The 576,716-nt window shown below is 36.1% G+C and overlaps 2 protein-coding genes across 6 annotated transcripts; both read right to left on the reverse strand.

Annotated features, from left to right (window-relative positions):
- Nucleotides 1-703: 703 nt before the first annotated feature.
- On the reverse strand, nt 704-63,374 carry ETV1 (ETS variant transcription factor 1). Its single transcript, XM_010216900.2, has 13 exons — nt 63,190-63,374; nt 62,924-63,057; nt 61,997-62,084; nt 60,194-60,241; nt 50,409-50,462; nt 30,062-30,191; nt 28,367-28,555; nt 24,261-24,508; nt 13,447-13,515; nt 11,237-11,305; nt 7,923-8,092; nt 4,073-4,174; nt 704-1,487 (listed from the first exon to the last, which is right to left on the reverse strand). The coding sequence occupies exons 2-13, from the start codon at nt 62,966-62,968 to the stop codon at nt 1,266-1,268; spliced, it is 1,434 nt and encodes a 477-aa protein (XP_010215202.1). The 5' UTR covers nt 62,969-63,057; nt 63,190-63,374; the 3' UTR covers nt 704-1,265.
- A 48,039-nt stretch (nt 63,375-111,413) lies between these two features.
- On the reverse strand, nt 111,414-437,517 carry DGKB (diacylglycerol kinase beta). Of its 5 annotated transcripts, XM_088533497.1 has the most exons (27): nt 437,445-437,517; nt 408,542-408,802; nt 376,005-376,081; nt 372,218-372,238; nt 357,521-357,674; nt 354,785-354,820; nt 353,775-353,915; nt 349,599-349,648; nt 347,647-347,721; nt 346,974-347,093; nt 337,977-338,094; nt 335,175-335,263; nt 334,979-335,095; nt 331,341-331,439; nt 324,064-324,096; nt 319,961-320,077; nt 316,077-316,150; nt 308,801-308,875; nt 302,085-302,170; nt 299,777-299,866; nt 294,645-294,805; nt 242,297-242,361; nt 189,922-190,012; nt 184,755-184,950; nt 124,545-124,665; nt 122,492-122,552; nt 111,414-112,713 (listed from the first exon to the last, which is right to left on the reverse strand). In XM_088533497.1, the coding sequence occupies exons 2-27, from the start codon at nt 408,630-408,632 to the stop codon at nt 112,606-112,608; spliced, it is 2,466 nt and encodes an 821-aa protein (XP_088389623.1). In that variant the 5' UTR covers nt 408,633-408,802; nt 437,445-437,517; the 3' UTR covers nt 111,414-112,605. The 5 variants fall into 5 exon arrangements, with proteins under 5 accessions (XP_088389623.1, XP_088389624.1, XP_088389626.1 ...); XM_088533498.1 differs by lacking the exon at nt 372,218-372,238; XM_088533500.1 differs by lacking the exon at nt 334,979-335,095.
- Nucleotides 437,518-576,716: the final 139,199 nt, after the last annotated feature.

Below are 576,716 nucleotides of genomic sequence, written 5' to 3' on the forward strand. Positions count from 1 at the left end.
TTATAGCACAGCTATGGCGTAAGCTATTTTCTAAGCAATAAATGGTTCAAGTCATCTATTTTGTCCTGAAATGCTACCTGTAGTTACAGCATTGCTTATAAATGGTCATAGTAAATTCAGCATCAAAGAGAATATTACAGAAAAAGACAGCAGCAGAAGCATTAGCATTATCTAGTATTTATATATGTTATCAACATAACACAGCAGTAAAAGGTTTAAATGCATATTAATGGGTACCGTGTCTAAAAATTACTAAAGTATCTATTTAGTGTATTGGATATTTTTCTCAAGGAGTGCTTGCTGTGTCTAAACAGCATAATTAGATATGTGACTTAGTACAGTTAATTCCTATTGATTAAATAACTTATTTATGTACCAAAGGAAATGGGAGGATACAAAATGTTTTCTCCCTCTCGATCCATGATCCTGTATTTAATGCTGACATGATCATCAGAAAGCCTACCACATGTAAGTACTACCCTCAAATGGATCTTGAAAGGGCTAAACCATAGTGTGGGCCATATACACATAGTGAGGTGGCACCAGATATAACATGCAACTTTGCAATCGGAGGTCAGGGCTCATGCTACTCAAGTCACTGCACTGAGGGCCACTTTGCCATTACATGAGGATCTTTTTGAGGCCATGGAAAAACAAAACAAAAAAGAGTAAAAAATAAAAATTATTAAAAAAAAATAAAAAAAAGGACAAAACTATCTTGAGATACTTGTTTGTTTTTAAAGGCAAGGCGCAAGGCCAGCCACTTCTATCTTCTAAATTAAATGCTGCAATACATGCTTTGTTCCTCTTTTATAACTGCAGAAAGACAATTAAGAATGGCAAGAAACAAATGCCCCAGGCACGCTATGCTGATATCATCAAGTGGTTATTTTGCACAATAAGAATTAACTGTACTACAGATACCCAGAGAAAATGTACAATATCTTATGCTGATATGAAACAAAACAGACATGATATAGTTTTTTTTTGTACTTAAAAGCTGTATGTTCCCTTCCCAAACTTAAGTAAAAAGCAACCCCCCCCCTTTTCTTCCTGTTACACAGAATAACGTTTAGATTCCAACCCTCCCCTTTCAAATAAAGTGCGCTGTCCATGGCAGACCATAGGAGTAATGCAACAGGAAAAGCCTCTTTTAGTGTACTATTTAAAAAACAAACTGAAGTTGATTCAGCTTTCCCCTGGGTCTTGAGAAAGAGGAGAAGCTTAAGAGAGGGGGGGAAACTCCCCCTTCGCTGTCCCTGCTGTTAATAGACATAGCCTTCGTTATAGGGGTGGGTGTTGCAGCAGCCACCGTCCTGCATGTAGACCATGCTCTCGTCAAAGTGGGACAGAGGGACAGTGTCCTCCTCGTTGATGTGACGCTCCATGTCAGTCTTCAGCAAAGGGCGCTGGTTGTCCGGAAAAGCCATGGAGAAAAGCGCTTCGGGGTCGCACACAAACTTATAGACGTATCTTTCTCCAGCGACCTTAGGTAAGAGAGAGAGGAGAGAAAGGTGCAGTAGCATAAGGACTTCATCCATGTCTTTGCAGCTCCAAGTTCAACAAATTTCTGAAGGATTCATCCTCAGCATGCAATTAATTGTCAGGGCAGCAGAACTGGGAAGGCAACGACACCAGCAAAGGCAATAGGAACCTGCAGGAGCAGCCTGTGTGCTTTTTTGATTTTGAGGCATGTGATAACCTGTTAGAAGACAGACTAGATACTCTACTTCCAAAATTTTGTTTGCAATCACTTCCTATACTTAACCACAAAGGGAACTGGTCTCACTGGAAAGTGTAAACAATTGTCACTACAGTGACAAAATAACTAAGTCCCACACTCCATGTGCGAACTGGAAAAAAGAATCACGTTGCATGATACAGATCTGAATTTCACTTTATACAGATTGATTCATACTGAAGAATAAAAGCACTTAGTTATAGTGCATACTGATTGTACAGCGTCTGCGTAAGCAAACAAGTAGGCTAATATGTACTTAGCAATTGCTCATGGAAAGCCTGGGCATTTGGATTTGCTTATGGAGGGGCCATTTGTCCAAAGATCCCTAAGTTTTCCTTTACTCAAAAATACCTATAAAAGTCTGTGCCTTGTATACTTTAAAGCAGAAGAGTAATAAAAACAATACAGTATTATTGTCTTATTTGAGAAAACAGTCAACATGACATCTTTTCAAGCACCCTAAGAATCACGTTCAACAATACAGGCCATGTTGCATGCTTCTAATAAATTTAAATTATTTCAAAATAAGATCATACTGTCTGCTGCTTCTGCCTCCAGCTGGCATGGCATTAAGAGTGGGTGAATGAAGCCAGCAGAATGTTGCAAATTTAACTCTGTTTTTACTAGAGAAAATACTCTGAAGCATCTCCTTTTGCAGATGATGCATTCCACAGATAAAGTTTGGGTAGAAGCCTATATTTTTATTCTTTCCTCCATCAAAGGAAAGTCAGCTAGTTTGTCAAATTGGAGTCTACATTCAGAGACATTACCATGATCCATCAGCATCACTTAACTTAAAACAAAAAATGTTTTAAGGGGGAAATACATACATACAAATGTTGCAGTAAAGAAACCTGACAAACCTAGAGCTCCCATTAGATCCTAACATACACTGACTAGTCAGGATGATCCCACGGTAAATCTTAAACATGACTGTGCCAAAGCAGGCAAGAGTTCAAACTAGCTTTTAAAATGTGGGTTAAATATACTCCTGTATAAATATAATAAAATATATTTTAAAAGCAGATGCTAAATATGTAGCAAGCTAACTGTTAGACAAACCTATAAACTGTCCATATTAAATGGATATGTGGGTTGGGCAGTGTTATCAGGTTTATGGTGTTACTGTCCCCACTTTTTTATGTTGTTTCACACTCTGTACCTTCTTCTTACCTCTGTGTCACCTTTGGGTTGTGCTGACATAACTGTCTGTGCAGCCACACTACACCCTGGGACAAGGAATTCATGGCTGAAATGTTACACAGCAGCATCAAGTATTTCTGCCTCTCCTCAACTGGACCCAGTCTCCAGACCATTTTATGGAGTCCAAATACAGAATTATGTGCTCCTCAAAAATGCATGAGGCATTGGCGTGTTTTAAGGAAGGCATAAGGCAGTGCTAACCCAAACTGTTTGCCAGAAAGTGAAAGGGGAGAAAGCTACAAAAATCCCCACTTCCACATCAGGCATCTCTAAACTGAGACCTCACAAAATCTACTAGCAAAGTTACCCAGTAACTTAAGCTGGGGGAACTGCTCCATTCACAGACTTGGTAAATGGCAAGTTTAAACATGTTAGTCATTACAGTGCACAAAACCAGTGTGAAAAAATATGGAGCAAGTTTATATAGCGCAAGGTACTCATTATCATCTTTGATCGCATCAGCTGATCTAGTAGATGAGCACACAGGTCCCTCCTCCTGATTTCTCAGGCAACCTACATAGCGCTACATAGTAATATTTAAGAATATATATGTAAATCAGCAAGGCACAGGAAAGGAACAGGTTGAATACTGTCAGCGAGACCAGACTGTTATACATAAATTATTGTTAAATATTTCTCATAATTGAGCATATTATAAAATATTGAAATCCATTTAAAGATGATATTATTGCAACACTACTGGTAAAACAGTCAAGAATTTGGTATTTTAGTACATATCATTTTCCTTTCCTGTCTTGCAGTTAGCAAAGTAGCCCAGTGCTGGGCAGCTAATTTAGAACTGCAAGACATTATTCATAGCGTGCTCTACTGTTTGCCCTTCCCAGGTGCCAGGAAGCTCCTTTGGATATTTTTGAATGTTACCTCTCATCCTAGATCATGATGCGCATTGTGTAAACCATCTAAAAACCACAGTTTTTTTTTTTTACATAGAAAAAAATAACTTGATGCACATACTGGACCTGGCAGGTACAGCACAGACCTTAGCGTTTGCCTAAACAGATGAAAAAAATCTACCTAAGAAATGTAATTACAAGTACTCCTTGTAACATGACTTATGGATTAACATGCAATGCACCAGTGAAATTTAATACGGAACTAGCTGCTCACCTTTTGCATGATTCCCTTTTCATAATAATAGCGAAGTGATCGGCTAAGTTTATCATAGTTCATGGCTGGCCTATTTTTCTGAATCCCCCAGCGACGTGCCACCTGCCACAGAAATGGATTAGCATTGATTTGTTAAATGCATTTAACAAGCAGATCTTATCATCAGATATTTTATTTGGGGGTGGGAGGTAGAACCCTGCAGTGGACAGCATAAATAAAAGAGAAAAGCTTGCTGTGACCTGAGTTCCCCTAACTCTTAATTGGACACAAAATCATGCATTAAACTTGGAACAGACTTACTCATTTGCAAATGAGGTGGAATGGTTTGGGTAGGGGGGATTTTGAAGAAAACTGGAGAGAAAATGAAACCATATAAAGAGCAAACAGACAAAAAAGAATCAAGTTTCATCACAAAAGTTTAGAGAAAGATGAACACTTTGATACTGTGTATAATTTTACTCATCTTCCTGCTTTGTCCTTGTTGTCAGAACACTTAATTATATTAAACACATATGTGTATATACACATGCACACTTAGTTCATGAACTAATATAACCTGAACTTGTAATGACAGCAATGCTCATATTTTTAGAAAATATGAGTCAAAAGTCAACTCCCAGTCCTAAACACTACTTTAGCAAAGAAAATTATTTGTCTGAGAAGGCAAGATAATCACCTGGAAAAGCTATATGGCAGTACAAAGAACGGGAGAGAAACTATATGGCTGCAGTTATTTAATTTCCCTTAAAAATAGTAATAAAAAAGGAGTCACAAGCAACTTGTAAAGCTGCTCCATGGAGAACAATATGCTTTCTGCCCTGACTTATGATTCCTACTTGTCTTTATACTTCCTGTTTTATCACCAGAGGTAGTTCTTGAGAAAAAGACTTTTTGTTTAAAGAGCTTAACTGCTTATTCCCCACCCTAAATTATAATCCGTTGCTGGTGACATTACAATTACTTGCTATCGAAATTACTAGCATGTCACTGAAAGAAAAAAGAAAAACATTGTAGCTGGTGAACTCTTTAAAGTACAGTTTAGAAAAATGCTTATGAGGCACATATGCATACAGCCCTGGAGAAAGGGGACAGTAGCCAAACAGTGTCTCTGTAGACTGTCCTGTGAAATTTCCCTAAAGGTGACTAGAGTCTTTTGATGCAAGTCACAGATGACATGCAGCATTTGGAACTGAAGGGGACTAAATAACAACAGCAAAAGCCACAACTTCCATCTCCATCTGGACAACAATTTTTAAAATTTCTTTTTAAAATATTATTTCCTCTCTGTGGTGCAGCTTTTCAGGCATATGTAAATTACCACAGTACTGCTAACTTCAGCTATGTTGTAGCTGTACTGTAGCATAACTCCAAAGCATGTCAGTTTACTCCAGCTGTAGATTTGCCCTAGATAGGTAACCTTGATTCGCCTATTCATCTCTGTAACGAATGCCTACATCTCTTCGTTCAGTCCTGCCAAGCTTTTCTGCATTAATCAGAGTCCCCAAGCCCCCAGTGTATCAAGTTTACACAATAAAGAAATACACAGCAAAGTTAACTACAACAGAACAGTGAGTGAGAATATTCTGCATGGCATAACGTTTTGACATTCCTAAATAGAAAAGCAAGTCCAGAGATGGTTAGTTTTAAGAATGTGTCTGCAGATCATCTGACATGTCTTCCTAGGACTACCAAAGGGATTCAGGTCCCTCCTCTCCACCCCACCTTCCTGCTGATGCCTACTGCCTGGTACCAGGCATAAAAGCAGAACTATGCCCAAATCTTAGCCCTCTGAGTTTGCAGCTGCCCGTATGAACACAAGCCTGCTTTCCCAATGAGCTATGGGACCTGAGAAGCTGATATATATTAGTGCTTGTTGTTACCCTTTCTGTAGGGACAGGAGCCTGCAGAAAGGGGTGCCATGGAAAGGTCACGTCACGAACACCTGACCTGCCACAGCTGAACCAACAAGCTCTTTGGCTTCTCTTCAGTTCACACCTAGCAACCAACAGGACTGTGCGACATCCTATAGGCTATTTTTATTTTAATTGACAGTTTCTTTCAGACCCATGACGTTCATGTGAGAACAACTTGGACTCCTCCTTTGTACTCACTAACGGCACAGGGTAGCAAGCAAGTGTTGAGCTGTCTGCTTCTTAGATGTGGGGCTGCTCAAAAACATGCTGCAACTGCTGCACAGTCAGGCAAGGAGGTGACCTGGTTAGCTTACATCAGAATAGTCTGCTTATCAGGAAATTATGAAACAGAGAAATCTTAAGCCTTTGTTTTGTTACTTTTTTTTTTAAGTAATAACATTATAATTTTTTGTATCATCTGCTAGGAATTATATTTTCATAAAACTCTTTAAATCTTGAAAAACTTTGAACACAGGTTAAAGACAAGATAAAAACAAGAAGGGAAAGAAACGTTAAAGGGGTGTGTGTGTGGAGGAATTGATCATATATTCACCCTAAAATAAAAGCCTTTACCAATATTTCAGGCTGCTCTGGGCCAGGCCACACCACTAAGAAGACTATGTTCACTGAAACCTGTGAACCGAGAGCTTCCTAAGGCTTAAAAACTTGCCAGCAAAGCTTCAGTATCAAATGGACCACGAATGTGGTGAAATCCTCAGCTGCAGAATGCCAGGATGTGCCACTGCAAATACGGCTAATACGGGGGTTCTCCAATAGAGCAGAGCCAGCACCCGAGTCCCTGTGGCGACCTAAGCAAGGCCTTGTCCAGAGGAGAAGGGACATCAGTACTGTCTCTCATCCCAAGTTCCCGTAGCATCATCCCCTTAGGGCTGTTGGCAGCTGATGTAACTTTGAGCAATCTAAAAGCTTTCTTACATTATGCCAACAAACAGCAGAAATAGCTGGTGGAAGGCAGAAGCAGCCTTAGACCCCTGAACCATCCTACTTGGCTGTAACTGGGAGTGGATCTTTACAGCTGTGGTTTCCTCTGTTACCCAACTCCTTCCAAAGGGTAAAATAATAAACCAAAATGATATCACTTTTTGACAAGTCTAATCAAAATATCCACACCAGTATTAAAAGAGAATACAGTCATATCAGATTTTCTAACAGTTTCCATTTGTGCTTAGAATCTATGAGAGATTAAGGATAATTTAAATGCTATCTAATCCAAAAAGATTACTTAATAAAATGTTCAGTTTGTTCCTGTTTGTCACACAAGTGAACTAAGTTATGGTTCAGCAAATATTTATGAATAAAAGTAATTTTATCTACCCATGAGTCTTTCATGGATCAGAGGAGCTGCTTGTGTACAGTGAGTGTTTGCAAGATGAGGATCTATGTGTGCACTAAGCAACCTACTGGTAAAGATAGGCAGGAAGACTTTTAAAAGAGCTGTTTCTTTTAATTTTGATAGGATTTGACAGGTTGGTTTTCTTAAACTCCTTTTCAATTCATATCAGACTCTGAGTCTTTCATTGTACACCTAAGAAGTTCAAAGCTCTCACATTGTCACACTGAAGAATATTTGTTGCTAAAGTCTATTCATGGACAAATTTTCAGAAGAGCATGAAACACAGTAACTTGCTATTTACTATGTGAAGGCATTCTGAAAATCTAGGTCCCAAGAGAAATGTTGAGTGTCTGGACATCTGGCACTTTTATTATTATTATTTTCTACAATTAGGAAATCAAAACCATACTTAACACATCTCTCTTAACTGAAGCAACACTTCCCTTTCCAGTCTTCCCTATCGTATTTCTGAAGTACTACTGATGCAAAATGTTGAAGGAAAATAGTGGCCAACCTCAAGGGAGCCAGTCTAATTTGCAGGACACCTTGGTGGACGCAGGGGAATGCTGTCTGCTCGACCCACCTCTTCCGGCTCGATCAGCTTGAATTCCATGCCTCGGCCTGTCCAGGCGATGAAGTGGGAGTTTGATGGGTCATCGAGAAGAGCTACTAAGAACTGCCAAAGCTGAAGTGAGCCTCGCCGTTGATACGTGGGTCCCTCACGGTACATTCCTGGCTCCTGTTTGACGTCACCTATGCGCGCACACACAATAACGATAATGTGCATCGGCACTCAGTTTATCAGAGAAACCACTGAAGCAGTCAGCAGAGTTAAGAAAATAGAAATGAGTTAAGAAAATAGAAAGAATTCTTATTGCCCTTCCTGCTGCTGCCCTTCCTACTATTAATTGTATACACCCTTACAGCAATGTATAATGTATTCATAAACTAAGAAGTACCTAGATTCAGCCACACTTTATGGCAGTCTCCCTAAGCCTATCCCCATCTACTCCTGAAACATGCAAATCTCCCTTGCAAACCATTCTGAAATATCCTCTATCAAAAAGAGCACAAACTATTTTTGTAAGCAACTCTGATGTCTGGAGAACTGTGTTTGTATACAATCCTTTGCACAAGTTCCATTTTGGAAATGTAATGTATGCTTCATAAAGCTGCAAAACCCTACTGAGTAAAACTTCTTTTGCATGCAAATTCATCCAAGGAAAATTTGACAAAGTATTTGACTTGGACTTAAACAGCATGTGCTTTATGTATAGGTATGCAAATCCTGCAGATATGAGAGTTCCTCTGTGGCATATTGGACTTGCATACAAGCACACATTACATTTACTCATATCTACATATTAGATTGGCATTTCTCCCACAGAGCAGTAACTTAATTCTTCTAAAATTTCAAATCCATGGAAAGCTTTTAAAAAACAATACTCTGCTAACTGTTCCACAAACTGCCAGTGAAAAACTGTCCTGCTTCATCCATGCTGTCTCTGTTGTTTTAAAATCTTGCTCAAAGTGAAAAACTCATGAAAATAATGATAGCTGAAAGCTCTGATGTTGAAGCAGTGATTTTTTTTTTCCACAGCAAACAATGACAGCAATCCTTGATGCCTTGGTAAAACTCCTCAGTCCAGCTACCAGAACAGCAGTCCTTGCCAATAAGAAGCATGAATTTGTTTAATGCTGAAAGCAAGGATTTTACATTCAACCACAACATTAAGATGCTCAGATGGCCATTATGGAATGGCTCTGTGTAACAAAAGTAAGAATAATAATATTAAAAATTGAGTACTTCCTTTTGTAATCAGGAAAGAAAATTGAGTCAATAGCTGTGGAAAACAAATAAATCAACACAAGGCTCTAGGTATCCGTGAGGTTCAGGTTCCAGGCCTGAAAGGCCTTCTTTTTCAAGGACAGGATTATTCTTTTAACAATAGCTGAGCACTGTGCAAATAGCAAGTGCAGTATTAGAGAGGATCAGATTCTTAGCCTGCAACGATCTTTGATTTTAACAGAAGCAGCTGAGAATCTGGTTCTGAAACATCAAGTCTAGTCCTGGGCTTGTCTTGCTTTTTCTTTACTGGACAAAGCATAATGACATGTCTATCCTCTTTCTTCAAAGCTCATCATGCTACAAGTACTATCACACACATATGTATCATAGCACCAATCTTCTCAAGTACAAGGCATTGTCTTGATAGACAACAGAGGGGCTAAAAGCAGACTGCTTGCTCTGTGGGCATGCAAACACGTCCAAAGATCATTATTCCATTTATTTGTATTTCTTGTCTATTTTCCTTCCCTTCTTTGTACAATGAGGAGGTGAGGGGAAGGTTTTCAAGAAAAATGGTGACAAATATTACTCCTGGAAAGTAATACTACTTTGCACAGTGCAGGGCCTGATTCTGCTCCATAAACGTAAATAGAAAGTTGGTACTGATACTGCAAACAGGTCGGGCGCAAAAATGATTTTTTTGGTGGGAATAGGGGAGAAGGGAGGATGCTGAACTGACACAATGCACACCTGTGTGTGTAGATATATATATGCATGTACATATATATATATACATAAGTGTAAGTATATATTATATATAAGCATATATTCTATATAAATAAATAATAATCAAATTTAAAAGCTAGAATACAAAACACGCTTTCAGTAAATCGCCCTTTCACTGTACGTGTCAATGTTGTGGCAATACAATGCTAAGTTTAACAGTCTTCAATGTTAGGTATAATATTTTTTAAATCATCTGTTTATCTTTTGCTGTTCCTTACCATCTCTGAAATTCATATGCAACACCTTAGCTTGAAGGTGTAATTCTCTATGTTCATTTTGTTTTAGCCTCCCATTCTTTAGTCATCCAGTAAACACAACAATTGGTACTAGACACAGTAGTACTGTATTTCATATAAGTTACTCTCAGCACAAAACAAAACAAAATGGAAAAGAAATCCTCTAAAGATCTGCAGATGTATTTTTAGCTATGGTCCGAGACCTGTTCACAAATTCATCAGGAGGATATCTAATCTCTCCTGCTAAAATAAACAAAGCTGGACGTACACTAACGCAAATAAGCTACTATAGTGAATTTAAATAGTCAGTCTCCAAACGACTTCCCAACATTGCAGACTAGCAGAGTCACTGGCACAGAGTACTGCTTCCATCTACTTTGATTATAATGAAATAAATCTGAAATCAACTAAATTACACCAGGAAACTGTTTTTACATCAGTGTAACCGAGGATAATTTGGGGCATTAATTTTACTTGACCCTAGAATCCCTCTTAAAACATGGCTGTTATAATAGGCAACGCTGTGAAAAGGTCACTGATTTGTTATCAGCCCCATTAGAAAATAAACCACTAGCACAATGTTTAATGTAGCACAGAATACATTTATACACAAAAAAACCTTCTACACTTACTGCCCATAATTCATCTCTGAACAGACAAGAGGCTCAGTCCTCAGTAAAACCCAAATTGCTGCTTTCTCATCTGCTTTGTTAATTTTAAGGACAGCTTATATTAAATCACTAACAACAAATGTGTCAACAGTGCAATGGAAAACCTCCTATTAATTCTCAACATTACAAGAACTGTGCTCCTCTGTAACAACTCTGGCTGCAGAATCTTTCACTGGCAAAAGCAGAATGACATCTTATTGAAAAGGAGACTTTGGTTCAAGAGACAAAGGTCAGCTTTGGTTGGGTGCACTGCAAATGGTGAGTTAAGGAATCCTAAACTGGCACATTATCAAACTTTTTTGATTAGCAGATAAAAATCTCTCATCTCTTCCTTTTTCAACTCCTGGTATAACAGAAAAAAAAAAAAAAGAGGAAAGCAAGGGGAAAAAAAACCACAGAGATGTGTCATACATACCGTCAAACTTCTCTGGAACAACACAAGTGTCATCATAAAACTGCCTAGGTCCCTTTTCATACATACAACCTGTAAGTCAGAGAGAGAGAGAGAAGGGTTTATTTAAAAGATGCAAGAATAAAGAAGAGATCATAGATTGAATGCCAGAGGGAACGCTAAGTCATAGAGGAATCCAATTAGTATCCTATATCCTTTAGGTTACCACCTACCCACAACATGTTTACAGGGGTGCTTAATTAAAGTCTGCACGTCCGAAAGACACCTAATCTCCACCTGCAAAAATGAAAAAGTGTCCATTTTTCTCCATGTTTTATTCCAAAATGTTTGTCTCATTTCCTATTTGAAACAATGTGGTTTCAGCTTTTATTGCAATGTTCTGGTTAACCAGAACTGCTCTGCGTGGCAATTTCAGCCTCACGACCACCACTTTGCACAGGTACATGATTCCCAGGCTCCTCCTGCCTTCCCATGACCCTCCATCACACACATATTGCTAATGTGCTCTTTGCCATATGGCTGCAACGTTTAGTTGGAGAGTTTTCCCCCGCCGTAAAGCCCAGGAGGAGTAGCCCCTTCGCACAGTCATTTTTTCCAATATATTATTTCCCGATTGGTCTAGTCTATGTTCAGCACATTAAAAACACGTTTTCTTTAATGTGCCCAGATTACCAAACAATTCAAATTGCTTTATGCAACTGCCCTGTCCTGCCCGTTATTTACCACTTTGCCTATCTTCGTGCCATAAAGTTATCAATTAACTTACTTCCATAACATTATTGAAAATGTTGAATAATAACAGTCCTGATAGCAATTCCTACAGAACTATAATAGAAACAATCAATTCAATGATTGCCCAGTGACAGCCACTTTTAGATTTGTCAGTTAGCCAGATCTTAATGTATTTAATGTATACCTTATTGATATTGCATAGTGCGAACTTCTTAATCAGAAATTAATGCAGTGGTAAGACAAATGCTCTGAAAAGTCTAATCGTATCATACAGAGACTAGTATCTTTATCAATCAAACTTCTAATCTTAACAAAGAATGAAATCAGCTTCGTTTGACATGACCTTTATTCCATGAAATCACGCTGAATGACTTCCAAATACAGAACACAAATATTTATTGATTATCACTGCTTTTTCTACATCATTCATAACATTTCTACCACCTCTGAGCATTTATGGCAGTATAACATTGCTAGGACTGTTTTTCCCCTATCTATGCTGTGAATAAAGCTCAAATTTGTTACCTAAGCCCTACAGCTTCTGGATTTTTCCCTGATGTCTTTCACTTCCCTTATCAAGCTTCTATACTTGATATAATTTCATACATGGAGACTGCTATATACTTTCATCTCCTGTCTTGCCCTCCTTTTTAGGTATTACCTTGTATTTCTATGATCTGCCTTTATTCCATGCCAGAAGTAGGTGGGCTTTTAGCCAACTTTTTTATCTTTTCAGTTGTGTCTTTTGATTATTGAATGAAGTCCTATTAAAGGGCTTTTATTCATATGCCTATCTAAATTCCCATCAATTTCATATACAATTTGCCTCAAGTTTTCAAAATTTGCTCCTTGGAGGAAAAAAACAAATAAGCAAAAAGAATTGTAACAAAAAGACTGTATGCTGACTAAAAAGATACATTAAAACAGGAGAGGGGAAGGCATTTTTAAGTAGTTGTTTTTATGTAATTGTGTTAGCAGTCTTACACATAAAGAGCTACTGAAGTAAGAGTTTTGCTATATATTAAATGGCTGTGCAACTGGTTCTAAGAAGAACCATAACACTGAAGGAAAAAAGAAATCTCATAATGATCCAAAGGGAAAGCCAAAAACGTTCATCAAAAGCCTTTTAAAGTATCAAATTGATTATTTAAAATTTAACTGAGCCTGTCACACCAACAGCCTGGAAAATATCATCTTAAAAGACTGGGCAAGATGGATAAATTTATAAGCATCACTTCCTTTCAATAGCTGGAGGCCTTGAAAAGCAGAATGAGTAACTTTATTATGAAGTTACTTCGGGCATAATCAACCTGTGGCATTAGAAGAGGCTACAAGGGATCGGTCCAGCAAAAACTCAGGCTGAGAAGGGAAAGAAATAACAGAGTTTTCTCAGCCGCAGACTTAAATCAGAGAACCCCAAATTCCTCCTGATATTTTTTATGTTTCTCTTGTACAAAAATGATACATAATATAAAACTTAACTTCTGTTCTGTTTGGGTGAGCCAGGAAGCCTTCTTGCCTCATGTAAATGGAATGGCAGCTAGGCACTTCTGAAAGGAGAAGACGACAACACTAGTCAAAAGACTGTCTGGAATTAAAAGTGTGCAGGTTATCAATGACACAGGATGCAGATAGAGAAGCAGCAAAAAAGGACACAAGTTACAGCAGGGTGAGCACCTGTCAACACACAGTTACTATTTCAGAGCAGCACGCACAAGGCACAGCAAAAAAGAAAATCTTTCACCTGCCACCTGCACACCTTTAAGCAAAACTCCCTCTGCACATAAATCCCTACAAAATTAGTGTGCACATTCAAAGTAATACAAATGTTTATTTGCTATTCCCCACCTCAAGTGTGCAAGAGTGAGGAAAAAAAAAAAAAAAAAAAAAACTAATGAAAATGGCATTCTTTGAACGTCTTGATATTTTTCCCCTGTGTCTTGTTCTTTCTCCAAGTAGCCACATCCTGTGCACAGGGATTTGCAAACAGAAATACACCATAGATGTTTGCTCTCCTCGACCACGTTTAACCCACTTCTTGGATATCAAAAGTCTTGCTTAACAAAGTCTATTTGATCTTGTGATAAACTCCTACCCTAAACTATGCAATCTGTTACCAGTAACATGTAACTCGGTAAGAGATGCAAACAGAGGTCAAAAGAGCAGACATCAGTTTTCCAGCGCTGCCAACAAACTCTTTCAGAATGCAATTCTAAATTTCACCGTTCACTGGCTAGTGATGAGTATCAAAGATCTGGCAGGATAAGAAAATGAGGTTTTACACCGGCTTCCCAAAACAAGAGAGACTCGGGGTGTAATAATTGTTTCCTCTGAGTCCAGGGTCCCTCCTGCCCCTCTCTGCGCTGCTCCCGGTGCCCCTTGCCAGGGGGGCAGCGCTGCCTCCCCCAGCATTTCAAACACGCCAGTGACAACCACTCGGAGCAGCCACAGGAATCAGTGATTCAACCATCACACGAGTCAAGCCTGGTTTTGCAGACCAGAAGTCAAGGCTATAAGCAGTGGCTCACCTGCAAAGAATCACTCATGTTACCAAGTAGATTGAATTTTAAAGAGAATGGAAAAATCTACGTAAAAAAGAGGAAGTCCGAGAACTGAAACAGATGTTATTTTCTATTTTAGGTAAAAAATTCACTAGTATTGGCAACGAGACCTTTTTTTGACTCATGAACTCCGCTCTGACAACATGATACAACAGAGCATAAGGAAAAAAGAATTAGGTACCTATTCAAAAAAGTTCTGGTTTTAACCAATTTGGGGTTTCATCTCCAAGGGTCCTGTTAATTATAATTAACATCTGGAGTCTTTTTGAGATGAGCATTGTTTGTACCGACATTACTTAATTTTTTGGTTAGCTTGTGTTTAAATAGTCCACAGAGGATGGAAAAATATAGCGAGGAAGAGTTTATTTCTCGTAAAGTAACTAGAGTCTTGTTATCCTAAAGTGCTATCAGTTAATTTATGACTATCAGAGTGGGTCAGACTCTAATCAAATTGTAGAAACATTTCCAAAGTGATTATTCAATCAAATGACTAACATGGTTAATTAGGAGCCATAAACATTGCTCTGAAGTTCATCAAAGTAATGACTTGCCCAGAAAAATTACTGCTAATTAAATTGCCTGCTGCTTTCATTTCTACCTTATCTAATAAAAAGTCCAACCAATGAAATTTAGCATTGCAGTTTTAAATTGTACTAAATGCTTGACTAAGACCCAGAAGTATTTTTACTAGCTAAGCGGAGCTACTTCAAAAGAAAACATTTTAGTGCAGAAATTACAGAGCAATTATATGTTTTCTTCTCCTTAAAGTATTGTTTCAAGAAGACAAATAAGAGAGAAGTAGGAAGTTGGCATAAAACACTTTTAGAGCAGGATTCAAGTGTTTGAGGTGACTGATGCTATTGCCTTTTAGCAAATTTCAGCATCTAAAATATGCCTGGATTTAGGATACACGACACGCTCATTTCAGACTTGTAATGAAATATTTCACTTTGTGAAGTTAGTTGTATCATCTCAAGAACAGAAGAGCCCAATTTAAAATAAATAAATAAATAAAAAGCATGGGGACGTAGAAGTCCTGCGATTAATTCGGAATACTTTGAGCTCATCCTCATTGTTTCTCTTCCTAACAGCAGTATAGCAGTCATCATAAAACAGAGAATCTGGACCTATTTCATGTTGCTCTGAACCCACTTTTTTCCCAGTAGGTATGTATTTTTTAAATTATGTATAATCTAGACACTGCAGAAATGTCTTCTCATCTGGGAGTATTATGGAGGAACTACCAGAAATATATTTTGCTATGCTTAGTCAAAACACCTCAAATTAAAAAAGCCCAAACAGATTTCCTCAGGATAAGAAAAAAAAAATCTGCTGCTGAATTTACTAGGCACAGGGGTTGTAGGTCTTACTGTCAAATGTGACATTTTTGAGAAACTCCCTCTGTAAGGAAGGATTAAGCTATTATATCAGAATTTAAAGGGCTAGGTTATAACTCTGAGTGATTAAGGAACCCTTACTGCTCTGTGCAGACGGCGATGCAGAGAGGTTACCAGCCTGCAAAACATCAGACCTAGCTTCAGAGTCACTGCCCAGGTAAACAGGGAAGACTGAGCTTCTCCATGGAAAGGGACTTTCTTTCCCCGAATAAAACAGAGCCAAGCTGAAACTGGAAACCCAAATTGGGATTTATTCTCAGGGCTGTTCTTACGATTCTGCAGTTACACGGCCTTCCTAACCAAAGGCAAGTTGCTAAATTAACGCTATCTCTCTGAATTACTTTTCAGCTCATGTTATCAAGATCATCATAAGATTTGGAAGCCCATGTGACAGAGCATAATGTGATACAGAGGTATTACCTAACATAGACGTACATGAAGAAAGGAGAGAGAAAAGCTTAAGATATGTGCACGATCTGAGCGAGGATGGGTGGGAAAAGCTTAGCTACCTGCCTGGCTTTTAACTCAGCGCAGCAGCCTACGTCTATCCTACAGTGCGCTGGCAGCTGTCCCGTGCCCTGAGCCTGCAAACAAGCCCCACGGTGACCAAACCGCAGCCCACACACAGAACGTGTTCCCTTCCCTCTATGTGCAAAACAAAGTGATGACACCAAAGCTGGGACCACCTCACTCCCTGCTCTCCCTGCTGCGCTCCCTGACCTCAGCTGGTCAGGGTCCTAAAACTTTGGAGGTCTCCACCAGCCAGGGACACAGACCACACTGTATCCTAAGCCTAAGCTTCTCGATTGTCCTTCAGGTTTTAAAAGGTAAGGAGAGGGGCTTTGGTTCCAGTTTCAGTGACCCAAAGCTGGTGTATCTGTACGAACACACTGAGATGGGCTCTGCCACTTCTCCCCCTCCTCGGCAGGGAAGTGCATGTGCGGAGCATCCATCTCCTTCACACTGCGGGGCCCAGAGGGGAGGCCAAAACCCCCGGAGAGCTGGGACCAATCTGGCTCTGCGGCACCGAGCACATGAAGCAACACGTGTGTGCCAGTGCTCCCACCAGCACCTCGCAGGGCTCGGCAACGCGCTTCCTTCTGCACTGCCAGAGACGGCTGAGCAGCAGGAGAGAGTTTTTTTAGCTTAGTACAAAGGTGGCTTTTTTATAATGAAACATTCAAGTCAGAACACATTATACTCTCGGTCGCAAACTTAGTAGCATTACAATCGCACGGCAAAGAACTTTTCTATTCTCCGATGTCCGAGAGCACTGAGAGGCTGTTTACAAAGGATCGCTTCATCCACCACGGAAGCACGTTTAGCTGCATGCTGGAAAGCAGCTGCTTAACCCCACCAGCGAGCTGGCCAGCTCAGTGGAAAAGCAACACTGAAATCACTGCAAAACAGGGCTTTTTAGGTAACACAGTTGTTTGAAACTAGATCTCTACAAGTAGCTAAAGTGACAGCAGACACCACTAAGGAAAAGGCATGATCTGTGTTTTGCAGTGACACATATCAAACGAATCCTTCTGATTGTGAAATCTTTAATCTTGTAAACCTGTAGAATACATTTAGATTAAAAATCATATGTCTCTACATACCAAGACATTTAGGTAGAAATACTGGAAATAATGACATAATCTTCCTATGTAGGAATTACTTGAGCCTATTCACAACTCACATGCTGGCGAGTCAGACTTTAATTGACTCTTTAAAAGTTCTGTCCCTCACAGAATCTACGCAGCTACAACAGAATCCTACAACTCGGTAAAGTCTTGACAATATAAAAGAAGACATTGAATTTTCATTAGCAAGGCCAGCATGTGAAATGTTACATAGTGAAGTTATATATATCAACCTAAAGCCACTATCTTCCCTAAAAAAAAAAAAGACAACAACAAATAATAATCTCAAATTAGGCATTCTTTTCTCAAATCATTATCTGTTGTGAGTTTAAAAGCATTCAGCACAGAAGATTTTAGGCTTCATTTTCAGAGACACTGACCTTCACACTGGCAGTTTGAAAAACATTATGCTATGTGCAAATATGTGCACAAATAGACATGAATACATCCCTTCTTAAAAATAAAATAAAATATTTTAAAATAATTGCATTACTTTTGATTTTCATTATCTTTACAATTTAATAAAAGCTTAATTCTTCACATTTCTCTTGACAAAATCTACGGGAGAAAAACAGATCTGGCCCCTGCAATTTCATCTAAGTGAGCTTAGACACATGCGCGCGCGCACACACATATACACACAGAAAGCAAACCTTAAGCAAACAACTTCCTTTCCACAACTTTGGTTTTTAGATCTATGACAACATCTAATGCATTTTCTGAGACCAGATGTCAACAGCCTGTCGAGGCGATGTGTAACTTTTTATACAACCGAGCAGGAAAACAAAGGCTCATACATCCAGTCCCGGATCGAAATCCCACATGGAACTGATCTTTCTAGCATATTTTAAAATCATGTATTTACTTTTATTAACCTCGGTAACTTTAAAACGCACTTTAAGCATCGCTCCCCTTTGAGTTCAGTGGAGCAGGGGAATCTTTCCTCCCGCCGCCCCCCTTTGCCTTTTGTCGGTGATCTTGCAGCAAAAATGTCTGTGTTGCTTTTTCTCCCCCGCCCCATCCCCTGCCTGTAAAATCAGAGTTGGACAAACACTGCACGGCTGAAGTGACATATTTGAATGGAATTCAGACCAACCAGTTCCTGTTTATGTTTCTGATTTGAGAACGCAGCCTTCTCATTCACTATACATTAGAAACACACCAAGGCCATAAAGGGTGTCAGCTTACAGGCAGGCCGGGCCAAGGCGCATTAATCATTACTTTAAGGCAACTGGCAAGAGCAGCAGCAGCTGAGGGAACACTACACCCTTCAGCTCGGCATAAATGGACATTCCAGGGTTTGGGCTTTTTTTTTTTTTTCCTTTTTCCCCTCCCCTTCAGCATCCATTTTATGAATGAAACTTCAGGCTGCGCAGAGTCCATTCATATAAAAGCTGTGCTCGCAGGGCTCGGTCTCCCGGGATCCATCGGTCTTGGGTAAGGCCGGTGTGATTGGTTTAAGGCAGGCTTCAGCCTTCCATTACTGATTTAAAATGCAGCCCGTGTCCATTTGACCTGCGTTAATGCACAAAGAGTAAATCCAGACTGTGCTCTCAATCCTCAAATCAAATCATTAGCCAGGGCCACTTACTGTAACTGTAGATTTAGAGGATATTTATCCGTTTCTTTGAAAAAAACAGGGGCTGGAGGACAATTTTTCAGATCGTATTGTCTGCTTTGAGAAAAAAAAAAATAGATGTATGGTCTCCTGCCTCCTTGCTCATACTAACATGGTACTCCGACTTGCTTTTGTTCATGAAGATAATAATACCAAATTAATTTTAGTCTAACTCCAAATTTCTTTCAGACAGAGTTAGTGAATAAATAGAGGAAATGATAGGAAGGAAGAGAAGAGGTAAAGTTGTGCCTTTCGCAGCAGTTCTCCTAAGTTCAGCTTTCCTACGTCCCCGCAGCTCCCCATCTCTGCCGCCGTGATTCCCTCCTGTCCTACCACCCAAGAGCTGATTCGTGTCTAGGTGTTTTAGGAGCAAGTGCCGAGCGCGGTGCAGCTTAACAATCCTGCTCGCTCGCCGGCAGCAAAGACAAGCTCCTGAAGCAAAGCATTTCAAACCACACCAATGATACTGGGGAAAACTGCACAACCAAAATAAAGAGAGAAGGGGGAACTTCTTAACCTTAATTTAGGAACACACTCCTGTCCCCTACGGCTTCTTGCTTCCATCCACAGCAGATTTTGTTGGAGAACAACTGTAATGTAGGGCAAAGAACTCCATGCAGATGCATTTCTGAGCTGCATGCACTTAAGCACCATATCCCGTGAAAGGAGGGGGTCAGCCTGTTTTACAGAGCATTTTTTTTAAACTCTGTTGAAAATACTGCCAATATTTGCAACCTGACAAGACCAAAAAAAAAAGAAGAGAGAATTTGAGGAAAAGATTAAGCAACTAGAGGATTTATGAAGCAAGATTTCAACAACTGCTCGCACACAGCATACGTGCAGACTGTCTACAGAGATTTAGAGGTGCTGCGCTAATACCAAGGAATTGTTTCGGATGAGGCAAGGAGGTGTAGCTACGAGCAGGGGAATGCAGCTGATCAAAGGAAAAAAAATTTAGGCTTACTATCACGAAGCGCTCCTTAGCTGTGAAGTCTATTAGGCTGTGAAATAATCTCCCAAGGGAATAATTGTAGCAATAATACTTAGCACTCATACAGCGCTTTACATTTTCAAGGCCCTGTACAAAAATTAGTCAATGTAATTAAAGAGGGTAGTGAAAACGCCATGCGCTGTGTCAGTTTAAATGCTACACTGGTCAACCCACTGGAGAATATCCTGGAAAAAAGCAACCCTGTGTAGACTCGCACTGACAGTTAAGATTTCCTTTCTTTCTTCCCATTAATATATCCAAATGTCTAAAGTTTACTTCTAAGACCAAAACTAACTTCACTGAAACACCCAATACAACAGAATATCCAAATATTGCTTTTTTTTAAATAAAAAATAAACATACTTCCAAGAAATACTGTTAAAACCTTACTCTCTTCTTGACATTTTAATTCATCACATTCCCTAATTTTACTCCACAAGCTCCCAAACGAAATGGAGTGTCAGCTGAACCCTGTGCCTCGGGAACCTTGCCTCTTGAGTGCACAGATCAAAACCGTTTAGGGGAAGCGAGGGCTGTGCAGCAAACAGATTTGCAGGTGGACCCCCTGCTTCATTTGCTACAGAAGCTGGAAGTTGTACGGGTAATGAGGCAGAACGCTCCAAGAAAGGAAAAAGATGACCTCAAGATTAATATAGCTGAATGATCAATTTTAGCCCCCAACAAAGCTGGTTCCAGCCCCTGCAACATTTTCCAGACTTTTTCAAGTCATCTATGTCAGCTTTTTCATATTATGTATATCTTATTTATGTAGTACAGAAACTGGGATTTTCCTGTCTGACGCCCCTGTATTTCCTTGCATAAAAAAAAAGCAAACGAAGTTACTAGGAACTGAGCTTTGAACATACATAAGATAACACTCTTCAGAACGATTAACGAGCCCTAACTGGGCACCCAAATTCCGTATATATTTCTGATGTGTCTGCCTGCCTCCCTTCACTCTTACTAGGGGAGCAATTCCCCATCCATCCTCATGTGCTGATAAGGGGTGTTTATTGCTGGTGAAGCCCTCAAGAGTTGATAAGCAAGCAAGAAAATAAGACAAGGATAAAATGAATAAAATATTCAGAATTAAGTGATGTGAGTAATATCTCAGAAGAAAATTTTGGAAGTGGCAAGGATAGAATCCCAGTTTTCCTCAAGACCATTCAAGTACATTATTCATAATGCTACCCTGAAACAAAACTGCAAGAATGGCCCTGCTAATGTTTCTAACTTGCTTGGCAAGGCCTGAATCTACCCAGATTCCAGCAGATACATTTCTGGCAATCAGTAGTAAGCTTATGCAAGCAACAAAGCCAGGTCTTTTTATTTAAACAACTGAACAGATCAGCTAAAATCACAATATGCTATCTTTAAAAGAATGCTCAAATTCTCCTTTGTTAGAAGAAAGAAAAAAAAAAGTCTTGGGAAATATCGTGGTCTATATTCATTAAGGATGTAACGTCAAGTCTCTATCACTGTGCTTGGCTGCATCTTTGGGTTTGAAGTTGCTAGCTATAACATCAGGTACTAAATACACCTGTGAGTGGCAGCTGTAGAAAAAAAGTCTGTTGTGGAAAATAAGGTCTTATTCACCATACAGAAATGTGATGCCCTGTGACTTCTAGAAGTGTGGACAGATAAGAAAGAGCTTCTACGTTGTTGACATTTTTCTTTTTCCATTATCTCAAACATTCTGCAGTAGAAATTGCATACCTGCAATTACAATTACAACTAATTGATCTGCCATTTCCCATGTCATAATTAATGTCATGTTTTAATAGAGTTATAATCATTCCATAATAATGCTTTTCATTCACCAGCTTCCCACAAAGTATTAAAGTATAGTGCACAAAAGCAATGAACTTTATGAGGCTGTTTCAAAAACATCCCTAAAGGAACATCTTGGTGTATTACAATGAACTTTTTAAATATGTTTCTATATTCTTATCTGAGCTGCAATAAAACACCAGGCAAAAACAGACTTTTCACTCCAGCATTCCTCCTTCTATGAACATCCATAGGTGAAAAATAAAATCAATGATTCAGTGACAAATACATTATGCTTCCTAAGGGGTTATTTAATGTACTTTTAGCAAGGATGGAAAATGATGGTTTCTAGAGAACAGATGGTAACAAGACAAAATATCAACAGACCACAGTTGTTGACTGCAATTTATGGAGTGTACAGATGTGTCAACTTAAATGCAGTGATTCTGAGGCCAATAAAAGTACTTCCTGATACCAACAGATTAATTTTTCATGACCACTGGTTACACAGCTATTACATTTTTAAAAACTAATTATTCATCTACAAAAGAAACAACAACTTTGCTTCAACGTCATTATTATAAAGTGGAATGTTGTTCTTGCTGGCAACAACAACAAACAAACAACAACAAAAGGCAGCATGGGATTGGATACAAGTTTTGACATTATCCTTTCAGAATAAAATCTGTTTTTTTGCAATAAAGAACATTGCAAAGAATGATGAATGCCAGCAGCCAACACAGATTTAAAGTAACAGTATGCTATAAGGAGATCCCACTTCCTAGCTAAATGTGAGGCATGCTTACAAAAGGGCCCTTTTTTACTCTTTAATTTACCAGGATGAATAATGGTGCTTGTTAGGGTTGTAAGGGACTGGCAAGTGCCTGAAACTGCAGTTCCCTTTTTATTATCCATAGTGGCATTAACTGGGCAGTCTTTCTGATGCTGCTCTGCAGGACTAAAAATACATGACTGCCTTTTAAAATCATGCATTATCAGGACCTTCATCAATGAAAACATTTAGGTTGAGATCTGATCATCATAATCTGTACCCATCTTCATCTTGTCTTATACTTCAGCTTGGAAAAAATATTCTCCTGATTCCATTCCCACTATATGTCCACCTCAGCTTCCTCTAAGGACTCGTCCTTTGTCAAAAATAAGAAAGGAGAAGACAGCTCTATATTACAAAGTCCCTTATTCCAACATACAAACCAATCCTGAAACAAGCATATAATAATAACAACCACATAACAAAATGCCTCACTTAGCAGACAGTGTTAAGTTAGCCTATAAAGAAGACAATAAAAAACGCAGTCTCCAGTATCAAAGACGCAAGATAAGTTATTATGGACTAAACTGTTTACTCCATCCAACGCATTCAGCCCACGCTATATTGCTTTAACCTCATCCTCTCTCCACATCTATCCTTCTAACTTCCCTCTCCTCCTTAGCTCCTCAGCCATCGTCACCTAAATCTTTTTTTGCTTACCTAATTCCCATCTTAAAATCCCATTTTTCCCCCCTACATATTATAAACACGGTATTTAAATTGTAGAAAAGTAACCTAACATTTACAATGTTATTCCCTCCATTTCTGTTACTTATCTATTTTGACTAGAAGTTGTTCAGAGCAGGTTCTGCCACCACCACTTTTTCACATAGTCCCTACTGCAATGAGGCTTCATTTTGGTTGCCCTATAAGCACTATCACAATAAACATTATTAATAGCAACAGCTTATTCTCTACATCAGCAACCTGGCATCACAGATTATGTACATCCACAAAACACATCGGCGTGCACAAACTGAGAAGCTGACACCAATTTGGCTGATTCTTCTCCCTCATTGGTTTTATAGCTGTATAAACCCCACTTCAGTGGAGTTACTCCTGATTTAAAGTAGTGTAAGCAAGAGGAGAATGAGTCCTCTATTTCTGGCAGACAAATGAAAGAGCTCATAAAAACAGAGAACACAGATTTAGAGGTCAAAGACACGATAGTACAAAACATTCCCCCTCCCCTTGAACAAAGCTCAATTTTCCACCCTTGAGGTTTCTTCTTTGGCTTCTTTAAACTATGCACCGCCTAGATAGCGAATTCTGGAAAGTGATATCCTTTACAGAGCAAGCAGACAAAGCAACAGCGGCACAAGATGTTCCGCACTATGTACCAGTCATACTACTTTGCAGCGATATTGGACATAAGTGAATTCAGATTATTGAGAAGTCAAATAAGCAAACTGCAATTTATATGATCAAAACATCAACAGCACAGGCTTGGATTCATTTATTACTTTACCATGCAGAACTAAAGAAGAGTCTCACCTACCTGAATCATATGCAAAATCTCTAGGTTCCTGTTTAATCATCAGAGGAGGGGGGAAATTTTGACTGGCTGCGCTGCTAACCATAGCGTTGTGTTCATAAACTGGATCGTGGTACTCCTGCTTAAAACCTTGTGGTGGGAAGGGGATGTTTGGCTCAGACATCTGGCGCTGATACATTGGACGTCCTTCCCTTGGCATTGCAGGCAAAGGTGGGAAAGAATTGCAAGGTTCAGAGAGCTGGCGGCGAAATCTAGAACACAAGTTAGAGAGGTCATTTAAAGATGCAATTACTAGCTTTGAGGCACATTCTATTTCCTGAAGATCTTCACAGGTCATGATTAGCAGAAAGGAATGGCTTTATCACTTCATCAGTAGCAAATATTTTATTTATGATAATGCTAAATGCTCCCATCAGGATTATCACCACTGCAGTGCTGTAATAACATAAAACAGCAATGAGCAAAAAGAAAACAATAAAAAGAACCCCGATAAATATCAAGCCTAAAACCCATTCCCACCATCATCCTTCTTGCCTTCAACATCTCTGCAACAGAAGAGGCAAGCAGGAAACACATTTTATCTTCCAACAACTTCAAACCAGCTAGAAAGACGGACTTCACCCACCATGTTAATACGAAGCAACCTTAGCTAGAGTTGTCCATTCTTAAGCATTAATGACATATTGCTGGCATTTTAATTTACTCTTACTTTATGCTTACTGCTACACAGAAATGATTCTAAGCACCCTAACACACACACATACATTTCAAACAAATAGTACTGCTCATAGTAACACCTGGAATCACTCCAGAGTAAGAGTATCCAGTTCAGTTCTCTTCTCTTGGAGATGATGCCATGGAAAGCCTACCCAAGAAGCTGGCATTGCATTCCAGTTTCAATGGGAGGGAGGTTTAATCACTCCCGAAAAAAAAAATAGGGTGCAGATTTTGCTAAGAGACATCATGCAAAAAAAATCCCCTTCTGCCTTACTTTGTTTCCTAGGTCATTTCTTCATGAAAGAAAAAGTCCATTTGAGCTACATAGACACTCACTACTCCAAAATGTTCTTCAAAAGGCAGAAAAGTCAGAGAATTCAATTCATCACTGCAATGCAGCGATACTCAAGAACCTAGATGCGTTACCCCATATAGAAAACATACATGAACTCTGGACACTTAGACATCTGCGGGATCAGAAGCACAGAGAGCCCGGCCCTGATGAAATGCATGTATTATAACAAAGTCCTCTCGACCTCTCCTGTGGAATACACACACAGGGGGAACCTATTGCTTTTGCACTAATTGTAGCAGATAAAATGTTCTTAAACTGCTTACTATACCTATTAATATTCATCATGAGCAAACACGTTTTTCTTTCCTTAAAAATAGAAATTAAAAAGAAACAAACAAACAAAAAAAAAACAAAAAGCAAACAGATGCCTGTGCCTTCCTTTGCAAGTTTCTCACTGTCAAACTAAAAGTCAAGAACTAATTATTCTTCAGCTTCCTGCACTTTGCAGCTCAACTGACTTCGTTTGATGCAAGTAAGAGCAGACATTCTCTTGAAGAAAGCTGCCTGAGTGAAAGAGAAAGCAGGGTTTTGTCTGCACAGGCAATACAGCCCTTGCATAAAATCTTATATATAGTACATGTTTCTGAAAATTTTAATTCCACTAACTTCTGTCAAGATCTTGCTCTGAATTTGGTCTGACAAATATTTACAAATACTGTTGGAGCTACAGGGATAGAAGCTATTGGAATACAGTAGCAAAGACTGAAAATTAATTGTTTCACTGAAAATTATTTTTGATGCTGCTGTAAGTATTCTATTTTGCTGTAGAAGGAGTACTGCACTGTAACATTAGGTTTTGCAATTCCACCTACACCTGCAGAAAATAAACTTAGAAACTCAAATGTATTATGAAACAGTTAGGCTGACTGGCACTGCATTCATTTCCCTCTTTTCCTTTTTTCATTAGCCAAAAAAAGAAGCAGAAATTATCATTAAGAACTGTCAAGGAGTGAATCAGAAAATTGCAACTTGAAGTTAAAATAAGAAACAGACTCACTCACAAAGCCTCAAAGGAAGTTAATAATACTTGTTGTACTGGAAGCTTTGTATGGAATCAAGCCATTTGTTTATGCAAGTGGATTTGATTCCTGTTGCTACTTGTTAGGACCACTTATGGTTCATATATTCATGCCCTGCATGATGCTGTATGGGCTGTGTGTTCTAGATGGTGAAACTATCTTATGCCATCAACGCATGTTCCAAAGAAATAGGCTTTGAGTTATGGAGCTGCATACAGACTCACACAGGTAGGTCATTTGTTTAAATGACTTTCTCTAAACACCCTCATAATGAAAGAAAGTCTTCTTTGGCTAAACCAGGCCCTGAGCAGCAAACTATCTTGTACATTAGGACGATTTGAATTTTACAATAATATGAAATTCATATCAAACAATTTGGTAGTGGGGAGATTCAAAGTAACTTTCCTTTAGAAAAGGAAAAAGATGAAACTTTTGGCCTATTCCAAGTCAGCTATTTTTGGACTTCACTAAAAGGCTGTTCAATATGATGTTCCATCCCATAGAAGGGAGCCATTAAAGCAAAATGCCCTAAAGAACATGAGTATCAGAGTCACAGAAAAAAAAAAAAAAAAAAAGTGTAATGTCAAGACTCCATAAAGCTTGTATAAAGCAAGTGCTACGGATACAGAAAAAATAAACTGTTCAAGGTGCATACAAGCCTCTATAAATACTCAAATTAGGGCTGGGATACAGCTTCAGTACTCTTTTTGCAGGTTGCTCTTAAACAAAAAATCTTCTCATCTGAAAAATCTTATTTTTGCTTTCTGCAAAGTCATTCAGTTTTTGGAAATTCCAGTCTCCTGACTACTTGACTTTGGTCTATGTACAGAAACCCATTTGTCCACCACCCTGTAATGAAAGCCCCAGGCTTCACCAGAGGCCTGCACGGTTAGACTACAGCGCAAGGACGAGGAGAGGGCTGGCACCTTAGGGGGCAGCTTACAGGGCCAATCCCGTGTTTCAGCACTGCCAGAAGGCTCATAAAGAACCTTGGGCGATATTTAAATCTACCTCAGCAGAGCACAAAACAGCAATAAAAACCTTAGTAACCCCCTTCAGAAGTGATGTGCACAAATCCCTGGAGATAATGCCCTGTATTAGAGCAGAAGCATGCAAATCGCACTCCCAACAACTATGATTTTCTTTTAAGGTTCTTTCATTTTGCTAATATTTCAATGTTAAGTCGATTCTCTGAATATACATATCTATTTATACATAACTGAACTTCAAAATGCTCAGAGAAGCCACAGAGTGCAGCAAACAAAAACAGGCTTACATAATAAAAGTTAGGACTATTAAAATTCTACACCCACATGTCTGGTCTCAAAAATAAGAGAAATCCACTCTGAGCATATGCACTGCAAAACTGAGCTAAGAAAGATGGTCAGTTGCTTGGATCTCTAACATATCAAACCAAAACAGGGTGACTTCAGGACAGCTTAAGCTCTAATTCTAGTTTCTAGCTCTTGTGGGTTTTACTCAGACTAATGTTATTTAAGCATAGTTACTTTGGCATCTTAATTTGTTTGAAATGCTTTATTTCAAAAGGGTTTGGAAAAATATCCACCCTTTCAAAGAATATTCTGAAGCAGTGACACCACAGCATAACCACTTATCTTTTTGATAGGAAAATTTCTTAGCAAGGGGTCAGACACGTATATAGTGAGGCCCGTGCCTGCTATGACTTCTTTATCTCATAAGGCTTACTAGCTTCAAGTGGATTACCCTCACAAGGTAGCTGAAGTAGGTCATTAAAACTGCCATTGCCAATATGAACTCCTACTGGAGCCATCGAGATGGATACCAGCCTTTTTATTAAACATTGCCTATTTCTGGCATTTCTTAACCACTCTAACTTTCACCTTGGATCTATTTCAACTGTTCTCTTTTCAAAGGGGACGGTTGAGGGCATGAACCCATGGCTGCCCTCTGACTGGCTGTCTGAGAGGCAGTCAATCAGCTTGTACCTACAACAGAAGCATCTTCTGTCTGAATCCCCTGCATATTTTGTGTTTTACCTGTGGTCCATAGGGAAACTGTTGTCTTGAATGGACTGGGATGGAGGGAGATGGGTAGGGAAAACCCGGTCGGGTTTAGGAGTCTGAGCTGAGTTTGGGGAGGCATGGTGCAGCGGTGACACAGGAGTGCTGGAGGGCGTTGGTGGGTTGGACGGCCTCATTCCCACTTGTGGCTTCTGATCATAGGCACTGCCAGAACCCAAACGGAGGGAAAAAAAAAAAAAAAAAAAGGTCAAGTTATTTTCTCTGCAAAAAGTATAGCACCTGCATCCAGGCAAAAGAAAGTGTCACATTTATAAGTTTTTTATTGTAGATACTTTATCAAGCAGTTTGGGGCAGAGGAATTCTCTGCTTTACACCGAGAAGAAAACAGAAAAAAATCAAGTTAGAGGTCAAGTAGCTCAACACAGTATTTTCCTCTGTAGGGCCTGGAAATGCCTTTTTAAAGGGATTCAGTCTTAAAGTGACATTCTAAGGGAGGTATACAAAATACATAAAAGTAGAAGCACCTGGACTAGAGCACAAAGGCAGTCTTGATGGTGCCTGTCAAGTCTCCTTTTTAGAGCTTGCACAAGCCACAGAGTGAGACAGTGAAACACTGCAGCTAGAGGGAAGGGAGCTGGCCCAACAAAACACTGCCGCTAGTTTAGCTGCCCACACTGTAATGTCACAGCCTCTCCTAACAGGTTATTCTTCTCTTTTTCAAAAATAAGGTTCTGGTCCTGCAAATACATAGACACTATTTTCAAAGGTGCTTTGATCATCCCTGTATCTAAACAACACATATGCAGATGCCAGGCGGACAGCAAACAGGAATTTGCATACTTCCTTAAATCAAATCCATTTTGCATTTGATTTTTGAAAATAAAATAATTTCTCTATGATTTAGGTCTTTTTTTTTTTCCTCCTTCCTCCCCATTCAAGTTAAATGCAGAAGTATTATCAGGTTTGGTAGTACATTAATGAGAATAAAAACTCACTGCCAAGATAAAAGATTCCAAAATAGACTAAAACGTCAGTAAGCAACCCTTCACTGCTGACACTAAAGGAAGAATGAGTGACATGCAAGTGTGAACCAAAAGAAAGTCAATGAAGAATGTAGTGGTATCAAATCCCCTTCCCCCCACCCCCGAAAAAAATAAAGCTTTTATGATCTACCCTTTTAATCAGAAGACAACTTGCTTTTGAAAAGATAAAGATACAAAGGCCTAATAAAATAGTTTTAAATTGCTATTGTCCATGAATGCATACATATATATTCTGCAAATATGTAATGTGTTGCTCAGATCTGCCAATCTCTTGTCTGTTTCACAGAGCTCTCTCTCTTTCCTAATGTGTGTAATGTATTTTAAAAGTACTTTCAACACACCTCTCAGAAAATAAGACACTCCTTCCTTCTATTTCACACTTGCACCCTCGGTTTTTAAGCTCTGGCTCTCTCCCACGGAGGAGGAATGAGGAATATGCATTTTGATGAAAAACACTGCTTTAAAATGATTATGTAAGTGTTCGATACAACTGTAAACAACTCCATCAGTGTTCATCAGCTAAATGCATTATCTCATCAGTCTGTTATCTGCTGAAGAGGTAACTTCTATAAGATCCCTATTACGGTTTTATCACTCTTCAGTCAGTCCTCATTGAAATCAGCAGTTCCCACTGCAAACACGACAGACGTGCTCCTGGTGGCTTTACCTGACATTGTACAGGCACTTTTCCCCATAACTGAACTTGAATGGTTGCTCTTGACTGCAAGCGGAGCCAAGTTCCGAACATGGGCTATGAGGCTCCTTCTTGATTTTCACAGGGAGACCGTGAAAAGCCACTGGAAAGAGAAAGAAAGCGCAATTAAAAACCAAGTACAATATTAACAATGAGCTCTCTCAAGTAAGCTAGACACTGCTAATTAAACACATGATTAATTAAACCATTGCAGTACTAGAAACAATATAGGAAATAAACATTTCAAGTATTTCTTTGGGTGTCAGCGGAAAAATAGACACCAGAGATCCCTTGCATTGGCTATTAGCACTTTTATTGTTTAATAGAATGATGGCCAGAATCCCATCTCATTAGCAGGAAAGTAACAGCCCACTTATATTTGGCTTTACTACTGTAAATGTTGTCAGAGGCAAAATACTTCCCAGGCACCAAATGATTCTAAGTAGTATTAGCGAGGTAGCTTTTAGCTATAAATGCAATGGCAGTTCACTTCAAAGAGTGCCACACAAATGACTCCAAAATTAATTTCTCACCAGCCTCAAGTATTTGATTGGTAATCTTTTTGTCCCATAAAATACATGAAAATTTGTAGTAAACTTATGAAATTGGAGGATTGCATGCTCCTTTAGTTATAAATACTGACTGAAAAAAAAAAGTCACATGAAAAGTCTTTAGTAATTTTTCTCATATCTACACAGGATAAAATTGTGGTCTTGCTGAAGTCAGCAGTAAGTGTGATGCAGACACAAACAGAGAGGGGATTTTTAGCCATACTTTTTTAAATGGCAAAAAGAACAGATGGAGTGCGACAGAAACACAGCATCGATTAGAAGCACTAGTTGGTCTGGATTCGGAAAAAGGCCAAAGGTAAAGGTAAGGTTAAACAGCATATTAGTTCAAGCCAATCAACTTTCTCCTGATGTCATAGTCAGCCTTAACCAAAATTAAAGCAGAATAAAATGCAAATCAGTCTTAAATTCTTCTCCTGATCTAGACCAATCTAGAATAAGTGGAGAAGATGACAAAGGACTAACTTAGCAATTTGAAATAACATATTTCAAGTTTTAAATAAAATGAAGCTATAAATCTATTTTAGGATGCTGAGAAGCCACCGTTTGGGGATTAATGCTTATGACTGAAATTTGATGTTGTCCCCATATTCAGAGTCTAGCCTGACAGACAGTTGTGCCTCCCTCTGTGAAAATCCACATGTGTAGCAGTCCCTGTTAGAAAATCTTGGTGCAAAATTATTATATAATTGTATACTATTAAGCAGTATATTGTCCCTTCCCTTGCACATGAGGTTAGAAGAGAATTTTTTACACTATAAATTTTCTGATACTAACATGTGCATGTATATACATGTGTAGGGTGGGGAGGGGAAAGTAAATAAAACACTAAAATGTGAGCAAGGAAACCAATAAACTGTGATCTAATTGTGCCCAATCCTAGCTCAGGATTCCCACTGCAGACAGGATTCCCACTGCAGATCTCCCCATACCAAGGCCACGTACAGAGAACTCTTTCACAATATATGACAGCTTATACAAAAGTTCTTAACGGAGACATCTGCAAGATAGCGCTACACCATTTGACCACCTATTTTCCCAAAACACTGTCTGTCTGTGAGGCTGTTATCGAGCCATTATATTCAGTGAGTAAGAGGCAACTGCCTGAAAACTTTTTGCCTGAGAGGGAAAAGCAGACAGTAAGGACAGATACCCAATATTCATGCACTGTAACTTAAACCCAAATGAAAAGTGGTGAACATCAAAACAAGGACAGAATTTTCTGAATCAAACTGCTTGAAGGTGCACTAAAATGAAAGACCATATAAACCTCTTGAATAAGGGTTGTCATATTTTAGTAACTGTTGTCATTTCTTAGTAATGATGCAAAACGCAGTGCACACTGAGCCTTACGCTATAATCCCAAGGCAGGTTGATGCCCAGCAGTTTTGGCAGGAGTGTTTTGCTAGTGAACTTTTGCTGCTGTCTGTCCATACGTGGCCAAGTCAGATGATGCACATTTCATGTGTGCAATAGGCCCCGCATCTCCGGAGCCCTGGCCCTAACGCAAAGGTGAGCAAATTCTTTGACTCCAATCGGAAAACTAAGCGAGAGCCGTAACAAGACTCTTTTTTAAAGCTGGTATCACATACATGCACAAAGGCCACACGCTGTCTTCTTTTTTTTTTTCTCTCTCTCTCTTTTTTTCTTTTTAAAAACTTTGCTACTTCCTCAGAGTTAATCTGTTATGAAAAATTACTTCCCTTATTTATTTTTAAATAACGGGAGTACAGAGACTCCCACACCAGAGCGCTGTGCGGAGAACTGGCTGGGTATTTCATCACAGCGCTGAGAGCCTGAACGTCTGCTAACAGGCAGTTTTCCAGCTCACTGGCACAGGCACAAGTGAAAGCAGCACATTCATTTTGTGCAATTTGCTTTACCTTCCCACATGGAGTTGGTGCATGTAAAAGGCTGTTAAGTACTAAATTATTCCTTATCAAATCACCATCATCTGGAGTCATGATCAACACTAATTAAATTACTTTCACTGAGCACGGCTCCAGCCTGCTGCCTCGGCTGCGAGGTACATTTTATTTTGCTTACTGTACAGTCCTAGCTAGGTACAGGGCACACTGCTAGAAGGCATCTGTGCTGTAGTTTTAATTAAAGTTTACCTCACCTTCCTCCCAGCTTTATAAGCTAGGGTAAAGTGTATCAAATCAAGTAGGTTAACGCCTTCATTTCATTTGGGGAAGGCATTATAGTGCAAAGTGATTTTATATTAGATCTTTATCTTAATTATGGCCAGAACAGATAATGTAGCTGTAAAATTTAAAGCCTTCCTCAGGCAGTCCTCTGACAGTCACCACGCAAAGCTGTATCTGAAACTTCTTAAATGCACACTTTTAGAGAGAGAAAGAGAGAGAAAAAAAAGGGACCTTAGAAAGACACTTTTCACATTTTGTTTGGGATTGATGATTTTGGGTGGGGATCCTTGAAGGCTATTTGATCTTTCAAACCGCCGATAGTTATTTTCAAGAGTAAATTTCCAAAACTATTCAAAACATTTCCTTGTATCATCATCGCCATCTCCACACATCACTGTTCATTTTAGTGTGACCTATTAAAACAGGCTTTAAAATACACATTTTTTCTAAGCTGAATTTTATATTGGACTTTTAATCTCTTTTTTTTTTCTTTTTTTTTTTTTTACTTTTTTTTCTTTCTTTTTTTTTAAGAGCAAGGTTGCCTATTTATATAATCTAATCTTACTGCAACATCCCTACTAACACATCCAAATTAAAAAAAAAAGGAAAAAAGAAAAAAAAATGAAAGAGCCAATCAGCCAATTCCTCACCATTTCTTTTTTTCCTGAAGGCAATTTCATTTTACTTAACCCCAGAATAAAGCCTCAACCTTATTAAAGTAACGGGCACTTTGCCTTAATAATGATCTTAAGAAGTGACCAAGGGCCAAGATGTCTTCCCAAGTGATTACTTACAGATAACTACCTCCAAACCTGAAAGGCAAACAACCCTACAGCATGTATGTAGATGGATGTCTTCAACACCTCATCTCAACGATTGGGGAAAGTAGCCGAACCTGCTCATTTTGCAGTGCTGCTGTAGCTCCTTTGAGCTACACTTGCACAGATAACGCAAGCTGAAGGCTTGCCACCTTCCCTAGAAATTTAAGGTGCAGTATATTGCTATATGCATGCTTTCCATCTGTAGATATAACAGTCTGCACCTATAGAATAAGAGAGCCTGCATGCTACACACGTGATCTTGCGTATTCTTATTTTAGTGGTCTGTGTTTTTGAAGTGTTTTTAGGGACTTAGATTCTACAAAACAATAATTTTGCCATGCACTAAACTCATAAGAACATACATAAATATAGGCTGAAGCTGACTAAGCCTTGCTTTGAAGTGCCATTCTCCTTTGGTTGTTACCTGTCAGCAGTCTAATCCTCAAACATTTTACTCATGATAACTCCCATCTTAAAACCTGAATGAATAAAAATTGTGTTAAGACATCTTAAATTAAGGAATAAATTGGTTTTCGTAGAAGAGACTAATTTGTATACTTTCTGGGCTGACAGACAGGACATCTACCATCTCTGCATAGATAGAGTTGAATCTTTTATTTTGAGAAAACCTAAGAAATAGAGAAATGGTTTTACATACTTTTCAACTCAAGAGATGAAGAAACAAGACATTTTATATGAAACTATCTGCAAGTTGTTGCTTCTCTAAGCAAAATGTTATTTTATAATTTCCAAACTTCAGAATCATGTCTAGAACAAAGTAAAATTTGTTTTTATTTTCTATAGAAGGGTTTTTTTTTTTTTTAAATCAGTGACGTGGTTTAGTGGCTAGCAATCTTGGCTCCACTGCCCAAAAGAAACCAGGCCGTCTTATTATAGACACTTACAGGTAATGAGCATTTACAGCATGGTATAGATTCAACGGACAGTAGTAACCTTGCTTGTGTTACTGAACTCCAATGACTTTAAGTGCTATTATATTCATGTTTGAGGACTTTGTACATCTGCAGAGAAAAGGAAGTAACAAGGAAGTCAGCGTAAGTCATGACTTCTATGGCTCTGTTGAATGTTTCCGGCTTGCTTTTCACATTTGTGCCCTCAAATCACCCTCTAAAACTGTTTTTGTAAACAAACTCATTTATTTTTTACAACCAATTACAAAAAAAATGTTAACATGTGATATAAAAGGTTCTTATATCACATGTTAATATGTGATATAAGAAACTTCTGAGTTTCTCAAAGACATTTGAATAGAAGGGACTTCATACTTGATAGAATGATGGAAAAAAAAAAAGATTAAAGAAGAAAAGAGTTAACACAACTTACATCTCCAGGTGTTAGACTGATTGAGATGACTCGAGTATTCAGTAAAATTTCAAAAGCAAAGGAGAAGCCTTCTGTACTGATAAAGCCAACACTGTCACACATAAATCCATATTGCAACGCACACAGAAATGCAGCAGGCACTTCAGATACATCAGAGTCTCTCAAAGATTCTTTTCCAGTACATTTACCTCCGCCAAGCCCTCCCCTTCCCCCAACACACAAAAATCCATTACTAAAGGGTCTAATCTCAGCTATCAGCACAGAGTGCCTTTTATGGAGCCATTAAACCATTTCTCTTGTTTACAGTGCCTGAAGAAAGATGTGAATTATGTCTGTGACAAAACAGGCGATAACATTTCTAAACTGCTATCAAAATGCAAACTGAAATACACTTAAGGACAGGGACCCTAATTCGCATTTTTGCAATTTTCCTCGCTCACTATAACTGAGCAGCACTCACCTGATGATTCAGAGCAATTATTTATGCTCTAAGTACAACAGGTAGGCATTTTGGTCCAAAAAAACATAGATAGATAGTGTAATAGTTTATTGAACGATTCATTCAGGAAGGCAAAACGCTGGTTACTTTTCAGCTGTTAGCAATGACCTAGGCGCTCTTATCAGCAGACTTACTTAAAGAAAAAAATCCAAACAACACAGTGGGTTTACACAGTGCCTTCAATGCTCTAATACAGCAGCAGTTACTTACCATTTAAAGATATAACTTCTAAATTCAGTACTGGCATTTGTTGTTCCAGTGCAACAAGTCACAAAATTGAACACTTCCTGCACAACCTCCCAGGTGGGAATACCACTCTCATATTTCTGTTTTTGAAATGGTTCTAAAAATGTGTATGTAGCTTACGGAACAAAAACATTTGAAATCCTGCAGATTATTTACTGATTACTTATTTCTAGATCATTGTCATTTGAGCTACAGACCTTTGTAGATGGTTCCCTGCACTCTGAACTTCAACATTTATTAGGTACTTGACATGCCAGAGCAGGGTACTCTTTCCATGTCACTCCACATGAGCAGAAGTGCTTGACAGGTTATCTTTGGGGTGCACAGGAGAAATTAATTGAAACAGCAGAAGAAGGGACTGGACCCAGATGACCAGTTCCTCATACTCTGCAGCTTACTGCTGCTACAGCAGCTGAATGGGTCATACAGCCTAATGTAATAACATAACCTGAAATAAAAACGCTTTTTGGGGAAAACGCTTTTTTACAGCTCAGCAATAACTATAGATACGATGTTTCATAGTGGAAGAAACGTGGAAGGAGGGAAAGTGCAAAAAGGGTGGTATCTGAGTCTCTTGAGCTAAGCAGTTCCCAGCGCTTTTGAATCTAAGCCCACGCATGCAGACCACTGCAACAGCTGCAGGACCAGGTGACCGAGGCAAGTTTCCACCTCTGGCAGTGTCTTGGCTATACAACAGCAAAAAACACTCTTGTTTCTGACCACTGAAACAGCTGCAAAGATGAGCAAGACTTGAAGACTGCGGACAGCTATAAAAAAGTGGCTGAGCAGATTAAATCTACACATACTCTACCAAGTTCTCTAACCATTTGATTTATCAAAGTCACTTCTATCAGATCTCAGATGGGCTCCAGTCAAGTGTATTTCATTTAGGTCCTACTCCCTGCCAGGTACTAGAAGAAGATGGTGACAAATTGAATATCTGACACATAGATGTGTATCATCACTGTGGTTTCAGAGACTCTCCTGGCAGTTTATATAAAAGCTCAACGTGGACAAAGGACCTAAGCCTGAAAGCATTTCACAAGTGAAATTCACTAGAAGAAAAAAAAAAATCTAAAGCAAACCTGCCAAGTACTCTTTTTTGAGGAGCTGGGAGAGGCTTGATATTGATACCATATTATTGTCTAGCTCAAAGAGAAAGAATTTGTCCCTAGAGAGCACTGGCTTCCACCTAGTCCCTCTGAGTGTGCACACACACACACACACACACACTCAAATGGAAGTAAATACACTGAAAATGCAAGTATGCTTCTCGAACGATACATTGCATTTAATATTATATTAAACAGCAACAAGTTTCTTCCTTTTTAAATACCTCTTTGAAACTTGGGTGAAAACAAGGAAGAACATGCAATAGAGAGGAACAGGATGTAAAAAATGACTTCAACTAAAAAATTAGTTTTAAAAAAGCTAGTTTTTCTATGTGTTGGTCTGGTTTTAAGTCCAGGGAAGGAAAAATTTAAGGATAGCCCCTATCCCTGCACATATTCTGCCACCCCTTGTCTCACTGCTTTCTCCCAGAAAGTGAAACCTCATGATTGGGCAGTACTTGGCAGACCTATTAGATATGATTCCATCAACTCAGCCTTTGCCTTGGCTTCAGATCAGATCCTTCCAGCCCCTACCAGCTCAATAGATAGAAACAGCATGGGACCTCATTTTTTGGAAGCTGTATCTGAAAGATGAGCCCAAGCACTAGCTTTCAAAGCCAACTGGCAAGAATAGAATACGTGGGCAAATGGATCTATTTGAGAACCTTGTTTAACAAAAAGAAAATACCAGCTTGGAAGTAATCTGTCACCTTTACTGGAAAATATGCAACTACAAATTCACTTTAATAACAGTTAAAACTCCCTCTGCAAAATGAAGCAAATTGCTTATTTTCCTTTTCAGTCTAAAGAATACAATATTGTGCACGTCAATTAACAGTCTACTTAAATATTGCATTGTACAAATGCAATAGCATAGTTTTTAAAATTCTGGCAGGGAGGGGAGAGGAGAGGTAAAAAAGAACAAAAGATAGCCCTTTATTGTGGGATTTGGTCTTCAAAGGCTACACAAACTGCTCTCTTATATGACAGGAGGAGAAGATATTGATTATAAATTTGATTTAAAATGGAGTAGTAAGTAGATATAGATGTACTGCCCTGAAAACTGGAATTCTTTCCTATTTACTACTGTAGAATTTCAGTTTGGAAAGTAACAGTACATTTTCCTACAACTGATATTGGGAAATTCTCAACCTTAACAACTACAGTAGTACATGTGTATTAACAGATACTGTCAGATAAAACAACTTTCTCTGCTTTGGAGGTGCTTTTTTTTAAGCATACTACAAAACAATATAGATTAGAAAAGGAAGAAAAAAAAAAGTATTAGTGAAAAAAATTAACTGAATCAATTGCTTGTCTCTAGGTTATTTTAATTCTTCATCTCCACCATAATTATTCCCTGTCTTTACTGTGATCTGGCTTTAACATAAAGTCTTTGAGAATAACATATGCAAGACCAAAAAAAAAAAAAAAAAGACATATTAGAGAACAGGGATAGGTTTGCGTACCCTGGAGCACATCAAAGTTGCAGCAAGTCTATTACAGAAAAAGGTTACATCACTATCCGTACAGCAGGTTTACACCAGGGCGTTTGTACACGGGGAAAAAGTGACCAGCAGCATTATAATTACACTGCAGATGGTGAGAGTCACTTCCTTACAGAGAGCTTTTCTGACTCCTAAAAATGGCATTCCTGTCTCATTTCAGCAATGAATTCTTCTAGACATTTCTTCATTAGTAGGAAGAAATGCCATTCTTTAATGTCGCTTTTTTTCCTCTAATACTTGCATGCTTAGAGGACTTGCATGCTCCAGAGGTGGAGAGCTTCTTAGTAAGGGTGGAGGAGGGGGGCACAAGATTGCACCCATATGGCTTGATAATTGGTTTAATTCTGTAAATCCCCATTTATAGACACCCCTCACTCGCTTGTCTGTGCAGCTGCAATTTCCAAAATGCTCGTGGGAGCTGCTGGGAGCGCGAGCACAGCACCCTGCAACGGGGGCTGCCGGCTGTCTCTTGGCTCCTCGTTTTAAAGCATCCGGGCGGCAGTTGACAGTCGAAGTTACATGTAAGTGTGCGGGTCAAAAAATAAAAAGGCCTGCCCAAAAGAGCCAGCCAGCTGTCTGGAGAAAAAGGTGGGGAGGAGAGAGGGAGGAAAAAAAAAAAAAAAAAAAAAAAACCCTTCCGGTAAATACTAATAAATGTTAACCTACTCTCCAAATCCCCAGGACAGAGCAATGACAAGGCAAACTTTCCATCAGGCCGCTCACTTCGTTAGACGCTGCCTGTCACTCGGCCTCAGCGGATGCTGTACCGGGCCAGCGGCTCGCGGGCTGAACAGCCATGCGGTGCTCGGAAACAGTCACTGCCCTCTCCCTCGCAAAGCAAGCACCTAATCCAACATGATTTTGGCTGGCTGGTCCTCTCATCCCTGCTCCCAGGAGATTCCTAGCGGAGGACAGTCTAGGGTATATTTTATTCAACGGGAGTCACAGTTACTGACACAGTTTTTCAGACTCTGAAAGCAGCCATCTCCCAGAAATGCTTCCACGGGCACTATTTTACACCGAGTTATGTGCCCTTGACGGCATGCTGTGCTCCCCTCACACATTTACCTGCCGGAGCTTGTAAGAGCGGCAAGCGCCAGCATCCGAAGAAAAGCACCACTGCCAGCAGCACCAGGAACGGCCTCGGAGCCCGCACCTCCGGGGCCAAAGTGAGTGTGTTGTTAAACACCCTGGGCACCGGATAACTGTGAGAGTGACACAAGGAAATGTACAGCACCTCGGCGGGAGGGCGGAACAGAGGGGGATCCGTTAGGATCAGACTCGCTGCCTTTGATGTGGGAGCAGGGAAGGTGAGGCGGGAGAGGAGGCCGCGCAGCCTCCCGCCCCCTGCCCCCAGTGCAAACGGGGCTCGTGGCTCTCTGTGGGAGGAAGCAGAAACCTCATAAAAATTAAACTAGCTGTAGCAATCAACCTGAAACGCAAGGCTAACGTAAGATGATTGGGAAGGGGAGGCGGGAGAGGAAGGGAAATCTACAGAAATTTTAACCTTCCTAGACTAGATCTGCAAGCCCAGGACCCCCCTAGAGAAACACAGTTGCTGTGCATTTGCATCAGCTTTTGGTGTTCAAATTCTGCCAGATCAGGGTCATTTACTCCTGCAGCTCCTCACAATGCCTGTGCCTCTAAAGGCGTCCTGGCAGGATGCACAGGGAGGCAACTCTGACTTTAAACTCATGCTAATGAAATAGGCCTGAATGTAAAACCAAGCCTGGGAGCGATCCTAAATCGTATTCCTGACTGGGAATTATCAGCAAAGTGAAATGCAAAGAGAGCTAACTTCCATTACTAAAATATCCAAGTGAAATAATCCCCCACTGTTTTAATCCCCATACATGCACTCATTCTGTTTTGCAGTTCAGGTAAACTAGCAGTTTGAAGGGTTTTTTTGTTTGTTTGTTTGGGTACTTATTATTTTAAAGATATCCTCAAATTCATATGAAGTTGAAGGCAAGCATGTTCACAGCGGGGGTGGGGGAGGGAAAAGAGATTTTTAGCAGGAAATAATGCTGACTCTAGCTTCCCCATTTACAGGAAACACTCAAGTCACATCAATCTAGTTAAAGTATGCTTTTTGAAAATTATTTTCTCATATTCATTCATTTTAGGAGTTAGTAGCCAGCTATACAGGAAAAGGCAGGTGATGTTCTTACGGTTAGACAAAAAGTGGAAAAAAAATAGAATTTAATCTCTGTCATTCATAACCCAATGTCATTTGTCATTTACAACCCAAACAACTTTTGGTTTCAAAAGGTTCCTTGTAGCTTGAAGTACTTCAGTCCCAGGGTAGACCCTAGGTATGCATCTACCTTCACAGACCCTTAATCAGCATGTCAGTTTACTTCCCTGCAAAAGAGGAATATCCTCATAATGAAAGAGCAGGATAATGAAGTTTTACCCCTTTGGATAGTCATACCTGTCAGTTAGCTACTCAAGAATACGTGAAAGTAAGCGCTGAAGAAGTCAAAAGATAATAAAACGGATTATCAGAGAGCTCTCTCAAACATACATTAAGCAACTAATTTACAGAATTCTTTACAATTTATTTTATTTTAGCAGCTCTCAATGATAGAGAGGCATTAAAGGCAACAAAAAACATATTTTCAGATCATAATTTTTAACTTGATGCTTCCTTGAGCAGAGAAAAAAACCTGTATAAAGCAAGTACACATGCCCTCAAGGTGTCTAACGGGATTTTTGTTGGTCTTCTAGAACAACGAAATGGCCACTACTCTAAATACAAATGTTTCCTTCATATTTAAATTTTCAAGAATACTCATCAATAAGACATCACTACCCAGATCAAGTTTCTACTTCATTAAAGCTAGACTCAAATCTAAATCTTCTGTTTACTCCTAACTTACAGAAACAACTGCAAAGCTGCAGCTTCCACTGGAAAAGGTACAGGCCATTCAAATGAGTCAACAGTAAAATTCAGCTCACAAGTTTTATCACTGATTCAACAGGGAAACAAAGAAGCCATTGTCAAAGTGGTTACATCTGGGAAATGAAAGTCAGGGCTCAAATAAGTAGCTTGATATTCAAAGACTCTTAGCAAAAGGCTTGTTTTTTTGAAGTTGGTAGAATTCTGACCACCAGGCTCTGATTCTCAGAACAACTATTTAAAGCTTCTGCTATTATTTATAGTGCCTTTACTGTATATAAGACTTAGATCTGAACGTACAAACTCACGAAATATTTTTTTTCCTGAAGCCATTTAAGTTTTTTGATTATTTTGCACATGCATGCAATTGGTGAGTGTTTAAAAAAAAAATCACACAATATATATTTCTTATAAACATATGCATCTACACTGTGTCTGTGTAGACATTGAATTGAATAAATCTAGCTTCAAAATTTTAGGGGCAAATATTTGCTTCTTTTGTTCTTTACTGAATATTGGTACTTTTCCCAAGTTTCTATTGTCTCCATTTGTTTTTGTGCTTAAGCATGTGAAGTTTTCTTTACAGGTAGATTAAAAAGGAAACAAAAGGAAACACTGCACTCTGTTTCAACATGAAGACATAAAATCAGTTAAAAAACAACACAAAACTTTTAATCATTTTTAGATTCAGGGACAGAAAAGAAGCAACATTTGAACAAAAAGAATCAAATTTGCAAGACTCACAATTGTTTTTGCACTTGTAAATTTTCAAGTGTCCTTGATTACGACCCAGAATATAAAGTTAAATTTAAAGGCAACCTGGCCAGTGGGTAACCTGCCTTTCAGTGACTGCAGGGCTTGGCAATAAATGTCACTGCTAAAAAATATTTCACTACATTAACTTACTGGCAACCACATTTGCTGAGTAAGTCCATAAACAGGGACAGGAAAAAAAGACAACCAGAAATAAAGTTGCTAATGATTCACTCTTTTCTAAGATGCATAATCCTCAGTTTAAAGAGCAAATACATAAGAATAAAGATATCCTTTACCAACATAGTTCATTTCTCTCTTCACCTCAAATCAAGGTCAGCCTATAATCCAAAAATGGCTAAGAGTAATGTATCAAAGACAAGGAGATCAAGCATGAGCTTCAGTAGCAAAAAGAGAGAAGAATCCTTCTCAGGCAAAAGACTGTAGCACAAGCCGTAAAAAAGAAACTAGTTTTACATTTACAAATTTGGCTTAGATTATTTCTAGAATAAGCATTGGTGTTTTTTTTTTTTTTTTTTTTTTTTTTTTTTTTTTTTTTTTTAGAAAAAGCCTTCAACTTTCCTACTCAATGCATTGAGGAGCTAGTCTAATAAATATTATCATTTAAACATATTTATCAGCTTGTAGGAGGCTCCATCATATTTACCTCTCAGTACTGAAATGCATGGGACCAAAATGAAAGGACTCAGAACCTGAAACAAGGGATTCTTTTCCCTACGTCTCACATGATGTAAATGAATCACAGACTCTCCAGTCCACAACTGAGGACTGTCCATCTCCGTCCTCCCTGTTTTTTTCCTATCAAACCCCTTGAAAACTCCACTGTGATGTGTGGGACAGTCTGACTCCTGTCAGACTCCTGTCTTCAGTTGCTGAGGCAGCAGAAGGAAAAAACAATAAAAACACTGTAAATACATTTTACTTTGAGAAACACATGCAACAAATGTAAGTGGACTCATCTTCCAAACTGCCTCTTATTTTACAGTGTCCCAGAGCTAATGGATATTGAAATCATTATTTAGGCTGCTCTTGGAATTCAAACCATGTTTTCCAAAGACCCTGGATAGGAAGCAATTTAAGCACAACTTGCTGCTTATGTGAAAATGGGCTTAGAGAAAATGGGCATCAGGCTGCCTCTTGGTTGTGAGCTCCGTATGATAAAACAGCAGAAACAAATTTCTGCATACTTTAACACATCTGGAACTGAACAGAGCCTCTCAAATAAAAAAAAAAAGTATACTTCTGATGAATTAACGGAACTGCTGACCATTTTAAGCTAGAAATAACTGTAGCGTCAGGAAAATACTGCTGTGACTACTAGTTATGCTGTGAGGCTCGCCTGTATTTCCACAGATGGGATCTTCAAGGAGTTCTTAAAAGGAGGAGAAACTTCCCTCAGAGGAAATGGAAGGGCTTTTTCCATACTGAAAATTCAACGTTTTAAATAAAATGTTTAACGTTGTTGTTTTTATGTAAACAGACCTCAGGAAGTGATCTGACAGCCTTAAGAAATTACCATTTGAAAGCAAAAAGGTCTACATGCTTCATCTTTGATCTACCAGACAGATTTATCACAGGACAGGATGATTGAAGTTTATTCATTAGCTGATAACCTCCACATGCAACCCAAGCCTTTAATCTGCAATAAAACAGCAAATGAGGATAGGGCTCTGAGGAAAGAAAACTTAGCTTGGCCTAGAAGGAGGGCAAATGAGCAGACAAAGGAGAACAAAAAAGAAAAGAGGGGAAAAAAAGGATAGATAAATAAATAAATAAAGCTACCCAGTTGCTTGGACTGCTCCATACTCCGGAGCACTGAAGTCCATCAGGTTCACATCCAGATCCTGTGTAGTTAAACCACATCCACAAAATAAGACTCCTTCTCTGCTGGGATGCCCAGGGGAAACTTTTAGTCAACAATAAAATTCACATCACAGCATGCAAGCCACTCCGAAAGGAACAGCTCCTGCTTTAAGTTTTAGCTCCTGCTTTAGGGAAAGCTAAGAAACTAATGGGACCTGGACATTTGTTTTACAGTGCTTTTGCCACCATCAGTATTTAGGTAATTTACAGTCGGTGCTACGTAAAGTCTTATAATCCTTCAGAGCTGGGAATTTAGTATAAAAAAACAAACAGAAAAGCAAATAAACAGAATCTGTTTACTAAAATCAGAGCAAACCAACAAACTCACTTAAATACTGTTAAGATCACAAGTTAAAGGCATTATGGTCCAAGATCTGACTACGGATAAAACTTTTTCAAGAATCGAATCCTGGCATTATGGAAAAGGCCAGGACCACGGCTGTTTAAATAGTTCAAAAATAATCTGAAGGAAGAAGGAAGGAGAAAAAAAAATCCTTATTAACACGGGCTACTGCCTACCAGCAAACCACAAAGTGTGCCAACAAAGTTCTCTGGAAGACCCTAATCCCTAAAATCTTTTGAATGAGAATTTAAAGGGGAGGAAAAAAAGTTAACAGCCGATATAGTTTTGGTCTTATTTTAGACAGAAAAACAATCCCACTCAGAGACACAATGACAGAAGTGAGGCTAAGGCAGCTTCTGTAGGGAGGGAGATAACGTGGTCAAGCACAGGCTCCTCAGCCTGACCCCTCCAGCTCTTACAACAGCAATTGCATTGGACTCTCTATAAAATGCTTTGAGATCTCTAGATAAGAGCTCATTAAGAAAGCTGTATACCACACGGAGAGCGATACACGCGTTTCTGTATCTGCTTCAAACTGCGAAACAAAGATGTTAAGCAACATGCCCAAGGTCGTACAAAGCTAAAGGGAGGAAGAAACTGCAGAGCCCTGACTTTTGCAGCCCTTTAGAGAGAATCCCTCATAGTCAGGCATGCAGTAAAATAAATAAATAAAATTAGCTGTATTTGACAAAGTCTGACCTATGAAAGGAAGTACTTTAAAGACAAGTGGCAAGAAACAAAGCACAGCTGCAGCAGAAAGCACTAAAAGGGAGAGCTTTCTGGGAATTTGGCACTAAGAACTAGCACCACCTTGCAGAGTATTTGTTGCACTGCCTCCTGCAGTATCACACTTGCAGAATGACACTTAAAAAAAAGAAAAAAAAAGGGCAATTCCTATCATCACATCAATTCCTACCACACACACATGCTGTAAAAAAGATATGCTTTTTTTTCTTTTAATTTAAAGGTACATTGATATTAGCCTACTAACAAAACATTCCTACAGGCTGGTTAATTAAAACTATTCTGCATCATAAATAAAATCATATGCAGTCAATAGATCTCCTTATGACTTATGTAGGGCCACCGAACATTTTTTAAAAAAATAGAGACTATCAGGACAATTTATTTTTAATAAAATTTCAAAACACGTCAAAATAAATGAAAATCAAACTTTACCAGTTGCACACCAGTTCTTGCTAAACTAAAGCAAATAGGAAGTGCTCCTCTAGTTGTAAAGTTCAGTTCTGAAATTTAACTCACAGAGGGTAAAAGCAAGAAATTAAAACAAACCCAGAGCATTTTTTCATTTAATAGTGCAAAAAAAGCCCAACCAGGATTTTGCAGGCTGCAAACACATAAATAAATATTAAAGCTTTCCTCATTTAAACTGCATTTGGAATACACCAAGCCATTATTTAAAATGACAGAAGAATACAGCTACCTGAAGCCTATGTAAAGAATCTCTCTTTAACAGGCTTTTAAAGATTGCAAGCCAGAGCATCTAAAAAGCACATCCCTGAATAATTTAAGGCTCCTGGCATCTACATTGAAAGAAGTTGTTTGCTAAACCTGGAGAAGAGAGAGGGGAAAAAAAAAAAAAAAAGAGAGAGAGAATAAAGGTCTTGAAGGTTGAAGGTTGAGCAACAAAATTATCTTAAAGTTTAATCAGACATGGAGGACTGGAGATTTTACAGCCAGCCCTTCCAAATTTGCTGTCAACAGCTGTGGTCTAACATTAACATTTACCCCTTGGCAGTGTTAAGTTAAGGTTGTGATGGTCAGGGAAACAATACAGGAACAAAAGGACAAGAAAGGAAAGACTGATCAGGAGCGCAAAAAGCAACACAAATCCTCAACAGCAGAAATTCAATAATAAAAGAAAAAGAAAAAAAATAGAGTTTAGCAAGAATCTTAAATGGACAGCCTACATTTTAGGGACAAAAAACCCAAAAAACTAAAAGAACAGATGAACATTAATGCGAATCATTAAATAAACCCCAAAATATGATTACGCCATTAAAGGACCAGGCATCTGAATTGGTACAGGGTAATCCCTGCTTATAACTGACTGCACCAAGGTCGAGTTACAAATCAGTTGATATCACCGAGCTTTCTCTGCCAACTACATCTTTTAAACATCAGCAAATCCTACCTACTTCCTCTTGTGTCTGTCACAGAAACCATCCAAACAGTGGGAGCAAGCAATCTTCGCTTCAAACGCTATTAACTTCAAGCAAACTGAACAATTAATTCATTTTTACTCCTAGATTGGAAAAGTCCTTGCTGTTCTACAGTATCTGGAAGCCTCGCCACTGATTACAGCCAGTTCAGGATCTGGCTCCTCCTCAGTATATGAAAATGGACCTGAAACAATAGGAACCTTATCTGAGGCAGTTAACCCGAGTTACACTTCTGAACAAGTAAACAGAGTCTTCATGGGGACACCAAACTGCTTAAGGAGTCTTATGTAAGAACTTGGAAAAAGTGTTATCTACACAAATATATATATATATATATATATATATGTATATATATGTATAAATATACACACACACTTGTGCTTTTTGTCTTACGCAACTTTCCTCATAGTTGCAGAATTACTACTAGAAAACCACTGGCAGTCTGCTGCGGCATCAAATACAGACGTCAATTCAAAACAGGGGCAGAACAACCTCCCCAACACAGAATTTCCAAGTAAATGCCGACAAAAGTGATTCCCCCCTCTCTTTGTGGGATTTTTTTTCTCTAGGGAGAATGGTGATGAAAGGTTAAGAGAATTACACCATTTAACATGCAGTTGTCATATATTTTCCTGTGTAATATCAAGATAAAAAATTATTCTCTGCACGCATTTTTCTCCCTTCAAACTGAAAAAGCTCAGTTGTTGCATAAAGCAGAAGGTTATCAGAAACTAATTGTGATTTGTTTGCCAAATTTCATCAGGACAGGCCAGCTCCTACCTCTGCCTCACACAGCTGACTGAGCACAGAACGGGCCTTTGTGACAGGTAGCCAAGGTTAAAAACTGCACAGTAAAAAGGTAAAACAAGATGTGCCTTTGGCTACCGTGTCAAAAAAGAAAGGTTTGGAAGGACATGCATTTCAAAGATTACTGGGAGAGTAGTGTGGGGAGGAAGGACCACAATGGTTTTAACAAATTTTAACAGGTAAACTGAAGTTTAAAGCATAAGGCGAAGTTTGACATGCTGGATTCTTAGCTAATAGAAGTTTGCGTAAATCTAGTAACATCAATAACATTGTATGAAATTACGCTAGCTGTTGATCTCGCTCACAGTCTCTAAAGACCACACCTACCTATAAATATATATAATGTTTGCTTTTTTAAAACTGATTGAAGTTTAATAGCACAGTCATAATTGAAATTTTCATGGTCCCCAGCTAGCTTTGAAGTTAAATCCCTAAGTGGATAAAATGGACTCTATATCTAATCTAAACTAAATGTTTCCCTTAGTTACTAATACCAGCGCAGTTTCACTAGTTGAAGTCACTATTACAAATAAGAAAGGCAGAACCCACTGCACTGCAAGGGACATTTAATCCTGCGCCGTACTAGGACATAGTACATGTTCTTTGAAATACCAGTTCCTCCACTCTTTTCCACACCTTCGCTTCAAGAGATGACTAATCTGCTGATTTCTAGGGGGGAAGGTTTTAACCACAGCTTCCCAGTACTCTTACCGATAGCAGTACCCCGTACAACTTCTTTCCATGCTTTACATATCATGACACCAAGTCTGTCTAATTTAGTTTTAAACACCATTTTTGAAGGAACAAAGCTAGAAATAAAACTTTGCTGATTTTTTGCACCTGTACTGTAGGCTGTAACTGTTTCAGTGCCAAACTTTAGACTTCTTTAGGTATTCTGTAAATTACAGGTGCACACACCCTTATTCGTACAGCGCTCCATAAACAAGCTTTGTTCAGGAAATTTAAACAAGGTCAGAGAAATAAAGTGCACCAAAAATGCAAGCAAACCACAGCGTGATCGCCTGTGGACTAGACAGTGACCTTCTTCACTGGCTTCACTTCTGCCCTTCGCTACCCTTTTTTCCAACTCCATTATGTGTATCAAACACTGAATCTTTGCGCTGAAGGCTGGCCCATCCTCTCCCACGTAAGACAAAAATCAAACAATCAGGGGAAAAAAAAAAAAAAAAAAAAAAACCTCTCCTGCTAGGCAGCTGCCAAGTAATAGGGCAAGCACTATATATGGACTTAAAGATTATATATAGTGAGTAATTATAATACAGTTTGAAGGCAGGTCTGGATCCTAGAGAAAACAGTCATAATTGTGGCACTTCTGCAACAGTAATTTCCCTGTGGCTTTGGTTATGTTGATCTCCGTTCCCGTTTCGTAGAGCCCAAAGCTACATACATTATATCCAAGTATATATCTGAAACTCCACAACCTTTGCCAGAGTAACTCTCCAGGAAGCTCTCCTGACCTTTACTTAAGATAAAGAAAGCAACTGAAATGAAGAAATAAATGTTCCTTTGATAATACTGTGTAAGCTGTGGCTAAGGAACTTTGAAATGCAGCAGCATTAATAAAATAGCCATGTTAGGAGAATTTCTTTATCACCAAAAGCAATGACAAGCTTCAATGGGCCTTTTCATTCACAGTTCACAAATTATTTTCCAAGAATCATTGACTTGTTGTGTAACGATAATTGTGGGTTAATAGAAGCCCCAAATGAACTTTGTACTCTTACACAAAGGACATATGCATACATGACTATATTTGGACACTGCTCCATACATAGAATAAGAGATTTAATTTTCAATTTATAGAACCGTTTTAGCTTTCCTATTATAATACAAAGTATTGCCTATGAACCCAAAGGTAAAAAAAGATTCTTACAAAGAGCAATTTGGAAAGTGAGCATAATTCCATAAATGTTCATTAGTATATGCACAGGCACTAGTAGAGAAAAATCACAAATAATTTTTTTCTGTCCTGGTACTCTATCTGTGTCCAGAGAAGAAAAATAAAATAAAATAAATAAATAAAAACTTCAGTTTTCCTAAAATGTTGTCATACATACGCTTAGTAAAACAGCTTTTAAATAACCATGAAAATCCTCCAAAATTATATAAAAACTAAACAACTCTGAATTTGTTTTATGGGTTAAAAACTATTTTAATGCATATTTTTCTAATACCCTAATTTTAATCCCAACATTTTGATACATGAATGCTGTATTTAACAGGCACCTGATTTAGTGAGCTGCAGTAATTCACTCTGATAGGATATGTAATTTAAGTTATTTATCAAAATGGAAAAGCTACCTTGCGCTTTACCACAATCTGCAGGCACTGTCTAGAAGAGACCTCTGATGACAGAGAGCTTAGTCGCGAGGAAGAAAGATACCTGCGGGAGCTGCAAGTAGTCTATGACTTGGTCGTACAACGTTCGCAATCCCATTTTTTCACTATGCCTTTGCAACAAGTCAAAACCGCAGAACAGCAAGTACATCAAAGGGAAGCTAGGGTTTAGCACAGTAGTAGCATTTTAGCAGATAAGGGCAAGATTTCAGGGGTACAGGTTAAAAACGAAATTTCTGGCATATGTTAAGAAGAGTAGCAAACAATGTAACGCAGAGCACCCAGGTTAATATCATTCCTGCTTTCTCCCATTAATTCAATGGAAGATTTGCTCAAGAAGCTTTTGCTAAACAGCACAACATGTGCTAAAATGACCTGAAACACTTCAGCAGCGACTGCATTCGATTAATTATATGGAGACAATTAAGAGCCTGATTTCAGCTCAAGGGGCTTGTCCTTTGTCCCTCACAATATCTACCTCCGTCCCGTGATCACCTCCTGCTTCTCCTGCTCTGCGCATGGGGGAAGCCCCAGCACCTCCACAGAGCACCCTGGCTTCCCCAGGCATGAGGGAGATGAGCGGTAGGAGCGGGAGGAGAGGGACACCCCGCTATGGGTTATACCTCCACCCAAAGCCACCCGTCATGGGTACACTTCAAAACGCTACTTGCTTTATCTACTTCTCATGACAATGTCACCAAGCGGCAAAAGGACTGCAGGTGACAGCCATAAACAGCAAACACAGAGACCCACACATCAATATATTGAGAGGTATTTAAAGGAAAAAAAAAAAAAAAAAAGAAAAGAAAAGAGAGAAAGCGATGGTTCATACTATACTTACAACTTTCAGCCTGATAGTCTGGCACAAACTGCTCGTCATTGTCAGGTACCTGAGCTGAAGAAAGGAAAACAAAACAAACAAACAAACAAAAAAAAAAAAAAAAAAAGAAAATGAGGAAAGAATTAAAAGAAGCCATTAAAGCATAAATAAAGACTCTGGTGCTTAATTTGATGCACAGCCAAGTTTAAAGCTAGGATTTTATTGTCATTGTGGGGTATGGAAACGGGGCAGGAGACTCATTTTAGCATGAGATAAGTGCTGGGATGAAGCTGCCCGCGCGGTGCGAGCGCGGGTGCGGGGCGGCTCCAGTTCAGCATGCAGAGGACCCTGGTGAGGGGCAACGAGGGATCCTGCTCCTTCCAGGGGCAGGAGGGTCCCCATGGCCCTGCCAGATGCCATCCTCTGCAATCCCTGACAGGGCATCGCTGAGTAAGAACAAACCCCAGTGTGTAACACTCACGCATCTTTAACCCCAAACTACCGCATCTTCAGTGGACTTGTGAACGATCACGATTTTGCATGGCAGTCAGCCAACACAGTATGGGGCTTCTGTTGATGTCATTTTGTTATTATTTTAATTACTCAAAAAGAACTGTTTGACCAGACCACAGAATTCACGTTTCAATTATGACATTTCAGACACACTCAAAAAATATGATTTACTTAAAGCTAGAATCATTATTAACATCCATGCACCTTGCGTAAGATCTTTTCTGCTCTTTGGAAATACCGTTTTTTGCTCTCAGGAAACTTTCATTTCACATCTGCGCTATAAAACATGATTGTTTCAAGGGCTGTTGAGACATAACTTGGTTCTGTTGCACCACAGTTCCCTTTCATGGGATACCTATGACATTAGCTATCTCTAGTATGGTGCTGATGACTCATTTAAAGCATTTAAGTTGAAACGCTACTGAATATACACTATCGGTGGATACAGTAGAGCTGAATACAGATGAATAATTGCAGAACATGATGCTAAGAAGCGGCATCATCAGAGAACAACTAGTTCTGGATATATCCTAAAGAGAAATCCGGCTTATGGTGACTGAACTTTGTCATCTTTTTGTCAACATGTGCTTGCCAGAATCATTGCAGCAAAGCTACATAACACTCTCTGTTTGAAAATATTTTAATTTACACAGGTCTTCTCTAAAGGCAAGCAAATAATTCATATATCCTTAATTAAAATTTAACATCTGCCATGATCTGGTTACCCAACAAGATTCAAGAGGTTATATAATCATTTATTGAAACAGCGACTATCAAATCATTAAATACATGAAACGATAAAATATAACTTTAAAAGCTTTCAGAACACTTGCCAGATTAGGAAGCGCTAAACGTAGGTTTACCTTTACACCTGTGCAACTTCCACTAGTTTGGATAGAATTTGCTTGAATGAAGAATGCATATTTAATTATAATTACAATTAATTATTCTGAATGTGCTCTACAGTATTCTTCATGGACCAGATCTTCACTTCTTAATCAGGAAATATTTCTAGTGACTTAACTAAAGATTTTTTTTCCTGGGTAAAGAGTTCAGAATCAGGCTCATCCTACTGAAAAAAAAAAAATCTTCTTGATTTTAAAACAATCCTAATATCTTAATTACAGTAAATTCCCTTAAAGAACAAAGGACCTTGGGAAACATCCCAATATGGATTTTAACAGAAGTATATATACAGTAAGCATATGACGAGAATTAACATTACTCTGAGAAAAATACATACAAATACAAATCCTTGTTTTGTTTATATATGTATGTATATAGTAACATACATACACTTGTATGTATGTATGTATATAGTAACCTACACTTTTAAGAAACCAACATCTCTGAGGACATGCTAGTGCCTTTAAAGTCTAAAGCTGTATAAAACACATTTTACCAAACCAAATATTTCTATTATTTTTGACTCATTACATTTCTCTTTCCTTCAGAGAAACCACAGGACTTTTACCAGAAATGAACTCTGGGACAATATGAGCCCAAATACCAGGGCTCTAAGTTTCTGATCTTTCATGCAATTCACTGCATGCAAACGTTAAGCATTTCCCTACAAAAATGCAAAAGATTCAACTGTTAAAGAAGAATCTAATTATGAAAGCAAGGTCTCCTAGTTGATATGCTATTCCTAAGTATTGCTTGCATTTCCAATTGTTTTTGGATGGTTTATGAGTACATAAGGAGTTCAAGTAAATCTACCAAATAATTTATTGTTTACAAAAGGCACATCCTACACATTTTCCTTAAGCGAACTATCACTCATATGGAGTAACGAGGTTACATATACATACATATATTTATATATCTATATATAAAATAAATGGGGTCATTAATAAAATGAGGACATTTGGGGGACGAAAAAAAAAGGAGGGGGGGGGGGACAAAATAAAAAGCCTGCTGTTAAAACCAGGAAGCTACATTTAGGGATTGCAGAATTAGGATAGCAATTTTGTATAACTTTCCAGAGCATACCTAGAGTCCTGGCTTCTTTATTCCATTGCTTTATTCCAGTTTTTATCAGTTCACCTACCCCAGAGAGAAACAAAATGATCTGCCTCCAGCCACCCCCCCCAAAAAAAAAGAAGTTATGCGGATTTATGTACATGTCATCACAAGCAGGGCCTTTGTTTTCCCTGTCCCTAACTGTTTTTTCTTGTCAAAGAATGAGGGAAAAAAAAAAGGGAACACATCCAGTTGAATATTCACACAAAACCAGTAGGTTCCTTTAGAGCCACTTGAATTAGCACTGATTTGATATGGCATGAATAAGGAAAATGTTCTTACTTTTATGGATCCCCAAAATGTATATGGGAATGTTTAACAGATACCAAGGCATATCTCTGACAATACTCTTGAAAACAGGTGGAGACTAGTTTCAAAATATACTTTAAATACAATATTGACATAATCTTAAAGCCTCCATAGAAAAGGAATATAGCAAGCTAAGAAGTGTTTAGAACCCTGCCAAATTATAAACAAAACAAAGCAAAGAATAATACCCAAATGCTAAACTTGGGAACATACATTTCCTACTATTTTAAAAGCATCAGGACATCCAACTGTTAGAAATGGAAACTCAAAACTGTTAGTTTATTCCTTCGTTTAACCTGGCATTATTTTCAAACCAAGAGAACTGCAGCTCACACATGTTTATATTGTAGCAATGATCTGCTCAATGCACGGATTTCTTCCTCTAGGATCTTGCTGTGAGAGGGCAAATGGTGCGGGTAGATTATTACTCAAAGAGAAGAGGGCTTTTGTACCCTGAGTTGGGGTAATTAGAGACAGTCTTTATAGCAAATTAAACAAGCAGGCAGATAAGTAAAGACATTTTAATTCACATTTGCGAAAGAAAAATGTAACTTGGACTGTTGCAACTGTCTGCACATTTATATATGCATGTCATTCGTTTCCTCTTTCTTTTAGACACAGATACTGCAATTCAGCAAGTCTGCCATAAAATCTTCATTGGTCTTCTGTTAACATACTCAACACAAGCCACACTGCATAAATCACCAAAACTTTTTTTACTTTGCCATTCAGAAGTATATTGCAAAAACTATCTGAAATGATCATCTGACTGAGAATATTTCCCTGAGCTACTTAGTTATGGCAGCTTGAGAAAGGAAGTATACACCAAAAGACTAATAAAAGGTTTTCAAGGATATTAAGCACGTGGCTTTTACTGCTAATAGCAGGAGCAGCTCTATAGTTCATTCTGCATTCATACCCGTCAAGTCTCTGACTCCTGAAGTGGACAACATCTGCACCATGATCTATCCAGCCCTGTCAGAAATATATTTCTGCAGAAATATATTTCCAGCAGAAAAAATATTTCATACCTGTCTGTACTTTCCAGAGGCTTTTTAAAGACTCTAAAAAGCTGAACTTAGGGCATATTTTCCAAATGCAAAGCAATCCAGAAAAAGAAATAATAAAGTTTAAAACTAGGGCCCCTTAGATTGCTGCAAGTCAATAAAAATAAAAAGTCACCAGTCAGAAGCATCCAGGACAAAAGGAGTTAATATTTAATTAAAACCAGCTCTATCCACTGTAACAATGACCTGGAGCCAAACAAGGCAGAAGATGTATGAGTCATTCTTTCTGCCAGTGAATGAGACAGCTGATCTCCTAAGCAATTCCTCAAGACAAGCAGTCAGAACTGGAGTTCTGCCTCCATTCACAAAAACACAGTCCAGCATGAACCATGTGGCCCCAACCACAAGCTTTTCATGTCACACCCTTCCAGAAAGCTACAGCAAAGTAAACTTGAACTTTAGGCATAAACACACTGATTTCACTGCTTTGTCTCAAGATGTAGCACAGACCTGCTGAGGAACATTATTTAATAAATGAAACGTCAAGCAAACTGAAAAGGGCTTAAATTTAACCCTTCCTTCTCCCCCTGCTTCCAAAAGCTCTGCTGCACTCTGAGAAAAGGTATTCCTGTCAAAAAGAGGAAACTTTCCAGAAAAACAAGCTGCACGCCTCCTTGCCTCACTCCAGAGCTTTATTTTGGGCATCTCACCATTTCCTACGTTACTGTGTTCTCTGACCTCAAGCTTCGCTCTGAGCCAAGAGCAATTTGTTTTAAAGTATCAAAGATTTATTCAATTGAAATTGACAGGAAACTATATATGAACAGCATTATTTCGACTTGCTCTGAATTAATACTGCAGGCCACAAAAGTAATGAGCCAGCTGAGTTTTGCTGGATTCATTATCAGTCCTGAATATCTGAAAGAATGTATAAATCTTAAGTATTCATGTAAGATATTTTATTATTATTATTAAAATAACAACTGCTTCTAGCAAAGAAGCGTTCAGAAGGCAACAGTGACAAATTTCAAGATGCAAAAAAATATTTCCCATAAGCCCAGGATCTGCTGTCAAAACATCTCCAAATCCTTTTAACATAAAGTGAGATGCTCTGACTAACAAACTTAAATGCTGTTCAAAACTAGCTCCAGATCTCAAAATTATTCCTTATGTGAATAAACCCCAGCAAGATGAAGATGCGTTTGCAGAATCTGCTCCTCATTTAATGCTATACGAAAAATGAGGGAAAAGTCAGTATAAAAAGAGCACTCACATTTCATATTTAGCTATATTCCTCATGGTTCACAAATCCAGCTCTGCTTTTGAATAAAACTATTATTTTGAATAAAAGCCATTTACCTTTCCAGCAAAAGTTCCTTATTGTACAAGACTTCTGGTGGTTTTATTTGTTTTGGATAGGTTGTATTTTTTAAAGAACACCAACAAAATCATTTTGCCTAAAATAACTTTTTTTCCAATTTTTTTTTTTTGTGCACACATACTGAAGACCAAGCATTTTAAGGATTGGGAAGCCAAATCTCTCAAATGACTAGAGGCCAAGAAAAAGGAAGAAAAAAGAAAAGCTATTTGCTGCATTACATACTACAAATTTAAAAGCTTATGCTGCATTTTAAGAGCATGGCCCATCAGATAATATCTTAATATCTTCATGACTAAGATCTAAGTTATCTTTTCTTGACTATTTTTGCTGCTAGAAAAATGCAGATTCACTAATAGTTCTTGAATACGGGCTACATGGCATTCACCTTACACTAAGTAAATTTTACAACTTTCTGGCAGAACAAAGCTCGTTACCCAGTATAAGCTGCCACGTTTAAACAAAGCCACGCTAACTATACTCATATTTAAAGATCTAGTGCTTTATTTTATTAAAAAACTTCCCTTGGAAGCTATAAGCTGCTCATTTTCACACATCCTCATTCATGGAATAAACGGCAACGCTGGATCAGACATCATCACGATGTTATGCTTTATTATAGGAGATGAGGACAAAAACTTATTTTCTGAAGTTCATCCCAAATTTGAATATTAATTAATTATTGGAGACAAATTGCTTATTTTATAGAGAGCAAGCAGCTTTTTCATATTGGTAACTTATCTAAGAAGCAACTTAGCCTAGCTATCCACTTAGTCTAGCTAAGCTGTGGTAGATGTATGAATCCGTTACCTGTAGCTATTACTTTAAACCAGTTACTGTTCACTTGGGTAATTTTCTCACCCAAAGAGCGTAACTTTTTACTTGCAAATTTACTACTATCCGAGAAGGGAAACACTAATTAATTGCCCAAATCTTGTGCATAAATGCATTATTTATCTTTGCTTTGATGACTTTCACACATCTTCAACAAGTTAACTGAGGAATTATTATCAGAAAAAGATACTTTTAATAAACAATCTGATTTTGGGGGCAGTTAATCTGCTATTCTCCTAAAAGCGAATGCTTCCACCATGCGCAGGTGACTTTCGCTGGCTAGGAATTCTTCTGTCTTCTTTTTGCTCCATAATAAGAAGTAACGGCTACCATGACGAGATAACACTAGATTAATATTTGAACCAATCTTTTCAAGTCACTGAACAATTGCTACCTGCCAAAACCAATCTAATTCCAAATACACAGAATCAATAAAGTCATTTTATAATATTATCATGACAAAATGTTTCCATCCAGTTTTTAAATGTAAAATGAAAGATATCTGAATAATATTTGTCTTGCTTAGTGATAGGTAATTTTAACTATTTCCTTTTAGGTTTGAAGGTTGAAACAGATTACTACAGGCTTCCCACTTTCAATTACTGGGATCAGGAAACACTTACAATCTGTCTATTCTCCATGCTGAAAAACCGTTTACAGTAGGAAACCTAATTTAGAGCAAGTTTTGCATCAGAATAATTTAGATTCTTTCTTACACTTGTAGTACTACACAAGGTAGTAACTAAAACTCATTTCCAACAAAATCTGGTATGGAGCTACAATACACTTGGAAGTTTTATGCAAGTAGTATTCAGCTTGTTAATTATGGAGTAATGAAATATTAAAGAGGCTACTGATTTGTTTACATTTTGAATTAATTTTTTAACACATGTGAACCTTCTACTGTTTTCAGTCAGTAAAGAATACACTTCTTTTGTGTTTACTTGTTCATCATCAACTTTTCACAGAACACAGGTGACCCAAACTATAAAAGTCTGCAGGCTAAAATATGTGATGTAGTAAAGATACCTTCAGGACAAAATCTGAAAGCATTCTTTGTGCAATAAAAATACAACTCACTTTCTTCTCCCAACTAATAAGTAGATTTTTGACCTGGTTACTCCCCAGTAGGGATCTGAACTCGTGGGAGAAACCTGGTCAGCTGCCACTGCTTTTCTTAAGAAGGGTCAAGATGTTTTAGGATTTCATGGTCATTTCCCTGGCTCCAGAGCATTATGAAAAGAAATATGTAAACATTACTGATGCTGCCAAATTGGCAAACTTCTAGCCTATGAAGGTCCAGAAGAACATAAATGGACACATCTAGCAATGGGTAAACAAGTCCGATTTCAAAATCAGTTTCCTGGCTAAACTAACCCATTTAGACCTTCGAGCAAAGCTTCAATATTCTCCAACCCCACTATATTAGAGGCTACTTTAGAGTGTGTGTCAGGGGGAGGGAGTTAATTGAAAATAAAGGTTCAAGTTAATAGATCAATATTTGATTTTTCTCACCTTGACTTTTTATTTCAGTTTTAGCTTAGGCTTTAAAAAAGCTATATAAAGTTTCTGTTTTACAGAAGAGTTAAAACCATGGTGTGGCCTGAAGCGAACAGATTCTTTTAAGAAAAAAAAAATCTTTAAGGAACATTGGAAAGTTTGTATTATTTAGTTTCAGTAAACTGAAAATTTATAATTATAAAATGCTGCGGCTTTATTATCCTCTGCCACGCAAAAAGACAGTTTTTTTTTTCCATTTTTCAAATACTTACCACGTGATGCTATCCTCATTTTATGAAAATGCAATGTAAAAAGGTTTCTCCACCTCACTGATACAGGACTACACACCTTTCTCTCTCAAATCTAAATTTATCAATGATGTAGACTCAGTTAAAGCAACGAAAAAAGATTTCACCCTACTCTGAAAAAAAGCACAGTGGCTCTAGATTAAAAATTGCCATTACTAACTCATGTACCTACAGAAATTATTAAATTAATTTTAAATTCCATACTATTAAACTTACATTATCTGCACATATATTATGAATCTGCTAGTACTTTTCTGACTAATGATCAAAGAAATTTAATGATTTTCAGAAACAAAAACAGACATTGCAGTGATCAACCAAGCTAAAAGTTTTCCTTTCCATCAAAAAATATCATATATTGAATAATATTCTAATAATCTTCTAGTTTGTTAGAACAGAGTGAGACAAGACAAAGTAAGAGATTCTAAGTAAAAATATCATAGGGAAATAGTTACAATTGTACTCAATTCATTATATTATATATAAAAAAAACTGTCTTCTTGTAGGACATATTGTTTTCAGTGATTAGAAAAGAATCATATTAATTCACAAAAATTACAATCTCTGTTCCATTATTTAAAGGAACAGTTTTGATTATATACAGAATTACTACCTGCTAAAAATAATGCTAGGGGAATAAAAATGTCAGAAAAATTAACAAAATCCTGCAACTTATTTATAGGTTAAAGACTTCACTAACTACATATAAAACTATATGTTTAAAAAATCAGTATGTAGCGAAGCAGTCACCAGCAATATTTCCTTCTTTCTATAAAAAGCAGCAGCAAGCAGTTCACCCAGCGTCTCTCCTTCCCTAAGAAGCAGAGCATCTATTCTATAAACAACTGTACATAGTCCAGTACATGATATAAATTAAAACAAATTCATCTAAGGCAGGACAAATTTGCACAAATTATGTTAACTTGAATCAAAAGATAATGCTTACTTCACGTGCCAAAGTTTACATTAAAATTTCACCCTGAAATATATTAAGCTCAGACAAGGCATAAGAATCTTTATGCTCAACATAAGCAATGTTATAAATATTGAGGAGAAAAAAAAATCAGAAAATATTGCTGAAGTGAACAAATATACTTTCACAAGCAGAAAGCTCCTTTGCATTTTCTTAAAGTTCTCCTGCAGCAGCAGCTCATCTTTTTGTTATTGGTAAATGAATCCCTCAATATCTACTCTAAATTCAGATTTCTGCATTATTGTTTTTAAATTCTCAGTAAGATATACTCCAAAAGATTAGTTGAAATACTTAGAAAAAAGCAAGCAATGTCTGTTTCCTAATAACCCAATACACAATCATCCAATAACAAATATGAAGAAAAGATTAACATGCAAAATATTCAAAGAATTCTGAAAAAAAGATAGTATTTCTTAAGGATTCCATACACACCTAAAGTTCTGTGTTGTGAACAAGGTGGAAAGAAGACACTCGCACTTAAATCTTGAAGCATCCCGTCCCGATGAAACCAGAGAAACTAATTTCTGCCATCAGAAAAGTACTCCACCAGAACACCAAATAATTATATGTGCTGCTCTAAAGGAAACAGCAAGCCCAGTTCTGGCTGTATGTAGTCTCTCGAGGTACAATAATATAAACCTGATCAATTGCAATTAAAATCTGAACAGAGGCTTAGAACTTGAAGTCTTGGTGCATTAGTTCTTGCCAAAAGCAGATGTGATTGTGAGCTGGAAGCAATTTCTCCTGGTAATTTGTGATGACACTGGGTAGAGCAGCCCCAGAGTCCCCAAAGACAAACTCATCAGAGGCTCTAATGTATGCATGACACATGAGGTGGCTCTTTTAGAGCTCAATTAATTGGGCTGAACATTAAGACAGCAAGTTCAGGACTTTTTTTTTTTTTTTCCCCTCTCCTCCAGAGTTGTTTCTCCTCGTTTTACAAGCAGTTTTCCACCCCTTACCTTCTGCAAGCCATGTCTCCTGTAGTTGGCTCAGATCTTGAAAGAGTTCTGCAAAAAGATGAAAACATGGATAAAAGATTGCCACCTTTATTCCCTCTCTAAGGTTAAAACATGCTCAAAAGGTATTTTTCCTGTCGAACAATTTCTTTAAATTATATTTTGGCAGCCAAATGCACAGACAAAACTAGACCCTTCCAGATTGCAGTTATTTTTTTCTACTTCAGTTTGTACAAAAAGGGCATAATTTAATCAACTCTTGAAATAAAAACTTAATTCTTAACCAAGTTCCGCAGCATAAAATACTTATTCATCAACATAAGTTTATAATATTTCTCATACAGGTGAACTATTTCTTATACAATATAGGCCCCCTCCTGTATTATCTGCTAAAGAAAAAAAACTCTCTCAGACTTCAGTGGGAGTTTTGCCTGAGCAAAAACTGTATACTCTTTATTAGTAGGGTCATAACTATCATATCAAGATTTTGAAGCAAAGACTGCAGGTGCTGCAGCAGCAAACAGAAACAGCAGATCGTATGTACTTCCCCTCATGTTTTAGCGTGCACCACAAGAGAATCACCACTAGTTTCTCTACACTGCGCTCACTGCAATTCTTTAAAGTGAAACCACTTTCTCCCTGGACTGAATTTCACAGCAGCATTTCTGCAATTCACTGAAATCAACTGCACAGAATGGGTGTAAACCGGAGGAGAGTCTGGCTCATTTGTAAAGCTCAGAAACTCAGTTATGAAAAATTTTGTTTACGGACAACTAAGACTAAGTAGGATGTTTGAACACACGAACGGTTTATTTTTAATTTACTACCTTTTGAGAGAGATCTCCTCTTTTATGAATGCTGATAGATAACTATTTACATACACTTAAATGACAGAAACTATTCATTTATCTGTTGGACTGGTACCTCATATTTGTGTTGGGAAATCATTTACCTGAAGAAACAGAGAGTTGCTTTCTTGCAAACTATATTAGGATACAAACTTTTCCAGGCAAATTTGCAGGAATTTTTAAAAGTATATCAACATATCTTCAACCTACTCTGCTAAAATTTATGTACATTCTAGACTCTTATACAGAGCTTATAGTAGGAAAGTAAGTATATACTGACCCTGTAACCTAAAGAAGCATTGAAGTTACTGCAAAACTATAGTTTACAAGCCTGAATCATGTAAGTAGTTACTGATGGGACCAGCTTACAAACCTTTGGCCCTTCAAAACTCCTTCCACTCTAGACATGCGTAAGCCCCTTCCTGAGGATTTTTATCCTCACCAATGTTACAGCAATAGAAACAGGCTATCAGAACCCTGGAGCTTGGCTACAAGTTCTGCTGCAAAACTGTAGTGAAAAATAAGAGTGGAAACACTAGCATTCTCACCTCTGCTACAATCTGTGCACCTATACCAGTGGTGGGGGGGGGGGGGGGGAAAGCTAAAAGTCCAGAGGAACAGGGTAAGTTCTCCTGAATCTTTTAAGGCCTGAAGGTGAGAAAGCCAGATGCATCCCACGACTGCAAATCTCTGCCTCAGTGCATGGCATCTATGTGCCAACATGGGCATCAATGGCTAAAATGCAACAAGATAATTCGAGGAAGAAATAGCAACTTCAGCCTTTGCCACTATGTTTTGCAACTGTAAATGCAATTCTCTTGTCTTGTTTATTCTAATTGATCTAGATAAATATATTTCCTAAATAAATAAATAAAGAGCTCTCAGAAAGCTTCTCTGCATTAGTGAGTAAAAAAGGAGGCGGAGGGGGTCACGGGGAGGGGAAGAAACAAACCCTCACCTTCTGAATCATGAGCCAGGTCTCTGTTAATGAATTTTCTTTTCCTGACATTTGTCGGTCTCTCATTACAGTTTCTCCCACGCGGATTCTATAAACAGGAAAGATCAGTTACTTTAGAAATCTGATTTTTCTAAATAAAAAAAAACAAGAATATTCAAAGCCTGCACAGATTCTTTACATCTTCCAACGGAGAAATGATCATCTTACAACCTCTATTCTTAATCACTACATACAGTTTCTAGCAAAAGATTTTGCTGAGCACCTAACACTCACCATGAGAGTCCTGTATTTAAATGCAACGCATTTCTATCAGTCTATGCAGCCATCTATTTGCACAGCTACGTGTGTGATGTGCTCAAACAGCCACACAACTCCAACCATGTATTTTTAGCATCTAAAGTACACAAACCTACACAATAGCACATAAATCCCCTCTGCATAAGCTAAGCAGGAGAACCCAAATATGAGGGGATAATAACAGACTGTTTTGTTTCCCAGTGTTACTTGTAAAATTGTCTGCAAAATCCCGAAAGCAAAAGGCAGAGGGAGGGGGGGAGAGGAAAAGAGAGAGAAGGGGGGTGGGGGGGGAAAGAAAAGCGAAAAAGATGTTAACATTTGCCTCAACTTCAGTCTTCCGAGTGTTGCAGGCAGCAAACGCAGCCAGAAACTTTGAATGCAGCTGCTGCTCCTGCCCTTCTCTTCCACTAATCGTGTGCATGATTTTTTAATCATTCCCAAACTGTCTTTAAGAGAACAGGATGCTTTTTCTGAAACAACTCAGAAAATAAGCCCATCTTGCAGGCAAAGCTGCTAGACGTGGAGTTGCCCCTCCAGCGGTAACAAAGCGGATAGTCTGTCTGCAAAACTCCCCCAGAAAAAGAAGTCGGAGTCAAGTTTATAAACACCAACTTTGAACTGATCACTCACATTGGTGACCATGTAAGGCACTTGCTGGTCATAAAATCCATCCATGCTGCAGCTCTTCCGCAAGTCTTAGCTCGGTGTTTTATTTACTGGGCATTTGATCTGGAGATTTCCTCGCGCTCTGGACTCCAATCAGCCTGGAGGGGAAATACAAGATGGCTTTTAGATTAAAAAAAAAAAAATCATGAATGAACTGCTTGCATTTGCATAGCTAATTAACCTCAAAGAGTCCCATTCATAAAAAACAACCCTCCCTTCTGTGCCTTCACCTGGGTTACAAGCTTCTGCCGGGGAAACACGGCGCAAAGGAGGCACTTCGAGGCGGCGGTGGCCGGGAGCGCGGCGAGAGGCGGCGTTTTTATTTACGCTCCCGCGGGCGATCCGCGCGGACGTGCGCGCAGCGCGTAATGGCGCACGCCGGAGCTCGCCTTGCACCTAACGGAGCGGCGGAGAGCGAGCCGGGCACGGGAACACACGCGCACACGCACACAGCGATGCACACACCGCGCGCGCACACGCGGAGCTCCCTTCTCCCAAAGGCCCAGGTTTTTTGTTTGGCTTTTTTTTTTTTTTGGCTTTTTTTTTTTTTTTTTTTTTTTTCCAACGCGCGACCACGCAATCATCCGGAGCGGCGGGCAAAAGTTGCAGGGAAGAACCCACCTGAAGGCAAGGCCGCGCGAGGCGATATTCGGCTGAAAAAAAAAATCCCGTCTAAATTTAATAAAAAACATTAATTATATTCCTCCCACCCCCCCCTCCCGCAAGCACTTCCCCCTTGGAAGCGGCGAGCGCCACTGACAGAGCTCAACGCGCCGCTTTCTCCTCTCCTCCTCCTCCTCCTCCTCCGGGGGCCCCCGGGCCGCGCCGGCGGATCCCCGGCGCCCATTGGCTCCCCGCGCCCCCCGCCGCATCGCGGAGCCGCCGCCGCGCGCGCGCCCGCGCAGCCCGCGCAGCCCGGGGCGGGGGGCGCCATACACACGTACACACACACATACATTTATTTATCCCCCCGCAACAAATAAATAAATAAATAACCCCAAAGTTTCGCCTCCCCGGCCCGGCCGGAGGGGAGCTCCCCGGCTCCGGCGCTGCGCGCGGTTCGGCGCTGCCACCGAACTTGGCGGGAGCGGCAGGGCGGAGGTGAGCGGGGCGAGATGCGCGCCCGCCTCCGCGCGCCTTCCCCGCGGCCTCCGCTCGGCGCTTGGCGACATCCACTTTACATATATACACACACATATGTATATATATATTAGCAAAGTCATAGAAAGCAATTTTTATGTGAAGTGTGTTGCCACAATTTCTAGGTTTTGTGGCCAAAAACAAAAGTGTGGATTTGGCAGGATCCAGGCTCTGTATCTGTTTTTCTTTTCTTTTCTTTTCTTTTCTTTTCTTTTCTTTTCTTTTCTTTTCTTTTCTTTTCTTTTCTTTTCTTTTCTTTTCTTTTCTTTTCTTTTCTTTTCTTTTCTTTTCTTTTCTTTTCTCTTTTGGTGCAGTAGTGCCAGAATGTGTCAAGCTCAGAGTTTCTGAGGACTTCTCAAAGAAAGTGAGCTCCTTTTGCCTGGATCTACTGGCTAGTGGAGGGCTGTGACCGAAACTAAGTGCTGAAAAAGCACCAGAGCTGACTGGCGGATTTCATACAGCATCACTACGTGTTCTCTCTTGGGCACTGAACTCCAGGCATCACTGGAATCAGGGGATAAATTCAGGTATTTGCAACACTGATTTGCTGTGAGAAGCAAAGTTTCATATTTTTAAGATCTGATGCGTTCAACAGTTATCAGGCAGAGTCCCAAGTTACCAAGTCCAACTTGTTTTTTTTCTTTATAGCCAAGGGTGTGAAGGCAAAGAAAGGTGGTTACTTCTACATAAACTTCCAGCACTGCTATTAGCAATACCCAGATTGCCTCCTCGCTAAGCTTTGGGTTTGAAAATTACAGCCCCATCTGTGATAGGATAAATAAAACTCTACCAAATGTGCCAGGTATAAGTATGATTCCTCGGATAAAATTATTTTTCTTCCCTTTTTTTTACCCCTAGCAGTTGTTGAGCTGGGGGTTCCCAAGGGCTACAACTGGGTGCATCTCAAGGGAGCTCCCCTTGAGGTGCCAAAGTTGATTGATTGGCTGCCTTGAGGTGGTGACCGTCTCTCATCGGTCCCTCTGCCCCGTCCTGGGTTCGGCCCTTCCAAACACACTGAGGAGGAAAGGAAGAGCAAGGCTCTTATGAATCCCTCTTTGCCCTCCTCTTTATCCACTGAGCTGAGTGGTACTAGGGGAAACTTACTAAGGGGGAGATACTTGCTGGGGGGGAAAAAAAAATGTTATCTAGTCTCCGTATGCAGAAGTGCACCCTTGCACCATCACTAGCCATACATGTGTCATCCGTCAAGCAGGTGTGGCCACCATCACTGCTTTGCAGTTTTGCATTTTTGTCAAAAATTCTTGCAATGCTGCCCAGGTGTCTGGAGAAAGGAGAGTTTTCATATTTCAAATACTATTTTTGGAAACAGATACTTTTATTTTAGGTTTTTTGACAATCCTTTCAGAAAACTAAAGAATTGCTATAAAATCACATTTTTTTTGAATTGAATGGAACTGTTTTGACCAAACAGGCATGTACAATTACACTATGAAGCCTCACTGAAAATTATATATCATTTCCATTACATAATGACAATATATACTTCACACTCTTATCTGAAAGAGAACAATGAAATATATATTTTTTGCTTGATTTGAGACACTATAGAGCTACAAATCATTGCTCTAACATAAAAAATAAAAATAGATCGTGTCAGGCAGGGCAAAGAGAAGATTTGATAAACACAGGTTTCTCCTGGAAAATGTGAGAGGAATTTAACCACATTATCAAATAAAGAAATAAACCACCGTAATCCACAATAATAAAATCAAAATTCATATATAAAAAAAAAAAGAATATGAACTGTCTTGTGAACAAGACAGACCATTACACTCAAAAATGTTTTATACTGAAAAAAATAACCGTTTTGGACACCTTTATAAAGTTATACTTACACCAAAGAAAATCCTCCAGAGAAAGAATAGTCACAATTGATAGGATAGTCACAACTGAAATATAACAGCCAATAAATTCTGTTTTTCTGAGATTATTTATCCTGGCCCTTCCTTTTAGGCATTTCTCCAGATCATGCAACGTTCTGATGGAATTAGAACAAAAAAAGGGGCCATCAATCCAAACAACTGTTAAGCAGCAACTCCTGTAACAGTCTATAGCAAGTTCAGTAAAGTAATAACTTAGTATCTGGCTGTTTGCAGTCATGAAAACCATGAAAACCTAATGACACTCCTCTCTAAAAAGTCAACCCTTGACCACATTTTTAACTTACTGATGTCAGATCTTTCAGCATAGTAACAGTGTTTATTTTATCATGATGGTACTGGCAGACAACAAAGCAACACACATAGTAGCAAAAAGAATAAAAAATAAAGAAAACAAAATGAACTTTGAAAATATTTGCCTGCAGCGTAGATTTTCATAAAGCCTTTGATTCAAATGCAGCATCTAGGACTGAACCTTAAATTAGGAAAAAGCAAAGTACTAGTAGGAAGAAAGCACACGATGATTATAAGCATATGCAAAACTATCAGATGGGGGATTAAAAGTAACATGCAAACAAGTATCTTCAAAGAGATATGGAAAGACAGTAAATAAGTAATGTCAGTTTGACTGTTTTTAACATATGGATTAATAACAATTTGCAGACACCAGTGACACTGCAATTAAGAAATAGCAATGCACAAATTTAGAAGCCTCCCTAAGTAACTGAGTTAAAATATATGTTTACTTGATAACAAATCCTTTTCTATAGAAAGGTGAAAAATAAATTCAGTTTAATTATATTTTCAATGTTTACAATTAACTAGAACTTAAAACTTAAGGCTGACTGTACAAGCTTTAGAAAGGAGAAGGCCTGGCAGCTTTAGCAGTTCCTGCTTTGGCCCAGTCTGTTGAAGTAACCTCAGTCGTTTTCTAGCTTTGCTACTACAGACGTATAATAGCATGGACAGTGCCTTTCATCTCACAGTTTCTTCTGCCAATGGCATAAGATAATATTACTTTATTCCTTTGAGAAGCAGTCTTGAAACTAATAGAAAACGTATTTTTATTGAGTGTCTTGATGCTGTCTGTACCTTGCCCATGTAGCCTTAAATTAACTACCATTAAATCAGTGGAAGGAAAAATCATGCTACATATATATGGTCATCTCAAAAACAGTTGGTACAAAACTTAACAGTCAACTAGACCTCTTAAGAAACACTCAGGAAAGAGCACGTGGCTTCGCATAATGTCCCAGCCAAAGCAGTAAGCAGTCCTCTGCCACGAAATACCAAAGAACAAGTTAAACGACAGTTTGATCAATTCATATAAATCATTACAGTCCAGGCTCAAGAACTCTCATTTCCTGACCAATTGAGCAAATCCAAATAAAATAAACAAGATATGAAACCAAGACCTATTATAGCAGTATATGAGTCACTGGAAGAGTAAACCAAGGAAAAATATGAAATATGAAATCTTAGAGGGTCAGGGAAGCTCCTGGCTTGCTGTCCTCCATATTCATGAAATGGTCAGCCGTGATGAAGTGATAATGAAGTAGCCTAGAAGTCACTTGGATATCAGGCCAGTCAAAGAATTTGTGCACAACCCCTAATCTCACAGATGGCTTTAATTTGCATGTCTTCCCCTATGAATATCAAGACATAATCATGCAAACACTTCAGAATCCTTCACATATTTTGTGTGAGGTTTCTGCCCAGCTATAGTTCATAGAAGCTGCTGAAGCCCTCTAATCTCCTGATGCAGCTATAGTCTAAGACAAACAGGAAGAAGGATGGAGAGGAGATATGGTTATAGATCATGTTTGCTGGATTTTCCAGCAAATCTGTTATTTAAAAGTTGTTTCCGTACACGACACATCAAATGACCTTGCTCGTCATTTCATCCTTCTTGACAGCCTGAAATCCAGAATGTATAAAGATGATATCAAGTCCCCTCCCAGAATTAGAGACTCTCACTCAGGGTCTCTATGGGATATGTTCAAAGCTTGAGCAAAGATATTAACACAGCAGAGGTCTACAGAAAGAAGCAATGCTATTTATTAAACTGGTGCATACAGTGGCAAAAAGCACATAAGCTATTACTATTACTACGCAATGGCTGTGTTATACTACAGCATATTATTAGCACTGTCCATGCCTACAGTAGAAACATGTTAACTATTTGTGACTTTCTCTCCTCTGTATATCTGGCTGGGGACATACGGAGCTACACATATGCACGTCAAATCATAAACACTTATAACCATTAAGACCTACCTTTCTTTTTCCACATGCCTGTTCTTAAACCCAGATGTTTGAGCTAACATCTGTTATTCGAAGAGAAATAATAGTAGATTCAAAGAAAGAGGACAAAATCTAAGCCGAAACCCGAAGTGCATTGAATAGAAAGGCACTGTAAAGCAGGTATAGATTATTTATACAAACAGAAGAAAAAAATAGTGTTTCTTAACACTTTTCTTAATAGGAAATGGAACCTGCCTTAATATTAGAAAAGACCAATAAATAAATAAGATAAACAGTGATGTTAGTTGAAGACCACGGTTGTTGCAGCAAGGGACAAACCCTGGCCCAACCTATGGTTAATTCCAAAACTAGTTTTCTGGAAAGAGGGCAAGAGCGCAGCTATCTGTGTCTGGATGAGGAATTCATTTTTTATGTCTACTTACAGTAAGGATCATGTGTTTTTATGGAGTGGCTAATGTGGGAGGAAAGGGCAATGTTAACTTCTGCAAGGATGATCCAATCATATGCAATCATATGTAGTATGTTCTGTGTGTTATAGTGCCTGTGACTGCCAACCATGCAGGAAGGCTCTGCTGTGCTTGTGAAGCAGTGAAGGAAGATGTCCGTATCTGCTCCAGAGAGCTGAAGTGCTTGTCATTCATCAAACAGAAATGAAAACATGTCCTCCCTGCTCTCTCCAGAAAGTAGCTGTCTTGGAGAAAGAGATAACAAAACAGAAAACATACCTTGCTACTGCCTAACTGTGCCAAACAGAGGCATTTGATAGCTTATTAATGAAACATGGTTTCGAGGAAGCATTTGAGAGAAGACAGCACTTCGACATTCCAGGGCTTTCCATTGGAACTTTTGCCATAAAAAGCAGGAAGAAAGAAGAAAACTCAGAGCAACACAGTCTTTTGTCATTGCTTGTGTGCCTATTTTACCTATTAGACAGTTAAATATATCAGACAGCAGAAAATATCACTGTTATGATAAAGTATGAAGAGCCAAGGACAAAGTGATTCTATTAAAGATGGTAGAGGAGAAAGAAAGACGGGGGGAAGAAGAAGATGGTAATACAGATAAGGACCTTGTCCTTGATAGCACCGCGTGGTGTGCGCACACAGAGCTGCCAAGAGGGAGAAGTGAAGTTCAAAGAGTATGAAAATTGCAGTCATGAGTAACTTGGAGAAGCTAATATTTTCTTGAAAGCAAGTTTCAGATTGAGGACTAAACAACTTTATTTTAGTCATGTGGTAAGTAAATTCCTTGCTGGGAAGAAGTTCAAGCTGGGAAGAAATTGCCTAAAGATGAAGTCTAAAATTATGTGTACAGGCAAGAGTAGGATGTACAGAAAATACAGGCAAGAGCCTCCCAGAATGAATTGTGGAGGACCTCACTGAAATAAGAAATGGCACAGAGGATATACCAACACAATAACATCTGAGCCCTCAGAATTATAAAATGTAGCAGGCACAGAACATTTAGAAGCAGGAAGTGTTCTTTTCATTTTGAGGATTTAAGTGCTTAAAAACTTTCATTACACCTCTCAAAAAATCCTAGCAAGATATAGAAGCATAATTAATCCTGTTTGTCAAAAAAAAAAGCAAAATCAGGTGCTTGTGAGCATATCAAGGATCAGTAAAAGGGACATATGTTGCATGCTGGGAGGATTTCAGTAATATTCAAGGATTTCATTGCTTCCCTGACCCAGCTGTATTGGGTCACCAAACTTAGCTGTGATTTTAGCGGATTCCTCAACATAGAGTGCACAAGGTTACCATCATTTCGAACTTTGCAATTCATTATTTTTCAGTATTCAAAAAAGAGGGGAGAAGGGAAGGATATGAAACTTTATGTACTTACCTTAGAAATTTCATTTTTTAACTATTAAGTTTTAATAAGGCATTCTTTTCTTTAAATTACTGGTTCATATTGGATTTTATTTTATCTTAAAGTTTTTTTTTTCTGTCTCTATTAAAGAATAAATTCTATTTTAAGTCCCTTGCATTCAAACAAACAAAAAACCTGGAAATGGAGCAGAGGCAGGATGTGGAATTGGATCCCCAGTACATGAGACAAGTGCTAAATAGGGCAATTATGGTCAAGCCCTACAGGCTACTGCTGCTATTACAGGCAAAAAGCCTTTTCTACATAACAAATTCCTCATAAGTCATTCTGCTCCAACTATTTAGTTACACATATTATTCTAGCTATTCATTTTTATCATAAAAAGTATAACTGGTATTCTGATATGGTAGTAAAGCAGAGTTGGAAGTCAGAGTCTGCATAATCTCCTACTTTGTATAAAAAGAGAAGAGGCAGAGATTTTACCAGATTTTCCACTGATCTTATTTACTCTTTACTGCAGTTTTTTTTTTTTTTTCCTCTCTCTGTATTTCTAAGCTTGGCATGGCATTAAGTTGTGTGCTACCTACTTTACATACACATTTGGAACTACCAAAGACCAACACAATTGTGAAGTTGTTTGTGAGTGGTTTCAGAGTGTCTGCAGAAAAAAAAAATGCACTATTGTGAAAAAGATCCACAGAGGCAGCTGCTCCTAAAATGTCATGCATAGACACAGCAAGGATTGCATAAAGTTTCCACTACTTTTTAAAATGAGTGTTAAAATTAAAAAAAAAAAAAATCAGTTCAACAAATGCCAGTCAGTCTGAATGGAAATTTTCAGTTTGGCAGAATTTCAGAAGTGGAATGGTAGAACAGAGGCAGAAGGATTTGACATTTATTTGCTTGTATTTCGAAATCACATCTTGGTTGTGAAAGAGGGAGAGAGAAGAAATAAACATCTCTAAGAAAAACAGCAATAAAAAAGTACGGTTTATGTTTGATAGGACTCAGATTATATAATTATATTATGTTTTTCCTCTCATGATCTTTTTTATTTTATTAACCTAAAATTTAAAATATAGCAATCACATTTGGCTTTTGAACACAATAGTCCTCATTGGCATTCATTTTTTCAATTTTGTTTTGGGTTCATCTTTATTTATTGTAATTTTAGTTTCAAGTGCTAAGTTTAGCTCTCTTTCAATGTTAATTGCTATGTTTATTTTTCTTTTTAATTTTAGAGGCCTGCAGTACAGTTTGAACTAGAGATTAATTAAATTCCTGGTAAATGACATTCTAACAGGAAATGTTGGAATCCCATTGTGAACTGGGCCAGGCATATTAAAAAAATAATAAAAAGCCCCCTTTCTAGTTCAGTTAGAGCAGGAACAGAAGTTCAGGCTGGCATAAAAGTCATCAGATTGTAGACTTGCCTCAGGAAAACTACAAGAGCACAAGACTTCTTATATCTAAGGTTAAAGTCTCTGAAATCTGGTGCTTTATTCGGCATGTTTCTGATTCAAACTCTGTTGACTCTTTCTATTATCATCACTATGCTTTAGCTGATGGCCTAAGGAAGAAAGCTGGCTTGATATTCACATCTTACATAGTAAAGCTTAGACTGACTAAGCATGCGTCCCTGAGTCTTTCTGGTTTGTTTTGGTTTGGTTTGTTTTCTCACAGAGAAGATACAAAAGAAAATTTACCTGAACTACGTAACTCGCTTGCTTGCTTTTCTGAAAGTGTCAATTTATCAACTTTGCTTACTAAATTACATATTGTAAATATAACTAATGGCAAAATTACTACAGATTGTTTGAGCTCAGATATCAAGACACAATGTCAGAGAAAATCCTTCTAAGGAGGACTTTCACTCTAAGTTTGTGGGATGAATTTTTTGCACCACTCTCTAGAGTGGATCCTTTTTTTCTTTTTTATGTATTTATGTGTGTATCTTGGTATAGGGTATCTAAAGGCCCTATTAATTTCAGAAACTAAAAGTTTCAGGATGAAACTCATGGCATGAACCTCACCGAGCAGAGGATACTAGAGGACCATGAGAGGGTCTGCTTTGTAAAAATGTAAACTAAGTATATAGTCATTTGGATAGAGGATGTTGCCTGGATTTTCTTTTTCAATGATGGTTTTTCACTCAGTTTAACTCCTTGACTGAAACTTTTATTCTTTCACAAAGAAAAGAATTAAAGTTGAATTTCAAAAAAGGCACTTAGAAGTAAAATCATGACTTTAGAAGGTCATCTCAGGACCCTAATATTTCATCTTGAGCTTAAATATAGGACAAAGAATCTTTTCCCTTCCCTTTCTTTTACTAACAGAAACCAAGAAGTTACCAGTTTGTCAAGGCATTTGCCTTCCAACCTTTCTGTCATTAGGACTGTGCATATACAATCTGAGTCCTGGTACATCATTTACCACCACCCCAAGTTCACTGTGTGCATTTCCAACACTGATACAACCCCAGTATGCATAGAAGAATTCAAAAGCTCCCCATGGGATGGTTTTCAGGCATGGTGAATGATCATTATGCTGCTGACCACTATGGAGATCACAGAATCATAGAATCACAGAATGGTTAAGGTTGGAAGGGACCTCTAGAGACAATCTAGTCCGACCCCCCTGCTCCAGCAGGGACACCTAGAGCATTGCAGGCTTCTCTAAGGGATGGGATCTTTGTCCCCTGGTAGAAAGGTGTGGAACGTAGCAAACTGGTGGTTTGCTGAAGAGCAAAAGGAAGCAAGAAAAGTGTGAGAAAAAAGCACCATGGGGAGCTGAGGAATCAACATGACTTGCTTTTCTTACTTTTTATTCAAGAAAATATTTGGAAGTTTACCAAAAAAGTAGAGAACTTCCCAGATATTTAGAAATTTTTATTAATTAAGATCAATTTTTACAAGATTTATTTTGTGGCATTTGGTTGTTTTGCTTTAGATATCACTATGAAACATAGAGAAGATTTGTATTCTGCTTAAGTATAGCTTTTTACTTCTATGATAAATGGCCAAATGAGTGCTTAGTTTCTTTCTCTGGGCACCTGTTACACTGGAACTGTTTTGAAGCCATTATTAATTGCCTGCTGGCCATCTACGTGGCCCCGATTTTACCTATTGCTGAATAAATTCAGCAGATTTCTCAATGGTTAGCGTGTTATTTAGAGAGATCATGCGTCACCATCCCTGTTGTCTTAATAGTTTAAATGCGGCTGTTTGGCACCTTTAATGCAGAATTCTCTAATCTCTGGGTTTTGGGACAGCTCCTTAGCAGGAGCTTAAAACACATTGGAGACCTTGGCTCATACATATTAATTCTATTATTGCTTTAGTGCAGTTTTATTAGTTCTATTCACTCTCTATATCACTGTGTATTGTGTAAGGTAGAGAACTGAGTGAGATTAAAGCTACTCCACCCATAGGCTCTGAATATGGTCATATCTCTTCTCTATAATAACGATTCATCTGCTATGAAGTTCTCACAGTTATTCTCATAGCTTTAAAATCATTTCACAGCAATTAGTCATATGCCTTTTCCTTTATCAGCAGTCACAAAACTGTACACTTCCTGCAGGCTGTTGAATGTTTGAGAGCAAGTAAGTAAACCAATGGAAAATATTGGATGGATGATTGAAGCCCACTTTTAAATGTGATACATTGGTAAATCCATACATCAGACATTTGTTTTTTTGGCCATCCTTTTCTTTCCTAGTTCTATTGGTAGAATCATTTTGCTATAGTTGTTCTGAGTAAAATTTTTAGATAAGGCTTTTTTTTTTTTCAGTTCAGAAGTCCAATTTCAAGCTTACCAAAACATATGCTAATTTGTTTGATAATTTCTTCTCATAAAAAATCTTCAAGTCTGAACATATTTGACATTTTTAAAATACCATTTTCTTTTAGAAATTTCCTTAACATTTTTTAAAAATATTTGAAAATAGTAGAAAAGGAATATTTCCAATTTCTCTAAATTACATTTTCTGAGTTTATAGATGGCTAAAAAAAAATTGTTGATCTGAAACAAATTTTCTTTTGAAGTTTTTGGAACCGCCAGAAGAACAAAAACTCAGTTATTCACAGTTTTAATCCCAAATGACCAGCAGTCACAAAGAGCAATGCTGACCCCATTTCCAGTTTACAGTACAGAAATCAAGGATAACCAAACCTTTTATGCTATAACTGTTTTAACTTTGCTCCTTACTAGGAAAGGACCACTGTAGACTGCACTGATTTCTTCAGAGCTGAAGAAAAGATCTGATTTCAGCTCGCAAATGACTGCAGCCAATGCTTGTAAAATTCCTGAAGGAATTTTAGAAAAACGTTATGGTACAAGGGATGTGAATGCACCATTTTCCAACTAACGGGGCCTTCTGGTGGCTTTTGATTCTCTAGAGACCTACTGACAGTACAGACATACTTTCTGCCTATACTAGCTTAGGCGCCTCAATAATCTTTCTATGCCATTTTGCTACAAGAGCACAATAAATCAAAAATATTAGAGATAATTTGTTATAACTTCCAAATGTTTCTCATTTATTTTGTAGCTCTTTTTAGCAACCGTTATTTTACTGCATATGAGGCAGTCAGTAAATGGAGCTGCCTTGGCTGTGCAGCCTATGGAATTCCACGTGCTTCCTCAGAAAGCCTTTATCAGAGCTGAAATTCAGAGTTTAATTCCAAAAGCTCAAGTGTCTCCCTGCACAGAATTAGAAGAGACCATATACTTCTGGCATTTACTTCAAAACAACAACAACAACTAAAACACATCCTCTTGTAGAGCACTGAGTGCTTTGGGAAATGCTGGAATGACAGCTCAAAGAAGTATCTGCATTGTGAATTTAAAAAATAGCGGCTTTATATTAGGTTTAAGGCAGAGAAATGTGTGCCATCTGACAACCATCCCGTGGCTTTCCCAAGGGGAATACTTCTAGAGGCAAGAGTGCAGTTGAGTCTTGATGAGCGTTTAGACTTAAGTTTCTGAGCAGAGACTGTCAACAAGGAAAAGTATTCCTGCCAATTGTAGTGGTGGTTTTGCAAGACCACTAAATACAATCTCTTTTTTCTGCCTGAATATAACATTTCTTATATTTGTCATGCTTCCCATATGGATATCATCTGCTGTTCTGAATGTTTAATGGTGGAATATAAGTATACAAAAACATGTTCTAAAGTCTTTTCTTATCTGTACAAACATCTCCAGAATAAACAATTACAAAAATACTGCACACGCTATAGAGTGAAACAGTAAACATAATTCACTTCTGCATGAATACAAAATCACATTCATCTTATTTGTCACTGCTAAAATAAATATCAAAACTGGTAAATATCAGAACAACAGACAGAAAAAGATCTTAGCTTGCGTGATGATGTTGTATCATACTATTTATTAATAGTATTTTTTAACACCAGCAGAGTAATTGTTACAGGAACCAGAAAGAACCATTATAAACCTTGAAAGTCAAATCAGCTACAAACATTAACTCTGAGAAGAGACTGGAAAACTGCAAGACCCAACCGATTCACACCATCAACAATCAAACCTATGGCTTTCAGCATGATGTGAAAAGGCCTTTACCATGTCCTTCCTTTTCCTTTTTTCCCTTTTTTTTAATTTTATTCTTTTCTTTACCAAGCCTTTCTATGCTCAGTGAAATTGGGAAGAGGGAGAATGTTGTACAGAAAGGTAGAGGAATATCATCAAAAGAGGCTGATTAACGGAATTACGTAACTCTTTCCAACAGGAAGAAAGGCAAAAAAAAAAGAACACACACAGTAAAGTGTCCTTTTATCATACCTTATCTTAATTTTGATATTAGATCTCAGCTCACATCACACTACTGACAGGTAGAAGAAATGATAGTATTTAGAGTTCAGTTTCATTTGTGTTCTGCTTGGTCTGCTTTGTTAATTGTATGTTCTAATTCACTTAATATGCTTAACATTTGGAGTAAGTATATTCCTTGAAGTGAAAGAGCATGTAGTATAAATGTTTAAAAGGTTTATATAAAATATGATGTATTTTCCTGTGACTGTACTTGAACAGAACAAGTGCTAGGAAAAAGAAAAAAAAAGGGAGAGAGAAAAAGCAGCAGAGAGTATTCTACTTCTGTTGTCCATATCAAACTGAAAAGACTCCCATAACTTTCATGTGCTTCCCAAAAACATCACCCACGGAAGGAATACATCCAAGAGTGCTGAGGGCCCAAGCCAGGATTGCATCCTCACAAGTAAGGATCTTCATAGATTCACAGCTTAAGTGCTTCTGAGCACATAGCTGAGCTCTTTGGTGTACCACAAGTATGCAGCCGTTTTGTTAAAAAGTCCCAGCTGTATAGTAATCAGCACACATTTTAATCCACCCGTTCTCTGCTATGAAATGGCAGTGTAGCAAAATAGATAATTTCAACAGGCAACTACTGCATTCAGTGCAGCGCAAATACTTGAGCCAGTATTTCATTTCTGTAGGTGATAAAGCAGTATGCCACTTGGAGAGACAGTAAGACTTAAAAAGTCTTGGATCTCCAGGTCAGATTAAACACAGGTGTATAGGAGACAGAGGCCATAAAAGGAAGAGGCCGATAAGAATTTTTCTCATCCTGAACAAAATTCTCATAATTTTACATTTTCATTGTCACATATCAAGGTAATGTTTAGGATGCTGCCTAGCACATTTCCACCTACCCTTCAACACTGTAGTGATGTGTCCAACCCTGAGAATCAAGATGGACAGGATACGCTTGGTAGCGTCACACAACAAATCTATCTGTACTGTTTAAAAGTGTTTTAATTGATAGGAAAACCTAAGGAAATGTTTCAGTAAAGCCTGATTTTTACAGGGTATCATAGTACTCTTGTTACACAGCAGAGCAGATTTTAGAACAAAGCAAAAGGCAAAATGGTAGCTGAAAAAAAACAGCTCCAATGTTCTATCAGTTATCTGCACAATGGCATCTGAAGTTGGCTGATGTGCTAAGGCAAACATCCTGCAACTTTTCACTGAAGTGGTTTTCTTCTATTCTCTCTGAAAAAAAAAGGCTTTTATCTTTCAAACTTTTAACTTTTAAAAGCCAGGTCTTATTGGAGTAAATAATACTCCTTAAAGTTGGCATGTAGCCTGTTTCATCCTGCATTGTAGAAAGGTCTGCTAATTGTTCATGCTCATGGCTCCTGGGGAAGGTCTTCTTTCATCAAGTTTTCCTATCAAGTATGCAGCAACCACAGCCTGCAGTTGCCATGCCAAGGCAAACAAAACATGCCTTCTCCAACTTACTAAGTCAGGATCCTTACACAGACTATAACATGCAGAACACTGAAGACTACAGAGAAATAAAGCTGACATAGAACCCAGGAAAGTGACTTCTCAGTTATGAATTCACGCCTGTGACTTTGCTTGGTCGTGTGTCTTCTGGACTTGCTTCTTACCCGTAGCTTGAAAACAGGATGACTCCTCACTAAAATAGAAATTGGGACCTTCAACTTCCAGGAAAGTTGTGGCAAAAAATTACAAAGACATCTGAAAAATTCTGCTAATAGTCTTGTCTCTTTCTGTCTCTTGTTGTGTGTATTCTTTTAAGAATATCACCTGAAAAATTAAGACAGATTCCTTATTGTAACATAAGGACATACTAGAATAGATGTTATAACAATATAATCTTATTTTTTTTCTCTCTCTTTCTGTCTGAAATCTCTAAAGAACCATTCCAGTTTATAAGCATGTGTTTATACATGTTGGAATTTAATCAACTCTGTCTGGACATATAAGGCCAGATTCTCTGTCCTTAAGCTAGCTTCTCTATTCACCTGGATATTTTGCACAAGCCATGAAAAGAATAAATGCAGAAATATGTTTTAGAAATAATTATGAAAATTAATAAAAATTAAAAATAATTATTAGTACATTAATTGATGAAAACTGATAAAATTGTTAGTATCACTTCCAAACATCTCATTATTCATCAAACAAAATTGTTGACTAATGGATTTCACCTCTAACATATATGTGACCACATATATTTCTTACATTGAAAGAAAATTAATTCTATGTAAACATATTAAGGCCAGGTTGTTAACCAAAAAATATAAAATTATTAAAATAGAAACATTTACTTCCAATAGTGAGCTATAAACAGAAATTGGAAATAATATTAACAAATACTCCTTGTAGATAACTGCATAGAAACAGTAGCTTTTAATTTTGCCAAAAAATATAAATTAATAAAAACCCTGAAATTTAGAGAGCGTAGAAGTATAATGTTTACAACTACTTTAAAACACTGACTTGAGAAAATTATTCAGGTTTGTATTTACTTATGAAAATACTGAAATATTTTTACAGATCAGAGCAGTCATTATTATGAATCATTAATGACTTAATGAAGTAATTCGATCCCTGTGTTTTTGAAAACAATGTATGCAGATATTAAAGGACATGTTTTTGACAGATACAGAGGTGTCTAGTGACAGAGATAGATATGTTTCCCCCAACACCTACTGAAATCAGTAGGAGATATGTATTATCAATTTCTTCAGAAGCCTAAAGATGAGTAGAGATCACAGGGTTACAGAATCACAGAATGGTTGAGGCTGGAAGGGAACTCTACAGATCATCTAGCCCAGCCCCCCAGCTCAAGCAGGGACATCTAGAGCACATGGCACAGGGTGGCATCCAGGCGGATTTTGAAGACCTCCAAAGAAGGAGACTCCACAACCTCTCTGGGCAGCGTATTCCAGTGCTCTGTCACTCTCACAGTAAAGGAGTTCTTCCTCATATGGAGATGCAGCTGCCTGAGCAGGGGGGTTGACTTAAATGATCTCTATGCTCTCTCCCAACCTCAACCATTCTGTGATTCTGTGAAACTTCCTGTGTTTCAACTTGTACCCATTACCCCTTGTTCTGTTACTGACCACCACTCATAAGAGTTTCACCCCATTCTCTTTACATCCTCCCCTCAGGTATTTGTACATATTTATAAGATCCCTTCTCAATCTTCTCTTCTCCAGGCTAAACAGGCCCAGCTTGCTTAGTCTTTCCTCATACGATAGATGCTTCAGTCCCTTAATCATCTTTGTTGCTCTACGCTGGACCCTTTCAAGAAGTTCCACGTCCCTCTTGTACGGGGGACCCCAGAACTGCACCCAATACTCCAGGTGTGGCCTCACCAGAGCTGAGTAAAAGGGCAAGATCCCCTCCCCGGACCTGCTGGCAACACTCCTCCTGATGCAGGCCAGGATCCCATTGGCCTTCTTGGACAGGAGGGCACACTGCTTGCTCATGATTAACTTGTTCGGAAGAAAACATTTTATATGCGTGTGAATGAGTTTGTATTCTCTGTCTTGGAAACTTAATCCTCATCTGGTCAAGAAAGATACGCTGCCCTACATTAGATCACGTACGATCTTTGGCACCTCTGCATTGCTGCCGACAAAGTACTGTATGTTAACTTCCTTAATGCAAACAATTATTTCACAGGGCTAAATGAAGGGCTGAATACTTTTTTCTACTTTCACTTCACTCTGTGTGGATGAGAAAGATGAGAAATCTCTGCTGAAGCTTTCAAAGATCTTGGATAAACATTTCAAGAAAGAAATTACAGGGAAAATATATCATTTGTCCTTCACACTGTCATAACTATCAGGCTTTAAAAACTCATACATTTGTGGAAGTTGTGCTACTGTTAATTACCTTTAAAACATTTCACTCTATTCTTTTGATTTGACTGCTCTTCAACTATAGGAGTACTTCCTTGGGAGGCCATGTGTGACATACAACCATAAATATCTGGCATCTTTTCCAAAGCATGAGCTGTGGTGCATCTTCTAAATTATACAAGCATATAAACTGCATCTTGAGGATCTTAAAGGTGCTTAAAAATCAATAATTGAGTGTTTTGTATGAGCATCATCAACTCCCTAGTGATGGCTTAAGAGGACTTTAAAAAAAGGTCATTGTGTAACTCTTGAGAAAGTATAACTCCTCTCACCTTCAACATTAAAAAGCCTCTTCATCTTAAAAATAATTGCATAATAATTGCATATGAAGCAAATAGTTTACTTTCACAGGTAGATGCTGCCTACCAGAGTAGTGTTCTTGATAGGGTGACTAAAACTTTACTGTAGCTAATAGATCCTGCCATTATAGGCACATGGAAAATTCTTGCTTATTGCTTTTGGAAAAAAAACAATATGCATATCAAATATAATTCTACATAAAACTAAGACATCCCAAAATTAGTGAGATTCTTATAATCTTGTAATTGACAGCCTCTAAATGTAAGCAAAATTTCAATTCTGGGCCTGTTAAATTTCTTTTAATCTAATGCCATAGCCATGGCATTATGCTGAAAATGGCATGGATGTGTTTGGCATATATGCCTATTTTAGGGCTAGCTTACTAACTGTCAATCTATACAGATTATATTATGTCAACAAACTCTAGCGCAATTTTAAAAAACATTCCTCTCAATGGTTCCGTTTTCTGTATCACTTTAGTTATTCAAAAGGAAAGCCTACAGGAAATAAATCTCAATATAATGACACACAGGTAAATAGAGTGGGTTTTTGTATGGATATAATGCACATAGTGGATCTATGAAAAAATATTACAGTAATTTTTAAAGCAATGCTGCCCTATTAGTCAACACATGAACCTTCGCTAATTCAATTGCAGAATAACAGTGGTGGTGAAATAACAGGAAGATGGTGCATTAGAACAACATAATGTCTGTAAAATATCTGTCTGGGGTGATAGGACTTTTTAATTGTAAACAAAACAAATCTAAGAATCTATTTCAACAGTAGTCTGCTGGAAGTTCTTTCTTTAACTAATGTATCCATAACACGATGAATTCAGTTCTCAAGTTTATGACTGGCTGAACATATGTTGAGCTTGTACAGTCATTCCACACCTTGCAAAAGTAGTCTTCTCCACTGAAACTTCATTGTTAGCATAAATATAGCTAATGGAAGGACAGGATGCGAATTGTGCCTAAATCAACCAAAAGATTAAAATACTTTGTAAGGAAAGGAACATTTTTTGTGCTTTAGTTGATTTCAAGACTGAACATACCAGTCCTAGAGAGCAAAAACTGGAACTGCAAGACATAATGATGACAAGGACAATAAGGTATACCAAAACAAAATGTCATAAAATTCTCATTATTTATTTCAATTACATTTTAAGTTAATGTTTTTATTTACAGAACAGAATTTCTCAAGGACATTTGCTTCTACCCACAGGAAAATACTTGGTGTGTAGGAGGGATTCTGAAGAAATGCTCGAGATGATAATTTACAAAATCTAAAGCAGATTTCTATTTGGATATTGCTTCGATTTTCAAATTTTTGTAGCTAGCCAGGACAACTTGTTCTTGTGTTTTTCTTTTCTTTAGTTTTCAGAGGGATACCCAACAATAGAACATGTCTAAGAAAGTCGTATCAACATTACAGTTAGCAATGGATTGAATCTTAACTTCTTTTGAAATTGTAAGGATCCTACCCCTAGCACATTTATCAAAACATCCTAAAAACATGATGATTCCAAAATCTCCTGAGGCAAACTATTCCTTTGCTTCTCTATCCTTTGCAGTAGGATTATTTGCTTTAATGATCAGATTAATCACATCACTTTCTGCCCTTTCCAGACAACCTACTGTACTTTCCATTTTAGTGTCAACTTTTTACATATGGAATACTTAACATCTCTCCACAGTCTTTTATTTTCTATCCTAAACAGCCCTAATTCTTTCATCTTTGCATACAACCCATTCTCTCAGAGTGATTAGGAGGGTAAAATAAGTGCATAAAATATGGGAGATACTGTAGATAGAAGTATAAAACAATACTCATTCCAATATTGAGAGCAATCAGCTGCAGTCAGAAGTTGAGATATGCTGATGGTACAGCCACTTAGCAGAGTTGGCAGAATCCCACCAGATGCCTCATCCTTGTGTAATTTAGATCAATTTTAAAAGTAGTCCGAGGAAAGGTAACAATAATGAAAGAATACCAGAATTATGTAGGGATAGGTTCTTCCCTGCAGCCTATTGCAAGGCTATCTGATGGTCTTAACTTTGCAATATCGTTATAGTTCATGGAGATATTTACTTATACAGAAATGACAGTTAAAAACCATGATATTCTCAAACTAGAAATTCTGCTGATAGTTTAATGACGAATTGTTAATCTTTAAACTATTCTTCCAAGGTGCAGTTCAGCTTCACACACCTTAGTGTTTAGTATCTCCTATGCTTCCTTTAATGTTCAAGTTCCTTTGTCATCAATGAAAAGCAGTCTTATACAAATTCCCCCGGTTTAGGAAAGAGAAATGACACTGCTTACAAAAGGATATCTTAAATTTCACTAATAGTCCTCATTAAAAAAATATATATTTTAGTAATTTTAGTCTACATTCTAAAATTTATTTTGGAACAAAGTATTTGAGATATAATAACAAAAATGAGGTAAACATGCTATAGCAACTGTGAACTACAGAAAATAATCCATACAGTTTGAAATATACTAGTACTTTACTAGAAGAAGCTGCTTAACAGTATATATGTATAATTAAACATTCCCTGGGACGTGTGTTATCATCACTACTCTCATCTCCTTTGAGTTTCATATTTTCTATTTCATATTGCATTTCCTTAAATTCTAAGAAGTCAAAGTCTGATATGAAAATTGTTAGGAAAAATAGTTTTCTCTTGTAATTACATTTGTTTTCTACTGAAATGTAACAGGACAACAACAGAAGAATATATATATGTATATATATACAATAAAAAGCAAGCATTTAAAAGAGAGCTAATGCATATGAATCGTGGATATTTTATAACCTTTTTATATGTTATGCAATTTGTCAGACACATCCAGTAATGGTTCAAAATTACATTGGACCAAGTCCATCCATAGATATATTCCATATATGTCCACGATGTATTTTGCACTTCTTTAAAATGACTTCTAAACTCCCATTGAGGATGCCAACTGTAGAGTTCATATACTTCCATTGATATTATAATAGATCACTGTCTGCTAAACTTCCTTTGACTTCTGAGCCATTATGATGTCAATGGAAAAGTCTATACATAATTCGCCTACTGAAAGGGGAGAAAACAAGACAAAGGGCGTATTTTAGCATCCTCTTTCATATTTAAAATGTAAACATTCAGCATATTTAGATAGGCTATGTTACTAGACTATCTAAGTGACAGAAGTGGAGAAGTTGAATAGGAAATTCGACATTTTCCCACATAATCTGTTGGTTAGGTACAGATGGTTGGTCCTTCTCTTTCAGGAAAAAGAGCTTTTTGTCTCTGTGGCGCAATCCTCAAGTTATTTATTTTAACTTTGATCAATAATGCATAAATTCTGATTGGATTTCCACCTGCCCAACTCAAGAAAAAAATGAAAAAAAAGTAAAAAATAAAGGTAAATAAAGAATCTCCTCTTACTGTCCAGAGCAGCTTTCTAGACCTTTGGTGTGATTTCCCTAAAGCGGAATGAGAGAAAACTCCTCAATTCCCTTCACACAGAGGAAGGGAGAGACACAGCGGCTCTATTTCCAACTCTGAGAATATGCTACAGGGCAAATCACAGCCAAGGTGGAGCTGGTGTACAAGGTCTTTGCAATTGGTATAAATTCAACTTTTCCCAAAAGACAAGAAATTTTACTTGAGGCATAGAGCCATTCAAGGCTCTTTAGAAGGTCAAAGGACCCACTCTAGTCATCAATGTTCTTATGCAAGAGCTGCAGGTTAGCTTCAAAATGTTGAAATACCCTGCGATAAATCTGACACTCTTGGTTTCTTGGTTTAAGTGAAACTTTTAGTTTAATTTTACTTTAGGATGTTTTGGCAGTTAATTAAATGCAGTGTGGTAATGCAGAGCCCAGTGAAGATCTTTTGTGATTACTAATCTTCAGATAGAGCACATGTATCTAAGATGCTGGTAGCTTTTTCAGGATGCTGCAGCCTCCAGCATTTGGGGGTGGTGGGACAACACACATGGAGACAGAGGTATGACTGAAACCTGAACCTTGATATAGATCTGTCTGCTTCCTACCTTATTGTCAGTTTTCATGTCTCTGCACTGCAGGCTGTTTCTCACTTGACTCTTACTTTCTTTGTATTGATGGAGACTTTGAAAGCCAAAAACCACTTTAAGGGCAGGAAATGCAAAGTGTGGTCACTTTCTGTAACCTATTATAAAACAAAATTGCTCAGTATCCTTTGTGTAACATGAGGTTTCTTTTATTGATTCACAGTAGCATCATCATACCAGAAAATTCTGTAATGCATTGCTACCTCTCAGCAACACACACACAAAAAAAGAGGGATGGGGGGAGGAGGAGAGAAAGAAATACAGAGGCAAATGTAGCCTTGTTTTCTCCTTATTTTGTATAAAAGACTACCCCATGGTAGAGGCAGTCACAAGATCTACCTCATGGTATACATCTGCAATTTCAACTTGTTTTTGAACTTTTCTTTAACTCATGTAAACTTCTTCTTGTAGACATACTGCAAAAGGATACATCCAGCAAATTCATCCTACTCTTGGATTACTGTATTGGTCTGTGGTATGGCTCAGTTGTCAACTCTGCCCCTTAAGATGAACATACCTCTATTATATCGCTTCAAAACATCAAGAAGTTTTCACCACAAATATTCACTGAGCCATTTCTATGCCCAAGTTTAAAAAAAAATACATAGAAAACACTGGTTTGTAATGGTTAACAGTTATGTGCAGAATAGACAAAAGCACTCATCATATTCTTGCCTGGCCCATTCCAAATGATAGAAATACTTGCAGTTAACATGATAGTTATCTTCTCTCTAAATTGCTTTCCTCTCTAAAGTATATTTTTTTCCCCAAGAGATATATCCTCTGAAGATTATTCATCCAGAGAATGCTAAAGAATAGATCTTCAATCTTCCATATTTATGAAGATAGAAGTAATTAATGATTAAACAATGCTCAGATATTTTAATTATTTAAGTCCAGGGAGTATTCAGATATGTAACACACTTCTTTCCTACCCAAAAAACGATCACACCCTTTTCTTTCCACTCCATTCCTGAGAATGGTATCATGCAACTTAAGTATTCTGGTGCCTATTGGTCAAAGAAAAATATATTTTAATGTGCAAAGTTATTATAAAGAAAACTACAGCATGGATTTGATGGATTTGCACAGCAAGCATCTTACAGGGATTGAATTAATGTTTTGTTTTGGTGTTGGTGTACAAGCAGAGGTGTCAGGGCTTTTCCATAATTGAGTATACTAGCTTATACAGGTCCTTCATAGCTTCCTGATGGAACCATAAAGAGCACCATTAAAGAAGGCTGCGTGCAACACTAACTAATATTCTGCTGTCCACAAGTGGCTAAGAAGGAGAACCAAGAAGTTTCTGCAAATATTTCTAAGGCATACAGAAAGTCTACTCCACAGTAGATTATTTATTGTGCTGTTAATTTTCCAGGAAAAATATAATGCACTCTACACAATATTATATTTGTCACCCATTCCAGACAGAGGAAGAATAAGGACTCTTTAAACACTTGGCAGCCAGATCAAATGTCTGTGACTCCAAAAGGAAGGGTAAAAATAATCCAGTGTCATAGTAATGTTCTGATTATTGACTGAAGTATGACCCTATACGACAAATTATAAACCCTCTTTCTTTTCCCCTAGTTTCATAAACATATATGTTTAGATTTAATTTTATTGTCCAGCTTACTTTCAGCTCTATAAAAAAGTAGATCTGCCCAGTAGGTACCATGGTCACAGAAAAAAAATTAGCTTTCTTATTTATCCACTATACACCCATTATGTTATGCAAATAAATAAAGAAAGTCTAAGTTTAAATAACAGAATTAGAAACAAGGGGTTCTACAAGTTCCAAATCTACCTCAGAAAGTGAGTTCTGCTGTTACCTTACTTCCCCATGTGGCAATTTCATTATCTGTTAAAACCGGGCTAACCATATGTATCTAGCAGTAAGGTACTATGTGTGAAATTTGCAGTTTCTCAAAGATATGTCCAGCTATGTTAAGAGCAGCTCAGTATAAGTGTTTAGCAAACAAATATTGATTTCGTTTTTCAATGGTGTAAAGAGTAAGAATAAGGTTTATATAGAACAAAGTATTCATTTTTAACATTGAATAACAGTAGTGACATAATTTTCTACAACATTTCAAATGTTACATAGAATTTTAGTATTAGATCTCCTGAGGGAGTAAGTGACTGCATGATTTCCAGTGAATGATTTGTCTCCAGACTCAAAATGTTTATAAAAATTCTTTATCCTTCAGAGTTCTCTGTTGTTTTAACCACCAACCTATAAATTTATCAAGACATTCATGGGAGCCTTACCTAATATTCAGCCATTATCGACTGCCTGCCTGAGGTTTTATCGATGTGCAGTATTTGTTCACTGAAAAGCATGGGGGTGAAGCAATAGTTATGGAACTTTGTAAGTTCTGCTCCTGCCTCTAACAGGAGGCAAATGTACACATGCCTGTCTATCTGGGCTGGGGGGAGATCATCAAGCTTTATATTTTTTCCTATTTCAGTGCTTAGAGAAAATCTGCTTTGAAATTGGTTGTTTTTATTTTCAGGGTTGGTTATATTGCCCTTGTTCACTTCTCTTAAAAGGTAACTTCTAGAAAATGACTCCTGAGCTTGTTAACTGGAACTGCACACTTAATTATAGCCACCCTATCCAGTGCACACAGAGTGAGGGAACAAGTAATGCATTATGCATGTGTGGCTGTCCATATTGAAGTATAAACTGTGCACAGGTGGTAAGTAAAGATTTCAACGGTACTAGTCTCTTGTCCCTTCATATAAAACACACAGATTAAGAGGAGCAGTGCTGAGGAGAATGCAGCCGGGCAGCAGAAAATAAGACAAAATTTTTAATACTATAACAAAGGCAACAAAAGTTACTGAGCAGCAGTCCCAAGGAGTTATTTCCTCTTGGATGGTAATGCGTGTTAGGTCAGTTGTCTTTTTCTAAGCAAAGGGCATTTGACCTTTCCAGTGAATAGAGCTTGCTAAATTGCTTCCTGTTTCAGAATCTGTGAAACCACAGGCTGAACATCCACAAGAAACCTGTGTAGGTTGAATATGGCCAAAGTGGGTGCTTCAGGAGCTGCTTGTGGTAGGGGAAACATGATTTGCAACTGAGTAGGGGTTGAAAGAGCAAAGATCATGAAATATAGACAAAATAACAGTACAGATAATGACTTCTGCTTTAAAAGGCACAGAACTCAGAAGAACAAAATCTGGATTCATCTTCTGTATCACAGAGGAAAAATATATAAGTAGAAAATGTTTCTAAACAAAAGACACTGAGAAGCAATTAAAAATTAAAAAGCAAAAATCTCAAAATAATGCTTGTATGAGTATTTATATAAACTGTACAAACATCAAAAAAAAAGGTTAAGTCATTCTGAAATGAGGTTTCATATATTGTATGTATTCTTCTGGGGTTTGAGCACTTTTTTTCTCTCTCTGTTTTGAGGTACTGAATGTGAACCATTAGGTGATAACAATCAAAACTCATGGGGAGTTCACAAAAACAAAGAGTTGAAGTGTGGGTCACAGTCTGGTTGCAAGTAAATTAAATGTTTGCTTTTAAGGCATGCCATTTCATTGTTACTAGATAGGCCCTTTAGACCACATCCCACATTCCTGTATAGACATCGCACTACTGAACTGTGCCCAGCTCCACAAAAATATTGGCAACATTACAGAGTGCTGTAGGCAATCCTAAGTGGTTGTTGCTAGTTACTCTCATTAAGCACATAAATTTAAACTTCACTTAGATTTCATTTAACTGTTTGGATATACAAACAATTGAAATTGAAAGGTGAAACTGCTACTAAATTGGAATACTTGGACAGCTGCTTCGTTTAGTTTTAGTTAAGCAATTGCCCGTGGCAGCAAACTTTCATTTTAAAAATAATTTTCCTAGCTTACTTTTATAAAGTACTGTGATCCAAAACAGATCTCAGTCACTGAGGACTATATTTTTTTCATCATTGAGAAAGATAGCATATATCTGCATTTTTCTTCAGGATTTTATTTTTATCAGATTAATAACTCATTTTTTGTCACTTTTTTGGGCAAAATTAGTGGGGATAGACATGCTTAATATTCAAGCATTGGTGACCAGTTTGTAACCAAGACCAAGAGCTTGAACTGAAGTCATCAAAATGTCTACTGTGCCTTTCCTGGGAGTGAAAATTTTACCAACTGCTGTCAAAACTTCAAAGAAATCACTGTTAGGTCCATATTGTTTCACCATCTAGTGTACATAACGCTTTTTACCAAAACCAGCAGCAGATCTACTGGCATAAGAGGTAAAACTGAGTTATGTGAAAAATGTACTTACCATGCTACTTACCATGTGTACAGATTTTTGCGTATCAAGTGAACTTGCATCCTTATGTGCAGTAGGGCTGTGAATATTTTCTCACTATTAAATGAGTCACAATAGCAGTTAGCACAGTCAACTGTGCTGTCTAAGGGCATGTTTGTGTTCTCTTTTAGAGGGCCAATAAAAGATGCATTCATGTGTAGACTTCTTCTCTCAGAAATATTAGTCTGGCTGGTAAAATTCCTGAACCAAAGCAAAGATTGCACAACAGATTAGCAGTCTATGCCTATGTACAACAAGGAATATGTGAGCTATATCTAGGGAGCCCACTGGTTTGTCTGTCTACGGAAAGTGTATGATCTGAAGACTGAGAAAGTGTTCTTCCTTGTTGCTTTTGCAAAGACAGGAACTCATTAGACATAACTCTTCCTCCAGTAAAAATAGTGTTTACAGTTTCAATGACTTTAGGAAACATTCAACTCGGGGTATTCAGGATAAGCATCCTGATTCAGCCACATCAAGTAGAAAGACTATAGGCTAGTAATCCTTTCACCATTCTGGACTACTAAATTGCAGCTATCTATCATCTCAGTATGCCTATTACTGTCAGCAGTATAACAAATCTCACACAAAAAGTAAATGTCACAGAGTTAGCCAGGGATCCAAAAGTCAAACTATGTCCTCCTTGGTAATCCTATTCACCAAAAATCAAAAGTAATAATGATGCTGGGCAACTGGGTTTACTGGTGTAGGAAGGAGGAAAGAAACCAGTTGAAGCAGCTGTAAAATAATAATAAAGTGATAAATCAAAATCTGCCTGGATGTGACTTTGTGCAACATGCTTTAGGTGTCCCTGCTTGAGCAGGGAAGTTGGGCTACACAATCCCTAGAGGTCCCTTCCAACCTCAAACATTCTGTGATTCTGTGAAATAATAATAAAATAATAAGTGATGGATACCAAAATAAAAGTGATAAATACAGTATTCTCCCAAATATATCTGCAGTTCTTCATGCTAATTTTAACCAGTTTTATATATTCTCAAGTTAAAAATGAAACAGTCATCATGATGCTTGAAGTAAAATGGGCTGGAAGGAAGCTTGAAGGATAATTCTTGCATACAAATCTTTTCTTGGATTTCCTCACAATTTTTTATTCTTATTCATTAGGTTGAAATATTAGCTCTGTCTGTGCCCATTATAAGCACATAATAGATACACAGGTGTCTCTAATAAAAGCCAAAAAAGTAAACAAGTTTGGTTTTTTTTTTTGATTATTTGCTTTTGTTTTAAGAACAATGTTGCCAGCAGTATCTTGCTGGAAAACAAACAAACAAACAACAACAACAACAAAAAACAACAAAAAAATCCAAGCAGATTGTAGAAACTATTAAAAGTAGCACAACAGGGATTTTTCAGAGAATAAGTAATCAACGGCCTTTTCCTGAGCTGCTGAATGAACTTCAGCCAGATGAATTTAGATAAGTTGACCATCATGAAAAAAAAAAGGCAGATTGCTGTTGTAAATACGAGTCAAGTATGTTGTTTGTCTCGGGCAAATCGTTATTTTTTGCCTCGTATCTGATGTCCACAAATGAGAGTTCAGCAAAACTTTTGAAATATCGCAACAATTAACTCTAAATATTAACCTATATATATAATAAGTATATAATAAGAAAAGTAGTCTCTTTTTTGCTTATGAGTATTTACAGTTTATCAGAAACTTTCACTTCCAGAGGCTAGTCCAGCTGGTAAGTTTCAAAAACCCTAAATGCTTATACAGAATGTGATAGCAAATTAAAAGTACTACAATGCCAATTTTAAAACTGGGGAAAAAAAAAAGGGGGATAGACAAACAGACAGACAAATGCAATGTAAAAAGAAAAAGGGAAAAATGCTCATTTTTCTAAGTCACAGAAAGGAACAGAGATCAAAAGTACACTGTATTTTGATTAAGACAGAAATTAGTGAAATTTCCTTTTCCATGTGAGGGGGGAAAAGTTTTAAAAAGAAAGGAAATCAGATTTGGAAAAGGATAATTCAGTGATAGATGTTAGTTTAGATTGAGAGATACATTGTGAGTAGCAAAATATCTAAAGAGTATTCTTAACCCAAAGAGCTCCAAAGTCCCAAGCAAATCTAATATAAACTAATTTTCTACTTTTAACATATCAGAAGGTAAATCCTGTTGAAACATGAGAGAATAAGTTAATACATACCACTCAGTCAAGCAGATTGGTTCCCTGTCATAAAAGATACTCAGTGAAGGTAGCAGTCAATGTTGCTGCTATAGCATCTGTGTTTGCCCTTTCCCCAAGCATGTGAGGTGACCAGTAATGCCATGAATATCTCAAGGAACAAATAGTGGATGGAATGCTATTTTTGTTGTACTCTCTATCTGATAAGGAAAAACCCAAGTTCTTTGTCAAGTCACTATCACTGTTTTTATTAGATTATCTAGGAAATGATGTTCCCCTCCTCAGCTTGTGGCTCCAGTGACAAAACAGAAGAGAATCTAAAGTAGTAAAGGAAAGGAACAGCTTGGCTTCATTTCTCCTCATTGCCTGGAATACCTGACCAAACACATCAGATATAAACCTGTTTGCACAAACAGGTGATATAATGTTTTCCTAGCTCATTTGAAGAGAGGGTAGGAAGAAAAATGATGGGCTGCAGCTCGTTGTCTAAACTTCTGTGAGCAAAGAGGCTCCTTATTCTGGTTAAATAGTAGTAATTATATAGAAATTAGATTAAAAAATTACTTATCCTTAAAAGAATCAAATCTCACATGTTCTTAATCTAAACTGCCAGAAATGCACCAACAGCTTCAGAGCTTTGACCCTTTTTAGGATTTACCTACAGTTTGGGTGCCATGCAGAGTACAAAAAGCAAGACAGCCAGCTGGACTGCAATAAAGGACTTGCTTAGCTCTCTTCCAATGATCCAGCAAAACTGCTAACATTTAGAGCAGAAACAATACTAACTCGTATGATAAACAAGCTAATCAACACAGTTCTTAAAAATTTGCTTGAAAAAAAATCTGCAGCTGAGTCTCAAACAAAAGCGATGAAATAAGAAACAGATAATTCCAAGGATGAATGTTCCTATTCAGTAGTGCTAAGACTCAAATAAAAACAAAACAAAAAACCCCAAACAAAGCAACACCACCACCACCAGCTTCCGAAATTGTATCACTTTTATTTTAAGAAAAAACTATTGGACTAAAAGCTACTCAAGAGTTTTCAGGGAGATCAGGAAGGTTTTTTTTTTTTTTTTTTTTTTTGTATTAGAAAGTAACTACTTATGCATATACTTATGCTATATTTTCTAGAATTATATTCATAAATGTTTTAACTCCTTCAAAAATTCAAAGCTATAGTATATGAATTGACAAAATTAAAAATCACTCTGAAGAAACAAAATATAACTCATTTTACTGGATTCTCAAGCAACTGACATAAGTTTTGCATGGGGAAATCAGATATTTCTGATCAGCTAAAATCGCGATGCTATCACCCATCAACTGAGAGATGGGAGAAACTGAACATCTCTACATGAGAACAAATACAATAGTCAAACAAAATTGCTGGCATGCATTTATTCCAGAGACATATTCTTAGTCTGAGCTGTGAAGATTACAATTCCTGGAATTTATCTGCAGTGATTAAATATCTGTGTTGTTACACAAAAGTGAAAACCAATTGCATGAACTTTTGCAAAAAAATTCCAAAGACCTTAGATTTATCTTTAGAAAGACAAGAAAGTAGAATGCTCAGAGACTGACAAACCGAATGCGATGAAAGTATGAAAGATAATTTCCAAGCTTTATTACCAGATGTTCGCATATTAGAGGGTCCCAGACTGTATGCCAGACAAGCAGTTTTTAAAATAAGTAGAGGAATAGTGAAGTAGTTTCGTTCTACCCTTACAAAGTCTAAGCCTCATTTTTCTCTCTGATGTTTGTCTTACTGTTTTGTTAATTTTTTTTTTGATAATTTAAAAGTGATTTGGGCTTCCGTACAAGCCATAAATCACCCCAATATCTCTTGTGGACTATTTCAGGAACTTCTTTTCCATTTTTTTTATTATTTAGTTCTGCTTCAGGTTTTGGCAAGCTATAAAACTTTCAGTATATATTCCAATACTTTCTGAATGTTCTTCACATTTCTATTTGATTGATTTAACATGCTTTTCAGTTCACAGTCAGAAATATACTGGAATTAGCTGCTGCTTCCATCAAAAAGCTAGTAAAGAAAGGAACAAGGTCAAAGAGCATTCAGGTAATAACACTAAATTAGCCTAATAATTGACTTTTTTTTTTTTTCCTGGGCAATTATTTAGCAATCTGTATGGAACCAGGACCTCAGCTACATTTGACAAATACAAGGTGAAGGTAGCCACTAATTTTTTTCCTATTCATGTGTAACAATCCCATTTAATCTATTTTAACAGAATATAGCTTCTTCTTATTGCTTGCTCATCTCACCAGCATATATACCTACACCTACACACCATGTGTGCCTAACCTGTGGAAAAGAAGACTAGAAGTTGAAATGCAAAGATGTTTCTTTCTAAAGTCCTCTGAGAGTCCTTTAAATCTCTAATACCAGAGACAAAATTAACCTGAATAACAATTCCTTAATCCATAAATTTCTAGACATCAAAATTTGATTGGAGAAGTTGATGGAGGTGTATAAATGGATATGATTAAGCTCGCTAGACTCACCGTCTTGGATGGATCTAACCTCTACATGGATGATAACTACTCACTCATGCATACAAACAACCAAGCAAGCAAATAAAAATAGCTAATTGAGCTATTTCCTCTACAGAAGGGGAAGAAAGAATTATTGCTATTTTTATCTGTAGTAGCTGAGTGCCTTCAGATTACTTACAAAAATTTGGGTCATAGAACTTACCTAAAGAGAGGAAACCCACTGAAGCAAAATACCTAAATATACACCCAGGTACTTCACTTAGGTGAACTTTGAGTATGACAATAGACCAATTGTCTTAAATGAAAGTCTTCACAAGCTTAAAACCTCCTTTAAAATTATCTACCAAGCTAGAATCTCCATAGCTAATATCCAGTTTACACTAATTTTCAGCGATCTGAAGATAAAATATCTGATATTAATCTTTTTATTTGAAGAAAGGGTAATCCTAAAATAGTTTTTAGAAAAAAATATAGTTTTCCACTCTCAGTGTGGACAAGCAATAAGGTTGCTGTCATGGCAGGACTCTCTCAAAAGTTCAATAATCCATTGGAAATATATCCATATTTTTTTTCCCTAGATTTTCCGCAAATGCTAGGGTGAAAGCCTTGAACAAATACATAAAAGGAGCATAACACCGGACTGTGGATCTATGATTTATTAGTTTCATCAAAATTAGTAGTTATTCTGCTGTGTACTTGTATATGAAAGTTTTTTTGTTCCTTCAACACATACAACATTTCAGTCTCATTTTTATTTTCCGAAACATGACCCATTATATGTTTTGGTGACACTGTGAGGATAGAGTAAAAGTTCTGATAGATTAAAGGAACATCAGTACAACTCCAAATTTACTCCTCGTCATGGCCCAAGACATGACTTTATTTTTTAAGTTGTGTTATGGGCATACCTTACTAAATACAAAAATTTACCTGTATGATATAATTTGGCGGCCAGAACTTGAGATAGCACAGACCAGTCTAATGCAAGAGTTCGCACTGCAAAGCTACATCCTAATTCCTATATTGTCATTGTCTCTGAATGAACTTGGTATAACCCGTGTTTTTTTTAATGACAAGACATTGTTGTATTCTTTCCCAGTCTCATGTCAATTATGCATATATAATTTTGGGGAGGACTATAGCAGCACTTGAGGAGTTTTAGCATTCAGAAAATTTAGACTGCAGCCTACTACAACCTTAGGGTATGCAGAACACTGAGAACTTATGTTTAACTTGAACCCCTCAAAGATAAGTTTCAAAAATTGAAGAATATTGATTCTAATATTTGAAGTATGTCCAAATTTAAGTAAGCTACCTTGCTGAGAGGACCAGGGAGGTAAATAAAAACAGGTAATCAGAAAATTACACGGTGTAGACGTAATCTAAGTCTTAATGACCAAAAAAAAAAAAAAAAGAGAGAGAGAGAAAGTAAAAAATATGGAGATGGTCACGAATTAAATTAACAGGGGATATAATGAAAGATGACTCCCTGATTGGCTGCACTGGATGCATGACATACAATTTAATCACGAAAAAGAAGTGGATACAGTCTGCTTGAAACATCTGCATGAAGCCTGATAACCTGGTTCTTGAAAGAGATTTTACCCACACTGATGCCTTGAAATAACACTGAGTTCGAATCATCACTCATTTGATAAATATGTCAGGGCATAAGAAATTCAGAAGGCTTATGGAGTGTCAGGGACAATTCTTGACACAGATGTTGGACAAGTTAGGGGGGGTATGTCTTCCTGGATCTGCTATTCACAAATGAAAAAGAGGATTGGGAATGTGACAGTCAATGGCAAACTCATCATAAGTGACTTTGAGAGGATGGAGTTTGAGGAAGTCAAGCAATAGAAAAAGTGGTCAAGCCAAAGGCTACTCTTCTGAAGTCCCTGTCCAGGGAGTTGGTAGAATCCTATGGGATGTTATCTTGAAGGGCAAAGGTGCCCAAGAGATCTACTTGACCTTCAATGGCAGTCTCCCCAAAGCATGAGAATTGCCCATTTTCCGATGTTCAGGAGGCCAACTTGGCTGAAAGCAAACTCCTTACTGAGCTCAAATGCAAACAAACAAGCATGTGGAAAGTGAAAACAAGACTGGGCTTCTCAGAAAGGTTGTGAAAACATTACCTGGGTGTGGAGGAGTAGAATTAGAAAACCCAAAGCTCAAATGGCAAGAGATGTAAAAGGCATACAAGGTTCGTGTCTTGGAAGAAAAAATAAGATGAAGAAAAAAACAGGGATGGTTGTTGAATGAGGTAAAGAAGTTAATGACAGAAGACAAAAAAAAAAAATGCTGAGATACCTGATGTTTGCAAGGGCTGATCTCAGGTCTGCCTCATAAGTCTGGAACACTGCAGAGTTAGGTATTACTTGTATTATGAAGATACTCCTTAAAAACAGACATACACATCCAGAGGATCAGATTGAATACCTTCTGAAGGTGTTGAGAGAACCAGCAATACCATTTCCTGTGATCTCTGAATGACACAAATGTGTGGAAGCTGTCTGAGGACTGTAAACAGGACTGAAAAAGGTGAGGACTGTAAACAGGTGGACACCTCACTTGTGTCACAGGTAAAAAATCTCACCTGTTTACAGGAAGAGCAGATCAAGGAGACTGCCATCTGGTCAGGCAGTTTATGGAAGAAGAGGCAATGGATGTAAGTTGAAACAAAGGAAATTCCAGTTGGATGCTAAGGAGAAATCTTCCCCAAAGAAGGTGATTACTGGAAGAGACACAGTAGAATTGCCGTCTTTTGAGATATATAAAACTTAACTGGGCTAGGCCTTGATCCAGCTTCTGAGATAAGTCTTCTTTGACCAGGAAGGTAAGACTAGGTGAAATGCAGATGCTCCATTCGAAATTATTTTATGATTCTAAGATGTTAGCATATATCATAAAGTATGAACTATATTAATAGAAGTGAAAATGCAGAAGCCCTCGTGGTGAGGGATTTGTAAAGAGGAATTTCTTTTTGAATAGATCAGAAATCCTAAAAATGTTAAGGGGAAAATCTTTTGAGTAAAATTAGAAGACTTTAAGGCAGGAGAAAAAGACATAACTTTTTAAAAGAATATATAAATGTCCTATTTTTATCTACTTCTGAAACTAGACAAAAGTCTGTCAGTTCATAAGAGTAGCTCAAGTCTCGCAGAAATTAAAGACACCGCACTATTCCTTTAACTACTCAATTATTGTTGCATTTCATGTGTATCTGGGAAAAATATTTGGAAACCCTGTATCACAGTAAAAAAGGATAATATTTGTATGCTTACTCATTAGAGGTGCCTTTGAAATTTTAACTTTTTTTTTTTCATTAACTTTTTTTGCCAGTAGCAAAGGACATTTCACAATAGGAAAAAAAAAATCCCAAATTCTGTAGCCAAACTGTTTCAAGTGATTGCTTCATCTGTCATTTGCTCTATCAGTTGGCATTCCTGCAGATGAAAGAAATCTTAGTGCCATGAGATGAGTAAGAAATTGGGTCCAATATAGTATGCTAGCAGACTGATTTTCTCATTCACACGCCTTCATATTGAGTGGGATGCAACTGCCAAACCAAATCCAGAAGAAACGGTGTTTTTGAATGTTAGCAGTGGGGGGAAGACAACAGTATCATTAAAACTGTCTGCTAACTGCATTTCAGATTACAAATATATTCAGCTTAAGATTTTTTTTTATCTTAATTTCTTTCCTTTTTTATAGTCAATACAGTAAGGATGAGTTTGAACGGACAATATCTAAGTGTAAAGACCAGTAAATACTTTTATTCACTGAAACAACACCTCTTAATTATGCATTATTTAAACTTATAATTGCTACATTTATAGCAGTTTTCAGTTCATAAACATATATAAGTATATATTCATTATATATACAGTATATATACAGTATACATACATTAAGTATGTATTCATTTGCTAAATGTTGTCAGCTGAAAAAAGTACCAGGTTCAATAAAGTAAAAGTCTCTTGTGAAATCTTGACTAATAAGTGTTCATTTAGTAACCTGAAGAAATTAAATGTTTCACAAACAATATTTCCCTCTCCGCTTTATATACTGAGACTCCTTCATTAAAGAAGGAATGCACACCCAAAACGCTGGAGGAAAATTAGAGTTTATCAATATCTATGTCAAATATACTGTTCAAGGCTGTCTTTCTGTGCCTGAGGGTATTTTACCAGCTGACCACTTGCAATATGTCTCCAACGTTTTCTTGCCCCTGTCATTTTGCTCCTGTTCCTCACACCTCCATGCTCTTTATTGTGTGGCTGGAAGGGAATCAAGGGCCCTAAGAGGTCAGGTCAGGGGCCTTGTAAGAAGTGCCTGCTTAGCCTGACCAAATTAATGAATTCCTCATTTCTTCTGCTGTCAACTGCAGCTTCTGTGAAAACCATCCATTCACAGGAAAATCCCATTCCTTGCCCTGAGGCATCTATTCCCTGTAAAAAAGGCACTTCATTTACTAATCCCTTCCCAAGTATACACTGTAGTCTTGCTTAAGCATATATCTAAAGCACGATTTGGAAAGGAAAAGAAAAGATACCACCATATATCAGATCTAGGATACAGCTCTCGTAGAAGTTGGGGGTGAGGGTCCACACTCTGCACAGGGGAGTTGACACTGACTCTTGTCATGGAAGTGCCCCTATCTGTATGCTACTTGATAAAATGGATGCATAGGCACCGTGTCCTAACGAACAGCTTTATTCCTCAAAATATAGCCCTCTCCCCCTTCCCCCAATAACATTCTTTCTCCAAATTTGCAAATCGTTTCAGGCTTCAGAAAATGGACCATTTCCCAAATCGCAGGTGAACACAAAACCTCCACTCAGGCCTGTTTAAAAGGCCCATCTGATTTGTATTCCCTGGGAACAGGACATACCCTTTCAAAGGGTTGGGACATTGTCCTTCTGGAGCTAGGCTTGCAGCTTGTAATAAATAAACTCCACTAACTCTGAACAAACCAGTATTTACCTCAGCTAAGAACCTATCCCTAGGGACAAAACATCTATTTGAAGGGTTAATATCTATTTTCCTAAAGTTCCTTCTGTGCATTGCATTCCTTTATTCCTTCCCCTTCAAACTGCTCCATGAAGCTGTTATGCGGTGGTAACTATTGCTGACTAATTTTAACCATGAGTATAGTGAGCCTTTGTATCAACTTCGGGAGGCAAAGTATATGGAGCAAGTAGAATGAAGAGATGGTGTAAAAATAATGACTGATAATAAACATGTCTGACTGAAAAAAAAATGTAATTAGTGTCAATAATGCTAAAAATATTTTGTTAGAATAAATTGAATACAGAGAGATCCTTAACTCCAACTTTCTTCTCTTTACAAAAGTGAGCTAAGTTTTTATGTTTGCATTCTACAAATGTTTGCCTATTTTTTTCATTGTTGTACCAAAACAGTGTATAATTCCAGAAATTATGTCTTTTATTGTGTCAAATATAGCTCATATGTCAGTGGAACTTCCATGTCCCTTAAGAATTCATTGTTTGATCTGCATATATGGCACTGAATTAATATTACCAAATTGATATTTACCAAAAGAATGTAGTGGTGGTGGGAAATTCCCTTTAATAATTGATCTTTTTTTTTTTTGAAATCTTTTGGTGTGGCCACTGTTCTTGACATAGCATTATCACTATGCAGATCTTAAATTGAAAAAGAACATAGGAAATTGTGTATTAAAAACAAAACTTATGTTTTCAGCTTTGCTCCAAGACTTATAGCCATTTTTCCTTCTGCCTCTTCCTCTGTCTTTCTCTTCTTCTCCACCCAAGTAAGATTTGGGATGTCTTGCTCCAAAAAGAATTAAGGACTAAAATGCATAAAGTCTTCATTCTACAGCAAAAGTAGTGCAAGGGTCTGTCTAGCTGCTGCTTCTAGCACACCTCTTACACAAGCTCAGACTATGTATATTGTCTCTGCAGTGGTAACAAGACTAGAAATGTTTTAAAGTGGATGCGACTAACTGCAAATCAGTGACAGAACTTTTGATTTCAATGGCTTGTTTCCCTGACAGTCTCTGTCATGATTTCATTTTGAAATTTGCGGTGATGCTTCTACCTGTTAGAAACAAGTCACAGTATGTCTGACTAAAATTAAAATCTTTATTATCTTGGAATAGCTATTGATATATAACATGTAGCTTTCAGAGAGTTATTCTCACTGTGTGATTCCCCAAAACAATATACCAATGTACTTGATAGATAGCAAAGTGTTAATCTCAGCAGTGGCAACTGCAAGACTGAACCACTAACACCTCTCCTTAACCTGCTATTATAAGAGCCCTTTGAGTTGGTGCTACTCTAATAGCTCTTTTGTTAAACTATAGAGCATTTTTATGCTTTGTGCTATGCTGTAGAAACATTAGTGAATGAAATAAATGCGATTTTGCCTTTCTAGCACTTAGAAGAAGAATTCACTTTGAACTGTAAATTATTTATGATACTCCAACAGACACTTTGTAAATAACAGGAAAGCATCAGAAATCAAATGCAGATTGTAGTATTTAGTCTTGTCTTGCCATCCTTAACCATTTCGGTACCACAATGTGCCTCAGTAAGTCAAGTGTGTCTTTCGGATATCTCTCCCAAAGGAATTAGAAATCAGCAGAAATAAATGAAGATGTCTGAAAGTGACTGCTGCAAAGGGAAAACCCCGGGGTGTGGGGGGAGGAGAGGAGAAGGGAAAGGGCACTCCTGTGAGCAGATGATAAAGCAGATGCTATAAGACAACAGGGGGATAGCACCACTTTTTTTCCTCCAGAACTGACAATTGTTTGATAAAGAGCTAGTCATGCTCCTAAAAAACTCTGTCCATCAGTGCATATCAGTACAAATTAATGATGACATGTCCTGATTAAACTTGCTGTGCTGTGAAATGTAATGTATTATCTGCATGGCAGTAAATGAACAAATGCTCCCAGGGAGTGAAAGCACAAGCAAACACGCACATCTCGGGTTAGGTCCAGAGTTCTAACTGCCTGTAGCTAAAGAGGTGTTTAATCGGCAAAAAATCAATGTCATGTTGTGGCTTTTGATGACCAGAGCTTTTTGCTTTGCTCATTAAAAGAGATATCTTGATACTGTCTTTTCTATAAAGCCATGTGTGGTTCAAATTCCAAGCAAAACTCAGAACCAGCTTGCATATTCTGTGCATCAGTAAGAAGTCTCACTTTGACACAAGCTGAATGCTACAAACATAATTCCAGAGCAAGATCACAGCCTGGTCCAATAGAAACTTCACCAAAGGAAAGGCTAAATGATATCTCAGTAATGATTTCACATGTCTTTCACAGGCTCAGTTTCCAGAATCAAAGGCAGTTTTATACTTGGGATTTTAATGTACTTAAAAGACAAAATAAAACCTTAAGTTCATTTGAGAGACCCTACTACCTAGAGATTCACTTTTCCACAACATGTGAAGATACATCCCTCAGATGAGATGAGTACCCTTCTGAAAGGGCATGCATTTTTCTTATTTTAAAACCACAAGTCAGTTATTTTACAGTGTTTCTCACTCCACTAAAACTTCCCTAAGTGGTGAATAATTCTCTCGAGCTGAACATGCACTGCTGCTTAGAGATAAGATCAGCTGAATCTGATTTTAAAGCTCCATTTTAAAAGGTATCTCTTTTAAAATAACTCTTTTAAAATATGTAAGTACCTTATGGGGACAGGCTTTGTAACTTATACCACTCAGGGAGGTAGGGAGCAGCACCAGGACAGCTAGCAGAATCTGGATTTTCTTTGTACATCTGCAAACCACATGGATGCTGGTATACTCAATCCAGATGGGTGGAAGCAGTTTGAAATACTTTTTCAGAACAATCCTTTATCCTACTCTTATTTTATCCAGCTAACATTCCAGGTCAGATTCCAATCTCATCTAAAATCTGGAACAACTCTGTTGATTGCTGTGGACTTCTATTACAATGAAAGAGAAGAGATTCCAGGCCAATTGCTGTCATTTCTGCAAAGGAAATGCAGAATAGAACAATAGTGACATTTCCCCTTTGCTTTCGTTCAAGGAACAGACCGCAGCAAACTCAAAAATATCTTGGAAGTCTTGGGAGAAATAAAATATTTAACCCCATTTAGTGCTTAGCTTCCTCTTTGTACCTGGCCAGCAAATGAAAAGAAGGAAAAACACGACCACTTATGGCCATTTTTCTGTCTGCAAAGAGTAAAAGAATAAAGAGTTGCAGGAACCTACGCTGTAATGTAGGTAGACAGTTCAGGAGGCTAAAATCATACTAGCGTTCTCCTTCACATGTGTGCAAATTCTGTGACTGGCCAACCAGCCTGGCATGGAGGGCAGCTTCAGGTTGTAGGCAGTTTCCTTTCAGGAAAACACAAAACAATGCAACTTTTCTTTTATGTGAACTTCAATCTACTTTTTTATTATTATTATTTCTGAAATAAAGGCTTTAATTAAAACTACCTTCCATACAATGCACTGCACTTCAGCTCTGTTGCAAATAACACATTAATTTCCCCTGACTCCAAGTAATCTTACTTTCTCTCTTTTATCCCTGTATACATCTTACCTGGGCGAACACCGATGGGAAATAACAGGTGGGGGCAACTATACTGAGGTAGCTTACTGGAAGTTATGACAACTCTCTACTTTGTTATTTCTCCTTATTTTTAACATATACAAAAATAGAAACAAATATTTTATTGGATTCTTATTATGTATATATTTATTATTATACTTTATTATTGCATTTTATATATTAAATATATTTTTATGTGTAAAATATAAATAAATATAAATTTTAAATAAAGTCTTGCAGATTTTAACTACCAAAGATAAGGATCAAGCCTGACAACACTCGTTCTCACTGAGTGAAAGAAGGCTATCACAGAAGGAAACACAGATAACAAAACATATCCAAAGAAAGCAGCATACATTGTATTTCAGAAATCACCATTACTACTTCATTCAGTATGCATCACCACTGTTTCATTGGGATGCACATTAAACCAGGAATTTCTCTTTGCAACTTCATGTAGTACTCCCTGGCCTTCGTGCTCTCTTCTTGCATGCACATATAAATAGTGTGAAATGTCTTGTATTTTTTATCTGAATACTCAGCCAAAATACAGAATGTAAAAATAAGCTGTTGGCTCCTGTGTCTAGATGGGAATTCATATAATTTTTGTTTGCATTTTTTTCTTCATATAAGATATACTGGATCATCTCACTGGCATAAATGAAATGGGCAATTATGAGCATGAGGCCAGCTTCCCTCTGATATGCAGAAGGAATGAAAGAAGGAATTGATGCTTAGTGTTCGGCATCCCTAGAAAAAGCCTCCAAGGTTGCTGGGTCTGGGAATGCTTTTTGGAGATCTCAGGAAACTGCAATTAAAGATACATCCTTGGAGATCCTACTGGTCCAACTACTAGCAGAGATGGTGCAGTAGAAAAGCAAAATATGTTACAGTTGCATTGTTAGCCAACACAATAGGGTATAAATGAAAGAGTTTTGGAATAGGAAACTGAAATGGTGATAGAGCAAATCCTCTACCTAGAATCATAGAATCATAGAATGCTTAAGGTTGGAAGGGACCTCTAGAGGTCATCTAGTCCAACCCCCCTGCACATGCAGGGTCACCTAGAGCACGTGGCACAGGACTGCATCCAAGCGGGTTTTGAAGATCTCCAGAGAAGGAGACTCCACGACCTCTCCGGGCAGCCTGTTCCAGGGCTCTGTCACTCTCACTGTTAATTTTTTTTTCTAAAGTTCCTGTGGAACTTTTGGTGCTTCAGTTTCTGTTTCTGGCTGTTTCCCCTAGTTCTGTTGGTCGCCACCAGTGAAAAGAGGCCAGCACCATCCTTCTCACTGCCTCCCTTGAGGTACTTATAGACACTGATTAGATCCCCTCTCAGCCTTCTCTTCTCCAGGAGGAACAGGCCCAGCTCCCTCAGTCTTTCCTCATAGGGCAGATGTCCCAGGCCCCTGATTCCTAGTTCCTGGGGCAGGAATCCTAGGTAGGAATTCAGGCTCCTACCTGGATTCACACTCTCTGCAGACCTTGTGTATATAGGATCTGCAAAATTATCATAATTGGGCTACAAATGCATTCGCCAACAACAAAAAAATTGCATGAATCTATTTCTGTTGCTGCAACATTTAAATGAAGTAGCCCCGGACCAGAACACCTATTGTGCTTGATGTTATTCCAATAGAGGATATGGAGGAAGCCCCATCTTCTTGTACCATCCTCCCCAAGCCCCCAGAAAGAAAGCAAAGTATTTGTCTTTGTATCAAATAGAATGATTTGTTTATATACATATATATTCATATAGAAATACCTTATAGTAAGATAGGCATTAGACATAAAAAGTGAAGGAAAATAGCTTATATTTAATGCAACGGGAGAAAAAAAATAAGAGGAGGTTGGAGGACAGTTAAAGAGAGGATAAAATTGTGAGCTGAGAGACTGAGACTCCTAGAAGTGACTTTTAAATGGATCCAAGTAGGAAAAAAAAAAAGTCTTACATGAACTGTAACTGAGATACTAAATAACAAGTACTACAATTAGAAGTGCATGAACAAGAGCAAAGGAAGCAAACAGGAAAAAAGAAAGTGATGGAAAATTAAAAGAAGTTTCCAAAGATTGAGAAGAATTTGGAGAACTTGATGTTACTTTATGACTAAAGATAAAGACGCAGATTAGACATCATCCAGAAGTCAGAGCAATGAAGTACTGCTAAGTATCACAGCAGCCTAGCGACATGCATAGGAATAGATGAATGCAACTCAGCAATGGTTGAATGCAAAGATCCACATGTTCCCAGCACTCAGTTTAGCCATCTAACAATTAAAATGATTACTTTAAAGTAAGTATTCACAGTCCTCCTTTAACACAGCAGCAGAGCTTTAAAAAATCAACCAAACAAAACAGAAAAAAAGTTCCACATGCAACATTTTCTTAAGGAATAAGAGTGCTTTTTAGTCTCAGGAAAACTGAGTACTACTCTTCCTCACACAATGCCACAAAATATATCTTGCTATGTTTCACTATATTGTTTTACACTAACTGCTGATTAATAAGCTAATAACAGTGAAATGAATGAGCTATGAGATTGGCATTGTACCGTAGGACAGCAAAAGCTTTAAGATGCACAGTAGGTACCAGAGATGACAAAGCAGTAGTCAGAATGCCCGGACATTGAGTGATACTGCACAAAAAAGCTGTATGTAAATGCCAAAGAATAAATATGTGCACTTTGTACACAATTTGCATACCTCTGATGTATCACATGCTAATCAGGGTTTGCACACCTGCCTTAAAAATATAGCTATCATTTCATATAGCACCTCGCACTGGGTATTCAAGCACTGTCAAAGGCCTGACTCATTACTGCGTCACTGCTGTTTTAAGCACATAAGAAATCCAAAGACAGCAGCTACTCTAAGCAGAAATAATTGGGAGTGGGTTGTATTCTGCTGTACACAGACATGGTTTTGCAGCACTGTGTGGGAGCCCCGTAAGGCAACGATACAGAATTCGATACCAAGTCACTATTCTGTAGAACACGCAGGTCTTTACAGTTAGGTCCAAAGCAGTTATTTATGTGTGCTCAGCTTTGGTGTTACATTACCTCCACACAATGATTCAGAGAGTGAAGATAGGTTTTTAAGACCCTGAAGAGTAAGAGGAGAGACTATTTACACATGCAGTCCATAAAATTTGCGTGTGAGCTGGCAAATGCAAAATAAACCACTAAAGTAAACTCCACCTAGTTGGAGTTGCAGTATCCTCATGCTTTTGAGATTCAAAGCACCAGGTCTGAAATCAGGTCCTTAAGCAGGACTCATTCTAAAACAAAACAAACAAAAACCCTCACAACACACAGTACAACAAGCAGCCCCCTGCCTTTCATCTCCCCAAGTTATAGCAGTTATAGTGTTTGCCTAAAAGTAGAAGTCTGATTTCTTCGTTAACAACAGAAACTTCAAAATTGCATTTCCCAGCATGATGCCTAACCACCAGCCATTGAGACAATAAAACTGAAAACATATTCCATACACTCTCATGAGGCTAAGTTTTTGTGGAGATAGACCAACAGCACAAGTGTAGAAAGACAAGAGCACTCAGGTGAAAGAAGTGGGGAAATGTTGGTTCATGGTTTCAGTAAGTTTTAGGGACATGGAATGCTTAAAATTTCTGTTTTTTGGACATCGGTTATAATATTTTAACCCTGGCCTCCAAAGTTATGCTTTAGTCACATTTTGTATTAATTAGGATTTAAAATGCCCTCAAGTAGATCCAATTTGGTGCATCAGGAGTAGAGTAATACATACATTATCTATATAGTTTAATGTGGATTGTCGCCTGTGCAAGTCCTTTGCCAGCACTGATCATACCAAAAAAGTATTCATAGTAGCCATCTCTGAGCTGTGCTGATTACACCGGTTAAAATACAATGGTATTTTAACACTTTAGAGGAACCAAGTAAATAAACCAATAATGACTACCTTTGTGTATATATTCCTTGCAAGTAGGCTGCTTCTACTACTCTTAAGAAAAAGCTACTGAGAGTTCTTCAAGCAAGGAGTACCAGAATCTGGTAAAAAAAAAAAAAAATTCTCAATTCCCACTTAAACGGTTGTGTCTTCTTCATTCCAAAGTAACTGCCCAAGTTCATGTACAAACAATTTGAAATGCAAGACTAAAGAAAGATTGTAATTTGGCTAAAATACTCCTATCTTGAAAACTTTTTCTGAGCAGAGATGGAAAAGGCATCACTTGATTCTTCCTTCAGATCTCTTTGCTAACCTTAGGCGTGGTCTTAGGCTGGAAGGTATTTCAGATTCCTTAAAATCTTATTTTACTGAACTTCTTTAAAAAAATCATCTTTTATAGGAAGATTTATATTACAGTTACCATTGTAATGTATTTTGGAGTGGAAGCATACAGTAGAAACAGCTTTAAAAAGCTACTTTTCATACTATATTTGAGATGGGGAAACACACACTCCTTTTCATAATATCTATGGTAAATTACCACAGTAATTACCTTTCAGTACTGTTATATTTTTATACAGACATGACTCCAGAAATTACTAGAAGTAGTCTAATGTGTTTCAAAGTTCCTAACACTTTGCATTAGCTTTGCTTCTGTGTACCTGATCCCAGGCATTCTACTCTGCTCGTAGTTGTTAATTGCCAAACAGCTGTTCTGGTTGTATCTGAATGGTTTGACCAGCTCTCATAGTAGTGCATATTTCTACAGTCAGACCAATGGAGAACAATTGGCATCTGCCATAAGATTTTTTTTTTTCCCCAAGATTCAGCAGGCAGTCCAAGGAATCATTCACACAGACTACTATCTCAACTCTTTGGCAGAGAAAGCTGTTATACCTGATAAAGTGACAGGGTTCCTGCAGAAGAAAGGAACCTTATCTTGCACTGAAGGAACATAACTTTTTTCTTAAAGCCCCATTAACCTCATGCAAGTCCATTCACCTCTTGTCCCAGGACCATAAAAACAGGGCTGCTGATTGTCGCGGCAAGGTTTTAAGCATGATATCAATTGGGTTAGACATGCTAACATTATAGAGCAATAAAGGTACAGCTACTAGAGGAGGAACAGCAAAACTTTAGGCATTAAACATATTTAGGTAACCATTAGCTGAAAAGTGTTCTCAGATTAGCTACTACACAATATTACCTGATAAATCAGCCAAAAGATTGAGAGATACATTTAGGAGCAACAGTGTAGTTTTGTGAAAACACAAATGCCTTATCCATGTGATTGAATGATTGTTGTCCACTGTCTTGCACCACTGGACAATAAACAATAAACAAAATAAACACCCAGAAGCTTTATACATATTTTGTCAATGATGCTGTTTTTTGAGCAATTAATCTAATAGAGAAGTAACAACAATGCAAAAATCAGTCTATTTAAGATAAATCTCAAGAGATGTGCAACTATTGTAATCACAGAAATGAATATTACATGAAGACTAGAATTTTACTTGCAGCCTCTTATCTTGGTGACAATTACAGCTGTGTTAAGCCTGGAAGTTTCATTTTAGCAGCTGGAACAAATACTAAAACTTTCAAAATTCTCAGACAGCCAACAAAATAATTGTGTTCTGACTGAAATAAAATAAGAGCATTATGCCAATCACTTTTCAGTTTAATAGCAGATAATTATTGCACTAAAGAAACAGCAATCAAAATAAGACCTTACATTTCCTTTTTACATCCAACCATAAGGCATTTTGACCTTCAAAACATAAATCTGATTTTGTTATGATATATTAATGCAATGAAAGTTAAATCAATTTAGGAAGGTTTCCTTCTCCTCCCCTCGAGTAGTCTAAAGCATTTTTGAGCAGCTCTAGGGTGAAATGTGTGAGATGTCAGATACGAAAGCCAAATGTCATATCTCAGTGCAAGGCTTGACTTTGCGAACTGACTCTTGGACAGGATTTCTAAAATGTCTTCTTATAAACTAATTGTATTAATATATTAATTACTGAACCATAATCAGACAGCCACATTTTACTGGTTTTCAAAAAAACAAAAACTATCCAACAGAAAAACCTACTGTTCATAATATAGTCCTAAGAAACAGTGACTGGAGTAGTAAAGTGACTGGAGTTGTAACAAGCTCATATTGCTCAGGAAAAAATCCAAAGCAAACTTTTTCCCCAACTTCACTAAGCTTCCTAAAATTAAGAGTTGTTGGCTGTTCTTTCAGCAATATGATTGATGGGCTGAGCTGAAACATTTGGAAGTAAACTTCAAGTCAAATGGAATATGCTCTCTTGCCCTTGCTTACTTACTTGTGCTCCATAATCATAAAGAATGTTTCTCTCTCAATTGAGCTGATATTTGTCTTCGTAATTCTAGTGTAAAGAGAGAGGTTTGGAAGATTCATTCATATTCACCACTAAACCTTTGCAGCAGTTAACTGATGCTCATTTTGCAGTGCCTCATTGTCTCACCAAATGATATACAAATCACCAGGTTCTTTCTGCTATCTAAAGTAACAAATAATTTTTCTTGAAGTTCTTTGCATTTAATGTAAATAGACTGACAGGCCTAGAGACTGACATCTTGTATTTTCTTTCTGACAGGCAGAGCATGGTCTGTAAGTATGTGTTTCACTCAGAGAGAAACAAGTGTGCACTTCCCTGTCCAGAAAAGCTACTGATTAGTATAAATTGCTATGTTGCCTCGCGGAATGTGAATTTAACCCCAGGTTAAAAAAAAAAAAAAAAGTATTTCAAATACGTCAACAAGCAGCTAAGTATTTATTTTCAGTAACTATCCACCTTGGACTAAAATCTAGACTTGAAAATTCAAAGCCTTTGCTTAGTCATTCATTTAGATCAGGCAAATTATTTTCCATGTTTATTACAAATCTGCCCTTCACTCTGAAACTGTGCTGCTTTACCATCAACATAGCTACCACCTTTCTATAAATAACAAAGCCTGGTGATTATCACTTACTCTTTGTATGACTCATATTTAAAGAGCTCCCCAAGTGCTTCTCAGGTAGTCTCTTTGAATCATGAATCAGAAAGTGAAAAAAAAAAATCAGCCTCTGAAATATCAGCATGCCAAGAGATTCTGGATGCCTAGAACATATTGTCTCCTATTTATAGTGTCGAGCTGTAGGGCAATTTGATAAAATGGAAGTCAATGGTCATGCAGAAGTTTGTTCACTTCAGTTCTTGTTAAATAAAAAAGAACTTGAGAATGGAAAAGCTCCATCGGTCTCCATGCCACACACACACAAACACACAATCCATTAATCATGACTTAATTCTGAGACACAACTTTATTGCCATGTATGATATAGAAACAGGAAATAACTAGACTGAAATTTTCCAGAGTCTTTGCCTAAAAGGCATCTGACCCCACTCTAACTTGAAGCTGGCTCTATGTCCATACATGCAAAATTAATAGTGTCTGGCAGCATTACTCACACACTCAGTACCACATAAATATGAATCCCCTACTCCCAAAGCTCCACCTGGCTTAGACATTTCTACAATTGTTTCTAAGGGTTTGCTAAAAAACAGACAGATATTCTCATAGAGCCATTTACATGCTTACAGAAATAACCCTATGCTCCTGAAAAAAATGAGTTTTGTCACTTAATAGTTCAGCATGAAGTCAGCACAGGCCTACAGGCCTGGTGCTGCACGCCTGTAAATGCACTATCCTATGCCAGCTTCAAACCTGTTTGGATCTTCCTGCCCCAGATGTTACCTTCTACAGGTTTACTGGCTTTGGGACCGTTTCACAGGAAACACCAAACTCGCTTATTTCAGCTAAAAATTCAGAGTCCTAGGGAGAATGGCCTACAGGACTCAAGAAGCCCACCCTGGAACAAGCCCCTGTTTGCAACACCAGCAAACTTTGACAGACTTTCTACTACAGAGCAGGAGTTTCTACAGAGTATGCCCATGCTCATGGAGTGCACCCACCTGCCACTGATTTTAGCCTACGGCCATACGGGGCACTCTTAATACAGATTCAGTTTCCAGATCTGGCTTGTGCGTTACTTCGTTTCTGGCCACAATAACCATATACCACTTCACCATATACCAATGTAAAATTTCATTAGGGTTATTTTCCCTGAAGAAAACAGAAGACAAGTGACATGTTCTAAACGTAATATTTCCCTTTCATATTATATAATATGTATTGTATTTTATTTCTCTTCATCGTCAGTGCTTTCAACTTCAATTTATCACTAGAGGCTATCTTTAAAAAAGTCAAGATTAGTAGAATCACAATCATAATTTAACTGTTACAGCAAGTGCCAATAGCTAGTAAAATAGTAAAAATAAATAAATAAATAAAAGCACTTCTCCTTCAGTGAGACTTCGATATACACTGACTTCTTCAACAGATCTGACTCACCTTAAATATGTATAGCTGCAACAGTATATAATTGTGATTACATGAACCCATCTATTCCTCTTTACATGAAAAAATGTGTTGTCAACAATTTGCTGTTCACAGACTAGTACAGTTAAAATTTCATACATTATTAAAGAATAGCTGATGTATCCTTTTATTTGTTTTCAGAGATACAGTGTTCATGAGATAATCATAGAGAGCACATTATATATTATCATTAAACACATTTTTGCCACAAAAAGTTGAGTGCACTGGTAGAAAATTCTATGTCACGTTATGTGAAAATATTTATCACCTTTAACCATAATTTCATAAAATCAATGTACACTTTATGTAACATTATGTCAGCAACTTCCTTCTTTATGCAAATATCTTTTGCTCTATACTTATGTATGTTTACAGTTAAGAACTCCATCAAATGCTTTCTTCTGAGTATACGTGTGCGTGCATTATACAGGAAAAGTATAGTTTCTCTCCTATAATAACTGTAATTGTCAACACCACTGGACCCAATAATGGTGAATTATAAGATCTTAGTTTTAGCAAATAATTGCCATTGTGTTTTTCTACCTAATGCTGAATGCAACATTAATTGTTTTTTACCTCCTAATGTTTACAGAACACTGACTGCATATTTCAAAGACATAATCCTTACCAACTATATACTGGCTTTTATTTCTGTGTCTTATATATAAATTAGGATTTTGTTGAATATCGGATATTGAGGAACAAATGACAGCAACTTTATTTAAATACATGCACAGTACCGTGCGCTACAGAATAATGAAATATTGTTTTTTATGGGTGAATGAATCAATAGAAAAATAGATTTAATAAGTCATTAACACTTTAAAGTCTAGATAAAAGTGTGAGAAAACTGATAAGTCATGCATTTCAAGCAAAGTTGTATCTTTTTCTGTTTTTTTTTTGATGAAATCTCTGATAACTTAAGACGTGCAGAGATGACGAGTAGGTCATTCTAAACAAAGACCAGTGTTAAGACTGCACAAAAAGTTTTTATTGAGGCTGTATGTTTTTATGCAAAATTGAAAAAAGTTGCCATTTTTGGACTTCCTTTCAACATTAAACAGTGCTGTGCAAACCTCAGACAAATCCCTGCAGTATGATTTCTATGTTCTTAGGAAGTCTCTCAGAGGCCTAAGAAAGCAAAACCTGAACAACTGCCTCCCCAAATCTTTATACGAAATGCTTTGATCCTAGACATCAGACGATAATAGGGGACTAGGTAACAATTTATATCTTTTCCTTAAGAGACTAATTTAGAGGATGAGTAAATTATGGATAGTATAAATTTATAAATAATAATGACAATAAAATTAGATATCACTTTAATTTTTCAGTATGTGTCTCTGCCTGCCAACTTATGAAACGAATAAAAAATGAGCATTATATGCAATTAATTTAATGTTTTTCCTACGCCAGCATTTGTCTGGACATTGCCAAGGTAATCAAAAGAACTGTAAATTTTCAGAAGTGAGTCTACTTCAGTGAGCTTGATTAATTATGCATTAACCCATTTCTCTGAAGCATCCTTCACTAAATCTTTGGTGGGAAATGCTCTTTATTAGGCATGAGCTTTGGTTATTTGTGTGCATACACACTGTACTATCGGTCAATATGTAGAATGATTTGAAGTTTTCCATGTCAAAGAGATTTATTGCTTCTTACAATAACTTTAGTGTTTCAGCAAACAGTGCCAATGATGAATTTTGCAAACATTACTACCTTCGTGCTTCGTAAGATCTCCTTAGTTCTGTAGCTTTTGCTCAAACTTGCTTTTGACTTCCAGTCTTGAAAAAGCCTTTACAAGAGTAAACAGTCACGTGAATACTGCACGCATGGGAGTTCAGTTAAGTGTTTTCTGTAGGTGCAGTTACTCATATACATATGACAAATCAGAATAAGATATATGATTTTAATACTTAGCTGAAAAAAAAAAAATTCTCAGTGTAGAAAAAAAAAAGTGAAACCAGAAGTATAGATTAATGAGATCTGTAATAAACCTTACTCTGCAATAGGTCCAATCAGTTCCTGACCTGAAAATGCTTGTCCAAGAAATATTATTGAAACTATGGCATATGATCTTTGCAGAAGAAAAAATATATATAAATGGAATTATAGAGAGAAAATCAAATTACCCATGGCATTCTCTTCCCATATTCCATGGCGGAATTATCCCACAAATTAGTAAATGGTAATGCATGCAACAAAAAATATGCTGTATCACTTTATGTAAACATCTGCTTTCTTCATGCAAAATGCCTACAAAACTGTGACAATATATATATTTTTTCTAATAGCATAGTTTTACATTAGCTCAGTCACAGAAACTGTTAAACTAAAATCCTTGATTTTGCAAGTGGAAGATATTCTAAAACTCTTGAAAGATTTCCAGCATAAATTATGCCAAAGCCCAACACAGCTAATTGTTTTTCTAAAAACTAAACTACATAGGCTTATTCCTTGGTGTGGTTCCTTGTTCTTTTGATGATAGAAGAGAAAAGACCAGTTTTTGGAGGTGGTCCCATCAACATGGGTGCTTGGTTCTTGTGGGTTATTTTAATCTGAGGGAAGAAAGAAGAAAAATAGAGTTATCCCTAGAGCTAGTTCAATTTCTATAAACATCCAAATAACAAACATCCAAAATACCTGAGCCATCTTTAAACCATCTTTCAATGTGAGTCCTGAACCATCTTCATTTAGCTGAAGATGAAAGGATCTGTGTTTTTTGTGAATGATACTACATACGCAATAAGCTAATTGCATGATCATTGTTATCACAAATACTTTAAATTATATTCAAAGTCAATAGTATGAATTATACATTATGAAATACATGCCAATATGTGATCCTAGTTTTGGGGTGTGAGATTCATTGCTAGCTGTTGAATAATTTACATATCTATAAGGTAATTTTAATTTAAAAGCTGGAAAGGACAAACATGCCGACAGACCAACTTGTTGCTTACTATTAAGGCATAAGCTGTATCTTTGCATGCTTTAATTATAAATCTAATTGTGCTGTACTTCTAACACAAGACACTGCTTGATTTCAAAATAACCATTATGAATGAAAGTCAAAAATTAACACACAAAAAAGGTCAAGAATTATGAACTAGCATTGTAATTTGTTAATTAATTGGCAATAGAATAGACTCAAATATTGAAAAGCCTTCTTAAAATACTTTACGAGACTGCTCTAAAGCCACCCATTTTGATTTCTTTGATATAAAACTACGAATCACCTTAAATGAGACAACCTTAAAGTAGATTATGTCTGCAATTTTCTCTAATTCAAGTCTAAATTAGAGAAGACATTTTATGAATGTATGCTATGCTCAAAGCTAATTGAAAGCAATTATCAAAGTGGCATTTTGTCTGTGACTTTAAGATACATTGTAAGATAATAAATGATTCTCATTATGTAATAAAAAGGTCACATCTTGCCTTTGGGCTAGTGATGCTAAGAGTTTTTCAAAAGCAATCCGAGACATTTTCTTTAGTGAACTACGACTAATACAAGAACCATCACTTATTAAATATCAGTTGTCACCTGCACAGTACCCACATCAGAGATGGGTATTTCCTTCAAGAAGAAACACCACCTCATTAAAAACTGGAAAAATATATCTCTTAAAGTGCATACCTGACATTTTCAAGTTAAAATGAATATGCTTCACTTGTCATTCACTAATAGTAATGAAACAAAAAATGTATGTCACGTGCAGAGGTTCATTAAAATATAGATCAGGATATTTCTTGGGGTGGAAATCTACTTAACAGTCTAGAGAGAGAGAAACATAAAAATCAGAGTAGGTTTGTTTAACTATATGATAGCTTTTATTCTCCAAATGTTAATTTTCATGGCACCTTAGTTCATTAGTCTCATATTTCAGATGTGACTTCTTTTTGTCAACATTCTTCGTTAATATCAAATTTAGTATATCATTTTTTGGCAACCTAAATTATATTCACAAAGAAAATAAGTCCTGCTTTCAAGGATTGGCGTAAACATATTTTCTCACAAGAAATTCTGCTTCAGGCATGACTTTTGAAGCCAAATCTGTAATTGGGATAAATTGGCATTACTCCATTGATGTCACTTTATACCAGCTGATGATCTGGTCCTGGAAATCCTCAAAGATTTCTCTAATTTCCTTCATAAGACATACTCTGGGGCTCAGAAATAGTGATGACATCAACCAGAACCTAAGGATCAATACATAAAGTAATGTGCAGCTGCTGTGAGTAAATTCTTTGAGAGACATGAGGGCTCAGCATATTGCAAGATTTGGCCATGATGAGGCAATAGGGATGTCCTCAAAATTTCCTCTTAGAGGTAATTTCATTGTAATTCTTCAAATGAATAAAAGAGCAGGGCACAAGGACGGCTTTAGGCGTGGTGAAGTAATCCCGAGACCTCATACAGATTGCGTGTTGGATTGGGGCTGTTCAGTGCTGCTGAGGATGAATGCAATTACATATTGAGAAAATATTTATCATTTGTAATGTTCTTTTTTGGCTTGAGCCATCTGTTTCAGAGACCATGACCTCTTCAGTATGTTGTATCCTATCAGCTGAGATCAGCTAAGATGCCTGAACATGATTAAGCACTCGTGAACATGAGAAAGGAGTCCTATATACATTTCTCCGAGGCATATTTTTGACTGTTACAAACTGGCATGGTTCCACTAGTTTCAAGTACACATTATGTGCTGAAAATACAAAAATAAAATGTAAACTTAAAGTACATATTTTATCTATCCTTGGTAGCATAAGTTAGTGTTGCATTAGTTAGCAATGATAATCACTTATTTCTTTGATTTCCTGCTGGAAGAATATAGATTAAAAAACAATACTTATGTGATAAAAAGAGATCAGCATGCTTGTAATACACTTTGTATTTACTGGACCATAGAATTACTTTTTCTGAAAGACACTAATTTTGTCTTTCTCAAGATTCTCAGGTACTGTGTTTCTGACCTGGACTCTTGCATCTGCATCTCTTTTCATACTAGTGGCAATGTCAGAGTTGGTGATGTGAGTTTGGGGGAATAAGTGAAAAATGAAAGTACACACTTTCAGACAGGAGGCAGTACTAAGAGTATCCAAAAGAAAAAATAGTCTTCTGGATCAAAAGAAGGGAAGTAGCACTGAGGACTTAAGAGTGCTGAACGGGGAACTGACATGGACAAAAAAAAAATTCAGTTGTGAGTAACCAAAATCTAGTTAAATTAAAAAGAAAAAATGGTATCTTATTGAGGCCACTTATAGCTTTGTGTAGATTCTACATTTGTTTAAATGAAGACTGATTTTTACCATTCACCTTCTCTGCCTTGTTCAGCAATCAATCTCATGTCTCTGCATTAGAAACATAATTTTAAAAGCTTTAAATGAGACCCATTATTATTATGATTTTGATTTTCCTTTTCCCTAGATTAATCTGTATACAAAACTGATTCAAAACAAAAGATATGTAGTGAAAAAAATTGCTCAGAAAAAAAAAAAAAACAAACCTCAGCACAAAGCTCGCATATTTTTAGCAACTGACTATACCCTGGCAGAGTCATACAAAATACTATGTAGTTCTGTGAATTTTGGAGAATAGTTACTCAGTTTTATTGAAAATATGGAATAATACACAAAAATAAGGAGAGTGTTCTTAAACATAAATTAAGGGGAGAGTCTGAAGTGTGTCTGGAGGAAAAAATCTAACACTTTTATATGGCACATGTTTATATTTAAAAACATGAGAGATATAGAAATAACAAAATTACATTTAGAAGGAAAGTAAATAGCCAAAATAATTGCTAAGATGTCATGGATTTCTGTTGAAAGCCTGATGTACAACATTATATGTTAAACTCAAGCTGCTGAAGCCAATGGCAAAACTCCCATTCACTAACCGATGCCAAGATTTTATTCTATGAGTTCATGATCATGGAAATTTAAAGGACTGTTTTATCTAGTAAATAGATTTAGCAGAAAAATACTGCATTTGCAATTTTAAAATCACCTTTGCAGTATTAGAAAATGTGTCTGATGATATATTTGTGGGAAGGAAAACTAGATCCAATTAAAAAAGAGCATAATTCTTAAAAGTAGAGATGGTAATAGCTCCCTATTCAAAGAGAAGAAATTTTCTAATAAAGGAGAAGCCTGAGTTTGTGACAGTAAATATGTTTATAAAGGCATAAAATGGATATTTATTTGTTTCAGAAGCAGGACAGAATTTCAAACTGTGCTTTGAAGCCACATTAATACAATGCGTTCACCATATAAAATGCACTGAGCATTAATAATTTGAAAGAAATTACCACATCTTTTAGATCAATCAGTTTTCCTTTTATGTTCACTCTTCTACAATATGTGCTGGTTACATATATGTTTCTCACTTGACAGAATGCCTATAAGCTTTATATTATTAAAAAAATACGGTGCTATAGGTACTAACAGGAATGACAACAGGAAACAAAACAGAGTTAATCAATTCTGTTTATAATATTTCAATCAAAGTTAGAGAAACTATATCATTTCTGAATTTTAAGAAGAGAAGTATGAATTGAAAAATAAAAAAAAGTTTAAGCTGGATCTGTATTTCAGGACATCTGTATTTGTTCCATGTTTCCAGCGGAGTTTGGCTGTTGGCAGGTTTGATGGTAGAAGGGTTTCCCACAGTTTAGATGTCCATAAATTACTCCTATCCTTTATGGGAAATGCATGGATGTGACACCTCCGTATAACAGGAGATCCAAATACTTCTACCTACCTCAAAGTGATCAAGTGCTGCACTGGACATCATGAAGGGAAGAAGAGATATAGAATGTGGGCAGTGTTAAAATAAATAAATAAATAAATAACCTGTGACTTGTCTTATGAGGCATTTGGTCAAATCTCTCAGACTGGATCAGATCTAGACTGGAGGTTTTAAATATAGCATTATGCAACACATCTTTTAAATAAATTTCTTAACAATATTATTGTGCAAAGTGCAATCAAATCTAATCAGTTTGGCATTAATTAAGCTCTAATAATATACTCTAGTCTCTCTCCTAAGTAGTGTGATCCGTTTCCCCTTCACACAGGTAGATTGGAAAACATTACGGTGTCATCATAATTTTTAAACATACTGAGAAAATGACAGAGCTGCAAAATTAAAATAAATGATTAATGGCATTTTTTTCATGTTTTATACTAATAGGTATCACTGAGGTTTTAAATTAATAGAGCTGTCAAGCTCAGGGTTGTTACAGATCCAGTGCAGAACAAAAATGGAAATTATGTATTCCACAGACACCTAAAGATGACACTTTGGAATATTTTAAATTTTAATTAGTAGGTGCAATTGTTTTTTCCCCCTTTCCCGCTTAAACCACTGCAAATTAATTGGCAATTAGTCACAACTAATTCTTTTCTTAACAATCTGAACTGGAAAGAAAGGTACATTACACATTAACATATTTGTCTGGGGGTGCAGAAAGCACACATGCAGTAAATTGCTTTGTCAATTACAAAAACTACTGTTGTGAAATTAGGAAAAAATATGCATAGGTAAACAAAACTAATTAACGTGCAGTGTACCTCTGAGCACAAAAAATAATGCCCAGGTACAAAATAAATTGTTAGAACTTTGGAAAAGCACTCTGGCCTAGAGACAGAATTGTATGCATGTTGTTACTCAAAAGAAGGGAGAAAGCTACAATATTTAATTACAACATCTAAAACTTTTCCTACACATCCATTTATAGCTTAACTATGTAATAACAGCCTGATATGCTACCAACATCAGCCACTGTAGCTACCACTCAGTTCCTCTTCACCCTAAAGAAACAGATACAAAAGTTTCATTTTATACTTAAAAAAAAAAAAAAAGACAAAAAAACTCATTAAAAATTGTCATGGAAAAAGCATACTTTACAGATTGACAGGCTAGAAAACAGCTGCAGATTCCTCATGCCATCTATGGGGTGTAGAAGCCAATGGAGCTTCATAAAAGCAGATCTGTGATTTCCTTTTAGCTTTCTCACACAGTTCTGCCATATTGTCAATATGACGGCAAGCTTTTCTGGTTTTAGCTCTTGTTTCTCTCTGGACTTACGAGACAAGCAGGTTCAGGAGGTGCTCTGTGCCTCGATTCAACACATTTTGAAGGACTAAAGAAAAGGCTAGAAAGAAATCATATTCTGAAATTTTATTTTTCAGTTTCAACATTAAATGTCTTACCAGAAATTTACCTTTCAGTAAGTAATTCTAAAAATACTATTAGACAAAAGGTATACAATATGTTTTGCTTTGGATGTCTATGAAACTGTATTTCTGCAAACCATTAAAATGGTTGCAGATGGTTTTCCCTAGCTTCATTCCTTCACTCAGGCAATATTCTTGCATACTCTATGAACAGTTCTTCCTTCCATTTGTAATCTAATGATGTTAGCAGCTTGAGGCTCTTTCAGACGTGATGCCAACCAAGCAGGAACAGATGAAAGAACTGAAATCACAGCTATTTCTAATTAAGACAGCATATTCTTATATATTTTTCAAAATAATGCTAAGAATTTATGTACTTAAATTGAAAGATTTTTTTTCTTCTAAAAAAAAAATGTAATGGATGAAGCTAGAAGTTAATCAAATTAACTTGAGAGACTCTGAAGTTTCATTGCTATTAATGACCTGCTTTGAGATCAGGTGAAACCATAGATATCTTCCATGTTGCTATATTTGTCTAGGAGAGCTCTGATAGAATTTCCTCCTCAGCTAATCAGACAAGATGTTTAACATAACATTAACATTATCATCTTTCCTTCTCCCAAAGACTCTTCTATAAAAAAAAACAGTGAAAACAATACAATTTGACATTCAGGTTCTGCATCTTATTATACCAGAGCAGAGTGACTTTGTCAGACCCTGCAGCCTGCATCTATTCAACACACTGAAAATTCTGGATGGTTGGATGTCTAGAGCAGGGCAATTCACATTTTTAAGTGGGGAAAGAACAAGCAAGATGCACTTCTGCCTTTTTAGGGATGCTAGTAACATGTGCAATAGAAGATGGTAAAACATGGGTAATGAAGCACACTACTTTTTTTAGCACTAAAGCAAATCACAGAAAAGAAAAATCACCACTCACACAAGTTTTGAGGCATCACTGCATTATCTATTGCATCCCACAATACTCTCCAGTATAGCCTGTCACGTTTGGAGGATGTGGTCTTTATATGTTTGAGAGGGACAGCTACCTGTATAACATTTTCCAGTCAGAATGGAGAAGTAGCGGAGCTGACCTTGTTAATTCCATTCTCACATCAACAGGAAATAAACTTGTGCTGATGTCATCCCATACATAACAGGGATTTGATACAGAACTTGTTTTCCTTAGTCTGCCTAATGGAATCAAGCCGGAGAATTTTGGTCTGGTCAAACCAGATTGAAAAATCACTTGCAAGATATGAATGATACGAATGAGAAACAGAAAAGAAACAGAAAAGGTCTTCTGAGTGTAACCACTTGAACCTAGGGACAGAACGGAATCAATACTTGTTGAAACAATTAATTTATTTCTCACTCCAATCTTTGTAATTTTTGTATCCCAACTGCTGAACTCCAGTGACACTGAAGGTATATGTCACTGAAGGTACACACACACCTTGTCTCAGAGAGATCTTACAAAACCAGCTGGGATTGAGAGACTGTAGACTTGAGTCCAAAATAGCCTCACTGGTGGCAAGACCCGAGCATCATCACACTTAGTTTGAGGATAAATGCTACAGCAGTAGCATAATGCACAGCTCCTATGTAGTGTCTTTAGGTTCCTTCACACCTTACAGAATCATTCACAAGAGCCAGTGCCCCAATACACCTAATGATACCTAAAGATTCTCAGTCTTGTCCCTCAGTGCAGTTTAGATATATGATTGACAAATATGCACACAGATGGCTGTCTACAGATCCAGATACAGGAGGGGCTTCCCTGTTCACTGGATCACCATACTAGAATAAACCATGGGTTATTTCAACAACTATACTGCTAGTATAGGCTAACATTAGCCTATAATAATAAGCATTCTCTTCAACATCCTACATATAAATATGTGAGTCCAGAGATAGCAGGAGTCTCACCACCTGATATCTGAACCACATCACAGTTCATGATGTATGAGTGCTAGCAACTCTATATAGGGGCCTCAGTTCTTTGTAAGAGATAGGGAAATATATTTCCTAAGAGAAGAGGGAAAAAAAAGGGAAAAAAAAAGAGGGAAAAAAGGAAAAACACACTTTCATGTGTTTCTTACAAAACATAAGTCACGGATCTCTATATCCAGTCATCAAGATTTCCTCCCTTTAAAAACTAGTAATTGCTCATTCACTTGTAGATATTTCCTGGAAAAAATGCTTTTGTCTGTCAAGAAGGCAAAAGCTCATGACTCTCATATTGTTCTTGTCATATTTTTTTTTCTGAAATTTGAGCTCTTGCAAGTTCAAATAACTGGCTACATAGCTACACTTAAAAATGTGTTTTGATTTTATATTTTCTTCAGACTCTGGAATACACATCACTGAGAGACCATGCCTAACTCCCGTTCATCACCCATGTGACCAAATACACTTTGGCTGTCAAAAAAAGCCCTCTCCAAAGCACTCATATGTGTGTGCTTACTTTCTCACCTGAGAGAAATCTAACATCCACCTTTGGTATTATTGCAGGAGGATTTCCTAGTTACTCTGCAAAGAGCCTTAAGGAATAATTCTAGCATGGTTGGAATTGTAACCAGGAGAAGTCAGGTCAGAACATAGATGTTTTTTTCCTTCCTTATCTAAATTCATGGTGGAGCAATACTGTAAATGAATAGTTCTCGTATTTCCGTCTCAGATGTGTTTTGCTTTCACATAAGATGCATTTGCCTGGTTCTCACTGCAGGATGTGAGAGGCTTGCCGTAGACAATTAGAATTCAACCTTTGCTTTGACCGTCTTTTTCTTTTTTTTCTTTCCTTCCTTTTTTTTTTTTTTTTTTTTTTTCTTCTTGGTGTAGCCTGGGATTTTACTTTGCAGGCAAAATTCAAGCAAGTAATCCAGTATCCTGGTATGGAGAATTACCACTTCTCCGGTGGAATGCCTTCCCACCTGTTACATTGTCCTATAGACTGCTAGGCTACCATAATTCATCTATTTAAAATGATAGGTTTTCTGTAGTGAAATTTACTAAAATAGCACATTAAAACATGCTACTATGACTACATTCAACAATAATGAGCTTAAACTTCTTCAACACTGTCTTAAACTTCTCAGCCTCTCTAACTTACTAGAGAGGGACCATAACCTCCCTTTTTGAAGCTACATTTTGTTTCTTTGTCTAATAAGAGTTATTCAAAGAATTTGCTCTGAGCAACCTCCTCCCCACTCGAGGAGGAATGGATTTCTCCTTCCTTTTTACTTGCACTCCTATCATACACGTGGATACTGAAACACCATCATACAAGATTATGAGTTGAAACACAGGAAGGTCTACCTCCATATGAGGAAGATTGTCTTTCCCTGTGAGGGTGACTGAGCCCTGGAACAGGCTGCTTGTGGAGTCTCCTTCTCTGGAGATCTTCTAAAACGGCCTGGATGCCACCCTGTGCCACGTGCTCTAGGTGTCCCTGCTGAAGCAGGGCGGTTGGAGTAGGTGATCTGTAGAGGTCCCTTCCAACCTCAACCATTATGTGATTCTGTGAGATTAATTTCTTTCCCTTCTCTTTTAAACTGTAGGGTTTTAATCATTATTTATCTTGTATGATTCAATCAGCACATTCAAGACTTCATCTTTAAACAGAATGGTCTTACTATGAGCTCTCTAAGGTAAGTGAAAAGTCTTCCTAAATTTTATAAGAGTTATTAGTCACACACATTTTAACACCATAACTAACATCAGGTCTTCCCCAGCAATCAATAGAGTATAAATGTGGTCCTTCATCACAAAAAAAAATAGATAAGTCTAGGTAACAGGATGCTAAGACTGCGCCCTGTAAGCATTTTCCAAAGCTTTGAAATAAATGATATCATAATAATGCCTGTGTTTTTATTCCATCCAAATCTGTGGGAAAAACATCGTGATTTATTAAAAACGCAGTGGATATGAACCATATTAGAAGGCTGTGTGTAGATGTTACTTAGATAAAATAAATGAATATTGATGGCAATGGTTTCCATTTTAATGAGAAATATTCCACTTCTATCACTTAAGAAGTGAAATTAAATAAATCAGCAAATATTTGTTTTGACTATTGTCATTTCAGTGCCATAAAAATAATTCTGAATTTGCCTTTTTGTTCAATGCTGTTCTCAGGGATAAGAGTATACTTACTGTGCAAGGCGTCTGCATCCAGGGTTCCCCATCTATCTGCATAGGCAGAGACTTGCTGGTCCTAAAGAAATATATTTCATTGTGTAAGTAGAAGCAACAAGACAAAATTGATAAATTGACATATTAAAGAGACATATATATGATGGCATAGGCACATATAATCCTGATTTACCCTAAACTTCTGTATAATCTCTGGTTTCATGAAAGATGCTTATAAAATTAATCCTTTTAGTAGACTGCATAAACAAGCCTTAGCTTCATTTTTAAAAAAACAGTGAACACTCACACATCTTGCTACTAATATGCTACTCTCTCATGGGAGAATAGCCTGTAATTTGTGAAATAAACAGTGAATTAAGCAAAAAAACACATCAGGCATAAGCTGTACTATCTGAAAAGACAAAATCTCTGCTATTTGTGGTACCTTTGACTGCTGTAAAGGAAATAAGCAATATACCTTAGCTCTACCACCAATATTTACCAGAACTTCCAAAGATGTTTCCAGGTTTTTGTTTAACCCTGGGTTAGATACAGCACTCACATAACATGTGATAATTTTACTATATTCAGAGGCTTTAACTTACCATGTTAAAAACTCAAAGTTTTAGTAGAGGGACACTGATTTTAACATAGAGCTTCAGCCAATGTTCCATGTATACTTTTGGACAACACATTAAGAAAAGTATAGACAAATTAGATACAAAATCAAAGGGATGATCTTTTGGGGTTTCTTACAACCCTGTATATCTGTGTTACAATGGTTTCTGTGCAGGTCTGTTGGAAATAATATGACTAAATAGCAGGAGAAAAACAAGAATCAGTTCTGTGCTCATGAAGGTCAGAAGATATTCTCGCTTAGACACTGACAGTCTATGGGCTTAATCACTGCCATCTATGGGCAATAATAGATGAAGTGAAGAATAGGCAATGAACCTTCACTTCGTATCTTGAGAAGGGTGTACTGGCAGTCCTGCAACATGACAGAATACTCCGAAGTCAACACCACCCCATTCTTCAAGAGATTCTCAAAAGAACATCATACTGTTCAGAACATCCTACTTATTTTCTTCAAGTTTTGATTAATGCTTTTGCTTAATGATTTTATTCCTAATTTTAGGCTGCTTATATTTTATAGCTTATCATTCTATTAAAATTTTGAACTTATATTTAGCTTTTAACAATAAGATTTCCATGCAAAACATTTCAGGATCACAGAAGGAAGGTCTGAATAATGACGTAAATTCCTTCCTCATGTCTGCTAGTCCTGAAAAATCCTTAATGTCTCTCTTTCCCTGTACTTATCTAAAAGTTAGATTTTTTTTAATTATTATTATTATTACTACTTATTTATTTATTTATTTATTTCTGCTTACGAGCTAACCTAGATTTCCAAACTGTAAATGTTCTGGTCGCTTAGTAAATGGTAAAATACAAGTAAATTAGTGTGATACATTGTTCACAGCTTACACATACTAACACTTTTATTAACAGTGATTTGTAAGTGTTCAGTAAATAACAAAGAAATTAAAACCAGAGAACTTTGACTTCCAAGAATCAAAAATGTGCTTTACAAATACTAATTACGTGCTACTATTCCCTGGTGAGGATTGCATTAGAAATTGTTTAAAATATGTTAAAGTGTTGTTAAATGACTTTTTTTGCTCAAAATTGCCCAGAGTCTATGTCAATAACAAACCCCAGGATATTCATGCCGTACTCTTTCTGCCCCACCTGCTTGATGATATTTCCTCATAAGATGAAATGAGAGTTGAATACCCATAAAGTAAATGTAAGCTCCTTCTTTCTAGATTTTTGATGCATTTAAAGAAAGGAAAATGTATGGGCATAGAATAGAAATGGAAAAAATATTTCTTTGACAAATTTTCCTTGAACATATTGTAAATTACTCTTATTTAATATATAACAATAATACTTTCATAAGCAACAAATAGAGTAATCATGATTGCTAAACAATGAGAGAAATTGAAATAGTAACATCTAATACATTCCAGTTTTACTGCAGTAGTATAGAGCAGATCAGAGTGGACAGTACCTGATGACAACAGATGAGCACTGGGCAAGTCGCCTTCCAGCACTTTTCAGGCCTGTGTATATCTGACCCATCTCCATAGCTCCTTCCAGACCAACAACTTCCACAAGTTGGTCACTTAGGTCTGAAAAAGTTGAAAATTGTTGCATTAGAAAAAATATTTTGTCTAGAAATGATTTTGACAGTGGTCATTCAAACCAGTAAAAATTTTTTTCAGAAGACCAGTTGATAAAGGAAAAAAAAAAGGATGAGGTGAACAGAACTGGCAAAAGTGATAAAGGCGATGATTCTTAAGCAGTTTTAAGGCTGGGCACATGTAAGCCTATCATCACACTTTTCAAAAATATCCTGACCAAAATGATTCTACAATGCAACGATATTCCTTGTGGTTAATTTTAATTCATACAGAATTAATAATTTTTGTATAGGAGAAAACAGAAAGACTCTCATTTGTTTACCTGAAGCACACTGAGTGAGAAGTCTGCATTTTAGAAATTTATGGTCTGTGTTGTTTCGAGAGACATTTAAGTCTCTTGTAGAGACTCATGTAGAGTCCATATCCTAGACACTATTGGAATCTCTTCTATACAATTCCTTTAAAAACAGTGTGTACAACTCGAATGCAGCCTTTATGTGTGCATGCATTATGAGAGCCTTTAATTACAGGATTATGTACTATTTTTTGCTCAACATTTTTTCCTCAATAAATGCATTCAATGCAAAGATTAAACTGCAGAATTAAATTTTTATCAACAGCTATTCATCTAGGTCTTCTGAACTTTGGAGTGGTTGTTTGCACCCACTTACATATTTTTGTTTTACATTGCTGTTCAATTACATAGCATTTTGGCATTAAACTTTGAAAAATATTTTAAAAACATAATGCTCCTAGCAAAATAAATACTAGTTTGTTTGATTTCAAGGAGAAAGGACAAATTCTCTCTAGAATTTTAGATACAGAGATAAAAAGAGAAACCTGAACAGTCATACAGTAGTCTGAAACTGTCTGTTTCATTACCGACAAAGGTAATCAGAACCAAGAAGAGGATATTTTGTAAGAAAAGGTTCAACATTCTCCAGTTTAAGTTAAGGCACGAAAAAGCAGATGGACAAGGCAAAGAAAAAACGTTTAGTGTACTTTCTGTGTGGTTTATATTAATGTTTCCAAAAGATATACTATTAGTTGAAGCAGAGATGAGCTAAAATGATAGTCTATCATCACACTGAAGAACGAAAGAAAAAGAGCACACTACTTTTTGTATATTTTAAACCCTTCAACCTTTAATGAAGGTAGAATTTCATGCTAATTATCATAACTTTGAGGCAAGTCCAAAGTTTCAAAAGGAGTCTTTTCTGTTCACTACTTTGGGCTTTGAATGAAAGTAATTAAATGAAAGAAGTGCTGTTATAGGAATACATATATATGTGTGTATATATATATATATATATATATATATAAAGCAAATAGGATTTATGGTCTGGATTATACTTCTTCCAACCAGAAATACTTATAATATCCAATACCATCATCTTTACTCTTAGGTTTTCTTAATATTCCTCACTATTTTAATTTTCTTAACAGGGTGGAATCATTTTCATATGATGCAAATGAAACAGCAATAAGCCAAATTCATATCACAAAAAATAAGATGGACATTAAATTAAAATATATACTATGATGAATTTTAATTATGCTTTTTTATAGCTAGCATGACTATTACACATGTATACCTTATATTTTATGTTTGGCTTTCTGCTGAATTGTTTGTTTAAAGGATGACATTCTTTTAAAATATTTTCCTTTAAGTTATTCATATCAATTCAATCTTGACTCAGATTTAAACATCAGATTTTCCTGATATCCACAGAGATTTAATTTGAAGTCCTAATCATTTGCAAAAGCTTTTAAATTATAAAAGCACACAGAATTTTATAGATGTACTAGATCTTTAAAATGTTTCTAGCCAAGGAAATCATCAAATTTCTATTCATTGGGTTATTAGAAAATTATTTTTTTTAAGTGGGAGAATAATTAAGAACAGATTTTTTATTACTGACAGCTCAGGCAACATATGCAAGATTCGGAATACTGGCATTTGCAAAGATATAAATTTGATGCATCATTTTTCAATAGCTGTGAGATTAGTGCCAGTGACAGCAGTTAACTAAGGGCCAAATCCTGACCTTTGATCCACATCACATATCTCCAAAAATGTGGTATATTAAACACTGGAATATGTAACTGAACAATACACTTATATAACAAAAAAGTGAAGCCTTTTGAAAAACTTCACATTTGCAATGTCTCATTTCCAAAGTCGGGTGATTTTAGGACAAAATAAGTATTTTTAGCAAAATTAAATTAGACATAATCTTCCTACAGAATCAGTTAGAACTAAATCAAATGTAACTTGCAATTGATTCTGAAGACTTAAGTTAGGATTAGCTTTTGCTCCTGCTCTTGCTAATATATTTGACCTCCATGTGTCTACAGAGCCAAAACACATTTCAACATATGCTTCAACTATATTGACTTTGATAAGAACTTAGAGTGAGCAAAAGTGGAAGAATGTAGATTTTGGTGCAATTTTTCAAAGATGTTACATGGGCATGGACACTCTAGTTCAATATAAAGGGTCAAGGCATCAATGAATCTATTGTTCATAAAAGGTCCTTACCAGGGACTCTGGAAGAAACTAAGCACTCTTAAAAGAGGTCAGTTCCTCTTTTAAATTAAAAGATACAAAAAAGAAAGTCACTTTTCACTCTGGTGGAAGGTTATCACTAATTCCTCAGAAGGATCCTTGCTGGGCTCTGTACTGCTCAACACATTCTCTTAAATAACTTTGAAATAGGAGTAGATAGTGAGTTGCTGAGGATTCAGGAAAGAAAAGACAAAAGCCTATTAAAAAAGTTGTAAAGGGATTTCACAATACTGAGTAATGAGGCAAGAAAAAGGCAAGAATCCAATAAATGTAACCCAAATCCAGTGAAGGGAAACAGAAGTACACTGTTCACTCTTTCTTTCTTTCTCTTCATATATAAATGTGTGTGTATATAGTATATATGTATATACATTATATATGTGTGTATATTATATACATTATGATAGGCTTTAAGTTAATACTATCATGCAGAAATTAGTTGTGGAGTTTTTCTAGCTACTTCTATGAAAATACCAGCTTAATGCTCAATGGTGACCAAAATTCAAATATTACAACCAGTAACCCAATGCAACACAATATCCGCAGCTCTGGTCAACTCATCCATAGAAAGACATAAAATAATCAGAAATTACAAAGCAGGAAATAATGTGATATGTAGATAAATCATGCAACCCATCATGGCACAAAGATCACAGAACATTTCTGATACCGAAATGTTAAGATGAGTTAAAAAATAATTAGGCAAACTCACAAAACTTTTGATGCCATACTGAACTTTAGAAATTCCCCAAATCATAAATTGACACACATGGGAGGGCATCTTAGTGGAAGCATCGCTATAATCTTGCCCTCTTATACTTTGTTTGCAATGATACAGCATTGGCTGGTGTTAGAGGTCAGATACTGAGTTACATGAACTTGTGGGTTGACCTGGTGGGACTGTTATGGTTACCTTTTTACATATCTTATATATTTTTCTATTCAGAATAATGAATGTTGCTTTTCACTAAACAACATGTGTTGCTTAGAACAAGTTTTAACATGGATTTTCCTAACTGTGTTTGGGATATAATTCAGGAAATAATCATATTTACTTTACAGGAAAAACATCATATTTGCTAAGAGTGAGGAATTGCAGCTAACAGATACTGAGCAGCTCTTCAATCCAACCGTATCATTTAGTAACCTAAATGAAAGCTGAAGTCTCATAGGTGAAGAGTATCTTGGTATCAGTGTATGAGCAAAGTGATTTTTGACTGGTGCTTTTGGGTCCTTGGGTCAGCTTGTTCTACTGTGGGCCCAGTGAAAAGAGCTGAAGGCTCTAACTTGTTTTCCATGCGAGGGAGCCGTTAGAGTGTGTGGGAATGTTTTCACAGCACCGTGCCTCTCCTGCCCTCTTCCATAAACCCAACTACTTCACGTCTCCTCATATTAGTCCCATCAGTACACAGGGCCAGCTCTCACGGGGCAGGCGGATGTCAGCAGCTGGGGACTAGCGTGCAGAGGGGCATCTGACCCCTTCTACTCATTCCCCATGGGTGGATAAAGTCTCCAGGGAGATGCCTGCCCATTTCCTCCCATTTGGCAGCAAGAAACGAAATCCAGGCAGAAAGGAGCACAAGTGGCAGATGAAACACCGCACATGAACACAAGCCCTTTACAGCGCTTTTCCTAGTCAGACTTGGAGACCTTCAAATTTCTCAGTGAGGAGTCTACATTATCCATTAGCTTGGCATCAGCTAAACACTTCAATATTCAAAGCAAATTCACAAGAGAGTAACATGTTTGGAATTCATCTCTGAAGATAAGCAAGGAAAAAAACGAGGTAGTAGGTGGGATGAAGCACAGTGTGATTAGAAATACTGATTTACATAGAGAGTTTTCCATCTATAATGGAACTGTTTTTTATATTCAATTTATCCTTGTAATATATAAATATTGCTGTCCTGGCAAGAGATTGAATGACTCTGTTATAATTTGGGGTTACTGCACTCACTCAGGCACATTTGCATAAAAACCACTGTTGGTCAGTGGTAAATCTGCCTCTGGCAGCAGTTTGTCTTCAGGGAGAAGGGGCTCCATGCCTTACTAAATGCAATTGCACTCTAGTAATCATCATGCAGGAAGTTTTTGAGTTCCATTTAAAAAAAAAAGGAATAAGAATTTGAAATCTGGTATGATATCAGGGGATCCTTGAAAACCTTTTGAATCCAGTGCTCTGCAGCACACGAAAGCTCCAACATCTTTGTGGAAGGAAGAAAAGGAGCTTTGCCTTATGCAGGAACATGGGGCACTTTCATATGCAGAGATTGGAACGGCTGTTGTGTGAAATGCTAAGGACTTATTTAATGTCACAGTGGTGGCCTGATTTCAAATGAACATCTCTTTTCTAGATTCCTGGGTACAAAAAATCAGTATAGAGATTAATCCATACATCCTTTTTTTTGGTTTTTTGGTTTTTTTGTTTTTTTTTTTTTGTTTTCTTCTGTTTTTGTTTGTTTATTTGTTTGGTCGGTTTTCTGTTTTTTTGGAGAAGCTACCTGAAATAACATATCACTCCATATCTGTAATTGTTTATGTCAGAGCTGTACCTAGAGACCCATCTGATGACAAGGCTCTGTTATGTTACTGATTCACAGACACATAACAAGAGACAGCCCTTGTCTCCAAGAATTTATAATATAAACAAATAAAACAGACAAAGCACAGGGGAAAGAAAATATTATTTCATCCATTTTACAGAGTGAAAAGTTGTATACAGACAAATTCAGGACCTGCAAAAGATTTGTTCTCATACTTAACTGAATATATTGTGCGCAGACCCCCAAGAGTCATAACATTATTCCTACTATGTAAAGTGCACAAGTTAACAGTGTCTTGGCCAAGGTCACGCACAAGGTCTGTGGCAGTGGCTCCTAAATTTCAACCTGCTGCTTATAGAAGCCTGTTCTCCCTCTTAATATGATTTGAATGTTCAATGAAGTCCTATGCCTATAGTATTGGACCCAGTTTTGGCTATTCTGCATTGCTAAGTTTGTTTGTAAACATCAAAAGTCTGAAGTAGGCGCATACATCAATTTCATGACAGTATCAGTTTTTAAACTCAACTCTACTCTTGCCTTCATATTTTTTCCTCTTAAAATACCAAAATGAAACAAGACAAGCTAAGTCTCTTGGTGGGAGGAAAAGAAGAAATATCACTGCTGTAATTTTCACCCTACTGAGATACTCAGATACTGTGCTAATAAATAAACAGATATGTTATATACACAAACACATACATATGTTTTATATTTATGCACACATACACACATATGATATATACCCGGATAAATGCATATGTGAGAAGTAACACTGCATTTTTCCTTTGCCATATGAATTGATGATGCTCTAAGTAGTTTTAACGGGGTAAGCCTGCAAGGTGATGTTTATTGGCGGTATGTAAAATTAATACAATTAATAACATTCTGTCTCTGCTGAATTCAACCTCTCACTGACTTCAGTGAGGCCTGGATTTCACCCAATATCTTCAGTTTAGCACAGCGATTCATTCCTTGGATGGAATCATTTAACAGATACTGCTCAGCCTATTACTGCATATTGGATATTTTATATATAATAATGTCCTGCCTCTCATTAATCATTCAGTGACAAGTTTTCCAAAAAGTAGGAGGGCAAACAAAGAAGGATCAATCCCTATAATTTATAATTTTATAAAACTTTTTACAAAGGCCTCTGTGCACATTAAAACTTTTCCTTAAGTGAACTCTTTTTTTTTTTTTTTAAAAAAAAAAAAGTTCCCAAGGGGAAGGAGAAGAGAGTTCTTAATAGATACATTCTTGATTAACAGTAGAAGAAGAAAAATAGAAAAAAAAGAACAAAAACAAAACCTGGAGCATTCAAATTAAATCACTTCCATCCCAAAACTACTCCCAAATACCAGTGTTCAGATGTTCAGGTTGTCAGCATTTGAAACAAGAAGTTTCATCTTCCACTTTAGGAGATCATTATGGAAAAGTCTTTCATGGTAAAGCTTGGCAGACAAAATGTATTCTTTTTTACAGATTTATTCTTTTAATAGTTTGAGGTACAATTGCATTGAACATACTGCTGCACCAAAAAAGACCCCTATTATTTTAATCTGTATTCTTTTAAAAGTTATTTGTTCAAAAGGATTTCACTGTGTTACTCTTATACCCCCTTCATCCATCAGAACAAAAGCTGTTCTATGAAAGGAGTCTAAACTTGGACAAACCGTAAAAAAAGCAAAGTTCCTCTCTGTTTTTATCAAATTTGATTGCTGCAGCTGTTCCCAGTTTCTGTATTTTAAAAATAGCCTTATTCAGTGCCTTGTTGGCTAAAGGCCAGAGTACCATTAGAACATGCTGTACGGAAAACCTCTATTCAGTTACAGATACAGAAATATATTTAAGATCAGTGGGGGTCATCTGCAGCAAACACTTGTATGGGGGAAAATGGAATTTTAATGTGTTTGGACTACTCACTACTTTTAACAGATATTTAAGACTTCAAACCGGATATCTTTCTATTTGTATTGGTACTATCGCATTACTGAGCATCAGGTATAATATAATATGAGCAAGTCAAGATCATTTCAACTAACAAAAATAGATCTAATTCTCATATTACTTCTTACTAGTTTTGGCATTCACTTTAAATGGTTCCTGGTGATATTGGATATTTGATTAGCCTACAAAAATGCCACAGTTTAGAAAAGAAAAATACAGTAATATTGATGGAACTGTAGAAATCTGATCAATGAAAACCAGCCTTGATTTGTACATTTCAAAAGGCACTAATGCTAACAGGGGATAGAGGTTTCTGTTAGGTAAGGTTATAGGTTAGCAAACTATAAAAATGATATTATTTCTATACTTATCCACTGAAGAGTTTTTTAGTTATCCACCAGAAAGAAATCTTCATCTCATTTGCATCTGCATTAAAACTCTTTTTGATTAAAGAACTAGTTATTTTGGTCCAGGAATTGATAGCCCTCAAAGATGATCTTTATTGATCTTTATTCCTTTTTTTTTTTTTTGTCTTTATGATAACCAATTTCATTTGTGTCCCCTACCATGCTAGTGTCCTGCAAAATTTGGAGATCACAATGTGCAGAATGGACACTCATCCGAACAGCAGTTCTCAGCAATTAAACAGAGCTTATCCCCAGGAAAGGGAGTTAGATTACGTTTTGAAAGTAGTCTGAAAATCAGCGACAGGTCAAAACTTCTGGTGGACTGAAATGTCCATATTATCATATTTCAGTGTAGATTTTATACTGCAGTTAGAGGTGGGATCTTCAGTACAGCAGAAATATACAAGGTAAGTAGAGGTATCCAAAGCTACTTGGATCCGTACTTGCAGGAGAGAAACCATGGCAGTGACGGCATCAGGATAGCCTATATAAGCTTGCTGAGACGTATTTCTGGGCCTTCACTCTCTCTTTCTCTAGAAATTGCATGTTCAGTTAGAAACATCGTTCACCCTTCTCTGCATACAGGAAAAGCAACAAACAAATCAACGAAGACAGATTTAGTGAACTTTGAGGCACTAAGTAAATCAGCTGGTCTCCCTAAACTCCCTTAACTCCCTAAACTATAGTCAGTAGACATGAACAAGCTTAGATTTTGTTTCTTACAACATATACATATGCTTCAGTGTTTTCTGAGATGGCCTAGGATTATCAGGACATTCACCCAAAGCAAACCAGGAGAAAAAAAAATAGCAGATGAAAGAACGACATCTTGAGAGTAACTCTTAGTGTTAGGAACTTATATATGGATAGTTGAAGAAAGCGCAGGGTTCCCTCTAGGCAATGTTTCATGCTGTGAGCCTGAGAAGGCTGACTATCTGGAGGGACATGTTTTTCTGTGTTGCCTCCAAGAGGAGTCCTGGAAGACAAGCCAGCAGACTTAGTCAGCTTAGCTACATGCCTAAAGCTAATTTGTGCCAAAATCTGCAGTCCCTGAAGTCACCACTTGGCTTGGCTCCTTTGTGGAGGCTAAGGCTTATAAAAGGCTCACAGACAATAGTTACAAGCATGCAATTGTAGATCTTTTTTCCTCCTAACTGAACTAAATTCTTTGCCAAAAAAAAAAAGGAATATTTGGCCTATTACTGGCTTACAAGAACAGAGTTCTAGTGTATGCCGAAACCTGTGTTACTTGCAGAAACCAAAGGGGAAAATGACCTCTAATCTTGCTGGAAGAAAATTAAACATCCTCTTTGATGTACTTTCTGTGGAGAGATATATCAAAAGATTTCAAATAAAGGATTTCTCTGTATACCTTTCACTATTTTAAATGTTAATGACTGACATCAAGCTATTTTTCAATAAACAGTTATTTAAAACACCCAGAGGGGAAAAAAAAAAAAAAAAAAGATATCTTCATAACTATAATCAAGATAACTAGAGAACTTTTCTAGATTTCTTCTCAAGGAACAACAACAACAACAACAACAACAACAAACCCAGAGCCAGCCACGAGTGTCCAAGTGTCACAGTAATGAAACTCAAGTTATTTTTTAGTGTCCTTGCCCTGATTGTTATCAAATAGAAACAATAACAACAACAACAAACTAAGGGACTAATTCTAATCTTATTTTCATTTCCATTTTTCCGTCTTACTTTTCTTCTGATTGATGGAGAATAAGAGAAAATGGATGAAAGCAGGTACAGAGGTCGGAGTTGTTTTGCTAGTATGAATGCACATGAATTTTCTTCATTTTCAGAGTGGATACGTGCATTCTGAATTTAAGTTTATTAACCGATTACATACTGGAAAGCAAGGGATGGGAGAGTTGTTCTGTTCACAGATGGAAATTAATCTGAAATGATGGAAGATTATGCATGAATATTTGGGGAAATTACTTTTAACAAATGGCCAGACTTTTAAAGTACTTGACTTTTAGTCTAAGCTTGACAAATCATTTAAGCATGGATTTATCTTTAGTGGTGTCAAATGGATATCACTTTTTTATTTAGGCTTATCTCTATGGTAACTATTGTATGGTATACCATCTCACAATACTAATTATAAAAATAAATAAGATGGGGTGCAACAAACAGTTTTATATTTGTGCATTTGAGACATCTGAAAATTCAGCCTTATTTGTATAATTTATATATAATGTGTAATCAATTTTGAAAAATAGTTTTCAACATTGTAATCCATACATGTTAATGTTAGCTGATTCCTCCCACCCCCACCCCAACACTACTTCTTTATACAAGGATCAGCAGCACAAGAGGATTGCAATAGACTACAGGAATTAAAGAAAGCAGAAGATGCAGGTGCACTAATAAATGGGTGGTCTCTGGATTGCAGTATTTATGTGTGCTATGCCGAGCTAAACAGAAACCTAAACGTTACACATACAAAGTGGTACAACAAGAACATCTGTGTTGGGGGACTGAACTGGCATGGCTAACACCTCCAGTGCCAGGTGCAAAGGAAATTTCAGTACAGCTTGAGTAATTTTGACTGCTAGCATCTGTATACATCAGATTATCTCTCCTTTTCCCAGCCCCATATTCCACTAGAGTATTTATATTATACATCTGGCTTTGAATTCTGAAATAGCAAAGGACAGGTTGTAATCCTTCCCTTCCTGGATCTTAGCCTCATTTCTGGGGGAGGGTTGTTTTTTATTTCTCGTGGAAGCAGAAGCCCATAGTTAGCACTATTTTCAAAACATACACTGCAGTGTTCAAAAAGCTGACCATTTTTCTCCCCAAGAAAGAAAGAAATATTTAAAAGAAGAATAATTAATCTAATCTGTTTCAAGATGATCAAAATGCCTCTGCCAAAAGGTCTTCCACTCAAAGAGGCTAAAGCTGGACAAAAACTTCACCTTTCTCTATGTGTTCATTCTCCTGAGAAATTTTAATTTTTCCACGAAAAGTCGCATTTTTAATCAACACTACAAAATAATAATAAAAAAAGAACTTCCATTTCAGTTTCAAATAAAACACCTCATTCATACAAATATTGATATTTGGTAGAACTAAAATACATGAAAGAAAGAATTGGACAGTGGACATGACTGCTAGTCACTTCAAAGCAAGTTACTGCTGGCTTACTCATCTGAGTCTAACACTAATAGCATTCAAATTATAGGAAATTTATATAGAGCCCACTGAGACCATAACCTACTTCTGTGCTAATAATGACTTGGGCTCAATCCTTTATTTCTTACCCAGGCAAAGATTTTGGTGGTCAAATGAATAAAGCTGAAAAATAAGTTTTAGGGGGAAAAAAAAAATCCAAAAAATCCACTAGTGACACATAATTTTAGGTAGGAGACAATAGCATGATCACATTGGCCATGAGTTCAGTGAAAGCTGAACCTATTGGGAAGGAGGAATGGATGGAAGGAGTGATGGGAAAGAAAATGTTAAGGGAAGATTACACTGTACTTGTGCACCAGAAAATATATTCATCCCAGAGTACTGCTGACATGTTTGAATCAAAGTCTCATGTATTATCTGTCGAGCACTTTTAACATTTATATACAAAACAGAAAGGAAATGTTGTCAATGATATAGCCGGACATATCTAGCTTTGAAGGAATTTCTTCAGAAATGTTTTTGGAAAACTATTTCTTTCTCTCGGCAATGTCAGAATACCCTGTTCCATTCTCAGCCACCAAGTAAACCTTGCAAATATGTCTAATAAATAATCTAAAAAAAAAAAAAAAGGAAAGGACAAATTATTTCAAGACTCTACTTTTCTGGGAATTGGGAGTTTGTTCCCCCACACTGTAAATTATCTTTGATGATTTCTAAGAAGGTGTGACAAAAATGCAATAAATACAAATAAATCCACAGGGAATAGACTTAAAAAAAAAAAAAAAGTTGACTTTGGGTGGAAAAGAAAAAGCTATAACAAATTTATAATCCCTAGTTACTCATCTTTTCTTGCTACTTCAATTCTAAAGCCAGGCTCCTTCATTATTTTTTGACCCGATATGAAATACCATCTGGCAAAAGCATGTTGCAATTCTACAGAAATGAAATAATTGGAGCATCACTTTAAATTATATTTCATAAATAAATATTATTATGCATTAGGAATATTATGCACTGACTTCATTCCATTTCTGTGCTCTGTTGTTGAGCTATGACACCTGCAGGACCTGGGATTCCCAGGCAGGCCTCCACCTAGCTTGGAGCTCGATCAGCTTCCACAGCCATACCATACAAGATGCATATCCATATGTTTCATATGTATTCATTTTATACCTTATTACTGGTAGATAGCACCATAGACTTAGGATTTTTAAGGAAGAGATGACAACTTTAGAGTCCTGTCAGATCTGTGACAACAGATTACAGCTGAATGTATACTGTTTCATCAGGAGGCTGGAAGGTACGGCTATTTAGGAGCCATTTCACACAGGGATCAGGCCTCCTTGTCCTGGGACAGCTTGAACATACTTATTAAAAATAATTTTGGCCAGACAGTCTCTTTCAACTAACTGCCAAGACCCAAGAGCTAAGTTTCCTATGGTTGAACCTTTGCACTGGCACAATCTCATGTTTATGTCAGTGTTACCTTCTTCAGCATGCAAGTCTCACTAGGCATGCATTACTGGAGGAACAAAGCTAGAAAGGACAAAGAAGAAGTCATTGATTAATTGGATACATGTTACTTTGTTGCTTCTCGATAAGTTACGACAAGCATGGATTTATAGTGCAAAACAAAATATTTGCTGGCGATGAAAAGGGGTGTACAAAACAGCAGTTGGTCAGGAGCAAACACTTTGCAGTTATAAAGACCCAGCTGCTTTGGCTGACTAAAATTAAAAGCAACAATGCTTTAGGAGTTGTGAAAGAAGATCTCACAACTGATGGATTATATCGAAGGAAAAACAAAACAAAACATTTCCTTATAGAGCATGAATAGTCCTCTATTCATCCATTTATAACATATCTAATTTCTCTGAATCTTCAGTCCTAGGTGAGCAAGTCATGTAGTAGATGAACACCTGTTCTCAGATGTTGAAACCAGTTTATTCCTTATGACTGTTTTTATCTCTCATTAAATATTAATTCATTGATATTAGAGTTATGAAAAATTCAGCGTAATTTTCATCCTCTCCTATATAGACACAAGAAATTAAAGACAAGAAATTAAAGAAACTAAAAGATCATCCTGGTTTATAGGTATGCATGGTACAGCTTGTGATATTTCGAGAAAAGGACTACAATATCAGGAATCAACAACAGCAACAAAGCCTTGTGCATCACCTAAATATTTAACTACAATATCAACTTATGCTAATCATATTTCAAGAGTTGGGTTGAACATGCTCTAATTGTGCCATCAACCTGCATGAATCAAAGCTTTATTTAATAATTGTAAAAGCTGCTATTTGCTACTTTTAAAATATCTCATTTCTCACGATCTTTTACTCAATAATGGTCACTAGAGTTACAAAATGCTAAAAATATCAGTGATGTTCTTGAAAAGCTTATTTGATTCCTTATTGCAGAAGATGAAATATCTACAACAGGGTGTGGCAGTTATCAGCTTCTTGTAATTTCTGGCAGTACTCAGTTAAAAAGGCTTAAAAAAGGGAAAAAAATATATTAAGTGTTTTCACTGCATGTAAGAAACTGGGTTTTTTTAAGGAAATTAGTAAAAAGAAGCTGCCAAGTCAACCTGAGCTTAAAATTAAGGGATTTTTGTTTGTTGTTGCTGTTTTTGTTGTTTTTATTTATTTATTTTTGTATTCATTAAAAAAAAAAAAAAAAAAAAAAGCTGTTGCAAAACCTAAAACCAATAGACTTTTCCAGGTATTTTATCTTAATTAAAAAAGAAACATATTGTAAAACTCAACAGACAAATTAATTAGGGAGCAAAAGCATGAATATGAATATGAATATAGCATTAGAAAAAAAAAAACTAATAAGTTTCTTCATACTGAATCTTGTAAGAAAAAATAAAATCAATGAAAAGCAAGCTCTAAGAACACTGTTCTCTTAGTAGCAAGTACAGAGAAAGTTCAACAAAAGTTTGACTCAACTCCCGTTTAGATATAATGGGAACTGGAACCAGTCCTAAATCTTTTGAATAAATGGAAAAATATTCTCTCAGAATAAAATAAAACTAATCAATGCTATTTTGGTAGTAGCATGAAAAACAGTCAAACAAATATAAAGAGGAAGATTAAAGGAGAGCAGTGAGGGAAAACAGAGTTAATTGCTAAGTTGTGAGATATTTTTTCCATCATATGCCTTCTTCCAAAATATCCCAGAATATGACATTCCCAAAGCTCATTCCCCTGCTTAAACTGTCCTTTATATCAAAGTACAGTATACACACTGGAGTCCATATCACTTACAATGGGAGATACAATGCACAACACTATCCGAAGTCCAGAAAAATGTGGTATTCACATTTTCTGAACATTGGTGTTTTCTATGCTTTGAATCTTAACTCTGTAATTTTAAGATTATTCTTTTATTTTATTTTTTTTTTATCATCAGTGCACATAAAGCCCTTTGTAAATTTTTTAGGATTATACATATACAAATATACAATAAACATTTTATAGATATTTTAATGCTTACCTAGTCACTACTACTTGTTATTTTCTTTCATTGGAGCTTTTAATCTTTTAAGTAGTCAAAGCTATTGTTTAAAAAAATGAAGCATTAGCATTATCAATCTGCAATGTCTTTCTTGTCCCCCATCACATAGCTTTTTCTTTCTTTTTTTTTTTTCCCCTGCAATACTTCATCTGTAAATGCTAAGACAAGAACTGCCTACTGCTTTTCCTGTTTTTTCTACAGTGCTTCACAAAATAGGACTATCTTTTGAGAATGTATCACAGGAATCTTGGCTACTGCTAATAATATGAAGCAGAGATCTTTATTTGGGATCTGCTCCAAAGCTTGACAGTCCTTGAGGAATTAATGTATATATGTATAACATATAATCATGTATATATGTATAATACTACATCCATTCATTCATGTAAGAAGTTTATTACTAATGATCATTTACAATAAATGATCATTTAAACATATCTACATCTTGTTGTGATCCAAGTATTAATTGCATTATGGAATTTACGTGATAAGGCACCTAGATCAAAAAAGAAGGAAAATCTAAGCCAAATAATTTTGTTTATGAAAGCTAATTTTATTTCAAGTGTCTTTGCATGAATAGAGTGAAAAAATACCTATCACTATGTCCTAAATGTGTGTTTCCAATAAGGCAATTCTCTTTCAAATACTCTGGCTTTGGCTCATTCTCAGAAGTTCTTTTTTCATCACCTCTAACTTAAAATTCTTTTGCATGTTTATCTACAAGAGGTGAAAAAGCTAAGTGGCAGTAAGGCCTGTAGTCACCTCAAGAGTCCAAAAGCAGCATGATAAAGGCCCAGGCGAGGGAGAAAAGGCAGCAATTTTAATTCCATTCAGCTGGACCACGTAATCTCAAGAATGCCATTGCAGTCCATGTACAATCTTGGTCTTATTGTATCTATTGAATTAATAGGACTATTTGGTCTTGCTATGCAGATGGATTCGTCTGGATCTCATGGGAAGAGTGTCCTGCTCATACACATTCCCTTTATATTTTCCAGTAGCTCCACTTTCACACACAAAACCAACAATCAGCCACGATCACCAATGCCGTGCTGAGCAGGCTCTGAGCTCTCTAGGGCATGGATTGTTTTTCTTGCTTGTGCAGTATTCTATTCCCCGCAATTCTGCTATCTGATTAGGCTCCTTAGGAGGTACAGGAATATACATAAATAATAAGCAAGAGGAGACTTTTTTTTTTTTTTAATAATTGTTACCATTAATCTAAGAGATTAAGATGTAAACTACACACTTCATATTGCATTGCTGACTCCCAAGGGAGGTTTGTCAAAAAGAACATATATGCACGTGCACGCACAGCAGTACCACTGAGCTTTTGCCCCAGTTTAGCAGAAATCTTATCCCAGTGCAGATTAACAATTTTCCTTGGTTGACCTGTGAAGCGTTCCTTGCTTTAGCAATATTGCTTAGCTTCCTTGTCAGCTTGTTTTTCACAACTATCTTTTCCATCCATGAGTATTTTAATACATGCAGGTAAATGAGGACAGTTATGAAGGAAATTCACAGCATGAAGCAAAATGCCTCAAATTAATCAGGCACCTGGTCTTCAAATCTTCCTCGTGCTAACTAGTGCTTGCTCATTTGCACAATGCCACTGATTTCTTTCTAGGCTGACCATCAGAAAGCCATTTGTATATCCTAGCATGGCTTTTCTCTGAGCTGGGGAATGTGTCTACAGCTCAATAGGACTATTCACAAGAACAGATGTTACTCAGCGTGACTACTGGTAGCAGAATTAGGCTCGTCCTTGCTCTTCCTTCTTGCTACAAACATCAGCTGCTCAGAACATCCAGGCTCTTTTTCTGTGGCTTTTTGCCATACACAAAGCAAGTGGATGACAAGTTTCTTCTTATTTTTTCTTTTTTCCCTCTTTTAAATTCTATCTTCCATTAGCACTTACAGAAACTAACATTTCTATAATATTCCATATCATTCCTTGAATGGATGTTGATAAAAAAAAAAAAAAAAAATCTGCAGCTAGCTGCCTAGTTAGCAGGAAACCTTATGACATTCACAGATAAACAGAGACACCTTTGGATATAGAAGACTGTTGGACCAACATGGAATTTTTAATTCCATACGACGCAACCAAAACTATTAAAACTAGGGATGATGTTTGGTTTGATATATTTTAATTTTCATCCCAACACAATTTTTATCCTTACCAAATACCATTTAAATATATGCAGTACATCCTTAATCATTTTAAAAGTCTAAAATATTGTAGGACAGATATTTATTAATAGTTAACAAATCTGGATATTCCATATACCATAAATTTCTTCACCTAACTACTTTCCTCCTCTATTTTTACCAAACAGTGACAATTCAGACTTAAGACGACCAGACCTGAAATCATGAGTGTTATATTTCCTTGTAGAAGCAAATATCATGTTTAAAAATGAACAGTAATAATAGCATTTCTTCATACTTGTTGCTCTTTCATTTGATAACTGAAAGCATTTCATTTAGCATTTAACATTTTACTTCTGATTAATGCACAAATGTGATCATTCATATTAGTATCTCTTTGTCCACTTATATTTTAAAGTCTCTCCAATTTGACTCTGAGCTGAAGGCACAGATGAGGCTCAAAAATTAATTAGAAAAGGTATTAAATGATCTTTTGATAACAAACTGGAAAAATACCTGAAGAGACAGAGCTCTATATGTAGCATCAACACAATCAGGTTTTAAGACCAAATATGGATTGTGAGGTCTTTTTTGTTGTTTTTGTGCTCTTTGCTTTTCTCTCATATACAATTTAAAAAACAAACAAACAAACAAACAAACAAACAAACAAACAACTTCAGTTATTTCTCTTTGTTTCAACCTGGCACAGCAAAAGCTGAAGAATAAAGATCCAGGGAGAAAAGTTTAAGTGCAATGTTTCAGATATAGCTGGATCTGGTGGCCCATATGCTAGTTAACAACTCACTGGCTTGCTATTTGTTCTTCTTTAGACCCTTAGTGCATCACCTGTTCTTAACGACTTGTAAAAATTATAGCTAGTGGATCCACAATTTATTCTGACCGTTTTTTAAGAACCCTTGACTGAACATCATTTGGCCGCGATGATTTATGTATATATTTAGTTTTCCTAGATATTCTTTTACCTCCTTATCACTCATTTTAACCAATTCTCATTAAATGTTAACTCACCATGCTTTCATGTCTTCATATTTAAAAAACAAAACCAGAAAAAAAAAACAAAACAAAACAGAAAAACAGAACACTGGTGAGGACGGAGGGATGGAGAGAAGGAAAAAAAATAAAACACAAAATCCCCAAAATATCAAAACAAATCTTGATGAATATTTCCAAGAACATAATCTGCAATTTCTGTGCTTCATTCCCTTGGGTAGGGCTAAAATATGCTGTGCAGGTGCAAAGGCAAGTAAATGGCTATACCACCTAATGGAGAAGGGTAGCTGTTCCTGTTTAGCAGGTACAGCTACACTTGCCAACAGATGAGGGCAAAGCTGGAACAGTGAGAATTTTGGAGTACTCCCCATCCTCTTCCCCTCTCCCTTCCATGCCCACAAATTACTCTTAAGGGAAATAATCCAGAAATAGTACTGACATTTCCTTAAGTACCAGCCTTGTGATTGTAGCCATTATCTACACAGAAAAAAAACAAGAAGAATCATCCTACTTCCCAGCATGATCACATAAGTACTGCTTCCAACCTAAACCCTCAGTAACAATTATGATTTCCTAAGGTAAAATGTACACTACCTTTTCTATAGTCTACTATTTATGCCAGATTTCTTATAGCACTGTCTTTCACTTCCTCTGAAAGTTATTTTCTGGCCTAATATTTTTTGAAAGCAGCAAAATTCATAAAATATACTTACTGGTCTTTTCCTTTTTACTACTTCATATTAATTCCTTCTTTCGCTCAGCTTACTGAGAACTATATTAGTACTGCTAGTACCAGAAGTACCATCTGCTGTGCCTTTATTATTGCAGCATTCATTCTATGCCATCTTCCATGTCCTATCACCTCTTACTAACACTGCTTACTGGATCCTGGCACATGGATTCTTTTAATGTCACGGTATCTTCTTTTAAAATGCAGTATATTTTCATTTTGCTTTAAATTTAACTGCTTGCTTTTACATGTTTAATCACTATTGCAACAGACTGTGATCCACACCACGTAAATTCTAGTTCAGGTGGCATGGGAGGATGGGAGGAGGAAGGATATGAGAAGACAGGTACACAGATAGGCAGAACCGACACTGACACATCTTAATTCCCTGTTTCATCAAGAGATGGAGAAAGTCAATTCAGTTCTGAGAAGATGCCCAAATTAGGAGTCCATCACTCCTTCGCTGTCTGTACATCAAAGTAGCAAATGTCCCTTCCCTTAAGATGTAGCTCTTCCAGCCATTCTAGAAAATGGCCATTCAATGGTTGCCTGTTATCATAAAGGAAAATTGTAGCCACAGTAGCAGAACTTAACTAATTAGCTCCAGATACTAAGTGATTTCCTGTGCAGTTTAAACCATACAGATAGTTCTCTAACCACCAAGCTCTGTAATGGGACTGGCAACATGTAACGAAAAGGATAATCATTATGGGATTAGGAGTGGTAAATCCACATATGTCTCCCCATATTAATACTAGAATGCACAAACATATTTGCAGCCAACTGAGCAGGTAGTTTCAGGCAATTGAGCAATGCTGAGCACCAGTTTCAGTGCCTTAAGGATCTAAGGAGTTGGAGAAGTTGAATATAATAAATTTAGATAAATTGGGGCACCTAAATCTCAAGTTAAGTAGTATTTAGACTCACTGCATCCTATCTATTAATAATCAACTTTTGATATTAATATTGATTTCATGATGTAAATTGATGGGACTTCCGCCTTACACAGATCTTGTCAATTAGTGCAGAGTGGCTATGCTGTAGACTAATTAACCTGGAAAATACAAAATGTCCTACAGTAAAGCTTTTAAATTTTTTGCAATTCAGTTTACTTGGAAAATACAGTAGTGCAGAAATAAAATACAATCAAGCTAACAAAGATTGACAGGAACATATATTTTTACAAAGTAAACAATATAATGAGGTTTAAAATATGTTGCTTGCCCTTGAAACGCCCCCAGATGTCAAATTTAGGCTTGGAGAATATCTATAGCTGGGTTATAAACTCCAAAGGTAAAGTAATGGAAACACTGTATTATTGTGTAACAGACAGTGTCAATATGATCTGCCCCTGATCTGAAAGAATCTATTGGTGGTAGAAACACAATCAGTCCTTCCTCAAATACTGAACACAAACAATAGATGATAGTGATCCAAAGGATGCAGAGGATCATGCTGGAAAACTATATCCTATAGTCATGAGCAGGGAATGAGTATTTAATGTAATTTCAAAGTGGTAACAAACAAATAACATCATTTATTCTACCTCCCTGTTTAATATCTCTCTATAAATATATTTTTATAATACCATGCCTTCGGCCCACATACGATGTCCTACTTCAATATCTATTATGCTAAGCTACTGCATACAGTATAAAACTTTACTCTCCTAAAATGATCTGAATGGGTCAGGAGACTTGACTAATTCCACATACGCGATGCTATTTAAATCAGCAGGACACACAGTAACATGTTCTCAGCCATATTATAGCAGTGAAGTGCTGTAATAAGCAGTGCAGATGTTCCATAGAGGCAGAAACATGATCAAAAGAAGCTTTTGCATTAGGATGTATAGTTTCATAAGGATATCTGCGAAGCTTTTCGCTAAAGAAAAGTAATCTAAAGAGCAGCAGAGAGGAAGCATAGGTTATTTTACTTATTTCACCTGCATAAAGAGAAGCTTCTGAGAAAAATAAATAAATAAAAAGCTCTGATCTCCTGACTGATCCGGGAAACAACTAAAATAATCAACATGCCAGATCTCCCTTCCTGATTCTCTTAAGCAAGTTTGTATTTCCAATAGTAGAACTGGGCTATGTATATATGTGAGTGCTTCCCTCCACCTCTTCTGTTCCAGAGAAAATCCACACTACAAGGGGTCATTTATCAAATGTCACGAGGGCTTAAAGAACCTCAGATTCCCAGAATTTTGACTGCATTGACTATATGATTTGTATGTATTAAAGGAAAAATCTGTCTCAGATTTAATGCAGCCATCTCTTTTCTGGCTTCACTAACCTAACTTCAGTTCAGTCAGATATGGTTTTGGTAAAGAACTCTGCATTTGCTCCAGAGCAGCTGTAATTTTTGTTGGTTTCTATTCTGTCTATCTAGAACAAAAAGTTGAAACATATATTTTACCACATTACCTTTTCAAATGGCTGCACTATTCAGATGCTTATAACAAACAAAAAGCCAATAACTATCCTGGTTAGGATAACAAAATACGATGTTATCTTTACCTCTCTAACCTTGGCCAAACATTTAAGCATGTTAAAGTGCTAAAGGTCTATAACACAACCAGCATTAGTAAATGCATGGTAAAAGATATATTCACAGACAGATTAAGAAGATTTTTTTTTTTTTTTTTTAGAAAAGGGGGCAAGAACCCTGGCAGATCATACTGATAATGAAAAGGGTGTTCTCTGCTGCACTAGAAGCTACTCTTCACACAAAATACAGCAACAGGTTTAGAATTCATGGACTCAGCAGGAATAAATTTGAAATACCACTAATATTACATGCTAAGTTCTATTGCATTTGCAATCAGTTCATAAGATTATGTGATGGATATGTCTCAAGGGATAATATACAAAAAAGGCTAGGAGAGCTTGGATACAGATATGCACACAGTCAAATCCCTAGACTGCTCGACCATTATGTAATTTTTCTATTTCATAGGGTTCGTACCTCTTGTATTTTTGACTTTCCTGTGCAACAGCATTTCGCCGGGAGTTAGTAATTTTCTGAAAACATTATAAAAATTAAAGCTTCATTTTTGAAGTGATTTCCCTCAATTCACTCTTTTTCAAAAAAAAAAAGAAGATTTATATGTTTTCAATAGATAATTGATAATTAAATTATACTTGTAAAAAGAAAAAAGAATAAAAAACATAAAAAAGCTTTACAAGACTTCTTAAAAGGAATGTAATTTGAAATGACAATAAAAACATAGGTATGCATATTTTAACAGCATCTAATTACATACTTTTTTTCTGGCATATCTTCCACATACAATTCCTGTTCAGAATTATTTTACCTTTTTATTGATTTCCAAATTCAATACCATGAATTGAATCAGAAATCTTCAACAAAAACTATTTTTCCTCATTTATGATGATTTATAATTTTATACTGGTTCAAACTTGACCTTTAAACTGTGGAACAGCAGGGAAAACACGAAGATTTTAACACAAGAAAAGCCTAAAGCTGAATATAAGCCACATCAATCAAAAATAAACTTACAGTGCAGAAACAGTTATTTGCATAACAGCTTAGAGCAGACTTAGGTCCACTTGAAAAGTACTAGATTTCAACTTTCAGATTACAGATATTTGTTCTATAAAAAGGTTGAATATTGGCCTTTCATCTGCTTATATATTGATTTATGAATAAATATCTTTTTACTCAGTAAACAACAGAGTTCACATGGTTTCACTCTGTACAGGCACAGGGAGAATTCATGGTGTCCCATAATATAGATATCAGGTTTTTTGAGCATTGCAGGAGAATGGGAAATGCATTCAGAACAGCTATTACAGCATAGATTTCTCTGTTCCCTCTGTCAGAGGAAAATGGCATAAATGACCATGAAAGCTCTGCTCTGTGAGGTCTGGCGGCAGAACAAGGAAGCATGCAACTCGGATCTCTCGGATTTCAGAAGGCTACTGCTGTTTTCTGTTAAAATAAAGTCCTAATTATGGATCAAACTTTTAATTTTAGAAGGCAGTGTCAGTCACAATTGCTTTGGAGAGTGAATGAACTGTATAAGAAAACTTTTACTGGGTGCATAGGGAAAGTGCATATTCTCCCTAATGAAACTTTTTCACTGAAGAGAAACAAGTGAACAATTTACCTCTCTTTCAGTCTGCTGAACTTAACTGTACTTTAATGGCTCGGGGATCTTGGCTACCTCTTTTCCTCTATTGCAAGCTCTGGGAACCTCCATAAAAACCTGTTCCAGTATTATCATTAAGTATTATATCCAGAAACAACTCCTTTTTATGACCATCCTTATAAGTAGGGCACTTAGTTTCCAGGTGAACAGCAAAAAGCTTCCTAAAAAGATCTCAAAAACTAAGTTGAATAACTCAAAAAAAAGATAGATTTCTCAGGTTAGCATGATTAATATTGCAGTTATAAAATTGACATTTCAAAATCAGTGGAACTCTTTGTGCCTGACAAAAACAAATAAGTAAATATTTGTATTCCTATGTGGTCTAAATTACTTAGTTCTACAACCCTCCAGCACACATTACCTGTCATGCAATTCTCATTTGGAGCTCCATCTCCAAAGAAAATGCTTTCCTCCTATGCATCACCTACAGATGTGGATATCCTTTATAAGTCATTAAAAACAAAGCAGAACAAAACAAAAAACTCATCAAACCTTACATAAGTTAGCAAAGGTGCACAAATGTTTCTCTGCATGTGCATGTGTGAGCATATGCTCATTTTCATCAAAGCAGAAAGAAGGCAGAGAGGTATGTAGACTTACCTAGCTCTCAGTGCAGAATTTCTAGATTTAAAGGCATACAGACTGTATTATGTCATAAGTCTCTGTGCTCCACTAATTCCAATGACTGCAGCTTCTTTGTGATTTTGATTTTGCAATTGAAACTGATTGGCTGCCAGACAAAAGGACAGACACAGCTGCAGCTGGGATTATTGATTATTTCCTCAATTTAAAGGAAGTAAACGAGGAGGCTAACAACATTGAAGGACAAAGGCGAAGTTGTTGTGCTATGTCTCTGGCAAAGACAGTCACTGCCCACTGCAACATGCTCTGAATTAATTTATAAAATGTAGCTATTATAATTTTAATGTACTGGATTGCTGTAGAGAGCTGCCTGAGATGCTGGGGACTTTTTATCTTATTATCATTTTAGTAAAAACTCAAATCTCTAATGTGAAAGGACACTAAATCCAATATAAACATTCTGGATACTGCTTTTGGGCTATGTGGTGGGTAACATGAATAACTTTCTAGCAATACACTGAACTCATGACAGTTAACGCCTATCCGAAGAGGTCCGGCCCTCTGAATGACAATTGTGTATTCCCAGAAAAATGAGAAGATAACTTTCTAAAACCAGAAGATATCCTGGTGATTCAGGACTGGGGGTAAGGGAGAAATCGAATCAAAGCAGGAAATTAGTAAATTTAGAAAAAGATGATACAAATGTTATTTGTTGTGCCCCTTTTCTTTACCCCCTTCATTTCATTGACTTGACATTAGCCACACTTTTCTTGTCTTAGGTAATGCTTCAATTTGAAGGAAGTAGGGCAGAAGAATTGAATAGAGCTTGTTACCACTAAATGAATGTATGTTAATGTAGATGCATGGTATAAACAGCATTATGGATATACTCCCTTGAGGTAAAATTAAGTTTCTACTCAATCTACTTCCTCTAGTAAGATACTGGATGGAGGTGTCTCAGACTATAAAACTGTAGCAATTTACCTTACACAGTATGTGTTGCATTAAGATACAGTCTTGGAGCAACAACAGGAGGAATCTGATGCTCCCATCAAGACTGGAAAAGCTTTTTTGCAACCAACAGTTTTATGATAAATCTTAGAAATGACCAATATACAAATGTGGAGAATTAGACCAAAAAGCAGAGACATGAAGGATCCTTACCCACACCATTTAGGCATTCTCATAGGCGTACTGAGACAAGAGCTCCCCAGCCTCCCCAGGCAGCCTATTCCAGCTCTTCACCCTCATTACCATTACAAAGTTTTCTGAGTTCTATCTAAATCTCTGGATTGAATTTAAGACCATTACTCTATGTACTGTTCTCCCTGTACACATGGAACAGATGATTCCCTTCTGCTTTAAGGAGCTGGAAGCTGTCCTTGTGTTCCCTCTCAGTCCTTCCCAACCAAGCAGGGATATGTTAAAGGAAAGCACTCTATGCTCTGAGCACACTTAGGCGATGTCTAAAACTGTGTCTGTTCATTCGTGGATCAGTTGAGGGGGTGAATCTGATCTGCACAAGCATCTCAGTATTTCTGTAGAGACCACTCAGTTTGATGCCTTCCCTGCCCTCCGACAGCCCGCCTACCCCATTCTGCACTTATTCTTCTGTTACCTTCCAGTGGAAGTATAATATCTGTAATACTAAGCTAAACAAGGTCAGGTTTTCTGACCCCGAGGCTAACTGGCACAGAACGATTTCCTTCCACACAGTTAAGCGCTCTGCTCCCAGATAACAGAGGAGCTTTGTCAGTGCTGCCCACTGGGAACAGTTCCTGGCCAGCACCCAGATATTATCTGGAAGGGTTCCTTTCCACCAGGGCGCACGCTCCCGGACCAACACGCGCCAGGACTTGAGGCTTTGCACTGTTACGTTTACTTTAAGGGTAGCCAAGGATGTTGACCCTACCATGGCAGAAATGATGCTTACAGCCAGTGCCACCTTCAGGATGTGTGTTCTGTTTCCAAAACTAGCTATCACCTTGGAGAAAAGCTCCAGGATTTTGCCACTACCACACTGATTTTTTTCTTCAAAATTGGGTCAGGTTATTTACACACCACATCCCTTAGGCATCATTTTCAGGCTGGTCTGAGCAGCAGCATGGATCTTTATCCAAGCAAAGTCCCTATACTTGGCATACCATGACAGAAGGTCACACACTGAGAAGGTGTGTGAATATGGGATTAATGTGGGATTATAACGAGCCTGGGATTATTGAGATGAACCAATCATGAATTAGGCAAATTAAAGAGAAAGAATATGATTAAATCTAACACTAGATAACTCTGTACAAGGTGCCATGCTTAGCTATCACCTGTGAACACAATAGGTAAAAAAAAACAGACAAAAAAAAAAAAAAACTCTTCAAGTTGATGTATTCCTTTAAAGTAGTATATTTTCCTGTTTGTTTCCTGAAAATATTGCTGCCTATCTATCTGTGCTATCTATAGTAATGTAAATTATCTTTTCTTCCCTGTATCTTTTCTTATAGCTCTGAAGTTAAAAATTATGATTGCCCTAACTAGGAGCATGGGCTACACAATTAAGCAATACATTCTAGAGGTGGACAGCAAGCTAAGAAAAATATCTATCTATCTATCTAAAATTCCTTTAAGAAGGGAAATACTGCAACTCATTAAAATAAGAAATCATTTCCCTTTCAGCTCTTCTCGATGCTGGTACAAAACTACTACAGATTCTGCCAACATAAACAAACAAACAAAATTACACTGCAGTGACAGATTTAAAAAAAAAAAGACAGCCCAAACCACCGCAACTGGTCATGTGTTAGGGACAGTTGACTATTGACACTCCCCCTCACCCCAAGTAAAGAAGTAGAGAAGAAATTTGGATTATTTGCATGTCATCATTAAGGCAAACTGGCATAGCTATAGAGGTGACAACTGATGTCTGCACTGATGGTTAAGTGCAATGAGCCTTGCCTGATTGCTTCAGTATATTGTAAAGACTTAAATGGCCCTCTCTTAAGATTCAAGACCAGCCAACAGCTGAGTTAGTCTAATATTTATGTGTTAAATGGAACCCAAAAGGTATATTATAGCTCCTTATAGTGATTACTTTCCACTTTAACAGATATTATGAAGCAGAATCTCCACTTATAAATACAGTCTAAGGATGATACATAAGCAAAGGTGAATTTTCATCTGTGTTTAAAAATATAGGGAAATACTCTAGGGCCAAATATGGCAGTTTGTTTTAAATCTGCTCAGTAGGCAAATTTTTTCAAGTGAAATAGTTAGGTCTGTGGCAGAAAATCGCATTCTATTCTTTTTAAATTTTTCTTGTTTACAGTAAGATAAACATGTTGTATTATATGCTGATAAATGCCTTCAAAACATTAAGATACACTTTTTAATCTTATAAAATAAAATAAAATAAAACAGCCTTTAATATGACTGGATGGATGACTAAGGCCAAATTTGTGTAAATCTCTGTTCCTAACATACAAAATGAATTCAGTGCTGTCAAATTGAGTCCACAATGCACTAATTATTTAGCTGCTGTGAACTGACCCATTTGCCATTCTTCTTTATCTTACTCTGCGGGAACACTTTCAAAAATATATGAAAAACTCAAGAATGCAAATCTTTTTCTTTCAAGTTGAAATATCTCAGAAAGTCAGAGCACAAAGCAGGATTCTGAATAGAGTATCCCTTGCCTGTCTCTGCATAGCTCATATTATATCAGCACTTTGCTTTTCTGTTTCATGCCACAACATTTCAGAATTTTTATGCCATTGTAAAAGAATGGTATAATTTCCATGATAACTCAAATTGTTATAATCTCTAGAAGATATGAGAAAGCATAAAACACCTGGGGAATTTCTAATTCAAACTTTGTGATAGGCTCTTCATCTCAAGAGAGTCTTTTCATGTTTGAAGAAAAATAAGATGAAAACAAGTATCTGAAAAAAAACACATAACCGCTGGCCAGCTAGCAAGATATGAGGAAGGGCAAAGATACTAAACTCTCCACTGTAACCAAACACTGGAATGTTGTCAGAGTTCCCAGGTACATGAAGCCCCTGCGCTCACTTTAACCCCTCTGAATGGTGTATCATAGCAGTTTGCTCAAGTTGGGGTGGGGAACAGGGATTATGCTCAAAAATAACTTATGTACTCCTGAAAATTACTCAGATGTGTTGCACCTTAGCCACTCTGTGCATGGGCAAAGCTAAGATGTCCATCTTAGTACACTGTATGCCTGAAAACTGATTTAATATCAGGCTGTTTAGATTATCCTATCTCTGTGAATCTCCACTGCTGCAATGTGAAAACTGAAGACAGTAGAAGGTTGGGCATTTCAGTGGTCTTTTAGGCTGAGGTGGTATGTGTTTACGTAGGAAACATGCAGCTGAGGTCACAGCCATCAAGCAAATTCTACTAATTTCTGTTTAGGAGAAGCAAGTGATTCAAAAGAAAATGTAATTCAAAATCCTGAGGAGAATTTATGAGGATTTGTGAGGGTCAGGTCAAAAGATTGTTGCAGACTAACAGAGCTGAAAAGAATTTATAGCAATTCATGGAAGGCACACAGCAACCACTGACATCATGTTTACAGCAGAAGGAAAAACAATAAAAGCAAAACAATTCACCAATACAAGATATGCAATTTTTGTATCTAAAGAATTGAAAGATAAGCCCTAGTGTTGCATCGAACAGCAACAGTAGTAATAGTACTACAGAATCACGGAGTGGTTGAAGTTAGAAGGCACCTCTAGAGATCATCTAGTCCAACTCCCCTGCTCAAGCAGGGACACCTGGAGAACGCGGCACAGGGTGGCATCCAGGCGGGTTTTGAAGACCTCCAGAGATGGAGACTCCACAACCTCTTTATTCTTGCAAACTTGGATAACTCCAGATCTCTATTTCTTTTGAGACACAGGGAGTGAATCAGGTTTACCAGAATTTTTGAATATTTGTTGAATAGAAATGCTATGAGAAAATCACATTTAAAACATGCTAAACAAAACTCTGGCTTGACTTATGTTAACATGTAGGAATCTCAGATACCACTACAAGTATAACCTAGAAAACACACAGGACATACTTAATGCCATTAAATCTTACTTGCATGTCCCCCAATCCCCTTTGAAAAGGCAGGCAACTGTGCCAATAGAACAGAAATTAAAGGAGTGGCCAGAACTGCAATGGTTTTTATCATAGGTGACTCCACATGTCCTTCAGCTGCTCTGTGCTTTCTGGAGAGCCTGTAACTGGAAGAGTCTAGCCTAAGACTGACACATAACACTCAGTCTGCACTGACAGAAATCAGAGCTTCATGCTGTGACATACTAATTACTTTTACTTTTGTTATGAGCAATAGGGTCCATAACAAGATAAAATTGGATGACTAAGTTATATAAAATTTAGTTCTGATTCAACACATACTTTGGACAACAGCGAAGTCTCTATTGATTGCATTAGTAAAAAAGATGGGATGGATATATGCATGCATGACTATGGATTCCTTTGTCTAAAGCTGCTTTCACCTTTCCTGAAAAGATCTAATCTATTCTTGCATACTTAAAGAGGTATTTATTAATGTTTAGCTTCCTGGAGCTAATTTGGCTGCTCTCTGCAGCTATAAAATTTTATGACAGTAAACATGAGAGATGTGCCTAAATTGCACAGAAATGTTTCTAGACTGCCTAACTGTTTTACATTTCTTTTATAGTGTCAGTCCCATTAAATTTACACTTGTGCTAATTTTACAAAAAACTTTGTGTTAAAATTATTAGGGTGACAAATATGCTGAGTCAATTATTTTACTCACATCCCTTTAACTGCATATACTATTTTTTCTTCAGTTTGAGATGTATGTATGTGGAAATGCTACAGCAGATGTTGTTATGCTTGCCCAACTACTGCAGTCATTGGAAGGACCAGCAATGACAGTGAGAGATCATTAAAATGGGATTTTAATTGTTCACATTTCAACATGACCTTCAGAGCAAGATGCCTTTCAAAAAAAAAAAAAAAAAAAAGCTGCTTATTTCTTAACATTTGCTAAAATCTACAGTTAGAGTAGAAGAGAAATAACTATATTGATATAAAAATGAGCTGAATGTTACACAGAGGTCAGAAGATAAATCAGCTGCTGGACCTTCCAAGGAATGAAAGTAAGAGCAGAGTATGTTCTACAAAAAGAGCTACAAACCACTTTAGAATTAACCTCTCGCAGCAAGGATTTCTATAAAGGTAGAAGAGAGGAGATTAAGATTATGAAGAACAGATAAAGATTCATACATCTTTTGATGAGAGAACATTTCTCTGTATTGAAGCAAAACTAAAACTTGAATCAAGTTGGGGATTACAATTTTTATAGCCTATTACGGAACAATGTTCAGTTCCTATTAGGTGAACCTTTCCAGCCTTGAAGTCCTCAGCTGAAAGTAACAGTATAAGACTTAAGAATTTGTACAAATCAAAGCACTTTTTCTCTACACTGAAATTACTTCCAGGAAGATGTTTCTTCTTGCCCTCTCTCGTGCCTGTGATAGGGGTAGCACAACTTTTGATCCCTTCTCCACAAAACAGGTGCAAAATGACATAGAGGTCAATAACTTGACCTCATCTGAATTTTAACTCAAAATAAGGCAAGTGAGTGCAATCTGTTCATAGTCATCATGAACAAAACTAGTATGACTGACATAGCACAAACCTCAGTTCTTCAGCACCAGAATGTTACTTTTCCGTGCATTTTCTCTGTAAGGATTTTTCCTTTGCCCATATTCTCTTGCAAGTTAAACAAAGCTTTGGTTATAAAAATTGTATTGTATTGTAAAAATTATTTCACTGAGCAAAGCAGAACCTTGATTGGTTTAACAAGAATTTGATCTATACATCTGATCAATAACTGCAGCTATATACACAGATTTTGTCCTCTTCTATGCATGTCCAAGATAGGCAGATACTCCTGAAGTGCTTATTATATTGCAGTAAAGAGACAGATTTCCTTTTTTAGTATCACTCTATTTTCCCAGGAAAAGGATTAAACATTCCCAAATCTTATTTTCCTAACTCCTCTTTCTGTTTGCATTCCCTCATTCATTTTGCATTCATCCTTGCCTTGCATCTGTTTACAAACTAGTCTAAGCTAGTCTATTATTCATCTGCAGCATAATGGCGCAGCAGTCATTGCATCCTTTCTATATCATTCTTGCAGTTTTTTTTCCAACTTTTTTTTTTTAACTCATATAAGCAATCAAGCCAAGAAAGGGTATGAACACATAAAAAAAAAAAAAAAAAAAAAAAGTGTGCTTTGAACATCAGGCTTTTTACAACCTAAGCTAGGTTATTGCTGATTCCAGAGAAGAATAATGTTGAGAATTGTCTGCTAGAAAGTTTAAAGCTCAAAGGTATGATGAATGAGAAAAGCTAGAAATACAGAATTCACAAGAGATTTTTGATGCAGAAGTCAAGGAATATGAAAGACACTGTGAAAGCAGGCAGATGACTGTGTACTCAGATTTTGCACTGCGTCTCAGGTGTTTGGCACTTGGCACCTCATAGAACCCGCTACACCAAAGGCTGCTATGAAGGGAACTGTAAGGGGAGGAGGTCCATGAAACTCCTGGTTCTCCAGCCATGGACACTGTCAGCATCCCAAGCTTTCTAGTGTGACTCTATGATGGTGATAAGAGAATCTTCTGTCTCTCCACTGTTAAAGCTTTTTCTTATGAAGATGAGCATCCTTTTATCCTATTTTCTCTCTCAAAATTAGTTCTGTTCTTTGTTTTTCCTCTAAATATTAAAATTCACAGCTTCCTAATTCATCTGATTGATATACAGTTTCATAATGAAATAGAAAGAAAACCCTCAGAGACAACAAAATTATAAAAAATAAAAAAGCAGTAGCTTTTTTTTTATGAAATAGACCATTAAAATCACCACTCAATGAAGAGTGAAAGAGAATTCTGAAACAAATTAAAATAAATAAAATAGCTAAAAATCTTAATTGAGTTATGATTGCATTTTTTTAGGATACAGAAGCTTCATGCATCAAAACTGAAATCAACCATAATTTGCTTGAGGTATGGAAGTAATTTCCTCTCAGGTATTCATACTTATCTATTGTGGGAACTCTTACCATTTCTGTTAAGGAGCCAACAGACATTTCAGAGATTGGATCAATGAACCAGTGACATAGTGTAATTATAACAGTTACTCTTCTTGCACTCTTATGCTTTCCTTCACAAAATTTCACTACTTTTCTACTTAAAATGTCCTTTAAAATATTTTGAATACATACATATAAATTGATTTCTTATTAGTTTATTGGCCCTTTTGTACAATATATTTTTCAAGTATCAGAAAAGGTTCAATTAAAAACAAGCTCAGTATTTATTGTTTGAAAAAAAAACCCAATTGTGATCAAAAGGCATAGAATGCTCCCCTAAAATTTTACAAAGTAAGGAGAACTCTAAAGCACATATTTAAGAAAGAGAATGTCAAATGCTCTTCAAGAGCACTGTAAATTGTAAGAAAAAAAGAAATAAAAATACTAGCATCAGCTACAACATAATTTGACAAAAATAAAACAAATTGCACTGAGTTATTAAACTATTGTAATTTGCACAGTTCTGCACATATTTATATAAAAGACCAAGTGTAAGGCAAAGTTACATTCCTCAGATCAGAGTATGCAGGAGAGTAAGTGTCATTTAAGTCAGTCAATCAATGACCTGCCCACAGGCAGACATAGTATTCCTTTGTTATTACTAGTCCTCTGGTGGATACCAATTTTGACTTCATCTTCTATAAAGTTCTCTGAATACTAAGCAATACAGAGTTGTATATTAGGCCAAACAAATTATCCAAAACAAAATCCAAAACAAGAAATAGTCCTTACACTGCATTAGCAGTCACCTCTAGGTGGACTACGTTAGAGAAGAGAGAATTCAATTTGGACCACATGCTAGACCTGTTCATCCTTCCACAGTATAGATTATCGGATATACTATTGGACTGTACTTTCAGAGCCTGATGCTGTCCCTGCAGAAGTAGTGGTAAAATTCATCATGGCCACAGTTTCTGTCGAGGAGTGGATTATTATTTGAAAGAAGGCAGAAACATAGCAGCCTTGTTTCCTTTGGGAATTTAGGTCAGACTTTTAACAGGAACTCAGGCCCAAAGTAATGTCTTACAATGTAAAATAAACCTTTAATAAATACTTCTGTCTATTCATAAGTTACAGTGAGTGGAGGGAAAATATTCTCCATAAAATTTAATTGGTGACCTCAGAAGAGTGCTAATACCTAAAATATAACTACCCCTCTTATGACTTCCCAAATCAATAATAATAATGTCTGAGTATGAAGTTAGACCTTCTAAATTCAATAGAAATGTCAGTGACAGTAAATTTAAAGGAGACCTCATACTCAAAGGCATGAAAGCTCTTCAATAAGCAGAATAAAAAGAAAAAGTCTTCTGGCACTGTCCCAAGATCACCTAATGTATTTAGAGTATAAAACAGGTATCCTTGGTTATTCAAGAAATCAGTCTTCTGCCCCCTCAGAATGCAACTTTCTTAAAAACACAACAAACATAGCAGTCACCCACGGCTTGTGGGAAGAGACCTTTCCTTTGGATTTAGGTGCCTATGAAAGATATATTTCCTAAGAAAGATATGTTTCTTTGTGTTCACAGAGGCTAAAATGTTCTTTTATGTTTCAAGGCTTTTACTTTTTTGTTTTTTAATAAAAGTGAAAGATAGTCTTACTGCATCATGTGATTCCATGATCTGGGATTGAAGAAAAACACCAAATGTCTTGAGAGCTGTCAGCTCTGAGCGTGTTACAAAACAAGCCCGTGAGCCAAGCTGACTGAGATATGCTGGCCTCGCACAGTTGCTATAACATAACGATAAATGTTTAAGTTAAATGTCTATAGCACAAGAAATCCTCCCTTCACTTCAAATGTTTATGCAGAAACTCTATTAGGGTAATAGCAGATGCTGCAGTGTGCAGAGCGCTCATTACGGAGCGTGTTGCCGAAATCCCAAGGGGGACGCGGCAGAGCTCCGACTCCAGCATCCAGCAGCCCTTGGGATCGGCTGGCAGCTTATCTGGACAAGTGGAAAGGTGAAGGCAGAAAGCATGTCCTGTCCTTAAAAATACAGAGCAATTTGTAAACTCTTGGGAGAGCTAAGAACTCCAGCTCGCTCAGGGGAGCAATCTCGAGCTGCCACTGGGGCAGAGCAGCTCTGTGCCTAGCGCTACACTGAACTGGCGTTGCACTGCTTTTATGTGGGAGATGGAGTCAGTCCTTAAAATTCAAATTGAAATTTGCTTTCCCTGCAGGCTTTTTTTTTTTTTTTTTTTTTTTTTTTTTTTTTTTCCCAGAGGATTGGGCAGAAGAATGACAAAACAGAGGGGAAAAAAATTAATAAAATACATTTCATTCCTGTGCTTGCTGGCTTGTCTTTCTTACTCATCCAACAATTGCAGTTGGACGACACAAGTAAAACTACTCACATCAATGTGGTCTACAAGAATTAGGATCATTCTCTTGTTTACATCAATCTAGAAGATTGCTTTGCTATAAAATGTGGTCTCAAAGTATGCTAGCAGAGATTAAAAAAACAAAAAACAAAAAACAAAAAACACATAACTATCAGCTGAAGTAAATGCAATTTTTACCTGTATTGAGTCCAAGTCCTAAATGCAAACTGAAGAGAGTGTGAAAAGCTAGCTACCAGTGTTAACAAAATGATGTTATTTCCATTGTGTGGGAAAGAAAGTTTTGGAATAAATTTTCAAAATGTGAACATTTTCTTCAAAATTCTTAACAGAACTGGTTCTAAACAATTGCAAATATTTTGCTTTAATAATGATAAAACATTATATCTTGATAATGTAAGACTCAATTTATTATATAAGTAATTAATAGAATTTCTATTATATTGATTTAAAATTATTATAGCATAAATACCATAACTTCAGCATTATCAAAACACAGAAAGAGTCAAAATGATTATATAGATATTTTTTCATTGAAAATCTTATTGAGTTCAATTTATTTTCATAAAATGCATTCTAAATGAAGTTTCAGATACAAAAGACAGTACAGAGAACATTTTTATGGAACTCTGCTAGTATTTTACTGCATTACTAATTTACTGTTTTTACTAACAAAGGTTTACTAGTGTTAGAAGTATTTACTGATTCTTTCTTTTAATTACATTTTGCTGATGATGTTGAACTTTTCTGCATTCTTGACTTTATATGATAATGTCTATCAATGGTCATATGGGAATCCTAAAACCTGTGAGACAAGCTCATGTTTCTACTCAAGTAAAGATGATAAAGTCTTCCTAAAGGATCAAAGGATGTATTCTTTCACATAAAATGACTTTTGCTGTTTTTTTTTCTGAATTCAGTCTCTCTCTGCTGTTACTTACAGTTCATAGGGCACTGAGTAGAGTCAAGTGAGTCCGTTCTGCTTTAAAATGCTTGGAAAACCTGCAAAAATGCCCTACTGCACCCTTGTGCTCTTCCATGAAAAATGGAATTGGAAACTCTTTTATATAGAGATGGAATGCTAATAAGAGGTAATTACTATTATTTCAGGTGTAATTGTGCTATCAAATGGTTCTGTTAACACTAATGCTTTTCTTCCTACTTTTTCTTACTATGACAAAGAGAAAATAGCCATTAAGATATATATTTATGGACTTCAAAGGCTTGTTTTTTATAAACATGTATATATATAAATTCAAGTTTTATGTCAATAATGGGTGTCCTGAACTATAATGTTTATTTAACATTTAAATTACATGAATAAATTGATAAAGTCTCACAACCTAAGAAACTGATGCAAGTATTTATGAGAACATTTAAATACATGTGTAAATCCAGTTAATATAGACTGAAAACAATGCAGCATGGATGTGTTCTTAAAGCCAAGGACACACATGACTATTTAACCATTGGATTGAATTTGGTTTGAGACAGAAAGGACATTATAAAAACTTTTACTTAAATAAATGCATTTATTTGGAGACTATAATTTACACAGTGCTTTAAGAACACATAGGATAGCAGCTCTGAGTAATTATTTAAGATGACATATCTATATGATTTCAGGAAATTGGACCTGTTAAAGTATGGGGTGGGAGAAGAGAGGGCATCTTCATTCCAACTGCTTTTAGGGATATAAAAATCTCAAGTTAGTTTGTTAGTCACTCAAGGTTCTATATACAGCTAATGGAGAGGAATGGGCAGCTCCAGATGGTGATCCTTTATGAGCCTGGAAGTGGTTAGGTAGGGAATTATTAGTTCTGTCTTTCTATGCCTTTCCCTAATGATTGTGAAAAGTAATATTACTGCAGACATCAAGGAAACTCTTCATACTTCATGTGGAGATATGAAAACAGTAAAAGGCACCATTCCTCAGTTCATTTTTATATCGCTACAAAAGGACAAGAGGGAAATACAAGAGGGAGAGAAGAAAAAAGACCGAAAAAAACCCAACCAACCAAACAAAAAACTCCAAAAAAAAACTCAACAAAACAAAACACCAAGGAGATTTGGAAGGCAGTGATGAGCAAATATGTTTCTAAACCAAAAGGGATACCAAGTGATATATGCCTCCAGTATAATTCCTCCTCCTTCAAATGCTGCAATTAACAGCACTAGAAATGACAGTGATACCTTCAGCATAGTAAACACTTCACATCATTAACAAAAGAATGGCAAAATATTAGCAATCAAAAAACTAATTTTAGTAAAGACAAGCAATAGCTGGAAATCCAGTCTGAAAGACCACAGTATGAAATGTGCAAAGGTCTAAAGGAAATAAGGCAGGTAAAAATTACAATTTTTAGAAGTAGTTGCAACTTTTTCCACTTAGCTCCAGTTTTGCTCTGATTAAATTGTTTTGCAGTTGATGATATGATCATTGTCACCACCAAACCAGCCTCAGCAGATCACATTACAGTAAATACCAATTGATAATAAAGCAAGCAGCTTTTCGGGGCTCCCAGAAAAAAAAAAAAAAAAGTAATAAATAAAAGGAAGACAAGGCTAACGTGTTATTTGTTCACAGGATCAAGGAGCAGTGGATTACCAAGTAGGGAAAAATGTTTGTTGATTCATGATTCAAAGACAAAATTGAACCTATGCAGATGGAGGTCACTGGGAATTGTTCTAATTAGCAAAGCGCAACAAGATAGATCATCCATTTCTGCTTCCTCTCCCAAGTGTCCAAATACAACTCATCAAGAACAGCTGCCGGGAGGGAAAAAAAAGTAGAAAAAAAACATGAAAACTAAAACATACACATGGGATAAAAGATGGACGAGCCATGGCTTCTTTGAAAACTGGAGGTATGCTTCACTATGAATTCCTTCCAAAGAAAGAATCACGAACATATCTGAGAACCATAGTTTTAGCATCAATGCACAATGGAAGAATATTCCTATAGCTTCAATCTAGATGTTTTTAAATAAATAAAAGAAGCTGTGTGTAATAAATACTTACTGGTATACACAAGACAAATTCTCTCACTGCGCTGGTAGAGCCGTATGTAAATAATATACTTCAAGCCTCAAATCTGTTGTGATAGACCTGCTATAGCAACTCCACCATTGCTTTGCTGTTCTCCTGAATTTTATGCTATTTGAAGCTAAAGTACCCACAAAAACAGTGCAGTTTAAAACGAAGCTACAAAATATGCTTCCAAAGAAAAAAACTGAAACTACTTTCCATAGTCTTCATGATATAATCATAATTGAAAACATCTCTTGAAGTTGTTTATATGTTATGAATGTGTTGATTTTGAAATTTCACTTTACACTGAAACATGGGTTATTAAGGAAGAAGAAGAAGAAGAAAAAGGAAAACCTAGATTTTGCTTAGGAAAAAAATCCTAAATAAATAATTCATACTTGGATGAACTGAATTCTAGTCTTTTAGAAGGTGCCAACAGATGGTTTACATTTATAGAAAGCACACTAGCTGACTCCGAAACAGGAATTAAAATTCATAAACCATATCATTAGTTCTTCTTTGAAGCACCATTATGTTTATGATGTGGATTTGGATTTTCCCAGGTGAACAGGCTTTAATCACAATTTTACTAAGGAAAAAGTGCAACATGGCCCTTTTTAGCTGCTTTACAGTGTTTATAAGTTTAGAATTAAGCTGATTTGGTGATCATGTCAAAAACAAATTGAGAAAATGGAAACTGAAGTATGATTGATGTTTTTAGCTATTATGAATTTCATAGTGACTTCAAAATTTTCACATTCTTCAGATGCCAGGCATTTGACCGTCAGTCTTCTCATATTAGAGGTTCATGTGCTGTGGTTTCAGTTTCTAACACCACTGCTTGAACTGAGCATTGTAATTACCAAATAAACAGTGAGCTTGCACCTCATATAAAAGTGGGCATGTAGCAGTTCTCAATTAATTTAGTAACTCCCAAATCTAAATACACTCAATAACAGTCCAGTATTATTGCAATATTTCATTTTTAGGTATTCTCACTGCTAACTGTTCCAACCTAAAAGATAAGGTTATGATTAAGGCTTACTTCATACCTCTAAAGCATACACTGATCAGCCTTCATTAGAGCATTGTTTTACATGTCTCTTCTCTTTTCATGACACATTTATTGTTTAATATATAAATTTTTGATATAGGAGAATAATACCATGAGGTACGGGAGAATCCCAATAGGTGGAAGAAGAGTTTGCTGCTACATCATCAGTCGTAAGATACAGGTAACTTTTCCAGCATAAGGCTGATGAACTGAAAAATAATTTTAAAAGTGATTTTTCTCAATACAAAGCTGATAAAGTAAAAAGACAAATCTTACTTGAATTGATAGAAACGGAAAGAGGGGATTGCTACAAATAGGCCAAAGGAAGTGGAAGACTTTGGCTTGTTTAGAGGAGGAGGAAGGAAGGAAGAAGGGGAGGAAGGACTCTGGTACTCTCTACAAACATAGTAAAGGGCTAGCAGGGTTTGCAAGGCTAGAGAACAATATTGGCATAAGAATTGGAATCCGTCCACTCAGGTGGAAATGCTTCAGTTACAAATTGCAGCATTGAATGAATGTACTAAGTCATTTTCACATAAGAGAAAACAAAATCCACACCACCACCTAGAACCTCGGGTAATTTCTTCTTCAAAAGCCCACAGGATTAGCTCAGTCTCTAGATCCTTTCTCATTTTCTGTAGAAGAAAAAAAAAATCACCAGAAGCAAAACAGCAAATCTCTTTCATGTGTAGTAGGTTTTTATAGCTTTTTCAAAACACTGTAGCAGTTGCAAACTGAGGTGACCTACATATTTATACCAACATTTTTTTACTGTGAGTAACAGTATAGAAAACTACTGGGGATGCAAAAATTAGAAGGGAGTCTGTATAAATTATTGAAGAGTAGATAATAGAACCCAGACTCGTTCTATTTTCCAGATATTTTCCTCCAACTCATTCTGCTGTTTCCCCACTCCTAATCCCTACCAGCTATCCTATCAAATTAAATCAGGTCCAAATGTCTATGAAAAATATAGGCTGGCTAGAATGCTGAGATATATACGGTTACAGGAGGACTTGATCCAGTTACAAATCAGAGCAGTATGGAGATACATTATGTAATGGAGTTCTAAGTTACAAGTTAAAAGTTATAAATACATCACCAGTATCTTATGAATTAATTTGAATGAGAAGAATGATAGTTATCATTCTATCTTTGCCGCATAGGGCTTTCTTGACCTGTTAATAAGAAACATATAACTTGTTCTGTCCAACTACAGTCTGAAATCTACTATTACGTATAGCAACACAAAACCCACCTTTAATAAATAAGCCCTAGGAAAGCACTATTACACTCAGCTCTGAATTGAATCTGTTACCTCCAAGGCACTATCTAAACTCCAAAGCACTATCCATCCTCCAAGGCACTGTCTAAACAAACTCATTTTCTGTAAAATTCCTGCTCTTCTTCTGGAGAAGGAATACATATTCTACATGCTGTCTAGAAATTGCAGGTGCTATAGTTTAACAACAAAAAATGACAAAAATTAACACTGTTTTTAATATAAATTGCTGTGAGGTAACAGAAAGCAATTTCATATAACTAGCTTAGAGGCCAGCGACAGTAAAATATAGCCTGGAGGAAAAACATTTTCTTAAGACTTTGTTGTGATACCTGAAGCAAAAAGCAATAGATTCAATAAAAAGTAGTAGTTAATCCCAAGGCATTTTATAACTGCTACTGAATTCAAATCTGTCACCATTATCTTGGGGCTTTATGCACTGGAATCTTTGTAAACTAACAAAAATGAGATGATAACCTCAAAACGGGAATTGGCCTGTGGCTCTTGACAGAAAATAATGGAGAAGGTCCTAGTTCAAACTATTTAATACGGAGCTCATTCAGAAGGCCTTCAGGACAACAGATTTTTTTTTTTTTCTAGTCCATAAATATCTTCCATGACTACGAATACATGCAAAATGGTATTGTATATGGCAGTCAGTGTTTCAGACACTTGCTCAGTTTAGGTGGTTCTCAAGATACCTCTTGCACAGAAACAGTTCTCCCCATCCTGTCTTTCCTGTTAGTCAGACAGATTAGTCTGAAAGCAATTGGAAAGTTAGTGTTCATGCCCCGTCAGAAGGAGTGATGCATGGAAACAGCTCACTTTGTGGGATACTCAGAAGATTAAGATGCCATGTAAGAGCTTTTTTGTACATGAGTGATTTCAGCTGAACTCTTTGCAGGGTACCATGTGCTGCTGCTTCTCTCCTGTTCAGTTCAAGATAGGAATGTTCTCAATGCTCTGGAGTATTTCAATTGGTTAGATTCAGGTCCATTATTAATATCTCATTTCCTGACTGTTGCTAGGAGCCTCATTAATACTCTGCAACTTGACCATTAATATCGCATATTGGTTGTTAAAGACCTGAAAGTTTCTGATCCTTAAAATCATTATTTTCTTTAAAATTCAAGACAGATACCTATATATCTGGAATCTACATTTCCTATAGCTATAGGAAAACTAACAAGACTCAACAAAACACAGTCTATTCATTATTGCTTGTATAGAAGCTTATTCAAAACAAGAGACAATATATTGATTAAATTTCTTGAAGAATGCCTGTAAATTACCATGTTGAAAATCTGTCTGTTAGGCTATGAACAGCGTAAATTATTTCAGGTGTAGTTTGACTTATGCAGCTGCTTATTATATGCTTTATTTTTTTTCATTTAATAAGGGGACAGAATAAAGGATGCTGTTCAATGATTCATTTTGCCATCATGCAGATCCAATCTCTATGTCTTTCCTTATCCATATTCTTAGGGTTCTTGGACTCCTTGAAACAGTAAACACAACTTTTGAGATATAATCAAATAATTTTGCAAGTATTTTATTTTTTCTGGCATAATGATATTCACAAACATACCTCCACCAGAAAAAAATGCACAATCACTTAGTTTAAAAGTATTTCTGCTTTGAATTTATTTTTGAATGATGAACGTTTCACAGGTATATTGGGTCATATGTTTTTAATATTTCATATGCTTGTTTGCACAAATTATGTATTTGACATGGTGATAGAAAAGAGAAATGAAATCCATGCCCACCTACAGCTTTATATGGGGGCATAATGCTGTGCTCTAGACTGAGATGAATCCTAATGTGTATGTTTCCTTGCTATTTGTAATTATTATTTCATATGCTTCTCAGAACCACAGTCCTAAACTCTCAGCTATACCACATTATACTACTACATCCATAAAGTCATTCAGGAAGAACAATAATCTTTGAGACTTTTACTGGGTGTGTTTACTGAGTCATACTTGTCAATCCATATACAACCACTCCCCCCAAGCAACAACAACAACAAAAATCATTTTTCTGAAGGACCATAATTACAGAGAATTTATTGCTTTTGGAAATAGAAGAGAATCTCCTGATCTTCATATTAGAGCATATGGCCATCAAAAACTTCTAGTCATTACTGTCCAACTCTGCAACAAATGATCCACCATAAAGCAAGGCCAAGAATAGACACTCCACCCTGGCTTGAGGTGCATGAGTTAAAGTTGTTCAGGTCCCTACTGGCGCCTGCCTTCAGTGCAGGACAGGGTGCAAGCAGCTGGGAGGGTAGTAGCTCGAATGTCTGCCACAGCCACTGGAGGACTACATGCCCATGATGGCCTGACTCAACCAAGTCTCTCACCTGGATTGCATCATATTGACTCCCACATATAGGAATACCTCAGAATGGTTTTGAACCCCCAGAGAGTTTATAAGCATTCCTTTCAGGCAGACACACAGATGTATATGAAATATTGACTCATTAGGGAAATGAAGAAAGTGGGAAGAAGGATTACTGTCAGAAAGCCTTTCAGACTTATCTTGTGCCACTACTAGACTGTCTAGTTACAACTGCATCGGTGGGTGGGTTGTATGGACATCTTTTGTTTTGTCTTCTTCACAATTTCTGAAGGCAATACTCCTGTCAATAAGCTATTCTACCAAACTATCAGAATAATAGGCTTGGCTATAATGAGATTCGTCTGATCTATTTCAATATCTCTATTAAGATGTCAAGAGTAATTGTGCCCTATCCCCAAACATTTATTAAAATAGAAGTCGATAGTGACAAGTTAGGTAGACAGTTTCTGCACAGATGTCAGAACCTATGTAGGGTGAGGAACCACATAGGAGATTTCTATCCCAAGGTCTGCAAGGAATAGACTATGTGACTTTTGGATTAAGTTCATGATTTAATGCGCACTAATTAGGTGAACCACCACTGCCAATTATGAGCCTCTCTGTTTTTGTAAGATCTTCAGAAGCTGAGATAAAATCATTTCCTTTGTACTTGCTCAATGTTTCATATTATATCTTGATTTACACACATTTAAGTATATACTTACATAAGATATCCAAGATAATTTTTTTAAACACAAGAATCAATTTTCTGTATAGAGAAAATATGATTCCTCATAAATTCCTAGACAATGATTCAAGAATTTTCATAGATTTCAAGCACTCTATAAAGACTATTATAATGAATGTTTTGGGGGCATACTATAGAATGAGTGCTAACCAAACCTTTCAAACATAATTTCCAAAAGATTTAAATTGAATTTTGCATGCATTTAATCATATATGCAGTAATCCAGTAGAAATCAAGGCTGAACATGACTAAGTCTTTGGTGTATTTGGCCAAAGGGGGAAAAAAAAATCCGAGTTTCATAGAAATCTCTAACAAGTTTATCTTTACTTTTCTCTAACTAAAGCAATAATAGCAAGGCTTTCTCTATACGAATGGATGTGCATTCTTTTACACACAGTTGCAAGCATAAGACTATTGCAAGACTGTAGATCATTACACTGCTTATAAAGCTGCAAATACATGGAGTTTCTGGGGAAGCTGTGTGTTTTCAAACAGTTGCTCAGAGATCTCACGGCAGTTGCCAGCAAGATTGGCTCTTACCACTGTCATTCCCTTAACTGTATCTACTGACATTCCACTTTTGCCTTCAAACCAGATGTCATCCATTACAGAGAACATTCTCTCCACAGGTGCATTAGTGCCTCTGCATGCCAAAACAAATTCAGCGAGGAACAGGAGATTTTAGAATGTATGGTATTTTTTTTTAATTATTTAAAATTTTCACCCATCTTTCAGTCAGCTTTCTGCACCCAAAAGCCCCTAACAGAGAGGGGGAGAAACTTCCAGCTTAAGAGAGACTTTTATTTCAGCAAGGGAAAGGTTCCATTATTTAAATATAAAATAAAAATGAATGTACCCTCCCTGTGGTTTTGGGCCTATTTTCTGCATGATATTAAGATGACACAGGATTTTAGTTTAAGAGAAAAAAAAAGACAAAACAAAACAAAGCACAACTCACATTTATTTACTAGGGCACTGGCATTGCAATATTGCTGAGATATGTTTGGTGAAGAGACGAAAATATACTTTTGATGGACAGGCTTGTGTAAATTCATATAACTATGTTAGCCCATATAACTTATGATACTAGACTTGCATAACCACTGTAATGGAGAGGATTCATATCTAATAAATTAGGCTGTATTGCAGGTCTGAAATAAGACCATGCAAGTGCTAAGTGTTTTAATACTGACCTATATCCCTAACAAGCACAACCATAGTCATAACGGTATCAAGGTCAAGGGGACTGAAATTTTCCAGTTAAATGAGATGTGCCCATGTTACATTATACAGCTTATATGTCTGTCACCTTCAGCCCCTACACTAACTCAGACTGAGTTTAGTTGGGGTAGTGCAGAGTAAGCTGGGAGAGCTGCTATACTTAAACAGCAACTCCTTTTCAGACACTCTTAATTCATGCTAAAAATGCTTTTGTATGGGATAGCAAAGGAGCATTTACAGTGCTGTTAAATCATACATTCAGCAATTCTTCCTGAGTAGAGGCCTATATATGCGGTGCTAATTACTGCTGACACTGCATGGAGGCAGTTGCTGATGGCGGTGATATTAGTATAAACACAAGCACAATCTGTAATTAAAAGACCATGACTCTTTCTATACAAACATTTCTTGTTGCCTATCTCATGTGGTGATGCAGATTTCAAAATCTACTCAGCATGCCAGGGAAGAGCTGGAAGAGCAGCTCAGGTGAAAGCAGGCAGGATTTAGAGGCTCTTAACTCTCAATTTGGAACAGAATTGAGGTTGGGAAGAAATTTTCTAAAAGCAAAAGGAATGTAGCAAGTAATGTACTGCTCCTCTTGCAAAAAAATCCAGATAAAAACTCACATTCTACTTTTACTATTCTTACCTGTATCAGACTGCAAAAACTGACAGCACCTCTCCATTTCTAAGAAGTTAGAAAATATGACTAACATCCTAGAGATGTGAGACTTTGTTGTTGTTGTTCTTCCAAAGAAAATCGATTATTCTTTGTGTGTGTGCACATATATATATATATTATTTTTTGTGAACCTTTAGGTTTCAGTGAAGGTATTTTTCTGTAGCCAGGAGAACCCAAAACCACTCACCTCCTCTAGTGAAACCTGAGCTTTTCAGAAAACCTTAAGGTCTGCGTCCTACACGAAAAAAAATCTTGGGAATCGGAAACACTCTAGTGGGTGAAGACTACATGTGTGGCCAAATAAATTAGGAGGTGCCTCATCTGCTAGAAAAAGGAGAGACAACACATACTTCACCTACTAATTTCACATATCTCCTAAGCCATTAAATTGCATATATTTATATCATGGACTCTGGTCTGCATTACTGGTGTCCTCTTAGTGTCAAAGAATGGCCACCTTTTGTTCCTTCTTACAGGAGGCAGGGATGATTTTCATGGCTTTGCTACAGAGAAAAATGATAATATTTTTGTATTACGAAAGAACACAAATTAATCTCTTGAAAAGATAGTTTGTTACATGCCACTCAGACACACAACTTCTATCCCTTGACTATGAAAAATCATGTATAAAGTTGCAGGAATGCACTTGGTTCTCAGGGGGAAAAAAAGGTGACACTGGGAGTCTTCCTTGCTTTCAGTTTGTTCGGTTAGAGTGTTGTTATTATAATTATTAAAGCCAGGGGATGTGGACATCTGTCTGCTCACTTCCCTCCCATGTGCAGCAATGTGTGTGGTCCTCTAAATGAAACTATTAGCTATGCAATCCTGTAGCCCTGTACCAATTCTGAGCTGGCTGAACTCATGCCAATTAGAAAGTATTCTGCTCTGTATCCCCATTTCACCCACCCATACACACTGTAAGAAAACAAATAACGCTTTCAAATAACGTTTTTGTGTTCCTTCCTTAACCTTCCCTCTAATTTCTAAATTTATTATTTTAAAATGAAAATGTACGCTAAATTAACAGGTCTATTTTTAAAATGCAAGCCTGCTCTACAGCAGCATGCTCCACTGGATGATAATCACTGTATGAACAGCTGCTCTGTGAGGTCAGGGAGTCACTGAAGCAGAAAAAGTAGCCACCGATGGGTGATCTCAATATGTCATCGATCTAACGCACAAAGTTTGCATTACTAAGAAGAATGCATTAATAAAGACTAATGGGAACTAATGTTTACATGCAGAAGTTATTACACAATTAAGGATAGTCTACTATACTCATTAGTAAGTGTCCTTTGATTGCACAGGTGTTTATGAAATACTTGTTGGGAGGTTTTCAGCTGAGGCACAACAAGCACAAATATACTTCATAACACTGAATTAAGAGATTTACTTTGTTTACTGATATAGTTAACTTTTCAGACTAAGGCAGCCTTTTTGAGATACAAGATTACATACTATACACAGCAACTGTAAACACACATATTTTACAACATAAATCTTGCAACACCACTACCATCATGCAAATCCATCACAACAGCACTGTCCAATCTTTATTTAATGCCTTTTTGGGGTCATAACACACAGCTTGAAGCAGTTTCTAATGAGGGACAGAAGCACGCACACAGCTGACTTCCAATTCCTCCCAAGACAACCAAGCTATGCTACTTCACACGCTCTGCCTCTTTTTTTTTTTTTTTTCATGGCCAGATATGTAACGATGTCATCCACCACACTGTACGAGTAGTATATGTTAGTTAAATGGATTTTTTTCTTTTTCAATTATCTAGCAACATTTTGTCAATTATCTAGCAGCTTGCATTGGTCAAACTTATCATACACTTCACAGATCTGTCAGATTCCTATAATGATGGAACATATGTTAAGAAGACCCCAAATCCCTATCAAAAAAAAAAAAAAATCAAACATGAGAACATGAGGCCTGGACCAAAAGATATTTAATGCATGTACAATGAAAGGAATCTAGTGATTTTTTGAATTCACTGGTCACAATGTCACTCTCTCTTTCAAGTGGTTGCAAGTAGTTCCTTCACTTTTAAAGCTAAAAAGCCATCTTCTCTCCTATTAGCTTTTGTTTTAACACTGTACTTTTATTTCCACAGCAGAAGAAATCTTTTTCCATGAGCTGATTGTCAAGTGAATTTTTTTTTTTAACTACCTATCTCTCAGCTCTACCCAAAACCTTGACATCACTCTCAAGAACCATCTGTGAATCTGCGGACTCTTCAGATTTGGACAGAGTATACTATTCAACACATTTTTGAAGTTATTCAAAACAGATTTTATACAATGTTCTAGTCAGCCCATATAGAAATAACTCTAAAGCACTAGCATGCTAAATAAATATACTACTAAATTAATATAAGCAGCCTTAGGAAAGTTTTGGAGATATTTTAAACAGATAATGTTATAAAACATAAAGAAAACCCTTAAGCTAATGAAAAAAGTTAATTTTGTTATTTTTAGAATAAGTAAATGACAGTTATACTCAAAAATATAAAGAAAGCCAAAAAGAAAGAATTCACAAATACATAATTTTATACTAATGACCAACTCTTGACTTTGTTGGTGCAAACGAATGTAAAAGTGAACTTGATTAAAACCCAGAACCTCTAATTATTTACAGCAATCCCATCTCACCCATGCAACCTCTGCTCCATGAAGACAAATGAAACCTAGCCTAGACAAACGTGCTCTATGCCCTATCTGATCTGTGTCTCTTCTGATAGTGCCAACAAATTGTCATGAATTCTCTGACAAGTGACTACTAAGAACTTAAAGACTGCCAGACACAGCAGGTTAAAATAATTTAGCAAAGCAGGCAGTATTTCATCAAGTAAACGAGTAGGAAATGATTTAAAAATACCACTTGGCCAATGCAATTATGCATATGAGCTCAGATTTTCAGATTTAGAACATGGCTGAGGACAGCCAATAGAAAGAATGATAAGCAGTGGCTGGATTCAATGAGCTTGAAGATCTTTTCCAACCATTATGATGCTGTGATTCTATGTACCATGCAGACCTCTGCAGCCAACCTTGCTCACGCAGAGCAGAGGGCCAGCAGAAGTGAGTCAGACTGCCTTCCCAAGAATAATAGCTCTGAGACAATCCTCTGGCAACACAATGAAATACTTTAATAGGAGTCATCACCCACTGCAACAATCACCAGATCACCCATAATTTCAACGCTGTAAATATTACTTTTTTTTTTTTTGAACGGTTATCACAGATAGCAATATCGGAAGTCTGATGCTCGATGTTATCATCTCCTTCAATAAGGGCAAATTGACTACATAAAAAGATCACTTTTATCAATCCTCTATTACTTATATTAAAAGAATTCTTTTCACACATTCTAAGCAGAAAATTTGTACAAATGAAAAAAAAAAAAAAAAAAAAAACAGGACAGAGTTCTATGCATGACACCAAAGAGTTATACGTGGTCTTGTACAGTAGTATATATATCCAAATAAAGCTTCTGCATGCATCCAATTTTACAAATTTAGGAATACAAAACAAATTGAGCCTAACTGACTCAAAGTGATTTTTGTCACTGAATTTGTATTCCTCACTACAGTAAAGAGACTACAGAAAGAAAATATTAAAAAAAAAAGTCTTGTAACTTCATGGCTTGACAACTAAAGCAAAATTAGTGGCCCAATCCTATGCATTTTGATAACTGAGCTGCAATTTTATAGCCAAAATGCATTGTATATACAAGACTAACCATACATTTTTTCACATGTAAAAGAGAGAGTTTCAAAAATTGCTTCAGAGCTAGGTTAATCAATGCCATCACCCCAAAATTAATTATACAGCAATTATTTTTTGATGTTTTACATGTCTTCTGATTACGTCTTAGTCAGTAATTCACAAAGTGTCTACAATCTTAATATGATTTCCGATGTTAGAACAAAAATTGTTGATTGTTCCTTAGTAACAGAAGATTTTTTTATGCTCTAAAGACTTAATCATTCATTTTATCAGTTTTTAGATAATGCTTCTAAGTATCTCCATGATACTGGTAATGAATACTTTAAATTGAATATAATATATTTATTTAAAAAATTGAATTATGAAGAGTTTTTCACAGAGCCCAACACAGAACGGTCACCTGTCAGAAACTTCTTGACTATCCCTAGGTGGTCATCTGAACACAAAGCCCTTTGCACTCCAGGGAGCCTATTATCATTATTTTTGCTGATGGAAAACCTTAATGCAATGCAGAAGTCTTTACATTTTTGGAAAATCTCTGGGAATAACACAAAAATAAAATCAAAATCAGGACACACAGAAAGTGGGAAGTCAATAAGAAGAAACAAAAAAAAAATTGTTTCTAAAAAAGAATTGTAATCTTAAATATATTTAGAGTCTGATGAGATAGAGGCAAGGCATTCTAGAAGATGCTTTAGGTTTGGGAAAGCACCTGATCTCTTTTGCCTCTAATTATATATAAAAACAACCACAATTCCACTGTGATCATCAATGGGATAACCCATTCTGTGGGGGCAAAATGAACATATCAGGATTCCATCTGAAGTATCCAAAATGGGTAGTTATAAACTGTAGAGAGAAAAAATGAAGCATCAGGAAATGTTGAACAGAAAACGAAAAGAGAAAAACCATTCCAGTGGAGTATTTGCCAGTCATAGTGACTCTTGCATTGAGGTTTTAAGCGACGCTGCTGTTTTCATACATCGATGGGACTATCAAGGCTCTTCTCAGAAGGCAGGTCTGCAGCAGACATCTCTTTCTAAGAGAACTGTAGGAGCCTCTGAGTCCAAAGTGAACGAGTGAATGAATAAGAAACATGAAAAGAAAATGAACATAATACTGACTACTGAATTAGAGTAACATACAGAATGATGATGAACTTCTCCTTAACCTTGCACTTGAGAATCAAACTCTCAGATTTAAGCAAATGAACTCTAGATCACAAAACTTCAGATTCTTTCGACTGCAAAATTTAGAAAAGTCCCTGAGAAAGCTGATCTAATCAGAGGGTTGGGCCAGATGAGAGACTTTGGAGATCCCTTTCAACCTAAATGATGATGATGATTCTTCAAGCAGGAAATGTCCATGTGATCTGCATTTATTTATACGTATCTAGTACCTGAGACCTACCGATGTTACCATGGTTCAAACATAATAATCACTAACTGTCAGTTTGTTCATACAGTTCATATAAAGTAATGCAAAGAATGGTTTGGTCAGTCTTGGGTTATTCATTGGGTTCTAGTAAGGCTATTTTTCATATTGGTTTCATTTCTTTTCAGTAGCATATTAGACCCACAAAAAAACGATCAACAGAATCTTATTAATCATACATGGAAAACTTCTGTAATTTATTAAACATCCACGTCTGTTCTAGTCCATATTTGAAAAAAAAGGTACTGGTTAGAAGCTGAAAGCACTGAAAACCATAAGCAAGCCTTTCTGATGAGATGGGAAGAACTTATTTGGCTAGTAACCAGAGTCTTCTCTGGTAACTATTAGAAAATAACAGCTGTGCACATAGTAGGTGTCTAAGAGTTTCAGTGAAGATGGACAAACACACACAAAAATAAATTGGCTTGATACCGTAATTTTACCATCTCTGCAGTGCTAAGAACTATTAAAAGTTATTTTAAATGTACGGACATGTCTGAATGCTTATAAGGAAGGTGACAGAACAACTCCTGAGCCTTGCACAAAGGGCCTGTAAAATTGTTCACTTTACATCTTGAAGCTCTCTGCAGCAAGGAATGTATCTCCGGTGGGGACACAAAGCCAACACAGTAGCTTTCAGATGTGCTTCTCTATACCAGGGAAAGAAGCACAGCTAGAAAATTTCTCCCCTGCAGGAGCCAACCACTGAGGCTATACACAGGTATATGATTTAGTACTATCAGAAATCACAACATATACAATAAATGGAAAAATTCGCACCTACCTGGATTTTGCAAGTAAGCACATGTCTCTGCTTCACTGCTATTTTTCAAGGACTTCAGATGATGATAATAAACCCTCCCACTGTCACATATGAAAGACAAGCCATGTGTTTGCAATACTGTTGCTTGGAAATCGTAGGTCCAGAAATAGTTGGCGCTAAAGTTTAAATAACATTATAGAATTCTTTCAACCTTCCTACTCTCGCTGTGTAAATGTGAAAGTATTGCAAATCTTGTTGACAGTTACTGCCATATCTATTGGCACACAGTCGGCAGCAGTTTGAAAAGTGTTGTGCAGCATAGTTAGTGCCCATTGCCTGTCTCCCTATATTTTCATACAATTTATTTTCAGCCCAGCAGGCAGCACCTGCCATTAATTTATTGAGCAGTTCAAACTTTCCAATACACCTGACTTTACAATGTGTTCTTATAAACAACCTGGTGGTTGGCAATGCTTAACTGTATTAGGAGGGAGACTATAATTTAAAGGCAACAAGTAAAAATGGAGTAGATCACTTAGAAGACCTGCAGAAGGCTATAGTATATGAACTGACAAAAATAAAAATCTGCTCTCCTTTACTTTGGCTTATCATCAATACAAGCACACTAAATCACCAGACTGGCACTTGGTCTCTGTAAAAGCATGACTGAAGGAACACTAGTAGCAAACACTGCTCTTTTGGTAGATGTGCTTTGGGCACATGCTTTTGCTATACAGTATTCTCTAGCAGATCATAAATGTTCATATGAAGAAAACAAATGGAAAAAGGTAAAAAGCACCCTTAAATTGATCATTAGATATGAAAAAAACTCCCTGTGCAAAGCAATTTTTCACTAGAAAAATATTTACATGATTCCTATATATATTTATAGTTATACATACCTAAATGCTTTGGTTCTCTGCATGACACTCTGCAGAGTGAGGAAAAAGATCAGAAAAAAATATATATAAAATGGATTGAAAATGACATTTTTGGACTAATATATACTCTTTCTCATCCACAAACACTAATTTCTCCTGTACATCCCACTTCTGTCTCAAGTGAGTAATGCCAGAGTATGTACATCCAACTTACTGGTCTTACTGGTGGTCCTAGTCAAAGTATTTCTACCACACACACTTTGAGAATATTTTACTTATCTTTTTATTAGAAGGATGAATGCGTATATTACCTCCAGTTCCCTCTCCTGTTGTTACTCAAAATTAAATTGCTGTCAATACAACACCTTTCACAAACACTCAAGGAACTTGACATTTTATATTAACAAGTAATAGGAGACTAGATGGATCAGAGGATATCATTGCGTGTTAAAGCAGCCAAAAATGATCAGCTAGGTTATTCTATTTCTATTTCTGAATCTTTCATCTTAAGATTCAGGCATCTGGGGCAGGGTTAAGTGAGCAAACAATGTGAGAAATATGCTATCAGACATTCCAAGGGAATACTTGTCTGTCATTAAACAAATTGAATATTTTAGAATGGTTACTGTAGCTTTTGCAGTATACAAAAGCATATGTTTGGCATCAGAAAATATTACTATAAATCATAGAATCATAGAATCATAGAATGCTTAAGGTTGGAAGGGACCTCTAGAGATCATCTAGTCCAACCCCCCTGCATACGCAGGGTCACCTAGAGCACGTGGCACAGGACTGTGTCCAAGCGGGTTTTGAAGATCTCCAGAGAAGAAAACATATAAGCACATATCTGAACACATTTAGCTTTCCTTTTTAAAGGGATGGCAAACATCCACAACATTCACATTGGAACAAAGTCTGAAAGGGTTAAAACAGTCTCTATCTTAAATGCATCCGACCTTTCTACTTTATTTTTATCATTTTCCATGTGCTTGAAATGTTTTCAACAGACCAATTCCTTAACTCACATAGGAATCTAAATTACAATAATCATATGCATTCCTTTCCCCAAGAAAGGAAACACCTGTTGTAGTTAGCTAATTGATGACTTTTTGTAAGCATTTAGAAGAAAAACTTCATAAGTAAAAAAACAAATGAATTATAAAAACAATATGAAACTCAAAGAGTAGTTGCAGACAGCAACAGATGTTTCCACTTTGTCAAATTAAAAAAAAAAAAAAACTCCTTACCAAAGTACCATAACAGAATATGGTTATTTTATAACTAAGATGAGTGCTTGTTTCTTTTCTCACACTGGTCTAACATTTCTGCAATAATTGTTACTCATAAAAATTAAGCTCTATAAAAATAAGAGAATTTGTTCTTTGCAGAAAAGAGGTGTGTGTGTGTATGTGTGTACATATGTACATATGCATATGATGAAGAATTGTTTTTTTGTTTATATGCTGAACTAGACAAAAATTGCACATTTATGTGAACACAAAATTTAAAATTCCAATTAAACAGGTCTGACGTAGCTCTCTCTACATATACATATATAGTTTTTTTGTTTCATTTTTTCACCTGGAACATATAAAATTTCTCCTCACATTTAGATAGAGAAAAAAAGTGAAATTCTGTCATTTAATACTTTATATATATACTTTATATGAATCTGATAATTTCAGTACTGCAGAGGGAGTTATGACCTGTGTAAAGTACATCCTATGTTTCTGTGCAAAGGCAACATTTGATGCCTGGCATGGTAAATTTTAATTAACAACTACTTGCCTGCAGTTTTAGCAAGCTCTGAATTGTAGACTCACCACAGCATAATACTGTCACCCTACCGGAAAGACTGCCAACATACAGTAGCAGAGCTACTGTCAGAGGAAAGACCAACATGGATGGATAACACCAAGAAACTTAGGAAAGAGAAGCTTGGGAAAGAAAAGCCTCTCCTCTCACGTGCAAAAAGCTAATTATTACAGATCTTCGCATTTTATAAGGTGCACTTTCAATCAAAAGTCAAGTCTTTCACAGATAAACACCAGCAAAACTGTTGTGTTTAATACTATAAGTGAGGTCAGGAGTGGTATTGAGGACCACTGTGTAAGTTTTGTATGTTTTCCTACCATGAAAATGGTATTTGTTACTCATTACAATGAGTAAAAGAGTAAAGAGAAAAAACAATCAACATCTTTTGAATTTTTTAACATAAGAAATATGAATATCACATCTTAACTAATTATTTGGTTCTCAGAAAGGAAAGTATTGGGTTAATGAGGCCCAGATGCCATGAAAGGCTCTCTGCTAAGCAGCATTTTAGGCACTGGGGCTACTGTGGCTCACAAGTCTTCTGCAAACTGGTGGTGTGTGGTGGTGGAGAGGGATAGACTGGGCCACCACACCTCAAAGTAAGCCACAGACCCTGCACAGAGAGCACCTCCCTTGTTCCACATGAGACTAAATTTACTTTGACCAGTGCACCATGTACCGTAGAGGGGCCTGGGCAGCTCTACAGAACTGGCTGAAGAGCAGGAGCTCGGCCACATCAGCAAGGTGCTACCTTTGCTACTTAGCAGGTTAGCTGAGTCCCAGCAGAAAAATGCCTTGCCAAATAGGACTTGGCTGGCTACCTGCGTGCTGCACTATGGGTGCATACTAGAAAAACAAGCAACTTCCTGCTGTCGGCTAGTACTGACTGACTGTGCTATCCCTCCCGTCCTCACCTAGTTCTCTGAACAAACCAATTTACTTGGGCTTTTTTGATACAATAGCTAGAGTTAATTTCACCTACTGCATTTAAAGTCATGGGAGTTATACGTGTAAATCCCTGTACTTAGAGATAAGATAGTCCTTTATGCCATTTTAATCAATCTTTGTCATGGGTATGTTACTTAATAGCTCTGTCTTCCTATAGAAAATGAGCAACTTAAGGGAAATGAAACTTTTCAAAGTACATTTTCCTTCTGGCAGTCTGTGAAATACACCATAATTATCCTCTTTCGATGAATAACGCTTGAAAGAAAATGAACACTCTGTGCACCAAAAGGTATAATATAATGACAATCTCAATTGCCTTGTAAATAAAAGGAAATTGTTTTTCTACTATGATCTATATTGCACAGAAACATACATACATACTTTATAAATATAAATCCAAATCAGACTGTCAATTCATTTTTCAAGCTGCTACTACTTCCTAATAATAATAAAAATCACTATTTCATAGATAACAGGAGCAGTAATTATATTTCTAAAAGATTTAAACTGTATTATGAATTATGAACTCCATCACTCAAGTTGATGGGCTGGTTTGTATGAGTAAGGCTCTTTCTAAACCACCTTTTCAGTTATACAGAGTACAGTAATATAGTATACAGAGAATAAGCAAGAACCTAAAGTTTCACTGCCATGAAAGAAGGAGAGGGGCAAAGGAGTTTTTAATGGCATATTAAAATGCGCCTGTCCACATTCTTTTGTGAACAAAAGCACTGTCTTTACAGCTTGATAAAATGAACATAAATTTCCTTTTTAGATCTTACAAACTAACAGGTACAAAGCAAAATTTAAGTAAGGATATAAAACAAAGCAACGTTCACCCCTTTTTCCTTCCAGTGAATGTGGGTATGTAATCAAAGCAAGGACCCAAACCGATGAGATCTTCAGTAATATGAGGCTAAAGGCAGAATTTCTGCATGTGAATAGCAACTTAATCTGTCTGCCAGAATCTAAGTACCGAGTAAGGAACATTTTATTTATACATATAAGTCTTTGAGCCATGTTTATTGATCCATCACTTTACTAGGTTGAGTAGCTCAGCACCTTTGTCACCTCTCCATGGTGTCTAAACATACAGCCCACTGCTAAAAATAAAAGAAGAGGAAGTTTGCTAGTATGATAGAACTGAAGGATGTTTAATTCTTCCTAAATTTAAGCTGCTGCCTCCACAGAGATAAGATACTGCTGATTTGTGGTAGCACATCACAGTATGGGGATTGCTGCTCCACAGCTTCTGGACGGACCACCAAGAGCTGGGAGTTGCTGCTTCAGCAGAAACAGCTGATGGCTTCATCTTGCCTTTTGCAAAGAGCAGGTGCAGGATTCATAAGAACAGATGCTTTCCACAGGGGGTAATTTGGCAAGTTTTCCTTGCCCCTGCGGTGTCTGCAACCTTGCCAAAGCCAGAAACCACCACCCTGCACACTTGTGAGCTACAGTGTGCAGCTGCTCCCAGACAGGCAGCAGCTCCCAGCGCCTGCTGTGCTCCTGCTAGAGATGTGGAACAACCTGTCCAGCACGGTGGCCTGTTACTGCTGATCAGCTGATGACTTGCGACTTGACGATGAAATGCACAACAACCAAGGTCTGCAAAACAAGTGCATACAAGGGAATTCAATATTCAGCCTGGCATTCAGAATTTTAGAGGCGACAATACAACTCAAATTTGGATGATATAGTCCAAACTAAAGAAGGAGCAGTATATCATACCAACTGAGTGCTACCCTATTTAAAGCACTACCAATACCATCATCTCCCAAACAGGCATTCCTCTGCTTGAGCCCCTCCAGGGGTGTAAGTCATAGTCCAAGCAGGATCTGCACACACTGACAAGACAGATATTTTGCTGGGGTCCTTTCTGTGCAGCAGATTAGTGACTACCGGTTTCTTGAGGGATGCAGGACGCATAAGCACAGGCCCAGAATAGAGAGCACAATTTAGCTCAACAAGGCTAATCTAGCAGAGAGGCAACTGGTTGCCATTCCTGCTGCAAGGACTGTTTATACATTTTATGAACTACTGTCATGTGCAGCACATACAGAAATTCATCTAACTGTCTAGTGAGCTGGAAGCAAGATGTCTAACCTAGCCAGGCAGTTAAGATCCCCTTATGGTAAACGGAGAGGCACCTCCAGGGAGCAATTTATCCTGCCTGTCTTAGACCCTTACACAGGATAAACACTCCTCTTGAGGTGACACTCTCTCTATCTATTGACTATAGACTTGACTTTTAGAGACTGAAGTCAGCTGAGATTAATGGCTCCCTAACTTTGACAGGGCTCACAAGGATTTGATTTACCATATACAACATGTGCTCATGTATTTTAACAAGAAAACCCAGACAGAAATATGTGATGTCTAGCTTAGAGCTTAAGTTTACATTTTAAGATGTTCAACATAGTTCTGGGTGTACGCGTGGACAGAGGAGAAACCTGGTGTGAATACATATAGAAATTAATTTCAAACATTTTAAGAAGCATCTATATATGAAGGGTTAACTTATTCATTCAGGGGATTTTCTATACCTTTCTGATTTCAATCAAGGACAGAAAATAAAACATGCAAAGTTTTTCCAGACAAAGAAATCAGGTATATAACACAAGCGTGTGTAAAGGTCCTCCTTCCTTTTTACCTTTTCTAGAAAATCAGACACACTATCTTCCATTACCCCTTTGAATTTAACTTATTTTACTGTTTATTATATATTTTTTTACTTCTTGCCTTTTCAGATTTGTGTGTTAGTTAACATACTCCATACTGATCTTTTTGGATTTCTTTCATTAGGAAAGGTACATCAGTGTTAGATTTTTCATTTTTCACTCTTCTTGCAACTAAAGACAAAAGACTTTTCCCCTTAAATATAGGAAGGCTCAAGCTGAAAGCATTTTCTTTGCTTATCTAATGCTTTAATAGACAGAATTCAACTGTAAAAGCTGTCTTCCTCTATATTTTTTCTTAAAAAAAAGAAGAGATTTTCTATTACCGTGTATGCTGCATCCTCTTTTCTTGGCTTCATTGTTCTTTTTCAGCTATTTTCCACAGAAATATCAGAAACAGAACCCTGCAAAGCCACCACATATACGCTGTTTGTATCTTTGTTTTGCATACGGACATGTACCTCAGCTTTTGGAGAGGCTCTTCCTGCAGAAAGACTGTGTTTTGCAAGATGTCTCAAATACTAGAGGGTGTTTATGCCAGCCTGTACTCTACTTTAATGATTCTGAGCCTACCTTAGGACAGTGTGTAACTATTATCTCTTTTTTATATTTCACTGATACTCACTGGTTTTCATTGCTTAGATATGCCTTTTGAAATTCTGAATTTCAAACTTATTACCTTAAAAATATTCTTCTTAAAAATATTCTTAAAAATATTATGATTAACATAAGCTAGTTTACTTTTTTCTTTCTCTAAAGGAGCATATGTAATCCACAACACTGATTAGTAAAATTGGTAGAACTGGATTATATCAGGACTGTTTGTTTCCATCAGCTGTATATGTGTACATCCTAAAATAGTTAGGATTGTCAAGGCAGCAAGTAATTAAATGATTTTACTTAGATGCTTCAGCAAACCATGTTGCTTCTGTAGCTGAATGTCTAACACAGATTGGCTATGAAAAAGCTATTTTTAATTATTTTTCTCTATAACATGTTAATGGTTATCTTTTCCTTAGAATGGAATTTCATACCTAATAAATATGGCAATTTTTTCCCCTTTTAGTATGTACAGACATTTTGGGATGCTCTAAGGCCTTCACAGTTTGCATTTTTCCTATTTTTGACTATAGCAAACTGTCCGTATAGAAATTATTCTGCTCTTAAAACTTCTGTATTTCCATTCAGAAATTCATAACACAGTTATTAACTGAGATTTCCACACAGAGTTATTGAATCATCTTGATAAGCTTGGTTTATGCCTAGATGCTGTGATATGAATGCACATTGTCTTGAATCAGTCCACCCATCTACCGCACTGCTGAATAAGGGCTTGGTGCAGCTTCCCTAACCAGCAAGACTGTCTGGTTTGTTAAGTACTTGGTTATGCATCACTGTGCCTGGCGCTGTACAAAGTAAATAGGAAGAAATATTCTTCCACCAAAATATTTATAGATTAAGGGCTTTTTGCATTAACACTAATGTTCAAAAGCTTTGGCTAGTGTCCATTGAAGTGACCCTATTACCTATCCAAAACAAGTTACAGGTCTATGTTTGCATTAAAAGTTTAAGACTATTACTCAGTGAAGACACCCTATTTCTGGACCAGGTTCTGACCACTTCAGCAGTGAAAGCAAATCAAAGTATAACAACATTTTCCTCAAAGGAATCCCACTCTATTAGAAAAAAAATTAGTGGACAAATTTTAAAAATGATATTTTCTATCAGAAATATTAAATGCAGAAAGTTAAAGTTTGAACATTTTATTTAATATCTCTGGGAAGGTCATTTTAATGTTTAACACCTAACAGAATTGGTATATATTTTATGGAAGACATATTTTCATGTTTCAGCTTATGTTTTGGATGTCATTTCCAAACGACAAGTAGCTCAGCTATTTACATTTATGTATCTCAATTCATGCTTGAGTTTATATGCAGTATGTTCATCTTTTTAAAATATTTATCACATTTATCAATATTTGTGTATATCCAAACAAATATCCTATCCAAATGATGTTTAAGGATAGTTCAGAGTTACAGCTGAGATCCCGTACTTAGGAAAATAAAAATAGTTGTGGATAGATATTCCATAGATACGTACATGCTAGGAGATGAAAAAAGCAATAGAGAAAACACACTGCAAGTGGCATATTCATAAAGTGAAAATGATTCCTAAATCATATCCGTGAACAAACTTCAATATATACATATAATTTTATTTATTATTATGAATCGACTATAAATAAGAGAAATTTTCACGACATATTTTTAATTTAAAAGAAACAAAACCAAAATCTGATTTCTACTCTAAAAGCATCTCAAGAAAGATAGTTTATTCTGTAACAGAAAATTACAATAAAATACAGTTGCAATGTTGTAGTGACAAGCTTTAGTGACAAGAGTAAAACTGAACATAAATATCATTCCAGACCCAAATATAAGGATTAGATTTTCAGCATAAACCTGATTGATAGAGCAATACCTATATGGAAACATGGGTATGTTAGACTACAATCTTCCAGAAAACATAGTGTTTTGTTGAGTTCTTAGAAGCTGTATTTGTATCCCAATATGGAAACAAACAAACAAACAAAAAGTTAACGAACAGGTGTGCAATTAACTTTGTTTCTCAAAAAAAAAAATCTATCCAACTAAAAGTACACAAGCCTAATGGACCTAAAAAAACAATCATCCTAGACAATATAGGATGCTAGGATATACTTGTCTAAGGCTAGCAAAGGAATTGTATTACCTGAGAACAGACAGGAAGTCAGCTGTTTCCACAGTGGATAGATTTAGATTTATCAAAGCTCTTTGATAAGCCTAGACTTAAAATAGATTGAATTCCATTATTCAGCAATATTCTTGAATACTGAGATGAAAAAGCTTACTCTAACCTGAGTACCTATTTTAGCTGGCAAAATTAGAAGGCTGCTCTTTGCAATATGCAAAAGGAGTGGATCCACAGAAAAAATCATTTGATCCTTAAAACCTGATGTCCATGCTATTTGTGTTTTGGGGTTTTATAGAGGGATAGAAAAGTATGCTGAAGTAGTACAAACTTAACATTTGATAAGACTTCAGTTGACAAAGCATGTCAGTAAGTTACTTGGAGATAAGGAGATCATACCGCAGCTTGCCAAAACACAAAGAAAACACTGAGTCTTAGCACCTACTGCAGTCTCCAGGTCATAGAAAATTACTTTTTTTCCTAAGCCTATCTCATCTAAACATATTAGCTGGATTAAAACCACAACATGTTGTAATTAACTTAAAAATTACTACTCACAGGACAGAAAAAAATAAGTTATCCAAACTAGAAAAAGGATTTAAATAAAACTCAAAATGTTTAAACCCTAATCTTGGTTCAGTCTGTGAATGTTCTAACCACTAAAGCAAAAGATGCTCTTTTCCACAGGATAAAAAGTACAGAGAAGAGAATTTTGGTACTTTGATCCTTTGGTATGAGGAGAACTTCTGCTCCATAATCTGCATAATTTATGATGTTTTATGGTGTGTTACAATACATGCTATTCAGCTGCTACAGACTATAGTAGAGATTATAAAAGATTATGATTTATTGTAGCGTTTCCTCAGAGGTTGTGATTAATAATAAAAATTAAGGAGAAAATCCTTCTTATCACCAGAAAAGCATATGATCCCTGAAAGGAAGGATCACTCCCAGGCAAGCTACAGCATATAGTTCCAAGAATTGCATATAGCATCATAGTATGGTAGCATCAAATGTGTAGACACTTTCTTCTTACCATTGAGAAGCTTTCCACAATCTGTTTTCCTAGGACAAGGTTTGTTAGAAAAAGAGAAAGATTATGCCGAATTTTTATGCATTTGACATTTATGGCCAGCATTTCTTGACTCCAAAATCTGCAGGTATTTTCAATGGAATATAATAGCAGTAAACAGTGCCACATACTGTGCTTAGTCTGGTTTTACATGTAATGTCCTAAGAAAGGCAGGTTGGGGAGTATTTAGATTGCAATTGTCAGCACGTCTTTTCTCCAGCGCTTGCCATCAGGAAGCTAAGCACACACACAAAAAGAAATAGCTAAGAACTGTTCCTCTTTACTCTTGAGAAGAGGCAATATAATTGCAATTAAATAACAGAGCTGACTGTATGAAACCAGATAGCCTGTATAATCCGTAAGCTTACCTTGGCATACAAACTTCAATTCCTTGGCATCTGTGACGGTTGTTCTTTTATCTGACCTCTTCTTTTCTGTCCGGCGATGGCTACGTCTTTTCTTTGTCTCTCCCCAGAGATTTGACCCGCCATGCATGCTTGGGATATTGAGAATGGCAATTCCTTCCAGAGAAATATTGATTAAGTCTAGCTGAATTCCATCACACTGATTAGCAAGGGGAGAAAAAGAGTGAGAGGGAGAGAGAAAGCAGTAAAAGAGAAAGAAAAATCAGAATATTCTACCTACCAGGTATTTTTCTTTAGCAATGCACTGCTCTAAGCAATGTTAATGATTTATTCAAGGTTTACGCCTAAAATATATGTTTGCATCTGGACAGGAGGTATGAAATATGAATAGATCCTCATTCAGTGGGCAAAACATGATTACTATTCAGGCCTTGATTGCTTGATTAAGTGTGGGACCATTTGGTAGAGCCCGGTTGTTATTTGATGTGTATTCATGGACCCACGTGAAACATATGGGTCCATTTGTGGATTTGCTGCAGGCACTAGCAGACAAACGTATTTATTTCAAAAATTACCACTGTAATAACATCAGTTGTTGCTTCTTCTTTCAGCTAAATTGTCTATCTTATGATTTTATAATGATACTTGCCATTATAGCAGCTGATTCCCCTTCACATGAAAATGCATATAAAAGATTTTACATATGCATTATAGAATTTCTGGTTATATTTAATATATATAGCTTGATGGAAAAGGGTTTTAGCAGGCCTTGAGAGCTTAGAACAGCCCACAGATATTACTGTCAATCCAAAGGCAAAACTTGTAGGAGATACTTGTAGGAGGCTGGACCTTAACTTATTGAGGCCGTTTGCAGTCAAACTGTGACACCTTCTCAGCCAGCAGCACAGCCTCCGCTGAGGAAAAGACTTTGGTTACTACATTTGGGAATACACTTGAATATGCATGTGGAAGGCAAGTGTTCAGACCTAATCCAAAGGTCCCAGTATTCACTTTCTTATTAAAGATACATGAGCTTCATGCCTCATAACATAGCTAAAACACAGAGATACTCTGGCAAGTCACACACCTTACTGTGTATAAGCTGCATATTTTAATGCAACTTACTCCTTCAGTGTACAACTTGAGCATTGGTAGGGGTTTTTCAGGCCAGTAGAGGCTCTAGTCATGCATTTAAAATTGATTAAAAGAGCCTTACTTTGTAATTCCAATATACAATAATCAGGAAGAAAACTGGAAAAATAATTAACCATGCTTCAGTAATAGTCCACTGACATCTTACAGCTTGCTGCTCTGCGGGTCACTGGCACATTTTCTCTCTGTTTATCTAAGACTTTATTACATAGCTCATAAATAGCTACACATATTTATTCATTTACTCTGAAACTTATTTAGACCACAAATCATAATTATTTTATAATGTACATTCTGCATCTTTCTAATTCTTCTGCAAAACTGCAAAATCGTAAAGAAAACAATTTCAATATTAAGGTTTCCATTTCACACTGATCTTCCAGAATTATATTTTAAACCTGTGGATTTTATTCATATAGTAAACTTTTACAATGAAAGGACATAACTGGAACTGAGCTGGCAGTTGTGGCAACAAATGTAATTGGAAGTGTAACTTTTCAATCAAAGGGTTTTTTTTCATAAAAACTGCATGGTTCTTCAGTATTATTTTGGAAGTGAACTCATGCTTTTTTCCTATATTTTATACGTATTAAATATTGAGATGATTTATTTTACTAAAAATTCTGCTCATGTGTATGCTCACTTACTGCTATACATTCTAGATAAACAGATATTAATTTCATAATTAAAAGTAATCTTGTGTAAATACCCTGCAGGCCTCAATGAATCAAACACATACTGTGTGTCAGGCCTCCCACTGTCTTCAAGTGGAATGTACTGGCTGGATAATTAGATAGTACATATTTTTTAACCTTATTTGCATGCATATTATATCTTTTGCACACTGACAAGCAGCAGTAACAACAAAAGTCAGATTACCACAGGGAATTCCCACAAAGAAGTCTTCATTCCTTATAATTTGCAGCCTAAATTAAAATAATTTGATCTTTGACAAGGATGAAATGTCAAGCAGAAGGGGGTCCTCTACAAGCCACGGCCTGTGGCTTATGAAATCTGCCTAATTTATGTCAGTCACTTCTTAATACATATTTAAGTATTACAAGAGAAAGATGATAAATATGCAATCTGACACCTTTGGTATTTCCCTGCTGTTAATTTATAAAGGTCTGGCGTCCCCCAAACCGATTGGAAATATTTAAATAAAAGAAGGCCTGTGAAATAGGATGGCACAGGGTCTGGCTTCCATTTTCACTCAATATTGAACACAGCAGGTAGTACACTGAGACAATTATTTGCCTCGGCCTCAGAGTCCCACAGTGACAAGGAACTTCCCGAATTAGTAAAGGAGTATTTCTTTTGTTCATACACAGATGAGAAGTTTGCACGACGGGTACCTTGCACTGTCCTAACACATTCATATGCTACAGCAACACAGTGCAGATGCGCTCTGCTCCTTTATTTTATTTCTAGGAATACAAAGATGCTGCCAAACATAAAAGGACATTTTTAAAATGCAGAAACCGCATTTTAAGAATAAACCACAGTGCTTTCCCCTTTCTTTTTTTTTTTGGGGGGGGGAGGGGTTGACTGGCTTCAGTCCACTTTTTGACATTATTTTTTACATTTCCTTCATTATATTAAAAATATTTAGAACTTTTCTAGATTGAGAACATAGCCATGCTTGTAAACAGTTGAAAGGCTTTGCTGTCTCAGCAAGTTCAACAGTATGCAAAAGCACATAATCTCTTTTCCCCACCCATTACTACCAGGCAATATCCTATGCTTCCTCTGGTCATGTGGTGCTTTTACAGGTCTGCAGGTATGTCCCATACCATCGCCACTTGCCTTGTCTAGTTAAGTCTGCTTCACACACCTCCCTTCTCTTTTTAAAGGGGAAATAAAGCGTAAATTGGTAATCTGTAAAGTCTTAAACCTCATTTACTGACACAATATGTTAAAAAGCTCTATTTTTTTCCTTTAAAATTTATGAATCCACATCACCATTTTAGATCCTAAATTAGGAAAACATCCCTTATTTTGTTTAATATTTAAGCCTACGCTACTTTTGCCCCTTGCCAAATAGGCAACTTTTCCTGTATCTTAAATACAGAATTTAGTAGATGTATTTAGTGTTCTGCATCTCAAATACAAGAAGAAAAGGACTTAAGACACATGGATGTATATAAGGAAAACCAAGCTTAGTCAGTCTAGAGATCGAGTATGTGGCTGAACAAATAACTGCCTGCAGAAATCTTCATTGTCTTCTCCCAGCTCGGAGATACAGATCCTTAATCTCAATGTGCTTTGTTCATTCAAAAATAGGGTGCAGAGCATATGCATTCTGTGTGTATTTCATTAAGAGTGAAATGTGGTGCAATTCTTCAAGCTCTCATTTATAGCAACACTCCAAACCCCTGAGCAAAGGGCAGCAGGTTTAAAAACCTAATGAGAACATCATTATATTCAAGTATTTATAATATAAAAATGAGAAATGTTAAATAAATACAAGCATATTGGTAATGTAATTTACTCATAATAATGTCTGTAAATGACTTCTTCCTAACATTCTTCTGTAAAAATTTTGGAAAATGTTTCCCATCTGATTTGCTTGCCCTCCTAATTGTAGGACTAATGATAATGGCGAGCACAAATGAAATGAATTTTAATAAATACATCTTAAATATTGTCCATGCAATAATGTTATTGGTCTTAATTGTTAAGAATAAAACTGGAATCAGCAACATCATGAACTTGTAAGCATACTCATTTACTATGGACATGAAAAACATTTCATCACCCACTCAGTGGCTACAGACAGACGGCTGAAGAAGAACTAAGTGTTGAGCTATGCAGAATTTTAACGTGGTAAAATTCTGGAGACAGTTTGCTCTTGGATTTATACTTAATCATATACTTAACCTGTAGGACATTCAAATCAAATCCAATCAATACAGGTAACCACTCCTTCCAATAACTAATCAAGCATTTCTCAGGCTGTATTTTTGGATGCAAGTGTGTGAAGTGCTCTCTTGGAAAGCAAAATCAGACTTTGTTTTGTTTTTAAATGAATACATCTAAGTACTTTTCCATTTTAAGAAGAAATATAGCTACAGATATGAAAGTCTCTTTTATCATAGGTCTTAAGATTTTAATCTCAGTACCCTTCTACTCTTTTCTACTACCATGGTCCTTTCAGATCATTTAAGTGCAAGCCCTTCATCAGGCTTTGAGCAGACTAATAGCTCTTATCAGACCTTTCAGACTGTCTCATAATACTATACAAACACCCTCTTGACATGTGCAATTTCTCATTACTGTTAGAAGAGAAAAGCACCATAATACTGTTGAGAAACAGCTTCATTATTTAACTTAAATTCTCAAGTTTGTAGCCTCACTCATTTTTCATTTACTTGTAAGTATCAGTGCTCCCCTCAAACAGTTTGCCTAGTGTAGCCACTTATTCTATCAGTCATCAAAGTAGCAGTATCACATTATTTTAAATTCCCTTTTTGTCTGTAACCGTCCTGTGTCTTTTCAGTTAATGTTCAGTGTATAATGGAAAGATGACCCCTTGTGCAGAGAGAAAAGATAGTTAATGAAGGGGAATGATTCCAAAAAATATATATATTCTTTAACATGTATTCAGGAAAGTAAGTACAATTTTAGGGAATTGAGTTTTAAAGGTTATAAAAACTTGGGACCTAGAAATAATAAGATTTTTTTTTTTATTTTAATCCTGCAGCAGCTTTCACTCCCTGCAACAGTCTTTCATTTTTCCATCTGACCTAGCCACACTCCCTATTGATTTCTAATGTTATGGTTCACCTCTTGACCTTGTCTACAGTATTAAGACTTCACTAATCATCAAACTGAACTTTGATCCAGTGTTCAGGGCTACACTACAAATAGACATGATAAAAATAATATTTTGGAATATAGGGTCGAGAGGATGTGCACTGCTTTGCCTTGTTGGATTCAGGCACTCTGCACTGCTGCTCCTTGCATTTCAGGCAAACTAGTGACATTTCAAGGATAAAGGCAACAATTAATTTCTTACTTCTATTTCTACAGATTCATGCAGCTTCTTACAGGTGGCTGAGAAAGTTTCTGAAGTGCCAAATTCAAAATACCAAAATTTGTTCTTCATTCTGAAACAAGAAAAAGAAAGGAAAATGAAAGATCTTATTCACTATCAATATGTGACAAAAGTGATCATTCTGTCTTCCAATATAAGTAATGGCAAAGGCTTGGGAACATGTGACATCCCATTTGAAATAGATGAGCTCATAATTTTCAAAGCTTAAATGTTGGTGTCAAGTTGTATGATATCCCCTAAAGGGATGACAGGAATGTATTGAACTGACAGGTTCAAATGTACCCTTGACTTTTCTTTTCCAGTGACTATCAGAATATTTTTTGTCACTTAACTAGTGACATACCTCATAAAAATGTATTGATTTTATCTCATGTCTCACACCTACTAGATGTTTTCTGATTCATGGTTAAAATCTATCTCACAGAGTGCCATTATGTATGAGCAGGGTGCCCCTGCATGAAGAAGAGCCAGGACAAAAATGTATCTTTCCCTAAACTCAGTAAGTAGTTTTTGTTTATGAGGATAGACAAGACATCAAAGAAAATAACTTTTACAGACCTAACATCTTCAGGTATTTTGCAGTAGGAGGTTTTTCTACCATGCACTTAACATATAGGCACATTTAAAATTGGTGATGGAACTCATAATTTTAAGTTCATTAGTGGATTCTACAGAAAAATAAATCCACATATAAATGATGGTAAATTTCTTAAGTTATCATGACAGTGGCGGAGATTACACTTTTTACCTTCTTAAATACATAGAGGCAGCACTTCTGTTTTACTAGAACTATTACATACTGTTAAATACAATCAGGACAGGAGTAGCACCATTTCATATAATTAAGAGTAGTTTTCTGTAACTATCATGAGTAATTACTATTCTGAAACAGAAAGAGTAGCGAAACTAAAAAAGACCCAGAATTAGAATTCATTATTCACACTTAAGAATCAGATGTGAACACAGCACATCCACTTGTATAAATTATTCTCTGATACAAACAGACAATTGAGCTCTAAGTGGAGAGGAGCAAAATACAGATATATATATCTGTCAAACATGTCAGCAAGAGTTATAAACCCTATTGGTAGGTATTTCAAATTACACATCTAAGTCTACTTAGCAGCTCTTCAAGTCACAGCCATGCACGGTGGCCACTGCGGTGCCTGCTGTTCCCAGAGACCTGCTGGGAGCCTCAGGGTGTCCAACCCAACAGCCTGTGTGGGGTGGGGAACACGTACATAATAGGAGTGTGATTTCTGAAAAAAATATGGTGCAACCATTTCCAGAGGCTTTTCCAAAGAAATTCTGGACACACTTAGAAACAATTTTTGAGAGCTGATTATGGGGCTCAGCTCCTTTGGGATAAATGGCATACAAACCTACATGCCCATTTGGATCAAGTGCTCTATTTCTGCCATGAATATGAAGAAATACAGAGTCCTTTCATTGCCAAGCAAGTGTGAACGAAATGCTAAATTCCTACTGCGTCCCTTAAAAAGTCTGGATGAAGTTATTTTCCTGCTTCTTTTGACGCAGGAGAATAATTAATTAAACAATGGGAAAAGTTGATTTAGGAATTCAGAAAAATACTTTGCCATTTCTTTTGATCCTGTTATTGAGTAAGATTAATGAGACTTTGTATCTTTTCCTTTGAGAGCCTTTCTCTTGCCATTCAGTTATTTTTACCACAAAAGAAGCACCATTTCTTTTCTTTATTGCAAAACATGCTTTAAATTGACTTCTCAACACTGTATATAATAAATTCTTTACTTGCAGAGAGCTAAACCAGACAGATATATTTTATAATCATTTGGGGTCATTAAGAATATACAGTGTCAATTAATTTCCTTGTTGGACTGTGCACTCTAAGTTTACTAGAAAATTCAGATCAGTAAGTAAAAAATAGCAGAATTATATGCTAGAATTGTATTTATATGCATTTACCATTTTTTGATTGCAGATGCATTTGAATGTAGATGTCATTACGGTATACCCAGAAGATTCTATTATGCTTCCGAACCTAGACCTGTGAGCTTGTCCTTCTTTCCCAAGCTAGAGACATAAGCTGGACCTCTTGTAAGGATAGAATGACAACCTACTTGATAACCTTTTCAGTACAAATAGATACAAGTAACTTTATTCTTCGTTTTTGAAAGGAACTAAAACTCCCTTCACCAGCCATGAAACAGATTATATGTTTTTGTTCAAATATACAAATATTTTTATAGAACAGCAATTATTTGATTCATAAAAACAAATATAAAAGTAAAACAAAAATACAGAGAAGAAATGAATACAAAGTATACAAATTTTCCACAGGCAGGACTAATCTTATCTCTATGTTAAACATGCTGCTTTGTATAACAGACAAAAACTTCTCTAAATTCATATCTTTCACCTGTGCTACTCTTTCAGATAGGTGAAGCTTATCTACCTTATCAATGACAGCAGCAAATAGCAGAACAGTCCATTTAGAAGATTAAGAAATTTTTCTCATTGCCATTCTTATTTCTTTCACAATGGTGTAAGCAAATTTTAGACTGGTAAACAAATGCATATTTAATGATAATTTTGCAACAGTAAACCTGAAAGAAACTGAATCATGGGCTATTGTCATGTGTATTTTTCCTGCTAGACAAGCTGATAACTTAGAATTGTTCCAACATTTAATAAGAGATAATCAAAATAAAGATGAAGTCTATTCCAGGAAAAAAATAAAAAAACAAACAAGCACAATACAACAGGACTTTTCTATAAAACACTACTTTTGTTAGAATGGGAAAGGATTAGCTTATTTTACAGGAAAGTGTATTGGCATATGCTTCAAAGCACATACCTAAATTCTTAACAAGACTTCTTGACTGAAAGTACAACATCAATAAAAGATGAATCATGATTAAATGGTGACCCAACCCTATCTAATGATGCTATTGGATTACAGTATGGCAAGATACATAGAGACGTAGGAGTGACCAAGAAAAAGTTGTTGTACTTCTAGAGTTCAAAATACTTTTGTTGGTGGTGATGCTTTTGCCAGACCAGCATTGGCTAACTTTCTGATATCTGAAGTGATCTTCTTAAAAAGGGATGAAACAAATTGGCAATACAGAATGAAAAGGCTACGACTGCCATTTTGTATAATCTTTCTGTGCTGTGGATAAATACGAGGCTTTCTGTCTACTGAACGCAACTGTTACTCTTGATTAACTAAAGAAAAGTAGAGACAACTGTTTTCACCAAATAATCAGAAAAAGTTCAGCTAGGGTGAATATTTCTTGGAAAAAGTTCAGGCTAATATTTGGTAATCAAGACAAAATGATCAAAATAGTCTGTGATATAGGTTTGCTCTATTATCAGTTAATCAGAAACCCCCCTACTGCTAAAACTATTTTATATAACCTTTCTGATTAAGCAATTACAAGACATATCACTGAAAAAATGTCCTGTATCTAAATATGGAAATGGTAAATACTTAATTCTACACCTGAAGAGCACTGCAGTATGCACAGTCTCTCAGAATATGCATAACAATAGATCAGCAATAGGCTAGTAACAAAAAGGGGCCTTTAGAGGCTTAAGGGAATAACACATTGGGGCACTCAATTACTATTAATTTTATGTGTTTATCATCCTTTCCATTGCATTTTATTTATACTTCTTATTTCTACATTTCTTACTTATACTTCTTATATTATATGTATTTACATCCTAAATTAATTAGATAGTATAAAGCATCAGTGACATGGGATAAAAAATTCTACATCAGGAACTTTATGACCCCTCTTTTTCTCAACATTTTAGTTGAAATACTTTGATCATTTTTGAAAATTACACTAAAGAAAAACATGTGTTTATTTGCTTATATTAGGTTTGTTTGACAGCATATACTTTGAACTGTTTTAGGTTTAGTACTGGGATAGCCTTGCATAAAGAATATGATTCTGGTCACCTGTATGAAAACACATACAGAATTTCACTTTATCATGATCGTTTTGGGAAAGAGCTCTTGGAAAATTTTGAACATGCTCACAGAGCAGAGAAAAAGAGTAAACTTCTATCTGTAGTTTTATCAAGCTAATGTCTATCATTCTTTAGACTCTATAGAGACTTTGATACAAGACACTACTACAGTTCATAGCTTTTCTCAGCTAATTCCTTGAAGAATCCACCCCCAGGGAGAAACCCCTACCACAGATCTGAACAAGAATTTCCTTTCATGTAGGAACAGTTGTGTCTTGCTACTTTGTTTCCTCCATAAATCATACTGGTCCCCAAAATATAATGCTTAATAAGCAGAAGTACCCTTTTTTTTTTTTTTTAGTCAGTGAATGTCAAGAGTTTGTCTCAGCCTGTATCATAAACTCAGAAAAATTTTCAACAAAGAGCTCCCTTTTCAAGAGCACTTCACGAACAACAGCATACAAAATAAAATGGGGTTTAAAAATAAGAAAAAACAGATAACCTTTTTTTTTTTTTCCTCCAACAGGGCAAAAAAAAGGTGAGAAAGAAGAGCCTCACCAAGTGGACACTTCATATCCTATTCACTATAAAAATGGCAGAAATGTGAGGAAATGGAGGTGTGAGACAGAAAGATGTATTTCCACAGCAGAGAGACGTTCAAGGACAGAAAGTGGTTGAGAAGTGTGTGTGAAAAAATGGAGATCATCATCAGGGAAAATAGAGAGCTCAAAGAGAGAGAAGAATGAGAAAAAGATAGGAAGCTAATTTCAAAATATATTGAGCTTCTGTTAAACTGAAAGGAAAATGAGGATAAAATAGAAAATGAATGGAAGAAAAAGAAAGAAAATAAACCTAAAGGGTGCAGAAAAAGCACAAGCATACACTTTTGAAGTCTGAAAACATAGACAGTAAAGACTAGAAACGAAACTGGGAATAAAGAAAAAGTCATACTGGGTAAAAAACCCTGAGCACCTTCTCCAATATGCTGTGGCTCGTACCAGAGACTACAGAGAAAACTGTAAAAATGCATGTAGGATACAGCTGGGAATAATCTAACTCTAGAGGAGGTTGATTTATTTATTTATTTAAATTCAGACTATGGTCATTTATGCTATGAAGGAAAAAGCAATAAAAAGAGAAAGGAAGAAAAAAAAATGCCAAATTTGGGGGAGAAAATTACCTCTGATAAAAAAAATACCTTATTTATGTTACACTGTGGTTGTCTGCTGCTGACACAGTTGGTGCTCTGCCTTACTAGAGTTTTTACTATTGCAATTTTAAAAAGTCAGCACAGAAAGTTTAGTATTGGTTAACAAATCCGAAGAATAAAAAGATTGGCTCACAGGAACAATTGCAACACAAGCAGCTATAAAAGTCTCCATTCCTGCAACTGGGAATAAAAGTGTCTAGGAGCTCAACTATCTTGTTTTCTTCAGGTCTTGGAAAAGTCTTCCTATCTGTGCTGAAATTGCAGCTTTTGGCTATTGAATCCTGGCCTGTGTGACATAAGAGGAAATGAAATAAAACTTACAGCAGCTTATATGTCAGGGTGACTGTGCTTTGAATGTGGTAATAAAATGTGTTGGTATGGATTTTATCTAATTAAATAAATATCTAAAAATCTGATAAAATAAAATAAATTAAACTTTAGCTGCTAAAAATATTTTAACATTTATTACAATTTTATATAAAGAATACTTTTATCAAGTCTCGTCCTTCTTACAGAGTTTTCAATAGACAACATATTTTCCATCTTTTCTCACTCTTCATAAATCTATTATCTAGGTAATTTTATACTTAGGTAAAAATGATTTAACTGCAGCACATAATATATATTAATAAGAATGTATGACTTTTTCTAATGTTCTTTTCTTTCCACTTCTGTCTTAACAATCATATAATTCCTGTTCTGCTTTATAATGAATCATACGCAAAGGTAAGGAAATAGCCAGTGGAGATGCACATCCATAAGAGATTTATGTCTGACTGGCATGATGTTAATAGGGACGTCTTTGTCAATTTTTTCTTTTCCCATTACCAACTATACTTATGGCATATCTAAGTGCTAATCTCTTATGGTACATAGCATAAGCAGAGATTTCATAGCTAAACCCAGAAAAGTTAAAATCCTGAAAGAACATGTCCAGTTTTACACAATAAATACATTAAAATTTTAATATTATCATACAACAATACCACAAGTAGATGGAAAGTTACAGCCTAAAATCTTATCCTATGAAGAAAAAATTTGAGGCTCTTTTCTCCTAACACTAATTAGTTCTACAACTGCTGCTGCAAATCTGTATTTCTGTGGTGCCAATCTGCACTCAGTTTTCTCTGCTGCTTTATAGCACCATTTTGCACTGTAGCTTTCGCTGGAGGAAGCAGCTGTTCTGCAATCTCTGCTGCCCACCTACTTGGTCAACCCTTTTAGTTTTCTGCCCAGCATTCTCCAAAATGTCTATTGCTACTTAAAGCTTTAACAACCATCCTGCTCCACCTCCCCCTTTCAGTTCTACTCCTACCTTCATCTGGGCTCACATTCACCAGTCCACTCTTGGACGTCCTGTCAACTCCAATCATTTTCAGTAAAAAACATGAATATGAAGAGTTGTGAAAAAAAACTCACAGGACTGAGTGACTGGGCAATAAAATCATAGATGAAATGTAATGTGGATAAAGGCAAAGTGATATATGGAGAAAATAAGAGGAAAGTAATGTTAATTTTACATACGTGTTGGGTTTTCAGTGGACTTGAGGGATGGGGTCTTGAGCTTACAATACATAGTTGAACGAAATATCAAAGCGTTGCTAAATGCCGTTTGCATACACTGAATTGTGATGCATGGTTTTTCTCTCCTCAGAGAGAAGGAGAGGGAGAGGAGAGAAAATAAAAGTATACAGTAGAAGCAGAAAAAAAGTCTGAAGAAAAAAAAAAAACAGTGATGAACAAAATAACTCTTCAGTCTAGAAAGGTGCTAAATGAACCAGATACAAGAGAGCTCTCTAAACTTGTCTATGCAGGGGGAAGGATGAATAGGGAATAACTGATCAGTGTCTCTCCTGAGAATAAGCTAGAACACATGAAATGGAGCGAGGAGTTGGTAGATAGAGGAAACAAAGGATTCTTTACAGTATGCAGTTAGGATGCTAAACTCTTTACTACGGGATGCTGAAAGACCACTTCACTTCAAAAGTGACGGAAGAAATTTGTAGACTAACCATTGAAGTCCATATAATAAAAGTACCATGTGTCACAGAATCACATAGTAGACAAGGCTGGAAGGGATCTCTAGAGATCAACCAGTCCAAGCCTGCCTGCTCAGGCAGGTTCAGATAGACCAAGTTGCCCAGGTCCATATCCAGTCAGACTCTGAGTATCTCCAAAGCTGAGGGTTCTCTGAGCAGCCTGTTCCAGTGTTCAGCCATCCCCACAGGCAGAAATGTTTTATAATGTTCAGAGGGAATTTCTTGTGTTTCAGGTGCCCATTGCCTCTTGTCGTGTCACTAGGCACAGCTGAGAAGAGTGTGGCCCCATTCTCTTGAAACTCTTCATCAGACACACACGTTGATAAGATGGCCCTGAGTCCTCTCTGCAGGCTACAGTCACACCTCTCTCAGCATCTTATTTATATGAGATTCTTTAGCCCCTTAATCATCTTTGTCTCCCTTTGCTGGACTTCCTCCAGTAAATCCATGACTTTCTTATATACAAGAGCCCAGAACTGGACACACCACTTCAGATTTGATCTTGCCAGTTCTGAGTAGAGGGCAAAGACCACCTCCCTAAACCTTCTGGCAAAACACTCCCTATGCAACCTAATAGCCTGATACTGCCGCCCACCTTTGCCGTGAAGGTGCACTGCTGGTTGGTAACTAACTTGCTGTCCACAGCACATCCTTCTTTGCAAAGCTTCTCTCCAGTGGATGATCCCTCAGTGTGCACTGATGCATTGGGTTATTCCTTTTAAGATGCAGGACTCTGCACTTCCCTTTATTGACCTTCATGAAGTTCATCCCTGCCCCATCTCTCCACCCTAGGTCCCTCTGAATAGTAGCACAGTTGTCTGGTCTATCTGCCACTTTGCTTAGTTATATGTCACCAGTGAACTTCATGATGGTGCATTCAGTCCTACCATCCAGATATCAGTGTGGAGGTTAAACAGTACTCAACCCCAAGGTTGGTATTGGCCACAGGGGACACCAATAGACATTGGTCTCTAGATGGACTTTATGCCACCGATCACCGCCCTCTGAGTACATCAGATCAGCTAGTTTTCATTCTATCTCACCACCTACTTACCTAATTCAAACTTAATTGGCATTTCAATAAGGATGTTATGGGTGATAGCGTTAAAAGTCTTACTAACATTGACAACATCTACTGGTATCTATCATGCACCAAGCCTGTAATCTCACCACAAAAGGCTATCAGATTGCCAACAAAGCAGTTGTCAGCTCTTGAAGAAGGTCCCATGGTCACAGAAACTGAAACCCTGTTGTCGACACCAGCTGTGCGACCTGTTCAGTCCTCCGTTGGCCTTTCACCCTGACCAGGAGAACATACCCTCACTCCTATGCCCTTGACCATCATCCCCAGAGCCATGTAGACACAGTGATACTTTCCAAGTCTCCTTTGTCCGTAGTGTCCACGTGGAAAAACAGAAAGGTGCTTTTCCAGCTGTGCTTGGTGCTTGCTGCACGAAGGCACTAAGCAAATTAGTAGGCTTTGTTGGATTTTGTTTGATCAAAATGTCATTTGTCTAGGTGTTCAAGATAAGTAGATGACAGATCAGAAGAATTCCTTTTGTTAGTGCAACCAGAAAAAAAGACGAACAAAACCAGAACGATAATCTTATGCATAAGGCACTTTCTTCACTTACTAGTGGCCTGTGAAACTCATTCTAACTGGATTATCTGCAGTGCCATTCTCACATACCCTTCTTCAGATTCCAGTATATTATGAAGTCTAGTACCAGCATCTACACAGGAGAATCTTATCCTAAAACACAAATGTAAACAACGCTTCAATCATTATAAGGACCTCTGGAGTACTATGCTAGGTAATAGAAAGCAGGATGAACTAGATGACTTCTGAGTTGTATCTCAGATTGCTTCTGTTCCATGCCAACATGCAACAGGATATATCTAACTCATAAGAAAAAAATATATATATTTCTCTTAGAGTTATGATATTCTCGACTGGTATAAATCACAGGACTTGGTATAAAACCCATCTATTATAAAAAAGTGTGATACCTGGTAACTGATAATAATTTATGACATTCTGCCATGTAACAGGGTACTGTTTCAGATCTTCTATATGAGTATCTGATTTGAATAAGGAATTCTGCACTTGGTTTTGAAAATATTCTGGTTTTAAGAAAAAGTTACTAGTAAGACTAAAAACAGTTTAGTTTCTCAACAATTTATAACTAACCAATATGTTCATTATATCTGTGATCTGATCTGCCATTTTGCTCCATTAAACGAACTTTCCTGTAGCACTTGTTAAATCCTTTGTGTTCATTCTGCATCATGAAGATTCCCATTCTCATCATTTTACTTATTTTCATACTGATATTTCACTTCAATTTTCTTCCCAAATTTCCTAGTCTTGGGAGCAGATGCTGAGGCACCAATGACTCATTTATCTGAAGAGGTTTTTTAACATGAACAAAAATAAAGGCTATAAACAATTCCTCATTTACCAGACCCAGTTGTACTAGAGAAGCAACAAAACTGCTTAAAAACCTCTCTGTATATAACAGACCCAGTATCTCAGAGTAAAGTCATAGAATCCACATTTCATCCTTAAATTATGTCAGGCAAATAAAACAATTTTCCTTACCCATAATATGCTAGTATGTAAAAGCAGATATGACACTAAGTAGTATTTAAGTTAATCAGATCATTGTTAGAGCAATTAAGAGGTTCAGGTACAGGTTTACAAGGAGCAACTTTGCATTTCAGACATGCAATTACAGTTCTATTTTAGGAAAAAAAAATACACATAAATATATAAACCAGTTTTGTTTCCCTGTGAAATATACATAGGCAATAGGAATTATGCTAAGAGGCATAATTAATTTATCCTTTTTTTTCCACACAATAATTTTAACTCCCATTGCAAAACTCAAGTATTTCAATAATGACATTCATTTCTGTCTCCCCAAAAATCTCTCCATTCCCCCAGAGTATTTGAAACAACTTTCTGAAAGGCTTTGAAAAGCTTTTTACCATTTCCAGGTAGGACACAATGAGGAGATTAAGAACAACATCAGAATGTGATCAGATTCTGGAAATGAAGCAGTTCTTGCATAAAGACAGGAGGTATAGGAGAAGATCTTCTTTGATAAAATCTCTTCTCCTTAGGACTCTTCAGAAGTGTTTAAGCCTGACAGGACACAGGCTTATCTAAACACCTTTGCCTGTCTGACTGGGATTCACTCAACACTAAATCTTCCCCTTTACCTGATAGAACAGTTTAAGAAGCTTCATCCTCCTTAAGCTCATTTGCCTCCTGATTCCAAGCCATGCAGAATCAAGAAGGAAGGAGACCACGTCTAAGAAAGATTTCTTTCCTGGTTTTCAGATTGACACCATATTTAGACATTTAAGTGCATCCGTCTGTCCGTGAATTAGACGTTTTTCCTCATATTAGTATTTTTATTCCCATGTCAAAAGACATATACTCAATAGAATTTAAGGTGACGACAGCCTGGTCTCCAGGCTACACTGACAGAAATAACAAGCTCTCAAGAGCTCTCATGTAATGAGAGCATTGACATCTAGTTCATGTGCACACAAACACCTTCAGATGCCTAGATTTAGATGTCTAATCTCAAACTGAATCTCACCATCTTGAGAGAAAACGAACTTCTGCTATTTTTCGTTTGACTTGCTGAAAGAACCTCACACCTCAAAGTGCTTGAGACATCTAAGACATCTAATTCTTAATAATTTCACTGGGAGTAGGCATCTAAGCATTGCTATATCCAAGTCTTTAAGTAACATGCTACAGAAGAACCCAGTAACAGAAACAAACTGAACCCAGACCACCTGTGTTCCACTAAAGTACCTTAAATATAAAAGCTGACATAACCTTTCCCTATTCTCCAGGCTACTCTTCAGGGAATTTACCATATCTTTCTATCCAGGAAATCTATGGGTATTGCACTCCATTATTTTCTGTGTAGCTGTTATAATGGTACTGCTAGCTCTGAGATGCAGACCATTAAGGGAAGAACAGGCAGGTGAATCAGGTAGCATACATGGGCCAGGATTCATTCACTTTGTACAATAAAAGTTCAAAGATATCAAATACATCCCTTTCTATTTCGTATGGTAGCATGGGGAGTTTTTTTTTTTTTTTTTTAATGCCACTGACTTTTCAAAACCCTAAAAATATTACCATGAATACTGTAATTTTATGCAACACTATTTTCGTGAACTAACTGAAAACAGTAGTCAGCTGTGTCTAAAAAGAAAGCTGTTTTGTAAATGCTTCTCATATGCAAAGACTTCAGAATGCATCTTTAGTACAGCAGAAGGTCTTTACTTAGTAGAAATCAGGACTTATCATAAGTACACATGGTTGCTGTATAAATAATACATTCTACTACTATAACCACTTACCACATTACTTTTCAAAATCTAGAAAACTTTCTACACTGAATGACGCCTAAAAGGATGAGGCAGCTGCCAGGGTGGGAGTAAAGCTGGGAGTGCTGTAGTCTTTTTGCTTCTCTGTACGTGTGACTGACAGTCTATTTCAAAAATCTTGTTGTATAATCAGCAAATATCTGCTTCTGTGCTATGCATGTTGCATATTATTTGTTTCACTTGTTAGACTGTTAGGATGAAAACACTTGTTTCTGAATCCCTCTGTGCACTGCAGTTTAAAATACACATAATCGAGAAGAAATAGGTATTTTTCAAAAGCATACTTAATATAAATCTCTAAGATGGTATGTTCCTTCCACAGAATATGTTTGTGCTTTTATATGTATTTCACTACAGGGAAATCTACAGATACACATCCCTTTTCAAAAGGATATATACAGTGATCACTTCAAGTAATTTTCTGTCTTTCTAATTTTTGAATAATCATGTGCTACAGTAAATGGCAAATTTAGCACCAATATATAGTAGGATTCCTTTTTTGCAACCAGAGAGTTGTTGGGGAATCAACCTTTATGAGTGATAATTCTAAGCTATCAAGTAAGCCTGGCAACTAGACTTGTGCGTCTACCTAAATTATATTTGCCTTGTTCAGTGCCTTCACTTTAACTTCTTATACTGCAGCTCCATATTGCATTTCTAATCATTACTTCACCCCTGCTTTTTAAAATCTATCACAGATCCATGCTACCAGATGTTGTTTTCTTTCCTAATGCACTTTACTTGCAAGAAGGAAAAAAAAAAAAAAAGAAACACACAGCAGATCTGGATTTCTTTGAACCTTTTTCTTAATCACCGTGTGTCTGCTTTTCAGCTCCTAAGACAAATGGAAAAAGTCATTCTCTTCTTTAAGTCTGTAATACCTTAGGAGTGAAACTTGATAAGGAAATCATACATAATCAATAAGGACTCAGTCATTTGGAGTTCTTGATCTGATTTCTTAAGATTTGTAGAATTCCAAAGACTGGTTAACTTGAAAACTGCACCAATTCAACTGTTTTCTCACACTTACATAAGTAAGTACAGATTGTTAGGCATACGCTTTCAAGCCAAGAAACACAAATCAAGCGAGCTACTCATATACTAACATAAAATGAAGCATTTACTTCTATGTTTGCCGAATTGGAACTTAATTCTAGTATATATGTTAATAATTTTACATTAGTAGATCATTTTCTAACTGATCTAAACTAAGCCAAAATAAGTCACTCTTAAATTAAAATTAATATACATCTACCCTTATATTTTGTTCCAGTTTAATTATTATACCATTTGAATTAAGAAAGCAACAAGACAAAACAGACAAAACATTTTAAATTGGTACAATTACGATATAGCAAAGGCTACTTAACGTATAGAAAGCACCAACTTTTGTTAACATACATTAATAGTTATTTGTAAACTGTGAACAGATAAGGAAGAAAATATAAATACCAGTATATAAAATGTGGCTTCATTGGGATCACTGTAGTTACATGAGAAATGCAGCTAAGTTTTCTACTGACAAACACAGAGCTCCAAAAAGCTCTCAGAGCTTAGCTTGCAGGCTTCACTTTCTTTCATAAAATCTAATGTTAAGAGTAAATTAAAGTATATAAAACTGAGTCTCAAAATGTCTTCTCCCATAAACTTTTTGGTTTGAAGAAAAGTAATAAAAAAAACATGTAACATGTTTCCACAACATTACATCAGAGAGGGGACAAACAAACTTTTCAAAATTAAAAAGAGAAAAAAAAAATCACTCTGAAAACCAAGTATGAAATGGCCTATAAATTTCTACTTGGAATTTCACAACATCATATACTAAATTCTTAAGTAAAAGCTCTGAATGATGACTACAAAGGAGATTTTTTTAAAAGAATAGCATGCATCGAACTTTTCAATGGTGCCTATCAACTAGGACTATAGAGATGCATCATTTTTCTTTTTAATGGCATGTGAAGAACCAAGGGGGAAGTATGTGCTGAGATTCTTAGCTTTGGTATAGTTCCTTTGCATCAGTCTACCAATACAAAGGGTCAGTAAAAACGACAGTAAAAATTCTATTAAGGCAGACCTATACAACGCATTCCGAAAAAAAAAAAAAGTTTAATCTTTGCAAGTGGCCTTCCACAAACTCTTCCTGAAGCTATCATAAGTAGAAAATGGAGTGTATATGCCTGTCATTAATAAGAAATTGTGGATTTATGTTATGTACAAATATTATTAACGCATTTTTTCTACTTGTATAGGCTCCACAAGAACATACTTTAATTTTTTCCCTTTGATTTTGGTAAACCATCTTTTATATTCAAAATCTTTAGACATTTGAACATTTTTTTTTAATGTAAACCTAAGTCACTTGCCAGACAGGTTGCTTCTGGGTTTCATACTACTTTTTCCTTAACTGTGTCTATATGTGTGGAATTGTGCTCAGCAGCATTTCTTAAAGATTTTCAAATTTGGCAAAAATTTCATCTGAACCTCCCAGCTGGTTTCTCCTCTGAGTCCTTCCTTATGGCTAGAAATTTGCCATGAGTTTGAAGTGTCATGGACAACTGTCACATGGCAAATTACTGTTTTCATGCATTAAATATTAAAGCTGCTCATTCCTGACCTTGACCACCACCTATGCTCCCATACCCAGGGCCCTTTTCAAAGTCAGCAGGGTGCAGCTGGCCCAAATTCAGCTCAGGCATTAGATTTACACTGGTTCACAGCGTAGGAGACTTTTAAAAGCAGCCTGTCTCATGCAGTACAACTACATGACCACTCTTTAGAAAGGTGCCCAGCATCTGACCGTTCCTGCAAAGAGTATTACCTGTTCACATTGATTTGCAACAAAGTATTTCTCAATAAGTATTTCCACTTAACATTTACTCTCAGGGAACTTATGTAGTGGGAGATATTTATGAGTTGCCTTCAGCTTAAAAATAAATCACCTCTAATTCCTCTAAGCGAAATCAATCAAAAGTCTGTAAAAAATGGACTGGTTGTTTGGTCGATTCTGGCAGAAAAGTAAACAGCACTTCAGCTTTTCTCCACCATTAAGGTCTAAATGGCCTAGAAAGTAAATCAATATCTCTAGTCAGCCTTCTGGCTATTGTTTAGCCAGTAGATATGGATTTTCTCTAGCTTACTGCACTCCTTTGGGACTAACCTGTAATCCTCAGAGAGTAATAATAAGTTCGTTATCTAGTTCAGCTCTCTGTTGTACATTTAAATGGACCACATCCATCAGCAGCACTTGTTAAAGTTAAAGGACAATGACACCCCATTCAACCTATTTGACAATGAAATAGTTGCACCACATGATGGAGAAATTATTATAAAAATTGTATCTGTTCTCAAGTTATTAAAAATAAAATATCACAAATGAGGAAAAAGAGTAAATAAGGACTTTTTTATAGATATTAAGCCTTATTTCTTCATTAATGAGTTAAATTGTGGTGAACATTATTTCTGTCATACATCATGCAATCTTTCATTATTCATATCAATCTGTTTCAAATATTTCTGTTTAAATACTGCTGTGAAGCAGGCAGCTGTCAGAACGAATCAGTACTTTTTGTCATTCCCAGGCTACCAGATGTTTGCTGGACCAAAATGATTTTCCCTCTCCCTACCTAGGAGTGAAGAAGAAAGCTCTCATGTTTATACACTGCACTTTTAAAGTGCTTTTGTCTCAGATCACAGAATCTGTACTGCGCTCTCAGCCAGAGGTAGTTACAAGTCTCTGATCTGAGCACTCCTTCTTCTTGTACCTCCACATTTTCTCTGATATACGCAGGCAGTCCCTCACAAAATAACAAATAAAGCATTTCTTTTATTGCTTTAGTATTCCCTTAACCTTTCAAGAACATTACCTAGTAACTAAACTGTAGTTTCTCTCAGGATATTAAAAAAACACTTTCTAGTTGCTGTGGAGAGATCCACATTGTAAATTATGCACATGACGACTGGTGTCTACTGGGGAATGTGAATGCATTTCATCTATGGCCTCATATTCAGTGCTCACAAGGGTTATACAGATATATTTAGGAGCTGCATCCACAACTGGCGGGAAAAGTTTTAGGGGTACGGCCCCATTCAGGCTAGTGTTTTAAAGAGCAATAGTTACTATAAGTAACCATACTTTCTTCTCTCAGAATTGCCTATCTGAGTTTCAGCTGCATTTAGGTGAGTGACAAATAGACCCCAGATCAAAAGGAGAGTTGACAGAGTCCTAAATAAAGATTAAGGAATTGATCCTTATAATGGATTGTCTAAATTCCGAGGTTAAGTCCAAACAGCAATACTGTTTAGAAAGACAAATGCAACGCTATGACAGCGGCAATTCTAAAACAAGACAGCATCAGTCTTTGCTGAGCTTGTGGTACTGAGATCACCACCAGGTGACAGCTAGAGAGAACCCACAGTTCAATGCACTTGTTGCTGTCTAGCAGCTTTGCTCTATTCCTAAAGCAATGTATTCAGTTTGGAGAAGTTTTTTTAGACCATTCTGCATAGCCCTGTAGGGAAAATCAATAGAACTTAGCTTGCTACGCGCATGTCACTTCGAAGAGCAATGTGAGGAGCAATGCTTATACACCTCAAAAATCAGACCCTTAATGAATTCTTGACAGCACTAATCCTCCTGGGCAGAAAATGAAGTTTGATCAAAGGGTGTGTCACAGAAATTGAAACCACAGAAAGGAGTGCCTGAAGAAGTACCACATTTTACTACCCTTCCCAAATATGTTGCTAAAGTGGTTCTTATCCTTTTTCTCTTGGTAAGAAAGTTGTAAAAGAAGAAACAAACAAATAAGATCCCTCCGCTTTACTGTTCCACAGGTTTTGAAGATTTATACCTTTGCAAGACACCAGTGATGGGATTCATGTCCTAGGATGAGCATTTCTTTGCTTTTGGAATTCTTACTGTAGGATTTGCTTCCCCTTGTTAAGTTGCCTTGCAGCAATGAACTGTGAGACAATTCTTTCATGAGTTCATTATTCTTATGGCTGAACATTTCTGTTCTCATTTGCAACCACAAATCTAACTACCTAACCTTCTGCATCTTGCAACACTTTTGTTTACTAAACCAAATGAACGTTTGCAATTAAATGATATCTCATGAAGATACTTGTCATGATCATCCCACATTTTAACCTTGTCCTTCGTAGGACAGATAATTAAGATTCAAGTGTAAGGTGACTTTTCCTAGTTTTTAATAATTCTTGAAGTTTTTCAAAATCTCTTTTAGTCTCCAATGTTCTTTTTAAAGACTGGACACTAAAACTGGATTCACCAATAGGCCAATATCACTTGTCTCATTAAAACCATATAAAGTCTGATGAATCACTCTTCGACTTTAAGCATGATATTCCTGCTCATAAAGCCAAAGATCATATTTGCTAAACCACAGCATCACTCACAAAAAAATCTGTGTTCAGCTGGTTACCATGACCAATCCTTTATAGGGTCACAAGTTCTAAATTATGGCCCTCCATTCTTCAAATGTGACCTATATTTGTTCTTCCCAGATGTGTGGCTATATATTTAGTAATTTTAAAATATGTATAGAACAATTCAGCCCAGTTTACCACATAACTCAGAAAGCTGTGTTACTGATCTTTCTTCATTGCTTAGCACTCTTCCAATTTTTGTAAGCTGAAAAATTTGACAGTAATGTTTTCTTACAGATCTCTGGCAAAGCTGTGAGAATTAAAGACTTAATTCTGTACAAAGACTTTGGACATAAAAATATATAATGGTAAGTGCAAATAAAGATAAGTGGCTTTCAGCGGTTGCCTGCCTATGATTTTTATTTTCTATAACATGCTTATAAGAAAGAACTAGAAACAGAATATGCATAAGAAGTACTTTCATTGTGTAGCATATCATAGACTCCTTCTAATCAATATATTCCTAACCTCCTGTTACACTAAAACTTAAATGATGTTAAAGAAACTAAAACCTTTAGATATTTCTTTGAAGTAATTGCCTTCTATGTTCAGATTTGTTTTGTCTTTTCACTCCTATTTAACCCACTTACTTCTATGAACTAAATACCCTTCACAAACTGTCTAATTTGGTAATTATTTTAGGCACTTGTAATATTTCTATACCCTAACAGCTGTTAAGGTAACTTATACTCTAATACAGAGCACCTATATAATAGTGTATATATGTATAATATATTTTATATAAGAGTATACAGTATCTAGAAAGAGATCTAGCATTGCTAATTTCAAAGTAAAATTTACTCTATTTTCAATGAGGTCAGGATCTTAGTCTTTACCTTCTGAGTATAGACCTAATGCTCGTTTGTGAGTCTGATTTTAGCAATGTTCTTTACTTTGTATAATGCATATGTTTGAATTTTTTTTCTTTGGTTTTAGCCAGAGAGCAAATTAAAAAAAAAAAATCAATTCGGCTATTTTTAAATGTGATTATGTTAAGAAAATGAACTCTATAAACAGTCTCTTATTTCTTCACTTATATGTTCCTGCTGTCTCTGGGGTTTAAAGTAAAATGTTTTACCCAAATGCTGTTACTCAGAAGAAACTGATTTTTTTTTCTTTCTTTCTTTCTTTGTTTTTTCCAGAGCTCTGCTGAGAGGATCTAAATAGATACCCAAAGTTACCTATAGTTCAAAGAAATGACTGAATTTTCAGAGCTGATCATCACTCCCAGCTGATCAATATATTAGGAGAAGTTTTGTGTTACAGATGAAGTGAATGCTCTCACCCAAGCATGTAAGGCACAACTAAACAGCCATACTATACATGCTAAAAATTACTAGACAGGGACAACAAATCCTCCTGATGGAAATTGCTTTAAAACTGAAACAAATAGATTTGTCCTAATGCAAAGGGCTCAGTCCAGCTTCTAGGCATTCCTGTGCAGCTTACGAGAGGAGCCATGTGTTCAGAGGGCAAACATCCTCAGTACAGGCAGATGGTCATCCCTACAGCTAACTCGACAACACATCCCGACAACCTTTTGGCACAATGGGAATTGAAGTCAGGTGAGGTGATCTGACCACAGGAGACAAACGGGGCAAAAGCTCCTACATGACAACTCCCTTTGAGATACTCATCAGCTGGAGGCAAGCAGGTAGCCATATAACTAAAGCAAATGACACTATTTCTGAATTGCTAACAGGGGAGTTTTTAATTTTCTAACACTACTCTTTTGAACAAAATCCACTAGCACATGTTATATAATGGAGAAAAACATGTTTGTTCATGTCATGTGGTAGGTTTTTGTTTGCAAGGGACTATAAAATTTGCGTAGATGGAGAATCATTTTTATCATGGCTTCTTTTGGTATTAAGGACTCTGTAGAATATAATGCAGTGCTCTGGCCTCACTTCCCCTCTGGGACACTGCGTGTCAAGATCTTTTGACCAGGGACTCTGGCACAAGCGGTTTTGTATTAAGTTATCTCAGTAGAGACTAATAAAATGAAACAAATTCAAAGGCCTGAGGAGGATCACAGAAGGAATCATAGGCAGAGGAACAAAGTAAGCTGGTCAATGAAGAACAAATCATGCAAAGGCCTCCCATCGAAGGGGGCACATTCAGCAAGCCCTGCTGAATTTAACTTAACAACTTAAACAGCTGGAGACTGGAGCACTTGCTTGGGGAGGAGAGGTTGAGGGAATGGGACTTGTTCAGCCTGGAAAGGAGATGGCTCCCTGGGCCTAACAACAGCCTGTTAGTGCCTGCGGGAAGGACATCAAGACTCCATAGCCAGGGTGTTTGCTGCTATGGCAGGATCAAAGACAAGGGGCATAAGTGGAAATAGGAGAGGATCTGTTTAGGGATAAGAAGAAACTTTTTTTGCCATGAGCATATGAAGACAACAGAATACTTTGCCTAGAGAGACTGTGCAGTTTCTATCCTGGGATCTATGTTGGTAAAACAGGAAAAGGATGTAGGGAAACACAGTATTGGCAAAATTTGGGAAATTTAGCGTTCAAACCTAACCTCAAAGCGTAAGATTTCTCAGACTTTTCTGTGTTGAGCTGTGACAGTGACTGAAAGTGTTAGGAATATTCTAGATGAGCTTATTAAGGTTTTCATTCAGTGAAAAATATTGATGCTTAAAACCTAATTTAGACAAATGTCTTAGTACTGCCATTTCATTCCTGAGAGAATTGCTAGTCTTTGAATAACTAGAATAGGCACCTTTATCTTTCTTGGATATTTAAGTATGCTGTGGTATCCTGTTACTACCTATCACGATTGCATCTGAGGCTCTGAAAATTTGGAAAAAATTATCCCTTAGCTACATCAATTGTATTGCTCATGTTTATAGAGGAACTAAAGACAGAGAAGAGTTAGTAAAACCTGGAAAATCTGATGTCAAGCAGGCAATCTACACTTCTAATTCTATTACTGTTACCACCAAAGTCTTTTTTTTTTTTTTCAGAGTTATTAGCATAGTCCTTAGCTAAGGCAGGCAACACTGATGTAACTCCGAAGGAACAATCATAACGTGTTCTGTCCCATTAAATACAAAAATGTATTTAGTTCTGAAAATAATGTCCCTTAAAATTTTTGAGTTTAAAAAAGCATGGATTAAAGACACATTAGCAAAACCTTCTAAGTGAATCCATCAGTGCTAGACATAAGTAGAATCAACTGTTTATGGAAAACAGTATTACCAGAAGGTATCAGTGACCTTCAACCTCTGAAAGACTTGCAACAGGAAAAACTAACAACAAGGGAAACATCCAGTATTACAGAAAACAAACTGCTAATCAACATGTTATCGATCCCCCATCTTGTCGAGGTCATTTTGTGTTTTAAAAAATGATCTCACACTAAATCTTATAGAAAAAGTGGGCTAATTTGATTTACAAAGTAAAGTGCTATTAATTATGGAGGACAGTCAATAAAAAAGCTGATTCCCCTAAACAAAAGGCAAATCTCATAGTCTATGATTAATGATGATAATTTTGATGGCAAAATATTAGTAGTTCTCAATGTTACCCAAGTTTGGTCAACTGGAATAAATGATGCATGTAAGATGTATTCAAGCCTCAAAACAAAAGAGCAATACAAAACAAACAATTTTGGGGGAAGATAAACATCTGGATTAAGAATAGTACACAAAGAGGAAAACATAATACTCTATAGTTTCCTTTCCACTGTATAACATATAAACTTCTTTTTTTTTCAAAAAAAAAAATAGAGATAAACTGCTGTCTTGCTGCTGCACTACAGTCCCTGAATGTCTAGGTTGCATAACCAGACATCTCAAGGGCCTACAGCCCTCATCTAAAAGGCTGTACTCATTACAAATTTTCACACTTGGGAATATTAGTACGTCAATAAAATCTGCCAGCTTCTAAGGCAAACTTTGGATTTTACTAAAAATGTCTTGTAGGATTTGAAAATACTCAAAAGCCTTTGAAGAAAGGAATATTATTAAACTCTGAAGTTAAAGATTATAAACAACGTATCACACATTTTTGATTAAAATACTTAATGTTTAGTAAATACTTCATATAACAGACATAAAATTATACAAGATAGTAGGAAAAGGTATGGAAAGGCCCAAAATATTCTACAGTAGGAAATAATCTTAGAGAGAAAAATGAAGAAACTGGAAAAATCAAATGCATCTATCGCAATATTTTCTGTTTTCTTTTTCTATTGTTTTATTTTAAACAGTGAGAATGGGATAATTCACACTTAGAATAATTGTTTCAACCTCACAAAAAACAAAAGTCAGTATAATATTGATTATTCCAGCTCACACTTTCCAACTTCTTTCATAACCATGAGATTTAAATAATGTTTCTGTCACTGATCTAACCAAAGAGCTGCAAAAGATAGTGCATGTGTCTTTATTCAGCCTGGATTTTTTAGCCAGTCTACTAATCACAGACAAGAACAGTTATCTATCCTGTATGGTTTATCATTAGCAAAAGATATTTCTAAAATAGCTGATCAAATTTGGCTTACCAAAATCATTATCTGTTTTTCTGCACAAGCAGTTGTTTGAATATCATTAATATATAGTTGCAAGGTGCTGGCAAAACTAAACCTATGGCTATCACTGAAATCTTTCATCGTGTTTGCTTTGTTTTCGTGCGAACAACATGACACTTAATTTTGACAATCTGTCATTTTTCAGCATGTTTAGAGAGCAGTCAGACAGAGCAGTACTTTTATGTTTTCCATCAAAATCCTTACGGTGCAGAACTGCTCGTCTTCTATTAGAGTCCTTGTCAAGCCTAGTGAGCTGTTAGGGAGGACTGTGTCATATTGTTTCATCCCACATGTCAGCAAAGAGAGAAGTAGATCCAGTGGTTTCTATCAGCATTAATGCTTACTTGTGCATTCCTATACTTCAGATATCTTTGTTTGCAGGAGACAATTTGATAGTGCTGTAGTGCCAGTGTGAGTAACGTACAAAAGCTCCCATCTTCCAAGCTAGTGTCTGCATGGCTTATCCCCTACCAGCTTGCTCTCTCTGAGCCTGCTCTCTTATTTGCACCTGTGCAAAAGAATTGCATGACCTGTGCAATGCTATTCATCAGCTCTCATTTTAAAATCTAATGAAAAGTTATATTTTTGCACAGATTCAAATATTATTCTTCATTTTTGAATAAGAGAACCAAATCATTTCTATAAAACTACCCCCCAAATATGTCTGTAAACTCTTCCCAACTTTTAAAAAATGTTGTAACTCCCAAAACAAATGAATCTTTATAACAGATGGCTACTTTTAAATTGCAGGGCCCCATAAAAAAAGGTGAAGCTAAAGAAGGTTAGTCAACAATTTTAATGACAACTGAAATTGGTAACTGTACCATTAAAAGTCAGAAAGACTTTGAATATGAATCCAAAGTCTGAATACGAATCATTACTAGCTTTTAACAGCTCCTTTCCAAAACATACTTCAAAGTTTACTTGCACAAAACTCAATTAGAGAAGACTTTTCCACACTGGAGTCAAGCCATGCCCTGAGTTATGGACCGTGATGCATGAATATTAAGGTAAGGATATTTGTATTTTTTTTGCTCATCTACGACAGCTGCATGTTTTTTTTTCTCAAGCTTCAACAGCAATCACTCTAACAGAGTTTGGGTGGAGGGAGGGGAATGATTGTCTTTCCTTAGGGATGACTTTCTAGATCCTCTGGAGCTCTTGATATTGTTCAAAACAAAAAGACCCCAGCCAGACAAGCAAACAAAAATAACCTTTGGGTGTTTTTTTAGAGGAAAAATAGAAACAAAAATCCCTTGCTATGGCCTGGGCATAAGGGGGACCAAGGACACCTCTGAAGATGATTCTATTATTAGCAAGAAGCCTAAAACTACACAGTGATTTTGCATTATTTATCTAAAGAGTGTAAAAAAATATTTTCTGGCAAATATGCAGCCTCTTTTGGCATTGTGTCAGAAATAACTTTAGACTGAAATTCATACATCATTCTTTCTGTTGTTAAACCTCTGCACAGAGGATACTTTTAGCAAACTTAAAACCAGAAAGATGTCAAATCATCTCACTTTAAATCTTTGTGAACAAGGGCCTTGATGTGGCCTATCATTCTCAGATGTCTTCATTTTTAAGTGCATAATAATCAATTTAAATTAATTATATAAAATTACAGAAGATAGCATACTTAAAACGAATTGATGTAGCTTACATCAATCATAGTGTCATATATTCATAAGATCTAAGTAACTTCCAGCTGAAAGACAGTCTGTGGAAACATCAATAGTAGCTCTCAAGGATGAGTCTGACTCCATATTCAAACACAGATATGCCTTATATCTGCCTTGCTTCTAAACTTCTGTATAAGTTTATATGTGGGAGTGCTCAGGAGAAAGTATCTTGTTGTTGGACTCAGACAGACAAATCACCCAGATATCTTCTCAAAAAGGCTTGGCCAAAGTCAAGGTGTGTCTTAAGACTCTCTTCAGACAATTTACAGGAGTGTAGCACAGAAGTAATGTGTGTACAGGACACAATGTAATCTAGCCCATGTCAACATCCATGTTTTAAAAAATAGAACATATATTAAACAGTATAGTCTAAGCTGACAAGATGTTACTGTTGGTGTATATCATTTCCTTGGCATTTTGGGTGATAAAGCTGAGTACATACTACAGCTGTCTGATACATCTATGGATCTATTGCTATATCCTAAAATAACATAAAAGTTTGCAGCCCTGTCTCAAATGGAAACTTGGTTAACTCTGCTCCACATCCTATGCACTGGGAACATTTTTCCTGATTACAGGAGTATGCATCTTCCAAACAAATGCCTTTATTTTAAAGACAGCTGGCTGACTTACAGAGATCAGGCAGTCTGGGTACTTTGAGCCTTCGAGTAGACTTATTTAAACTTAATTAAATACTTGCATTCAAATTTATGAGCATAATTCTAAGAATAAATTTTTAAAAATCTAGGTACAAGTCACTAGATAGTCATAGTAGCCAAAACTTTCTAATTTTAATGGTAATATCTTTGTTGTCATTCTTATTCCCATGGCAGCTAGAAACTTCAACCATGGAACAGTACACAATTGTGTTAGAAACACAAACCAAGAAGTCCGTCTCTGAATCAGAAAACCCTTGCTTATAATGAAAAATCTTTTTTTTTCCACATTATTGATCAGATAAGAGGTTTCTATTCTCTGAAAGGATAGAAGATTTCTGAGAGAATGCCAATGTTATTATTTCTTATATAATGGTGTTTTCCGACTTGGAACAGCAGTGCTGCCAACTCTAATATTAAAAAATCATGAGTCAGGCCCCAAAAAGCATGTCATTTTGAAAAAAAAATACATTTGGATATTTCATATTTGTCATTTGCTACTTTGCTGAAGGGAGTGTTCAAGTCAGACCTTTAGAAGTCTTGCTACAACAATGAAGACAAGAAAAATGTTTTTAAGTGAAACCAAGTTTTTTTCATAATCACGAGAAATCAAAATTGAGACTTCAGTAAAATTCTAAACACACCAACATTTATAAAAATAAACAAACAGATGAAAAACCATTTGCCAATACTGGAACAGCATAAACTGTGTTCCATGTCTCAGTAGTAATTCAGGGTCAGCCTTTTAAAGCCCTTGGATAAGACTTCCTATTTGCAGAGATATCTTTGGCAAGGACCAGGCCAAGTTTTACACCAAAGAGGGAAGCACACTAAGGACAACAGCAATTTGGACACTAAGGACAACAGCAAAAGAGATTAGAAAGCCAAGGTGAAGGAAGCAGGAGAGAATTAAACTGGAAGTTAAGGTATGGCATCAAGTTTTAACTAGAGATGGAAGGTAAGAAATGCCAGTAATGTAGTTTCTTGATTAAAAAAAAAAAAAAAAAAAAAAAAAGACAGATGCCCAGAGGGGCATTTCTTTTTACTATTATTGAATGTGTGATGACATAGTAAGTCAAAAATGAAGTAAATATTATTTTTCTCTGACTCATGCCTAGCAATACCCATGTATGAAATGTATTTTGTTATTTGCCTATGTTGCCCCCCCCAAAACAAACAAACAAAACATCCAACCTGTAGTTCTTTAATGTTGATGTAAAAAGATCGAAACAGGAACAGGTTTGGGTTGTCAACCAAACATCCTACAATGCCTGCTCCAAACTACCCATCACATCTAATACTCATTTTTGGAGTTCATCATGGAAAGAAGGAAAGGAGGAAAGGAGAAAAGGAAGGAAACTTTATGAGACCATCTGCTATATCAAATGTCTCAAAGGAGAGAATTTTGACTTGTCTTACCAGCTTCAGGAAACAACTAGCTTTTGAAAGTACAATACATGAGATTCTGTTCCATTAGATATTACTAAATATTATGGTTTGATATATAGTTTCTTTGAAGGAAAAAAGGCATACTGTCAGATTACAGCAAGGACCTGCAGCTAAGAATAAGGTGAGATCCAACAACTCTCATGGCAAATTAAAAAAAAAAAAGAAGCGTGTTATGATGCTATGCCACATGCACTGCTTGGCATTCATTCAGCTCACTGTAGCTGAAAAATAGCTGTGAGCATCTACGTTCCATTAACACTATGTTAATTATTATCATTGTCTCATCAGTAGTTTGTTTACGACAGTTCTGGATGACAAGAATACTGAGATGCTCTGTCAAAGTCATCACCTGATGAGATTCTTATTGGCATAAGATCTTTCTTTCCTTTAGTTAGTTACATTACAAAAAATCAGTATTTCATTACATGCAAATACTATTGCCTGCCTTCGGCTTTTTACAGGAGTCATATGACTGGCATAATAAGCCTGATCTGGAATTGCCTTAACCAGTTTCTTCTCTAAGTGGGGATAAGCTAATGTGTATCTCTTCTGAAGAGATTCACACTGTAAGCGTAAAATATCAAATGGACATGTTGAATCTTGCTTAATAAACCTCTCATTTCTGTTTCTACAGTGTAAGATAGATATAAAATGCACTGCTATCATCTAACTAAAAGTAAACTCAGAAATTTAGCATAAAAAGGGAAAGATAGCAAATGATTAATTCTTTATAAATAGCATTTTACTTACAGAGGCATTTCTGAAACACCAGGCATTCAATTAGGGCTTTGTTAATGAACACGAGTTCTTTCTTAATGTCTTTCTTTATTTTGCCATCCTAACAAAGATGTCCCTTTCAAAATAAAGGATGCTGTGTTAAGGCAAATCATCCTAAACCAAATTAATACTGCAAAACAATCCTTTGTATTTGTTGTATGTTTTGGTAAGCGCCATGAATATGACCAGACCTCTCATATTCTACCTAAAATATATTTAAGTATATCTTAGAAACCCTAATTTGAGGAGGATTTTGACCATCTCCACTGAATCTCTGTGTAGGGTGACTCAGGCATGTACTTCAAACAGTAAAGCACCTGCACTAGAGCAGGTGAGCTGAATCTAATTCTGTCTTTAGCTGCACTTTGGCAGACACATATTAAGATAAATACGAAATAATTGTTCCACCTTCTTTCATCTTTCACCACTTTTTGAAGTGAGAGACTTCAATAAAAATTACTTCAATAAAAATTTAAGATTATGATTTACAACATGAAAAGAATGTTGGTTCAATAAATTGTATTCTATTAATTACTGGAGTGTTTCTATACTTCATCTACCTTTCACATTTGTCTAACAGGTTGAACTATATTGAACTGGGAACTGGTAATACTATGGGAAATCATCATCTAACTCTACAAACAACATCTTAATTACCCTCACCTCTGATCTCATGGCTCATTTGAGGTGTTTTTCTTCTGCTAGATTCATAATCACAGATGTTGATTATCATCAGATGTGAACCTCAACTTAACAGTGCAGAGCTACAGATTTCACACCGCAATGTATCATCATTCATTCAAGTAAGGATATCACTTCATACCTCTTGGACTAGTATTTTCAATGTGTGTAATGCCAGGCTGTTCTGTATGAAGATGTGACTGATAGTCTTGTTTATCATCATCAAAAATTTAGCTTCAATGTGTCCTTTTAGGGTGTAATTGCCTGAGAAAGCATCTATGAGATTAAACAATTTTTCTCTTTGTATCAAACAACAGTTTTCCTTGCACCTTCCTTCCTTGCACGATTCAATGTCAGAGGAAGTAATAATAATTATTATTACAGAGACTCCTTACACTTCTTATCATATGGTGAATATAGCGAAATCAGCCATCAGAAATAACAGAATCATAAAAAGAAGTCTGAAGCTATCAAAGATTAGTTTGTTTCACAGTTTTTAAAAATTTAAATGGTCCCATACCAAACTATATGGAGATTACTCAGAAGAAATAGGTTATAAGCATTGATAAATTCAAAGTAATAATGTTTAAAATTTTATATTTAAAATAGTGTATTAAAAGAGAAGGACATCACACTGAAGTTGAATTTATAATAGAATCACTTACCTTCTCTACATGTACATTCTGGTCTTTAAAATTAACAGCATTCAGATCAATACAAAACAGGAGATAGATAAATTGTCTTCAATTCTTTGTATATATTATGCTTCTGTCTCACATTAGTGATACTTCAAGTTCAACTTTGTCATTACTTAGAACTAAGTGATTTGATTCCATTTTTGATTTAAGTAGTTTGTAACTGAATCAACAAAATAATTCAAAAATATTGCCTCAAGGACCTTCATCACATCTTGCTTGGTAAATTTATAGCTAAGCATAATGGAGTCATTTGGTAGTTGCTTGCTAGGAACATATCTGAAGGGTTAAAATCTCCACTTCTGCACATCTCTTTTCATTTCCAATGAATGCAGGATCAGACCCAAAGAAATCAGTGCATGTAATGTTTGTCTAGTTGGTGATTTCTCAAAAGATTTCACAACAGCTTGCAAATAGCATGATTTCCTCTTTTGCATCCAGAACTATAAGAAAGAAACAACGAGAAGCAACTCTTTGATGCTGACATTTCGGGGAGTTTTATCTATCCTGACATTTTGCATGCAACAAATTTCAGCATGATCAATTATCTCACCATCATTATAAAGTTTTTTTAGTGTGGCAAACATGCATTTTATGCCAAATTTCATTCTTCCGTGTTTCACTTACTTCTGAAAACCTGTGTTTTATTAGTAAGACGTTTATTTGCCCACAGCTTTTAATTTGCTAGCACTAGGAAGGGAGGAAGAAAATAAAATTGCAACTTTTGCAGGTACATTGGACCAATGGAGGAGTTGTGGGCTTCTGGGACAGGTCTTATGGCCTCCAGACATCCTCTGTTCATGGAGCCAGTTGGGAAAAATATCTTTGAGCAGATCCTCACAGAAGTTTACTCCCTCTGAGTTTTCTCCCATTAGTTTGGAATAGAATTGGGAAAGCATCTTTTGAATCCAGAAGTAAATTTTGAAAGGAGAAATTCTGCTTAGCTTTGAACTATGATTAAAGGGAACAAGTCAAAAGGACATTGGGGTGAGATTTTGTGTGTGTTTGGGTGTGCTTGTGCTGCAAATGTACCTCTCCATCATTCTTTAACCTATTTATTACTTACCCAAAGGACTTTCCTAGCCTTTTATGATGTCAGCTTTCAGCAAAGAATGACTTTTTATGACCCTATTATAAACCTATAAAAATAAAGGTTTACAATGGAAAAACTAACAGATGTTTATTTCTGGCTTTAAAGAAGGCGCTTTGGACTCCAGAGCGTACATTGCTTTTATTTAAAAATAGTCGGTTTTCACAGCTATTTGGCATTTTGTCCTGGAACTCTACATTCTGTTTCCTACAGTTTCTTCAGCTAGATCTATCACTCTTATAACAGTACCATTTGTCCAGATACACTATACTGAAAGACTGTCTGCCTTTCTCTTATCAATAAATTCTTATTTTAGCTTCTAAAAATAAATTTTACATTTAAACTTGCCACTAAAGTTGGGCTAGGGATGAATTTGTTTACAAGCTTAATGAAAAATATGTATCTACTTTTGAGTCAGCTTCAATAAAAGGCAGGAATGAATGACTTCAAGCTTAAAAAAAAAAGAATTGATTTTTAAATGGGCTTGTCGAGGTAAATAATTTGTAATTGGTACTAATTGACTTGTTATATATATATAAAAAAACAAGTCACTGATTAAAAATAGGTCAGAATGTTTTCAATGACAATTGTGTGAGATTACTAGTACATCTGCTTAGTCACTCTATTGTACCTCGTGAGCTAATGCCTGCAAAAACAAAGACTGAAACATCATCTCCCTGTGAAAGTGGACAACGGTATTCCCAGCTAACATACTGAAAACTATTCAAACTATTTCTTCTCATTATGTTACTGAATCTGAACTAAATCAGGGTGAATTTTTAAGAGTTTTCGAGATGACATATTTTCCCCAAAGTAAATGATGAATTTGGGCCCTAAGCAATAACAAAAACAATTACATATGCCTGAATGCATAGAGCCAGTCCTATGCTATTAAGTCATGTTCAAAACAAATGCCTTGAATTCTGGTTGGTATGATACCATGACGTCTGGTAATAGAAGAGCACCTTTAAGACTGTAGAAAGACACACAAGTGCACAGTAAAGCATATCTGTAGCATACAACAGCAGGAAAATTGATGGGGTATTGCAACACAGTCCTGGTATTACTCACTTGCAGATGTATTTTAAACAGTCATTTCCTATAATCTCTCTATATTTCCTCTGCTGCTTTTGCTGACATTCCCTATAATGACTAGATTAAAAGGAATGTACTTCATCAACAGCAAAGAAAATGGCCCTAATTCATTCTCTAAAACTAAAAAACCTTCTAGCAATCTTACGAAAACCTTTTTCCAGAGGTGTTTTGGATATACTATAAAATGGCTCCAAAAGAAGAATCGGAAATTATTATGGCTGCTCCAAAGAGAACGATTAAGTCTAATCACAATTATGAAATTGCATGAAGAAAATAATTATAGTTTAAATATTGTATCTCTCCATATGTCATGAGATATCTCTGTTCAAGTTAAATTACTACTATTCGCCATTTAGGTTCTTGTGTATAAACTTTCTCAGATCAAATCTCCTCTAATTTGGTGATATCCTCTTGAAAAATAGAGGGGGCTCAAAAGATGCACTCCGTTGGATAGATATAGCAGAACTGCAAAATTACATATAATTTTCATTTTGATAAACAAAAGCTATCTAACACCAACTACTGAATTGTGCTAAAATAAAAGATGATATAGTGAAAAGTATACATATAATAATAAGGAAAAAAATACTGCAATCCTTTTCTGACAGTCTTTACTATAGTCAGCAGAATTTCCCAGAGCATAGTCAATATCAGAATCTTGAAAGTTTGAAAAAGTACTTTAAATTCCTCACTGTATAATAGCCATGTGGATGTAGTCATAGTCTTCCATATGTATAATATATGTGTCAAAATACATATTTTGACAGATAAAATAAAATAAAATAAATGGAAATGTATCAGGCAAGCCATACATTTTTTTCAGATATGTTCTATTTCATTAGTTGATGATGAGCTGATAACCCCACAATCAAACAGCCATGGTCTAAGCAAACAGCAATGAAAAGATAATCCTGTGAACTTAGATAGTTGGCTACAGACCATCAAAAAGAGTCCAACCATTTGTTGTCAAATAGGAAGGCCTAATTTATAGGCGTTACTTCACAGACACTTCTTAACAAAAGTGGCTGAATGTGAACTAATAGCATATGGCTTATTTTAGATTTCATTTATTTTGTCAAGTTTTAACTCCTTAATAATACATTGCTCTATAAAAGACTACGAAAGGCCGAAAAACAAGCGATACTTGTGCTGTGCCTAACGAAGGCACAGCAATGCTGATTTATAATTGCTTTCTTCAGAAAACCTGTAATACTAGTTCTCACCTTAGTACCTCATACTTCTCATCATGAAATAGATGTCGTCTACTAGACCAGGAGATAACGTACGAAAAAAAAAAAAAAATTGTTCCTGACTGAAGTGGAGAGATCACTAACGGATATAGAGAGATAAAAACATGAGAAAAAAAGGGGATGCGAGAATATGGATTTATAAGATAAAAAGTAGTATCAGAACAAGCAAAATTGTTACAGAATATTTGTGTAGACTAAGTCAGAGAGAGGAGCTGCACTGGGTCATTCTTAAGCCTTAATAATTAACACAGGAGTGTTCCTAACTTGTTTATAACTTGAGCAGTTAACATGCATGTAACATGTATGTTAAGAGATAAAGATTTGAAATATTAGCATCTTTTTTTAATATACATATACAATTAGCAGTTGCAATTACACATCAAAAGAAACAAATCCACCCTCAGTTGGGATGGATGAACATCTGCACTACCCAGACAATTTTTTTCGTGGGATTTTTTTGCAACAGCATAGAACAACCAATCAGTTATTTAATGGCTGCATTACAATCCATTATGTTCAAGAGTCAATTACTTTTAGGCCTTACAGTTTTATCACATATAATATGTCTAAATTGGATGCAATATTGTGGATCAATCAAATTCCAAATTTTGTCTGAATCTGACTGCAAAATGCTACAAATAAATTATATTGAAGGTGATAGGAGGGGAAAAATAAGTGGGAAAATTACAAACACTAGTTAATAATCCCTTTAGAATTAGCTACTTTCATTGATACATGGCCTGTACACAGACAAAATAATTGCAGTTTAAAGAAAGTGTTTGGCATTTTTTCCATTTGTAAAAAAGCCCAGAAATCAGCAATACTGATCAGCTAATCAGGAAATACACAGCACAGATCAGCATGTGGAACTAGTCCAGATGCGAAACTGGGTTTATCAGAACAAGATTTTTAAGGGTCCTAAGACACATGTCTCTAGAAAATCAGTCTTCATTAGTCAGGCTGCTCATAGAACAGTTTGCTAGTATTATGTTCATCTATGGATGTAAAGTCATTAATAAAATAGAGCTATAAATTATGTTTCAAAAGAGTATACAATATATGTGACTTGGTACATGTCACCTGCCTAAGGAGTGAATGAGTCACTAGAAGTGCACATCAGATGTATTATTTACAGATGTTATACTTTGCGCTATCTTGACATTTGCCAGTTTGTAAAGGCTATGTCTCATAAATCTCAGCAGACAATAAAAGCATTTATTCCTAGACCACTGAAAATAAAAGTAACTTAATAGAGGCTATAATCCATCTGATGGTCAAAATAGTTGCAACTTTATTATCGGAAAATAAGATCTTCATTTGCTATAAGTGAACATTACTCCATCAAAATCAATAATGTTGATTGACTGAAACAGAATAAATGCCAGAAACATATATCAAAATTTTCATGTAATATCTTGAAGGAGGAGAATGTTCTTCCTTTGTTGGTGATGAGGTTTTTTTTTTTTTTTTTTTTTTTTTTTTTGCTTTTACCTTCCTTCCTTTCCTCCTTCCTTCCTTCACTCCTTCCTTCCTTCTTTCCTTCTGCCTGCCTGCCTGTCTGCCTTCCCCTACTTACACAACCCTCATCACTTTGCCTAGAGTTCTGTATATCTTGCATGGGTAAATCTGAGTTTAATCGACTTACTTAGATCCATATGGAGATTAATGCAAATAGAGGCCACAAGAGTGGCCAAAACAGAAGCTTTTAGCTTTTCGGTTGTAAACGTGTTTTTACGTGGGTAGATAGGCACTGGAAACAGCACCAGCAGATTGGAAAAGCTGTATTTTGTATTTAGTAAATTGCAGTATTAGTAGGAAGGATCATGGTCTGCTCCCTAGGTTCTTCTCACAGGGTATTTTTGTTTTGGTTTTTTTTTGAAAAATAAATCCCAGTTGCAGGGAGGTAGGTCTGCTGGTGCCTACGATCACGCCTGTGTCCCTTCTGTAGCATAATAGGATTTTCGTTAGCTGTCTTAAGCTTCTGGTAGCAGGAAGAGAAGTATGTAATGCTACCATGGAGCTGATGATCTGTGGGCATTTCTAAGTAATTTTATTGTTTTGACATCTGTGACTGAAGTGGATTGAATTTGATATTTTCTTTGGTTCCTCTTTTCCTAAAAATGAAAAATTGAGCAATGCTTCATTTCTATCTTTTTAATTCTAGATCCTGACTCCCAGGAGTTCAGAGACTTTCTGCACTGGTGGATGCACTTGATGTGCATCACCGCCTAAATGCTATGCCATTCTGTGTGTTGCCAGTTATAAATCAAGACAGTTTGATCTACTCCCTCAGGTTACTCTCCCTCAGGTTACTCTTTCTGCTTATTTTATTAAAAATATGGTTTCTGCTAATTTGCTGAAAAAAAATAATAAATTGAAAACTAATAGATTTGTATCCATAATCTCTTGTATCCACGATGAACCTTTGCACAGGCACTTAATGAGAAATGAACATGAACATGAAGGAATGCTCTGAAGCTGTCTAGGAATGATGAAGCCCGCTTATCTTCCCTCTGAAGATGAACTGCTGAGATGTTAAGCACAATAATTATGTACCTACTTTCTCTCTAATAAGCATTCTTTGCTTTCTGTCTCAGACTGGGGATTCTGAAGAACTGTGACGAACCTTTGCATCTAGTCTCTTTTGACTGCTAACTACATTCAATTTATGCTGTTTTCCTGTATTCCTAAATGAATATATATTTTGTGGAGTGTGAGTGAAGAAGAAAACCTGGGTACTGTGTGTTGCTGTTTTTCTTCTCCAGGTATATTGTCTAGGCAACTTTTGGAATTCCTTTCTCTTTACTTCCTACTTTTGTAAGGACTGGAGAAGCATCTACTTTTACAATAGGAAAAAAATGAAAGTGTACAATCATCTGAATTAAAATCTGAATTAAAAACTGCACTAAGTAACTCTTACTAAGTTTCTCATTAGAAGATATTTTTTATTTATCAAATGTGATTGCACATGCAAGCCTTATTTAACTAGTTTATTATTTTGATTGCATACCTCCAAGATATGTTTTGAGCTAAGGTAATTGTATTAATTTGCATCTTCAAAGGGCACTGTTGCAAAACTGAGTATTTTATTGAGGTAATTCCTGCTGAACCAAAAGAAGTTCATGCATGAAGATGTAATAATTGCCTTCAATATTTTATATTGACTAGAAAAAGAAAAACAGAGAATCTCTAATCTTCTAATCCTAATAAAACAAAAACATGGAAGACAGAATGGATTTTCAGTGAGATGTAAAAATAAATTATTTCTATTTTTCAGGGAATTGTAGTAAAAGAAACCATTGAGTTGAGATAGACTCCCTTCCTCCAGTCAGCAGAGAGAAACACATCAACTGTGCTAGTCAACAGTTGATCGGGTAGTGGCTATTCAGTGGAAATGCTTTTAATTGTTTCTTTTTAGTTAGGACAAACTATATAATGGAAAACTAATTTTTAATCAGTAAAATCATACATGAGATTATATTACTTTAACTAAATTATTACAAAGTAGAATGAACCATTAAATTCACACGGGTTATGAATCTAGACAACTCTAAAAAAGTTTTGATCAGTGGCTGCTGCCAGCTGAATCACTGCCCACAGGCATGTTCTCCCTGAACTCTGCACTGCCATGTAAAGAGCAAATACCACATGCCTTTTTCTGCCCTGGTCATACACTTGCCTCTATGCAACAAAATCACAGCACTGACATTGCTTCTTGGATCTTTGGACTCTGAAGTTGAGGAGATTATAGGATAGAGAATCAAGCTTTTCTATCATCACATTTTTATGCTCTCTATAATTCATAGAGAGGTCTGATTTAACCTAGAAACACTATTGCCTGCAATTATCCAATAATACATAGATTAAAATAAGTTTTTATTGACAAAATCAGGATGAAAAATCTAGATTAGCAACCAAAACGATCCTATTGGATAGACTCATGGGTGACTTCTTATTTAATCAAGTAAAAAGGGAATCCAATATAAATTAATTACATTATGCTAAATTTGGTCAGATGTGTTAAACAATGTTGATACAGTCAAGATTAAAAAAAAAAGGCGGGGGGAGGGATGTAACAGTCTGCCTTGTTATCAGTGTGTATGTTGTCACAACTTCTCAGCGAACTGTGACTGAGATGTATTAGCAGGTCAAAAGGACAAAGCTCTTCAATTTTTTACAGTTATGGAAAATGGATGACATTCAAAGAAAAGCTTAGTCTTAGCAGGGGACCAAAAGTGTTTCTTTTTTTCTTTATATATTTGAAAAGAAGAAAACAAACAAACACAGGCTCTGTTATTAAAAGTCTCTACTTCATGCCAGGCTTCTTCTATATGTTTATTGTGTACAATTTACTGCTTAAACCCCCTATAAAGCTCATATAATGATTTGGATAAAATCAGAAAGAAAAGTGCTATGAATCTTGCTTCCTGCAGTGGCAGAGGTTGGGCCAGAGGTGAGGTTTCAATGAATTACACTCATAAGTGACCATCAATTATAGATAACAGTGGAGTTAGATGCATTATTTTATCTCAAATTAGGGACATGCAATTGGGTGTTCAGAGGCGCTTGCTCAAGCAGCTTTATACAAGTGTTGGCAGCTGAATGAGGTAGGACTTGACTATATCATCCTTAAAGAAACAGATAATTAAGTATCTCCTAATCATCTTTTTTTTTTCTCATTTTCAAAAGGTTAACACTTGAATGCTCTAAAAACTGATTAATAAGAAAAAAAAAGAGAGATGTGATGACCTAATAAACTTTCTAACATTTACTATGTTTTATGACATATTTTAACATTTAAAGTACCATAATAATTTTGCTAATACTTAATACTCTTCTATTCAGGAAAGTATACCCTGCTTGTCTTCTGTGCCAAGGTGAAGACTCATGATAACAGTATAATCCATGGAGAAAAAGCTATAATAAGAAGAAACTTTGTTGCCAAAAGAGGCAAGAGAGGATGACTGGTTTATATTTCTATTTCATCAGCTCTTTTCTCACACTACATGACACTTGTCACTAATGCATCTTAATCATCACTATGCATCTTAATGCATCACTAATCTTACTTAAAAAAGGATCACATACGCTTCGATAGCCATGCCTTGGAGTGAAATTCAGAGTACATAGTTTCAGTCCTAGATTCTGGTAGACTCCAAGACCTAGGGTCTTAGATATTTATGGGTTGTAATACATACACCAGCAAATGAGGCAAATGTTTTTGAAGTTTAAATTCTCTTCCTTACTAGTTTTGCAATCATCTAAAGGATGTTTAAGTGATAATAATTATTTTGAAAGACAAAGCTTGGCCCCTAAAGGCAACATCAGAAATGAAGATGGAGCAGGAAAAACTCCATATATGGCTCAGTAGACATTTTCTCTCAATTTCCTACTACACAGAAATGCTTTGGACTTGAAGCTATGTCTCTGTGAACCATATGGAAGTATTTCCAATCTAATGGAAGCCAGCACAGGTAGTCCTACATCGAGCTGGCATAGGACTTCTTTGCTTACTTGCACCTAGAGGTTCTTATTTACACTGTAGAAAACTACTTTGTGGAGAAATGCATGCCACGTTCTCAAAAGACCATCATGCTTCTCTAATTAAGTTTCAGTATTTTGCAGAATCAATATGTTCAGAAACTATTAATGCTTTTGACAGGACATTTCTGCTGTTCTTATCCTGTCTGAATACCTGTAAGAGTTAGGAGAAGAGAGTTTGGCCTACACCTCATGAAACTTTGGATTCTGGAAACCAAGGCTGCATATTTATCCTTAGAGTAAATCTCTATATTTTTTTTTTCTTCACCACGAGCAAAGAAGCAACAGCCAAGACTTCCAGCATTGCTACCTTTAGTAATTATGCAGTTCAAAGATTAAAGAAAATACTGCAGTTTTTCTTTTTTGGTTGGTTGGTCTGTTTTTTGGTGCCATATGAGCACTTGTTGTCCCACTGACAAGACCTAGAATTAAATGTTAAACAAAAATGTCATTCAAAGTAACTATTTACCATGATGATTGTTATGAATGGTCCATTTAGAAAAGGAAAACTGTAGTCAATTGTTTTTAAATTACTGACCTATCGGCTTATACAGCCATTATTGATCAATTTCTGGGCAACGGCACAGGATAATCTCTGTCACATGATTTACTTTAACTGATTGAAAAAATTGGTTGATATCCAACCGTGATTAAAAGGAAAAAAAAAAGACTTAAAGATATTAAAAATATATTTTATAAATCCCTTCATGACTGAGTATAGAATATTAATCTAGTGTTATTAAATCAGTCAGCGTAGCATCCTCTTCTGTAAATGATTGAACATTTGTCCTTTTTGGTATGAATATTTAGCACACTGGAAAAAATATTCCTCTACTTTTTCTATAATGGTAATAAAAAGAAACTGATTATTTTTTACTTGTCCATAAAAAACATCCTCACATCAACCTGAATTTGATTAAGCTGGTATATCAAATATATATATGGAACTGTGCACACAAAGTTGGACATATAAGAACGTATGTACAAATTAGATGACTGCAGTATTCAGTAACACAATGAACAACCACCTCTGCTAATGTAACACTTCTTTTTTTGTATTCAGTTATTTGAAATGGAAATCATTTTTAGCAGGAACATGACATTCTTTTAGTGTTTCAATCAAGACTCCTTTATCAACACACTAATCGTAACTGCTTTAATGAAATACCTCTGACCTTGAAAGTTTATAATATAGTAATGGAACACCAAGAAGATACAGTTATGAAAAAAAAAGAAGTTTTTCTTCTTTAGTAGAAGATTAATTACACATCCAATTTAAGAAACAAACAAACAAGCAAAATGAAATCAAACAAAAAACTTCCTACTACTCCCCAGAATAAGACTTCATTCTAGGTGCTTCAGAAATAATTCTCAATCCTATTAGAAGCGATAGGGTTGGAAAACTCAAGGTGCTTTAAATGATCTCAGCCTGCACACTTCCCACCTTGGGCTCAGGTCAGGAAGTTAGTTTAAAGAAGCTTTTAATACTGCAAGAATCCCCACCAAACAAAATAGTCTTTGGGGTCTTCAATCTTAAGGTCAGTGGATATTGAACTGATCCAATAGTTTAGAAGTGAACTATCATTTCAAATTCACTGTTATTTTTCTATTGTCTTTATTTGAACCTAGAATAACCAAAAATATGCAGTCTCTGTGTGTTCTGTCTCAATTGTAGCTGCAATTAGTTTTGTTTAAAATAGAAAATTAATCGCTGCCAATATCTTTCTTTCTTTCGTTCTTCTTTTTTTTTTTTTTTGACAATGCTTCAAGCTTGCAGTGGAATTAGAAAATGATTGTTAATTTACACATACAAGATAATTTTATGTGACTTAAGAAAGATTAAATGGAACAATCAGGAGTGACAGTGGAAGAAATTAAATCAGGATATGAATGAGCACTGTTTTATACTGTAGGTGTTCCTGCAAAACCTAATGCTAATACTTAAACTCATCAGTTAATCACTTCCCATATTCTTTTTCAAATATTAACCTTTTAAAAAGTTGAATTAGCTTAAGAATAACTTGATATATTATTAGGATTCATTTTAAAAGTCCATGCTGAAAAAGAATGGTTCTCTTTTTAAACAGTTTTTAATTATTATGAGGCTTATATGAAGAGCAAAATATATTTTAACAAGCATCCACACAAGTGGTCTGATTATGTTATTCTAATCTGCAAACCTAATTATCACCTTCTTATGGAGTACAAGGAACAGCTTTAGAAGAAAATTAATGTATCCTATCAGTGGGACAGTTTGTCACTTTATTAAATAATCATCGTCTTTGCAAATAAAATTGTTAGAAGCTTCATTGTATTAAGGAAAAAATAAAACCCCTCACACCATTACATATTAAAATTAACTTCCCACCGTTTCTTTAATGGTCTATTAAGCCTTCACTGTGGTGGATTATGAAGTACAAATGAGGATATCAACTGTTTCTAATACTGCAAGAAATAAGTATGTTCTATGTGCATTTCTTATTACTGTGAGTTATAATTTAACAAACATTTAAACTACTGTCAAAAGTCCTCAAGAAGGAACTAGTGTAAGAAGATAATTCACAAAAAATAAATATTACTTTTTTCTCTCTTTGATCAAAATCATAAGCTATGGGGAAAAAAACCCTGACATCTCTGTCCACTATTTCTGTAAAACGACTGATTCACATTCTGTATTTCAAACTAGAAGACAAAAAAAAAAAAAAGAAAAAAAAAGAAAGAAATTGAAGTGTTGCTACAGATGCCCCTAGAAGTCATCTTTAGACTGACCTCTGACCCCCAAAAAAATGGAAATCTGGATGGAGATATTTAATACATGATTGTTTAAAGTATCATTCTCAGATACTTCAGACTGAAATTGCACTCTAAATCGTCAGAGGCCTTATGTTCAGAATGACATAGGTTGCAAGTGCTTACAGGAATCCCACTTCCAGGTACATACAGGGTCATATCTGTCCTGCAGTAAAGGACATCTATTGGACTCATCAGTTATTAAAGATTTTCTTTCACTGGTCGTGGAAATTAAAATGTTGGAATGATATTGTCTTTGTTTCTTTTGTTTTCTCTTCCTTTTTTTTCTTCCTCACAACATGCTTGTTATGACTCCCATGTAGAGCTAATTTGGAATTTTTTTTTTAAGTTAGCTTTGATTAGACAATATTAACTACTGAAACAAAAAACTAGATAAAACAAAGCCAGTTTTAATGGAATCTTCATCAGGAAAGGGTAGTTAGATAGCAGACAGAAATTCAGCTTATAATTACCCATAAAAACATATTAGCTTCTCCTTATTAAATGATCAGTGATCAATGTACATCATCTTCTATTTGGGAGACACAGCTGGCATATACCATAGTTGGACTAAAGTCTTGAAATTAATCTCCAGCATCTCAGACCCATGCTCTTACCTTTGCAACTCTAAGCAGGGCTTTCAGAGTTATTCACTAAAATTCCTCACCCTGGTAGCAGAAAATCAAGAAGTCTCTCAGATGGACCTGTGCTCCAGACACCAATTTCAAGCTAATCATGTGGCAGAGCTCTGCATTCTGTAAGTAAACATTCACCACTGCACATTTTACAAACCAAACCAAAACAATCCCATTCGCTCATAAACTAATCTAGCACAAGGTCAGCTGAAATGTGAACAACGCACAGAGTGAGAAACTGAGTTTGTGTTAAGTTGATGAATTTGGGATTCACCCATTTCAGACAGGCACTACAACCATAAGAGCAATCGTGGGAGACACAAAGGTCCCATACTGCTACCCAGGCTACTCTAGAAACTGGATGAAAGTCCTAAAATTATAAAGCTTTGAGCTGTCATAAAAGTTCTCTTATTCTATTCATCCAGAAAAAATCAAAAATTCTATCTGTCTTGTCAGCAGAAAGATCAATCAAATCTGTAATGACAGCACATAAATATTTTATTCATAAAACTGTCATTCTGGTTATCAACAAGATTTACACTCCTTGTGAGGAAAAGCTTCAGTTATAGAGATACTGATTTTCTTAACTGATTGTTAAATGTAGAACTCTATGGCTTGCAAATATGGGTATATACAGCTGTTAAGAATGCCTAAAATTATGTGATATTTTCCTGTACACATGAGAAAATATTATGCTCTGTAAAATAAGGCAATCTGCCCAAAAATTAGCAAGTTATTTAATTTTGACACTACAAGGCCCTCATTAACCTTGGATAATGAAAAAAATCATAGAGTTAGTATTTTTATTATAGATTCTACTTCTCTGAACATTTTTTTTTTACTCACAAATGCGAAGACCAAAAGAACAACTTGTAATAAAAGGTGAAAAAAAAAAAGCTCAGATAAATCAGGATTTCAGTAGAAATACTAGCTTATCTATTAGGACTAACCTTTTTTATAACAACAGGTTTGGATTAATTCGAAAATCACAATTCTTGGAGAATAGAATACTATTCACAGTTAGTTAGATACGTCGAACTGCTCTTGAAACCAACCCCTCCATAGCCATAATTTAGTCTGCAGTGTTATAGACATATAGTCTCATACTTCTGGACAGACTTCACTGAGGAGGCAATGCTTCTCTAGACATTGAAGTCATTTTCTCTTTTTCACAGTTTGCACTGGACTTTCATTTCCCTCCATTCTAAAAAAGAACTAGCAGGTCTAGCAGAGCTTTCGATGATGCAGTGCACACAAAAATCCTAGCATGACACTTGAATATATCTTCTTCCAGAACATAGTTTGCAGAGTTCAGGACACTAAACTTGAATGCCCTCTAGCTTGATTAACTTAACTTTAAACTGTCAAAGAGTATTCTGGTAGAATGCATGGTCTGGTATGTGACATGCAGTAGTAACACCATGTTGACAGAAAATAAATGTTGCCATATAATCACCCGTGCTGCATATGTTAGTGTAAAGGAATTTCAGAGAGCCAGTTAGCATTCCTGGAAAAGGCTTTCATGGAAAAGGCATGAAAGCTTTCTCCATTATGCTCTCCTGGAAGTACTTTCTTGTTTACGTGCATGTAGTTGGGGTGATTCCCAGTCAGCCTAGAATAAAAGCTTCATAATATAAAACAGCAGGTAGACCAAACAAAGCAACACTTAAGACTTCAGGTAAGAGATGTCGTTGAAAAGTGCTTGCCTCTTGCTCTCTCAGCTTCTCCGTATCCTTTTTTATTAAAATACTAAACCATGAGCATTAAGTAGCTCTTAAATTAGCTTTATAATAAAAAATTGAAATCCTTCTTAACCAAGAGTGTAGTTTTGTTGAAATCTGTATCTTTGATTATTTTATAAGTGAAAGAACAAAGTAAAGCCAAGAAAGGCAAGGAAAAAAGGCGAAAAAGTAGAGAGAGAAATGAGAGGCATGAGACACCAAAAGAATGGAAAAATAGACCAAAAAAAAAAAAAAGTTCCTTTTACCAAGAATATGTTTCAAAGTTCAAATTTCACCTCAAAACTTCCTTCACTTGAGACAGGTACAAATCATTTGACAAGGATGAAGAAGCTAGAATACTGCGAGCAACTACTAGACCCTAGCTTGTGCCACAGAGTACTCTACTAAGTCCATATCTTTTACCACATGTTTCAGCCATGTCTTCATGCTCTATGGTAGCATGCTTCTAAGACTGAGGAGCTAGTACGGTGGCCCAGATGTAGCTCTGGAAATGCAACTTACAGAGTCAAAGCGGTCATCTTGTGCTTGAGGTACTCCAAACCATACAAGAACATGTGGTCTTGCATTCCACTCAGATGTCAGAGTGCTGCCACCCAACTTAGGAGAAGACATACAGCTCACTATATAAGAGGTCAACTGTGACTGTCAAAATAATCTTGAGAAATTGGCAGAATCAGAGCAGGTACAGGGTAGCCCTGATGGGCATCTTCTTTCTGTAACTTTTTGTAGTTCTGTGCTTGGCATGTGAGATTATCTAGCATGCAATATGATACACGTAAACCATTCCCTTTGTAACAAGTAACAAGTTCCTTTTGTAACAAGTGTGACAGTGACCATGATATTTATTTTGAACACATGAATAAAGCAGAGGACAAATACTGTTATTCATTAAGCAACACAGTTAAAAATTGAGTCATTTAAGGACTTTAAACAATACAAAAACTCCTCCTTTTTGGGCTAGTGCCTTATCCACTTTGTCCAGCTGCTGTTTTGTTGCCCAGTGTTTAAAACACTATTGAAGGAAGTAAGTGAGTGTGTATGATTGTCCTCAGTCAGAAGGCAGGGACTGAACCCCCATCTCCCACTTCCTACATGAGTACTTGGACTACAAAGACACTATAAAAATGTGGCTGATGTGGTGTGAATGCTGTGCTGCTTTCCTACTGCAAGATTTTCTTTGACACACAAGCCCTATTTACATAGGCCAATCCACTCAGGTTTCGTTTCTAAATGTTGAATACAACTTGACAATTAAATTTATGTTCCCAAATCAGTTACACATATACTTTACAATTCTTTCTGCAATCAAAGAAACTAAACATATTGAAGATTTCATTTAGAATGAGTTGTCAGCTGTCTCATATCAGCAAGAACATATTTCTTTGATTAACACATATTTTTTCTTTGAACATCAACAAAATCTTGATAAAGAACTAAAGATTGACAGCTTAACACAGCCTTCAAGGATTTGTTATCAAAATCTAAATCACTTAGGAATTTACATTGCTTCTACTTATACTGATACTGTAATTATTAATATATCACCATATCTAAAAGAAAAAGTTCTCAAATTATTGTAGCTCATTTTAAAAAATCGATGTTACCCCTGTTTTTTAATGTATTTTTTGAGCACAAATATTCTAACTACAGAAAAAGTTCTTCCCTTGGCCATTATACTCCCAAATCACAAGTTACTGTTCCAAAGAGCATTCAATGCCTTTAGACATCTTCATAATTGGCTCAGAAATAGTATGCTGCAAGAAAGGTTAACAGACCTTGCTGTTCCTCATATGGAGAAATCTTTATTACAAAAAAAAAAAAAAAAAAAAAGGGTGGGGGAAAAAGAACAGAAAAGTAAAAAAAGGATAACTGAAAGGTCCTCAGGAATCAGGAAACCATATTACTTGCGGCTGTTCTCTAAGTCTCATTTAAACAAGAAGTCACAGAGCTAACAGATGGCTTTTCTCTGAATACAGAATGAAAATCCTAAGCAGCTTTTCATATATATGCCTATGCCACACAGACTCAAGTGATACTTTCAGAGCTCTAGGCCTACATTTTAGGCATATCACAAAAACAACCTAGATTCAATATGATTTTAAAATACACTTTTTCCTCAATCTCAGAGGAATTATGTTGTCATCATAATCACATCTAAATGAGATCTCATCTAGTCCAACCCCCCTACACACGCAGGGTCACCTAGAGCACGTGGCACAGGACTGCGTCCAAGAGGGTTTTGAAGATCTCCAGAGAAGGAGACTCCACAACCTCTCTGGGCAGCCTGTTCCAGTGCTCTGTCACACTCACTGTTAAAAAATTTTTCCTTAAGTTCCTGTGGAACTTTTGGTGCTTCAGTTTGTGGCCATTACCTCTAGTCAGTGGCCACCAGTGAAAAGAGACCAGCACCATCCTCTGCACTCCCTCCCTTGAGGTACATTGTTTTCCACACATATCTTTGTCTGCCCTGACACTCACCCAGAGAGTCCTCCTGTGCATTGAGCTCTCCTGTGCAATGTGTTCTGTGTGTCCCTGCTTGAGCAGGAAGGTTGGACTAGACGATCTCTACTGATTCTCAACCATTCTCTGATTCTGTGATTAAATCAGTGTGGAGAATCACAGTGTAGTGCTGGATGTTTGGGGTATACTACCTGTGAAGTGCTGGATGTGAAGTAAATCTGAGACCCAATTGCTCCTAAGTTAAGAAACCAGGCCAGTTAAGGCATATCCTGTGTATCATGTCAGTCCATGCAGTACTGAAAACATATCTGGACTGTTTTTATTATCAATGTGTACTGCAGTATACCTGAAAAAATATATTCTCTAAAAATAGGGTCTCAATAATTGGAATTAAAGAATTAATAATAATAAATAAATAATCTTTTAAAAGCTCCATAACAAACCCACAGGTCAGAGTGAAGGTGTTCATTTTGTAATTAAATTTTCATATCTTTGTACTTAAGAATAATGTGTTTATGTTTATCAAATAGGAAATGTAAAATACATTCCTTGACAATTCATTTCATTGCTTTTAATGATGGGGATATCATCAATAATATTATAAGTAAGTGCACTGAGGCCACTTAGCAACTTCTTTGACTGGATTTTGAAAAAAGACTTGTTGGTTTTGCAACATATATTAGAAATGTCTGCCACTTAACCCTTTGTAAAGAGCAACATCTGTTGCAAATATGAAATACCCTTACATAAAACTTATGCAAAGATTTGACATTTACTTCAAATGAATTAATTCAAAATAATGTCAGAAAATCAACTGCAAATTTACATTCTTAATATTCTGCAGTTCTGACCACAGAAATTCTCTGGCAAAAAGGAAGCAGTATTTCACAAATAATTTCTATAATATTTTTGAGACACTTTATTTTAAAGTATGGTCATGAATGTCAGGGAAGATAACTTTATTACTTTGTAGAGAAATATATGACTATATTTCATGAGTAAGCAACAAATGGCATACTGTATTCTCTTTGTTTTGCCACAGGGCTTCTCCTATCTCATAGACTCTCTTCACTTGTGAATTTACTATAATGAGATAGTCAGAAAGCTTTTATTGCCTTTGGGTTATTAATTTTTTATTTCAAATTGTGTCTGTTCACTTCCTATATACTGAAGTTTGCCCTATTGTGGTAATAAAAGACAGTAGTTTTAATTAATTAAAGAATGTGTAGAACATCCAATAGCCACTTCAAAATCCATATAGAAGGTTCAAGACACACTGAGTAATGAAACATCATCTTCAATAAAATCCTTTACCAGCTTGACATCAGCTGGTAAAATTAGATTTAGATTAGATTTTGTTTTAACATGGGCCAATAGCATATAGATAGGCCTATTGTGAATTGAAAGTTTATGTGCAACAAGCTGGGTCAAGTTCTTCATGTCATTGTGTACCGTGTTAAACAATTCTTTCTCCTAGGCAGTGTGATGATTTTCACCCTTTTGCATGGCTATACATTTTACTTGACAATTTCTAAAGCAACAGTTTAACAACTGGATATCATTATATATCTTTAAAATACCTAATTTTCCCTAAAAAAGAAAAGCATTCCCATTGCGTTTTGTAAATATTAGCAATACATCTACTGTTTTACTAAAATATGTAAATATTAGTAGTACATCTAATTTGTCTGTTGTTTTTAAGACTGAAAGATGAGAAGCCTTTTGCAACACCTCTAACAAAAGTGTCCAATAGCCAGTGAATGACCATTATAAAGTGCAAAATCTGTACTCATTTTGTTCCAGCAGTAGTGAATTTGACATATGAGGACCCTAAGAATGTAAACATAAACTCATTGCTCAGACACAATGCACTGTTTAAATTTTCTAAGGGGTATTTAAAATCATTGGGAATGCTCAGGACTATTACCAGCCCTTTACTTAGAATATATTTTATGTAGCCCACTGCCTCTATTCCTCACGAGCCTGAACTCAAGATTCACCAAACATTCCAGACTTCCAGATAGCCGTTCAAGAAAAATATTTAACAGATTAAGAAATTTTCAAGCAGGAATCCATTAGTCCATTAGCATCTTCTAAAGAAATGATGCAGGTAATGGAGATAGACACTTCTATAATTTTGTTCTCTAACCAACAGACATAAGCATGTTGAATCAGCATTATTTTCTGTTGGAAAAAGTATGGACTACTGCATTTTCAATGAATAAAGAATATTTGAAGGAAAAAAAAAAAAAAAACTCTCTTTTTTTTAGTCAGCTTGATATGTTGACCCAAGTTGCAATGTGACAGAATCTAGAGCTTTTTGTGAAAGCCTGGTAAATATTTAATACTGGTGTATCATTTGCAAATATAAACTGTATTAAATGGATATCTGCCTAATCCTTACAATAAGGATCCTATAACACTAGGGTAAGCCCTATAGACTGAAGAGCTGCAAGATAGTATCAAAACGATCATATTGGTTTTGCCCAGCTCAGTAAAATCAAGCATGCATGATACACTTCAGGAACTTTTCTAAAGGTGACACACTCCTGTGTTTGAAGTCTGACAGAAGATGGTGATTGTTCTTCCCTTTTTTCTATTAACTTTATAACCAAGAGCAAGGCAGGGGAGGCTTTATAAATACAGGCCAGCTCTTGATCATGTGCAGATACTTCAGAGTCTGTGTCATAAATTGTTTTGCCTAATGTTTTTTTCTGATGACTACTACTGCAGCAGTCCTGTCTGAGTGCAGAAGTGTTGTCTTTCATGAATAGGAACCGGTGGGTTCAATGGGACAGGTAACAGATGTCTGCAACGTGGTCTCTGCATGAGCTCTGTGTCTTTTTCTAATGTTCTCTGCTCAGTCACAGTCAAAAAGGGAGGAGGGGTTGAAGGGACTAATGCTAAAATATCTGCCTTTCCAGTTAAGAATATTCTGTTGAGCATTACTTAAAATGGAACATTTCAGTTTTTCATTCAAAACTAAAATAAGCCAGTTTTAAAACAAAGGCTAAGCATATCTAAGAATGGAGCATTTTAATCACAAAATCCCAGAGCTGCTGAGTTTGGACGGTACCGCTGGAGAACATCCATGTTTCGCTTCATGTCTATTACCTCTTTTCCTGATGCTAGGAACCACTGATGAGAAGAGTCTGACTCTGTCTTCTTTATTATAGTTATATCTAACTTGATAATATCCTTCCTAAGCCCCAGGTTAAACAGTCTAAGTTCTCATAGTCTTTCCCTGTGTGAGAGTGCCTCATGCCCTTCTGTAGATTTGTGGCCCTTTGCTGGACCTGTTTCAGTAAATCCATGGTTTTCTTATGCAGGAAAGCCCAGAAGTGGACACAGCACTGTGGGTGTGAGGTTATTCCTCCCCAGGTGCAACACTTGGCATTGGCCTTCTTCGAACTTCATGAGAGCCTAAGGCACTACAGAGAGGCACCAAGCATGCGATTTTCCCAGAAAAGGCAGAAAAACTTCCCCCATAATGCTGTCCTTCAGATACTTCCTTTATGTGGATATGCTTGGGGGGACCCCACTTCAGGTCACTTTGTTTATTGCAATGTTTCTTCTCTTCACATCATCCTGGGCCTTTTGTCAGCCCCATGAACTGCTTCCTCACTTGATAGTTGGTCATTCTCCTCCACCATTTGCTCCTCCATAAGAAAAGATTTTGCTTTTAAACAAATGCTACCTTTTGCAAATATAGGAAAAAAAAAACAATCTTATTTTACCTATCTCTCTGTGATGTTTGGCCATCGAATCAAAATTAATACTTGCTTTGCAAAGCAAGTGATTTGAGGAAGCAAGTGAAATAACTTCTATTTTCTTTGCTGACAGGCTGTATTAGAAATATTTTTCAATACAGTTCTTGAATATAGCAAAGTATATACTGTATATATAGTATTCATATAGCTCATTACTGGACAGGACTTTTTTAATGAGGTCATGCAAGATATGTTACTATGATAGATACTTAATATAGTGAAGTTCTCAAGCAGGTGCACAGAAGAACTTGCTAAAGATTTATATCTTTATCTGTGTATTCCTATCTTTTGCCTTTATGGGCTTAACAGAATAAACCAGTATCTAATAACTTGCAGGTCAAAATGTAAACATAACTACCTACAGGTATATGTATTAAAAAAACACTGATTCTCTTGGAACTCACACAAAGTAAATCAGTACTTTTTACGTGTATCTTTAATATCTGGAGAGTATGTATATTGGCACAAAATAAAAGCATAAGTAAACAAGTTGAAAGGAAATTTTCTAAGTACATAGTAGCAGTATATTAGTATATGATACTAACTGAGAAATTTGAAATATTAACATTTTTCTGGTTTAGGATTTCTTCATCATAAAAGATCTTTAAATGAGGACGATAGACTCATGTTTGAAAATCTCAGTGATAATGTGCTGAAAACTAAATACAAACTATAAATACTACACAAGTTACTTTAGACTAAGAAATTTCTTGCATGCTACTGAGGGCCAGATAGTCAAATTAGGCTCATTTAACTGAATATTATTTTAGAATCACAACTTTTAGAAATTAATATTAACTTGAATTATTTTTTTGTTATTTTGTTTCTTTGCTTTTTTCCGTGTGTATATTCTCTTCACATAACTCATACATCTGTTTTTATCAAGTTCAAGTCTATTATGTTTATACAGATCTCCCTGCAGGGCATTTTGGCCTAAACGAATCATTATTTCAACAGTTATGTCCTAGCTTAATGATACAGTTTCTTGAAATGCTGTCTTTTGCAAGCTTACTTCCCCTTGAGGTTACTTCAACCCTTCCACACTGAAATAAGGAAATCTGACCCCGTTCTTAAGCAGGAGATACTGAGAAGTGAACGATGTTTTCTCAAGCACAGTAACTTCAACACTTCAGACCTGTAAGATGACTATGGTGACAGCTGAGATTCTGATTTTCATGAACATCATTTTAAGTCTTGGTTTCTAAATGCATCAAAATCCATAATATCAAGTCATCTACTTCCAGAGTATTCTACAATATTAACTGGTAGTAGTTAAAAGTCTTTCTAGGCCTTGTGCTGTGCAGTCTTCAACCAGTGCAGAAATATTCTACTTTCACTCACAAATGTAAAGTATCAGGAATTTTCATATTGGTATACTCCATTGATATATTTATTTATTGCCACGCTCCCCAGGATAGGAAAATCAAGGAACACCCTCAGGAATTTGAGGACTATAATTATGAATTAATTATGAAGAAAAAGAAAAAAAAATCTCCATACCAGAACTTACTGTAATTTAATCATCAAAGCAAATATAGTACCATTGGGTTTTGACAGAACTCTGCACGTAGTTAATCCAAAGGCAATTTATTCTTAAATTTGATCCAAATCACTAATTCTGTTGATTCACTAGCCAATATGACCACCTTCCTGCTCGGACTGTTTGGGCAATTGTAGTAATGGAAACCTTACTTCCAATTTAATATCCAGGTTTCTAGCTATAGTATACTGTGACCAAAGGCCATTTCAGTCCTGTAAGGAGATGAGATGCTCTTCTTCAGAGCAGAACCTCAATGCAAGCATCTGCTTTACAGAACTGGTTAATAGCTATGGAAGCTCAAAACCTTGGAAAATCAGGCAAGACAAAAATCATAGAAAGTCAAAAAAAGATTTTTTTTTTTTTGAGTCAGGAGAGATGTTCAGAAGTATCTGTGTATGATTTTCAAAAGTAGAAGTGCTACTAACTCTGGAGCCCGCTATGAACTCACTTAATCTTTGCTGGACTGGCTGATCTAAATCATTTAGACTCATGAGAAAATCACACTGGTGAAAAGTAAAATATATCTTGCTATTTGGAGCTGCGGTGTGGAAAGCTAAAAATGGACTTTATTTCATATACTGTAGGAAAATGCTGCTGCAGCATATTATGGACTATTGACACATGCTAGTAACTGTTAAAGGAACAAACTATTTCACAGAATCACAGAATCATAGAATGCTTAAGGTTGGAAGGGACCTCTAGAGCTCATCTAGTCCAAACCCCCTGCACACGCAGGGACACCTAGAGCACGTGGCACAGGACTGCGTCCAAGAGGGTTTTGAAGATCTGCAAAGAGGGAGACTCCACAACCTCTCTGGGCAGCCTGTTCCAGTGCTCTGTCACACTCACTGTTAAGATTTTTTTCCTCAAGTTTCTGTGGAACTTTTGGTGCTTCAGTTTCTGGCTGTTTCCTCTAGTTCTGTCGGTGGCCACCACTGGAAAGAGGCCAGCACCATCCTCCTCGCTCCCTCCCTTGAGGTACTTATAGACACTGATCAGGTCTCCTCTCAGCCTTCTCTTCTCCAGGCTGAACAGGCCCAGCTCCCTCAGTCTTTCCTCATAGGGCAGATGTTCCAGGCCCCTGATTATCCTTGTGCATCCTTTCTGACTAAGCATTGTTGGTCAGAAAATTTTATTCAACAACTACAACAATCTGCATTTTTTATCACTACACAAAAGAAGAAATATTTTTAAAATCAGTCTACTTAATAATATATTGTCCAAGTCTCTATATTCTCTTTTAGAAATGTATAATCTTTCTGAATAGTCTTTCAAAATGCAGAGAATCACTGATTTTTCATGTTCTTTCAATATCTCAGTACTACAGTAGGTAGAGACTTGAACTATATATTTTTGTAATTAATTTCCTTAAGATAATGTTAGAAACATCAGATTCCTTAAAATATAGATGAATTTCAAGGTGAGCCTGCTAGCAGATGTTATTAATGGCATATGATTTATTGTGACATGAAATCTGATCTGAAATTCATGTTATTAGCTGAGCTTTTTATAAATTATAATTGCCAACCGCTGAAAATATGCAGAAAGACCACTGATAAACTAGCTTCATCTTCAGGGCCTTGAATATCTGCATTTGCAAAGTGTCCCATATCTCTAACCTTGCTGAATCTGTATAATACATTTTGACATATAGTCTAAGTTTAAGTTCAGATTCATTCATCGTATAATTCTTTCAGATGAGCATCAGAGTAAGAATAATGAAAGATAATGCAACATAAAGGTTTACTGTGGGACTTAAACAGAAATATACACTTGGGTTCACAGTATGTGACTGTATAGATGCTAAACAGATTGAGTATTCAAGGAAAAAAGCCCCCACATCTAGCTGTTAAAATATGGGAAATGTAAAATTTACACCCACAACCTGAAAACAGTAAGAAGTTGCATATATTCAAACATCATTCTGTACAGTTCTAAGGAGATTTACAGCCCTCTGGCATGAACACTTTCATGCCTTTCTATGAAGGCTTGCATCTCATGAGACTTTCCAGGTTAGCCCCATGGCAAACTAAAGTCTATGAATAGGCTCAAAAAGACAAAATATTTTGGTAAATATTTTTTCTAGATAACTCCTTTTATTCCCATGCACTTAACATCTTTATCTCCCCTGCCGTTCTGCCTTTAAATGTTAATTAATGTTTCTGAAATGTTGCTTTACCCATTGCAACCGATGTACTAAAATATCCAAATAAAAAAGAAAAACATAAGCATTGCATTATGAATATTATCTACTCAGCAAACCAGATACTGAAAGAAGGTGAATTGACAGTACATGTTGTAATACATTTTTAATCTCCAGAAAAGCTCTGAGATAACATTCCAAATTCAAAAAGCAACACAAGGAACAGATGCAAAGTCTCATTCTTGACTTTTTTACATATCCAAAGCTTTTTAATGATAAAAAGCATTTATGTGTAAAATGGCATTCACTTGCCCTTACTAAGAGTATATATGGAAGAGCCCCTTGTCAATGCACCAGTGTGCGTGTGGGAATGAAACATAAGGATCACCATCTGCAGCTGTCTAATAAGTGTTCTTCAGTGCCTAATGGCAAAGTGTCAATTCAGGGATGCTCAGATACCACAATGCATCATCTTGTCCATGCTAGTCTTACAAGTCAAACATTTTGCATGGAAGAACAGTTTATTTATAATACTATTCATTTCATTTGAAACACCAGATATAAAACAGTAAGACTACAAGCAGCCAGGGAGGACATACATAACATGAGATGCACCAATTTCCTCTCTTTTATAAGACTCAGTATTTTAAAGGATATTCAAAACCCCTTCAGATTATACCTTAACGTGGAAAGAATCTCTTCATATGCAAATATTTTTAGATTCTTACCTACTGTTGAACTTCTCTGGATGTTTTTCTCTCATGATGTGGAATCTGTGAGCAATTGAAGCATCCTAGCAGGAAAAAAAAAAAAAAAAAACTGTAAATCTATCATGATGGAAAAACTGCAAAGCAGAAAATCAAACCTGTAATGCAGACATATCATTAGTAAGATGTTGAGTGAAATATCATTGTTCAACAAGAGCAAAAATCTGATCAGTTAGAAAGCTCATGGGTACCCCTTTCCAGGAATGGGGTATCTAACATGACTGATTTATTACACTTTCTACATAGTCTTCATTATAAATCAGATCTAATATTTATTTTTACTGAAACTGTCTTCAACTTCTTTATAGCAGACAGCATCCAGATTTGCTGAAGGTTTACAGTAATACCATTCGAACAGTACTTTTTGTTGGAATACTAAATAAAGTCTACAAAACCTATTCCTCTGGTGAAGCTGTGTGATTCAGAAGAGTTACATTATATGCATACAGCTTGATATTTGCATATGGCTGTTCAATAGCTTTCTATAAAAATTAGAGAATAGTCCATTTCCTACATATCAGGATGGAAAAAAAAAAGTGATCTGAAAAGAAAATCAGGTTTTCCAGTTTAGAAGAGACTTATTTAAATTAAATATATCTCAACAAAATACATTAAAATATAGTAATTGATGACTAGTCCTAACTAGCTAGAATGCATACCTGAAATGAAAGAGTACACAGTATCTATATATTGATGAACTTTTAAAGAAAATCAAGCCATTACAGTTGTGGAAGTTGCTGAAAATAAAATATAAAATAAAATATTTGAAAGGCTTGTGCTAGTTTTGTATGTCCTCTGTAGATATAAAAATAATGTTTTCTTCATTCCAGATCATTTAACACTTCATTTACAAATTCAAACGGTATTTACAAACTGGGAATTAAGAAAGCAAAATGATTTATACTGATCTTCAAATATCAATATTAACTATGTGTGAGAGTATATAATCTATCAGTTTTGTAGTCATGCAAGACATAACAAACACAAAGAAATTTGTTTTTCTCACTAAAAATATTATTTTATTTGTTAAATGCATGTTACTAATTGCAAATCATGTTTCCATAATTATATCTTAAAATATTGCATATATAAGAAAATTATTACAGACTGAGGTTATTAGTTAGGAAAATTAATAATAGTTTTCATTGAATTCCGTTTTTATCTAAATAGAGTTTGTTGTAAACTACAAGTAAAATCATAATTATAAGAAACTATTATGTAGAAGAAAGAATTATTTATGATCTCAAAGGTCATGAAAATATAAAAACTAAAAATTTCAGAGATTTATTAAATTTGGTTTGAAATCCTTCACAAGGAAAATGTTTCAAAATTCTCACAAATATGAATTTGCATTTAGCAAAAAAAAAAAATTAAAAGTATATCTTAATGCTGATTCCAAACATAATTAAAATATTTTGTTTAAAATAATTTTTATTTAAACCAACCCACCTTAGTATAAATAGGCAAGTGCAGATATACAGGTACCCACTAACATCAAACATGTTTGCAACACTTTATGTATTAAGTTATTTATTTATTTATTAGAGTCTTAGAGCAAACTCCAGAGTACAGACTCGTACAACCTCTAGATATGGCTTACTAACCCATGGGTACTTTGAAAAAATAAATGTGTGAATTTGATAACATGTCAGACAGAACTGCTCGGAGTGGGATTGATGATATTTAACTTTTAAGATTATGAATAAAAAGTAATAAAAAGTGATAAAGTTTTCACAGTATTGTACATAAACAATATATACATAATGGGCACAGTATAGAATTTTTCAGCAATGTGATTTGTAATCACTAATCAAGTGAAATCAATTAATGGCATCAGTAATCATACTGTCTCCACTGAAATCTTCACATTATTCCTGATCTCATTATGCAGTTTATATACCTGCATATAGGATGATGCATTATTAACCAACATGCCTCTATTTTTTTCTATATTTAAGAAGAGAATCATCAGTTAATATTTTACTGTCCTTCAAGGAAATGAGAGCAAAAAGTCCTAATGAATGAATGAGTGTTAGTCACAGAAAACCTTATCTTTCTGATTTCTTCTCCAAACTGTCATCTGAAACTTTGCATGCAATATTCTCAAACTCCATCTACCATTGCCTTAAATTTATGCAATGCAATGCAATTTTATAATGCAAGTATCTGCAAGTACCCTGGTGACCCCACAGCTCTTGAATACGAATGAAACAGAGAATAAACCCTGAGATGTCACACTTCTAAACAAAGCCTGCCAGCTGGACTAAAATAATAACTCTGTTAACTTTAGAAAGGTTCATTGTTAATACATTATCCCACACTAGATTTGCCAATATGAGAAAAAGTATATTTGCTAGCCAGTTCAATATGAAACAGAAATAAAAGCACTACTGTTGTGGTTAATTGTGAATTTTCTCTACATTGAAGCAAAAGCAAAAAAGACAGACCCAAGACAAACTGAATAAGGGAGTAGTAGCATATTTGACAGAAACTAGGAAACGCTAATCAAGGACTAACTGTCTAATGAATGAAATGAAAAGGCTCATGTGCTTACGCATGCATAACCATTGCGGGACACAGACAAGCTAGGGATCAATGCCCACTGCAGATGGCAAACAGGGCAGTTGGTTCTATACAAGGCTGATTCGATTGAAATTTTCTCCTGCCCATACATTTTCTGACTCCAAAGCAGAGAGGTAAAGCTGAGAGGTAAAAAAAGGGCAATACACAAGGTTTATTTTGATGGGAACACTAGACAGGCATGTGTCACACTAATTTCATCAAAAAAAAAAAAAAAGAAAAAAAAAAACACAGAAAAGCCACAAAACCCTGATGAATGTCTATGGCTTTGCTAACGAAGCGTGTAAACCACACTAGCAATTGCACAAAGATAAGCAAAACAGGAGCTGTGATGGGAGGCCCGACTGCTGTCTTAAAACATTCAGCTGACTCTACTATGCCCAGCACTTAAACCCCCTACCAACCTTAACTCCATGTTATAGGATCATTTATAAGTAGCCTATAAAGCTTGCACCTTAACAAGATAATCCTTTGCTTTATGAAAAGAAAAAAAAAAACAAAACAACAACAACAACAACAACAACAAAAAAGGGGAGAGCAGGTCCCTTACTGTGAGCTGTTACTAGTTTATTTGAAATAGAATCAGTCTTTCCAAAAAGGAGCATCGAGCATGATGTACTTAGAGTCTACTACTCATTTTGGACCAATGAAGAAATAATTTCTGTTTGTGCCAGAAGTTATATTGAAATCAGCTAATTAGCTATACTAAAAAGAACACAACAATGCTCATGTTCATAATAAGTTGAACATTTATGCATTATTGTCTTAATATTGTGAACTCTTCTGGCACCTGATATTGGAGGTGGCCAATAAAAGATGAGAAATTTCTTTTATTTTTGATAACAAAATAATAATACCAAAGTATCCAAGACTGGAGATGTTTTTAAGGAGCACTTTTGTATCAGGTCTAGTGTTGGTGCACAAAGTTCATCTGAATAACTAATCATAAAATTTTGTGTTTCTGACAATGCAATATGAATATTTGAGTTGTATCTATTAATATGAAATACTATTTAAGACATACACTATTTTAAAGCCATTTAGATGTCATATGCAATATACAGTAATAGCCTAGATGACAATCATTTCTTTGAACTTTCTTCTCATAGCATCACCAATCTAATTCAAAGAAACATATTCTCTTTCATATGTACCTCTTTGTAGGTTTAGATGGTTTCCATTCGCTTGTGTAGGATATTAAAAGCAGAGTTGAAGAAACTAAGATAAACATTAGACGAACACGAGCTGTAGTTTATTCTGGTCTAACAAGAACATTAATTTTACCTTTTTTTTTGTTTTTTTGTGGTAATAAACTTTTTAAAAAGCGTATTCTTGAATGCCTTTATTCTCTATAAAAGATTTGACTAGAAGAAACAGTGAACATGTAAAAATGTATACACACTTATATACCCTTAATTTGATCCTGTTCAGAGTCTGAAGTAGCTAGACTACCCTTCTATTATCTCACTCAGGTTTGTTTTAAATCCTGACAGCGAAGATAAGATAGAGAACAGACAGAGCATATCTGAATCTACTACTAGGAAATGGAAAAAATGTTTTAATTGAACTAGGACATTTCTCAAAGTGACCTGCCAAGAAGAAAAGAAGCTTAAGTTGCTACACCTCTTTAATACCTTATGATTGACTTACACACATATATATTCATCTTTTTAATGGGTATTAGCATTACCGGAAAGCAATCTGAAGCAGTCTTTTCAGAGAAGTAACCTTATACATTGTGAATAACCTTATAGAAAGATTAATGCATTTAATATATGTCTATCTATAAGCTTGCTGTGATTAAAATTTCCATTAAATAATAATTTTTATGCTGGTGAACAAACAAATGACCAATGTGCATCTTCTTTGAATATAATATAAATGGTCTTATTTTTTTCTAAGATGCTTCTTTAATTAAAGCTTAATGGACTCATAAGGCTAGGAAGCTTAAGGGATAATTCAGTAACCTGTAATCTTTGGATCAGAATGCCAATCTAACCTGAACAACCAGTTAGCTCATCTCAGCTCAGTTATTAATGTGGAATAGTAAAGGTGGACAAAAATTCATCGAAAACAAATTAAAAACAGTTGTTTTGCTTGGCTCAAGAAAAAAAAAATATTTTCTAGATAAACAAACCTCTTCATCATTATTATGTATCAGATTTTCTGCACTGAATAATAACCAAAGACCCTTAGATGAACACATAATATGCATAGTACAGTAATCTAGTCCATGATCCTAGTCTAGAAAAAGATACCCCAGAAGCTTTAGGTCCTGCCCTGTTTGCATCAGTATGTTATCAGTTCATGTAGGACTCCCATGTATTTTGATTAAATTACATATTCTAACCTGGACGATGAAGTAGCAGGACTTCCAAAAAAATCCATTAATATATTCGTTTTTGGTGAATTCTTATAGTATTGATAGTTTTTAGTGCAATTCTGAGCCTGTATATCTGGGGGGAACAGGAGTGGGAAGGAGGGGGTAGGTTGAAATACCTGAACTGGAACAAAGTGCTTTTTCTTTTAAGAAAGCTTACTTTCTCAAGAAAAAAATGAAAACTTATTTCTTTCCCCAAGAAAACACATAAGCTGGCAAGACAACCTTACTCTTTGTGACAGTGATATTGCTGACAGCCTGCCGTGTGTTTAAATATGGCCATATTTAAATAAATTTTAGTTTTACATCTATTACTAAGTCAAGTTATAGTGCACATGTCAAATACACATTTTAAAAGGTAATGAATAACCACTGTATTTATAACCAGCAGTCAAATGACCAAAGGATGGTATATTTGGAAGCCATAACAAGATGATAAGAGCAGCACATCAGATGTAAGCATATTACCTCTACATTTCCATTTAAATTCAGATATCTGCTAAATTTCTGACAGTGTATTTGAACAATTTGGTGCTGGAAATATTTTATACAGTCACAAACGATATGCTATTTTGCAGGAAAGAATGTGTTTGAGGGAAACACTATGTTCTTCTTCTGTATAACTTTGTAACATCTGGACATGCACACATATTTTCTCAGTAGAATTTACTTCAGTCAGTTCACTTAGTCTGACCAGGTGTCCTACCTGAGTAGGGACCAGACCAGACACCGGTCTTGCAAAACAACTATTTGTAACCATATCTCAGGGAGTACCTTGGAGGACCTATTTTAGTAATTGATACAAAATTTCTATGCAACCATCTTTTAAGTCAATAACTGAATTCCAGGACCATCAAAGGAGACTGGGAGACAATACAGATACCTTATTGTCTGATGCATAAATGTATGTGCCATGATTTAATATGATGCAGAAAGCGTGCCCCCTGTACCACGACTGCTGCTGGGAATATGCTGGGTTGCCGAGCACATTTGTATTCCTTTTCTTTAAATCTGGTCACCCTAAATTTGTTGTAACTAGAAATGGTTCTTCTAGAGTCATGCTGAGTGTTTATGTGGTCACTAAAGGGAGATGAAGAAAAGTCATCCCGTGGCAATTAGCCAGCATAGGCATATAAAGAACAAAGTGTTTCAGAGACCTCTGCGGTAAACCTTCAGTTGCACTTCTACTACTGCTGATGGAAAACTATGCTGAAATCCCTGCCAATTATTCTGCGCAGTGAGTTTGAGCAGAACACAATCAAGGTCACAGCTCAAACCAAAAATCAATATAATCTATATAATGCAATGAAAATGGCTGTTTCTATAGTTGTTCTTCAGAAACACACATCATGGCATATGCATATACAGCAAAAAGCAGAGAAGTTCCAATTCAGAGTCTCTCTAGCTTGAAATGAACATCCAAAATTTCATACCTGTACTTTGGCAATTTTGAAGAAAGTATGCAATTTTCCAAAAAGTCAACTATTAACCATTTTTGGTGGCAGACTAATTATTGCTATCATATGAAAAATACATTAACACAGAGGAAAAGATAGAGGAATTGTCTTAAAAAATACTATTTGTTTATGGTAATCAAACACTGTCTTAAAAAAAAGCAATAATAATAATAAAAAACAAATAAACAAACAAAAACAACAACAAAAGCAAAGAAACCCCCCAAAAATCCTGATAGTAGTTTTCCTCTTAGGTTTTAATCAAGTTGGCATTAGTGTAGGATTTACTGAGGGTAAATTTATATCCTTAATTTAGGTGCCTTAAACTGAGAGGAAAGCCTCTATCCTCCCACTATGACCAAAAGTATGAAACAGACTACTTGGAAAGGTTCTTCCAAAAGGCAGTACAATATATCTAAACAAACTGTTCTGAAATTTTCCTTTGGGTTTTTGGAAGTCGACCAAATCAACCAAATAAGAATTTGCCTAGCAAGGCTAATTTCTCATCTTAAAGATGCTATGCCTAAAACACATTTTGAGCACTGATATCTTCACTGGGGTCCAAGCCAAACCTTGTATCACAACCTATTTTATATGCTCATTTGCTTGATAGAGATCAAATTACAAATGCTAACCTGACTTCTCCTTAGCAACTTCCCATTACTTGTTAGTTAGAGCTTTGGCAACAAAGACTTATGCCTTTAATGCATATTTATGTTATTCATTTGTTTCCATAGTACTTATTTATTTTTATAAGAAGTATGCAAATCACTGAAACATCCATTATTGATTTAAGGTCTGTAAGAATATTTTTCTCTTAATTGAAAAAGGTCACTGTTTTCCTCATTCATTATGTTTTTCTATTTGAAATGTAAATTTTTGTAGTACAATATTATTTATTATCTTCCCTATCATACAAACAAATCTTAGGAAACACAAAGAAGAGAAAATATCCTCATAAATTAATGCTAGTTTTTAGATTATTCAGCTGCTTTCTCTCTCCATTGATTCACATCAAACTTTCTAAGACCCTGCGCTCACCCTCACATCATTGATAGTTCGCCCTCTCCTAAACACCTAAAACCATCTCTTTTATCTTTTGCTCAATATCTGACCTTGTTCTTTTACTACAGCAAAATATCTTTGAATCTTTCTCATATGCCCAAAAACACTTTTTCCTCTTTATTTTCTTGTTTTTCTCTTTCCCCGCCTTATTCCCAATTAAGCAGATCTACAGTTATCGACACAAGTTTTCTCCCTCATGACCCAGACTTCCAAAAGTGTTTTTCATTTATTTTCCTTCCCACCCCCCTGTCCATTTTCCACAAGCTGATAAATTCATCACAACTTCTTTACCATAGAAGCAAAAGAGCTCCTTCCAGTGCCACTGGGCTACATACTCTAAGCGATTACGACCAGTGCTGAAGAAGTGCTGGTGAGTTCAGAGAGTCTGTGGATGACTAAGATATTTGTTCATTATATTCAGCATAAATGATGTGGCTATGAAAATGCCTTTCTCAGACTTACTCGTTCATCATCTGCAAATCTAGCTGGGGAATAATTCAGGAAGTCAAATGTGGCATACCAATGCGCTAACTTACAGACCTTTGCTTTTCTTTGGTGCTTCCCTAAATATTCCCCCTGAAAATACTGTTCAGATCAGACTTCTTGCATGATTATGACTTCAGTTTTCCTCCTTGTTTTTGCTGGTTATTTCTTTCTTCATAGATTTCATTTCTGTAACTACTTTACTTAAATACTTGATATAAAATATCTGGAAGAGAAGAGCATTTTTCTTTTTTCAGGTATTCGTCTCCACCATTTTAAATGCCTATCTTTCATCTAGTCTTAACCTTAACTATACCTGAAACTTCTTGTTAGGTGATCAGCTGTAGAATATTCCCATGTGGAAAGAAACCGTATCCGTTGTCAACATGTCTGACATAACTTCTAGATATCAAGGCCATCAAAGTGCCACACATAGAACTAAACAGGAGAGGCACTCTTCTGTCTACAGTTTGAGTAAGTGACACAATAATGTTCTGATCAAAAATTGAGGCCTTTGGTTCTTGCCACCATTCAGTGATCTGTTTCTATTTGCAGTCCTGGCAAAGCTTCCCCAGTCATGCACACATTTCCTAGGAGGTTGCTTCAGGCTTTCTTCCTCCTTTCTCCTCCACCAGATTATGCCATTTCTTGGGTACTGATAAGGACTTTGGGTCTAGTTCACACCTTAAGTATCCATCAGAGAATGACATAGCTGTAGGAAGACAAAGAGAACAACTGCAGAGCATACTTGCTGGCACTGGTCAATGCTATACTGAAAGAAAGAGAGGTATCTTGCTCTTTTTTCAAGTAATTAGGCATGTAGAATCTATCTATAGTCTTTCAGGACTGCCAAGGTCCGATGAAGCCAAAGAAAAGTCTAATGGAGGTTCCTACACATAGCTGTGTTCCTAAACATGATTCTCAATTGTGCTCACAGCTAATGCCAAAGCACCAGAATGCCTCATATGATAAGCAGAAGAAAAGGATTTATACCAAACTGATCGTGAACCTTATTTAACAGATAAGGTGAAAATACCTGAGTAACCACGAAATCTCCAAGAAATGTTTGATTTACTTGAGTGGCTGAGCATCTAGAAGATGCACTACAGAGATGGCAAGTAAATAGTTCATAAAGATTTGCATCTAATGGACTATGGAATGACAATATGTTCATCACACGCTGGTTTTATTGCTATAGCTACTCAAATCTGTAACTTTCAAGACGAATGTATAGGAATCTTCATACATAAATTATTGGAATGTTGATACTTAGAGAATATTAACAAAAGATTACTCTTTATAGTACACAACATACTAATAATTAAGAACTGTAAGCATATTTTAACCAAAGTAGTTAAAATTGATGTTAGCTTAAAAATACCCAACAACTTTAGTGACTACCAGCTTTATATTTCATTATGATATTATGTCTGTAACTTCACTACTAAATAATCTCACAGGAAAACAAACAAAAAAAAGCATTTCTTGATGTGGTCAGAAAATCTAGAAACTGCACTAAAACCCTTTGCTATGACAACACATGCCATAGATCTAAGTTTTGCAGAAGACTTCTGAAGAATGCTACAGAAGTACAAGTGTGTGAGGAGTGAATCTGAAAAATTCCTTAAATTTTTCAATCGCAGAGTTTTTTCCCCCTTTTCTGTGCACTTGCATAATGCTCTTTGCTTAACCATCTGGACAGGCTCAGTGCGTCATGGTTGTTCTAGCAACTTAAGGGTTTCATGGTAGCTTTGAATGTGTTATGCCAGTATCCTATTCTCAGCCTCAAATTGTTTGGGAGGATTCTATTAACTTATCTGCATACAAACCTTTTCCTCAAGCCTCATTTACATTTCCAACACAGATGAGATTTTTCCAATAGGCTAATAAGATCAAGTCATTCACACCAAATATTAGGGTGTAATTCCACAAAATAATTATCTGGTTCATTGAGTAGCTCTATAAGTGATTGTACCATCAAACTGAGGGGACAGTAAACTGCATGCAGAGGTGGAAAAAACACAATCAGACAAGAAATTCTTCAGTTTCTTTCCTCTGAAGCCTGCAGCTTTTAAAATAGGGTCCATAGTTTGTGGCAAGCCATGGAACATGTGACCACTTATACAAGTGAGGACAACTTGTATGGACAAATGGTAAATTGCACATTTCTCTGCATGTATATCTGCTTTAACATATGACTGGAAATCTTTGTGATTTTTAAAATCTTCTGATATGGTATTTTCAGCTCCTCAGATCAAATCTGCAGACCACGACAGCACATGTTCAAAATCAGTTCCACTAAATTCCACTGCGAACAATTTCAATGGAATAGGTTTTCTGAACTCCAGGCCAGATAGTTATTTTTACACATATTTTATAGATGGAGAATCATATTGTTGTTCTATAAACTACAATAACTCAATTTGCCTCATGAGTCAGAAATTCTAAGTAAATTTTTGGACTAAATGAAAGTTTAATCAAATCAGCCTTCAACTTTTGACCTTAAAAATGTAGTAGGGTCCAAAATACTCCTAGGTTTTTTTTTTTTTTTTTGGGGGGGGGTGGTTTTATAAACTTGCAAATCAGAGAACATCTGTTTTTAAAGCACTGCTTTGCCTCAGATGATCGGGTAGTTAAATAATGTAATCAGTACTAAATGACAAACTGGTATTCCCAAATTTCTGCACAGCAAGAAGACATTTGTTTTGGCAATGTTTGTAATAAAGTTATCTTTGTAAGTATAGTGAAGACAAATGTAGTTAATGTTACTCAAGCATGCTCAAGCATAAATATCACACCCATATCCCACTAAAAGCTAGGCATGAGTAAGAACATTTTAATGGCTATAACTATTTGGTGTAAGGACAATGTAAAGTAAGGACTATGTAAATTTGTTAAATTCTGATTTTACAAGTTTTTCAGTTTTGCCAGTTAAAATAACAAAAAAAAAACCTCTCCAAATAAACAATGTAATTCAAAATTCAGAGTAATCTGAATTTGGATCTTAATCTTTTTAGTTTGCAATATGTGCATGCAATTCAGAGTAATTTTTTTCATCCAGATCCCTGAAATTAGTCCACTGTCCTTAAAGGACAACTTGTAACACACTGGACTTTTGCTTCTGATAGACAAAATGAAAGTTGCAGTTCAAGCTGCCACGATTTTCAAAAGAGATGAATCCATGTCAACAGTCCCTAAGGGACATTTATTAATGGCTTTTATTTATACATTATTTGTGACCAAAACATGTTTCCGTTTGATTTTGCCCTTAATTTTCTTTCAGTAAAAATACTTATACTGTTAGAAATTGCTCAAGCATCACCTATAGCAATTTCACTGTTATTGCACAAATTGTAAATTATGCTTTCTGAATTATAGATGGAATTTTTAAAAGGCTGCCATTTTGATAGTCTTTTGAAAGGACAATGAAATCCATAAAAAACAAAGATTACAATTTCAGCATTTAAAATCTACACAAAGTAATTCAAATAAATGTTATGACATTTAAGATAATGAAACTCTTCATTTATGCCAATGTGTCCTATTTCACATATAAGGAGTCAGAACAGATGTCCAAATACTGTAATGCCAGAAGAAAGTTAGGGCATATCTTGATTAACACTCTCAATGCAGTCCATAGTGTCTCTTTAAAACTGGCATGGTTACTTCAAAACATCTATTCAAAATCCATTCTAGGAAACACAGCTAGACAAAGTGTTCCCAAGACAAAAGGAAAACAATAAAGCTCTGTATAACCCTTTTAGCAATGTAAGCTGCATATTATCGACAGACCATTCATTGCAATCAGCAAATGATTAATTGCAAATTTGTTGCTAAATTGACCACGAAAAAGACAAGCTTCAGGGTACTGTTAAAGAGGAAAAACTTATGTTAAAAATGATTGGAGACTTTTTGTAGTGAATTAATTCTAATCAATACTCCTGTTGACTACACAGTGGAATAATGACTTCCTTAAATAGCGTATGTACCCATTATTGCAGACATTCAAATTAATATTTAACCTAATGCCTTGGGATTTTTTTCCTTCTGAAACAGCATTTTTCTAACTTCACTTTAAGAGTTATAGTGTCTCCACTATTAACTGCAATGTACAATGAATTCTTTAGTGTCTAATATCAATCAGATTGCCAGGCATTACAGAAGCAGCATAAAAATTTCTAATACAAATGGTGTTTACTTAGACTATTTACATAAGAATTTTTTTTTTTTTTTTAAAAATTATCCTAGACATAGAAGAAATATAAGATGCCTTCAGGCATATCTACCTTACAAAATTCTGCCAGCTGTACTATCATTCAGTTTTGTGCAAAGGTTTGAGTTCAGTTCCTCCCTGTGCAATTTTACTCCTATTTTAAATGAAATCATATGAGTAAATGCTAACTTCTAATGATCTAAATCATTTCATTCCTGGGAGGATCAGTTTACTACTCTAAAATAGATTATGGGGTTTTTTTTTGGCATGATGATGTTTTCTTGAGAAGTGCTTTGCTCCTTAATTTGACTCAGAGTCTGGTTGTCAAATTCTTATTTTGAGAAAAATGATGTATGGGTGATTATATTGATGAAGAAATGTTTTAATCATTCAAGTATATCCACAGTTAAGGCCCAGTTTACCAAAAAAAAGAAAAAAAAACACTTAAGCCTAGACTAAAACACCAGTGCAATCAGCCAGGGTCAAGTACAGGCTTAGAGTTGAGCACATGCTTAGTGGTTTGCTGACTAGGAATGGACTGATGCATATGCTTATATTATAACCTTTTGGAAAGCAAGTTTCTTATGAATATGGTGTAGGTTGAATTGCAACACTGAACTGGGTCTGCTCTTCTACATTTTTTTTTCCTGATAATATTACAGAAAAAAAAGTAAGAGAATCTATCAGATAATTTACAATATGGCTTGTGTCAAGTTTTTTTTTGAAGAAAAAACTCCAGACATGAGAATATTTTTTATTCCACTTCACAACTGTGCATGTTAGATCAAAGAAACATATTTGAAAAGATTTGAGTTTTACTCTGTCAGCAAAAAAAAAATCTAAATTTATCTAAAAAGCCTAAGAACAGATAAGGTAAGGACAAGGTTATGAGCGTTGATGATAAAGTGAAGATAAATTGATAACGTTTTTTAAATGTCTGTGTGTGATAATTTTTGTATTCATAAATTTTTGCTTTACAAGCAAAAAAAAAAGCTAAAGCTAAGATTTAAAGCTAAATTTTTGGTTAAAAAATCTCTGAAATATCATTTCCATTTAGGAACCTAGATAAATTCTCCACAATACCTAGATTTTAGATGCCTTGCCCAGAGTCAGAATCCAAACCACAAAGTGAGGCTCCAAACTTGCACTTGTTTATAAGACTCAAGCAGATTGGGTCATATCATTTCTATTCACTGGAGCCTTCAGTAGAGTTCCTCCACTCCCTCAGCCATAGACCAGAATTCTCTCCTTCAAAATAAGTACTCTTATCTGTTCTTTCAAAGAACTGGGCAGAGTTTATAGAAGAACTCTTACCAGTCTAGTATATTGTTTCCTGTTGCCAAAATTATATTCTTCATGTCAAAAATTTTTCCTTGGAGAAAAATATAACAAGGCAAACATAAAGTAATACTTCCTCAATAAGAGAAACTGGCAACATATTCTCAAAAGCATTAATACAAAATTCAACAAAATGACATTTTCCTAACTGAGAAATAATAAATTATAACATTGGGTTATGTTTGTAACCTAAAATGAAAATTTTTATCTAGATTTTACTAGCGTAAAGAGGTGTATATAGCATTAACACAGTAGTACAGAAAAAAAAAGTATTTGACAAAGTAGCCTTCATGTAGCACAATAATTATTTTATAGGATAGCATTTAAAGCAAGTATTAAAAAAATTCTATTTTGTATTTCTTTTTGATAGGCGTCTTTTGTAATTCTCATACGTAAACCCCAAAACTGACATGCTATGTGCATTGAGTAGCCTCTTTGGATTCCAGCTGGCTTGGCTGTATGCCTTTCTAATGGTAATGAAGTCACACAGCTGCTAGGACAATCAGCTGGAGTTCAGATCATCACCAGCTAAATGGATAGCCACTGACTGGCTTCTTATCAGGCCTCATTAAAGTTCAGTGTTAACAAACTGTAGGCTTACATGGGTTTACATGGTTACAGCAAAGTGCCTTTTAAAAATGAACTTGTTGGAGATGAAAAAAAATCTCTCCCTTTTCTGCCTATAAATGTTACTTTGTGCTGGTCAACTCAAGAAATGTCCAATCCTACTCCCAATGAAGTGAAAGGAAAATTCTCATTCATTTGCATGGAAGTAGAACAACTCAGTTCCCAAAGTTTCAGGGATTTTGAAGAATACTGCTATTCAGATTACTTCAGAACGCCTCAGTTAAAAGGTCACTAAGTATTCAGCTATGTCCAACTTTCAATTCAGAATGCGGTGCATGCTTGGCAAGGGAGAATTTATGCTTTTCCTTTGCCCATGAAATTTGCTAGTGTGTTTATGCTACTTATAAAATGATAAAATTTCACCATTTCCACAAGAGGACAATTTTCTAGTATGGAAATACAACTTGGTGTAAAATATATCTTTTTACTATAAAAAAACTTTCAAAGTGAACACAATAAATTTCAGTGGTAGGTATATTTCCCATGAATAGATAGATACCCCTCAAATGTATAAATTTTTACAAAATCTTTATTGATATCTTTTTTTGTCATCCCAACAGATTTTGTATTTTATCTTTACTAAAAAAAATAGAATATGGAAAATGAAATGGTACTTGCCATAGATGCTAAGATAGAATAAAAAAGCTGTATTAGCTATGGGTGAATGTTAGTGATGGACTTTTTGAAGTATTCACTACATTCTTCAAAACCAATAAAAGTTTTGCCTTAGGCAAATTTCCACTGTTAAGATGTAGTGGAATCAAACTTTTAATTCTGGGACCAAAAGTCCATTGCTGCACTAGTGAAAATTGAATGAGAAATAACAGTAGTTAAACATCTGAGCCTCTCTGTAATTAATGAAGTCTTTTTAGTTATTATTTTATTTTTGCAGATTTTCAGATTTGGTTATCTCATCAGTTTTATGAGACAGTTCCAAAAATAAGGGCTGCACAATATAAAATATATAACTAACTTAACCAAATTAAAGAGGTAGTATCTTAAGACTGGCGTTATAGTGATTTTATACAATCAACAGAAAAAAAAAAAAGAAAAACAAAACAAAAACAAAAAAATCACTCAAATTACAGGAAAACCTCACTGAAATCCAAATAGTTCTGACTTTTTATCTCTTTACTTTCCCTTTAAAGGCTTGCCCACCTCTTTTCAGTTGAGTTTCTCCTAGCAAGCAAAAGCTGATCAGTATTACTTATGTGAAACTCAGAATAAGGGTTTTGGCAAAACCTCCAGATTAGAATCAGCAAAATATCATACTTCCCACAAACCAATATATGGAAACTCACCCACATAAATGACATCATCCTGATTCAACTAAGCATGCCCAGAGTGAACAGTGACATTCACACAGAGCAAAAAGTTCATAGAGAGAAAACAGCAATACTCCTACAGCTAATTACTCTCAAAGAGACACAGGCAAATAACTCCTTTAAAGTTGCACATTCTCTAAATTCTAAAATGAACTCTTCATTGTAGATCTGCTAGAAGCAAAAATATTATTTTGGTCTTTATTTCAAAATTACTTTAGTGGCTATGAAAGTTGGCAGGATGACAACATTTTCTGCATAAAGTCCTATATTTATCCATGGAGCTCAGGTTTCTGTGCCAATATCCTTTGGCTTTTACCTAGAGAGGTTACTTCTGCTGGCAAGCAGTAAGTTCACTTCCATGGATCACAGTTGAGGCTGTCAACAAATGTGCCAACTGTATGACATGGTTGTCTATTCAATAGAAAGGACGAAGCAGAATTATTCTATAAGCTGTATAAGTGTCACTTGGTAATAACTTTTGGTTACTGTAGATCTCAGCTGAATTTAAATAACTGATCTAGGAAAGAAAAATCTCTGTAACTCATTATTTCTCCCAGAAATTTATGCCAGAAACTAATCAACGGTTTCTGGAACCAATAATGGTCAGTTGATCTTATTTTATCCATGAAAGGGAGGCACTGGCAAGTAGACAATTTAGGAGCATTTACAGCTCCAACCCAATAACCACTCATATCAGTACAAGTATTCCTATAACCTTCAGTGAATTTTCAATTAGCTTTCACCACTGCAAAAAGATTTTTTTTTTTTGAAATTGAGAATAGTACATAGAAGTGCTTTTAATTCAAATGAGCTGTAACTATTTTCTGCTCTTAAGATTCAGAAAGGATGCCTTTTAGTAAGAAAAAGAGTCCTTTTCTATTTCTAATTTCTTCAGTATGCAGGTATGTCCATAGGAAGTAACAAAGTGTTAAAGTGGTGTTCAAAAGAGAGAGGCTTCGTACAAAAAAGGAGCCACTTGCAGTGTTTTGCAGTGTAACCATCTAGAGCAATTGCTCTTGGCACAGGTCTAACCAATTTGTGAGCAGGCAAAATGCCATCTCAACAGATGGCATGAGGTACACAGCCAAATAGCCATGTATGTGCATCGACTGTGGGTAGTAATGGCATGATTCCCAGCCATGAAGGTCTAAACAGTTGTCCATCCTGATCTTACAAGCTAATGTTTATAAAGAATTGTCATCAATAATCCAGCTCTGTAACGAATTAATTCCAAAAAAAAAAAATAGTTGCTGGAGCTGAAAACGTCAGATAGCTGACTTTCAAGACAAACTTCGAGTTCATTTCTTCATCACTTCAGTGAACACCTATAGAAAAGCGATAGCTACAAAAAAGGGGGCCCAGTTTCCCAGACCCATTTCTACTTGTTGATCACTGCCGTGGTGATACTCAGCAGCCAAAGATCTGTTAGATCTGCCCTTAGCTTTTGGGTAAAGGAATGTCTGTGCTGCAGAGATGCCTGGGCACATTGTCTCCACACCCTCCTCTTTCTTCTTGTGCCTGGATTGGGCAACTCTTCCCAAGAAATAAAGAACAAAGTGTGTTCCTCTGCAGATTCATGGTAATGATCCAAAGGCACCACAAGGCTGGGTGCAATAAACCGGGCTTTACAAACCTTATCTATCCCCAAAACCCCGTAAATAAAATCAGCTCAGATTCAGCTTTCCCTGGCATGCTTATGAGCGTGTCTCAGCCACCACTGAAGACCCGAACCAATGATTTTGCTTTGGCAATTTTCATTTGGCAATTTTCATTCAGTAATTCAGCATAGCTAATAATTACTAACTGGCTGTTCACTCAACAGTATGAACTCATTTTCTGCTTATAAACCACCCAAAAACAAATTAAGATATCTGTGTGGTCATTAGTTACTTTAAATTATTTTCTATGTAGTTTGAGCAACTGGTTCTTAACCTCCAAGAGATAGATTTTTGTTATACATGTTTACGAGTTACAGCTGAATTGGCCGGGTTTGATTGTAAAGAAAGTTACTAAAAAAAAGTAAAGTTACTATAGAAATGTTTTTGCTCTCTATTTGAAGAGGAATTTAGAATCAGGATTTTGAAGAAAAATCTTGTAACTTAAAGTTCGAAATCAATGTTTGCAAATAACAAATTTTGTTTTTCTTAAGAGTACTCTCTTTTAGTAAATTCACATCCACAAGATATAAACTAGTTATTTAACTTAGCATTTTTATCAAAAGCATAAAAATGCTACGTTAAAATAACTAGTTTATATCTTGTGGATGTGAATTTACTAAAGAGAGTACTCATAAGAAACAAAATTCTGTTATTTGCAACACATCTCTGATTTAGAACTTTAAGTTACAAGACTTTTTCTTTCAAAATCCTGATCTAAATTCTCTTCAAATAGAGAGCAAAAACATTTCTATAGCTAACTTTTTAGAGCAAATGTCACCAATTTAATCAATTTTAGTAGATGATCCATCCTTACAAATTTATCAGCGTAGATCATTTTTCTCTGTGCACACAAGTAGGGCTGATTCAATAGCATATTTATCAATGTTCAATACAATATACAAAAGACCATCAACTACAGTCTCTTAAGATATATCTTCATTGATGATTTGGCAGCTTAGCAAACAAAGACAAGTTTGGTGTCCTTGCAACAAGAACAACAATAAAAAGCCTTCTACATTCGTATTTATCTATTTTTGTATTTGTGGAGGCAAAGCTGTGTGATTATAGTTTACCATGAGAAGTTGTCTACTCTTTTATCTGTGTAATGAACTGGTTCTAAGTAAGTGAGCAATTTGCTTAAAAGAGAAAAGAAGATATACATATAGAGAGAGAAGCTGCAGTTCCAACCAAAGCTTTAATTGACAAGAACTTGCAAAACGAGCTCTTTGCATTTTCAATATGTCCTGCCTAAACATTTATGTTTTTAATCTTACAAAGAGAATCCTTCCTACTCTTAAAAGGATTGTCTATAAAACTGTTGGGAAGGCAAATCAGCAAAGATGAAGCCTACGTGAACAAATATGTTTTTTACCAATAGTGTATAGAAAAATTACTTGAACAATCAGTTCCACAACCCCCCTTTTTCTCCATAATTATATTATCTGTTATTGTTGCAGTTTAGTTAATTAAAAGTATGGGTCTTATTACTCTTTTAAATTATTTTAGTAAAGTATTCAAGTGAAAAACAATATGTACATGTGTACATACATGTACGGTCAGTTAAACTTTTTCTTTCCACTGTAACTTGAAAAAGAAGCTTAATTTAGTAAATGCACCAGAAACCTAGATTATTGCCTGGATTGTTAAACTAATCAAACACCGAAAAGAGAACTAAGAACCTTCATGCATATTACATGGCTATTGGGTGTTGAGCAGGAGGATAAATATTTGATTATGGCATCCATCCCTCCATTATAATATTTACCATAGCTAAGAAAGTAAAAATCTTTCTTTTTTTGTTTGTATAGGACAACTGTAAAAAAATAGTATGTTTGTATAATAAGATTCAGGTATTCAAAAAGAGGCAGATTTCTCCTAGATTTGATCTATTTATTCCTGGAAGCCACGATGTCTTCTGGAAAGTTAAAGACATTAAGATCTAAATGAAAGATATTCTTCAGATGAGAACTAATATGCCAATGGTATGTTCAACAAATCATGTGAAAAATTATATAGATTAATGTGCTTTAAGAAATCGTTTTGCAAGCAGCAGAATTTATGGAATCTGATTTCTTACCCATTGTTGCAGATAGTTAGGGAACGGCGGCCGGAAGATATCGTGCTGTACGGAAAGATAGAGCCCCTAATAGCCAATAGTGTTTAGTCTATGGTGTAAGCAGACGGACGTGACGTTGTAAACCTAGCTATATAACACCTTGTTACCCATCAATAAAGGCCATTTGCCGTCCACCACATTGGTGTCAACTAGCTGATGGCCCGAGTGGTTTGGGGGTGGTCGCCGTGCCGTCCCTGAACCAGGTCGCTGCAGCCATTTGAACTGCAACAAGTGGTGCCGAAACCCGGGAACGTCATCACCTGGATGAGCGAGCAGCGTGAGCAGCAGCCAGAGCAAGTGGACCACCCCGGCGAAGGGGACACTACCGAATCAACAAGGAGGATGGAAGCCCTCATAAAGGTCGTATCGCAATTACATAACTACTGGGGGATTGATTGTAAGCCAAAAGATTTTACTCTTGCAGTTACAAGGCTTTTGAAAATTAAGGCTATAGACCAGCCGGTGGATATTCTCCACCCTGAACTGTGGGACAAATGTACTACGGCATTAGCTGAGGAGACAATGTTCTCAGGTTGTGGGAAAAACCTTAAGGCTTGGGGAAAAGTTGTACAAGCCTTACAGAAAGCTATGAAAGAGCAGGAGACTTGGGTAGCAGTAAAAGACTGTTTATTGGCCACGTCCAAAGTGGGAATCGGGACAACTGCGCAGACTTTGGACCCCCCAGATGATGGCAATTCTGCTGAGCCTAAAGGTCAGCAAGAGGGTGAAACATCCCCTCCATCCCCGAACCCCGCCCCGCTTACAGAAGAGCAGAAACAGCCGAAATCTGTTTGGAGCGAGCTAGCCGAGGAAGCTAGGAACATTGAAGAGAAGTCAGAGCATGGTGACGTCTGGGCCAGGCCACCACCCTATGCCCCTCAAAATGGCGCCGAGCCGCAGGGGATAGGGTGGGGCGAGGATGCCCCCGGCGCGAGTGAGGCGCCGGAAACCAATGGGAGTGACCGGACACCTGAGGGCGGCCCGAGGGAGGGGCCGAGAGCGAGCCCGAGGGAGGGACGAAGAGAAGACCCGAGGGAGGGGTCGAGAAGAAGTCCGAGTGAGGGGCGGAGAGAAGACCCGAGGGAGGGGTCGAGAAGAAGTCCGAGGGAGGGGCGGAGAGAAGACCCGAGGGAGGGGTCGAGAGCAAGCCCGAGGGAGGGGCGGAGAGAAGACCCGAGGGAGGGGTCGAGAGCAAGTCCGAGTGAGGGGCGGAGAGGAGGTCCGAGTGAGGGGCCTGGAGCGAGCCCGAGGGAGGGGCGGAGAGGAGGTCCGAGTGAGGGGCCTGGAGCGAGCCCGAGGGAGGGGCGGAGAACCGATCAGAGCGGACATTTCAAAAAACGCCGAAGCCCAACGAAAAAGTACCGGAGCCCGGAAGTGACCAGTCAGTCGAGTTCCGACTCCGGATCAGACACTAGTCAGGACGAGTGGCTCACAACCGATTCAAACTTAAGGAAGGAGAAAAAGAAGGTAAACATCCGAATTAAAGAAAAACCGGCGGGAGCATTCATGATTAAGCATGTTGCAAAGGAAGAGCATCTGACCCCAATTCAGGTGGCTGTTACCTTCAAAATAAAGCTAATGAAAATTGTGAGTTTCTGTTCACAGGACCGGATCATCGGACACCCCCGTAACCCGTACACCCCAGTGACAAGCGTCCCGCCCGAGCCTGCGAGTTCCACGCTGACCGAATCCAGAAAACAACAAAACAGCCTTCGCAAGAGGGGGCCGCGATGCCTTTGCGTTATCTTAATTTTGCAGCTTGTCACTATAGGACAGGTAGAGTCACACCAGCCCTTTAAATGGGGTACTTGAACAGATCGAACAACCTCGAGCAATTAGTACAAAAATAACTACAGGGCCACCAGTTTTCAGTGCCATGCCTTGCCAACTAGCACCCATTGAACCCTGTTCCAAACGCAGCTGGTACAAAAATTTGTTCAGCGGTTCGCCGTGGTTAACCACCCTGATATCCACCTTGATAGGGCCGATCACAATGATCATGATGACGCTAATCTTTGGACCCTGTATATTGAATAAGCTCATGCCGTTTGTCAAGAATCGGCTAGAGAAGGTTAACATCATGTTAGTAGAACACCAACAACTGCTTTAAGAATATATCCACTCAGTATTACCCCCAAGTTATCCCAAGGTACACCCTGGTATTACCTGTCATCCCCTACCTTCTACGCGCCTTCTTCTTTGTGCCTTATGTTTTATGTCAAGTTTATGATATGTAATTTTAAGATTGGTATAACTATAAGAATAGAATAAGATAGTAATAAGAATAAGATAGTTGTATTTTAGCTAGTTTTGTTATGCATAGGGAGGGGGGAAGTTGTTGCAGATAGTTAGGGAACGGCGGCCGGAAGATATCGTGCTGTACGGAAAGATAGAGCCCCTAATAGCCAATAGTGTTTAGTCTATGGTGTAAGCAGACGGATGTGACGTTGTAAACCTAGCTATATAACACCTTGTTACCCATCAATAAAGGCCATTTGCCGTCCACCACATTGGTGTCAACTAGCTGAAAGCCCAAGTGGTTTGGGGGTGGTCGCAGTGCCGTCCCTGAACCAGGTCGCTGCAGCCATTTGAACTGCAACAACCCATCTATGTTTACAGTGCATTATGCTTACATAGCTCTAATTCCTGAGACAACTCCACTGGTCAAGAAATTGTACAACTTACAGATACTGCAAAACTAAACACATGATAATTAATGCACTAGAAGCTAAGAAATAGATTGTTTGACTGCTGAATTCTGCCTGCTTTCTTTCAAAGGCAGTCTCTCTCCTACACCAATTACTGAATTTCACAAATTTCCAAGGTCTTTCTTTGTGTTTCTTTTTAACTTGACTGGAATAAGCCTGACAGTCACTCAGATAGACAACACGCTCATACGCAGTTTATCTCTTTAGGAAAATATATTTAAAATCAATGAAGCTGCAAAGATGGTTTAAGATAGAAAACAGCAATGGGGTTCTCCTCTGTTCATCTAAAGACAGAAGGCCTTCTTGTTTTCAACATAAGACCATGAATGTGCCCACTGAACACCTAATAATCTAACGTGGAATTAACTAACTCTGCAGGAGGAATAGAAACCATCTTTACCTCATTAGTTTTTCTTCTGGAGACTGTCAACCTATAGAGGATAGTGCAGAAGAATTTTGAAACGTCCTTGTATCTCTCTATGTAATTCTCCAGGCATCCTGTTTGTAATCTATGACCAGCACAGCTGTTGCCATATAGCTTACCAGTAACACTGGTTCACCTTCATCAAGGCTTAGTTATATCAAAATACACAATGTCTTGAGCAATCCATGCTTCTGTATTGCATTTGGCAATGCTTTTGTCACTTTCTTATTATATCTTAAGACTAAAGCAGAAGCTTCTACCAAAAGTGGATCATAAACTTATATATTTAAACACAAAATGCATTTACAGTGAACAGTGGGATGTTTTACAGTCATTTAGTACCAGCTGAGAGTTAAAGATTACTAGTGTATCTTTGTGACCTTGATCAAGTCACTTACATGGAAACTATCAACTACAAAAGTAATCCACATACTTCTATAACTGTAATTGTGTTATTACAGTTAGTCTGATATAAGCATGAATAAACACACTACCATTAAGACATACATGAAAAATAGCATTTTCTATTTCCTATTTTGCTGACATAGGTGACCCTGAAAGTCTCAAGATGATATTTATCTGTGTAGTTTGTGTTTGTGTTTTTAGCTATGAGTCTATTAGACAGCAATGGAGATAGTAACATGAATAAAATAATAAGAAGAATAATAAGAATATATTCCACAATCCTTAAAATTCTTACTGTAGGAGATTTAGGTAGTGCTTTAGTAATGATCGAGTCCACAATTCATTCGACTGAACATTTTTCCTTTTTTGAATCTAGCTTTACTCAAACATAAAACAGGAATCATTACATATTTGCCTACAGAGGTATAGTAAGACTTAATAGTAAATTCAATATCCCAAAGGAAAAAAAAAAAAAAGGTAGGAAAAACCACTATTCTGTCACATTCTGTATACAGGGAAAAGATGGTACAGTTTGAAGAGCAAGGCATACATAAGAGCTCCTTCATTATCAGAGCTCTCTTGCATAGTGACCCATTTTACTCATATTGACCGGGTAACTTTACAATATCTACTAGCTTCATTCCAAAAATTCACTCAACAAAAGCAGTGCATCAGTTCCAGTTCCTTGCTGGAAATGTGGCAGCACATTGCAACCACTTCTCTAGGGCCTGGAAAAAAAAAAAACAAAAAGTACAGGTTCTCTTGTAGGACTGCAAGTCATCACATTTCCAGGGACCTTTGCAAATATCAGACAAAATTTACTTGTGAGATGGATCCAGATTAGAATCTACAATTTGAAGCATTCTACTGTATAGTTAGAGAAGTACTTCATACTAAGCCAAAGTACAATATGTTTTTTATAATTTGCCTCACTGACACTTCTCTGCCTGCCTCTGGAAACACATGTGCAAGCATGGCAATAAAAGGGTTATTCAAGTATCTTAAGCATCTGCTTTTGTGATTAGTATTTGAAAGGAGATGAGTGCTTCTCTTGCAAGGCACAAAATGACATGGATTATAACAGGTACTGTTAATGACAGTATATTAATGTTTAATAATGCCAAGTGATTAAGACTGGCCCTGTACTTTATTATTCTATCTTCTACATATGTCAGAATGGCTTGAATACCTTTTGGCATTATATTTAATTAAAAGTAAAAGTTAATTTTTCTCATTCGTATCAGGCATAAGAGTTATTACTTATGATTACACTAAATTTCCTACAATGACTTTCTTTGTTTAATTGATTGTCCACGGTCAGAGATAATATAATTTTATTTTGAGTTCTTCAATTTTTCTAAAAAAAATGTACCTAAGTTTTGGGAAAATTATTCCAATATCTTCCTAATTGATTAAATGCTGTTGTTTAATATAAATACAGCAGAGTTTTAACCCAATAAGGAGTTGTTCAGATGAAGAACTAAATTTGCAGAAACTCTGAAGAGCTTATCATCCATAAATTTCAAATGGACACGGACTGTCTCAAATGACTTTAGGATGATTTGTCTCACATACCATTCTTTTAGCTTCTTTGAAAACCCCAGTACTTGCATTTAATGTATTTTATTTCTTAAAAAATCTACCAAAAGTAAATATTTTCTCCAGGAATTTCACACCCAACTGTATTACTAGTAGCATAGCTGAAAAAATGATTTTTAGTGCACTTTAGATCAATTCACAGAATATCCTAAAAATCCTATCCTAATAATTAAACTGATGTGTTCATGCAATAATAGTCGTGCAAAAGATATCGATTACATACAGAACAGAATAAAATCAGTTGGAGAAAATCAACTGAATGGAAAAATCAGTTTGAACTTAGTCTGGAAGTTAACAGAAGAGTACATTAGTCTTCTCTATCTCCAAAACTCCCAGACAACACAGCAGCTTTAAAAAAAACAAACAAACAAAAAAAAGGTACAATTAAGTACATAACCCTAAATTGCAAGACTATCTGCAAAATGCTAACATAACAATCAAAATTAAGTTTTTTTTTTTTTCTAGAACATTGTCTAATTTTATCTGTGCTTATTTGAACAAATCCCTATAGAACACTATTTTATGAAGATTTCAGTGCTTTTAAATTCTTGTCCTCTGCCCCTCAGTTCTGTAAAATGGGAATACTATTTTCTAATTTCACAACATACTGTGAAATTAGATTCCTTTGCAACTATTTCTACTGCAAAGAAAGACATACGAAAGTGTACAAATAAAACAACACTGTAAATCCCATTTATTCAGTGAATACTTACCCACACTACATGGCAACTCTGCTTCAAAAAATATGTTTGGAAGCTCAAGGGATAAAAAGCCATATGTTTATCTTCCGTAGAAGAATGTACAAAGAAAAATAAAATAGTCTAAGACATTCAAAATGGTACAAAGACTGATTTAGCTGATGTAACCGTACACAGACCCTCTGGTCTGTACAGCTGAAGGTGATACAGTGTGGTTACTGTGAGTTAGGAATCCTTGCTTGGAATGTGGACAAATTTTCACATGATTTCTGATTTCTCTCCTACCACCTCTGCCACTTAAGCCAGACTAAAGCTTTCTGTCCTATTTATTGCTATATCCTACATCTGTGATTTCAGACTCTTCCTTCCTTTTTAGACCTTCTCATACTGCTTTGGTACTGTTTGCTCTTGTCCACTCACATGTTCCTACTATCTCCTCAAGCTCTCTCCCTACACCCAGATTCCTCAGAGCAATGAGGCGGACAATATAATTCCTCCTATCTTTAGCAGGAGCCTGCCAAAAGAGAGCAGTGAAAGATCCTGGAGAATGACACAGAAAGAGAAATGAGGAAAGGTTCCTTAGTCCTTCAGCCATTCAAAACCTTGTAGCATTCTGTAGCTCTGTTTTTGGCACAGAGTCCACATGCCCATCAGATACTGAGTCTATGTTGAACCTCCTCCTTTATTTGGGTGCACTTGACCAGTCAAGTACCGCTACTAATGAAAAGGAATTGCTACTATATTAACCATTGCTTCCTTTGCTATTTATACTAATATATCTAATTAAAAAAAAATGCATCTCAAAGCAGACTTTCCTGCATTTTTCTTTAATATCACACCAAGTCCTGCATCTCAAGCATATTTTGTGAAGGGGCAAGAATTAAACATAGGGGTTTCAGTATACTGTATAATTGCTTTCTATGTTTGTGCAGCCCATCAGCATCTTTCCTATATAAACAATAATAATGAAATCCAATACTGAATCTTTCTTTCAGTCTGAATTGTGAGAACCTTTGTCAACTCTCTGAATAGTACATGTTCTTTTCCCTAGGCTGCCATTAACAGTTCTCTATAAAGACCTACTAAGAAAAGACGTTTTAAAATAGGATGGTTTACAGATGCTTATCACAGATTCTGTCACCTACACAGTGTTTTGACTGTTCAGTAGCTTTGGAAGACAGGATAGCTAATTACAGTTGCTTCCAAGTCCCCATCTTATGCATGCTATAACAGCATTATGGAAAACATTTTTGTATGTAATATTCATCCACACTAATTTGCTAGTTTTGAAGACTAACACTTTTTGAAGACTATTCCTCTCTCTAAGCATTAGTTAACCATGATAACAACATATTTTGCTCATGGAGTTTCAGCAAGACTGAAATGCAAAACATTGCAAGCACAAGAAAGCACAATGAAGGGTTCAAACTCTTACACTCCCTCTTGCAATGGATTTGGATATGTGAATTAGTAGTTTATGGATCCATTAGCAATTCATCCTTGATTGAAGTTTTAGTGTAACAGGGCACAAAAAAATAAGGAAGTAGCATCCAAATGCATTACAATCCTACATGTAAAACAATATAGAGAAACTAGCTGTTTCAAACTTTTTATCATTTCTGGTACAGTTCAAAACCATTATTTCATTTGTTCGTAGCAGACCAGCTCAGTCCAGATCATTGACTTAATTGATAAACTTAAGCAGTTATGTGTTCTTACCAATCTGATAAAAAAAAGTAGTAGTTTAAAAAACAGCTTAATATAGTACTAAAAATAAGTATCCATAGAGCAGAGGGACACAAGTTATTTTTTATGTAAGAGTAGTACTCCAGACATGGTTGAACTGCTCCAACAGATTTGTATAAATTCAAACATCTTTGCAGACTTCCTGTTTGAATCAGATCACCAATTATTTTCTTCACCTTCCACCCTCATTCCCCCCTGTCAAAAGCAAACAAAAGAACTGTCTCCCTACCTACCTGAGTAGGATCTTATCCGTTTCTGTCTACAAATATGGCAGGTTTACATAAATCTTCAATTCTATATCTTTTCACTTATTCTGAATGCATTTTGTTTATCACTTGTACATTGTAGAAAATGAAGGCATGAATGAAGTGAGAAAGTATATATGGATAGAATTGTTTGTGATTTTGTATTTGTTAGAAGTCCAGAGCGGAGACGTCTTTGTAAAACTAAAGGTTCAATTTATCTGACATCTTAAAAGGAGATTGAATTTTAAATAATTTTATATATATAAAAAATGTGTTAAATACTTCAGAATATATTTAGAACTGGTGACATGCAGACATTAAATACAAGTACCAACTGAAAAATCAGGAAATCTAGTGGTCAATAATACAGTTTTTGAAAAATAAAAGAAAACCAGTAGGCATGTGGATATGGCAAGGCCATAAAGTTAACAGTTCCTCTGTAGAAACAGAATAAAACTACAGAGATTTTTTTTTCTTTGCATTCTTCCTACTGTCTATAACTCCCTATAACACCTCCCCTGCTTCTCAAGGCATACTAATCTTGTGGAGATTGATAGGGTTAAACAGGTCTAAGCAGATAGTTATGCTTTCAACTCTTTTACCCAATGAGAATATTCCAATTTCCAAAAGCATTTTATAATCAGATTATACCATGCTGACATTTATATACAAATTATAGTGTTTCCATGTATCATAACCCTTATAATCGTGAGCAGCTTTAGTAGAATTCTCAGTGGAAGACAGCTTTGATAGGAAATCGTTTCTGTCCTCCCAGTTAATTACTGATTTTTTTCCCACCAATTAGAAATTTGAACTCAATCCCACAGATTTATAATTTACAATCAGTAGCAAATGCATACAAATTACTCCTGCTTCTGTTTTAAACATGACTAAAAGTTCAATTTATTAAATGTTAAATCATATGAAATATCCACAGTAAAATGCTGTGTAGTAAAACCTTCTCTAGCTACTGGAGATTACAGAATAGTTATATATTTTAACCAATCAATCTTAACAGCTACCAAAGGCTTTTTTTTACACTGAGTAAAAGCATATGTGTTTGCACTCTAACCTACTAGATAAGTATAGATAATTTAGACTCTTAATCAATTTATTTTTTTAAAGCACTGAGATAAGTAATACAAATAGAAAGTGCACATGACAAAAGGGATGATTGCCTGCTTAAAAAAAAAAAAAAGCCAGCAAGGCAAAGAGAGAAACATTAACTTATATTTTCTACTGTAGTAATTAAGCCACTGAATCATAGTAGATTGAGGTTTCAAAATTTACCTCACTTCCAAAGAAACACATAATTACGCTGTATTTCTGTGCATTTATTTTCTTCCTTCACTCCCCTTCACATCTGACCCTCCAGATCATATCTGAGTTTGTAAATGAATGAGCTCCTTAACTGGACAATTTGGAAACAAATAAAGAGTGGAAAATAATTGCTACCTGCCTTTATAATTGTGGATACAGATTATTCATGTATGAACTCTCCCAAAGTTCAGCGGTGCTCAAAAGAGTGTAGAATTCATATATCTTCCTGAAAGCCTCTTCAGCAGGGTTTGTGGATGTCTACTCAGCACACTTTACAAAAGCGTTTCTAAGACTCTTTTCCCAATTATTAATGAATCACAGAATATGAGTGATAGCTATACCAAAAATCACTTGGCAATACTGACTTCATTGTATACCATTTAGGACAACTGCATGTATTTCTTTTTAATAATTTTAATATTTGCTAATATAGTAGAAAATATGAAAAATGAAAAATGAACTACTAAAAATTATTGCTTAGGTTAATAAATGAATAAATATATACATGTGTATACATATATTTACAGCACAATTCTTTTACTCCTAAGCCAAAATAATCAATCTTTACTATGTTTGAAATAAATTTTTTTAGCTCCATCACTATAAATGAAAGTTCATGACTGACAACGTAATGAATAAACAAGTGAATCATGGACTAGACAGTCATAAACATGACCAAGATAAGGTAGTAACAATTCAGAAAACAGTTGTTTTGTACATAATTTGTTTATTCATTGAAATTGTAAAATATCTATGATTGTTAAAAGGAGATACTGATTCTCCTGAGCTCTTGATAATCTGACAATTGCTGTTTCTTTAACTGACTTCTCTATGGTCTGTTTACACTGTTTAATTTCCTCTGTATCAGGAATTATTCAGCTACAATAACTGGAACTGTCTCAGACTGAGAGAGCAAAATAAAGCCAAATACACACACAACAAAATAATTACAGATACAGACATACAGGGATATTTCTCAGGAATTCACAGTGTAGAAGGGACTTTGAGGAAAGGCAAGCTTAAAATCACTTTTATGCTGTTAAAAAACTGTCTTCTTTGCTACGTGGCTTCACTGCTTAAAAAATAGCAGGTTAATTTACCTGAAAACTGATATTTTGTAGAGAAACTTCTTACTGTAACACGCTGATTTTTTTAATTTGATTTTCTAAAACACTAATACAAACTTCCTGCCATACACTCACCCTTGAAACTAGGCAGAGCCCACAAGTCTAATTCAGCAATTCAGAGTTTAAAAGTATTTCTAAAATGTGGTTTCACTATTACTTAGACAACTCTCTAAAAAAAAAGAAAACAACGGTCTTCAGTTTATTATGCACTATTAGTGTCACCTTGATACACGCTCATTTTGTCATTGACAGCATCATATCCTGCTGCCATGGTTTCAAAACACCACAGATTACTAGCTACTAATGACAGAACCATAAGGTTTGCAGATATATATTATCCAAATTAGTCTCTAAATTTGTTAGAAAAATCCTGAACAAAGCAGTTTCACTCAGACTCTTTATGTCACCAAGCTGCTGGACCTACTGGCATACAGATTAATTTGAAAAGATTAATTCTCTTTAGTTAAAATTCCTGATATGAATGCAGAAAGAAATATTATTTGCCTTACCAAAATACTCTGTGGCTGAATACACTGTGATTGCCTCCGAGAATGTTTCTCTTCTTTCCCTGTGCCAGAGAACCACTACTTTTTATTTGTATTAACACAGCACTTAAGAATTGTTGCTATCATTTGTAGTGCAATGAGCTGCACAAATGCAAAATAAAAGGTCAGTTCTTGTCATGCTATTCCTGAACAGGAGGTATGGAAAGAGCTGATCTAAAACATCATTCCTTTGGATTTGTTAGCTCTGATTAAATCTGCCTTTCCAAATCTATTTACATCAAAGTTTACAGTAAACACTAGATAAGCGTAAAGGTGAAAACAACTGTAGGTTAGCCAAGCAAGCAGTAAATTCTTGATATTTAAATTCAAAATAATAAAAAAAGGAGAATAAAATAACTTTTAAAGACTACTTTTCATATTAAAGTTCCTTTCTAACTGCTACAGCAGTAGGAAATATAGACTAATTCTTGCCCCCCTAATTCATAAGAATGATTTAACCTTGAGGGCTTTGCTGGTTACACTCTTCTACTTTATTCCTTTTTTTAAAGGCCACTCACCTATTTTTCCTCTCAGTCTCACTTAGGTTACTATTCAATGTATATGTGTCAAGAAAGGTATCTTTCACTTCTATCCTCTGATTAAGCCCATTTCTTATGGCTTAAATAACATGGCTGGTGACAATATTTTCAAGAGTATTACAAGCTATGGGTCACAGCTCTAGCCATGGACAATAAGAAATGTTCGCTACTTGCAAATCTTATCAATTTCACAATCTTTAGTTTATTTTCATATCTTCACAGGGACCAGAGGCAGCTTACTAATTACAGAGCTACAAACTTGGCATTTAGAGTGCTCTCACCCTTCCCTCACAGCACTTGTCAGTTTTGGGATCTTGCCATCACCACTATACTATAGAAAATCAGTAAATCAGAAACTATTATAAGACTCAATCAGTTTTCCAAGAGTTTAATTTACCCAATAAGGATTTCACGGCTTCTAAAATTACTTTCATAATCTTCTTTGGCCCCTGTTTCGCTTTATAGTTATTGTGAAATCAAATATGACCTTTTGAAACACAAACCTAGAGATATGGCTTAGATGCATAACATATGCCTACTATATAAGGTGTTCCCCAATTCTTCCAATAAAATGGGGGACCTTAATTTTGCCCTAGAAACCCTTTGTAAAAAGTCAAGGTCAGTGTATTATTTGAGATCGCTTGTGATTATCTGTCTTCTCTTTCAGCATGGATCAGCTCTACAAGTCCTGAGGATACACTTGCACTTATATAAGCTATACAGATATTTCTTAGTATTTCCTAATCTTGGTTTTATATTCTTTCCTTTACATGTGCAAATACATTTCATGATCAGTGTGTACCACATGCAAATTAATTCAACTGCAGTTCAATGCATTTACTGACTCAACAAATGAACAAGTGTTTATTTAAAATATGAATTGTATTGTATTTGTCTCAGTGTTCTTCTTCTGCTATGTGAAGTGAAACTGCAGTATCAGTCCTGTACTTTCATAGTTGTACTTTTTCATGGAACAATTGCTATGATGTCACCTTACAGTGGAAGTTCAGATTGTTGTTAAATTTGGTCTACTGAGGTACTGTAAACAATACATGCAAATCCAAAAAACATAGAGATTTCTTTATCATTTTGGTTCTACATTGCTGTCTGCCAGCATCAATAGTTACAGAAATCCACTAAGGGTAGCCTGAAATGATAATTACATATACATGTACACACAGACAGAAATATATGTGTGTATATGGCCTTGTCAAATGGGCTTTAATGCATATAGCGGAGTCCTTTTTTTCCCACTTTCTGAATCTCTTGAGGTTATGGGATCTAACCTGACAGAATGTTTAAAAGCAGCTCATGTCAGTCAATCAGTTTATCTCAGGAGACAGCTGTGAAAGTTGACTTGGATTCAACAAATATCGTATGCCATGTGGATAGATGCCTAAAAATCAGCTAGAATAGGCTACTTAATTAAAGCCATATGTTCCCATCAGTTACATACCGCGCACAGAAGCAGCTGGTCACAAGTTATACAACTTACGTGCAAAGTGCTAGTAAACCCTTTATGTGGGAAATTAATGCCTAGATGGCATACGGACAGGGCTATTTGGTACTATAACATACTTGAGTGTACTCTGTCCAGGGTCAACACTGTGTTATACTGACATACTTGCAAGAATATTTTTTAAAACATGATCAAGTAAAAGATAAGACCAAGACAAATAAGCCTTAGAATTTCATGTAAACCAGTATAGATCATTCACAAATTAACATAAAAATAGCACTATTAGAATTATCTCCAGTAGCTTGATGATCAGCTGGAGTTTAACTGACTGATTCTGCAGCATCAAGGGGTTTAACTGACCTGTGAAATCAGTAAGACTGAAAGTTCAGAGGCAGATCCCCATATCCATGAACAACAACCAAAAAAAAACCAGCACTGACTGAGGGCTAACTACTTATGACTTGGTAGTCGTCGCTAATTAGCTGATGCTATAATTACCACTGACATATACTATTAAGTCATGCAATTTAAAAGCACTTCAGCCAGATAAAGCAGCAAGCCTTTTGTTCATTAGGATGGCTGGGTGGAAAAAAAGTTCCCCAGGCTTTTGTATGAAATATTGACTTAATCTAGCTGACTTTGTGAAGGTAAATATAGATACTCTATAGAAAGCAGCATCGTTCTGTTTTTTTATTATTATTATTTATTTTGTTTTGTTTTTTTTTTAAAACAAACAAAATAAATATAATCTGGTGTGGATGCAAAATTCTAGTGAAAAGCATTAAAATAACCAAGCAAGTGATGTACAATATATGAAGGAAAGCATTTGCAAGCCATAGCTTATAATCAACAGAAGACCGGAGATTGAGGAGAAAACCCTGGTTCTCCATTCTGTCAAGCTATAGGTCCATTCCCTTTCCAGTGTGGTTAGCAAAACTACTGGACAAAGAAAAAAAATATATATATATTTCAACCAGCAGGATAGCCTTCCTAAAAGGAAATATGTTCCAGAAGAGGAATGTATTCACTCTCCATATGACAGGCCACAGGCTGAAAATATTTCGCTCTTTCAGCCCACACACTGCAGAAAAATATTGCATAATAACGCTGCCCATGGCAAGTCTGACAACAATTTTATGTATTTATCTACAAGAAGACAAACTTTCACCCCTGTGCTGAAATAGGACAAACGAGTGTACAATTTTATCACAGGCTTTTACATTTAACAAGATTGTGTCTTGATAGTCAAACGCCCAAATAAAATTTGCTGAATACTAGAAAGGTATGCAGTGCTCTGGGTATAGCACTAAAGGGCTAAAGCTCTCATAATCATTTCACTAAATTTGGACCTACAAAGGACAACTTAACGCACTGAAAGTGAAAATGTAGCCTACGATTTTCTTTCTTTCATTGCCATTACTATATGTTTTGCATTCATTTGAGAAACACACAACTGCATGATCTCCATTCTTTATATCTGTTATCCACAGCTCTCTCTGTGTTCAATTAACAACACCAATTCATGCTTCTACTACTGTCAGCTAAATCAGGAATGGAAGTATGATAAAACTTTCCCAGAGATAGATTCCTAAGTATGCTTATTGTTTCTAACTAGCTAGCTGTTAGCTATATATTTGTGTGTACTTAAATGTTAGCATAAAATGGAGATTTTATATCCATCTTGAGGGAATTTACATTCCTCTCACAAAGAAGTAAGTGTCTATATATTTTAAAGACAGATATCAGACCAACTATGTGATCTAGCTTGACCAAAACAGTCAAGCTGTTTAATACAGCCTGGAACTAGAGGTTCCAACATTTTCATATCTGTTTCCATCTTTTTTTGTAAATTCCAATTTTATGCAAATTATTGGCATGCAGCAGCTTCCCAAAAGCCACTTCTAAGGTGATTATAAAGTACCCCATCCAATTCTAATACTAAATGCAAAAATCTGTGTTATTTTGCTCATGTGTTACATTTAGAAAGCTTATTTTTTCAATCTAACTTAAAAACGATCTTTAACTGCAAGGCTTAGCTTTCCTGGCAGCTGACCATAAATTATCAGAAGGCGGCAATCAATAAATATACATGTTAAAACTCAATGACCGTAGCCATCAAAATAGTCATTGGAATATTTATTCTCTGTGAAACAAGGGAATTATAGAAGCTGTCACTCTTCTTGACAGGAAAAGATACCATACATGCTGTTTAACTTCAAATAGAGTTAAAGAGAAATAGTACACAAATGACAGAGCTTCACACACAGGTTAAGCAGTGAGCCAAGGGTGAGGAAGACCTTATAATTATTCTATGATGCTTTACAACTGAATTTCACAAATGTACATGCTCTTTTTCTGCAGTATTTTCACTTATTCTTTTTGACTTAACTCAAAAAATATTTTTGCCATTAACCCTTCTTCTATATTACCATATCACAAACAGATCTTTTAAATTCAGCAGCCTTTAAATAACTCAAATGAAGCTCCACACAGCACACATCAGCTCCAAATGGTTTCTGAAATTTCAAACAGGAAAGGAAACAAAGGCTGAAGAGATCAGCTGTGATGACATGATCAAGGAGGACATTTTAAAAATGGAACCTTGGGAACATTCCGAACTATCTAATTTAGAAATACATAATAAGATTTAAATTAAGTAGTACCCTGATTTTTAAACTTCAAACTGTTATATGTTTTAGATTTGTAAGAAATGGGAAATTTCCAAATTAGTTTTTCTTATATTCTACTTTACATTAAAAAAAAATCACCCTGATGATTTTTTGCATATAAAAAGGGTTGATTTTATGTATGCAGAAAAGGCTGCTTAACAAGTCTTTTAGTCATTTTGATTCTATTATTAGATGTTATCATATATTATATGATATACTTTACTACTATTGCAATTATTCCAATATTTTTCAACTCTACTGCTTTCAAAAGATAACTCCTCCTTTCCTTTGCATATGCACATATATGTGGACACTACCTGGAATTCCTTTTCCTACATGTATAAAATGTATGCTAGAGCAGTGCATAGAGAGAAGGCAGCCAGCTGAACTGAGAAGCCAGCGGCCAGAATGTTAGGTTAACCCCAGAATCTTAACTCCAGAATGTTATAGCCAGGGCTAGACCCAGCTGCACTAGTATCCCATGGGACACCCACATGCTGCTGTTTCCTTTCTTAAATTCATCTGGGAAGGGGATTCTTACAATTGAACTAAATGTAAAAGGTCCAACTAAAAATGGATTTAGTAGTACATTGATGACTCTAACAGTTCATAATGATTTTCTGCATAAATAGGAAATAACATTCAACACTGCATTTCCTGAATAAATCATGTAATCTCTTCCTGAGCTATATTACTTGTTTAGGAAACTGTACTATCTGTACTATCTTGAGGTGAAATTTAAAGTGATGAAAGTATAGATTCCCTTCATTATTAATTACCTCCATTATTAAATATCTATGATTTATGTCCACTGTCGATTTCTCAAGTTTCAGCCTACTTCTTCAGGATCTTTGCTTTCTTAAGGGACAGCTGGCTACCATATATTTTGTCCCAGCTGAGGTACACTTACACTGATCTAGTTGTCTCTTAGCTGTTTTGTCAACAAGTAGATTGAAGTCTCAAAACTTCTGGCACTGTTTTCTGAACTCTCTTGAACCTTTCAGCAGCCTTTCTTGAAATGCTGATATTTCAACTGTGCAAATGTACCAGGGCTGCACACAGATCACTCTAAATTTACAAATATTCCCTTCAAAATAAAATGAAATATTTGCCTTTCTAGCACCAACTCGTAGTGATTACTGTACATGAACAATTAGTGATTCAGAATTGTTGCTTCTGAGTATGCAGTCTTCCACACCACAATACACATTGCTTCATTTCTAGGTATCTGACAGTGTTTAAACCATTAGAAATAATACTATTATTAACAACATTAATAATCTTATTAATATTAGCTGATGAAAATAGTTAAGAAAACAGAAAAAGGAAACAGAAGAGATGAAAGACCCATATCAATCCAGGTAACATTCTTACACCTCAAGCAGTTTATTTCTTGAGATGTGCCACTGGTGTCTTGCAAGTGCTGCTAATTTTTATGACAGGCTGAAGTGTACAATAGTTAATGACAGGGAACTTAAACTCAAGAAATACATTTTATGCCTCAGCATTGAGTCAGTCATGGTGTTGTTCAACGAGATGAGTGGAGTTTTCTGCATTTTCTATCTACTTTGTTTAATATGATATTTAAGCATCAGACTTAGCAAAGCCACAGATGTGCCTTTAAGTTCTAACTGAATGTGGCTATTACTTTATAGCATAGCAATGAAAGTCATTTAGTAGCAAATTTGAATAAAAAAACATATGGACACATTTGGAACAAACCAAACACACAGGCAGGAATTTATCCATACTAGAACCAATTTTCAGATGCATCCCAGAAACCGTTTGGTCAAAACATACGAGTACTGGAACAGCAGGAAAACGTACTGGACTCTTGGTTTGATGGGAAAGAATGACAAAAGAGATATTAAGGTTCTACAGATGTGAAATGTGCGATTTATCTAAATTAATTTAGACAAAATTGATGCACTTGCTTGTGTGGTTGCTTTTAAAGTGGTTAAAGAGTGGCCAAAATTGATTTAGTTTAATTGGGTTAAGCTAAAACTGTTTTAGCCACTTTTAAACTGCTTCAGTGTCCAAACAAAGCAGTTGAACCTACTTACCTAAATGGAATTAGAAGCTGATTTTGTTAAGCAGGAACAATTCCTGTCACACCAAAGTGACAGATAAGTGACAGAGTTAAAAAGAGAGAATGGTAAAGATGAGGTAATAATAAATGGATATTATAGGATAAATGAATGAACTAAGAAGAGAGGACAAAAGTGAAGGACTGAATAAAAATGAAAATAGGATAGGTAGATATATGAATAAAATAAAAAAGAAGGCAGAATAAAAGGCAAGAAAAAGAAGAGGTCTGGCTTTAACCTCCTTCTTACAGAACAAACAGAATAGAAGTTATAAAGACAAAATAGGGCTTTTATAAATCATACTTCTAAGCACAACCATCCATTTCTTCCTTGGCAAAGCTGCTATTGATTTCTGCCTGACTAAAGACTGAGCCTCTAATTTGGCTCCAAGAGTGGAAATTTGTTCATTCTTGCCATGTACCATCTCAATGAACTATTGTAAGAAAACATGCTTATTATGATCTTTTGCTAAGATGCCAGGTGGTAGCACTTATAACCTCTTGCTAGGGGAGTAGAAAAGGGATTTATTTTCATTATTCATGAGAACCATTTTTAAGGGATAACTAGCAGCATGAATGTAGTTCTGAATCAAGTGACATGAAGTGTACTTACTTCTGGGCTTACAAAATGAAACAAGGTGAGGTAGTTATTTAAACTGGCAATTGCTTATAAAATGCAGGTACACTTGGGGAATAAAAGTTAGAAGGACCTAAATTAATTAGCCACATGATTTGTATGTTTTGTTATAAGGGTGCGTGCACGTGTGTGTGTATAAATATACAGATGCCATATAGTTAAAACTGATGGCTAATATGGTATAGACAAGAATCAGTCTTACATCCCATTGTAAGCCTCATTTTAAAATCTCATCTGACCTTCAGAAAAAAATGATCATCTAGGTTATTAGATCCCTAAGCTTGTTTCTGATCTGATCTGGTATGCACACACAAAAAAATATTATATGAACAAAGTTGCTTTGATTCTGGACTCATGCTCAGACAATGATATATCTTCACTCACAGTATGGAAAACTCATAGTCCTAATAACTTAAAGATGATCAAAGGCTGACTATAAATAGAATAAAAGAACACCACTATTGTATTTGCACTTAATGGTATAAAAGTAAAATGTGCAAAGAGAAATTATGCCAATAAAATATTTTTTCCCACACACATGGAGTGGATTTGACAGCTTAAGACAGAAATATTTTGAAGGCAGTGTGCCCTCACAGATAAAATCTGACTAAAGTTCAGTAGATCGATTCTCTTCCAGTTCTACCCCTGGCTTCCCAAATGGCCTTGAAAAAGGCACATCAGTTATTAATAAAGCAAAGACTCTAGCCTCCCTTTGGAGTGCCCTGAGGTCAGGAATTTGGTGAAAAGTATTGCCAGTAAGGGCTATTGTCTGTAGGCTGTGGAAACTAGCGGGTGAGTGACCCCCATCTTCTCTCTCTGCCAGTACTATGCCTGTGCTTGTAACTCAACACAAAGGCTTCAATATTATCGCACGGTCAGATCATGCAGGGTGTTATTTTTGTGCCTTACTGCTGGCACACTTTATTTTCACTTTATCACTTTATTTTTAAAAATAATTTAAGTAACAGAGAGAGAACCTACCAGTCATAAACTTTACACTCTGTTATAACAGAGATTAAATAGTAGCTTATATGTTTTCCCTCCTTTCTTTTCAAGAAGTGAAGAAAGGACAAAACTCATGCACTGTGCTACTTTTTCTGGATTTTTGTCCTCAGTAGCCACAATAAACAGTGTAAGAGACTATAATTTCAGCTAACACAGCATTTCCTCAAACTGTCTACTAGTCTGTACATTTCACTGGTGGATAACATCCTGTTTATGTACATTTTGCATGCTTTTTTAACACCCATTTTTGCATGGGAAAGGAGATCACCCTAAACTGTAACATTTAGGAGATTGCACATTTAATAAAGTAGAAAATTTCAATATCCTTTTCCATGCATTTTGTCTGTGTGTCAGATTAAGTTACATTGTAAGATTCAGCTTCAAACATTATCACACACAATTAGCCAGATATAATTAGACAGTCAAGTGAGAGAGTATTAGTTGTCACTCACTAAGTTTTTTCATGTCATGACCTGTACAGATTTCCATAAGGTGAAGGCCAAAACGGACTACAGTATTTTTATTTGACTAGCATTTATGAATTCATGCATCATTATCTAAATATTACCTTTGATTGAGATCTCATTAAAGGTCTCTCTGTCTCATATCAAAATGTCAATAACCCTCCTAAGATGAGAAATGTCATTTAAATAGGCTGCGCTTATTAATCTAATAACTTCAAAAGTGATCACAGTAAATGATTTCTTTTCTCACTATATCCCCATTGTTTAGTTTTTTTCCTTCAAAAAAGCTTTCCTTCTGTACTTTCTTCAGGGATATATTACAATGAAAGCAGAAAATAGTCTCTATTTGAAATGATAGTTGTCCTGAGCTGAAGAGCTATCACCAAGAAACACTCTCACCACTAGGCCTCCTTTTTTGGCATAGCATAGCATGCTTTCAAGACATTCTTGGGGCCTTTCCTCTTCTCGATCTCATAAAATTGACCGATGAAATGAAATAGGATCACTATAGGAAAACAACAAGAAAACAAAATCTAAAGGAAATGCTTTCTTAACATTACACAATTTACATTCTAGCTAAATGTAAGTTTATGACGGGGTAAAATCTTCTTTCCTGAAGATTCTCCAAGGACTCTTGTCTGTGAAGCGATGCTTCCTTCCCTGTAACTACAGAAGAAGTTAATGCTTCAAGTAGGTGATATGTCATGTGAATATTTTTGGTGACAATCTTTCCAGATGCAGTTTGCTTGTAATGGGAGAAAGGAAAAAGGAATTCTCTTCCCCACCACCACCTGTGTGATTTTACAGATGCAAGGCAGCAGGCCCTTTCCCTCCTACTGACTGAAGGAACAAAAATGTTGCAGTAATCCAGACAAGATTTTGCAGGGCTCAGAACTGATATTCCAAGCTCTGCATTAAATGGAATATTTTCTCCCCTTCTGGATTTGTGTAATCTGATATATCTTGTTATTCCTATGTGCTACTTGTATAACAATTCTCTTAAGATTACAGTTTGCATCTCCTTATGGAAGGAGAATTCTGCTATTTATTTCCTTTAGCATCTTAGATTAGCTGACTTGACTGAATGACAAAAATGCAGGATATACCTTAGAAAGAAGTAACATAGAATGGGCAATACATAGGCAATTTTTTGGGTAACAGCTCCAGTAGGCAACTCTAATTGGCAAATACTGTGATCAGGTCTAAAGTGAGTGGGGCCAGCTGTGATGCTCAGTTATCAACATCATAGGGTAAGTTCTGAGGTACAGGGCAGAGGGAAACATGCTCTCCGTGAAAATCAAAGCAGCAAATCAAAGAGTGCATATGTGAATGCACTAGACACATCAACCCCGTAACTCTTCCCTCACCCTGTAAAGACAGTCACAGTCAGACTAAGAGTCTTTCCTCAGGGGAACTCCTGCATGGGATTGCTGCAAGGCCCGGGACAGCCCCAGTGCAGGAACTTTATTCTAGGATGACATCATGGTCTGCCCCTGGAAAAGGTGCCTTGTCTACATTATATGACTATGGAAGAGTTATACTGTATATGTGGCTTGACAGGGCTGAACAAAGGTGCAGGTACAAGCCTGTGCAGATCCTATCATATTGCACTAATATGTGTTGATGATATTCAGATTTCTAGATGGAAGCTCCCTCTAGGGTAAGACTGCCTGGTAGGAGGCACTGCAAGGAACTGATCAGCTTTACTCAGGTGGGTCACATCAGCTCCTCCAGGAAAAATTTTGCCATGGGGACATCACCGGTAGTTGTACATAATTACAGCATAAGGGCAACAATCATGATCCATTCTTTTGAGTGTTAAAATCCTAAGTAGTCTTGGAATCACCACAAATAAAAGAATGTGCTAAATTTTGCACTTAGAATTCTTACATTAAATGAAGTAACTGAAAAATCTCATATAGTCAATAGCAAGCTCCTTGGCTATGTGTCTGTAGACACTTCTGTACAAACTGTTCTAGCAAGGACATGGAATAACTTATGTTCAGTAATTTGTATCAGGATCCACCTGGTTCAGATGGTAGTATAAGACTAAGTGTTTCTTGGCTAAATCCGCCCACTTTTATTTTAGTTAAATCATGTTCCTTCTGGGACTCTGCCATAAAAATGCAGAAAATATGCAGATCTGGAGTTATAAAGAATAATTTTGTACCACTGGAATCTCAATTAAGCTATCAGCGCTCTGGATATATAAATAATGCTAAATGGCAGATAATTCTAACTCTGTCATATTTTTAGATATTTTGCACTTAATATTTCCCCCTATATAAAAAGGAATTATAAAATCAATAATGGCACAGATTATACTGTTATCGTATTCTGTGATGCAAACTCTTCTTTCTGCATTTTTTTTAAATAAATGAAAATCTCTTCGCTATCTGGGTCCTAGGTTAGGTACACAATATGGTGGAAAACTAAGTACTAATCTCCAGAGTCTATTTAAACATACAATTCACACTTCAGATTTCTCTCTGAAATGTGGACGGCTGCCCAATTTATATCTCAGAATTCTATGTCTACTTCTCCTCATTCTCTTTTTGGACACAATGACTTTTTTTTCTCTTGTACGATTTTGTATCTTTTTCTCTCAAAGAAGCAAGAACACAATAGGCATGCTTACAAAAACAGACAATTTTAAAGCATGCTAAACCGGCACTATACAATTTTCATGTATGGATCCATAGCACAGATGAATTTTCTAGTTCTAACAGTAATTTTGTACCTAGTCAACATACTCTGTTCTTCTAAGCCTAGCAAACCAAAGCTAAAAGCAGGAAAAACTTTCCAGTGACTGCTGTAGTTTGTTGATTTTCTAACCACCACTAAAACACTACCAAACACCACTAAATAATTCAAAGCAATGAATTAATTAAGTTTGTTTCTTAAAAGTAATTTTAAAAATGTAAATTTCATATAAAATTCTATAAAATGTCCTGTTATCCTTGCTGTCTGTAATAGATTGTATTTTATACTGTGCTCTTAGAACTGTATTGTACTTCATGTCCTCAATGAGTCATCATGATGATTGTTTCTTTAGTCATTCCCTACAGACAGCAGTCAGCAGAGGCCCGTAGGGCTCCGTAGAGCTCTGGCAGACCTGGGAAAGCAGAGTTCTCAGACAGAATCATTTAGGGGATGGGAAAGGCCAAATGATGCCATCAGGGAGAAGTTGCTAAAATAATTAATTTACATAAGCCCATTTGCATACACTAAGACTAACTTTCACATGAAAACAGAATGATTACAAGTGAAGTCTCAACTACTTTATATATATGTACATATATATATTTCTTTCTAACCTTAGTTAGGGCTCTTGCATGAGTAGCTGGATATTTCTGGATAGCCAGACCTTAAGCTTTGAAACTCATTTTTTAATCAAAACGGAAAGGTTTATAAGTATACACACAGCATGTCAAGACATCCTTTGTTGTTTAGCCAGGTACAAGGTGTATGCATGTCAGCATACACATAGCCAAATTTATGTTCTCCACAGGTTGCATGTGTTTCATAAATTTCTTTTCACATGTGATTGACCTCCACTGCTAGCCTCACACATCTTCAGCCTCTTTGCCTTTTCCTTCAGATCATTTTCTCAGCTCTCTAAAATTCCTTCTACTTCTAGCTCAGTATGAGACTGTTAAGAATACTGGTATCTTTCAGTTTATTTACCTTACTCTTAAATAGAAAGTACTGTTGGCTTAAACTTTCCTCACAACATTCCTCTTATCATTAACAACCAGAATTACAAGATGAAGATGAGGACTAAAATTTCAATTTCATTTAAATACAGATACTTCTCACTTTGTGTGCCAAAAAAAATCATATTTTTCCTATATCCCTGACATTTCTTTTAAGAACAACTAACAATAACCGCATTAACAAGATGAACACACATCACAATTATATTATGATAATATGAATGAAATACTATAATGAACTCTTAATCATTACTTAGTACATTACAAATTTCATATGGAGAAAATAATACCTTACATATATAATGAGTAATATTGTACTAGGACTAATATAGTTGTAAGTTAATTATACACTGTGTAGCTGATTTAGTTGCATTTAGCTAAGGAGCTGTTCTGAGTTCACTGCAGATTAATTATGTCTTTAGGCATATACTCTCATTTATAACTGTCACTTGCAACAGGAGCTGCTGGCTAGGCTGCTTTGTAGTCAGAAGTCTTCTTGAAGAAGAAGAAGAAAACCCCCTAAACTAATAAAATTTCTGAACATCCCAGAGGTTTCACAAAACTCAAAATCTACTGGCTGAGGTAAACACTAGGAAAGTGCAGGTTTTATTTTACTGAGTTTCTGCCCAGAAAACACTTTTATGTATCTGTTTAGTAAAATTATAATGATCTATTGAATTTTATTTAATACGATTTGCTCTGTCAATCACAAAATTCAACACAAATCTCTTCAGACCTATTCTAAAAATAGTTGTATTTTCCGAATCCCTTATAAATTAAAGAGAAGGAATTAGAAGTCAAAGACTTTCACAATTATTTTTCTTAAAGTTTTTACTGACTCTAAGAAAGAAGTACCTTTCTAGTCTTTCTACATCAGATGAATAATTCTGCATGACAGAAATGGGTAATAAGTGATAGCAAGTACATCAGCTATTCATAAATGTAAAACACAGGAATCTTTCTGTCTGCTCAAGGTATTCACCATTGTTCTAACCTCATTGTGATAAGTTAAATGAAGAGTCTCAAACACCTAATATGCCAAAATAAAAATGAATCTATATAGAAAAATAAGAGAGGAAGAAAATAAGGTAAACAATACGCTCTTACATGTTTATATACTTTTACATCTTTGGAACTTTTATTGCAATTAACTCCTAGCAATGACTAGTCTTTTAAGCAACTTGAGACAAGTGTGTGCCAGGAGAGTTCAGCCTGGGGGAATTGACTTTATCCCATCTGAAATAAAACTCCCAAATTGCATGTTGTGTAGATGCATGAGCTTCAGCTTCAGTTGATTCCATGTACCCCTATGCTGTACTCCTACTCAGACAAATTGCTTGCTAATGCGAATGTTGCCAAAAGAACCAGAGTTTCATTGCTCTTGATAAAAAATATACAGTGAATCACTCACAAACATCAGTAATCTCTGAGAAAAGGGAAACTGCACAGACAAATCTTAACCTATCCATATAATATACATATTTTTAGGATGTACTCACATTTTAGGAATCTTACGAAAACGAACAAAAAGAAAAGAAAATCAGATAAGCAGACAATAGTAATCAAAATCCTTATAATATCCTTATACTTATATAAAATATGAGAAAAGTTATCTCAGAAAACAATTTCTTTTTGTAGTGGTAAGTTTCATTAAGTAATAAAGTGAACCTTCATCTCTTCACTTAAAAGTACATTACCCATTACATGCAGCATAGTGCAGATCACTTACTAACCTGATCTACATTATGAGAGGCAGGAGGTTTGCTGGGAAGAAGGATGAAAATGTAAACTAAATCTAGAGCTGTGGAAGAAAATAAACTAAAGTGCTGACATCAGTGTCACAATACGGGTCTTCTTAACTACAAGACTCAGTACTCCCAGAATTCACATTCTGCATGCCCAGGGAAACATCATCCCACAGCAGAGAAAGAAAATCTTTGGAGAGGTTCTTACTCTGGTCCTTACCTGTGAACACCTATTACAGCCTCAGCTTTCCAAAGCATTTGGTATGTCTGTTCCTGACATAAGAAAAAAAAATAACCACTGTAAATGAAAGACCTGTATCAGTCCTATTGGCTGTATCTTATGCCCATTATGTTTGCAGAAGAATTTAAATAGCAAGAGAAGATGAAGAGTAAACATGATAAAAAACAGTAAACTGCAAAATTTTGTAAGAATGACTACTTTCATGAAAAAAATGTAATGTTTGGTGATTAAAGGTTAATGAGGAAACTACAGATCATAGAATCATAGAATCATAGAATGCTTAGGGTTGGAAGGGACCTCTAGAGATCATCTAGTCCAACCCCCCTGCATACACAGGGACACCTAAAGCACGTGGCGCAGGACTGCATCCAAGCGGGTTTTGAAGATCTCCAGAGAAGGAGACTCCACAACCTCTCTGGGCAGCCTGTTCCAGTGCTCTGTCACCCTCACTGTTAAGAAATTTTTCCTTAAGTTCCTATGGAATTTTTGATGTTTCAGTTTCCGGCTAGCAACTTGTGGATAATATTTCAAATCTGAGATTGAATCTCTCTGAAAAGATCCCTTCTCCAAGGCAGCATAAACCTCAGATGTCACATAGATGCCACATTCTCTCCTACAGAACTGGCTGTAGGATTGAGGCTTATGTTATCATATACCCAACATCAATATGGTTCCTTTGAAATAGTATTTATACGCCTACATGGATGAACCGTTCATTCTTGTTTCCCTTCTTTTTGGAGGAAAAAGAAGAGTTTTGGATTACAGAGCAATAATATCAGTTATTATGCAATATTCCTTCTCTCACTGGCACAGAAATAATATAATTCATAACAGGACACCATTAGCACATTCAAAGTGATGATTTTGATTCACCAAATCATTTAAGTATGTGCTTATGTTCGTATTAGCTCAGCAAACCAATAAACATGATTTTCAGTTATGTATACACAAAAATCTCCCTATAATTGATTAGCTTACAGCAAATGCTCAGATTTAGAAAAGTGCAATTGTCCAGTCATATTAATGGGATTGCAGAAAAAGGTTAAAAAATTACCGTGTATTTAACTACTTTGCCAGATCAGGACTATTTAAACACATACTCAAATGTCATGTTGAATTAGCATAACTCTAAAGGTGCATTGATTCAGGGTATAAATAGCTAATTTACACAGGAGATTTTCACACATTGTTACAAAAAAAATCCTCTGACCTCTGTGACCACAAAATATGAGGCTTTGGAGCTTCAAAATAGATAGTTATTGCAAACCTGGAAATCATTTCTTTCTGTAAATTGTATACCATAATAAAGTAATTGTTTGTAGATATCAGGATATTGTGAAAATATGTTAGATGAAATAGTAGACTATAGGACCACACTGCAGCTAGAGGAACAAGCCTACTTATACTTTGACATTTGTGAGTAGTGAGTAAAATTGTGATACCCAAAGCAAAGCTTCTATTCATGCTAAAGAAATGTTCTTTTAAGAAACAAAACAACATTAAAAAATTACTTTAGGTTAGATTTTCCTTCCAGTTATGCAAAAAAGAATTAGTAAGATGTAATGAAAGTGGAGGCTGAGTATAGCGATGGGGAAGCAGACCCATAACAAATTCAAATGTATGATTATGAGAATTAAGCAGACATATTTTTCCCTACTGGCAGAATAAGAGGTTCTCAGTGACTGGTTAAGGCTGAAGGATATTAAATCATGACCATGCAAATATCTATTTGATAGTGCACTTGGATAAGTAATATATTAGGTGTCATAAAAGTACACTTATCTTTGTCATGGACCTTTGCTACTTTCTAATAATTTTGCAGATAACACATACTGTGTATAGTAGTATTAGGATGAAAGATGTCACCCCTCTATCTGACAACTTTTTTTTTTTTTTTTTTAAGATCATTTAATACTGACTTGTTTCAAAAAAAAAAAAGAGATTATTTCAAGGTATTTTTAATAATCTTCATTGATGAACCTATACACACTATAATTGAACTATATACACTCTATACGCCAGCAAAAAAAACATTTTTGTAGATCATCCAAATTGGAATATTACCACATGAAATCAACACCACATTATAAAAACAGAATTGAAAGTTGAAGTATTCTACTTGCATGAGTTCTGTTTCACCATTAAAATTCTGCTTTGGTTGATGTTAGCAAAGAAGTCATATTCAGCTAGTAGCAGTTTCTGAATTGATTAACATACATGTTAATCAAATGGACAAAAACAACATACGGAACAGGAATCTGGCTATCACAGTTCTCTAGCAGGTGACTGTCTTAATTATTGTCCTAGAGTGTTACACTCCTTTTATTTCTCCAATATGTTTTTATGTATGTGTTTGCATATGCATCCAAAGTCTCACCTCAATGGAAGACACATATAAATGTTGTCTTCATGAATAGAGAGATCAGACATTCTTTCTCCACATTATGTATCTTATGAAAATCAAAAACTCTGAGTAAGATTTGCTCTACCCTTAAGCTTTCTATGGAGCATGATTCTGTCAGCAAGGACAGTTAAAACAACATATGTAGAAGAGCAGCAAAAGTAAGAATTCCAAGTAAGCTTAAACTAATACATGCATGTCTCTGATCAAGGGCAGAGCAGTTCAAGATCTACACAGAAAATAAGTCTCTAAGGTACTCTGCTATTTTCCCAGGAGACAGAAGCCTCTGTAGTCCTTTTGGCCTGACCATAAGGCAACGTTCATTAGTATGAAGAGAGGAGAATCCACGTGTTCTTTACACACAAAGCAGCTACATAACCTGAGCAAAAGTAGGAGGAAAGTTGGCACAAAATTGAGGCTGGAAACCATTCATACAGAACATTTCTGATTAAACACAATATACAGTGGTTGCTAATATCTGTAAATACTTATTTCTATTTTAGGTTTACTCCTAAATGTTGAATACTGCAAAAACACCAGAGATATATACTATTCTAAAAGAATTGCTCTTATTATAGAATCTTATCTTTACTCTTTCATATAAAGACAGACTATGCCATACTTCAGCTACTATAATTTATCTCAAAATCGATTTCAGTGATGTTTCTTTCTGTACAAACTTGTACTAAAAGACATTGCAGATGTTTGCAAGTTTAGCTTATTATGCTTCAACACTCTAATTGCTGAGCTGCAGGAGGCTGAGGCTTATATATGTGGTATAAGATCCTATGTGGTTATAACAATTTAAATTATATTTAAACAGATTTGTTAATAGCTTATGATGGGTTTTAAAGGTAAAAATAATAAAGAAAACAGGAAGAAAATCTTTATGTTAGCATATTTTTAGTATTGATTCATGTTCACTTAGTTTGGGTCCATAAAGGGAAAATTCTAGACCTATTCAGTGGAAGAATGATAATTTGAAAATGTGTCAGCCACAGAAATTCATTAGAAGCCCACTGGACAGAATATAGCGGCTGTGATAGCATACAAAAACAAATATAATTGAACTGGGTGCTTGTTAGTCACTCTGACAACATCAGTCTAGTGCATGAATGTAAGACTATCAAGGCAGGCTGTGCAGTTTATGGGGAAAATGAATACTTTTCTGAAAATCTGACAGCAATGTTTGTATTTAAGTAGTCTCTTCTCAATGGTTGGCCTGATATTTCCTGTCTGTATCACACTATCTTATCTTTCCTCTAATATTACCAGTTATGTTTGGCCAGCTCATGACATCTAAGACTTTCCAAGGCAAGCTTCTATTTTCAGATGGTCCAACTATACTCTTGATTTTTTTTTTCTCAGTAAAAATTATTTGACTGCTTTTATACATGTTCTTCTTGGATATTTAGCTTGTTTCAGTGATACAGTAATACTGGGAAGCAGATGGGACTTCTCTCCTGGTATCTTGCCATCCTGACAGAATGATGGATGTGAGCACTTGAAAATCTTTATCTTATTCTACTTTGCTCTTAGATATTTTCTAGCTCGCACTTGGTAACATAGCTTGGCTGATGCTGTGTATGGTTTTTGTGTGCTCTATGCCTCCATGAGGATGAACATCTTATATACTTCATTTACTGAATCTCAACATTTCTTGTTCATTTGCCCATACTTATACACTGCGGAGTACCTATCTTAGAGTAGAAAAATGCTTTTTTTCTTATCTTGAACACACTAACAAAATTTGTTGCATACCCGAACTGTTATAAAGCATTCCTTCTCAGTTGACTTCATCATTGTTTTGCTGATGATAGCAACTCTTATACAGAAGCAACGGCTGACAGAGATCTGCTATTGGTCCTCCCTCACTCATGTTATGTAATAACATATTGGTCTTTGTACTGAAGCTTGAGCTATTAGATCATCTCATCATAGTGAATTAAAAATAAACAAACCCCATAAGCTGGAGTCTGCATCAAGCTCAGTGAGTTAACCAGGGTCAGACACATCGCTGCGATGTGATGCAGGTCCAGAAATGACCAGGCCCAGACCTCCAGCCTGACTCATGTTTCGTGGATCTAACAGCAGCCTGTCGAGGTCACTGAAGAAGTAAAGAACATAAAGCCATCTTTTCATAGTGGTACATGCAACCTGAATTATAGCCCCAAACCAGCAGGAGTCTCATGTGAAGCACTGCTTTATCTAGTTTTTATTTAGATTTTCTCCTTTGGCCTTTTTAGGCGGGCATTAAGATTGTGTTTGTTGTCAAATACAATTTATGCCATACTGTTACAAAATCCATATGGCAGATTCTATTCATAGTGCAATAGCAACTGTGCTTATTGTTTGACATGAACCTATAAGTAAGTAATGTGAATTATTTTTGTAGAAAACTTTTGGTATTAACAGTGTTTCAGAGAAAATTTGAGAACTAAAAAAAGGGTGCAATTCAATGAGTGGTAGTTTTACACTTAAGTAGGAAGAATCAGTTGTGCAAAACCCAGAGATACACTGTATATGAGATATACAGCAGTGAATTTTCAGAAAAGGATGTGCAATTAACAATGGACATAAGTCAGACAGGAATAAAAAAATAATGCTAATGTTAATAAGGCAAATTTCACTTTTTTTTTTTTTTTTTTTTGGTAATAAAGGTATCATATGCAAGACACAGAAATTAATTCCTCTTTTCTACTTAGTGCTGGTAAGACATTAAATGTGTCTAGCTGGGAGCATAACAATTCCAGAGAGATATGGATCACAGGAAATAACTGGACTGAATTCTCAGATTTTAACTATACACATAAAATAATCAGATGTCTAAAAAAAATAAACTGTGAAAAAAGGTCGAAGAAATTGGGGGTGGTTAGACTACAGAACACAAGACACAAGAATTGATCACCCTTCTAGGAGACAAAAGGTATTTTAACAGGGGAATCTAATAAATAATTCACCTTATCCACTCTGTACAGGACAAGATATTCTGGGGCTACAATACACAAAGCCAATTTGAATGATGTGACAAAAAATTTGTTATAACAAAATCACAATAAAATAATACTTGATCAACCAAGTTGCTGTGCTTGTGAGCTCACTATTGCCTATGTCCTTCAGTATGTAGTGGTAATCGCAACCAAGTAATTCTAGAGACAAACTGGACAAACAGCTGTCAGGAATAACACAGGTGCCACCGACGCTATCTTAGGGAGAGGAACAGATAGGTGACTCTTCGAGGTTGTCAAGTACTATTTTCTATGAGTCTATGAATAATGCAATCCACAATAACAATCCTTTCAACTTCTGCTGATATACGTGTCACTTACATTTCTCTGCTATTCACTTGACCTAAGTTGCATTCTCAGCGATCAATAACTACATATAGTCCAAGACGGTGAGAAAGAGTGGTTTTCTCTGTTCAGTAACATTTCTCAAAGTTTGCATTAGGCATCATATATTAAAAACAGTTTTGCTCTTGTGAAATTTAGCTTATTTCAGTTCTACTCACTTGCTAACCCATTTTCAGTACTTTATCTATTTGCATAGACATATACATTTTGTCTTGCTTTTCAAGAATTACCATGAATGCTACCTAATATAAGAATTAAATAATTTTAACAAGTCTGAATTCCAATTTCTTTTTTTTTTATTTGCTTTGTCTTATTACTTACTTTAATGAAATTGAGACAAGTATTTTGTACATTTCTGTGGGCTATAAATTTGACAGAGATCTTACTCCTTCAAAAAATTATCTTAAGAGGCTGAAGGAAACATATTGTCTATTGTTGGCACCACTTTGTACCTCTCATATTTCTATTATGTGAAATAAATCATAAGGTTAAAATGATTAAATTCATGTATTCACAGGTTTTAAATGAAAACAGAGTTTTCTGGTTGCCTATAGAGCCTGAAATGTTAGACTATTTTCCTTGGCTATTCTGCAAGTAGATTACAGTGTCCTTATTAGTATTATAATCTTGCCACTGTATAATTTCAGTGCAACTTTTCTTGAGTAAAAATCTGTTTTCTTCTCTTGAGTAATGCTAAAGAATTCTTTGAAGTCTGGCACATTCACAGATGTCCCACTATTTGGCATTCATTTTCCTGTTTCTGTGCTGTGCCTTTACACATATTGTTCCTTTAAGTTTTAGCATAAATATTGTCTTTTGACAGTGTCACAGATTATGTCCCTCTGTGCAGGGCATTTCCACTATCATGATGTTTTTCCTTGATTATAGAATTACAAACAATATTATGTAAAATTTCATCAAGAAAATATAGAACCATCTTAAGCTGTGGCAGAATCTTGTTAAGACTGAAGTGCAAAGATCAAGTAAATTGACAGAGCTTTAATTTCTTGGATTTACAGTGTGTATGTAGTACTTTCTATTAAAACACTTTCTATAGCATTTTGAAACACTGGATTGCAGAATGAGTTGTATATGGATTCTTGTAATGTACAAGCTAAATGGAGTTTTTTTTTTATTTGATTGTTTTAGAACAGCCAGAGCTAGCCATTGGAGGGCACGTTTCTATGTTAATTAGACTACAGTTGTGTATGAGTTATAAACCAAATTTGTGAACTACTTGATCTGTGAAACTTCAACCTTATTATGGATATCACTTCTACTTGTGTTTGAAATTGTAAAAGATTACATACATAGTAAACGACTACAGGACAGCAAACAGGACTGATTTCTCTCCTATATGCAGCATGGATAGCAGATGAAATTAGCGGAAACCATGGAGAAACACAAGCGGGAAATGCAGTTCACTGTATTCACATGATTTAGTCTAAATGTGAATATCAACCTATGGACAGAACTAAGAAGATATTTGGGATATTTTTCATTTTATTATTTAAATGTACCCTGAAGACATAAGGAATGCCACTGTTCTTTTGAACAGTTTTCAATTTCTGAATACTAACAGTGAAGGTTACTTAGAGTTCTTACCAAGTCATTATTTTTCCCTTATCTTTTTTTTTTTTTTTTTTTTAAGATCTTAATAATGACAATCTAAATTTAGTGTTATGGCTCCTCAGAAACTACTAGGAACAGCACGAGTATCTTCTTTAAACCTGGGAAGGTAGAAGATCCTGAAAAGTAATTTTAGTTTGAATGTAAGTAGATTTATGTAAATTGCTGTCAGTTATCTATGTCTTTATTTTACTAGAAAAATAACATGATAGATAAACTGTTGTCAACCATTCTTCATGGAGACTTACAATGCAAATATTATTCAGAACGGAGGCAAACAAACCACTTATGAATAAGCATAAGTCTTACCACGCCAATGGAAAAGTAGTTGTTGATGATGTTGTAAGGCACTGGGTCTCCTTTCTCATCTTTATCGTTGGGTATTACTTCAAATTTCCATCTGTCCAGCAAAATTTCTGTACTGTTCTCAATGTCTTTTAAGATCTTCATCAAATTCTCACCTTCATAACCTAGCAAAAGGTGAAGATGGTAATTTTGATCAGGCATGATAAAAGTTTCATTTGTTTTTCTTTCTTGGCGACTGGAAAGATGAAAACCATGCATATAAAACCTGCAAAGTAGGACTATGTCCTCAAGTACTGGCAATTTTCCAGTATCTGTCATTAAAGTAATACAAATACAGAGATGACTTTTACACTGTAAACTTAGATTAACACTGCAGATTTCACTCGGCATTTGATTTATACTGACACTGGAGAAAATAATTTGATCTTCTAAACTTGCCATTTTGTGAAATTTTCAAAATGATTATACCAGTTATCCAAATGCTTAAAGTCGTAATTTGTATAAAATTCTCAATATAAAATGAACCTTAGTATTTAATATCTTTAATTTCAAAATTTATGCAAAGAAAGTTATATAAATGTCTAATGTGTGTCTAATTTGTGCCTAATCAAAGGCTGACAATAGTGTAAAAAGTGAAAAGCTATTTACTGTGGGCCATAATGTTTTCAACATGCGTAACATAAAAATTAATATAAAAAATGCAAAATGTGAAATCCATTCACAACTGATAAGATGCCTATTCAGCACAATAGCTATGATTTTCCATATTTTAATAACCTCTTCATGAACCTCATACTGCTCTATATCTTATTCTTATTTGCCAAGAAGCACACAAATTTTAAGTAGTTCACTGCACTACTTAAATGTTATTATCTACTGTAGTATACTGCATATCCAAAATGGGTAAAAAATTATTGCTTACAATCTTTTGAGTATAATAAGTAAGCCAAAGTACATGTATGCACATAGAAAGGGTAAATATTATCAAATTTAAATGCTATTCAGACAAAACAGGTCTGTGGTAAGATTTGTGAATTCATTTCTTCTTCAAAGCAGGAATAAATGTCCACATTCAAGCAATATACACTTTTGGGTTCATTAGACACCTTAATAAATTACAGACTCATCTTTAGGCATAACATATGTATCTGGTGGAGGGAAAAATTAGGACAAATGTCAGGAGTTCTTCTCATAGCTAGTGGTTCAGCCAAAATTCAGCATTTCCAAAGAAGAAAATGAAAACATTTAAGGTCTCCTTGTATGAAACTCACTGCTAATGTACTGCTTTATGGTTGTATTATTGCATAATACATTTTTATTAGTTAATTTTATTAGTTAATTACTGTCACCACCACACAAGTGCACGATGCATATGTGCACGATGCATGTATGCACAATTCCTTTTGTCTACATGCTAGAGATCATTCACTAGTAATCTAGTTTCTTAAAGCCCTATCTGTTCTTCCTCCTCTCCTATCAAAGTTCCAGAAAATCTGTGTTATGGCACCAGAAAGTAACTAGGCAAAGAATGATGAAAGACAGAACGTTTTCTCCATTACATCACCTAGTTTTCAACTGTTAATTTTCAGTTCAGACAGAATAAATCAAAACAGAAGTAAATAGGAGTGAATGGAAGTACAGGTTCTGAGAAATGTAATTAAATTAATAATTGTCTATTGTTGTTCATTTCCATCTTCTCTTGCAGAAAGTTTGAATATACTAGCAAAGGTGTACATATTTTATTTGTTTCACATCATTGAGGTACCTATGCCACAGTGACAGAGAAAAGAATCAAGTAACATGACAAGACCTAATACAAATATAAAATAAATAAAAAATATATCTGCAAACTTCCACTGCAATTACTCAGACCCCCTCAGCATGCGAAGATGACAAGCAACCACAATTAATCTGAGTTGTAAACAAACAGATGAGTAAAAAAAAATGTTTTTAGCTAAAATTTTTGCTAAAAACTTGTGAGATTAGAAGAGAAAAATATGATTAGTTTTTCAGATTCAGATGAACAGAGTTAAAAACTGATCCAGATGACAGAGTAAACGTGTTGCAAGTTGATGGTAATAATGCTAGGAATTTTGATCTTGCAGTTTTCTAACTTGCTGAAGTGTTGTGTTTTGCCAAGAGAAAAGGAAGAATACAAGAGCAGGTAAATGCAGCTCATGATTCACCTGTACAGAAGGCAAAAATCAGGTAGGACCAAGATACAGGTAGCAGGGATTGCGGTAACTGGCCCACAGACAGAATGTGAGACCATCTCAGGTATTCTTATAACCTGTAAATTCACAGACACTTTTCATGCATATCTTATAGATATTGCAGCATAGCTGATAAGTGCCTGACAGCCAACATCTGACATTCTCTATGAGGAAGGAAGGTATGTATATAGCAGGAAAAAAAAATATTAAATACTGAGAGGCGGGTATACCTAGAACTGGAGCAAAGATAAGGGAATTTGATACTCTGGAGAATTTAGAAATTTTCAACCTGTGGAGAACAATTTGAAGATATATAGACCTACTATGAAAGTAGTAGACCTATGAATGTAGGTCTATATCATCAAGAATCATAATTAAACACACTGACCACTAACTTTCCATAGTGACAGAAAAGACATTTTTTATTATCAGAGACATTTGATCAAGGCATCTAGGCAGGTACTAGGACTTCATTTTGAGTTTCTGAAGAGAATGTCATTCAGAATTACATCCTGAAAAAGAATCCCAGAAAAAGTGTTTGTTTGTTTGTTTGTTTTAACAATTTGACATAATATTTTAGTGTTAGGCTTATGAGTACTATCATTTATCTCAAAGGATCAGTGCTTGATTTTATTCATTACTGAAATTTCACAAAGTGAAACAGAAATCAAACTATGCAATCTTTTAAATTAGTAGCAAAACATGTCAGACATGCAGTCTGACCATGAACTGACAAGTCTCCACAGACTATTTTGATTGGAATATGTTTTTTAACACTGATACTAAAGGATCCTACTATTGACAGTAAAACACTGCGCTCTGTTGCTGCAGAACTCTTTGATGAGACACCCAGTTGTTTACAGATATCTGCTCCACTGAACGCTTTTGCTTTACATTCATTTCTCAAACACATATCAAGTTCTTTAAAAGTTTTTACCTCCTTCCATCAACAATAGATAAATGATCTAGGAAATTTTGCTATGAGAAATGATCGCCTGACTAGAAATCAGTAGTAGAGAGAAAACACAGAAAAGAGGGGCTGATAGCTGGGAGAGGTGAAAGGCCAATATAGAGAAGACTGAGGTTCTCAATGCCGCCTTTGCCTCATTCTTCACCAGCAAGGTCTTCCAAGCTTCTGTGCTCAGAGGCAGGGTTAAAAAAGAATCATCTGCAGATGAGACTGAGAAAGGGATTACTTTTGAGAACTCCACCTATACAGATTCACATGACGTGATGGACTACAGAGGTTTTGATGCCCTTGAAAGACATATGTTGAACTGGTCTTCAAAAAGGCTAACAGAACAAGCCAGAAAATTACAAGCCAGTTAGCCTCATTTTCATCTCTGAAAAATTAATGGAGTTAAACTGGGTGGACACAGTTTTAGAAATGTGAAAGCAAAAGCTGAACACATGATGGATTTACTGGAATTAAATCATGCCTGACACACATTATTTCCTTCCATGATAAAAAAGACTGTGTTTGTGGGGAAAACAGTAGATATTAATTATCTCAATTTCAGCAAGGGTGTTCAACATCTTTCCCTCAACATATCTGCATCCAAATTGGGATGTTACTGTCTGGATGGGTCAGAAACTAGGTCAGTAGATACCTGATTGGATGATCAAGTTCAGATAGTACAGGGGACCTAATAACAGCCTGTCAAAAACAATGAAGAAGACAGAGACAGTTTCTTCAGAGCATTGCATCATGGCATGGTAAGAGACAAGGAGTGCATCACTGAAATAAGAAAAATTTGCGCCAGATACAAGGAAAAAAAAACACTTCCTGCGATCACCTCCAGCCTGAATTATTCTACCATTCTACCTGATGAGTTGTCAAGAAAGTGATGCTTGGCTGAACTGATTTTCTCCAAGACTACGTCACCAGCCAAGGCAGAGAAAAGGGGATCCTGAAATAATTTGACAGAATATTATTATTATCAACGAAGTTCTATAATAGGAAAACTACTGAGAATTTGCTAAAGAACTATCTGATAGCAAAGCAGGAATTAGGAGAAGATGATGAGATAGAAGAGAGTAGAGGTTTGCACGCAAAGGCCAAGAAGTTAGAAATAAACTGCTGAGTTGCAAGTAAACAATGACTGGACTGAAATGACCAACTGTGAGCTGGGAGAACAGGCTGACATGCTTTCACCAGAGACTGAGTCTTCTCTAAGACTTCCTCCTTTTGTTTGTCTTTTTCAAGTTATCCTACTCTTCTCTTTTTTTTTTTTTTCATAATGTAATGTAAATCCTGGATGAAAATAAGCTATGGGAGAAGCTGAGAGCTAGGGTCCATGCATCCAGGAAAAGGATGCAAAGGATATTAAGAGTTTGTCTTTATATATACTCTTTTTTAAAGCATTCTTTTTCTCCTCATTGCCTGATAAATGACACCATAGCACTTATTGTCCAGAATCCTCTGCAGGAGAAGAGAAGGAAAGTGGATCAAAGGAACTAGTCTGAGGCTGAAACATATTTTTCATTCAATATTTATGAATATTAAAAAAAGAGGAAACCATTCCAAATCCATTATTAGCTGTTTTCTGTAACCCTTTCAGAACAGCTCCAATTAAAATACATTTAAGGATACATCTTTTCTAATTTATTGATCAAAGAAATAACTGCAAAAAAAGATGGTAAAAAACAACAATTATTATATATATCACTTTCATTGCACCTTAGAGCTTTTTTTTGGTGCCAGTGAAAGCTACAGATAAAATATGAAGCGTGATTATCATCTTCAATATCTTTAAACATTTTGTTTAACATTTACAGTTAACTCATTCCAAAAAGATGAAAGGTATAGTGTTTCTTTACATACATCATAAAGGAAAAATTAAAATATTCAGAGTAGATTTTGATGGAAGTCATTTTTTTCTTTTTAATTATGTAATGAATGATATTTTAATTTGCTTTTACCTCCTCCCCATCTCAGACACCTTGCTAAATCATTACCAGTCCCAAGAGGCAGGATAGCAACTGGAGGATGCTTAAGCAAGTTTGCTTTCTCTGTAAATAAAGAACAAAAAATATGACTAAGAAACAAAAATCTAACTGCATAGTAACAATACAATTATTGTCTTAAGTTTTGTTTCAGTGAATGACAGAGACATGTCGATATGAGATTCTGCCACATTCTCCACAACAGGCCCTACAATCACTCCTCCCCTTGTCAGTATTCATCATTAGTTTATGTTATTGTCCTTATCACAAGAACTTCTGGAACCCACGACTGTGATATCTGGCATAAACAAAGATACTGAAAATCTTTTGAGACTGATCGTGCTGTATTCTCTCTTCTTCTCTGTTTTTCTTTTTCAGATGAATGCCAATTAAAATTAGTTAAGAACACAAATAAGGAGAAATCGTGTACCTTTTCATCTGAATAGTCTAATTTGTGTTTAACTCTGTATCTACAGAGATTCATGTCTACACATAAGTGCCATTACCAGGAATTCCTTGTAGCCAGCACTTAAAGTTTTGCCCATAAGAAATTAAATCTGATATTCAAAATGAGCACTGATTGATTAAGTCTCCAAGACCATATTTGGAGTTAATAACTAATATTTTTAATTTTATGTGCTTATAGTGACTTTTATCTCCTAACTATTCTCTTACAGCATTTCAAGTCAAACTCATCAACTCTATACAATCTCTACTGGTGGTGCAAATGTCACTTAGGCATAATCTTTCAAAAGTGTAATTTGTTCCTCAGTTAATAGAAATGGGTACTGTATCTAGTTTTAAGTCACACTTGAACAGTTAATTTGCTATTTTGTTACCAGAATAATGCACATTCTCAACATTTTCCAGTATGAGTTCATGCCCAATGGATGTGACAAGGATACCTTGTTATTTATTGTTTTCTGTCTTCAATTCTTTAGGAGGATTTGGCATTTACAAGTTTAATGGAAAATTTTAAGGCTTGCAACAAAAGAAAAAAAAAAAGGAAGTTTAAAAGTCTCATCAATTGCAGAGATAGAAATTTTGTTTTTTCCTCATGCTTTGCTCTCTGTCAAGATTGTTTTTAATTGGGAGCCAAGGGAAGAAATGATCAAACTGAGAAGTGTCTGTTTCACAAATAAGCTATGTTTTAAACTTTGCACCTACAACTTGTGCCAAAGATTCCTGTTTGCTAAAAGATAGCATTCAGAATCTATTTTCTGCACTAACAGAATTGTGGGATCTCACAAATCACTCCTTAGGTTCATACTATGAATATTGATGCAGAAGACAGACTTTGAGTCAACATGCAGTCATTTGTTCAATTAACATCATTAAAAAGGAAAGGTGACTGCATGGAACTTTAGTCCATCTCAACAAGAAGGCAAAGACACATCCCTTCCATGTTTAGGAAGTACACCAGATATTTACATACATTGATTTGTGATTCTGATTTGAGAACTACAGTCAATAGTTTGCATTTGCAAAATAAATACATAAATAAATAAAGATTAAAAATATACCTCTTGTACTATCCATTCCTCCATCACATCACCTTAACTTATTCTCTTTCTTCTTTTAGCCTCTATCTCCTTATTTTCCGTTGTCACACATTCCCAATTTAGTCTCTACAGATTTTCTAATGTCAGAAAAGCAATTGTGGTGCTAGAGATATTCTCCCCAATAAGCCTTAAGAAGTTCAAATTTGTAGTATCTTGATGTCTGGATCTTCCTAGTGATTTGACTTACACAGCACTTTATGGCCTAGTGCCTGAAAGAATTCAGAATCTGAACTGGTAAACAGGCCCCACAAGTAGCATACAGCTGTGAGATTTGCATGGCTCTCAGGATAGTCCTTTTGAAAAGACTATTATCCCATTATCCCTATTATGGGATAATGGAGCACATATAAAACCACAGACACTGGAAAAAGCTAATGAGTGAAGGTAAATGGTCTTGAAAAAATTAGATTTGATTCAGTTAGGGAATTGTCTTTGAACTGAAAATTAAAATAAACTCAATATTTCTTGCTTTCTGGGAGTCCAGAGGATTCCCAGAAATAGAAAAAATGAGGTTACATAGGGATTTTTTATATACGGATTTTGAATATCCTTAATAATTTGGATATTCTTAATAATCCCACAAATTAATACATTTCAACAATCTAAATGAAAAAAATCATGTTTGAAATAGTTGGATCCACCTGTTGATAAATAAGGGAAAAGAGTAAAGTGAAAATCATGAATAACTGATCAAGCAAAACTATAGAAACAGTATTGATTACCTATGCAATCCAAAATCCAGCCCACTGTTCCATCTCCACCACATGCCAGTACTCTGAATTCAGGAACATCTCGGAAAAAATTTAACCTAAAATAGTAAATGAACATACTAGATTAACATAAATTCATTGTGTATTATGCTAACTTATTATGAATTAACACATTTTATAGTAAATATTAAATTGGCAAGTTTAGCATTTTAAGTAATAATCACCTCTATCCACGCATTCACTCTTTTAGATGGAAAAAAAATAAAATCCAACCAATGCATTATCAAATAAATTCAAAATGAAAACATTAACTTGAGGACTATTACTACACTGCTATCTGAAAAATTTTGAACCTGGCAGTTAATCCCAATTTTGATATTTCAACTCAACTCTTGCTTCAAACTATTGTCAGAAAACATTCTTAGGGTACCTAGTTATGAATGGATCTGTTGTCTTTCAAGTTAGAAAATGTCTAAGGTGGCTAAATATATCAGCCACAACATTTCATTAAAACATTCATTAGCCCACATAAAGAACAATTTACCAAGACCAGCATTTCAGGATAGCTATAGTAGGTAAACTACAAATTATCAGTGATATAAAGATATTAGTTAGCTTGGTAGATTTCTCCATTGTAGATGAGATTAAAGGGCAAAAAATGGACTTAGGGATCCACCCACATTACAGAAATTTCCTCTTAAATAGGAAAGGACTTCAGAAGTTCAACATTATGATTTACAGAAAAATTGCTGAATGGTATCCATCCATCCATCTTGGGTGGTATCTGCAATTTTTCCATCAATTTGATAATTATGATTGAAGTAATACATCACTCATATTGGAACAGGACTTACATTTGTGTGTAAATGGAAGTGAACAAAAGTGAAAAAGTTGCCTTAATGCATCACTACGTCAAAGCCAAGTTGCCTAAACCTTCATTTACAGATTTATACTGACAAGAGATAGACCTGGCAATTATCGAACTTCTGGAAAATTTCTGTAATCTTTGTCCATTTCTGAATGTAGAATGCTGTGTTTGATCAAGCAATTCCACTGCTACATGTATTCTGCTTAACTTGCCACTGAATCGCCTGAAGTTAGTCATCCAGAGGAAAGTACAAGGTTGAAAGACAAAGCAACTACATTGTTGAAATGGTTACTTCTTCACTGTAAGGACCATAGTGTCTTCATTTTACAAAAACAAACAAACAAACAAATAATAATAATAAAAAGAAAAAAAAAACAAACAAGGAAACAAAACCTGACAAATATTTATTCAGCTGAGTATACGAATGAAATCTAGACCTGTGTTTTCCCTTCCTACCAAACACTACCTAAACTGAGCTGGCCATGCAGCCACTGGACAAGGCACATAAACACTTTGTGCTCATTATGACAGAGTTATGGTTTGGTGTACCCTGTAATGACACTATTCATGAGACACTAATTACAATAAAACACTTCAATAAAATTAGTCTCAATAAATCCAGTTTATCATAACGTCAGACAAAATATTCCCTTCCTGGAATGGCATTTTAATGTGCAAAGACTGACTGGTAGATGGGTATCTAACTGTTGAAAATACTGTGTTCAGCTCATATTTTCTATGGATGCCAATTTCAAATCATAGGCTTGCTAAAAAAATATGATGACACACTTCAGGAAAGAAAAAAAAAAAAAAAAAAAAAAAGAGCCCAATCCTGCAGCGTGTGTTCACATGGCTACTGGGGACTCTATGATTATAGAGGACATTTTACTGGAATATGCACTTTGAGGTTAGAACTATGATAGGTACCCAATGCTGAAAACATTGTTCTATATCATATACTTTACACTCAAAAACACCAAGAATATACTCAGGTTTCCCTTAGCTAGCTGTTAGTTAAGATACATATTGATCTATTTTTACAGAAGTAAAAAAATCCAAATCATTTTGTTATAGATACTAAAGAATAACAAAGAGTCAAACTCATGATCCTTACATGAATTAAATTTACTTCATATGCATGACATCCCCAAAACAGCATCTTTGCACATTTTAGAGGGACATGTGCCTGTCACAAGAACGAACACAGGGAGCATTTCTGGGAAAAGTGAATCAACACAGGCTGTATAGTAGGTGGAGCAAAGATATTGGATGTCATAGATACAGCGAATTTCAGAGGCAACTTAAAAGGGAAGATCAAAAGCTTATTTTGAGGTGACTGAGAAAAGGGAACCAGATGAATAATGCAGAGAGGGCAGCAAACTAATGAACAGCAGAAAAGCTTTTAAGACAGATTTCGGACAATGGACTGCGACTGTGAAGCGTACTCAGCACTGAACAGCTAGAAAGGTTGAGAGAATTAATCTGTATCACAGCTTTAGCACTCCAACTGGTCATTACATATTTAAAATATTAATATAATATTGCAAAATTTAAAATATTGATAAATTCATTTAAAATATTGATAAAATTGAAAAGATTGTTATTGATACTGCAAAAACCACAGTATACATACTTATATATATCATATGAAAAATATTAGAAATATTCCTTTATTCCTTTATTAAATGAAGAATATTATTAAACAGATTATTAAAATATGTCTAAAAACAATATTTTGAGTTTTACACAACTGTTACTTTAATCATTTTACAGAATCAAGCAATCCACGATGGCATATTTTGCCTTTCTTTGGCAAAAAACTACCTCTTCAAAAGCAACACAACATAGGTCTCAAGGTTTTGTTCAGCAGAAAATAACCCAGCAGTTATTATGTTATAGAAAAATATTCTTGGTGTATACAACTTCCTAGAATACTCAGCAAATTCCAAATGTCTAACTGCAAAGAAAACAGGAATATACTCTAGCAATCAACTTTAATAATCAGGGAAAATAGTGTAATTTTCAAAATAGACCTATTGCTTTGTGGAGTTATAAAGGCCCAGGTGCTGTAGATTCCCAACTAAATTACAGAGTAAGTTGCAGGGATTCAACCTGCCTGTCTTGGGCATTTTTCAAGTGGATAGAATTTAAGATTTAAAAGGCCTGTTGATGTAAGCTTGTGGATGGAATTTAAAAATATATGTATTTTTTTCAAATTAAATGTTTAAGAGAGTTGCAAAGAAATACAACTTCTGTGTGTATAATTCCTATTATGAAATAAAAATAACATAAATTAGACATTTAAAATAACAGACTTAAGGGAATGGGAGCCTTTTCAGAAGGACAAAGCCTCTGTGAAATGGTGACCTCTCTACAGAGTCCTGTGGGTCTGTGGCTCAAACACTATTCATCCAGCTTTTATTTACCTCTCTGTGAGGTGAACAATAACTGAATTTCAGATTCTTCAAGATCATTAAATCCACAATAACAGTTGTTGTCAGAAGTAGAAGGCTCCTATAGAGATATAACAACCAAACAGGGAAACTCTATTCAAGGCTAAAAACACAGGTGCTAGGCACAAATTACACAATGTATCAGCCTGGCAATTTTCATGTCACTTTGTTAACTGTGGCAGTCTGTAACTGTGGAGTACCTTTTATGCTTGCGTTCAGCTGCAGAGTTTACAGGGTTCCTCCAGCTCACACATATCTCTTTGCTCCCAGATAAAGAATGCCTAAACCATTAATTACTATAGCAATTCTAAAAGTGTACGGGTGCCCTTTGGCTGAGAGCTCCTTGATTTTCGGGCCTCACAGCAAGTCAGCTTCCGTTGTTGGAAAAGAATCAACATCAGGGATTCAGCTGCAACGCCATCTATTTGCATCGCTATGTATTTTTATATGTATTATGTTCATGAGTCTTGACTTACGACTCTGGAAACCTTAGCATGGCCATGCTAGGGAGGCTATGGGCAACACCCTTGCTCCTGCAGCTCTCCAGTAACCATCGCACCTATTACAAAACCAGGTGACACAATCACTTGAGTAACCAGGGAGTCAGCCTGCATTTATTACCATCTTTTTCAAAATATTTTTCTGCTTGACTATTATATATTGGAAAGTTTACTAAAATTGAGCAGTAACGGAGATACTAAGTTTTTGTTTGTTTCTTTCTTTCTTTTCTTTTAAGGGATGGATTTGAAAGTGGAATGTATCCTTTCCAGATTTCAAAGAAATTCGTATATGGGACTCGAATTATGGCTTAAAGCAAAGATTGCTTTAACCTAATTTTGGACTCAGATCTGCTAAGGAGCTCTTTATTGCGACACATTTCTATGAAAGATTGTGGTTATTCCAATGAAGAGGTACATTGTTAGATGTAGTGATTGAGCTGTTGCTATTTTCTCATAATACAGCTCTTTCCAAACCCCTCTGAGGCTTAGGATCTTACTGGTCTCCAAGTTCCCTCATTTCTCTCCCTACTATCCTAAACAGACATATTCAACAGACATGAAAGGAAAATGCTAATTCATATCAATCATAGATGTTTGGAAGTGTACGTAGGGAACTATTGAATGTTATCCTCTTGCTTGATGATGGCGTTTCATCAGAAAGACATAATCATAAATAAAGGACAAACATTAACTTATAGATTAAAATGGGTAGTTTGCCTGTACAAAAAAACATGCAAACACTACCCTTATACTATAGTTTAGTGATGTCTGGAATTATAGTTAAAAAAGAAAAAGGCTCAAATAGGCTCAGTTGAAACATATTACAATAATCATAAACAATTTTAAATAAATCTATACGCTTATCACTTTCAACTCAGTAATAGTAACTGGCATGGAGCATAGAGTGTATTTTCCCTTGTACTGTATGGTTGCCTATTGCTCTCTATTTCAGTCTGAATGCAACATAAGACAACGTTAAATAAATGTAACATTCTGCTTGACAAATCAGTATAACTGGCATTATAGAGATGAATGGGCGAGTCATCAGATGGATGGATGGGCAGCAGGTATTTATTAGATGATCCAGCTCTCACAGAAAAGAGAAACAAAGATTGGTAAATGAAACAGAGTGAAAATATGGTTGACTAAACTGCTCGCTTACTGGATAAAACATATACAGCCTACACAGAACTGCCACAAGGCAAGAAGTGATGATAAGAGATAAACTGAAAATTTAGGTTTACACTTTTCTGTGAAATTAATAAAAAGAGTACACCAAAACAAGCCTAATCATGTCTGTTTGAAAATTAATTAGAAATTTTTCAAGATGACACTGAAGTAAAACTATTTAGCTTCCTAATAGGAAGAGAAATTGAAAATATTTCCTAAAAAAAAACCCCACCCTATTCCCTATTCCGGTTCAAAGGATTCAAGTTTAAATGGTTTCAGCACTGTGTTTCTGTCTGCACTGAACACTGCCCTCTCGTGCTTCTGCCTTAAAATACATTTTCCTTACATCATCATAAGACACAGGAAAACCAGAAGTCAGTTATAGATGAAAATGGAGTCAATAAAAAAATGTACATTTGTCACTAAACGAAGTATATTTAGCCAGATTTTTTTTCAGCTTCACTGAGGTAAGCTGAATTTGAACAAAAATATTTCAGTGATTTTAAAAGATACCAACTCAGACTCAAGTGCAGCATTGCTAGGTACATAGCTTATATAAGGCAGTACTAGTTGCTCATTTTGTTTGTGTTAAAATTTACTGAGATATTCTGAAATAATTTCTGTTATTTTTCAGTTCTATTTGTTTTCTGGACTAACACTGTTTAAATTTTCCTTAGGTAGCACAATTACTTCATGTTTGTTGTTTGTGTTGTTATACTAATAAACTAGCATTAGCATGCAGTTATTGTACAGAATAACAAGCATGAGAAGAGTCATGAATTGCCTAATTTCCTTTTTTTTCAGCATTTTTTTCACCACACTGTGGGTTGCACGATAGTTCTTATTTACAAGATTTTGTCAACAGAGTCAGCATAAAGTATCACGAAAATCGACTTCAAAAATAATAAATAAATAAATAAACAAATCCTCCTGTTTCCCTTAAAATCAACACACTTTCTGTATATTTAACCTTAAAATCAACAGTAATGGCACAAAATCTTAGAGCAAATGCTTTCTAGTGTGACAATTGAAATAAAATACTACAAGGCACAAATCAGGTAATTTTCTCCTTTTCTCTTTCCTCCTTCAAGACAAACCTCTTTATATAAATCATTCCAAAGTCCAAAGAGAAAGGAAGAAATAAACATTCAGACTTCAGACAACAGCATAAACTTTGTGTCAATGAACATACATATATATATATATATATATATATATATATATATATATAATTATCCTCCTGCAGCTCTTCTGAGTGATGTAAAATTTCATACATTAATTATAACTAAATAACATTCAACACATGCAAAACGATATGTGTACAAGTTGTTCAGTATTGATGTGTGTATGCATATATATTTGCACACACACATGTGCACGTGCTCATTTAAAAGAAATGTATGTCTTGCGAGTCACTCTTTGAGGCTGTTTTAATACTTGCAACATAAGAGTAACAGCTGAGTGAACTCAGATTGCTGATTTAGCAAGGAAAGCTGCAAATGAAATGAAATTTATCTCCTAGTTCTCACAGTGGCCTGCACAGTTATCAGTAAAAAATAGAGGATATGTAGTTTTATATCTACCTATAAACAAATAATATCAGCAATTTCTGCAGCCATTTATAGGTCTGTGGTGTTGATACATTTGAAGATTACTATATGTTCCTCAGCCCCGTCATTTGATTATGCAGTTTTTTATTAAATGAGTTCCTGGTAATGATATTAACTGTAGACTTACCCTGGCATTGGTCCATTTCCAGAAAGACTATAAACTTGACGAGGATTTAAAAGGTATTGAAATTTTCTATAAATTCTGAGGAGGAAAAAAAGACAGGGGAAAAAAACCCTTAAGATTTTTTTTTTTTGTAAAAACAAAATAAAACAAACATACAAAACAACAACAACAAACTGTCAAAGAATTTAAAAAGTTAGCACATACTATAATGACCTGAATTACAGGATCTCATTAATACAAAAAGAAGATCAAATATTTGAACATGACAATTATAATAATTCACATCTACACTGCTTTGTGGACATAATATTGAGATGTAACTTCTACAAGCTTTTTACAATTTGAGTGCCTTACATAGAAGGAAAAATGTGGGACAGGGAGGCACAATAAAAAAGGTGACTCAAAAAAATTATAAGAGCAGTTTTGTTACTATTAAATCTCATTCTAAAGGATTTATTTCAATAGCTAGCAGTGAATTTCATATTGCTAGCACACACAAAATGTATAATTAATTCCAAAAGCAAATTGGCTTGGTCATCTACCAAAAATGTCTCCATATATTGAACAACATTCTGAGAAAGCAAACCCGTTGTCAGCTACCATTAGACTCAGTTAATGGAAACTTACATTTCCTTTGGATTATTTTTAAATAGAATGAACATCAAAAAGATTGAAAACTAACATTTTAATTGAATTACACTCATTTGAAAAATCTCAATAATAGGAGGGAAATTATTGATTATGGTATGTAAAGTGTTATCCTATTCCAGAAGGAACTACTGGGAAGTGTTTCTTCATATGGTAGAATACTTCAAAAATTATAACCTCATGAATTTGAGGTTATTTGTCCTAAAAGTATAACAAATGTTTTGCATCATGATTACAAGCATTAGAAATGTAATTTTCTACATTCACTACAATGTCGAACCCCTATAATTTCTTATATAGAAATAAGATAAGACATGAAAGAGTTTGAACTCTGAATGACCGAATACATGACTGAATCTATGAAAATAGCTTGAATTTATAAAACCTTTATTCCTGCTTTTAATTGTAATGTTTATATCCTCAGGCTAATTGATATTTTAATGTTTTTAAGTATACATTTATTTTTCCACTAGCATATTTTCCTTTATTTTTAAATAACCTTTACTACTGCTTTAAATAAAATAGATGCACAGTAAGAATTGAATTGTCTTAACTTACATTTCCACATGGTTTCAAATTCAGCAAAATTAAACTGTCTAGACACTATCCATGTGCATATTGAGAGATTTTTTTCTAAATAGAAATACATAATTTATCAAGCTAGATGGAAGAAGAGGGTATAAGGATACTGAATACAAACAAATTTATAATTATCTGTAAAATTGCTAAATTGGAATTTTTTTCTTAACTTATCAATTATTTAGTGACATTAGCTTCTTTATAAAGCATTATATTCAAACATACACACACAGTCTATTCCTGATGCCGCTCATGACAGAAAATGTCAATATGAAATGACTGGCTTCTCTTTGCAAGCAAGCACATTTTTGTCAACTGTTGTGATTATGACTAAATCAGACATTTGTCAGTAGATTTACAACACTACATTTTCATTTCATATTCAATATTTCACTGATGCAAAGGGATCGTATTTTTAATTTTCTGCTTGGTATGTGTAAGTTACCTGTCAGTGACAGTAGTTGTTTCTTAGTGACAGTGATGCCATTTAACCTGGTCAAAAGTTCAGTAACTTTAACCTGTGTAACCTGAGGGAGTTCCTAAACAAGATTGTCATGAAAGCCTAAAGGTTTAACCGCTTGCTGCCTGAAACCAAACAGTTGCTGGATATCAGTGAAATAGTGTAAAAACCTTTTTAATAAAAAAGGAGCTGCATATCTCTAGCCAAAGTCTAGAAGTCCACCAGCAATAATGAACAGATGACACTGAATCCTATGATATCAGCTGAATTCAATGCATTCACAGACAGTGGTTGAACATCAGTAGTACCAGCAGAATCATGCTATAATGACTCATTGCAAATGACACATCATGCTTTAAATTACTATAACACATATTTCTGTACACTAGTGAGTGTAAAATTCATAACTTAAAGATGATTCATTTCAGTTCAAGCATTCATCAAGAAAGAGAAAGTGCCTAAGTTTGCCTTCAGACTGAGCTGTAGGCAGTTCAGATACTGTCAGGGGCGCATTCAAGACTAGGAAATGGACAGTAATTCAGACTTTCCAGTCTTATATGTACAATACTGAATAGCCTAAAAATACTGACATGTTTTGCGGGGAAAAAAAAAAAAAAGAAAAAAAAAAATGCTTGCTTCTGTTTGCAAGGAAGGGTTCAGATTCGGCTTCCTCGTGACTGGCGATTTGTGCAGACAAAGCAACGCGGTAACGTAGCGGGTAATGCCAAATAAGAGAGCTCTTTGTGACCGAGCGTGACTCCATGAACAAAGCCAGCGTATGAAATCACCACTTGTCCCCACCCAGCTGGTACCTACGCTGTAACACAGTTTACCAGCATCCAGTTATGCTTATGTAATTGTTCACTAGGCTATTCTCTGATCGAGATAATTCCACAGATTCAACTTAAAACACAAATGGTCAGGGAAGTTTCTCTGCTGTCATTTCTTCCCCTCACTTACATCATGCTCAGGATATGATATGCAGTGGAAAACCCAAAACAGCTGTGCTAGGATAACTGAGGAGGCATGAAATTAGAGCAGAAAGGTCCAAGAGGGCTGGGATCTTTTGCAAGCAGCTCTCCCGACCGTATGTGACTGCTTGGTCTGAGATAGACCAAGCTATCTTTCAAAGTCATAAGATCCTGCTTTAGAAAGTTAGGAGACATAGAGGGACAGAAACCTGTTGGTACTCCAAAACTGGCAGGAAATCACCGGGGGAAAAGCTGTCCACAGCAGTGCTGCCTGCAACATAGGGAATGCATCATTTCAAGAATCTTAGAGATGATCTAAGATGGGGGGATTTTAGGCTTAGTTCATCAATAGCGATAAGCAATAGTATTCACCCTCCCATATAAAATAATGTTAATAGTCTTTTCCCCATGATATATGGCATTATAGAAAAAAATCTTTAATCACTCCTATATTTTGTCTCTATGCTGGGAGCTTAGAAATCAAGTATTATGATAAGGTGGGATGGAAGAGCTACTTTGAAACAAAGTTCTCTGAAAACAACAAAGGTCAAAGATATCATCAACGTGCACTGCACAGAAGCTGAAAGTGGAGTCAGCAGGAACCGTCAGGGTACGGAAGCTGATCTCCAGTGCATCCAACCGCACGTTTGCCAAGGAAACAATTGTTTAAGCTCACCTGCTGGTCAGGCAAATAAATTGTAAAATGGGGAAGGGGAAAGTAAAAAAGTAATGAGTGTGGCAAAACAGCAATGTGATTTAGTAGTACTCTTATGTGAGAAACATTACCCTTCACAATAACAGCCTTTAGAAGCACTACATGCCATAACCGTTTGCCAGTTGCATATTCTTTCTGCTGAAAAAATTGTATTGTCAATTATGTAGCAATTATGTACATTTTATTCACAGATAATTTACAGTTGCTATCTTGACAAGTTAGATCTTAGAGACAAACATGCAGGAATGTTAGCTCTAGGACATTCCAAAGGATATGGAAATACTGGCATTCCATAGGAATTGGAAATATTGTCATTTTTTTTTTTTCTGGATAGATATACTAGCAAGCGCTTAAATTTCTATTTTATGTACAATTATTGAACACATGTTAAATTGTAATGTAGCCCAAAGAAGACACCTGATTGGGTTGAATGAACCTATCCAATCCCATTTTAATTAGTCTATTTTTGGTCTGTGAAGGGGTAAAATCCATCAATTTTAATTCTAGTCTGATATTTATTGCTTAACACATGTTAAACTATACTCTTTTTAAATTTGTTATTATCATATCTGCACTGGAGCAAATCCTTTAAGAACAAATCAAAATGTTTAAATGAATTTGCATTGCAAGTGGTAGGCAATAGGTACCTATTTCTCCATTTGAGAAGATACCATGACTGAATTATTTTCATAGTACTCTATTTTGTAATATATCTGAAAACCATGCCATTAGTTTTAAGAAGAGAAAGCTACACACATTTTGCAGAACATTTTTTTCTTAAGAGAATTCAAATTTTAAAACATCGATAACCTAGATATGGTTGTAGAGAACACAGATGTTCCCAACGCGAACTACTTTTATCTTCTGAACGCATTCTTTCTGACTATGCATTTATGCTTCCCGCTATCCCTCTGCTGTAACACTCAAAAACGAAAGTATCTACCTTCCTTTATATTAAAGTCACTGATCCTCTGTTCTTTTCCTTTCCATATGAGAGATTTGAAAAGGTTTGCAAAATATGAACGTAAAAGAGAAAATTATTACTGGGTGAAGCCATTTACTCAATTTGGTGTCAGACAGATGCGTGCACTCTCTCCAAATCTAAAGGCACTGAAATGAGTTGGCTTACCATATGGCAAGGCATAAAGTCTCATACAGGGGAACTGTGGGAACACTGGATTCTTGACAATATCTGCAATAACCTTTCTGTGCTCAATGAAAGTCAATTAGTAATCATAACTTCATTCATCATGATCCCTCAAATATAGCAAATCTTAAGTAAAGACTGAAGAACAGCTCCCACTAAAACATCACCTTAATCCGGCTGAGCCAAGATAATGAAATTCTCATGTACAAAAATTAGTAGGTTCTCCCACCACCCCTGCTATGGAAATTTTGATTTTGTTCTAATCTATCCTCTATTCTTAAGTTTCTCAATACCTGACTAGATTGCAAAATTACTGTAAGTAGAGAGTCTGACCTGAATCACCATCACTGTGCATTTCGCAAAGCTATTTATGTCTTCAGACATCCTTTCATTTTACTTTTCACAATATATAACTGTCACAAAACTCCAGGAGTTTCCTCTCTTTTTGGTTACTGACCATATTTCAGATATGTAAAAACCAAGAAAAGTTATAAAAAAAAAAAAAAAAAAAAAAAAGACTGCTATTGTTCCCTGGAAGTGATTTCATACTTTAGATTAAATCTTCCAGGTAATATGTGATTTTCATATCCTTATTTTATTATTTTGTTACTGGAATCAATACAAAATGTCAACACCTAAAAGGCAGACAGCAAACCCCCTTTTAATAAAATATTCCATACATGGAAAAACATTCTTTTTTTTCTTTTTTTTTTTTTTATTGATCCATTTTAAAATCTAGTTTTACCTGAAATCATGAGTTAAAAAAATCTCCTGATGGTCACTGGCTTGAGATATGTCTACATGGGTATGTAGCAGGGTTCTCAACATATTCCTGCTAACATAAAATTTGAATGCAGCCCTGAAAAAATTGTATGCAGTTAAACATTTTATTTTCTGTGACATCAAAGACAACTGAAGAGGTTATACTTCATTATACCCAGCTGCTTGCTGCTGTCCTCGTACTACCCACTTTATTGTGTAATGATGCTTGTTGGTAATGGTGTTAGTGAACAAAACACGCATGCATACTTTTGAAGGCATTATTTTTTAAAAAATCAAATCTTTTCTGTGACTTGTTTGGCCCCATTAACAGTTGCATTAACATAAACTGAGAGATGCCAGACTGCTATATGTGAATGAAAACAAGAGACTGAGTTGGGGATCAGGTTTTAAACTTGATTTAACACAAGAGAATATGCATCAGTAAATGACATCCCTCATGCTCATTAAGCCTATTCAGCTAGTAACATCTGGGATGAATTCTGAGCTAGGAAATAAAAGTGTGAAACAGCATTTCCTTTAAACTGTTTCTGTGTTATCACCAACCATGTACGTGCAGCTCTCTAACATACCTCTCACACACATATTCCCAAATTGGATTCCTGACCTACTGACTTTGTAAGTATATTATAAAACAAGGCAAGCTGCGTGCGAGCACTTTCCCTTCCACGGTGTACCTCACACGACGCTGTTTGTATTATAAATGCTCACCATACAAAACCATACAGTCTCAACTGTTGTCTCACATTGTATTATCATAATTGCAAGGCATGATCTTGAGAAACGGTTTATGCTGATTTTTTTAGGTCAGTCATATACCTTTGACATAATAAACATTCTTGACAGGGTGATAACGAGGTATATCAGCCTGCAGACTACAGAACCCACTCCTAAGTGATAACCCCTTCTCTCCAAGGACTTTGAGCATAGTTTGGATTGAATGTTTTTGAGTTATGATATTGCCCTAACATCTACCTTGCAGGATCGTGTGCCCTTTTGGTCTAAATGAGGAAACACTGTTTGAAAGAAATGATCTGATGGGGGCAGCAAGGAAGAGGGAGGGAGAGTTGACACTCTTCAAAATTACACTAGATCCTTCCTTCTGTGCATTTGGGTATTCGCATTGCTTGGTGTCCACAGACACCCTCTTCAGAGTGAAATTGGTCAAAAAATGTTAAATAAAATAAATAAATTACAGCACTGGCATTTAAAGATAGTCTAAAAATCAGGGGATTCACATGATTAATAGGATATCAGTTTAGACCAAAAATGACGCTATTATTATCACTTGTGAGTCTGAAGTAAATCTTGAAGAAAAGAGTTTGTAGAACAAGGAAAGAGGAGAAGGTCCTTGCCTTTGTTTTATTATTGCTACACCGATGCATTTCAGCAAAACATATAGCCTTTTTAATTCAAATTAATATCTCCGCTGACATACTTAAAATGCAGTCTCTTTAAAGTCTATGAGATTAGATTTTGATATTCTAACTTGATTGTTAGAATGCTTCCTATCTAGTCCCCCTCGTATCTACAAGGCTGAAAGCCTTACTTACGAAGGTAAGTAAGGCAAAGTAAGTTACCTTACAAAAGGTTATGTATTAGAAAGCAGAATACTGTCTTTAAAGGCCTTTTTTGCATAATTGAGATATTAAAACTGTTACAACATGAAATTCACAGTGCAAAATATAGCAATTCATGTCTTTGTGTAAACTGTACAAAACCATGCAGTAAGTATAGCTACTCTTTCCAAAGTGAAATAACGCACACGCATGGAACTCTCTCTAGTTTTTAATTGCAGGGTTTATGGTAACGTGCACCTATCTTAATCAGCGTAATGGGAATGTCCAAGTGCAACGCATATCATTATAAAATGCACTACATTTGGGATTTTTTTCTCATGTCTAAACTTTTCAGATTTTTAAACACATCACAGATCAAATATAGGAAACAAACAACCAAAAACAAAAAAAAGCTCTTACCTTTCACCTTGTTTCCCACCACTTTTAGGATTGACAAAAACTAAAAGTGGATGAGTGCCTGGAACTGGAGTGATCTAAAAGAAGGGAATAACACAGCCACTCATTAATGCTGTGTGTTGTTTTCATTTTTTTCCTATAGTAGACAAAAAACAAAAGGCTTAATGCAAACTCTATGTTGTGCTACGTAATCCAGCTGGAAGTAATTCCGCAACTTGCAATAATCCTCACTTCATTAATTTCTCACAAATTATGTGACATTTATGGTTTTTTATGCTAGCTGTCTGTCTTACATCTGTGATGCCATTTTAACATGTAATTCTGTTGAAATCAATACTGATATATATAGGTTATATCCATCAATAGGGAAAAAAAAATCAATCAAAGAAATATATAACTTTAATTCTGACAAAAGAGTAACTTCCTATGCCAAAAAGCTATGAAGAAAACATATTTTGTCATGAGGAGCAGGAGAAATGAAAATAAAAATCATATATAGTTATATTAAATTTTTAACTTGAGGAAAATCTCAAAAACACAAGAATATTTTTTATTTATTTTTCAATGACAGAAACCTGCAATACTTGAAATGATGAAATCACAGAGTCTGAAAAACCTAACAATCAGTAATAATTAGCTCCTTTAAATAGCTTGGACAGCTGGGAAGTTGAAAAAAAGATAGGAGATAAAATGCGGAAGTTACAAATCTGAGGAAAAGAATAGGGAGAAGGATGAAGAAATACTTGTACTGAAGGAGACAATGCCTTCTACCATGTCCTTCTCTTCTGTTTGGAATGTATTACATTCCAAAATAATGTTTAGTCTTGTTGAACTAACACCTTCCTTAGGTATTTTTAAATGCCTAAGATGTGAGTGTTCACTCCTTTTGCTCCACTGCCTATGAAGAATATAAAAAACTTTACATTAGATGGTTACCTCTAATACCTGTTTATAATCATAGAGTATTCATATGAAAGCAGTATCACTCTTTTTGCCACATATCAGCTTTCTAAAATACTTAAAAATGTATCAAGAATGCAAAGTCAACACCTCCAAAGTCATGCACTAAGAATTTAGATTGTCTCTGTTTCAAAGGGGATATATATTGAAAATTCTTACTCCAAATCCTTACTCATAACTCCTGAAACAGCAGAGTCTTTTCAGCTGAAGATTGCACAAAATATATCTTAAGGCAGAACTTAAAGAACTTGAAACTAAGGAGGTTAGTTTGTCAATCATTTATATATCCGAAACTCCTTTTTTCCTATTAATAGTTATACAAAAAATGAGTCCAATTCTTATCCAATACATACAACAAAATTAGGAAAACTTTAGCAAAATCAGTGGATTTAAACCTAGACAAAAAACAACAGAGCATAAGATTCTGTTGCAGTACATCCTTACAGTACAGTACTATAGGTGAAACACATAAGCTATCAAATTGCAGGACATATTGAAATTTGTCATACCTTTAATTTTTATCTACTGTTTTAATCAATTTTAGTTATTTAGCCAATTCACCAGATGTTTGTTCCTGTGAACTAAGTGTAAACCAATGGTGCTCACTGTGACAGAGATGGACTACCTACTAAAATCCCTTAGGACGCAGGTTAATTAATGAGACTCATCCTAAGGTTATACATGATCTATTACTTCCTCTAATTAGAAATAATAATCCTGATCATTATGCTGGTTAGCTAGAAAGAAGTAAGATGAATGTGCTTAACTATGATTAATTGTCTTCTCTAAGTTGTGCAGATCTTCACAGCCACTGAGTTATGTGCACACCACACTCTGATGGAAGGAAGGTTTTGTCTTGATACTTTTCTCAGCAAAAACTACATCTGACAAACTTATTTTTTAAAAATGTTTTATTTCAAAGCTTAACCCTATCATTATAGGTAGGTGGTCTAGGATTGTCAAAAAAAATCTAGGAACCAGTTTGTATTTTACTTTATGCCAAAATAAGGTCTCTTTCAATTAATTTCTTAAAGCTTTTCTAAATTAGTTTTCTAAATAATGTAGACATTTCCATATAATTGACAATGAAAACTAATAATTAGACTAAGTTAGTGAATCTTAGTCAATCAGGTGTTGATCTAAGATAATTTAATGAATCTTCATGAAACTATTAGAAAATAACTTATATTTGTTGTGACAAAACCTATATAATATGTTTCTTTTCTTTCCTTTTTTTTTTTAAAGCAGAAACCAATTATATATATCTTAATCCATATTTAAAGCAGAAGTCTCACAGGACTTATGTGAGGATTTCCCACATATCTCTCATACTGTATCTTGGGATCTTAAATCATAACCAAATGAAATTCATGATCTGATTAAAGAGATTATATTTTCTGATTAAATCAAGGTTTCAAAAATATGAAAATTCTGTGGTCTAAAATCACCGGATATCATGCTCAAATGAGAAGACACCAACAATATATTAGTGCTTAATGTACACTTGAAGTAGTACTTGAGTATTGTACTTTGGCCAGCTATGGTAGAACTACAGTATCACATTTTGATCAGCCACAGAAACTTTTGTTCCTGAAAATATACTGCAACTTTATTCAAATATACTGCAAAATTATGCAAACATAAGCAAACTAATCCTAGTAAAGTAAAAATGGCGCTGTTACTGAAAGCAGATACCAGTAGTATCTGGGGCACTTCTGCTCACTGGAATTGCACAGGCCTGTTCTTGGATCTACACAATTCTCCACATGCTTCCAGTAGCACCCATGTATTAGAGCTCCTCACACTGTGATTATACATAACTTAAGCAGCATTCTGTCAATAAACATCTGCACTTTTTTGCTTCATGCTTCACTTTTCACAGGTGATCTGAATACTACTGCAACCTGGGCAGACAGCAACCTCAGGAAGACAACTCTGGGAGCCTTGGAAAATGATCACTATGATATCTTGATAGGGCATTAATGGAGCAGTCATGTGACTGCAGATTTTTTTTTTTTCATTTGAGTTATCATAAGAGGAATATTTCATGAATCAAAAAAGATGAAACAATACAATAAGCCTCTCTATCCTGACACAACAGGGGGATCATGAAATAATTATGAGGTGTTCAGCATTTGATCTATGTTTGTGGAATCTCTGGCATTTTACTGAATCTCAGTTCCAGCACATCAAAAGATACAGAGAGCAGTCAACAATATATATTAAATGATTATCACATTGTTATCATGATGATCATTTACTTCTGAGAAAATCAAGAAGCATCACATACATGAACATGTGCACTACTCAAAGCTACCCACAGTCTCAAGGAAAAAAGCCTAACAGTTCAGATAGACCTTCAGATGTTCTCTACCTCCCTACGATAACATTTCTCCTTCAATCTCACACATAGGTACATACTATCAGGTTTCCTTTAAAGTAGAAAAATCTCAATTTTAATAGATAAAACCACTATTGCGACCGCCTTGCCTATCTCCACCCTTAACTGTTCAAAATACCTTTTTTTGGAAATTCCTGCACTAGTATCTTTGAAGTTTATTATCTATCTGATACTTAAAAAGTCCAATAATGATCTAGTCATGGGTTCAGTTTGATCAAGTAATTTCAAACAGTGTTGCACGACAGTTACTAAAACAATCAATTTAATCCTCACTCTGCAATCCAAGTGTTACAGAGCTAGTAATTCTTTCACCTTAATGTCTTAGGAAGTCTTATCAACCATATCAGAAACAGAGGACCCCTGTAAATGGAAATTCCATACACATGGAAGAAATTATCTTATTGTCATATTTTTAAATTCTCATAGTGAAGTATTAGACGAACGTATATATAGGAAATATTTTCCTATTGTTGTCTTCATACCTATAAATATCTTCTTAAAATTAAAATAACAACAATAATCACACCTGAAGACCTTGTCCATCTACGGTGACTGAATTTGCTCTTTGCATTTTGTTCCGTTCTCCCAGTTTGTTCATTTGCTGAGGACAACTCTTTTCTTTTTTCACTGTTGCCTGCCTTTCCTTTGGGAAAAGAACAGAAGAAAAAAAAAAAAAAAAAAGGAAATGTTAATACCTTATATGATGATGTTGCAACTTATGCTGTGTCTGTACAAAACTTGCTTTTTCACTAGAGAATGACAGATTCTGCTTTAACGAAAATGAGATCTCAGTCGAGTTACTACACAACGTCTATGAACTTCATATAACATCTATCTATGTCATCATCACCATGGCCAGGCTTTGCGAACGAAGATATGGGAAGGGCTCTACCCATGCCTGAGACCTATCTATGTGCCTAGACATCAACTAGGCAACAAACAGATGGAAAGTGTGCAGTCGCAACATAAATTAAAGCAATGATGTGAAATTGATCTAGCACTGCAGGTTGACATTCTGCAACTTGAAAGCCAATCATACAAAATCTTTAAACATTTGATGAGTACAGCCAATACAATAATTTATCAAAATCTAGTCCAAAATGCTGGTAAAAGTTGGCTGTTCTAAGACACTTTGTCACTTTTGGTAAAATATACCTATTCTAAAGGTACCATAACTAACTGACTGTCTACCTTTTAAAGGTATATATTTAAAGCAGCTTTTTATAAAATATGCATTTTGCATCAGAAGGATTATATTCTGTCCAGAGGAAGTTGTGAAAGTATATCAAAATGTAAGAAGACGGCAACTTTTAATACTAGTAATACAGCACAGCTAGATGGTTATTGGAAAAAAGGAAAGCTCTTAAATAAAAGTATGTTGCTGCAATCACATTTTCAACTGCTGTGAGGTCATTTCAAAGAACTGTGAAAGTTAAAAAAAAAAAAGAAAAGAAAGAAAAAGAAAATATTGTCCTTGTTCTTTGCATCTCATTTTCTTTTCTATTTATAAACTGCACCCAGCATGTCCTTTTAGCATGTCCAAAAAATGCACCATAAAATAAGACAGCAGATGTTTATCAAATGGAATCAGTGTCCCCAAACCCAACTGCACTCCAGTCACTTTCCTCACTTCACAAGAGCAAAGAGGCTTTAAACTAGTCAGGGGAAAGGGGTGGCACAAAGCTGCAGCAACAGAAAAGAGCATGAAGGACGTAGAGCCCCTGCAACTGCACTCAGTAAGCAGTTCATTAAATGTTACCATTTGCACAGTGTACCAGGCTAAACACATCTCTGTGGTACCTCTGATAAAGCCTAGGGGATTTCACTAGCAATTAATCCATGCCACTCTTCCTAGAGCAGTTTAAACTGGTAAGAAATGTTGACATAGATTCTCCAGGATGAACAGTATAACTCAAGATAATGCAGTGCCCTCCTAGTATTACTGTTCCATTAATACACCACTACCTTTGGTTTTCTTAAATTTGAATACTGACACAGCCTCAATCTAGTCCAGAGGTAAATAGTACTCTGAGTCACCCCAGGCTGCTGTGGGTAGCCAGGTGCTCTGGAGAACTGTGGCAGTTCAGTCACATTTCCTACAAAGGGCTGACACATACATGTCATGGAATAGCAGGGGAATCTACATTATTTCCCATTCACAGTGATATTCCTAAGAGATTAGTTAACCAAGCCAATGCTTTGAATAACCAGAGCATTTCAAGAGACAAGTATAACAGTCTAGCCTACATATTGCTTTAAATAGAAAGTTACCTTTAATATATCTATAAAGAAGATGATAAGGCTCTACAGAATAAGTTAAACTAGTTCATCCTAACCTTCAGACAGACCTACACTGCCCACATCTCTGCATTTAAGAAGAATCTGCATTTATTTATTCAATGATTTTTACAAACTGGAGCCAGGACAAAGAATCCAAGCAGAAAAGCATTTGCAATGTCACATGAACATTAATTCACTGTGGCACTGGTTAGTGGCTTCAGTATGGAGAAAGTATGGAGAAGCAGCTTTTAAGGGGGATAAACAGTTTTGCAAACAACTACTCTTAATATGAATTGCTTAAAAGTCACTACATGAATTTGCATTGCAAATGCAGGAAAGTCTAAAATTCTGGGAAGTCTAAAATGCAGGAATGTCTAAAATTCCTTTAGACAGGAATTTGCATTACATGATGTCATATGGACAAATCTGGCTGCTGAATATTGCAATATACTCAAAAACTAAATCGCTTGTCATTAATGCAGACACATAGCTCATATAAAATCCTGACTCAACAAAACTCACTGATGGAGAGAGAACTTTACACACTATAAAAATGTAAAGTTAAAAAACATATTTGTGATAGTTCAAGGAAAAAGATAATAGATGGGAAAAGATTAAGCACATAGGGGATGCTTGCTGAAAGAGTTTTTAAAAACAAAACCAAACATTGTTAAAAAGAGGCCTGCTTATAACACATGGTACCAAATAACATCTTTCATATTTCATGCTATTACTTAACGCAATTTATACATTCCTGAGAACTATCTTTACATAAAAGATGCGTACCCTAAAGCTCAAACCTTCTGCTATCAATCATTCACAAAATAAACTCAGTAACAAACACCTCAAGCAAAGTTTTGTTGCTTTTTCAATTCATTCCAGGATGAGGTACAGAAGCAAATATCCTCTGCTGGTCCTATGACTGCTGCATCACCTTTCACAAACATTCTTTTCCTAATTTATATTACCAGGTCCCATAAGCAAGACTGGATTGGCACTGCAGACCAATATAGCTTCTCCTATGCAATGACTCAGGCCATACAGAAGCCAATAAAATCAGGCCACACATATAACACAGTATATGGAAAAGGCATATTTTTTGATACAAAATTGTCTGGAAATTTGTACAAAATCTTATGTGGATACTGGGCCTATTTCTTCCAATGAGGATTTTTTAAGAAAGTACAAATAAGGTATTTCCTATGATCTATATATATGGTACTACATTATATGCCACTGCATGTATGAAAAGTAATGTTTTTGAAATATTGGTGAAAATGATTATAAGAGATTCTAGATTTCCTAAAATTATGGAACCTGCATATATGTTAAACTACGAGAATCTAACTTAGGGTTTATATTAAATAATAAAATAACTCTCTACTTCTCTCTCTACTTAACTCTCTACTGAATATTTCTATAAAAGGCACCCAAAAGAAACATTCATCATGAAGGATTTTAAATAAAAATTACCATGTAAATATTTTTATACAGAAATTTTGTATTTTACATGAAATAGAAAGATGGCTTTCTAATCCAGTTGCAAATGATTATTTGAATAAATTTCAGGAATTAGGGAATTCTTGAAATATCCAAGATTATCATGAAATAAACAATGCCATTTCCTTATGAGATAATAACAATTTAATAAAATCATCTTTGGATAATAGCATACAAGTTCTAACTTAATGTTAGAATCTGATGTGCACTCAAAATAAGCAAAATACAAACATGTATTTTAAGGTAAGAAAAGTTTGTACTAAAATTGTGCCATATTAATATCTTTAATTTTTAATTAATTATAACATTATGTTTAATATTTTTGTTAATAAAAGCATACCAATGATTAATGGGTCTATGAGGTTTTTTTTCTGGTGGACATGCATGAAGCTGACTGAATATAGCATTTTTAAAAGCTATTGTACATTTTGATGGCTCCAAGAATTAAGCTTTTGTTTGGTAGATACTAGAACATATATCTTTCAAAGCAGCTATTATCATAGGGAGAATCTTTTCTACATTTTTGCATCTCTCATGCCTTCTTTTCTTCTCTTGAACTCCCACTCTGAAGTCATTTTCCATTAACCAATAGGATGGAGCTTCCACCATTCAGTACTGCTCCAGTTAGATCCACGTCAAATAAAAACTGCCTCTTAATTTGGCCTATCCTTTATTCATCTAAATAAGACAAAAGGAATTGATAAATGAGACAGGACCTTTCAAGCGGCAACACAGAACACCATGTTCAGATAGTTAGCTCAGCCCCAAAATGCACTGTATAGCAAGAAGAATGCACGTTATCAGATCCATCAGTACTCGTGCGTACATGGATGCGCCCGCATTACGCACCTCAGGGAGCGAGCCTCCTAAAGTGGGTAGCGTCTGTTGGAAAAAAAGAGCATTAGGCTGCAAGACTGAACAGCTGGGGTGCCACAGGGGCTGGAGACGGCTCTCACAAGGAATGCTACTTTGCAGCAGTTTCATTTAACAAAAACATACAAGGTATTTTATTCCTTTTTTTTAAAAAAAAAAAAAAAAAAAAACATATTTGCACACGATACTTCCCCAGGGTTTTGGATGCCATATTATAAAATGCACAGGCCTGAAAGAATGTGTGGAATCATTTTACCACCAGCTAAAATATTGGAAAATCTGAGCAATACACTCTTTCATATAGTAAAAAGAGATACCAGTACTTGGGGAGAACTCTTTTTATGTTTATTTTCTAAGTCTTTGAACTCTCATTCAAAGAGAGGAATCTTACTTAAAAAGATTTCTTAAGCTACAATTGACAAGCTACATTATATTTATTCTCAGTAAGTATTGCAGTCCTTTCTATGCATAACTTTTTCTTTAAACAAAATAGTGATATGTATAAATACCTTATGCTGTGATAGGTGTTGTCATGAGAAAACAGAAGATTAACAATTTATGTTTTACTACGTAGTTTTCTCTATATATTTTAACTGCTGACATGGAATGCAGTCCTTACGCAGCAAAAACTGATTTTTGCCATGAGGTCTCTTATTCAACCTGTGAAAAGCTGTGTACTTCTAAATTATTTTGTACACAAATTAGACTATTTAAAGCTATTTATTTTTAGAATCTATACATTAAATAGTAACATAAAACTAATAGTGAATGGTTAATTTCATTAAATAATTTGTCAAATAACTACTGAAATCTCCAGATGACTTCTGTATGGCACTTATTTCCTTTACAATACACACCTTCTGTTGAGGCATATGCTCTAAAATCCAGTTTGGAGGTGTTGGTGCATAAGAAAAGAAGAAAATTCAGCAGTAAACTGAATATATTACTAAAATTCTTATTTTAGAACTTTGAGGTTTGACCTTGAAACATATTGATCTGTCAATGATTGGAAAGATATCCTCAAATTTTTGCAAGATGGAGCTCATGGAAGATTAATTATGAAGTGAGTTGAACGCAAAAAATGAAGGTTTTTCTTATTTTAAGAAATTTGGAGGAAAGAAAGCTTGGTATTTTTTACAAGTCATATCACAATTCTTTAGAGCTCCTTTTTTCTTTAAATGACCTGGCAGTCTCCAAGGGATGTAAAAACTGTGTTTTAATATGCAGTGAAATACTAAATACTCCTCAACTGCTATTTTGTAAGCCTATTTACAAAAAGTCCATTCCATGTAATTTCTGTTTTTAGCTACCCAAACAATCAAACAGACTTCAGACACTCTGAAAACTGATGGTGGGCAAACCTGGGAAGGAATCAATCTGTAACAGCTGTTGAATATTACATCCAAGATATAGATAGGACACAGGATTTGAAAATTTATACATTTACACCCACATTTCCAGCTCAATATGTGACAAAAACTGATCAGAAGGGCTAGTTCAATAGGACACCATATTATGCTGCCTTGAAAATTCATGGAGCTCAATACTCATGTCAGTGGGCTGAAGCTAAATGTCATCCTGTGGACAAGATCAGTGACCTGTTCATTAGCAAGAAGAGTATCCAATGAGTTACATTTGCCATCCTATAAAGGGAAGATGAGGCTTCTAATAATTTGATAGCTGTTTTGTCAGAAACATTATGCCAATCAGAGTGATTAAGTACTAGTTGCAGAGGTTTATGCTAAAAGTCTGGGGTCAGCGATGTGGGTTACTATTTCCTCATCCATAATACTGGTAGCCACCTTAGGCAATAGTTAGTATGAATAGTATGTCATCTGAAAAGCTACTCTGAGGATAAGGACTCTCTTACTGTAAGTCTATTTTGAACACAAAACCACTACATCATGACTTCATATAAAAATTGTGTTGCTTTTTAAAAATGTGTTAATAGAGATATAAAGACTTCTGAAAATCACAACCACATATTACTCATATAGAACGCCAGCCTCAGTTTGTTTAGTTGGCGAAAGACAATTGGCCTTATACCTTGCACCCATTCAAAATTTACATCGATATGTAACAATAGTAGGGTCCCATGTTTTTTGCTTAATTTAAAACCTAAAATATATTTGGGCTATAGTAGGCAACTATAAACATGCTACAAGGAATATTTAAAAAAAAAAAAAAACACACCTTAAAGAGCATTTTGGAAATAAAACATTTTAAACTCCAATGAGAGAGTATGTAAGGAACAAATACAGGGACAGAGAGTAGTGATGAATTGTGGGCAGGCAACTAGATATAACTTAAAATGATTGAATGTCTGCCATTTCAGTTTATGAGCATCTTATTATTTTAACATTGAACTGTGTTTGCTGAACAGATAATTAGTTAGAAAGATACATTTTCCTCCAGGGCAATTATTAATTTCCTTCTGACTTCAAAAAATGAAAAAGCTCTTATTGTAGATAAGCAGACCATTATATTTCAGGTCTGTTTTAGATTCTCAGAGAACTGAATCTGCAATATGATACGCAATAGAGATGGAAAAAATGGTATTCTTCTGTTTCAATTGCTATGCCATTATTTAATATCCAGCAACAAGATTTAAATTCTTTCCTCATAAAAGAATATATGTTCAAATAGCCATTCCTGCTGTGTCTATGTTCAGAATCTCACAATAAGACTACTGCTCAGCTTCCAAGGATCCCATTGCTCATAAAGATGTTTACACATTGCACTGACTTTATCCACTCAGTGTTAAGGTTGTACTCAACTGACTTAAAATTGACCTCTACTTTTAAAAAAGCAGAAGAATTATTTTAAGATTAACTGCAACTACTAATTTCCTTATTCTCTCTCTGCATCTCTGCATTTCTATGTGGTAACCTTTACTTATCTCACAGACTGTATTAGAAAAACACATTATCAGACATGGAAAAGTACCTAACAAATTTTGTTGCATTCATAGCATTATAGCACAAGTATGAGCTATTCTATTTCATCTCTCTAAACACCAAATATAAAACTCTTGTACATAATCATTCTTTACTTTTAAAGTACTTCTTTCATCATCACAACACGCTTGCTATACTTACACAAATTAATGGAAGGTTGAAACTAAATATAACAACATAAAATATTTATTCGCACAAGACCTTGCATAACCAAAATGCTTTTCCTCTATTGTCTATAGTATTTTACATGTTGAAACCAGACTAGTTACAAACACAAGATTTTTGAACAATTGTTCTTGTACAAGAAAAAGCTAAAACAATCAAAATCAGATACATGTCTTCTCCACCAAAATGTATAGCCAGATGTATTTGAAAATAAAGCTCAGTGAACTCTATTTGTTATATGTTATTTTGTATTACCTGTATATGTACACATTGCACAAATAGGTACTCTCTCTATAAAAATAATATAGTGCATACATTTAGCAACATAAAAACACAGTGAGGTATATCTCATATGTACCAGCCTGTTTTAATTGATTTTGGTCTAAAATTTTGTGAGTATCATCTCTAAACAAACAAGCAAACAAGTTTAATTTCTTTACAAGAGCAAAGTGAGTTTTGAACTTTTCTTTATCATGGTGACTAGTTTATCCTAGCATGAAGAAAAGTGAAATTGCTCCAAACAAATATGTCCAATAATAAATTTCATTTCTAACACTGCTTGTCTTCAATATTACACCAGACCCTCCCCTATTTGAAATAAACTGGTTACTATAGAGACACTGGTAACTGCCATATAAGAATACTCACAGTGTAATCAGTGTATCTTTTGCTTTATAATTTATTCTATGATTTTCTTTGCATTGCATAATTAACAGTTTTAATTATAGTTTTCAAAAACTGTGCAAGAAATTAAGCAGAAATGTTTATATAAGTGATAGAATCAGGATTACTATGTATCATAAGACATATTGTAGAAATGCATTATATTGTAGGCTGTTATTGGTTTATTTATTGCTACTCAAACCTATATTTATTTGTATAAATTTGATGGAAAATAGAAGAATAATTATTTTTCTATACTTAAATAAGAATTAGAACATTCTATTTGCTCATTAGAATTGAAAAAGAAAAGGGATGAAAAGGCAAAGCAAACATGTATGTTAGCACTTTTCTCTTTCTGCCTTGCAAAAGAAGGGAAAAGAAAAAAAAAAGAAAAAAGAAAAAAGCTGTATCACAAGAACAGACCAATCTCTTTTCTTGACTACTTACTCATCTCATTCCAATACTCAGTTTTTAACCTGGTTATGATCTAATTCTCTTCTCTTGGTAGGCTAGGATTCAATTGAGTTAAAGATTTTTAAACTCACTGCCAGTCAACCTTATCATGAACTTTCATTATGTGCATGTAATTAATTGGGTCCAATGAACAATATCAGCACTGAGTTATAGACTTTTCCCTCCACCATATAATTAGAATATAATTACCCACAGGATATCAGAATGATGCAAAACCTTTCCTCTAAATGCGCCCTCATTAGGAAACAAGTCTCAATGTACATTTATTCAATCAGTATGAATTAATTAAAACGTTACTGAAATAAAAGAGGGTAGCATTAAAGTGTATCTGACATCTATTAAAAGACTATCACTTGAGATCTGCACACACAGTTTATAACAAAACTCATTTAACTCAAGGAAGAAACTTTACCGTACAACAAGCTTTACCTACAGTAAACAGAAAAGTGAAGGGAGGGGTTTTAAAACAGGCAGACTACATTCAACTGAACCATCTTAAATCTACTGCAGGGAGCTATGAAAATGTTCATATGGCATCAAATTCCAAAGGTAGCCTGGACCAGTACATGTTTCTCTCAAACTATATGTAATGCAAGTTCTCAAACTACCTGAGTTACACTATGGTTTCCTTTTTCAGCTTATCATAATTACGAATAAAACCCAGCAAGCTCTATTTTGGGGATTTAAATGTGGGAGTCCTTTTATTTAACATATACTTTTCTAATTTAAATATCTAATTTCTCGGGGCAATGAGAGTCACTCTATTTTACGATCATCTTTTAGAGGAACTCTCCATTTTCTAAACAGACATCTTATGAGATGAATGGCAGAAAACAGTTCAGCTTGTCATTTTGTCTTATCCACAATTCTTTTTGGTTCTTTTAGGGTCAAAAGAGATGTTTTCTTTTCTGATATCACCAATTACCCTGCTACAAAAGTCCCTTTCCTTCCAGATATAAGTAGCACTCTCAGAATACCACTCCTTAGGTGACCTGTGAAGCTGAATGTGTGTCCTGGATGAAAAACCTGCTGACTGTCAGGTTTATGAATAAAAACATCATTTTTATTAACAATCACGTTTACTAGTGTCTCTCTAGAGCATTTGGATACAAAAACATTCACTGCTTTGCTGTTTTTTCTAGAGTGCTTGTTTCATATTCAATAAAGTACTGCATTTATCAAAAGGAATCCCCATAACAGGAAATGGTAGAAAGTAATTAAAAAATTACAAAGATAAATAATATGTACACTGTAATCAATCATTTCTAAGAGGAATTCCTATTAGCCAGGTCACTGATGTATTATTTGTAATTTGAGTAATCTCAGGATTTTAATGCATCTTTGCAAGAATTTACTAAAGAACAAATATACTATGAAAATATGATTCCCATTAAATGACAGTAAAACACACTTTCCATTCTTACTGATATATAAACAGTGCTGAAATACATGTTTCATGTTACATTATTAGTATGTAATAGTGAAACATAACTCTGATACAGGAAAAATAGTTACTTCTGCTTATGCATTCAAAATTTGCAGATGAAACAAACCTATTCAAGGATGATTTTGACTCTAGAGTGGTTTTATATATCCTCTAAACAACTTAACTAAACTCCAACTGTGGAACGAAAATGGTAATTCCGCTATATCTCTTCCTCTCCTGAAAAGAAAATGGAGTTACACAAACATAATTGAAGATGAAATTTCATGCAGAGGCTTCATTCATTCATATAAGAGTGGCAAGCAATAAATAACAATCAAGCAAGAACAGTCCAAAACATGATTTCTATACATCAACTTTTAAACTATGATCTAAAAATCATGAAAACAAAATAAGGAATGCAAAATGTTATTATTCAACAAATTTAAAATGTTACAATAATTACTCAGAACATGGCCTGACAACACCAATATATCATAAGAAATGAACTAGAAAACCATTGTTTGTACTTTTAATAAATATTTTTAAAATCATATAAATACTAAAAAGAAAGATAAATACTAAAACCAGCTTTCCATTGCTTTACCTCCATTTACAGCAATGGAATATTCCCAATTTACTCAAGTACAAGATCAGAATCACATTGATGAATATCCCTTAAGATATTCATAAACAAAGAACCAAAGGTGTTAATCAGAAGTAATTTACTTTAAGCATGAATATTATTTTTAATTATCAAAAAAAAATGTTTTGGATTGGTAGGTAAATTTTCTTTTTTTCCTCACTGCCATATGCTTTCTCAAGGTCAAGAGTTTATTTTTATTGTGAAGTGTATTTAAAGTAAGAAGAGCACACATGGCTGTTCTGGCATGAATATGAGGATGTTATGACCTTTATCTGCATAAAATATCTAATTTAATCTATGAAGTTCTGAAAATCTTTTCTCATGATAAACTGCTCAGCTTCTTCAGTATACCCTACATAGAGCATGCATTTTATTTTCATTGAATTGAGTTATTGTTTTTGTGGACAGAGAAATTTATTGTCCACTACTGCAGAATAAAATATACCATAATGTTGATGCATAGCTCACTGCAAGACCAGCGTCATCATTCTAGGTAACCTCCGGCTTAGATCAGAGACCTCAGCATCACAGATATACAATATGCATCCCAAGCAAAAACTGTCCATAAGAATAACTTCATTATTCTGGGAAGCTGGATCTATAAAAGATGTAAAATGTAGTGTTCTGCCTATACAGTTTCTGGTAAGTACAGTCTGACTAAGTGATAAAATCTGAGTCAGCTTCAGTTACAGTATGCCCTACAGAAAGTTCATTGTCACATAAAGGAAAGTGTAATATGCAGCGGATAGGAAGAAGCATATCACTTTTAAGACTATCCATTTTTTGGTAGGATTATCTATTGTGTTCAAGGTTTATAAATTCCTGTGGAAACAACTATTTCAGCACCAGTACTCAGTACCATCCCAGTTTCATCCTTTACCTATCACAGAGGATTTCTTCAGAATGGAAAATACAAACAACTCACCAATACTACTGGGCAGATTGATGTGGGTGGTAAAATATGATCCTTCAGAGGTCCACAGTCACATTCAGGTTTTAGATGTGAAGCACATTTATTATGCAACTATGAAAAGACAGGAAATGAATATTCATCTTTTTACATGTATTATCCAAAAAACTTCCTAAAATATAATACTAGAACAGGATGAATTTAGTTTATTAAAGTAATCTAAAAACTATTATAGTACTACAAGGGAAATGAAACACTACAGTGGGAAACTGGAAAAAAAAAACATTGGACTTGAAAAAAACAATCAATTTATCCTGAAATGACAAAAAACAATGGATCAAAATGCCTTCCAGTTTGAAAATGCTATATTTGACCCAGTGTAAAACAGCCTTACATTGACAGTAAAGTGACATCAGCAGTGACTAACGATACCTATTGGTGAGTAAAACTTTTATTTCATAAGACAAATTCTTACACTGAGTCAGGCATTATAGTATTATTGCTGTCCTTGTCTTGCAAGAATTTGGGAAAGCCTTTGGCACTATTGATATAAGGAAAATTTTTTTTAACAGTGAGGGTGACAGAGCACTGGAACAGGCTGCCCAGAGAGGTTGTGGAGTCTCCTTCTCTGGAGATCTTCAAACCCCACTTGGATGCAGTCCTGTGCCACGTGCTCTAGGTGACCCTGCGTGTGCAGGGGGGTTGGACTAGATGATCTCTAGAGGTCCTTTCCAACCTTAAGCATTCTATGGTTCTATGATTCTATGATTCAATTATTTTTACATCTGGTTTAATAGGTAGCATACAGTATTAGTTCAACAGGTTTAATAACTGTTATAAAACTTACAGTTCACTGGTTACATCTATAAATCACATTTTTCCAGTGATTGATTCATTTTTCCTTAGATAATTTAACCATGTCAGTATGATCTCCATCAAAAGTAAAATAAAACCTTATCAGTTGCTGATATATAAGCTTTGCCAATAATACGTTCTTCATGAAGTCATCTAGTACAGTTAATGTAGATGTAATGTTTCTGAATTTTGAACTGAATAGCACCTAATATTAGCCTTGTCCATATTCATTTATACTGCAAAGTTACCTTCTCAGGCAGTTACTTAGCAACAGAAAATAAAAGTCTAACGAGTTTTGATTTACTCTGAGTATTAAAGCCCTATTATGAGGGTATTTTGGTAGCCCTGTAATCTAAATCATTTGTCATGATAATTCTTTGCCTCAGGGGTAAGGATACTTGTACCATAATTAATGCACACCAGGCCACGTTACATCAAATAAAAGTATCTTCACACATTCAGTGATAATTAGCAGCTCTGTTACTTGGTGGCATGCAAACTTATGTATGAAAAAAATAGTTTAATCTTCTTATTAGTCTCTGCTGATCTTTGATAACAGAATTGATGCATAGCAGACAAAAGAAATCGTAGATGATATACGGCTTTAATGAAAATAACATTTGGAATGAAATGAAATAAAATACACGATGTGCACCTCTTCTTAAAAATATTTTAGCTGATTTTAAATACAGATCCCCAAAAATCCTTTACCCTAAACCTAGTTCCTTAGAATATTACCTCCCTTACAATCAGATGCCTGCAAAGTAAGAAAATCTGTATTTGCTTGATAGAAAGCTTGAGGAAAAGACCTTTTACATGATTGTGGAGAAGGACAGAGCTATAGAGATTAAGAAAAGGGGATCACAATCTAGAGTAAAACACTTTATAATAAGACTCTTAGCTCAAATAGTCTCAAAACTCTCTCTTTTTTTTTTTGTTTTTTTTTTTTGTTTGTTTTGAAGCAGTCATTGACATCCATAATGATCCTAATTTATATGAAGGAAAACATTTAAAATGCATTAAAGAATGCATTAAAGAATTGGCTGCATAACATCTAACATTCTTTTCTGTTACAAAAATACTTTCGCAACAAGTTCCTGATGTGTAATTGAATTAGAACATGAAAACATACGATTACACTGGATGTGATAATAAGTAAATAAATCTAGAACTTCCATTAAAAAGTTATCTGTTTAAGATTTAAAATATTATTTTTTCAGTAATAAAGAAAGATTTTATTATGAGAGAAGAAAAGCCTAAAAATTCTGCTTAAGTAGAATTGTACAAAAAGCAAGCAGGAGACTGAGAATGAAATTTAAACTGCAGAATTCTTAAAATTTGAAAAAAAATAATTTTTAACTTTTGTATCTAATTTACATTGGAAATCACAGAAATAAAAAAGCATAAAGTTCTTTCAAAAATATAACTTTTTAAAATAAAGATATAAATGTTTAAAATACTGATGAAAGCACAACAAAAAAACATGCTAAGGTCAATAATTTTCATATCTGCACATCTAATAACATATGCCTATTTCTTTAATTGGAATTTTGATAGTTCTTGAAGCATTTAAATATGGAGATCGTTATCTCAGATATTTCCAAATAATTTATCTTATTAATTCTCAATGACTTCAATGAGAAATAATTCCTTGGTTATTTCCTCACTGTGTCTCAGTGTTTATGAACGTCTTTCTTTTAAGTCTTGGAGAAATGCCTTTAAAAACCTGGTTCACATTCATATTTAGATACATAAATAGTAGGAAAATATTTTTTTCAGAGGAACCACAGAATTTGCAACTTCCTTTGACTTCCAGTGGGAGCCTTACCTAGCAATTACCTAAATATTCATATGGATTCATATATATAATCTAATCTCAACTAATCTAAACAAGACATGTACATCTACAGCAGAGAATTATTTAGCTACCTAAGGAGAAATGGTCGTTGTCTAATTTGCACATCAATATTTTGGATTGGGTGTTTATTCTCTAAATAAATTATCCACATTTTGACAGCAATCTGGAGTACATATTTGCTTCCTTATAAAATATTGTGTTTAAGTGATCACAACAGTTTATCATTGAAAGTATCCTGGATCTATTTTCCTTGCTGATTTTTTCACATTCTTATGTTAAAAAAAAGTCATAAAACATTCAAATTTTTATGTTCAATCCAAACATTCTCTAATGTCTCACTCTCACACTATTCTTTAAACACTGAACAAAATACTGATGTCCGGTAATAATAATAGCAATGGTGATAATGATGACAATAATAACAACAACAAATATAATAATAAAAATCCCTTAAGAGCTCTGAATCTCTCCTCATTTAGATTTAAATCCTGCCTTGCCTTGGAACAGAAAGACTGTCATTGTTCCTTCTAGCATGAAGATTTCACTTATAAGAGTAGTGTTCCTTAAATGTGGTTAGTTCCAGTTACTGCTTACTGCTGAATAAGGAGTACACACAGTTGTATATATTAGACTTAGTGCACAGATTAGGCTTTTACCAAGATATTCCTGCTATCACTCTCAGGCACTTGAAATCATTGTATCCTACCAGATGCCCTCAATTACATTTGTCTGCTAGTACACCACAGATTGTGGTTTTTCCTTATTTAACAGTGACCTTGGCTTTTACCAGTAGTGAAAAATACTTTTATAATCATTCCAATACATATATACTAGGAATTCTATTCTTTAGAATAAATATTTCTGATATTGCCATTTAGAATATTTCTTTAGATTTTCATCTCTCTAACCTGTGCTTAAGGTTTTACTATAGTGTACTCACTGTGATCTGACACCAAACACAGTGAAGTCCAGTCAAGCCTTGGTAACATTTTATAGTTTTGTGACACTTATCACATTTTGTTGGACAATTTCCTTCTACCCAGAAATGGTGCATAACCTGCAACAGAAAAGTGTGGATATACATAGGGTTACTAAATAACAGGTTCATGGCAAAGGTAATGCTACCCTAGACTCACATCTGTATTCTTTTTAGACTTCACGTAGGTTTTGATGCAAGATGCAGGAGCTCTTGAGACACAGCGTTCATGGACTGTATACTTGCAAACTGAAAAAAAAAGAGACGAGTTAATAGATGCTGAGGGAATGGTGTTTCTGACTATATTTTTATTAAGTAAATAAGATTACCAGAATGCCACCTCTATATAATCAATCCAATCAGTCAATGAAAACTCAAACTAGACTGCTTTTTCCATAGAATATAAAAGGCCAATTAGTACAGGAAATATTATGCAAGTGAAAAATCCAAGAATGCACTATCATTACATAACAGGAAATGCTTAATTAAATAAGAGCTCACTAAATTTTTTCTCAATAATTCCCAAATGACAAAAATATTAAAGACAAATTGATGACTGCCAAATGTTTTGGTGTCATCTGCTAGTGGAAAGAAATCTATATTTTACAAACTATAGGCATGAGAGCAGCTGGCAAGCACAAAAATAAAAGCCAATGAGTTTATGTTGTTCTTTCTATTGATTTATGAATCTTAACTGGTTGATTAGTCCATTTCCAGATAGCAATTGCTTTCCTGCATTTCATGCAATCATCCCAAGTTTAACTCTTACTTTCCCAAACACTACCTCCAGAGAAGCTTTCTTTTCTAACCCCTCCCCACCTGTTTTGCACAACTGTCTTTTGTGACCAGCTCTGTAAAGATCACACTAGCTGCATTTGGAAAATATACAAATATCAGGGCACAATGCAAAGCTTTCCTGAGTATAAAACTCTATGAGCATATTTCTGTGATGACCAAATAGCTAACAACACCGTAACAGTTCTTAGAGAAGGAAATAATGTCACTACTTATAGTTGCATTGAATGGAGTCAGCTATTAAAAACTGAGGATGAATACCCTGCATGATATATGTCTTGTGCTTTTGACCTCAAGAGCAATTAAGCACAAAGTGCTTCTAAACACCTTGCTTGCACCTATTACACAAACTCAGTGGGAGGCGTAGCCATTAATCAGACAAACTGCAGGGAGTAACATTGTTGATTGGACCATGGAGGGATGGTGAGGTCCCCTGCAGTTTCCCTGTTGTTTTTTTTTTTTTCCTCTCACACAATCTAAAACACAAATAATGAAATCTATAGCAATGCTTTGAAAATATGTAGGAGGAGAAGCTTAGCAAAATGTAGAAATAAGCATTTTGTAGGAAGATTCATGTCCCTTCATGGGTGAAGTAAGTGAGAGGAACATGTGGAAGCTCTTTAGACACTCTCACTGGGACCATCGTTCTCACCAAATAAATGCCAAGCACAATAACAAAGAAATTTAAGAGGTGTATTGCAGCACACAAGATTACAGTGAGGCTGGTCTTTCGGTAGCAGTTTATGTTATACAACAGAGAAAGTCTTCTTTACATATTACCAATAACTACAGAAGATGATGTGTGTTACTTGTTCAACAGAATTTTCTCTAACACATATGTGTCTTAGGTTTCCTCACCAGGATAAAGTAAACCTCTTTACATCACTTTGATTTAAAAGAACACTGAAGGGTGCAATGGTTCAAGTTTTGATAGTCAGTTCAGCAGTTAATATATATTCAGTTACTGTCATCAGAATTTATTAATCTGAAGATGTAAGATTTCTGTTTGTTTGAATTGCGTTTAATGAATGTATCTCTCATTCCAAAATATTGCAGCTGAAATTATATGATGTAAAAACCAATAAATAGAGGATTTACTTCTGAATTATGTTTTAAAGTGCTTTGTGGCTCACAGAGGGGAGAGAAATGGCTAATTACAAGTTCCTCATTCTTTTAAAGTAGTCTCAAACAAAATGAATAGAACCTTACAGTCAGAAAAGTTCTGACCAACTATGATAGGCTACCTTTAATTCCAGAAATGGAGAAAGTAGGTTACACTAAGAATCTGGTTAATTTATCAAAAAGAAGAATGAAAGGTGACTTGATATCATCACAAGGAGAATACACTGGGTACTAAAGATCTCATCAATCTAGTGGAGCAGTCCATAACATGTACCAATCATTGGAACTGTCTATCAGAAATAGTCAAATCAGAAAAAAAAATAATAATAATAATCAGGGGAATACACTGCAAAGAAAAGATACTGAACATCTATCTCTTGAAACACTCAAATAGAGATGAGATATCTTTTGGCAAAATATGTTTTATTAAGGTACAGGTTATGAGCTGGTCAAACACAGGTTATCAGAACACATACAGACATAATTCAATGAATTGAGCTCTAGTTCAATTTAATAGTCTTATGTAAGTAAGAATAGATGCAGTAATTTTATGAAATTGGACTGGATGCCAGCATGTGGAAAATTGGGATCTTGACCATTAACATTAATAAAACAAGAATTTTAAGGAAAATTTAAATTAATATATATTGGAATCAAATACTAAGCTAGTCAATGTGTAATAGAGAAATGAATAATTATTTATGAATATAATTATGAATATAAAAGAAACAACAACCAAATATTATGTTGACTCTTAAACATGATACTTTCTAAGAAAAGAAGAAATAAAAACTAGAGGCAGAAGACAAAAGGGAACATCTAACATTGACAATATTGTAATACAGAAAACTCCCTCAAACAAGAGTTTTGAAAGCCCTGTAGCATTTAAAATGCAACCTTGGGAACTTGTGCATAGAAGAAACAAAGGTAAAAACATCCTTGTCCTGGCAAATAGTACTGGGAAGCTACAAGTTGTTATACAGTGACTGTAACACTTCCAGGAACAGACATATATGCAGATGGAAACTGAAATGCCTATACTCACAAGAACAGCAGAGACCTTGCTTGCCGACTCCTATTAGCATGTTCAAACAAAGATTACAGTAGGCAGGCTTGTTAAAGTGTTTCAGTCTCCATACATGCTGCCCATCATCTTTCACATTCTGCACAAGTCATAAAAGAAACAGATTTCATTTAATAAAATAAACAATGAAATATATAAGTGCCCGTAAAAATTGGAAATTAACTCAAGAGTGTAAAAGACAAGCTGTTACTTCATTTAATACTCTGCACCAGATCACAGTAAAATCCTTACAAATACACAAGCAATGATATAATAAAAATACTTCAGATGCTCAGGGATGCCCATGTGTTTCAAAAAAACACTCAGAAAAACACCAGCCTGTTGTCAGCTCTGCAACGCAGCTCTAGAAATAAAACTAAACAGGTATTAAATTCAAATTAACTTTGAAGCTTATTAAAACAACTTCCAAGCTTTCTCTAAAAATAAATGTGCTGCAGGGTAGAAGGCAAAACTCCCAAAACAATAATAGAAAAGATTGCTAAAACTTCAAAGATCTCTTCCACAGAATAAGGGACATGTATCATTGTTCGGTATCTTACGATTTATGTGAAGTGAGAAATGCAGTTGCACAGTGATAACAGCTACTGCCAGCTTCAAATTATGTTCATCTACCAAGTCTACCAAAATCAAAATCAAAATCAAAAAAAAAAAAAAAAAAAACAGAAACAACAACAACAACAAAACACCAGATTTAACATTCTGGACCTCTTATGTAAAAATTGAACTGCTTACTCCTAACCCTGTCTTTCTCAGTTAGCAGCAGTTCTATACTCAAATCTCGTATGAATCGACCATCCAGCAGACTGGGACTCACACCTCTGCATCCCACTGTAACTTGAGTTTACAACTAAATTATAAGTCAAATCACTTACAATTATAAAAGTAAGCCTTCAGCTGCACAACTGTCCTCTTCTTTCCAAATGAAATCATTTTGTGACCTCATTGTTATGAAATTGGCTGTGAACATGATGCACAGATTGCACAAATAGTAATTCATGCACAATTACCTCTGAAAATTTGAAGTTTCTCAACAAGTGTGACTGATATTTATTATTCAATACAAATCACAAAACTTGTTTTCACATCAAACTTAAAGAATTATGAAGAAGCAAATAATCTGTTTGATCAAATATTTCACAAATCCAAATCATCCTGATGATAAAGCAATTGGATTTTCTCATGTCCAAACTCGTCCGATTTTATTTAAATACTTCAAATTCTGCTACATTTCAGCACATGCTGTCTGAAAAGAGTAGCAAAGTACACTGATCACTATCAATTTATTTGCCAAACATGAGGAAAGAAAACCACATGAGCAGCTGGTTCTCATCCAGTTACTGATTTTTCATATCAAACTACAAGAATGTCTACAGAACACAATATGCCTGACTTGATTTTCAATAATACAATGATTTTTACTGATAAAATCAGTCAATGGAAGGCAGAGAACATAGGCTTTAACAAAAAAAAAAAAAAAAAAAAAAAAAAAAAAAAAAAAAGAATAGTCATTAATGACAAGTGAAACAAAGTTTACTTCCTCCTCCTGAAAGAAAAATTTCCTTTTATAAGAAAAATTAGCACTCCAAGAAATTAGGAATTTTGGTTCAAGTCAGAACAGAACTTTGAATAACTCCTACAAATTTCTTACAAATGAAAGGAATTGAAATCAGCTGGAATATTTCCCCTCACCCCCTCTCCGCTCTGTTAAGATATCAGGATCAGAGCCTAAGTGGAGTTCCCCTGATATTATCAGCCGGAGCTCAAATGCCATCTCTGACAGCTGGGCAATGTCAGGGTCCCCTTTCTGCAGAAAGAGCACAGCAGATGCCTAATGTGGGATTCTCAGGCTGGCAAAGAGTGTGGAAGTTTTCCAATTTCCCCTGAAGAATCAGAAATAGATTCTGCAGCTGTGGAGCCTGAGCATCCTGTCAAGCTCCTTCATGACTGGCAGCAAAAAGGATGGATGTATTTTAATAAGTGCACTCTCTGACTCCTGTTTCTCTACCTTACAACTCATTCAAACCATTTTTTCCATTATTGTTACATTGCAACATACTGAGTAAGTTTTAAATCTTGTCGGCAAACAGTTATTCATTAAACAACAAAGACAATGTAAAAGTTTCTGAGGAAAAAAGAAGAATGCACACTTTATTTTTAACATATATTTCTCTAGTCACCAACAGATACAGCCAAAAGTCACAGAACTTAAAAAGCAAGCTGATCAGTTTTTATTAGCAAAAATATTTGCTATTTCTGAAAACTAACCCAAAAATGCATGATTTTGCATAAAGATGCTCCTAGTCCATGTTAGTTTCATTTACTTTATCATTTCAATTTTATTTTTAAAAGAATGGCCATTCCATGTGAATGTGTCGCTTCTTATTTGAACAGAACATATGGACCAACTTAGCTGGCATTTTCCTTATCAGAACAACAAACAAGTCTTGATGTGGGTGTTCTGCCAATTAAAACACTTAACTGTGTTACAGACAGCAAGTGATGCACAAATCTATTACATAAACACAATACGCTTTTGGAAAATAGCAAATTAAATTTTTGCTCTTGTGCACTGCCAAAAATCAGCAATAAAGTGCTGCATATGATTATGTATGTACATAACTTTTTAAAACACTGCCTAGGAAAAAGAGACATAATGTGAAACAAAGCCAATGTAAGACTTTAAGTATAAATAAAATCCGTATTTCTGACACATCAGTGCATTTAGTGACATTCAGTCATTTTGTTTCCATATCCTGAAGAGGAGTTTAAAAACAAATAGTCATTAAGAAGATCGCAAAGCAGGGCAGGTACAGTAAAATTTCTTCCTTGCTTCATTATACATCCCTGAAAATGAAGCCTCCATATGTCATACAGAAACATTAGCACATTATGACATACTAGCATTTGGAATACGAGAGTTTTCTAGTCTTGACCCTTCTATCACAGGTTTGTTTGACGAAAAGACCTGATCTTAAAAAGCAAACCACCCATGAAATAGCCAGCCTTAGGATTAGTAGAAAGCCTCATTAAGTCACAATATTTAATCTAGATTGATGTTAAAATACTTCTGTTTTCAAGGTGTTTGTAAATAAAAGTAGCTAAAGAGATTCTAAGGTTCAAAACATGAAAGTCCTACACATGACAAAAGTAAGAAAATATTTGATAAATCTTTATCCTAGTCAAGCATTAGTTCATATAAGAGCAACCACAAAATGCCTGAAATATCAGTCTTCAGTATTTTGTATGAAGAGAGTCAGAACCGAGCAACTTATACGGCAACGAGGGAGAAGAACACTAGGAAATCTGGTAAGTTATCCATGTGCTGCCTATTATTTTTGCTGGATTTGCCTTGGTTTGCTTTGTTTTTTAAAAGCTTACATGAGGAAATCTTTACAGTATTATCTCTGGGCGTCAATCAGGAAGTAGAAAGGAGAGCGGTGTCCACTAAACCCCATGGCATCTCCTTTTAGCACAAAAGTGTTATGTTTCTTTGCTGGCCTTTCAGTAAAGGCTTGAAGTCAGGTTTTCTTCTGCTTAGTGGGGCTAGGCAAGCTTTTCTGAGTCTCAACAGATACAGTTTTTGGGAGGGTTCCTCGTTTCAAACTTACAAGCAATCATAGTGGGAGAAGGAAAGAGGGGATAGCCCTGTCTCCACAGTTTTAATCCACACAGCAACCAGGGTATTATCCTGACATCCAGAAATGCTTAAGTAATAAAACACATACAAGAAAATGATGACGGAAAATATAAGAGCAAGCACAGGAGGCGAGAAAGCTTATTTGTTTAAGGCCACTATCATAATTAGCATGTTTTCTTGTCCCTGAAATGACAGTCACCTGTCACCTGCAGAGACAGAAATGCTGCAGAAATTACAGTTTAAATAATGATAAATTTGTGTACCTGCATAAAATACTGTATATTTTACATATCTTTAAAGACAAAACAAGCTAGGGCTATTTCTGACTGAGCTTTTACCAGTCTACAGGCAGAGGAATGGCACTTGCAAACTTCCTGAAAAAAAAAGAAAAAAAAAAAAGAAAAAAAAAAGTAGGAGGGTGTCTAGGAAAGTAGGAAAACTAGGAAAAGGTGTCTACATTTTTATTATTATTATTTTAGCAGCTCCTTGCATGAAGTCTTGCAAAGAATAAATGTTCCTCCCTCTGGTGGCAAATCTAGGAAGTGATACTGCTTAAACCACCTCCGACATAAGTACTCCCACTCCAGGAAGGGGGTAGCGCAGAGAGTTACAAGTTACAAATATAACAGTTACAAATGCTTCCAGGATGGCCTGCATATGTATGGCAAGAGCATACGGCTCATTTATTCTTCAGGCTTTTAGAAGAATCATCCAAATATGTCTTCAGGCAAATATTATAAACTTAACAAACGGGGCGGGGGGGGGGGGGGGGGGGGGCGGCGTAAATAAATAAATAAATAAATAAAAAGCCCAGAACATCCCCATTTATTTTTGAACTAAAAAAAAGTAACTACCAAACTAGTTCTGGGTTTTTGTGGGTTTTTTGAAGTTCAGACTGTGAGACTCCTCACAAGGCAGACTTAGGAATGCTTTTACGTCCTCAGTTTGCTTCTACTTTCAGATATTCAGAGCTCAAAAAGTAAGTCCAAAATAATATTATATAATAGAAAATACAAAAATAAGCACTCCCCATTCCCATGGGAGTAGATTTACATGAATCTATACACATAGACTCACAGCAACATACTACAATCCATATTTTATCAAAAAATTACAAATAATAACTTTTTAAATTCTGAGGAGGTAAAAGCATAATGTTTGCTGTTTGAGAATCCAAATTGATTTTTAGGAGCATTTCCTGCTGAATCAGTTGAATCAAATTGACTTCAAACAAAACGAGTTTGTGTCATTGACCTTTACCTTGATGCTCCATATTGGAGTGTTCAGCGTATATCTGCATCAAGTGAGGAGGTGAAAAAGATTGAAGATTAAAATGCGTAATTTAAAAGAAGTGGTCAGAAGAGTGGCCTGGTTTCCTATTATTTATCATTAAACTTACACAGGTTATGAAGCATTTATTGTTGTTCAATTTTTCTCTTGCTTTAGGGCAGCTTTTCATTTTTACAGTACCAGCTGCAGAGCATCGCTGACATCTAGTGGACAAAGAAAAGGGAGCAAATACAGCATATTTTTCACTCCTAAACGGCCCAGTATTTTTTCAAACACTAGCTCTTGTGAAAATTATGCATGCCCCTTAGGGCATCTGACACAGATAATAGTGCTACATCACAAAATAGCTATCACAGAATCATTTTATAACAGAAATAAAATGCTTTCATCAAGATATACTGGAAAAAAAAATGTGCAAGTAAGAGACTGCTAGGGAACAGCAGTAGCCAGTGCTCACGCCTGTCAGAAACCCTCACGAGTAAATCATCAGTATACGCTCTTGTTCCCAATTCACAAAGAATGTTTAAAGCAATGCTAGGAGATCGTCACTGGAGTGTCTCATACTTTACTAGGGGTTTTGACTTGCTTCAATTAATGCAGAAAGAAAAAGATTAGAAAAAGATCAGACTCTTTGAAGGTTTCTGCTATGGGAGTAGAATACAGAGAGTCTAATAGCTGGTCATGTGCAATATGCCATTTTCTAAAAGTGTAATTATCAAGATGAAGGTGTAATTAGCAAAGACATCTCTATCCAACCTGTGCTTTTGGGAGAAAGAAACAACCAATGCCTTAGGAAGCAAAAACAAATTTGGAAGTTGGCAAAGACTGTGAAAATTGCAGACTGAAATATGACATAAGAACAATATGATACAATATTTACTAAATGGGGCCTACACGATACAATATTATTAAATTACATGATACAATATTACTAAATTACATGATACAATATATACTAAAAATTCCATTACATAAGTTATTTTTTCCTCTAATTCCATTTTTTTTTTTAATGTTTTCAATAAATCCTTACTTTTCCAGAGACTCAGAAGGTCTTGGAACAACTTCCAGAAAACTGGTGTGACTACATGCTTCAGAATAAGAATTACAGATGATAAAAAGAACAGCTTTAGTAGATGTGCTAACTAGCATTCAGCTACTGCTAACTGGGAAAATTACAGTTATCCAGTACAACTTAGAATTTTATCTCTGTATAATCCAAAGATCTACTGTTGCAAAACAAATTTACCAACAGTATGTGTATCTCAATATCTCATCTCTGTAGAAGAAAAAAATAACTACCTGTTTAAATTCCTTGTTTAGACTGAAACTGCTTGTCTTGAAAAACACCAGAATAAGAAATTATTGTTTCTGTCCTGGAACATCACTACAGGTAAAACTCTTCTTTATTTTGAAATACGTTCTCCTTCTTTGACAACTACACATCCCTATGACCACTGCAAGTCTTTTTGTCTTTTTTGTTTGTTTGTTTTTTCCATACCTGGAAGAAACACTCATCTAACAGGAAAGGAACAATCTTGTCTCCCTATACAGGTACACCTGACCTCTTCAGAAACAAAGCACAAATTTAGAATAAAACCAGATCCAGGCACACTGAAGTTGTGTGCCTATTGACTTAAAACCGCCAAACTTGAGACATTATAGTTTAGGACTGGAGATTCCAGTACTTGAAAAAGAAACTGCAGTGACCATTCTTTGTCAATGTCATACTGGAATGGCACTGAAACTAGTTGCTACTTGGTTTTATTGCCTTAATTCACAATAGAGCAAAAAAGTACTTGGCTAAAGCCAAAAGACAGCAGGATTTTTTTTTTTTTTTTTTGTATTGAAAGTATACCTCGAGGAGCAAGGGAACTTGCTTCATATTAAAAGGCTGACATCAGGCCTGAGATCAGGCTCAGACAACCTGATATTTCTAATCATTTTTTTCAACATTGAAGGGTACCTGGACATAAGAAACCTAAGGCTTCTTGTTGCCTGTATTCTCACAAGCTTTAAGCTATCAGGACTTCATCATTTAATTACTGGGCCCAAAAGAGTAATAGTGCACCAAATGAAAAGACTGGTTTTACAACAGCAAATGTATCACAACAAGTTGAGGCCAACAGTTTACAGAAAACAGTAATGGACAGGCATTAAAGATTGATTAACTTTTCAGTCTAAATACCTAATTTGAGTTATTTCAACCTGTGTAAAAGCAGTAGAAGTAACTTTTTGCTGTTTTAATGGAAAATGTGAATCTGACTTTTCTCACAATTATTATGTAAACGATTCAAGAGATCAAGATATCTTTGAAACATGAAAAAAAAAAAAAAAAAAAGGGAGCCTTTTTAGAGGATGGCTTCTATTCCTAGTAAATCATTAAGAAATGACTAGGGACACAACTCATGGTTCTCTAGATAATGGCATCATTCATTTTACTCCAATGTAAATAACTAAAAATAGGCTTATTGATCCAAAATATAATTTTGCTTAGAACTATATAGACGCCTAAAAACAATTATGTTTCTTCAACAGATGAAAAAATGGAAATGGTCTTAATGAGACCAACACTAGCCCATGGTGGTACTGTTCATAGGACTCTGCAATTTTGATCACTGTGTTTGCTTATAAGTATTTGTTATTTTCTTAGTAAAAATACTTAAAAGAATAAATTAGCAAATATATGTTTATACTGCTTCTTTACATTTACATAGCTTTTGCTTTAATAGAGAAATAAGCCTCTACAGAAGGACCTGCTTTAATTTATCATAGAACTTAAGCACCTTTATATTCAGCAAGTATCATGTCCTAAAATAACTAAAACACTCATTAAAAAACATTCATACTGCAAATGCCCAGTAGTTATCTCCTATACTGATTGTTTAAAAGAAAGGGTTGCTGTTTGTCTAGAATCTGCAGAAATAATAAAATACAACCTGATATAGATTTGGTATTTCATGGTAGAAAGATACCTGAGCTTTCTGTTTCTCCATCTCTAGAATTAGGAAATCAATAATTGCAGTGTTGATTGAAATGTGCCATAAAGTTATCCTCAATTCAGATATCCAGATGGAAATTTGATTTTAAAAAGTATGAAGTACACTATTTTGCAAGAATTTCAGATCTTCCGCTAAGCATATTGTACTGTTGCAGATCTTCTTTTGGAAAGTTTCAGTCTTTGCAAAAACAAGATACTACTGATTGAGTGACTGCAGCAGTCTAGACTTAGTTTGGTTAGTAGCAGTTAATGGGGAGAGTAAAAATTATTTATTTTTATTATCCTCCAATTGATCAGAAAGTTGAATATTCTAAATAAAAATGTTTTATATCAAATCACAAAAAGTACTAGAAATATATCCCAATATACACATGCTGAAACAATTACAGACAGCAGGTGGCACTGGCAACATGCCAGTGTTAAGGCACCTGAGTTGAATTTGCATAAAATTGATCATATTGTCTGTTTTTTATCTTTATTGTGAAGCTGTGTAAAGGTAGAGAGAATAAGCTCTTCTTTCATAACACTCTACCATTTGGTGTAAGTGCTCTCTTTGATATTGCTGCTTGGTATGGTTTACTTATTTATGGAGAAGACACAGGAGCTCTATTCACAGGGATGCACAGTGGCAGGACAAGAGGCAATGGGCAATGGTCACAGGATGCTTCAGAGGGAACTCCATCCAGATATCAGTTAAAAAAAAAAAAAAAAAAAAGAAAAAAAAGACCTCTTAGAGCAATCAGACACTGGAGAAGGTTGGCCCATGAAATGGTGAAATCTTCCTCACTGGAAATATTCAGGACTTGGCTTGGCAGGGCCCTGGATAACCTAATCTGAGGCTTTGCCTTCAGCAGGAGGTTGGACCAAATGAACTCCAGAGGTCCTTTACAGCTTTGACTCTTCTCTGATTCACTATGGTTATTCAACACAGCACAGCACCATACAGAGAAGCCTAGACACTGCTCCAGGCAAGTTGCTACATAGACAGAGGAATTAAAGCATACTTATATTTTGACTCTTAGTCAATACGTACATTCTCTAATCCAAGAAGCACCAAGAGAGGGATTGTTGTCATTCCCCCCTGGATCCATTCTTCCAGAGACACAGTGCCGTCATGATCATAGTCAATTTCTTCCATCATTTCATGGAGGATCTACACAGTTTTAATGAAAATCCTCATAAATTTCATATCCCAAGAAAACAGTAAGAACAGAACTCTGATCCCACATCCATGTACAAACAGTAAGGAAAATAGAGTTAATATGTCATCTTTGGAAGAAATGTACTAAAATGACTAGTGATAGTTGAGAAGATGAAACTGTATTTTTATTTATGTTTTATTAACACCTATTCACAAACGAAATTGTGCCCCATGGTGTATTTATGATATAAAATATGACTAAGAGACAGATCATCCTTTTAAGAACTTTTCAGGGATATATCAACTGTACTTTCAGTTTAGTTATTAGGTGCACTGAAGTATAGCCTTAAAATTTAGCAAAGAACTAAAGTAGTTCATAGAACAGATTTAATCAGAAAAAAACAGACCCGTAGAAGTGCTAATTAACACTACCATAATGAAGCATAGACTACTATTATAACTGATCTTTCTGATATCTAAAATAATATGTAGGCATTAAACACCACAAAATTATTAGAAATAATCTCTTACAATTTCAAAAATGGGTGAGAAAATGTTTGCTTACTGGATTCAGTTCGGTAACATCCCATTCAAGGTATTCTGCAACATGCATCATTTGAGCAATGATATTTTCGAGCTCCTATGAATGCAAAAAAAAGAATAATAATATTTAGTCCAATATTATAATGGCAAATTCTACTGCAAACAGCTTATGATTCAAATTTGGTGCCTTAAATGATACTGTTTTATCAGCAATAAAATATACGGAAAATTACATTTCTAATCGCTAACTGGTAATCAATATGCAATGCAATTGTTACCAAAGCCAAAAAAATCCATTAGCAGTAAAGATCCATTAAGCAATAAAGGAGGAATAATTATAGTATTTATTAAAGCAAACATCTTATTTTGCATAAATGTATTTATGGTTGCAGAAGTTTTTTCTTTTTTAATGTGAGAAAGGTTTGGGGCTCATATTTGGCATGCTTCTTCAGTAGGAAAAACTTATGTTCCTCATCTGATGTGACAAAAGGAGAAACAAAAAACGTTTTTTTTAAATGAATCAATCTCAGTTTTTGTCAGCATTATTTCAAAGTTTCTCCCTATATTTCAGAGGTTGAGGAATCCACTGGGTACAAACGCTATATTAATAATAACAATGAGAAATATTCTAGACAAAAGGGTAAAGCATAAAATCGGCCTCTTGATTAGACTCTTTATTATTATGTTCAAAGGACTCCGTAAATACCAATATCCAATTCAGGAAAAAAACTCTTGAGGATATAAACTAAAGTTGGACTTGAGAAATACATAAGCTGTATTTGCAGATCTCTTTTTGCATGGGAATTTAGCTACACCAGAGTCTTATAAGCAAAATACAAAGGCAAATTTTTGAAACACTTTTTATGAAGTAATTAGTATTGTGTGAAACCAAGTCTTTCGCTTGAAACAAATCCTATTTTGTAGCTTTTATTACTACAGAGATAGCAAGATCAAGCAATCCCTGGTCAAATACATTAATGTACTTTATTTACTTTTCATTTATAAAAGAAAATGTGGATACAAAGCCAATGAGAAAGAAAGTGAATTAATTTGCGAGTAATCTTGCATTGACTAATCCTTTAATGGTGGTGTGATTTCATAATTCAAAAAAATCTTCAAATTCTCTTGTTATTCAAAACTCAGAATCTCTGAGATAGGTGCACAGGTAGAATATCTTTTAACATTTCTTTTTAATGGGTGGCATTTTGTATAGAAGTGTAATTTTTCTATGCTCCACTGGCGCTTTCAAGTCACATTGTGCACTATGCAGAAACCTTTCCTGCAACAGACATCCTACTTCTCCTGTCCTTGGAATTGTACATACAACTGAACATCATGAAACTCAAAGGAAAAGCAAATGAAACTCAATGAAATGAAACTCAAATGAAAAGCATAGCTGATTTCAGCCTCTCATTTTACTGTTCTTAACAAAAAGTCCTCATGCTGGAAGCCATACATTTTTCCTCTTAGGTGAATACACATCACAGACTGTAGACTATCAGGCATAGTATACAAGTATAGTCTATGGAGGTGAAATGTGGACCTACAATCAAAGGACAGCCTTCGGACTGAAAGAAGTAACAGATTAATCCTTCCTAATTGTACATTTGATCACTATTTTAATGATCTGAAGCCCATCCTATGATTTAAGGTACTTCAAATTCCATCATTCTAAGAAGTTATTTTTACTCAGCAATTGTAAAAATTACATCTTTCTAATGGAAAGAAGGCATGAAGAGGACTGTGTAACCTAATATGGAGACCATTTCTCTTTACCAGGTAATGTTTATTGCAGAAGCTTATGGAAGAGCTCAGAGCTATTTACAGAATAGATGTTGTTTCTATTGAGTACAGTTTATACTGTTTCTACTAATTCAGCATAAATATGAAGTTAATTTGTTATCACGCAGTTTGCTACAAGTATACCATCACTGCAACAATCTACAACATATAAAAATTAAAAAATAAAATTACCGAACTATCCAGGAATCCATTCCCATCTGTGTCATATAAGCGAAACATAACTAAAAAAGAAACAGAAAGAAGAGAGAAGGAAATTCATTTGGAAAAAAAAAATAACAGTAATATTATTTCATTTTAACAAATGCAAGTTTCACAGAATGAGCAGCATTATCATTATTCTCAGCGCTCATCAACCATAAACCAAGGAAATTTCTTGTATTTTGTGAGAAGCACTCAATGACGGCCCCAGACAGTGCCTTCCTGGGAGATACATGAGCAGGCCACGGCAGTAGCATTTTTAACTTGTAGACCAGACAGTAGCTAATTTAATCTGTGACATGGGATTCTGGTTCATCCTAGAAAGGATCTGTTTTCAAAGGGAGCACCACCAAAAAATCCCATCTCTGACACTTTGTGAAATGTATGATAACATGCACCAGTCAAGCAAATGTTAATAACCCTGTTGAAGTTTCAATATTATGCCACTCTCTCCTTTGCAGCTATCACAATTCAACATTGATACCACTTTAGAAATGTGTTCTGACCTGCTAAATGAAACAACAGATTATTATTTTAAGTATCTAGTAAGCCAAATCCAACAATAAACATTACTCACACATGTTAACAAGACTATCATTTTCAGACTACAACCTAAACATGTTCCACCTCTTTGAAAACATGCCCAGACAAGAAGAGCTTCATTTTGATAATGTCCAGAAATAATATATTCTTTCATGTTTCTATCATTGCCTGATTCTAGCCATAGAAGCTGCAATATCCACCATCAGCAACACATTTAAAGGCAACTTACTAACTTGGTCATTTGCAGGAGCAGGGAGAAGCTTTCACCTTTAGTAAAACCATTATTATAAAGGCAAAGAATAAAACCCACATGTCTAGGAATACATCACTCTTTGCCCAGAGTCCCCCATAATGGGGACTGTTTCTCAGGTCTTGCTAAATCCACCTCCTCAATAGTGTCCAGTTTATCCCTAAATGAACTGTTTTCTAAGGAGGAAGAAAAGAGAAAGCCCACCTACAGGGCACTGCGGTTTTTCAACTGATAGCAAAACCCAAGTAAACTGTTTGAACTCTGATATCAGATGTCTTAGGAAACACAGCATATGACATATTAACAGTGAACAATCCGATTACACTGGAACTACAGAAAATGCAGCGATGTCCAACAAATTCTGCAAGATAAGTTTATTACTGTTCTCAGGCAACAACAATACAAGTGATAAGTGAGAGGAATTTCTTAGGAGTTGGAAAGCAAAATGAGGGAAACAATGTCATTATTATTGACTTAGGAAAAAAAAACCCCACACTTAAACAGGCATTTGTCTCAGTGTGCTTGCTTTATATTCCCCATCCCCCGCCATCTTCCCATATTGATCACCTAATTGAGAAAACGAAAAAGTATTATGCCTCTCCTTCACTTCAACAATTTTAGCCAATATGATATGCCCTTAAGAGCTGTAAAGCAAGATTAAAGATATTTACTGTAGAATGTGTTTAAAAGCTACATTAAGTTCACTGTAAATAAAATTTTATTTACATAAATACATAAATTATAGCATAACAACACCTTTTTTTTTAAAAAAAAAAAAGTGTTTCTTTGCTGGCAATTACATAGCAGAAATGCTTGGGGGAAAAATCATGTTTAAAAGTCTCCACAGACTGTCACTGCTACTATGCTTCTACCAAAGCTGCTTTGAGCAAGAGGGCTAATATTATCTGGCAAAGGTACCATTAAGTATTCACAGTTTCCATAGGGATGACTCACTGAATCACTCAGCGATAAAGTTCAGATGATTCGGTTCTGCTGCCGCCTCCTCTATGATTGAACTGCAGCAATGGAAAGAATCCTCTACAGCAGCTACCACTAGAGCAGCAGTAGTTTTAGCAGCTCCCTGATCTTTCTTCATTTGAGAGAATTCATTTTGGAATTTTTTTAGCATGAGTCAGCAGTTCTCATCAGTTTTTTGAAAGACATTAGCACAATTATAACTTTCACCTTGGTAGCAAGCAAAGTTTCTCCAGTTACATAGGCACTACATAGGGATAAGGCTCAATCCCAGTTCTTTGCTGATGTTGTGTTTTGAATAACAGAAGGATTGATTACAGAACATGCCTGTAATCTCTTTTCTATTCATACGCTTCTAAATATTCACGTTCTTACTGATTTACCCAGTCTGGGAGAAAATAGGACAAACAATAAAAAGTCCTGAACAAAAATCCCCTTGCAAGCGACAGAGCCCGGAGTTGGGCTTTCATATTCATTTTCAAATGCCCTAACATAACTAGCCTGGCTGATCTAGAAATGAGACTGTACAGTTTACCTTTTATAGGTAAATAGAAATGCATTAAGGTTACCAAGATGAGAACAGTTCTTGCACTGCTGAACTTCCAAAGTTCAGGCTGACATACCCCTATAACTACAAGAGTTGGAAACCATGGCCTTTAGAGTAGAAATTGAGGAATTCATTTGTACATAGACACACATACACAATGTAGGTTGAATGCACTTTCTATTTTCATGACTGCAAAAATGTAAAAGAGAATCAGGCATCTGGAAGCCTGTGTTGGGATGGAAGGGACAGAAACTGAATAACTTACAGTCTTGATGAGAAGTGATAGCAAAAAAAGCTCAGCTCATAATTCTTAGAGTTTCTTTTTATAACTGTGCTGAGTGCACAGTTTAAAATGTACATTACAACTTGTAAGCACATAATCTTTGTGGAGTTATGGTGCCTGTGCATGTTGTGTTCATGCCTAGAGCCCTTTCTCTGAATGGCCTCACAACAGGGCTGTGCCTCATGTCCCTAATAACTCTATGGCCATAATAATGCTCAAAAAATGCCCTAACTAATAATCATCCTGAGTATGTGAATTGTGTAACAACAGTACATTTATTTGATCTAGCTCTCTCTCTTAAATAATAAAAGAACATAAACAGTATATTGCCTATGTACTTCTGCAAATGGGAATTCCATCCAACGTTCCCTGCCTGAAAATCACTTTCTGCTCTACCTCTCCCTCTTTCAATTGTACCAATCAATTCTTGGCTCCAGTGAAGCAGCCAATCTCCATTTCATGCAACACTCCAGGCTTTAAAGCTCTGCTTGCACAGCTTGCTACGAACAAAGAATTACTATATGCCAAGCTGAATTCTAGAAACTTCTTTCTTTTTCTTTGTATGTATTAGGAATGCATATTTGCACATACAGCATCATATTCTCACTCTGTGACATCACACTATGATATTATCTAAGGGTTGAACCTCATAATCTCTGCTGAGGAAAAACTGCCAGTGATCTTACACTACAAAGTCTACCATCTTTGAAGTTGCAAACTACAAAACAGGAAGATAGTTCGAAAGCATAAAGTCACTTCACCTGGTAATGAACTTCTCTTTCCAGCAGATAGAGCCTCATGTCTGCATTTCCTGCCATGCCGGGTATTTACCTTCCATACAGCCTCGGAATCTGATCCCACATCTCTCCAACAGACAGACCAGCTATGTATATCAAAGTAGATTCGGTCTTAATAAGGACTATAGGACTGGCCTGATTGGTTGTCTACCTGGCGCTAACCAGTTTCTAAAACTCCATGGTGGTAAACAAAAATTTTCTTTGTTTTTTTCTTTGGATTTGCAGATCAGTATCGGGCTGCAGTGAATCAGGCCCCTAATTGACAAATCAAGTCAAACACTCTCCCCTAGCAATGGCACAAATCTGGATATATATTTTTTTAACTTTCTGATATTCATCAATATTGTAGAATCCAAGACCTACATCCAAGATCTGCTCTTTGCCTGAATTAGACATGCAATCTTTGCCTGCACATCTTCTGCAGATTATCCTTGTCATAACCTGTATATCTTGACCAATATATTAAATTTGTTTTTCACAGCTCTGATACGAGGAGTAATCTATTGAAAATATCACAAAAAAAAGAAGTATTTTAATTGTAGATCTTATGTTCCTCACTCCCCAACTCGGTGCATACTGGATAGAAAGAAGCCATTAAAATCTTACGAAGTTAAAACGCCTAGCAAGAATAATAACTTCTCCAATATAACTTCCCTGTCATCATTAAGTCTTAATTCTGAATTGGAAATTTTGTGAAATTTCTTTCTGTGAAAAACAAATATATATAATAAGGTAAAATAAAAAGAAAACATACATTCTAGTTTATCTTCAGGTCTTCCTCTTTCTAGCAGAGACAAATAGCAAACAATATCTTTCAACTGGATCACATCTGGTAACTGTAAGTTGGCAGGAGTAGGAGGTCGGGACGCAGTGGTACCTTTGCTAAGTCTCAAACCTGGAAATAACAGATAGCCCTTGTTACTCTTATCCGTGATACAAATAGAGAATGAAAAAAGAACTCCTATACACATGCATCTTCGATTCTTTATCTAAATTTCAGAAAACTTCTTAATTAAAATCTGAAATATGAAGTTATTATCAATATTATAATTCCATAGCTTATATGACCAATACATAATTAAAATGATAGTCAGTCTAAAATAGTATGCAGATAAAACAAACTAATGTAAAAAGAAATCAACTATGGAATGGAATCCCTTTTTTCATTTGCCCTGCTGTAATGTGCTTTGATCGTACAGCATCTTTGTTGAGTATTTTTATTTAACTTATATGTTAATTTAAACATTAAAACAGACCCTGCACAACTCTGCATCCACTTCCTTGTGTTATAGCAGTTTCATTGAATTTACAGATTGTCATCAGCTAGACTAATTAAAAGATGATTTTGTGACATCAAAGAGAACTTTGATGACATCCAAATGTTTAGTTTTCTCCCAGTCAGATGCATGTCAAAACAACACATATTTAAGTTGTATAAGCCTTGATCTAAGAATATCATGAAAATAAACACACAATTTAAGTAAGGGTCATAATAATTCCTATCAAAGCATTTCCAGGGTATCAGCTGGAACACAAGTTTCAACAATTATCTTTAATCACACAGTTTCACATAACTGGTTCACATTCAGATCTTATGTGAATCATATGCACCAAACAGAGCTGGACCTAACTCATATATGTATAGCCTTGAATCCAGATGAAAATGAACTTTCGGCTTATTCAAAGCTGCAAGTCAAAGTATTTTTCATAATCTTAGCTGGTAGAAAGGAGGATGCAATACTGACTCATAATGCTGTCACTTACCTGGCATCTGTTTCCATCTCTCTTCAGACACCTTAACTGAAAATGCAATTTATAAACAGAGGTGAGTGGGCAGAGAAACACTAAGCAAAAAGTGGATACATTCCAGATATATTTATGAACCTTATTATGTTTCATGCGATCTTCTCTAGCTCATTCCCTTCCCACCTTCGGAAGAATGTCAGATGTTTCTTTCTCAGTATGGTCATTTTTTCATTATTGGTAATGTTTAAAGATTACTTGATAGCCTGAATGTTTCCATGATTTTCATTTGTACATTAGAATGTACAAAAGCCCAGGATTTTCTCTTTAATCACTACAAATTATAAATACATAAAACCTAGTAAAGATCTAATATGTTTAAATTGCAACACAAAAGCATATTTTCAGGCAAAAATGACCAGTATTCCTAGCATGATATGAACTGAACTGTTTCACCAAACATGCTTTGGACATAACCCTGAAAAAACTTAAAATTTTCTTTTCAGTACTACATTGAATACATATGGAGAGCTACAAAACTGGTCTCATGACAGATTATTATTTTAACTCCTTATTAGGAAAAAAAAAAAAGGCTAAAAGGAATTAAAAAGTGGAAAGAGACAGTGAAGGAGAAAGAACAGTAGGCAATATTATAATAAAAATATTGCATACAGTTTTGAAAATAGTAGATGATTCACTTTTTTTTTTTTTTTTTAAACACACTTAAGGAATAAACTTATCAGAGAATTGTAATAAAAGTGAGAGAAGCTTAACATGGTCTCTACTGGGCAGATTTTATAAATTAGTCTGACAACAATCTAAAAATGGCAGTTAGCTTTTTCTTCACATGAAGTGCCAGAGTCACAGAAAGAAACAAAACACCAAAATGATAAAAGATGACTTTTAGAAATATCTACTCAGACAACATATGTTAAAATACAGTATAATAAATAAATATGTATCAGTGAACGTCAGCTGTTGTTAGAGTTATGAGGCAAAACGTGTTGACTCTAAAAGATTGCAAACTAATGGTGATTTGTACAGTGTATGTTTGTAGCGGATGCTGCTCCCTGCGAAAACATCAACAAAAAATAGACATGCTGTAACTGGAAGCAAAATTGTGCTGTTAAGACATTACTGGCAACAAAATCTATATGGCTAAGAGAAAAAGTGCAATGCTGAAAATGTATGACATTCAAAATAGCTATTGCAGTAGACAATACAGACTACATTTACACATGCTAGAAGATCTCTAGAGGTCCCTTCCAACCTTGACGATTCTGTGATTCTATAATTCTATGCCCTGCCCTTAGAGATTCTGTCACAAAGCATCTCTGTGGGCAAGGGACCTTTAAAAGTAGGGCCTAAATTAGTTTCCGAGCATCAGAATACATATTATAGGCAATACATATAACAATAGCCAATAATGCAATATGTCTTTTGGCTGGGATGCATAAAGTTAAGAAGTGGAAAAAAACCCAACTACTGTAAAATTAAGGAAAGAAAAATAAAGGAAAAAATATATTTAGTTGAGAATGGCATGTGGTAATCACAGAAAAAGTTATCATCATAGACTATCCCTTTACCAAAAAGCAAGTCAGATTCAATGGATGATATTTAAAAGTCTGTAATTCTGATTGTATCTAAACATACATGGAAATGTGTCTCTGTAGCATCTACGGAAATTCAAAGTTTGACACTGTAGGAATCAATTTATTTTTTCATCTCATTCCTTGCTAAAAGCAAGTATTTAGTATATTCATAAGTTGTAATGTAACTCAAAACTATCACCCGCATCCCATCAAGACTTTCTGCAACTCAGGAAGTAATGTTTTATCAGTTAGCACTGGTATCAAGTCAACTTCCTGATGAATCGCATTTTGAGGATATCTAATTTTCAAATAAAGATTTCAAGTGAATAAAGACTTTTTTTTGTAACTCATTCGAACTGCTTGATCACCTGTTCAAAGTTGGAAATTTATTCCTACTCTAAATTAGTCTAGAACCTGCCATATAGCTACTGAATATTGCTATAGTTCTAAGTCAATACTATTTAAAATGAAGTCTCTGAAATTTAGGAAAATAATATTTTTTTAATCTGAATTATCTTAACAAATCTTTATAAAACTTAATAAGTCATTTTTAACAGGATTTATCATGATAGTATGTTTAAAATTTCTCCAAACTAAAAATTGTGCTAAACAGATCACACAGTCTAGCATTAAAAATTCAAACTATATTAGGAAACTGTTCCTCACAGTGGGAAAAGAAATACTGCTAGCACTTCTAGGTCAGCAAAACATGAGGAGCTGGTATATTCATAGGATTACTACCAGCATTATCACAATTAGACAACTAAGAGAGGAGTCAGTAAAAGGATAAGGAAAGCTTCAGAGCATACGTAGGAGTTTTCTGCAGGAGCTTCTGAAGGTTTCTAAGCATTTACACAGCACAGTAGGCAGCAGGACCAGATAAACATAGCAATTTAAGCATAGTATTAACATGAAAAAGACTGTCCACTTGGTGTCTCAGCTGCATCACTATTGTGAATTAAAAAGATGAAAGTATTTAATTCTATTCTCTTCACAATAGTCCTGTGTTGACAACTGAGTTGTTTCTCCAAATTCACAAATGATCAAAAAAAAAAAAAAGAATATAACTATACATAAATCATAATTCCATACATTTATAACTTTCAGAAGTAAATAGTAAGTTGAGAAAATTAATTTCTTGTATTATTGTGATTTTATTACTTACCTCCAGAAAGGAGCTGAGGTTTGTTTTTTATTAAAGGGCTGCAGTGAGGGATTTTGTTGCTGAACGATGTAAAAAGATGTTCAGTGAAGTCATCAGGTAGCTCTGCCTCCAGAAAAGTCTTCATGAACAGCCTGAATCCCTCTAAATCAATTGTCTAAGGTGAAAATATATATAAAGAGAAATTTTATGAACTGTTTTAGAAAAACTTTCATATTAGTGCGCCAAATAACATCTTGTTAACCGAAATGTTATACAATCCTTTAAAATACTGATTTCTGAAGATATAATTTGGATTTTCAATATATATTGAAAACTACTGATTGTATATATATTTATATAGGAGAGAGAGACAAAGGAGAAAGACACACAGCATCTATCAGGACCCTGTAACTCAATGCCATGGGTTTCATTTCAATATGACTTAACTGTACATATAAACCCCTAGTCTGTGGAGCTCCCAGGGCTGTGCCTGATTAAGTTTTAACTTTTCCTCTCGTTAGACAGACAACAAGCAGAAGATTTTTGGATTCCAACTGAAAGGTAACTAACTCTTTTTCTAGGTAGCAACATGTTTTGTTGATGTTTGTCAAAGAGGAATTAATCACCCTGTCTTGTCTAAACAGGGTTTCATATGTGTCTGCAATTAAAAAAAAATCAGCCAGCTGGCTACTTTGTCAGCTAGGTAGAAATTTATTTATGAAACTTCATGGTTGACTTCTATCTGGTAAGACATTTAACAGTCTTAACAAATAAAATGAATGGAAAATGTTTTGATTGCATTTAATCCTAATAATACATAACTACTAGAAATAACAGTGTGATGAAGCATATCATAAGTTCTTAACACAATTTCACTTTCATCTCTCAATAACTGTGATAAAATCAAACACTTAACAATGAGGCGGCTTTGTTACATATATGATAAATAATAAAACACACTTAGCATTTCTTAATTATCTGAAAAATATAATACTGTTGCTGTATTTGTTTCTGGCTCAAACAGAACACTAACTTTCCACCTTTGACTACGTCTCAGATAAAGTCATGTTTTATGGCAAATTCAAGGTGAGAAAAGCTCTCCATGTGTAGGGAAGTCTCTACATGTCTCCCTGAAAATATGCTGGTGCAATAGTACAATGAATGCAACATTAGCAAGCAGAACATAAATGTCAAAAGCAAAACAAAAGTGGAAGCCAAATAAGTGCCTCGGTAACTTGGGAATTGGAGTCACAGTCACAATTATGTTAAATTATTTGTAAAAAATACTTCATAGCAGAGATTTTTTTTTCTTCTCCTCATCTCTCTCTTTTTGATGAGATGAAGAAGTTTTGTTCGGTATGTATGAAACAAGGTTTTTCCATGAAGAGCAATAAAACTGCTCCAGGGAAATAATTTAGTTGTATGTCATTCTTCTTACTAGGGGGCAACAATAAAGATTGCAAAATCTGACTAATTTTGTGCAAGTTTACTGACTTACTGGGAATATAAACTTGGCAAGAGGGCATCTCTGTAGAGGTTCTAAAACAGAACACCTTTTTCAACAAAGGCGCTCAGTGAAACCACTAAAAATCCTATCTATTGAACGTAAAAATAGCAGAAACTGGAGGAAAAAAAAAAGCATCTTGAACATGTAGTAACCATCTTTCTGTCATTCTAGTAGAATTTCAGTCATTCAGCCATTCTACATTTACATTTATACATTTACAATTTATGCTCCATTTCACTTATGCTGAAAACTTTCTAAATGTGTTCCTCAATAACAGCCATTGATATTTGATTCAATCCTTATAAATTTTGAAACCACAAAGGCAAAAGAGCAGCATCCAAGCAAACCGCCTATCAGTTTACACTATATATATATATATGCATATATATATTTATCTGACAACATAGTACATATACCAATCTCTAAATTAACTAATATTAGAAACCTAAAATTATACTGTTAGCTTGTTCAGTAATGAAATATATCTTAGAAATTTCATTAAATTAGGTATAAAGAGGTATAACTGAGCTAAAAGTGAAACAGAAAAACAAGCTACAATCTCAGTTAAGGTTTATGGATGGATGTATTAAAATCTCTCTGCTCCATAAAGTTTTATTTCATTTACTCTGTCCTCAGTTTTTAGGCACACACCTTCCTGCTAAAATATTCCTTGAATTGACAGCTATCTTAGATTTTTAAAGAGCTGCCCCTATAACCATATTGCCTGAGTAATAGTAGTTCATCAAGGGCAAAAGGTTGGTTAATAAATAACATTAACATTCTTTTTCTCAAAGAGGTTCTATCCGTTCAGCGTTTTCTAAAGACTACCAAGTTATCATTTACTTGGAGTTTCCTCTAAAGCAAATGTTCCAAGCTGTCTTATATTTTCTGTCCATGAAAGGCAATGTATATCAAAGAAACACAACTCAGCTGCCAAATCCATGTATTATACTTGATACCCTGGGTGCCGTTGATTAGGGTGCCTGGCAAAGGCAAATGACAGGCCAAGGGAGGTGTTCTATAGCCAGAGCTCATCAGCTCAAAGTGCTTTGGGGCCTATATTCTCCTAGAGAAACAAACAAAAAAAATTCCTAGAGTAGAGAGAGCTCTGATAGTGTACAGCCAAAGGCCTTCAAATGAAGCTGGGAGTTGTTTAGGGACTTGGCTATGCATCAGGCATGATTCTGGCACTCTTTCACTGAATAACATTTTTCTAGAGGACCTAAAAAAAAAACAAGTTAGGTAGCATAGACATATAGATAATCTTAATAAGAATTGACCTCTAAAGCAATGCAGACATTTTTGAATCTTTGTTTTTCCTAAATGAATCTACAATAAAGACGTAGCTTGGTAATGTATCTACAGAAAAGAATAGAGCTGAGGAACAGGAAACTGTAGTAGGATCTAGGACTAGTTTAGATTAGCCTTCTAGTTGACAAATAAAAAATGAGAGAGCCTTCAAACAGAGCACATTTTAAATTATTCTTAGTACTTTCTCTTCCATATCTCTCTCACTGGAATATACATAAGGCATTACATAACAGCAGAATACCAAAAGAAATTTCTTAGAAGAAATCCTGTGAGAACCACAGCAGAAGATTCATGTTATTGGTGCTAAAATATTACCAAGTACCTATTTGGTACTATTATTGCATCATAAATCTTCATAATCCTTTATAAAGCTTTGTAAAATTTCTTACAGTTTTGGCTTATAAAACTGCACTTGGTAATATCACATGTTGGTATCAGATCAAAGAAGTATTCATTCAATAACACTATCAAGTTATGGTATTTAAATCACAATGTCTCCATAAAATTATTTTTCCTACTATTTTTACAAGGAATACATCCTTTCCCTGTTATACCATTTAGCAATGTTTCCTATTCCTTCAGTTTCAAAAACATGGTATATATATCTAACTTCGAGAGAAAGAGACAAGAAAGGATAGACAGCAAAAGTAAAACTGAAGTTCTGGTTTTCCGTTTCTTTTCAGCAAATAAACCTGTCAATCAATCCTTAAACTTTTTAGCTTGTCTTGAAGCACACATTAAACTGGATTCACTATGACTCAGGGCAGAGGCAAATTAAAAATATGCATCTTTCTTATGTGACAATTTGTCAGAGACAATCCATAACATTTAATTAAGCACCCATAAAATTTCAAAATTAATTCCAGCCCAAGCTGCCAACAAGAATATAATTCATAGGTGTTGTTTTTTTCCTTAACCTCCCCCCACACAGATCTGCACTATATTGAAAAGTAGAAAAAAAAAAAACAATGTTTTTGATCAGTTCTAGATGATTGACTGAGTTCCAAAAGGAAGGTATCTTGATTTGCTCCAGCTCATCCAAAGGTGTAAACGACAACTTTACAGAAAAGGCATTCTAAGGGGTCTTTTGCACAGTATCAGTTGTGCCCATTTCAAGATACACTGTGAAATTGCATTGCTTTTACCTCACAGCACTGTAGACCTTAGTCTACAGAGTAGGAAATATCTTATTCCTTTTTGTAACTAATGAGAGCAGAGCTAACTACAGCATAATACGAACAATATGGGGCAGTTCAGAAAAAAAAAATCTAAAGTTGGAGTTCAATATTGATGCCTTTGTTTGTACTGGAATCCTGAAGGACTCTGCCAATTGCTACTAATGCAGCACTTATATCTGGAAAACCCTTTAGTTTTCTGCCTTAAACTTCTTAAAGGGTCTGCAAACATGTTTCTCAAAATGAATAAAATGTTCCAGCTATGACAGAGGTGTTCACTCTTTATCTTACGTTTAAAACAGAATAAATATCAGGATACCCAACTAGACCTGCATTATTGGGTCTAATTTTCTGCATTCACAAAAATACCTAAAAAAAAAAAAAAGGCTGTGCACCAAGTGCAGTGGAGACCACAATTTCATTTTGAAAGTGCAGGAGTAACAGCTTTTCCAATATTTTGCAAAAAAAAAATCTCCTGGTTAGAACATATGCATGGGGTGGGGTGCCTTGGTCAAGCTCCTCTCTTTGCTTGTGAAAATTCAAACTTGCCTCTCTCTTAATAGAGGCTGTTTAAACATCAGAAAAGAGCTGACAGAAAAAAAAAAAAAAAGGGGGGGGGGGGAGGGTTGTCTCTGTAGGTCTATTCCAAAATTCCAATAGATGATAAAAGTTTACTTGCAAAATTATTATTGTACAAACTACTGAAAGAATCCTCAGAATAAGGAGGTACCCGGAGCACATCCAAGCAACCAGGCTGTTTGGAGAGATGTATCATTTTGGATTTGGGCTTCTGTTAAAAGAAGCAAAACTAATGTATGCTAAAAGAAACAAAATACATATATAAATATGTATATGTGTCTGTTTTTGTATGCATACATATATATTATGTGTATATAAATTATCTACAAAACAATGAGGTAAACAGCAATTATAGATTGTTCGCAGAGGCCACTCAGCACCCCTAGGACTATATGCCATCTGTTATGCTGTTTATATTTTACAATCACACGTCAGAAATTCTGTGTTTGCTGAAAATCCTTAACAGCTTATTTCAAGGTTGATACCATGAACTTTCATATACAGAAAGTTCCATCTGAGCAAATATCCTCACTTTCTTGGGTGTAAGAAGAAGCATTTTTCCAATGCTGAAACAAGGCAGGTCAATCTGTTTTATTTCCAGATAACATTAGAATTTTTCTGTTAGAATCTTTGAGCAAGCAAATATAGACAAATTCACCCATTTCTGCAGCTTGAGCTGAGCTGTCTTGTTACAGAACCCAAACTCAACCACTGTGTTGTGGTGGAAATTTCTCTGAAGCATCCTTCACTTTACAAGGAGCCACAAACACAAACAATTAGAATTTGCTATGCCAACTCCCATTACTTTGAAGAAAATTCCTGCCCTCAAATAGCCCTTTAAGAACCAGGATAAAACAGAATTAATTAGATCAAGAATTTTTCTCATAATACTATCCTTGCAATAAGTTAATAAAAAACAGTTACTCAAGGCACTTGGTTACAGTGTCCTAATGATATTATAAAATATAGAAAAACAAAATAGCTGTATACATATGTTAAGTGGCAGTTGCAAAAGTAGTAATACCACATTGTGCCTACTTTGCCTAAACTGAAAATCCCTCTCTTGAGAAAGGGAGATAGGCACTGAGGTTGAGGAGATTCCACTCATGGGCAAACTGGAATACAGGGGGAGGCAACCACTGAGCCAGGTCAGAATATAGGGTGGCAGTGAAACTGCAGTGACTTTCAAGCCTTCTTCCAAACCCATTAGCACCTCTGGCTCTGCTGCATCTCATTTCTTATTCCTTTCCTCTAATCTGGCAGCAGCCAAGGAGGCACAGCTGGGTAAGCAGGGCAGAAAGGCTGGAAATGGGCTACGCATTCCAGGTCTGGACTCTTGAGAAATTTAAACTACATCTAAAGGGAACCTACTTAGAGCAGATACTAGACACTATTACAGAAGTTGATGATGGGGCAGTTAAGAGGAGTATTTTGAGTTATAAGGTTGCCACTCTGAATGCAGTGGAAGAACTAAGCTAAGACCCTAAGGAAAGTCCCACCACTGGATCACAGCATCCTACGGAAGACTTCAGGGAAATGTGCTTCTGGAAAGCATTGTACTTCCCTCTTCCCCAACTGCAAAAAGGTCTTGGAAAAACCCTTAAGGGCTTTGGCCAACAATTCTCAGCTCTTTTGTTGTTTTTCAATCTTAATACATCAAAAAGGCAGTTCTGTAGTAAAGACTTTAGCCTGGGATTTATTCCGCTTTCCCACCTCAGTTTTGTGATCATTAATTCATTATGGTTCCTTTTCAACATACCACATGAAATCCTATGACAGAACAGTAAGCACACATAAAAAGACTGAACTAAGAAATGATGTTGCTAAGGAGTCTAGACTACAGAGAGTTGTAAGTCACCAAGGGATTGAAGTCCTTGCAAATGACAAGGCAAATAAAATACAGTTTTCAGGATAAATTACATTTTTCAAGAGAATTTTCAGGATGACATTTACCACAATGACTAAGCAATCCTCAACTTCGAAGAAATAAACTTAAAATATGAAAATTAGCTTTAGACATTTTGAGCATTAAAAATCTCTTTATTCTAAGCTAACAAAATAGTGCACAGCTTTATTCTCCTGTTACTGCACAGAATACTACAAAAAACAGCAATAAAAGGACCTTTATATCCCATAGTGCCTTGACAGATCATGTTTGTATGCATGTTTCTTCACAGTTACCCCATTCAACTCAGATAAGTGACGAGAAGCCTTTTACTTCACTAATACCACTGAACCATGCACCCTGCATCTTTTCTATTCTGTGCCAACAGCATGAAGCAGAGTGCTAACCTTCAGCTTCTCTTAAATTCCAGATTCCCAGAATACACAGGACTTAGAGGAGAGAAAAAAGAAGAGGGAGGACTGCCTACGCTGAGTGTCCTGTTTCTTTTGAAGCACTTACTCATAAGTACATTGTATTAACTTAGCCCTAGTTCATAGATAACAAGTCACTTAATTCCAGGGAAAACAAGAATTGGAAAACTGGCTACTCCCAGTAGCAGTATCAAAAGTGAAGCTATAGTGCTTGGAGGAAGAGCAAAGAGAGTTTTTTTAAGGCTTTTAGTATTTTTTTTTTCATTTTGTATCAAACTTTTTATAGATATATACTCACCTAAAAGAGAGGAGAAGGGGGAGGACACTCCCTGATATAAGACTTCATAGACTTGCCTTCATAGACTTCATAGAGATGCCTGGAATACCTGATTCTGATAAGACAAAGGGACGACTAAGAGAGGGAAAGAGACTAAACTGCTTTCTTAGGATACTCAGAGCAAAGATCTGTCTCAAGATGCATCCTGGCTAACTGAAAGCATAGGATTGACTTTATAAATTCTCTTCTCTTTGCAGACAAAGCAATCTGCCCTCCTTCCCACAGGCTGAAGCAAATGGAGAATGATCTGCTACTCCTCTGCTGCACACCAGAAAAGGACTGATCCCAGTCAATTGGTTCTCTGCATACAAGCATGTTGCGTTCTACATTCTTAGATGCCACAAAATCTCCCACAATATACATGTTTTGTAGTTAAATTCTGGAATGATAGGAGCTCAGAAATACATACATGGTACCACACAGACCATAAGCACGAATACACATGAAAACTACACCTGAAAGCCAATAGTTTGACACCATGTCAACAGTTTTTGCTTGCCTTTTACTTCTTGCAATATATGAAGAATCCATTTCTGTGCTAACCAGAAGTTATTAGCCCCTAAACTGTCCATTGCAGACTGGTGTGAAATATGACTGTGGACATGATTACAGGTGAAGGAAGCTGCATAGGGCAACTCATCTCTTGGCCTCCACCTAATATAGTAGAACTGATGAACATGTTGGGGAGAGGCTGGAGATTAGTTTAGATAAAGAAAATATCATGCTGTGAGTATTTAGCTCTATCTTTCTTCCTCCTACAACTAACCTGTGCTATTTTATAATTTGTTCTTCTTCATTACTCACTGCACACAGAAAGACAAGCTAAAGAGAGATATTTATATATCTCCAACTGTGCCAAAGTACACACAACTCCACATGGTAAAGACATCACAAGTCTAAATACTCTGATTCTGAAAATATGCAAAACTACCTTTCAGTGAAAAACAGGATATACAGCTAATGCATATTTTGCATTTGTTGGAACGTACTTTAATGAAACTATTAAGAAGTTTTAATTGCAGTATGTAATATTTTACTTCCTACCATATTCTGAAGAGAACAGATAATTTAATCAGAAAAAATAGCAGTTTTTGACTCAAACTTTACCCTGAGGCCAAACTGCCATAGAAGAGGTCTAACTACCTCCTACATTTTCTCCCAGCTGGTGTAAACACAGCAACCAATTCTGGTGGCTGACATGTAGAAGGAAGGCAAATGAGCTCTGCCACTCCACTTCCAATTCTTAAAAGCTGGGGAAAAAAAAAAAAAAGGCAACATATTAATACCCTCTTGATAAAGGAGCTGCCATTGTGGATGGACTAGAGTAGGGAGTGTGATTAATAACTCCTTTTATTCCTCCCCATGACACTGGCCACACAAATGAGAACAAGGGATGATCTGGTCTTTGGAATTAATCTCCACCCAGAATTCTTTCTAAATAACACATTCTCTTTGGCCTTTTTGTTCTTTTAAATTTGTACAAAATATTTCAACATGAGCCACTGTTTTCATCATCCTGTAAATGAAATGTAAGAGACAAAAAAATCATTAATTCCAGCACACTTTCATGAAATATGGTTTTCAGCTATTAAAGAACATTTCAGAGATAATGGAAAGATAATTATGTTGAAATGCAATTTTCAATTAATTACTTTTTAAATTAGGCTGCCTGATCTCCAACTGATGCCAAAAATGTAGAGTATAACCAGTATTAATCTACTGATAGCAATATCCCTACATTACTTTTTGTTTTTGTGGGGGTCTCCCTAACTATCTCTTTTTAAAGAGTTATTTAGACTCAGTATCTGAAAATGAGCTGGAGACACAGGACACAGGAACAGATTTTACAGGACTCTGATCCACATGTAATGCTATGACAAGTGAACACTTTCATCAATACAAGTGCATATGTGACAATCAATTGATCAGCTCTGAAAAGGGGTGCTTAAGCATTCCCAGTGAAAGTCCTAGTCTTTAAGATTCATAAAGTCTGCTTAATATTTCTAACTTAACTATTATCCAAATATGAGGGACAATAACAAAAACTGTATATGGAGGGCCATTAATCTCATAAACATTATTTACATGAGAATCTACAAGCTTTTTTAAAAAAATGTATTTCTAATGTTCAAATTACAGAAATCCAAATTAAATTTGGAATACACAATGGAGATTGCTCACTGGGATAACCTTTAGCATTTTCTGATCTAAGTATTTAACTTATGACACTTCTGATGTAATTCATTCTAAAAGATCTGTCAACCAAATATAATTATTTGTTACATGAAGCAAAATCAAATTTTCATCTATCACAGTGAAAGTTAACAGAGAGAAAAAAAAATAAAAAAGAAAAAGAAATGACATGCTCTCACACTGCTCCTACCAAACAGTACATATGACCGAACAATTGTTGGATATTATCAATGCCATTAATATCTCCTATCAAAACCAATGCTTTGCAATTTTTGAGGTCAAGTATCACGTCTCATCAAAGAAGTAAAGTCAAGAAAAACACTCTAGAAGGAAGTGGAAAGACTCCATTTTCATATATAAACTAGACTTTTCATCATAACATTGACACTGCAGCATCAGGTTTCGTATTATAAATTGACGCAAATTACTTAAATGGATTTGGAATATCTTCATCAATAACAGCAATCTAACATCCAAATAAGAACAAATAAAACCTTTCTACTAGCAGGTTTTATTTCATGCATGATTTCAAGATTGTTAGTATGTCCATATATGCTACGCACATAGATGCAAATATATACACATTTACTGTACAAATTTTTTTTTTTTAGAAGAAAGAGTGCTAAGGGACAGAAGGATTCTATAGGGGATTACCTGACATAAATAAATAGGACTGTGTCAGGTAATCCCCTATAGAATCCTTCTGTCCCTTAGCACTCTTTCTTCTAAGAAAATTCACTGATAATATAAATAAATAGGACTGTATTATCAGTGAAAAATATTATGACAAGTATACCTAAATTGTTGCATACTAAACAGAGTGAGGAACAGGTATCCTACACTGGAGATAGCCCCATGGGACAGCTGAAAATTATACTTACTGCAGTTAGGAAAAAATGGCTTAGACAATATGCTTCAAATCAAAAACAACTGAATAATGGAAAAAAAATAATTATAAGAAAAGTTCTCGGTGAATAAAACAATTAATCTGCTTGTGAAGATAGTGCCAAAACCTGCTGATAGATGAACTTGGACAAACTGTCATTTTTGTAATTGGCCAAAAAAACACAAGAATTATTTTTCTAAAAGTGTTCTAGGTCAACAGCATTCTCTGGTATTTTAACTCTAATGATCTTCCCTGCCTGTTGAGATTTTCACTGATTCTGTGATTCAGCTACCCTTATTAAAACACTTACTGCAATACTTCTATTAAGAAAATAATATATGAATAAGTCATTTGAACAGTTCTTGTGCATCCCTCCCCCTGCATGTGTTTGAAAGGTACAGGCGGACAAATTTCCACACATATTTCAATTCATGAATAAATGATTTGCTAATACTTAATACAATCCAATCCTAAGCATTTGGATCTTTCACCTGGGACAGTCATGCCCAATTCCAGAAGGTTTAAAATGCCCCACGTCAGCCAGAAAAAAAAAAAAAAAAATCTGGCAGCAATCTACATCTGCTTTGCACTGTGTGCAAATTTACAGCCTTTAGGAAAGTGAAGCTCTGTTAGTTGAACAAAGCCTGGGTTTGTTTCATCAGAATTGAAAGCTGTAGCTTAGCTAAGAAAGTGATAAAAGATGGGAAAGCTATGTCATCTGACCAATTATATATATTTATAGACCAACATTAGCAGTAGAATCTGTATTGCACAAGAGAGCTACAAGTCATCTCCCTTTTTGGCCAATTACTGCAATATTATAAATATCAGTAGTATTTTTTTCCATTTTGTTTACTAATACAGTTTGATAAACAGCAAGGACACACCATCATGCAGGGTTAATCGATTGCAAATGCAGCCATTATCATAAAACAAAATAGAATATAATAGATTGTACTGCAAAGTGAAAAACAAATGAAAAAGTCATAATTAAATATTCTGGATAAAGCATTTTAACCAGAATTTACTCATTCAGCCTCAGTAAATCTATATTAAATAAAATGCCTTCGGAGATGTAAGCCAAACATTAAAGAACATTAAGCTAGTATCAGGCTGCAAATTCTAGATCCAAACCTAGAGAAAAACAAAGTAAGCTTGCTATGTGTCTGAACAGGTGACACAAAAGCCTCTAAAACTGTTCAAAGCGCTGCATTGACCTTTGTTAGTCCACTATTACATACAGGTCGTAAATTTTAAAAAGTAATATAGCAAAGCAGTATCCATTTGATAACCTTATAATTCTTACTGTTATAAATGAAATATAGAATTTCAAAATTAAATGTTTTTTAAAGAAAACACCTTATATGGTTATGTTTTTCAAAAAGAGAGTAGAAATACACCTCAGGCAAAAACTTCTGCTGTTACTTTTATAGCATTAATTCAGTGACATAGAGTTTGACAGAAGGCATAAAGTAATACAACTGTAATTAGACAAGTAAAATGCGTGTTGATGTCACGACTACTTAATTCCTAATACATTCTGCCATAAGCAACTGTGAAATATTTAGTAACTGTGACAACGCTACTATTTGCTACTTTCCAGGAGTCAGCCATAAGATATTGGACTTAGCAACACAAAAAAAAATCTGTCTGGAAAAAAAAGGACATCTGCAACATCACTTGGGAACTTCAAGAAATTTATTTTCCTTATATTCAATTTAACTGGTTTAAATCCAAAGCCATCAATTGAGGACACGTTTCTCAAAACTCATCTTGCAAAAGACAGTTTGAGAACCCAAAAAGAAGCGGAAATTATAGTCCATCATCATCATCTGTATATTTGTGAGAGACTAGAGAAAGAGAGAGAAACCCTTCTTCTCTGTCTCATAGAAAGCAAGTAGGTGCAGCATATAACATTTAATTTGTGAAATGATTTCAGAGTGCATGTTATGTGCAGTATGGAAGTAAATCTATTCTTTTGCCAATTAACAGGTTCGCTCACCTGCTTTTCTATCACGTTATATAAATATGGCTACACCTTAAGATGTAATAAATGGTGAATAGGGCTGCAACCACTTCCCTTTTTTTTCCCTAAATATTCTAAATATTAGATGATATTTCAAACTGCTATGAAAAAAAAAAAGTGTATTGTGTTTTCATGTTGTTAGATGGGCTAAAATGTCATCAGAGTAGTCTGACGCTTTTAAAATAAAGTAGGATGTTAAAAATAAAACATTTTAGACACCAGTGTGACCCTATATAATACTAAGTTTGTGTGTTTGGGAAGTTTTCTTCTTAAAAAGTTGTAGTATTAAGAAGCGTATTTTTTCAATGTTGGAAATTCTTCATTCTCCATCTTTTAAAACAGTTGTAAATGATATCTAGTGCAAATCAGAAATAAGTCCTTGAGTTATTATCTCAGAAAAGATGGCAATTACATCAGGTAATGGGTAAGTGACAGTGGTATGCAGTTCCATAAACATATGTGGTACAAAAAAAAAGTAGAAGGAAAAGGATAAAAACAGGAGATTACGGCCAAGAGGGGAAAGTATCAAAAGGAAGGAAACTAACAAGGAGTGAGAGAGATGGACTTGTTAGCACAAAGAGAGGAAAAGAGGCAGAGGGACCACTAAAGATGGACCAAAATGCTCAAAACTGAAGAAGATGCAGCAGAAATTCAAGTATCTTAAAAATCTTATGAAATCACCTCGATGCCCTCAACACTGCACAGAAAACAGGCTTGCAGACCAGGCTGCCAGCATCTCCCTGGCAGGTGTCCTGACTCTCTACGTATCCAGGAAGATGTTCCTGGGAAATTCTCCCCAGAAAGCCAAGGAAACACTGCGTGCAGTTTTGAAGGGTAGGACTTTCCACTAGAAATATTCACAGATTGCTCAGTTTTTCTGTTCCTGGATGTCACCATGGCTAGCAAAACACAATACATTTCCTAGGCTTCAGTTGCTTGCAAGTGAGGGACGGTCTTCTCTTCCTTCATAACAGATTTTCTACAATTCTCCTCATCCTACTAGCCCTTCTGTAAATTACTTTTTGATGTCCTATTTCTTGCATTGCGATATACACTGGGAGAAAGCAGGTCATGAAGGAACTTGCTTACCTATAGTAGAAATGCTTCACTTTGTATATAAGAGGAAAGCAAGGTTTGTACAGCAAATTATCTTTTGTCAAGTTGAACAACATAGCTGAGGAAACAAGCACACAAAGCCTTCTAATCTGTACTTCTGCATGCTTAAGGCTTAAATAGTTTTCCACTTAAATCAATGGGCCTAAGACACAACCTTCCCTTACAAGCCTATTCTTGCTTTAATATTCTCAGACCATCATGGCTACAGGAACACTATTATGATGTCCCAGTAACACTTTATAATCATTTTGTTGTTAACTACCACACTCAGCTCTATGTGCCAGCAACACTAGCCTGGCAGTACACTGCTCTGTTCTCTATGCTAGTTCTTTTCCAGTTCTATTTTTAATAAGCCATCAAAATCATCAGTTTTTGTACAATTTTAATACATTTCTCTATTTTGACAACAACACTTAAATTTGGGTTAGTGAGTGCATTCATCTACTTTTTGTTAACGAGATTATCAGCAAAACTGCAGACCAGATAGTGCCAAGACTGACCCTAAAAACACTGTTTTAACCTGAATGTCTTCTCTTTCGAGACCCACTGCAATCACTTCCTTAGCAAATGTTACTTTTGTAGTAGGTTACCTGAAGAAAACAGAGCTTTTTACAGGGAGGAAGTGAGTTATTACTTGAAGTAATGCACCTCCAAGAGCACCCCTGGCCTTTTACAGTAGCAAATGCAGGGTTCCTGCAAGCCCAGTCCTTTCTGTCTCTTGACTGTGTGATTGTCCTCAGGCTTCAGCTGCCTCTTCCCAAAGAGCAGAGCAAAGACTTTTTAACATCTATGTGCCACAAAGAAAGAATACCTAGACCATTTTAAGAAATAGTCATTTGGCTAGTCGATCTTGACTTATCCTTTTTTTTTTTAATCCTTTTTTGTTGTTGTTTTTAGGTAATTTAAGCTAGCCAGGAGTATAGTCTTGAGTGGATGATGAGCCCTTTAACCTTTTTTTCCTGAAACAGCTGCAACTCAACTACATCACACGAAAGAAAAATTCTTTTAAACACACTATAAACCATATTGAACCATGTTAGCAAAATTATGAATTGTTGCTATGACCCAAATGAAACACATCCAGTTAAAAAACAGTTTGACGCTATAAAGAGAATGCACTTTGGTCTCAGGTGCCACCTTAAATATTTGTCTGTTATCTTATAGGATAGCAATACGTAATATTTATCCATAACATAAATGAATGCTACAAAATATAAAATATTGCCCCTATGCATAATAAAAAGAGAGAAAAATCATATTAAGTTTACTTACTTGGTTAAGTATATCTTGTTTCTGTTATGCATGCAAGAAAGAAAGAGCACACATGCATTAATGAAGTACAGTAAAACCCAGACTCTTTTTTCTGTATTAGAACCACTTTAATTAGAAGATTAGTGAAACTGAGAAACAGGTTTAAAAGATGACATAAAATAATCCATTTTCTTGAATTTGCAGGCACCAGGAAAAGAGTCCTAGTCAGCATTATAGCCTTGGTTAATTAGACAGCATAAGCAATTTATTTTTAACCATGCAATCACAAATATCCAAGGAAAAGAAAATAAATACAATGTTTGCATCTTGTGTAAATGAAAAAGAAAATACTTGTTGTCAAGAATGTTAATGAAACAATTTAATCAGAAATCAATACAGTGATAAACACTGCCTTAGGAGTCATTGCCACATGCTGCTTCTGTTTCTACTTCTACTTATTTTTACAAAGACACTGTACTAACTTTCTACATTCTTCTACATTGTCCACAGGCTGCTATGCACACATACGTATTAAAGTGATATTATCTTAAAATTCCAAATACTATTACAGACTATGTACTGCACCCTGTCTGGTTGTCGGGCTGGGGCTCCTCCATACAACTTCCATCCTCACTCTTCCTGCCCTGGCTAACCCCCAAAGATGTAGGTGGGTAGCTAAGCAGGTCCACAAGAAATTATGATGCACTCCAGCGCATCAGCCAGGACAGACGATCCATCAAGAGGCTCAGCCTGCAAGCACTCAGTGCTGTGCTTCTGCTACCCAGGCTAGATACAGTCTGTAGCTCACTGTACTTCCTTAATCCTTGCTAGCCTATTCAGCACTCTCCACCAAATAAAATGCCTGGAATTAATTAATTTAGACAAATCTCAAATGATTTAGACACTATTTAGACACATTTTCCAGAAGGCTGATCTTAACATCCCTATAACTCTTACATGAGGTGTAAAATCTAGTCTTAATTAATGTTGATAACAACATACATATACAAGGGGGCAGGAGGGCAGAGGTTAATTAGTGTTTGCAGTTTTAGTCATCTCCCTTACACTGAAAGCTAGGGTAAAAGCAACAGTGACAGCTCCATATATAAACTCCCTATACTGGATGACCTGCTGATAATCAGCTTCACCATTTCCACTAAGCCCAAAAATCATTCACTCAACAAGATACAAAATAATGAAAAAACAATCCAGATGATTTCAGGTGACAAGCTTTGAATATCCATTGCTTTTCGTTTGCTATTTCTGTCCCATTAAATCGGCTTGTGATTAAAAAAATAATAGTAATACAGAAGCAATAGAGAGGTATAAATTTCTGAGCCCTTTAAGCAGAGAGAAGCCTGAAACAAGAAGTTCTTAAGCCTTTTTCTTAAGAACATAAATACATCACACTGAAAAATGTCCTGGCACAGTTCTGTGTCCCAGGTTTATTAGTCTAAAAACTGACATATCTTTTTACAGATTTTTGACAACACTATACTTGGAAAATAGTTGGAGTGCTTATGAGATAATTATCTAGGAAATAAAGAGCTAAATGGTAACATGCTGGTATCTTCTACAAAACAAAACACTGGATTCTTAACAGTTTAAAATTTTATTTCTATAGCATGGAAGGAGAAAGCTATCTCATAACTGATTTTAGCTGGAGCTTTGTATCTTTGGTATCTCAAGCTGCCCATGTTAAAACACTTAAAAAAAAAATCAGGTAATAATTACGTTAGTTAAATAGTACTTCCAACACAGACAGACATCATCTGATCAGGTACAGTCAGCTCTCAAATCATCTTGTGAATATTTTAACCAGGTAGCAGGCTGGGTGAACACCAAAAATGTGCCCACACACCCATGCTTTGTGCCAGGGCACTTGAGCCTGCCTGGGGTTATTCCCTCAGCTGCAGAAGAATGTAATTCCACCTGCTGTGCCTCCAGCTCGGCAGCTTATGGCATGAAACCTGAGCTAATAAATCCTACTGAACCCCAACACTAGCTTTGCTGCTAGCTGTATTTTCCTTTTGCTGCTCTCCCTGAATTTTGAGTGCTAAGCAATGCAGTGCAAGAGCTATTGGCAACAGCCTGAATCCAACATGGGCAACCCGAGCAGTGGTGAATACACCGATCCCTGCTGAAAACAGTGGAGACGCTGTAGGGAGTTTGGTTTGCTTTGCCCTTCCCTTTGCAGCCTCCCATCTTGCCTTTTGGTTTGGTTGCTGCCCCGCTCCCCGTGTCCCTGTGCTGCTCCATGCAGCAGGATGCTCTGTGCAAACAATTTTAGAAATTAAGAACCACAGGAAACACTGCATGTGGCCAGGGGTGTCTGCTAATCCCAGTTTTGTGCAGATTTTGCCAGGTCCACTTGACTTCAGAGGAAGCTGCTGTCCCAGGTGCCCATATCACTCACTTTTCACCACGACTCATTCTCCATATACCCCAAAATTAAAGGGTTAGTTAAAGACCATTAAAAGAGCTTAATTTTACAACTTACTTTAAATACTGATCTGTTTACACACCAATATTGATATATTTATAATATGTATTACCTACGAGACAACAAGTATTTAAATATATTCACAAATAAACCATTCGCTTGTACTTTAAAAGCCTGTATTTCACAAAACTGAAAACTTGTCTGGAAAGTGAAAAGAAATGAAAAATTTCAAGAGAAAAAATGAGAATTAAGAAAATTTTAAGACAATTTTAAAATATACATTAGGAGTACAAAGAAAGCTGCAGAAGTCAAAAAAGAAAGAGTAAATACTGAGTTTGTAAATTAACATTTCACATGTTTCTAAAAAAATTATTTAGATTCCAACAGGAGTCAGTAAAGGGAAAACACACAGCCTGCCACACTGGAGAAAAAATGAGAAGACCCCAGCATTCGGATCTTGTTTAAAAGATAACACTACTACAATGAGGTATGAAATACTTCCCTCAGAGAGTAGAGAAAAAAAAAATTAAAATCAGTAAAACAACAAATGCTATGCTGTTCTAAATTCAAAGTGTCAAACAACATTTCAATATTTCATTGGGTTACAACTAGCTTGCTTGACAACAATTCTTGACTTTTACATCCTGAAGGGAAGATCAAAGCATTTTCACAATGATTGGTTCATTCTTTTGTTTAACATTCCACACAACACAAGCAGAGTAAGGAAGATTACAGAAATAGGTGTTTACTGAGATACATTTTGAATCGCACTTGATAGAAGTGATATAAATTACAATCAAGAGTATCAAAAAAAAAAAAATCCAGCTTTTTTGACCAGACAAAAATAGAATATTTGCTTTAGGAGTGAATCCGTAGCCACAGCACACACATACAAGTGTTTCTTCTGCTAAATTCTTTGCTTCACAACACGAGAATGTATTTTGTATTAAAGGATATACCTATACATATGAGAAGCAGAATTTAAAAAGAAATCTGAACTGAACGGTTTAAAAAGAAATCTTAACTGAATACATCATCCTTCTATAATCTTTGAAAATATGCCTAACGTTTCCAACATTCAAAACAATAGGGAAATATATTAAATTTACCCTAACATTTTTATTTTAAATTTAAAAAAAGAAAATGCCTGTGTAAACTATAAACTATTCAATAGTTCTGCACAATATGATGTTATAAATGATTTATTATTTAAAATACACATATTTTTATTTTTTTCAAACAGACCAATCACCCCAAATAGCTGATTCATGAGTAATCTTCTATTCCTAAATGTTTAGAGTTGCCATAACACTTGTAGGTATTTTCCCCACCATTTTTGACCATCAAAAAAAGAAGAAAAATTACCCCTTCAGGATTATATTTTGCTAGCACTCCACTGCCATGGAATTCTTCCAAGACATCCTTAATTTTCTTGGTGGAATCTAGACAAGGAATAAAGAGAAAAAATGAAAATACAGAAAACTGATTTACATAAAATGAACTGTAATTAGAAAGGCAACAACAAAATGGCTAATAGCTTTTCTGAAAGCACATTAATAATTTCCTCTAGTTGCAAGAGAGCTCCCGGCACAAAGAAAATGAGAACAAATTGTACCCTCTCACCAAACACTGTAAAACTCAGCAAATAAACACACGCACACAAAAATCGCAGATGCATATACTCTTTGACCCAAACCTTGATTGCTGTTGGATAGTATATTTCTGAAGGATTGCTTTGCAAGGACTATTTCAAGTCACTATTTTTTTTTTTTTTTTTGTCCTTGAAACATGAGTTAACAGTGGAACTTGCTCATTCTCAGCAGCATTACTAAATCTCCTCTGGCATAGTTGCCAATGAGTAAAGGAGCTGTCAGAGCAGTGAGACAATATCAAGTTAAAGGGAAAGGTCACGGAAAAATCTTTTTCTCAAATCATGTCACAGGAAAAACGTTGCTACTGAAACCCCAACTTTTGCAAACCTCTAAAATATTCTAACCTCTAAAATATTCTAATATTCTAAACTGCTGTCAGCTATAATAGCTTTGGGGAAAATTTTGTATAACAGAATTGTGCAAAACTGCTCTAGTTCAGCAACACATTTGCCTTTTAACTCATCCATTTTGTTTATTTCAAGTTACTTGTCTACTTGCAAAACAAGAGTCAATTCACTAAGTAGCCACTGCATAAAAGCCTAAAACTCAGGTTATTTTAGAATATCTCATGCACTTAATCAACCTCTCCACCTTGAACAAAAAGAAATGTAATTCATTTTTTTTCTTTAAATACAACATTCAGGTACATAACGGCCAAATGTGCATTATGGCCATAACCCTGCAATAAACCATGGACCCTAATGAGTAGCCGATTCATTACAGAAGCAAACAGGTATCCTGAATGGCTGCACATTTATTTCTATGGCAAAATCTGGAGGGAAAGAACGCAAACAAAAAGAAAGGAATAAAAACAGGACTGTCAGCAGTGTGTTGGACATTAGCAACTCATTAAAGAAATTACAAATAACAAAACCCAGTCTTACTAAGTTTTTAATTTTATCAACAAAATAGAGAATTGTAAAAGCTTTTAAGAGATTAAGAAATTCCTCAACTATAAATTGGCTCCAATACCTTTATTTAATAAACTATGTGACTTGAGAGGAGAAAATACGACAGCAAAGAATTAAAAAAAAAAAATGTAACAGTTTGCAATAGCTTTGAATAGGAGGAATTTCACAAGGGTAAAGTTCAATTTCAAGAGGTGATAAAGGACAGCATTTTAGGGAGGGTAGGTATCAGAGTTTAGGTTGCAAAAAGAATGGCTTCTGCCAGTGTCAGTCATTTTCTAATCCTTTCTTAAGTGAAAACACCTGATACTTTCTGCGTGGCACAATACAAGGGTTTATATGATTAATCAGATATATTTTGACTTTACCTGTCCAGTTGCAACTAATCAAATTTCCCTTGACATGTGGGCAGTCATGATAAATACTTATTTGATAAACAGCCATCTATAATTTTACTGCTACGTGATCCTAAATATAGCAAACGATTTCAACTTTATTGCCTAAACGAATAAAGAACCAAAATCTGTAATCAAAGAATGAACTAAAGAAAAAAAAAAGAAAAAAAAAGTTCTGTAAGAACTATAATTAGAAATTACTCAGTTAGACATTGTTTTCTGATTAGGATAAGCAGAGAGATTGATAACCGACAGCAAGTTGTATTTCTCTTGGGCTTGGAAAAGCATTTCAAAATGCTTTTCAGTAGTTGTATGAACACACAAAGCACTGCATCTTACGGTAATGAAATCAATACTCATGAAAAAGGCAAACTGAACTGAGTAACTGCATGAAAGTGGGGCTTGAAACTAAAATAAAACTTTTTCTTTTTTTCTGATTTTTGGGAAGAAAAGGGGAAGAAGGCAAATATACATGAAATAAGAAGAGAAATCTTCCCACACACATTCTATTACACAAAGAAAATATTCTTCTTAAATTAAAAAATGGCCCACTTGCTAGAGATTTTACAAGAGTTAGCTGAGGTTTTTCTCCTAGGAATGACCACATTTCTTTCATATTTTCCCAGATAGATTCTATTCATCTCTAAGTGAGTATTGTGCCTGGGCAAATGCAATTAAAACTGAAGAAAATAAGTGTTATGTTTCTAATTAAAAATATATTAAATCTTTGCTTTTAATTTTGTTCAGATTCTTCTTAATCAAATATGATTGAGATAGAAACATTCTCTATTACAGCAACTGCGCAACTATTCTGTATTTTTCTGCAAGTCAGCTTAAGGCAGTCTTCCAGAAAGTGTACCAAGTTCCAAGCTTGAAACATCAGTCAAGAAAAAAAAGGGTCTGTGGATCTAATTTCTGCATCAGTTGTCCCAACAGAACTCTTTGAGAGACTTCCGAAGTCTAAACTGGAGCTATATTTATTATACCACACCATACATTCGAAAACTGAGGCAGAACCAAAATCTTTGGTTCGGTCATTCATTTTTCAGTCCATGTAACAGTATCCAAAGAAACCTGAAGAGATTTTATCAAATTCTGTGAAATAACATATCAACATTTTAAGCTGAATGCCAGCTAACAACAGTTTCTGCATGTCATCTCTTCAACAGAGTTGGTGCTCTCTCAACAAAAATAGTTCTCCTTCTACAGTCTCCAAAAGGCAGTAGTAGGAGCATGTTCTATTTTTACTAAGTTGAACTGAAAGGATACGAGTCTCAAGATCATTCTTACCTGGTGACCACATTAAAAACAAACATACAAACAAAAAAGTAGGAGTCTTTATCATAGAAGGTCTATACCCCTAGAAGGGGGTAGAAGGTCTGCCCCCTCAAGGGAGGCAGTGAGAAAGATGGTGCTGGCCTCTCTTCACTGGTGGCCACTGACAGAACTAGAGATAATGGCCACAAACTGAAACACCAAAAGTTCCACAGGAACTTAAGGAAAATTTTTTTTAACAGTGAGGGTGACAGAGCCCTGGAACAGGCTGCCTAGAGAGGTTGTGGAGTCTCCTTCTCTGGAGATCTTCCAAACCCGCTTGGATGCAGTCCTGTGCCACGTGCTCTAGGTGACCCTGCGTGTGCAGGGGGGTTGGACCAGATGACCTCTAGAGGTCCCTTCCAACCTTAAGCATTCTATGGTTCTATGGTTTGAAAACTCTGAGCCAAAAATAAAGGAAACTCCAATCAAGCACTCTCTCAATTCTACTAATAAAAAAAAAAATGCTAGGTAAATGCTTTCTGGCAAAAGTTTCCCAAACTTATACCAAACAGTAACTAAAAAAAAAAAAAAAACTTAATATTAACAATATTATGTAGCTAATATATATATTGCATATATGATGCATAGTATAGTACATAGTACAGCATATACAATATGGACAATAACATAGTATATATATATCATATACTACATATATATATTGTGTGTGTGTGCGTATAGCATAACCCTAGGAAAAAAAAAAAAGTATATAAAAGCTAGAAGACTTTCTGGTAATATAAAGTATACAATTCAAATGATTTCATACTGCATTTTTTCCTGGTGTTTTGCTTTCATCCAAAATTAAGCATCAAATGAATCTTTCTGTACACCAATATTCAACATTTTAGTCAGATATAGTTTATTTAGAATAATATTAAAATAAAAAATCGCACTTCAACAATTGTTTAAGAAATAGAAACTATTTCATAAAACTAGGGTCTCAGCATTAGGACTACCCATTTAGGACCTTTGAAAATTTGTGGGGAGCATTCTATGAATTTATCTTCTTTTGTTCTTTTAGTTTTGTTATTTCTGTATGATATGATAAAGTTATATCTATATGATAAAGCTATTTTGTTCTTTTCTTCTGTAAGCTTTTATGTTGAACAAAAATGCTGCTTCACATATCTTAAAATTATTCTTGTTGGAATTTGACCTTTCTTATCACAGATGTGTAACTTTCTCAATTGCTTAGTCTGGTAAAGCACAGAATGGAAATATAATTCTCATCACCTGTGTGCATATTTGTTCAAGCTTTAAGTCTCCATCCTCCTATCAGGCAAATTTTCTCTGTTGAGCTCAACTTATTCACACAAGCTCTCCCCTTCATCCAAAGTCATTACACCTATCCAAATAAGTAAAGTTATCAGAATTTCACTTTTTATCTCATTTCTCATAAAACTCCCACCACAGAGGTACACATTGCCAAGAGCAGTCTCAGCAATAGTTCTTATTTTATGAACCGCTTCAGTACAAAATAAACCATACAGTTCAAATAAAGAGATAAGTCATAGCATTATGCAAACTTAGGAACATTTCTCTAAGCCAGGAAGACAGACATAAACAGAAATTCACAATCACCCTGCTAACCTTCCAGCTACTCTAGGACAAAGTATGTCTGGATAGTAAAAAGAGCAGCTCCTTCCTGCATTGATAACATACTTAAGTTCTACATTGTTGGTGAAAAATGAAACAAGACTTGTTAATTCTCTTCTTTATATATATATTCTGGTTAGTGAGCAAAACAGATTCTGTGTTCAGGTTGTGTTTTTAGGAAACATTTTTTTTCAAATCCAAAGGACAAATTTAGTCATTGATACTCTTTCCTCCTGCCATACTTGTAAAACAGGTAGTAGAAAAAATTACTAATTCACAAAAGCTGTTTGAATTCAAATTCAAAATTCTTAAAATTGAATTCCTGAAGAGCATTGATGATTTATCAATAACAACAGGTTTTTTTTTCTTTTTTCTTTTTTTAAATGCAAGGTCTAATCAGAGCTTTGGCTGAACTACTTGCTGTCATTTATTTAAAGATAGCTTATTTCCCCATTTTCTCTTCAGTTCTTATTGAAACAAAGTAATAGGAATATATTTTTCACATTCTAAGCACTATTCTCAAACATATGTGATTAGTCCTCACAAGCCTTTCCAGGTCTTACACAGAGAGGTAAAAAATTTCATTCGAGATCTCACTGTTTTATACAATCTTTACTGCCACTTAATTTCCCTCTTCACCTATCTCCATGTTATTATCTCCTATTCCATTGCAAGAAGTTATTTTTGTCTGAGATCTTGATCCACTGCTGCAGCACTTACTGACAACAGATGTAAATCTCACACACGCTATGGGCTAGTTTGTAGCCTATTCATTCTGATCCAAATTATCTACATAATCACTGGAAAATGGCGACAGAAGCACAAGTCTCAAATGTGAACCTGTGTTCTCACTGTTGCCTCTGCACATCGTAGCGACTTACTGCTTTTTGAGCCTTCTCGTTAAATTCATAAGCACCATTCACATGTTCAAAGTTAAATATAAATATACTCTTTAATCTCATCGGATAGCTGTTATCTGTTGTGTTTTTTTTTTTTTTTTTTCCTTTAAGGACAGATTATTTCTGTGCCTAGGTCACTCTCTTTGAAGCTCTCCTCTAAGTTTCTAAGTACATGCAGATATAGCACACAGTCTCTCACTGTAGCACTTAAGTCCCATCTTATCTGCAAAGCTACGACCAGCACAGTAAGAATTTCAGGTACCATTAAATACAGAGGTTTTTGGAGAAACGTTTCATTCTTTTTTTCTCATAATTTTAGTGGTTTTATTTACTCAGTAGGCCCGTGCTTTGAGTATTTGCCCAAAATATCCTATATCTTATATTTTTTTGTTCCTTCTACTTGAAAAGATTTAGATCCTTATCTTTCAACCTATCTTCTGCTGCAATTTGGATAGAATACATCAGTGTTCACTGAGCCAAGGAGATAGAACAGAAGAAAAAGAAAACACGGCCCTGGAGTTAGAGCTTTGCCTTGAGAAGGTGAGACATTTGGATTCCCAGTTTCTGCTCCAGTGAGTCTGGAGAAAAAATAGGCTAGGTATGATGCAGAACTGGAAAGCTAATACTTCATAAAAGAAATGAAGCTAGATTTCACAGACATTTTATTTTAAAATAAATCAAGACTTCAGAACAACAGACATATAGATAAGACTTGAGCAAATGTTATTTGCTTCAGCCTAAAAACAAATTAAATAAAACAATAATATTAGAAATAACAGGCCTGCTATGACATGTTGAGTGCCTGATTTTTTTCTTAACTGTTGCATGTTTTAACCAAGCACTTTTACATACCAAGTGCCAAACCCTTTAAAATGTAGCTCAGAATAAAAATTATGATTTATTTTACAAAATGCTCCAACTTTACATGAGGAAGACTGAGCACTCAAGACTAGAAGTCCAGGTACCAATTTTCCATACCTGGAAATACTGACCAGTAGGAGAAATCACATTCCTCTCCATTCTCACCCTATGAGCCTCAAAACCCTTAAAAAGAATAAAAACAACAAAATCCAAAGAAAAAAGAAAAAAAAAAACCAAATCCTTTCCCCTCAAAACTAAGAATTATGTAAAAACGAGGTTAAATGAGGAAGCAGGTATACACACAAAAGTGTTTTACAATGTAAAGTGAAATAAGCACTACAGAGCAATAGATTACAAGGAAATCCGTTGTAAATGCAGATGTTCAATGCATTGGGCATCTTAATGTTTTTTTTTCGTTTTTATTTTATTTTCATAGTTGATATTTGCGATCAAAAGACATACTGTGGCCTTGAAAACATCCGAGCTGAGAAAGGGACCACTGTGCAGCTGCCTAAAGGTGCCCTCTCCTCATGACTTGCTGCTGGTGATGTCTGTGTGACCCTCCCTAAGACCATGAATTTGAGGGGCTGCACCCCAAGCAGACCACACTTACACCGACTTCTGTGAAAACCACTAGTAAAAAGCTTCCTAAAAAAATGCAGGCAGCATTGGGTGATGCTGCTCAAGTAAGGAAAACACACTGGAAGGAAGAAGCAAGGTACTCCAGGGCATCTGAGCAATTACAGGTAATTTCTCTGCATTTTTAGAAACAGTCTGAGGAGCAAGAAAGAAGAGGAAAGAAAAAAAAAAGACAGATCTCAACCTAATGACCTTTTCCATTTTAATACTGTTTTACAAGCAGTTTATCGAATTTCCTGGGGATTCCTTGGCTCCCTAAGGGACAGAAAATCAGGAACTGAAGCTGCCCGAGGCCAGCTCTGAGCAATGGGTCTGGGAAGGGGATGGGGGCTTGGGCTCCCTGATGCCGAGGTATGAGCATTGACAGGAGGCTGGTGGCACCTTTGGGACCCTGGCACATTGTTTCTTGAAAAACACCTTGCTTTGACACCAGAAAGGGCTAAATGTCCCTGGAGGCCCCCCAGGTCTGTCATGTTTTTTTCTTTCCCTCCCTCATTTCCTGCCTGTTTATAGGGGCTTGCCATATCTGGTAGAGGCCACAGGCTCATAACCCATCCAGGTAGAACAATGATAAAACAAGTCTCTATTAAAGTAAGGACGTAATGCTACTAGCAATGTATTTCACCCCAAACATCAGCTCTAACTAGCTTCCTAACAGGGAAGAATCAAATCATTTTGGTCTGTAGTTTATCAGGAATAAGCAAAAGCAGGGAATGGCTTTGTAATTTTGATATTATTTACGCTGCCTTTGACATTTGCATTTTACAAAGTAGTTTGACCAATTTTATTTTTCCTCCTATTTTTTCTTTATGATTTCTAATATCAATATGTTAAACAGGTTTAAACTACAGCTTCAAAAATTATTGAACAGGATATATGAGAGTACAGTATAGTCTTTCATAAGATCTACTTATATATTTGAACACACACAATTTTGGTGCAGTTACTAGAAAAGTGATCAGTTATAAGAAGTTTTTAATTTTCCCTTCAAAGAGATAGACTGCCACTGCATAAACTTATGCATTTCAGGGGTGAATTGTAGCTCTGTTGAAATTACGACAACACTTCCAAGCTTAACATGAAAAGGCCTTTTTTTAGTATACATCAAGTTATATTCTTACAAATAGAGCAATATAAACATGTAAGTGTTAAAATGAGGGAAGATTTAAAAAAAAAAAAAAAATAGGTGATTGTTTTTTTTCTACGTGTTTCTGATCCACTAAGATACATGTATCTTTCATTTCAAGATTTATCCACCATTACAAAGAAATGTTCTTTAAAAGCAAAAGCTGTAGTTCTTGTTATTATGATTCTCTAGTTTTTATCTTAAGAGCAGAGGCTTCGAATACTTATCTAGACTGTAAAACTGAATTAGCAACAGAAGCACACCGTGCTTTGAATTATTTTCTGTTCTCCCATTACCAAAGGGCAAAAAATCATGCTGTTGTAAGAATGGTACATTGACAAATACAAAGATTCAGGCATACATTTAATGCATTGCAGGTTCTGCTCCCCAGCATACAAGGTGTTAATTCAGTTATATGGCACTGGTAAAACTGAAAAACATGTTTCAGGTGCATTAACTTAGTTATTAGCCTGAATCTGAAATTTTACTAAAAATACAAGTATGTTCTTAATAGCATGATACCACCAAAAGCAATTTAGATTCCATATATTATCATTAAAATAACTGGTTGCCTCCCTGTCTCATTGTGGGAGACAGTATATAAATCAGATGTCATCTGCAGCATAATAATTAAGATTCTTTCAAGTATTTGTGTACCTGCCCTCTTTCAATATGTTGTTGAAGCTGCTAATCTTGGTTTCTTGTGAATGAGTTATGTATTTCTACAAAAGGACAGAATCTAAATTAGGAAATTGTTACTTATGAACATTTTCATACAAAATTACCTTGATGTAGGGAACCTGAAATGACAAATCAATCCCAAGATTATTATTTTGACTCATTTCTCATTATATATATATATATATATATATATATATAATATATAATATATAAATAAATCATGAGATTTTAGCTGGTGTGGAATGCATGAAAATTGGCTCAGTAATATTTTTATACCTCTTCTCAATTACCAGTAAAATCATGGAAATGCATAAACACACTAAAACCATGGTTCCCAACTACTATATGCAGTTAAAGCTAAAAGATATACAGCAGTAACCATACTGTCTCCTTCACAGTAACATTAAGATTGCAAGTAACTGTGAGTGAAAAAGAGGGAAGTTAATTACACATTATATGAGAAAAATGTTTGAGGTTCTGTGTGGATTAAAGATAATGCATACATGAGCACACGTGCAGGAAAACGAACAGTAGCACAGTAGCAAAACCAGACCTTTCACAAGTAGTAATGTTTTACTACATATCCTCTGCAACAGATTAAAACCCCACAGGCAGCCACACATCATGTGAACAGTTATTTTAATACCCTATGTATTTGAAACAGGCCAAGTGGAGAATCAAAACATTCAAGTCTAAGATCTTCACTACCAAACCTTTCTTCATTAAAAGCATCTTGACATTTGTAAAATCATTAAGAAATGCAGTTCAGCTGAAAAAATTATTTCTGAAAATAACCAAGGTCCCCCTGGCAATTTCCCACTATCCCATATTGTCTCTTTATCAAAGGGCAGAGAAGAGGCAGATGCTACTTGTTCCTGTATTCTATTTTTTGCTTCCTGTTATCTCTATTATTTTTGTCCAATTATTTGGAACTTACATAACTGCTAAGGGAGGAAAAAAGTGGAGACAATGCAAACAAGATGTAGAGCTAGACTGCTGCAAGGAAAACGCTTTTACCAGACAGATGGATTGGAATATATTACAGTATTCTTCTAAGTAAACCATATTGCCACAAAGTATGTGGATAAGTAAAAATTACTCTTATAGCATCCTCATTGTTTTCTTTGGATTATACTTTTATCTGTCCCCATATGGAACTTCTAAATGACATGAAAGAGAAATTCAGTCTGACTGGCTATATTAGTCAAATGGATGGTGAGAACTACTCAAATAATCGATTTATAAAACCATATCATAACTATATATGTTTGATGTTAACTATTTAATTGCTTTCAGTCTCTTCAGTATTTTAATCTCATCATTTATCTATAGAAATGCAAGTTAACAAGATGTATTTTTGTTTCCCTAATACTTCAGCCTTCTTTCATTTTAACTCACTCTTGAGCACACTGCTGACCTTTAATAATTCAGTTATTAACCATTAACTGTTTTGGATTAGAGTTAACATATATGTAAAAGGTACTTTTTGTTTTCAGGGTTTACTATTCATGTAAGATTGTATGTTTGTTCCATGGTCTTGGATTATACACGATGAAGGTTCTTGCACTTGCTAAATATTTGCAGTAGTAGTAGTAGTAAACAGGTTTGCCATTTTTGGTTCTAAATGATCCCTTAACTTTTATTCTTAGTGATTATGTGTTTGGAATCATAGTAAAAAGCAGCTGCTAAATTGTTTACTAGCACCTACTGTCCCCAAGACCCAGAAAAAAATCAAGCCCTGACAATTCTATTTAAAGCTTTTCAACATTTACAGGAAACGTTATCAAAACTTTTTCAAGCTATGTAGTTGTACAGAAGGCTTGCTGATATTCTCTACCATTTCCCCAATTTTGGTACACCTGATTTCCACATGAATATAGTCATATATATTAAACACCTAAATATACATATAGAGAAACTAAAATGGAAGGGCTTGGCAATAATCTTCGCTTCATAATTTCTGTTAGGTAAATTCAAACTCCCTTTTGCATTCAGCATGGTATTGACTGACATAACCTACCAGTCACCATAAAAAAAAAAAAGGATTAAGGTTGACTTTGTGAACTGGAGAAGGTAAAGAGGGAAAGTTTCTTCTCTACATTCTAAATATTCTATACATATATATAATTATACATATATATTCGTACACATATTCTACATTCTATATATTTTTGGATATCATAAACAGAATTGGTCACTTGGAGCATCATGCATTAAGGATATTTCTAGTCTTGTTTTTTATTTTATTTTATTTTTAATTCCAGTTTATATAGCAAGAAATTGCCTGAAGCTTCACAGTTTTCAATAATCCTGTTTAAAATAATTTTAAATCATTCTTGCTTCTATGAAGCCTATTCAATTTGTGTTTCCTTTATGGAAGGTTTTTATTTTTGCCTGGGTTGAACATGCTGACACTCTACATTAAGGGTTCTAATTTTTTACTGTTTTTGCTGAGAATCCTGCCAAAATTCCATTTTGAATACAATTTTGTATATTCATCACAGGATTGCAGGTGTTGCTGCTTTGGAAACATTAACGTCATATGAAGCATAAAGTTAGTCACTGGTAAAATCACAGATGTTTTGCCCATAAAACTAAACTGTTAACAAGATATCTGGCCTAGAAGTCACTGCTTCCCAAACACAGCTAATTACAGTCATGGCCTCATGGTGAGATTGTTCCCACTACAGTATCACTTACACCTTCAGCTATGTTATAAGGATACTAAGAATACATCACTAAACCGTTAGAATTACAAATTACATCCAAAAGGCTACAGACTGAACTGTCAGGACACAATCCAACTTCTGGACTAATACTGCTTGCCTAATGCCCATGGGCTTGAAGTGCAATGTGATGTGTAACAGGTCTGATCCGTGACTATGAATTTGTCTTAATTATGTATTAGGAAGTCTAAGAGTTTTTCTAGTTCCATTATTATAGGAAAGCAACAGCATAATTAATTAAGGTTAATATCTGCTCATTTATTTTAAGAACTGCCTTGCAAACCTATGCTGGAGATCTGTTTTATGTTTGGTGTTCTGGGGAACTAATATGTTTTAAGCACCATTTCCATAAATCCTCTACCAGTGGAAATCCAAAAAAAAAAAAAAAAGGTTTCCATACAAGCTATCTCTGAGTTTGAAGAAGATTCTGTTAAACAAACTGCTCTCTTTCAGCATTGTTATAATAAGTCTTCATTTTGTCAGTATTAAATAGTTTTCCCATTAATTAGCTTATTTATCTCATTAAATTTCTTAAGAGACTTTATGGGAAATATTGATTGTAACTGAAAAACAATACTCTGATGAGAGGCAAACAGTATAGGAGAAATGTACTATGCAGGGGATACCAAGTAAAGGAAAAGCTCATAAGGATCAATTTACATTCCTCGAGAGCTATATTCTAATGATTCTTGCTTGATGTATCCCTAGTTCTTTCCTTTTTCCTATAAATACATGAGATGTGAATTCTACCTCTTCCTTAGCTTGAATGGATTTAATCCACTACCTCTTTGATTTATTACCAAAAGTTCACACAGGGCAGCTCTCTGCTGGATTTACTGGCTCAGGATGAGAAAGTTCAGACTCCTTCAGGAGGATGCATCTACCCAACCTGGCTACCAGATAGTGCAGAAGTTGCATTTGTTCAGATAAGAGTCTGTAGCCATTCATGAACACACAACTCGCCGTCCATCACCTGAGCTCTCCTTTGCCTTGAGACCCCTCTCATAGTTTGCTTCTTTTTTAAAAAGTTTCAGTAACTTTTAAAAGCATTGGCTTGATTCTATTCTTAAAAAATTAAAGGCTTTCATTGATTTCAACAAGAAAGAAAAGGCAGACGCAAGGCTAAGCTTCATCCACTCTGCTGTCAGTGTTTCTTTAAATAGAATTAATCCACGCTGACAGAATATTTGCTCAGGTAAGTTTCCTCTTTCCTTTAATATCTAGGATTTTATACTTAGCAGATGAATGTAATTTTGGGAACAACGACTGAAAAGTTATGCACAGAAACATAAATGAGGTGGGAAGATAAGCAAGTAGAGAGGTATTCAAAGGCTTACAGTACTTGGCAGTGACATATTTACCAAATCAAGTGCCTTCAGTTATGCAGAAAAGTTAAAATAAAAAATGTAAAGCAGAAAGGCGATTAAAATTTTGTGAAACAACAATCTGCAAAAAAAGTAGATGATTCTCATTTGAGACATTGAAGTATTTTGTCTTTAATAAGTATACTCCAAAAATATGTAGTGTGTATATAAAAAAGCTAGAAAGCCAACAACCTAGCAAAAATAAAAGACAGCATATCTTCAGATTCATACACAAATAATACCACAAAAAAAAAGAAATTACAAAGAATCATACCAAATAAGATAAAGAGCATGTTAAATAAGTGCCAAAAGAAAATCTGCTATAGTAAATTGAGTTAACTTGATTTTCCTGCTATTTTCCAGCATTTCTTACATTCACAGTATTTTTAGCCACCAATTAATTTTCTGCTGTAAATTGTTGGTTAAATATCCAAAGAAATTGCATAGATAAGGCAATAGTTCCTTATCAAGGCTCAATAACTTTTACTATTATAAGAATATTTTATTCAAAATAATTATCTTATGTTTGTTTTGAATACATGCTAAAACATGCTTTTATCAATAAAAAAGCAATTGAAAATACAAACCTATAGAGGTTGCTATACAACACAAGGGCTCAGGACTCTAGGTGGAGCCTAACAGGATGGGAATCTTTAAAAGAAAACATGCCGGTGTACTTTTTTTATTTAACATTATAGGACAGCAGATGCCATTTACAGCAATAATCGTTGACCAATACATCAGCACACATATATTTTGTTTGGTTACCCTTTTATTTCTCAAAAATCTCTATTTAGGTTGGTTGGATACCATCTCTTTGCCATTCAAATAACAACTTAAGTCTAAACAAGTGTTTTTCCATCTTTGTAGTTTTTTAAAACATCATAAAAAGGGTCACTGAAAGCTTTAGTAACAAGGACAGAAGATGACAGAGCAACGACCGGATCTTTAGTAAGAGCCCATTCTCAGGCTCCTGTTAGCTTTGTCTCTCTCACCTCAGTATAGTCTAAGCAGATCTCTATAACTGTAGTGAAAATCTTTTTTTTTTTTTTCTTTTTTACCTCCATCTTACAGGTCAGTATCAAATATACTGAAGATGGCGAAGATGCTTCCCTTGATAACAAGGGAAGGCATTCCCTATACTGAAGCCAAAGTTATTACTGTGGCTCCTTTACAGGACTGAAGGTAGAGATATAATTACAGTTTACAGCACAGACCTCAATTTCTCAAATGGATGTTGAAAAGCATAATGAATTCTCTTCTGGAAAAAAAATGCTCTAGAAATATGAAAGGTAGCTTAATTAAGCCATTTGTCTTAAAACTGCATTAGATGTAATCACACTGACTGTAATGTGAGCGTAGTTCAAGTTAAACGTACAGCCCTTTGCCTATATCAAAGATCAAACTTTTAGCCCCTTTCTACTCTATAGAAAGAGCATTTTTATGGTAGGTCCATTATAAAATAGCACATTATTTATAGGAAGATCTTAAAGAGTATATGTTTTACTGATTTATCCCACATAGGACAATTACAGGTTAGCAGCCAGTATGGACAATTAATATATGTATAATAACAATAAATCCTCTAATTCTTATAAAATAAACTTTGTTATTTACTTTATTGTCATAATCATCATCAGAGATATCACTGTTTGTCTGTCAACATTATCAATCATTAGCTATTCCTGGCAAATTCACCAAGAATTTCCTTATTAAAATCTTGTTTCCACACTAGAGATGATGTCCCCATCTCTAGTTACATCTTTCCTTATAGCTTGGCTTAAATCATTTCTTTCAGAAAACCTGCAGCAATCAATAACGTTTGGAGAATGAATCGCTTACCTTCTCCAACCCATCACACTACAAACAAAAAACCTACAGAAGTGATGAATCGAATTACTTACTAAAATAACTTTTCTTTGAAGCCACCTATGCTTCAAAATACAAAGATATCATACGAAGCTAAATGCAATGTATTATTAAGAAGGAAAGGATAAATGTTTTAATTATGTGTACTGACTATAAATTTATATTCAACTTGATATAAGCTTATTGTATAAGCTTATTGAAGTGTTTTATCAACATGTAGTATAGAAACAAAGGGATTAAAACAAAATTAAGGTATCTGACTAGCTAATTTCTGTAAAACATAATGACAGTGCTTAATACATAATAGAATACCAGTAACATGACACTGGCATTCATCAACAGAATGTTGCCATAAACAGAAGGCAACATAACTCTAATGAACTAATAATGTGCTCAAGTTCAGCATTCACATTTATATTGCTTCCTAACCCATTTAATTCTCTCACAGTGTGCTCACACAGGTTTATTTTTTATGCATCAGTTAGGAAGTTTGCCATTGATACTGTCCAAGGCATCCAAGACCAAGATAATTTCAATAAAGAATGATCTGACAGAGTAGAAGAAAACAAAAACATACATGAGAAGGAAAATAAGGACAAAGCAGTAATCACCAAAAAAGGGATAAAAAGAACAAGAGAAGACTAAAACAAAAAATGAGGAGAATGAAAGGTTAAGAAAGATTAAGGAGATGAAAAATGATGAGAAAAAATGGAAGAGGAGAGAAAAGTTGTTTCTTCTGGCTCATCTTTTCTCCTTTCTTTCACTCTCTCTTCTTGGCCTTCCTCACAAATTAAAAACAAGGCATTATTAATTAATCTTAAGAGAAACAGCTAAGCAGTGCTCGATCATTTATAAGGACCTTAGAGCGACTAGTCAAAAGATGAGATCACATTTCAAAGTTTCCAGATCCCTTAACTCTTGCATGATCTAAAAGTATGACTCCATTGCAGAATGAAGTCATTCCATCAAAAGCTCTATCCACGAGGAAAAAGCATTAAAAGTTAACATTAGAGCTTTCAAGAAAATAGGAAATTATAGTGGCGCGCAGAACCTGACTTTTGCACAAGTACAAGTTCCATAAGTCTGATTAATAAAATGATTGTAATATGGGATTGTAATTTAAATTAAATAGTTTAATTTAAGGAAATAATAACAAGAAACAAGAAGATGTTTTGAGATTAATTCACTTAAAAACAGAGGAGTTGATGGGAACCAAAGTTGCATTCCAAGTTAATGGGAGAGCAAACCATCACTGAACATTTTGGCTCAGCTCCTTTTGAGACCAAACTTAATAGGCACAGATTGCCTTGGTTCAGGAAAAATCCTGAGAAGCTGTAAAACTGGTGGATTTGGTTATAAGACACCAGGAACAATGTAGAAAGTAGGAAAACTAAGTTAGATTTCAGGGACTCAGGAGCTGCTTAAGAGTTCTGTGAAAGGATGACAAAGGACCTTTTAATGACTGACTCTTTCTGTTATATTTTCCTTTAGAATTAGAAAAACAATATTTTTGAATATTTCTGCTATAAATAGGCTGCTGCAGAACACTTTAACCCAAGGAAGCTATATCTGAAAGAAAGACATATAAGTGCTGGTTGTGCTAGGCATGCCATAAGTGCTTTATACAATAGACAGTATCTTATGAACATGCTTAAGAATTTGTATATCTAGACATTTTATCTCAAAGAATGATAAATTCTTTCCTTGATAGCAGCATAGGAATGAGAAGTCTCTGGGGATGAGCTGAGAAGAGTGTGGTTTCCCTTTAGCTTATACCAGATTTTATTAGGACTAGTCTATTGTATATTTTAAATATCACTATGTAGACAAATATATAAAGCAACTGCAAGCAGATGACACGCTTCCCTAAAAACTTCATGTTTGGTCTCTCCAAGCTGGGCTGTTCCCACTCTTCCTGTAGCAGCTGTCCTATTATGTCCCTGTTTGCTGTTTTGCAAAACAGATACATTTTCAAATGTTATGGGGTTCTGATACAAAATCTATAGCCACGCTTCATGCTTAAGTTTCTCATACAGCAATGTTTTATTTTCTTTTCTAATTTGTAAATAGAGCTTATTCCAGACTCTGCATTCAAAATGACGAGAGTAAATGACTTACTAGCTTTCAATATGTATGAGATCATGGCTTCAAGGTAGGACAAATAAAGATACAGTCTCCTGAAAGTAGTGACGCACAATCCTCTGCACTATTAAGAAAGATGCCATATCCTTGTCAGATTATCACAAGCTCAGTGTCACCACTCAGTGACAGCAAACCGCAAAACTGAATGAATTCATGTTAGTCACACTAAAAAATAATAATAAAATCTACAAGACTTTTCTGACTTTTCTAACAAACTCTGAATCTCTATGAATCTCTCTCTCATGCTCTACCTATATATATATATATTTATATATATATATATATAAAAACATTTTGCTTTACTTCTTCTTTAAAGTGAAATATTCAAATACTTAATTCTGCAAACGTCCACAAGAATTTTTTCAATAAGAACACTGAAATGTTTTGTTTCATCAAAGCAATTTGTTGTTTTATATGCCTACAAATTGCACTATTATGTAAAGATATTCTGACTAGCTTTAGTCAGGCACTGGAGGAGTTCTACAGCTCCAGGATGATCACATTAGGAAACTGAAAATAAACTCCAGCAGTGCCATGACATCCAGCTTACTGATGGTTTCTCATTCAGGAATCCTTACCCTACATTGCAATCTATGCTATAAGCACATTGCTTCTCCGGGAAATAGCATTCCCAGATATCCTAGATTTACATTCCCCTAAGAATATCTCAGTCAGAGGCCAACCTTCATATGCACTCACCAAATCCCTGTAAGCTGCATGCTGTTTCTTGGCTTCATTAGTGAGCATTGAGTGGTGATGATGGCCTTAGGCCTCAGGAGAGAACTCTTTGTAGAGGCACCAGACATGATGCTATTGCCTGAGGATGGCAGGTGATGAAGAGGAGGATGATGGGGATCTCCCCAGATAGCTGGTGGATAAGGGAGCACCTGCGTGCAAAGTGGGGAGAGGGTTGCTCGCTGTTGCTGATGTAAAGGAGAAGGAGGATGGGCTGCTGGCAGTGGGGGCTCCTCTCAGCTTCATCAGAGCAACACGGCTGCTGACACCAGACTCCCTCTGAACATAGAAAATACATAATTTTCTTGTTATCACAATTGAGGCCCTCCCCTGGGAACTCTAATCACAAGCACAACAATGTGCATCATATGGAGTTAATTCTAATCATGCAAAAGAGCTACAAAAGCAGAAGGGAGGCTTCCCATTCAGCCTGCTGTGCATCTTATGAGGGAATTGAGCCCTGTGCAAAAATCAAGGATTGTCTTTTGTCCAATTTTAAAGGGAACACCTATAATTCAAGTTGTTTAAAAGCTTGTATGTGATTCAATGGATAGCTCGAATACAGAAAAAAATATATTTTTAATAAAGTATTATTTTTGCCTTTCTACAACAACAACAAAAAAGAACAGAGAAATTTCTCATTTGGTTCATCTACTGTATACATTTTCATTCTCAACTCCATCCTGGTTCAGTCCCTTTATTCCCTTTTCAACTCTCATATAAACCTTCAAACATACTGCCTAACTTCCCCCAACCTTTTCTCTTTGTCTCTGCTTTCATTCATTTTGATCCAAAACCCTGCAGCCTTCTTAATTGCTACTGCTTGTTTTCACCAGTGCCTCCTACCTACCTTTTATTCCTAACAGCCGTTCTACAGGCCACATACTTAGAACCTTTTAATTAAAAAACAAATACCTAATGAGAATTAGGCCTTACCTGCCTCCTTGCCTCCTTGTTTGTTCTTTCATGTCTCTGCATGAGCTACACCATTTTGGGGGGCATGGAATTCAAGTTATTTTAAAATCTAAAACATTCTTACTATGACCAAAAATAATAATAAAAAAGTGTGATAAAATGAAATGGGATAGTCTCTTCATAATAAAATAAAATAAAATAACAATGAGTTAGTTTCATAGAAAACAGTGAGGTATAGCCTGTACGCATTGACAATGTTGAAACAAAAATATAATTTTGCAAGTCTGGAGGTTTTCCCAATTCAAGATTTTTTTTTTCTCAGATTTGTAAAATTTCCAAAATTAGACTGATGGAAGATCTTTAAAAGAAAGTATTTTAATTTCTGGACCTGCAGAGGAAATAGAGCAGAATGTTCTACATCCATTTCAAATGAAAATATAACAATGGATTGAGCTGAGAAATGTAGGAACTTGCAGAAGAGGAATAAAAATGAAAGCTTGAAAAAATCTGCAAGCAGTATTTAAAGAATCAAAACAAAATCTAGTAACAACTACTCACACTAAATAAAGGGTCTCATTTTCACCCTTACGTCTCAAAAGAAAATCTTTCCCACTTCTCACATCCATTTGGTTATTACAAAAAAAGGTTTCTATAATAACCAAACAGGTTTCATCTCCTGCAGCGGAGGAGAAAGAAAAAGAGGTTGAATCTGCTCCCCAGAACAGCCGAGCCAGCAGCACCACCGAGCAGAACAGGGCACTGAGGCAGCAGTGCTCACAGAAAACACCCGGCTCAGATACCTGAGTGTTTGGTAAAGCCATGGAGAAAGCAAAACCTCAGAGATGCTTCAGCAATGGTAAGCTGCCACAGCAGCTCAACTCTTCAGAGCTAAACTAACTAAAGACGGTTGATATATTTTTATTATTATTATCATTGCCTATTTTTGGAAGGGAAAGGGTATGTGGCCCGTAAGAAGCAGGGCTTAAAAACACCAGGATGCTATCTGAGACAAGTTGCAGCATGTATTACTGACTAGGAGGAGCACTTACAGAAACTCACCTGCTGTTACATACAAGACTAATCACATTTAAAAACCCCAACGCAGAGCCTGCTTTAATCACCACCACAGAATACTACACAGACACACTCTCTGGCACTGTAATTTACGTAGCAGCCAGTAACAAACAAATGCAACTTCTTTACTGTTGTGGCACGAACAACAAAAACAAATGAGCAAAGATATTCTGTATCTCTAGCTGCCTTGCTTTACCAGCATATTTATTATCTGTCAGGACAAATGCTGAAACACACACCACCTGGCAAGTTTAATGTACAAAAATACAGTGAAACATTGGGTTCCCCAGTTATTAACCCCACTAAGTTATTTCAATGGAATCACTGAGAGCAGCTTTTCCAGCTTTATTTACTAAGAGCAATACAACACTCGAGGAGGTCTGAATCAGTTCCAAGCCAAAGACTCTGTAACACAAAGACCATATTGCTAGTTTCCACTAAAATAATTAAATGACAATGCAATTATAATCCCTCATGCCTAATTATACAGAATTTGGTATTGCTTTTTATGCTAAGACAGACTCTGAGTAGATTGAAATATTGTCGCCTCGAACCTCTATGTAGAAGTTCAGATGCATACCTCCCAGGGGCACGATGCTAAACTGGAATGCTTTTCTTTAGTTATCCAAAAATGCTGCATGGGTATTGTGGCTAGATGACAAAATGGGGTGGAAAGAGTGAAAAAACAGGAAACTCGGATTCTTACAAAGGCTATTAACAGGAGAAAACACAAGAAATTTAAAGTAAGGTTATCTAGGATATTTGTGAAAAGATGAAATTGGATAAGTATAATTTGTGCTAAATATGGATTTAGCTTAAGTCTATGTACAGCACTGAAAAATATCTTACAGCAAAGTCTGCCTCAGAAAGTTTGCAATTTGAACAGCTTAGCCTCCTACAAGTTATTCATTACATCTCTAGAGTGCTATTAGGAGCAAGTGCTGCTCTGGCACTCACTTATTGAAACCTAATCCAGAAAATAACTTCAACACATGCTTAATTTAAACAGTTATGCCCAGAAATACTTGGGCATGTTCTTCTGTACAGTGTGGCACAACTCAATTTTAACTCTTATTCTTATCATGGATCCCCTGCAACCCTGACTGGATCCAGTCTTTTTACGGATCATAGAATCTTTTAAGAGCACTGATAATTTAAAAAAAAATATTTAGTAGTCACTATATGTTGTTTGGAGACATGTTAGATAGACACTGTTTAAATAACATAGCAATGATCAGAGATGGAATAATGAGCTTGGACTTGAAGAGTAATGCAAGAAGATTAAGTGTGTTTGGAGAAAAGTGTATAGATACGCTTCTATACTTAAATCAGTGAAATATGAAATGGGTCATTATTCCCTTAATTATGAGTTAATTCCTAATTAACATGTTAGCTATGAAAATAACTCATTTCTGATTTATTGTAGATTAAGAGCACCACCAAAGGGAATTTAAGTGGATTATTTCAAATTCTAGTTTGAATACATATTTGGATTTGCCCTCAACCCAAATTAGTTTAATAAGTAGTCTATTAAAAATAATAGTACTTGTACATTTTCACAGATTTTAATTATTAAGTATTTATACAAAAACTTCTAGAGGGATCTCTACAGAAAATGGAATAATTATCTTATGGAATTTTTATTCACTGTTAAACAATAAAATTTAACTATCCATGAGGGTTCTCCTTGAATTCGAAAGACTCCTGCCCTATGCCATTCCCCTCAACCTCACTGTCCATTTTTCATAAGAAATAATTATTAATTTTTATAAACACCTATTTGGCTTTTGGTCTATCCAACTCATTCTGAGATATGTTCTCTCAGCTCCTTGATCTCAGTCGGAGCAGTAGCTTATGTGAGTTGTGAATGCAGCAGGCATCCATTGACTTTAGTCTATCAAATACAAGTTCTCAGATTTGATCTTAAGCCATTTAAGGTCTATTGCTGTTGTGTTTTCCACAGATTTTTTATTCCTCCTTTTCATGACTTCCATCTTCATCCCAGAAGTCTTCCTACATATTTCCTATACTCATGCAGCTATGATGGTACATTTAACATCCATTTGCAACCTCAGTTTAGTAAAATACTTAAAATCAAACACACATACTTTCGTGATTTGAATTATTCTGATCTTCCATATTTATTGCTGCTCACTCTTTTTCCCTATATCCCTTCAAAAACCTCTTCATCTCTAGTGTCGTTTCAATAAATTCTCAGACATTTCGATCCTATCCAGCACTACCTGAAGTACTGTACACTGCTCAGTGAAGCACTCAAGCATATACTGAATACAACCTCAGTGTTCCTACCCTCTTCTCATAACTCTAAAATATCACATTGTTTCCTTCCAGTTGTTTGAACATCTATGCTATAAGAACATGACCTAAACTTCCTTCCAAAGCAGTGATGTCAGTAGTTATCAGAAGATTTAATAGTTGGGGTTTTTTGTTTTTGTTTGTTTATCTGGTTGGTTGTTTTTTATTCTATTTTGATAGAAGTAAAGATGCTAATTTCTATCCCATTTCTCTTGGAATTTTCAAGCATAAGTAAAGTACTAAAAGTAGAATTAGCCCACTATTTGAAATTAATTAATAAACCATTTTAAATATATTTGGTACACCTTCAAGGATGAAAATATACAATCTATTACTAGGTCAGTTAATTAATTCTGAGAAATATGTTCTTCAAAATAAATTAATTATCAATAATCACCATCATTGCTATAATTAATTCAAGTGTCTTAATTAAGCAAAGAATTTATAACCTTTTATTTTGAAGAATAAAATAAAAAATGGGTGTTCTCATTTTTTTATGAAATAAAAGTGTATATTATACTGAAATTTAATTGAAAATTCCCTCCACATTACCATACTTCCACTTCCATATTTCGTACCTTTTTTAAAACAAGATAGTTAGACAACCCACAAAGTACAGGGGTTCTAAAAACAAATTTGATAATCAGTAAATCTCCTCAAAAGCATTTTGCAATGCAGCCAACAGAACTATGCAGTGACAGTCCATAACACCCAGCAAAAATCTTCCAAGGCCACACAAAAGAGCAATATATTTTTAGTGCTTAAAAACAATGAAAATATTCATAATTATAAGCACATTTTAAACCAAATTTTGTTTCTTTTAAACAGCAGAAAACAAGTGATAGAAATGCAATCCAGGGCCCTTCACCCTTTATGCTGTGTCATATGGCACCATCAGGCAGACTGAAACCTTTCTAATTTTTTTAGATGCAGATCCCAGTTTGAACCATCAGTAGTTACCTATTTTCTGTCCTCAACAGCAGGAAGAAAGGAATCTTTGACTCCTTTTCTTCAGAAAACCAGGACAGGCAGAATAGCACAAGACCATAAATACAAAGTATACTTGTTCAGTGGATGTGCTGGACAGGCTGCTCTGCCCTTCTCTTGCCAGGCACACAGTGCTTTGCTGGGGTGAAGGAACTCCCCCAAACTACTATTTCTTGGAATTAGAAAACCATATAAGCAGAGAGGAATCATCTTTCTCTCAGAGTTATTTTTCTCAGTTTGCCTGATGAATCATGGATTTTCATCATCTGGATTGCACTCTCAAGCGTTTCTGCAGAAACGCAAGGACTAAAAATACATGCTTCTAATGAGAGCTGAGATCCTGCCACAATCACATGACTCCACAATTAATGGAGTTCTCTTGCTCCTTTCGCTTTGTTTCTTTAGAGCTTGGTTAACTATAATTCTTTGTTTGTGACATGTGGATCATTTCCACAGCAACCAATTGAATTACCCCCCAAATCTTTCTAATAGGGAATAGGCAACAGGAACAGATGAACCCTTAAGAAACAAAAGCTTCTTACTGTTTACATGCAAATGTCCATAGAAACAACTAAATAATAAAGAAAATGTGGAAGATGCATAGAAACACAGGAAATATAACAAAGACACGATAAATGTTTATGTATTTTATAGTGTATATGTTCAGTATTTTTATAACAATATGTCAGATTTGTAATGACCACGATGTCTGTTCAAAGGCAGTAACAGCTAATGCTGTCATATTGAGACTTAATGACTGGCAATGCTTATCTGTTCAGATTCATTTCTGGAAAGGAACCGTTATTTTTGGCAGAGGAAACAGTGAGATGACACCATTCATCATCACAGGAGCTAATGCTACCGGCACCATGTACCATGGATCCCACAGCCACGGAAACTGAGAAGCAGGATTTCTATTTTGGACATTATAGGAACTCTGCAGATTTGTTTCTTGCAATAATTTCCAGAAAATGTAAATGAGTAGTTACTTTTTTTCTAAAATAGTTATTCATAATTATCTTCCATTGCCACAAAGGCATTCAGGAGACTACCTATACTAAGAATTATAGTTCTCTCTGTATCTCTAAGAATGAACATCATCCCTGTTACTGTTGACATGGTAGAGCTCTGACCATCTTCATCTTCACCAGGTACCTAAACAGACAGTATGACCTCCAGCAACAGTGAAAATGCTTAGTAGCATAACTTACAAAATCAATAAGATTATCTTAAAAATAATGGTCCAATATTGTCCAGTGTGAGCACAGGCAATTCAATACGTGATTGTTCGTATTGACCTCTTTTATCTTACTTCTCAGGGAGACTGGGTAACAACTGCTACCTTCTCCATGTGTTGTGATTGCCTTCTGTCTCTTCTTTCATGGATGAAGATGTTTGCCCAGCATTATGGGCAAGAAAATTAATGCATGTTTTAGTTAGGCCACTAAGTGCTTTTGATGGAGAAACAGCATCCTATTTATTATCCAGCAAGTGTAGCCAGAGCTTCACTGTGCTCAAATAATGGGTGTATGATGATCAAAATGTTATAGAAAAGGCCATTATTTCTGGAGCCTGGCACTGATACAACATGGTTCTCTGTAAGAGGGCATGTACATTTTGACTCCTATAACATTTTCCCCATTAGGAAACCTAAATACATACAGAACTTTGATATTGTTTCACACAAACGTTCCTAAAGTGGACAAATAATGTGTGTTAGCATTGAAACAACTGAGCCCATTTGCTCCTAATTATTTTTGCTATTCCCGAAGGAACTTTCAAGGTTGTGACCACCATATACTTGACTCTACCATTCAACCATTCAGAAATCAGAAACAATCCTTTAAGATAGAAATAGAAGCTGAAAACACTTGCTACTTTGTTGAATTGATCTGCTCTGGACCATTTGCCAACAAACATCTTTAAAAATTCTAAATAAGAGTTCTGAATGAACATCCATAACTCTTTGTGCTAAATGAACGGTCAGTCTCTTTCCTTTATGATACATGATCTCTTACTAGCAGTTTTCATCCAACAGCAGACAGCAGCAGTAGTCTTGCATGTTGGTGACTATGACCCCCTTCCACCAGAACCCTTAAACCAGTCATATTTTCCCAAAAGCATTGCTCATTTCATGGCACTGCAAGATATAGGGCTATTTATCAACAGCAAAGACTATATCAAAATTCTTCAATGCATACAAGCACATATATATTCAGTATTTTCCTTCTTACAGCATGTGTTTCTCAGCTTTTTTTCCTTGGAAAATGCTTAGCTTATCAGGTCTATCTTACAGTCTCTTCAAGAGCTAAGAATGACTTCCAAATGACAGCAGTGAAAGAAATCTATTGATCCTTCTGCACATGACACCAGTACTCAGCTGCCTACCCACGCCAGCTTTTTCATCTGCAAAACCATCTCCAGAGGCCAAGTCCCAATTATAAGGAGATAGGCTAAAAATAAATTCACAGCTTTGATAACTTCTGTATTTCAGTTTAACTTGAGTCATAAAATTGGATCTAATACCCTCATTAGTGCACACTGCATATAATCACCTTCCTTTGGACCAAGTTCAACTTGATCAGCTATTTATGAACAGACCTGACTACAGACTGAATCTATCAGATGTCGAATTTCTCTCCATTTTCTCTTACTTAGAACAGTATAAGAATTTTGACCAGGGATTTAAATTCACAGCATTTAGGAAAAAGATTGCATTAATTTACAATATTGTATCAGTCACCATAGTCTAGCTCTCAGAAGTAACCTGAGTGTCCCACCAAACCCTGGTGTGGGATTCTGATATATTTTAGTCAGAATTTTAGTGCCCAGACATAGACTCACAGGCCTTCCAGACTCCACAGAGAAGCCCTATAAGCCCACCTTACACTTTTAGTTCTATCCCCCAAGGGCCTTGCAAGGAAGAGGGGATCCCTCACAAGACGCGATATGCTTCTCTGGTGAGCTCTGGAAGCTTTGGGATATATGGTAGGCAGTGCTGGCAGTCTCCATCTTTGAGACAGTTTGACAGGCTCTGACAAAACTTTACAAGAACTTTGTTTCCTCTATTTTTACCAACATCAGCAGAAACTCCAATACTCCTACAATCCAAGATTCAGGGTAAAATTGTTCTCAGTAATCACCAGCAACTGTATCTTTCCACTTTCCAAGCAGCCCAATATAGCTGCTTTTAGCTCTCTGTAATCCTTGGGAAGGCCAAACCCTCATTACAATTTGCACAAATGTAATGTGATATTAGAGGCCTTGTAGTGTGGTATTAGAAGCCTGTGACCCTCCTCTTAGAAGGAGGAAGAAGGTTATGATCATGGCTTTAAGGGCTGCTGGTGGCCAGCTGCCACATGTGCAGAGACCCCCACAGGTTATCATTGTAAGAGAAAATCCGTTCCATCTGTGAGAGCCACAGAATCAAATGCTACAAGAGTCTCTGGCAACTTATTTTGGGGGCACAAACTTCTGTTATCCCTCCTGTTTCTCATCAGAAATATTCTTCACAAGTTCCTCTTTCCTGTTTCCCTAAAAAAATAGTTACACTGACTAGTTCTTGCAGCAGCTATTGATGCTACATCAAGAGATGCTGTAGCAGCTGCTGCTGTTCCTGTTCGCACGGCCATTTCAGTAGCGCTCTAACATCTATTTCCATCTTCAGGCTATGATAGATCGGCCAAGTTCTCCTGCACTAGCTTGGGAAAAAAAAAACTCATTGTCAGAAGTTTTACAAAAAATCTTTTTCAAGCTTTTTCCTCAGGGCACAATTTGTTGAAAAACTGAAAAGGACAACACAAAACAAAGCAATTTCCTCAGAGCATACATGCTGCCAGAACTCAAGGGCCTTTTCCTCTGCCTCTCTCCACCTATTAAAGACAGGGCAGACTCTCCTTCTTTCTTTTAAATCTTAGCTGAATCATGAAACAGTCTTGCTTTAACTCTTTTTAACTCATTCAATATTTTCTCACTTAATTTTGGAGCAAGATCTTCCATACTTCCCTCACTTAAAATTTTGAATTGTAACAGCTATTTAATAAATGATACAAGAATACTCTACAAAATGATCAAACTTACCCTATGGATATTAATAAAATCACATTCAAGTACTTACATTGCTTCTCTCTAACATCCTTACAGTTCAAGCTGCTGCTAGGATAAGGCACACACAGGACTTACTTACAGATTTCTCAGGGCAGAGACCATTTCTTCTTGCATAATATCAGGTATCTGTGCAGTTCTTTATTACCCTACTTTAAGGAATATTTTAAGAAAAAAAAAGTATGCATTCTTCATTCTTTCTTCTTTCCCACAGTCAGCATTGACAATGAGATCTAAAGGAAAAAATATGAATTTATCTGCTCTTAGGAAAAAAGGTGCATGTATTTCCCCTCAAATCTGTATGTTTTAGTGTGGGTTACATACTCAGAATGAGCACCCCAGTTATCTCAGTTATATCTCAGTGATCTTATATCTTAAAGACCTAATGCACAAAATTTTCTATTATTCCCTTCTCAGAAAAAAAAAAAAGGAGATTTTTAATTTGACTGAGGACACACAGGAATAGTCATTGCAAATAACTACTCTTCTAAAGCACACACACACAAAATAACTACAAAGAGTCAAGCATGAGTTAATATGCTCTTTGTATTTCTAGGGATATAATTTTCTTGTTTTTAAACCAACACCTTAATTATTCCACAAAAATTCCTTTAAAGCCTCAAATTATTTAAGCATGGTGTCATGCAGATGAAAAAATTTCTGAAAACTTAAATATTAAGTAGCCTCAAATTGAGCTGAAAAATATTTCATTAAAATGAAATTATAAATATGGACTTTTAATGCAATATTATATTTATACCATTTTAATTATAATCACAGAGAATCAGAACTTTCTACAAAAGTATTAAATTACTGGAAGATGCTCACTGTTAAGTGATAAGTGTCACTCTGAGGAATATGTTTTGTGATTAGGAACAAGTTGTAGAAAACCCAAAGGAGATTTGTATCTCCATTGCCCTTTAGTTTATTGAAACTGGAAAAAGGTATTATGTGTTTCAGAAATTATACTGTAAATTCAGACAATATAATATTATTTTTTTACCAGTCAAAAAATTGAATAATACTATAAATACCTGTTACTATAAATACTATAAATATGTGACAAATAGGACAGCTAAACAAGATGCGGTAGGGACTTCTCAAACGGATGCAAAGCAGAGTGTCAGCATGTAGAGCTAGCCTGGTTTATTTAACTATGCTTGCAAGAACAGACACACTGTTATCAAACTCACAGAATTTGAGTTAAAAGTAGAACTATGCAGAACTGTAACAAAGTCTGTTTTAGTTAGAAAGTAGAAACCCTGTCCAAGTGTTAGAATCCAAGTGAGTCATAGAGTTTAACAGAACTTTATTGTGTAAGATTCATGCACCTATTTTGGTAACTGGAGGGAATTTGAGTCGAATTCAGACCTCCAAGTCCAGGACAGCTTAATCTATAATGTCCTCATCCTATTAGCAGTTCAGCACCTACAGCCTAAGCTCTGGAAGTACTTTAAACTTACTATCGGTGCAGCCTGTATCTCAGTACAATCTGAAAATTACTTACCTGACTAAAGCCAACTGATGCACAAGGGAAACCAAAGGACAAGTCATCTAGGTTTCTCTGAAGCTCTTACTACAGTCTACAGATAAGATGGAGGAACTTAAATTTTGCCTTTGAACCAGAGAGATCCATTCCTTCCCTATTCTTACGAAACTTAATACTTGCAGATGTGGCTGATTACAGCACCAAGTATGATAGCAACAGTCATCTTCATAAAATCAGTGAATGTGAGATGGGCTTGCCCTCTGGTAGTGGCTAGGTTGAAGGCTGGGTTCAAACAGAAGCTTGGGCTTGAAGTACTCAAATGCAAATCCTTCACTTCCTACAGGTGGGCCCTGTCTCACAACAGGATAGTCTGGGTTACCACATCTCACAAGGTGAAGCAAAGCTATGGTTATTAGACCAGTAAGATGGTATGTGTGTGTGTGTGCGCCTGTGTGTGCCTGTGTGTGTTTGTAAGGGGGTGCCACACAAGCGAAAGAGAATCGCCCTCGGTATCTGGCCAGGTTGAAAGGATTCAGTACAAGGCGGGGAACTCCGCAGCGATGTTTTCTGACCGCCAAGCTGCTATGGCAAGCAAAACCATTTTAAAGAGAATACTTTCTAGATATATAAACACATATAATGCAGAACACTAGTTTCTCTCCTGAAAGTGAGAAATTTTTCCTAACCAAACATACTTAGGTTCCAAAGAGAAGCAGAAATTGAAATACACCCTGTGCCTAAAGCATCCTACTGGTTAGCTCAAGACATCTCCACACATGCCATCTCTGTTACACGTCTCTGCTTAGTATCATCAACAATAGCAGATGTTCTGAATAACCATTATGTTTCTTTATGTTATTTTAAGTTCGTATAATAATCTTACAAAAACAATTCCAGAACAAACTTTTGTTTGTTGTACAAAAATCATTCTGATTCCAGCGATCATATTGAGTAGATGACTAAGGATATGATGCAAAGTCACTAGCACCCCAGGAAAACAGGTTTTAGGGGAATTCTAGCCTTTGAATCAGGTCCAAAATAAACAAAACAAATGGGAATAAAATAGGAAGTATGACTACTATATGTTTTTAATTCAAAAACTGCATCTGTTAAAAAAAAAATCCAAAGTTAAAATCAAGTTGTCATTTAGGTAGGATTTATCAAGTACAGTATGCATACATCAACTTACAGGCAGATGAAAGGCAGAAGAAATGATAGTCACCAGTAAAAAGCAGGTAGGTGGAAAATGAATCACTTTATCAAAGTTTCCCTAATGCATTCCAGAACACTGATGAAACCAAGCTCCTTCACATAGTTAGCAATCAGGACCTTCCATGCCAGCCACAAGGCCGAGCTGGGGGTCATAACTGACAGTTGTTGATAGGCATTTGTCACAAAATCAAACATCCCTTGAGTGTTACCTTCTACAGCCCAGAAAGTTTCTCCTTTCTGTGGGAGTTAAAGAGTCTCCGAGACCCATCAGAGGCTCTCAGATATCCTGTTTCCTAGAACAGAAATTTCTCCTGGTCTTTTCATTCCTTTTAATACTGTTGCAGAATATTAATGCTATAATGTAAAATGCCACTGCAAAAAGCCCACCACAATTTTGTTTCACCATCTGCAACAAGAAATAGCCATTACTGACAAGGGAGCACAATGGACGGCTGATACTCTGCATACAGAGGCGTATCACAGTCCTGGGTGCAGGACTGTACCACGAGAGAAGATCCAGTGGTGTGTCAAGTCATGTCGTGGAGAAGAACATGCTTTTTAGCTTTCTTGTTTTGTTTTGTTGTTTGCTTTTTAGCAAACATAGTCAGGCCAGCCACAGTTTCCTAGGATCTTGCAATGTCCAGCAAGGAATGTAGAGTATCAAACAAATTATATACTCAAACTGTATAAAATTCCATGTAATTACTATAGAGTAATGAATAGAGGCATTACTCTCATAATATTTCATATCTCTGCATGTTAGATAAAATGTAACGCATTCTAAAATGTTGGATCCAATTAAAAATATAATATTTTTAACAAAAGTTTATACATCACACATTTAAAGTAAGGTCCATATCTGGGTTATATGCCCTTGGAATATTAAGCCTTATAAACCATTAATGATTTTTTTTTTCTAATTGCCTCAGAATTTCAAATGCTGATACAAAGAAACATCACATTTCACATCCTGGTGCAACTAATATCCTTTTACACACAAGCAGCAAAGAGTTAAATAAACACAATGTGGAGACATTATGTCTTTCCTTTATATATACACACAAACCTGATTTTTTTCCTTTATATACCCACACAAATCTGAACATAAGCAAATCCAACCAATTTCACAAAATGCTTTATACTAATATGAATATTTATTCTGTTAAAGGAATAGTTCTGACTTATGGTCTGTGCAAGTATGTTGGAGGAAGAAATGAGAGTAGAAAAAGGAAGAACATAACAAAAGCCTTTTTCATAAAGCCGTAGACATACTTTTGCTAATGGTACACTGAAGACTTAGATTAGAACAATATATAGAAAAAACATAACATAACTGTTACAGCTCTATATTAGAAGTCATCAATCTTTGATATCGAAAAAATTAACAAAGAACCATTTTGAAACCTCTTCAAAGGCAGAAGTAAATACGCTCTCTAAAGCTGCTAAATCTTTTACTATACAAAACTTATTCATGTCAAACTTATGAAGAGTAAAATTTTCCATTGACATGTTCTGTGAAGGCAAGGAAATAGCAAAGAAATATCCCTTTCACACTTTATGAAAGCCCACAAAATCGCATCTGATTTCCCTGCATTTAATATTTTCATATGTTAGACAGAAAAAAGACAAATGCCAAAAAAAATGTGGACACGTTCATTTCATAGACTCAGGACAGATCTTTAAGAAACAGAACATAACCGATTAATTATTCAACAGGTCTTATATTCCACTATTAAAGGGAAATGAAATAGCTCCCTGCTTGGTTGTATTATTGAGATTTAAAGCAATATAGGGAAAAAAAAATCATCCCTGTAGAGAGAAGATCGTAATATAGATTCAAGGAGAATGCTTTCTTAATACATAGTGTATTTTCAACCACAGAACAGTTTTATAAACTTGTAAAAACTCAAATATATCCTTTCCAGAAAGCATCAGATAAATATTTTTAGTTGACCATTTGTTTTTCTCAATGATATTGCAGAATATTAAGTAAAACTCATAGTTAATTTGATATAATGAAAAATGTATGAAACACAATAATACCTTCCACTGGAATACGATTAAAATTAATTTCAATCACCATTTCATGATTATTCTGTTAGATGACTCTATTGAAATACAAAAAAATGTGCATGTATTGAGATTTCATAGGCAAAACAAAAAAGCAGAGCCATTTTCTGCATTTTACCTTAGCTTTACTAACAAGTCATTCACAAGATTTTCTCTGATGTTTTTTAAAAATACATTTTCAAACAGGAAAAGTTCACAAATGTTCATGCACTATACTAGCTCAACTCCTATCCAGCTTTATAAAATGTCTCCTAAATCTAACTTCCTATCTGTCCTCTAAGCATGCAATTCTATTCTGTTTATTCAGGCAAGTTAAAGGAAGGTTTGCCTGAGCAATAACTAAAGAACTGGATCTTCAGCTTGCCTTTTGAATAGGGAGATTTTTATTTCCTGGTCTTCCACCTGAGAACAACTCCTTCAGATTCTGCAGCTAGATATGTTTCTTCTGGAATTGTTTCCAGCAGGACTGAAACTGTTTTTTTTTTAATGATAATCCCCTCCTGCCCGCTCTGAAATAAGGCCTATAAAGTGTTATAGTGAATTTAAGAAAGTACAGCAAAAAAGCCTTATGCTTTCCAAATAATCATATTCTACTAATCCACAGCCAGTCTAAGCTGTATAGTGAATAATTACTGATCAGGGAAGAAAAATCTTAGCAGACATTTAGCAATGAATAATATGAGTAATAATATGCAATGTATAATAACAGTAATATATAAAGTTAAATATCTTATAGCTCCACTTTCACCTTTTAAAACACAGTTCAAAATGTTCTTGACTATGAATTAGCAGTGAAATCACATATTTCGCACAGTAAGTACTTACATTCCGCATATTTCTGAAGCTGAGAGAATTCTCCAGGACTAAGGTTAACCCACTTCTCCTGGTTCGTCATAATGGCAGTAAGGCTCCTCATTAAATATCAGAACAGCATGCCTTCCAACCCGGGGGATATAAATTCCATATGGTTTCGTGGTTTCAGTTCACAGTGCTTGGAGACTTCAGAGATGGCATCGGTCTACATGAAGGAAGCTTTTGATGCTATGAACTGTTCCCAAATTGTTGATTCAGTGATGAGTTACAATGCTGTTAAGAGAAAGACAAATATGAGAAGTATAAATACCGGTTTTACTAATGGAATAATTATAGCTGATAAACATGTTTTTTCTTATATATTATTTTGCTCTGAATTGGTTCATATAATATTTGTTCATAATAAATATTTGGATAAGTATTCACAATATACACTCCAAACTTTATAATTCCAAATATTTCTGTACAGCAATACTAATCAAATATTACCCACTGCTTATGATCAAGATGTATCCGCACAGTCTGAGCAGGTATATTTCTGTCCCAGTAATAACCAGTGTAATAGCAGGCACCATCAACATGTAGACTTAGTTGTCTGCTATAAGTAAGTAGCACTAAGTAGACTTAGTTCCTGTGATTTTAGGACTGGATTTAGGCACCAGGGTTTATAATAAATTATGCAATTGTATGGTACTATGTGAGATTGTCAAAAATACTATATCACTTCTATCTGCGCAACTCAAAAATGAAATTAATTATTCTAGTGACATATCATGGGTTGATTTTTATAATCTGTCTGAACACTGTTGAAAAGATCATTGAAAAATAAAATCAAATATAACAGTTGGTACTGCTCAAGAATCCACTCAGGAAGGAAGATTAAATTGTAGGTGTCACTCCAGTTTTATGTAGTTTCGAACTCTGTAGAATAGACATTACAAAGGTAATGCATTACCAGCACTACTCGCTCCACAACAGGTAGTATACTTTTAATTTTAGCAAACTGAAAGTCAGATACCTCATCTGAGATAGTAGTTATTTAGGGTTCTCTCTTTAATCAGCCAAAAGAGACAGATGAACCAGACAGCAATGAATCCCTCTATTTTCAACATAATTTTAAAATGTGGTAAATTGCCTTCTTGTGATATTTATCATTCTTTATTGATTATAGAGGTTGCACAAATGACAGGTTTAGGATTGTAAGGTAATTTTAGATGTAAGAGGAATCTCTTTATGTGTCTGGCAATGGTGTTATTTACAACGGTCACATTATGAAAATAGCAAAGGAGAAATTCAGACAAGAAGCTACCAACAGAGTAATGGAAAAAATGCTAAGAAAGAAGACTAACGTAGCTGGAGGGGAAAGGGAGAGGGAGGGAAAAAAATTACAGGGAAAACAAAAAGACTAAGTAGCTTGGAATAGTAGTAAGTATGTGTAGGACAAGTATATTCATCCAATGATAGTCAACTTCTTTCTTCTGTAACATAAACATTAGAGCATCATTCCTGGACACAGAAAAAAAAAAAGGTGCAAAATAAATGAAGCTAACGACATAAGAGCACTACCTGAGCATAACACTTAACACTTCTAAAGTTAAGAATAAATTGACTGAAACATTTGGAAGAAAGTCCAAATAGCACTTCTGAGAAATCAGAGATACAATTAACACACGTATCTCTGTAAATTAATTTGAGTACGTTATTTTATCTCAACTTCAGTGCCAGTGAATGCTGTTACTGCACCCAACCCTCTCCTGGTGACAGACATTGGCATTAAGAGTTCAAGGAAGGTTGTCTGAGTAACAATACTAGCTGTTCAACTTCCTCCTTGGCTGTTGCCTTGTCTTTATAAAATCTGAAGCAGAGGAGATTCCTGCGCTCTTCATCTTTTCAAGTTAGAATAAAACATAAAGATAAGGTAGAAGAATCATATTTAGAAACACTAATTGAACAAAAACTAATTGGAGCATGTGGATTATGATTAAAAAAGTAACATTAAGGTGGATAATGACGTCTAAGAGTAAGGTACATCATCCCTCAAACATCTGTGAGACAACCTCAGTACCAAAAAAAAAAAAAAAAAAAAACAGATCAATAAATACAAAAGGTAAAAGTGACCAGGCAGAAAGCTTTTATCCTGTCTTGGGAGCCTCATTCCTCTTAGTTACAACAAGAGAAAATTCACTTAGGTCATCAGACACTTTTTGATCAAATTAGAAGTGTTTCATTTTTGACAGTTGATTAGATTATATTGAACACAGTCTTATATTTTCAAATAGATTTCCTCCCTCCCCCCATCTTCTTGACAATTGATTAGGTTTTATTGATAATGATTTTATATTTACATGGTTGATCTAACATATTTAAAAATTTCTACAACAATTTCATTTAGCATTAATTCTTGCATTATTAATTACATTATCCTCATTAGCTGTAGAAGTTAACATTGCTGAATGCTGTACTGTTAGAAATCATGCCAGGTATTTAATTTATTTAATGAAAATATTTATGATTAATAGCCTACCATTTGAATTGTTATCGCTAGCAAGATAATAACTGGTGTGGGATCTGAGCTGATCCATCTATTCATGTGGAATGTCTTGTTCGCAGTACGTGGGCAGTGAAAACAAATATCTTCCTCCCATTTGTCTTTCCCTTCTCCTTCCTTAGAGCTAAAGTCTCACCTCTGAGACAGGGTATACTTTCCCCTTTACTGGACACCCAGGCTGCTGCACAGAGAAGTTTTGGGAGAAAAGGTACATGATCTGATTGAAGACACAAGGGCAATGGAAAAATTTGGCATGGGTTCAGCATTCCATAGGGAAGAAAAATGTAGCCTGTGTGTAAACCCACAGTACTACCATGGAGGATATAAGGCAATGCTATTACCTCGGAAATCTCCAAATGCAAAACTTGCCTTTAATAAAAGACTGGGAGGAAATCTAATAGAACCAATTTACCAAGTTGAACCCTGGAGCAGTAATGTTGAAATGGGCAGTCTTCTGAGAACGAGCCCCTGGTCCTTGGAGAGCTGCAGCCAGGTCCTCTATATCATCTCCACGTACGTGTTGTAGGAACAGGCACAAACACAATGCCGAAAAAAAGGCTCTGCTAAAGGAATCTAATAGAGGTTTCCTTTTTTGTGTGTTCTACTATGTTCTACTTCACAGGAGGTATCTCAGATCCAAAAAAGGAAACACAGCCTTCCTACATCCATTAATTAATAATCATATTTACAGCTTTTATAGAAGCATTTTTTTCATTTTACATAGATGATTGTTATACAGATACTAAGGCAAAACGCCATCAATGCATACTTAAGCTCTATGGTCTTATCTGTTCATGTGTTCAGGTAAATGTTTCATTTCAAGATGTTCAGTATTTCACACAAGTTTCTTAAGTTCCGTAAGTGTTAATTTATATTGTCTTTCTTAGTAGAGTTTAATTTAAATGCATTCTTTTGCATTTTACTGTTCTTCATTTTAGTACTCCTAGGTATGTCATGCAGTGAGTGAACTAAAGCCAAGTACATGAAGAGGAAAGTGGTAACAGGGATAACACAATAACAAATGAAACATAAAATCTTGAACTAAAACATTAATCAAACGTGCTTGCTGGCAAGCAAATAAAGATCAACAGTACTAAACAGATATAAACGGTGCTTTGACCTCTCCATGCAGAGATAAATTACTTTGAAAAACATAGTATAGTATACAGTTAAAATATACAGGATGTCAGGCAAGGAACCACTGAGCCTCTAAGAGTTTGACCTGCCAGGAAATGTGAATTTGTGCAAACATTTTGTTTGTACAAAGCATCTGGTTTGGTAAGATCCACAATCCTCTTTAACCAGAAATGAAGCAGAACTTACAAATAAGATAAATTTGAGACTCTTTGTTAATAAAACATTCCTTTTACTGGAAAAGAAAAAAAAAAATGAAAAAAAGGTCCTCCTTTCTCCCCGACAATAAGAATTCTTAAATTTCCAGTCTCCCTTTTACAATGTGTATACCTTCAGGACCATCAGGACACAGATTTACAAAGTTTTCTGTCAAGATCCCTATGGGGTCACATACCCAAACTAGCAAGTAAAGCTTTGTTTAAAAACTCTAATAATCAAGTTACTTAGCATTCAGCTAACGATGCTAACAAGCTTAGATTTCCAGGAATTCCTTATACCACTGAGATTCCCAGCTACCCTGAGAGAGCCCTAAACCAGGCTGAGGAAAGCAGAAGAGAAAGGAATAGATAATGGATTAAAAAAGCAAAGGCCATATCCTCTCTACAGCAGTCTCATCAAACAAACTATTAGGTAACAGTTCACAAAGCAGGACAAGAAGACAGCAGTCCTCAGTCCTATGGTAACAACTAGTGGCACTGGGTTCAGCTTGAAACTTTGATGCTAGATGATGACCATATCGACTGTAAAGCACATCCAGCCTCTCAAACCATCCAATTCCCTCTGCTTCTTCCTGAACAGGAGAAAGGCTTCTTCAGGAGCACATCGCCACTGCAAAGACTGAAGGCATGAAACTGTTTCTTCATGGGAACGCATACCTTAAGGTTCTTTATTTGCCAATCATTGCAAGAAAGCCTAAACAGCCTAGAAAGTAAGACTGAGGGCAAGGAGTGTAGGTGACCAAGTATCTTCCATGTTATAAGACTGATGCCTTCTGATCAAGGTTTCAAGTACTTTCTTCCCACTTTCTTTGATTTGCTAACTCCAAAAGCTATGTGGGAGTTTACTTAGCTATGTGGGAAACTAAAGCTAATAAGTGATGAATTCATTTAGCCATCCATGGAAAATCCATTCATGCTTTTCTTAGGAAACAACAACAAAAAATAAAATAAAAAAAAATAGAGAAAAATAACTTGAACTATAAGGAGACAAATTTCCTTCCAAGGCGACTATAGCTCTCCACAACAGGACCAATTAGTGATTTTGCCTGAACAATAGAAATAAATAACACGAAATGTTTTATACCTTAGTTGCTATGGAGGCTGAAGCAATTACGGTTTTCAGTAATTTAACTTTTCTGCATAGAATGTACTTAACATTTCTTTCAATTGTGTCCTGCAATTTCACCATGGTTATTGGGGTCTAGTGATTTCAGTGTGGGTGACATGATGGATTTTCCAAAACAGAATTTTTACATGTCAGCTACCACATGTTGACAGACTACAGTATTAGCTCCTGAAATCAGTTCAGGAAGTAGCAGTGTTCCTTTACTGACAACATATAAGTATTTTCCTCTGAACACTCGGTGTCTTTTTCAAATTTAATCTAACAATGAAAAAGTGCATATTTAATGAACACTTGTGGAAGAGGAACTTAACCTTCACATATAAAATACATCATCTTGTGATCATATTTTAAAATCTATACAACATTAGCATGTATGGGATCATATTGAAATATTTCTGCTCTATTTAAGCAGATATATTCAAAATATGCAGTATTTCCTGGGCAATGAATGACAAACTTTGCTATTGAACTTCAGGATATTATCTGTCCTAAAGCTGTTATTATCAAACCAGCTGAATCAAATATATATATTTATAAGTGTACAAGACTATTTGTGAATAAATTCTAGGAAATCATTTCACATCTTTTGAAAAACAGTCTCTCAGCTGTACTTCAAATTCATTTACCTGAATGTTTATTCTGAATGTAATCTTAGTGTCATTCTTTTTCAGTTTGGCAAAAGATGTTTACTGATGTAAATTATCATAACTTTGAAATCTAAACATTGATACAACTTCTAACCTTGTTGAAAATCTCTCCCATGAAATGTAAAGAAACTTCAACACAAATCAAAAGCATGTGTATTTTTTGACTACTTTAAATCTCAAGTGTCCTAGTTTGGGATAGATAAGAATATCCATTAACATTTTAATAAAAAGATTTGGATGGTATTCCTCAGAGAAGCAATAATTCTAATCCTCCTCAAATAATTTATGCGGAGCATATCAGTAAACACTGGGGACATGTAGCACAAAAGCTATTGTGTCAAGTTAAGTATAATACCTGAATCTTTGAGAAAACATTTAATTAATACATTTTTGTGATAGAGAAATATTAGCAATAAACGCTACACACCAATAAAAATTGATCAGAATATACTGAAAAGAAAAGGAAAAATAATAAAAAGAGATATATGTTTAATAAAACCACTTAATATATCTGATTACATTTTAAATACAGGAGTACATTTTCTATCTATACTTTAGTTTGCTCTTAATGTACCTTAATTTCATTACATGAGTATTTTAGAAGAGACTTTACATCTCAGATTTTTCCAACTCTTTCTAGGCTTGTTCTTTCCAGGTAATTACATTAAAATTTACTAAGTTAGAAGAATTACATCTGAATTTCTTTTTTCTTTTCTTTTTTTTCTACTAAAAGAAATACTGAAATAAATGAATTTGGCATAGGATGCTGGACAAGAGAACACAAGGCTGTATATATGCTGACGCATTGTAGGTTAGGTAGCCATCACAGATGGTTTTCTTCTTTCTTTCAATAATATAATTAAATCAAATAAGTTGACATATTTCAGGTTGGGTTTTACTTTGTGCTTATGAGGCAAATAGAGTGATGGCATTAAAAACTCCTGCATTACAATTTTGGGGGAAAAAAAAAAAAGTGAATGTATGAAATTTGATAAGTTACTCTTTTTTAAAAAAAAAAAACATTTTTCATCAATCACTATTTTTCATTAACAAATCTGTCCTGGCACTGTTTGTTCTAGGATTAAATGATTATTTACAAATATACTGAAAAGGAAGGTAGTTAGGAGGATCACACCAAAGATCAAACCCACCAAAACATGGAGTTTAGACAAAAGAATTTCTAGGAAAAGGGTGTTAATATTTGAACATTCGCAAGTTTCAGAAATACACAGTATGTCACCTGAATATGAAGTTCTAAGTACTCCTAAAAGAGGGCTGAATCAGAAGCATGTGACTGGTGTTAATAAATGACACAAAATAATCTCCTACAAATTACTAATGAATTTGATAGATATAACAGTTCTTTTGGAATAGAGCACACGTGGCAAACCACTGGATAAATCATCCTGCCAAAAGAATTAATCAAAACTCTCCACAAATTACACACTACCATGTTTTTATCCACCTAAAATCTTCAAAGTTCAGAACAGAAGAGAATAAACATCTCAGAGGTAAACCCTTCCTTCAAAAGTATGAATTTGTCACCTTCCATAAAAAACAGCTTTGGAAGCATATCCTTCTGAGCGTATTCTACACAGATTCTACACTACTGGCATCGCAAGTATCTGAGTTCGTATCAGCAGAATATTAAGCTTTTTGACTCCTCTTTGCCATGTGTTGTTCCTCTTTTCTTTCTCTTCCCTCTCCTGGGATAAACTATAAATTCAGCATAACAATTAACTTCGCTAGAGTCCTTTTGTTGGTGATAAGCTACATGCTTTTTGTTTAATTGTTTGCTCTAATTAATCTCTCCATACTTAGGTGCTCTAGGGGTGGTTACATTAAAAGAAAGGGGAGCTGAAAAGAGTAATTTACAACTGGTGAAGATTTCTGATGATTCTTAATTTCCTGGGGCAGAAATTCCTGCTTCACAGTCGGAAATAAGCCTTTGAAGAGATATGCTTTAGTCTTGTGAAAAAATATTCCACTGTGCTGGAGGAGAAGATTTGTTAATGGCTGTCCTCATTCCAAAAAGTTTTATGCACTTTTAAAATATACCAGGAACATGGCACTTCAGTTCCATGAAGTTCCACTTCAGTTCAAAGAAGACGTGAGAATATGAAACTGATTTAATCTTCAACAGGAAATCTACACAGAGCATAGAGAACAGGTTAATGGGCAGGTTAATGGATTTTGTGGTAGATGGGCATGCCACATGGTTTTCTACTAGCTGAATGTTTTTTGTCGTCCTTCCATGCCCAGGGAGATAACTTCATGCAGAACCTGATTAAACTATTGCAGTCCTGAGATGTGAATAGCCTGTGCTATGGCACCGTCCACTGACAGAGAGCAGAGTCTTCTGGATGATGGGAAATGGCTTCATATTTAATCTCTGGTATTACTACTTAAAAGTTCAGAGACAGTGAATTATCAAAAAGGATACAATGAAAGGGGGTTAGGCCATTGCCATTGAAAAGTGTATCCTCAGCCAAACTATGTGATAGCAGCAGCATTTCAAAGTACTAAACCTTCTTTACCAGCACAACATCTGTCTTGCTCAAATTTAGTTCCTGGCAGCTGTTAATTTCTGAGGTTTGCAAAGAATCTGTAATCATCATCAGCTGTATATTCGTAGCACTTGAGTTGATGGCATATGCACACCACCTCCAACGACGAGGATCTCAAAGTATCGTATTACATGAGCAAGATAGTTTTACTGAAGCAACATTAGGAGAAAAAGGGTAGAGTAGACACAGCATCCTGCAGGCACCACTCCTCTACTCCCCACACACTTCCAGGCAGTGCTGAAATCCATGAGAGACCTTTTCACAGCTCATGTTACCCACAACTAGTACTTACAGGTAGCTTGTCTCTATCTTTCACCTCTTCTAATAGCACAAATATACCTGTCTCCTATCCCACCTTACATCCTTACCAACTTTCCTTTAGGCAATTGACCCCAAACCATACAGGGGTTTTTTGTAGAACCTCACACGAGAGATTTGGTCAGTGACAAAAGCACATTCTCTAATTAATGGCCCTTCATTTGTTTTTCTCTGGGGAAGACTTACAGATCTAGGCACGACTGTAATACTTTGGCACATCTCTCAGATGGGACAACAACATCTCATTAGCTGTGCTGAATATTTCAGATGAATATAAAATGACACAAAATGCATGACCTCCATCTACTGATACAAGGACATGAACACTACTCATAATATAAATGTTTAGACCTTTACCAAACATTTAAACAGGTTAAGCAGGCTCCAGATTTTTTTTGTAGCTAACAAATGCCACATATTTCTCTGAAATTTTTGGTTACCTAAAACATGAGGAATAAATTACTTCAACAGAAAAGATAATTGTATTGTACTTAAATTGCACTTTTATTCAGACTAATTTTGTGTTCTTTCTCACTGTGTTCAGTTCAAACTATCATCTTATTTCACCAATTTCTTTGTTTCTTCCTCTTTTTGCCATTTAAACTTAAAAAAAAGGAATGCTTTTTCCTATTGTCCCTTGAGATTTTTTAGCCTGAGCTAGCATATATTTTTCTTGCATTTTTTAATATATATTATTTTGTCTGGATAAAGCCTTTGTATTTGGTTCAGTTTTAGTCATTATTCCATTTCCCTTGTCGTTTTCTCACACGTTTTTCTCTGCAGTTCCACCTACTTATCTTGTCTCCTAAAATGTTGCAATTTTAATTTTAATTAATTCTCCTCAAATCTAAGTTTATGCTTTTATGTAGCAGTCCTTGACATTAATAGTATTTCTCTTTTAAGCATGATTACCTAAATATATGAGAAAGGCAGGATTTTTCAGAAAATAATAATATGTTTTAGTAACGCATGAGGCTTTCAGACACACAAGCCTTCCCTCAAATCTGAAAAATAGATGCAGAAAGTTTCAAAATCAATTATCCCACCTCAAGTTATTTATGTTACTTTATCTTATAGTTTGAAAGACAAGAGTAGTTATTACCCTTATTGCGGGTCTGGACTACATGCTAGGGACTACTAGCTGATTTTCCCTGCTTTATATCTAGGTTTTGGGACATCCAGTGTTGACTGAATAGATGATCCTGAAACTATCAGGATCCTCAAAGGATACCTCAAAGGATACAAGGCACATACACATACATATACTTTGTGCAGCAAAATTACTCTCCTAGAGAAAAGGAACAAGGTAGGCAGCCAGCAGACTGCTGGATGCAGTCCTCAGTGTCTCTAAGCAAAAAGCTCTCAGCAAGGCCAGGGACAGCAGTTAGGTGGGTGACACAAGCCGGGACAACACAAGCCACACGTCTGCACATGCAGCCCATCAGGGTATGCCTTCCTTACCCTCCTGCCGACCTCCCCCAAGCCCAGACCCCAGTGATGACCCCTCCGGGGAAAGACAGCAGGAGGGTCTGGGCAGGAGGGCAGCACTGGCTCCAGAACAGGGGCAGAAGACCCCTGATGGCAGCAGCAATCCCACAGCCAAGTGACGGTAGAGGTCACTGCCTCAGCCTTTCCTGCCCCTCAAGGGTCACTGCACTGCCTGCCCTTGGGAACTGGCAAAGACAAATCTCAATTCTACTACCATCGATTTTTCTTTCATACACTACTGATCAACTCAGGAACAGACTATGGAGAAGATTACCCAAGTAAAAGCAAAGGATAAACCTGTGCAAAATGCATGATGTTCTGATACTCTAAAAAGCCATTCGCCTTATGTATGCACTTGTCAGAGAACTTGCTCTACCCCACCCTAGGACAACAGTTTTGTCAACTTGGAAACAATTTCCCTCACTTTTGCTGGGATGCATTGATGCATTTTCTGTTCCCCATCATCCACATAAGGAAATCACGGGATTTAGCCCGAGTTCCAACTTTAGCACTTAAAAGGATATTTTGAAACTTCGAAGAAGCTCAGGTGCTCTTGCATTGTCTCCTATACATCAAACTTTATGATCCTACTACTGCTTTAGTTATCAGTTTCAATAGAATTAAAAAAAAAAAAAAAAGAAGCAGCAGCAAGTTTGAGAGCCCTCTGTTTCAATGAAGTTATTCAAGACTTTCTGCTATAATTCCTTTGTATAGTTCAGGCTATAGAGCAGACTAGACAGAATCAGTAAACACCATAGTGGAATTTCCTTCATTTACCTGTCTTGTACAAAGAGGTCACTAAAGATTTAGATGTTTTATGAAAAGTCTGTATATGAAATATACATATTACAGTGTTTGAATTTAATTGAAGTCTTGCAAGAGGGAAAATATTTTTAGCAAACAGATTTAGGAGGGCTAAAAGACTTATTTTCTATTGTTTCGTCCTGAATGGATCTATAAAAGTTTTCAAATTGAGAGATTTTCAAGTCTTTTGGGTGGTCTATTGTTATCAGTAGGCACAGGGTTTACACGCGTAACTCTTTTTTCTAGGACCACCCATATAGAACTAATTTCTGTGGATGGAAGAATTCTTGAATTTAAAAATTAAAATTATCCTAATAGAACTGGTTGTTTTGTTCATTAAATGATATACAATTTATAAAAGAGGCATTCTTTTTCACTTGTTATATACTAAATCATGCAAAACTCAATTCTTCTGAAAAAGTTCATTCCTCTTATCTTTGTATCAGATGAATATCAAAGCTATGTAATCCATAAGTTATTCAGTTTACTAATGCCCCTCTATTTTGGCATAACTTGCTGGAATAAAAAGAAAAGAAAAAGGCAAGAACAATTTTCTTCTCTTTGCCATTCAAACAAAATATCAAAGATCACCTAAAACTTAGTAAAATTCCATGTTCAAAAGGATAAAGTGCATTTAAGATAAACTTGTTTTACAAATTCCAATAGATATTCACAGGTACATTTTTGTTGTGCCTGACTGCCTTTTATAAAGAATTCTCTTCTTTATGCCGATATTTGCAATAAACAAAGAGAGAGCTAAACCCCCCCTCTAATCTTTTATCATTTGAAGTATGCCTAGCAATAAGCATTGTTCTATCTGTTGCTAAAAATCAAAGGAGAACTACTAAGCACACAAAAAGGGAAGAAATAAAAAGAGAGAAAAAAGCATATCCTGAATCCAGAGATATCCACCCATAGCAGGTCATATACCTTCAACCAAATCTGTGCTTCAAAGTGATAACGGAGCACCAGGCAGAAAACAGGCAGCAGCCAGATTAGCAGTCAGGTAGCCTGGGCACTGGCCATTCCTATGTGGTAACTTGGTGTCCCAGACCAGGAAAGCTACACCCTGATGTCAAGCACTGCCTAATTTTCCCTAATTTTTTCTAATTTTCCCTAAGTTGGTTTATATATCCCATTTTGAAGAAACGAAGTGGAGATCTGGAGTTCCTAAAAATGAATATTTAAGACCTTTTGCTGAATTTTTAGAAGTGACCAAGAACTCTGGCATAATTACTGTAAGTTCACTACACATACTGAAAAAATTGTTCGCAAATAACTTGCTCACTATCACACACATCACAAGAAATGCGTGGAAAACACAAGAACTGAGCTGAGATCTGTAACTGTATTTAAACACATGAACAGTGTTAATTTATGTAAGGAAATAAACCAGTTTCACTTCTTAACAGCTTTATTTTTGCCTATTAACTTTGAACTGGAAAAAGCTTGGCATGTATATAGTAGCTGACAATAAAGTTGCATAATATAAAATTTATCATTTATACTTTATTACTAAAAGCATTGAATTTTTAATTAAATTTCCCCCTATCTCTCTCATTTCAGCTTTAGTTACTTCTCCATTAATTAAAACAAGAAATGGTTCAAAGAAAGTGTATGCTGCTGAGGACACAGATTCAGCTATACATATCCAATATGGTCAGCATTCTGGGAATCTGGGGCTGCATCTAAATTCCTGGATTCCACGCTGGGGACCTACTTGGAAAATTCACCAACTCCCTTCCAGATTAAGCAGCTCCAGCTCCTTTCCAGGGAGATGTGCAAGCCCAAGCCCTGCTCAAAACACAGCTGAGAAGAGGCAGAGAGGCACATGCCAGAAATGCTCCCAATGCACCAACTTCTTTGTCCCTGTAACAGCTCCCTAAACTAAGGGAAGGTGGAGATATTGAGCAACAGCATAGAGGACCTGCCACTGTAAAGACTGGGGTCTTTGATGGTTCTCCTTTTTTTTTTTTTTTTTTCTCAGGATAATTATACAGAGTTATCCTAGTATTATACATGGCCTATATTTTAGAACCTACATATGATAAAGTTCATAATTTTGAACAACTATATTTATCTATAGATACATTTCAATAAATGCATATTGTGTCACCTCAGAATACCCTGGTGAAAATAAACAGCCCTTCATACCTTCATACTATTTTAATTATTCATGACATATATCTAGCCTTTGAAACAATAGGTTTCACCAATAATGGTAGCAACCTCTTACAGTACAATTGCTTAATGAGTTACTGTCAGAGCTGGCACAGATAGATATCAATCGTATTTATTAGTTATATTAATTATGAATCAGATTACTTTTAAGTATTTTTATATTCGTACCTGTAGAGTACTCTATATGAAACTAACAAAGTTTCAGTAAAAAATGTTAAAACAAAATATATGCTCTTTTTCTGTCAAAAAGTCCAAAAGAAAATCAACTGTGTTTTCTTGCTAATCTTACAGGAGACACTGTATGCATTTCAGAGGTATAGGGTTTTTGGTTTTCATTTTATTTTTCCGAGTAGCCAAAAGAGTTAATATTCTAAGAGGCTCAAAATAGTCCAACAGTCCCCAAAAATAAAATAGCAAGCTTTTCTTGTTTAGCACAATGTGGGGGATGTTTTGGTTAGTTTTCAAGTTATGCATATTTTTCAGATATATCAAAGGTTGCAAAAACGCATTTATTCTCTCTTATGGGACATCACAATTGCTCCATTTGTGGTAAGTTTGCCCTGGGACATAACATTTTACAATGAAAATTGTGCTACAATGGTGCACACTGTGCCATCTGTTTCAGGAAGAACTCTCCAGTGATTTCTATGGAGAATAGTCTCCTTAAAAGAATAAATGGAACAATGTGTCCCGAAGTACTCTTTTACCTAGCTTAATTACTCTTCTGAGTATTATTCTGAAATTTAGCAATCCTTAGCTGAAGCACCGCGACTAAGGTAGCTCCTTAGTTTAATTCTGTTCCCAAAGAAGCTAGTGTACAAGTACTGAACATTGTACATGTCATGCCTGCAAAGGCAGACCAGGACCCCACTTTGGGGCTTGGGGCCATGCAGGGAGTCCAGACTTCCTCTTTCCCAGGAGACAAGTCCTGCTGGGACCCTCCTTTCTGCTCAGCATAGCAGCGTTACCCCTACCCACATGTGTAAACAGGCATGGACCTAGAGATGCCAGCTGACCATAAGTCCATTAGACCATGACAGTCTAATGTCACCCTCACATGTGACCAGTGCCATCTCACTCCATCCACAGGACATGCTCCAAACAGTGCTAATCACAAAGCCAGGGGAAAAACTTTGGGAAAAAAAAAAAAAAAAGCTCTTTGGAATTGCCAACCAGAGGCTCAATACAGTAAACAAATCTTTCTATGCCAAATACGTCTGGTGCACTTCAACTACTCAACAGAACATCAAGGGAGGTGGGGGAAAGGAAGGGTCTTGCTTGATTATTGTCTACTCCCTTTTAAAAATAAAATATTTCTCCCATATAAAATGCAACTATAAACTTCAATGCCATGAACTTGCCATGACCTTCTGCATTTACTCACCTTAGAGTATGAGATCTCTATACAAAGCAACCATAAAGTTCTGATTTAGGTTCAGATTTATTATTTTTATAACACATTCACAGAAGAGCATTCCCAAAAGTTCCCTGGAGAAGGCATCTGAACCCCCTTTCAATAACAACTCTTCTGCATCAGTATAACCTTTATATTACCTCATGTCTCATTTAGACATAATTAGGACAAAGGCCTCCCTGTTAATTTTATAAAGCTGTTATTGTATAAGAATGTTTCCAATGTTTTCTCAGAATTACCAGTGCTCTCAGGATACTAGTATTTTTTCATCAAGTGGTCTGGTCAAGTTCAAAGGAGTAATATTCTTTGACCCACGCTGTCCACACATGATGGCATAGCCAGTATAACACCAGGTGACAGTAACAACATTACCACAGAACTTCAATATTCTCCTTTACTTCTTTACTGTGAGGGTGACAGAGCACTGGAACAGGCTGCCCAGAGAGGTTGTGGAGTCTCCTTCTACAGAGCCAGAGGCACCTGGATTTTACCCTGTACCACATGCAACCCTGCACCACATGCTCTACATGTCCCTGCTGGAGCAGGGGGTTGGACTAGTTGATTTCTCGAGGACCCTGCCAACCTCAACCATTCTGTGATAATAATTTTATGCCACATAGAAGGCATTCTGAATCTAAAACAAACAAACAAACAAAACCTCCTTTACACTATACATAGATACAGCTATTTTTGCAGTACACATTTCAAATGGGTGTTCAGGGTTTGGAGATTTCTTTTTGAAAATCAACAATGTAGGGAGCACCTTCTTTATATTTAGGAGTGCTTCAATCGTGCAGATGATCTCCCTGTCAAAATGGGTCTAAATTGAAATTTTAGTAATAATAGTGATGTGCAAAACATCATAAAAAATTTCCTAACGAACTGGCATGAAGTTGCAGCAATTCCCAAACTGACATGAAGACTTAGCTTTCTTTCACTTGTCAAATGGTCTTTGCACTTTCCACTCCCAGTCTAGCCTTCATCCCATGAGGCTTCTTCCTGCCGAGCACAGCACCACATCCTTCTCTCTCTAACTAGATGTTGCTCAAACACTCAGCACAACATTTTGTTTGTTAATCCTGTGCTCTGGAGTTTGCTCAGTGCTCACTTATCCCCTCACACAGGAAAAATCCCCCTCACATTCTGTCGTTTCCATAACCATAGCACATTGCCCTGCTTGCAGCTTGAGAGCCACCCTTGCTGAGACACACGTTGGTTTTGGTCACCTCCAGCTCTCACATTTGGCAGAAGGGGAGAGGACATGGATGCATTGGTGATTCCCCAGCTCAGTAGAATCCCAGCACTTCCGTCATGGAATCAGGTTTTCTCAGTGACAATGCAGGATTCCCACAGTGTTCCTCTAGCACACACAACCATTTCCCACTATGCTTTCACCTACCAAGGGAATGACTGCAAGTATCTCGCACACGTACAGCAGAGCCAGCAACAGATTTTGTTTGACTGTGTGTGCTTATTCCCACCAACTATTTTCTGTGGCTGTGCTCTGGCAGTCAATCTGTTGTTTGCTCTCACAAACCATCTTTAACGGTAGCACTTTGGCTCTTTCAAGAGGCAATCCTCAGAGTGTCATTTCCACAAAATTATACTGTCTATTCCATCATTCTAAGAATGTGGAATCACTCAAATTTGCCTAGGGCTTATTCACTTCTTTTACGAAAAGCTAAAATTTTTGTCCTAGTACTTGGTAAATATGTGTGTGGATTGAGTTTTCACATACCATTGTAACTCATGCAATCATCTCAAGTAGAAACTTAAATATTTTAAAACGGAAAAATCCCAGAACATAAAGAAATGATGATCCCATCAGCACCTTTCTGCTGCTAATCGGATGCTAACAAATTACAACTTCCCCTGACTATCTCCGTACACACCAGATGTTTTCAGAAACGGGCTGCAAAAGAAAGGATGTACAGTAAAAGCAAATTAGGAATTTACAGCAGAGTTATCCTGAATTTTTATCAAAATCTCATTTGAGAAGAAAATAAAAGCCCTCGCCATTTATGCAAGATATAAATAAATAAATAAATGGGCATATTTGGAATTCTGTCTTTTTTTTTTTTCTCCTTCCTTTCCCAGATAAGCTAGTTCTTCCCATTATGGGGGAAAAAATGCTGGCAAACAACTTCTACTCCACCAGCTACCTTTTCTGCAGTACCTTCCCCTGTAGGCACCGCCAGGTGTGAATGTCGGTTTCCTAAGCATGTTTGAGATCCCCCAACACACTTTGATCCCCAAGGCATATTAAGGTCTCTGATAGAAAACATAATAGGATTTTTTTTCTGAAATGCTATAAAAGGGGTAGACAGCAAGGTAACTCTTGAGTTAAGCTCAAGCTGACTTCTGTCACATATTTCACTTCCCCTAAAATAATGGTTTAGGAAGGGGCATAGATTAACATTTTTATTTTACAAGACTTCCATACATCACTCACTTACATGAGTATATACCCCTGTGTAGTGTAAGAAATATAGAATAGTAACAAAAGCATTCCCCAGGTTGAGCTAGTACATTTCCATGGTGTTTCTAAGGTTCTTACCACCATGGCACTAATACAATAAATAAATAAATAAATAAAAATAAAAGCTAACAAAGCTAACATAAAGCATACCTGACTATTAACACATTTATTACACTATTAACAAGTCTTAGCTAAAAAGGAAAAAAAAAAAATCAGTTCAAGCATTTTTTTTGTCCAAAACCCCAAAAGAGATCTTATCTTCACATCTACATATAATTCTTCTTTTAAATGTGCACGTCTGGTTTGAGGAAAACTGTCTAGCTAAAAATCTTAAGGTTAGAAAACTACTTAAATACCAGGTCCACACATCTTTTGGCTTTGGTTCTCTAAAAGGAAGCTATGACTAAAAATGGCATTTCAAATACAAGTCCCTACCAATTCCTATGTCACCAACAGAAAAATCACTTTACCAAAGCCTACCTCAAAAGCTATATAGTATCACTGATCCACATGACTGGAATTTCCACATATATCAGTGGAAGCCCCACATGCAGAAGGCAGGTAATCTACAGCTCCAAAATCATGAAATATTTTTGTTCTAAATCCTGAACTGACTCTCTAGGATGATTAGAAGTTTAAAAGGAGAAAGATTTCTATACATTTTCTAGTATTAGAGCCATAATATACAAATATAGCTTGGGGAAAATTCACAGAAAATAACTATAAATTTTGCCTGTTAATAACAAACACAATTCTTTCTAACTAAACCATGCTTTCAACACAACCAAAGCCTAAATTTTCCTCCTAAATTTTACTTCTACTACAGTTTTTACAAGTTGTCAGTCTAAAGCCCAAGAACAACTACATAGTCAAATAGGCACCAAAAGCAAGACAGGATCCATAAAAGCAGGATGTCAGCCTATCATTTGACTGTGCTCATCATTCCTTACTTTTACTAGTCCAGATCACTGAAAATTTCAGTGGTTATTATCAAATGTATGCTTTTTTGAGTTAATGACAAGAGTCTATCTCATTATTTGCAAAATATATTGAAACACTGTCTGGTATTTCATATAAGATGCATATAACATCACAGAATTGTCACAAAGGGATTAAAGAAATGAAGATGCATGGCTATCCATATGCTTTGTTATTTTTAAGTATTATTAGTTTTGAACATTATTTATAATGATGAGTTCGTCATAAACAATAATGTGTAAGAAATTGTTTTTCTGTGAAACCATCAATTTCAAAAATATTTCTGCAAAACTATTCCTTATATGCTAAGAAAGACTACATTTGTTCTCAAATTAAGGATAATTCTTGGAAACAGATTCCCAGTGAAAATAGTCATACTTACGAATTAAAGCTTAATTTTATTCCCATCTTCTCCAAAGTTTAAATTTAGAATACAAGTACTTAAAAATTATGATAGTAACTGTTTTGCTCAAATGCTTTCACAGAACAACACAGAAGGCGTACAAGCATAATCTGATTACTCTGTTGTATTCTAAATTAAGATCGTTTCAGTATTTTTGCCCTCTTTCTTCTGGCAATATTATTGTTTTAATATTTTGGATGGTATTATAAACTGTAAGGTCTCTCAGACTGCAGGGAAGCATTCTGTGGCTTGTGGTAAGGGTTCACAAAATTGATGGACAGTGAACCCCTCCAGATAAAGCAGCTATGATACAGATTCCTGAAGCTGTAAAGAACTAGACACAATGGTCCATATGATTCATTCCAGCTATGTGTTTCCATGATAAGTCTTCACTTAAAAGAGGGTGAATATGATGCTGTTTGTTTTCATACATAAAACTCAGCACCATTTAATTATGAGCCCCACTGCTGTTGGGTATATGATCCAGATAAAAATAACATTTCTGTCAGGGATTGGACTTCATCCAGAACTAACGTGATCCCAGCCAGTAGTCACTTGTTTGGGAACTATTTCTCTAAATGCCTCCTCTAAACTCTAATTCCTATAGGCAATTAAACCATAGTAGTTACCTTCTGATGGCTATAAATTTAGTCATGATCACATTACACAATGGAGGTTTGATGGCATATTCCTATTCAGTATGTGATCAGTACAAGATTTTGTATAATGTAGTATAGTCACACCTGTTCTAAATTGAAAAAGTCAAGATATTACCTATTACACAGCAGACGGTTGATTTTTTTTTACCTTCTCTTGTATTAGGTTATTATTTTTAGTAAGAACAAAGAAATAATAAAAAAGGACATTTGAAGTATTTTTTTAGGACATAATTGCAATTCTAAGAATTCTTTAAATGAATAAGTTCATTCAAGAAATACTCTTCATTAGAATGTTATGAAACTGTTTTTTGAAATTTATTTTACTCATACTATGCATTTTACTTTCAAAAAAATGTTCCCAATGTAAGATTCCCAGTCAAGTTATTCTTCTACTTATTATTACCCACACACCACTAAATATCACATACCTGTCATGCCCAATTCATATAAATGAAAGTCCTGTATGTCACTTAAAAATGTGCAACACTGATACCATGATGTTTTGAGGCTAGATCAAGGAAAGGATTTAGAGAACAGAAACAGGATTTAGGTATAACAGGGGCATTGAACCCCCACAGTTACCATCTCTCCATCCTATGCCTCTAAGCACCACCATTGAAAAAATCCTAATAGCCAAACTCTCCATTCTGTTGCTTAACCCTTAATAACATAGTTAATGCTTAATAACATAGTTAATGCTAGCCTCCTCTGCCCACTGGAAGAGTTTCATATGCCTCAGCATAGATGAATATAAAGCGATGAAAAAGGAAAAACACAAACCTAACTTTATACCCAGAGTGTAAGCACTGAGCTCATCATTGATGAGTTATCTATCAGGGATGAAATTTTGGAATTCTAATCAGGAAACACCAGAGCAGTGCCCAGGAGTGTATAGTTCCTCACTGTGCTTCCATTTTGAATAACATACGGAGTTCTGGGTCTCCAAATCAATTAAGAGTAGAACTGTAAATCAAACAAAAAATACATTTTGTTCATGAGAAATAAATTAATATAACTAAAAGTCTTCCATCTTAGAAAAGACACAAGGGAATATCAGAGAGATCTACAAAATCACAAATGCGTGTGAAGGTCTGGACCCTGGAGGAGTGCTCTGGAGATGCTTGTCCTACTGTTATAGCCTTCCCTACAACCACAGTGTTAGGAGACAGAGAAGGCTAGACAGACCTCTCATCTGACCCAGTAAAGCTATCCTTCTGGTTCCAGTAAGAGGGGTGGAGAATGACCCCATTCACCTGTCCTGGTAATACTGCCTTCTTCTTAGGTGGATATGAATATGCCGCTATGATAGACAAGGTGCAGAATGTTTCCTCACACAGACACACACAGAAAAAAATATAAACAACACTGGGTAGCAGTATGGATTTTGTCTGTGACAAAATAAATGCTACAATGTTAACCACACTCTAATGTGTTTACTAATTTGGCACATATATTCAAACATTTCCCAGACCATATTGGGCCATACAAACAACAAGTTTTACTGGCAGTATGTAGTGCTTTCAAAAATAACCAGCTAATAACTAAGCAAAAATATTCCTTTATATTTTAATTGCCTATGTATGTAGTCATTTACTGAATCCCACATTTACTGAATGGCGCCGGAATTATATTAGAGAACAAAGTCTGCATTATCAACTCTTCAAAAGGAAGAATCTATTTTAAACTTCACAAAGAGCTCCATGACAATAGCTAAAGGTCTTTGCATTATGTTGTTTATATCTGTTCCCTTCAGAGAAGGAGTGTTTAAAGTACTGAGACATAAAGGTTATGCTGACACAAAGTGTCTCTCTCTCCTTTCCCTTCTTCAGTTCTTCAAGTTGTCTAAAAAAGAAATCTATACCTCTGCAAATGTCAAGGTATCACTAAAAAAAAAAAAAAAAAAAAAGAATTGGTGTTCATATATCTTAACCAGGGTGAAAAACAAATTTGATTTGAAAAAACAATAATAATAAGCTGGAAAATGTGATTTGTATTTATAGGCAATTATCAAGTATTATTGGCAATATGCATGTTGATATGAAAACAAAAGGTTGAGCAAGTATGGAAGACCTTTATATTGAGACACACATACCAATTCCCTAGGAAATGAACATCATTTTATCCTCTATGGGTTACTAGTTTGCTCAGAGTTTCAAAGAGATGGCACCTGCTATGGCAAAGATGTATTTGCATTTCCAAAGAATGAGAGCAGTAAACAAGACAAGGGGAGGAGCATTGAAACTTTTCCTGAATAAATTACAGATTAATAATCTCCAAGGCAAAGGGATGAAGCATTTGAATCTGAATGAAAACTGCAGAACACGCCAAGAAAAATATCTGTGCATGAAAATTGGCAAACTTTGCCTCGTTGGGATGCTCTCCAGTGAAAGCTGGCCAAGCACATCAACAATGCAAGAAGACTCAGTCCTTGACCTCATAGCAAATCTAAGGAGTAGTACCTGTCAGGATACATAGAATATTTGGATTTGACTTTAGTACAGAAATACAAAGGAAGACTTTGTTTCAATACTGAAATGTCTGTCTTTATAAATCCATGCTTTATAATTTGCTTTGGATTTTGCAAATGTTTTATTTCCTTATCCATTAATATGGCAGCTAAACTAAGGATGAGTTAAAAAATCAGTTGAGCATGTTTTTCAAATCTCTACACGATGGAGGCATGTAAATAGAGATAGATCCTTTAGTTGGATAGTATTTTGAGAGGTGGTAGTATAAAGTCTAAAAGGTGACTAGAAGTCACCAGACCAGAGTTGACCAGTAAAGTGGCCTGAAATTAAATAAGGTCATAGGAAGTACTGCCTAGAACCTGTAGGAGTGTGTAGGATGTTCTTTAAAAATACAAATTCCTTTGAATTTCTTAACAGTGAGGGTGACAGAGCACTGGAACAGGCTGCCCAGAGAGGTTGCGGAGTCTCCTTCTCTGGAGATCTTCAAAACCCACTTGGACACAGTCCTGTGCCACGTGCTCTAGGTGACCCTGCGTGTGCAGGGGGGTTGGACTAGATGACCTCTAGAGGTCCCTTCCAACCCTAAGCATTCTATGATTCTATAATTTGTTTGTATATTCACATTAGTGGAGTTTACAGCTATATGAGCTCTAAACTATACTGAAATAAGACTGAATGACTTAAATACCGTTATTGAGAAGAGTATGTTTGTATGATTCTACAAATTCTTCTGTCGTTGAGAGATCTCCCCTGCATCAAACCTGAATAAGAATTCATAGATATCCTTGCTAGTGAAACATGAATTTCCTCCAGTCCACTAGAGATGCAACTAAAAGTACAGGATCATCCATCCGTTTTTCTCATTACTAGACAAAAGTAAAAATCTCCATGGTACATGGCATAACACAAGAGTAGAAAAAAATCTTGATCAATCGCACAAGTAACCTCACAAGCTGTTTCCATAGTTTCTGGATGTCTGAATAATTTATAGGAAACAATCATTGACTGAATATAGGGTTTTTAAAAATGATACATTATTTTGCATTTAACAGCAAACAATTTCATAACTGACTGTCATATTTTACTGTGCAAGGGACAAAATAACTACCTGGCATTTTAAACTTAGAGATGAAATAAATGAATAGTCTTACCAGAGCAGGGAGATTTCCCTGGGATTCCTCAAGGCATTCTATTATAATGAAAAAGCGATTGTGTCAATTGTGCTAAGCCTAATGCAAGCAGTACATTTTTTTTTTCTGTTATGTAAAATACAACTTTGTGTAGAATCTTTATATTCTTTGACAGAGAAGTTATAGTGTTGTAGAAAGTGATATCTTCTTTCCCTGCATGCTTTTAAAGTCAAAAAGGCAACCTGACTGTGTCTGATGATTTCCTTCCCCACCTCACACCTCAAACAGAAAGCATAATAGCAGTAGACAATTTTAAATTTACCACAGAGCTATTCCAAGTTAATTTTTCAGTTTCTGTGGCATGTAGAACAAAATAAAAGTAAATGCCCGAGCAACTCTTTACAGTTCTCAAATCTCAAATTAAATATATAACTTTCACAAGTTTATTTTCCATAAAAAATAATTGGAATATATTATATTTATAAGTAACTGAGACACACAGGCTTTTTTGATAAAAACAACATCATAGCAAATTTTACAAGATATGATGAAAGATGAAAATGCTCAGAAGTACATTTTAAATTTAGATATATTTTAAAGTGTCCTTTGATATTTAACTGAATCCTTCTCTGCGGTAGCCCATTCTAGGCACTACATTTGGTAAGTATATTTTGTTTCATGTTTGTTTTTAGCAATGCATGGGAAAGTATTTGCTATGTTCTTGGGATTTCAAATTTGCTTTAAACTTTTTTTCTTCTAGGTAACAAAATGCCAAAGGGTATTTTGGTATTTTCAGTTCATCTCAGGCAGTGCTGGATGTCTTAATATTATTAGACCTTAAACTGTGCAGTAGTCATCCCACGCATCCTTTGTAACGATTTGAGAGACCTAGATACATCCAGTGTGTACTTCCACTGACCTATATTAAACACTTATCCTCAAATGAGAATCTCCCTCAGCAGGTGCTTTTATCTTCTCTCAGCAGTAAGAGGAGAGACACGAGGTAACCAGCTGGTGTTTAGATATCCAAGTTAGGACAGATTAATCCCACTTATTGCATTTCAAAGATTATCAAAACTTTTAAATCTAAAATAACCGAATTAACACAATTACTCCACAAAAAAAAAAAAAAAAAAAAAAAAAAAAAAGCTAAATACTAGTAGTATAAGAAAGAATCAAGCAGCACTCTCTCTATATAAATATTCATTCCAACTTTATTTTTCAAACTTTTACGTTTCCATTGAATTCATTATCTTAAGTTCTTTTAAATTTTAGAAAAAAAAACCCTTTGGAAACTTAACTTGAAAAATAATAACAGCAACCATTAAAACTAGCCTTGCATGTTTAACCTGTTCCTGTCTGTAATCATGTATCTATCCACATTTATCTACAGTATCATTTTTGGAGGGGGGTAGGGGGGAACGCTGTTAATACTTTTATCTTTTTCTTTTTTTTTGTTGCTGCTTTTCTCCCTGCTGCCTGAAGATAACTTCCTGGCCTATATCCCAATATTACCTCCCAATTGCTTGATGAATACAACTGTTCATGTGGGAAAAGCCAGAAAATCAACTCTGCAAGAGGCATTAGACTACAGCAGGGGAAGAAAAAAAAAAAAAAAAAAAAAAAAAAAAGCAGACTGCTGCTTCTTGGGTTGCAAAAACTCACCCTACTTATGCTCAGGTCAGAGGTACAAGAAATTACTATGACTTCTTCCAAAAAGAGACAGGAAAGACCACCGACATCGTATCATCCACGATTCTTCCATGGGCTCATGGAGATGATGAGCATTTCACATTTGTATCTTTTGCTTAGATCTTATGTCTTGTCCTTGTCATCTAGGGCCACAACTGTGCAGAGTCACAACTACATGAGAAACCTACTCTTTCTTCTATAGTGTGCAGGGCTGAGGCCCTATACAGACTATGGGATATTGCAGCTTCTTTCCAAAGTTGAACAAATACAAGCATTGGAAGTGTCCACTTGCAGACAAACTTAAACCTATAAGAATAAATTTGACTAGCACTATTTTTTTTTTCTTCACACAATATGATTTAGATGATAAAGGAAAAAAATATATTTTTTATTATCCTGGTGCATTCTTAAGTTCTCAAATAAGCCACAACTACACTCAGATGCTTCCTAAATTCTCAAGAGGAAACCCCAAGGGCAGCAAACCGTGCCACAGCAGAGGACTCGGAGTATGATGTGCACAGCACAACATTAACTTCTGTGAAAAGTGCATTACACTCATCCGTTGGGTTTTTTTTTTCTCTACTGCAACATCTAGAGAATGAACTCCTCACTACTACACATGAGTAAGAGCTGATTAGCATTCACCATTTGTATCCTTTGCTCATGCTACGAGTCCTACTGAATACAATGAAAAATGATCATTTCAATTCAGGTAATCAAACCGTGACTGAAAGTCAAATTTAAAAGCATTTCATGGCACTTACAGTAACTAGAAATAAAGATTTATGCCAGCATATATAAACAGTCCATTCCTGAAAAGAAAAAGGTTTAAAAGACAACAAAAGGTATTTACATGTCATTTTATTGTAACAAAAATTTAAAATAATATGTTAAACATAACAACACGTTTATAATAAGTTTATTATAACAAAACACTAGCATTATCTAAAAATAAAAAATTGTTTTGTTCTAACACTTAGAAGTCTAAAACGGACAAATGTGTTTGTAAGTTTGCTTTTCTTTGTTTTATTTAATTTTTAAATAGTTTAGGGCAGCACAATGGTGTCAGAGTTGTACATTTGCATTCCAAAATGGTGCTAATGAGTTGGACATGAAGTAATTAAAGCAGCCTCAAAATATTTACATTTGTTATGCTTTCAAACTTGTGGCAAACTTACTAAATAAGAATATATGCCCTCAGGGCTAAAATGCTGCAAACATTGTTCAGAGAAATCTTCTATTTTTCTTCAGAAGCAATTAAAAAGGGAGGAAAATGTGTTCTAGATTGCATAAAGCTGCTTTACTGCTTGTTTGGGCACAGTTACTCACCCTGACTCAAAGGGAAAAAAAAAAAAAAAAAAAACTTCTCTACTTGCTAAATTGTCACAAAATGCCTAGACATGCATCAAATCACTTCTCTCCCTAGTAAAATTGCCTCTAGCGTGATGGAAGTTAGGTCAAGCTGAATAGACCAATAATATCCATTTCAAAGCCCAGATTTGCAAGGTTTTGTTTGTTTGTTTCCTACTCTTGTGGACAGGGTATTAAATGTAACTACAAACATATAATTACCTTTGGGGAGGCACCCCAGGTCACTTCTTAATCTTTCTTTTAACACAATGAATTAGCTTGTTTTACCGTACAGCTAGTCTGTTTGGCCCAAATAGAGAATTATTAACGTTAATTCAATAAATTAATGTTAAATTTAATAAATCAACATTAACTTAATAAATTAAAAATTAATAAATGTGCAACTAAAGACAATCCTAATAGGTCTCATATTATTGCTATTAATTGTTTCATAAATGCTCCAGGAAACAGTGGTCAAGAGTTTGACTCAAGAAACTTGCAATTGAAAAGTCAACAAATCCTTTACATGGAATTTATTCAGAAAGAACTACTGTTTCTCTTTAACCTTTCATATCTCCTATTATTGATTCAATTGCATTTGAAATGTTACCGTTCCTACCAAATAACACTTAAATTCATTGTGCACAGGTACACAAGCAGAAAAAAAAAAAAAAAAAAAAAAAAAGGAAAAGCCTGATGTGTTATCCTATTGACTTTGTTGTCCAAGACAGTAGTGATAGTGGGAAGATCAACTGGCAAGTCTTGAAAATAGGTTGCAAACTTTACCTAAAAGCTAAAAAAGGGTAGGGATGATGGATTTCAGAAAGTTGGCATCCTGTCCTGTCCCACAGTAGCATCACACTCTCTCGGTGTCCCTCTCAGATTTCATATCACAACTATGCAATAAATGAAAGACATTCCCAAGTACCTTCTCCTTTCCACTGGAAAGTCAGGCTGGAATTCTTTGTTGTACACCAAACCACAAAATAATATCTCCACTTTTGGTATTCTATTCCTCCCCCTTCCCTGACTCCTCCTGATTTTTGTCACCTCTTCACTATTCTATATATGTGTTGGGAACATCTTGTCATATTTTTTTTCACAACAGTTCATGACTCTTGCCCTCACAAAAGTTCAGAAGATACACTATGAATACTAATATAATTATGTAAAAATGTCTTTGCAACAAAGCTAGCTTTAGAAGAGAGAAAAACATCAGAAATAAGTGATGCTTTAAAAAGACCTAATAAAATTAGGCTCAGAACATTTAACTTACCGATGAAGTGTAAAAGGTCACAGTAATTCAAAGAGAATGAAACACTATGTAATATCTAGATACACTTTTTACTATGTATTGAATTAATTATTTATAAAGCATAGCTTAAACCATTTGCCTTTCATTCTACAGGTGTCTTTTGCAAGATCTCAGAGCTACTGTCATACATGCATGAAGCGGAGGTTGAGCCCTCTGTGCCTTTGAAGTTTATCCAGTGTTTCCTCATAGATATCCAGTATACGTAGCCTGCTTTATCGAAATGCTGCTCTAGCAACTTTCCTACAACCCTTGTACCATTCTCTCCATTCCTGTTCTTGGGATCTCATTCCTTCATCAGGCGCTACCCAGACCTGTCTCATGAAGCCTCACCTGAACGACTCTCAGGTGGAGTTGACACAAAATCCTTAAAAACAATTTACATTTGGAAAAGTATCACATACCAGCTTTATTGGCTTTCTTACTTCCAAGTTGCATAAGCTCTTCAAAAATAACTAGTATTTCTATTGAGCATCATAACATTCTTTGAATATTTTATACTAAGGCATATCTATAGGTTTATACACAAAGATTATTTCAGTTTGCAGAAACCATCCACATATATTTCTTCTTCCTAAAATGGATAAGAAACTGCAGGTTTTCTAAGCTTGCATAACAGCAGCAACTCCAACCAATTTAGAAATCTAAATTAGAGGAATAGATTTCGACCCCAAATTTTTTCAAATCACAGAATAAATAAATACCTTGCTGCATACCCATTTAAGACTGATGGCTATTTTTTTCAGGCCTTTGCCATCCTGAGAAATGAGAAAGCTCTTCCATCTCGAGAAGAGAACCAGGGATCGCTAACTTGACACCCCAGTAGGAAGTGCTGCTTCCTAAGGGCAGGTGTTTCTTAGCACTTGTGTGCTTGTTATCATTCTGTGCAAGCTATGTGTTTCAGGCACTAAACAATACTGGATTGTCACTGCAGGGGAAAAAGAAAAATAATTTCTTTCTTGTTGCTTTATCTGTAAAGCACAGCAGAATTTTGGTCATCTGGGAATGTTTATTATACTCTTTTTATAGCTTTTTTTTCTGAGCTATAATGATATATTAAAATACCGAAGCAATATATTGAAGTGCAAATAATAAGAACTGTAGTCTTGTTATGTCATTTAACCTAAACAAGAGTTATATACAGTTCCTTTTTAAAAACTTTTATAGACTTTTAAAATATATTTTTTCCTGAAAGAACTGTAGCTTTTTCCCCATCCTGTTGCATTCCCTTTCCTTCCGAGATCTGTATTTTACAAGCATGTTCAATTTTCTTGCAGAGGTGTATGTGCCTTAAAGAAAATGCTTTTGAAAACTAATAAAATTTCTCCTTTCCATTATGTTTCTGCAACATAAATGAGAATTAATTGAGGAACCTATAATCCCGTTGTTTGGCCAGGGAAAGAATACTTGATACAGTAATCTTCTGAAAATACCTGTCATCCCTTTCTTTCTATAATAGCATACTTCCAGTGGAAAACATAACTGTACTATAATAAGATGCTTTTCAACAGAATGAATCAGAACAACACTGGACTATGTAAAACACGAATAAGCTATATTGACTTCAGACACCCAGCTGTTCAGAGGATTAGCACAGCATTTTTAATTTTTCCCTTAAAATATATTTTTATAGAACCTTTCACATCACCACGCGAAGTTTCAGGAGACCGATTTTTACAGCGCAAGTTTCCAGCCGCACCTTTCACTTCCAACACTCGCCGTGTCCTTACGCGCTCCGCATGCTTCAGCAGTCCAGTGTTTTGTAGGCGACTCTCAGTGGAGTCCGGGCAGCTCGGTGACATTTACCGCGGCTGGGCAAAGTGGCCTGGGTCAACGAGATGAAGCGGCGGTGGCCACCAGCCAAAGCCACCAGCAGCCACCAACGCACCGCGGCTCGCGGAGCTCTAACTTTGCCCCTGGCCCCCTTCTGCACACACGCACGCAGCGATGCGCGCAGAGCCCCGCGGCTTCCGCGCCTGCCAGCGCCTCGCTAACTTACTGCAGTGCGATGCAGGAGCAGGAAAAACACGTCCCCGGGCTGCGAGGCTCCCGGCGCCCTGGGCGGCGAGGGGACCGGCCATGCAGCGGGCTCGGCGGCTGCCGCAGCGCAGCGCGCCCTGCCCAGCCCCGCTCCGCTCCGCGCGCCCGCGCCGCCGATCGCTGCGCCCCGGCACTCGGCAGCCGCGCCAGCCCTGGCCGCGGGTTTTTAAGCGGCTGTGCAGCGGCGGATCGCCCACCCTCTTCCTGGCAGGGGGAGGGGAGGGGACAGGCGACACACGCGCGCGCACGCAAACCCCGCGCACACGCGCTGCTCGCTGGTGCCCTCCCCACTGCTGATGCCCCCGCGCAGGCTGCGCTACCTGGACTCCGGCTGCTGCATCCCCCGGGGCTGCAGCGCGCCCGGCTGGCGGCGCGGCCAGCAGCGCGCCCGGCTCCGCGCTCCCTCCCTTCCCGCGCGGCACTTACTCAAAGTTCACCCGGCGTCTCCGCGGCGCTGCGCTAGCGCCGAGGCAGCGGGGCCGTGACGGCGGCCGCGCCCGCGCAGCACCCGCGCGCGGAGCGGCGGTGCGCGGGGGCGCGCGGAGCGGGGGCGCGCGTGCAGGCGGCCCGCCCGCCGTGCGCACCTGCGCGGGGACCGCCCCCGCGCACCTGCGGCTGCGGCCGGGCGCCCTGCGCTGCGCTGCGCTGCCCCCCGCGCCCGGGAGCCTCTGCTGCGCCCTCCGTGCCGGCGGTGGGGGGAAAGCCACGGCCTATGGCATAAAAACAAATGTCTTTCTGCTAACGTGTCCCTCCTATCACGACACAGCATGAGGGAAAAGATAAACTTTGCCCTGAAAGCTCTCCAGTGACCTGTGTGGCAATTTGTCTTGGCCAAAAGCGATTCCTCTAAAATGCTGTGTGGTGGATTTATAAGCACAGCAACCATCACCAAACTTCCATCCTGACCCAGTCCCAGGAGCGCTCTTGAATAATTCATTCCTTTGCCTCAGAGTATCTTCTGCGATCTTGAGAGTTTGGTTAATTACAACAGGGATCAACTCCTGTCTGAATCCCCTTTGCTGCTAAAGGCACTAAGTAGACTTCAGCACTGGAGATCGTTTCAGACAAGTTAAATGGAAGTTGGCATGCTGATAGTAATTTTGTATACTAATAAAACTGCAAAAGTACGAAAATACCAAATATTTTGCCAAGTTTTTTTTGTTGTTGTTGTTGCTTTGTAACTGCATCTGTTACTTCTTTTTGAAATCTGCATTTGGAGAGTTTAATTTTTACATAACATAGAAGTGCTGGAAATTTGGAGGTTTCTCTTAGTAACCATATAAAACCTTATCTACCCAATTTCATTGCTAAAGATTTTTGTTTTCTTAAAGGAGGGTTCCTCAATTCACCTATCTTAGGGTAAGCAGCTTCCTGAGACTATACAATGCAAACTTTCTCTAAATTATCTGCTGTTCACCTGTTTTGAATTATCAAGTTTCCAAAACTGATTAACACTTTAGCATTGTAGCATGTAGCATGTATTTAATCCAGAGATTGAATATTTAGATACATTGTACTCATACTCTTGAAATTTATTTTCTATAATGACATGTAATGAATACATATTTATACCATACACTGTATTATGCACATATTAATGTGTTTACAACTAAAATTACTGTGTGCATGTATCTCTGATTGCCTACAGACTACTTAAAAAAAGTTCATTTTCCCTTATTTGCACACAAAACCAAAACAAAAAATGAACAATCAAAAATGTCTCAATCACTTTGGAAAAATGTGTTCTAGGAAATGTAAACCACAAAAGCCTTTCAGTTCAGATTCATGTCAGTAGTCACTGCAGACCATATAAATATCTTTCCTGATTATCAGGAGGACATGACTAGCACTTGTCTTTTCGTCTTCCATGCTTGATATATTGCTTTCCTTCTACAACACTGACTTCCTAAGAATTCTTTTTCTTTCAGAGAAAGAATTTGGTCCCATCCTATCTGAGCCTTACAAGGGTTATGAGCTATGGATCAAAGCACTGAATATTCATTAATTGTGATGCATCATTTGAATATGACAGATATAGATACATATAGGTATAGATTAGATACATATAATTAAATAGGTTCTGCAATAAAACGCTTGATTCAATGGCTTGGCTTTCCTTAATTGTTTTGAGGGGCCATACCGCCTTCGATACTGCCTTCAAACATTCTCACTTCTGTAAGGCCATACCAAAACCACAATTGATACGTAAAATTGTTTTACAAATACAACCATTTAAATGTCAGGATAACCACTAACACTCTACATAGCTTTTGTTACACCTTCTTAAGTCAGACCACTACTGTTCTCTTCTACCCAGCATTGCGACCATGCTCAACTTCATACCTATTGAAATGAAAAATCTGCCAAATTCATCAGTAGTATCATTCTGTTAGTGTTTGTAGCTTTAAAACACCAAAGTTCAGTCTGAGGTCTTGTGATAAAAATAGAAAAACTGTTTCATTAAGCCGTCAATGTGCCTTTCAAAAACAGTAGCCATTATCCAGGCCAGAAGACAACTCAAAGCTGTCAAAGATCACAGTGAAAGCTGAGAAACTGAAAGGACACTCATGTGAGGATTGTATTTGCACTGGGAAAATGTTCATGACAATTGCTCCCCTTACTCCTAGCCTTGGAAACAGGGTGGTAACAGGTGCAATTTTGAGAAAAGGCCAAATGATGGGGATGGAGAGAAGACCAAGGCTGAAGCCCCATGGCTGTGTTTGGAGGCAGCACATAAGTAACTTTATTCTATTTCAGAGCTTTTGTCCTCTTCTAGAAGTACTATGCTGCCTAATCTGTACATGCTCCTGTCCTCTCTCCCTCTATTTAAGTACCTACTATAAACAGATTACCATCTGAAAAAGTCTGCCTCTTAGCAGCTCATTCTCACACAGCAGAGAAAATAACAGATGCCTGGAACCCACAGCCAGAATTGTCAAAATGAAATTTCTTTATTTAATTTTGTATTTGGCCATTTAAATAAATTATTTGTGCTGCTAAGCATACCTTTAAATTACTCATTTGATATGCCTTTGCTATGAACTCAGGAACCAATTGGACAACATTTATAGAAGAAAGCACCTAACCAGAGACTTACTTAAAAGGGAAAAGTAAACCTCTGCCCTTGTGGGGTTTTTGTTGTTGTTGTTTGCAGTCATTTGATAAGAAGAAGACACAAAGTCCAGTCATAGCATGACTGTACAAAGTTACAGTCACTATTGAAAACTAATCAGAAGCAGATATAGTTCACCAAATTTGTTTAAAAAATAATTTTAAAAACAATTTTTCAAAATCCAAATCACCAAGCTTAGACTATTCTTACACTTTGTAAGAATGTCTTTTCAGCATGTATTCAAGGAAATTGAATGTAGTGAAAAATATCTTACAAAATATCTCATGTTTCACTCACTTTCATCAAGAAATGTCAATATACACTAGGACTATACTTCCAGAAATACCAAATTCACAAGCAATTCTAAAAAAACCAAAAGGATGCAAATAAGGATCCAGACATTTTTGTCAGAAATAAGATCTGGTCTACATCATGTAATTACTTTGCATTAATTAATTGTAATGATAGGGAAATACAATTGACTCGTAAGTACAATATCCTTGATACATTTATCTGGGGTAGTATAGTTATTTACACAGCTCAAGGAAGATAAAGTCTTGTGAAATATCCAGGAGGATTTGCAGACATGCCACCTTTACACACACACACACACACACACACACGCACATGCACACACACACACACACAATAATTTTAGTTCCAAAAGGAATGTTTGCAATGGAGTAAATATCTATATTTGAGAAGATAAAAGATTTCAGATATTCTAATCAATCTTAAGCTATTTTTTGACAGGTCAGTAAAGACCTGCTGAAAATACTGAAAAAAAATTTAAAAGCTTTTTTTTTTTTTTTTTTTTTTTTCAGGTTATCACAGATATACAGGCACATTTGCTTCATTCCCTATCAGCTACAGGCCAATGAATCTCAATTCTGCCTCGGAAGACCATGCAACCAGCCCTCTTGTAGCACATTTCTGGCCATGGGAAGGAGAACATGGTGACTGGGAACAGTCAGCATGAATTTACCAAGGACCAGTCTTGACCGATCCTCCACGAAGCCGCAGGACATGTTGACATGTTCATGGGCAGGGCTGGCCCCCAGAGGGACCTAGACAGACTGGAAGAATGGGGTGACAGGAATGTCATGAGATTTGACAAGGATAAATGCAAAGCCCTGCAGCAAGGAGGCAGTAACCACTGCAATGGTACCTGCTGGGGAATGTCTAGTTAAAGAGCAGCTCTGCTGAAAGGGCACCACAAGCTGAGCATGAGCCCTCAGTGTGTCCTGGCAGCAAGGCAAGCCAGGGACCTCCTGGGCTGTTCCTGGATGGGAACACAGGCGGGAGGCTGAGGGAGATCAGTGAGGGAGTTCCCCTCTGCTCAGCACTCAATAGATCCAATAATACGAACTATAACTATAATATTGATTCACTGGACTATTCAGGCTGAAAAGCCTTACCCACTTGGTTATTGATGGAGATAATGATGAAGATTTTCCTTATATCCAGTCTTAATCCTTCATTTCAATTTATGCCTATTATCCCTTGCCTTCCTATCATGCATAACTGTGAGGAGCCTGGCTCTGCCTTCCTGATAATCTCCTTGAAGATGTTTGCAGTCTGCTCTTAGGTCCTTCAGAAGTCCTCCCTTCGCCAGGTTGAAAAAACCCAGCTCCCTCAGCCTCCCTTATGGGCCTCAATTTTGAAAGGCAGTAGTGAAAAATCCATGCCCAATTATTGCCCAGATAAGCCAGTGGTTATATACAGATCATCATATAAATGTAACAATACTGGAATGTGTTTGTCTATACACTGATTTTATAACATTGTCTCTAATGCTTTAAGGGAGAGAATGATGAAAATAAAAGAAGTAAGGACTGGATTATACTACAGAATGATTTTAAATATATATGTTATTTCCAACTAAGTCTCACGTTTATCTCTGTCTACGTACACAGTTTTCTTCTGTTTTACTTCTGATTTCATATTTCAAACATGGACTATCCCCTATCCCTGTACATGTCATGTGACTTTGATTTACTTACAAAACCTTGGTCTAAAGCTATCTGAATGCTGTGGGAGGAATTTTCAGAGACATCAGTGGGCAATGGATTTAAAAGCCTATATAATCCACATCAAAATTGTCATTGTCAAATGGATATAGGAATGAGACTTAATTATACTAAATGACAAATCATAGAATCATAGAATCATAGAATGCTCAAGGTTGGAAGGGACGTCTAGAGGTCATCTAGTCCAACCCCCTGCACACGCCGGGTCACCTAGAGCACGTGGCACAGGACTGCGTCCAAATGTTTGTTCCATCTGAAATTGCACTGTTTGGAAAAAGATTACCTAAGAAACACATGCCTAGTAACTTGTCCATTCCTAAATACAATAATGTAAGGATTATTAAGGTCTCTAAAAATGCCTTGATCCTGGGCTGGACAGGAGGTAAGGAGAAAAATGTATTTACTGTATATTTTTCATTATAGCATTATAGCACTGACATTCATGTTTTTTTATTCCCTGCTCCATTTATTTTTTTCATTATATGCAGGATACCAAAGGGAAGCATATGGCTTGCAGACATTCAAAATAAAAAGAAATGTCTTTATGTGAAATCTCAAAAATGGCTTTATGTTTCAAAAGATGGTTTTAATACATTAGTCACCATCTGTACGTTTATTGAACAGTGTTAACTGTGTGAAAAGATATGGCGTATCCTTAAATATTTATTGAGTCCTAACATATACTTAGGAATCACTATTTAACATTCAACTATCAACAGGATTTGTTTGAGAAAGTCTTTTTTTAATATTTTAAACTGAACTCAACTGTAATCAAAAATGTATTAAATTATCTGGAAGACAGTAATCACTCCAAAAAATTGATGGCCTGAGTCATATTGCTAACTTTCAAGAAGCTAATACACTGAATACACCTTGCACAACAACTGTTGTTGCTAGAAGATTAGAAACATGCTGAGGGCTTCTTGGTTTTGTTTTCTTTTAGCTGCCACTTTCCAATTTTTCTCTGGATTTTGGAAAATTGCTTATGTGCAACACCATGCCCTCATATGTGTCTCCTGCAAGTAAATCTAGGAAGAGACAGCAGTAGGTTTTCATGTCTCGAAATACAAACACACAGCAGAAGTTTTTTAAGAATCCTTTCCCTGCAGTATTTATGATGTGAAGAACAAAATAGAATAAAAGGGGAACATGTATTTTTCCTTGATTTATGAGCTGTGTACTAGCAGAGGTAGTATATGACTTTTACAGATAACTATTATTAAGCACGTATTAGTATGAAGTATTTCAGGACAGAAAGCAAAGTTGTGCGGTTTACAAAGACAAGGGAGAAAGACGCTTCACAAATGACTAAGGAAACAACAACAGAGAGAAAAGCAGAAGAGAGATTCATGAGGTGAATTTATTTGGGGAGTTTCAAAGAAAACTGGAACACTTAGTATAAATGATGAGAGAAAATGTTAAGATTTTCCAGGTAGGCACAGCAAAAGGTAAAGAGAAGCAAGGAAAAGAAAGATAGTGTCTGCTAAGGTGTTAAATTTTTCTGTATCTTGAAAAAAAAACCTATAAAAATTATCAGAAAGTGAACAAAATTTATAATAGCTTTTTTAAAAGTATAGCTGAATTTAAAAAACAAACATGTACCTGTTACCTGTATTTCAGATTAACTTGATCTAAAACATAGGAAAACGAACTATAAGAATACACAAGCAGCATTTCTTAATCTTCTAGTTAATTAGACCGTTTTAGGGGACTATCTTTAAAATGATGAGGAGAGATTTTCTTAAAAAAAAAAGAGTAGGCCAGAAATGAATATCAAACTATATTAGCTTCAGAACAACGGCATTACCAATAGCAACACAGTTAGCAAAAAACCCATGAGTTTTGGATATTATAACAAATATTCAATATGTTCATATTATTATGTAAGAAAGTGAATGGTGCTTAAAAACAATAGGGAAAGTTGAAGCTTGGAAAGCTGAAAGCTGAAACATATTAGGAGAGGATAAAAAGACTAGTTTGTAAAAGCAAATGGAGAGAAAACTAGAAGTTTTGAGGTGGTGTGAGAAACAAGGATATGTAGTCAAAGATGGTCACTATCAGAGAAAATTAAAATGAATACTTATTGGTGCAACTAATAAGGATACTAATATTGGTGCAACTCCTACAACAGGAGACACTCCTGTCCCAAAATTTTTACTTATTAGTTTTAAGCTAGTCAATGTGGTTCTCAGACAAACTTTTTTTTGCATTTCTATTCCCATGTTCTCTTATACCAACATCAGGTACATCTGTGCATCATTGTAGGAACATTGACTGGAAAGAAAATGAAAGACTAACATGGAATTCAAGGAAGAAAGAGAGAGAGTCTGTTTTATTTGCATTTTTTGAATAAATTTATATCCTTAAAATAAAATTACACTTTGTTCTGTGGTACACCTGGTATCTATTTCTTGGAATGTAAATTCAAAGAAGCTTAAAAAAGAGCAAGCAGAAAATATGGCCTCAAAGTACAAAAAGTAAAAAGACATTATGAAGTTAATAATCTTTTCAACTTAGCTTGAGCTTTTTCAAGAGCTGCTCTGGTGTCATACCTGTTTAGATCAGAGCAATCTTGGATATATGTATACATGCAACTCTATGTTTCTTAGAAACCTAGAAACTTTTTTAAAGAAGAGATACATTGAATTTAGAATTAAGCATCAATATTCCAGATATCTGGAACTAGATACTAAATATTTGCTTACTTCTTCTGATGAATAATTTATACCATTTTTAGAGCAAGCTCTTTATTTTATCATATATGTGTGACCAGCACAAAGCGGTTTTAATTTTCATTTGGGTCTATAATAAAACCAGTATCTATGGGCCTGTGTAAGTTTATCCAGTTTAGAACTCTAACATTATAAATAGCAATGGAAATTAAAAGTGAAAATAAATCCAAATCAGGTTGTTATATAATAAATATATATTAATATTATATATATTATAATATATATAATACATTACATTTACTACTACCTTAATGCAAATCTGAGTGACACTTTTTAGGCTAACTAAATTTACATCTTAGGATGTCGATTATACATATTTCCATGTAATACAATGCTTCCTCTATTTTCTTTAATTACTTCAGTGTTTTTTACTATATTTTGGTTTTAATATCTATGCAGCGCTGGGAATCACTTGCTTGAATGTACAACAAACACTTCAACTTTTATTAATTTTGATGAGCCCTAATTTTCATGTCTAGTCCGTCTGTCTTGAATGGAATTACTGCTGCTTCTCTGCTAATATGAATAAACATCTGCAATCCATCTCAGAACCAAAACCAGCCACGATGCTGAAAATTTTGCTCACTTCTGTCAGTTAGTTTCCACATAATAAGCATGAATATTTAACTCCTTGATATTACAGTATTGCATATGTATGAACATAGTCATCCACCTGCATACAGTCTATTCTTAGTGCAGTGTTTTAGCACTTGTGAATAGGACTTGCAGACCTTATCTATCACTTTCACTCTTTATTAATTGGTCCCTGATCCTTCTGTAGAGGTTTCATGTGGCACACATAATGCCAGAAACAGGCCAAGCTACAAAGATGACCATGGTTCAGAAGAAAGAGAGATATGGTACAAACTATTTGAGGATCCCAAATGGAGCTGCAGCAGGTAGATCTGTTGTGATGCACATGCCCCTGGGAAAACACGCAAGGTCTTTTCCAACTCCTGACCTAAAGCAACTTCATAGAACACAAATGTGGCTGGAAACTGTTAAAGCAAAACTTTCTAGTATCTATTTTTTTTCAATTCTGTGATGCACTTCTAAAAGATAGAACAGAGAATTTTGCCTTGAAGAAGACTATGTGAACTGTAGTCTTATTCAAATGATAGTGTGCCTCTCACAACAGCTTTCAGCTTGTTTTTACCAAAGGTGATAGAATATTTCATGAAAAATTCACTTAGTCACAAACTTTTTCTAATGTTAGAGAAATTAAGGTCTATAACAGCACATTGGATTAACCAATGCACATGCAGTTTAGTAAAAATGTACAATTTTAAATAATTGAAGCATTTCTACAAATGAATTCATGTCCCTTTTACCATTTTTGCTGATGATACTGCAGCAGCTGTTGGTTTATATGTTTCTATTATGTTCCCTTTTCAGGACTCATTTTTTTCAGACTTGGTATGGTAATGGATTTTGTTCACAAAACAGACAATATTTGCTTTAATGCTATTTAACACTACCACTCTATACTGTTCTTGCTGTTCCACTATTAGAAGGCGCTGACAGAAATGACAAGAATCCGCTTGGATCCTTGCACAGGACTTTGCCATGTGAGATGGGCAAAAAGGCAGAAAAAATGGGAGGAAGAAGGAAGAGCAAGTGCTAGAACTCATTTGTGAGTATGCAGTAAGGGACTGCTGTTGCACCCAGTCACTCCTATGTGCGATGCAAGGTGAACACAACAAATTTAAGCTTTGATGTGAGTGGGGCTGCTCCATGCAGAGGGCCACTAATAGGGCAGTCCTCAGGAATATCAACATAGCAATACAGGTGTGTGCACTGCAGATAATTGCACTGTGTATCTTTTAAGCAATCAGAAAATTGCTTTAGAATATACTGTAATCTGAACATTCAGGCAAAACAGAATTTACAGGTGATACAAGTTGTGAATATTGAAAGCAGAAGGTAGGAGTGAACACAGAAATTGCTGTAATTAGGTACACAGAAATAAATGAAGCAAGGAAACTGGGAAGACCAGAAGTGGGTTCTGATCATCTCAACTGTGCATAAACAGAAAAAAAATCCTATACTATTCAAAATAGTGAAATACCTTCATAAAAAGTAATTTGCTACTTGCGTTTTCAAATATGCATATATACACACATATATTTAAATATTCAAGAGCAGCATTACTTTCTGGTACTTCTAGAAAAAAAATACTTTTGTATCGCATGGAGTAGTTCAGTGTAGCATACATTGTTGAAAAGAACTAATGGACTAACTGAAACCAGAATTCTTAATTTCTGATACCAAAAATTAGCTCTAAGACAAACTACTAGTAAGAAAATAATGCATAAAACTCTTAATAAAAGTCATTATATGGTCTAATAACTTTTATGACTGAGCAAGGTTTTGGTTTAGTTTATCTTTAAACAGCTTCAGGTTTCTTAAGAAAATTAGACCTGTGTGTTCATACTGCTTATGGGATACATTGTTCTGTAGCATTTCAATACAGTGATTGATTTTAATCAAATTTGACAGATAATTAAAAAGAACAGAAATTCCAGGGATTATAAATTCATATACATTTCATGAACTCCAGTGAGCAAACAGGTGAGACACATTCAGGTGTCTCTCAGGTTTAGTACCACGACTGAGTGAAAGAAAGAAGGAATGCCTGGCTTGAAGCAGCTGGAAATTGTAGGGGAGAAGATAGAAGAATCTGTAAGGCTGATGCTGAACTCTATTCTTATAGGCATTTGATGAGATGTTCTGCAGTTACACTGTGGTGTTTTGAGCCACTCACAGACCTCCTCAAGGTTTTGAAGCCAAAACACTGCAAGTGTGGCAAAGATAGCCCTGAAATGACACATTTCCATTTTAAATAAACAGATTTTAATATGCAAAGACAACATTAATTGCTGAAAGCTGCTACTTAAATAAACAAATAAGCTACTTTCTCAGCCTGAGGGAACGGCTTATTCCCACAATAGCCATATTTGCAAATTTTAATAGAAGAGAAAAGATTTTAAAGTTGCTTCTTCCTTTATTAAAGAAAGAAAGAAGTCCCTTACTCAGGAAAAATGAGCTTCAGTCTGGCCAAAAAACATACCAAATAATGTCTTCATTTGAACATCTAAACCCCCATATTTCACATTATTTTAAGTTTTTCAATTAGACGTCACACCAAACCAATCAATTGGAATGCACTTAAGAAATGTTTAATACTAATTCATGAGAAAGCTAATCTGGAAAAACACCTTCTTACCAAGAAGGCCTTAGGAATAATTGAAATGACCATGGAACAGTAGCAGTTAATAATGCTGCTGTTAGAATAATTTTAATTATCTTATTTTATAATTATATATTAGGCATTCAAAAAAGTTGCTTATCTCACATGAGGGGATCTAGATCATTCCTGGCTGTAAAATCAATTGCAAAGAAGCAATACTTTTCTTTGCTGATGTCATGGTCCTGTATTGCTTTTTAATGGCACAATAAGCTGTCAATTGAGATTAAGTGAAGTTCTTTGAAAAGGTCTTTTCATTGAATTAAGCTTCTTAATAAAAGTAATTGCTTTTCTAATTTCCCACTGGGCTCTTACAGTATAATCCGGTACCAACTGGAGAGAAAATAGAGACTCAGTAACTTCAAGGGGTATTTGGATCAGGCCCATAACATTAGAGCCATAACTATGGCCTTGGCAAAATAGTAGGCATGCAAGAAGGAGACTGAATATGTAGAAGAATAAAAGTAAAACCATGAATTTAATAATTTTAAGGCACAAAGAAAATGAGCTCAATATTGGTTAATTATGATTAGATTCCTCTTTTAAAAGCTAACAAAAACAAGGAAAGAGAAGAGTATCAATAGCTAGAACAGGTAAGTGAGGACAAGTGTATTCTACTAATTCAGTTAAGGTAAAAGCAAGCGAAAGCTATTTTAATGTTCTAAATGAAATATCGAGCTTTTTTCATTTAAAAAAAAAATCCTACTGCAAATTTATAGTTTCTAAAAAGACAGCATCCAGGTGAATTAACAGCAGGTCTAGTTTCCATGCGCAATTTTTATGCCATATTATGACAAGCTGAAAGTTTTTGTGTGTGTGTGTGTGTGAAATTAGTAGAGGTGCACAGCAGCTAATTAAGTGATGCTGCTTGAAAAAATGTGTCCTGGAAAAAGAGCACAGACACTGCTTAATATTGAAAATATTTGGAATATATTTATTTCTTCTCAGACACTCCGGGGTAACCAAAAGTGCACAGATGCTCATTTCCTATAGGACAATCAGATGCTGATTTAAAAATCAAGAAAAAGCAAATTACAAAGAAAGCAGAGGTATTTAATTAAATTATTTTTATGAAGAATCATAAAGTGTTTTTGAACTAAAAAATGGGATATTATGGAGAGAACCAAGAGATCTTTTTCCACTTTCGGGTCCAACTCTGACCTGCAAGATGATTCTCACATTGCTGTTTCTCTTACCTGATTTTCTCTTTTCTAGTCGCTTGTTTTGTCTAAATAAGAAACAGATAGAACTATCTCTTTCTGTACAATGTCTGGCATAAAAATAATACAAATCACTCCAGGTGAGATGCCTGAGAGAGACCCTGGGAACAGCATTAAAACAGCTAAAATCAGCCTTATGGATATGTATTACTCCATCGCTAGAGACTGGACTGTGTAAGGCCTTCTTTTTTTTTTTTCTTTGTAAAAGCAGAAATACTGAAAATTGTGAGTATGATAACACATACTGGATTTACTTTCCATCTAGACCTATTAACTACATTCCCACTGGATTATAGTGAAATGTCCTTCCACAAGATCTTTGCAAAGAGTCAGCTCAAAAATGCAGCAAGATTTTTTTTTTTTTAATAACAGACTGCCTTTAGCACTTCTTAGCTTTCTCTAATACTTTTCATCTAATTACAGACCATATCTATTTCAGCATAGGTTAGAAGTAATCAGGAAATTTTCTGCATCAGATCTATCATCACAAAGAACTGGGGACAGAAAAAAAGAAAAGTGGCCTTCCCTCTTCCTCAGATAATGTAGTTCAAAAATATATAGAGCGGTTTCTTTAGCTGTCCTTGCTAATGTTTGATTGCAGTTGTAAGCAGCATGGAAAAATACCAAGAAGGACACACAGTTTTAACTATAGACTTCTAAGACAATATTTGCAATGGTCTGCCAGACTGCTCAGGATGAAAGCAGTGCAATTGCTCTGGGGAAAGGAATGTAAAATAACATGTATTTTATATTAGATGATTACACCACAGGACGTTCCATAATCAGTACCACTGTAGCCTCATTATCTCTTGGTGACTGTGCTGAAATAACTTGTGTCTTGCAAAATGAACCCTCAGCCTCCAGAAACAAGAGAAAATCTACTTATATTACTCATGATTAAACACAAGAATAGGAAATAATACTGAGCTTAATTAAACAGTAATTTCAAACACTGATATTAAATGTGCATGCTTATATCAAATTTGTCTTTTCTGTCAAGTGATTCACACAAGCAAAGTACTACTCACGGTATGAACAGAAACACACAAGCATCTCTGAGATACGGATATAAATCTCTCCTGGCTAGTTACATTTACAGTGTATTCTTAAAGACAGTTTTTCCATTGATAGAAGTCCACATATCTTTTCTTCATTCTAATTTGTTCCTAATATCTATTTTGTATTGAAAGATTGACCACCTACATGTTTGTGAATCCCGTGTGGGTTTTATCTCACTACTGTAAACTTTCAACTTTCATTAGGCATAAATTAGCAGTAAATAGTTTGTACATATTTTATGTACAAACAAAAGATATATACACAGGCACCATATAAAAATGCTGCAGTCTGTGTAGTTACATTATTTAGAGGTATTAAGATAATTGCATGCTGTTCAAGAAAGCTACCCTATCTCCAAAATCCAATGACTTTTTACCCCCAAAAGTCCAAGCAGATGTTGTTCGCTTTTTTTTAAAGCATACTATTCATCAAGTCGATTAACTGAAATAGAAAATGTAGCTAATTGCACACAAACTAAGCTGAAGTGAAAGATCATGAATACACAATAATATTGATGTTATTCAACCAACTTAATTTATAGCTATGAAAAATTAACACTAGAAGGGTCAAATCTCCCCACCAAAATAGACAAATATAGAACGGAAACTATTAACAAAAATATATTTGTTTAAAAATACTTAAATATTTATAAAAATAATTTTAATTATTAAATTGACATAAATATAAATATTTAATAATAGCAAACAATTTATCTGTCTCTGGGTAGATTCATATCTTCTTTAAGGATCTTTATAAAAGCAAGGCTCTATCACCAATCCAATATATTTGAATTTAGTGAAAATTCTCATTCTTTCTAATGTTGATTTACCTGAAAGTATTATATAATTATAGCAGATTCTGGATCTGTCCCTGAAGTTGGACAAAGATTATTGACATACTCTGCAAATTAGAGGTATTCAGCTGGTCAGATGAAGGTGTCTACATGCAGGTGAAATAACTATCTATATCGGCCCAACCCTTACTGATCATAAGCAGTACAAATTTGCTTTTACCTAGGCATGTATATGGGCATCTAAATTCAAGTATCTCAGCCTGAAAGCAGAATCCTTTTGTTGTCTGTTACTGTGCATGTTTTTAAAATTATTCTTAGAATAAGGAGGAGAAAGTAAAAGAGTACCTTTTTTATATTACAAGGGTATCTGCCTTGTATTTTATTGTAATATTCAGAATATATTTAATCAAAATGGAATTTGCAGCCCTGACCTTCCTGTAATTAACATTTGTGCAAATCAGTAGCAGTTCATTTTCAATCAATAGTGCTATTCGGTCTCTCTGGTATAACTAATACTAAGAAACTCCTAGCTTAAAAAGCTGCATTAGGACAATAGTACTTTTGTCTGTCCATTTTATACTAACAAGATGCTTTTCCCAGGTATGGTGGCTATACCTGCACGTCTCTGACCTGACAGATCCCAAGAGGGCCTGGAAGTTTAGGAGTCTCTTGCACCTGGCATTTCATATTCTCTTTTTTCTTACACAGAGTAAACTGTTGGTGTGACCCCAGAATGCCTATCAAGACCATCTGCCTTTAGGGCAGGCAACCAGGGCCCTTATAGGATCATCTCGAGTCTCCTCTACCCTTGGCTGAATTTCAGTAGCAGAAGACACAGATTAAAGCACTATGGTCAGATGTAATGAGTCTGTATTCTCCACGGCATGGTTGGAACCATAAAACTCTCACAAGACCATCCTAAATTACTCACTATCTCATCTCAGAGACAACACAGATACCTTTCCAGAAGACAAATATTTTGGGTAGGGAGTAAATTTGTCCTTATTAGGAGACCAGTCCTATACATGCATCTTCCTGGAACTGTAGTAGCTAGGGAATGAGTTATCTATTTTTTGGTAGTCATTAAAAAAAGAAAACCCCAAAATTGCCAGTATGAGATTATATGAAATTATATGATGCAGAGAAATATCAGTTATGTTGTTTTATTGGCTGTTTCATTTGCCAGGGGGTTCTGATTTACCATGGCCATTTGAACAAGAGCATTTGGCAGCAAGAAAAATTCTTCCAGTGGCTATATTTTATTCAAAACATGATTAGCACCTGTGGCTCTGAATATCTTCTATTCATTTATAACTGCGGAACACCACGTTATATCAGGAGGAGAACAGAACATTTGAATTACCTGATGGATTTGAGCTGGGCAGGGCATGATTTCAAAAATGGCCTGTGTTTCCCCAGTCAGTTATCCTTTAATCTGCAAGTTAAAACAACGGAATTTTAGAGTTGTTATGGCAAATGCCCTCACATGTATTACCTTAATATATAACAGTACATAATGAGAACATTACAACAACCATACACTTGGTAAAGATAGCAGTTGCTTTCACCAATCATTTTGTATTCCTTTTTTTATCTTATTTTTATTAACAGTCTGCATTTTGGGGGCTACTCTAAGTCAAAACAAATAAACGCTGTACTATAATAACCAAGATTGGTGGTGTTAGTACTAAAGCAAACAGAAGCATGTAAATTGCAGGAAACTAAACCACTGAGAAGTGACAGTCAGCTAACCCACAGGGTATGTGATGCAGCTGCACACAGATGAAAGCAGTATACAACAAAAAAGACAGATATGATGTTTTTTCTAATCCTAGTTTTTCTCGTCCTAGACATCCCTTGATATTCCTGAAAAAACTCAGCCTTGGCAAATACAGTATAGTTGCAATTAAATTTAGTAGGGACTTTATTAATTTATGCTTAGTGTTATGCCTAATCATCATGGAACAGCAAACCACTGAATGGCAAACAATTTATATTATTCCACCACTGACACTTTTGCAATTCACGTAGCTGAAAAGGGCTTCGTCTGCGTCTCGGGTAACATGTGCTACCTCAGATCAGCAGTTTTCCAGTCAAGCTTTAATCAAAACAATGGTGCTTTGGATAAGCCTTTTGTCTGAAACTAACTCAGAATACCCCCATTCATTCAAATGTTTCTAGATAATTCATTTTAACTAAATGCACACGTTTTTCTACTGAATAAGAAAGCTGATTCTGTGAACTCACTGCAAGAGCGCAGATTTTGTTTTCAATTATTAACTGAACCATAAAAAGCACAGAAAGATCAGAATAAGTTGTATTTGTGCAATTCCAAATCTATCTTATTGTTATCAAACCATTTCATATTGAAATATATTGAATATACTGTACGGGAGTAAGTTAACTTCATACTGTTTTCATAATCGAATCGAATCGTTGGATTTTCAAATCTGCTAAGGGGACTAAGGACTAATCCCCAAAATTTCTTGTTAAAGAATAGAAAACCTTTTAACAGTGATGTATTTTTAACTGCATTCTGTAAACGTTCATTTTATTTATTAGCAATATCATAGGTATTTGCAATTTATTTACTCTATTAAAATTCTTAAAAGATAAGCAGAGTGGGATATTACTGAATTTCCATACATGACATTAAAAATGTCAGCCTAGACACTGTTAATGAACAGCTTGCTTATCTGCACTGTCACTACAGCAAATAATCAACAGTTGCTTTAGGATTCCGTTATTAATCTGTCCATAAGAAATGTATCTTGACAATGGCAAGGAAGAGGAAGAGGAAAAACCTTATCTTTAAATTTCTTTTCACTAAAACTAGTCATATTATGTGGATATTAAAAAATCCAGGTATGGTCATGAATTTGAAAACATTTTACTAGCAAAATATTTTCTGATTTTCATAGCAAGAACAAGTAATATTCAACATGCCAATCTAAAATTGCTTTCAACATACCAATCTGTGGCCCCACAGATAAACTTCTGATAACGGCTGTTGAAATGGTCTATGGAAAATACTACTTAGTGCAAGAAAATGATCATACTGAATTTAGTGAAAAAGAAGTACATGATCTTTTATGCAGCACGGGACTACTTTTTTTTCTTTGTCATCTTCTCCAGTACTTTGTGAAAAAGAGGACTATTTGCCTATGGGGATAAGAGAATGCAGTGGACCATTAGGGGTTCCAGACATGAGTCACAGTAATTATTTATAATTACTGTTATGTGTTCAGTTGGCTGCTGGGTTTATTTGGAAATACTTCACTGAAAAAGAAGGGATAGTTTCAACTACTGCAGTATCTTGTACTATTATAACTGTGTTTAGCCCCTTCTTTAAATGTACAGGATAATCAGATGAAAGATAACAGCATCTTAATCATCTGCATAGAAGGTTTCTTCCAGTGTGTTTAAAATACCAAAGTTACATTAACGTATTTTGGAACTAGAGAAAGAAAAGAAAAATGCCCTGGTTTGCAGAAGAATACACTAAGCCTCAAGATGACATCAGCTCACCTTGTTCTAGATGTGCTAAACATTAATTTAGCAAATAAACTACCAGAAACACCAGTACTCAGCGTAGCTGTGTTGCATACACAGGTTGAATCCCTTCACTGACATAGGCCTGTGGTCAGCACTGTCACAGACATTTCTGGATGTACTCTCTGTGACAGCGTTCTCTTAAACTTACACATAATGAAGTGGGTGGCAGGATAAGAAAAAGGATTTATTTTTAAATTAAACTTTGCATAATAGTTTAAAACATTCTTTTTTTTCTTTTACTTTGTTCTTTCAGAATAGATTTTGTTTGATCTATTTTCACACAGGCACCCAGAAGCTATTCGCTAATTACTTATTTTTAAAAGAAAAGCATGTATTTGATAAATTGATGACAAACTTGAAATAAAAAAATACATATTTCTCAACACTTAAGCTAAGTGGACTCTTACAAAAAGGTGTCTATGCACAAATCTATGACTAAAAATTCACAATTTTGTTTCCGTTCCCTAATCAAAGTAATATCCTATGAAAATTCAGTTTGAACAAGAATTGAAGGATTTAACTATTAATGAATAATATGTCTTAGGATAGACATATGATGTGAAACCAGAATGGTTTACTTTCTACTCTTTCATTTATTCATTTTGTTCCTCACACACCTCATCTCATGATTCTCATTGATATCCTTCATCTAGAAATCAACACTACATTTCATCTGGAATCTGCCAAACTTAAGTAGGTTCTGCTTGGTGTAAATTTAAATGTCTTCATATCCATAAAAGAAGGATTAGTTCAACTCCCCTGCCTTTTCAATGTTGATTCACAGTTGCTGCAGAAATCTCTCCTCAGAGTAGGCCATTTAAGGACAAACTTCTAGATGTGAAAAGTCTTCTGAGACTGCAGTTTGCAGCTTCAAAAGGAAAACAAACCTGGCAATATAAAATAAGAAATGAACACTTGAACATATAGTGATCTCTAAATAAGCTCTTTGATAGTGCTATATGGGATTTCTAATTGGAAAAGAAACACGACAATAATGGCACCTATACCCGTAGGCCTAACATAAATATTGGCCTCAGAAGCTATGTTTCATTTTGTCTGGCCTAGAATATGACTGTGCCATCTGCTAATTAGCAAATGAAAAATCATCATATGTCTGATAAAAACAACATACATACTGCAATAGATTTAATATTCTTTGATATCATATTCAAATGACTATTCTAGGCTGATATAATAATAGAAAACCGCTTTTGAGTTCTTCCCAAAGGAAAAATCCGCAGATTTTTAGTTTCTTACACAGGTTTTCAGTTTCCCACCATAAACAGGAAAAGCTACATGCACTCAGGTTGCATCCTCAATGCTTATAAAAATGGAGCTGATTGCAGTTGATTACAGTTTCAGAGGCATCAGATTTTCTTTTAAACAGGGTATCTCTATGGCTTGTTTCCAGACAGTGAACATCACTGTCAAGAGTTGGTGGAAGGGATCTGGTATCGGGTTGTAAGACAAGAGACAGAAGAGGTTTGAATACCGCTGAGGTCACCTGCTTTTGTGAATAGTTAGCATGCACTGGCTAGTTCATAGAAAAAAAATGATTAAGGACATCTTAATATTCAACTGAACAATCATAAACTTACTCTTGAATCCTGCCTTCACAAGTTACCACAAATTGTTTTAGAAATGTTCTGGAAACCTGTATTTTATTCTGTATAAACATAGCGTCCGGCAGACTTCATATGCACTTTCCCATTTTGCTTGCATATTATTTAAATCTATATACAAATAACTTATTAAAATGAGAATCAGAAAGTAATTTTAATAAACTTATTAAGCAAAGTTTCATTAACATGTTGTCTTTCTGTAATCAGCTTTTAGATGTGGGTCTTGCCACTAAAAATTTCTTTACCTTCCCAGCTGATGTTATTGCAGCTGGGAAAGCTTTTAAAACGTACCCAGGACATATTCGAACAATGACAAATTCAAACAGCCCCTGAAGATTAATATTTAGCCCTCAGAGAAATGTAAAGAAAAAATAAATGAAAAATAAATAATTATAGGTTCCTTGAAAAAAATTGCTACTATGGGATACTTCAGATACACTTTTCATTAATTTATTCATTAAAAATAATTAGGTTGTATATATGCATTACCATTCAGAACATATCAATGCAGAAATTTTGATAGGTATTGTTGCATATGGTTCTTATGAGTAAAACTGAAGTTCAGAGCAGTGAAACAGATTTTGACATTATTCAAAGGCACTTGTAAATGGGGAATCTGACAAAGGAAGTGGAATTGTATTTTCATGGATGATTCATTATTTACCTGAAAACAACGTGGCTCAAAAACATGTTTTCCTAACTTTTATCAGAGAAAACCACTGATCAATTTTCATACATCTTTTAAATTGTTCTGTTCTAAATTTCACAGAATGGTTGAGGTTGGAAGGGATCTCTAGAGATCATCCAGTCCAGCCTCCCTGCTCCATCAGGGACACATAGAGCACGGGGCACAGGGCTGCACCCAAGTGGGTTTGGAAGATCTCCATAGAAGGAGACTCCACAACCTCTCTGGGCAGCCTGTTCCAGGGCTCTGTCACCCTCACAGGAAAGAAGTTCTTCCTCACATGGATGTGGAACTTCCTGTGCTTCGTGATAAATTACAATATTTTTTTTCTATTTGGAGGAATAGGAAGCATCTTCACACCTCTTCTTTAGGACCAAAAAATGCCTTAAATTTGCTTAATATATATGCCTAGTCTGGTGGTGCTTTAAATTGCTATGTTTGGAGGATACTGCTAGTTAATCATAATTTTATGGAATCAGAAAGTTGCAAAAATAAATGAACCTATTAGATACTTAAATCTGATGTTAATATCCTACTCTTTGTGGTTTCTCTCAAACTTCTTCAGACTTCCTAAATTATTTGCAATGATAACTTTTGTATGATATTGATATTCATATGACTGACATCATAAAGCTACTTTGTCAGAGCTGAAAAAATCAAAACACGGCTATAGTCTTTTAATAAATGCTTAAAAATTTTTCTATTAATATTTTTGTAAATCTAAAAGTGAAATGGAAAGAAAAAAAAAGAGAAAAATAGAGGGAAAAAAAAAAAAGTATATGACCACCTCTGAAGAAGCCATTGTCTGCAGCAACATCCAGATAAAATGGCTTACTGCTCCTGAGGCTAAAACTAAGATTAAACTAGTTCTACCTCCAAAGACATTTAAAAAAGAATGACAAGGGAAAAATAAGAAGTAAATGTAATTTAAGGAAAAAGGACAAATTGCCAAAGACTTTCCATGGTAAAATGACAGGCGGGTGGTTCCTACAAAAGAGAATTGTGTGCTTCTTGCATTAGAGATGGAACAAGTCGAGCAGAGCAGGATTTGCAGAGCAGTAGTTCACACCAACATACAAGTGTAAATTAATCATTTACTCTGGTTTATTTTTTTATTATTTTTTATTTTTCTTTGAATTAGCAACATTTAATTTTGAAGATACCATCTTTACATCAATAAAGTTAATAATTGGCATGGAGGTGTCCATTAACATGGCTGAGACCCACAGGCTGTCACAAGAAATCCTGTTTAATGCTGTCTGGAACTGAACAATTTGCAGGAAGTCAGGCCTGTCACTTAGCAAGTGCACTCAGGAATGATTAAGCATCCTGAGAAATAGGTACCTATTCTTTTGGTGTATGATAATTGAAGTTAATAACCAGACTGTTCCCAACTGCTGGTCAGAAGTTACCATTTCCTATGCTGCCCAAGACATTTGTTTGGCTGCTCTGTAGAATATCTTAGTCAAAATAAAACTAAGATAGCATTAAGAGCTTCAATAACAGGTTTTTGCTTCCCAAGATTATTTTGACTCAAACAGGCTATGGAGCACGTATGCAAGCAGCACAGCCAGTGGACTGAACGATAACAACTTCCAGACGGTCAGAGCTCATGAACAACTGGTGTAATAAATCAGTAGAAAAGGGACATCGTGAGTCTATGCCTGAGGGAACAAGTCACACATTATGCATCACAGAATCACCTTCCACTCACAAAGATACCATAAAAGTGAAACTTAGTCTACCAGCAATTCATTTTGCCATGTAGATTTTCAGTGTAAATTAGAAACTGCTGTATCATATGGCAATGAAATATACTTTTGCAAAAATATTTATTGAGAATATTTCTGATGGCTTTTGTCTGTGCTGAATCTTGCCTGAGGCAGAATATATAATATAAGGCAGAATATACAATGTTTAAGGAGATGCTATTCCTGTATGTGTTAACCAGCCCTAAATTCAGCCTGATATTTAAAGATTTTTTTTTACATATTCCAATCATTTTTTTATATATATTTTCTAGAGAACAAAAAGTTTTCTAATTTATTGTGAGTTGTTTTAATCAAGATCTGTCATTTAGTGGGTGAAGATAAGAGCTCTTTAATTAAAATGTATTTGCTATTCTCTGAATGGCAGAACAAATTACAATTTGCGAATGCATTTGTTATATATATATATATAAAAACACTCAAAATTACTTAATTTTGTTCCCATTAAGTTCATGCTTTTTCAACCATTGGCTTGAGTGTGATTTTTTTTTCCTGTAACTCCTGTCCTAGTGCTTTATATTGCTGAGTTGTTGTTTCACAGAGTGCCATGGAATCATACTCCACAGTCTGCTGAGGCTGTGACAGGTTTGCCTCAAATACTCCACTGTCAGGTAAAACTGAAGATGAATAAATAACGTATCCTACTAACCTCAAAGTTTTTATTTTCTTTGTATCTCTGCAACTGACCTACTAGTACCTGTGGACAAATCATTAGTCTTTTTAATAGAAGTGGTCAGAAGAGTTGGCAGTTTCTTAAAATTGTCAATGGTGGCAAAAAAGAGTAAAAGCAGGAAGCGCAATAGCGGTGGCTAAATAACATTCACTCAAAAATTCAAGAACAACTTACACAAAGAGTAAACTCTAGATCATATAACGGCAAATGAGAACAGAGGAATAACTTAAGTACCTGAAAACAAGAAATTGCAGAAAGACCTTTAAAAACGGAGTCAATTGGCAATAAAAAGATTGCTTTTAAATAGATAAGCATGGAAGGATGTGCATGCATAAAAATGTATCTATATACAAAATGATAAAAAATGAGATCAGAACTGTATAGAAAAAAATGGAAAGCTAACAATAGTTATCTCCTTGGGGAAAATCTTATTTATTTATTTATATTTCCCCAGTAGAGAGGGCAAAGTATTAATTGCTCAGACTACACTGAGTATTTAGCAAGCAACTGACTACTGGAAGCAGCAGAGAAACTGGCTGAAATAATCTCATCTTCCCTCTGAAAAGTGTGCCTTTCTCTGTGGAACATAATAGAGTTGAAAGAGAGAAACAGTTGCAGATAACTTTAGAAACTTGGAATAAAAGATTCAGAGAATATCGGTCAGACTAATTTCAATTCTCATAGGAGCACTGTAAAAAAAATTCTCTTTAGGTAAAGACTAAAGACATCTATTTGCCAAGAGGAAACATCATTCCTGGAAACAGGATTTATTGGGAGGGAGAAATAGTAAATGGTAAATATTTACTGCTTCAAAATATTTGAGTCTTACACATCATTTTCAGAAATAAGCTAAGGAAAAAGAAAGCAAAAAGAAAAACTAGATGAAACTGTTGTAACTATGTGCACAACAAATTTGAAAACTATATTTAGACCAGCTACCTGTAATCTCCTATTATCCATCTGGATGGAAATACTGAGTGGGGTTTCACGGGGCCTGTCCTGGATCCAGTATTATTCAATATTTTCATTAATGACTGGGATGATGGAATAGAGAGTACACTTATTAAATTTACAGACAATCCCAAGCTGAAAGCATCTGCAAGCACTTAAATGGATAGGATTTGAATTGAAAGTGACCTTGACAAATTGAAAAAGTGATCGCAAAAAAGGGAAAATGATACAATTTAATAAAGAAGAGTACAAAGTATCACACTTATGAATAATCCCCAGCTGGAAAAATACAAGATGAGAACAACAGGCTACACTTCAGATTTATAGCAAGTAATGAATCACAGAGACATTTAGAACCAAAACCACTATATGATAAATGTAGAACTATCATAGTACATGGGAAGCATGTGCCATTTGATATTAGCCTTCTCTCAGTACTTGCCATGGCCATGCATAAATGGAATGATGCATGCATTTCACATACATTAGAAAGCATGCTCTTCAAAGTTAGATGAGCAAAAAGATAAAGTTTTAAAGTCTTATTTCTTAACTTATGGGCTGTGTAAAAAATGAGATCTATATTTTATCTGGCAATACACAGAATTTGGATTCATGGATTCCTGCACTTGGTTAATTCTCTTTCCCAACTGAGCTATAAGTTACAGAAATGCTTTACCTTCAGATTGGGAAATATGGTATAAATTGAATTATTAACATGACCGACCACGAAAACTCCTATAAAGCAAGATGGATCAGAAGATCTGGGCGAGCATGAGGTGCCCATGAAGCTCCGGATTAACACAGGGAGTGACTCGGTAACTACAGCTGCGGCACAGATGCACTTTGCTGACTTTGCCTCAGCACAAAAGGGCATCACCCTAGTGTTGTGACTGAACTGTACATTTCGATTGCTCTATGTTGCTAAGCGTAAAAACTTGTATTGTGATTTCGGTATATCGCTGTATCTGACAAAACAAAAATCCTGTGTGATACCAAATTCCTTCAAAGTAAACATTTATATTAAACATTGCATTTTCCAACTGTGGAACATCTAAAAGAATCAGGATTCTGACAACTGAACAGCAGAAAAGGCCACAAAGAGAAGATTTTTTTGTTAAGTCAGTCATGAATTACCGCAGGTTATTCTGCATTGAGAAAGCAGTATTCTAAAGAGAGTACACTAAAGACATATTTGAATGCTGAAGTTACCCTTCAAATTTTGCTAAAGCAAATTTTCTTTTTGTATTCTCTATAATAAGTGTGTGCATATGTATATATATTTTCATGTCATGAGTATTCTACTTGTAGTTCACACTACTCCATATATTATTAATATTTATGGATTCTTACAGACTTCTTTACTATCATAATTTGCATTTTATACCTTCAGCAGATGTTATTCAGTAGGGAAAGTAAAAGATGGGGAACAGCTAACTAAGCTGGAGCTTCACAGTGGGTAATGAATTACAGAGATCTCATGAATGAAACTGGCATATTATTGCAATACACACAAGAAGAATTTATTTAGGAAACATGGAGTAATTTATCCATGTAATATTCGCCAGCACTCTTTGCAACCACCGCTGTTTTCTCTTTCACAAGTACACAGAATACATTTTTGAAAATTGGACAGTTATGATGCCAACTTCTTGCATACTACTGAGAAATTATTTTCACTGCCATTTGCAAAAATAATTTACCTCTTCTAATGAAATTACTGAATTTGCATCATGATTTTTATATATCATCTATATTCAAAGTCATTAGAATAAACCAAAACTTCTACATCTCTGTCATTATGGATTACTGAAATAACATTTACCCTTCTCTCCATAAACTATTTATTGCCATTGCACTCTCCTTGGGCAATGAAAAAAATCACAAAAGAAATTCACAGTTGCTGATTACCAGTTGTGATGTACAGCTTTATGTTGTAGAATACAAAGAAGCATATGGTTCATTCTCTCAGTATAATTAAAGAACTTTTCTATCAATGTTTTTAATTAAAGGAACAAAAATGGAAAGATGAATAATGTTCTGTGATCCTGAAATAAGCTCACTACTCCCATTCATAATGGGACATGCTTAATGTATCTTCGCAGAATCGAATGTTCAGATAAGGACCTAGTTTATTTTTTTTTTCTAATAGAATTTCACTTCCATTTAAAGTTAAACCATAGTGATTTATGCTTCTCATAATTATTTTCTAGATTTTAAAACTGGATATCATCTCATCTTTGACAATCAAATTTGCTGATCCAAATGCCATCAAGAGTAGTCTCTTGAAAGTCTCACTATTCGTAAGCTATCTTTGTGACAGGTTTGCATTATAGTTGTGCATGACTGTATGTATGTATACTATGTATGAGTATTGCCACAACTGGTGAACAATGGGAGACATGTTGAGATAAACACTTAAAAGTACTAGTAGCAAATGGAGAATACTCCTTTAATCCACCTGATTTTACAGGAGTTATATTCTTCATTGCAACTGAATTACATAATCCATACTTGTTTAGGTATGAAGTCTGTCCATATCCTCTTGCTACCTGTGAATCTATGGACCTAAGTCAGAATCATGGAATACTGTGTTTCTCATGGAAAAATAGAAAACAATAAAATGTACAGAGTACTACACAAATGGTAAGTTACTTTCAGTCAAAGTTATTTTAACAGAGCTAGTCTAGCAATAAAGTACTCTTAGTATCAAACATCTGAATCAGCTTTTAATGCATCATAGTAATTAGAAAAGAGGCCAAGGAAATAACCTCTTCAAATTCTAAAAAGCTTCTGCTAATTTTGCCATTAATAGTAAAGCTAAAATTCTACACCTTTCTGGTGCTTTGCATTTATAATTAAAGGAAAGAAAGCTGTTGTAGAAATAAGAGCTTCTTATCTATTAGGGTACCCTAACAGAAATTAGAAAGCATGCCAGAACACCTAAAATGATGCAAATTCATAATAAAGTAAATATTATATTATAAATTCATTATCTAGGCATTTGTTTAAACAACTTATTTTAAATATTTATATTTTGCCAAGTTGGTTAAAACATTATATATTCAGTATATCTGGATTTTTGGTGTAAAAATAAACAGCTATCATATTACCTGCTACAGAGTGGCACTATCTTATATCCTAATGTTCATGCTCAGTAAGTTAAATAATTTTTTATAAAAATAGGTGCATTTTCTACTTTCTAGTTTCTATTAAGTTCTATTAAAGTATTGCTCTAATCTTTTAAATGTGTAGTCAGGGTGGGGAATGGCAATTTAGAATGAATTTTATCTATTTAAAAGAAAAAAAAAATCAGGACTGATCAACTTCCCGAGAAACAGTGAAATAGTTCACTTCTGCTGTTCTCTTGAGATCCAGACTCAAAAGACTTGAGGCAGGGACAATGGCAGATCAGGCCTTTCTGGTAGAGGCTTTATGGATGCAATTACTGACTTAAATAAGAGGACAAAGAGAGAAACATGGGAGACATGGGGGACAGGGTAGTCATTCTGCAAGCTGTGCTCTTACCCCATTCTATCAGTCATCACCGAGGTACACGCTCACCAGAGATGCTTCCCCTCCTCCAAAGCCAACAAGAAGCCGTGGATGCAACTTGGCTACTGTGGAAGCCATGCCCACACCACAGGGCTCACTACAAGGAGGAGAAGGACTCATTCCCATGTCCCACCTTGGTCGTAAACAGCAAAAAACAATAGTTCAGTAATAATGTAAACGTTTGCTGATGAAGGCAGTGTTTTTTTTTTTTTTTTTTTCCAACCTCCATATTAGACTTAATCTCCCTGCACATATTATTTAGATTTCATTAATAAATGGAATGCAAGTAAGGGTCAGTTTGCCTGCCTCAGAAGATGATTAACAGAGAGAACATCACATATCACAGACAGCACGTATCAGAGGAGGAATGTAACATCAGAGCGCCAGAGTCTGCTTTGCAAAATCAAAAAGTCATGTCATTGAATTGTGTTAAACTTACCATCGTCCATTTTGGATTGACATTTTTCTGGGTGATTTTATTTGAAGGTGCAAAACAAAGGACACTGGTAGAACAAAAAATAACAAAAACAATTAAAAAAACAACAAAAACAAACAAACAAAAGCCTGTTAACTCCTATAAGGGAGTGCAGATGTAGGATGACAGATATTCTACATATTAGTTTCTGAATGTCAGTGGTTATAAGGTCTTCCTATAAAAAAAAAAAAGACACAATGAAAACAACAGAAAAATGCTTATATTTTTCCTGGACTTCTATGGAGAAAAAAAAAAAAGAAGAAAAGAAAAAAAAAAAAGAAATAAATATTCCCAATATACAGAATAGTAGAATAGAAGAGGACCTGGAACATGACATTGTTTCATGCATTGTAGGGATTTAGCGTAATCCAGTAGATGGCCTTTATCAATTGAGCTATAAACTTCTCTTAATCATAGTAGCACATGGAAGGAAAGTGCTACTTAGGTATGTAAATAAACTGAACTGAATGCATCTCATGATTTTCTGCCCAGATGTTAACATGGTAAAATGTAGCATCTATTCATGGCAACAGCTATTTTTAGATTAGACAAACAAGACTGCCATGATTCCAAGTCACGATTGAATTCTCATATTTCCTTTTGTTTCCTTTTTTTCTTTTAAAAAGACACAATTGATACAACCCACTCACTGCCATCTACCATCATTAATGATTCCAGAACAGTGAACAGTAAAAATTATCCCCAAGTCAATAGCTGCTGCCAAGGCTCAAAACACTGAAAATGATTTCACTGGAAATTTTATGCCTATACATGGATTTAAAAAATTGCCTGCAGACAACCAAACGTAAGCATCTTGCTGGGTGGCAAACTATAGTCAAATTTGACTACAGATCAAATTGTACTGGTATTTGATAACTGGAATTTGATAATGTGTTTCATAACCTGAACACATTTTAGTGCATCAAACATATACGAGTATCTTTATGGCTTACAGTATAGATAGATGTCATACTATAACAGTTTATTTTCCATATTGTACAATAAATGCTATAAAATAAATGGCAAACTGCATAAATATCTTTACATATAAAGAAACTCTCTCTTAATATTGAGACACAAACAATATTCTTCAGTCTGAAAAAAGAAGCAATCCACTAAACTTAACTGACCACCCTGTAGATGGTGTAGTCAAATTGATGGCCACAAACAAAATTAATGCTAAGTAACGATAACTATTTTAAACTTTGTATTGATTTTAGTGTAAGCTGCCTTGTGAAAGTGGGTTTTAGAAAAACAAATAAAAAACAATAAAAATAATAATTTATTTGAGGTGATTTGATGAAATTATGAATCCTGTTTTCAGAGGGGCAGCAAAGTTCATAGGGCAGTATCAGAGCAGGTTAATAACACATTGTACAGGGTGGGGGGTAGCCACATCATTAGATTTAGCATTTCTTTCCCCTAGACAAACAATGTAGCACCTCTAGAAACTGTCCTTTAGAAATTATGATATGAATAAATTGCAATTGTTAACACAGAAAGGGGACTGGAGCCAAAATCAGTCTCAGCACTATTTCCTTCTAGCACAATTGTACTTATCTAAAGCTATTGAATCTGGTATCATCAAAAGAAAATGTCACAGACCCTCAAAAGCAAAGGACAGACAATTCTACAGATTATTGGATCATGTCCTATTTATAGAGACCTAACCTTTCCAGCCCTAAAGAAAAGCAAGCAGAAAAGTAGAGTCATGTCATAGATCTGAGCCCCAAATTACAATAATTTTGTGCTGTTATTGTATTTTGTTAATCACAGAGACTCAGCAAAACACTGAGTCACCATTAGTATGAGCAATATTTTATTGCCAGAGTAAATGAGAATACCATACCTAAACACTTGTAAAAAACAGCAAAAAATTCTAAAAAGCTCTTCTCCTTCCATGCAGTTTTTATCTTACGCCTGCATATCAAAGGGCTGTGGAAGGAGAGCACTCCTCTATGTTGCACCCAGGGTGGGCAGAGGAAACTGCAAAGCCTTGTTCACATGGACAGCTCTCTCAAACGCACACACGAAATACTGGCTTTTGCTTCAGGTTGCTTGGAAAGCTTTCGAAAACTAAATTACCCTGCAGGATCTCTTTTCTTTTTGGCAAAAAGGCAAACTGTGAAATGATGCATTTATATATCTCATAGACAACAGTAACCTGCTATAAGTCAAAATCAAAATTTAACAGTTCATCTCCAATATATTCTCATTTTTTTTAGCATAACCATCCTTATAGTTATTTAAATTAGCATTGTAGCTGTCATGAAATAAAAAAGTAGTTGAACTAGAACATTATTTGCCCCTCAAAATTCACTGTAACTGCTATAAGGATTTTGTCTAATCATATTTTTTCTAACCCTCTTGCATATAGTCCTGCCCTTTAGTCTCAGTGTCTGAAATTCCCACTCAGACTGCCATACAGCTACCACTGCAGATATATCACCACTGAGTCAAACACTCAACATCTGTTTTAAAATTCACTCACTCTGCATTTCACCCTGTTATTGAAACTACTATGGGCTAACGGTCATATCCAAAAAGGATATAGAAAATATAGGCATCCTTGAATGGCTGTCCAAGACTAATCCACCATGTTGAAACAAATTACTCAGTGAGGATTGTGCCAACCACTCCCAAGAGGTAGGGAGAAAGCTCTATGGGACAAGAGAATGATACACACAACTGCTGCTATAAACTTCGAAAGATTTGCTGAGGTGCAACCGTGACATGGGACAGGGAAAACATACAACTGCTTTCACTGCACCATAATAACAGTGTATATATTACTTTACATTTTAGCATATTAATATTCATTTCTTTATAATTCAGCAATGCCAGCTTCAATAAAGTTAGAAATTGGTTTTCTGAACATTGTACCACACGATACTGGCACTGTGACTTCTAACACAGGTCTGCTTGCCAAGAATGACAGTGTATGTGAGATATAGCATCATGGAGTTATGCCATGGGAAACTTGACAGGGTTTCTATCCCAGGTGTCTCAGCAAAAAGGGAGGATTCTTAATAAAAACAATGATATTACAAATGCAAAGTATTTTTCAAGAAACTCGTGATCTTAAAATGTTAAAAAATGAACAAGTGTGATACTAGCACAATTCTTAAGTGGTCTGATTTCCAAAACTACTTTAGAAATTCCTCACATGGATTGCTTACCTAATTGAACACTATACTTAAGAAAGAAAGATACTAGTTCATCTGAACAATATTCTATAACAGGAAAATATATCAAATCAAGTAATTACAAGAAGCAAAATCAATGTCTAAAAGAATTAACTTCACTAAATCAAACTATATTTGAACTCAAACATTAAATGTACATTTTGCATGGTAAAATAGGTATTTGCATGAGCAATTCCCTTGACTTCAGCTGAGTAGATCACATGAGACAATTCAGCAGTCTAAATATGATTTGCACAATCTAGCACTAGGCAATTTTGTTACATTCCAAACAGTTAGCACAAACTAGGTAAAAAGAGTTTTGGCAATTGAGAAAAATGTTTAAACAGCCATTTTGTATAATAATAATAAAGTTTTCATTACCTTTCCACTTAACCTGAAGCTTATTCTTGTGTAATTTTCCTCACAGTCTAAAATACTTATTAAATCTGTTTGTTCACTAGTGAACGGGAGGATAGTTCTTCACAGGAGGACAGAGTATGCTTCTGAAATAAACTACAGTACCTTGTGTGAGTTATTACTATTATTGATGCATATTTTTAAAATCAGTGCTATTTTTAAAACTGTGAAGTTTAACTTTGCCCAAATGCTTGAAACCAACTTTGAATTTTCCTTCTCATTTTATTATAATATTTCTGCAGACTTGTTCAGACAGAAGTCAGCCTTCTACTTCACTTACATGCTAGAAAAAAAAAGAAAACTAGGCATAAAACAACCCAAAGTTACAGCTGAGAGAAAGAAAAAAAGATCCTGAGATATAATGGATAAAAGAGTAAGATTGAGGTCTAAGTGATTACTGACAGGTCCAATGAAAAATATATGTAGTTCACCCCCAGACCAGAGTGTGTTGTTTTGGTATGTGTGTGTGTTTTTTTTTTTTTTTTTTTTTTTAATGTATTTGTTCCTCAACTCTATGAAGGCAACTGAGGGCAACTGGCATCAGTGGACCCACACAGAGTGAGAAGAGGGTTAAACTCAGCAGAGGTAGGACCATGCACCTCCATGAGCAATGTGGGTGCCCAAGTCTACCACCAGTCTTCCTTCTTGGTGAGGCCTATGACAGGTCACTGAAGGAAAACAAGAGTGAGTCAAAGAATAGGGTTCATACCACCTACAGTTTCTAAGCTTTGGGCACCTGTATTTGAGCCAGTCTGCTGTTAGCTCCCTATATTGGCAGGATATTGACAGTGATGAAGGATCATTCATCTGACATCTTTCCAGATAATATGAGCTGTTCTCAGAGGTTGAATGGTTGTCTCCACCAAGTACAAGCAAGTTCAGGGCAGTCTTAACATAGCTACCTAACATTCGAACACTCTAATTAAACCACACAGATATGACCTCAAATGGTCATAGAAGCTCCCTCTCCAAACATTTATCCAAAGATTCCACCAAGTTATGATCTTGACTCATAACAGGATTAGATCTGACAAATGCTTATGTGAATCAGGAATTTATGAGTTTAAAAATCTGATGTTTAAGGCATCAATTAAGTAACACTACTAGAAAACGAAAAAAAAAGAAAAAACAATTTTTCAGAAACATTGTTCAAAATTTACAGAGCTTGACATTGTTTTTTGAAAACAAATAATTATGTTTTAATTTTATTTAAAAGTAGATTAAGTGTGAGAATAAAAAAATATATTATCAGAGAATTTCAAGAAGTATTTAGGTCTTTCTGTGCCCTTAAATCTTAAATAACTATTTACGCAACCTAGGATATATTTTTTCTCCCAAACTGCAGCAAGTCAAATAATTTCTTTACATCAGTGACAGATTAGGAACTTGGGATGCAAAATTTAGGGTGGGAATAAATTATAACATGTCCTTTCAAAACCTATATATCAAGCTCCATTTGATGACTAAGATACTATGCAATTATTTTAAAGATGCTTGCCTGCTTCTGTAATCCTAAGGGATATCATTATAGGGAATACTTGTGCTAAAAAAAAATTATAATCCATTATCATTAATTAAAATATAACCAAATTAAAGTATGAATATTACTTTCAGTTAACCTAAAAATACATTGAGTAAGAGTGAATGCATATACATGCATTCCGATTAGTATAAAACCCATGATAAATACTGTGGCAAGTAAAGTATTGCTGTGCTGCTGGAAAAGTTTGATTGTCAAAATAAAGATCAGAAAATCAATTAATCCAAAGTTTTTATCTGAAAGACAATTCACTAGAGGCTTCTCCCTTTAAGTAGATTTTTTAGGTATGAGATCTGTGCCATCTAACAACATAACCTGTCAATTCTCTGTTAGCTACAGAATTTTAACTCATAAATGGAAAAGAGGATTCTTTTTACTTTTCTCCCTTGGCATAGTTCATCCATTTTTGACACAATCTGCTCAGTCAAATCACAGCTAAAAAACTCTATAATTCTGATGGGAAAAATCTGATCAAACTGGCCATGTAGGAAGAATAAGACATCCAAAATCACACTCAACAACTGAGATGACTTTATCTTATTTGCCCAATGCATAGGGCAAAAGTAGCATTCAATTCCCTCTTGTAGAATTCCTAGTCTTCTCTGGTGCTTAACAAATAACAATCACTTCTACATAAGTGTATGTAGAAATGTACACATATATTTATGTGCAGAAGATTCCAAGATAATTGGAGCCAAAGTTAGTTTAGTATTGAGAAGTTATTTTCTTCAGTTCTCCCCTAAAGAAGTTTACATATATTCATAGTACATGAGTACATAGTTTACTCATTGTACATGAATAGTTTACATAATACTCAAAACACAGGGGAGAATAACTTGCATTATGCTAAAAAATATTCCTCAAGAATAAGAAAAAACAAAAGTGTGAAGAATTAATGGTTCTCTAAATTTCAGCTTTCAAAGGTAAAAAAACTAAATACAAAAAGAAAACAAAACAAAAAAAGAGAGCATTCTGCGTCTTTTGCCTACCAACCACTAGATCAGCTTATAACCAGCCAGCAAATACTCCATCCTTTTCTGTTTGTAAAGGACAGTCAGAGGCTTCCACACAGATTTCAGTGAGGAGACACTATTTTATATAGAAGTACTAAAAATATTCTTCTTAGTTTTATCAACAGGCAAATTCAGCTAATGTTATTTGAAAAACAAAAACAAAAAACCCTACCTCAAACCTACTTTGCTTTCTGTTGAGACATCCACTTCAGAAAAAGTTTTGGGACAGGGAAAGCCTTGGAAGTTTGCAAAGGATGTCTCCTGCACTATTAAGCATGAACTTAAATACTTTCTTAAAGGAGCATGAGGTTGATAAAGAGACACATTAAGTTAAGAGTGTGAAAGATCCTTTGGTAGATTATACAACTGAGCAGACACAACAAACTGTTACACAGACTACACAAATGCCAAGGAAAAAAAGAAAAAGAGTTCTCTGAAGCAAGGAAGACATTAGCATTCCATTGAGAATATTTTACTTCCTTTCAACAGTTTTGTCTGACAAGGTTTCAGATAGTGTAACATCTCTCAGACCTGCCAATCCTAAAAAGCAACTCCAGTGACAGGAATCACCATAAATTGTCTTTTCAATTGTACAAGGGCCTTATTTTCCTCACTTTGACTGAAGAGATTTTATGCTTGTATATTATTAACAGGACTCTCTATCTAACTTGCTTCCTGTGTTATTTAGAACATCAGATCTTTTCATTTTTCCCTCCCTTTGGCAAGCTATGCTTCTTGAATAATAACATATATTCCTTGATGAGAAAATGCATCCTCAGAGCATTTGCCAACATGAAAACCAACATGCCAGATAGTCTCTTTGTGGCCTTTAGCTCTCCATTACTACCTCTATTCCTCCTTATTATCTCTCCAACTTTGACATCTCTTGTGCCTCTCCATTTTCAATCCTCAGTATTTCTCACAATCTGAAAGTTAGCATCCAAAATAAAATATTAAACAGCAGCAGAAAGATTAAAGTTCTTATGCATAATGCAAGATGTTACACAGAGCTAGCCTTTCTATACATTGTGATACCCAGAGGCAAGAGTCTGCTCAAGAAAATAGCTAGATTACAAAAGCATAATGCTGTGCTTATTTCAAAGTTTTTCCTCTTCATGAAACTTGTAAGAGTTAAAAATTTACCCCAGTTGTTTTTAAAAGAAAATCCAGATCTTTCTCTTCTACCTTAGATGATACTTCCACCCTGCAACAGATGTTGGAATTCTCCACTGTGAGTGGGGCTGATATCACAGAGGGCACCTCTCTGAGACTAAAAATCTGGGAAGAGGCAACTTTATCTTCCTTTCTGCATACAAGACACTACCTGATATGGGTCCTCCTTCCGAACTGGCTCCCTGAAAGCTGAGGTAATGTCTCTTTTGGAAGAAACAAACATATTCATAAAAGTCGCAGTGACTTGGTGAGTAGCTGCTTTTTCCTCTCTACCTGAAATGTGTGGTAGTGAGGGCAGTGGGGGGAAAAAACAAAACAGAACAAGCAAACAAACAAACAAAGACTTTCTTTACTTTGCTCATAGTTACAATACCAAGTAGCTGCCATAACCTACCTCATTACTTTGAAGGTAGTTTCAACAAGAAAAAGATTTCCACATGCAGAACTGGTCTACTATGAGATTTGCTTTGATTTTGCACTTACAACATTATTTGTGAATGCTTCCTCTTAGAGAATTGTCCATTAAAAGTCACAAGTAGAAGAATTGTTGCCGTTATCACAGCAAAATCAGTAATAGAAATTCAAGATTCAATATACTTATTAGAATATACTTAATAACCAAAGTCATCTTTTTTTCTTTTCTGTCCCATAGCACATAAAGCTAAAACAACACTTTCTACTTCCCAATGCTTATTTAATACTAGACTTATTTAATTTAATACTTCACTTATTTATTTAATACTCCACTGTATGCCAGAACCAATGAAGTCATCTTTGTTCATGTGGAACAGCTATATACATATATGTTTAAAGAGTTACAAGCAAGCTCAAAGCAAACTATTAATTACTGACTAGTAGAAGACTTAAAGCACATTTGCAGAACTGGGACAAAAAAGTCTGTTCATTTTTATACCAGTTTTCTCCTCAGTTGCCCTGAGTGCAGGAAAAGAGGGCTGCATATTAGTGTGCTTAATGCACAGCATTTTAATTTAAATCCCTGTAGGCTTCTCATCAATATTTGGAGAAGATTGGTACGTACTGCTATAGAGCACCGAATGCCCTTTCTAATTATCTTATATAGCTCTTTGTGTTTAATGAAACAATACAACTGTTAAAGCTGATATGGAACAATGTGACGAATTCTTAAAAACTAAGGGAATACTGACAATCATGTTTTGTACCATTTACCCACTTTAGCTATATGCCCCCCCCCATATAAAAATATTGAGCTTTTCCCAATTATTAATGTCTTTTCTGAAGAATAACAGCATTAATATAATGTTCCTGCAACACCTTTGTTTATTAAAGGTAACTCTTCAGTCTAAGTTTTGAGAATATTTTGATTGAAATTTTTATGAAAATTTTATTATTTTTGGATTACGTGTAGTAAGATAATATTACCTCTATCCTTTCGAAGAAGGATGAAACATTTAAGAATTAAAAAATCTGGCAGATCTGAAGCTTGTGGTGGAAATGTTCCTTATTCTTTTTTCCATAAACAGTTTTTGCAGCTTGAGTGTACTTTAGGAGCCTAAGCCAAACCAAAACCAGAATGGTTGAGGTTGAAAAGGACCTCTGGAGATCCTCAAGTCCAACCCCCCTGCTTAAAGCAAGGCAAGTAGAGAAGAAGCAGGGTCTGACTGGGTTTTGAGTATCTTCAAGGGCAGAGACTCCACAGCCTTTCTTGAACAGTGGAACAGGTCACCAAACTCCTTCATGCTAAAAAAGCATTTTCTTATGTTTAAATGTCCCATGGTTCAGTTTGTGTCTTTTGATCCTTTATGTAGAAGAGGGTTATCTCCTGAAAAAAACATCTATTCATATTATTGCCTTTACTGAGTTTGTTTAGATACCAGTCCTGTTGCTATAGAGATGTGCGGGGCATATCTCATTACCTAAATCACTTTGAACTTTATGGAATTCATCTGAAAAAATGCAAAATGAGATTTGACTCTTCAATTTGTATCTTTTTTTCAGAGAATTCTAATAAGAAATAGGAGACGTGGACTTTGGATCCCACCTTGGCTCAATGCAGTCCCAGCCCTTGAGCAGGAGTCTATTCTTCATGAGAGCCCCGCTTCACCTGGGGTTGGAACTGGTTCACAGGGCCACCAAAAATAGAATATGAAAGAGTGCAGGCAAAGAGAAGCAAAATATCTAAACTGGTACTTTCAATTACTTTTCCAGAACCAGATATACTGAACTTCACAATAAGTACATCTCTCCTTGATTAGGGTCTGTGCTTCGCTGTGCTTTTTTTTTTTTTTTTTTTTTTTTCCTTTTTTTTGTCGGGCTGTACACTGCATATCAATTTTACTTTGCATGCTGGTTGAACACCTGTTTAGCTGATCCATACTGTCAGCAAAATTTACAAAATATACATCATGCTGAAGGCAGGATGCATACATCGATCTACATATTTTATCATAATGAAATGAATATCAATGCAAAATATACAAGGCAAAACAATTTAATAGATATGATGCCACTGTTTATGACAGAAAATTCACTTGAATTTTGCTTACTTTCATTTTTTTAATGCTGTGTTATTAAGGTTGTAAATATGCTAACTATATTTGTTGTCAGAAAACACCACTTCAGGATATTCTAAAACTAACTGTGAAAGGAGGATGGCGTATGATTTTCTCTGTTCTCTGAACTGAGTCTTTGACTATTTTGTTTGTTTTATTTTCTACTGTTGTTTTCCTGTGGTAATTTGATCAACTTAACTTTATAGAGAAAAAAAAAAAGAAAAAGAAAAAAGAAAATCTGCTCTTCCACTCTTCCGTGCTTTTCCATTTATCTGGGCCACAAGCATTTTCCCCAGTCTCTTTAAGATGATATTACAAATCAGAAAAACCTTTAAAACATTAACCATCCTGGAAAACAGTATCTTACAGAAGCTAATTAAATTTTGTTGACATTTTAGCAATAAAGTGATTTTATCATAATTTTCCATAAGATTCTATATTTGTTGAACTGCAGAGTGATTAGACAAAATATTGACATTTTTGTGTATAGGCTCTACAGTCAGAATTCATTAAAATTAAAGTTTTAATTTTTTATGAATTTTATAATCCACACTTAAGTTTATATCTGTGTAACCTTTGATCTTGCAGGAAATTACTTAAAAGCCAGAGATTTCTTCAACATTCATTTTCCACCACCAGACAGCTACAACTTTTCTTTCAGTCAAGTAAAGAAGGACAGCCTTTTAAAAGATTGATTGATTAAAATAATTGATCTATTTCTTATTTGTAAAAGTTATCACAGGCCTGAAGCATGTTCTAACTGGTCAACTAAGAAGCTTATATTTATATTACTAAGGTTTCATCAGTTTGGGGACTGAAGGATAAAAATACACCTGAAGCAGTTTCTTATCTAATAAAAAATTGCCAATATTATACTGACATTATGCCAGGTGAGTTTTTGCCCTTCAAAATTCCTTTTTTTACTTCATAGTTGATACAAGATTTAAATTTGTCTCACTCTCTAATATCTAGCATAAGTTTTTTAAATATTTGCCCATTTGCTCTTACTTCATTTACTCTTTCTTTTTCTTCTTATAAATGCATTTCAAAATATTTTATCTGCACAAATTAAAGTTGCTCTCTCCTTCAGCCTTCATCTGTAATTCTTCATCATAAAAGACCGCAAAACATTTCTTTAATACCAAAGCAGCCGGTAGGTCCCCCAGTTCTCCCTTTCATGAAGGAAAAATGGAAGCGACATCCACGCAAGCACGTATGATACAATGCACTCTTTATCTTATATTAGTGGATTCTTTTGCAACATAAGCTTATTTATTTCTGGATGAGCTGTGACTCAGACTTTTCTCCAGTCTCATTCCCCGGAATAAGCTCACCTCACCCTTTGCAAGTTCAGTATGAAGCATCTACCTAGGAAATAGGAAGCTAAAGCTCACAATATTTGATTTGTCTATTGATTTAAACTTATTACAAAGATCCAGATAATTACAGATATGCTATTAAATATACCTTTTCCTTTGAACTTTTCTTAAATTCAAAATAATCTGATTTTCCTCCGTTATTTCTTCACTTTTGCCAAATCTAATATATTTCTTGTGTTTGGCCATCTCTGCAATGCTTTGGGAACTAAATCTACTCAGAAATATTTAACACTGAAATGAAAATTTCAAGGCAAACAACTTTTTCCTTTTTAATCATAAAACATCTTTCTAAAGTTTATTCCTTCAATAAGAGTAGTAAAAAGGGCTTCTTTCCTTGGCTAAAAACAACTCATATATCTGTCTACATTCACTCTCTTCCTCTTGTATTTTGGCTTTGTTTATGGGATTTTTCCCATCAGTACAGTGCACTCATGACAGTTTTACAGAAGATATATTGAACATGTCACAGACAGCCTGAATCTTAAAAATTTATTTTCCATTTTCTTACTGAAAGAATATTTACTCATGTATACACCTGAAAAAAAAAATCTTCTCTGAAACTCCCATCAAATTTTTAGTGAGATATCTTAATGACGTTCCCTTTTGAAGTCAAGATTACAGTACCTTTTCTCATGATTTGACACCATGTTTTATTAACTTATTTTTTTTACTTAGTTTACTTAACCCAATTACATCTCTTCACCCAATTTTTGATATTTTATTTTCACCTCTACACATTTACATTCTTCAGTCAAAGCATGCATTACATATTAATACATATTCAAATCCATGCATATTTTCTCTACTTGACTAGCAGAAGGAAACTTTTGAACTGCAAGAAAATTCTCACTTAAAATAAGTCATATGCCAATAAATACTCCCTTCTGAAAGGGAAGGTTTTCCCACAACTGTATTTTTGGATGGTTGTGGAAAACTCATGAAATAGTGTTCTCTGCAGAGAGCATTAGAAATCCCATTTCTGTACAACCTTTTCCTGTTGAGTCAGGACCCTCCAAACCATCAGGCTCAAGTGCATTCAAAAACCAGAAGCCAGGGAACTCTTATTATTTATATAATGCCAAAAGAAGTTTCATTGAAGTTTCATTTCTTCAGTTTAATTGAAGAAACCGAGCAAATGATAAAAACTCTCTATTCAGAAGAAAAGTGATAACAATACAGACTCAGTTATGCCTACTATTTACTAGTATGAATGTTAAAACTTATGAGATACCTGTTTTTAATTTACTTCCTTTACAGCAAGACTACAGTCAAAACTAGTCAAGCCAATTAGGAGGTAAGGTATCATGCAAGACTGACCATAGTTTTGGGAGAGTATATTTAATAAATTCTTATCCGAGTGTTTCTCATTTCCTTTGGCTTTTGACAATATCAGTAAGTCTTGCTTTCTCACTTCTTAAATTAATACAGTTGAAGTAATTTTTCCATAACATATTAGAAATGAGGATTAGTTTTTGTTTACACGGTGCTTTAGACCTGCAAATAACCATACAGACTTTAAGCCCTCAAAGTTTTACAATACTTAATTTAGTTTAACCTTTTTTTATATATATAGTTATCTAAAAGTTTTATTCTCTTGTGCCTTTCAATTTAACCTAGAATGTATGCTGGAATGCATACTAGAGAAGTAACTCTTATCAGTACATATGTAAAATTCATATATAGAACTCATCAGATCCTAACTTCTGTCATATAAAAATATCTTATATGTTTTGCACTGTCTCATCAGTAACAATATGGTGTTATACCAATCACTTTTTTTAGACTTCTCTAAGAAATTCTCCATGTGTACAATGAAACCAGAGAAATGAGAAGATTACTTAAGCAATAAAAGGTCATGATTTTATGATTTTAATACACAAATGTCTTATAACCATCGTAACTAGGAATACAGCCTATATCTTTTCTAAAGTAAAGGAAGAGGGCATGGTATGACATTCACTTATAAATAAAACTGTGACAGAAATAGTTACTGAAATTTCAATGCAAAAGCTTTTAGTACTCTTCAGACAAGGCTGACAGAAGTTCATTAAACAGACACAGATTCTGGATGGGGCTCTGTATGTGTGTGTATGTGTATATATGTATAAATAAATATATATATACACAGACATGCATACATATATTTTTTTTTTATATGGAGGGAAAGACATTAACGAACCAAATATCCAGAGAGCAGATTAAAAGCAAAAGTATAAAACACTGCCATGCTGTCTCAGGCCATGACTAATTCTCTCTTGCTAGCTCAACAACACCCAGAATAAAAATTTCTTCCCTTATGAGAAAAGATTATATGCAGTTTGGTGAGAACATAGACATACATATAGTTAAGTTCAGAGTTCCTTATTTTTTAGAAACCAAACACCTGGGCTTCAACAGAAGATTCAGTATTCTTTGAACACAAATCATTAGATATTTCCTGTCACTAAAGCCTTTGCTGGTAACCAGAAAATGGAAAATTTACTTATTATTTATGATTTTGCACATTAAATATGTTTCACTGAAACATGACATTCATAATAAAAAGTATCATTTTTTACTTGCATTCTTTTCCTAATACCAAGGAGATGTCAGATAAAATAATAGCATTAAAACAAAGACGACACGATTTTTTTTTATAGTCACTCTTTTTTTTTAATAGTGAGAATAAGTCTGAGTAAAAGAAATGTGGTCACCTTCTTTTCTCAGTAAGCCTTTTAAAAAGGTAAGTGTAGATTTGTAAAAAACATGCAGCATATTAAAAGCCTTTGCAGCAGAGCTAGATGCAAAATTGAAACAGAAAATCACCAAACAACTCTTGTTTTTGAAGAGACAATCATAGAAAAGTATTAGAACAGTATGGAGGAGAAAAAAAAAAAAAAAAAAAAAAAACTACCTCCAATTTCCCTTATCTGTATGTTATTCCTGTGTAAGGACTTGAACTAATGCCAACATTTGATTAGTTTCAAATTTGAAAAATTAAACTCCAAATAAAAATAACTTAAATTGTTAAAAGGTAAAAAGAATAAAAAGAATGAAAAGTATAAAAATCATAGAATCGTAGAATGCTTAAGGTTGGAAGGGACCTCTAGAGGTCATCTAGTCCAACCCCCCTGTACACGCAGGGTCACCTAGAGCACGTGGCACAGGGTGGTATCCAAGCGGGTTTTGAAGATCTCCAGAGAAGGAGACTCCACAACCTTTCTGGGCAGCCTGTTCCAGGGCTCTGTCATCCTCACTGTTAAAAATTTTTTCCTTAAGTTCATGTGGAACTTTTGGTGCTTCAGTTTCCAGACGTTTCCTCTAGTTCTGTCGGTGGCCACCACTGAAAAGAGGCCAGCACCATCCTCCTCTCTGCCTCCCTTGAGGTGCTTACAGGCACTGATTAGATCCCCTCTCAGCCTTCTCTTCTCCAGGCTGAACAGGCCCAGCTCTCTCAGTCTTTCCTCATAGGGCAGATGTTCCAGGTCCCTGATCATCCTCGCAGCCCCGCGCTGGACTCTCTGCAGCAGCTCCACATCCCTCTTGTAGTGTGGAGCCCAGAGCTGGGCACAATACTGCAAAATAGCCAACTATTTTGCATATTTTGCAGACAATTTTACTGATATCAAGCCAGAATATGACATTAAAATGTAAACATTCCCAAGACTAACTGGTGCTGTATTACAAGTGAAATGATTACTGCTGTGTGACAAAATAGAGAGTTATTTATATACAACTACAGAAGGAGAACACACAGAGAATTAGTCGCTATTCATATAAATAATATCTGACTATATAGGAAGACAAATTTTTAGATGCAAGAAAATGATTAAAATAGCTAAATAAATTTCCATTTTTATTACATTTTTGTGATTTCCGAAAGCAATGCTTCCATTTTGTAATTCGTATATTTGAGCTTTTCTTTTGGTTTATGTATGAGATATACATATAGAAAACCAAGTTCAGATGAAGTTCCTCATAAACTGTCTATCTTTATTTTCAATATCAGCTACAGGATCTATATTAGATCCTTAAAACCAGAGTTTTAACTCTGCTGTTTACTAGTTGAAATGAGGAAGAAATGTCAGAATCAACTTTGTTCATTCATGAGAGCTGCTCTCATAAGCAAGCTTTAATCAAGTAAACTTGGTTAAAAGTACCCCACCAGTTCTGAGGAAAAAAAAAACATAAACTACCACCTTAAATGTACTCAGCAGACAAAAATGCTTGCTATGAATTCACCATTGTAACTTAACTATTTTAGAATTACTTTATCTTACAGATTTACAGATTTAACATGACTTAGAAAACAGACTAATGTTTGTTCTATTTTTTCTCCAAACTGACACCTTAGCAGCTTGTTGTTGAGCAGTGTATAGAAATTTCCATTGATTCGGCATTTCTATTTTTTTGTCCTAAGATCTAACAGTTTTTCCCTTATTCCTATATTTGTGCAACATATTAAATCTCACGATATAGAACACGATTCCTATCCTATTTAAATAGCCACCTTTCCTTCACAAAAAGGTCCATCTCCTTTCAAACGCCTCTTTTTAAATTAAAGATTTCCTTCAAATTTTCATAATTAGTCAAACTTATTTTGCCTATTATTCTTCTCACTGTTCCCTGGGCCCCAATTTGTTTAGATCTTTCTGCAGAGTGCTGTGGTCAGGTGTTGTCGGAATCAATTGTTAGTCATCCTGAGGAGAGGGTGAAAAAAAGGGAGAGGGGGACACAAAATTTCAGAAAAAGAAAAAAAAGAAAAAAAAATGTAATTTTCAGCAGTGTGGCCAAAATTAAGCTTTCTTGTCCAAGGATAAGAGGCTGTAATAGAGACTGAATAGAGTTGAAAAAGATTGGAGCTAAGAGAAAGCTTTGAGTCTTGCTCACTTCTAAGGCCGGTCACAAAGTGAAAGCTTCTGTCAACGCGAGTTGTCTGCCTGCCCCTTGCTGTGGTATGACCTAGCCCTGCCTGGTGTGGCTGAGCTCGTGGGCTTGGTGTCCCCATGTTCTCCTACAGCTCCTACAGCAGAAGCCACCTCCAGCAGTCTGCAGGCCCAGTTTCTCCCTGCCTTGTCTATACCTTGGATCCATAGAATCATAGAATGCTTAAGGTTGGAAGGGACCTCTAGAGATCATCTAGTCCAACCCCCCCTGCATACGCAGGGTCACCTAGAGCACGTGGCACAGGACTGCATCCAAGCGGGTTTTGAAGATCTGCAGAGAAGGAGACTCCACAACCTCTCTGGGCAGCCTGTTCCAGTGCCATCCCCAGAGTAACTGCTCATCTTCTACTCTTAGTCACTAGGTCACACTAGCCACACTAGAAAAAAAAAATTTCAGCTAAAGACCAGCAGTGAGCGCATGTTACTTGAGAAGAGGAGAAAGGATAGCTTACTTTTAACTCTGTTCTAGATACAAATCATGAGTACAACGAGTTCACATAGAGTGGAAGAAAACCAAAACCTGTGTCTAGATCTTGATTCTTGAATCATCCTTGACTATTGCTACCATTGTTCCCTTCATACAATAATTATATCCTTAAGTGATGCTTCATTTCACTCTGCTAAATACAACTTTATTTTGATCTTTTAATGTTCTTTAACATTAAAAACATGTTCTTTAACATGCATGTACATGAGAAATTCAATCCATGCTTTTTTAAAGTACTCAAATTAACATACAAGAGAAAAAAAATGACTTGGAGGAAAACCACTAGCCTAATCAGGATTTTTTTTTTTTTAATCTTCATGAAAGACAGACAAAAGTCTTGCAATGCAGCCTTGCACCTGTCATTTCACAGTGGCTTGGGCTCTACAACAGAGCAAAAATTTCTCCTCCTCCTCTAAATAAAGGCTTGAAGTTGCTCTGATTTCTTAGATTTCTAAATGTCCACGAGTCATGTTATGCCTTCACTGTTGCTCTGATACTTTTATTTCTAATTCCTGAATGTTTTTTTTACACATCTGCAAGCTCTATATGCAGAAATATTTTTTTCAAACATAATTTAAAAAAATGCAACGCTGAGGCAATATCAGCCAAACTGAAGTTTGATTAATCTAGGTTTCCCATTAAATGGATTTAACTTGAAGAACACCCTTAAATTAAAAAAAAAAAAAAAGGATTCATGGAAAAGAAAACTGATTAAACCTTAGTTACTTGTTCTTCTTATTAACGATGTTTGAATATTATATCTGGTAAACAATTAAAGTCTTCTTATTAAAGTAATTATCACTTTAAATACATTTAGACAAGTTTAGAAGTCAATTCCAGTTGAATTACTCTCAGTTGAGATCTAGATCAAGTGACCCAGACCTGTGTAAAACTGCTTATTTCTTTGCACAGTAAGAGACAACAACAGTAGACATGCAGAGGATATCCCATATGAATTTTGGATTTGGTGAAGACATATTACAAATACAGATACGTCTGGAGAAATTCAACCTGTGTTTATTTACATGCATATCTTGCTGATACTATGTGTTTCTAAATGGCTTCAGCACTATGCTGTGTGATCACATTTGAAAAATGTGGCACAAATTTACCAAAACTAAAGATTGTGTTAATCTTGCAATATTTCTAAAGACTTCAGTTTTCAAAACAAACTTTGTTTTGTAAATATTAATTTTATTTATTATCATTTAGGATGTGGGAAGGCACAAGCATTAAAAGCTATAAGACAGTAACAATCAGGTGGGTTCACAAGAAGAAAATAAATTAGGTTTCTGGGTGGTATAATATGACTGAACTGCCATACAACACATACTACAGCTCAGCTGAAACAGCACAGAAGCAGAAATATAGACCGAGGAGATTATTTTAAACGAAAAGGACAGAAATAATCAAATATAGAGAAAAAAAAATACCTGTTTAAAGTATACACACTTCCAAATCTTGCTTACTTTCTCCAACACTAAATCCTGATGTGCTTTTAAAAAGTATATCAAAACATGAGTTTTGTTTTTTTAAAACATGCAATTACTTGTTACAGAGAACGCAATTATTTTCTTCCTGTCCTTACTAGTTGAAAAGTAAAATCATACTGGGCTTGAATAAAACATTGCTCTTACCTGTCTTGAAAAGATATTTAGCCACTTGTTCATCCAATCTCTATAACAAGTCATCTAACATTCTTGTAAATGAAACCTGAATTAGGGGAGAGGCTCTCATTTCTGATAGTTTTATCTATATCTATATATATATATATAGACGACAGATCCTTTTACAAGGTAGCCTAGAGTGACTAGTTCTTGTCATAATGTTGTCATAGTGACAGTGACATCAGTACACTTCATGACAATCAGTACAGCAATTTGTCTGGAGAAAACATCAATGTTGATTCCCGAGTGTATTGTGTATTGATATCCTTTTCAAGTTTCATTACATTATTTATTTTTGCAATAATCCTTAATACAAATTGCACTTTTTCTAATTCTTAAAGTTGTAAACAGCCGTGTTAAAAAAATTAAGGAAACAATATAGAAAAAAAAGTTTGATTCTAAAATTTCTTTAGATAAGTTAAAATCTCAACAGTTATTTATTACCATAATAAAAATACCTTCTTGGGCTGATTCTATTCTCAATCCCCCTTTTTTTTTTTTTTTAATTTTTGTATGACAAGGACATGCTTGCAGTGTAAATTACTGCTCACAGATGCACACAGTTAAAGGAACAGAAAGCATTTTTCTAGAAAGGAATGATATATTCTCAACTTTAAATATGGAATAAAGTATTTCCTGACAAAACCTCCTATGGCAATTCCTTCCATCATTGTAATATATAAAGGCCTGTTTTCAACATGCGACTTGTCATCTTTCTGAAGCATCCCATTTTTTCAGTCCGTAATTGCAACATGACAGATATTCATGCAAAGTTCCTGAAAGAGAAAGGCCTACACTGCCTGTTTTTGACCCAAGAACACTATCCCTAGAGCAAGGTCAAGGCTGCAGGTCACTTTCTTACCCATCTCATATTTTAACATTTTGAAGTCTGCCAAGGTAACAAAATTAGTGCTAATTGTGGTATTTTCTCTTGATAAATGAAATACATTTCAAACATTTGCTTTCAAACACTTTCTTCAAATGCTGCAGCTTCTAAAGACTGCTGTCTGGTGCTAACCCTACTGAACAAACTACTGAAAATATCTTCAATCCTGAATCAGACCACTTTTTCTTTTATGTTTGTTCCACATATTAAGTGGAAATTAACCCAATACACCTCACCACTTCTAAGAAAAGAGGAAATATCTTTGTACCACTAGATAAGTCGAATGTGTTCCCATATCTTGAACATTCCATGCATATGTGGTCACTAAAGTTTGAAATAACAGACATGTTGAATAAGAAAAAGTACAGAGAGCCAGGATAACTTTTAGATAAGCCTCATATAATTTAATATTAGCCACAATGATGTTAGGTCTCTAGCCAAGTTAGTTGCAATTAAGGATGCTAGGCATAACCTGCCAGAGCAATTTATTCTATCATCTCAATGTGTGTTAGCTGCCATCACTTGTCCTTTGGAGGTGCTTCTTTCTCCCTATTAACCATAGTCTGCTTAGTTACTCCAAACTGGTATCTTGATTAACCTGAGTCTTTTACAAACCATCATAGATAAATATGCGTTCATATATACCAGAGGCAATAGATGGCATCCAATCAAATGGTTGGTAGCTTTAGCAGGGAGGGGACAGAAAACTTGCACCCTATAATGAACCAAAGAGTTGGATATTGCCTGAGGCTATGGAGGTCAGAATACACATGTTTGCAAAGAAATGAGGTTCATCAATAGCTACTCGCAGCTGGTCAAAACAGAGGCTCCTTCACAGTAATTCCCTAAACTGGGGATTGCTGAAAGGTGAGGAAAACTAGCATGAATTGCATTATACCTCTCCCGTTCTTATACTTTATTTTTGCGCTACTGGCCAGTGATAAAAAAAAAAAAAGAATGAAAAAGATCCTTGATGTTACCTGGTATTTTTCTTGATTGGGTTGATATCACTACACTTAGCCAAGAGCTGAAAACCTGTAGCCATGTGCATCTTCATATAATTAAAAAAAAAAAATGTGACTGATCAGTGAGTCAGAAGTGTGAGAACTATCTCATTTGCATTCATCTCCCTGAATTGATTTTTAATTTCTGTAAAGGGAAAGGTGCAGGGGGAAAGAAGGTGAAACAAAGTGCAATTTTTGATTTACAGTTAGAGTATTTTTAAAAGAATTCTCTTTTCTAGACAAATGTATGTTTTATAGAAAAAATACAAGAAGAATCCAAGTTGAAGCACACAGATTACTGCATTTTCCTTCAAGATTATACAGAGTAGAAAGGCTGTCTTTTATTCAGAAATTTAATTACTTCACTATGTGACAAATAAGACCTAAGCTCTTCACCACCAGCAGCAGATAATGGGAGGCCTGATTGCCTCCGGCACTTTGAAAATATCCCTAAATGATTATACTGTAGGTCTTAAAGTTTAACCAAAACCATATTATAAAGGATGAGTAATAGATGAAAGTTCTTTATGCTGAGAGTTGATACTTAGCACAAAGCCATATAACTTAAAGTCTATACTCAGGGTGATATGAAGTAGAAAAATAACTTTACTGATTCAAATTGGAAATGAGTACGCTAGTCAATAGTATATTGATGGATCAGAATAAACAAAGTGCAATTTATTTCCTTATCTAGGCAACTTAAAGAAAAAGCATTTTTATTACTTAGTATGTTTTTGAATGTCTGGGTTGCAAACATTTTAAAATAACATTATGAACATTGCAGATGGACAGCATCTAGAGCAGCTGCTCCACTTTATCAGGTGACACTAAATTCTTTATGCACAGAGCCATACAATAAATTGCTCCTTTAAAGAACAGTAGAAGACAGACATTCAGTATTGAAGTCACTCTGTGACTGCTTTAAAAGTCACATTAGTTCATTCTGTTGAAAATATCACCATAGCACTTAATTTTGCTGCACAGTAACATTCACATAATTGTTTTGAAACATAAAAGAAAACTTCAAAAGTGCAAGAAAACTGAAATTCTTGATTCCCCCGATTTTTCACTGATACCTTAATAATTCAATATTTATAATCTCTTCCGCACATAAACCACTTACTTTCTATGCAACAAGCACATCTAAATGTATTTGTTCTGAATAAATCATGTTAATGAACAGCAAGAAAATTTCATTTAAACAGTCTCGCAGAAATAGCAGAAACCAAGCCCTGGCACTATACCAATAGAGGAAAAACAAAAACACTCTTTAAAGCAACATTAGTATTTAGCCTGGCACCAAAAATCCTTCAGCTTAGAAAGACATATGGCAACTTCCACTGAACTAAAAACATAAGTGCCCAAATTTGTATCATCATGAGATTTTTTTCCTTCTACTCCTTTTCTGTACATCAGACTTGGTCTGAAAATCACTGTATTATGTGAGAAAACACTCAAGTGCTAAAAAACAAATGCAGTGCAGTCACCTAAATCCAAAAGAAGTTCTCTTGCTATCCATTTTTGGAACCACTAGCCACGCATTGGGATAAAGAAAAAATAGTTATCACGGGTCTTATAAAGAACTAAAATTTGACACTGAAAAAATTCCCTATAGCATCACTGTCAAGGAACAATCTTGCAATAATTAAATACTTTTTTCATCACAGTTTTAACTTTTAGTTTAACTGACATGCAGAATTTAAAATGCCATCTTTGCATTATAAAGTGCATGCGGACTTCTTTTGCATTGTTAGCTCTGTTTAGCCCAGCAGCAGTTCTTTAGCAGCAGTAACTTCTTAGCCTTTTTTGTTGCTCTTGTTCAAGGAGCAGAGAGACTACCAAGAAGTCTGGATAAAAGCAGAGAGGAAAGTTCAGGGCAGATACCTCAAGCTAAATAAAGGTCCTCCTGACAAGAGCTCATGTTCACTAAACATGCTATACGAAAGAAGTCTGAAACACTGGAAAGAGGTAAGACTGACAGGCAACATAAAACGAGGCGTTATTTTGAAGCATCATCTTTGAAAGCGTGGGCTGAACGCAAGGAGCCTTTTGTTTAGTCTGATCCACCACTATTTGGACTGACAGTCAAGCATAAATTTCCTGCTGAAAATCTATAAGCAGAGGACTTGAGAAGGTCCATAATGTTACCCTACCACTGCTTTTTTGCAGCATGAACAACAGCATACACCGGTCACGCTGGTGATTGTTTTTCCAACACCGAGTGCTAGTTGTAAGCTATTGATCTGGCCTTTCAATTGTACTGTAGCGTGTACAACACTACAGTTTATCTGCAAAGCCTGGCCTTCTGTATTACAATGAGTACTACTAACACAGGTGAAATGGATCTTAAAAGTTTACATTAGTTACAGTTAGCACTGTTTTTGTTAATGTGCCTATGTACAGAAATCTAGATTGCAATTTCTCTCCTCCTCCCATGGCATTTCACAGAAAAATTAAGTATTACCCTCTTGTATCCTACTAGTTGCGTGGTCAAAAGCAGTATTTCTGCCTCACAGATACTAAGATAATAGAATGTAAATGGACTAGAGAAAGTGGCCAGTCTTGTCTGCCTGCTCCACATCCTCCCATCCGTCGCTGCAGGCAGAGGTAGAAGTCTGGACTGCATGAACCTGCGTCATGAGGCCATTTCCCATGTCTTTATGCTAATAGCATTATAGGACCTGACAGTTTCCCATTTGTCTCAAGGATATTTGTGTGTGCAAGTGTGAGTGTGTTCTCTTTAATTAATTCAGAACTTTTAATGTCCTTTTGTGCATTTATTAGGGTAATTACACATGTCAGTTCACCCTTTGCTGCAGTCTGTATTACACTCAAGAATAAAGAGGCAAGCCATTGATTTGAAACCTTTTCCAGAAGCACGAAGTTCACAGCCTATACTTTGCTAATGTTATAAGTCTGCACACTGGTTTATTATGAACTACTAGAATTAACCAGGCTTTCTGGTTTTCAGTGATACAAATCATATTTGCTGCAAGCCTGCAATGTGCATGCATTTGTTGCAAATAATGTGTTCTAGTATTTTATAGTGTTTATGCTCTGCTACCAAAGAAATGAAGGGCAGTCATCTGAGCAGTGAAGATTAAGAAACTGCAGTTTACTTTCCAGAAACTGGACTGTACTCTATACATTGCAGAAAACAATTGCAAAGATGCTCCCATGAAGCTAAAGTGTTCCTGCTCTGCAACATCTCAGGACAGTGCCAGTCTGAAGGAGGGAAACCCATCACCAAGGGCAATAGTGATGGATTAATTTTGTCAAGTACTGCCAAATTCAGCTCATAACTGTTAGACTTTTGTTTTTATTGACAAAGTGGTCTGTAGCTTCTGATTCCAGTGCTCTAATTTGAAACACTAAATAAATAAATAAGGTAGAGATACACAACAAAGTTTTGGAAGCAGAAAAAGGATGAAGGTGAAGTCCATAAATTGGATCTCTCTTTACCAGGAAAGCCAGCTCACTCAAGTTATACAATTTTCTGAAGTTATAGTAGCTCATCTCATTACTTATTCAGTGCATTTCAATTTATGCTTTATGGAAATGTAGACTTCACAGTTTTTATAAAAACTGGCCCAAGTTTCCCTTACATGAACTAGCTAGTTTCAGTAGACCTTTCCTATTCAAAAATAATTATAAGAAAAAAATCCACAATTCTTTAACAGTTACTTTTTGACTTTTTAATTATTCTACAAACTTTTCTCCTCTTCTTAGATCATCTACATAAAATACATTATTTGACTTTGAGCCATAATGCACAGGAAGAAAAAAAGTATTTCTAACCTTTTTATTTCTGATCATACAGTGAGCTTTGACTTAAAATTATGACCTTTGTATTTCTGCTGAAAAACATTTATGAATATTTGAAAATGCAATTAATGAATGATCTTATATAATTACTTATTCAAACTAATAGAAAACTCAAGTAACTATAGAAAGCTCTAACAAAGTGACTGGACAGAATGATGGGGTGGCATTTAGGACTAGATATCTTAGACTACTGCACAACTGACAGTGATGAAGATATTTATACGCAAGTCCAACCTAACATTCTACTGTCATCATGAAAATAAGCTAATTAAGATCAAAAGATGAAGGGTAGGGAATAAAACTAATATTTATGTTAATAAATAATATAATTCTAGATGCCCCAAATAATGTGTTCTTATGAATTACAGTCAACAAATATCACAGTAAAAAAAAGGCAAAACAAACAAGAAACCCCACTAAGATAGACTGCAATCAGTGAATCAAAACTGAAAAAAAGCTTTCACACGAGCACAGGGCTAAATATATTTGCACTGCTTATTTTTAAAAGGTGATGCTTAGGAAGAAATAAGGGAAAAAAAAGCAGATGAAAAATAAAATTGTACATAGAAGATTGAAAGCTGGTGTTCATTCTCACATAAAACAGGAACAGACACTCCAAAAAAAAAAAAAAAGGAAATGTTCCACCTACCCATCCCCCCAAATTAATAAATGAAATGGTTTGTTACAGGATATGACTTGAACAAGACCTCATTATAATATTATGTATGTATATACACACACATATATACACACACACAGTAAGAAAAAAAACTAACTTGCTAAAACTAAAATTCAGAAGAAAATTCAACCTTGCTGCTTCAACTATTAATTCCTTAAAGCAATTATGTATTATAAAGTAATTTGAAAATGCCAGTATTGTCAGTAATAAAATAAATTTGTCTTTAGTCTCCTCAAATATGACTAGTGTTCAGGTGCCATAGCTGCTAAGTTAACAAAAAAGGTTCCAGACTACACAAAGCCGCACTGCTTAACTCAATGAGAGCAACCTTGTGTGTTTACTTATGGACTCCCTTCAGATATAACTTATGAACTCATAATATCAGTTCACTTACAAGAGGTTACATATTACTGCCTCATTTTGTGTGCCTTTTCATGACTGTGCTGATAAATTCACCTCAGCAGGGATATTATAAAACAAAGCTAGAGGTAGCTGTTTTTTTAATCTACCGAATAATGATGTGCAAAGGAGAATGAATACTCTTGCTGATGAAGAATACTTGAGGTTGGCAGAGGAAGGCTCATACGGCTTAGGGACAGGAAAGATTGGCATATTTTCTTCTTTGGCAGAAGAGTCTGCCCTGAGACACCAGCCATCGTTAAAGCAAGACAACTTAGAGAGCGAAACAAGCTATATTACTGCAATGGACACCAATCAGGAATGTTTTCACATGGGAAAGGATTACCACTGCTAGTCTTGTCTTTACAAAGTAAGTATACATGGAGTATAGAGCCACCTAGCAAAGGGTGCTGGTGGAGATGGAACACAGCTCCATCTGCAACTGATGGAGCAGAGGACCAGAGAAGTCTAATTCTGTTCTCATGAGAGGTAACTACCTTCAGATCTTGGTAGAGTTCAGCAGAAGTCAGCAGCTCACAGCACCTTCACACATTTTGTTAAGTGTGGAACAAAATATAACAGTCTACAATATTTCTAGATACAGCAGAACAACATATAAAAATGAGCATCATGAGGAGAATTTCTGCCCCAAATATTGTTCTGGGTATCAAAGTAAGATTTCTGAAGAAAACATCCTTCTTCAGGTAGAGATGCTAGTGCACAAAGTATCAAGCAGTAAAAATACTATTTTCATTGCATCTAAACAAACTTATAGTTTATAAGCAGCTGCAACAGCATAAAGATATCAAAATGATGCAGATGCAAGAATAAGTCTTAAAACTAGGGAAAATAAAACCAAAGTTAGATAGGACTGAATCTACCACTACTTAAAGGACTCTCTGTAGATCTGCTGAGGGTTCAGAAACACAACTGAGTTACTCTGCTGAGTTAGAGGCAGAGTTAGACTGCACATACTACTCTGACTCCTGCCAAATCCAAGGCAAAATGACTCATTTCCAGAGTAAGGTTAACAGGCTCACAGCATACACACATAGGAGACTACTGCAGCTCGAGTGGGTTATTTACCAAGCCATGAGTAATCACTGAAAATGCTGAGGGATCTTTCTAACAGAATGAAAAAATAATAATAAAAACACTCTCAAATCTGCAAACAGGTTAAGACAGACTTAAGACTCACTGCAGGACATTTTTAGACTTCAAAAATAACATTGACAATTTGAAGAAAATGTCTAAATAAATTCGAGATAATTTCAAATGCATATACTTCTGCCCAGACATGGATCAGGAAGAATCTGTCAAAAAGCAGTTCTACGTCTATTGATAGCTGTGATGAAACAACATGTGAAAATTGGAAACTCACATACAGGATATAAAGTGTTCTGAACGTGGAGCTACAAGCTACTGCTAAAAGTAAACATGCTTATCTTGTTAACTTACTTTTAATTCTGAGCTGTATAAGGTATACCTTCTTCTCTGCTCAGCATAAAGCACAAAGAAAATGAATTCTTTCCCTTTTTTTTTTTGAAACACACACAAAACAAGACACAAAAACAGACATTTGACAAGAATGCCTCTATGAAGGTATATTCGTAGGTAAGCAGCTATTCCATAAGAAAAAGTTCATCTAGGACACAGCTAATTTCATTTGGCGAAAAGCTATCATGACCTTTAATTGCACATTAACACCTCTGATTTGAGTTGATGACCATTTCCTGGATATCCTTCTGAGACACAGTGCTAGCCATGAGTAATTCCTGACCTTCAACCACTGCATTAACACCTCTAATTGTAAATGAGAGAGCAATTAAACCACAAGCTCTTCCTTATGAAGTGGCTTATGTGACTAATATTTGGCTGGTCTACTACAGAATATGCATTCCCTTTAAAATGGGACAGAAATTTTCCTGAGGCTTTAATAATAATTTATATCCTGCAGAAGTTGCTCTGACTGTATATTTTACACAACTGGTAGTTAGAAAGCTTATGTCTATGCTCTATCTTGCCTTTTGAAATAACAGTAGTACCTTGCAATGATACCTTCATGCATTGCTACTTATCGTGTTTCTTTGCGCTCCTTGGGGCTGTAAAATCACAGCCTGTAACCAAACTATCATATCGTCAAAGCTGACAGACAAGCAAATTAAGACTGGCATGTTCATATATGGGAGATATTCATATTTTCCAAGTGTAATTTTCTACCTTCTTGCAAGCAAAACTTCTGGACTACCTTTTTAGATAAAGCTATAAACTTTAAACTTGAAGCTGCACAGGGAATACATAAATTACAGTCCCTCTGACATAAGACTACCACTGACTTACTCAAAGCCTAAATTACACACGAACTCTGTATCTGTGCCAGGAGTTGAGTCATCCTGGAAATACGTTATTGCAATTCTGTAGAACAGCCTAGGTCTTCACATCCAGCAGAGCTGGAAGCAGCAAAGCTTAAATCTCAACCAGCAAAAGGTGTTGCAATAGCTTTAAGCTCCCATTCAAGCAGAAATGTCTTTCTTGCTTGGAAACACAAAATACTGTCCTGGTTCCCTTCTCCCTATCTGCTACAAGTCTTGGGCAAGTGTCCAGTATGGACACCTTAGTCTTCTTTACTGAAGACTCTTTCTGTACTTGTTTTTTAGAGCTTTTTTTGTGCCCCCCCCCCCCCCCCCCCCGCATTCTTCTGATAAAGGCGTCCCTGGCAAATTCATTTTCATATTCAGGAATTATAAACACTGCCATGTTCAGTTAAAAGGAGTCTACTGCTTACAAGCTTAAACTACAGCAAATAACTCATATCTACACTTAAAGCACAACACAAAGCTTTTAATATTGGAGAAATTGTTCTTTAGAATAACTTGGGAAATATTTTTGGAGTTGCAGCAATAGCAACATTCCATTACAGCCTTTGAGAGAAGCCAAACTGAAAAAAAAAAAAAAAGGTTTTATTTATTCGTATATTTCTTACCTAAATTGTCCACACCTGTTTTGCTAAAAAAGCAATTTTAACTAGTCAACCCCCTAAAAGAACTTGCATGGATATGCTGAACAGTTAACTAGTACACTTAGCAGAACATATTAATAACTAGCAGTTCATCAGGTTAGGCTAATGGAGGCTTTCTCTATAGTAAGCAAGCTAACCAAACTTTTAATCCTCACACAGGTTGCAAGCATATAGGAAGGTCTCTTTTTTATGTTTTAAATGACCATTTTAGGTATCCAGTTGTGCCACCTCTTGGCCTCTTGGCCAGGCCAGTTAAGCTGTGTCACTTCATGATCCAGCTCCACCTCTGCTAAACTTCCTCCTATGGGAATTCCTGTGCAAGCAATCAACAATTGGCAATGCTGGCTTAGCAGTCCCCTTAGGGAATTGGATCTCCTCAGAAACCGAGAAAGATGAGTCCTTGGTTAGTTCTGGTGGTCTATCAGGGTACAAAGAGGTTAACAGTATTTCTGACATTCTTCAAACGTATACTGGATTTTCAAAAACAATATCTTTCTATATTTTGTTGAACAAAAATACAGTCAAATCAGTCATATTCTGTTTCCTCAACAGCAGAATCTCTTAGAATCCTAGAAAGCAGACATGCAGAGGAAATGAATGGAAAAGGAGGCACCCAAATTGCTCACAAAAAAAATCACAGCAAGAAACACAGTATAAGATGCTAAACATACTGAGGGATCTCTCAGCTAGGAATTGAAATACTGAAGTCCATATTTGTCATAGCCGAAAACCTACTTTCAAGAGCATGAACAACCTCATTGAAACTCCTTTGAAGACAAAAAAATTACTTACATAACCAAGGGCTTTAAAATCCTCAGAATATTAACTTAAATAGCTTCTATCTGTAGCGAACAAAAACCTGCAGCTCTGAGAAGAGCCTATGACAAATTTTATCTCACTGTATTTTTGTCTGACAAAAATATCTTCATTCTATTTTGTAGCATTTTATACAGAAACTATTATATGAATAATAGATATTGCAGACCAACCAGCACAACAGTCACTTTACTTGTAGCAAGCAAAAGTGTTTTAGCCTTCCCCCTGGCCAGCAGAATTGTCCTTCTCTGTGAAGACAACATACTCATTCCCCTCCTACGCTGTCCCAGGGCTGATAAACCTGCTCTCCCTCTCTGCAGGCTGAGCTGCTCACCAGCAGCGCTGCTGAGCTCCCACTCCTCCATACCCCATCCCCTCTGCCCCTTCAGGGAACAGCTTTCTGAGGCTTCATCTTGTAATATTCTGTTTTTCTCCACAACTAAATTAAGACTACTGATTTTGGTACAGATAACCAATTCAGCTCTGCGGGCTAAATTCTGCCTGTAGGCTTCAAACACCTACATTAGTTTGTGGAGCTTTTAGTGGCTTAATTACAGTGCCACAGAGAATAAAACACACAGCCCTTGCTTTTCAAAGTACAGACCTAGTCCCACCATCAGATCACCTTTTTTTCACTAGTGTATTGCAAGTCAGAGATATTGAGATAAGTACTATGGAAATCATTGCTTTTAGCTCAAGAAATGCTGGCTTGTTCAGCTGCACAAATAAAAAGGACGTACCTGCATTATTCAAGCCAGTTATAGCAATTCCAAAAGGAATCCTATGGCAATTCATTTTCAGCCCTTTTATTAAGGAGTTCCAGTGCCGAGGCCCACCCCGCGAGACGGAATGAACGACACTTCAATGTGAAGCAGGTTCAATTCGTTTACTATTCTCTACGGTGTAGCTTTATACAATTCTATCACCTGTAAGCGTACACACGCGCTAAGCAACAGCATTCTCATTGGTTAAGCTATAGTGTCCATGCATAACTAGCTTGCAGCTGGCTGACATTCCTTTCCGATGCTCTATTGCTGGTCCTCCCGGATGCTTATCTGGCTATGGCCGGCCTAGTTCATTAAAAAGTTGCTAACGAGCGTTATCTTCTCCGGGTGGCCTTGGTTCCCATCGCTTCAGTTCCCGGTTCTCACCGCCTCAGCTCCTCGGTTCTCATCACTTCAGCTCCTCAGTTCTCATCACTTCAGCTCCTCGTATTCCTGTAAAAGTGCTAAGGCCCCAACATTCCAGGATCTAAGATACTATTAAAATTAAACAAGAAATGAAGCAGACCTAGTTTCTTCTCCCCTCCTATACTTTCTTCCTAACTTTAGCACGATTTATGTCTTCTGTCTGCTTTTTCCCTTCATTCCTGTTCACCACTGTCATCATGCACTTTGTTTTCATCAGTCTCTTTGCCCTTCTCCGACTGTAGCTAACTAGATTTCTGCAGCTCCAGCATCCAACCAAGGACGTGTCCCACATACTTATCATGCTGGTGCGTCTGCGCAGCCAAAGCACTGACCACACACCGCTTTACAGCCCTGATCTCCTGTGGAAGATTTGCCAGGCACTTCCAGCGTTTCCCCGTTTAAATCACATATACCCTGTTTCTGGTCATGAATTGAAGGCAATGCCTGAAAAGGCAAGATGGCCATTCCTTAACCACAGTCCGTTAAAGTCCCAAATGTTAAGAAAGATGAGGATAAATAGTTCCTGCCATTCTTCTCCTTCCAGTGCACTCAGTCATGGGGCTACTTATATATAAGCACACATGAAGACCACATATATGCTAATTTTGTCCAAGGGTTTAAGTCTTGTGAACAGCTACGGAGAAAAGCTGGGGGCATCACAGGCTGTCTTTGTACACAGGCCTGTGGCTGGAATGCCACCAGCATGCCTAGAGCTTTCCTTCCCTCCCCTCCAGGGCTGCCCACTGCAGTTAAACTGCTTTCTTTGCAGAGAGTTCCCAGTCCTGAAAAAAACACTTCCGAAAGGGAAAGAGATATTAAAGAGCTGAAAATGTCCAGCTCTGATACTGCACTCCGAGGACCATGGCAGGAACCTCAAACCAGGATCAGTCTGCACTCAACAGGCATCAGACAGGTTATCAGGAGAGAAGTTACTATAAATCACCCAAAGGCAGAAGAATGAGGCTAAGGATATTTTGCTAAAACCGTTCCCTCTATTCACTGAATTCCTTTTGCCTCCTTAGCCTGCTAATCCACTGCTTGCTGTTGACAGTATATTGCTGCCTGATTTCTACAATACAGGATTTTTAGCTTCACATCGGATGCTAACATACGTGTTTTTAACCTGGTTCCTAAGAAAATAAGGTTTGCACAATGATGCATCTCTCACTCTCTCTCTATATATATATTTGTATTTCTTCCCTTTCACCTGACCAAATTCGCTGCTTGCTTTTTCACCAGTTTTTCTAAAGTATTATGTGCTTAAATATTTTGCAAAATGAAGTTTGGTTCATTAAAGGAGCAAAAACTCACTAATGTTTCCTGCCTTATGTATTGGAGATGGAAATTTCTGTGATCTGTAGAGTCATAAAAATCTCCTGTGAGAAGAAGAGGCCAGACCTTGGGAAAGAAGATGTTTGCCTGCCCAGGCTGAGCGATAAGGAGCAGGGATGCAGCTGCTCAGCCCGGTTCACAGGCAGCCCCCCCGGAAACCTGTTGAAGCCGGCCGCTCGGCTGGGCTTGTAGCCAACTTAACCGCAGACGTCCTCCAAACTAGTTTTGGAGGTCAAACACCCGGAAATGAGGAAGAAGAGGAGGAAGGCAGGACCCTCGAATTGAGGGCTGGGACCCCCGACTGGCGTGCGCGCCTGCGCACCCAGCGGGGAGAGTTGCGCAACTAGAGGTGGCGTTTGCCCGCCCCCCGGCCTGCCTCCTGGGTCGGACTGACCCTACGTGCCAGGATGCACCGGGCATAAAAGTGGACAGTGTGGAGAGAGCGGGGGAGAGAAGAAACTCCTGACTCTGAGGCCTACGCTGTCTCCGCGGGAGCCGGTCAGCAACTCGCTCTCTCGTCTGCCAGCTCCAGAGGATCTTCGGGTCCAGATCAGCAGGTATCACCTCGTGAGTAGTTATCCATACTTTGCTGCTTTTAGGTGCTTTCGGCTGAATAAATGCTCGATGTAATCACCTCGTTCTGGCTGATTATTGCAGAATCCCGAGCCCATCCGGAACATAATTGGCGACGAGGATGGGACTCGGCAATTAAACAGTGGAACTCACTAGTGGAGTGCACAGCTAGGTGAGGTCGTGCCACTGGACAGAAATTGTGTTCATGCTGTTTGTGTCTGTGATCTTTATTGGCTATCGAAATAGTGGAACCCACTAGTAGGGTGCATAGCTAGGTGAGGTCGTGCCACTTGATAGAAATCGTGTTTGTGCTATTTGTGTTTGTGGTCTTTATTGTGTGTGCGACATGCGGTGGTTCTTTTTTGGGAGAGCTGCAGGTAGCACTGGTGACTGCAGGGAGGCTGCGCCTCCGAGGGAGCGTCCTGAATAGGGGCCAGAACCATCGAATACTCTGTGGAACTGATGGGAGACTTGCACACGGGTATCTCCAGAATCATGGATGCAGAAGGACCCCATGGCGGTTTTACAGTATTGGGGTCAGTTTGGGGAGACTGACCGTACTAACAACTCGGTCCGACTGGAACATGCTGGTCAGATGGGAGGTGCTCTGCTGTGTGCATATAAGATTTTAGCGGGGCAGTTAAAGACAGGAGAGGAATCAGCTCCTCCAAGAGCAATTACAGGCAGTCCGAGCCACCCAGGTGGTGCAGAGGCAGGCTCTGCTGGGGGTCAGTGATCAGAGGGAGCTCCTGGAGGAGAAATGTGCTAAATTGGCAACACATTACGCGATACGAGTGGTAAAGAACAGGAGAGGGAGAAAACCAGGGCAGAAGGGGAGCCAGGTGCAGACTATCACCGACCCTGACTGGGACTCGGAAACTTGGGATGGGGATATTTGGGAATCAGAGGAGGAAGCCCCCACACCAGAGGAGAAGGGCCCATCGCAGGACAAACCTAAAAGGCGAGCTGCCCTGGTAATAGGAAGGAAAGCTGTGCTGACAGGGCAGGGACAGGTGGTGCGACAGGATGAACTAACCGATTTCACCCCTGAAGATATTAAGAATCTGCTAGCGAAATATAAACAACAACCCAGGGAGAAACCACAGTCCTGGTTGGTAAGATTAATGGAAGAAGGGGCTGATTCGGTGATAATTGACAATGTCGATGCCTCAAGGTTTTTGGGGTTATTTAATGAACCTTGTAATTTTACAAGGCACCTTTTCCAGCTTATAAAGCGGGCTGTCTGCTTTGTAAAATCCGGTAGCAATCGGATGCAGCATTTGGGACGAGATGGAATAGTCCCACGTCCAAGTCACAGCCAAAGGAGAGCAAGAGCAAAATTCTGCAAGTATAGAAAGACTGAGCAAGCTCGGTCGTCTGTGTGAAGAATTTTGATCTTGTTGACAGATTAGATGTTTCGAGTCTAGAGAGGCGTAGGCAGACAGACCAGATGACCCACATCCTTTCGGGCACAGGCAATGGGTACTGCCAAGCCCCCTACTCGGACGAATGGGTCTGCCTACCACGCAACGCAGGACCCAGATCCTTTCAGGAGCAGGCAATGAGAAATGCCAAGCCCCATACTCGGACATTTGGGCCTGTCTAGCGCAAGATGCAAAAATATGTATAATGTCCACGGACGATAGGAGAGCCTTTTTAGAAAGGGCCCTCGCCATCCGCACTACACGGCTAGTGGAAAACCCAAGGTCAGAAAGGAGTCCACTATTACCGACGTACCACTTCCCTCTAACGCTGATAGGGAAACCCAGGAAGTCTACAGTAGTGGCCGATGTTAGGGCCCGCACCTCCCCCACCAGATGTTGATACTTCCTAGCCTTTTCTGCCGCGGCGTCACTCAAGGTGGTTAATCCGCTCTCGTAGTGGATGGTTAAATCCACTACTTTCACACAGGATCCCTTCACCAAAACCAAATCCGGCTTGAAGAGGTGTTATCTCTGAGATGGGGTTCTAAAAATATCACCCATCCCAGCTCTCTGGCCTCCTCAGCCAGCACGCTACAGATGTCATTGTGCCTTTTGATCCTGGCCTCCTGGACAGCCGGGCAGTAGCCAATTATGTGGGAACAAGATTCCCACTCCGCGGGACAGTGCCTGCAACCCCTGGCTGCGCCTTCGCCCAGGCCGCGGGCCAAAAACTCCTGAGTGGGATAGACATTGGCCCACAACTGGATAGCTGTTATTAGTTTGCGGTGAGGAATGCGGCCGTAATGCAGAAGCCAATCATTACTGATTCGGTCATTTTCAAAATTCCAAATCCTGTGGCCTTGTGATTTTAGATTGGTCCAATTATCCATTTCTCTCTTCCTCCACTTACAAGGAATGGAATAGATGGTCCCTGGAGCTCGCTTCTCCCATTTGGATAGGGCCTCGTCAGTCACCTGAGCCTCCATTACTGGGAACTCCCCCGTCACAGATGGAACCTTCTCCGGTCGCACCCCAGCCGAGATCCAGACCTTCCGGATCTCCTCCTGGATACCCTCTTGGACTACCACAGTCCTGATGACATCATCCTCTGATTGGGCGATCCGCACCAACCTGCAAGCCTGAATTAGGCTCGCCAGATGGGGAAGACCCAGCCCGCCGTCCTTGTAGCTGACGTAAATAATGGCGTCACACGTACTAGGCGGTAGATGTAACCAGCCCTTGACAGCAGATCTTATCGAAAGGTCCAGGCAATGCAGACAGGTGGCACTCAGGCCTGCGTGATCCGCAATGAACAGCAACCTCAGCAGGGCGTAGCTCCTCAAGATGTCTACCTTCTGGAGCGGCTTCAAAGGGCCGCCCCGGATGTTCTTCACCCAGTGGGTCAGCACCTCGGACAGTTCCGGTCTCGCTAGACCAATCCATGGGTCTATCCCTAGGCCAAGATACTTCTCAGAACTGCCAGGATCGATCACATCTAATTGCATACCTGCAATCGTCCACGGGTCACAGTCATTGATGGTATATGACTCCTTAGTTGGCCTAATCAAAAACCCGTGGCATTTCGGCGCTTGAACCCACAGCCCGGTCCGTTGACAGAATTCCTCTGCCACTCGAATACTCTGCTGTATGCCCTCCCAAGAGTTGCTGAGCAGAGCGAGATCGTCCGCGAATGCCAACGATGATATTTGTTGGTCCCCGTACTTATAACCGAGGCCCCGATCTTCCAGGCAGCACAGCAAGGGATCTAATGCAAGATTGAACAGGATGGGAGAGAGTGGGTCACCCTGTTTCATTCCCCTGAGGATCTTAATAAATCCCGACCGCTGGGAACCTGACTCCAGATACGTTACAGCGTTGGTATATAGGTCTCTTAGGATGTCGATAATATGCCCATCGACACCCTTCTGGACCAGGATTTGGAAGATATATTGATGGTTTACAGAGTCGAAGGCCTTAGCCAAATCGACAAACACGACTCCCAAGGTCCTATGATCTCGTTTTGTGTTCTTGATGAGTGCCTGGAGAAGCTTCAGGTTTTCCGAGCAGCCAGGGGCTGCTGTAAACCCCCTTTGCCTTCTGTTAATGGGGCATGCTCACCGCAGTCTGGCGCTCAAAATCTGAGAGAACATTCTGAGAATAATGGACCCGATGGTACTGGGCCACCAGTTGTCAATGCTCCTGATCTTCCCGGGATCGGCCGACTTCAGAATCAGGACCGTCTGGCCCGCCTTCACTTAATCCAGGACCTGTCCTGCCAACAGCCACAGGTTACTTCTTTCTTTACTTCTTTCTTTTCTTCTTTCTTTACTTCTTTACTTTCTTTACTTCTTTCTTTACTTTCTTTACTTCTTTATTTACTTCTTTACTTTCTTTACTTTCTTGTAACCACCCAGACAAACCCCAGTTGCCAAACAACTTATTTAACTACTTCCATCCATCATCCACCTGCAACTTGCATACTCCGTCAGTTAGAGCAACTGTAGTCTTTACCCTCACCCCGAGTCTGGATCTCTGATCTCATTGATCCATTGTCAGCATATTAGGCAGCAGTTGAAGCCCTTGTATTCGGCTCGCGCTGATACCCGCCACCAATTGGCTTCTCTGTTGGAACGCCCACCAGACATGTAGAAAAGGGATTTCGAGGATCGCTGGTAGCCAGGCATACGGTGCTTTGATTGATTGATGGTGTTGGCTAAGGTTACCCAGATGTTGCTGCCAGTTCTTCAGGGAGGGGCTGGACGCCAATCTCCTCCTCCATAACCTCCAAGGATGAGGAGGGCAGCGACTGCAACACAGGTCACACACACTGTGCTGGAACCCATCGCGGTCCACTTTCTGTGGAGACACAAGCATATCCCCTTCCCCAAATTATGAGCTCATGTGGCCCAGACCATTGGCCAGTAACCAGATCACGAACTTGCACTGGTACCTGCTGTGGTACCTTTTCTGTTGTAGTCAAAGAGGAAAAATGCGAAAAAATGGGTGATAGAGTTGTTAGGGAAGGAAAGAAAGTTAAGCACATATACAGCTTTATCTAGTCTTGCCTGTGGGGACTCCCCTTGCATTCCCCCTTTTTGTTTTTGCACGAGGCGCTTCAGGGTGCCATGTAAACGTTCAACAATGACTTGGCCTGTAGGGGAATGGGGAATCCCAGTCATGTGGTGAACACCCCATTGATTTAGAAAACTCTGCACCTTTTTAGAAACATAGGCAGTACCATTGTCAGTTTTTACTGTTTGAGGAATACCGAGAGTTGCAAAGGCACATTGAAAATGGTGAATTACGTGTAAAGATTTCTCCCCTGCTTGGGCTATAGCACAAGCAGCGTGGGAAAATGTATCAACAGAAACATGGACAAACCGAAGCCGCCCAAATTCAGAGATATGGGTGACATTCATTTGCCACAATTGTAACGCTTGTAGGCCTCTCGGGTTAACTCCATAGAAAACAGCTGTCTGCTGTCCTTGACAATAAGGGCAGGCAGCAACTATAGATCGTGCCACGGATTGCGTCAAGCCAAATTGTCAACTCAGTGCCGAGCTGCCCTGGTGAAAAAAACGATGAGATAATAAAGCCTGCTGGTGTTTGTTAGGGAGCGGACCCAAGGCCACAGCAGACACAAGGGCATCAGCCCCAGCATTACCCTCAGTAAAGAAGCCAGGTAATGCAGTATGACTGCGAATATGTAGTACAAAATAGGGTTCGGTTCTCTGTTGTATTGCAGACCATAGTTCTAAGAGTACTGCAAACAATAGACATTGGTCAATAAAAGACAGAACTGTCTTGTCTAGCCATGCAACTAGATTGGCAACATAAGCGGAGTCCATAACAATATTCACAGGTTGGAGAAACATTTGAAAAGCTACGGCCATAGCTCGCAGCTCCACTATTTGAGGTGATCCTTCTTGTAAGATTATCTTGTCATGCCATTCTTGGTTGTCGTACCATACCACAGCAGCTTTACCAGTCTTTCCAGATCCATCTGTAAAGACAGTGAGTCTATCAACTGGCCCCATTTGGCTCAAGTGCTTTTGACCAACCGTAATTTCCTGAAAAAACTTAATAAGCGGATGTGAGGGCAAATGATAAGAGATCTGCCCAAGAAAATCAGCCATAGCTGCTTGAACTTCATATTTGTTGGCTAAGCACCAGACGACAACAATGCGATACGGATCCCTTCCTGTCAGTTCCACACATCTTTTACGAGCCTTTTGAGGAAACTGATGGGAAACCAACAGAAGTATTATGCCAACTAGCATGCCGATATAATGTCCGTGCGGTCCAGGCTGTGAAGCAGCGCTCAAGAATAATGTCCAAGGCTGACAGATCACAGGTGTGTCGAGGCCCACTCCACGAGCCGGAGTGAACAACACCTCTATATGAAGTGGGTTCAACTCGCTCTGCTGTCGTCTGCAACAGAGCTTTATACCAGTACACGTGGGCATGCACTAAGAAGCAGCATTCTCATTGGTCAGCTACAAGCTCGCAGCTGATTGGTGCTCTTCCCGGTGCTTGGTTGCTAGGTCTCCCAGGCGTCAGTCCAGTTCCCCCGAAACTTGTCCACGAACACGTTCTTCTCCTCTGGGTAAATCCCATTACTCCAGTTTCTCTCCCCAACAAGGCCCCAACATCTCCCCCTCTTTTTTTTTCCAAAAAACAAAATTAGCAATAAACATTGCAAACATTGACAAAAAACAAAGCAACATAGCTGCAAGCCCCAGCATTTTCCCCTCTTTTTTCAAAAACAAAATTAGCAATATCATGCATCAAAACATTACAAACAAAAACAAAGTAACATAGCTGCAAACACAAGTATAATCACTCTGGTCACGCATAAGTGGTACAAAGTTTCTGTAATCTGTGGTTCATTAACTGTCCCTGTCCTTCCGCAACCACGGTCATACCCACTTGGCTGGTACCCAGGTCGCTCCGTCTCCTGCAAGTACGCAAGCATATCCTCGTCCCCACGTAACTAACTCAACTGGACCTTCCCAGATCTGTTTCTGCGGCCAAAAAAACTTCTACCTGCACCTTCTTTCCTGAAAGATCAGATGAATTTTTAGAAAAATGGGTGAAAATAGGTATGTTGTCATCATTTCTAGGGTTAAGCCAATTCAAAACATAGCATGCTTTACTGGTTAATTCGTAGGGACCCATCTCCCCCTCTTTTTTCAAAGCAAACAATAATTGTTCTAAATTTCGATGGTGACGCTCGATAATGGCCTGACCACCAGAATTATAAGGGATACCCATCTGATGGATTATTCCCCATTGCTGGAAAAAGGTTTTACAGGTGTTACTGTTATACACGGGTGCGTTATCTGTTTTTATGATGTCAGGCTTTCCTAGGATGGCAATTGCCTGAGCCCAATGTTTGCAGGCCGACTTGGCATTTGTGGAAGTGGCTGGGGTTGCCCAGAGAGCCTTTGAACAGGTATCCACAGTAACATGTAAATATTTTAGTTGCCCAAAGGGTGCAAATTCTGTAACATCTGTCTGCCATATCTGCCTTGGTTGTAACCCTCTCGGGTTGGTACCCATTTCCTGTAAAGGGGTCAATCTTGCACAATCAGGACAGGCAGCAATGATAGCACAAGCTGCTGCTCGGGAAATTTTAAATTCATGTTGTAATGCTCGAGCAGATTGATGGAAAAATGAATGAGAAGTTGATGCCTGCTGTTCCACCGAACAAGGAATACCTGCTGCTGACACGGCACTATCTATGACTGCATTACCTTCTGTTAAAGGGCCAGATAGTGCAGTATGACTATGAATATGTGACACCCAAAAGGCATGCTTCCTTTGTTGGATGATGTTCCACAGCTGAACAAACAAAGCTTGAAGACTATGGTTGTTTACATGTCCTATAATTGCCCTGTGAATTCGTTGAACAATGCCTACCACATATAGGGAATTGATAACTATATTCATGGGTCGATCGTGAAAAGTTAGAAATGCCCAAATTACAGCTTTTAGTTCTAGGACCTGCACAGATGCGGTTTCCCTCCGAATTTGAGTTCTCCAAAGATCTGATTCCCGGAAAGCATATCCATATTTCCCAGTTTTGCTACTAGCATCCGTGAACACAGTAATCGCATTTGATAATGGTCTTGAGCTCTGGATTTCTCATTCTTCCAGCTCCAAAGAGGTGTGGAAGAGAGGATGCTTAGGATAGTGATTGTCCACTCTAATTCCCTGGATAGCTAAAGCAAATTCTGCGCTTTTCAAGCGCCATTCTTCAGCTAGCTCCAGAGCCTTTAGAGGCAGGATGATACTGTCAGGCTCTCTGCTGACAATTGTTTGTACACGTTGCCGGGCTTTCAAAATTCCCATTCCAATTGCTTCATGCCTCTGAGTTAAGGTGCGCCGTAAGTGACTTGGGAGAAAAACCCATTCGAGTACAAACAGGATCCCTTTCTCATCTATCTGGGCGATAATTATCGCCACCTCCCTTTCCCGATTGTAGACCACCAGAGATATTGGTAATCTTTCCTGGAATCTGTAGGCCTCTGTTTCAGCTATCTTTTCCTCAATTCGTTCTAGGGCTGCGACAGCCTTTGGGGTTAAGCTCCGCTTTTCCGCAGGCTCTTTAGCTCCCCTGAGCAGTTGAAACAACGCCTCCATTTCTGCATTTGGAATACCGCAAAAATTCCTGATCCATTGGATGTCTCCCACTAATTTTTGCACACAGTTAACAGTGTCAATTTTTGTCTGCAATTTAAGCTTCTGGGGTCTAATTCTAGCCTCTGTGATAACCATACCCAAATAATTCCAAGGAGCTTGCCTTTGAATCTTTTCAGGGGCAACGACCAGGCCAAATTCCTTTAAACAGTTAATTAACTCCTCTTCCTGCTTGGCTGGTAAAACTTCGGGGCTTGCTATTAGGATATCATCCATATAATGGTACGTAATCAAATCTGGGTGATTTTCCCTCCAGGGTTTCAGGGCCAAACTCACAAACCATTGACAGATGGTTGGTGAATTTTTCATTCCCTGGGGAAGAACTACCCACTGGTATCGCTCTGATGGGCCTTCCCTGTTAATTGTAGGAATCGTAAAGGCAAATTTTTCACTGTCCTCTGGGTCAAGGGGTATATTAAAGAAACAATCTTTTAGATCAATTACTAGCAAATTCCATGCCTGTGGGAGCATAACAGGTGAGGGCAACCCTGGTTGTAGAGCTCCCATGTTTTCCATGCATGCGTTAACAGCTCGGAGATCATGTAACAATCTCCACTTTCCTGATTTTTTCCTAATGGTGAAAATAGGGGTGTTCCAAGGACTCGTTGATGGCTTAATATGACCTTGGTCTAACTGTTCTTTAACTAATTCCTTTAGGTGATGCAGCTTTTCCTCTGGTAGCAACCATTGGTCCACCCACACAGGGTCCTTTGTGATCCATTTTAACTTTAAAGTAGGGCGGAAGCTGCCCCCAATGGCCACTAGGGAAAATGTGTCTGCAAAGTGACTCCCCACTGGGCCAGAACATCCCTTCCCAGCAGCCACAGTGACGTGCACATCACATAAGGCTTTATCTTGGCTCTGTTTCCCTCTTCATCCATAACTGTTACAAAACATCGACTAACCTGCGTAGGAGATTGCCCCCCGATACCTGTCACAGGAGTATCAATCTCTTGCAGATCCCACTGTGGTGGCCACGCAAATTTGTGAATGATAGTGATATCTGAACCTGTATCAATCATCATGGCAACATCAGTAAGACGAATACCATCCGGTCCCACCACACTCACGAGTTTTGTCGGACACTGAGCAGTTATTTTTTCACAAAAGGCAACCTGAGGGGGTCCAGAAGATCCAAAGCCCTTATTTCCACGCTGGGCCTGTCCAGGATTAGGAACCATGGCTCGAAAAGGTATTAATTGGGCTATCCTGCTCAATGCTGGAATAGTAATAGGGGGGTTGAAAATTTTCACCATTATACCAATATTTCCAGAGTAATCAGCATCAATACATCCTGGTAAAACAAAAATGCCCATTTTTGAAGCTGAGGAACGGCCAATCACCAAAGCGGATTGGCCCCTCCCCAGGGGACCAGTGCACATCGATTCTATTATGTGCACATCAGAATCTCTAATTATTGTGGATTTTGCCACAGCCAGATCGACTCCTGCGCTTCCGCAAGTTGCGGAGGAGAGTTCGCAGAGGCAGCCATCGTTTGGGGATATTTGTTCGCCGCGTCCCTCACAACGCGGCGGCTCCCGTTTCCCTGCAACGGTGTAGCGTTCTTATGAAATCGTGACCGACACTCCGCTGCCTTATGCCCAGACTTTTGGCATTTTGCACAGTACCCATTAAATCCTTTCAGGCCCATACCTTCAATCCTAAATTTGTTAGGACACTTCCTTTTCATATGTCCTAGTTGACCACATAGAAAACACGCTCCATGAAATCTTTTATCCCCCTTCCCAGACATTCTCCCCTCTTTGAGGGCTGCGGCCAAAGCCACGCCATGTATTTTAGCCTTCTGCTCTTCCTCAACCATTGGTGCTTGGGAACATACTTCTATCATTTGAAGAATTGAAGCCCCTGGTGGCAGAGTAGCCAACAGTTGTTTACAGGATTGGTTCGCGTTTTGAATTGCCAATTCTTTAGCCAATATCGCTTTCATCTCTGGAGGTATATTAGGTGCCATATCCAGGGCCTCCTTTAGCCGGTCGACAAAGCCAAAAAAAGGCTTGTTTGGCTTTTGTACTATTTTGGTATATGGTAATTGAGGTGTTCCTATCTGTGGCAGGGCAAGAAAGGTTGCTTGTGCTGCATTTTTTGACTGTTGTAATATTCTAGGATGAAGCGCTGCCTGGGCCTCGGGTGCCCGATAACACCCATTTCCCATCAATTGGTCAAGAGTGGCGATCCTTAATGGATCATCCATACTACAACTTAAATTTTCCAATTGCTTTTCTTCCAACCTTTCTTGCCACTTTGCCAGCCAGAGCATATAAGCAGTGGAGGAAAGCAGGAGTTCCATTATAGCCCTGCTATCCACAGGAACCATATTAGAATATTTAAACAAAGCAGAGACTTGGTTTCGAACTAGCTTATTATCATGTCCATATTGCATCACTGTTTTTTGTAAACCTTGCACCAATTTCCAATCTAAAGGTTCCCACTTGGGGCCCTGGGCTCCCACTACTACGGGGGCTGCTAGTGGGGTTAATACAAATTCCCCCTGTAACCGAGCATTCTCTATCAACCCCTTATACCGTGCTCCCGCATTAAAAGTTGGATCAACAGGTGGCATTACATTCTTACACTTTCCCCCATCATTACTTCCACCTGTAGTGGCTGGGAGCCATGACAACAATCCTTCTTCAGCTGGGTCGCTTCCTCCAGCTGCTTCCCCTTTCTTTTGAATCTTAGAAGTACCTTTTCGCGCCTCCCATTGCCCCAATTGTTTATCCACATTCTCCAACCCCTCTACTATAGCCTTATGGGCAGCCTTATATGCTGCCTTCGCATCTCTTGCCCTGGACCCGCTGTCTAATCACCGCATCTGTTCCAATAACTCCGTCATTCTCTCTGCTTGCTCTCGAAGTTCTCGTCGCATTTCTTGGACAATGGCATCATCGTCGTCCGATCCGTCTGGGATCGGTGCTTTAATCGGATCCACGTCCATCTCGGGCGCTGTGGGGGTGGTCGCTCCTCCCCCTCCCACGGTGGAAGATACTCGTCCATTCCCCCCCATACTTCACGTTCAGCTAAAGTTACTGGGCACACCTGCTGAGATGAAGCCCCTTTTTTCTTATTGTCTATTTTCTCGCATAGACTCGGCTCGTAATTTTAGTCCACTCAGAGCTTTCTGAACCATTCTCCTCTCCTTTTTCTCCGTGGAGTGCTTCCCAGAAAGTGGCAGCGACTAACCCTTCAAACATTAGCCATACAAGACGATATGTTTTCGTGAGTCGCCAAGCTTCCTCTGAACCTATTTGCACACCATCCCACAGCTCCTTTCCCACTCGCTCCCATAACTCGAGCTTATATACCTGGGAAGTTTCTTCTATGAGTTTTTTCTGCTTACAAAACAGCAGTAAGTTCATTAAATCAGCTTTTGAGATCTCAATCTCAGTTTTTTGAGCAAGCCTTAATAAACATTCAACAGTAGCACACTCCATTGCTGATGTAGCAACTTCCATTCTAGTTGCTGATGCAGCAATTCTCATCCTGCTCCCTGACTCACCAGGTCAATCAGCCATGGCCACAATCCACCTTTCTTCAGGCGCCCAGCTACTTCTCCACTGGCTGCAGGATCCCTCGCGTTCTCAGCTCCACTCACCCACGATCACGTTGGGGTCACCAGATGTCGAGGCTCACTCCACGAGTCAGAGTGAACAACACCTCTATATGAAGTGGGTTCAACTCGTGCCGAGGCCCACTCCACAAGCCAGAGTGAACAACACCTCTATATGAAGTGGGTTCAACTCGTGCCGAGGCCCACTCCACGAGCCAGAGTGAACAACACCTCTATATGAAGTGGGTTCAACTCGTGCCGAGGCCCACTCCACGAGCCAGAGTGAACAACACCTCTATATGAAGTGGGTTCAACTCGTGCCAAGGCTCACTCCACGAGCCAGAGTGAACAACACCTCTATATGAAGTGGGTTCAACTCGCTCTGCTGTCGTCTGCAACAGAGCTTTATACCAGTACACGTGGGCATGCACTAAGAAGCAGCATTCTCATTGGTCGGCTACAAGCCTTCAGCTGATTGGTGCTCTTCCCGGTGCTTGGTTGCTAGGTCTCCCGGCCGTCGGTCCAGTTCCCCTGAAACTTGTCCACGAACACGTTCTTCTCCTCTGGGTAAATCCCATTACTCCAGTTTCTTATATTCTTACTAAGGCCCCAACAAGGCCCCAACACAGGTGTTGCACCCGTGGGAGAATTTAGAGCAGTGTTAAGATTCAGACCGAAGGAGAAGCTGGAGACAGTTTCTCCCCCTCAGGAGGGGCTTGGATGCCTGAAACAAGAACAGGGGCGTGGCCAAGCTCCAGTGTCCGAAGGGTTCCAATGTAACATCGCTCGCCAAGACGATCGTTTGTTCATTACACGTGCCATTTATTGTCTGGAACAAAAGAGACAAATGGTTCATGCCTTGGTGGACACGGGAGCAGAGGTCACAGTAGTGCACGGGAATCCAGAAAAGTGCAAGGGGGAAGTAATCCCTGTTTGGGGTTTAAGTGACCAGCCTGTCAAGGAAAAACTTGTGACTGACTGCCATCAAGCCGTACATCAGACTCTTGAAGCTGCTGGGGTGCTGCGACCAGGGAAGGTCCAGGTGATCCAATCAATCAGGGTGCTCAACAATAGAGGGTTGACCAAAGAGTGGACACCTCTTACCCTGGTGAGAGGAATACCCCATGTAAATCGTGTGGTAGCCACCTCGACTGTAGCATATGAATCTGGAGTGAACTCTAGTATCTTCCCTGTTAGGGAAGGGTTGGTATTAAACCGTAGAGGAATACTTGAATGGGATCCTGGGGGAGGACTTCTCAAAAATAAAGGCAAACCCTCCCCCCCAGCTTTTCCGCCCACCCCTCTCCTCCCCCCACCTTTCCCCAGAAGTGGACCAGATGTTCCGGGGAGAGGAGGAGGATTGAGAGCCATATTCTGACTTATATCCTTACAGAGAGACCAGGAGCATAACTTCAGTATAGAATACAAGAATGAAGTGACACCCAAGCTCCAGTATGAGGGGCACGGAAGGGCCAGCCACCCCATGTAGAGATCATTAGGTGTGCTGCAAGCACTGGGAATTGAACAAAATAATGTTTCCTTTGTTCTGAGTTGCACCCAGGCCCAGACGTGGGTGCAGAGTGTCGTTGCAGGTATATTGAGAGACGGAGACAACAGAGTCCGGCCCACCGAGATCTGAAAACATCGTGTGGGACGCAGCCACAGAGAAAGAGCAACAGCTTCAAGCGTGATGGAGACCTGTGAACTTCACCCATGACCAGGGCCTCCGCGCAGCCATCACCTACGTACTGGCCCTGGCAGATGTCACCATTGAGAAGGTCTATCTGTGCTCTACCCGCCTCCACCCCCGAAGATGATGCCCTTAAAGCGAGCAATGTTTCCTTTTGATACTGAAGAGGGCTGATGCCATTATGGGATCAATCTGCAGAGTGACAAAACTGTATTAGCTTATGTAGGGAAAGGACGTGTGTGTTCTAGAACAACTTGTAAATATGTGCTAAGTAATGAAAGTTGTAATCAGACTGTGTTCAATGACTCTAATGCGTGTGCTCACAATGTAGTTATTATTAGAGGTTGTGATTTTGTGTATGTTACCCATGTTTAATGACAATCTGTGTGTGTGCTGCCATAATAGTGCCTTGCTACTGCATGAGGCAAGTGAGACTACCTTGATGACCAGCTGAAGTCTAAGCACCTCCTACCACAGTCAAGGGCAAGACTGGGTTGGCCTCTGTGTTTGCCACCAAGAAGAACTTTGAGCTCCGCTGTTGGCTGCAACCCATTAGGCGTTGAGCGGTGGGGACACATGCCATGCCAGACCTTGATGTGAGTGATGGCCACCTCTGTCTCTGAGGGCCATTGAGGAGGTGAATGTAGGCCAAGTGGCCTGCTGCTGGCATGAGTGACAGTTAGCGTAATTAACTTGTGACTAAGTACACAGAACTTGCCTGAAAATTGCTTATGCTAACTCTGCTAACTCACACGTAGGCCCATTGGACTGCTTACACCACCCTGCACAGTAGGGCGATTTACCATTTTACAGACCAGGCTCAAAAAAAAAAAAAAAAAGAGAGAGAGAGATGTAAGAACGTCATTGCTCCAGGGATCACTGCCGCACAAGCACTGACCACGCTACGCAGACCAGGATGCTGGCTAGCAAAATCCCGCAGTGCTACAATGACAGCGTTGCCATCATTGTTAGTAGATGTAGACTCGGCTCAGCATGCAACCTTGCTGCAATGGCTATGCTTCTGCTTATGCATGACCGCAGATGTGAGAAGGCAGGGGCATGTGCTGCATGACTCTAAGCGATCATACCACGTCTATGCATGCCCAGGTCCGGACATTACAGAACCTGACTCATCAATTGAGAATGGATGGTGATTGGACTCCATTTGGACAATGGACATGGGGTTGGCCATGGCTATAGAAACTGTTATTCGAGCTGTTATTTCTATTTCCAATATTATCATATGCTGTCTCCCTTGCATAGTGATGCTGACACAAGGCATGGTTGAACTGCTATGAAAACATTATCTGTTCGGGTGCTTGGCTACGATAGATTGACCTCTACAGATCGCGGGGTGGTATGTATAGGAGGTGAGAACCTTTATGATTGTTTATGATCTCTACAGATCACGGGGTGGCATGTATTGGAGATGGAAATTTCTGTGATCTGTAGAGTCATAAAAATCTCCTGTGAGAAGAAGAGGCCAGACCTTGGGAAAGAAGATGTTTGCCTGCCCAGGCTGAGTGATAAGGAGCAGGGATGCAGCTGCTCAGCCTGGTTCACAGGCAGCCCCCCCTGGAAACCTGTTGAAGCCGGCCGCTCGGCTGGGCTTGTAGCCAGCTTAACCGCAGATGTCCTCCAAACTAGTTTTGGAGGTCAAACACCCGGAAATGAGGAAGAAGAGGAGGAAGGCAGGACCCTCGAATTGAGGGCTGGGACCCCCGACTGGCGTGCGCGCCTGCGCACCCAGCGGGGAGAGTTGCGCGACTAGAGGTGGCATTTGTCCGCCCCCCGGCCTGCCTCCTGGGTCGGACTGACCCTACGTGCCAGGATGCACCGGGCATAAAAGCGGACAGTGTGGAGAGAGAAGAAACTCCTGACTCCGAGGCCTACGCTGTCTCCGCGGGAGCCGGTCAGCAACTCGCTCTCTCGTCTGCCAGCTCCAGAGGATCTTCGGGTTCAGATCAGCAGGTATCACCTCGTGAGCAGTTATCCATACTTTGCTGCTTTTAGGTGCTTTCAGCTGAATAAATGCTTGATGTATTCACCTCGTTCTGGTGTGATTATTGCCGAATCCCGAGCCCATCTGGAACACCTTACTAGGCAAGAGAGACAGAAAGGGTATGAAAACTGCAACCCTTTAATTAGACCTTTCGCTATGTTAACACAGGAGAGTTCAGCCAGGAGACAGATCCTTATGCAGCACATGTAACTCGGCCTGCTGCTGAGAGGGATCCCATTGCCACCTCTGCACTGTGACACCTAGCACAGAAAGAGGCCTCACTCACAGCGAAGGCTGCTCGAAGGCTTTCAGCCATTTGGACAAATATTGTTCTCTCAACACAATTTCTCACACTTTCTAACTCAGCTCTTAATTAAAGGGCGGGGAGGGGGGAGGAGGGGTGGAAACACAGGAGGGGAAAAGAGGCAATTGCAAGAATACCTGTGAGTGGAAACATGAAATTAAAAGTTACACAAAGATAACCAACAAGCAGTGAACAGCAAGTAATAACTGTAATTCTCTTCAGTTTAGGAAACTTAAAGAAGAGCTAATAAAATTTTGTTTTGTATCTGCTTGAGGCTATTAAAAATAAATTTTAAGTAAACATTTTGGTTTTACTAATGAAACGGATGCACTCCTTTTAGTTATAAAAACCTTAATGCTGCTATTTCGTGTGAAGACAATGTTCTTTCTTGTATGTGTGTGGCACCTGACCTTATAATTTAAGTCAAATGACATAAAAGAAACAATCTCCCAGAAGAAACTCAGTTAAGCCTTACTATATAATGACGTAATGTTCTATTTTTGGTAACATTTTTCATCTGAAGATTTGAACATGCTTCAAATGACTTCAGTATTTTAGAAAAATGTCCTTGGACAGGTAAATAAATTCTTCCATCTGTCTGATGCATTCCTACCCTTTTAATATACCCTTGCCACACTCTGATCAGATTCTGGTTCATAAAAGTTATTTCAAAAAAGAAGCAACTTTGACATGAGCTGGAAAATATCTTGCAATGTCAGGTTATTTAGTCTGACTCTTAAGTCACACAGCACCAATTTTTGTTTCACTACCTTTCAAACACCTTTTAAACTGATTACTCACACTGTCCATATATGAATATATTCTGTTTACAAGTATAAAAATGAAGTTATAGACTTTACATTTGCCACGTAGGTGACAGATTCATAGTTTAACTTATCCCTGAAATTCCTTTTTCAACTATGTCTTAGTTTTGCACAAGATTCTAAAAACGTGGGCTCTTACTTATTTGATGAGATGACTTGTTTTTGGATTTATTTTTTAGTAAAGAGGGTGAGGAAGGAAGAAAGGGGCAGACACTACAAAAACTGTGGAGCATTTGCTTATGCAGATGTCTCAACATATTGCTATACAAGCCCAGTATGAGTTTTAGTCTTTTAGCAATATGGTACTCTTTTTTTTTTCAGAAAATTGTTTTTAAATGAGTAGTTTTCTGTGTAGGGTATTATGTAACCAATATAAATTAATTACTTGGACCCAATTCTGAAACACTTTGAAAATCTGTGGCTATATTATGAGTCTAGCAGTATGTAATTAGTGTCACTTACACTGACTATGTCCATATATTCATACTGATTGAGAGAAAAATACAACAACAACAACAAAAAAGAGAAGAAAGTTAAAAAAGAGAGGAAGAATAAAATGGGAAGGAAGAAGAAAAAAACATTGCAAGGGAAATACACAATGTTATAAACAAATCTTTATATATACACACAAACATTTAGAAGTATGTTAACAATTCTCTCAGATACCTGAGATTCTCTCAGATACCTTCAGAAAGTCACAGGTTCAAAATGTTGGTACATTTTGTTCCATCAGTTCCAATGGATACAGAAGCTGGCCCCATGGACACATTTTGTTCAGAGTGAATATCTGTCAACCAAGCACTGCTAGCCTAATGCTAGTTAAGCTAATTATCTTTTATTCATGTGTGGGACTTCATTAATCCTACTTAAAATAGGCAAGTGGCTGTAGCATCTGTTCTTCATGAAGCGTATTTGTCTTAACTTATCAGGTATCAACGGAAGAACATATGCCATGTACCTACTAAGCATGTGCATCTCTAGAAAAAAACATTGTAGAGGCATTTAGTAGTTCCACCTGATACACTGAGATCTGACTGGAAGAAATATGTAGACTGGATTATGGTGTCTCACTTGGCAGGACACTGAGAAGAACTTGCCAGACTGGAGCTAGGGAAAGTAGGTGTAGACAGCAGTGATCCTGGGAAAGGGAAAGCTACCCGGAATGCAATACAAAAAGGCAAGCACTGTCACTGCTAAAGTGAGCACAGGACTTGACAAAGATGACAAGAGTACATTTGAAAAGTGCTTGGGGCATGTTAGGCCTGCTCTCTTGTTGGTGCTATGGATTCCCTTCTAGGGAAAGGGGGATGATGGGGGAAAAGATGATGGTAAGATGATGAGGGGAAAAAAACAAACAAACAAACAAACAAACCACTTATGGAGATAGAGGAAAGCTGCAAAAAGAAATGATAAAGAACAATAAACATTCACTGGGTATTAGTTATACATAGCTTAGAGGACAAACTCTGAGGATAAAGTGAACAGGAAAAACAAAAGTAATCAGATCTCACAAAGATAACTGATTTTAAAAGCAAAACATTTATCAATAATGCAATTAGCTGATCTCACCTAAAACAGATTCCCCAATTCCTTCAAATTCCATACACATATTAACAGAATTCTTTCTGAAGCAAAGACTTTGTATAGTAGGTATCATACGTGGGGTCGCCATTCTGTTTTACTATGGGAAACAAATCCTGGAAGGATACAGAGCTAACAATCCTAACCAATAAGGGTAAGTTGCCTGATTTTCAAAATTCTCCTGTTTAATCATGATTTGAAGAGTTCAAAAGTTAAAGAATCTACTCGTAAGTGTATCTGGCATATCTCTGGGAAATTATTTTAAATACATAATTGTACTGTTAAACCTTAGAAGGCAGAATAGCCTTACTGCTATAAGAGTTGGCCTTGCTTCAGCTGCATTCTTTTATGCCTTTGTCTACCAGGGAAAAGGCCTTCTTCTAACCAGAATCTTCTATGTAGATCATATGCAGAACCACACCATCTACTCTCTTCAAAAAATAGCTAATGCGAACAGTTTTCACAAAGAAAGTCTGAGAGCCTCCGATTTTGTTAACAAGAATACAGTGATAGAGAAAACACAGATTTTAGAAATGGAGAATGGAGAACATTTTAAACAACACTAACTTCTTAAACTTAGTAGGGGCTGAGCTTCTTTCATTCTTGTTAAATTCTCTTATTGACCGATAATGGAGAAATGGAAAACACCACCTAGATGTTTCATTTTTATTTGATGAAAGTCTCAGTGATGTGTTTGAATTTTACAGGAGAGGAGACAAACTACAATTACTGGATTTGCGTTATTTTAATAATCTCAGATGGTGTATTGTAAGAGAACAGATGAATCTCTCCCCATCTGTTTCATAACTTAGAGTTTTCTTTAATGAGATCAATCATAATGAAATTAACCTGTATTAAAAACTTGGAGTAAATAATAATTGGGCATACTACGCAAATATCCACCTAATTCCAGTCAATATATCTTCTAAATAGCTAAGAAGAAAATTGATGGCTACATTCCAAATCATTTTATGTCCCTCATCTTGTAGAAGAATATGGAGGCTGTGAATTGCCATGTGAGGTTCTTTGGTAGCAATAATGTGAAGGAAAGCCTTTGAAAACAGTTTTTGTCATCTTAGCCTTACAGACCTTTCAAGAGAGTAGGCATCCACCCAAGAAATTTCCCAGGAGTACAAACATGTAGAACATTGCTTGTTTGAAAAGATGCTTATTGGCAACATTACAAGTAGCAGACCACCATTAGCACCAGAGTGATGTGCTTCACAACTAAAGCAAGGTGACTACATTTTTTTTCCTTTTTTTTTTTTTTTTTTAATCCTCCTCCCTAAAGGACTGAATGCAGTATCTGTGAAAGCAAAGCATGACAAATAATGTCTGCTATATAAGAAGTTCAGGACCATATACCCTGGCCATGGGGAAAAACACACACAAAGACACACATTCTTCCCTTTTTTTTAATATGTTTTTCTTTGTTTTTCTTCCTTCCCTAGGCTAAACTATCCACTATAGCAATCCAAACAGTGTTTTATTTTCCTCTAAAGCATGTAACACATAGTAAAGAATATAACAGATGACCATAAATGCCCATTGCTATTGCCACAGTAAAACAAGAGTAATCAAGCAGTCAATGTATATTAGTTCCTTACCTAAGGATATAGTGATACTATATTATTTATGCAGGAAATAAGGGTGACACAGATGCTATGAAATTAAAATTAGCAGTGCTGAATGTAACATTAGTTTTTAATGATTTGCCTTGCCAATCAAATAGAAAGAGCAGAGGCTCTCACTGTTGTTTTTAAATCAATATACCACTATCTGTAAAATGTTGCTATCCCTAACCTCTATGGGAACAGTGTAGGGATAGACTTCAAGAGGCAAAGTGAACAAACATGTACAGGTACTGTATTAGATAATTAATTCACTGAAGGTTTAACTATAAAAAGAAGTATGAAACCTAGTTTTCCAGTGTGTCATTTGCAAACAGTTTGGGCAAAATAAGCAAGAGTGTGAGAATCAGCTTTCCTGATTTCATCTTAGTGTTAAATTTCCCAACTGATTTGGCATGCAATAAGCAACAAGCAATTAGAAGGACAGAAATAAAATGAAATGGAATTAGAAGCAGCAGCAGAAGTGATATTTAACATCCAGATACATTTAAATACTCTTATCAATCTTAGCAAAAATTAAAAATAACAGATTTATTTAGTTGTCAAGTCCCCTCACAAAAAATAAAAAGCAATCTTCATGTCAAGCAAGGAGGAAAAAAAATAAGTAATGGAAGACATGGAAGCTCCCTTAGGCACCATCACTAGCCCAGGCAGATAGAGGACCAGCCTCATTTATGTAATTCTCACTCAACTGACTCAAATATGATTCACTTACACCTGTGAGATATCAAATATTTACCACCAAATATTTTACAGTTACAATACCCAAATGCCATGGGAGGGGGGAGGAAAGTAAAAGATCATATCCTGACCTGCATCGTCATTAAAATCTTAATGAAGTGTAGGGTTGCAATATGTATTTTGCACGCACAGTTAGAGGTTGGGGGCTTGCATGAGAAATGAAATCTAAGCTGCAGTTACCAGGCTTAAACTCACAGTTCTCTCACCCCAAACTTTAAGAATCTAGCCTTTGAAATATTCCAAAGGAATCCACCTTTTTTCCAGTTGAAGCTCTCTCCCTATGCTCCAGGAATACAGAAGGCCAAGCAAGTATGGTTTACTGCAGTGCAGAGCTTTGCTGCCCGGGCTTGCTGCAGTGCAAGCACTTTAATTTTACATTAAAGTCATTTTGTGTAAGTAAAACAAAAGCTCCACAAACACCAGTAAAAAAAACCACAAATATATACACTATATCGGGGGCAGAGGTTTCTATGATAGCCCTTGGCCAAAAGCAGCTTGGTATTGTTACGGACTTAGAGAAAATGCTTGCGTATTTTCTCACCAAGGCAAACAAGTACTTATGTCATGCTGGATTGCTGTCGAGCTTCAACAGTAGTGATGGACCAACTCCATTTTTATTTCATCTTGTGGTTAGGACCTCTCCTGGGGCAAGGACATTTAGATTCAAGACACATAAGGTTAAGGAATATCTAGAACATGTGCCTTTGCTCCATGAATGTGTCACTCCTACAGTACCGTACAAGAAGTATGGAATATTTCCTCCTCTGTTGCACACACTTAGAAGACCTCTCTGTCTTTGGAATCAAGGAAGGGAGAGGTATAGAAAAGGAAGCCCTGGAAGATGCCTCCTGAGGCCTCCTTCCTATACCTGCAGCTCACTGTCCTGTGGCTTGATCCTGCATCTTCTCTGGACACACAAAGTCATTTTCCAGAGGCTCTTAATTTTTCCTGTAAGAGAAAGAGACAGGATTCTATTTTTGTCATCTGAAAGCCTCTCTCCCAATTATCTTGTAATGAATTTATTTTTCTAACTTAGGTTCAAGGCCTGCAAGGGCAATTCAATCAGCTTTATCTTTGATCAGCTGCATGAACGATTACCATTACATTTGTAACGTTTCACTTGTCCATATGATCAGGGAAGCCTTGAGGGGGAACTTGATATAACCTAACTTTGGGCATAAGGCATCATGCATCCATCAGTTTCTAAATTGTTTCTTCAGGTTTTCTTTCCTCTGAACTTTGTTCCAGTAACTTTCTTACTGTTGCTGAATGAATAACCATATGGTCCTCTGCATGACCATTTAGATTTCTCAAGTTAGTGTATGAGAGAAGCTATTTTAGTTTATTCCTTTCTAAAGAAAATTTAATCTAGGCCCCTAACTTGAAGGATTCAAACCCTCTAAATTTTGTCTCTCTTCCCTTCCTCCTCACCCCAATCTCTTTCCCAGTTTACAATTGTGTGCTCGTGTTACCTTTCTTACTGGACCCTAAAATAACAGCACTGACTTGCATTAAGGTGTTTTAGTAGGTCTGCTTGCCAATCTTGGTTCACATGGTCTTCTTACCATCTTAAATTTTTAATCTCAACAGGCTACTGATTAAATTAACAGCTAAAAATCTTACTAGAGATACAGAACCAAAAGCTGGAGAACTTGCCAAAGACCATTTTCTCCCATTTCACACGTTTTAATTTGAGACTTCAGTGCCAAAATATATACCAGGTGCTGAGCCACATGCTTTATTCTCTCCTTAGCATTAGGCTTACAGTGAATATGCTTAGTTCTCAACAAGCTGAGATTAATCCACATATATTTCATCCTTTATCATCGATCTTTCTTTGAAATCGACAGAATCAGAATATTTAGCCCTTTTCAGGTCCTCTCGCTTTAAAATTTATTATTAAATCAAAAATTAAAGACTACAAGTTTTCCTGGCAAAACCAAAATCATTTTTTGCCCAAGCAAAAAAAGTATATCTAGGACAAGAATACATGTTTTCCATGGTTACCCAAGTAAAGGCTTGAATACCAGGGAGATTACTGTGCAACTGATTTTACTCTCAAGTTTACAAACAAATATCAAGAAGTATAGCTGGTTTTGAAGAATAGTATTATTCTCTACAGTCATCTCCATATAAATAACACAAAACAGATCATACTTTTCATCAATAGGAAGAGGCATACTTCCTTTCTAGAACATACAAATATAACTACACTGATAATAGCAAATAGTTTTATTTTTGTTTTCAATTGTTACAATCTGAGTATAAATGAAAACCAGTTAAAAATTGATAAGCAAATCCAAGACAAAACGAGTAAACTAAGAAAATGTAGTATTTTAATAGCCCCACTTCAAACACAGAATCGTAATTCATTATTTTATTCTAAAGATGTAGTAGGATAAAGCCAGGAAAATGAAAAGAGAGTAGATGTGTGTTAGAACAAAGGAATCTGAAAGCATTTGCAGTCAAACCATCCAACTGAAAAATACCCAGTGCGAGTAGTTTGTAACAAACAGACTGATTGCTCCATTTCTCAGATGTACATCTCCTGTATTGCATTATTAATTCTATTTCATGATCACTTCTGAACTTGTAAAGAAAAGTAGCTTGGTAATAAAGCTTTGATTTAAGTGGATAAGATCATTTAATATACTATAAACCTTAAATAATATCTTTGGCATGCAGCAATGCAGTTACCATTAAGAGAAGATTTTTAGCTGAAAAAACAGAAACAACTGCATGGTGGATCAAATGGCTAGTTTAGAAATGAAAAATAGAGATTTTTCATCATGCTGAGCTTAAATAATGCAACAGCTTATGAGCAAGCTTGTTATGAGCATAGAATCATAGAATGCTTAAGGTTGGAAGGGACCTCTAGAGATCATCTAGTCCAACTCCCCTGCACACACAGGGTCACCTAGAGCACATGGCACAGGACTGCATCCAAGCGGGTTTTGAAGAGCTCCAGAGAAGGAGACTCCACAACCGCTCTGGGCAGCCTGTTCCACTGCTCTGTCACCCTCACTGTTAAGAAATTTTTCCTTAAGTTCATGTGGAACTTTTGGTGCTTCAGTTCCCGGCCGTTTCCCCTAGTTCTGTCGGTGGCCACCAGTGAAGAGAGGCCAGCACCATCCTCCTCACTGCCTCCCTTGAGGTACTTATAGACACTGATTAGATCCCCTCTCAGCCTTCTCTTCTCCAGGCTGAACAGGCCCAGCTCCCTCAGCCTCTCCTCACAGGGCAGATGTTCCAGGCCCCTGATCATCCCCATAGCCCTGTGCTGGACTCTCTCCAGCAGCTCCACATCCCTCTTGTACTGTGGAGCCCAGAGCTGGGCACAATACTCCAGATATGGGAGCAACTGAGGAAATAACCTGAATCTCCCAGATAAACATTTCTGCCTTTCTTAAAAAAGAAAAAAAAAGGAAGAAAAAAAAGAGTAAATAAAACAGAGATATCCTCATTCTTCTTCCTACTGAAGCTTTGACAAGAATAACTGAAAGATCTAAGGATCAGAAAATGCACAGTGAACTTCTTGAAGGCAGCTGACCTTGGTTAGGAGTTTCATACTAACCCATTGCTTGGGAGAAGCATCTCAGAGAGGTTGAGCTGCTAAGACAAATTCAGTGTTTACATAAAAAGGGTAGTAGCAGGAGAGATAGAGAGAGAGAGAGAGAGAGAGAGAGAGAGAGAGAGAGAGAGAGAGAGAGAAAAGGCTCTTTAGAAGTAAATCACCCACTATTTGTGATAAAAAGTTTCTGGTCCTTAGGAGATAAATGTGCTAGAGGCTTGTTTCTACAGATCTTGACAGATAAGTTTTCTGTGCCCTTCTGTACCAAATAGTGTAGCAGGTACTAAGAGGACAAGAAGAAAACACCTTAGTTTTGGAAGCAAGAAGGGAAAGAGATAATTTGGTCTGGGGAAGCATCCATGCTGAGAAATATATAGATAATTGCCAAAAATTTACGTACAGTTCCACTGAAGGAATATTCAGTCAGTAACAACTAGAAATATTAAAAAAAAAAAAAAAATCAGTTAAATACTTGTCCAAACATTAGCTAATTAACTTTAGGCTACAGAAGAGCTTGATACACGATAAATGGGAAACCTAAGTCAAACTGAGCCTTTTTAGGAGTGAAGATTAAAAACTCATACATATCTTTAAAAATCTTGAAATAAGGTTTTTTACGTTTCTCAGCACCTTTTTTTTTTTTTTTTAAATGACAGAGCAACTTCTCTTGTCTCTGCAGAAAGTATTACCTGCAAAGTAACAAGAGCAATAAGAAGGTAAGTGAATAGATCCAAAGCCCCTCCAGCATGAAGTCATTAAAATGAGTCTTTGCTCGAGGGAACAGAATTAGATAAATATTTAGAAGGTAATGCTGTTGAAAAAAAAATATAATTGAATGACAGTAAAGATGGACTGACTACAGCAGGAAGCAACAATCCATTTTACTTGATGGCTTAGAGCCTACTGAGAAAATTTGAAAACTGAATTAAGAAATGAAAGCCTTTGGAAGAGCAGTCTTGTAACCACTTTAAAAGAAAAATGAGCTTCATTGTCAATAAAGCAAGTCAGCTTAAAGGGGAAAAAAAAAAAACCCACAACCAAAAAACCAGTTGTTCTCCCATGACTAAAGACTGAGAATGCAGCCATTTCCCTTTTCTTCTAGGGAAGTAAAGTACATTTAGTGTCCATACCAGCAGCTTTAGTATAAAGTGCCCATAAAGGAACACTTTAATACCACAAGCAAGCTATACTTGGAAGATATAACAGACCAAAAGAGAGTGTTTTTTGGCCATTAGTTGCATTGGGCTTTACTTATGCTTAAGACAAAAGTCAGAGCTGTTTCCTTAGTAAGAAAACCCCCATAATTATTTGACTGAGCCTTTAGAAAAGGGAGAGGAAAAAAGGGAACTGTGGTGAGGAGGAGACAGAGTTGGGGAGGAGCGGGGAAAAAATCTAAATTTTCACATAGCATTATGATAGGAAGCTCTGGATTAGATTAGATATACTACAGAAAAATGTTCTTGCCATTCTTTAATAGTTTACTGTATTAGACCAAGTATTATCTTAAAGTGCCAAAAGGTTTAAAATAAATACACACATGCACATAAACATGAACACTTCAGTTGAAGCTTCTATTTCATAAAATATTGCTCCTAATGTGACATCTATTACACTTGGTAATGCTCATCACCACCAGTGAAGATCAACAGTGTCAAATCAAAAAGCAGAAATCAAAAGGAATGAAAAAGTAGAGTTCCTACTGCAGTAGTCAGTGAAAGTAACTTACTTTGATATTTATAAGTTTGGTATTTTCTGCTCTACATAACCAAAAGTTTTGGTATATCCAAAGATGAAACAAAAAATTAGTATATGCAAGTAATGAAAGCCTTTTTCAGGAGCTATCATTCCTCCTTCACAGGAGTATATGCCATCTGCTTTACTTCTCTTATATTCATAATGATGGCAGTGCATTTCATCTGTATTAGCACGTAAAAATAGATTTGACTGTTATATCATATTCCTTTAATCCCGTTTCAGAACCTTATTTAACCATGTTATATAGTAAGCTGGATAATAACGTCACAAAGAAAGTTATTTTAAATGGCCATCTCACCCCTTCATTTCAGAATGTGGGAAGAGTCAGTCTTGAATTAAGCATAAAAAGAGAGGCAGGTGAGCAGGAAGAGGCAGCAACCTTTCTGTTCAGTAAACTTCCACAGCAACCACATTTAACTTACTCAGCATGAAGGTCTGTGGCAATTTATTATATATCTTTGCATTAAACAAGCATTCCTCCGCATACAAAAACAAAGCAAGCAAGGAGACAGATAGTAGCAGTCCAGCACGACAGGTGGTCATTCAGTGTTGGAAAGCATCTCAGAAGTGGCAGAGATCCATGGGATTTGACTGTGATTCCCTTGCACTTTGCATGCTTGGCAAGTAATTACAGCAACTCTCTGATACATCGCTGTCCAAGCAGGTGAACATACACAGCATTTTTTGGCACCAATTTCACTTTGTTTTCTGTTGTTTTCAGTGTTTCCCTCCCCCACCCCTTCCTTCATCACTTTCATGCCTGGTGAAATAAATTGTTTTCAATCTTCATTATTACTCCACACTCTGAGGCACAGTGCTGGAAAGACTAGAGAGCTCTTTGGCCAATTAAATTATACAGTAATACTAATTCTCAAAGGTGATAGAGAAGAATTCTTAAAAGCATGCTTCTCCCATCCCATAAGCAGGACAGGCCATGGGATGCAGTTGCAGTTTATGTGCATGTCCAGCTTTGGAGCTGTAATAGGAAATGACATAAGTCAGGAACACACTGTCCTGAGTTTTAACCATTTCAACACATAGAAATGTATATGGTATTAGAAGGAAAAAAGACAGGCAAGAGCTTCATATAACCCCTCCTTTTGATGGCATCGAAGATTACTATAACTAATCTGAAAGAGATAACAACATCTTAGGAAACATCCAAGACTAGCCCTTACAAATATTACTTGCAAGATATATGAAACCCTGAGAAATGGAAGAATTCGCTTTGAAGTAATAAAGTAGTACTTCATTTTTATACACTTTCTACCTTAAAATTATAGATCAGTTTAACAACTTAAGTTACAGGAGCACTTATTTCTGAACCGTAGACTCAAGTCTATAGAATAACTTTCCTATAGCCAACTTTCCTATAGCAATGACTTTTGTTTTGTACATAAAGTTATGACCATCTTTAATGGGGGTGGGGAAGGGGATAGAGAAAACAACAAAGCAAACAAAACCACACACACACACGATAAGTTGGCTTTTGAATCCACGAAGCTTTCAGTATCCAGAGTAGCCAAGATAGTCGGCACTACAAAAATCCACTGGTGAATGCATTAAGGAAAGTACAAGAATAACCACTACTACAAATTGGGGCAGGATGGGGGAAGACAGCACAGCTGCAATGTAATAGTATGCAGTAACATGGTACCCTTAAACTTTTAGGCAATTTACTGCTATTTAAACATGCAGAAGTCCCTTAAAAAAAAAAAAAAAAAAAAAAAAAAAAAAAAACTTCAAAATGACTAAGCTAGCTGCATCTTTTAAGACCTGAGATGCTAAAAGAAGTTATGACCATCCACATAGTGGATGAAAAATTTCAGCTTAAACTTGTAAAGACAGTGCTGTTCTTGCCTACAGTCTACCAAAGCTTTAAGGTTTGACTTTATGGACTGTCTGATACTCAATGTGCAATCCATAGTTTGAGTGTTTCACACAAGATTTTATTGGCCAAGTATTTTACTTAAATCACATGTAACATAATTGCAATTTACATTTCTTCTCTTTGACAGCCCAATAATTATTGTTTTACACAGGGTTACCAGCTTCTTTAGCACATTTCTTGTTAAAAACTAAGCAAACAAGCCACAATAATTTTTTCTCTTCCTCTTCCCCCGTTATTGGCAATTTATTGTAGATGGTTGCTTCTTCCATGTTGTACAATCGCCTGAGGGCGTTGTTTCCAGAGGCCAGGGCAGGGGGCAAAAAAGCAAACCAAACAAAAAAACCATGCACATGCTGCCTCACTCCTCCCCAGCCCCCACCCGGTCTCAGGCTAAGGTTGTACTGTTAGACTGGTAAAGACTAAGCGCTATAGTTGCTGGAAAGTATCAGTATTATTACCGAGAGATTGTAACCTAATGAATAATTTTGCTATCAGTCTACAGTCACACATACAATTTATGTTCTGCACATGATAGTCCCTAATAGCAATTTCACTGAAGCCAAACATTAATAAACTCTGGATTTCACTTGCCATAAACCAGACACTAAACTGACATCAAAACAGCAACTTTAAAAGTAGAAGCTAACAGGATTATTGCATAATTTTCTATCAACTAAAATAGTGTTTTGCAAAGTCATGTGATTTTTTTCTTGAAAAAGACATCATTTTGCTGTACTTTCCAGTACTTAAAATCTTAAATAGTGATTAGCTTTATTACACACCAGGAAGGAGGACTAGAAAAAAGTTTGTGCAGGTGGCATAACTTTAAAAGTGTTTCAGCTTATTTTGTAACAGAAGGATTTTGGCAGTAAAGATAAGCAAACAAGATTTGGTTTTGACAAAAGCTTGGTGCCTTTTCAAACTCAAGTTTAAATTTACATTAACCTCAAATAAAACAGCACTCCTTTTCCTTAATAGAGAAAAAAATGAAAAAAAAAAAAAAAGATTTTTTTTCCTTATAGAAACACATATATCTCAGTAACAGAGTGGAGAAAATGAATTATTTCATAGAACTTACTTCCTTTAGATAGGATGGAGCTGAGCAGAGAGGAAATTCATGAGGTTCAACAAGAACAAGTGCAGGGGCCTGCAGGCACCAGTACAGATTAGGGGTTGACCTGCTGGAAAGCAGCTCTGCAGAGAGGGCTTTGGGAGTCCTGGTTGAGTACAAGTTAGCCATGAATCAGCAATGTGTTCTCATGACCAAGAAGGCCAATGGGATCCTGGCCTGCATCAGGAAGAGCGTCTCCAGCAGGTCGAGGGAGGAGATCCTGCCCCTCTACTCAGCCCTGATACAACCTCACCTGGTATTGTGCCCAGCTCTGGGCTTCCCAGTACAAGAAGGGCATTGAGAGAGGGTCCAGCAGAGAGCCACGAAGATCATTAAGGGACTAGAGCATCTCTCTCATGAGGAAAGACTGAGTTGGGCCTGTTTAGTCTGGAGAAAAGAAGGCTGAGAGGAGATTTGATCACCATGCTTAAGTACCTGAGGGGTGATTGTAGGGAGGATGGAGCCAGGCTCTTCTCCGTGGTGGCTGGTGACAGGACGAGGGGTAACGGGTGTAAGTCAAAACAGAGGAAGTTCCACCTCTACATGAGGAAGAACTTCTTTCCTGTGAAAGTGACAGAGCCCTGGAACAGGCTGCCCAGAGAGGTTGTGGAGTCTCCTTCTCTGGAGGTCTTCCAAATCCACCTGGATGCAACCCTGTGCCACATGCTGGAGCAGGGAGGTTGGACCAGATGATCTCTAGAGGTCCCTTCCAACCTTAGCCATTCTATGATTCTGCTGCAGGCATTCTCCTGTGTTTTGTGGAGCGATTTTAAAACTTATGAACTTATTTTATGAACTTGTCTAACTGGTTCACAAGTAAGTTCTTGTCAAAAAAATCTAACTATATCCACTTGACAAGTTACTTAGGTGTTAGATATATGTTTCATAGTTTTTCTGATAAATTTAAAAAACTATGGTTCCTCTCAATACGCACATGTAGCTCAGTTTACACAAAGTGTGTGCTGTTTGCACTGTTAAACAGAAGTCTTATCTTTTTAGTTAGATAATAGAGCACTCACCCCCTTAGAAGTCATAGGTAGATGTTTTAAGGAGGGGAAGTCAAATATATAATAGCTTTGAATCCAGCATTCTGGTCAGAAACTGCTGCCCAGTACAGAGACCAGCTGCTACTTAAACATTTCCAGAAAATCTCTGTGTAGAATATATTCAAAGATTAGCCCATCAGTTCTTAAGAGAAGGCTTTGTACATATAAAATTGTCTTAAGTCTACTTTTTATGAAAAAGGATAACTAGATTTAACTGAGTTGTAACCTTAGCTTTATATATGCACAGCTGTCAAAGAATGCATATTAAAGTCTTTTCAGAATGATTATTTTTAACTTTGCCTTATTCTAACCATTTTTGTGTATTTTTCATCTCCCCACACTCCCCCACCCACATTATGGGTTTAGCAAGAACAAATGAAGCCAACATCTCATTTCTTGACAATGCTGCCTGTTCACATCACACAAACTCAATGGCACAGAGCTATGCCACTGCTAAGCAAGATGGCAAAACCTGGAGTGAGTGCAATTTGATGCATTGTTTCAAGCACCTGATATTCAGGGTAGAAGAATACCAGCAATATACTCAAAGGGATAAGCTATTCTAGCTGATAAGCTAGAAATGGATCAAAAGTTGTAATAGCAGCAGTTGCTGAGGAAACATTTGTCACCCCTTAAGAGATAGCAGCTTTTTTAACAAGGATCAATAACACCCTGGAAAGAACAATTTCTAGAGGGCCCGTTAGTATAACTGAATGCCAGTGCCTTTCATAAATATTTTATGCCCTATGCAGGCTATTCCTGCTTTAAAAAGCAGGATTAAAGGAACCTTCAAATTTCTTTTAAGAAACATTTCTGTGCATCTCATTTCTTCCCAAAGAAATTCAGTGTTAGTTTTTCCCCATCAGCATTGCATTCTGCATGCATCCTACAGGGGAAAACTGTTGGACAAAAGAGATTGCGCATTTTTCTTCTCTCAGTCCAACTTATTTACTAGGTGTATATATAAAGATGAAGAAATGGAGAGGAAAAAGAAAAGGAAAACAAGCATAAAAGGCAATCTTTGCATATTTGTAATATTAGCTTATCTAGTTAGAATCCCGTGCGTGTCATATTCAGTGGTGGGGAAAACACATTTTATGGTTTATAGTCCTCAAGCACAGGAAATGCTGCTTTACTCTATGGTTTATCATCTTTTCTATTGTCATTATGTCTTTGCTCTTCTCTCCCTTAGCAATTTTTCGGAGGCACTTAAAGGCGTGTCAATAAAGAAGGAGATGCCAATAACAGAAACAAACAAATCCTCAAGACCACAGTCAAAAAAAGAATGCAGATATATAACAGAGGTAAAGAACCTAAAAATATGTTGCACCTTTACAATATTTTAGGTTTCATAACCCCTTCTATCTAAAGTGTTCAAGTATTTACTATTTCAGTTATAGTTAACATCTTTACCCTATCTTCTGAGTTTTATGGAGGTTAGCATTATATATTCTTAGCATGAAACTACTTTTAGCAAGCAGGCAGTCATATGTACAGTTTAAAGCAACATAAGGATACACAACCCTGTTTCAAGAGAAAGTTCAAGCACTGAGAGCCAAAGTGAGGGAGATAAATGCTTAGTTGCTCTGAGAGAGTCTTTCCCGCTTCCTTTCCCTTACCACAATGCCCTTGACAACCAAAGAAAATAAATTTGAGCAACCCATAAGCAACTGAGAAGCACTTTAAGAGTAAGTTTGTGTCAGGTTTCAATTGCATTCTGTGGATACAGAATGAAATAAGCCATGCTAGTAATCTAAAGGAGATAAAAAAATAAAAAAGTCACCCTAAACAACAGCCAACTAATAAACATGGATGCGCCAAGCTCTGCTAGACACAGCACAGGGTCATGTTCAAAGGAAATAAGTGGCAGCCCATTTTTTCCAGTGGGGCACAGGCTTACATTTTTTGATTTTTTTGTCCCAGGACAAAATTCTGTGCTGTTCTACATGTGAAAACTGTATTTATGACATAAGAGAAATTCTCAAATCATTTTCTAGTATATTCCACCACTAAGAATATCATATGTATGCTGTTCATCTAAAATGTCAGAATATATGTATGATTATTTGCCACCCTGCTCTCCTGCCTTTTTTTAAAGGGCCACCTATAGATCTCAGTTTCATGGGCTGAACTAACAGATATTAAACCAGATGAAATGCATGTCCTCAAGATGTTGTTCTGAAATGAAATAAAAATTCCTCAGCACATGTCTTTTTGTATCTATACATTAACTTCCAGAAGACAAGAAAAAAATATTGACCAATTCCATACAAGCATCCTGAAACACCTAAACTGTCTTAGTCACCTCTCACAGTGGTGGCCGTAAGAAGAGTCATCTCAGTGCTCAGCATTTGAGAATTATCCTGATGGCATTTTTCCACATGCCCATACTAACAGATATCGAACTGAAGTAGATTCTATTCAGAATGACTATAGACAGTGAAAGTCTTTTTTATTTCCCTCCCCTAAATCTTTTTTTCTTTGGATTTTTCCCTGTGTCACATAAGCTTTTTTTGTTCTTATATGAGGTACCATGCCTGTAGGAGATATCAACTGTCCTGAATGGGGAAGTTTCCACAGTAATCAGGGAAACCTTATCAGGAAGATGTGCTGGTGACCATTGGCAGCTACTTGGAGAAAAATCAGTACTTCCTACTATCATCAGTCTTAAACATTTACTTGGACCTCATATCAGGGTCCTGAGTGCACCAATAAGCCTTGCCCGTCCCAGCCTCCTGCGGGACCTCCATCCACTGGGTTTGACAAATACTTAGTTTGATATGAGTTTGGGTATGTGCCTGGCAAGGAAACCACAGTGGAAGGCATTTACCATAGATAAGTGGCTAGAGTTATACATGCCACAATGCCCAGAAGATATCAAACAAGAAACAAGATAGATTCTCCTGTACTCAAGAGCAACAATATATTTTCTAGACAGCTGTGTTTTAAGACAAGAACTAAACGGTTTTGTATCCTCAAGATAACAGCTCTAAAATGAATTGGCCCCTAAAGCATGACTGAAGTCATATTACATTCAGTGCATATATGTATAAAGAGATGAGACACTGATTTTGCAACCTCAAGATAAGAGAAACAAGGACATTTAGCGAAGCTAAGGCAGAAAAAAAAAAAGTGTCAAGGACAGAATGCCATAAGTATTTAAATGAACTAGCTCTTTATGATCAAGTTACTTCAAATATTCATTAAAATATTCCTCAGCCTTTTTTTTTTTAAAATCCTTCACATTCAGAAGAACCACAGCAACATGACACCTTGTCAGCACAAACACGGAGGTTATGAAAGATTGTATGACTGCTTCAGAGAGCTCCGAGTTGCAAGAGACACAACCCCACACATCCACAGCAGCTCAAGGCACCACATTCTGCTGGGTTGCGGACCAAGCTCTTCCAGGTCCAGAAACTCAGAGGTGCTATCAGGACATGACAATTAGTACTAACATTTCTGCCTTACCAGGTTTATGACAACAATATTTTGATCCAATCCCAGGTAAGCTGCAGCAACAGTACCTGACCTTTGCAGAAGGCAAGTCATATGGCTTCTTTGCATCAACAACTAGTGATCACATCCAGAGCTGCACAATAGCAGATACATAGCCACAGTAACTCCACATGCAAGTGTCTATACACTGGTTTTGGGAGCATCTAGGAACACTAGTACCTGAGGGAACCACAGAGAAGCCCAGGCCACAGCTCACATGTTCATCTTAGCATCCTTCCCTCCTCGTAAAATCATGAAGCAGTCAGCACTCCAGCACAATCAACAAACTCTTGCTACTATTTACCTGTTTGAAAAAAAAAATGAATCCAGACATTTTCCCCCTGAACTAAGCTGAGAAGTCTGAAATAGGCACCCAGCAGCCATTCCTTGTTTTTTGTGTTAATTCTCTAAGTAAGTTTCCTTCTCTACAAAAATTCCTTCACAGATTCTTTTCACCTAATGCCAGAACCTCTCCCATCTTTTACAGCAGCTGCTTCCCAACAGCAGCTTTGTCACAGATGGAGATCATTAAGGTCTTCATTAAACTCTATCAGGCTGCTGGTATCTTACCCTAGGTGACAGCAAGTAAGTGTTAATTTTTTAATTACTTGTAGTAAATTCCTTCTTTCCTTCTTTCCTTGATTAAACTTTATTTTCATTTTCTTAGAGGAGCTAGTGCCAGATTACATATGAATTATAAGAAAATTTTATACTATTACATGTTGTTAAAGCAATTTAGCTATTTATATATAGTCAAAAAAGAAGGCTGGCTGATAGGAAAAATTACAGATTTTTTAACAATATGCTTAAAATTGTTTGCAAGGAAATGACACAAAACGATAAGAGTTGTTTTATGTGATGTTAAACAACAGTCTTGCTCTGAGTGTGCATAATAGAATGCACTATGCAATTAAATGACATTTAGAAACACTGTACATGAAAAATTTTCTGACTTCTAGACATTCACTTTCACATACTTTGAACTAAAATTTGCTTTTCACATAATCACATCAAAGAAATGAACTGATATACTGGTGACCTTTTGTCACTTCTGAGACAGGAAATTGTATTCATCTTTCTTCTTCCCAATTTGGAAGTGCATAACTTGATTTTTTTTTCCTTTCTTCTTTTTTATTTCCTTGCAAAGTTTGTGGGTTTGTTTGTTTGTTTGTTTTCCTATCTTTACCCTCTCTGGAGAAGTCTAGATGCACACAGGTATTTTGTTCATGAAATCATGAAACAGAGACATTAGTTGTTCATAAATATTTTTAAGCTAATAAATCCTAAATAATTCATGATTATTCATCAACAATTCATAAGCTAAAGCAAAGTGAATTATTTAAAAAGTTGTTTTTTATGGATTCAGCATCTCAAACTGTTTAATTACAGGTTTTGAGTCTTTTTGAGTCATCCAGGATGCAATATCCATCTTTATTAATATGGTTAGAGCATATTGCAAGACCTTATGTTAGATGAATCAATTCTGGGGAGTAAGCAGCAGAAAGCACTACTTTTCAGTTGTTTATTCTAACTACTTTCGTTTTAGTACTTAAACCGAAAATTGGCCTGTAGATTAAACATGATCATTATCCACTGTTAAGCTGAAATAGCTCAAGTAATTATGGTTCGAGTTCTTGCCTTTCCCGCCTTTTTTAAGCCTCCTTGTGTTTTTTTGTTTGTTTGTTTGTTTTTTACAAGTAACATTTAAGTAAAAAATTTGAATACTCCCATAAGGCTGTATGTCGTATTTACATGATATATGAAGGGAAAAAAGGCCTCAGCAATAATCAAACCTTAAAATGGAAAGTATGTTATGGACCCATGCAGGACATGTATGATCGACTAAAATGTCTTCTACAATAAAAAGGAAAAATAAAATAAGATATAAAAGAGATATAAAAAGTTAAATTTTCTGTATGTCTGCCTGATCACTCTATACAATCACATGTTCACAAAAACATATGAAGAATGAGCCAACAAAAGTTTCCTTCCCAAAAACCCAGACTGTAGATATTACAGCAAGAACTTAGCAGCATAGTTCTATACGTAAAAATGCTCTGTTCTTGTATCATCTTCATCATGTGGGGGTAATTTGGTATTTTTATGTATCTGTATGTCTTTATTCCACAAGTACTTTATTCAGAAGATCTAGCTAACAAGATTCCCTACTTTAAGTATTCCAGATTATTTTTTTGTTTGTTCGTTTTTGTTTATTTGTTTAATGACTGTCTGATGAAGAGTGGAAGATTGCTACTGGAACTATTTTTAACATTATCACAGATCCATGAATCCTTAGTATCTCCAAACAGAAGAGAGAGATACTCTTTTAGACTAGAGGTAGAATCCCATACCACCTAGTCAAGTAGCAGATCAATATATTTGAGCAAAAAAAGTGCCATTGAGGAAGACTTGGAAGTTCATTCTGTGCAGCACGCTGCAGATAGCCTGGGCCAGCAGATTAGATAGAGATATCCCAAAGGATTGTCTTCATGCCATGTTTTATAGAAAACTGCTTTAATGTCAGTAATCATAAAATTCTGTGTCAAGCTGACAGTTTGACAGACTTAAAACAAATATATGCTGAATTGCACATTTCTTGAAATAAGGACAAAAAGCACAGGGAATTGACACATAGCTTAAACAGATATTCAGATGTTATAAATATACCAAAAGGATTACTTATTTTGCTTGAAATCTGAACTCTTGAGGCATTCAAGAGCCTACAATTTACTGACGGCTCTACTTCCCAAACATGCAAGTTTTGCTATGATCTATTTGTTTCATTTTTCTGATTACAATTGCTAACTGTAAAGCAATAACTTATTAATTAGGTGCTGTACACAGAAACAAACAACAATCCCTGCCCCAAAGATCTTACAGGCCAACTATAAGAGAAAACAGATGGACAGAGACAGATGGGGGAACAGAAGGAATTAATGAGACTTCTATGATGGACATAAGAAATGCAATTAGGCAGATCATTTTACACACGCATGGTAAAGTTTGTTATGCATGTAGTGTTACTCAGAGAGATTTTAGAGAACTTCTGCATTACAGCCTTTTCCTCCCTCCTGCTGTAATGAGGACATTCCTGCAACATGGAACATAAAAGAGCATGGGCAGCTACTTGTTCAATAAATGCTTATTCATTTATATTTTGCTTAAGTATCTTTTGGAAATTAGCCAACATCTGAGCCTTGTCATAGTGAGGAAGTGAGGAGATATGTCAGTTAAATAATGTTTAAAGCTTTTGATACTTTCCCATTTTGCTTAGGCATTTTCAGTTTGGTAACATCCTGAGGACCTTGCTTCATAGAATAAAAATAAAAACACTATTATTTTAAAGTTGAGGTATTACTAGTATTTTAGAAGTCATTTTCTATTTTTCTCCCAATAAAATCTGTTTTATTTTTAGCAGGATGTTGAAACTAACTCCTGACTGCAAAGCATTTGTTTGTTTTTAGAAGTTCACATATTTTTAATTACACTTTTTTTTAACTGGAGATGGAGGTTCTAATGAATTTGTAGTATACTGAGGAAAATATGTGAGAGATCTTATTGTCACCTTTTGTTTTCTATGAAAATCATATTTAAGCTCTACTACAGAAAAAAAAAATCAGTTAAATAAGACAAAATATATCTGTCTGTTTTGTTCCATACTGCCTGCATAGGACATCTGCTCTGCTAGAAAATGCACTGCTTATTTTTGTAAGGTTAAAAACTACAAATACTACAAAATACTGAAATTAGTATATTATGTCTTACAATTAAGCAAGAATATTTTTTTCTTGTCAAACACAGACATATGGGCCTGCACTTTGAATATTCTCTGTTAAAAATGTTTAGCATAGATTCTCTCTAGAAAATCAAATTAGATATTACAATATAACTTTTAACTTACAATATTTCCTAGACATATTCAAAAAATATGCCTGATGACTGAAATATGTAGAGGACTGATGGAAATTATGTAACCTGACATATGCTGGTATGGGAGGTGATGCAAAAGCACTGCAGATTAGAAGAAATTCACTCTAGCTAAAACGTCAGACTAAAATGTCAGTATGCAAGAAAAAAGGGGGATGTCTGCAGTTAAAAGATCAAATTGTGCAAAGCCATAATGTTGGTCAGCTGTGAACGTGTATTTTCAAGTCTCCCAACCACTGCATAACCATCTGTAAGTCCCAGGCAGCAGTGATTTTCACGTTTAATGCAGAAAAACTGAGTTTTGCTTCTCTTTCCTTTTGCACAAATTGAAAACCAGATCAATTCACAACTGGCGCCACTGAATTTACTGCAAAGCTCTTACTGCTTTCAGTGTGGAGGAGTTTCACTTGAAAATATATCTGCTTGTCTTCCTTGCCTCTTAGAAGTGCTGCTAAGTGGCTTACAGTAAAGATATTATATATATTTCCTGTAAGGATCCTAGAGTTAACTTGGTGTAATTCTGATATTTTAGCTGTAATGAGAATTGCGATAAAACGTGCTTATCGAAACCTCTGCTCACTCAAACCACATAAAGCTTTTCCTCAGCTTCAGTTTGAGATTTAAACATTAAAAAATTAAGATTTGAACACAGTGGCATACTAAAGTTTCTGACAGTTACTTTTAAAAATTGTGTTTCCATGGATTAGCCATAAATTACAGACCAAATTTCTAGTCTCTATTAAAATTTCTTTTCTCCTTTTCCTGATGACAGATGTGTCTGTGTTATGAATGCCTCACATAAATTTAAAATGTTTAATAAGCAGCTTTAGTCTTCTGCTTCAGGTCTTGATCTGGATACATCTCTATCTCCAACTATCTAGCCTTAAAAAATAGTCTAAAGATTCATATTTTTATTTAGAGGGAATAGAAAAATAAATAGCTCTAGAACTTTAAATGGAGTCTTTACACAATCTCTGATTGAGTATCTCTGTGAATGAACACTGTAGTACAAAATGGAAAGTACAGTAACACATTTTTAACACATTTCACTGATTCGTGTCATCATTACACAGAGTCACAGTGCAAACCAGTCCAATATAGCATAAAATATCCACAAATTCTGAACTATTCTGATCTCACAAGATAGAAAATATCAATATTTATATCAATTTTATAAGCATTCAAATCAATAGTATTCAGCAATATTTACAAATAATCCTAAATTCATCATAGTTTTCATTTTCGAGGGTTAATTTAGATCTGATTTTCAGTAAGAAATGATAGAAATATATTTTTAAAATAATGCTGTGCTTTCAAATAGCCTTGTTCTATATGTCCTTGTAGACAACTGAAAGTTTACAAAAATTTAAATAATTGAATTTTAGGGAGACTGATTTTATATCAGAATGCAATTTGCAATATTTGGAAGTATTCCCATTTATCTTTTGATTTTATAGGTATTATGCAGCTATGTTATTTTGGGCACAAATGGCTTCAGGCTCTTTACGAAATCTAATAAAAATTGAGCTGTTTCAAAGGAAAGGTAGATCTTAAAAATGTGTCATCTAGCTAACCTTAAACCTCCCACTCTTTCATCTTCTGAAAAGCTGGCTCCCAAGAAACTGAAATAGAACTCAATGCCAGGAAGATTTGCATCCATAAGGATGAGCTGTAAAGTTAGACTAGTGTAAAAAAGAAAGCAAGCTGTTGCTGAGGACTCCTTGATATAAGTGAGGATCAAAAAGAGTATAAAAATAACCTTTAGAAAAAATAGAAATACTACTTTTCAGGAATCCAACTCAGGGAATTATAACTCAGAGTGAGATAATGATAGTTTTTAGAAGGTAAAAAGGTATGTAGGGGTAGCCCCTAATAGAGGAACACACAACCAAACCTCCTTGTAGGTTGCAGAGATCGTCAGAAGCTTATACTGAATTCTCATTACTTGATTAGGAGTTGGAAAGTCTATTAGCTGTCACACTTGGTCTATTCCTCACAAACTTTAAAGAAATTCAAACATTAAAATACAAAACTTTGTTCAAAATAAATGCAAGTAGTGCCTGCAGGTGATAAAGGTGATTCAGGTGATGAGATAATGAGATTGGTACTACCGGAAAGAATGAATGGAATTTAATACTTTCTAGATGCAGGAGTCACTCCTCTTAATTTTTTTATACTAGCACTTTATTTACTCATTCTCAACTCCAGACATTCTTTTCTGCTTTTTTTTTTTCCCCTTTCCTTTTGCTTTCTCCTGCACACATGCCCTCCTTATTTTTTGATTTACTGTATTTAACTCTTCCACTTATACATGTTCCCCTTCATTCAGTGTGTTGAATATGCAGAAAATAATGCTAAACCTAGTATTCTTGATATGAAAGAATTAAAAGTAAGAAAATGACATATTGTCCTAAGAATAAGATCATTAGCATAATCTATTAATCAAAAAATAAGATGGACTGTTTCTAACAATGGCAGTTACAGAGCTCCCTTTTTACGATACTTTCAGTAAACATCAAGCAGCACCTTGGACAGTAACAAACGAGCATCTTAGCTAGCCAAAACACACTGAACTGTGAAGGGCAAAGATTCAGATGTCATCACATTTCATCAATTTGAGCTCCTGATGGAAGACGGGATGATTCAGGACATACTGAGCCTTTCAATTTTACCATGGTCTTTCTCCTAGCATTTAAAAGACTGTGTGAAACAATCGATTTTCACCACCAAAGTAATTTAAATTTAGTTTCTGTTCAGGTTTACCTTCTGCTCATCCAGGATTTTATTACTTTTTTTTTCCTTCAAATGATAATTCTTGAAATTCTTTTAAAAATCTATCTAGTTATCTTTAATTCCCATGAAGCTCCTATTTTCTGGTGAAGCTCAGATTTCATTAGAAAAGGTCACACTAGGAAGCTTAAAAAATGTTCCTACATGAGAATTATTTTGCTCTAGTCCTCGATGAAACCAAACCTTCCTAAAAATCTTAAGGCAGATGAAAACAGCCTCTTCAAACACAATCCTTTCAGAATGTGATCGGTAACTCAGTTCTGAAACAAGGCTTGAGAATGTATTTTTAATGAAAGCTGAGGAGATTTGAATGAGATTTCAAATGTGACCTGGATAGAAGAACTCTGTATTTTCTGAGTATGTTCAAAATGCCATCCGGACATACCGGTCACATACCCCAGTTGCTGGAATACCTGGGCTATTTGTTGTGGATGCAAATGAAAAAGTCACTGTACTGTACATTGTCTTATATTTTCGTGCTGACAGCTAGAAAGATTGCAAATAAAATTGTGAAGCTGAGAGTTTAGGATCTCCCAGTATAAAAGAAGCTACTTGAGTTTTACTTTATCAGTTCATCCTAAGTCACACAAAGAAAATGCTCAAGGTTCTGCCAATTTCATCCATCAGAAGTCTCCACTAATATTACTATTTGTAAATTGAGTCAGTATTAAGAATAATATTTATTACAAGGGGAAGAATACTTTTATAAATAGCTCCTTGGGAATAAAAGCAACTGTTACATATAGCATATGGCCATCACCTCCAAAAGACTTTTGATTTTACAATCACTATGTCTTCCCACAAGATAAGCAAATGTTTTCTGTCATTCCTTTTAATCCCACATTTTAGAACATAGAATCACTGAAGTTATTTCCCTACACTGCTTTGCATGTATATTGCTGATCATTCAAAGATCAAAAACAAATGAAACATCAAGCAGAGTAATCAAGAGCTGATTTTATATTCTAGCAGTTAGCTTGCAAATAAATAGCCCCTAAACAATCAACTGTGATTTTCTTGTGGTTTTAGTTGCAGAGGCCTAGTAACATATATCAAAATACTGTATCTTCAATTCTGCATATTTTACTTTTAAAATCCCTCTATCTACAAAGACCATTACTGTACATTTCAGAATATATAATTGCTTTATCTACCTCTTGAATTGCTAGTGTTTATTTTTCAAAATAAAAGTTTGGGTTGATCTGTATTTTTATTTTGTCTGAGACACAGCTATAATCTTGGTTACATCCATGTAAATTACAATTAAAACTGGAGTCCGTGGATTTGTACTAGCTAGAAATTGTGTGAATTCAGCATGGAACTTTTCCCAAGGAAAAATAAGCAATCCATAAGGTCACAGGTTTGAAGTAATATTAAGTTATCATTAAGAAAGCTAGATTTAAAATTGAGATTTCTCACATAGATTGAGAAAAAAATGAAACAAAACAATTAATCATATCATAGTCTTTTTAATAAATAGGTGCCGTAATTTTTTTTCCCTGAAAATCATGATCATTTCTTTAACCCAGCTTATGCTTTCTTTTTTTTTTAAGACAGGAGAATCAACATTCATATCTAAAGAACCAATGTTGGTGTGAGATTTGTTTCCCCTTTTTCTTTTTTTTTTAATTGCAACACACTGGATTCGTAAATTCCCTAGTGACACAATGAGGACAAATGCTTACAGATATTATTTCTGAAAATAAACCTCTGCATATTTACTCTAAAATCCCAAACACTGAAGAGTCTCTGCACCTTGGTGGAAAAATGTAATCATATTTTTAAGTATTTCTTTTTAAGTGTCTCTGAGCCTTGTCTGAAAACAATAATCATTTTTTATATTGCTTCCTTTAGTAGCTAGATTTATGAATTACTATTTTGTGATATCTGACTGAAGTAAAGTTTCATATCCATAATCCCTTTTCCATTTTATCCATAGCATCTCTCTTTGAAACATTATATGCCTGCTGCTAACACAGTGATGCCTGTAATTTCAGTGAAAGAGAAGAGTTTGCACTTCTGAACAGGGAGTGCGTGGGAGATGAATTGGTCACGTTCAACAGCTACAGTAGAGCTATTTCTAGTCTAAAATGGACCAGACAGCCTTAGAAGTGCAAGGAAAAAAGTGTTTGTTGAGGTGTTATCATCACAGCAAACACTGCTATATATAGCTTGTACAGCTTGTGAATGAAAAGATCTTAAAAAAAAAGCAACTCCCTAAAACAGAATAAAATCAAAAAAATATAATATTCATAGGGAATGCATGGGATAATGTTTTATCTTTTTGGGAAAGAGGAACTGTATCTTCTTATTTGCCATTATTGATCAATTTATGATTCACTTTCCATCCACAAAGGCCCTTTCAAGTAAGATACTGAATCTTGCATATGTTTTGTGTTTGTGCAGAAAGTGAGTCATTCAGTAAGGCTTCTTGCATTCTAGGTGACTGAAGAATAATGAACTTTAATTGAAACAGGTTCATATAGTTCCTCATGATTCACATCCTGTGTACAGAATGATCTCAGGTTATGAAGGGCCGTGTTTTGTGCTTGCACTCAATTTATTTCTATTTGTAGAAGTGAACTTTATATCAGTTTCCCAAAATCATGGAAGAACTCTGAGAGCTCAACCTTTTGGAAGTAACTATGGCCTTCTGTGTCCACAAATCCATTGTATACCATTATCCATTTTCAGTGCTATTCTGCCTAATTTGCTAAACTATAGTAAATTTACCTCTGAGTAAAACAATGCTTGAAAGTCTTGAAATAGCTCTTTATCAACCTGGTGGATGATAAGCTGCTTAATAATAGGTATCTTCTTTTAGTTACTCACTAATTCCAAAAGGTAGTTACTCACTAACTTCCAAAGCAGAAAGAAATGAGGCAAAACCTGTGCCAGTTGGCAGATCATATTTTAGTATTGTTCTGCTAAAACTAATACCACATCAGATGTTGCAGATATATATTTTTTTTAATCCCACAGTTCTTTGTTTCCAAGTTTTAATATCGCTCCTGTCTTTTCTGAAAGCCAGGTATGTACAATACACATATAATAGACTCAGCCGAATAGGTTACATTTTTATCAGCTTCATGTTAAAACACTAACAAGTTATCATTATGCATTTTATTGGAGGTGTAATTATCTTAGATGACCTTTTCAATGTATTCATAATTTGCATTATTTTAATACAGAACAATTCTTACTAATGCTTGCTAATGCAACAGCAATGACATGTAAGATTGCATGCACTGACCTAATGCACTGAACTCCATTACTATGAACACAGAACTAGATGATTAATTTAAAAATTCAAAAAATAAAAATTTCTATATAAAATTCTCTAGCATTTAGAAAGTCAAGCTTCTAATAAGCCATCCTATACTAAAATCTACGACTGCATGAATTATTTTACTACTTTACTCAGGAACAGCAAGAGAAAGATTTCACTTTTGTGAAATGGTTCTATGGCAACTAAAAAGAGTAGCATTTGGCTTTAATTCTTTTACTGAATTTACCATTGAAAAGCACAAGAGTATATTCAGCACCCATTCAATCTTCTTGATCTCATTAGAGCTGCATAAGAAGTAGCATCACAGCACTGTTTTCAAGTAAGTTTGTTCTCCCTCTGCAGAACGTGACTGAGATAGTGGATTTTTCTCTAGACAAAAAGCAGCTAATTTATAGTAAAAGCAACAGCATTTTTCACTGTTTGTGCATTTTGGAACAACAACAATACAAATCTTCCTGCAAACACTGTATGCACTCTGCTATTTTGAGATTTGAAGGGTTGCAATATATTTCTTTGTGACAGCCTACTTCACAGCATTATATTTTGCCACAAAAACTTAGGACCTCAGCCAAAATGGAGGCAATGGAAAAGTTCTCATTGACGTCAGAGGATTTTGGATCAGGCCCCATATGTCTAACGACTCAGACTCTTATTGTACAACGAATGTGCATTGCTGCTGACCCTTAACGTAGGCAGGGTATACCTCTTTTGTTTTTAAAATTGTTTTTAATATCTTTCTTTGTGGCTGGATATCTTTGAGAAAATAATAATAATAAAAGGACTCCTACAGGTTTTGTAGAGTAACCTGAAGCTTCACCATAAGCTATTATTTGCCAGTCTGGAACACTGCAATGGAACCGTAACATTCAGCAAGTGTCAGTAGATCTAAAATTATTCTCCTTCATCATTCAAGATTGTTGTCTTGCAAGGGCTGAAATCACATAAACTAAAAAAAGTATCCTCAGTGAAAGAGAGTCCCAGTTTAACCCCAGTATGGCAATGGTGACACTGCGGTAAAATTAATATAAGACATTTGCCTCTGCAGATTTAAGGTGTTTACTACTGATGTTTTTTGAGGTTTGAGAAAATATATTAATTTAACTTGCAATAAAACTACTGAAGTGAACAGTAACAAAACTTATTATCCTATTTCCTTAATGCCTTCAAATTCAAAGCCTTTCTCCCCCCCGAGAAATAGGTTATTTTGGCTCTATTTCATAATCTGATTTTTTTTTTGTGAATAAGTTTATGCCCATTTTTCAATAAATAAAATATCATACTTGTGGAAGGTATATTTTTAATGAATTGCAACTCTCTTAAGAAGCTCGTATTCATAGCAGAAACGAATCATAGTTATATATCACAAGAATTGTTGTATAATTGTCACTTGAATGACATATGAAATAATGTATTATTTCATATGTTTAATATTTCATATGTTTAATATGTTTAATATTTCATGTGTTTAATTTCAATGAGGTTTCTTAAATACTTCTGAGTCAGTCTCATATTCTAGCACTTTCTTATTGACAAATCATTGACAAAAATAAAATAAAAATCATTAAATAAATATTAAAACCATAGTAGGAACATCGATGTGATGCAAGCGACTACTCAGGAGTTCTTGTAAACAAGCTAATGAGCACTGGAGCCATTTTTATGATTGCAACATATCATTTAATTTGAAGGAATAAATCTCCAGTGAATACCGAATACTCATTTCTTAATGAAATGTAATTTTATTTTCCTGTATTACACAAAAGAAAATGGTGGTGGTCATATTCATTAAATAAAAAAATGGTTGGTTTGAGAAACTCTTATTTACATTGTGAGAAGCAGGACCACTGTCTGGAAACATTTTAAGCTCCTGAAGAATCTGAGCAGCATCTGCTTCAATGAAAATATTTTCCTTCTAAAACTGAATATTTAGCACTTACAGTTAAGATATTCTTATGAATAAGAGATAGCAAGTGATAAAAATCACAGTAGATAGATGCTTGGAAAAAATAGTTTGATTTACTGTTTGTGAATATAGAGAATTATAGTGTGAATGTGAAAAAGTACATAGAGCAAAATGGTATAATGCCAGAAACATTAATTGTATGTCTGTAAAAACCCATTCCAATAAGATGAAACATTACATGTTAGGTCACTAAATCTAGATAAAATATCTTTTAAAATGTTTTATGGAGGGAAATACAGTCAGCTCTGATCTCTTGGCCTATAGATAAGTCTCCAGGATAACTAAGACAACAAGTTAGGGAGATAAAAGTTTACGAATTTGGGTATAATTTCAACCAACTCATAGCTAGAAAAATAATAAAGCAAATAGACAAGTCTTCAGAATAATCAAGATGTTTCCTTTGACCTTTTCAGAATGTAATATTTCAACTTTAATATGCATTTGTTTCTAAACTGCTCTTAAATTCTAAAGAAGACGGTAAAATATCCCCCTCCCAACTTAAATAAAATCAAATCTATCCACTGAAGCTAAAAAGTAACATCTCAAAAACATCTGAAATATTTTCCTTCATCTTGCAAAATTTTTGGCACAGCTACTGAAACAAAATTTCCATTATTTGGATAGATAGCTTTTCAGTTTTTCTAGCAGTTCTTCTCCTTTATGAAAGTAGCATAAGTATACGCCAATTACCTAAACCAAACTAGTATACCAAATTAGCGACTGCCAGAATACGGCCATATGCCAAACAAGGGATAACCCTCCTGCCGAGAAAAAATTTGGATGATTTTCTAAAGAGTTTAAAACAGTGCAAATGAAGACAGTTTAGAGAAAATATTGTTTTTTTTTTTAAATGCTTACTCTTTCCTCTTTTGCCCTATTTTCTATTTGTCTTAGTGTATTTGGTAAAGTTGCATTTAGTAACGCTAATGCCTTTCCAGTATGACTTAAGATTGAAAAAGCAGACAGCAGTTTATTGATGGATGGCATTCCTATTTAAAAAATAATAATAAAATAAAAATAAAAACAAACAAACAACAACAACAAAAAACCAGGAAGATATTTTTCAAGACAGCAGTTTTTAAATCTGTTACTGAGGGACTCCAAGAATAAGTTTTCCATGGTGATGACTGTGCTGAGTGCTTAGTGTCCTTCAGAGAATTTTTTGTCATATGCATTTTAAAAGAAATATTCACTTTTTTAAAATGTTCAATTCATACTATGAACTATTTTGTACATGTACAAAACTGACTCACTAAAAATGAATGATTCACCACTTCTAGGAGAAAATATGACACACTGAAGCTTATAGTAAAGGAAATGCATCAACATATAAACCATGTGATATAGTGCAAAAGCACCTTAAGAGAACAATAAACAGTAAGGGAAAGACAGGGAAATAATAAAATATATTAACAATAAACACTTATACAAGTTTTCTTGGTTTATTTGGGCTCAGTCATGGCTTTCCCCATGACATTCTGCTCTGGCAAGCAGTGGCCTACTATCACCATGGGAAGTGGATTGAAGGTGATGGTGCTGCCTTTAAGTTATCCCTTCTTTATCTGCAAGCTATGCCTAGACTTCTTGTAGTTCCCTCACACTTGGGCTGACAAATGCTTTGGAAAGATGATGGGATCCCATCTATATGGCATGCATCAGGAGGACAGAAAAAAAATAGAGAATAGCCATAAAAGAATCAGGAAAAATTGAAAAAGAGGACCCATCTCTCAAAGTAGAGATTCAAGTATAATATTTCCCAGCAGAAATATCTATTCATTAGATTTGGATGGGATCTGTAAAGGTCCTCTGAGTCTCCCTCCCGAGGCAAAAATTTGATGACGAAAAACTGTTTCAATCAGATATTTAGCTTTGGACTACTGACCATTGACTCATTTGCTGTCTGCCTGAATATAATGGTCATATGTTTGTTAAACATTATGTGATCCTTATTTTGAATGTAATTTCAAGCAAGATGAGCTAATTAATGAACTAATTGATTAGCTTTAGCCATATGGGTCACGATACCTTACTTAGGAAGTTTTTTGTCATTTAGGAAATAAAAATATTCTCTATCATTAAAAAGTCACTCCTAAAGATAACATGAAAGTTTCTTGAAACCAAGATACAAGTTTGTTTATACAAATTATTTATCTTTATAGGTGCTTTGCTTGTTGATTACTTTTAGGTGTCTTGTGTATACCTTTGCTAGAGACAAGACTGACTTCAGCATTTATTTTCTAATTGTGTTAACTTCCAGAGTAAAACCTCTGTTTAGCAGACTTGAAATTCCCTTAGGAAAAGCTTACGGAAAATATATTCATAGCAAGACTCCCGTTCCTTTCACTCTCTAAGACATTTCCTACATTTCCTATATGTGTGTCTAACAGTGTGTTTGCTTTCTGTAACTAATCTTAACAGATGAATTCATCATAAGTCCAAAGCATTTAAGCTGATCCTCACCCAGCTGTTAGGATCCGCTAACAGCTCAGAAAATCAATGGTCTTAGACAACAAATGAAGAAAACATACATGGTGTGCCTGAATAGTTTGCAACTACAGCAAGACAGTACCACATCTTAAAGAAAAGTCAAAAAAAAGGAAACATGTTTATAAGTATACAGCTGGAAACGGTTTCTCTTATCTCTTCTTAAAAGGGGTAGTTTAGAATCACTGGCATCATAGTAACTATATAAAATGCCATGTTGACACTGGCTTGGATTAGAGCTAAAGGAGATTAGAAGGCAAAATTTCTTTACACATTTCCTTAAACTAAAAATATTCTTTGTTTATGTAGTACTTTTTAATACTTAATGAGAAAGCGACCATAGTCACTTATTTGTAATTAAATAAATAGAGCTCTGCAAATGGACTGTCCCAGATGGGATAACCTCACACTTGCTAGTACATGAATGGAAGTGGTTATTTAAAGAAACTCGATGATATGAGTCCAGCATCCCAGGACTTCAGAGCACCCCAAACTTCCAGAGGTGACATAGGAGGCATTTTGCAATACTCTTTTTTAGTTTCTTTAGTAAAAACACAAAAGCCCTGAGAAGCAATAAATTCTTGTACACTCAGCAATTATGGCATTGGAGTCTAGTAGGGAAAACTACTCGCTTATACTGAGAAAGTTTCCATTCTTTCAGCAGCTTCAGGTTGCTCCCTACTCAACCTTGAACCTTTCTCATTTCGGCTCGCTTTGCTGCCTTTTCCTTTTTGCCTCGTTAGATGTCATTATGACATCACCGCCGAGGAATTTAGGTCTGTCTGCAGAAGGACACTAAGGAAGTTAGAGTGAGCTAACCGAAGGTGTGAACCGAACTGCATCATCCAACTCTTGGGCTGCTGCTTAGTTCGTATGAAAGCTGACTTGACTAGAGTAACTCAAGGGCACTCTTCTCAAGGAGAACGTCCATGAAGAATTTAATGCAGTCTAATTTCACACCTTGGTTTAATTCCTTCTAATTTCCCAAGTGTCTCTGTATAGAAAAATCTCTTGGAGGCACACCAATCTTTGCATCAGCTACACAATCTTTGACTATAATACAAAATTGGCTACATGCCTGGAACTTCTGGTCTCCGATTTTTTTTCATCTAGCCTTTTTTTTCCTAATGTTCCAGACAAGCAAAGTCCAGATGTTTGCTGCTGTTCACAAAAAGCAACCAGAGAGCAGCCTTAACGATTTAGTCTTTTACTTTCAGAAAACATTAAATTTGTTTCATTTTGTTTCAGAAAGGCTAGTAAGATTTGTCTTAGATAGTAAGAATTGCTATCTAAAACACAAATTACTGCATTGCAATTGGATTTCCAGCTCTTGCATACCTTTAAATGGGATAGAGTCCCGAGTTAAAATGTTCTCCATCACTACTTGGCATTTCTAGACAATATAGGGATCGAAACAGTTAAACCTCTCATTCTGCTGGTAAAAGATTTGTTCGTAAATTGTCTATGTGTTCTGCACCCACAGGTACAAATCTCAATCTGTCATAATAAATCCTGCAAAAGAGTTGGTAGTTTCTGGAAAGTAAGTTCTTGTACCTCAAAATTTCTCTGCTATACTGTTCAAAACATGCAGCTCTCTTGGAAATAAAATTGGTAAGATTGATTGTAGACTGTTTCTTCATAACAATCCCTCCTCAGCTGTCCACCCCAGGCACCCTGGGGTCACGTCTTCATATCTGGACAGTCACATCTAAAGATTCTAAAGATCATCTAAAGATGAATCTTCAGTTGGGTCTAAGCTAGATTTCTTGAGACACTTGAACAATGCCATAATTTCCTGCTTCCTTCCTCTTTTTTTTTTTTTTTTTTTGTATTCCCCACTTGAAATCTTTAGTCAAATTTTGAATTTTTATCTTTTCACTTAACCAGAAGTTCTGGATACATGCCAGAAGTTACTGATAGGTTTTTGTTTGTTTGTTCTTGTTTTTATGTATATTAGATAATTAATAATTATATAATAATTAGATAATTAGACAGATTAGATAACTACAATGTTCTTTTAAACTTTCACGTATTTTCTCTCATTGGACTTCTTACCAACTTCTATTGATAAGTAAAATGAATGTGTTTCTAAACACAGTCAAACTCTGAAATATAAATATACATATGTGTGTACATATGTGTATATGCAAACATATGTGTATGTGTGTTGTTTTTCTTTGTGGATTAGAGAAGAAAAAGGGAAGAGGTACAGGGAGAAAGGGAAAGAAATCGCTGAAATTCCTACACCCTTTTTCTCTTAGTGTCTTTAAGAAAGCGATGTTTCTATTCCTGAGACATCACCATAAGAAGTGATTATGACTTACAATTCTCTCAGTGATGCATGCAAAGACATAGTACCCAGGAAAGACATTGTTTATTGAATTTGCTCAATTCAAATATTTCATTAAAAGAGCTTTTCCTCTATTGTAAGAAAATATCATTAAGCTCAGAGACACATCTATGGGTCCTCAGTAGAGGCAGAAAGGGTAAAATATGACAATATATTGCAATCCAGAACTACAAGAACAGATTTTACTTATAGGTTTTAACTTAGAACAGATTTTATTTATGGGTTGATGGAGCCTTAAGTTTTAAAGATGGGTGATTTAGATGGATATTGCAATATAAATCTATTCATCACATTTTTTGGAAATTTTCACTAGCATATTTGACTTAATTGCATATTTTTCTCCCTTTTGCCAGTTAGTTCCTAGTTTTAAGTATTTTTCTTGCCTTTAAAGGATTTTATGGTGGTGCAGACTAGATTAACCCTTGCATTATTCCCATCATGTACAATGACAATCCTAGTGATACTGTAAAAATTTTAAAAGTGGATAAGATGTCCCACATTTAATATGCATTACCTATTCTCTGCAGAATTACTAGGTAATCTACTGTAATCATGCCAGCCCGCTGCCTCCTAAATTTATTGTGCATAACTTATCTAGTTGTTTTATTCCATGTCTTAAATTTTTATTTCTTGCATATAATCTACATACTTCCAAGAGTTACAAGTCTGAACAGAAACAGACTGAACAACTGCTATAGTGTGTCACAGCAAACCTGTGAGACTTTGGCAGGTGGTGATACTGTATGTTGGATATAGTTGCAATTATGATGTGTTTAAAAACATCAAACTGTTAAAAGTCACATTGTGTCTTTGCCAAAGGGAAAAAATGCAATTAGCCTTTTTACACAGTGCAAACATATTCTAACTAACTGCAGTGCAACAGTCACAAATATTATTGTATAAATATATAAATACACACACATATACACACACACACACACTTTATATGTATATATATATAAAATATATATACTTTTTTCTGTATGACACTGAAATTTCTCAATTATATCATTTTTCCTAATTACCATTCAATTAAAAAGATTTCCCTCAAACTATATGTGCTGTTTAGGAAAATAAATAAATACTATGATGTTACCTGCTCTTCATTTTATCTATCAATTTTGGCTAGTCTTATTAATTTTGAAAGTTATGCTAAAAATTATCCTAAATTTCTAATGAAATATAAAAAGAATAAGGTGGAATTAATTATACCTATACTATAACTGATATGTTTTTACAGTTTCCTTGAATTATTCATGGAAGTTCAAGAAAATAGCTGCCTTAAGTATTTGGATTAAGTTCTACACTGTTCTTCCTGTTCCATTTGATATTTAGATAAAACTGTTTAAATCTGACTTATTGTGCTACATAGTGTTACTATTCCCCATCACATCCACAGTGTGCAGGAAAATATTGTATTGCTTTCCTATCTGTAGATACCATTTAAATATTGGAAGAATTCTGCCACTATACAGTTTTCTCTTTCAGTGTTTCCTGATGACTACATTTTCAAAGTCTGTGTTAAGTTTCATTGCTTGCCTCCATACCACCGTCACATGCACTCCTTCATTATGATCCTAAAAACGGCAGACTATTCCAGCTGATATTAGTATTGTACTACTAAGCAAAATGAAAGTGTTACACTGAAGGCCTTACGAATGATGTTCTTTCTTCCACATCCCAAGATGTCCATTTTAAAGGTAAATGACATGGTGGTCCACATTCAGACTATAACCCAGATTATTTTCTGAGGAATTAGTACTACCTAGTGATAATTCCTCAACCTGTATTTCTCCATACTCTTCACTTGAAACTGTTGAGGGGGAGAGAGAAAGAGGATAAAAACAAACAACCAACCAAAAATAACACACCATCACCACTGCCAAAACATTATTTATTCTATTGTTCAGGTCACATTTGATTACAGAACAGTATGAGAACCATAGCAAACTAATGAAAGTCTTCAATTAATACATCCTTCCACTACAACAGCAGTTGAGAACTACTGTTGTGGTACAGAGCCCTATCAGCTTTGCACCTACTTTAGAGTGTAAAGATAGCTTGCTTTCCTAGGTTTCTTGGAAATCTCTTAAACAAAATTAATACTTAAAGGAGAAGCAGTAAGTATCATATAGCTAAATCATTGAGCTGACATCTTGCAGTATATATTTAATGTACCAGTTGAATCCTCTCACTGTGATATAAAAATAAGTTTAATTCGGAACAGCATAGTTGCTGGATATGTCGAAAGGCCATAAGTTTTTCTTATAATTTTACACAGATTTTAAAGGAAGCAGAAGCACATCCTGCTTAGCAGCCAGATATTATCATCATTAGTAGATTGCAGAATAGCATGAAGATAAGACACTAGTGATATAACATGGTACAGAGAAGTGCTGCATTTTACAGCAAGGTTACTAGGCTTTATAGTTCAATTTTTACATAATATAACTTAGAATCTAACTTAAAATAAGTGGTAGAATATGACTGCTACATCTTATTAGCAGAAGGAATTGGAAATATCAAGCACAGTATTCCTTGACAATTTCTTCTTATAGAAATAACTTAATTGACTTCAAGGATATCATCAAATAAGAAGAAGTAAAAGGTATGGAGTAACTTTGAAGAAAAAAAAAAAGAACTATCTTCTTTTTTAATTTTGAAGACAGGTTAGCTGCTTGTCCTAGGCAATTACCATTGGATAATTGTGATTACTCGATTTAGTTTAAAGATTAATGGCAGAAGCCAGTTTCAGTATAGATGGGAAGATGGGAAGTATTCTCTGAAGGCACAGGAGAGCTATTAAAAATCTTTCTTACCTTCCTCAGTGCACTTGTCTTTAAGACCTCACATGATGCACTGTCACAGTGTTAGTGTTATGCAAAGAACAGCTTTAACTTTTGGCAAAGAAGGGCTCCTTTGGCAATTTAAAGAAGTGATCATCTTTTAAGAAGTTCACTTACTGTAATCAGGCAATTAATTAGAAGAAAAAATATTTTAAAAGTAATATTTACAAGCTGTCAGGTTTATAATGCAAAAATACACTTGCAAGAACAAGAGTATAGGCAAGAAAGCAAAATTTCACATTGGTAATTGGTTTTGAGTATATTGTTTATTTCTTTAGATACAGCATGTATGTAACAGAACCAATACCACCTTTGTGTGATGATATTAAGTTGCCTCAGTGTAGTAAACTCACTCCTAAAAGGAAAACCGAATTGTGTATGGAGAGATTCCTTCCTTCGAACCCTGCAGTGCCAGAAATATGGCAGAGGGTTAAACCCTGATTTTTGCATACCTTCTGCTAAGGAAGCCGTCAAGCGAAGCAGCAGGGCTGAGCAACCAAGAATCGCTGGGATTGCTGCACCCTGACACAGAGGTGCAGGTAAAGACACAGCCCCAGGACCTGATGTCTTTTGCTCCAGAGAGGAGGCCATGGGAAGGGGAGAAAAAATTTTCTCTTCTACAACACAACCTACCAAAATTACCCTTCATCTGACCATGTTTGCAGAGACACCTTTGACTTTCATGGGCTGCTTCATAGAACTTCACTTTCTGTTCCTGCTTCAGTCTCTAACCATATCATGTCTATTTTTTAATACCGTAAGCGTCAGTGGTATGAAACAGCACTGCTTGTTCTGTAATTGCATAATCATCTGGAGCACCGAGGAATCCTTGTCTTGACTATGGCTCCAAGGCACTACTGTGTCAGAAATAATAATTATGCACTAGAAAAGGGGAATAGGATGATCTTAGAGCTTTATCTCTCCCTAGGGCCACCAAGGCAAATTGGAAAAAGCTATTCATTATTTCTATTGTTTTATCAATTGCCAAGTCTTTTGCAGAAGACTGGTAATCATAACAATTCTCATTTTACTTATGGCAAGGTAAGGACAGAGATTAAGTCTAGAAATAAATAAAAAGATTTTTGGTGGTATTTTTATTCTTGTTTTATTCTCTCAACAGACTTGTTGAGCATTTGTATAATTAATTATATCTAAAGAAAACAAAAATTTGCATCACCTTTGATTCCACATTTGAATGTAGCAATTTAGCCCTATGTCTAGTCCCAATCCTGTTGGTGATATACAGGAAATACAAAAAATACATTGGTACCCAATCCTGCTAGTTGTTTCCCTGAGAAAAGTGTTGGCCTTATTAGCCAAAATAAAATATTTCCCACAAAGAAACATAAATCTAGTGTTTTTTATTTCCTATATTACCTATTAATTCTGGGTGGCTTGCGTGTTATAAACTCTTAACTCAACATTCAAAAATACAAGTGTGGCTTAGATCTCTTTTACAAAACTCTCCATCATCTCAGAGATAAGGTCTTTTGCATGGCATAAGATCATAATCTGCAGTTATTTGTCTGCAGAAATCTTCACAGAGCTTTAAGGCCTTATGGACCTTCTATGAATCCTAAAGACCTAGAAGAAAGGTAAAAATATTTGTAAAACTTGCACATAAAAGTTTCCCTATAGGAAAATATTTATTTGTGAACAGTAGTGCCTGGCAGCCTGTTAGTTTATAAAAGAAATGTTCAAAATTTGGAGTAATATCTTTAAGCTTTACAAATCTTCATGTCATTTTAAAAATACATTATAGACATACTTACAGAATTAACTTACACATCACATTAATTCCAGTATACTGGTTAATGTAACATTATGAATACAGCAGAAGTAATATTTGACATTTCAAGCAATTTATAAGCAAAACCAAGTTATCCACTGTGTAATATATAAGACATAACATCTGTAGATAGTCTAATGAAAAAGCAAATGAAATGAAATGCTAAGTTTAAGGGAAAAAAATCATGAATGAGCAAATGATGCTTTTAGGATATGGAATTCTTGTTTCACAGGAAGTGTTATAATAGAAGTCATGTGGATAGATTCATCTCAAGAAATGTCTACAGAGAATTAACAACACACAGCCAACAAATACCTACTACTTCCCAGAAAATCTTGGATATGTAAGATTTGCCAGATGCCAAGCTCTGATATTGGTTTAGCTCAAATCTAAGTAAGTGAGCTAGATGATTATTCTCCTAGCACATTTTAAGGGGAAAAAATATAGAGATGAACTGGGTGTTGGAGAATTGACAACAGACCATGTATTTTCCTCCTTAATAAAAGAAGTGCTTGATAAAAGGAGTGTTCTTTAATAACAGGAGTAGTGTAGGATGCAGAATATTGTCATTTATAATTGTTAAACCTCTGCTCTTGCTGCCCTCTTCTAGTACAGTGCTGAAAGGCTTAGAGGACTTTACATGGCTATGATTTTTGCATGAATTCACCTTGTACGACTCCAGTCTTGTTGCAACCTTTTCATATATTTTTCTCTTTATATAACAGATTTTATTACGATTAATGTAATAAAATATTATCCAAATGTTTAAGTACTGAAATATAGAAGCTTGTGTTTCTCATTTGCTGACTCTTAAAACTGGAATTCCTGCAATATTAAGCTTATGAAGTACTAAAAAAGTCCAGATTCTGATCTATAGCAAATTGAAATAGTTGCTTTCCAATTCTGGCACAGAAAATAAATAAATAAACAGAACTCCAGCCTAGTTACTGTAAGGAAAAATATTTCTGAAATGGAGCTTTATTTTAATCATATGTGAATGAATCACTGCTGTAAAGGTGCACTTATTTAAAGTCCATCCCCAGATTATAAGAAAAACATTTGCAGTTTTATGGAGATATCGCACCATTATCTCTTTCAAAGCCTCATCAAGTCTGGAGGACAAATCTGTCTTCGCCAAATGGGTACTTAAAGGAAGATGTTCATTTAATCTAACTATTTTTTTTCTTTCCAATATAGGGCAGAAGGCCTTTGGTTTCTATAGCTACTAGGATATTTCCTTTGAACTTCTTCCAGAATACTTTTATCTTTTCCACATGCACTGACACACTATCCTGCAAAGTATGTATGTATTTGTGAAACACTGTGTGCTTCATCACCAAACCATTTCTGGATATTAAAGAGACGGTTCATTGTTAAAGCCCAATTTCTGACTTAACAATTCAGGTGTTTTAATTTTGGTGGCATCAAAAATTAACCTCAAAGTACTATGAGTGTTAGACAACCGATTGCATTTATTCTGATAGATTGTGGGGGGAGGCAGAAATTATTATTGAGCAGAGTTGATTCCTTGATATCGGATATTTTGATCCAATATAGTTGTATGCTTTCTAAATTAAAGAAATAACTGTTTTGAAATTATACTTAGCTTATAGGTACAACAATACATGACGGATAACAGAATGGATTGATCACGAATTCCTCCGACTAGCAATATCATTTCCAGCACAAAAATATGTATATATATGTATATACACATGATATTAGGGCACTTCCTGATAAGAAAGTTCAGAAAAAGGCAGTTTTGACATCTTTGAAAAAGTAATAAACGACTCACAATAAAGACTTGTCTAAAGTTATGTCTGTATCATTACATTCATTCACTGCTTGGTGTCCCTAATTACCTGACAGCAATTGCTGAACACTGTGGGAGTGGAAGTTATAGGGACAGAAGTCTAGATGATTAGGTCATTAAAGCTTGAGGCTACTGACTCATAATACTGAGCATTTAACCTAATTCCCTACTGATTCATTCATCACAGCAACTACATGAAGTTTGCTGAAGAATTCTGTCTAACTCTGTCAATTAATGATTCTAGCAAAATTTTTAGTAAAAGATGTTTCTCTACTGAACCTTGCTTAACTATAACTACTCATAAAATATGTGTGGGAAAAAAAAGGGAAAATACAAGTTAAAAAACAAAACAAAACAAAAACACAAACTTGTGTGATTACAATACAAGCATTGTCTTTTCCAGATGCTTCACTGCTTTGAAGAATCATTTAATTTGTGCGTTAAACACATCTGCATTGGCCTGAACAGACTTCCAAAGATGATCGTACTTTGCCTGTAAAGAAGCATTTTAAGCCCACTAGACCATTAAGACAGATTCTAATCTCTCTCATTTATTAAAATGAAGGCAATGTTTTATGGAAAATTTTGTTGCCAGATGGAATAAGAGTTGCTCTGCAGTGAAGGAAATGTGGCACTTAAGATGCGATGTTGTCACAGCTGCAGGTCTTGGCAAGGGAGCCCATTTTGCACAGCAATGCTCTTTTATTCCCTCACAAGATCTAGGGAAAGTACTAGAGAATTTCTCACCTGGCCTAATTGGTTTTGTGCATGACTCATTGCTAGACTGACACCGTCATGTTCAATATGGACGCTTTTGGTTATCATACTTTTAGTAGGGCAATGCAAGTCAGTTCAAAGCACATATTCAAATATGAAGCTTCTTATCAGCGTATGACCAGGTTAAGAGTTGAATGAGGACAGAGCAACTAAGACAAAATAAAGATTATTTGTGGGAACTAAATTATTAATTTAATGTTGTCTTTGCTCGGTGTCTCACTGGATCTTTTGCTTTTCTTAAATTTGAAAACCTTTCGTATCATACAACCCCAAAAACTAGGACTGTGAAATGTTTCAGCTTCATTTCTCCAAATAGTCATCCACTAAAACTATATTGCCCGAAAAGAACAAGGTGAAAACTAGCCCTAATCAAGTGAACGCATTAAGATGTGCACTCTCCTTTTTGTGACTGTTGAATAGCTCTTTATAACTCTCCTCTCTTTCCTAGGTTAAAGCCTTTTTAAAGCATCTTTCCTAGCTTAAAGAAGTTACTAGGTTGGCCAGCCCGTTGGCAAAGACACATGTGCTTTTTAGTGAGGTGGATCCCATCTCTCCAAAGCAGTTATTGATCTTCAGACAGGGTGCCATGGTTGTAGAAATTCAAACCCTGTTGCTGCTAATGGTGCAGCCAGTTGTTTACTTCAAGTATCCATCTACTCTTCCTCCCATCCTTCCCCTTCACTGGCAGGACTGAGCAGAAAAACAACCTGGGCCCTTAGACCCTTGACCACTGAAACCCAGAGCTCTGAAATCCCATTTGATAATCTCAAAGTAGTAATTTTTACCTCCTGCTGCTTTTCCATGTTGGTGCTAAGATCACGGTCAGCCCCAGCCTCATGGAGAGAACCCAGGCACTCTCTTCAGCCTGAGACCTGCAGAGATGCATCTGCTGTAAAAAGGTCTGTCTGGGTGGAAGACTCCAATGTGACCGATGCAGCAGCTCCAGGGGCTTCTGGAGAATGCACTCTGCAACGTGTCATAACTCTATTGAGGAAATGTACAATACTGAACGGAGTAACCCCTTTGAGTCCTACTGTGCAAACTGCTGCACAAACTGCTGCCTCTGTTTGCTGTGCCCTCATAATAAATAGGGCATTTCTAGAGCTCCTCCTTGCATACAGATAATCAGTATCTACATCAAGGGTGCACTGACTGCAAGTTGTGTTTGTTTGTCTGCCTTCCTTTATTTGAAATATTTTCTCTCCCGTCATGTTAGATTTAACTCACTTTTTAATTCTGTATTTGTGATAAAAATGTTTCATCTTTTTCCTAATCCTTGACAAAGAAAGAGGAAAAATGTATTCTTAGCACCAAGAACTTAGTACAGGACCTAAAGTTTAACTGATGGCATGTCAAGTATTTTTAATAAATACTCTATTTTATATAATATTACATAATCCTCTCAACTGCAATGGGCTCCTTAATCTACCAAGTAGGCTTTGCCATGAACAGAATTGACAGTTGCTCATTGGCTTTTGAACTTTTATCACACTAAAAGTATTCTACATTTGCTACATCAAAAGCAAGATGAGTGACGTTTTCATGACGCTCAGCACCCCTAGCCATCCAGGAAAGCAAATATTCCAAGGAGAAAAAAAAAAAAAAAAAAAAAAAGGTGGAAGTTCTTTCTGGAATCAAGTAATAGCATTCTGGAATCAAGTAATAGCATGTAGCAAACTACATTTTATATTCAGTCAATGAGAGAGTTAGATGTCTTTGAATCCCTTCAAAAAGTCTGGCATGAGTAACTTAGGCATGTCCTTCCCCCCTTGACATACAGCATTCAAGCTGTCTAAATATTTTGCTAGTCATGTTAACTGTGTGCCTACAAGTTGACAATCATCATTACTACAGTGGTCTCCAAACTTGTCTAACAACTTAGTGTTTAGAGCACTACAGGAGAAACTGCTTTTTCTAGGCTTTAATCAGCTTTACGGTAAACAAACATCTTCCTCATTTCAGGAAAGTGCCCTCAATATCATCCGTTTGAAGCAAGAAGTCAGCCTTTAAAAAGCGTCAGGACAAATTTAACACAAATAAGCACGAGCCAAATTGTAACTTAAAGTTTTCAGATTAGAATGGGTAAAACTATTTCCATCCCTAGGTTCATGGAAATGGGTTACATAGTTACATGGTACAGACTGGTAGGTACTCCAGTAGGGCTCACTGGGAGAAAAAGGAGGGGAAAAAAAAAACAAACAAAAAAAAAGAAAAGAAAAAGAAAAAAAGCTTGAGAGTCAGGACTCTAGGATCCTAGACTCCCCTTTCCCCAAAATTCTTATATTGTTGATTGTTGAAGTCTTAAAAATGTCTAACTTTTCCAAAGAATTTAGACATCTGAACTATCTCTATCTGCCTAATTCTGAATCAGAACAGATTGTACTTCTCTACCTCCCTAAACAAGCATTTTTAAAAATACATAAAGAAATAAATTGAACACTGAGGGAATTTTCAGAATAAATAGTACCTGACAACTTTATGTACCTGAAGGATTAACCAAAAAAGATCTCTATCTGAGGTTTATGTGTTATGCCTGCAACTCTTCTTGGTGATTACGTGGGATTTTTAGAGACTGGATCACACAATATTTGACTTTGATTTAAGTTGTGTAATACAGAAATAGTAGTACACAAGCCTTAAAAGAGCAAAGAAATGTAAATAATCTGTTAGAGAGAATACATATTTCATTATAATTTTCAGAACTTTGTGGAGAACAAGAACTGTCAGTGTATTAAAAATCCCCCCAAAAATGATTTCTTGTAACTGAATTTATTTTTGGAAGAAAATTGCTGTTTTGTGCCAAGAGCAGCAGTGTTGCTGCTTCCTGATTAGATCTTTACCTTCAAATATTCTCTTTGCTAAAGCAGTTACAGGTTTACAATTTCAAGGAATTCTCCTGAATTTTAATCTTTTTGATAGCTTTAAAAGGCAGTTAGCATGCAAGAGGACTCTCTTCTCTTTAGACTGAAGATGAAGAGCAAATCTGAGAGAAATTGCATAACCAGACAGAACAATAATCCTCCCTTCATTTCTTGTTTCTACAGAAATAGATAAGCTAGTCCTCATACTTTACAGTCAGAACCAAGGCTTTAATTAAGACTTCTCTAAACCCTTTATGCTCTGAAAGTGTCTTACCTCTGCTTTGGTAAAATCCCTAGCAACTTAACATAAGGGATGCATGGACCACCTACAAAGACAAAGTACTTTCCCAAGGTTAAAAATAGATATGTTAAATTAGTTTAAATGAAAACTTTCATAGATTTTTTGCTATATTGCCTATCTTTGTTTCTGGAAGTATGAATTTTTGCTGAAGAACAGGTCTTTCAGAACAGGCCAAGGTTACCTAAAAAGACATGTTAATCCTTCATTTGCATCCTTGAGGAGTAGACAATACTCACCTAGTTCTACACTTCTCCATTACCTTTATTTTCTTTGTATGTACAGTTTGTACAATACAGAATATACTCCTGCATCCTCTTCTTCAGGCAAAAAGAAAGATGAATAGATGGTCATAACTTATCTGAGGATCTGACTTTGCTTCACTTTTTGATAAGAGCAGATGTCACAATGTTGCAAGACTTTGCTAGTACTTTTTTTTCATATTGCCTAAAATGCATTTCAGCCAACTCCACACTTTTGAAACTGGTATAAGGGTTTACTTGTCAGACATGAATAAAATCAACAAACATGTCATTCATTACCTCCTAACTGCTTTTTGGCAGTTAGAGTAGGAAAACATACCTCTGACCAGAGACACCAGAGCCCCAACAAGTATTAATTCCCGCAGAACACATGAGCTTTTTTCTGGTAGCTTCCAATTTTTTTCTGAGGCAGAGGTTGCTGTTTATAGATATAGATGCAGTTATCTACCTGATAGAGTTGATGATAAAGCCATGGTGTCTTGGAATCGGATCACACAGTAGCTCCCTGGAAAGATGCTCTACGTTGGTTAGTTCTTATAATGTAGGTCTAACTCTACCCTGCCTGCAGCTGGCACACCAGAGTCTTGGCCACTACCCAGCTCACCCCAGCATTATAATTGGCAGTTTCTGTGCCAATTAGTCCATATCTGTTCAGTTATCTTCACTGTTCAGACAATATGACAAGTAATAAACATAGTCCTGTGCACTGAGTCCAAAACATACTAGGGTCTACCTGTTCAGCAGCCTCAGTGCAAAGTATCAAAAGCACAGTTGCGTTTCATTTGCAGAGAATCAGATCCTTACCTAGTAACTGATAATTTATTGTTTATTATCTTTTGCCATGAAAATATTAAGATTTGTTTAATTGGTTTAGCTTCTTTACCTGTATCCTACACACACAGTGAAGCTCAGTCTTTATCAGAACCACATGTTCTATTTATGGCCTGTATCTTCAGATGTTTTATCTGGATGCTTTCCATTCTACATGTCTTGATTTTACAATTACAGTGGTGCTTTATATAGATCTCATTTAATCCTTGATAGACTGCAGACATCCTGCTTGCTGGCCTATTATCTAGCTTCTTATCAGTTGTGCTCTTAACCCATTATTTCAGTTGCACAACTACAGAAGTTAGATCAACTATTGCCTCAAACTGTATTGTTTTAATCTACTCTTAACCAAAAGGATTTCTTCAAATTACCTGAGAAACGTATTTTGCTCAAAGAAAATAAAATGTGGTTCATAAACACCACGAAGAAAAGGTAAATAAAACAAAAGTCACTAGTATTATTTACAGCATGTGAACCTCAAACGCTTTCATACAAATCCAACGACTGCAGAAACTGCCATACTTAAAAAGTAGTTCTCCATTTTGAGAATTTCTGCTGCACTGGAATTCACTTCCTACCAAAATATCAGTGCTTAATGCTAGCTATAGAGAGAGATGATCATATTTTTTTTCCATACAATTGTGACTTAAAGTTTTACATGCTTGATTGACATTAATTGCTCACTAAAAGTAGAACCACTTGGGAAAGGAACATTTGTGAATAACCTGTTCATGACAAAAAAATGAAAGTGACCGCATCTTCCTGAGGAGCACACACTGCATCACCTTAATTGCTTCAGAGATGTATGTGTCTGAGGGATGCAATTTCCATTAAACAAACAGGAAAAGAGGAGCTGGAGCTAAAGATAGACCCATAATGACCACTCTTTGTAGAACAATAGCTATTTCCAATCTATTTCCATATGAGAATATTTTTCCTTGAGAACAGGGAGTTCAAAGAGTTGCCACCTTCAGCTATCAAGTACTGCTAGACAAAGACCAGTATTTTTATACATTTACATAAAGTACCAAAAGTTTTTTAAAAATTCAATAATTAAAAAGACAAAGATTGCATGAAGCTCATGGCGGAAACAGAATGAACATATTGAAAACAAACAAACAAAAAAAAAACAAGAAAAAATGACTTCTTGATTGTGTTTTGAAATTTTATAATAGAAAGCAGAGGATAATCTGCTGAATTATTCTCTTTTGATGTAGGAAAAATGTTTGTAATGTGATCTTCACTAAGCAAAAGACAAGGACATTCAGTTCATCCTAACTCCCAGAAAACTGGTGCTAATCATTGTCCATTTGGCAACTCAGAAATGCTGATGCTGATGCTGAAAAGGACAGTTCCAGTAAACCAAAAAAAAAAAAAGTCTCTGAAACTGTTGCAATTTGTTTCACCGGGAAGGCAGATGTCAGATTTTGGTAACAAAGGATTTGCAGAAGTTTCTGCCTTAGCTTTCCCAAGGCTAAAGCCAACCAGAAACCCCAGATAAATCCATTTCAACTGAACATTTTGTATCCTTGTTGAAGAGGCCTGGAAAAGTCTTCCAGTAGTTGCTGGGACAGTCTGCTTATATCATGTTGTGACTGACAAGCCAGTGCTTACCTCAAAGGTCTACCACCATTGTTACAAATATACGGATTTCAAGTGAGAACAGTATATATAAAAAAGGCTTTACAAACATTTTCTTTTATTACAAAACTCTATCTAGAAGTTTTAGCTCCTCTCACTTTCCCCCTCACAACCTAATTTGGCTCACTGGATTTACCTCAACAAATGATCAATTGGATTCTTGCATTATTGATTCTCAAATTACATTTTATATTATCAACTTACGCAACATCAAATATGGACTGATCTCAAGGTACTGGCATAGATGGCTCACTGATCTATCTTACCACTTACTTACTTGTAGGGAGTTAGATTCTGTCTGCTGTTAAAAGACCAGGATTCTTGAATAGCACTGATGTGGTTTTAACCCACTGCACTTTGATATGCTGTTGTGCTTGCCATTTTCACTGCCTACAACCATTCTACCAGGCTGTCAACCAAGTCCAGACTAATTTACAGGTAGGGGGTCCCTTTGTTCACATTCCATGTCTTTAACTTGAAAATTTGTTCCAAGACTGGAAAAAAGGAATTCGGAACATAATATAGTGCATTTTCTGCCAAAAAGGTATTAATACCAAGCGTGAACACATAGTTGAACAAATGAAACCACAAAACCTATTTTTCTCTTCTTCTTTAGGATATCATACTCTATGTTCACCATTAAAAATGGTAGCTTAAAAATGTTGGTAAGCATAAAGCATAAAAATAATATCAAAAGTAACTGTGTATAACTGACTTAGAAGAATTGTTCCTATTACTAATAAAGGGGAACAGTGAAAGCAGCACTGAAATTTTTCAACTCATTTTTGGATTTGAGGCTGAAATAAAAAAAAAAAAAAAAAAAAACACTTTCATACTCTGTGGAAAGAAACAGAAAATTGATCTTCCATTGCTCTTATGCCTTTGCTAGCAGTGGGATACAAGGTCTCACTGCTGCCTCAACAAAGACTGCTCAGCCTCCTTCAGCAAGCACTGCATTCCTGCAGAATACGGACGGCCTGCAGGTCTGACTGAAAGACTCTGAAAGCAATGTCTCTATAAATGCCTCCTCAATGCTGCTAATAGGGTACTTCAGCTGGTAAAAGGTCTTGGAGATTATTAAAGACTACTGAATAGTAGTTTTCCAGCTTTTTAAAATTGCTCTGTCCCCCACCTTTTTTTGTAGGGCTACCCACAGAAATACACAAATACAGTTAGAACTTTAAAGTTCTCAGGCTGCAGGGTGCAAGATATCAAAACAGGGATCTAATACCTGCTTACCTTCCCTTGCCACCATTCTGCATGGTGGAAGAAATAGGAGGGCAGAGGGGAGTATCAAGATAAATATTGCAATTATTGACTTACTAAGACTGGGAAGTAACTGCATACCTCTATTGACATCAACCTTAGCATCAGTTACTCATACTTCCTCTGCATGGTAAGTCTCCTCTATCAAGCTACACTTGGCTTCCCTATAGACCTTTCACAAGGGCAGCAGCATTAGTCATTTCATATGTATTCATCCCATTCCTGTCTCCTTTTAGAAGGTTTCCATCTGTAATCCTCCCTACACCACAGGGCAGCAGCCTAAAGAACTATTAAGTACCAAATACTGTCAATTTCCAACACCATCACTATGAAGATTTGTTTTCTGGGACTTAATAGGGCATCTTGCAGGTCAGGGCAGTGACTCTCCAGCTCTGTCTTATCCCCACAACCAAGAAGCTAGTTATTCTGGAGCCTTTTTTTTTTTTTTTTTTTTTTTTTTTTTTTTTTTGGGTGAGTAGAATATAAGAGCAATTATGCAGGCTGACGACAAAACCCATCTATTCTATCTGAGGGAGAAAAAAAAAGCCAACATATAAGAAAGAATAACAACAGAGCAAGCAAAAATAATTCTTAATTTTCTCCCAGTCTCCAATGCTTTATCTCTTCATTTTAATCCCCTCCTGAGGAGGATGTGGTTCTCTGCTTTTAGCCACTACAAACAGATGTCTCCTCCATGAACTTGCCCAGTGTGCCCGTTCATTAATGAGATCTTTTAGCACAGCTTCTGTGATAACAAATTCCACAGATCAACCGCATATTTCATGAAGAATCATCTCTGTTTGTTTGTTTTGACCTTGGCTCGATTCAATGCCTTTGAGGTTTTCTGCATTGGAAAAAGATAGCAGCTATTTTTTTCTTTCACTCTTCATGCTACTAGCGTATATCTGTCAAGTCTCCTCTCTCTTGTCTAATCTTGTTCCTTGCTTCAGCTCTTAGTCGAAAGCTGCAAATTTCTAGATTTTTATTGTTTGCACCAGCAGATAACAGAGTTACCTTCAGATAACTAACTCAAATACAGAAGGAGAGTACAGGAAACTAAACAAGAAGAATTTAATTTATACAATAAGCCACACACAAAAAGCACTCAAACTTTCAGCTTTCTTCTATATAAACATGATACAGTTTACTTACATAGGCACACAGCCACACCTGCCTTCCTCCCTCTCCTGCCTTCTGGGCTGAAGGTTCCTCCAAGCTAGTCCAGGCTTCTCAGCCTTAGTTCCAAAGCAGAGGGTCCTTCTTTTATTTGTCCGCCCTCGCTACTCTAATTTTAACACAGAGTTGCTTTATATCATTCCTTCTCTCAGTTTTCTCTCATACTCTTGGATCAAGCTCACTATCAGATGAGCCTTTCTTCAGTAAGCCCATGGTTTTAATTCTCTTCAGCACTCCATTTGCAAATAGTGGCAATTCCCTCCAAAATCAAATTTCAGAACTCTTCCAAACACATTAGTTTAACACGCTGCCTAATCCTGAAAAGTGAGGAATGCCTTTAGCACTTTTTTATCTGTAAGAAAAATCAAGAATACTTTATGCCTTGCTGAGTCTGATTTTAAGAAAAAGATGACAAGAGTACATTTATGGATCATTTTAAAGGATATAATTATATAACCACAATTAAATAATTATGAGTCATTGTGGATATGGAAAGAGTAAATCATGTTAGAGAAAATCTAGTTACTTTAAAAATGAAAACTATTATTGTATTGACTTAGAGAAATCAACAGAACTTGACATATCTAGATGTTTGAAAAACTAAAAGAAGAAAAAAAAAGATGGACTGTGATTACCATTAAGGAACAATTGTGGGGTAAGTAAGTCTCTTTTAAAAGTGATCTTCAAACTTCCATCTAATATCAAGCACTTGTGATCCAGTGTTCAAATCTGAGAGCCAATTTTCTGAAACCTGACTCTTCCCAATACTTGACCTTTAGTATGTTTGAGCACCTGCTTCCCTTGTAGCAACATAAAAACCTCAAATTACTTCAATATCTGATTTAGTCACTTGCCTTCAGGAAACTAAGGTTCCAACAAACACCTAGAAAAACAGGGAACTGGAAGGAAAGTGGAAAGGCAGCTTTCAAGAAGTGAAATCCCGTGGGGCTGTAGATTAACACCAGCAGATACTCATATTTTATTCAATGGTCTAGATAAAACTATAATAAGTCAGATCATTAAATTTGCAGCTGATACTAAAATAAGGAGAGTACTTAAGACTCAGAGGGATGTAAGAATAACCCTGACATTAATACTCATTCAATTTCCTATTTCACCTCTGATTCCATTTTGTTGAAGTAATGAGGAGCGACAAATTTCAGTAAAGATAATGCCATGGACATATACTGAGACAGAAGACTTACAACTTAAATTTTACGGAGTTAATTAATACGCAAAAAGAGATGTAGTTATAGTTGCATTAACCTTTAACATTATTAACATAGATTGCAGTAAGACGTGGTCCCTGTCCTGAAGGGATAACAGATTAGCACAGGCAAAAATAACACACAATAATGTAAAACTATCTTTGTGCCATCACAGTCCAGAGAGGACTGGTGAACCCCTCTGGACCAGTAAGTCCTTAACAAGACTCAAGAGAATCACTCTTGTCATCATCAACATCTGCGGCTCTTTTGCCTTCTCTAAAAGTGTATGTTCAGTTACAGACTACTTTAAAGTTACACACATAATTTTTGAAAGTGTAAGTTCTCATGAACAAAGAGAATACTGTTACTCCACCAGGCATTCAAACAACACCTACACCAATTGAACAGCCATTTCTATGAGAAGAGGAAAGAAAGGAAGAAAAGTCTAGAAGTAGGCCCCCGTGCCTCTCCCAAAAGAGGAGGTCTCATAAAAAGAAGGTCTCAGAATAAGGCAAGGAGAGAGGCAAGAATGCAGAAAGGTCAAAAAAGACAACCTTCAAAGAAAACTAAGGTGGATTTCCTTAGCTCTGGATCACCAAATAAATGAATAACAAAAAAATCATTTTACTTTTATAGAAAACAAGACTGTAAATGCCAAAGTTATTCTCTATTAATACTACTGTAATAACATATCAGAATACCTACCTGAAAAGCAGAATATCCCTTTTCACTGTACCAAAGAAAAGTTTGAGGAAGACTCTAAGGACCTCCCAATTTACCCTTGAACCAGTATAATCCTTTGTGCTGATGGCAGCAGGCTCTCTACATGTTCTCTGTTAAGTCCAGTTTCTTCACCTAGACTGTCTATAACACCAACTAACTGGAAGTGTCTGCTTATAGAGCCTGAGACTCAGTTTGCTATGAGTCTGAGAAATAAGAAACTTCAAGAAAAAAACAACAGCAGTGTTAGAGACAAACTGCCAAGGTCATATGACTCACCTATCTAGCAGCTTAGCAACAAAGGAAATCTGTGAAATTCTTTAACAGCAATAAGCCAATGGATCAATTCAGCATCAAGCAACATGAAGGAGATCAGTAGTAGTAAATAAAATGAAATGCTGTGACAAGAATGAGGACAGGTTATTCAATTTCTTAACAGTATAAGGTAGTGAATGAAATGCATGTCACAGAATCATAGAATGCTTAAGGTTGGAAGGGACCTCTAGAGGTCATCTAGTCCAACCCCCCTACATATGCAGGGTCACCTAGAGCACGTGGCACAGGACTGCATCCAATAATCAACAAGTCTTAAAACAATAAAACAGGGAGGGAAAGAAAGCACAAGCAGATCTTATTTTAATAGGAATTAAAATAAATTGCTGTTCCTTCTTTATTGAAACTCTATTTGTTTAGATAAACACCAACAAGAACGCTGATGTTATTCAGAGGTATTTTAGTGAAAAGTAGAACAGTATCAGAATGTAATGAAGTACTATGTAAAATTTGCAGAAACTTAAATGATTCATATAGACTACACTGAAGGAAAAAAAGAAAACAGTGAATCATACTTGTAAGTCAGCCTTCTGATTTCAGTTTAGAAAAAACAGTGTGATATGTTTGTGAAAAGCATACATTACAGTAAATGTATCAATATAAACCAAGTCAGAGGCTATATGGAAGATAAATTGCATCTAAAAGCATTGTAACATATCAACAAAGATAACAATCTGTTGGGAGTTTAATAGACAGGCTATAGTATAAGAAGAGCTGAATAAACAAGATAAAGCCTCAGTTAAATATAAACTTACCAGAAAATGAAATTGCCATGAATGCAGAGCATACTAGACATCAGCATACCTGAGTCCCTGGCACTAAGTATATATGACTGTACCATCCTTTAGTAATGATTATCTCATCACTGCACCAAATTCCACCTGCAAAAGATTTTACCTTGATTACACTTGCTGCTAAAAATCAAGGTCTGAACTCATATATGAATGCATACAAGTGATGACATTAAAAAGTCTAATACAGCAGCAATGTATCTTATATAAAACAAAAAAAAATGCATCAGAGATTTATTACTGTTTTTAACTATAGTAATAAAAGATTTCCATTAGTCTCCATTAGTGTTTGCAAATACCGACAACTGGACTTAAAGTTTTCTGTTGTCTCTCAGTTTAGTTTGCTTCAAATATGAAATATGCCTCCAAGGTTTCTCCACTAAATGGCACCCCATCTGAGTGAGCTTTTAGGAAAGCTGTAAGTATTTCTTGGCACTTCTGTTACAAGAGAATATGAGAGCATAAGTACCTACTTCACTTCTCTCACTTACTCTACACTGTAAAAAAGCACATATTGCTAAAAATAGCACAGTAGTCATTCCCTACCTCCTGTATTACAAGCAAACAGACATATTAGCAAGCAATTCCAAAACTGCTACCTTTAGTTTACCAGTCTACATTTATTCTTTTTATTTTATATCCTTGCCAGTTGTTTTAACTAGCTCCTCATCTTCACTGCGTTCATTTCCCAAGAACTTAAAGTTATATCTATGCTTTTATTCCCCTAAGTCATGGTGTGCGTCTCAATCATGTCCTGGCTACAGGCTGACAGGTACACAGGTCTGAAAGCATTTTTTGCTCTGTCAGCAAAAAATGAACCAGAGAGGGAATAGATCCTATGATTTGCAGTTACCATGCAATCTACAGATAGCCATGAAAATGCAATCATAATGTCTCAACCTTTACTTCCTTAGAAGATGAAGCCTTTCACGGAGTCTCCAAACAGCCTTCTGAATAGGGGTGACTGAAACTGTAGAAAAAGAAGATAAAAGCAGTAAAATTCCTATCTTAACTAGGAATTTTTGACTTAATACCTTCTCCTTTCCCAAGCACAGTTCTTTGGAGATTCTTGGGACTGACTGGCAAATCCCAGTCTTCCTTCTTGGACTCTCTGAATTTATATATATATATATATTTATAAACAGCAAGTTGTTTTTTTTTTTTTCTCTTTAGTCCTTCTGTGAAGGACATTGCAGTTCATATTATTTAATTCCATTAAATATCTGTCATTCCATTCTTTAAGCTTATCTTACATCCACATATCTGTCCTTACATCCAGATATCTGTCTTGCTATCTTTCAGCCTTATCAGCTAATTTTCATTTCTGCTCTCATTTGGATGAAGCTAATTAGAAAAAGTTAAATAATATTAGCCTGAAGACTGAGTTTTGAAAAGTTCTCCTATTAACACCCAGTTTTCATTTTATCAGCCGCTAAGAAGACTTGAACAGCTGTAATGATCTGTATTAGATCTAAATAAATAAATAAATACCTAGACACTACATCTGGCAGTAGCCAAAGTTGATGCTTAGGATATATATATATATATATTTAGTCTTAAACTCTATTTAGGTGAAACTAACAACTAGCAGCTTACCTGAATTGTTTTCTACTTTTCTTTAACAGAAGTGTCACAGTGACAACAATGTCCTTGTTCCTTCAAGGTTTTAGAACAGTAAAGAATGGATATCCAAAACTGAATGCATTAAAATTACTTAGCTTTGCACAGTTGTTTCCTTTTCTATATATTCAAACTCATGAACAATCCTCATTTTGCATTCATGTTCTATATCATCTGCTTAATTTAAAACTGAAACAAGGTGCTCATTTAAATTTCTAGATGGACTTTCTGCATTTATTTTTCCATTCCCTGTGCAAAGCATAACTGAGTGCAATGTTTTGCAATTTCTTAGTTGATTCTGACTATTGTCTGACTTCCTAGACAAAGTTTTATTTGTTGATCAGTTTTTTTCAATTTCGTTATTACTTACTCCTATTATATTTTTAACATGTTTATTCATCCAGTTATATATGAAATCTTTCCTGCATATCTATGTTCTCTACCTGGAACACAGACTACAAGTAGAAATTTCATCTTTGATTTATTTAAGGACACTTTGATTCTTCTTTGCACTGTTTTGGAGACATAAACTCTTTTCGAGTCTAGCTGATGTCTCTAACAAGTTTCTTTAATTTTTCAATATAAAATTAAATTGTTAATTATCAAGTCCATTCTCTAGTTTCATAACAGCAATTCTGAGCTGAAGAATGACTGTGCTATATCAATGGGGTGCTACTTAAGGACAAGCAACTGCTCTGCTCCTAAAAATGGTCTTTGGGAGGGATTATTGTTTCAAGTGTTGTACTTTAGTGCTGTTGTGGAGCAGCAAGGGCCAACTGCTCCCTAAGGGACAGAGTCTCTCGGTTCCTAAGCGGCTAAGCGTGAGAACACTGCCATAGACTGGATGGACCTACAGCATCAGATTTAGGGCGAGGTGAGGAGCACAGACTTTCCCTGAAAAGTTCCAGGAGCTGATCAGGCCCATGGGGTTCACACAGGAGCCTGGAGTTGATCAAAGGGTCAGCGCTGTGGGGAGGTCAGAGCCCGAGGCCATCAGGAGGGTTTGCAAGGTCAAAGTTCTGTGTAGCCCCAGCCCCAGCTCCACAGAGCTTGAATAGGCCTGAGCTAACAACCATCTGGGAGCTAAAGGGAATGTCACAGCTGGCAGCACAGAGACCTTGCCGGAGTCTGCCTCCTGGCCCCTGAATGAGCCAAAACAGACAGAAGCAGAGACCTTGGCAAGGTTCAGCTAAGAACCTAGATAATGAAACCGTAGATGTACAAGCGGTCCAAGGTCAAGATGGAATGTCAAACTGGAGATTAGGGGCACAATCAGGTCCAGTGATCACCAGGCAGGTCTGAGGTGTTGAGGCAGGCCCAAGGCCAGGCTGGAAAGCCAGCTCATGAGCCAGGGTGATAAGAGTCAGTCCCAGCTCATGACCATCAAATCAGTGACAAGACAGATCTGAGGTCAGGCCAGGAAGCCAGCCTGTGGCTGAGGATCTTGATCAACAGGGTCCACAGTCAGCCCAAGCACAGCTCAGGGAGGAGCTGAAGGCCCCAGGCTGAGGTCAGACAGAGCTCTTGACCCATGGGCAGGGCTGGGAGAGGTCCCAGCTGGCACTGGTCTGGGCTGTTAAAGCCTATTAAGGAACTCAGGGCTCTGACAGTACCTAATACATCACATCAACATGGATTTGGTTCTGTGCCCAAACCAACATGCTGTCCTGCAGCCTGAATACAGAGGAAAGTGATGTAGCAAACAGCCAGGTGGCTCTGCATGGAGAAGTCATCTGTCACAGCTGAAATGGAAATGGATTTAGTAAGACAGGTCAGAGACAGGCTGGATATCCCTGCCCAGTGCTCTGCAAGGCATAGCATCCTACAGTGCTTATTAGCATAGCATAGTGCACCCAGTGTCTGGAGACTGTAGTGCACCCAACTATGGGATAGGACAGCAGTACAGAGATGCTTAAAAACTTTTACAGATTCAGCTTGGGGATACTTGGCAATAGCAGAAGCATCTGGCTGTAGCAGAACTTGTAAGCACCATGAAATCCCTTTGAGCTCTCTCTCCCCACTGTTTCTATGCTCTTATTTACTGAGTTCCCAGCACGGAGTTTAGAAAATTTCACTGATTTCAAACAAATTAATCTCTCAATTAATAACTATGTTCAAGCCTAGAGAAAGAAGCCTTAATTTGTTTTTTTTTTCCCTAATATTCTGATCTGTATATTTATTTGAAAAATCAGTGATCTAGAAAGCACAGTCAGAGGGAGAAAGGTGATTAGAAAAGTGATTCTGTAATATTTGTTTGCATTAACTTATATATAACTGAAACTGCTTTTACTAGGCAGTAGGAATAACAATAGATACAGTACCAGACCATAGGATTATTTTTCAGTCACAAAACATCATAATAAATGGACTAATAAATTACCTGATACTTTCCTATTTCAGCCTTTACAGAGACTTTTAAGACACTGAATAACTTAAATCTTGCTAAATGAAAGCTGAGATGAATTTGGATATATTTTCCTTAGCAGAGAGGAAGCATTATCATTTTATTTTTCCCTCTGGCCCTGTAAATGTAGAATAACAATGCAGAATATAGTGCTGTCAGTAAAAAATGAATGTTTCTCATCTTATGGCAGGAGATATTAATTTATTATTTATATGGGAACAATAACTGAAGACATTGTCAATTGCTATACACAGTATATGTGTGCATATATGGGTAGACATTTGTAAAACATGCAATACAGAATTAGACAAGTTATTCCAGGCACTTTTTCAACCAGATCATCTGAGTCAATTATGTTTCCAATGATAAGATCATGCTTTGGTTCTTCATTTCACAGTAGGATACTGAATCTGGTGAAGATACACCATGTTGAGTAAGAACAAAAGCAAGGTCTGAGATTCTAAACAACATGTGGGAGAAGTAAAACATAACCAGAATCTTTAGCAATTAAAAATCAGAATTAACTAAAGTCAAGTAACATAAAAAAAAGAAACAAACATCAAAATTGATAATTTGAGACCATCTTGCTTCTTTCATCTTTTGAAATATTGGTGGATTCTTAACTGAGCTTTGGCCTCTTGACAAATCCAGGTCCCTTGTTGTAACCTCTGAACAGAAGCATAGAACATATTCACAGTATAATCCAGAGAAGTGAGCATAAATTGCTTATAGCTGAGCTGGTGTTATACTAAATAGTTTTGATAAGTGTGTACTTTTGACAGCACAGGTTTTGGTTGTCAAATACTTAGCAGGCATGCTTGTCAAGCTGACTATTTCCTAAAGCACCTAGCATTATTTAAACTATATCGAGATCTTGCTTAGATCTACAGCAGATTTGACCAAATCTTATATTACTGTCACCTTCAGGCTGTCAATTTAGCATGTTGATGAGTTTCATCTAAATAAATTTAGCATATCTGTTTAAGTATCTAAGCTCACCGATCATCAAAAGAGAGAAAGACTGGCATTTTAAAGGCACAAGCCAGGCAAGGTTTTGTAGATTTTACAATGTACTGTAACCCATATTCAGACAGGCATCTGAGAAAGGTTAGTCAAGAGTATTCCTCTTCCTCACTTTTGACTATAGATGGAGCCTATACATAAGTTTAAAAAAATACTTCAGTTTAGATCACTAAAATTAGGTCTCAAATTCTACCTCTAGGTGGTGTTGCATATGAATGAAAGACCTAGATTACATAATCTAACCCAGTAAAATGAAAATTCCATGAAAGAAAGTGGTACAGCAAGCAAGGAGCCCATTTAGCATTCATGAGATCTCATTTTGTTCCCTTGGTTCCTTAGAGCTAAGCTATTGATAAATTTGGGGAAAAAAATAATATGTATAACCTTTTCGCTTCTGTTCTTTACACTGAGACATTTTTTATGTTTTCTTACTTTTTTTTTTCCTTGAACCAGAAAGTTAAATTCCTTGAAAAATTTTAGGATCTCATGCAAGACAGGAGACCCTCGCTAGTGGGTGGTGTTCTTGAGTCAATAGCGCAAGGAAAAAATAATGAAGGTTATATTGGAAAAGTAAATTTCAAGCTATCTTTAGTTTGAATACTACACTTTTTTTCTAGTTTCCTCTAAATCAAAATTGTGATAATGCTCTAAACTCTCTTCTTGCTTTACAAATGAATCAGTCTGAAATTGCCTTTAATTTTAAGCAGCTGCCTTTTTCATATTCACAATACATCTTATTCTATAAAGTTATATTATTTAAGACTTATTCTTAACATCAAGAGATTCAGGAACTTTGGTGATATTCATATCTAAACTTTCATATTAATCTAACACTGCTCTACTACATCACTGATAAGAGTCCCCCCCAAATATATATGTAGTACAGCTTTCCCATTTCATATTGTAGTTTTGCCTTGAGTTCAGTTTAAGCCATTGCCACTTTTTTTGTGCACAGGTATTTTTATTCCAGTATATATTTTGATGACGAATATGCATCTGCTTTTATTTTAGCTGGAAATATTAGCTGTCAGAAAAACTTCCTTTGATTAAGGTACATCTGGGTATTTTTTTCCCTTCAAAAGATAATTCTTCAAAGCTCCAATAGATGTCACTATCAAAATATAAAAGAGAGCTGGTTGTGTAATGTAATCAAAGAGCAAGGCAGCAGGCAAGCCTTACTCACTGGACTGCATCAAATCCCAGCAAGACAGCACAACTGAGGAGCTGCCAGCCAAACGATACACATCTTTTTGGTCTTTAAACCCCTACTAGATAGAAATATGCAAAAGTTTGACCGAATATGAATCTGCAACCAGACTCTACTGAGCGTCTGGGCTAATAAACACTCTCCTGCTAGCTTTTTGCTCTTTCCTGACTCAGTTTTAATGTGCAGTCAATTTTTTGTTTAGCTCCCTGCGCACATTACTGTACGCTGCGTCTTACAAGCATTGTTTTTTCTGTTGTTTTGGATCTTACCTGGAGGGAGTCTGCAAAGATGCTTTACCACATCTTTCAGAATGACCTGAAAGGACATGACAGATTTATTTGAAATAGATAAGTAAAGCTCATGAGTTAAATGTTTTCAGGAGTATTTTGCCCAATCTGGACAAAGAGTTCAACCTTGGCACTGAGAAAGCAGACACTTTTGACTTCTTGTCTAGCTTCTAAATCTTTAGGAAAAAGACATATTTTGGTGTAAATATTGAGGTCATTCAGTTATTCATTATTCTGATTTTTTTTTATGCTGTTCGGACTGGAGTAACAAAACTCTAAGTCGCTAGTGTGTCCCAGCAGCTTAATCAGCTCTTCTAGCAGTGATGTTGAGAGGACTGCACCAGCTCTACCACCTTGATGAAAACTCTTTAAAAATCCCAAACAATTGGCAACTCTTAATTCTTGGGAATACACTTGGGAAAGGAAGGCCATTTAGCTAAAAACCTACTATGAACCTGTATGTTCAATGTCATTTTGATCAAGTAGTAATACATTTCCACTGGTGCAAAAATATCTCAGAATCATAGAATAGTTGAAGTTGGAAGGGTCCTTTGCAGATCTTCTAGCCTGATCCCCTTGCTCCAGAAGGATCAGCTAGAGTAGCCTGCCTAGGGCCATGTCCTATCTGATGATCTCTTGCAAATTGCTTGTCAAACCAAGAAGGCCTTTAACACATTTGAAAGCCCTTTAACACTTTTCAGTGTATCTAGGATACTGAAAATGTACAGAAATTCAAAGACTCAACCACTCATGTAGTCATTAACAGGAGTTAACGACAAATTTGTGGCTCCCATTCTAGAGAACCTAATCTTTGTAATGCAATTATTTTTACCTAAAGTTTCTTATGCAAGCCACTGTAATATGGTATTCCACTCACATTTTAAACTTTTTTTTTTTTTTAATAGTGAATTTGGCTGAACCACAGTTTAATGAGCTTAGGATGTGAGGCAATTCAATGAGCCAAAAAAGAACAAACAGCCACACACAAAGGTCAGCACAGCTACCCAGTTCATTTCAGCCAAGAATCTAGCTTTTCTTAGAAAAACAGTGTAAGAACAGGTCCAAGCTGCTCCTTCTTTCTTACCTGCCTAAAGAAATTTTTCCAAAACCAGATTTGTGTTGGAATGACAGAAACCTCCCAGATACCTAAGTGTCAGAGCATGCCAGAGACCACTAAGTACGAGCGCATGCTACAGGTAGCAGCATTTCTTCCCTACAGAAGCATTAGAACAGGAGCACATGCTATCTAGAATCAGCTTCTAGTGAACTCAGAGAGGGGCTCTGTCATTTGATTTTTACCTGCTGGTTTGTGTCAAAGGAGGAGTTTCTCTTTTGTTTCTTATAAATCAACACTGATGTGTTACTGCCAGCGGGAACCTTGTCTGTGAGACTTTCTCTCTCAGAATCAGCTTTTGAGAGAAAAGTAGACCTCAGGTCCTCACATAGAGTGTCTAAGCAGTTGTGTGATTGTCTCTATCAATCTTGCAAAATGGGCAGCCAGAGAGCAGGTTGAAAACACAGAGCAGTTTTTTTTATAGCTATACTCTTGACTCTTAAAAACCATCTTTCATAGGTAGTCCATATCTAGGAAGATGAGGCTAGGGTCAACAGCTTAGCTGACTGTTCATTTGTGTAGTTCCCCCATAGAAGACATAAAAATGGCACAGTGACCTCTCAAAGATTCCAGTGAGAAAATGTCAGACCAGTGGCCTCCAATATAGGCAGATTGATAATGTACAGCAAAATCATAAATGGCATTTTATTGATCAGATCTTCTAAAACAGTACAGAATTTTACCTAGTCTATCACTCCATCTGTGCTACAGGGATAAAAAGAATAAAATGTAAAGTAAGCAGTCAACACTGAAAAGTCTTTCACTGAAAAGGTGAAAAAGAGAAGGTTGAGAAGACTTCCAAAACATAGTTAAAAATTAACATATTTTCTCCAAACAAGCACATAAGACACAGAAAGCTTGAAAGGAGAATATATTTCCATATACATTTACCTTGCTCCTCTCTAATCAGAAACTATGCCCAGTAGGTACAAAAAAGCAAGACAAAAGCCACATTATTATTTTACACCTTTATCACTTCCATGTTAGCTGCATGGGTAGTCATTTAGACCTAGAGTTTATAAATTGCCCAGAAATTACCTGGGTTAAAATTACCCAGAAATATTAGATAGTATTCAAGAAATCTGTATATGTCTTCTGGAAAATAAGGAAAAGTATCGTATATAACCTTTACCTGTGAATTTAGACATAAAACTCTACACTGGTGTATCTATTCATCCACACCTCAGATATGGACCAACTACAGACTTTTTAACCAGACACAGTGAAGAACTCAAACACTAATAATTCTGTTGCTCTGAGACCTCCTTAACAGGAAAATGGGTCCAACAGTTGAGTATTTTCCACAGATTATATTTAGACTTCCACAGGACTACATTTTCCATAAGTTCCAGAAAATCTTCCAGAAAAAACAAAAACATCCCAGTGCACATTTTTGGCCATTTTCACTGAGCTCAGATTGTGGAACTGAATTTGAAATATTACATTCCTTTTCATTAATATCAATAATTCAGGGTCAATATTTGCTAACTCCTATTAATGGTTATCCTAGCATTACTTCTCTTTTACCATATATTTAGACTGCAAGACAGATCTGATAGTTGACAGATGGGTGACAGATCATCGGTGTATGATGAAAGTTAACTTTTTCATAGCTGCTACTATATGTTACACTGACTATATTTATTATTTGTGAAACAACATCTAAAGGAAATATTCTTTGAACTTTTGTTCTTTCTGAAAAAAAAAAATGAAATACATTTAAAAGAATATTGTACCTCTGCATCTATCAGACACAAGTGACTTCTGTTAATGAACCCTAAGTGTTATATGCCACCCTGTATATCCATCCTGAAAAATGACAGAAATGAGAAATGTATTAATAACACATTTTAGTGGTCACCTGCTGCAATGGCCAGGGCTACTTCTAGCCTATTATCTTGCAAAAGAATCTTATAGGACCCTAAAGACATGCATTTCAGGCACATCAAATCTCTCAAACCTATAGGTAGAAAAATCCTCGATGTGCATTTGAAGGCCCACTTAGGCAAAGCACAATGTCATGGAGAACTTCCTGAAAAGAAGAAAGAAAAAAAAATGTAGAAACCACATGAGTAATCTGTTCAGACATAATGCTCTGGCCCAAGTTTGAAAAGTAGGTTGACATCAGATAACCTGATGCTGATGAAAAAAAAGAGCCATGGTATATGCAGTGCTTGTCCTTCCTTGGGGCACCTCTTTTCTATATTACCTGTTCTTTTTAACTTCTGTGTTTGAGTGACAGGGAGAGGGAGTTTGTGCTATTCACATCTGTGCCTGATAGGCTTGAAACTCCCTCCCTGATGCCAGGGCCTGCGGCAGTCTGTGCTTCTCCTTCCCCCTACAACAGAGCTGCAAAAGCCCAAATCTCTTTCTCCACCTGGAGACTCTAGGGGAGCAGAGATTGAGCACCTCAGCCTCCTTTGGCTGCGTGATGGGATGCAACACCCATCTCACTCAATGCTCAAACGCCTCCCACCCACATTCAGAATTGAGCTATTTTTCTTGTAACTTCTTAACAGCTTGTGATTCCTCAGGGAAAATACTGTAAGCTGCTATAAAGAGCTCAAAGAGGAAGCCATGAGCAGTGTGCAGTATGTTTCCATGGTCCTATAACACTCCGGGCTGTGCTAACTAAAACTGAATGCTGCCAGAGGGGTTTCTTACAAGGAGAAAACTTCAGGGAAAAAAAATATACATATATAGAGCAATAGTTCTCCTTCTGGAGCACAAACTGATGTTCCTTCACTCAAAACAACATTTATGCACATAATATATTATCAGTATATATCTTATGGTCAGTAGTCTGTTTTCTCCCATATGAATGCTTAAGAGTGGGAAGGACAGAAAAGAGTGATAGACCTTCCCAGCAAGACAGCTGAGCATCACGTTCTTGTTCTCTATGGGTGACTTTGATCGTGAGGAAGGGGACTGCATGAAATCTCTTAATTAATTAAATCATTAGAGAAATACTAGTGCAAAATGTGCAAAATGTGTCCAGTTTGTGCTAGCCATCTGAGGGCTGAACTTCACCTTGTAAAAGAAGGACATTAAATCTATTCTAACATTGATGCTATAGGTCCCAGATGATATTTTCTGCCTAAACAGTGGTGTCTATGTTAGAAACATCAGAGGTGTGAGGGGAGTTCTAGATTTTCCTATGAATAATAGACAAATTGCTGCCAAAGAAAAAAAAAATCTCCAAGTACTTTTCTCAGTAGCCATGAAGGGATGAATACACTACTCCTCTTTTACAACTTGTATTTCACAGAAAATAGGTCATAATAATAATAATAAAAAAAAACTCAC

This window comes from Tinamus guttatus, unplaced genomic scaffold (assembly GCF_059628265.1).
Source record: "Tinamus guttatus ecotype Peru unplaced genomic scaffold, ASM5962826v1 Tinamus_guttatus_pri_ptg000503l, whole genome shotgun sequence".
NCBI lineage: Eukaryota > Metazoa > Chordata > Aves > Tinamiformes > Tinamidae > Tinamus > Tinamus guttatus.

Excerpts from the sequence above, each read along its gene's own strand:
- DGKB (XM_088533497.1), bottom strand. The coding sequence starts at position 408,632 with ATGAGGAGCCTTACTGCCATTATGACGAACCAGGAGAAGTGGGTTAAC. Across the intron at positions 190,013-242,296 it reads CCAGAGAAGTTCAACAGTAG|AATGAAGAACAAATTTTGGT; the intron begins GTAAGAATCTAA and ends TTCTTGTTTCAG. Across the intron at positions 112,714-122,491 it reads GGATGCAGACGCCTTGCACA|ATTAAAATAACCCACAAGAA; the intron begins GTAAGTATACTC and ends TTCTTCCCTCAG.
- ETV1 (XM_010216900.2), bottom strand. The coding sequence starts at position 62,968 with ATGGATGGATTTTATGACCAGCAAGTGCCTTACATGGTCACCAAT. Across the intron at positions 60,242-61,996 it reads CCTGGCTCATGATTCAGAAG|AACTCTTTCAAGATCTGAGC; the intron begins GTGAGGGTTTGT and ends ATCTTTTTGCAG. Across the intron at positions 8,093-11,236 it reads TGTTCCAGAGAAGTTTGACG|GTGACGTCAAACAGGAGCCA; the intron begins GTATGTATGACA and ends GTGCGCGCATAG.